Here is a 545,904-nt window from a genome sequence, read left to right on the forward strand (position 1 = left end):
ATAGCCACATCAAGGAGGGGGAAGGGGGGAATACATCCGACTTGAAGTTGGCACAATGTGATGCACTGATCGTTTCCCCCCAAAATTGCCCTCCCCCAACCCAGTTCCCAGAACAGGCAGTGGGAGCAGCGGGGCACTGAGCTTAGGCAATGGGTCCACACCGCACACAGTGAGGGAGACTGTGGCACACAGGTGGCACCAGAGCTCTGTCAAGGCACTAGACTTCCATCGACGGTGTGGGTGAACAGGAGGGGAGTTGGAGGTTGGGGATAAGAATTCCCTGAAGGTGGAAGAGTTTCCATGAGGAGGATGAATTCCTACAGGGATGTGGCGGGTTGGGAGTAAGGGCTTATTTCCAAAGGAGGGAAAGCTGAATTTCCATGGAGTTTGGGGAATGTGGTGGGGGTGAGTGCCTACAGGGTGGGGGTTAGAGGTGAATGCCCATAGGGGAGGGGTTAATTTCAATGGTAGGGAGAGAATAGTTTCCCAGGTGGGGATGGAGGGGAGGGGGATGGGGGGGATTCTAAATTGCCACTTCAAAGTTAATTGGCATCGATGGAAACATGGGATGGAGGCAAGGCATGGGCTGGTAGTGAGCCCCAAACTCACTTGCTGTTCCCACTAAAACCCATTTGTATAATTGTAAATAATTGCATCACTGTAAATACCAAACCTTCCACAGAACAGTTCATCGGCCACTGTAGCAGAACTGAAACATTGTTTTCCATTCGAGAAAATTGTCTTGGTATGGATGGGCCAAATGGCCTCTGTCAGCACTGCTGGGGTTCTATGATTCTAGCTATGACAATCCCTATTTCTTCACAAGTTCCTAGTCCAAACACTGACCCCCACTCCCCCAGCCTGGCTCCTTGTCCTTCTGCTGAGGCTCTGCCCGGACTCACTCCCAGACCTCTGTTTTAAGGCAGTATCTGTCACTCTGAGGGGCACAGCTGGAAGGCAGGTGCCCAGCCTACCTCAGCCAGTGACTGCAATCGAACCCCCGCTGTTGGCATTAATCTAAACTATACACCAGCTGTTAGCCAATCAAGCTAACTTTAATACAAACCAAAATGGGTCTACCCTGAAAAGTAAACATTTTAACAATTGTCCAATCTGCGAGCAATCCAATTTAAAACCATCAATAAAATTACTTGAGAAAACAATATTGAAACATTTCTCAGTTTCCTTGTTGCACTCTGGTCAGTTTCCAGTAAATTACGTTTAATCATGAGGAAGATATTCTAAATCCGTCCACTCTGGTACCTGTACAAGTCCTTTAAGATCTTTTAAAACTTAAAGAAAACTTTTAAGGGAAAGGAATTTCTGAATCTCACAGCTTGGCACTGATATATTATCAGGGCTGATATGGATTCTCAGGTCTTGAATTAGCATTAACTTAGTTCTAGTCTGTGACTCACTCACGTTTTTAAAATTCCACGATGTTTTATGTTGGTTCAGCTGTTTCTATCTGCTAATATTTCCGGTTTTTTTTCTAATTTAGAATTATAATCTGAGTAATCTAGTAACCATTTTTTTCATTCATACATGGCATGTGGGTGTCGCTGACAGGGCCCGCATTTATTGCCATTCTCTGATTGCTCTGAAGAAGGCGGTAGTGAGCTGCCTTCTTGAACACAGTGCTGTGAGGGAAGCACTTTCAGGAATTTTGACCCAACGTCAGTTTTCAGGCCTGACTAGAAAAATCAAGGTTGGCTCGTCCTGAGACTAACTCGAGTTAAAGATTTTAAAAAGGGTCAGACTATCACACTCCTGTAAAACAACATGGAGCGCTTAATTGCATTGAAGGCGCTGTATGAATGCAAGTTGCAGTTGTTATTGTAGACAAGCGTAGACCAATCTAAAGCGGTTGGGCTTGAGGGATAAGAATTCCCCTTTGGGTCTACAGCAATCGGAGCATTTAAAAGAGGAAGACAGTTTGTGATCTAGGAGAAATTGGCTCATCAGCAAAGTTTAGTTTTAATGGGCGGCCCTCATTCTCTTGTTTCTCCCCAGTTCCAGTTCTCTCCAGAATGCTCTGTGAGCATTTAATTGACCAAGTACTGCGTTCCCTGCGTCAGACAGAGATACAGACTTATAGGTTTCCATTAACTGTTGGTGTTTTTGTTACAATCCTTCACCAGGGGCGGTTTCAGCCGAAACAGCAAAACTGGAAGAGCTGCGGATGCTGGAAATCAGAAACACTAGTTGGTGAAAAGTTCAGAAGGTCTGGCAGAGATGTTTCTGAAGGGTCACTCGACCTGAAACGTTAACTCTGCTTTCTCTCCACGGATGCTGTCAGACCTGCTGAACTATCCCAGCAATTTCTCTTTTAACCTGATTTCAGTTTACCAGTGACAAGTCCAAATAGACTTTGAAGAGACCCAAACAATAATCCGAGAGGCACGGTGGCTCAGTGGTTAGCACTGTTGCCTCCCAGCACGGGTTCGACCCCAGCCTCGGGCGACTGTCTGTGCGGAGTTTGCACATTCTCCAGTTTCCTTCTACAGCCCAAAGATGTGCCGGTGGATTGGCAGTTGGCGATAGTAAGGAGGGCCCTGGGACCTGTTATCTCTGTTCTTTTTCCCCCTGGGGGGTTTCAGGGCTAAATTACAGCCAATGTAGTCAAAACCAGGGTAAAGGTGGCAGTGCATGGGATGGATGTGGAGCCTGGAGGGGTGGATGGTAAGAAATACCAACACTTAGTCACCGTTCAGTTATCAGTAAGAGCCCACACACCGGTCAGAGGAGAGGGGGAATATTGACTGTCCCTCATGGTTTAGAGCTTAAAAATGTGTTGCTGGAAAAGCGCAGCAGGTCAGGCAGCATCAAAGGAACAGGAGAATCGACGTTTCAGGCATAAGCCCTTCTTCAGGAATGCCCGAAACGTCGATTCTCCTGCTCCTCGGATGCTGCCTGACCTGCTGCGCTTTTCCAGCAACACATTTTTAAGCTCTGATCTCCAGCATCTGCAGTCCTCACTTTCTCCTCCCTGGCCCTCATGGTGGCGAGGTCACAGTGACGGGTCCATCTGTTTTTTTTTTACAGGAGTTTGAGCTGTGGGTCAGCCTGTGATGGATTAGGGTGACACCCCCCCACAGATCTTTGGCAAAGTGGGTCAGGGATGGAGAGCTGTGCGAACTCTCTCTCAGCTGCTGGTGAATATGATAAAGGCTGCTGCCAGTGCCAGGGGGTGGGGGTGGGGGCCCAGCTAAGAGGACAACCCCTGCCTGGTCCAACGAGAAGAGTCTGTTGTCGTTAACAGGCAATGGACGTATTAACAATTGGTCCCAGTGACACAATAGACACAGAGAGACATTGCAGGTGTCACTCTGCAATCTGAAGTGGCTCTGCCCACAAGGCTAAATGCCAACATCACAGAGAGAGGCGTTAATGGCACTCCCCTCAGTGTTAACCCTGAGATAATCAGAGCGTGTGGGTAACAGTCACCCTCCAAGGCACTGCGATGGACCCGAATACAGGATTCACGCCCTTGTCTGTCTCGTCATTACAGGGTTTGGGCTCAGAGGGTAAAGCAGATTGAAGGACGCTCTCTGCCCACCTTGAGCGACAGATAGGAGGCTCCCCCCAGCTGTTACAGCCAACACCGTGCCACAAGGAGTGTTAATGGTGCACTCTCCTCTCCCCCTCCCATCCAACCCGCCAGCCATCGGAGAGCTGAGAAAACAAGTGCATGGGGGGAGAGGGGCATTTCTCAGCATGGGGTGGGGCATTGCGACCGGTTCATCTGTTCTCTACAGGGATTATGCCGCAGGGTTTGTAGACCTGCCATGAAAAAGGACCCTAATATTTGTTTTAATACTTCTCCTATTGAGCCAATCATGATCAGTTTCTGATTAAAATACCGCAGACGCAGGAAATGGGGAATAAAAACACAGATAGTGAAGGCTCTGCTTGTTCTGGCTTGGTGTCCCATGCTACAGGAAGGGTCAGAGATCAAAGCTCATGGATTCACACAACCTCCAGCCTGTGATTCCCTGTCCAGTACCGAGGGAGAGCTGGCACTGATCAGGTGCTGAACACCAAATCAAGGCTGGGTCCATCCTCTCAGCTGGGTGCAGATCATGTGATGCCATTTTGAAGAAGAGTAAGTGGAAACCATTGAAACCAACCCCCAACTTCCGAGCCACACTCTCCTTCCACCAGCCTCACTAAAGCAGATGCATGGTCCCGCATCTCCTCGCTATTGTGGGATCTTGCTGTGCAGCACCTATCTACTGCACTTGCAGGTTTACAGCCGTGGTTACACTCCAAAGAGTGCAAAGTAATTCAGGACACCCCGATCTCGTGAGAGGTGCTATAAAAATGCAGCTTCCTTTTCAAAAAAATCTTTCGTGGGACGTTGCTGCATTTATTACCCCTCTCTAATTGCCCAGGGGGCAGTTGAGTGAACCCCATTGCTGTGGTTCTGGAGTCACATGTAGGCCAGGCCAGGTAAGGATGGCAATTTCCTTGCCTAAAGGACATTAATGAACAACATGAGTTTGATTGTAATCAATAATGGTCTCGTGGTCACTATTACTGAGGCTGGCCTTTAGGTTGCAGTTTTTAAAACTTAATTCAAATTTCACTAGCTGCTATGACAATTGTATCAAACTTGAAACGTTAACTCGGTTTCTCTCTCCACAGATATTGCCACTCCTGTTGTGTTTCTCCAGCACTTCCTGTTTTTTGGGGGATTTGAACCCTTGCCCCCATGACATTTTCCTGAGGCCCCAGATCACATTAAAGATGGGGCAGTAGGATAGTAATAAAGAGCAGAAAAGAGAAGATTAAAGGGGAAATAAAAGCGGAAACAAAATATTATCTTCAAACTAAAATATTGCACCAAGGGGAGTGAGGAAGCTGAGTTCTGGTCTGTTGCAATGCACCCTTACAATAGACTGGAGAAGTAGGCACAGTTGTATGAAGAATGTTTGCATCATAAAATCCTGGGGTCCCTTGGGAACTGGTGCAGACAAAATTCTCTCAAGCAGGCAATGCCAATCCCCTCTGTCAGCCTGCAAACATTACCTGGGTTTCAGCAGGACTAGGATGAAGGTAATTAACAGCTACAGCTTGAGGAAGTCTCAAGGAGTTGCAGCTAAAGCTTGGCCCTTCTCTTTGTCATACTTCTTGCAGAAAACGCAAGTATTGCTTCCTGTCAGACGTATGCAAGGCACTGTCAGCTGTCTGACTTCCACCTCAAGTCTTGCTGCAGTATTTTAGTAAAAGAACATCCCCCTGTATCAAGAAAAAAGAAACCCATTGTCCTTCCATCTCCTCCCAACCACCAAGTCCCTAGTTTTCTCTGCTCACGCCCTGCAGCTTCTCATTCCCACTTGGAGCCTTTCCACATGCCTTCCCTCAAGAGAAAGAAAGAACTTGCATTCGTTTTGCATCTTGCATGACATACCAAAATATTTTTGGAACCAATGAACCTGAAGTATTCGTTGCAATGTCGGAAAGACAGCAACCAATTTGTACATAGCAAGATCCCAGCATCATCCATGAAATAATTATCTGTTAGTCTACTGTGGATAAAAGCAAAATACTATGGAGGCTGAAAATCTGAAATAAACACAAAGTGGTGTAAACACTCAGCAGGAGAAAGTGAGGACTGCAGATGCTGGAGATCAGAGCTGAAAATGTGTTGCTGGAAAAGCGCAGCAGGTCAGGCAGCATCCAAGGAGCAGGAGAGTTGACGTGTCGGGCATAAGCCCTTCTTCAGGAACACTCAGCAGACCTGGTGCCAGCCATACAGAGAGGTACAGACTTAATGTTTCAAATCCCCAATCTGACTCGCTTTCAGTTCTGAAACTACAGCTTTCACCACCAGGAAGGATAAGGACAGCAGGAGTACAGGAATACCATCAGCTCCAAGGCCCACACAGTCACAGAATTGGCACAATGCAGAAGGAGACAATACAGCCCAGTGTGTCTGTACCAGTTCATCAAATGAATTGTCGTGACCCTGCGCTACTACCCTGTCTTTTCCTCATGACCCTGCAACTTGTCTCTGTTTTAAAAATTATCCAGTGCCCTTCTGAACATTTAAATTGTTCCTGCTTCATACACCATGACAATAGACCTTTTATCCAAGTAGCTCACACTAACCATGTTCTCAAACTAAACTAATCCCACTTGTCTGTGTTTGGTATATCCCACCAAACCTTTCCTATTCATGTACTGATCCAAATGCTTTTGAAAATGTTGTAATTGTACCTGCATTCATCACTTCTTCTGGCAGGTCATTCCACGCACTAACTGCTTTGTGTGTGAAAAAGATGTCCCCCATTTTCTTTATAAATCTTTCTCTTGTCTCGTTAAAAATAGGCCCCCTAATTTTGAACTCCCCAACCCTGAGAAAAAGACCCTTGCTATTCATCTTGTGGGGGTACAGTTGTTTTTGAGAGGAGGTGAGCTTGAGAGGTAATTGGAGAGCTACTGATTAACTAGAGAAAAAGTCTAACAGAATTAGTGGGCATATAAAATAGAGCGGACGTATGTGTGTTTGTGAACAAGTGTGTGTGTGTATAAGAGTGAGTGAAGGGGAGAGAGTGGGTGTTTGTGAACGGGGAAGAGTGTAGGTGTCAGTGCTAGCATTTGAGAGGAAGACTATGTCTGCGTATAAGATAGCTTGGATGTATGAGATATGTGTGACTGTGTGTAGTGGGGGATCTGGGCAGTATGTGTGTGTAGAGGTTTGTGTGTGAATGATTAAACATTTATTGCCCATCCCCAGTTACCTTCCAGAATGTGGTGGTGAGTTGTTTTCTGAAACTGCTGCAGTCCGTGTGGTGTCAGGACTCTAGATAAGACAAGCACCATTTTGTTAGGGAGGGAGGTCCAGGATTTTGACCTAATGACAGTGAAGGGATGATTATATGTTTAAGTCAGAATGGCACATAGTTTGTAGGGGAACCTGTACAGATGGTGGTGTCCCCATGTATCTGCTGCCCCTTGTCCTTCTAAGTGAGAGATATGCCCGTTTTGGAGGGAGTCATTGGATCAGCCTCAATGAAGTGAAGAGTGTGTGTGTGTGTGGGTGTGTGTGTGTGGGTGTGGGGGGTGTGTGTGTGTGTGGGTGTGTGTGTGTGGGTGTGTGGGGGGGGGGGGCAGGGGTGTGAATTGGTCCAAACACAATGAACTTTCAGCACTCCTTAAAATGTCAGCTGTGTTGGGATGGAGTTATGGAGTGTGGGTGAGGGACAAAGACGCCAATCTCTCTCAGTCACAGGTTGACAATCTCTCAGTAACTCATGCACACTCTGACCCGAATGCATCATCATTCCTACACAGCCAATGGTGAAGACACAACCAGGAATCTTGTCCTTGATTGACATTCATCTGGTTCCTAGGTGAAAGTGAGGACTGCAGCTGGTGGACATTATAGTCCAGAGTGTGTTGCTGGAAAAGCACAGCAGGTCAGGCAGCATCCGAGGAGAAGGAGAGACGTTTCAGGCAAAAGCCCTTCTTCAGGAACGAGGCTGGGAGCCCGAGGGGTGGAGACATAAATGGGAGGGGGTGGGGCTAGGGGGGAAGGTAGCTGAGAGTGTGATAGGTAGATGGAGTTGGGGGTAAAATGAGCTGTTCTTCTTCCAGGTATCGGGTGGTGAGGGTGTGGCGATGGAGGAGGCCCAGGACGTGCATGTCCTCGGCGGAGTGGGAGGGGGAGTTGAAGTGTTCAGCCAAGGGGCTGTGGGGTTGGTTGGTGCGGGTGTCCTGGAGATGTTCTGAAGCACTCTGCGAGTAGGTGTCCTGTCTCCCCAGTGTAGAGGAGACTACATTGGGAGCAACGGATACAGTAAATGGCATGTATGGAAGTGCAGGTGAAACATTCATCTGGGTCCTGACCACTGCTGTGTCCACTTGGAAATCTTCTCAAACGCTGACAGCTTTGTCCCAGCCTACACAGGTAAGCTCACCTCTAGCCCTGTACCCCTGCCCTCTGCTCACACACCTCACCTTACAGCATATCTCTAAGCCTGTGGACTCTGCATTTACCCCTCTTTCCTTGCAGCCCATTCAATGGTAGTACGTTAAAACTCTTTGGTTCCTGGAACGTGCTGGAATCGGTTCTGTCTCTGTTCTCCATATTCAAAGCCCTGCACCAAAATGTATGCCTTTGATCGTCTCCCATCTGGCAGAACATTAGCAATTCAGCTCATTTAAATCTGTGCAGATGCATTTTCCAATCAAACACCAAACTGACTCATTTGCCCCTCTCACTTCCATAACTTTCAGGCAATGAAATTAAATATCACTGACTATAACAGGTCTTCGGTCTGAATATCAGCCACTTTGCATCTTTGCTGCCACTTAATTTGTTTTGGAGGATTTATTTTATTTAAATTTATAATTACGTCTATAATAATTGGGCCATAAATACTATTTGGAAATAAGTTCTCTCCTGGAGTGGTAAATAACAAATCCCACAAGAGGAGGAAATTACTGCCGATGCTGCAATCTGCTGGGAAACCAGCAAATGCTGGTGATCCGAGCGAGTCAGGCAGCATTCACGGAGAGAGAGCAAGCTAACATTTTGAGTCCAGATGACTCCTTCAAATCCCACAGAGGTGATTTCAGAATTAGTTCGTCTTAAAATTAATCATGAAGCTCTTCAACTGAATCATCATGATGCAGGCCATTCAGCCCATCGTGGTTGTACTGCGTCTGCACATGTGCATCATCCCCTGCGTTTTCCCATTTACCCTTTTATGCAATTAATTCTCCTGAATACTTCGCTTCCACTTCATTCCCAGCCAGAGCAATCCGTACCTCAGCTACTCACTGCATGAAAAAGTAACAACCTTTTCCACCACCTGATGGAGGGGCAGCGCTCCGAAAGCTAGTGCTTCCAAATAAACCTGTTGGACTCTAACCTGGGGTTGTGAGATTCTTTACTTTGTCCACCCCAGTCCAATATTGTCTCCTCAAATCACGACAACCCCTTCCAGTTCAGCAAGTCTAGTCTCGGAAGATACTCAATAGCCACGACCCCAGCTTGTTCTCAAACTGTGGACTCGATGTCACGGACTGTGAAGCTGTCAAGGTGGCTGTGGATCTCAGACTGAATTTTGACAGCAGCGAGGTCCGCTCAATGTAGAGATTGTTTTCTGACAGTGGTTGCAACTCAACCGTCTTGAGTCTTCATGGATTTCAGCGTTTCAACAGCAACTTCCACCCCCCCAGCCCCCATTGTTCAGTCTGGGATCGCACTAAGTCTGATGCGTTAAAATGGGCTCACAACAAGTAAAGGTTTGGGAGACACTAGATCACATTAGCACTATCTTCCATCCTGCTCTGTGAAGGACTTAGCAACGAAAGTTAGGCGGGGTCAAGAGTAGAGTGGTGTTGGAAAAGCACAGCAGGTCAGGCAGCATCCGAGCAGCAGAAAAATCGACGTTTCGGACAAAAGCCCTTCATCAGGAATGAAAGTTACGCCCCGATTTTCAACATTATATCGGTAAAAATCCACTCTCGCAGTTGCCAACTAATGTTCCTTTCGATATACTACCGGAATTAAGCAAGATGTGCGTTCCAGTAACATCCCAATCCAGCGTCATTCAAAAAAAACCTTGCTCCTTTCAGGAATTTGCCAAAACCTGGGAATAAATTGGAGGGATGTTGGGGGAAGTAAAGTTTGGTGTTGTCAGCGTACACGGGCGAAAATGGTGCTGTTTTTTCGATGTTATTACTCAGCAGGTGCATGTCAGTGATGATCAGCAGGAGATAACGACTTGGTGCAGAACCAGGTAAGGAAACTTAGGATTGAGCTAGTCTTTTCCAATCTCTGAAACTTCTGACGTGAGAATTTATCTTAAAAGGCATCTCAGATGTACAGAGAACAGGGAGGTAATAGATGCACAAAAGAAACTTGGGGTGAAGCCTCACGTAGGAGCAAGTTAATGCAGGTACTGGCATTCACTGTGGGCGAGGCGGCATCCATGCACAGAGAGAGCAAACTAACGTTTTGAGTTCAGATGATTTTTCAACAGAGCTCTGATGAAGAGTAATGTAGACTGGAAACTTTAGCTGAGATCTCCAGCATGTGTTGTTTTGAGCTGGGATAAAGCATTATGCAAAGGATTAAATCCACAAATTAAAAGTTGTGTCGAGCTGGCAGACACAATAGTACATATAGCTATCTTTGATTAACCTGCTCAGATATGTGATAACACAGCACTGGAGTAGGTGGGACTTGAACCCAAGGCTTTTTGGCTCACAGGTAAGGAAGTTAGCCGTGTGTCATAACAGACCTACCACCCCAACTCGCTCATAAATGCAAAACAATTTATTGGAAGAATGAACAGTATGGGAGGGCTAGCAGACAGCTGAAGTAGTTCCTATACTCAAAGAAAGGAGGCAGTACAAATACAGGGAATATAGATCATCGTCTCTAACACTGGCGGTAGGAAAGCTAAGACAGTTTTTACTCATATATGCAACTATACAAAACAACTGAAAACCAAATATGCCACAATAGCACAGATTTTAAAACATGCTTAGCTAACCTTATTGAATTATTTGAAGCAACAGAAAATGTAAACAAGGATAATAGAATAAATTCGGATTTTGAAAGTTTGAAAATCCCTTGAATATCAAGTGGGATCAGTGTGTAAAGGTAATATAGGCAGTCTGGTGATCCAAATGTCCAGGCTAATACTCTAGACACATGGATGCAAATTTTTCCACGGTAGATGATAGAATTTAAATTCTGTTAATTGAGAAATCTGGAATTTAAAGCTAATCTCAATGATGGGTAAAGATTACAGAAATAAACAATAGTTTAGTATTTAAAGTCCCATCAGTTTCCTTACCTATCTGCCTTCCTCACGTCGTTTAGCCAACATGTGAATCGAGACTCGCACCAGTGTGTGGTTGACCTTAACAACCCTGTGAAATGGCTGAGCAAATCACACAGTTCAAAGGTAACTTCGAGGGGGATCTAAGTCCAGCCTAGCACATATACAACTAACACATTTTTTAAAAAAAAGTTCTTGATGTTTGGCCAGAAAAGGTTGAGTCAAAGAACCGGCAGCTTGATAATAAGCCAATTTATGAAACAGCAAACAAGTTTGTAAGATCGAGTTTGTAAAAGATGAGAATTGATGCTGAAGAAATGCAGCTGGGACTACCAATGTACACCATCTATGTCAATGATTGAAAATACATTTTCAAAATTGGCAAACAGCTCCAACTAAGGCAAGAAGGAAACATATAAAGCAAAGTTAAAACACAAGACCAAATTAACAGGCTTGCAGAATGGGTGTGCAATTGACAGTGGAACTTGCACACAATTCATTGCAAAAAAGCATATTGTAAGAGGAAGAATAAAACAGCCAAGCATTCTCTTGATAATAAGATATAAATCGGGAAGAGGAACAAAGGGATGTAGAGTTATGAAATCAGCGAGCATCAAAAATAGAGGCAGAGTAAGGACTTAGGTTTGTTTCTAGAGAGAAGTGAAAACAGGGTTGCACTTGGTTAGATAGTATGTGTGATACTGTGCACAGTTTTATTATAAGAGAAAAGCATGATTCTTTGTCCTCACACTTCTTATCCTTTGGGAATTAGCGGAGAGGTAACAGCAGGATTTCCATTCAGCTTTATTCCAGACACTCCTTCCACAGCCGAGATGTCCTGGGACTTAAAACCAGACCTAGGGATATTACCACTGCACCACAAAACTTCCTTAAGCTCAGTTGAAGGTGCAAAAACAATTGGCAATCATGATACCAAAGCTGAAAAGATGGACCTCCCAGGAAAGGCCAGACAAGCTCTGGTTCTTATATCTGCAACAGACACTTGAGTGGCTGAAGAGAGGTCTTTCAAATTCAAGAAGGGCTTGATAAGGCAATGGTGGAGAAGGAGTAGGGGTCCAAAGGTAGGGGTCATAATTAAGACAGTGAGTAAAAAAAATCTATCAGGCAATTCAGGAGAACCTTCCTCATCCTGGGGTTGGTAAGAAAATGAAATCTGATACATGGAACGTGGTTGAGGCAAACAGCAGATGTACATTGAAGAGAAGGCTGTGCATGTAAATGAGAAAAGGAATGTCCTTTGCTCCTGAATATTATTGAGAGATATGATAAGACTTGTATTGGTTTGGCACCTTTCATAACCTCAGGCCACCCCAAAGCCCTATACAACCAATTAACCAATGCAGTCATTGTTCAATGCTTACAATATCTGCACAGCAAGCTCCCACAAACAGCACTGTGATAATCGTCCTAACCTGTTTGCAGAGGTTCAGGGTTAAGTACTGGCAACAGAAAATTTCCAGTCCTTCTAAAACCATGTCATGGGGCCATTTACATCCACACGAGGCTGCAAACTGTTCTGTTTAACATGGCATGAAACAGGACAATAGGAATATAGAACATGGGGATTAGGAGCGGGAGTAGGCAATTCAGCCCTTCAAGCTCACTTCACCATGGCTGACCTTATCCTGGTCTCAACTCTACTTTCCTGCTCGTTCCCCATAGCGCTTTATCCCACTTTTCATCAGAAACATATCTATTTTTTCCTTGAATCTGTTGATTGATTCTGCCTCCACTGCAGACTGGGACAGTGAGTTCCAGATTCCCAATGCTCTGAGAGAAGTCATTTCTCCTCATTTCAGGTATGAACCTACCTCTTCTTCCTCTTGATCCATGACATCTTGCTCTAGACTGTCCCATAGACTGCACTGGTGAAACTCAGCACAGTGGCACAATGGTTAGCACTGCTGCCTCACAGCACCAGAGACCTGGGCTCAATTCCCGCCTCAGGCGACTGACTGTGTGGAGTTTGCACATTTTCCCAGTGTCTGCGTGGGTTTCCTCCAGGTGCTCCGGTTTCCTCCCACAGTCCAAAAAAAAGTGCATGTCAGGTGAATTGGCCAAGCTAAATTGCCCGTAGTGTTTAGTGTAGGGGAATGGGTCTGGGTGGGTGCACTTCGGTGGGTCGGTGTGGACATGTTGGGCTGAAGGGCCTGTTCCCACACTGTAAGTAATCTAATGACAGCATCTGGGAGAGAGAAAGAGTTAATGTTTTGAGTCCCATATGACCATCCATGGGAACTGAAGCAATTTTGATTGGTCATATTGGACTGAACAATGAACCCTGTTTCTCTCTTCAAATAAACCACCTAACCTGCCGAATTTCTCTGGGCACTTGGTTTTCATCTCCGATTTCCAACATTGGGGTGGAACCTGGCATCTATCTCAGGTTGAGGTGTCATCTGAAAGAGAGCACCTCAGGCAGTGTAGCTCTTCCACAGTACTGGCCTCTGGAATGGAACATGAACCCAAAACTCTCTCAATCAGAGCCCAAAATCCTACCCACTGAGTTATCCCTGAGAAAATGCTGCTTTGACCAGATAGATGATGTGGCAAGTGGGTAGTTGTTAAATGGAAAAACACAGATGGTGTAAATCAAATGCAAGCATCCTTTCTCACTGAACAAACCCAGTGTAAACCGGTTTGAGACCATTTCCCTCTCGAGAATCAGTTTTGCATTTTTACTGCAGTAACAAGCACAGTATTAACAACTGACTTCAATCTTTGCTTTTCCCCCCCAAAAAATACACAAAAAAAAATTAAATCAACATCATCTCCCATTTACTGAAAATTTTCAAGAAGTGATTCTCCAAACCCTTAAGAAGATGCCAGTTTCTCTCAGCAAAGGCTGTTGGAAAGTTCAGGTGCAGCAGCCTCACATCCATGTCATCCTCCCCTGCCCAACCTCTGGAGTTGTCAGCTCAAGAGATGGAAGGGTGGGTGGTCAATGACCATCAGTCAACAAGTGTCTAGTGGCAAGTTCTCTCGCCACCCATACTTTGTCCCTTGATCAATTTCCTCTCTTCCAAATGACACTTCTGGAGATGGAGAACCATTGGGTGTCACATTGTTGGAACGGACATCAAAGCAAGAATCCGAGCTGTGAGCGCGATAGCCAATTAACCAGACATTGAGCAAACTGGAAGCTTCGGACAATTCCATTCTCATGTCAAAAAATCGTCTTTACTTTCCATGTTTAACTTCCTCATAGATCACATTCTCTCCACATTTTTTAGATGCATTCAGCTGTCAGGGCACACAGGGATTGCTCTTTTTCAGTTCCGTGTAGACAATCTGATAGAAACATTAGTTCCAGTTTTCCAAAATGAAACACAAAATATTGTCGGAAACACGAGAGTCATGGGTGCTTGTAACACTAACCCACATCATTACAAAACTCTGCAATTGCAACCTGTATCAGAGTAACACACACAGTTGTCCTGTTAATACCCCCCAAATCCTAAGGAAACACACTTTCGTTCGCTATTATACACCAGACATATATTTACATACTGTAAAAGCCAACACATTGCTTTTTTTTTCTCTTTAATACATTTTGCTTGTGCTAATGGCTGTAATGTCAACTCAGGCAGACGTAACTGCTATTGGAACAGCGATGATTCATAAAGCACTCTCTCTCCGCTCTATTTCAAAATGCAAAAATAAACTGTGCACATAGTCTGTATACTTATCAATACTTTATATTTTGTTTTCCTTCCTGCACGAGAAATAAAAGTAATTTGCAAAAAGACAAGTTATATTTGCACAAAAAAAGAGACTTGTTGCACCCCCAGCGCCCCCCTTCAGTTTGAAATCACATATATTAAATCACTTCATTTAAATTCTCGCCAAAAGATCCATAAAAGTTTGACTTAATAATTAAAAAAAAGAGAAATCTGTTTTCATGGCCCTGCTTGGTTTGCATATAAAACACCCCTGATAACTGAGTCTTCCCATGCTCCAGAAAATACCATAAGGACTTGTTCAGATTTGGCACAGATGGGAGTCAACTCCCAAATGCAGTTGTAAGATTTGTGTCAAGTTACCCAAATAAACACTCAAGGGGTTATTATTTTGGGTAACAATGGTGTCAACAAATAAAATTAGTGTGGTTCACTAGTGTGATTTCCTTTCCAGGTTACTGGAACCCTCTCTAACACAGATAAAGATTGCATGTGCAAGTCTAGTTGCTATTTCCTTAACAATAATAATATGCCCTACAAAACAAAATAATAGTTCAGTTGTTACCTATGTGTTCAATAATGTCCAGGTTTGGCTTCCAATTTATTTACGAATGCCATGAGAGTCTTTTAACACTGTTGGACTAACTTAGCCTTTAGCACCCATTTCTGCAGGAAACTCTTCTGATATCAGACATTTTAAAAAAAATTCACTTTTTATCCCCAACCTTTGCTCACGTTGTCCTTACTTAAAAGCACCAATGTTTCCATAAACCTTAGGAGGAATACGTTTACTACTCTAACAAACATGAGCTAGTTTGAGTTGGCTGTGGTACAGTATGGTTGGAGGGCTGAATGCCTTAAGCCTCATGGTTAGATCAGAGATAATAACCCCCAAAACCAGATCTGTTGGGGTCTGCTCCATCAAAACCTATGCGTATTCCCAGTGTAAATGCATATTTTCACTGCACTAGCCAAACTGAATGGGGGAAACCAGAAATCAAATTCAACTAAAGTGGGGTGGCCCCAGCAAAACTTATCCACCACTCCCCAAACAATCCCAAAAGTGCACAGATGAGTTTGCTGGGTCTTGCTGTCATTTTTATTTTCTCCTGCTTCCCGAAGGTATATTACAAATCCCTTCCAGTGAAAATATAAATACAGATTTTATATCACATTCCCAGGCCCAAATGTTCACAGTATAATTAAAAAATAAATTAACCTGATAATTACATTTTCAGGTCTCGGCTTTTGTTTAAAAAAGATATTAAAAGCAATTCTCCTAATTTAACTTGTGGTCATCTGAATGCGTTGACAGCTGAAGGGTCTGTTTCCATGCTGTACATCGCTATGACTCTATGCTTAACTGAGTCAGTTCCTGATCACTAACATCTTCCACTTACTAAATCCAAGAGAAATCCAACTGCTCAGAAGAACAGAGTGGTAGAAATTTGCTGATGGCAAACAAGGACAAGGATAACATTGGACTGTGCATCTTGCTTTTTTTTTTAAAGCAAAGGTCAAAGTCAAATGAATGCAATGATCTGGTTCAGTCCCAGGATTGTATAGCACAATGCTTTATTAAATTGCGTGCTATTTTCAACGAGTCAAGAAATATATCACTAATTGTTTGTTATTTTGTAAGCATAGCTGGTTGGACCAAAAAATAAATCTGAACAAGTCCTGTTAGTGGGGCTGTATAACTGGAGCAAGGGTACATAGCAGCAATGAAAAAAAAGAGAAGGATTTTTGGAGCAAGTCTTAATACACACTTCAGAATATAATTTAATCTGCAGAGGAACAATGCTGTATCATCTGGTGTTGTTCAGTTGTAGGCACGTGTTGTCTCTATTGACAGACACACAAACACACACACTGTGTATGGACTTTCTGCTTCACAGAATTAACAGAAGAACACTAACACCCTCTCCTTTGCTACTGGAGCTGTTGGAGAACACAGCACCGGGTTGGAGTGTGGATAGCTGACTGATCACCACTTTCTGCTGCTGTATAATTGTCAAAACTCAGATTTTTAAAAAAATCGCTAAAGTATAATTTATCCCCTTTGCTCATGTTGGTTTTTCTTTTAAGTAGCCCGTTAGAAGTGGGGTATTTGGAAACTCACACCCATCCTTGTGTTTAAGATGTAATTTATGCCCCCAAAACCAGCTATGACTTATGGCTCTCCAATTTCAAACCAGATTGTACAACAAGTACAGCTCTGGCAGCATTTGTGGGGAGAGGAACAGCCTTGAGTCTGAAGGAGCATCACATGGACTCAAAACATTAACACTCTGTGTCTGTCTCTCTCTCTCTCTATTTAGATGCTGCCGGACCTGCCGAGTTTCTCCGGCAATTCCTGTTTGTCTCTTTTTCTTTATTCTTTCACAGTTTGGCCATCCCTAACTGCCCTTGAGCTGAGTGGCTTGTGCTGAGTTTTCTCTTTGGAAATAGAATGTAACTCATACGTTAATTTGTTTTATAAAAACCAATCTGAATTCTTACAATTTATTAGAGCAAAACAAATCACAAGGGGCGAATCTTACTTTGTCACTTTCTGATTCAATCGTGGTAACCCTAAAATCAGCCATTTTCTGTGACAGAGGGGTTCTGGCAATTATATATTTAAAAACAACATATCTACTTCTAATTTCCAGACTTCCTGTGTTTTGCTCAGCCCATTACTGTTCTCTTAGCAATCTTCAATCAACCACCTCCCTGAATTTTGGATCTGAACAAGTAGATTTTTTAGAAATCCAAGTAAAAGAGGAGACTCTGCAAATGCAAAGAGAAACATGGCGAATGTAAATTACATTGGTGGTCAGTCAGCCCTCCACGGGGAGGGAAGTTTGGGGGGGGGGGGGTGGAAGGGAAGATTTAGATGGGGAGGGAACAAACTCTAAATGTATTTAGACCCAGAACAGAATACTGTGAAATACTGAGAGGAGTACACACACTAATATCTGAAAGAAACACTGAGGTAGATTGTCCCAGAGAATTACACTGCACCACATCCTTCTCCCCAGTTTCTCATCAGCAACAATACATTTTCATGCCCTAACCTTTTTTTTTGTTTTTGTTTTGTGTAGACTGTAAATTGGGATTCTGTACAGTGATCTCTATAACATTAATAAAAATAAATAAAATATTAATTTTTTTGAATATAAGAAAATCTTCAGAATTACAAAAGTGTGTGAATTTTCTCTCCGGTTTTGTAGTGTGAAACAGCCACTAGACGTATATTAGAGTGAGGGGCTGTCTTAGTTTCTACTAGGTATTTCATATGCTACATAGAGATATAGGCACCTTAAGAGCGAACAACTTCACACTATTTACAAAGCAAATTCTGTTAATAAGCTCATTATTCCCCCTACTCACAACTAACCGTAGACTTAACGCCCAAACCCATCCCCCACCCACCCAATTATATACTTGAAAAACCATCCTGTCCCGCTCCATCCTTTCTGGCTTTGAGTCACTTGTCCCTCTCCTTCCCTCTACTCCATCTTCCCCGCTGAGATTTAAGCTTTAAATCTAGATAACGATAGATGAGGGGAAACTATGCCTCCACTCAACAGATGCTGTTCAGTTGATCTAACGTGCAGAAATCAACCAGCTTTCCTTCAGCTTTCTAGGGGCATGTGGTTTGTTGACAAATGACTTCCATCTGTTGGTATAACATGAACTTCAGCCCCTTGCCCAAACCAACCTATCCCCTCACCTCCATCCCTACACTCCTCCTCCTCCTGAACTCCCCCCCATAAACCGCACTTGTGGGAACAACTTCAGCACTTGGATCAATGTATCGCAACCCAAGGGCACATCACAGTCTGCTCAAGAATTACAGAATCCCTACAGTGTAGAGAGAGGCCATTTGGCCTACTGAATCTGCACTGACCCTCTGAAGAGAATCCCACTGAGACCCCTGTAACCCCACATTTACCATGGCTAATCTACCTAGCCTGCACAAACATAGACACTTAGGGTCAATTTAGCATGGCCAATCTACCTAGCCTGCACATCTTTGGATTGTGGGACGAAACTGGGTATTGTCAAAGGACAACTAGGGACGGGAGTTAGATGTCAGACCCAGTCAGTGAATCCAGCATTCACTGACATATCAGTAATCAGTCTCCTATTGAGAGGTGCAGCTTGTTTGCCTCTGGTCTCCATCACCCTCCATGCGGGCTTCCCAGCTGGGGTGCTTAATGAATGAAATGGAACTGACTAGCTAGATGGGTCACTGCTACCAGGGGTTAAGGAGACGACAATTGCTTCCAAACAAACGGCAGAAATACAAAAAGATGAAAATGAACCACAACAGGGTGTAAAACACCCCTTGCAACAAGCCACAATTTGACCACTTGTCATGCAATGATTACAGGACCAGGTCATTTGCCTTCGCTGCACGAGATCCCTGCTTCACACTCTCCCAATCTCATAGTTCTGCAGTTCCCACTTCGCACACATTGTCTGTAATTTTTATTCTATTTTAAATGTATCTGGCGAGGTCAGTGCATCTTGCTCATTTCTAACAGCCCTTGAGAAGTTGCGGTCACCTTCTTGAACTGCTACAGTCCATAAGGCGGTAGGTACACCCACGGTGCTATTAGCAAGTCAGGTGGAGGCAAGATATTATTATAGATGTGGCCAATAATTTTGTTCAAGTGAGATGATATTTCAATATCAGATTATTGATTAGGGATCCAGATCAGGCAGCAGTCTGCGGAATATGTTTTGCTGGTCTCAGTTCTACTGCTGTAAGACAAACAGGGAAGCCTGGTCAGCATAGTAACTGCCTCACACTTTCACCACCCTTTCCTTCCAACAGTGGGTTTGGGATGGAATCTCACTACAACCAAAAGGCTGTGAAGTGTGGACATCTGAACAACGCAAGCTATTTATGTTTAACATAAAATAGCTCCTGATGGAAACAACAGTGAGCAGCTGGTGACTGCTGCGTTTTTCAATTAAGGACAGGATATTCCAACACATACCAATGTTAGTGAAGCTTAAAATTTACAGAAACCCACAGGGAATTAAACCCCACTGCAAATCTACAGAATCTGGGGTTTGAGGGAATATAACCTTCTACTTGGCAAAAAGACGAGCTTTAACCTGATCATGTAGAGGAACCAAACATCTCAATGATTCATGTGAGCAAATAGTTTGGGTTGGAATCATCTCGTCAGACTTTTCAACCCTACATGAGCCGGTCAATCTGGAGCCTTAAGAGACATTATAGCACAGAATGAGGCCATTCAGCCCAGACTCCATGCATAATGTGCATGGCCAGTCAACATTTGCTCACTTACAGGCTCCCTTTAACCTAACCCCTGCATTTGGCTGGACAAGAGACTGCACAATTCCAAAGGCATTGCAAAGGGTTCTGGGGACAGGCAAGCTCTGTGTTCAGCAGCAGCAGGAGTTATTCAAAAAAACAGAGGGAGGCATTGCTGTAACACAGTCACGACATAGCTACCTATTGAGCTTGGGCATTAGGTTAAGCACAAATACTGAGATGAGAAGCTTATGGCACTTCATCAGTTGTATTTACATTAAAAGTTTTCACCACGAGTTCTGCTCCACCCTGTCCTGCCTTCACAGTTATTTCCTACATTGTTGGACCAAATGCATGGATGAGCTACTGTAGGTTTTCTGAGCCTCAACTAGCCACCTGTGTGTTTGTATTTCCAGCAAACACATCTCCCCCCTCCAACCCAACTCTCCCAGCCTGAATTCACAAGGGAACTGGTGTCATACGGACATAAACAGAAAGCAGCTATTGACCACTGAGTCTGTGCTAACACCCTGCACAGCAACCCAGTCAGATCCATTCCCTTGATCTAGCCATATAGCCCCACATTTTATTTTAAATCTCTCTCAACATCCCATTCAATTTCCATTCAAAACTATTATTCCAACAGACACGTGCTTATCCCTGGCTTAAGGAACTCCACACGTTCCTCCTTCATCACTGACAGGGGACACATGCTTGGACCCTCTCTCGTTTCAATTTGCCCCCAACTCTCTTTCACTTCTTGGTGGTGGGAAAGGGGGTAGAGCAGGGAAGAGGGGTTTAGAGATCTTGGGTTGGTAAGTATAGAAGCTTAATCCGTCTGCCACCTAACACAAACAGAATGCTCAGGCAAAAATGAAAAATCAATTTTAGTGGGAGGAACACGGATACGATTGATTTTTTTTGTGTCTAAAAGCTTAAGTGTCACTGTGTACTTGGCACAAACCTGTGACTCTTTTCTCTTCCCTGATGTCGGTCAGGATAGCAGGTTACTGAGCACAACACAAGATTTACAAGCCATGAGCTGACCTGTAAGTCAGACAGAACAACTGATCAATTAATTCTCTGTGGTTTCAGATTTTAGCCCAGTGATACACACTCATATCGGGGACCATGATCATTCCTTCTCCACTTATTCTGTGATTTAATTCCAAACATCTCTCTTTTTCTCTTGCATAAGTATAAGATTAGAGTTAATTTCCCCACTTTGTTCTCTACTGTCCTCCATTCCAATTAAACATACATTGAGAATAAACAGCAGGCAACTATTTTATTCCTGGTCTGTTTTACGTTGGTATTAACACAGCAGCTGTAAGTTACCTTCCACTGACTTAATCCTCCTCCCAAATCCTGCTCCAGTTTGAATTGTGGCTCTGAAATCTCAAAGGAGAAAAGGAGCTTAAAAAGCAATCATGTTGTTGCTACTTGATGTGTGCTACTTTTATTAAAATATGGCACATTAACTATTCCTTGGTTCCCACTTCCAGTCTAAGGAGAAGCACAGCCTTCACTCAAGAAATACCTGAAACATCATCCCCAAAAGCTGCCTTTTTAATTTCTTCCAGCTTTTCGCGCCTTGCTGTTCTCTCTCTACCAACTCAAATAGAGACAGAATTCCTTTTGGTTCACTATTTCCTCCTGCTCATCCAATCCCCTTCAACACAATGAGGTACACAAGTGATCTTAAGACCAGATCACTTGCTATTGGTCTTGCTGCTGAGCTCACTGAATCACTTTGCACTATCTCAAAAGCCACAACAATAAAGCTTTCAAGAAACCTTTGATGAAGCATAAAGCAGAATCTGAAACCCAGAGCTTTGTTTGTTGTAGATATTTTGTGTCCTGACACAATATCCCTCGAACATCAGGGAAGGTGGAGGAGGGGGTTGATTTCAGGTATGCTAGTCCACATTTTACAAAAATAAATTGTGCCTCTGGGACTACTGGTCCTCAGAAGCACACTTTTTGATTATTGCAAAGCTGTTCCTGGTGGAGAGAATACAACAAACATCAATTATATACAAAAAACATTAAAAGTACAGGATTTGTCTTCTAAAACCCACAGACAAGAGAAAACAGCAACTATTGGTCTGAGAAACTGTTACCCAACCATTGCATCTAAAATGACCGCTAGCTGTGATTTTCTGTTTTTAGAAGTATACATCAGTGTTAGGGTTTTGGAATTTGGTAGAAGATTCAGATTTACTTTCTTGTTTATGTTCCGCAAGATTCCCACTGTTTTAAAAAGTTCACACTTCAGGAAAATGAAATTGGACTTTTTGTCATTTTATACTGTAGATGCTCTTCATGTTTAAACTGTCCTTCTAAAAAAAATGTTTTCCCCCAAAATTGGGCATAAACTTCTCAGCCTCAAGCACTCCACAGATGAAAGTTCAGAAGGTCACTTCCTGGCTAGGAACCACAGCAATGTTGATAGCAGCCTTGGAAATGCTTCACTGATATGGTTTTGTTTTCGTGTCTATGTACACGCGTGTATGTGTGTGCATGTCTATGTACATGTGTGTGTTCTGTGTGAGCGCTTGTGCATGTGCAATCGTGCCTGTGTATGTATCAGAGTATAAAACTGTTTACACGTGTTGAACTGTATGGCTGTGCACGCATATTTGCATGACGTCATGTCTGTACATGTATGTAGGCACAGTATATACGTGTACATATTTCTACTGTTATAGAATGAGTGTTTTGTTTCTTCACAGTTTGATTCATTTATAACCAGCCACTTGGCAGAAAAAAAACATTTTTTTAAACAAAGGTAAAGGTCCTTTCCTTGTGTAACAAACTGTGGCAGCCTTAATCGAGTCCCAAGATTCTAAGGGCCCAACAAATGAAGTTCAGAAAGAAATGGGAGGTAAAAGAAATGTTATGAAGGGCTTGACCTTGGCAAGGACAATATTCGCCCATTCTTCTTCCCTCCATTCATGTGTGTGTACGGTATGTGCTCATCATAGTTGCCTCTGAGGCCCATAGTAGGGCCATTGTCCCGGCTGTGACTCAGAGGGGTCTCTGTCTGTGAGTAAGAAGAGGGATCAAGTGGAATGCTTTCCATGTTCTCAAAATCCATGTCGTATTCCTCTGTGTCCGGTGGCTTGTTGTCCTCGCTGTAGTAGAAGGAAACATCGTGAAAACTCGGGTGGAGATCGTCCTTCAGCATCTCAATGATCTCCAAGAAAGTGGGCCTTGCTTTTGGATTGTATTGCCAACACATCTGCATCAGGGTGTGTCTGGAGTCACAAAAGGAGCACAGGAAATGATTACTGGAAGGTTACACACGAAGCAACTAAAACCAAATGCAATCGCCACTTAGACAAAGAAAATAAATTCTGCAAAAATGGCTGTAAGATAAAGCATTTTTGAAGCTTAGCGTGCAGAAGAAAAATATAATTTAAGCCCATTATTGTCCATGCTAGCTCTCTGCTCCAGCCAACCAAACATAACTCTAATTCCATGCACTCATCCCAGTTTCAGTGTTCTCTCTGTTGGAACAGTACCACCAAACCCCACTCCGTATAGTGACACATCAGTGCATTAATGAGGGAATGCAGCATTCTTAGAGGTGCTGCCTGTTGGAGGAGAAATTCAGACGAGGGTCATATGAGGAAAGGCTGACAGACTGGGGTCTGTTCTCATTGGAAAGACGAAGGCTAAGAGGGGATTTGATGGAGAGATACAAGACGATCAGGGGATTAGATAGGGTAGACAGTGACAGTCTTTTTCCTAGGATATGATGTCAGCTTGTAGGAGGGGGCATAGCTACAAATTGAGGGGTGATAGATTTAAGACAGATGTCAGAAACAGGTTCTTTCCGCAGAGTGGTAAGGGTGTGAAATGCCCTGCCTGCCAACGTAGTCAACTCAGCCACATTAGGGAGATTTAAACAATCCTTGGATAAGCACATGGATGATGATGGGATAATGTAGGGGAATGAGCTGAGAATAGTTCACAGGTTGGCGCAACATCGAGGGCCGAAGGGCCTGTTCTGCGCTGTATTGTTCTATGAGGCACCATCTGCCCTTTCAGGAGAATGCAAAATATCCCATGATGCTTTCTAGCAAAGGGCAGGAAACCTTGCCCTCGTGTCTCCTCTAACATCATAAAAAAACAGCCACCTGACCATCTGTACACTGTCATATTGCGGTTTTCTGCAGTTTGTCATTTCCATTATCACAATAGCACCTAAACAAAAAATGCATTTCACTGGTTTCAAAGCAGTTTGGGATAAAGAAAGGAAGAGGGGAGGAATGAGGAAAGAGAGAGGAGAAACGGGGAGGGAGAGAGAGGAGAAACGGGGAGGGAGAGAGAGGAGAAATGGGAAAGGGGAAAAATATCAAGGTACAGGAGGAGAGGAGGCAAGGAGAATGGGACAGATGAGTAGTGCAGTGCTTCAGAAATGGAGTGTTAGCTTGGGAAGTGGGGGATAAGAGACAGACAGAGTGAGGGAGCAAGTGAAAAAGGTGACGGGGGGGGAAGAGAGAAAGAAAGGCGGGGAGAGAGTGAGAGAGTGCGCGAGAGAGAACGAGGGACGAAGAGCAAGTGAGCGCAAGCAAGGGAAAGCGAGCAAGAATGAAAGAGAGAAAAGAGTGAGAGAGGGGGAGAATTGAAGATTTGGGTTTCAAATGATCTGGATTCCATGAAAAGCATGGGCTGGGATAAGTGATCACTGAGACATCTTAATTAGAAACGTTCCAGGTAGGATTCCAGGCCCACAGTTGATATTTGCTGGAGATGATGGGCAGAAGAGAAAGTTGGCGCACAGAAAAAATTGATACTCACAATCGATCTGCACAGTTATCTGGACGATCCAAAAAGCCTCCATCCATAACAAACTTAAGAACCTGCTCGTTCGACAGTCCTTGATACGGCTGTTCTGCCAGAGTGCTGACCTCCCAAAGCACAACTCCAAAAGACCTGCCAACAAGCACAAGCGCAGTTCAAAATAAGTTAAAACAGACTAAAGGGCACTTCCAACCTCCATCGTATCGTTATTCGAGTTACAGAAGACCACTGAGCTCTTTGTATGTTCCAATGGAAGCTGATTCTGCCCAACCTCTCTGCTAATGCATTCCAAGTCTCAACAAGACCATACATGAAAACAATATTCTCATTTTCTTTCTAGGTTTTTTTGTCAATTATTTTTCATCTTCGACCTCTAGTCACTAATCCGCTTGGAGGAAACTGTTTCTCTTTGCTTGGTCTGTCAAACTCCTATGAGGTTTCCCATTAGCCTTCTGTGGTCTAAGGAGAAATCTTCTAATTTCTCCAATTCACCATGTAATCTGTGTGGTGTTTTCTTTATTCCTTCATGGGACGTAGGTGTCACTGGATTGGTCAGCGTTTGCCCTTGAACTGTGCGACTTGCTAGGTTACTGTAACCTCAGATGTCTTTTCCAAAAAGGACGTGAGTGAACCAGGTGGGCTTTAATAACAATCACTGACAGATATCACCATTACTGAGACTATAATTTTACATCCCAGATTTAATACATGAATTTTAATTCCACCAGGCTGTGGTGAGATTTGAATCCATGTCCAGACTGACTGTTAGAGTCTAAATTACCAATCCAGTGACTTCACTACATCATCACCATCGCCCCCCCACCATTGGTGTGGCCTTGGTAAAACTCCTCTACACCATCTTCAGAACCTTGAAATGTTTCCAGAATTGTGACAACTGGGACCTAGCCAATAATTTGTAAATGTTCAGTATCGCTTTCGTACTTTAAAATGCTATTAACAGATACCTTATCCTTCTTACAACTTCAGAGTCCTTGCAAGTTGTCTTACCACCTTCAAACATTCCCATGTCTCTGTTCCTGTATCTGCTTTAAAACTGCTCCATTTAATTTAAATTACCTGTCTTGAAGTTTTAACATGACTTCTAAATGATTCTGTTGGAAAGAGTTCTCTTTTTTGTGGAACCTACTTCAGTTATATGAAAAGTTTGGAAACTGGGATTTTTCTCCTTCGACAAGAGAAGATTAAAGTGAAAACTATAAAGTGTATTCAAAATCGAGAGAGACTCTGCCATACCAAGAGATGTGAATGAAATGAGGACATAGATTAAGCTACGATCTAACAGAATGGATTCAAGTTCTCCTGCCACTGTATAGCACATTACGCCTTTTTCTAAAGAAAAATCAAGTGTTCTTTCTTGTCATGACAGTTGAGTGATGTTTGTGTGTGAAAACTGACTGCCATGTTTGCACTAACACAACTCACTGTGCAAAATGAGAGAGACAATAAAGCACTATAATCGTAATAATCCCTCAATGTATTGTTTTGTGAGGATGAAAACAGTTTGATTAGAACCATATGTGTGGTTGAAGATAAACACCTTGTGAACAGTCTGGGCAAATTAAGACTTTCCAGTTACACTGAGTACAGAAAGACTGTCTCACCAAACATCCGAATAAGTGGTAAAAACTCCATCCTTCAAAGATTCTGGAGCCATCCATCGGACAGGGAGCAATCCCTTTCCACCTTTACGATAGTAGTCTGTCTCATAGATGTCTCTGGTCATTCCGAAGTCTATTTAAACAAAGGAATGCACATATATAGATTTACTGCATCATGACTCACACCACATTGAAGCAATCAGCTCTTTTAGGAACTTTTCCAAGCAGCTCAACTAGATGGCTAGTTAAATTGAGCATACTCAGCCCATATTGGCAAGCCCACACAGAATAAGGAGCCCACTTTCTCCCTTCATTTCACTTAGATGACTCTAAGAATGGGTTTAACGTTCTGTACCCTAGCCAGCTCAACACACATTGCAGACATTTTCCAATTCCTCTTTATAGGTACCAAAGCAATATACAGGAGACGCTTGAGATCTGAAATAAAAGCTGAATGCTGGAGAAACTCAACATCTGTAGAGATAGAAACAGTTAACGTTTTGAGTCCAATACGACTTGTCATAGTCATATAGCAGAGAAACAGAGCCTTTGACCAAACCCATCCGTGCCAACCAAGTTTCCTAAACTGAACTGGTCCCATTGGCCTGTGTTTGGCCCATATCTCTCTAAACATTTCCTACCCATCTACCTGTCCAAATGTCTTTTAAATGTTATAATTGTACCTGCCTCTACTACTACTTCTGACAGCTCATTCCACATACACACCACCCTCTGTGGGAAAAAGCTGCTCCTCAGGTCCTTTTTGAATCTTTCCCCTTTCACCTTAAACTGATGCCCTCTAGTTTAAAACTCCCCTACTCACTTTATCGATGCCCCTGGTGATTTTATAAACTCTATAAGGTCACCCCTCAGCCTCTGACGTTCCAGGGGAAAACTCACAGCCTATCCAGTCTCTCCTTCTAACTCCAACCCTCCAGTCTTGATAACGCTCTTGTAAATCTTTTTTGCACCCTTTCCAGTTTAATACCATCCTTCCTATAACAGGATAAGCAAAATTGCATGCAGTACTCCAAATGTCCTTGGAACACAATTCTATTTGGGGCGGCACGGTGGTAAGTACTGCAGCCTCACAGCACCAGGGACCCGGGTTCGATTCCAGCCTCAGGCAACTGTCTTCTGTGGAATTTGCACATTCTCCCCATGTCTGCGTGGGTCTCCTCCAGGTGCTCCGGTTTCTTCCCACCATCCAAAGATGTGGAGGTTAGGTGAATTGGCCATGCTAAATTGACCGTAGTGTTCTGGGATGTGTTGCTTAGGTGCATTAGTCAAAGGTTATGGGTTTGGGTGGGATACTCTTTGGAGGGTTGGTGTGGACTTGTTGGGCCGAAGGGCCTGTTTCCACACTGTAGGGATTCTAATTCTAACCCTAAAAAAAGTAATATAGGGCTTGGAAATTAAATTCTGTTTTTCTCTCTCTCTCGCATTCCCATCACCACCAAATTGGACGCTACTTTTCCACCAGTTTCTGTCTTTATTCCTTTTTATAGGTGCCTTGTTCTTTTCACTTGACACTCAGTTTCACTACCCCATCCACATTTTGCTTCCCTTATAAGGCAAACCTGTGACGTATTCCTTCACTTCCTCCCCATTCCATAAATTTACAACGTGCCATCATTCCTACCTCCGATTTTCACCGTATAATCCTCTCCCACCATGCAATTGCGAGCTGCCAAGTCTCTATGGACAAATTTCTTGGCATTCAGATATGCCATTCCATCTGAAATCTCAGCTGCTGTCTGAATCATCTCCTTTAGGGACGGTGGTGGTCGCCCTGGGTTATTCTGAAACGGCAAAAAAATAGATAACATTCACAAGTTATTATTGCCCACTTACAAACGCAGCAAACCATTAGGAGCTCCAAAAGCTTTGAGAATAAAACCTTTAGAAGAACAAAGTAATTTATAAAATAACTATTGACCAAGTTAAGAGCATACCGTTAGCTTGTACACTTGCATTGAAGTACTTAAAGTAAAGAAGGTAAAGCTGCAGGTGGTCTCACTGTGGTGAAAGGTAGTGACCTCACCTGTTCAGGCTCAGTTCCACCTTTCCATAGATTTGAGCACAGTGCATCACTCCCTGTTCCCCACCTCCTGTGCACCATTCCCCCATTCTCTCCATGTTACTCCTCTTTTTCCCTATACCCAGACTGCTACTCTGTCCAATCATTCCCCACTTCTCATGTGTTTCTTAACATAATTCTCCACTCTCTGATGCGAGGTTAGTTGTGACTGAGTCAGCAGGGCGCATTCGCCTCTGAGTCACAAGGATTCGTATCTAAGTTCCACCCTGCTACCTGGATACAATGTTTGTTGGTAATACTCCAATGCAGTACCAAGGGGAGCACTGCACTGTCAAAGGTGCCAGCTTTCAAAGGAGCTGTAAAATCAAGGCCCCATGTGACTGCTCAGATGGATGAGCAAGATGCCATGGCATTATTTTGAAGAACAGGGGAGTGACTCTCACTGTCTTAGCCAATGTTTATCCCTAAATTATGACTTGATGAGGGAGACAAGGTTTTGGCCAGTCAGACAGTACCCAATCCCTTGTAGTTGGTTTTGCAGGAGGTTTGACCGAATGCCTATACTTTGTAACAAGGCCACAAGCACTTGTTCAATGATCCTCTTGGTGAGTCCAGGGAATGGGACAGAGACATTGCTGGTGCTACATGTAATCACACATGTTTTAGATACACAGATTAGGTCTCACTGCAGTACATGGGTATGATGACAACAATTGCTGTGTACACTAAGACTTTTGTTGGCTTGTGAGGGTCTTTATTGCTAAACACTCACTGCAGTACACTGTGCGAATGCCACAGACCCAGATCTGAATTTCCTCATCAATGGTGTCAGCTAAACATTTGGGAAAAAAAACCCAACATATTCCAGATTCTGTCCTTCAACATCCATGGGAGGTGGAATATTGGCTGATCAGGTGTGGGTTGTTGCTCTGAAGATATTCAAGGGCAGGCCAAATTCCTTATATTTAGAATTGAAGAAATTGAGCATGGCTCATCAATCTGGTATAGCGCGGGCAACGACTCAGCAGTCACCCATCCAATGGGTCATATCTATGATGGTCAGTCTAGGTTTAGTTGGGAGAACTGCAGTGAGACACTGCTTCATCAGATGTTTAATACTGATATTGGAAAGCAATACCTCTTAGAAGAGGTGAACATTCATCATTGAGTAAATAGATTGGGAGCTATCAAACAGCCTTGTTTGATCCTCGCCCAGATTTCAAAAACACTGGATTCCTGCTCAAAACTGTTACAATCACATCATCATGAAGCATTTTCAGAATTGTGAAGAAGGTCCTTGGACATCAAAATTGTTGCAGCACAGAATTACAACAATGGTTACACTTCAAAAAGCACATCATTGGTTGTAAAGGACTCCAAGGGGATCTTCTCTGTTCTACTGGACACCACTCACTTCACTGCAGTACCTTGCCTGTATACAGAAGTGACAGTACACTCAACATCCGGCTCACATCAAAATTAAAATGCCTGTTCTCAGAACTAATACAATGAGCAACTGTATCTGCAGCTGCAGCTGGTTGGATTACATTTATGTCATCTTATACTTAATGCTTTTAAGTATTTTACAACTCTTAAGCGCAAAGACACAATAGTTGTGGTTTCTAGGCTTTGCAATTGGCCTCCATAAAAGTAAAACAGTGTAAACATTTATTACACAGAACTCTGTAAAATATAGTCTATAAATGCCCAGCACTAACAGAGAATCCAACTCCAGTCAGTTTCCTCTTAAATGCAGATGAATTCCAATATCACTGGGCAGTGAAATGTCACATTCCTCTGCCTTCAAAGGAGAAATATCATACCTCCACCAACAACATTGATGAGGAAACCATTGTAACAGCCACAGATCACAAGGTAATCATTTTGTTTTGTATTTCCCAGAAGGTTTTAACATTTTAGAATTTGTGAAGATGCAACTGTGACATTACCTCAGCATCCGGTCGTAAAGATCGCAAGTAGCTCTTCAGATCACCATGAGTCATCAGCTCCATGACTACCAGAGTTGGCTGACCCTTCGATACAACGCCAAGTAAACGCACCTGGAGGACCAAGGTAGGTTTTAGCACAACTTAAACTCAACAAGAAATGTGCTGAGGAGCCAGCAGCTGTTCCATGCAGATTTAACTCTAACAAATAACAACAATCTTTAAAAGAGATAGATGCCACACAAAACCGTTTAGATAGGGCATGGAGTTACATGACATTCTTTACAAAGTCCAACTGGAATTGGAGCCAATCTTCCCACACTTAGGTCACAGAGGTCTACAGCACAGAAAAAGGTCATCTGTCTCATTATGTCTGTGAGGTAAAAACAATGACTGCAGATGCTGGAAACCAGATTCTGGATTAGTGGTGCTGGAAGAGCACAGCAGTTCAGGCTGCTCTTTGGATGCTGCCTGAACTGCTGTGCTCTTCCAGCACCACTAATCCAGAATCATTATGTCTGTGCCAATCAAAAACACCACCTAATTATCCTGATCCCATTTTCCAGCACTTGGCCCATAGCTTTGCATGCTTTAGCAGTGGAACTGTGTATCTAAATATATTTTCAGAGCATTTATTTAGAGAGTTACACATTACATGTATAAGACTCCTAACCTAATAACCAACATTCACTGTATTTTTTGGCATGAAGTTAAGGAGCAGCACCTCTTCTTAGACTTAAACACTTCACAATTTTCAGGACTCAGCACTGAGTTTAACAAAATCAGACCATAAATTCTGACCCCATTTTATTTCCTTTGTTTTGCTTGGTTCAGTTTTTGCTTTCAGTCAGTTCTAGGCATATCAAGTGTTTATTTCCTCATCCCATTTTCAATCTCTTTGGCCTTTCGGACGAATTTTTGTGTCATTGAATTTCTCTGGTCTTCCACTGTAGGCATGACCTTCTTTTTGTCCTTGTCCCACCTGACCTCACTCTGCACATATCTAATGTCAATTCTGTTTCTCTCATATTCTCTCTCTCTCCACAGGCCTTGTTGGATCTGTTGAGATTTTCCCAGTGTTTCCTATTTCCAAACACAATTTCACTCTGCATCTACACTAAAAGGGCACAAATGAATCCCCAGTTAATGCACAATATCTGCACATATTGAACAGAGTATGCATTCCCAATGAAAGAGATAGGGAGCTGCTTTTAAAAACAACTACCATAATCCATAGTGATAGAGCTGTACATCAAGGAAAGAGACCCTTCGGTGAAACCCGTGCACGCTGACCAGATGTCCTAAATTAATCTAATCCCATTTGCCAGCACTTGGCTCATGTCTCTCTAAACCCTTCTTATTCATGTACCTATCCAGATGCCTTTTAAATGTTATAATTGTACCAGTCACCACGATTTTCTCTATTGAGAGTGTGGTGTTGGAAAAGCACAGCAGGTCAGGCGAGGAACAGGAGAATCGATGTTTCGGGCATGAGCCCTTCATCAGGAATGGGTGGAATCCGTGAATTCCTCTGGCAGCTCGTTCTATATGCACACCACCCTCTGCATGAAGAAGTATCCCCTTGAGTTGCTTTTAAATCTCTCCCCTCTCTCCTTAAACCTATTCCCATCTACACACTTGCAGATGAATTGTGATGTCACACCATTTGTGGAAGAAAGAAATAAATCATGGTGAAGATCTGAATTTGGAAGCAAGTTTTTGGAAACACTCAAAACATTCAAGTTACGTTTTATTATCGCTTTAAACATTCCTTTAATGAAGTTTTAAACTCATGCAGCATCTGGAGCCAATCTGATCCTATCAGCTATCTGACTGGATGAAGCTCTGTCATTGAAATGTTAGATTGTGATTCAGCACCAAGTCTGGGACTGTTTGCCCTCAAGGTGAGTGATCTAATCACACTTAGTACTTGACATCAACAATATTTATTCCTCACTTGTTCTCTACAATAAGCAAAAATAATCAGGTGGTTAGATTATTTAAGTATCACCATCAAGCTGTGGAAGTAATAGCTTCAATTATTAAAATGCTAAATTGCCCGTAGTGTAAAGTGGATTAGTCAGGGGTAAATATAGGGGCGGTGGCTTTCTCCTTGGAGGGTCGGTGTGGACTTGCTGGGCCGAAGGGCCTGTTTCCACACTGTAAATAATCTAATCCAATCGAATGTGTCACTCCAATTTTCATGTGTGTGTGGTGCTCCACCTAGTGGTGGTATTAACCATAACTGCAACCTACAATTAAATATACAGGGAAATATGCAATCAACAAAGCAATAGTGTGTGTACTGGTTAATAAAACAGGGAGACAGCTTCAAGTCGAAGTTACACGGGATGAATATACAGTCAGTTTTTTAAGGTGCTGGTAACTTATCTCATGCCCCTGTTTACTTCAACACTGGTCATTCTTCCTCCAGTCATTTCAATTTCCGGATTCTGATATCTGCTGCTTAAGCTCTACCATTCGCGAGCTCTTTGACCAACTGACTGGCCACCCCTCCCAAAACCTTTCTTTTTCCACTTATTTTTGTTTGATTATACCTCTGTGAAAGGCCTCAAAAAAAGGATGTAATTGCTGAGAATTTAGACCATGATGCTGAATGTTCCTGTCAGATTGAGCGAGCGAGCAACAGGATTTTGTAAAGATCACATCATTTTACTTCCTGCATTTCTGATTTTGGACTGAAATGGTAAACATTGAAACCAAGATCTCTGAAAGGAATTGCTGCACTTTCAAAAATAAGTTATTGAAACTCATTATGCATGATGTTGGCGATGCGGCTATTCAAGCAATGTTTGAAGACGGCCTGGTACTGGGAAGGGATGGTGGATGAGATTTGTTTTGCAACCAGTTCCTGATTGGTTTGTGCAACTGCGACTTGTCATAGTTGCCATGGCATCAGCCTAGAGGCAGCTCTGATTGGTTCCAGGGTAGCTAAACAGCTCGTGGGTGTGAACAATATGGGGAGAAGCCTTCAGACTGCTAGAATGGCAGGTTGTATCCCTCTCTCCCTCTGCAGTAAAAATGCTTGAAGAATGCCAGTTATTTTCTCCCATAGTTACTGTAAGCTGTTGCCTTTAACCAATAACCAAGTGACTTTGTGATTAGTATAACAATTGCCCTGTGCCTCCTGCAAAGAAGAAAGGTGACTGAAGAAAGGATGTCCTAGCAAGCCATAAAGGAATAGCTCAACAAACCCTGTGAACTGGTGCTATTAAACTGCATTTCCTGGGTTTTTTTCCCTCCTCTCCACCTACAACCATGCTTTTTTTGTTTATCTGCACCTGTCTGGATATGCGTGTAGTGACTTTAAAAGAGGGTTAGAGTTTTAACTTGTAGGGCCATTTGTTGATAATGACAAATATGCAGCTATGAACTAAGTACAGGACCCTGGTCTGTGTTTTATGTAAACTTGATTCCATCAGATAGGTGAATTAAGGGCTTTGTGTGCTTTGATTAAATCATTAACAATTGTGGGGCCCCAAGGGCTTGAGGATTTGCACATTTTCCCAAAAGAATCATAACAATATGCACACCCGGATTTCCTTCCCCTTTATTCTCTCCTTTAGATGCCGATTATCAGTGGGCATTATGCCCCCTCAATTCTGATAAAAGGTCCCCCTCCAACTCCCGTAAACCCTAGTTCACCTGCCCTTCCACCCCCAGACAGACTGATTTCCAGAATTTTCTCTCTTTATCTGTGGTCATCACTTCCAGTGGTTTCCAGTATGGGGGAGGTTGAGTTTCTTTGATGATGGAGGGAAAGCCCAGGGATAAAAACTACAAGGATATCGTTTTTTAAAAAAGCGAGTATTTAAAGATCATACCACATGGTGACAGCTGAACGCCTTCATCACAGATGCCTCATTCAAGAACTCAATACGCTCCCGCAGGCTGGCTGATTCATTCACTGTTTTCACTGCTACATGCGTTTCTGGACAACCCTTCACAATATCCTTGGCGATCCCCTCATAGACCATCCCAAAGGAACCTTGGCCCAGCTCCCTCAGAAGCTCGATCTTATCGCGTGAAACCTCCCACTCGTCTGGAACATAGACTAGGAGAGATAACATGAAGTATGTTTGATGGCATTACACTGAATAGAGATTCATACTAAACACAGCCCACATAAATGCTAGCAATGTCTATCTGTCTTATCTTAAAAGACCAAGATAAGACAAGTGGGAATGAGACTCAACCATATACTGATCCTAAACTTCACTTGGAAGTAAGTTCTTAATACTGAAGTTGTTGATTTAGAGAGAAGAGTCAAAAACATTAACTTGCATTTATATAGTGCCTTGAAAACAGAACTGTTGCTGTGCAAAAGGAGGCTATTTGGCCCATCATGTCTGCACTAACTCTGAATGAGAAATCACTCAGAGCCATTCTCCTGCGTTCTGTGCGTACACCTGCACATTCTTCCTTTCCAAGATCTCCTCTGAAAATCTCGATTGAATGTACCTCCAGCACGCCCTGCCAGTGCATAACCACTGTTAGTAAAATACTGGAAAACTGAGAGAGATAAATACTTGTTCCTTGATTAATAGGGCAATTAAGGGCTGAGGAAAGGGCAGGGAGGTGGACACAAGGAATGCTGGATAAGCCATGATCCTATTGAGTGGTGGAGCAGGCTTGAAGGATCAAATCTTACTTCTTCAGAGAATCCCTACAATCCCTAAAGCAGGCCATTCTGCCTATGGAGTTCACACTGACCCTCCGAAGAACATCCCACCCAGACCCACACCCCTACCCTATCCCTGTAACCCTGCACATCCCTGGAAACTATGGACAATTTAGCATTGCCAGTCCACTTTAATCTGCACATCTTTATTCTGTGGGAGGAAACTGGAGCACCCGAAGGAAATCCATGCAGACACAGGGAGAATGTGCAAACGTCACACAGACAGTCACCTAAGGGTGAAATCAAAGCCAGGTCCCTGGTACTGTGAGGTAGCAGTGCTAACAACTGAGTTACCATACTGTCCCAAATGGTCATACGGTCTTGCTTCACCAGTGCATTACAATATTTGACACCAATTAGACCAATGACAGAGGCAGTAAATAAAGAAACAGCGACGTCTTTACTTATAGACTCAGTAATTGGTAGTGGAGTGGGGTGGGGAGGGGTGGGGTGGGGTGGGGAGTGGGCGGGAGGTGTGGATAACAGAGGGTCTGGGGAACGGGGAGGGACAGAGAGAGATAGAGAAAAGGATAGCCAGAGAGAGGAGGAGGAAGAGAGGGGGGAAGGGAGGGAGAGGGGGAGAAAGGGAGAGTTGGGAGGAGTGGGGGGGAGAGAGGGAGAGAGAGAGGACAGAAGAGAGAGATAAAAAGAGAGAGGCAGAGTTAGAGACAGATAGATTTCTAGGTGTTCAGAAGCTTACCATCGTTGGCGCTGATGTACTCTGGATTTGAAGAAGTATAAAAGATTCCAGTGGGTCCTTCTGTTCGTCTGAAAGCAAGAAAATCTCAATAAAATATCTGCAGACATCACTTAAAAGTAATAGAATTCAAAGACTGTTGACAGATGTTCAATGTTATCATTATTACACCATTTGAATTTTTATTGAGTAGCTGAGGTGAAGTATGTTTCTTTACCAAAAACATTCCCAACGTTATTGAGTAAGAAACACTTTTCACCAGGGACTCTTTTTTTTAAAAAAAGGCTAATGAGTAGTATCCAGCTGTGAAATACCATCCCAGATCAAACAGACCCCTGAAGTTCTGATGAAAGAATGCCAACCTGAAATATTAATTGTGTTTTTCTCTCTCCAAAGACCCACTTCAGATTGCCTGAGTATTTCAAACATTTTCTGCTTTTATTACTGTCCTTCAATAGCCTATTACCCCATACAATACTCTGTCCTTCAATAGCTTATTACTCCATATCATACTCTCTTACTCTTGCACTTCTCATTTAGTTTTTATGTGCATGAACTTCCACTGGAGTTTAAGAGAATGAGAGGAAGGACACAAGATTCTGAAAAAGCATCACAGGGTGGATGCTGATAGGTTGTTTCTCCTTGTTAGAGGGTCGAGAATTAGGAAATGAGGGATCTCTCATTTAAAGCAGAGATGAGAAGACTTTCTTTCCTCTCTGAAGGTTGTTAGTCTGTGGAGCTCTCTTCCCCAGAGAGTGGCAGAGGCGAGGTCATTGAATACTTTTAAATACAAAGTTAGATAGAAACCCGATTAACAAGGGAGTCAGAAAATACTAGGGTACACTGAAAGTTGAGTTCAGCATAGAATCAGATCAGCCATGATCTTACTGATGTGGGGTGGCACAGTTGGGGCTTCACAGCACCAGGGACCCAGTTTTGATTCCACCCTCAGGTGACTGTCTGTGTAGAGCTTGCAAACTCTCCCTGTGTCTACGTGGGTTTCCTCCCACAGTCCAAAGGTGTGTAGATTAGGTGGATTGGCCATGCTAAATTGTTCAAAACGTCCAGGGATGTGCAGGGCAGGTGGATTAGCCATGGGGAATGCAGGGATTGTGAAGGGAGGAGACGCTCTCTGGAGGTTCAGCGGAGACTTAATGGAACGAATGGCCAGCTTCCACACTGTAGGGATTCTATAAGTCTTTGGCAGAGCAGGCTTAAGAGTTTGGACGGCCAACTCATGCTCCAATTCCTATATTCATTTGTAAGATAACCCATGAAGATGAAAACCTTAAGACATGGGAGCAGATATAAGCTATTTGGGCCCATCGAGTCTGCTGTTCCATTCAATGAGGTCATGCCTGATCTGATCATCCTCAATTCCACTTTCCTGACTTTTTTCCATAATGCTTGATTCCCTTCCTGATTAAAAATCAATCTATCTCATCCTTGAATATACTTAAGGACCCAGCCTTGCTAGCATGTCTTATCAAAATATCTAAATTCTTAACACTAAAACTAAAAGACAACTGTGCTGATGGATATTTTTGGCAAGTAATGAACCATTCCTCTAGCTTGGCTCCACTAATCGGACGCCATTCTTTACACCTATTGTATTGCTGTGTATTTCCTGCATTCACTGCATATCTGTTTCCAGGTTCATTTCGAATACCCAGGATGCTTCACTGACTGTTCCCAGGAATGCACATTAAGATTAACCTCTGGTGTTATTGGAGAGTCATCAACTTCTGTGAAAGGACTGTTTCAGTTGCCTGGTTCTTGTTGATCTTCTAATGCAAAAAGGGGTGTCAGTGACATGTTGCAGCCTAACACATTCTATCATCCAGGGTGCGTGTAGAGGAACAGTAAAGCTGGGGGCAGCTACCACAGAGGATCAATGGCGGGAAGTCACTACCTGTGGTGCTCCCACTCCTCCCCTCAGTACCAGGAGGGAAGAATCCTGGTAAAATCTCTCCGGAGTTTTGACATCTTAGGAATATTATATTTGTAACATAGTGAGTCAACATCCTAGGACTCCTTTCTCTGTAACACTTGGGACATACACATACCACACAGGCTGTAGTAGTTCAGGAAGGGATGCACCATCTGCTGCTCAGTGAGAATTAGGACTGGGCAATTATTGCTGGTCTAGCCAGCAGCAGCCATGAAACACAAAAGAAAAAAGAAATATGTACAATATTGAAAGAAAGAGATTTGGTGTTCAGTTCATTCAATGTCAACTTTGATAAGTCACACTATGCATTTTTGGGGAAAACGTTCTGCATTTACTAATCTGGAGCTAAGTATGTGGTCAAGGTAATGCTGTCCAACAGCAGAATGGTGCTCCAAAAGCACTACGTTAACTTGGCGTTTGCCTGCTCTATTGGTGCATCTCAGAGGCCAGTCTCTGACCTTGTGAGGACACAGTTAACTTCCTGAACGTTTAGCAAACTGGAAAACCTGAAGCAAAAGTAAGAGGGAGGAGGACAATGGAAAAAAGAATTTGAGAAATCCCTGGAGAAACCGGAGTTTTAACAGTCAATTGTCCTTACCTTTTCTTCACCACCAAAAAGACAACTGGAACCAGAATGACCAGCACAGCAAAGAAGATGATTGGCCCAATTATCTTAAAGAAGTCACTGTCATGGTCTACAAGCACAAGAAGAAAAATTCAGTCTAAGAGACCAGAACTTGGTTGGGAAATATACTTTGTAATAACACAGAACAGAAGGAGAGCCAGTGATTCTGCTGGATGAATTGGGAAATTCCTCCTGATTGAATACGGTGAATCAGGAAGAGACTACAATTGCCCATTATCCATAATCAATCACAAGATCTCTTTAGTTAACGCCTCCGATGATAACTAAGGATGAGATACAACATTATTTCAGAAATTCCATCATTCCAATCTGCCAGCATTGAGCACAGGAGACTGAACAGAGAACATAGTTCAGGGGACTGACTACCTTGCAGTTGTTACTGGTAATCATTAACACTGAACAGGAGGAGGTATATCTCATTGTTGCACGATTGTGAAGTGTGGAACAAGTCAGGATTAAGACCAGAACCCGTTTAGCTTTCCTGAGAAAACTTACTGGTATTTGAATCTTGAATGCAGAAAGAGATTTGCTCTGTCCAGGAGCCATTTCCAGCCAGTGATGTGGCTCGTACTTTTACTGTATAGTTCCCAGGATGATGTACCTTCAGTTTGCAGCCATGCTCATGAAGGTACCTTTTACGGGACACACACTGTTGCGTCTCCTACAGCAAGGAAAGAAATCACAACATCGATATGTCTCAGAGATGTAGGAAGCAAGTGTTTTCTTTAAGCGCTGTTATGGACCAGATCAGACCCCCTCCCCTCAAAATATATTAAGGAGGCACTGTAGACCCTAATATTTTCTTATTTTAAATGTCAGGTTCTGTATTCCAGGTGCAATTCAATTGGTGAAAATCCTTAATATTCAACAAAACACAATTTATTCAAACACTATAGTTAAAATACAACAAAAGAAAGAAGAACTTGGAATAACTTAACTCTACAGAATTACTAATTAACTGTAGCTATTACTAATTCATTAGCAGGGGGATCGAGTTTAAGAGCCGCGGGGTTATGCTGCAACTCGATAAAACCCTAGTTAGACCACATTTGGAATACTGTGTTCAGTTCTGGTTGCCTCATTATAGGAAAGATATGGAAGCTTTAAAGAGGGTGCAGAGGAGATTTACCAGGATGTTGCCTGGACTGGAGGGTGTCTTATAAAGAAAGGTTGAGGGAGCGAGGGCTTTTCTCATTGGAGTGAAGAAGGATGAGAGATGACTTGATAGAGGTGTTCAAGATGGTAACGGAGACAGAAGATAAAGCCAGAGCCTTTTTCCCATGGCGGAAATGGCTATCACAAGGGGGCAATAATTTTAAGGTGACTGGAGGAAGGTTTAAGGGAGATGTCTGAGGTAGGTTATTTACACAGAGAGTGGTGTGTGCATGGAATGCACTGCCAGCAGTGGCAATAGATTCAGATACATTAAGGACATTTAAGCGACTCTTGGATAAACACATGGATGACAGTACAATGAAGGGTATATTGGTTAGTTTGAACTTAAGAGTAGGATAAAAGGTCGGCACAATATTGAGGACCGAAGGGCCTGTACTGTGCTGTGCTGTGATGTGTTCTAACTGTTCCAATATCGCATAAGCACACTCTTGGCAAAAAGGCAAATTCAGAAACAGATTCTCACATGTGAGAGAGAGTGAGAGAGAGTGAGAGAGAGAGAGTGAGAGAGAGAGAGTGAGAGAGAGAGAGTGAGAGAGAGAGAGTGAGAGAGAGAGAGTGAGAGAGAGAGAGTGAGAGAGAGAGAGTGAGAGAGAGAGAGTGAGAGAGAGAGAGTGAGAGAGAGAGAGTGAGAGAGAGAGAGTGAGAGAGAGAGAGTGAGAGAGAGAGAGTGAGAGAGAGAGTGAGAGAGAGAGAGAGAGTGAGAGAGAGAGAGTGAGAGAGAGTGAGAGAGAGTGAGAGAGAGTGAGAGAGAGTGAGAGAGAGTGAGAGAGAGTGAGAGAGAGTGAGAGAGAGTGAGAGAGAGTGAGAGAGTGTGAGAGAGTGTGAGAGAGTGTGAGAGAGTGTGAGAGAGTGTGAGAGAGTGTGAGAGAGTGTGAGAGAGTGTGAGAGAGTGTGAGAGAGTGTGAGAGAGTGTGAGAGAGTGTGAGAGAGTGTGAGAGAGTGTGAGAGAGTGTGAGAGAGTGTGAGAGAGTGAGAGAGAGTGAGAGAGAGTGTGAGAGAGTGAGAGAGAGTGAGAGAGAGTGAGAGAGAGAGAGAGTGAGAGAAAGAGTGAAAGAGTGAAAGAGTGAGAGAGTGAGAGAGTGAGAGAGTGAGAGAGAGAGTGAGAGAGTGAGAGAGTGAGAGAGTGAGAGAGTGAGAGAGAGAGAGTGAGAGAGTGAGAGAGTGAGAGAGTGAGAGAGTGAGAGAGTGAGAGAGTGAGAGAGTGAGAGAGTGAGAGAGTGAGAGAGAGAGAATGAGAGAGTGAGAGAGTGAGTGAGAGAGTGAGAGAGTGAGAGAGTGAGTGAGAGAGTGAGAGAGTGAGAGAGTGAGAGTGAGAGTGTGAGTGTGAGTGAGAGAGAGAGAGAGAACAAAACAGAGCAAGCCACAGCATCGTCACAGTTTAATTAAATCCATTCCAATATCAAGACCATCACATCATCTGCACGTAATGGCAAAGTAAAAACATACAACAGCACTGTCTAGTTCAGACAGCTAGAAATCCTACTTCCTATAATCTATACATTATAAAAAAATCACGCATGCATTCAATTCCAGTTCAGGTTTTATTTTGGTCACATTTTTTATTCACACTGTGATATCAATATTTGACACTGCAACTGTCTATGCAAAGACTGAAAAAGGAACTTCCATATGAAAACAGTTGTCTGTGGCATTTCAGATGTGGGCTCAGAGCAGTAAATATTGCTGTGGTCTTTCCAAAGTGTCTCTTCCCATGGGTATTGATCCTGATATTTTAAAAATCAACCATGCAGACAATCTTTTAAAGATAAGTCTCTCATGCGATGTGGGCAGGATTTAATGCCTGTCTCTAACTGCCTTTGACAAGGTAATGATGAGTCGCCTTCTCAAAAATATGCAGCCTTCGTGGTGGTGTTACACCGCAGTACTGAGATGGAGAATATTCTGTAATTTTGACCCTCCAAGTGTGATTGAGCAAAGAGGGCATCAGTTTAAGGTTAGAGGGGAAAGAATAAAAGGGAACCTGAGGGGCAACTCTTTTACACAAAGGGTGGTACACATGTGGAATGTGCTACTGGTGGAAGTGGTTGAAGCAGGTACATGAACATTTGGACAAATACATGGATAAGAAAGAATTAGAAGGGTATGTGCCAAGTGCAGGGAAATGGGGGGAGTGTGGATGGACAGTGTGGGCCAAAGGACTTGTCTCCATGCAGTAGGACTCTATGACATGCCATTGTGCATTGGTAATAGGGAGAATGAATGCTCAAGAAGCTGCCAGTCAAATGGGATGGATTGCCCTGGATGATGCTGAGCTTCTTGTCCTGAGCTATTGGCTCAGGACAGCATTCCATCACATTTCTGACTCATGTCTCGTATGGGTCAATCAGGCTGGTGGGAGTCAGAAAGTGAGTTAGCCACTCGAGTACCCAGCTCCCAACCTGCACTTGTAGCCATAGCATTTATTTGGCTGATCCAATCAACTTACTTATCATTACACAATAATCATGCTCAAAATGCTTCTCACTCACCTCAGAGTCTACAAGGCGCTTGTAAAGGACTTCATACAACACAATGAGACCATTCGGATTCTTTGGCTCCTCCCATTTGATGTGAACTACTTTGTCAATTACCTCGTGTGTGACTGGACCCACAATATCATCAGCATTTGCTGTAAAATAAAATAAAATAACGTAACTTAAATCAACCAATAACACAAGAAAATCAGGTGACGGTGCAAACTGGGATGTGTAATATTGGATGACTTAGATAAATAAACATGTTGCACAGCTCAGAACACCTCATATTGGAGAGATGACTAACTAGCCCAAGTAATAGCAACCACCTTGAGTTTAAAACTTGTGCAATGTAGGAAAGAAGAACGAACGACTTCCATTTACCTGGGGCTTTCTGCAACCAATGGAGGTCTCAAAGCACTTTGCTGTCAATTAAACCTTCTTTACGGCGTAATTACTATTGTAATAATTGTGATCGTTCATTTGTACACTGTAAGATCCCACAAACAGTATTGTGATAATCAGTTTCTGTAATGTTGAGGGATATATATTGGCTGAGCACCCCTCTGTCTCACAGGCATTAAATCTAAACAAACCTCAAACTACTCGTCTTATCATCATCATCATTATTTGGCATAATTTTACAGCTCTTCTTCAGAAGTATGCCTTGGGACCTTTAACATCCACCTGAGGGAACAGAGTCTCTCAGTTTACTGCCTCATCCCAAAGTCTGCACAGCTGACAGTACAGCACTCCATCAGCATTGCACTGGAGTGTTCACCTTTGTATTGCACCCAAGTTCTTGGATGTAACTTGAATGCACAAGGAGTAAAAGCAAGAATATTAAACAGAACTTACTGGACAAACTCAGCAGGTCTCACAGCACCTTATTCAGAAAACAGAGTTAACGTTTTGAGTCTAGTGACCCTTCTTCACAAAGTTCACTGGACTTGAAACAATAACTCTGTTTCTCTCTAGAGATGCTGCCAGACCTGCTGAGTTCCTCCAGCAATTTTTGTTTTTGTTAAAACTTCCAGCATCCACAGTTCTTGGTTTTTTTTTAAAAGCAGACTGAGTGCGATGAGAAACTATACATCCACTTGATTTTTTAATAAAGCACACTGCACATCTCATCTCTCAGCAGCAGATTGCCTGGTGCTCAAGGGTATACTCTGTGTCAGGTACTTGCACGGGTACAAGGGTTCAAAACATTTCGAAAACTGTATAACTGGGGGCCTGCTTCTCGCTTAACCAAACCATGAACATAGATCTCAGTACACCGCAGCTAGTATTGGCTGTGTTTTATCACTAGCCTTCACAAAGAATAACTTCACTCAGATTTACACTTCAAACATTCAGCAGCACCAGTGAAACATGAGGGCCAATTGTTAACAGAATAGCCTACTGTATTTGAGACCTCACTCAAACATTGCCAGGTGAACTGACAGCTGTCGCTCTCTTACAGCTGTCAAGTTGTCCATAGGGTAACACCTTTAAAGTCAGAAAGTTATGAGTTCAAGTTCAGGTTCAAATCTGGAGATCTGACTGCGTGATTTAGGGTAGTGCTCCCAGTGCAGTAGTGAGCAAGTGCTGCACTGCCAGAGGTGCCTACTCATGTGGAAAAGCTTCCATGGCCACAAATAGAAGAGAAGCAGACAAGACCACCCAAGTGGTTGGGGCCAATCTCAACCAACATCACTAAACACAGGCTATTTATGTCAGTGCTGTTTGTGTCAAACCGATTCTCACGTTTGCTAGCATTTCAAATGTATTTATGTACATAAGAAATAGGTAAAGGCCATTCAGCCCTTCAAGTCTGTTCTAATGCTCAATAAGATCACAGTTGATCTGACTGCGAACTTAAGCCCTACTTTCCTGCTTGCCTCCTCATGGCCCTCAACTGAATTGTCAGTCCAAAACCTGTTCAACTCAATCCTGAATTTATTCAGAAACCCAAACCCCCACTGCTCACTGGAGCAGAGAATTCCAAACACTAAAAACCTCATCTCCATCTTGGATGAGAATCCCCTTATCCATAAATACAAGTTAATTTGTTCACTCCTCAGATGGCCAATGTAGCTTGTGCAACACAACCCAATCACTAGTGGGCTGAACTGAAAACAAATTTAACATTTCGGGTTCAGTGAACCTTCCTCAGAACAAGGAATGGGTCCTGAGGAAAGGTTATTGGACCCGAAACTTTAACTCTGATTTCTCTCTACAGATGCTGCCAAAAGTTTTTTCATCAATTTCTGTTTTTGTTTCTGATCTCCTGATTTGCAGTTCTATTGCTTTTTTTTAAATTAACATCAGCATCAATGATAAAAATGGAACTAAGCGTTCAATTAAATTCAATACTTTATATCATTGTTGACATGTCAAGGGTAAGCCCTTGCTGTGCAGGGCAATTCCTGTAAATTTTAACAGTGAGCGATACAAATGAGTGCTTTGGCTTTAATGTGTCTTATGATTATACTGTAGTTTGATTTATTCATGCACTATAATCCTCTGACCATCTTAGATTTTGTGTTGGACTAACACATCATGTCCACAAACATTAGGTTTTGAAAAGCTTTGGTCAGGGTTTGTGTCAACATTGGTCACTATAAAATGTTATTTCAACATTCCCTATACAATATGTCAACAGTTATAATGCACTTACAGTCACCTCTCACTGGATGGTTCTACATTGGAGTTCCTGACATCTCTCTTTTTCTCCCTCCATTTGATCTCCTTAGATATATATAAGTACAATCTCGTTCTGAGGAAGGGTCACTTGAGCCGAAACGTGAACTCTGATTTCTCTCCATAGATGCTGCCAGACCTTCTGAGCTTTTCCAGTAATAGCAAGTGTTGAGAAGAACCACAGGAAATGACATCACAATCCAAAGAAACCCAATCATATAAATAGAGTGCAGGAATCATGTACACTGCTTCGCCTGAGGCCCACTGAAGATGTTACCTAGTAGGGTACTGAAACGTCTGGAAATGAACCTCCCAGCTCAGCGAGCAAACCTACATCCTTTTCCAGTAATTTCCGTTTTTATTTTTCATATGTCAGTGACTGCAGACTACTCTCTTTCCTGTCACCTGAATAAAAATTGCAGGAAATCAAACATTTCTCTGTGCCCTACCTTCAGGCATGGTCCTTGCGCTGACATAAGCTGCAACACTGCATCCTCCAGTTTCCACTTCATGGTTGCACGCATGGATTTCAATGCGATATCCTGAGAAATGGCGCAAGTTGGAGATTACCAGGGACTCCTTCATCCACACCTTCTCCAAAAATTTTGGATATTCCTCCTCGGGCCATTTTGTCGCAGACACATTACTCATGGAGCTAGACGTGGTCACATCCAGAGCACTGCTGTTTGAAAAGATTCCCAGCTCTCTACGTTTTCGCGAAGGTCTAAAACCAACGACAACAAGGAGGCAGTTTTAAAACATTGCATTAACTGCTAAAAGTGAGCATAGTGAAGGCAGGGTGAGGAAGGGCAATGTAATGGCCAGACTAGTTTTAACAATTCATTCATGGAAAGAGGGTGTGATTGGCAAGACTGGCATTGATCCTTCATTGCCAGCTTCCTGGGCTATGTGATAACAGAATGGCATGAGAGGTCACTTCAAAGGGCAATTAAGGTTCAACATATTGGTGAGAGTTTCAAATTATATATAGACCAGGTTTGGCTAAGAATAGGTTCCTTCTTAGGGAACATCAGTGAACCGGTTGGGTCTCTATAACAGCCTTATGGTCACTTTTATAAATAGGGACTGGTTTATTTTCATCTTAAGTTGAATTCAATTTCTCAGAACGTTATGGTAGAATTAGAACTATAAATCTCTGGACTGACTATACTATCATACCCAGGAAAATACAGGAAAGCATATAATTTAGTTTTGGAAGGGCAGGGAATAATGGTAAGTAGCCAGTGCAGGCACGTTGGGCTGAAAGACCTCTTTCTGGACCCTGTTAGTTCTGTGATTCTGGGTATTAACGTGACAGTATGCTATTGCTCACTGTAAGCACTGGATAACAAGTGAACGCCTGCTACCAATGGCAACCAGGACCAAATATTTGAGTCTAGTCAGTAGAAGCAGTGCAAAATCTCAGGCTACCGAGACAAGACCCAGTTTCCTCCCAGCCGGTCAGGGAATCATTGCACACTGCACACAGAAAGCAGGGAGCATGGGAATCCCTGGTTGCAGCGTCTCGTTCACTTGCCACCCTAACACACACACTTTGAAATAAAAGACAGGATTAGATTATTTTGGCTTGAATGAATTTATCACAGACCAACATTCTGCTTCATTCCCAATGCAGTTAACTTGCCCTTTTACGGGATGCCAGGCAGTGCCATTACTGCAGCTATGCCAAGTGAATGAGGTTCTTCCAGCGAGTGAGAACACAACAGCAAGGGTGCAAGCACATAAGTGGGATAAAGCAGCATGTTAAAGCCTTTATACCCTGCAACAGCTTAACCTGCCAGCAGCAGTCAAAAATCAGATAATCAAATGGGATTATCTAGACATACAAATCGAGGAACTCAAAACCAAAGCATAGTTGTCTGGATATTTAGAATATTCAAGGGCAGTTTTAAACTTTCATATTAAAGTGCTATGGGGTATAGATAAAACCAGGTCACCACAACGCATTGCAACGTTATGTCCATTGGCGCAGTGTCCCCTATAAATAGGAACTATTTCGGTTTCTGGAATTTATTTAATGTTTGAGCTGCAAAAGCATGTACACATTAGCACATGTCACTGCCTCATAGATTATTGGCATGTTGCATTAAAAATGCAGCATTTAACCTTGACAGATAGATCGGGACTTTGCCAATAGCTCAAAGTCAAGCCAATAGTATTGGTGTGGACATCATTCAATTGTTTAGACCCGTGGGTCTCACCTAACACAATTCTGATGCTTTGAATAACTTCAGTGATCTAACTTGAAAAACAAATCTGCCAGGCTCTCTCTCCCAATTGCTAAACAGCAACCCTTACTGAATTGAGCACAAATATATCAAGGGAAGATTGGGTTGCTGTGGCAGGGATAGAGATTCCACCATTATCAATTTTCCTCTCTGAAGTGGAGGCGTGTAAGACTGCAAGGCTAACAGCAACACTTATCAAACGGACTGACATCAATTAGACAAGCTACAGTGAAAATTGTTCCCTTGTGCAACACTTTCACTTAGCACTGCAGGTCTAAGCACTAATGGTCCCTGGAGGACAATGTGGGATCTCAATGGCTTTGCTTGTTTCAATATCACGGATGATGAATATCCACTTAGCACGGGTACCAAAGGTGTTACATGTACAATACCAGTCAACATCAATAGCAGCTTGACTTGATTAAAAGCACCTTTTTAAAACAAAAGATTATCAAGAAGTACTAATAAAAATTTTCAGCCCTCTAGATTCAATATTGAGTTCCACAATTTTAAATCACAACCTCTGACCTGATTGTGTTCCATGTTATTTGCCGGTTTATTAATTTTTCCATCTTATTTCTCTCCCTACTCCTTTACTTGCCTTTCAGTCAGTTCAACTGTGCAGCTATTCCAGATCCTCAAATCCTTGTTCCATTACCACTTTCTTTGGCTTTGCACGATGAAGCCTTTTGTCATTTAACCTCGCCTGCTGTACGCCCTAGGACAGATCTGTCCTCTTCACAGACTTTACATCCTCCTTCCTATCACTTGTTAAAAATCTATTACATCGCTGACTTATCCTGGCTGTGATGAAAGCTCAGATGTGAAACTCTGTGGTGAAGCCTGGCACAGACTGGAGTTAAGTCCGAGTGTGGACTGCGTTTAAAGGACTGTTGTTCTGAACTTTGTATTTCTCTATTTTCTAATTTATTCCTAAGATCTGTACTACTGGACTTTTTACTTCTTTATTTTTCCTAAAAACTAGTACTGAAGAATCTGCCCCTAGGTACCTTGAACCCAAGATGATGCCATAAATGGCAACTTGTAAACTTTTCATTCAATTCAATTCAATTCTCTCCACTGATGCTGCCTGATCTGCTGAGCAATTTTTAGCATTTTTCTGTTTTCATTTCAGATTTCCCACACCCGCAATCTTTTGCATTAGTCAGAAGAATTTCGGATCAGCGTTTTTCTTTCAACAGCTCGCTGCAACCTCACACATGGGACCCACAAACTCTTAGCTTTCACCCCAGCTTTGTTGAGTTTGGTCAATTTAGTTTCAGTCGTAGAGAGGAGCACTCCCTCAGCACCCCACTGTGACGATTGTCATTCAAAAGCTTCTATGAGAAAGCACAAGAAAATCAAGGAACAAGGACAATCAAACCTGGATTTGCTGCACTTTCCATGGCTAATCAGCATTTGTAAAACCCACTTCGGTGATATACTGGAATACATCTTGTAGCATGTCCTTAGTTATAGCAACTGCAGCCATCTTATAACTATCACAGCATTCCAAAGTCAAGTAAATTCTTATTGAAAAGCAGTCATTGTTGTAACATAGGAAATCACTCCTTGCACAACTACTTTCGTGGACAAATGTGCTGTATGCGCTCCTGTATACAATGTCTTAGTTCCCACTGTCACACCCGCTGTGTATCAATACCTTTACCGGCATTATTTCTTGTATTTGCATTAATACTGGAAACTACAGAGGTAAATGGGTCACAATGTAATTACACCCTCTAAGCACAGACAGTGCTGTAACATAAGACCATATGACAAAGGAACAGAAATTAGGCCATTCGGCCCACCAAGACCTCTTCGCCATTCAATCATGTCTGATAGGTTTTTCAATCCCATTTTCCCACTTTCTCCCTGAAATCTTTGATCTGAGCAGCAATCAAGAACTCATTTATCTCGGTTTTAAACATGCTCAATGACCTGCCCTCGGTTTCTTGCCTTTCCTACCAATGGAACTATCTTCCCAAAGTCCACTCTGTCTAGGCCATTCGGTATTCTGTAAGTTTCAATCAGATTTCCAGTTTGCACCTCCCAGACCTTCAGTCTGCAGAAAAACTACTGTCCTCCAATGACATTTCCTTCCCAGACACTTAATATCATTTTGCTACAAATAAATCATATTTAAAAAAGTCCAAATACTCAGTTAAAAAACGAACAGTTTCTGATTAAAATGGCAAGCGAATTACTTCTGTGCTCCATTGCCCCTGTTCTCAGACTATGCCAAACCGGAGGTCAGCATTTCTGTTTGCCTTTCACTGAATTGCCATAAGACATTATCTGTCATTAGTATAACTTTCCTTTGAGATTTTCTTACAAAAGGTTTTCCATTCAGCAATTTGGATTTATCATTTGGCATCCTTGGCATTTGGCAAACTAATTTCTTGGGTGAGTAAGTGTTCTTTTAATGACAGGTATGTAAACGACCGTGAATTACAGTTCCTCAGACTTCTCCGTATTGAAGATTATCTGCCACCTATTTGCCAACTTCAACAACGTGCCAATATCCCTTTGAAGTTCCTCACTTCAGTTTATAATTCTCCTAAATTTTGTGTCATCTGCAGACTCTGAATTTGTCCCCTGCTCACCAAGATTTAGATCACTTACGTCTTTCAGGAAAAGCAAGGGTTCCACGACAAACCCTCCAGCTCAAAAAATACCATTAACCATTACTCTCCTGTTTATTCTCCCTCAGCCAATCTTGTATCCATGTTGCTACTGTCCCTTTTATTTTATGATCTGTAACTTTCCTCACATGTCTACAGTGTGGTACTGTATTGAACATATGAAGGGAGGAGAACTTGGAAAAGGCTTCCCTGTAAGGAGTTCAGTGACTAGGAGAAAGTAAGGACTGCAGTTGCTGGTGAGTCAGGGTCAAAAAGTGTAGCGCTGGAAAAGCACAGACGTTCAGGCAGCATCTGAGGGGCAGGGGAGCTGACATTTCGGGCATAAGCCCTTCATCAGGAATGTGACTGGCTGATGGAGGGCTATACCCAAAACATCAACTCTCTTGCTCCTTGGATGCTGCCTGACCTGCTGTGCTTTTCCAGCAACACACTCTCAACTCTGACTCTCCAGCATCTGCAGCCCTCACTTTCTCCTCCCAATGTGTCGAATACCTCTTGGAAGCCCATGTACACCACATTAACAGTCTTCCTCTCATTAACCATTACTATTAAAGTCTTCAAAAGTCTGCAGCAACCTAGTCAGATGTGATTTTCCTTTATCAAATCCACAAAGACTTGCCCAAATCAAGTTTTTTTTTCCACGTGACTGTTAATTCTATTTCAGAAGCTTCCCCACCAAAGTTAAATTGACTGGTCTGTAATTGCTGGGCCAAACTTTTTTGAACATGCATAGTGTTTGCAATACTCCAATTCTCAGAATCCAAGGAAAACTGAAGGATTGTTACCAGCACCTCTGTAATTTGCATTCTAACTCCCTCGCTTTAAAAGGGCAAAAGACAATTATTAACAATAATACAATGCATTACACATTGTGATAAAATCTTTAATAACTTTACATTCCACTCTACCTTTAGGTACAAAAAATTACAGCCTGGACACTTCTTTGTTCTCCCAATTCGTTAAACAATTCAAAACAACACAACCATCCTGACTTGGAAATATATCACCGTTCTTTCAGTGTCACTGGGTCACAATCCTGAAACTCCCTCCCTAATGACATTGTGGGTCTACCTACAGCATGGACTGCAGTAGTTCAAGATAAAAGCTCACCACCACCTTCTCAAGGGCAACGAGGGACAGGCAATAAAGTTTTTAAAAACACAATTATTACAACACAAGATGTCCCTGCTCAAGGACACCAAATAATTATTTTGACGGAAGATTTTTCTCCAAAGCAATTCGTTAGCTGATTCCTTGCCCCAACCCAATTTAATTTTGAAATTTTCTTGCTAACATTTCTTTTATACTTCGAAGATCAATCCTCAATCTCTACCAGCAACACCCTTCATCAAGGGGGATTGTCCCAGAGCTAAGGAGCATCACTGCAGCAATCCAGAGGCATATTTTTCCTAGCTGGTCCTTATATAGGTAAATGTTTAAAAATACCATTGCTAAACCTGTCACTTCTACCAGCATGTGGCTTCTCTGCCTAGGTTCTTTTAATACATCTTTTTGGTTTTTATTTCCAAACTAACAGACAACATTCCTCACTTCTTCCAGTAAAAATATAATGAATTCTGCTGCAACTGAGGTGTTCACTAAAAACGATAATGTTACCCCTTCTGGACCATACAGGACTGAAGATAAGTGCACACTGATCTAAGCTCACTTTTAAAGCTGCCTTATTTGTCTTTGCAAAGTCTCCAAAAGTGGTGTATTTCAACATGGTACTTAAGTGAAATATACGACAGCACTCATCCAGTCTAGGTGGCATACGTAAGCAACTTAACTGCCCAATTAAAGTTCTCAACTGGTCTCCTTCATCTTTAGTTGTAGCAGCTTCATTTTGTGAGGTCATGGTCCAATTTATCAGGATTTTGTAATATTCTCGAGGTAAGACTTTTGATTCAGTTATTCCCAATTTAGTCTAATGTCTAATACTATATATTTAAAAATTCCTGAAGCTTAATTTCCAATTCCGAATTTTGTTTTAAAATCATCTACACGCATCATAAAGATACCCAAGAGCTGTCCCCTAAACCTCCACCATTGTGCATTTTAAAAAACAGCATGGGCAGCTTTTAAACTGCAGAAAAGCCAATTTTAAGAGTACAAACCTCATTTAAAAATACCACACTCAAGAGGCTTCCCTTAGGCTATATAAACATTTATTTAACTTCCACTGTGTTTGCTGTCATGTCCGTGAAAATCAAGTTCATGTTTGCACTCATATCTCAAAATTAATTGTTAGCAATGTGCCTCCCACCCAACCCAATAATCAGTGAGAAAATTTACTAAGGTCCAAGTTCAGTTCCTATTAATTTTCCTGATCCGATTTATTTTCTTTTATTAGGTTTTGTTGTTGGCTAACAAATCTGGTCAACAAAATGCAAAATGTTATTTTGTTTATCCTACACCTTTAAATCTATAGCAACTGACTTAAATTTCCTGTCAGAGTAGAGTTACTGTAAGCGGTGACAATGTCTTTCAGTATATCTTACCCAAGTATTAAACTCTCACCAATTCAGGTCTTACAGGAATTTAGATTACGTTTAAATGGTCAGAACATCTGAAATTCAGTTCTATCTAAGCAGCAAAATTACAGATTTATCATTACATGATGTCACGTTGCAGGCATTATAAAATAATGTACTAAAGTGACTCACCAAGAGCTGATAGCGACACAAAACACCTGCAGTCAATATCAACTCAAAAATAGTCAAAAGTAAACTGATAGCAGTCAGTCCAAACAAAATCCCCTCTTCAGAGGGAAAAGAAATCTTAACCCGGTTTGACTATCATACCTGTCACTTCTCTCAGCAATGCGTACTGTCTACAACATCCATTACAACAACGCACCAAAGCTCTTACAACAGCAACTTCTGAACGCTCAACCTCTAACACTGAGAAGGGGCAGGGCAGAAGGCACTTGGGGATCTACAAGTTTCCCCCTAAGCCACATGCCATCTTAACATGGAACCTTATTGGCCAGTCCTTCACTGTTACTGGATATAAATCCTGGAATTTTCTAATAGCGCTTTAGATGTCTCTAAGCATCAAGGAGCTCATCAGCACTTTCTCCAGCACAATCTAGGTTAGAGAACAAATGCTTGCCTTGCCAGCACAGCTCATATTCCATAAACAAACAAAGAAGGAAAAGAATCAGCTTAAGGGCTGTGAGTAACAATGTCACGTAACAACTCTCTTCAGGGCCTGGTCCTAAACAGCAGTCTTAAAATCACAAACAAATACAAGGCAAACCGAGAGGTGTCAATAATAGGCCAGCAGTAGCCTTCCATACAGCCTCAAAAGACAGAATGCTTTAAAATGGGGAGATAAACTTATAAGGGAAATCTAGCATTAGTCACTGCTGACTAGTTTCCCAATTACTGCTCTTCTCTTGACTCTGAAGATCTAGACCCCAGAAAGGGCCTCTCGGTTCAGAGACTGGTCAAAAGAATCACTAGAAGTACGGTCTATTTCAACAAGTTCAACAGTTTATGACGACGTCAGGCACAGGTTTGTCCTATATCCAGATTTTAGATCCTCAACCCTGTTTGTTCAAAAGGTAAAAAGATCAACTACGGAACAAAGAAGCTTAAAAACAATGTAACCATTCAAATTGGTGGGATTATTCAAGAGCATTTAGAAGTTCAGGCCCTGTTTCACTCTGTAGATTTAGAGGAACCAGTCAGGGCTCTGGTTCCTAGTCATTGACAGATTGAGCCAAAGTGACCAGGGAGGATGATTGGGCAAAGATCCATATTAGGTTCCCAAGAGGTGACCAAATTGCTAGCATGCAGAAACTAACCACTGGGTTCAATGAAGAAGAATGGCTGTCGTAGAGGGACCAAGTCTTTGGAGAAACTTGCTAACTAACAAGTGCCCAATTAAAGCCTCCAACTGATCTTTGAAAGATGTTCAGGGGCATATTTGAGCTACTTATCACTTATAATACTTGGAATTCTGGCATTCAGATAACTGGAGTCTAAACCTCTCTGTAAAAACGCAGTTAGTTGTGCAAATATCCATGACCGAAAGTAACAGTTCTCTGGTTATATTTGTGTAGAACACTGATTATTCACAGAATGAAAAGCGAAAGCAGAATTAAACGTTTTTCAAACAAAGGGGTGGTCAAAACAATTGTAATTTGATCTTTCATTTCTTTTGATTCCCCCAACTTCTAAAAATTATTACAAATTATGGACACAGCCACCTGCACACCACCCAGCATGATTTCAGAAGCACAGAGTTTAGACACTCCCTTACCTACTGTCCTTAGTACCACTCTCTTGAGGTGTAGGTCTGCAAAAGTAAAACATCCACTTAAAATGAGTTTTGTTTTGAAAATTTTGTATTGGGGTCTGTATCCTGGATGATTAAGTCTGATTTTGATGCATTGAGTTGTTTGTTGGGGAAAAAACAGGATAAAGTGTAAGGGAAATTAACCACAATTACTTGTTTTAGTAACAGCACATACTGCTGCATTCCGAGAAACCAACATTTTCACATTTTCCAGGATCTTTGAGGTACACGAGTGCCCTAGGCCTGACCTGCAGCAGCACACGCTAAGTGAATGGATGGTTTGTAAGATGTCTCACACAATCAAATCAAATTGGTTCTAATCATCGCGTGTCATGGTCAGATGAACTGTGACACGCTAAAAAAGGAGATCCTTTTAGGAGGCAAGCTTTTTGTTTCCATGTCTGGATAGTGTCTACATTTCCCCATGGTAGCTTACGCTTGAACAATCCCTGTATTGTTGGCTTCCAGCCATGGGAGCTCTGAGTTGCTCAAACTCTTGATTTAGTCTCTCCTGCTCAACTTTGGCTTAGGATCAATCTGCATTTTGGATGGTCCAAGCCATTCTCTTGGGAATGGGGAAAGCAACTAAGTAGGTGGGTATAGTATCTGGTTGGTTAAGTAATCTGTCTGACTATTCTGATTCTCAAATTGTAGTGTACATACACATGCACTAACTACTTTGAATTAGCACAGACAACTGAGAAAAGCACTATGAATCCAAATTGACTTAATCTTATGGCAATTTTTTCTCCTGTGTAACTGGGTTGCTAACTTTCCCTCAGCTGACTGTTAAAAATGCATTTTAAGTCTGAAATGTAGCAAACAGGAACTCTGTTTTAAACTGAATTGCTGGCAATGGTGAAAAAAAAGTGTTGAAACCGAACCCTGTAGAATTGCTGCAATATTGGCTTACTGACACAAGAGGGCAGAGTAACACCAGTAACAAACCAATTCTGAACAGTGAGCAGAGCATATCCAATGGTGACATCCAACTAATCCTCAAAGAACAAAGGATTAGCAAATAAAATATTAATGTCATAATAAGTAAAATGATAAAGGTCTTCCTAGAGCATATTTCCCTACGTAAAGGGAGCAGGCTATTCTGGACCTAGTGCTATGTAATGAACCAGACTTTATAAAAAATCTTAAAGTAAGGGAACACTTAGGAAGCAGCGATCATAATATGGTAGAGTTCAATCTGCAGTTTGAAAGAGAGAAGGCAAAATCGGATGTAATGGTGTTACAGTTAAATAAAGGTAACTATGAGGGCATGAGAGAGGAACTGACGAAAATAGACTGGAAGCAGAGCCTAGCAGGGAAGACAGTAGAGCAAAAATGGCGGGAGTTTGTGGGTAAAATTGAGGACGCTGTACAGAGGTTCATCCCCAAGAAGAGAAAGATTATCCGGGGAGGGCTTAGACAGCCATGGCTGACAAAGGAAGTCAGGAAATCTATCAAAGAAAAAGAGAGAGCCTATAAAGTGGCCAAGAGCACTGGGAAATCAGAAGATTGGGAAGGCTACAAAAACAAGCAGAGGATAACAAAGAGAGAAATAAGGAAGGAGAAGATCAAATATGAAGGTAGGCTAGCCAGTAATATTAGAAATGATAGTAAAAGTTTCTTTCAATACATAAGAAACAAACGACAGGCAAAAGTAGACATTGGGCCACTTCAAACTGATGCTGGAAGCCTAGTGATGGGAGATGAGGAAATAGCAGGAGAACTTGGCCCTGATGGGTTACATCCTAGAGTTCTGAGGGAGGTGGCTGAGGAAATAGCGGAGGCGTTGGTTGAGATCTTTCAAAAGTCACTGGAGTCCGGGAAAGTCCTAGATAATTGGAAGATCACTGTTGTAACCCCCTTGTTCAAGAAAGGATCAAGGCAAAAGATTGAAAATTATAGGCCAATTAGCCTAACCTCGGTTGTTGGTAAAATTCTAGAATCCATCATTAAGGGTGAGGTTTCTAAATTCTTGGAAGAGCAGGGTCGGATTAGAACAAGTCAACATGGATTTAGTAAGGGGAAGTCGTGCCTGACAAACCTGTTGGAGTTCTTTGAAGAGGTGACAAGTAGGTTAGACCGGGGAAACCCAGTGGATGTGGTCTACCTAGACTTCCAAAAGGCCTTTGATAAGGTGCCACACGGGAGGCTGCTGAGCAAGGTGAGGGCCCATTGTGTTCGAGGTGAGCTACTAGTATGGATTGAGGATTGGCTGTCTGACAGGAGGCAGAGAGTTGGGATAAAAGGTTCTTTTTCGGAATGGCAGCCAGTGACAAGCGGTGTCCCGCAGGGTTCAGTGTTGGGGCTGCAGCTGTTCACATTATATATTAATGATCTGGATGAAGGGACTGGGGGCATTCTAGCGAAGTATGCCGACGATACAAAGTTAGGCGGACAGGCAGGTAGTACTGAGGAAGTGGGGAGGCTGCAAAAGGATCTAGACAGTTTGGAGGAGTGGTCCAGGAAATGGTTGATGGAATTCAATGTGAGCAAATGCGAGGTCTTGCACTTTGGAAAAAAGAATAGAAGCATGGACTACTTTCTAAACGGTGAGAAAATTCATAAAGCCAAAGTACAGAGGGATCTGGGAGTGATAGTTAAGGATTTTCTAAAGGTAATCATGCAGGTTGAGTCCGTGATTTAAGAAAGCGAATGCAATGTTGTCAATTATCTCAAGGGGTTTGGAATATAAAAGCACTGTTGTGCTACTGAGACTTTATAAAGCTCTGGGTAGGTCCCATTTGGAGTACTGTGTCCAGTTTTGGTCCCCACACCTCAGGAAGGACATACTGGCACTGGAGCGTGTCCAGCGGAGATTCACATGGATGATCCCTGGAATGGTAGGTCTAACATACGAGGAACGGCTGAGGATCCTGGGATTGTATTCATTGGAGTTTAGAAGATTAAGGGGAGATCTAATAGAATCTTACAAGATAATACATGGCTTGGAGAGGATGGACGCTAGGAAATTGTTTCCGTTAGGCGAGGAGACTAGGACCCGTGGACACAGCCTTAGAATTAGAGGGGGTAAATTCAGAACAGAAATGCGGAGACATTTCTTCAGCCAGAGAGTGGTGGGCCTGTGGAATTCATCGCCACAGAGTGCAGTGGAGGCTGGGACGCTAAATGTCTTCAAGGCAGAAATTGATAAATTATTGATGTCACAAGGAATTAAGGGCTACGGAGAGAATGCGGGTAAGTGGAGTTGAAATGCCCATCAGCCATGATTGAATGGCAGAGTGGACTCGATGGGCCGAATGGCCTTACTTCCACTCCTATGTCTTAGAGTCTTATGGTCTAACTTAGAGTGAGTGTAGAGCACAGATTCCAGCAAGCAACCTTCACAATACCACTTGTTACACACTAGCAATAATGTTCTATCCCGTTTGAGGTGTAAAGAACTGACTTTCTGTCCTCGGTTACCTGATCATAAACACCTCATTGTGCAGGTAGTTTTCAAATGTCTTCTGGAAGGCAGCCTCCTCTGCATCTCGTTTAAGCTGTGACTCAGTCTTTGGACATGCACAGCATTCACCAGGGATGTGATTAGCATCTGTCTGGTTTCGCTTCTGATTATCCTCGGGATCAGCGTGTGTTGTAGATGCTCGTGACGGTAACTTTAAACCTAGAATCAGAGAATCATAGAATGATTTACTGCACAGAAGGAGTTTGTTCAGCCTACTGTATCTGTGTTGAGTCTGTAAGCTACCCAGCTCATCCCACTCCACCACTTTGCCTGATAGCCCTAGAAACATATTCTTTTCAGAACATCACCCAACTCTCCTTTGAAAACCATGACTGAATGTCATCACTACACTTTCAGGCAGTGAATTCCAAATCCAAAATACTCAGAGTATTTTCATCTCTTACCACTATTGCTCTTTTTGAAAACACCTTAAATCAACGCTCTTTGATTCTCGACCTTTCTGCTAATGGGGAATACAGAGTTACAGGGATAGGGTGGTTACATCGACCACCTTCCAACTGTTTGACCCACAGGCATCCTGCCATCAAACTCCATCACGTTCTGACAGGGGTTGTTCCAGGGAACACACAAATACATACAAACCCATCACCCAACTGGAACAGGTGATTCGCTGCAGTCCCCATTCTCAAAAAGATAACTCGAATATCACTCCTTTTCATAAACATGAAAATTCTGGGAATAACGACACCACAGGCAAGGCCAACATTTATCGCCTAAGTCTTTGTTGGCCTTGAGCAGATGCTGGTAGGCCACTTCTTGAACTGTGACACACCAAGAAGTGGGGGTCTGGGTCAGATGTGCTTCAGAGAGTGGGTGTGGACTCAATCGACCAAATGGTCTGCTTCTACGCTGTAGGGATTTTATCCTATTCTACTTACTTCAAGAACCACAAGTCAGTTTGGAGTGGTCTAAATGTCACCTGCTTGCTATCTATATTACACATTGCAGCAGTTCATATAGCCAGACAGGGAGACTCCCAGGAGGAGGGTTGGCACTGAAATGGTTAAGATCTCATGTGGACAAGCCAGGGTGACTACTGATAGTATGTTTCCCCATCTGGGAGGTATTAGAACTAGGGAATAGAGATTAAAAATACAGGTTGTTCTGCTATAATGTGTGTTTCTTCAAGCAAATTCGCTGTATTTGATTAGATTCCCTACAGTGTGGAAATAGGCCCTTCGACCCAACAAGTCCATATCGACCTCCGAACAGCAACCCACCCAGACCCATTCCCCTACATTTACCCCTTCACCTAACACTACGGGCAATTTAGCATGGCCAATTCACCTAACCTGTACATCTTTGGACTGTGGGAGGAAACCGGAGCACCCGGAGGAAACCCACGCAGACACGGGGAGAATGTGCAAACTCCACACAGACAGTTGCCCGAGGTGGGAATTGAACACGGGTCCCTGGTGCTATGAGGCAGCAGTGCTAACCACTGAGCCACCGTGCCGCCCCTATTGCAATTAATGAATTGGGACACTATTTCTAAAGCGCAAACTTTCAAAACATGTGTTGGCTGTGACATGACTAAATCGCCAACACGTTAAGTGCTGTTTTTAAAGCACGATTTTTCCATAACGCAGGGTTGCACAAGAACATAACAACCGCTTTAAAAAAGAAGGATTTTGTGAAACTAGAAAGGGTTCAGAAAAGATTTACAAGAATGTTGCCAGGGTTGGAGAATTTGAGCTATAGGAAGAGGTTGAATAGGTTGAATATGTGGTTAACACTGCTGCCTCACAGCGCCAGAGACCTGGGTTCAATTCCCGCCTCAAGGCGACTCTATGTGTGGAGTTTGCACATTCTCCCCGTGTCTGCGTGGGTTTCCTCCGGGTGCCCCGGTCTCCTCCCACAATCCAAAAATGTGCAGGTTAGGTGGATTGGCCAGGTTAAATTGCCCATAATGTTAGGTGAATGGGTAAATGCGGGGGAATGGGTCTGGGTGGGTTGCTCTACGGAGGGTCAGTGTGGACTTGTTGGGCCTGTTTCCACACTGTAAGTAATCTAATCTAATCAAAGTTAGGGCTGTTTTCCCTGGAGCGTCGGAGGCTGAAGGGTGATCTTATAGAGGTTTATAAAATCGTGAGGGGCATGGATAGGATAAAAAGACAAAGTCTCTACCCTGGGTGGGGAGTCCAGAACTAGAAGGCATAGGTTTAGGGTGAGAGGGAAAAAGATATAAAAGAGACCTAAGGGGCAATTATTTCACGCAGAGGCTGGTACGTATGTGGAGTGAGCTGCCAGAGGATGTGGTGGAGGCTGGTACAATTGCAACATTTAAAAGGCATCTGGATGGGTATATGAATAGGAAGGATTTGGAGGAATATGTTGACAGGTGCGACAGGTGTTGACAGGTGCGACTTCATTGGATTAGGATATCTGGTTGGCATGGACGAGTTGGACCGAAGGGTCTGTTTCCATGCTGTACATCTCCATGACTCTATAACTGACTTTAAGGGATTGTCGATTTAAATAGAAATAAATATCGTTTTTCCTCCTGGAGAGTTGTAAGGTTGTTCAACACACCAAAAAGCAGTGGAGGCAGAGTAACTGAGTATTTTTAAGGCAGAGGTAGCTAGATTAATAAATAACAAATTAGTTCAACTGAGATATACTCAGATCTGCTCACCCATTATCAGCTTACATCCAATCTGCAACTTACCTTTCTGGCAATAATCAAACTCATACAGTTCACTGTCCTCTGGCTGCTGCTGCCAGAACACCAGGTAGTGGGTGATATTCCCATTGCGATCAGTTGGAGGTTTCCACTTTAGAATGATCTGGGAAGATGAGTTGGACACAGATATGGGATCCAACGGGACTGAAGGAGCTGTAGAGAGAACAGGAATGATTTAGAATCTTCACAAGATTTTTTTCCTTTACACGTTAAAGAACATTATGTGCAAAGAGGAACAGGAGAAGACCCTCTGATCTATCCAGCCTATTCCAGAGAACTGAGTTACCCATCAATTATGGAACAGTGCGAAACAAGACTCCAGGCCCAGGAAATTCAAAGAGTGCACGTGCATATGTACGTGCTTATGTGAGTGCACCCATGTGTTTGGGTATTGGTAGTGGAGGAGGGGGGAAATACACAAGCAACTCGAAGTTCAGAGGGCTCATGAAATAAGTGTGCAATTAGGTACACTCTTCAGAATGCAACATGTGAACAATAAGAATAGATCAGATTTATGTGGCTACATGCATTGCGGGTTTGTGGTGAGGTGTCAGCTCCTGATTTATGTTCTCCTGCTCAGAATAATCATGCTATTGAAACAGCAGCAAAAGTCTGAATGAAACAAACTGAGGCACAATGGAGGGAGTTTTGCATTAAACTCACACTAACACCCAACACAAGTGAAGGCAAAGATTCTGAGACCAAAAAGAACTATGCAACAAGTGAAAGTTGCAAGTTAATTGAGGGTTATTTGGGTGAATATATCACGGAAACAAGTTAATTAGTGTGTTGGAGTTTGTGGTGTCTGGATTAACAATACAGTTCTAACTAAAAAGTACATACTGGTCTCTGCCTAAGCATTATTTTATCCTATGGTACCCTGAATCAGCACTGTAAAGAATAACAGTAATCATACTTGCACATTGAGAACACAAGGAAAAGTTGCTCAAATAACCCAGTTTCTAAACTGAATACACCACAATTTTTCTTATTGGTGTTGCGCAAAATGTCCAGTCCAGATTTAGCAATCATGTGAACTGGGGTGAAAAGGCCGAGCAGCATTAAGCATGTAAAAGTATTATGTCAGCAGTTCAGTGTCATACCTTCTGGCTATATAGTTTCATCATATACATTTCATAGCAAAATATACAGCAATTTGGAAAGCAAAATTAATTTGATCATGGGTCATATTCTGTAAAGCTAGCACAGAAGCTAGAAGCCAACCCAATGTGCAGTTGCAGTGGTGAAATAACACATGAAACGTGTGTATGGGTATACTGGAATATGTAATGATGGGCGTGGATGGCATTTTTGTGCAGAAGAGTACCAGTGAAAGGTGCATAAATTAATTAAACCTAGTTTTGAAAACTTACTGCCTGCTGTGGTGCGGATGTAGACAATCTCGCTTTTGGCTCCATGATTGTGCTGCTCGTCACTTATCGTGAGCAAGGTCTTCACGAAGATTGCGTACTGTGTCCAAGGTTTGAGGCCACGAAGCAGAGTGCCTGGGTTCTGAAGCTTCCCCTCGGACCGCCCAGGGGGCTCTACATCAACCACCTTCCAGCTGTTTGACCCACAGGCATCCTGCCCATCAAACTCCGTCACGTTCTGATAGGGGCTGTTCCAGGGAACACACAAATAAAGACAGACCCATCACCCAACTGGAACAGGTGATTTCCTGCATTCCCCACACTTGGAGAGATAACTCGAATATCACTCATCTTCATAAACATGAAAATTCTGGGAATAAGGACACCACAGGCAAGGCCAACATTTATCGCCTAAGTCTTTGTTGGCCTTGAGCAGATGCTGGAGGGCCACTTCTTGAACTGTGACAGTCTTTGTTGTATAAATGCACTCACTATACTGTTAAGGAGGGAACGCCAGCATTTTGACCCAGCAACAATAAAAAGAACAATTTAACATAGTTCCAAGTCAGAATGATGTATGGCTTGGATTGGAACTTACAGGTGATAGAGTTCCAATGCCTTTGGAGCCCTTGTCTTTCTACATAGTGGAACTTTATAAGATTTCTTTATAAGTTGATTTTCATTTGAAGACAGATTACACCTGCAACTAAAGGGCTATTGCAGCACAGAGGTGGTGCCCCCACCTCTGAACCAAAAGGCATAGGTTCAAGTCCCACCTGCTCCAGAACACATCTGATTTCTTTAAAAGACATTTTTTAATGAACCTGCTTGAGATGTTATTGCACACCCGTGGCCTCCTGGCTCAGATAGAAGGACAATACCACTGCAACATAAGAACCTGTCCTTGAACACATCTGAACAGGCTGACTTAAAAACATCGACATTTGCAATCATGTGCAAGGATAAATGCTCAATGGGAGTGGTAGATGTTTAAGGGGGTGAACAGACTGCACAAACGAGCGGCTTTGTCCGGGATGATGTGAAGCTTCAGTGATGTGCAGTTGCACATATCCAAGCAAGTAGAGAGCATTCTATTACATTATTGCTGCGTCTTACAGAGGAGCTTTGGGAGTTAGGGGTGAACTAGCTGGTGTAGAATGTCCAATCTCTATGGTGATTTTGTAGCCAGTATATTTATGTAAACAATGCAGTTCAGTATTTGGACCAATACCCCAATACCCATTTGAGGGCAGTGATCTTGTGAAGACATGCACCCTGCTTTACTTAAAAAGGAAAATTTCAATAAATATTTAAGATTTTTTGGTTGTTTTAATGTTTGAGTGTAACTTGGGGATGATAATGCTCCCATACCACGTGCCGCCATCACTAACAAGATCTAAACTTGCTTTTTTCACTGCAAGTGGGCGTGGTAAAAGTTTTATGATATTTTTGTTTAAAGCAGAGCATGCACCATCAGAACTTAAAGTCAGAAGTCACATGACATCAGGTTACAGTCCAACAGGATTATTTGAAATCACAATCTTTAGGAGCTTGTGTTTTCAAATAAATCTGTCGGACTATAACCTGGTGTTGTATGATGTCTGACTTTGTCCACCCCAGTCCAACACCGGCATTTCCACATCATCAGAACTAAAGACAAAGCTGCGATTACTTGCGATGTGCTCTCTACAAGGTAATGACTCCCTTCTGATTGAAAAATCTCACACACACACAAAGATATGACACAAAGAAAAGATCACTACATACTGTTAGTGCACTGGATTTACCACTAACCCAAAGCAGGATATATTCAAGAAACAGAATCCTGTAAGATACTCACGCTTCCTTGAAGAATACCATGAAACCCAAGAGATCTCTGAAGTCCGGTGGCCAGTACGGCTCCCATTTCAACATTATTTTATCTGTTCCCGTTTTATTGGAAACAAACCTCAGGAGCTGACTTTCACCTAAGTAAGAGTAGGGAGAGAAAAAAAGAACATGAATTTCCTTTCTCTCTCTCTCTCTCACACACACTTTCAATTTGTACTTCGAACAACACAGCCACCAACTTTCTGTCCAATTCCAATGTGCAGTGCCAACTCCACATTATTAAATAGCAATTACATATTGAATGTTTTTTTGGATAAGAAACTAAGGGATCTCGATGGAAATCTAACTCAGCAAGGGGAGGGTTTCAGCAGAAAACTTAAATTAATAACAATTTTTTAACAATTTCCTTTTCTAAATAAAGTGGAAGAAAAAATGTTTTAAATGTCAACAAATTAGGTCAGATTGAAAAATTAGCTTAAAAGATTAAATCCATTTATATGCTTGTTGTTTAGATTTAACAACGTGACTATTGATTCCCGAGGGTACCAGGTCAGAGGCGAAACTGAGTGAAGTTATATACCAGTAATGTTGCAGGTTGAGAATCAGGTTCTTAGGGTCATAATATCTGCTAAAATTGAGACTCATGAGCATCACAAACTAACGCATACATGTCTGCATTAGTTATGCCTGAAACAACGGTAATTACAAGAAGATGTGAGATATTTTTGAGCTGGATGTCTCACTAATGTGAGTTTGGAAAAATCAATAAATCATTTGAACAGTAAAAATCTCAAATAGTTTTTCACACTATAAGCCTCTTATATTTAGACATTGCTCAGATGGGAACACTCATGCCTCAGAATCAAAAGGTTATGGGTTCAAGTGTTGCCAAGCACATAACCCAGGTCAACACTTCAGTGAAGCACTGAAGAGGTGCTATGCTGCTGGAGATGTCATCTTTCAGTTGAGATTTATTATGGAGGCCCTTTCTGCTCTCTCAGATGAAGTCAAGTCACCACAGGCTGCTCTCTCATGGTTTAACCTGGGGGGTCACCATGCCTCAGGTGAGGGGACAGCTTTAGGAGGACCATTCTTCATGGTAACCTCAACCAATGTGGGCACTGAACTCGTGCTGTTGGCAGCAGTCTGCTTTACAAACCAGCCATTCAGCCAATTGAGCTAACCAACCCCAGAAATGCAAAAGTCTCCACTGAAGTCTTCCAGTTAATAATAAAAACAAACTACTGTAGATACTAAAAATTTGTATAAAAACAGAGGGAGGTTTATTGTGGCCAATATCTACCTCACAACCCAAAGTCACAAACTGATTATCTGGGTCATACCATCTCATACTACATGTTGCACTCTACAGGAGTGATCACAATTCAATTACTGAGACAACTAACCCATCCATAACAGTTTGAGAGCATACTAAATGAACCAAGACACAATATGGGCATTCATATGGTTATAATGCAATCAGAAATAGAGGCACTCAAAGATATTAATCTAATTTATACATTTTATACCCAAGCTGTTTATATTTGAACACAACATTACACATAACCTTCTGACATAGCTTGAACCCTTACATCCAAACAGCTTCCCGTATCTTGCCTGTCCATGTTAATTTATTTCTGACAACTTTTGGTTTCCTGCAAGTTCCTCTTGTCTAACCTTGCTACAATGGTGTATAGCTATAGCTCCAAGTCAGTCTGCTCTCTTTCCCTTCCAGACCAATTTTTCTTAATGGGGAAATCCAGATTTTTGTTTATATAAAATGACCCAATCACCTAATTTAACAAATAACAAATTACCCAAACATTGCCCAGCAGGGGCAACAAAACAGTCTTTGTACAGCCAACACCAAATCAGCCAATTAAACAACTAAACAAGTAATAATTAACAAGCACTTTCCATCAGAGGCAGTGTGTTAACAAGAAAAAGGAGGAAGGTATGGGAAAGATGGAGGGTTGAAACAAAACTCTTTTGGAGGGGGAGCTAATGCACTTCAGGCCCGTGAGGTGCCCATATCTGTCCAAAATATTTATGGGAATCACTGATTTTGTCTTAATCTCCAGAGATGCTTTTACGCACTACTGAACAGTTTATATCTCCACCAATCACTTGTGTTACTTCTTCCTTTATCCACTACCACTAAATCAATTACTCATTTTCACACAAAGCCCATCCAGGGCAGTGCAAACACATCAAAAGAGAGGTTAAGGTAGGGAGGGGACTAAGTCAAAATGTAGCTGGAGGGAAAAGTAAGACATTTCACCTCCTGTGGTGCTCACTTTTTTTCTTTAAGTCCACAGGAAAATCCAATTTTTTTTCCAATCAACCTGTTCAGAGGTTCTTACATCTCTATGGAGAAGATAGAATGTGAACCTGGGACTCCAGGCTTAGAGTTGGGACATTACCACTATGCCACAAGAGTCCTTCAATTCAGCCCTGTGTTTGGTGGTCTCAGCCAAGGTTGTGTCCTGCATTGCAATCAACAGCACTGCTCCAGGTACCTTCTAATCAACCTGTTAATAGAAGTTATTACACATCTCTTCACCAGATGTGACTTGAATCCAGGCATCCTGCTCCAGAGATAGGGTCATTACCACTGTACCACACAAGACCCCTATATGCAATAACGAATACCAGATTGCTGTACATGATTCATTCATAAGCGGACCATCATTGACAGTACTGTTAGAGAATCATAGAAGCTCTACAATGTGGAAGCAGACCATTTGGTCCATCGAGTCCACACTGACCCTCCGAAGAGCATCCCACTCGAACCCACGCTACTGCCCTCTTCCTGTAGTATAGGCCAATCCACCCTAACCTGCACATCTTTGGACTTTGGGAGGAAACCAGAGCACCTGGAGGAAACCCACGTGGACATGGGGAGAACATGAAAACTCCACATAGACAGTCATGCTAGGCTGGAATCGAACCCAGGTCCCTGGTGCTGTGAGGCAGCAGTGCTAACCACTGAGCCACCGTGCCACCCAGTGTTTATCTCTCAATCAAAATCATACAAAGAGATTCTCTCAGCATTATCACATTGCAACTTGTGGAAGCATGACTTCTGCGTGTTGGCTTCTGTGTTGTCACATTACAGCAGTACTGCACTTGTATTTCCTTGGTGATAAAGCACTTCATAAATATAAGTCTTTCTAGACATCTCTCTCTAACAGCCAATTTTGAATGCCCATGCTGGTTAGGTGCATGGAACAAGTCATTGTTATTTGTCCCCACCTTGCCCATATGGAACACCCACATACAGCCACCTCCCAACAGCTTTTTCATCTTCAAGTCTTAGCAGCATGAAGTCAACACAATTACTGTTCTCCTGGAGAAGGCTGAGGGGCAATCTGATAGAGGCATTCCAAATCTGTGCTCAGTAGATAGGAGGTATTCTTGGGAGGATCAAGAGCAAGAGGGCAATTGCAGTGGGCAAGGTAATTGACAAAAGAAACAATGGAGACATGAAAGAAAATCTTTTCACACAGCAGCACATTCTTAAGTTTACTACCCGAGTATATGGTGGAGGCAGGTTCAACTGAGTCATTTAAGAAGGATTTGGAGGGAATTTCATTTTCTGAAAAGGAAGAACGTGCAGGCTTATGGGATGAAGTTGGGGGAAGTGATACTAGGTGTACTGCTCATTCAGAGAATTGGCTCAGATGTGATACACACAGTGAGATCTGAAGATGCTGGAGATTAGAGTTGAGAGTGCGTTGCTGGAAATGAACAGCAGGTCAGGCAGCATCCGAGGAGAAGGAAAATCGATGTTTCAGGCTGGAGGCTGAACCTGATTCCTGAAGAAGGGCTCTGGCCCGAAACGTCGATTTTCCTGCTCCTCGGATGCTGCCTGACCTGCTGTGCTTTTCCAGCAACACACTCTCAAATCAGAGGAGGTTGGGCCAGAATGGTCTTCTTCTGCTCTGCGACCATTCAAACCCTTCAGGCAAATATTGCTGGAAGCTTTACTGTCTTACTTATAAGGTTTAACTCTTAAGTGCACAATTTGTGAACAATCGAGCTACCCAGGCATGATAGCCAAGATGAAATTCACGGTATCTTCCAGCAGTTTGCATCCAATACATTTTCCAATTGCTCAAAATAGTAACAAGGTTTGACCAGGAATAATTAGATGTAGTTATAACCGAGGAGAGACAGAAAATGGCAATTCTGGCTGCAAACCCAGACGTCTACAGGACTCTGACAGGCGCCCTGATGAGTTTTGTTTTTCTAAGAACTAAGCTTCAGGAATTACTACCATCAGGCACTCAAATTTAAATCATTTGGCCAAAACCTTAAATTGAAAGAACATTTTAGAAAAAAATAACCTCAGTGCCAAGTCACACAGGGAAAGTGGCAGGCGATTATGAGGTAAGGAGCCAGTAGAGATCGGAAGAGAAGCAGCAAGAGCCAAGCAAAATACCTAAGCAGATTCAGTCCACATAAACGCACCTTAAAAAACTCAGAACAGAATGGGATTCAGATCAAGTAATTCCTTGTGTGACAGCCTCAGTCAGTCTCTGAGCCATCAAGAAATTCTTGAGAGGGGAGATGAAAATGGAGTTTGTCCATCGATCTTCTGATTAAGAACTTGCCCTCTCCATACCTCTAGCCTCATTCATTTCATTAACATCTCTTCCTCAGATTTGATTCTTGCATACACACCTTTCCTACTCTTAATCTAGCTACTCGCAACTAAGTCTTCAGTCACTTTCACATCCATCTCATCAGACAAGCCTTTTGCCATTTCTCATTACCTCTTTTCCTTTATCTCAGTGTTGGTTTACCCCTCATCTCTGCAAGATACCTTGGAATATTAGTCACTTTCAAGGCACAATTTAGTATAGAGTGCTGTTGCTGCTGTCACAACCCCAGGTTTGTTGCAAGCAAGTGTTTTGAAGGAGATAGGTTCACAAATTGCAGATGCTTTTGCAGTAATCTTCTAAACTCCTCTCAATTCAGGAATTACCCCTCTAGTTTGGAAAATATTGGGAATATGTTTGCAAATTTTGAAAGGCACGAGACCAAAACCAGGAAATTACAGGCCTGTTAAAGATGGAGTGAAAGAGAATCTGGAGAAAACTGATCTGATTCGACAGCTGCCATGGATTTGCAAAATTGATTAGTAACACAACTTTAGCAAGACACAAAGGAGAAGATTTTCAATTTGCACTCATCAAGATCGTGATGCAAAAAACTAAACCTAGAAGGGGAACAACAGCATGAAATGATGGTTGGCATCCTGCAAGAACCATTAAGTGACAATCTTAGTCAGCTGATTCGAGTTTAATCAGCTAAGATTTACAGTCAACAATTTCTGCTGCATCTCCTTTGCATCCATAGCTGAACCAACCAGCATCATCATCTCATGCTGCACAACTGACATTCGCACTCCAAACCTGGCTTCCTGCATCCCAGTTCTGATGAATGCAAGTTGAAAAGCAGGACCTTCCTGTGTCATTTTAGCAATGTCAAAGAGTAGATCTTGTCAAATTAACATAGTTTAATTTCATGAAGAGATAGTAGGAGGAGAATGTTGACAGATCTAATTAATGTGGATATCAGGAAGATATTCTTTGGAGGATCAGCTGGGCAATAGAAGACAAAGAATGATGATAATGGGTACATACTCAAATCAGAAGGTATGACAAGTTTTGTCCCAGAAGGTTCTTTACTGGGGCTGCAATTACTAATAATTTGGACAACACAATAGAAAGCTGATCTCAAAATGTGTGGTATTATATTAAATAATGTACATGCCTCAGGCTTGGAGAGAAGTTGAAAAGAGGGGAATCTTCCTGGTCACTTTAGCCATTGCGGGAATTGAACCTGAGCATCACTCTGCATCACAAACCAGCTAGCAAGCCAACTGAGCTAACCGTGTTCTGTGTACAACTCTGCGTGTTGTACCCAAAAGATTGTAATAGCCTTGGAGGAGGTGCAGTGAGATTCCCCAGGGCTGCTAGGGTTAAATTATAAGAAATTACATGAACTTTATATACTTCAGATCATTTTATATTCTGGAATGTAGCAGTTTTAGGGTGACATGATTAAGATTTTCAGGATTTAGAAATAGGGAGATCTTGAGACGCAATAGGTAGTCGTCCTGCCACTGAACCAGAAGCTCCAGGTTTGAGTCCCTCACCAGAGCTTGTCAAGCATGAAAGATGTCCTTATAATGTAGCAGCCAAACGTAGTAAATCATTGTAGTACACTGAGGAAAAGCAGTAAGAAAATGCGAGTCTCCTGGGCCTTGTCAGTCATGTTTGATGTAGAGTGGGATCCCTCAAGTTACAGGCTAGCAAATTATTAAAGTCAACGACGGAAACAGACATTTCATTCATGGAACTCCTGGCTGGGCCAACATTTATTGCCTATCCCTAATTGCCCAGAGGGCAGTTAAGTGTGAATTTGTAGGGGTCGCAACCTGTAGCGATTTCACATTCGCCATTTGACCAGCTTTTTATTTCAGAGTTCTTTTATTGAATTCAAATATCATGACTTGCCATGGTAGGATTTGAACCTACGTACCAGAAACATTAGAATATAAGAGCATAAGAAACATAAACAAGAGTCGGCTATTCTGTCCCTCAAACCTAACCTACCATTCAATAGTCTGCCCCAGGCCTCAAATCTTCAATATTTCAAAAATCTACTTAACACCTCCTTATATGCATTCATTAAACATGCCGCCACAACCCTGTGGTAGAGAATTCCAGATCTTCGCTATCTTCTGGAAGAAGAAATTCCCTCACATCTCAGTTTTAAATGAATGTCCCTTTATTCTGTAACCATCCCATGGTCCAAGATGTCTCCACTAGTGGAAATACTTTCTCAATGTCTACTGTCAATCCCCCTGGAATCTTATATGCTTCAATAAGAACACCCCTCCAAACTGTAATGAATGAAGGCCTAATCTTTTTAGCCTTTCGTGATAGGTCAGCCCCTTCATTCCAGAAATCAGCTTAGACAGCTTTTGAAATACCTCCAATGCCAGGATATCTTTTCTTAAATACGTGGACCAGAACTGTGCATGGTACTCTGACCTCACCAACACCCAGAACAGTTTCCACAAAATCTATTTATTGTCAAACTTCAACCCCCCAGTAAAGGAAAAGCCAAAATTCAATCAGTCTTCTAAATTACTTGCTGCACCTGCACATTAACTTTTTGTGACTCTTGCAGCAAAAAAGCTAGATCCCTCACTGTTGTAATTTTTTGGGAGTCTGTCTCCATTGAAAGAATAGTCTGCCTTTTGATTCTTCTAACCAAAGTTTACAATCTCACATTAAACTCAACCTGATAGGTTTTGTGAGTGGACAAAAGTTTATCTACATCCCCTTGCCAATTCCTTACATTCTCATCACAATACGACCTCTGACCTATTTTTGTATCATCAGTAAGCCTGGATGCATTAGACTTCAAGTCATTAATATTGCAAGTAATTGAATCCCTACACTCATCAGTTTTGCCTTTCCAATCTGAAAACAAAATCGAATAACCCTGACTCTATACCTTCTGAGTTAATCAAATATCAATCCATACTAATGCAATACCTTTAATACCCTAAGCTCCCATTTTGTGCAGTAACCTTTCACGTGGCACCTTACCGAATGCCTTGCCTTTCACAACTTCAGATTGTGTTGAACTTCCATAAATATCCTGCTATTTCTTCTTTAATAACAGTCTCCAGCATTTTCCCAATGACAGATGTTATGTTAACTGGCCTGTAGTTACGTTACTGGTTTCCTGTAAACCTGCCCGTAATCCAGTTAGTTCTGGAATGTTGTGACCAATGTCTCCACTAACACTGCAGCCACTTCCTTTAAAATCCTTGGATGTAGGTCTCAGCTCCGGGTGACTTATCTGCCTTTCGTCCCATTTGTTAGCCAAATACTTTGTGCCAGAGATTGTTACACGATCTTTCCTCCCATTAATACCTTGCTTATCTCTTACTTTTGGGATGCTTATAGTATCCTCCAGTCTGATGCAAAATACTACCTTAAATTATCTAACATTCGCTATTATTAATTCTCAAGCTGTCCCCTTCCAGGGTCCTACACTTACATTAGATACTCTCTTTTTATAGTTCTGCTATAACACTGTAGTTCTGTTCTCATGCAATCTCATGTTAGAAGAAAATCACATAAAAGCAGCACCATTTAAACTAATGGGGCTGGAATCACGTTATAACCAAGACATGCTTTAAAACTTCGCACTTTATAAACAGTGTCCCCAGTTTGTCAATCATATTATAGCGAAATGGAATAAACGAAACGTGCGTTATAGCAGAACAACCTGTACCCATAAACATCTGTTTGTTTAAATGTTTCTTGACAATTTACCCTCATAATCAATCAATCTTTCCCTTCTCATTAGCTTTTTAGTTCCTAAAATATTCTCAATCCTCTGGCCTATCACTAGTTTTCTTGCTTTGTATACCTTCATCTTTGAATGGATTGTCTCCTTCACTGCCTTTGTGAAACACGGTTCGTTCAATCTTCTGAGTCTTTCTTTTTGACTGTTTGAAATTATGAAGGGTCACTGGACACAAAATGTTTACTCTGCTTGCTCACCACAGTTGGTGCCAGATCTGCCATGCTTTTTCAGCAATTTCCATTTTTATATCCCATGAGTGCAGAACACGTTTATCCCAAACAATCTTCATGCCACCTGTTTACCTCTCTAAACTTATTTGGCCAATGCTAATTTATATGAAACTCAGGTAGGAATCCTGATAGTATTACCTCCAAGGTTCTGCTTTTCAATTTAGTCCCTAGCTACTTGTAATCCTGGTCAGTTTAGCTCAGTTGACAGGACAGCTGGTTTACAATGCACAGTAACACCAACAGTATTACCACACCAGCTGAGGTAACGATGAAGGATTCGTCTTCTCAACTTCTCCCCTCACCTGAGGCATAGTGACTTTCAGGTTACACCCCACTAGTCACCACTCTCTTATGAGAGAGCAGCCGACAGTCTGGTAAGACTATGGCAACTTTATTTTTACAAGGAGAACACTTCCTCCTAGTTCTTCCCAGTCATTTTCATCTATGTGGACAGCTATAACTTGATCCTTCTCATTACAGTCCAAGTTCCCTTCCAGCCTTAAAGTAATGAGCTGAACCTTGGCACCAGGCAGGCAACAGGGTCGTCAGGACATGCTATTCCTGCTACAGGCAACAATATCTATTCCCCCAAAGTGTACTTGCCCTATAACTCTTTTCTCTCCATCATATGAATGGTGCATTGTTCCACAGTATGATCAGTTCATCCTCTTGTCCACACTGGAAGCAAGAACCTTGTACCTATTGGACAAGGCTGAGACTACTCCAAACCTAAACTCTGGATTCCCAGACCGGCCTCACTCAAAACAACACCCTCCAGCCCCTGACCATCAACCAAATCTGACATAATTAATCTAAAGGGTGCAACCGCCTCCTGAAACATAGTGTCCAAGTACTTCTCTTCCTTGATGTGTCAATGTGTCTGCAGTTCAAGACTGTAGCTCAACACTCTCGAGCTGAACCAGCCAATGCTTACAGCAGACATAGTCTCTGTGGATTGCACCAGTATCTACTACTTCCCTCATACTTCAGTTGCAACACATCGTCTGCCTACCATTTAATTAATGAATTTGAATTTTAAATATTTTCAAAGTGAATTTCTTAAGTTTACTCTTTGCTTGTAATAAATTTCATAATTTAAACCACTTGGCCAATCAAGAGAGGCATGAAAGAAAGACCCACCATTCACCTACTGTGATTGCCTGTTGTATTTCAGCTTTCATGGATAGAAACATGTTGAAGGGGCTAGCGAGTTTTGAGAAGATTTGTTGAAGGGGTTCTCTACCACTGATTCGTGTCAAGTACTGCCCTTATCACGCAGTCTGCTCTCTTCGCATTATGAAGCTACTGTTCTTCTCTCGTTCTGTTTCAAAACACAAGCTCCTCCTCTCTTCTCTTGTTAAAGTCCTGGTGACTGTCTCCAAATCCTCCCCCTCACAAATGGAGTTCAGGATTGCTAAGCCAGTCACATGACATTACATTATTTGATACGTTATACGTCAATAGTGGGTGGTTCAGTGGTTAGCACTGCTGCCTCACAACGCCAGGGACCTGGTTCAATTCCAGCCTCGGGTGACTGGAATTTGCACATTCTCCCAGTGTCTGCATGGGTTTCCTCTGGGTGCTCCAGTTTCCTCCCACAGTCCGGATATGTGTAGGTTAGGTGAATTGGCCATGCTAAACTGCCCATAATGTTCAGGGATGTGTAGGTTAGGTGCATCAGTCATGGGAAATGTAGAGTAATAGGGTAGGGGAATGGGTCTGGGTGGGATACTCTTTGAAGGGTCGGCATGGATATGTTTCCACATAGGGATTCTACGATTCTAGATACAAGTCGAAGCTTTTAAAATGAAGTAATCAGGAAGATGAGGTAAATGTTTTGAAGTGATAAGGAACTCCAGGAAAAGGAATCTTAAAATAAAAGCTGGGTCAATCAATCAGGAAACAAGATAGACACCACTTCTTCACAGGAAATATTGAACACTGCCCCCACCTACAAAAATCAGTGGCTATAAGCTCAGTTAATAATTTTAACTGATATACTGATATATTGTTTGCGAGAAAGGTTTTTGGGTTAACTTTGGTATGAAAGGGAAAAAGGGTAAGTGTATTAAGATGCAGATCAGCCATAATCTCACCGAATGATGGGAACAGATTTAAGGAGATAAATGACTTCTGCCCATTTGTATGCTCTTAATACCTGCTCATTAACCAAATGCAATGAATTTGTAACAGGTTCTCCACAAGTGCACTCTTTTTTTTCCCCAAGAGGAAAGTCTGACAGTTCATAAAAAGAAGTGTTCTCTATCTTCTCTCCTGAATGACCAGGCTTTTATTTTAAGAGTTATCACCTGGTCCTGGACATACTGTCAGTGCAAGTAGGTTCTCTCCACCTACTTGACTAATTCCACTCAAAATCTCTGTAGATGGATGCGACAAACATAGCACACACTATGTCTATTTCGGCAGTTATTACTCCTGGAATAGGTCGTCAGCTTATAACTGAGTTACAAAGATCAGGAAGATCCCAGGTTCAATCCCTGCTCAGTGCTGCAACTACTGACGACAAGAGGGAAGACCATAGCTCCAGAGTGGGAGGAATTAGATCGGCTTCCAACTCCTGATGCCGCTGTGCTGACCTTCGCTGGAAAACTAACCCCTTCTGAGTGAATGCCATCTGCAACTGCATTACCCACCAACACACAGCCTTGGCTTAAATTCCTCATTTGGATGTGGGTTACTGAAAATTAACAGACCAACACAAAGCAAGAGTAACTGCATTCAAGAGAGGTCAGGTTAAGTGCCTTATCATTATTATGAGATGTCCGTACATCTTAGATTTTTCACAGAAAATGCTCTTGTCACCCCAACACAAATTATCCAACATAGAAAGATGGAGTGTGAATATTACTGATATAATCTTACACTTGTACTCTTGCCAGCCACTGAAAATTACAGTAACACAACTCTAATGCCACTCATCATCTGATCTTATTAGTTTCAAAATCTTACAGGACGCCTGGTCTCCATTTGTTTTCTGAGCAATATCCATTTTCTCCTGCCGGCCTTTGGTCCCTGTGGCCTCCTCCATCTTGTAGATTTCGGACAGACACAGCTTGGGGTTGAAGTGAAAAAACATCTTGCCCTGGGAGATGGTCAGGTTGTGCTTCCTCCAGTCCCACAGTTGCTGCAGGTTCTGGTTGTCCAATACATAGAAGGAGTAATTCCTGGACATCAAATTAAAAGGAAAAATCATGTTGAAAACAAACCTAATTTCTCAATAAATTTGAAATGAAATTTAAGAATCAGAATTAATTTGAAATTTTGAAGAATTAAATTTAAAATAACAAGAGGTAAATTAAAATTGGATACTGTTTTGCTGGAGTCACACAAACCAGCAACATCCCATTGTTTGACCTTCAACTTAACACAGTAAGAAATAGGAGCAGGTCTAAGCCATTTGGCTCCTTAAGCCTTCTATGCCTTAAGGTCACAGCTGACTTAATTGTGGCCTTAACACCACTTTCTTGCCTGCCTTAGTAAGCCTCCACTTCCCAGTCAATCAAGAATCCATCTAACTCAGCATTGAATATATTCAATGATCCTGCTTGGTCTCTGTGGAAACCAATTCCGAGGACTAACAACAGTTTGAGATCAGAAATTTCTTCTCATCTTCATTTTACATGGGATTTCAAATTTATATTTCCTTGTTCTAGAGAGGCCCATGAGAAGAAGCATGCTCTCAGCCTCTACCTTGTCAAATCCCCTCCGAAACCTGGTACCTTCCGTTAAGAACATCGCTCATTGCACTAAAATCCAATGAGTCTAAGCTCAACATTTCCTCAAAAGATAATCCCCTCTTGGAAAATGTCCATTTTTAAATAGGGAGATCAAAACTGGCATAGTACCCAATTTCAGCCAGCGGTAGGTAGCTTTTACTGTATTTACTTAATCCACGAAGGAAGGAATTCATTAGCTGTATAATTCAGTAAATCAGGACTGTGTGTGCATTCTTTCCTTGTATCATCTGTATCAGAGCTAAGTGTTAACTGTTCTGTTTTTGAGAATTGAAATCTTTATCAAGTCAGTGGCTGCTATAAAATTTTGAAGAAAATAGTTGCATTAACAAAAATATTAATCTGCTGCACTGTACAATAAGTGCCTAACACACAAGCAAATGTACAACTGTCCATACTGGGAGAGGCAAAGTGATCATCTCATGTTCAATACCTACATTACATTGTATAATAGCATGCAGAGATGAAAGCAGTCAGTGGATATTGCTTGCTCATCACCTTTCAAGAGGGCTATTGAATGAGGGGAATCAAGAATTGGGGGTCAATTAAACAAAATTAAAAGTGCTTACGAGAAAGAAAGGAAAAGAAAAACAATTGCTTCAAATTGGTTTGGAGGGTTTGAACTATAGGGAGAGGCTGAATAGGGTTGGGGCTATTTTCCCTGAAGCACTGGAGGTTAAAAGTTGACCTCATAGAGGTTTATAAAATTATGAGGGGCATGGATAAGGAGAATAGCCAAGGTCTTTCTCCCTAGGGTAGAGGAGTCCAAACATAGTCAGCATGGGTTTAAAATGAGAAAAGTTTAAAAGGGACCTAAGGGACAATTTTTCCAAAAAGAGGGTAGTGCATGTATGAAATGCTGCCAGAGGAAGTAGTGGAAGTGGGTACAACATTTAAAAGGCATCTGGATGGGTATATGAATAGGAAGGATTTAGAGGGATAAGGGCCAAATGCTGACAAATGGGACTAGATTAATTTAGGCTATTTGGTCGATGTGGATGAATTGAACTGAAGGATCTGTTTCAATGATGTATATTTCTGCAACTCTATGAAAAGCCACTGTACCCATGGCTTACCCAGGTTCCAGAGTTTCACCTTGGATCGACCTCAGGCTGCGAAAGAAAGACAGTGACACCAAAGCATAGGAGCTGCGAATCTTCAGGTACCCACTGATCACCTCGATCAAGCCCAGGTTTGCTTCCAACTCTGCTGCAATGTTAGCTGAAAGGACACGTCAGAAATTAGGATTTTCTCAGCTTCACAGTGCTACCACCGCACAGACAAAAGGGACCCGAGATGTTAGAGGTTATACAGCAGCACTAAAGCTGTGGGAGACAAACATAACAGAGTAGAATTTCCTAAACTTCATTCACAGAATTAACAGATTCTCCTGTAAAAAGAGACATGAGACAAGAGAAAAGAATGTGAGGAACTAGAAGCACAGTGAGGGAGGGCAGTAAGACAAAGAAACAATTCTGATCTGGATTCTGTGTTTCAGGGCGCAGGTGGAAAAGAGAACATTAGAAACGAGAGATGGAGAAATGAAACAAAAAGAGGAGTAAAGATCTGGAGAGAACAAGAAAGAAAGTGATTGATATTGCAAACTTCAGGCCAAACAACTTGGAGAACATTGCATTCTACAGATTGGCTTAATGGTGTGTGTGTATGGGGGGGGGGGAGGCGTTTGGACAGAGAGAGGAAGGGGAGACAGAGAAGGTGATACAGAGCAAGGGAGAATGAGAGCAAGCTAGACTGAAGACTAATCTTCTGGAATTTTTTGAGGATGTAACTCTGAAGATGGACAAGGGAGATCCAGTGGATGTAGTATACCTGGACTTTCAGAAAGCCTTTGATAAAGTCCTACATAGGAGGTTAGTGAGCAAAGTTAGGGCGCATGGTATTGGGGGCAAAATACTGACTTGGATTGAAAATTGGTTGGCTGACAGGAAACAAAGAGTAGTGATAAAGGCTCCCTTTCGGAATGGCAGGCAGTGACCAGTGGGGTACCGCAGGGATCAGTGCTGGGACTGCAGCTTTTTACAATATACATTAATGATATAGATGATGGTATTAAAAGTAATATTAGCGAATTTGCTGATGACACAAAGCTGGGTGGCAGGGTGAAATGTGAGGAGGATGTTAGGAGAATACAGGGTGACCTGGACAGGCTAGGTGAGTGGACAGATGCATGGCAGATGCAGTTTAATGTGGATAAATGTGTGGTTATCCACTTTGGTGGCAAGAACAAGAAGGCAGATTACTACCTAAATGGAGTCAAGTTAGGTAAAGGACAGTACAACGAGATCTAGGTGTTCTTGTACGTCAGTCAATGAAAGCAAGCATGCAGGTACAGCAGGTAGTGAAGAAAGCTAATAGCATGCTGGCCTTCATAACAAGAGGAATTGAGTATAGAAGGAAAGAGGTTCTTCTGCAGCTATACAGGGCCCTGGTGAGACCGCACCTGGAGTACTGTGTGCAGTTTTGGTCTCCAAATTTGAGGAAAGACATGCTGGCTATTGAGGGAGTGCAGCGTAGGTTCACGAGGTCAATTCCCGGAATGGCGGGACTATCTTACGTTGAAAGGTTAGAGCGACTGGGCTTGCATACCCTTGAGTTTAGAAGGCTGAGAGGGGATCTGATTGAGACGTATAAGATTATTAAAGGATTGGACACTCTGGAGGCAGGAAGCATGTTTCCGCTGATGGGTGAGTCCCGAACCAGAGGACACAGTTTAAAAATAAGGGGTAGGCCATTTAGAACAGAGTTGAGGAGAAACTTTTTCACCGAGAGAGTGGTGGGTGTGTGGAATGCTCTGCCCCAGAAGGCTGTGGAGGCCAAGTCTCTGGATTCATTTAAGAAAGAGTTGGATAGACCTCTCAAGGATAGTGGAATCAAGGGTTATGGGGATAAGGCAGGAACAGGATACTGACTGAGGATGATCAGCCATGATCATAATGAATGGTGGTGCTTGCTCGAAGGGCAGAATGGCCTACTCCTGCACCCATTGTCTATTGAGAATAAAGGGGGCAAGAGAGAGAGCAGGGGCAGAGAGAGAGAGAGAGAGTGAGGAGGGGGCAGAGAGTGAGTGAGAGAGAGGGAGAGCAGGGAAAGAGAGAGAGGGAGAGCAGGGAAAGAGAGAGAGGGAGAGCAGGGAAAGAGAGAGAGAGCAAGAGCAGGGAAAGAGAGCGAGCGAGAGCAAGGAAAGAGAGAGAGGGAGAGCAGGGAAAGAGAGAGAGGGAGAGCAGGGAAAGAGAGCAGGGGAGAGCATGAGCCAAGGAGAGCATGCTGGGTGGGGACAGTGAGCTGGGGGGAGTGGGGTTTGGGTGGAATTGGGAAGCGAAGGAGGAGGGGAAGAGGGTGGGGGGAGTGGGGATGGGAAGTATGTTGGGGTGGAGCAGGGAGGTAGAATTTGTTAATGCAGAGTGACAAAGGTCTGGAATGAGTAAATGGCAGCTCTCTCCAAATTTGCAGAAACCAGCTGCAGTTTCAAAACCAAACACCAGAGGACAGACGTTGCTTTCAGAAAACCCTTCATCTGATAGAACGAAACAAAAATGTTTCGCAATCTAGGACTTTGTCACATAAATGTTTCTTTGTACAAGAGCCAAGGACAAGAAGCAACTGTTTACTCTTCAAAGTTCATCCACTTTTATCCAAACTCACTCAGAGCATCCAAGTGTGTTTGGAATGTCCCTCAGTTGTTTTATTGCTAACCTTCTTGGGCAGGTTAATCTAAACTTTCAACACTGTGTTCTTATCCATTTTAAATGTTTTTATCTTTATTTCCTCTCCTAATTTATGATGAAACCATATTGGATCTATCTTGTGTTCTCATTTAATGATGAGCTCCTTTAACTGTCACCTTCATTTCCTTTGTCGTTCATTCCCTTTTCTTTGAAAAAATGCAACAAGAACTGATTAGGAAAAACTGACTGACGTCCAACCAACACACTGTAAATAATCTTGACACTTGTATTTCACTGTCTGGCCGTGTATTGTAAAATTCCATTAGCTTGTACAATTGCTTTGCCGCATTGTCTAGTCAATGAAGTTAATGGCATTTTAATTATATGGTATGATACGTAGGTGAAGACATTGATTAAGTACTTAGAGCACTTTCAGGCGTTCTTATGATGCAGTGTTAGTGTCCTGACCCCTGGACAAAGGCACTCGGGTTCAAGTCCCATCTACTCCAGAGGTGTGTAATAACATCTCTGTATAGTTGATTAGAAAAATAGGTTAATAGAAAAACAATTGAGAGACAGACTGGGGCCTGGAGACTCAGGTTCAAGTCCTACATGTACCAGAGCTCTGTCATAGCACATTTATCGAGTCATAGAGATGTACAGCACGGGAACAGACCTTCAGTCCAACCCATCCATGCCGACCAGATATCCCAACCTAAACCGTGGGCGGCACGGTGGCACAGTGGTTAGCACTGCTGTCTCACAGCGCCAGAGACCCTGGTTCAATTCCTGCCTCAGGTGACTGTGTGGAGTTTGCACATTCTCCCCATGTCTACATGGGTTTCCTCCGGGTGCTCTGCTTTCCTCCCAAAGTCCAAAAAAAAAGTGTAGGTTAGGTGAATTGCCCATATTGTTAGGTGAAGGGGTAAATGTAGGGAAATGGGTCTGGGTGGGTTGCGCTTCGGCAGGTCGGTGTGGACTTTTTGGGCCGAAGGGCCTGTTTCCACACTGTAAGTACTCTAATCTAATCGAGTCCCACCTGCCAGCACCCAGCCGATATCCCTCCAAACTCTTCCTATTCATATATCCATCCAAATGCCTTTTAAATGTTGCAATTGTACCAGCCTCCACCACTTCCTCTGGCAGCACATTCCATACCCATACCACCCTCTGCGTGAAAAAGTTGCCCCTTAGGTCTCTTTTATATCTTTCCCCTCTCACCCTAAACCTATACCCTCTAGTTCTGGACTCCCCCACCCCAGGGAAAAGACCTTTAGTTATCCTATCCATGCCCCTCAGGATTTTATAAACCTCTATAAGGTCACCCCTCAGACTCTGACGCTCCAGGGAAAACAGCCTCAGCCTATTCAACCTCTGCCTATAGCTCAAATCCTCCAACCCAGGCAACATCCTTGTAAATCTTTTTTGAATACTTTCAAGTTTCACAGCATTTTTCTGATAGGAAGATCAGAATTGCATGCAATATTCCAAAAGTGGCCTAACCAATGTCCTGTACAGCTGCAACATGACCTCCCAACTCCTGTACTCAATACTCTGACCAATAAAGGAAAGCATACCAAACACCACCTTTACTATCCTATCTTTCTTTCACTATCCTATATTTGAACAGGTTGTTTAAAAATACCTATACAGGGAGACTGAATGTTCTTGTGGTGCAGTGGTAGTGTCCCTACCTCGAGGCCAGAAGGCCAGGGTTCACGTCCCACCTGCTGCAGATATGTGCCATAGCATCAGGATGAGTAAAAATATCTATAAAGAGGCCCTTTTCAGGGGCTATAATCATTTTAACTGGTTTATCTGAAAGGGTATGAAGAGAGAATGCTAGGGCTCTTGAGGCACAGAGTTAGATTAGATTAGATTAGATTCCCTACAGTGTAGAAACAGGCCCTTCGGCTCAACAGGTCCACACCGACCCTCCGAAGAGTAACCCACCCAGACCCATCTCCCTCTGACTAATGCACCTAACACTATGGGCAATTTAGCATGGCCAATTCACCTGACCTGCACATCTGTCCTGGATTTGAATTCCACCTGCTAAGAGGTGTGTCATAATATGTTCTGATCAAAAGTTCTAAACAGAGATTGCTAGGACACTGGTTTGGCACATGTAGCACTGGATTCTGTGAATAGACCAACTGTCAGATAGTAGTTTCTGGTTTTATGCTTCACTAACTGACTTGGAATCTAAATAACCGAAAGCACTGATTTACCCATTCTCCTGGATTACTGAAGTCCTGCTTATTATTCAGTAACACTTCGAAGGTGCTCCTTTGTTCCAATAAATTTGCAACATTTTTTAAAAACTTACTTTTAATCTCCCATCTGTCTGTTTAACTGCACAATCAATCTAAACTTTCAATCCTTTACTGAGTCCCCTCTTTATCACTCTCCCCAATTTGACCAATTTAACAGTGGTGTAGTCACAATGACATCACCAAAATAGATAATAGAGAGGCAGGAGGCTGGAAGAACACTACAAGCCAGGCAGAGAGAAGTCGTCGTTTTGGGTGTAACGTTTCTTCATGACTGGGGGTGGGTGTGGAGGAAGCTGCAGATAAAGGGGGTAGCGGAGGCAGGGGGTTGAGGTGGGGATTGGTGATGATAGATAGAGGGACGACCTGATTGGTCAGTGGGAAGAATGAATCCGGTTGGTGGCTGGGAGGAGTGGAAGGGACAGGGAGGGGCTGGGAAGGGAGGTTATTTGAAATTGGAGAATTCAATGTTGAGTCCTCCGGGCTGCTCAGGCAGATGATGAGGTGTTGTTCCTCAAATTTGTGGTGCTTCTGCAAGGACAGTTCCCTTCGACAATCCTTGGTTTGCACCACGGTCACACCCTACCCCCGCTGAATACCTTCTCCTGCAACCAGAAAAGATGCAAAACCTACCAGTACACAACCCCCCTCACCTCCATCCAGGACCCCAAACAGTCCTTCCAGGTGAGACAGAGGCTCACCTGCCTCTCTTCCAACTCAGTTTACTGCATCAGTGCTCCCGATGTGGCCTTCTCTACATCGGAGAGGTCGAACGCAAACTTACGAGAATGGTTCACCGAGCATCACAGCCAGGCCCGCAGGGGCCGACCAGACCTCCCTGTCCCTCCCTTCCACTCCTCCCAGTCACTTACTGGATTCATTCCTCCCATTGACCAACCAGGTCATACCCTCTATCTGTTTTCACCTATGAGTGTGGTGCTGGAAAAGTAGAGCATGTCAGTCTGCATCCGAGGAGCAAGAGAATTGACATTTCGGCATAAGCCCTTCATCAGGCTTTTGCCCGAAACATCATTTCTCCTGCTCCTCGGATACTGTCTGACCTGCTGTGCTTTACCAGCTGCACACCCACAGCTCTGATCTCCAGCATCAGCAGTCCTCGCTTTCCCCTGTTTTCACCTATCCCCACTTCACCACCCTGCCTCCACCACCCCCTTTATCTGCAACTCCCTCCACACCCACCCTGAAGAAGGGTTACACTCGAAACATCGACTTCTCCACCTCCTGATGCTGCCTGGCCTACTGTGTTCTTCCAGCCTCCTGCCTGTCTATTTTGGATTCTAGCATCTGCAATTTTTTTTTTGTCTCTGTCACCAAAATAGTTGGCATATAAAGGCTAGTGAAGGTTGTGAAAGGATGATATCAGTAACATGTGGCAGTCATCAACTTGTCATACAAAGGAATTTTATTTTAAAAAAATCTGGCAGTCAATAACTATATCAGCAGAACCAAGTACCAACATCAGATTCCATTTAACACAGACTTTCACTCTCATTTTAACTTGTCTCCCTTCGTGCATTATTTAATGTCATTACAAATTTCTCAAAACCTTAATATACCCTTTAAGATACCCAAATTATCCTCTAACCATTTTAATTAGCATTTAAAGACTTAATTATCCTTTAAATATCTTAAGGTATCTTCTACTTAAAGTTGTGTTGTGCTTAACCTTTTTAATCCTTAAATTCTCTCTTATTTGGCTGACCTAACTTCTGTGCCTACCAGACTGCCTCCACAGACAGCTTGCTTTGTGCCAATGTATCTGTTGCTTTTCCTTCCTGCAGTCACAGAGTCATTATGGCACAGTTGCAGAGCAGTTGGCCCAATGAGCTCATGCCAGCTCATGATAGAGCAATCTAGTCAGTTCTGTTCCCAATAAACTCATAAGTTAGAATCCCCACATGACCCTCATCCCCAAAAGAAGCCTTCAAGGCTGACTGGAACTGACAGATCATTTGTGAGATGTGCATATCGAGGGACGTGGAGCTCAGGCAGGTAAATGGATCAACCCATGTTCTCTGTCTCCATGGCTCAAGGAGCTAAAGAACTAGTCCTGCTGCTATCACTAACAGCTGCCTTAATTTGATGGCATCACTGAAGAAGCTGCTAGGAGGGGCCTCTCTTGCGAAACAGTGGTAGTGTCCCAACCTTTGGATGGGGAAGATTGGGTTCAAGAGCCATCTGCCCCAGAGGTGCAATCTCATCTCTGAACAGGTTGATTAGAAAAATGAGCTAATTAAAAACGAAGCTGCTAAGAACATAAAGCAAGTGTGAGCTTCTCCAACAAACACAACAGTATTGTGTGACCATCTATTGAAGAGCTGCAAAAGAAATAATATTGCCATAGATCACAGGCGTGAATCTAGGCATCATAAAAGGCATCTGGATGGGTGCATGAATAAGAAGTGTTTAAGCAGGAAATAGGTCAAATGCTGGCAAATGGGACTAGATTAGATTGAGATGGCTGGTTGGCATGGATGAGTTGATCCGAAGGGTCCATTTCTGTGCTGTATGACTATATAACAGGGAAAAGCTTCAAAACACAGAAACCACCAGTGTGTTAGCAAATCACAGAGTCATGGTTATCTAGCAGCTTTGGCAGTTTCTGTGGAAAGAAACAAAGTTAACGTTTTGAGTTCAGTATGAGTCCTTTCTACAAATGTTAACTCTGCTTTTCTCTCTATAGATGGTGCCAGACCTGCTGAGTGTCTCAATCACTTTCTGCTTTTATTTAAATTTCATCATCCACAGTACTTAATGTTTACTGGTCAAAATAATTACTGCTTTTAATTTGAAGCACAAATTAAAGAAAAACACTTGCTTCTTGCATTTTTGTTTTCCTGTTGAGGTACATTATCCATCAACTCGGTTCCTTGCATCCTGCGCGCACACTCTCCAACTGCTGTCTAATAAATGCAGAACAGAAAGGTTTCCTTCCGAAACCAGCTGTAGACTCTCTCACGTTGGGATACACGGAGACAAGTAAAATAACAACATTCTGAGGCAGCAACATGTCTTCTGGTACTTACTTCCTCCACGGATGTTGATGACCAAGCTGCCTTTGATGATGGTGCAACCTCGCAGCTCCTGAGCAGCTGTCACCGATTCGATGGTCTTTACATTCACCGGGCAAATTTTTGGACACAATCCGGTGCAAGGTACACAGAGGAGACTGGCAATGAAAAGAGTAAAGATTTTTAAAAAATGGTTAATAGGACCTGCTAAAGTTTGAAGCCAACATTCCCGCTCTACAATGTCTGGTCAGAGTGCATCTTAAGCATCGCAGTCAGATCTGGTCATAAAGGAAAGGTCTGGTTCTACAAGAGCTGAATCTAAGTGGTAGTCTCAGTTTCCATGTCAGAAGATTGCCGGTTCAAACCCAATTACTAAGGCACAGCATTGCATACCACACTGGGAATCAGGATTGCCCTGAGACATTAAACCTAGTCCCCAGCCATGTTCTGAGTGCCATGGCCAATATTTATCAACATTGCTTGATAATACAGGACATGGGGGGGGCTGACATGTTGCCAATGCTTTTTTAAAAAAATTTTGCACTCATCAGGACGAACATAAGAATGCTAAAATTAAAATTATCACTACAATTTATACTTCAGAAAGAGAGATTTAGATTTATTAGCAACACCTTGGCCAATCGATCAGCATTCTTTATTCTGGACATACAAACGTATGAATTAGCCCATTAGGTTCCTTGAACCTGTTCTGCCATTTGATAAGATCATGGCTGATCTATTCCTGTCTCGAATGCCTACATTCCCACATGCACCTAATAACCTTTCATTCTCTCGTCCAACAAAAATCTCCACCTTAAAGATTTTCAATGGCCCTGCCTTCACCAATTTTTAAGGCAAAGTTTCAAAACTCTCCAAGATAATCCCTTTTCCTCACCTCTGTTCGAAAAGATCACCCCCCAATTCTGAGCTCACCCCTTTCAACTTGTTAAACCATTCAGGATCTTATGTACTTTAATGAAGTCCTTTCTTATTCTTCTAAATTCTAAAAGTCAAAACAAGCCCAACCTATAAAACCTATTCTTATATTAAGAAGTAATGCTCATTCTGGGTAAACCTCCTCTAAACTATGTTGCTGTGATGGTTTGAATTTTTGTATTTTTACATTTGTCCTGATCAGTGCAAAACAGAAAGCAACATGTCCCTATTTTCATATTACCAATAATTATCTCTCAATCATCAATTTACAAAAATCTTTTGATTACTTTGCTGTTTGCAGGTGCTCATTTTGTTTCTTACATTAAAACACTGGCTACATTTCACAAGTACCCAACTGAGCATTCAAACACTTTGGAATATCCCAACATGTTAAAAAAAAGTGTTTATATAAGTGCACCCTTTAATAAGCTAGAAAAACCCAAACTTACAAGAATTAAAAGGGAGAGAGTGTCCTGAAAGAAATATGTAAAATATTGAGCAGTCTCATAAGGTTTAATCCTAGAAGCTAATTTCAAACACACAACATAAGGAATAAACATGGAAACAAACTGGTAACAGGCATCTTCAGCACTGGGTCTCTTCACAAAGAGCACAACTGTGGAACAGCTTGCTGTGGGCCAGGACAGATCAAAAACATTTGGAATTGTCCTCACAGCCATAAGTTGATGTGAAGACATAGGAGAAAGTGATCTGAGATTCTACTGATAGGCAGTGATGAAAAAGAAGATGCATGAGGTTCGTGTGGAGCATAACGTCAGAACGAAAACAGAAGTTGAGGGAAAAGTTCAGCAGGTCTGGCAGCATCTGTGAAGAGAGATCAAAGTTAACGTTTTAGGCCCTCCTCAGAACCACCAGAATGGATGGCTGGAGCCAAATGGTCTGCTGTGTTGTAAAGAGTGTGCAGTTTTATCGGATGCAAAGTGTAGGTGCGAGTTAAAACAGGCATGAGGACAACTTTTCTTTTTACACGTAGTGGTTTATGTATGGAATGAACTGCTAGAGGAAATGGGGGATTAATGTACAGTTATAACATTTAAAAAACATTTTGGATAATTTCATGAATGGGAAAGGTTTGGAGGGATATGTGCCAACCACAGGCTGGTGGGCCTAGTTTGGTTCAGGAACATGGTCAGCATGGACTGATTGGGCCGAAGGGTCTGTTTCATGCTCTGTGACTATAAGTGGGTGGCTAGGATTGTTTGTTAGGATCAGCTAGATGGGACAAATGGCCTCCCCAGTTGCAAACACATGAAAACTCATTTTGTTGACCATACACCATTCTTAACAACTCAAAATTACAACAAAAGGGGTAGGCTGGAATAAACAAATATATGCTCGCCAACTTTAAGAAAGGCTATACACCTCCAAAACTCAATAAGGAAGACAGCAGGGAAATACGCCACCCAGTGGTGTCCATAAGCACATCAGGCAAACCCACAGTGCCAAAGATGTGCTCCACTATCCTCTTCAGTCACAAATGGGATCAAGTGCCACTTTGAATAGACCAGTAAAATAGCTGTTTGGCATTGATTTGTGAATGCTTCACATCTACTTCAACCAAGAAAATAAATTCTGAGGCATAAAGATACAGGTAACCTTTTTATCTTTTAATTATTAGTCACAACATCGACTGGCAACACTTTTTAAAAAAATCAATTTCGATCAAGCTCTTTGTTGAAGTAACACAAAAGGTTTATGAGAGTAGAGCAACTGATGTATTGTGTACTTGGACTTGCAAAAGGCATTTAGACAAGATACCACATTATTTCAAAGCCCATGAGATGATTGGGGTGTCAGGAGAATGGATACACAATTCACTAAAGGAGAGAAAGCTGAGAGCACCAATGAATGGCTGTTTCTCAAATAAGTGGGAAGCAGTCCTGTACAGTAGTGTCACGGAGATTAGTATCACAACCACTTCTCTTTTGGGAGACCTGTATTTTAATGACCTGGACTTGGGACTATAGGGACATGATTACAAAGTTTGCCAATGATACCAAACTTGGAACTGCAGTAAACAAGAATGGTAACAGACTTTAGGAGGGCACAAGCAGACTGGTGAAACGGGCAGACATATGGAAGATAAAATTTAATGCAGAAATGTGTGAAGTGAGTCATTCTAGTAGGACGCAGGAGGAAAAGCAAAGTGAACTAAATGGTACAATTTTAAAGGGAGTAGGTGAACAGAGAAGCCCAGAGATGTGCATAGTATGTCTATGAACATAGCAGAACAAATTAAGAAGATTGTTAAAAACACATGTAATATCTTTGCCTTGATTAACAGAGTACTAAACAAGGAAGCAATGCTAAATCTTTCTAAAACTAGATAGCCCGAGAGTATTGTCTTCAATTCAGGGCATTGCACTTTAGAAAAAACATCAAGGCCTTGGAGAGCATAATATAGAGAATTTTCTGGGGAGTGGTGGTGGCGCAGGATCAATTTCACTGGATAGGACTACAAATCCAGAACCATAGGCTAATGTTTTGGGGGCATGGTTTTAAATCCCACCATTCAAAAAATCTGGCATGAAAAATCTCATCATATAAAAACCCATCTGGTTCCCTTCAGGGGAGGAAATCTGCCATCCTTACCTGGCCTGGCCTACATGTGACACCAGACCCACAGCAATCTGGTTGACTCTTTACTGTCTTCTGAGCAGTCAGGGATGGGCAGTAAATGCTGACCCAACCAGCGATGTCCACATCCCATAATGGACTATTTAAAAAAATTACTGGAATTGTTCCAGTAATAAGGAACTTCAGGCAACTGCAAAATATTGCAGATGCTGAAAATACGAAATAAGAGCAGAAAGTGCTGGAGAAAGTCAGCCATTCTGGCAGCAACTGTGGAGAAACAGAATTAATGTTTCAAGTCCAATATGACTTTTTCTGTTCCTTAACAGCCTGACAGTTGTTTCTCTACCTCAGTAGCCAAAGTCCCTCCCTTTGAAGGGCCTGTAGTGTGCTGTAAAGTCTCAAGGCGTTTCACAAAATAAAGGCTTGCAATTAATAAAGAATAAAGTGCACAAGATCAGGATGTCACAAAATTCCTTACTGCCAACATTATATTTTTCAAGTTTTCTCCACATTATTGTAATGTATAATATGTAGCATCTAATTTCATCACAAAAGCAACGTGGGTCACCAGATAATCTGTTTTTATCGAGTTGCTTGAGGGATACGTATAGTTTCCAATACAAGGGGAACTCCCCTTCAAGATAGTGTTCCAAGTGCACCTATGATCACAACCAAGGCTTCAGGTTAACAACTCTTGTGCAACGGGGTACCTCAGACAATGCAGCATTCTCTCAGCACTGCACTGAAGTGCCAGCCTTGATTATTGTGCTCAGGCCCTGGACATGAACTCAGAAACCACGTGATGCAAAGTAACAACTGAACCATGGCTGTATTTGTTCCTGGCATGTAGGCCAGGGGAAAACAGTCTCTCAGTGCTTTCTCTGTTAAGCACTCTCAGAATTTTATATATTTCAATCAGATTAACTGATGCTCTTCTAGACAGCAAGGACAGTCAGTACTCCAGGACATTGCAGATGATTGATTTACCAGCTTTGCTCACTAATAGAAGAGCAGACCAACTAAACCATGGCTGAGGATTAAAGACCAAAAGATTGTTTAAAATCCAACTCTTTAACCAGTGACAAAAGGAGAAGAAACGAGAAGCAGAGGCTTTCTGAGGGAATTCCAGAGTAATCAGCCTCGTGGGCTGAAGGCACAGCTAGCAATGGCTAAGTAAAGGATGCGGGGTTGTTGCATTCTAGGCTAGAAGTCAGAATGTATGTGTGTGTGTGTGTGTGTCGGGGGGGGGGGGGGGGGGAGAGATAAGGAACAGAATGGGATAAAGGTTAGACTTTGAGATTAAGGCTCGAATTGTTGTGCTGAGGTTGGAGGCCTGCTGATTGCTCTGACTGCTGTGAAAGGCAAGGTGAGAGATTAATGTAATGCTCTAATTCTGATATTTGTTCCAATATTGCTGAAAATCAACTGCACAGCTTAATAATGAAAAGACTGCAATAAAAAAAACCTCCCATCTCCACCATCAGCAGTTCATTTTGGAAGCAACAGTGAGACATTAACTAGCAGTTAACGTCACCAAGTGGTCAACAACTCTGTAATGCTGCAGCCAATAAAATGAGAGTCTAAAAAAAACTCGATTATGTAAGTAAGCAAGCTTGCTCAACAGCTCAGACCTGTTCCTAAGAAGGAGATGTTCCTGTCTGACATTCACAAAAGCAGATTAAACTGTTCTATAGTAATGCAACTGGAACAGCTCCAAATAGATTGATGCAAATTGGCAGCTTTGCAAACCCCAGGGGTCTTAAATATATAGAGGACGGGACTGCTCATAAAACCTGGACCACAGCCCACAACATTCTCAAAATAAGTGGAAATCCACAAACTTCAATTTCTCCATCAAGACCTTACTCAAAACCTCCTCACTGATTTATTCACCCAGTCTTCCTAATTCGCCTCTACCTTGCTGCTTACTTTTTCTCATCCTTATAAGGTTTGGAAACATTTGAGTGCAGAGATGCTATACAAATGCAGGTGCTCATTCTTTGTGGAACTGGGGACAAGAGTCAGTTTTCCAGAAACTTATGCAGATGGGAACTAACTGGGGTAAAAAGGACCTAACTGAAATGGGTGGCGAAAGCAGCAGCAATCCACAGACTGAGAAATATTTGTAATTTGATGGTACAAGCACAAAGCTGCATGAGTTTTTCAATCCTTTCTCTTGAACCTTCAACTTGTCCCATCCCGGCTAGACAGGGCAGGGAGCTGTTGAGAAATGTGGGTGGGTCCAGGCAAAACCAGGAAAAATCATCTAACCTATCAACTTAAACATGCACTTAAACTTAAACTTAACAGCACTGAGATCCAGAGTGCCTGGCCAGCTAAGACAGCCAAACCTGTTTAGACCTGCAAAGTGGGAAGAGTCCAAATCCATTATGACGAGTCTGCTGTTCTATAAGTGAGCCAGGCTGGTAAATCAATCATCTACAATGTCCTGGAGTACTGACCATGCCCCTGCTGTTTAGAAAAACGTAAGGTAATCTGATTGAAATGTGTAAAATTCTGACAGAGCTTAGCAGAGTAAGCACTGAGAGACTGTTTCCCCTAGCCTGAGAGCCAAGAACAAACACATGTTTTTTTTGGGCGGAGGGATGGCAGCTATTTAGAAGTGACATAAGGAGAAATTTGTTCATCCAGAGGGTTCTGCATCTTTGGACCTCATTGTCCTAGAGGATTTTAGAAACTCAGTCAGCGAATATATTTGTGACTGACACTCAGATTTTAAGATACGAAGGGCTTTAAAGGATGTGGTGATGGTACAAGATAGTGATATCAAGGTGGAATATCAGCCATGTTCCGAGACAATGATAGAGCTTTCAAGAAGCTGTACAGTCTTCTCCTGATCCTACTTTTAAAAATGCATGTGTTAACCAGATGCGAAAAAGGTGCTGGCTAGACCAGCATCTGTTCCCCATCCCTAATTACCCTTGAGAAAGTGCTGCTGAGCTGTCCTGGAATCATAGAATCCCTACAGTATGGAAACAAGCCATTAGGCCATTACACCGACCCTCCAAAGAGTAACCCACCCAGACCTACTCCCCTACCTTATTACATTACATTTACCCCTGTCTAATGCACCTAGTCTGCACATTCCTGAACACTATGAACAATTTATCATGGCCAATTCACCTAACCTGCACATCTTTGGATTGTGGGAGGAAACCAGAGCACCCGGAGAAAACCCATACAGAGAATGCACAAGCTCCATACAGATTTTAGCCCGAGGGCGGAATCGAACCTGGGTCCCTGGCACTATGAAGCAGCAGTGCTAACTAATGAGCCACTGTGCCTTCTTGGACCACGACAGTCCATTTGGTGTAAAAACACCCACAATACCATTAGGGAGGGAGTTCCAGGATTTTGACCCAGCAATATTGAAAGAACAGCGATATCATTCCAAGTCAGGATTGTGAATGGCTTGGAGAAGAACTTGCAAGTGGTGGTGTCCCCATGCATCTGCTGCCCTTGTCCTACCAAGTGTTACAAATTGCAGGTTTGGAACGTAGTGTTGGATAAGCCTTGATGAGTTGCTTTAGTATGTCTTGCAGATTGTACACACAACTGCCACTATACCTCAGGGGTGCAATGGTTTAATGCTAAAGGTGGTGGATCGGGTGCCAATCAGACAGCTGCTTCTGTCTTCAATGGTGTCGAGCTTCTTGATTATTGTTGCAACCACACTCATCCAAGCAGTGAAGAGTTTTGTGGACAAACTTTGGGGAGTCAGGAGGTTACATTTCAATGCCAGCACCATGAGTCCACCATAAGAGAGATGGACAGGATGAACGAATTCAATGAGAAGGAATTATAAAATTTTACTTGGCTTTCCCCAATTAACAGACCCTACCCCAACCAAAGGGAGAATGTGCATGGGGTAGTTGCAGTCCCAGTCATAATGAGGTTTAGTTCCTCCCCTTGTTTTACAGCTTACACAGATGTTTGATCCAGGAGTTGGTTTAAATTAAGACTGCTTAGTCACAAACCACAAATTAGCTAAATGTTTCAGTAGCAACAATGCCCGCAGGAGGAGATGCATGCAGTTACGGGCAGATGGAATCTTCCTGCTCCTTAGATGTGGGAACTGAGTAAAATAACACAATGAGCTTTTAAGTAAGAACAGAGAGAAGAGGCAAAGAGTGTGCACGGGATTAAATGCAGCACGCACTGGGACTCAAATGTGATGCAATTCACCACAAGGCGGTTGCACTGAATTCCCTCATACAGAGTTACTGACCTCAATGAGGAACGGCCAGGCAGAAACCAGACACACACCCAGAGGGAGAGAAAATGAAAAACATCATCTCAATCCAGCACCCAACCAACCCCAGAATAATCAATTCACCCAGGGACACAAATCAACGACATTTATTTTCCAGCAAAAGTGCATATTCTAAACTGGACAAATTTGCAACTTGTCCTGCAATAAATAACCCAACCCACATTTTTTTTGCTGCAATGTGTGAAAGAAACCGCCAGTGAATCTAAAACAATTAACAATACCAAGAAAAAAACTGAATCCTTCATCCATCCCCTTAATCGTCATAGATTAATAGAAGTATCATAGTTAATATCCATTCATGCTTTATACAGTGAAGATAGTCTCATTAAACACCACTGCCCATGCAGTTATCACATTTCAATTTTCAGGTAAAGGTGGTCACACAGCAGCTCATTGTCTCAGAAACAAGGTGAAGTGCCTTGTATGCAACAAGTTACTTTGAACGCTGTTCAACACTGCATTGACAGAGAGCTACCAAAGGTCACATCTTTGACAAGAGGTTCTTAGTCTGGGGTCCAGCAGCTCAAGTTGAATTTTAAGAATTTATTTGATGTAGGGATTGCTGGCTATGCCAGCTTTTATTCCACATTCCTAATTGCCCTTGAACAGTTGGTGGTGAGCTGCTTTCTTGAACCACTGAAAATCTACGGGGAGGTAGGTACATGTACAATTCCATTAGAGAAGCAGTTCTGACCCAGCAACAGTGAAGGAACAGCAATATAGTTCAAAACCAGGATGATATGTAGCATGGAGATGAGCTACTCACTCATCAGCGTCTGGACAATGGTAACCCCATAGATGTTGATAGTAGGGATTCAGTGACAGTAATGTCATTGAATATGAAGGGGCAATGCTTAAGTTTATTTATAGTTGAAGGTGGTCATTGCTTGGTTCTTATGGATATAACAATTACATGATACTTTCAGCAAGGAAACAAGGGGTTACTGTCAGATGCGCATCAAGATTCTCCCTCATCTACACCATGAAACAAATTACTTGGTCATTTATTGCATCATTTACAGTATCAGCCATGATCGAATGGTACAATAGATGCAATGGGCCAAACGGCCTAATTCTGCTCCTTTATCCAATGGTCATGTGACTGTACCTTCATCTAACTAGTCCCCAAACTTGGTCACAGGGCTGGTTACACTTCATGGTACAAAACACTTTCACTGTTTCCTTGCTGAAAGTATCATGTAATTGTTATATCTGTAAGAACCAAGGAAGACCCCTTTGAAATTCTCTCCAACTTCTTTACTTCCTGGCTATTCATCAGTCCAGACAAATTGTGTCAGTAGATACAAATTCCCCGTCACCTACAAATCAACCAAATACACACATTACATCAGTCCCAGGAGAATAGCCTTGTCTACAACACATCCTGACCTTGGAAAGAGGAAAGGTTGCAACAAAATTCCTTTCTTCTTAATTTAGAAATATAAATTCTAATTATCACATCAAACCCTGACAAGTTATGAAAATTCAGTCCAATAAAAACGTTTCCATCTTCACTACTGCTGTCCTTAGTTACAAGCAGCCACACCAGACTGATCCACTCAGATCATCTGTGTTAATTCTTTGGATTCAATCCTGACCCCACTACCCAATTCTTTTTACTCACTTATGGTGTTGACTCTGGTCAAGACACAGCTGGAGAGATACTGGTACCTTTCCCATATCACCCTACATCATAAGCAAGTAGGGGATTATGTCAGCTGTGCATTAGTAGACACCACCTTTCCCTTTGTATCAGAAACTTTGGGTTTCAGTCCCATTCCAGAGACTTGAGTGCAAAATCTCAGATGGCATTGCAGTGCAGTACTGAGGGAATGCTCCACTGTCAGAACAGCCATCTTTTGGATGGTATGTTGAACAGAGGCTACCTTCTGTGTCCTCATAGGTGAACTTAACAGATCCCAAGGTAATCCCATGTTACTCTGCCAAAGAAAGACAGAGCAGTTCTCCCCATAGTGCCAGCCAATAGCTATCCCTCAACTGACAGCATTAAAAAGAAATACCTGCTCATTATCATAATTGTTATTTAAGATGGGACTTGTTTGACATAAATTGGTTGCCCCATTTCCTACATTATATCATTGACTATTCCAAGAAGAATTTTATTGGCTGTAAAATCCTTTACAATACAAATATTTGAAGTAGAAGCAGAAGCAGGCCACTTGGCCCCTCAAGCCTGCTCCACGTACTGTCATGGCTGATCCAATTACTCCCCATTCCCACTTACCCTCAATAACCTTTCACCCACTTTTCTCAATAGTAATCCATTCACCTCTACCTTCTCATAATCACAGACTTGGTCTCCATAACCTTTCAAGGAAGAGCGTTTTAAAGAGTCAAAGGTGCTCAGTGAATAAGAATTTCTTCTCAGCTCAATTTTAACGAGGAATCCCTAAGTTTTAAACAGCAATCCTACTTCTAAATTCTCCCACAAGAGAAATCACGCTTGCCGCATCTACCCTGTCCAGACCCCTCAGGACCTCGCAGGGTTAAGTCAAAGCATGTTTTTCCATTACCATGAGGACCAAGTTTAATACTGTCACTGCCAGGCATGCCACTTGCACCTCTTTAACGTCCGATTTATGTGAGCGACAACACAAATGAAACATGGTAAATCAAATGGTTGTAAACTGGTTGGGTTTTAATTTTGAAATGCAAATGCATTTCACCAACAGCCAAAGAAGATCCCAAGTCAATATTTCCCTTACCAACCTTAGGGATGGCTGATGCAGCTGTTAACTCAAACCGCAACTGAGTGTTTCGGGCTGTATAGGTACTAAATTTCCCTAAAGCCTAGCTTGTAATCATTTTCTGGAAAGAAGTGAAATTACACCATTAAACTGCAGCCCACCCTAACCTTCCCCAGACTCCTTTCAATTAAATACAATCGTGGTTTTGTAAAGAGGCCTTTATCAGGGACTGGATCTGATATATGATCATCTGGTAAAATATATACAAGACTAATAATTTATGATTTTGAGAATAGATGCTCTTAAAAAAAACTCAACAGTGGAAAATAAAAGAGACCAGGGATGAGTGTGAGCAGTAAGTTGAGAATCTGACACTGGTCAAAGGGATAAAAATTGGTTTCTTTTGCCAGCTGCATAGATACTGGAGCATTTACTCAAAGTCTTAATGGCAGAAGCAGACAGCATAAATCTGCTTTAATTAGACAGCAAGAGGCAACAATAATCAAATCAGGACGCAGCACCAGCGGGAAATAAAAGCAGGAGAAAATCCACTACCAAAGTAGGGCACAAATCTGGTGTTAAACACCAGTGGCCGTTCTGTGCTATTGGAGGCTTCACCCACTCACTCCCTCATCCCCTCAAATACCCATCACTCCAACCTGTGAGAAAGTACCATACCTTGCTGACATCAAGGCACCATTTCATCCTGGCTCCTCAGCCAAAAGCCCAATGCCTCTTGCCTGAGTGGCAACTCATCAGCCATAGGAATAGGTCAAAGCCAACTGTGATTTTACACTCAGCAGACCTCCCAAAACCCACAGAATTCTTGCTAGATCCAGTGCAGAGTGCAAGTTCAGAGGAATATCCTTAGCCCCAAAGGCTGCTGTGGGTAATATTACCTCTTGCCCCTTTAACGGGGTCACAGCAACCTTCCACAAATCAATGAGTGGACTTAGGATCTCGCCAGCCCAGGGTGACTAGATTTTAAATTTACTGATCAAGGTAAGGCAAAGCTGAGATGGGAGTACTGAAGAAACTGCTGAACTATAAAAGGGCAGTGTGTAAAGATTTGAATAAATAAATGCACAAGAACCTATTTTTCTTCTTTTAAAGAAAGCAACATGCGATGTTGATAGGAACTGTGCATGTTGTTATGTGGGAGCTGCATAGCTGCAGATCTCCTTCAGCAGTGCAATTAAGGTCACAGACATTACACACAGCCACTGCCAACAGCACTCTGATCAGCCAGCAGGAGCTGTCTATCGCGTAGTTAAGTAATCCTCACTGATGAGGCACCTATTTAGATGGATATTGCCAGCTGGAGGTTGAAGCACAGCATCAAAGCCTGCCAAATAAAAAAAAAACCATCCCCAGCTGACCCAAGTCACAGATGGTGCTGTTTCAATGATCCAGATCAGACACTATGCAAGTTAAACACACCTTCAGTCGTCCATATCAAATGGTAAATGGAGGTCCACCTGAACTTGTTTTTGGGAGGGAGAGAGTAGTGTTACAACTAAGTTCAAATCAATGTTGTTACAAAGATTATTTAAAAAAATAAAACTCGCAATAGGAGACCAATAGGTCCACCCTACCTTTCCACCTCAAAGATGGAGTTTAACTTACATAAATGTGAGGTGCTGCATTTCGGAAAGGCAAATCAGAGCAGGACTAATACACTTAATGGTAAGGTCTTGGAGAGTGTTGCTGAACAAAGAGACCTTCGAGTGCAAGTTCATAGTTCCTTGAAAGTCGAGTGGCAGGTAGACAGGTTAGGGAAGAAGGCATTTGGTATGCTTTCCTTTTTTGGTCAGAGTATTGAATATAGGAGTTGGGAGATCATGTTGCAGCTATACAGGACATTTGGAATACCACATTTAACTCTAGTCTCGCAGCTATAGAAAAGATGTTGAGAAACTTGAAAAGGTTCAGAAAAGATTTACAAGGATGTTGCCAGGGTTGCAGGGTTTGAGCTATAAGGAGAGTCGAAATAGATTAGATTCCCTGTGTGGAAACAGGCCCTTTGGCCCAACCAGTTCACACCGACTCTCCGAAGAGTAACCCACCCAGACCCATTTCCCTCTGACTAATGCACCTAACACTATGGGAATTAAATAGGTTGGGGCTGTTTTCCTGGAACATCAGAGGATATGGGGTGACCTTACAGAAATTTCCAAAATCATGAGAGGCATGTGTTGGGTGAAATGTCAAGGTCTTTTTCCAGGGTAGGAGAGTCCAAACATAGACGGCATAGGTTTAAGGTGATAGCGGAAAGATTTAAAAGGGACCGAAGAGGCAACGTTTTCATGCAGAGGGTAGTGTGTATATGGAATGAGCTGCCAGAGGAAGTTGTGGAGGCTGGTAAAATTACAACATTTAAAAGGAATCTGGATGGTTATATGAATAGGAAGGGTTTAGAGGGATATGGGCCAAGTGCTGGCAAATTAGACTAGATTAATGTAGAATATCTATTTGGCACGTATGGGTTGGACTGAAGTGGCTGTTTCTGTGGTGTACGTATCTATGACTATGAATTTAATGGATGCACCAAAGCATTGTGTTGATGAGTGAAGCATTGTGTTGATGACTCATTGGTATAATTCAGTTGCAAATCAATACAGAGCTGTGACCGGCACATTAACTGTTCAGGTCTGTGCAGACAAAAAATTCAGGCTGGCAGAAATTAGCTAAATGTATGTTGGTGCAAGATCTGGGAGAAGAAAGGTCGAAAAGGAAACCCATGAACTGTGGATGCTTTCCTGCGTACTGCCAGATATCTTGTTAGAGCTTCTGGAATATTGCGGAGAAGGCTTGGTGAAATCACCTTTTCCAAAGCTTCTGACATACACTCCAATTACCCAAGAAATATCGGATCATTCAGCAGAGTGATGGTAGGAACTGCGTTTCCAATATATCTAATAGTGATGACAGAAGTATCCCCATGGTGCTTTTTTAAAATTCATTAATGGATTGTGGATGTCACTGGCAGGGCCAGCATTTACTGCCTTCCCTAATTACCCTTAGAAGGTGCTAGCTAGCTGTCTTTGTGAACTACTGCAGTCCACAGGGTGTGGGACACCCACAATGCTGTGAGGGGGGAACTTGTAGGGTTTTGATACAGCAACAGTAGAGAATAAGCCGACATAGTTCCAAGTCAGGATGATGTTTGTGTCTTGGAGGGGACCCTGATATTCCTATGTACAAGCTGCCCATATCCCAGATCGTAGAGGATATGGGTTTGGAAGGAGCTGTCGAAGGAGTAGCAGATGATTTCTGCCATCATCATTATTTTTAAAAAACCCTATAGTGACCGAGAATAGAAATTTAATCAGTCTTGCCTGAATAGCAAAGGGTTAACCAAAACGATTTGGGAAATTTCAGGATGACATGGTTTCAAATATTTTAGTCTGGAATAAATGGACGTCAAGAGGATTGACTGCTCGATATGATGATCTGTGTTGAACTGGTCACTCCCATTATCCAGAAATAGAACATCTGGGTCACCAAGACATCTCTGGCTTGTGCAGTATCGCATGAATGATGGCAGGCTCAGATTAATATTAAAGGTTGTCATGTTGCCTTTTAAACAGAATCCGAAAAGGAATTTTCAAACAGAACACGCTGTGCAGCAAGCAATAATATTTTTACTATAGGATCAGTAGGCCTTGCTTTCTTCATCTAAGGAAATAAAAAGGATTTTATTTTGGTAAGCTGTCATTGTATATCCTTGAACACTACGAATGCAAGCACCTCCTTTCAGGTGGGATTCATCCATAGTTCAAATAACACCACTGTTTTCATGTGGAATCACGAATATTACAGCATAGTCGTAGCTTCAGACAGCTGCTCAATTGCTACAGTCTACTCCAATTCCTACTCTAAACCACACAACCTCTCTATTTGGTCCTTCCTTTAACTCTCAATATCTGCGTTGGAGGCTGAGGGGTGACCTTATAGAGATTTATAAAATCATGAGGGGCATGGATGGGATAAATAGACAAAGTCTTTTCCCTGGGGTGGGGAAGTCCAGAACGAGGGGGCATAGGTTTCAGGTGAGAGGGGAAAAATTTAAAAGGGACCTAAGGGGCAACCTTTTCACACAGAGGGTGGTACGTGTATGGAATGAGCTGCCAGAGGAAATGATAGAGGTAGAATTACAACATTTAAAAAGCATCTGGATGGGTATATGAATTGGAAGAGTTTACAGAGATATGGTGAAGTGCCGATAATTGGGACTAGATTAGTTTAGGATATCTGGTCAGCATTGATGAGTTGGACCAAAGGATCTGCTTCAATGCTGCACATCTTAATGACTCTAAATCAAGACCTCTTCTCTAATAGACAGGAGGCCTTAACAACAAAAAGTTAATCCTAAACATTGTTCCAAATTAAATCACATACAAAATGGAAGAGAGATAAAATTGCAAATTGACGAGTTCATGTATGATGTTACGTTGCAAGCCCCCCAGGGGCTGAGGTGGTGTTGGACAGCGGGACAGAGAGGCAGGTGGCATGAGAATGGGCGAGAGAGCCACAATGAGAAAAAAAGAGAAAAAGACACACACAACCAGAAAGAGAGAGAGGAGAGAGAGAGAGGGGGAGGGAGGGACAGAGACAGTGTCACAGCCAGATCAAAAGGTGGCTGAGTGGTGATGATTTAGAGTCCATTACAAATTTAATAGATTATAATGAGTGTATATCAAAACAGGTTTCCAACTGCAGAAAAAGAACCAAACACCATCGATATACAATAATCATCCTGTATTTCACAGAGAATTTACAGGAAACATCTTTACCGAGGAAGTTGCGAGAACGTAGAACTCAGGACCACAGGAAGTGTGCGACAGTACGGATACATTAAAGAGAAACAAGACAAGTACATAGTGACTAGACTTGGGAGAGTTAGGAGATGATTTTCGAGCTGTCAAACTCCCAGCCTCTAACCTGCTCTTGTTTTCACTGGTCCAGTTAGATTTCTGGTCAGTGGTAATCCCCAAGATGTCATCGTGGGGAATGACACAATGGTAATGTCATTGAATGTCAAGGGAAGATGGTTAGATTCAGTGACTGGCGAACAATGTTTTGTAAAGTGTGAAGGGATAGGACTTCACAAAGGTTTAAATATTTTGGATCAGTGGTGCTGGAAGAGCACAGCAATTCAGGCAGCATCCGACGAGCATCAAAATCGACGTTTCGGGCAAAAGCCCTTCATCAGGAATAAAGGCAGAGAGCCTGAAGCGTGGAGAGATAAGCTAGAGGAGGGTGGGGGTGGGGAGAGAGTAGCATAGAGTACAATAGGTGAGTGGGGAAGGAGATGAAGGTGATAGGTCAGGGAGGAGAGGGTGGAGTGGATAGTTGGAAAAGGAGCTAGGCAGGTCGGACAAGTCAGGGCAAGTCAAGGGGACTGGAAGTTTGAAACTAGGATGAGGTGGGGGACTGTCCCCTTGACCTGTCCGGATTTGTCCGACCTGCCTAGCTCCTTTTCCACCTATCCACTCCACCCTCTCCTCCCTGACCTATCGCCTTCATCCCCTTCCCCACTCACCTATTGTACTCTATGCTACTCTCTCCCCACCCCCACCCTCCCCTAGCTTATCTCTCCATGCTTCAGGCTCTCTGCCTTTATTCCTGATGAAGGGCTTTTGCCCGAAACGTCGATTTTGCTGCTCGTCGGGTGCTGCCTGAATTGCTGCGCTCTTCCAGCACCACTGATCCAGAATCTGGTTTCCAGCATCTGCAGTCATTGTTTTTACCTCTAAGGTTTAAATATTGTCAACTCTGACTCATTTGTGAATAACAAAATCTCATCAACTGTGACAAAGTCCCTTCAATTTGTCATTGGACTGCACATAAAGGATGTTATCTTTTTCATTCTTTCATGGGAAGAGGGTATCGTCAGAATGCCAGCAATTACTGCCCATGTCTGACTGCCCTTGAGAGAAGGTGGTGGTGAGCCACGTTCTTGAACCACTGCAGTCCTTGTGATGTAGGTAGTCCCACAGGGCTGTTAGGAAGAGAACAAAGGCTGTGATTGTTTCTCTCCTGCAACAGTCTGACAGCTTCATCTCTGTCCTACAGTACTAATTTGCCATTTATGAGTCAATGATGAACTGCCACACACGGAGAGGCCAGCTCTTTCATTTACCGCTTCACACTGTCCCAGTTTGTAAACAGCTATTGTCTACTCCTGAATACAGACATGAGCTCATTTTAGCTCATCAACAGCATTCACACAAACCAAAAGTTAAAAAGGAAATAAGAACAAATGACATGTCTCGAAATTAAAAATATTTAGAATTGACATTGATATATAACATTTTATGTAACATTCTTAAAATGAACAAAACAACCTGAAGACATTTCACCAGATAAACCCAAACAGTTAAGGCTTTGATAAAGATATGAAAAAGAAAAGGAATTAATCTCCTGGCTGAGCGAGTAACTAGTGTAGTGGGGGTGAATTTAAACTTGTAAGGCAGGGGGGTGGGTTGACTAATGGGTCAAGTTTTAGAAGTGCCAGAGAGGGCAAAAGAGAGGTGGAGAAAGAAGAAAAGGAAGAGAGGGAAGGCATAAGTGTTGACAGTGAATAAAAGCAATGGTCATCTTCCGATAGGCAAGAAAGAAACAAGGGCAGGGTTAAATTGTTAGAACGTAAATGCATGGAGCATAGCAAACAAAACTGGAGAACTGAAAGGAGAAATTACTCTCAGGTGTGACATGGTAGCATGGTCAGAAACATGGCTCAAAACAGAACAGGACTGGATATGTAACATCTAGGGGTTTTTTTTTAGCAGAAACAGGGTGAGTAAAAAGGGAGGAGATGTAGCAAACTTGGACAGAAATAGTATCACTGTCCTTGTATGAGATGTAGTCCCTGAATTATCAGCTGTATGGTTGGAGGTGAGAAACAGGAAGGCAGCAGTGACCTTATTGGGTATTTATTACAGATCCCCAAATGATGGGAAGTAGAAGACAGCATTTGTAAGTAGGTTATGAAAATCTGCAGGACAAGTAAAGTTGTAATAATTGGTGATTTCAATTACCATTGGGTAAGACTGGGAAAAAAAAGTGTAGGGCATGGAAATGAAGAAATCTCTGCAACGTGTGTATGAGAACCTTCTAGAACAGTACATTTCTAATCCTACAAGGAAGGGAGCAATTCGGGATCTGCACCTAGGAAATGAGACAGGCCAACTGTAAACCATCAGAATGGGGGCCTATTTGGGAAATAGCAATCGCAGCCATAATAAGGTTCAATATTATGCGAGAAAAGGATAAAAATCAGTCAATAATAAAGATCCCAAACTGGGAAAGGCAGAATTTAAGGGTCTAAAAGTTGAAGTTGAGTACATTGACTAGAAATGCATTTTTGTGGATAAACAGTGGATGAAAAGTTGGAGAATTTCAAAAGAGAGATAAATTGGGTAGAAGTTGGGTACATACCCATGAGCAATAATTACGTGGTATCAAGATGAGAAAATAAGGAAGAAAAAAGAAGGCATGTGATGCACATTGGAATAATAACAGCAAAAGAAATCAGGGAGAGTATTTCAAATGCAGGACAGAGGCTCAGGCTAAGAGGGAGCAAGAGGAAAGGGTGGCAAGCTGCACTAAAACAAATAGTAAAATGTTCTTCAACCATATTAACAGTAAAACAAAAAGTGAAGGATGAAGTGGAGCCCATAAGGAACAGGCAGGGTAAGCTGCTCAGTGAAAGCAAAGGATATGGCAGAGGTACTATATGAATATTTTGTTTTTGTCTTTACCAAATTAGGAGATGTCACCTATGGCCCAATTGAAAATGTGAACTTTGAGCAACTGAGCAGTATGATGATAGATAAAGAAGAGGTGATAAAAAGGCTGGCAGCACTCCAGGAAGACAGATTGCTGGGCCTGGATGGGGTGCATCCGAGATTGTTGAGGGATGTAAGGGAACAAATCACAGAATTTTTTTTCAGGCCTCTCTCAACAGAGGATTAGTCCTGGGGACTGCAGGTTTGCAAATGTGACATTGTTGATTAAGAATGAACCAAAGGATAAACCATGATTCTCAGGCCTGTCAGTTTGACATCAAGAGTGGGAAAACTGATAGAGACGATCAAAATGGCTGTGTTAAGGGGAGATCAATCTGACAAAGTTACCCGAGATTTTTAATGATGTGACATGGGTAGTGTGGTAGATGTTGTGTGTTCGCATGCGCAGTCAGAGGAACATGGATGCTATGGAGAGAGGTAATTTGTTGTCATAAAGTGGAAAAATTATAAGGGTGACAATTTTAAATTTAAGATACTGAAGTATCCAAACAAGTGTAGAAAGTTAGCTCACAGGTACAGCAATTAATTAGCAAGGCAAATTACTGCAAGAGAACAAGAATAAGAAAGCCTTGTTACAACTGCACTTTGGTGTGACCATACCTGGAGTTCAGTGCGCAGGACTTGAAGGATACACTTGAGTTGGAAGTGATACGGAGGTGAAATTTCTCATCTCTCCCGAGACTGGGCATCCATGTTCTACATTCCTTAACCAAGGAGACTAGCTCTCAGTATCTACCCTGTCAAGCCTCTTCAGAATTCTAAATGCCTTAATGAGGTCATCTCTCATTCTGCTAAATTCCAGACAGCATAGGACCAATTTACTAAGGCTCACATCCCAGGAACTAGTTTTCTGGTAAATCTTCACAGCATCACCTCCAATCAAAGTCTAGCTTTTCTTAGCTAAAGAAACCAAAAAGGTTTGCTGTATCCCAACAATAGTCTCAATAAAGCTCCACACAATGGTAGCAAGAGTTTCACACACTTTGACTCTAATTGCCATAAATAAACGCCAACATTCCAGTTTCCTTCTTAACTGCTACTGTACCTGCATGTATGAGCAAATGACTGCAGATGCTGGAATCTGTACTGAAAACAACTAATGCTGGAGATCACAGCAGGTCAGAGAGCATCCATTTAGAGAGCGAGTGCACACAAATGTGACCTGCTGTGATCGGCAAGCATTAATTGTTTTCTAAACATTTAGTACTCCTTGTTTGAGTACATCCAGGTTACTCTGAACATTAACCTTTCGTAGTTTCCCATCTTTTAAAATATATTCACCTTTTCTATTCTCTTGACTAAAGTATATAAGCTTTCACTTCCTCTGCATTATGTATTCGCGTCCTTCTCACAACTTAGATTCCAGCTAACTTTCTATCAGCAGTAAACTTAGATACATTCCTCTCTGTCTCATTCTGAACACAGTGTTAAGGTTACAATGCAACAGTTTCCTATCTTGGGTTTTTCAACCTTTACCTTTCTGTGGTCCTGTGACTGTTACAAAAAATGTCACGAAATTCAACAAAAGCATTATTTTCTAATGAACATTTCTACCTATTTATATCTCCTTTATTCTTTCATGGGGTATGCATCTTAATGACCAAGCCAGTACTACTTGTCCATCCCTAATTGCCCTTGTACTGAGTGACTAGCATTTCAGAGTACAATTACATCTCTGTAGGTCTGGAATCAGGTGTAGGCCGGTCAGGTGAAAATGACAGATTTTCTTTCATTTGTGAACAGGGCATGATGGATGACCAGCTTCATATTCTAAACTATCTATTAGAATTTAAATCCCACAAGCCACAGTGATGAGATGTAAATCCATCTCCCCAGAACATTAGCCTGGGTGTCTGGATTACTAAAGTTTGCGGCAGGGGTCACCGGACCCAAAATGTTAACTCTGATTTCTCTGCAAAGATGCATCCGGATCTGCTGAGTTTTTCCAGCAACCTCTGTTTTTGCATCTGGAGTAATAACCTGCTGGTCACAATGTCATTATCTCCCAGTATAATTACGATCTATATTTTATTTTGCTTTGCTTAATTGGTGCAGATGCCAGATTGAGCCTCAGGTGAGGTCTGTCAGGGCAGGTTTCAGCAGTAGATCTTTCAGTGCCTGAGAGAGCAGTGATGCTCAGTTACAGGCTGTTGGCTTAATGAGAGAGAGAGCGAGAGAGGGAGAGAGGGGGAGAGGGGGGAGGGGGGGGGAGAGGGAGAGCTCAGCACAAGTGGACTGCCACATTTTATTCATTCTCTGGTTATTTTGGCGGACCCCTTGTTAAGAACCCTTCTCCTACAACAGTGACCACACTTTCAAAGACTACTTCATTGGCTCTAGATGGCATGAGGATGTCCTGCAGAGTTTTAGCACCAATTCAACAAACTATTCTGACATGCCCTTGGATTGCAGAAGGCAAGATAGAAATAAAAGCTCTTTCTTTCCTCTACAGGAAGCTTTGGAAGCAGTTACTACTTCTGCTCTTCACAATCTCTCGCAAAAAAAAAGCAATAAAGAAGAAAACATATGCAGATCGTGTAAATATTTCTATGTTTGGTCAGGATTACAACATGTTGCAAAATAACAGTAGAAAGATCAACCGCACTTTGCATTTTAAGTCGAATAAACCTTTTACTATTGGTCTGCAAATCAGAGAGGCCTAGGGATCATGACTGTTTGTAACTGAAGTATTCATAATTACACAATATTAGTTTTTTTCACACTATCTTCATTTTAGGGGATGTTCTATGTTAGGCATTACAGTTTCTTCTTTGTATTTGTACTATCATCACATTTTGACGTCAGTAGCAATGATTTTCAACAATCTATTTATCTATTTATTGTCAGAGATCATTGACAATTAACTCACCAAATCCGTTTGACTATTTGGCTTAGTTCCTCAGCGTGCCCTTACCTGGAAGAATTCACTATGTATCCTGAAGGACATTCAGGCATGCACTCTCCGTTGTGGATGACATATCGGGTGCACTCGGTCTCCTTGGAAGGTTTGCATTCATTGTGCAGCATCTGACAGAAAGAGAAGGTAATGCAGCGCCAGGCCTCAAACCTGTAGGTGCCAGGGGGACAATCGGGGATGCACACACCGTTGTAGTAGTAGTGTCGGCACGCCACACACTTTGCCGCGCTGCCAGGCTCTGTGCAAGTGCCCAGGCATTCATCATGACAGCACTTGCCAGTGGGGGTACAGGCTTTCCGACGGCACTCAGAGGAACAGTCTGCAAAACAGGACAGAAATCCAAGAGCAAAACTTTAATTTTAGGAAAAGAACAATTTGCCTTTACATGCAGCCGTACGTCACATAACTTTACACGTGAGGCTATATTTGTTACGAAGGCATAAGCTCAGAATACAGCATGGAAGGAGGCCATTTGGCTGATCGTGTCCGCATCAGGTAACCTAGTGGCAATCTCCAGACGTTTCCCTATATCCCTGCACACCATTTTTATCCAAACAACCTCACAGTGCCCCTCCTGAATGCCTCAATTGAACCTGTCTCCACATTTCCAGGCAGGGCATTGCATTCCACAGGCTGCTTTAGGTCAACAACATCCCACAAACAGCAACAGTAACAATAAGCTAATTTGCTTTCGGTGTCATTTGTCAATGGTTTTCAACAATGTTAACATACCGGTCGTTCTTCTATAATGCATGTTGCGTCAATGCAAATTCACTAGAATACAATTGACGAATTGGGGGACACTGTTTCTACAGTGCAAACTTTTAAAGCATGTAGTGGTTATAATGCGATTCTGGTTCTATGAGTTTAAACGGTGCTGCTATTATGCAACTTTCTTATAACATAGGAATGCATGAAAATGGAACTAGCAGAAGCAACTGTCGTTAGAATTCAGAAAATATCACAATTGTATTAACGTCCACATAAAAAAGATACAAAGAAAGGTAACCAATAACAGTTAAAGTGATATGATTTAAGGTATGCTTTGTCTTAAATGAGGAGAGATGCAGTGAAGAGCAAGAAAACAACCTTGCAGCTGAAGACAACGGTGACAGGAGAGAGCGCTAAGGAAACCTGGGATACATAAGACGTTAGAAGTGTTGGAACACAAATTCTTGGAAAATAGGAGTTGAGGGAGATTAAAGACTGGGGGCATATCGAACAATCTCAGACTGGACAGAGAATTACATTTGCAAATTGATGAAGCCTTTGAATAGACAGATGAAAATCAAAGGCCAACAGTTTTGTTGGCTATCCCTCAATTACCCTGCAACTATTATCATTCAAACAATTTACAGGCCGCTCCCAGTTTGTGAATGGGTTCCGTTCTGGAGTCAGTTCACAAGTTTATTTGTGAGAAAGAAAGATAATGCAGACAACATAAAGGAGGCATTCCTAAGTACAGGAAATGTTTGTACATCGTGTCTTTAAAATTAGACCTCTGTAAGGGATCATTTCCCAAAGCATGAACATTTGGAAATCAGGGGCCTCCTGTAACCCTTTAGTGTCTTGGGAACTTCTTGTGAACAAACTGATTGCCAAATTTCCTACATTACAACAGTGACTACACTTCAGAAAGTAATTCATTGCCTGTAAAATGCTTTGGGAAGTTCTAAAATCATGGGAGGCATTATATAAGTACAAGACATCCTTTTGTCTCAGCAGGTCTGGCAGCATGTGTGGGGAGAAATCAGAGTTAATGTACTAACGAAGTGAGGAATAGGGAGAGAGAGAGAGCAGTTGAACATGTGGCTACAGGGATGGTGCAGGGAGGGAGGGATTCAGATACCTGGATAATTTGGGCTCATTCAGAGGTAGGTGGGACCTCTACAAATGAGATGGCCTGCACCTGAACCAGAGGGGTACTAATATCCTGGGGGGAATATTTGTTAATGCTCTTTGGGAGGGTTTAAACTAATTCAGCAGGGGGATGGGAACCCAAATTGTAGCTCCACTGTACAAGAGGTTGAGAGTAGTGAGGTCCAAAATAAGGTTTCAAGGTCGCAAGAGTGCATCAGAAGGCAGGAAGGTGGTTTGAAGTGTGTTTACTTCAACGCCATGAACATTCGAAATAAGGTGGATGAACTTGCAGCATGGGTTGTATCTGGGGCTTTGATATTGTGGGGATTTCAGAGACATGGATAGAGCAAGGATATGAATGGTTGTTGCAGGTTCCAGGGTTTAGATGTTTCAGTAAGAACAGGGAAGGTGGTAAAAGAGGGGGTGGTCTACTGAGATAGTATGGGTTGAAGTTAGAAACAGGAAAGGAGAGGTCACCCTGTTGGGAGTTTTCTATCGGCCTCTGAAAAGCTCCAGAGATGTAGAGGAAAGGATTGCAAAGATGATTCTGGATAGGGGCGAGAGTGACAGGGTACTTGTTATGGGGGACTTTAACATTCCAAATATTGACTGAAAAATTCAAGTACTTTAGATGGGTCAGTTTTCGTCCAATGTGCACAGAAGGGTTTCCTGACACAGGATGTAGATAGGCCAAGAGGTGAGGCCACATTGGATTTGGTACTGGGTAATGAACCAGGCCAGGTGTTAGATTTGGTGGTAGACGAGCACTTTGGTGATAGTGACCACAATTTAGTTACGTTTATTTTAGCGATGAAAAGGGATAGGTATATACTGCAGGGCAAAAGGTATAGCTGGGGGAAAGGCAATGATGATGCGATTAGGCAAGACTGAAGATGCAAACGATGGGAAGGAAACTGCAGGGGACAGGCACAATTGAAATGTGGAGCTTGTTCAAGGAACAGCTACTGCGTGTCCGTGAAAAATATGTACCTGTCAGGCAGGGAGGAAGTGCTTGAGTGAAGGAATCATGGTTTACTAAAGAAGTTGAGTCTCTTGTCAAGAGGAAGAAGGAGGCTTATGTAAAGATGAGACGTCAAGACTCAGTTAGGGCACTTTAGAGTTACAAGTTAGGCAGGAAAGACCTAAAGAGAGAGCCAAGAAGAGCCAGGAGGGGGCATGAGAAGTCTTCGGCAGGTAAGATTAAAGAAAACCCTAAAGCTTTCTATCAGTATGTCAGAAATAAAAGACCTGACCAGAGTAAGATTAGGGCCAGTCAAGGATAGTAGTAGGAAATTGTGCGAGGAGTCTGAGGAGACAGGAGCGGCGCTAAATGAATATTTTTCATCAGTATTCACACAAGAAAAAGACAATGTTGTTGAGGAGAATATTGAGATACAGGCTCACAGACTGGAAGGAATTGAGGTTCATAAGGAGGAGGTGTTAGCAATTCTGGAAAGTGTGAAAATAGATAAGTCCACTGTGTCAGATGGGATTTATCCTAGAATTTTCTGGGAAGCCAGAGAGGAGATTGCAGACTCTTTGGCTTTGATCTTTATGTTGTCATAGTCTACAGGAATAGTGCCAGAAGACTGGAGGATAATAAATGTTGTCTCCTTGTTCAAGAAAGGGAGTATAGACAACCCTGGTAATTATAGACCAGTGAGCCTTACTTTGGTTGTGGGTTAAATGTTGGAAAGGATTATAAAAGATAGGATTTATAATCATTTAGAAAGGAATAATTTGATTTGGGACAGTCAACACGGTTTTGTGAAGGGTAGGTCGTGCCTCTCAAACCTTACTGAGTTCTTTGAGATGATGACCAAACAGGTGGATGAGGGTAAAGTGGGTGATGTGGTGTATATGGATTCCAGTAAGGCATTTGATAAGGCTCCCCACAGTAGGCTATTGCAGAAAATACGGAGGCATGGGATTGAGGGTGATTTAGTGTTCTGGATCAGAAATTGGCTAGCAGTAAGAAAAGTGTGAGTGATTTACTTTAGAAGGACTAACAGGAATAAAGAGTACTGGGCTGGCAAGATGGTGATGGTAGTGTAGATGAGCAGAAAGATCTCAGTGTCCATATGCATAGACCCCTGAAAGCTACCACCCAGGTTGATAGGGTTGTTAAAAAGGCATTTAGCTTTTATTGGTAGAGGGATTAAATTTCGGAGCTATGAGGTCATGTTGCAGTTGTACAAAACTCTGATGTGGCCACATTTGGGAGTATTGTGTACAGTTCTGGTCACCGCATTATAGGAAGGATGTGGAAGCATTGGAAAGGGTGCAGAGGAGATTTACCAGGATGTTGCCTGGTATGGAGGGAAGGTCTTGAGGAAAGACTGAGGGACTTGAGGCTGATTTCATTAGACAGAAGAAGGTTGAGAGTTGATTTCATAGAGGCATACAAGATGACCAGAGGGTTAGATGCGGAGACAGATAGAGCCATTTTCCTTGGATGGTGATGGCTAGCACGAGGGGATATAGCTTTAAATTGAGGGGTGATAGATATAGGAGAATTTGAGGACTGCAGATGCTGGAGATCGGAGTTGAAGGGCATGGTGCTGGAAAAGCACAGCAGGTCAGGCAGCATCCGAGGAGCAGAAGAATTGACGTTTCAGGCAGTAGCCCTTCATTAGGAATCCCAATGAAGGGCTTATGCCTGAAACATCGATTCGCCTGCTCTGCAGATGCTGCCTGACTGGGCGATAGATATAGGGCAGACATCAGAGTCAGGTTCTTTACTCAGAGAGTACTAAGGGAGTAGAACGCATTGCCTAGAACAGTAGTAAACTCGCCAACATTAATGGCATTTAAATGGTTGTTGGATAAACACATGGATGATAATGGAATAGTGTTGGTGACAGAGTCATAGAGATGTACAACATGGAAACTGACCTTTTGGTCCAACTCGTCCATGCTGACCAGATATTTCAACTTAATTTAGTCCCACCTGCCAGCACACGGCCCATATCCCTCCAAACTCTTCCTATTCATATACCCATTCAGATGCCTTTTAAATGTTGCAATTGTACCAACCACCACCACTTCCTCTGACAGCACATTCCACACACGCACCACCCTCTGCAGGAAAACGTTGCCCCTTAGGTCTCTTTTATATCTTTCCCCTCCCACCCTAAACCTATGTCCTCTAGTTCTGGACTCCCCAACCCATGGAAAAGACTTTGTCTATTTACTCTATCCATGCCTCTCATGATTTTATAAACCTCGATAAGGCCCCCCTCAGCCTCCGACACTCCAGGGAAAACAGCCCCAGCCTATTCAGCATCTCCTTACAGCACAAATCCTCCAACCCTGGCAACATCCTTGAAAATCTTTTCTGAACCCTTTCAAGTTTCACAACATCATTCCAATAAGGAGACGACCAGAATTGCATGCAATATTCCAAAAGTGGCCTAGCCAATGTCCTGTACAGCTGCAACATGACGTCCCAACTCCTGTACTCAATACTCTGACCAATAAAGGAAAGCAGATCAAATGCCTTCTTCACTATCCTACCTACTTGCAACTTTACTTTCAAGGAGCTATGAACCTGAACTCCAAGGTCTCTTTGTTCAGCAACACTCCCTAGGACCTTACCATTAAGTGTATAAGTCCTGCTAAGATTTGTTTCCCAAAATGCAGCACCGCACATTTATCTAAATTAAACTCCATCTGCTACTCCTCAGCCCATCTGATCAAGATCCTGTTGTAATCCGAGGTAACCTTCCTCGCTATCCACTACACCTCCAATTTTGGTGTCTTCTGCAAATTTACTAACTATACCTCTTAAGCTCACTGATTGGTTTCACTGGTCGGCAGAACATAGAGGGCCGAAGGGCCTGTATTGCGCTATAATGTTCTAAGTTCTAACTTTTCGGCTCCTGTGACCCTTCTTCTCCACAGATACTGCCAGACCGGCTAACATTTTCCAGCAATTTCTATTTTTGTTTCTGACTTCCAGTATCCACAGTTTTTTTAAATTCTTTATTGTCTCCCTCTGATCAAAAGGGGAACACATCCAGCAGCAATCAGCTTACCATTCCACAGCCAAATAACTTGCCTCCATTCCTGCAACTGGCTTGAGGACTTAATTATGTCCCTGAGCCCCATCAGGCGATCATTCCTTTCAGACATTTTCCAACATCTGTAATTCTTCCCCTCCTCCCTCACCTCAGTCCTCCCTCTCCAGCCTCCCTTCTACTTCAACATCTCTCTCTGTGCTTTTTCCACATTCCTGCCCCACCTCCTTGACTTTGCTGACCACTGCCAGTCACCTCTCTCTTCCATTCACAATTTGGCTCCCTGATTGGTCGGTCCCTGTGAACAAACTTGCACGAGATTAGGGATTTTGGGATGGATTCGTCCATTGCCCCTGTGAATGTATAGAGTTATACGGCACAGAAACAGACTCTTTGGTCCAACCCGTCTGTGCTGACCAGACATCCCAATTTGACCTAGTCCCATTTGTCAGGATTTTGCCCATATGCCTCTACACCCTTCCTATTCATGCACCCATCCAGATGCCTATTAAACATTATAATTGTACCAACCTCCACTACCTCCTCTGGTAATGTAGAGCCATGATAGGCCCCACAAGAACTGGGGTGGCTTATAGCGGGAATATTATGAGTTAGTTTTGTCTATCCTTTGCTTGAAAATTACATTTTCATTCAAGATGCCTTTGGAGTTGTGGTTCCTCGGGAAAAAAACTGGAGTATATGCAAATTTGATTTTGTTATTGTTGATGCTAATCAGTGTTTTGGTTAATGACTGTTTGAGGAAAAGGAACAAATTACAGCACACGCAGCATCAGTCTACACAAAATCGAGCGAAGGTAATGATAGTTTCGGACTTGGAAAGCCCCAGTGACACATTTATCTGACAGTCTATCTCAAAGCTTCCCAATCCACGTGTCAGGTCCCGAGGTGGGAGACTGGAGCTTTGAGATCCAAGGCAATGATGGTTATTGTGGAGCTCCGACTGATGGCTAAGGCATGCTTGCTGCTACTGCAAAAGAGACGCCTGAGGAAAAGATGTGTTTGTTTTTTATTCAATAAAATCCTGTAGTTTAAACCATTCTCACCATGTTGAACTTCTCCATTCCCATCCCCAGCTCAGGAAGCAAAGCACACATCTTCCCACATTCCATCAACCCCGCATCCCCGAAATCCCCAAAAGCTGAAGCTACAACACCCACACATTCTCTGCTCTCTGCTTCCCCCACTAACTCCCACTCTAGGTCACAGAAGTCTAAAGTCTTAAAATGGAAGTGCACTTAAAAAGAGTTTAGGTCTAGAGGGTCACTGCTAAATGCCACCCACATGAAAGAAAGATATATGAAGCTATCAGATTTGCAAGAACATACGGATGCAGACAGCGTACATTCTGCAGTGAGAATCTAAACAGATCTGTGGTCCTTATAATACGACGTTCTTTGTAAAAATACTGACTGCTTCAGGGTATAATGACTTGTAACCCAATCTAGAGATTTAACTATATACTATGTGTATCATATAACACCAATCTGTTCATTAAATCAATACTATAATTAAGGGATTTTTTTTATTCCTTTGAAAATATAACAGGCGTGTTCCTCTTTGTGGTTTAGCTGTTATGCTTCTTATTAGCTTTCACTTCCAGATCTTGCCAATTTCTGCTCTGAGAAGATTGTTTGGCTTAGTCAGGCCACAAAATCTTCTTGGCAGGTTCATAGGCAGCAGCAGAGAGAGTAACCAGCAACCGACTTAAAGGAAAGCCACGACCATCACACATATCAGTTACAATAGAGATACAGAGGAGTAAAATTCAGGCAAAGGAGCAAGGAAAGGAAAGGAATTCTCTGTGGAATTTAGAAGGATGGTGGGGGGATATCTCATTGAAACTTACAAAATACTGAGAGGCCTGGATAGAGTGGACGTGAGAAAGAATGCTCCGCTCATAGGAGAGACAAGGACACAAGGATACAGTCTCAGACCCTTGAGAACTGAGGTGATTCGATTTGATTTGATTATTGTTACATGTACCTAGGTACAGCGAAAGGTTTTGTTTCGCAGCTGCACAGGCAGATCATACCACAGAAAGTGCATTAGGGCAATAGAACAGAGCGAGGAATACAATGTTACGTCTGTAGTGAATGTGCACATACAGAGAGATCAAGATTAAATTTAAAACTTGAGAGGTCCATTCAGAAATCTTATAATAGTGGGGAAGAAACTGTTCTTGAATCTAGAGATGAGGAAGGATTTCTTCAGGTGGTTAAATTGTGGAACGCATTGCTGCAGAAGGCTGTGGAGGCCAAGTCATTGAGTGTAATACAGACTGAGATAGATAGGCTCTTGATGAGTAAAGTTATGAGGAGAAGGCAGGAGAGGGTGGTTGAGAAACCATGATCGAATGGTGTAGCAGACTGGATGGACTGAATGGCCTAATCCTCTCATATCTCATGGTCCTCAAATAGCAACTAGACTGGAAACATGAGCGCAAGGATCGGGTATTTGAGGAATTCATTTTTAATCAATAAATGGCAAACGAAGATGAGCCCACAAGAGGAATCAAGATGGTAAAGGATCAGCGGAATAGACACCAAGCCTGGGGAAGGTAATAATATAAGACTGGGATGGAGCTTCAAAATTTAAAATCTCAGGCTTGAAGCCATAAAAGCATTCAGGTTCTGACGCACCGTTATAATACCTAAAGCCCAGATTTCTGAGAGTCCTGCTCCTCAACCTTCAGCACTGGGTGCAGCTTTCCAAGAAAGTGTACCTAGTTCAAAGGAAGATTGTTATGGTTGTTGCAGGTCAATCATTTCAAAACTGGGACACCTCTACAAAATTTCCTCAGGGTAGTGTCCAAGGCCTGACTATCTTCAGCTGCTTCATCAATGACCTTCCCTCCACCATCAAGTCCGAAATGAGGATGTTTGCTGATGATTGCACCATGTTCAGCACCATTCACAACTTCTCGGACACTGAAGCAGTCTATGTTTAAATGCAGCAAGACCTCAACAACAATCTAACTGGACCTCGACGAGTATCCAGTTAGATTTATGTCACATGAGTGCCAGGCAATGACCATCTCCAACAAGAGAGAATCTAACCATCGTCCCTCGACACCGAATGGTATTACCATTGTTGAATTGTAATACCAAAATCCTGAAGGGTAATATTAACTAGAAACAGAACTGGATCAGTATATAAATATTGTGGCTACAAGAACTCAGATGCCAGGAATTCTGCAGGAAGCACTTTACCTCCTGACGCACCAATACCTATTCACTGTCTGCAGTCCAAAAATCAGGAGTGTAATGTAATAATCTCCATTTGCCTTGAAGTATAAAGGTTGAACAACACTCAAAATTCAACATCATCAAGATTAAGCAGTCCATTTGACTGGCACCACATCCACTCCCTCTGCCACTAATGCTCAGTAGCAGCAATGTGCACCATCTAGAAAGTTGCACCTGAAGTAATTTCCAAAGGCTCCTCTGAAAGCACCTTCCAAACCCATGACCTCTAACACCTTGAAGGATAACAAATGTCTGGGAACAGCACCACCTGCCAGTTCCCCCCAAAACCACTCACCAACCTGCCTTGAAAATATATCACTGTTCTTCACCATCACCGGATCAAAATCCTGGGAACTCCCTTCCTAACTGCACTGATGTACTTAAATCTCAAAAACTGTCGCTGTACAAGAAAGCAGCTCAAGATAGGTTTTCCAGGGTAATTAGGGATGGGCATCAAATACAGAGGAATCTTGATTATCTGAATATCAATTATCCAAATTTCAGATTATCCGAAGAAGATCAAAAAGGTCCTGATAGAACCACTACAAAGAGATGTTTCAACAATGATTGTGTCTTTTGCTTGCAATAATTAAAAATGAACCCAGCTTACTGAAATGCTGCCAAGAACAGTCCTCGACATTGATGGGAGCCCAGGCACTGTCTCCAAATGACTGACCGCCCAGCCTCTCTCTCTCCCCCCACACTTTCCCTGGAGTTCTACACTGGGGTGTACCCTGAACTCCCCTTCCCCAGACAACCTCTCCTGTACACGGCAAAGGTGGAAACGGTCAAAAAGTTGCAGTGAAAAGTTGTGTGTGTGTGTGGGGGGGAGAAGAGAGAAAAGAGACCTTCAGCAATGCTGCAGGTCCCTTACACATAATTGTGTGTCTGCTCAGAAACAAACCCTGAGACAGAGAGAGGTACCAAGGCAGGCAGAGCGAGGAGAAAGGAAACTTCAGAAAACTCTAAGCCCCAGAGGAGAGGCATTAAATCAATAAACCAAATAACCAATTATCCAAACAAACTAGTGCCTGCCCATCTTGTTTGGATAATCAAGGTTCCTCTGGACTGGCCCAGCCAGGAAAGCCAACATCCTCCTGCAAGCATATGAAAAACAAAAAGAACTGCAATTGGCATATTCATAGAATTATAGGAGCCCGACACTGCAGATAGAGGCCATTTGGCCCACTGAGTCTGCACCGACCTTTCAAAGAGCATCCCACGCAGAGCCAATCCCCAATCCCCCTCCCATTCCCATAACCTTGCATTTCCCGTGGATAATCCACCTAGCCTGCAAATCCCTGAGCACTATGGGCAATTTAGCATGGCCAGTCCACCCTAACTTGCACACCTTTGGACTGTGGGAGGAAACCGTAGCATTTGGAGGAAACCCACGCAGACATGGACGGAATGTGCAAACAGCAAGTCCCCCAAGGCTGGAATCAAACCTGGGTCCCTGGTGCTGTGAGGCAGCATTGCTAATCACTGAGCCACCATGTTGTCCTAGACTATGTCCTGAAAATGTGTTGCTGGAAAAGCGCAGCAGGTCAGGCGGCATCCAGGGAACAGGAGAATCGACGTTTCGGGCATAAGCCCTTCTTCAGGATTCCTGAAAAAGGGCTTATGCCCGAAACGTCGATTCTCCTGTTCCCTGGATGCCGCCTGACCTGCTGCGCTTTTCCAGCAACACATTTTCAGCTCTGATCTCCAGCATCTGCAGACGTCACTTTCTCCTCTAGACTATGTCCTCTCTGATACATGGTGTCCTGCCTTTTTACTGTTATTCACTATCTGTCACCCTTTTTAATAAAGGAATAAAGGTGGAACAAATCATTAAGGGAAATAAAAAGAGATTGTGGACATAACTATGCCCGACATTTAAGGAGAAAAATATTATTTTGACCTCCAGGGGAGATGGTGCTGATTTTAGCTCAGGTTTGGAACCACAAGAAACAGATCTAGTATCCTCCGCTATATCATACAAGCAGCACTTATAGATTGAGTTCAGGGGCAGTTACTGCAGTTGATCCCAAGATGGATTTTGTCTCAAGTTCACAGACATACACACTTTGCACTGAAATCAGTGGATAGCAAATGCAGTTGGCCAATTCCAAAATGTCACCCACTCCCTAACCTCACCCAGCCCTTCTACATCATTCTCCTGGAGAGCATGAGCCCCAAAAATACTACTAACTGCTGATACGGGAGTTGGTGTGGGGGGGTTGGGGGGAGAGCCTTGATCCGGCAATTGCAGAGCAGACTGGACAGCCTAAATGTCAATTCAATCCAAATCAGAAATTTTGAGATTGAGAACAATTATTGAGGCACAACATCAAGTATTTACTCAATTGTTGGACTGGTTAAGACAAACTGAGTGCATAGTGTACCCTGGTTTCCTTCCTAAATAAGGCTCTAGTCGGTTCAGCAACATTAAAAGAACCCTCTGCACTATTTAGAGAGGAGGAAGCTCTCTTGGTCATAATTCTTCCCTCTAATAGCACCACTGTCAATAATCTCTGTTTGTGTGATCTAACTGTGGATTAAATGACTGCTGTGCTCACCAACATCTCAACAGTGATTTGGAAAGGTTACATATTTTACGTGAAAGGCATCGGGGTAGTCTGAGAATCACAGTAAGGAATGCTGATAGTGCCTAACCTTAAGTCTTTTTGTGCCAACTAAACACAAGGGTCAATGGAAATTGAAAATTAATAAAGCAGGGGTGCTTGAATAGCACAGAGAAGAAATTATTTGACAACAAATACATTATTTCACGAAGAGCCAGGTCAGATGTGGCTCAATGGCTAGCACTCTTGCCTCTGAGCCAGAAGGCTGTGGGCTCATGTCTCACCCTAGTGTCTTGGGCACAGAAACCCTGGCTGACAGTCCAATGCAGCACTGAGGGAGTACTGCACTATTGCAGGAGATGGCAAAGATCCCCTGACATCGTTATAAAGTACTGCATGGGGAGTTATCCCACTGTTCTGGCAAAATCCATTCCCTAATCAACATCATTAAAACAGGCTATTTGGTTGTTACAACATTGCTGGTTGTGGCTATGCACAATTAGCCATTGTGTTTCAACATTACAATGGATACCATGCTCCCAAAAGTACTTTACTAAGCACATAGCTCTTTCAGACAGACAGTGGTCACAAGGGGTGCTATGTAAATGCAAGTTTTTTTTTGGCTACAATTTTGTTTTAATCAACTGGTGAGATTCAAGATGCATAGCCCAAATTGCACATTGCCTGGGGATCTGCAGCCGTAGTCAAACTCAAAGGCAGAACTTTGTAAACTGAGAAATGCATAGAACTCCAGCTAACCTCTGGGTCAGATCTGTTACCTGGCTGGCAGGTGGATAATTAGCAGCAGGCTAATTTAGGTAGTAGCCAGAAACAGTGTGTGAACGGTTCTCCCCAGAGGGAGGAAGGGTTTTATGGACGAATTGGGAGCAAGTGCTGGAGTCTTTCACTACAATCAAAGTGGTTGGGAAGGCTTAAGGATTCCCCATGATCTCTGCAGGATGTATTCTGATTCCTTCCTGGCTCTCAGAGACTCTTGTGTCACAGTGTTAGTGTCCATACCTCTGAGCCAGGAGACCTGGGTTCAAGTCCAACCTGCTATAGAGATATGTAATATCACCTCTACACAGGTTGATTAGAAAATAAACAGGAGTTCTGACAGATGCCAATTTTTAAGACTTACAACAAGTTCTCCTGGTCGGACAATGACCAGATATCCTAAATTAATCTCGTCACATTAGCCAGCATTCAGCCTGTATCCTTCAAAACCCTTCCTAATCACATACTCATCCAGATGTCTTTTAAATTTTGTCATTTTCCAGTCTCCAACACTTGTTCCGGCAGCTCATTCCATACACGTTTGACCCACTGTGTGAAACAATTGCTCCTCAGGTCCCTTTTAAATCTTTCCCCTCTCACCTTAAAACTATGCCCTCTATTTTTGGACTCTCCTACCCTGGGGAAAAGACCTTGGCTGTTCATTCTCTCCATACCCCTCATGACTTTGCAAACTCTGACGCTCCACGGAAAACAGATCCAGCCTTTTCATCCTCTTCCTATAACTCTGGCAACATCCTTGTAAAATCTTTTCTGAGCCCTTTCAAGTTTCACAGCATCCTCCCATTTGCAGGGAATCCACAATTGAACACAGTATTCCAAAAGTGCCTAACCAAAGCCCTTACGTTGGCTCTAACTAATTTTAGTTCTTCTCATGCACCAATCTTGTTTGGGTAAGGGAGCAGCTTAAAATGTCTTTCCATCTTATACAAAAGGACATGATGAACAGAAGCTGCTGAATCATCTCAAAATGTGTTATGAATTACACGAGCAATCAAGTTAAATTTATCAGCTGGGCTTGTTACGTGGTTCACTAATTCTTGCTAGAAGCTGCACATATTCATAGAAAGGAGCCTGTTCTCCGAAAAGAAAGGGCCCTGTGCAGGAATTGCACTTCTTTTGAATAACAAAGGGTCATTGAATGTCATTTTGCCAACAAACTAGCACCCTTTTCACTTGAAGAGAAATTTGACGTTCTTACATCTGTCATGAAGATGTCATGCAAGACAAAAATCTCGACAGCCTGTCTCTTTCCTTAGTAAGGCACGTTGTCACATTATTGCTAAGTTGCAGAAAAGATAGAAATCTGTACATTGGGGCGGCACGGTGGCTCAGTGGTTAGCACTGCTGCCTCGCAGCGCCAGGGACCCGGGTTCAATTGCCACCTCTGTCTGTGTGGAGTTTGCACATTCTCCCAGTGTCTGCGTGCTCTGGTTTCCTCCCACATTCCAAAACGATGTGTAGCTTCGGTGAATTGGCTGTGCTAAATTGGCCATAGTATTGGGTGCATTAGCCGGGGGAAACGTGGGGAAAACGAATCTGGGTGGGTTACTCTTCAGAAGGTCAGTGTGGACTTGTTGGGCTGAAGGGTCCACACTGTTGGGATTCTACTCTAATCAAGATTAGCGAAACTCAGTTTACTAGAGATAAGCCCTGATCAGCTTCAGCACAATGCCACAGGATATTTTACGTCCAAAGAGAGTGGACCAGGTCTCAGTTTAACCTCTAATTCAAGGAACATCAATAATGTCACACATCCACAGCACTGCACTGGAATATCATTCTTCCATAATATCCAGCCATGACAGAATTTGGCCTTTACTGAAATAAAAGGCACTTAATTTGTCACTGGATACAGGAAAAAGGTGAAATAATTTAACCTTTTTTAAAAATCCCATTCACCTTCTTGCATGCAGTTATAAAGAAAAACAACAGACCCATTTAAGAGGATTATGTTGCAACACGTGAAGAGAAATATCATCAGTAATATTTTCAAAGAATGATATTGCAGATACATTTGGTTGAAATTGATCTGAAACTTGGGCAGTTCTACCATATTATGAAGCACAGGTAAGACCTGAAACCGGTGTCTCGATACTCAACTGTCTATTTCTCTCTTCCCTCTGTGTCTGCTTTCTGGGATTCCACATTCGACCAGCTTTAAGTGCATTCCTTCATGCTGAATGCAATTTCAATCAGTGTACCATTTCATCACAGATTTGTGGGCCAAAAAATGAGCAAGTGTTCAACATATATCAGATTAAGACTAAAATTGGGCCCTTGAAGACAGAAACAGGGGAATATATTACGGGGAACAAAGAAATGGCAGAAGAATAGAATTGGTACTTCAGATCTGTGTTCACTGGGGAAGACACAAGCAATCTCCCTGAGGTAACATGGCTGAAGGACCTGAACTGAGGGGAATTTATATTTGCCAGGAATTGGTGTTGGTGAGACTGTTAGGTCTGAAGCTTGATAAGTCCCCGGGGCCTGATGGTCTACATCCCAGGGTACTGAAGGAGGTGGCTCGAGAAATCATGGATGCATTGGTGATTATTTTCCAGAGTTCGATAGATTCGGGATCAGTTCCTGCGGATTGGAGGGTGGCTAATTTGTACCACTTTTTAAGAAAGGTGGGAGAGAGAAAGCAGGAAATTATAGACCAGTTCGTCTGACCTCAGTGGTGGGAAAGATACTGCAGTCTATTATAAAGGATGAAATTACGACACATCTGGATAGTAGTAACAGGATAGGTCAGAGTCAGCATGGGTTTATGAAGGGGAAATCATGCTTGACTAATCTTCTGGAATTTTTTGAGGATTAACTCTGAAGATGGATGAGGGGGATCCAGTAGATGTAGTGTACCTGGACTTTCAGAAAGCTTTTGATAAAGTCCCACATAGGAGGTTAGTGAGCAAAATTAGGGCTCATGGTATTGGGGGCAAAGTACTAACTTGGATTGAAAGTTGGTTGGTTGACAGGAAACTAAGAGGAGTGATAAGCGGCTCCATTTCAGAATGGCAGACAGTGACCAGTGGGGTACCGCAGGGATCAGTGCTGGGGACCGCAGTTTTTTACGATATATATTAATGATATAGAAGATGGTATTAATAATAACATTAGCAAATTTGTTGATGATACTAAGCTGGGTGGCAGGGTGAAATGTGAAGAGGATGTTAGGAGATTACAGGGTGACCTGGACAGGTTAGGTGAGTGGTCAGATGCATGGCAGATGCAGTGGATAAATGTATGGTTATCCACTTTAGGTAAAGGGGCAGTACAAAGAGATCTGGGTGTTCTTGTACACCAGTCAATGAAGGTAAGCATGTAGGTACAGCAGGTAGTAAAGAAGGCTAATAGCATGCTGGCGTTCATAACAAGAGGGATTGAGTATAGAAGCAAAGAGGTTCTTCTGCAGCTGTACAGGGCCCCGGTGAGACCGCACCTGCACCTGTGTGCAGTTCTGATCTCCAAATTTGAGGAAAGACATTCTGGCTATTGAGGGAGTGCAGCGTAGGTTCACGTGGTCAATTCCTGGAATGGCAGGACTACCTTATGCTGAAAGACTGGAGCAAGTGGGCTTGTATACCCTTGAGTTTAGAAGACTGAGGGGGGATCTGATTGAGACATATAAGATTATTAAAAGATTGGACACTCTGGAGGCAGGAAACATGTTTCCGCTGATGGGTGAGTGTCGAACCAGAGGACACAGCTTAAAAATACGCGGTAGACCATTTAGGACAGAGATGAGGAGAAACTTCTTCACCCAGAGTGGTGGCTGCGTGGAATGCTCTGCCCCAGAGGGCAGTGGAGGCCCAGTCTCTGGATTCATTTAAGAAAGAGTTGGATAGAGCTCTCAAGGATAGTGGAATCAAGGGTTATGGAGATAAGGCAGGAACAGGATACTGATTAAGGATGATCAACCATGATCATATTGAATGGTGGTGCAGGCTCGAAGGGCAGAATGGCCTACTCCTGCACCTATTGTCTGTTATCACCAGATGGACAAAGATTAACTCAATCGCTCTTACTACTGTGACCTAATACTAACAGCTGCTAACCCAACCACATTGGTTAATCTGGAATTTACAGATATTTTGAATGAGTCAAAAAGGAAATTAATGAGTAGCAGAAAATTAGGAAGCAAAATTTTTATAGTTCATTCACTACTGTCACTTCTATGCCTCAGATAGAAAACAAGAAGTCAGGCGAGAGAGAGAGATAAAGAAAATGCACATAGAGAGGGGAAGAGAAAGGAGAGAGGAATGGAAGCAGAGAAGATAGAATTGTAAGCATGGAAAAGCAAGGAGAGAAATAGAGAGAAAGAAAGCAAGCAGGGAGGAAAAAAGTGAGGACGAGAGAATGAGAGTGTAGAGAGAGAGAGAGAGAGAGAGAGAGAGAGAGAGAGAGAGAGAGAGAGAGAGAGTGTGGGGGAAAGGGGGAGCAAAAGAAAGCAAAGGAACACAGCAAAGGGAAAGAGAGGGAGCAAAGGGAGGGACAGGAAGACAGGGAAAAAGTGCAAGAGAGTGAGCATGAGAGACAGCAAAGGGGGTCCAAAAGAAAGAGCTCAAGGGTGGGAAGACAGAAAGAGAAAGGGAGAGCTAAAGAGAAAGGGAGAGCTATAGAGAAAGGGGGCGGGGTACTGACACTGAAGAGGAGGAAATGGGCAGGAGAGTAGTAAGAGTAAAGACAGAGGAGAAAGTGAGGAGAGGAAAAATAGAAGAAAAATGGGAGCAAGAGACAACAAATGAGAAAAAGATTTTAAAAAAGAGAAGGACAAGATAAATGTCAGGAAGAGAAGTGAAAAGGATAGATAAGGATAGATAGATAAGAAGGTAGATTATAGAAAAATGAGGAAAAGATAGAGAGACCAGGAGAGGCAGATAGAATCAGGTGTCCTAGTCAAGTATTACTTTGTCTCAGTTACAGCTAGGACGGTGTAGAGTGCACAACACAAGCTACGAGCTGGTACCTTCATGCTGACCTCAGTTACAGTGACCTTACTGTCATTCTTTGTAGCGTAATTCAAGTTGGGTAAGGTACACCTGCTGTACCTGCTCCAGGAAAAGCAATGAATCACAATCTCCCTTCACATACTTTTCCTGGTTGTGGATGGCTGGCTATCTAGTTATGCTATGCCTCAAACAGAACGAATGAATGCTTACTCACCACCTGGCATCAGATCAAGGGATGTGTCAGTTCAGAGAGGGAATGCATAAGCGAACACCTTACCTGATGTGCCAATACTTTGTAAACTGTAATAACAAAGCCAAACACTCAAAAGCTGAAGTGACCCAGTCCTAAACGAAGACTTATCAATGGTATGCACTCTACTGTCCCATCACTGTACTTACTGAACTTACATATATACATGAAGAACAGTGAGTGGGAAAATTGCATCCTATCATAGTTCGGCACATACGGAGGAGGATAATGAAAGAATGTGTGATGCGGCAATGAGAGAAGAACATTGAAGGAAAAAGCTTACAATTTAGAAACACATTTCACAACCTCAGATGATCCCAAAGTAGTATTGTTCCAAAGACAGTCACTGTTATGTTGCAATGTATTGAGACATAGCAAAGCAAGATTCCACAACAGCAATCAGAAAAATTTGCTTTAAATTAATGTTGGTTGGAAGATGAAATTTGGTCAAACTGAAAGAACTCCTCTGTAGCTCTTCAACAAGCATCAATGGGTCTTTTACGTCTTCCTGTGTTTTCAGAAAGCTCCTCAATGTCTCAAACGAAAGGAGGTACTGGATTAAGTGCCAAAAACTCTGAATTAGGGGCCTGACTCAGCGGACGCAGAGATACTGACTGAGCCATGGCTGGAATGGAAATTCCCAGTTATAGTGTCCCTCAGACATGCTTCCATTACTGCTCAAGGCACAGGTGCTGTCTTATGGATATGTAAGGAGCTGGAAGCTTATCTGATCACTGAGCTTCTCCTTGTGACTACTGCTTTGCCTGATGCTTTAGAAAATAAATAAACTGCATTGGCAGGCATTGAGAATGGGCATTGCAGCCAGGCATTCCAATTGCTGTTACATCTGGAGGACTGCCTGCCTGTCACACAGTCACAAGATGAGACGGTATCTTCATCTCAGACTAGCCTAGTTGCAGTTTAAACAATCACAACCAAAACCCTGAAAACTCAATGAACACAGTAATACACAAAAGAAAAATCTCTGGAAACATACAGTACAAGAGATTATAGGACTGGTTCCCATACATTCTGGATTGCCATCTGTCTCCAAACTAAATCTGAAAACAAATATCATTTTGAAGTAACCTTAAATTTACTTTACTGCTTCCCTTAAATACACAAACCTTCACTTCTATAGATAACCAAGACATCAAACAGGGTTGCAAAAATCACAAAGGATTGGCTCAGCTGATTTGTCACTCTTTGGTTAGTAACTGAGTTACACTGGTCAGAAAGAATCAAAAGGGACTCAAATTAAAATGGCACCTTTCAAACATCCCAAAGTGATTTTTGATCCATAAAGTAAGTCACTTGTAGTGTGGGCTTTTGGGCAGGCAAATGGCTCACAGTTAGACCCCACAATGCACAGTGTGATCATATTATTCTGTTCTTAGCGACTGTGGTTGAGGGATAAATATTGGTCAGGACACTGGAGGTCACTCAGCTGCTCTTGAATATTGCTGCAGAGGGAGACATAGAGTCATAGAGATGTACAGCACGGAAACAGACCCTTCGGTCCAACCCGTCCATGCTGACCAGATATCCAAACCCAATCTAGTTCCACCTGCCAGCACCCAGCCCATATCCTTCAAACCCTTCCTATTCATGTACCCATCCAAATGCCTCTTAAATGTTGCAATTGTACCAGCCTCCACCACTTCCTCTGGCAGCTTATTCCATACACATACCACGTGTCAAAACGTTGCCACACAGGTCTCTTTTATATCATTCCCCTCTCACCCTAAACCTGTGCCCTCTAGTTCTGGACTCCCCGACCCCAGGGAAAAAAATTTGCCTATTTACCCTATCCATGCCCCTCATCATTTTGTAAACCTCTATAAGGTCACCCCTCAGCCTCCGACGCTCCAGGGAAAACAGCCCCAGCCTGTTCAGCCTCTCCCTGTAGCTCAAATCCTTCAACCCTGGCAAATTCCTTCTAAGTCTTTTCTGAACTCTTTCAAGTTTCACAACGTCTTTCCGATAGGAAGGAGACCAGAATTACACGAAATATTCCAACAGTGGCCTAACCAATATACTGTACAGCCGCAACATGACCTCCCAACTCCTGTACTCAATACTCTGACCAATAAAGGAAAACATACCAAATGCCTTCGTCACTATCCTATCTACCTGTTACTCCACTTTCAAGGACCTCTGAACCTGCTCTCCAAGATCTCTTTGTTCAGCAACACTCCCTAGGACCTTACCATTAAGTGTATAAGTTCTGCTAAGATTTGCTTTCCCAAAATGCAGCACCTCGCATTTATCTGAATTAAACTCCATCTGCCACTCTCAGCCCATTGGCCCATCTGGTCCAGATCCTGTTGTAATCTGAGGTAACCCTCTTCACTGTCCCCTACATCTCCAAACTTACTAATTGTACCTCTTATGCTCGCATGCAAATTATTTATGTAAATGACAAAAAGTAGAGGACCCAGCACCAATCCTTGTGGCACTCCACTGGTCACAGGCCTCCAGTCTGTAAAACAACCCTCCACCACCACCCTCTGTCTTCTACCTTTGAGCCAGTTCTGTATCCAAATGGCTAGTTCTCCCTTATTTCCGTGAGATCTAACCTTGCTAATTACTCTCCCATGGAGAACCTTGTCAAACGCCTTACTGAAGTCCATACAGATCATGCCTACCGCTCTGCCCTCATCAATCCTCTTTGTTACTTCTTCAAAAAACTCAATCAAGTTTGAGAGACATGATTTCCCACGCACAAAGCCATGTTGACTATCCCTAATCAGTCCTTGCCTTTCCAAATACATGTACTTCCTGTCCCTCAGGGTTCCTTCCAACAACTTGCCCACCACAAAGGTCTATAGTTCCCTGGCTTGTCCTTACCACCCTTCTTAAACAGTGGCACCATGTTAGCCAACCTCCAAGTCTTCCGGCGCCTCACCTGCGACTATCAATGATACAAATATCTCAGCAAGAGGCCCAGCAATCACTTCTCTAGCTTCCCACAGAGTTCTAGGGTACACCTGATCAGGTCCTGGGGATTTATCCACTTTTATGCATTTCAAGACATCCAGCGCTTCCTCCTCTGTAATACGGACATTTTGCAAGATGTCACCGTCTAGTTCCATACAGTCTATATCCTTCCATATCCTTTTCCACAGTAAATACTGATGCAAAATATTCTTCTCAAAGCTTCTTTTCATCAGGCCAAACACAAAACTGTCAAATTTCAAACAATCACAATAAGTTACATCATAAGAGAAAAAGGCACTGACAAGTTAGCCAATTCACTTTGAAAGGTCAGATGATACCACAGAAAAAAATGAAGAATAGGGAACTATGGGTTCTGCAAACTCAAAAGGTGCAAAGCTTGAAAATAGGTCCATGTATGAACATATGTCTCTGACAAATGCAAATAATGTGCAAGGGCATGGAGAAAATGCAGGAGATTGGCACTCGGTAGCAATGCTCCTTTAACGAGTAGGTGTTGATAGGCTGAATGGCCTGCTTCCACACCTTAAACTTCTGTGATTCTGTCAAACAAGCTGCTGTTTCTTTTTTCAAAAAATCCTGTAGGATCTTTTACAACCACCTGATTAAGTGATGAGGTACTGGTTTAACATCTCGTACAAAAGTAAGCATCACCACAGATCAGTCATTCCTACATTAAGTCGCCGAGAACAGGAATTTAAGCTGCAACCTTAAAACTGAAAGACAAGAGAGCCACGAAAAGCTCCAGCTGAGAGTGAAGAGTCCTGGTTTTGATCCCCAGTCTGTGCTGGGCATTGCATTCTCACTAAGACAGTGGCAGGCTCATTGTAATCAACTGATATGGTGATGGGCTAGTGTTTGGGGAGAGAGGAGAAAGGAGTGTAGACAAATTCCTGCTCCCAGTAATTCTTTCTGCTTATGCGGACAACGGCAGAAAACAGAATCAGATCCAGCTGGAATGTAAGCCCATGAATAATTAGGCTGGCAACTGCCACTACCTGTGTTCAAAAACATACAAAAAAATCATTCGGGAAAAGTGCCAACATGCACCGCACCTACAGTCAGCTCCTCCAAAAATACATATTGATTTTGTTCCTTGGTATATTTTGTCACTTCAGGCGATTACACTGATGAAAATTCCATATATTTTATGCCACATTTTGTCGAAATCCTTGTGACAACATTAAGCGATAGTTTGCAACCATGCAGTTCCTTTCCAATATACACACCATCTGTCTTAGAAGATGCAGCCGGTTAAATGTTTCAATAGTAACTGAGCCCATATTTTTGATTACAAATCTTCTTCAACTATTGAGAAAGAGGAGTTATTTTATTGCTCGGACAGTTCCTCTTGCTCCTCTGTCAAGTTAATGATTGATGACAGTTGGGGAAGGGACTTTTTTTTTAGCTTCTGGTTACATTTTCTTAGGGGAATGTTTGCAGCTGACACAGACTATGCAGATTGCTGCATTTGTCCTTTCATTCATGTCTTAAATTCCTAACATTTTTCTGTTTCTCATATTTGAGTCTCCCTCCACTGATCCAGTCATGGTACACATCAGTCTTGAGCAAGAATGAAGCATTCTTTTCAGTCAGTGGCACTGCATAATTAGTCTCTGACATATTCAGAAGTACCCTGGAGTATATCACTTACCATGTTCCACTCCCAATGGTACAGCTAAAACCAGGAATGTGCTTGGGGAGGGGAGGTAATCACTGGAAGGTGTCTGCAGTACACTGCTGCATAATGCATTGTATTGTTAAATAAGTCTTTTTTTTTGCGCTCAAGTGCTTAAGCTGATTAAACTTTCTTTATGTACAAAGGCTTTGTTGTAATCAAATCATTTTCAGCGTTGTCTGGCTTATTAATAGCTTAAGGATTCTGTGTACTGAAAATGTAAAGGTATAGACATCTTGCCCATTGTGTGTCATTTGTGCTTTCATTCATTTTTATCTGTAATCTAATTATAACAAGGTGTTTTGCAGAGATTCATATGAATTTATTACCACAACTACTAGTCATCAAAGGATAGAAAGTTCCGGAAATACTCAGGTCAGGCAGCAGCTACATCATCAAAGCCAGAACTAACATTTCAGGTCAATCATGTGGTATGTTTGGGAAATTGCAGTATCTTCTGGGCAATATTTATCCTTCAATTAATGCCAATAAAGCAGATCATAAATAAAACCACAAAGTGACGAAGAAACTCAACAAGCCTGGCAGAATCTGTAGACAGAGAAACTAAGTTCGCATTCTGAGTCCCACATGACTCCTCTTCACAGCTGGTTATCGTTACGATACTTGCAAGTTCCCACAAAATGCAATGAGTTAAATGCCAGACAATCTGTTTTTCTTATAGATGCGTAGATACTGACCAGGACACTAGAGAAAACGCCGCTGACCTCCTTCAAAGTAATAATGTCTTTTACAGACACTGAGAGCACACACAGGATCTCAGTTTAGTGTCTGATTTGAAAGACTGCTCCTTGGGGGTGCAACACTCCCTCAGTACTACAGAACCGTCAGCTTTGCCAACTATACAGAACTTTGTGCTGAAGTCTCTGCATTGAGACTTGAAAGCACAGGTTTCTGAGTGAGCCACAGTGGGGAGGTGGTAGAGTACTGGTAATGTTATCAGACCTAGCAATCCACAACCCCAGGTCAATGCTCAGGGGATAGGGCTCTGAATCTACCACAGAGGTGACGATATTTGAATTCAACAAACTGTCTGGAATCAAGAGCTGGCCAAATGGCAGTATCATAAGAACCAATCTGGTTCACTATAATACCATTCAGGAAATCTGCCTTCCTTATGTGGTCCAGCCTATATGTGATTCCAGTGCTGCCAGAGGAACTGGAGGAGGTGGGTATAATTACAATATTTAAAAGCTACGTAGATAGGTACATGAATAGAAAGGGTTTACAGGTATATGGGCTAAATGCTGGCAAGTGGGACTAGATTAATTTAGGAAATCTGGTCAGCATGGACGAGTTGGACCGAAGGGTCTGTTTCTGGGCTCTATATGACACAGAGCAATGTGGTTGACTCTTCACTGCCCTGGGGATAATTAAGGACAGGCAGTAACTGCTGGTCTAGCAGTTAATGGAATGTAACAAATGATAAAAAAAAAAGGGAATGAAAAGAAAGTACTTCAGCTGCTTGAAATCAGAAATGAAAACAGAAAATGTTGGAGAAGCTCAGCATATCTGGCAGCATCAGTTGAGAGAAAATACAGAGTTGATATTTCAAATCCAAAGACTCTTCTTTGTGAGAAAGTAGATTAAATTCCAAAGAGTCATGCATTTATTCTGTTTTTCTCTCTCCACAAGATGTTGCCAGACCCACTGAGTTTCTCCAGTTTTTGGCTCAGTATTTATAGAGAAATCCCAGTAAATCATACAGATGTCATTTTAAAATCTATTCTATAGAACTGAGCCATTTTCATGTGAAAGGAAGAAAAGGAGCACTTTGGGTGATTCCCGGCTGTAAAAGGTACTAGATAAATGTAAGTTCTCTAATTGGTTGAGCAGTCACCATTAACGATGGTGGCTCCAATGGGAAACACAAAACTTCACAAATTGAGCAGTGACACTGAAGTCAGGTTTCTGAAAATTCAGTCAGCGTGGACCTTAGGAGATTTATAAGGCAGGATGGAACTGCCAACCAGCCAGGTACAGGCAAGCAGCCAGTTAAATCCTGAGGAAAACAACAAATTGAGTTTTTTCAGTCATTCAAGAGTCTGCCAGACAACTATCACCCATCCCTTTACCGGTTTTCGTGCCAAACAACTTGAAAATACATATTTTTTTTGTGACAGTAGGAGATTAATGCTTTAACCTCTCTCCCCTCAATCAGACTGAACTCCTGATAATCGAAAGGGTTGCAGTGACAAAGGAGTTAAAATGTCATTTATGAAAAGATGACAGCCCACACTCCAGAGCCAATGCTTGAGTTTCTAAGTATAACAAGAGAAGGTGAGAATAGATGCACAAACCAACGTAACCATTAAGATTATCAGCTCTTTGAGAAGGCAGGAGTCGAATGATACACACTTCATGTCATCGTATCAGGAAAAGACTATCGTCATGTGATACTGGGTCAGCCTGCCTGTAGCAAACAACGTGGACCCTTTCCCAAACAGCCCAGGCGACTGTTAAACTGCCTGCCTGCAAGTGCTTCTTTTTCTGACTCTCGAGCACAGGGAGGCATGGAGCACTTATGCTCCATCCTTTTCATTCAAAGCCAGTCCTTTTCCCGACCTGTTCATGCAGCGGGGGAAGGAGGTTAAAGCTGCTTGAAGGTAACTCCAATCCTTACAAATCCAGAACAGGAAACAGGCTTAACAAGAGAACCGCCCTCAACCTTAGCCAATGCCTTTGGAGCCTGAGGTAGGAGCCCTCAGAGGGCTTCTCCTATCTCTGCATGAACCAACAGTAATTAACCCTTCAGTAACTTGCAACTCTGATTTTGTCCAGTAATCTTTTCCACTCATGGGGCAAACACCTACCTGTTTAGCTAATCAAGTAGGATTCACTATGATTAAACAAAAACTGTTCATGAACTTTGCACCACTAAAAGGTACTTACTTTTAAAATATATGCCCCTTTAAATATCCACAAGCTTTCTCTTCCCTCTTTTGATCCCCCCGTACAGTTCCAAGTCTGAAATGGCAGACAGGCAGCCTGTTCATGGCCTCTGTCAATAACATATATCTTTACCGAGCTGCCAGAGAGGAGGCCTTCAGATTAAATGCATTTATTCTGAGGGCAGAGGCACTGAAACAGGAGCCTGATCCTGATGTCTGCTGCCCTGTTACTCCCCTGAAAAAACAAGCATCAACTCAGAAAGAGGTTTTATTAGAAACTCAGCAACAGTTTCAGGAATTACAAGAATATGCCTCTCAAATCCATCAGTAGTATTATATTCTTGGGTGCCATCACCAGAATAGCAAAAAATGCACCAACCCTCGATGGCTTTAGAACCGCATGCTCGCCCTCAAATGGAAGAGGCCTACACACATGTTGGCCAATTTTATTTTCCCCAAATTCATTTGTGGGACATGGGCACTGACAGTATTTATTACCCATTCCTAGCTGCCCACGCGAAGGGGGTGACGAACGGCCTGCTTGAACCACTGCAGTTCGAGAGTGTGGGAGGGACCCCATCACCTCCATGCGTGCAATTAACCACATGACAAATGCCTGCCCTTCATTAGCGGTCTGCAGATAAGGTCCTCCTTAAATAAAGGAGGAGGTATACAGTTAAGTTAGGGGGTCACAACTCAGCAAGTTGCCAATGTTATTGCCAAGATGTAACAAATCAATACCACCTAAATCAAAGGAGCAAAGCCACATCCGATTCAAAAACAATTGTATACCCAATTACGAAGAGAAGCAGCTGAGGGTGTCCATTAGCTCCCCTGAGACACATTGCATCTTTTTTGAATGGGAGGGGGGCATCAGTGGCAAACTCAGTATTTGTCTTTTTTAAAAATGATTCAAGGAATGAGTGCATTGTCAGCTAGACCAGCATTTGTTGCCCATTCTTAATTGCCCAAGTTGCTGTGGGTCTGGAGTCACGTGTAGGGCAGATCAGATAAGGACAGCGGTTTCCTTCCTAAAGGACATTAGTGAACCAGATGGATTTTTCTGATAATCAACAAAGGTTTCATGGTCATTGTTAGACTCTTAATTCAAGACTTTTTTTTGTTGTTTCCCATTCCTTGGTGCCTTTAAGCTGCATTTCAGAGCAGTCAGCCTTGTTTCCATGGATCAAGAGTCAATCTGTCAGCTAGACCAGGCAAGGATGGCAGATCTCCTTCCCGAAAGGACATTAGTAAACCACATACATTTTTTTACAGCAATCAATGATAGTTTCATGGCATCATTACTGAGCCAACGTTCTCTCTAAGCTGCGCGGCTGTGTGCATAATTGCTCTGACATTCCATGCACAATCAGCGAGCTGACACGGATTGCAGCATTGACTGCCAGTTCAGGAAATCACTGCCACATACAGATTTTAGGCCCACACAGAAGAAAAAGAATTAGAGGGAACATAGACCAAGACTATCTTCTTTCTTTTACTTTCTTATCCTATTAATTGAATTTAAATTCCACTTGCTGCCCTATTGGGATTTGAACCTGTACACCCAAAGCATCAATTTAGACTTCTGGATTCCTAGTGCTGAGACATTATCAATCATACCATGTCCTATTGTATCCCACAAACCCCTTACCACAATAGTGACATCACTCAAGTTTTCATTTCCTCTTACTGTTATGCTGTCCAATTTCCCTCCGAGGAACTCAAGGCCAAAATCCAACACCATGAATAAGGGGAAGGCACAGGTCGGGGTGCATTTGATTTTCTTTCAACATTTCTTTAATATACAGTATAAAGTGAAAATTATAAAACATGATTCATTCAGAGCATTAGACGATTCTCCATGGCAACCTGGGACATTTGTACAAGTTCAACAAATCTGGCTACTTGCAGAGGTTACATGCTCAGTTAAGAATGAAATATCTCAAGAATGATAGCTGTTGTGTCTGAAGGCTTGGGCTGACTGTACACAATTTTCCAAGACATTCTTCCTGTTTAGTTCCATCATGCTATTTACTAGAGGTCACAGTGTTCATGCCCCAAGAGGTATTGGCCTTTGCTCAACTGAGGGAAAATCTTCACACTATGGGAATAGATGTGATTGCACTGTAGAAGGCGCAGAGCAGATTCAACTGGATGTTTCCACTACAAAAGGAGACTTGGTGGGCTTGTTTTCCTTAGAGTGGAGAAAGCTGAGGGGGTCCTAGCTGAGATCTACAAAATTATGAAGGGCATACATAGCAATAGACTTTTCCCCTTAGTATGCAAAGATCAAACACTAGGGACACAGATTTAAGTTAAGGGAAGTTTGGAGGGGATTTAAGGAGAAATCTTTTCACCCAGAGGGTGGTGGATATATGGAATTCCTTCCCTGAAAGGGAGGAAGAAGTGAGAACCATCACAACATTCAAGACCTATGGAGAGGAACATGTGAAATTCCCTCTGTACACTCTCCAAGGTGTGGTCTGGTTAGAATTTACACTACAGCAACTGACCCCTGTACAAAAGGTACATTAGACATTGTGTCCAGATACCAAGAAATCTGGTTTTGCAATTTCAAAATAAAAATCATGCTTCTGAGAACAAAGAGCCAAGTGAGCTAGCAGAGGGGCTACAATCGTCAAATAGATAACAGTACTACTATAAAATAGTAGGAATGCTCCCAGAAACAGAGTTACTGCCACAGACAACTGTAAAAGTGATCACGACTGTCAGGTTGCCATTAAGAGTCTAACTGGTTCGCAAGTGTCCTTTAGGGACAAAGACCTACTCGTCCCTACTCAATGTGGCCTGCGTGTGACTCCAATTTTCACACCAATATTGTTGACCTTTAAGTGCCCTCCAAAGTGGCTAAGCAAGCCCCTCATTTGTATCAAACACAAGAAGATAGCCCACCAACAACCTCTGCAGGGAAGCTCGAGATGGACAATAATTGCTGGTGACGCCCATACCAAAGAATGAATTTATTTTTATTTACTTTTCTTACAAAGCACTGTCATTATAGCAGGTGCTTTGCATACAAGAAAACTGCCAGCTGCAGTATTTGATATTTTATGGCCTAAGACAGTACATGCTGTTAAAAGATACAGGGCGTGATAAAATAATTATAGGCATTAACACATGGAAATTATAGTTCTGTTTTTGCAGCTTTCATGCAGGATAATAGAGGGCTGGCTGCAGAGTTACAAGGCAATAATTGAATCGAATGGCTTGAAGGAAATCGTAAATGTAAGTACGCAAACTTAAGCAGGTTACAAAACTTCAGACAAACTGCACGATTAAATAATCTTCATCTAACTCACCACAAGCTCATTGCAATTCTTCATGGAATGTGTGACCTGTGTGTTATTTTTTTTTAACATGATCAGCATGCTATGTCAGGATACTAAGAAATAGAATGACCCACAGTGTACAGAGCAAGGTCGCTGGCATGTGTTATTAATGGGCAGAACTCAATCACACAAAAATGGACTTCATGCAGTGAAAATAGGTATCATTTATTGAGTGAAAAATTAGTCCTTTCACCCAGTCATAAATAGCTAAGATGATGACTCTGCCCATCTTTGCTGCAGTCAATCCCTAGCTGAAGATGCAAGCACACCCTCAATGTGTCAGAATTCAGAAGAAATTTCTCCAAGCCTTCCTTATTTCCAATAACCAGTTTTAAACACTGATCACTTGACACTGACTATCCATTCAGAGTCTTTTCCCCCATTCACCTCACTAAAACTGTTCAGAGCTTCAATTAGATGCAGACTGGACAAGTCAACTCATGTCATAGCTCCTCTTACACAAACTGCGATGAAAATCTGGAATAATCTCCTCTAAAAGTGCAAGGAGAAGTTTACAAGACAAAGACAAAAGATTTAGAGGGCCGTTGTGGTGAAGTGGCAGTGTCCCTACCTCTATACTGGGTCTGACGTCCAGGTCCCTGCTGATCCAGAGGTGTCACAAGATATCTAAACTGACTAAACAGAAAATATCTCAGACAAAAGTTTTGTTTCAGGTCACGCTGTACTAAGGTCACTTGGCTAGAAATTCTGAGACTCAGACCATGGTCTGGGCGCACAGGCTCCAATCCTATCAGAGCAGCTGGTGAAAATCAACTTCAATGAATACATCTTGAACTGGAAGCTAGTCACAATAATGGTGGTCACTACAGCTATCATCATTGTTGTAAAAATCCCCTCTAATTCATGAATACCCTTTGAGGAAAAGGAATCTGCCATCCTTACTCAGTCTGGCCAACACGGGACTCCAGACCCACAGCATTGTCAGCAATAAGGTATAGCACCATGAATTAACTACATGGCTCAAAGATCTGAATGTTCTTTTATTAAACAGTTAACAAGCATGCATTTAGGGGAGTAAATTTGCCCAAGGTGCCCAATATTTACTTACTGCTTATTTTATATACAAGTTAGCCGTATAACTTCAGGAAGGATATTGTTAGCTCAGGGATTGGAATGGATGAGATTCCAGAAAGAGTTACCCTACAGGGACAGAATGCACCTATATTCTTTTCACTTTAGACGAATGAGAAGTAGTGATCCCATTGCAATGCATAAGATTGTTAGTTTGACAATTTCTTCACCTACTTCTTAATAACTGGGTGTGGAAACCAACAGCTGATGGACATTTGCTTTTTTTTAAGACCCTTCTCAAGGGCAATTAGGGATGGGTAACAAATGCTAACCTTGCCAGCGACCTCCACACCCCATGAAAGAATAAAGTTCCACTATTTACCATTACCTTTCTTTTTTAATTAAAATTAAATAGTTATAGTCCTTTTTGAGTCATTTCCATGTTTTCATTATACCATTGGGAATTGATCTCATTCCTCCAATCAGAAAACTGACAAAGGCTTTATCTAACAAATCTGACAGAACTTGATGAGACAGACCTCCCTGGGATATTTGGGAGCAAACAGCACAAACAAGTAAATCAGAACCAATTTTAGGGTCATGAAATCGACAATAAAAGTTCTAATTTCCAAAATTGCTGAACGACAGACTACTTGCACTGAGAACTTCTGCTGTTACTCCATCTACCACCCCAATGATCTATAGTTAGCCACCTCTGTGGCAGCAGCTGGAAGCACCAAGTGCCAAAATATCAAAACAGCAACCAGCATTTCTGCTCCTCAGCACTAGTTGACTATGCTTGAAGGTGAACCAGGTAAATGGGAATTGAGTAATACCCTCACTACACTTACTCTCGATAAACAGACTGACATTATTCATCCTCTGCTCACACGTAAAGAATAGCTGTTTAGGTGAAGTACAGGAGATTGGCTGTGAAACCGCAGGGCAATAGAAACAGCCAGCTTCAAGATACGGGAGAAAAATTTCAACAAAAACGCAACTGTGTGTTTATATTTTTAAACTGCAGTGACGCAGTGCAACTGATACCTAACCCTGAGTGTCAACAAACTTTCAGGGTGATGACAACACCCTATAGATTAACAGGTTCTACGAGAATAAGTTTACATCACACACCTAAATATTTCCTTGCTGTGTACACAGTACAAATTTATTGAACAGAGTAAACATTGCCATGGAATATTTGTTGAAGAACGCTGGAAAAATAAGCTTCCTCATCCCAAAACCAGACACTAAACACAAACCATGAACTTACTCAAAACAAATTCCATGATTTTGGAAGACAGAGTTGTTTCACAGCGAGGTAAATTATGTCGCCGCAAGTTGCAGTCTTTGCACTATGATAGGTGCAAGCCATTCCATACAGAATCACCCAGTGTTGAAATCTGCAGACCAGAGTGTACTTGCCTGGGAGCAAGAAACAATTCTAAGTCACACTTTATAGCTTTAATTATCAGTTTGACAAATTGTCTGTGGCACTTCATGGTGAGACAGAGAATGCTCAGCAACTAAAAAAAAGAAGTTATTAACAGTCTGTGACTGGGATTAAGTAATAGGAACCAAGTGAATGCCAAATGCATTCATTTAATATATTTACAATTGTGGATAGTGTTCACAGGAAAGCAGAGGATAAAACCCTCTGTACAATAAACATAAGTTCTTATATACAAGAGATAAATTTTAAACAAGGTTTTTGAAATGGAAACAAATGCAGGAGAGGGATTTCAAATGCCTTTGTTTTCTTTAGCGACTTAAAGATCTGCCATATACTTTCAACAATTCTTTCTCTGTTGCAGTGCTTTTGAAAAACCACCCAGCATCATGAACGTGTTAGCGACAGATAAAGATCTTGTGGGAATGTTTGAAAGCATTACCCACTTATCCCTACTCAGCTACTTTCTCCACACATCGCTGTAATTTGCTTCCCATGAAGCCCTCATCCCGAGGATGAAGTGTCATCCTTGTGCGTACACGCAGGTGTCCGTTACATGTCTGAGGTAGGACAGCAACTAAAGATGATTAGAGAGGTGCAGCAAATTTTAACGAGATAAGTGAGAAAGAAGCAAACTGCAAATTCTCAGAATAAAACTACAGGTGTGCATTCATGTACATGGAATGTGTATTACATTACAGCATTCTCTACCAGTACCAGGTGTAAGATTGGAGAATGTGAACCAACTACTAGTCAGATAGATAACTATCAAATAGCTCACTATTTCGTGACCACAAATATCTGCAACAGTCGAAACTGTCAAACTATTCTTCATAAACACAATACAGACTTAACCCGTAAATGCCACAAAAATTCTTTTTTCTCCATCCCCACCCCGATGCACAGTTTATATTTTAGATGCAAAACAACATCAGCTACTTGATCTTCTTGGATCTAAGATTCAAAAATACTCCATATTGGAACAAGGAGACACTTTTCTCGAGTTAAAAAGCAAAATCTTAAAAATTGTAATAGCTCACTGAAAATCTATCTCAAAGAGCAGACTAGGTCAGCAGCAACTTCAGATTAGGCAGTTTGTTTCAAGCAAATGGAACAACAGACAGGGGACGATTAGAAATTCTGTTTTAAAAACTGCACTTGACACATGGAGCATCACTGACAAGGCCAAACATTTTACTGCTCTGCCGTTACAACTGAGAAAGTACTGGTAAGCTGCCTTCTTGAGGTGCTGTAGAAATAGGAGGAGAAGTAGACTATTCAGTCCCTCAAAAGTACTCTGCCATTCAATGAAATTCAACACAATTTTCCTGCTCTATGTCCTAGCCTCTTTTGTTTTTGAAAGAAAACTATCTATCGGTCTCTACCTTGAACATACTTCAAAGACAGCTTGCAGAAATGTCTGGAGTAGAGAATTTTCAAAGATTCACCATTCTGGAGTCATTTTTGTTGTTTCATTGGATATAGGTATCTCTGGTTAGGCCAGCATTTATCCCCCCAACCTTAATTGCCCTGGAAAAGGCGAGCTTTCCTCAACTGTTGCAGTCTATGGAATGTAGGGACACCCATGGTGCTATTTAGAAGTTAAATTTGAGCCAGCGACAGAGATGGAACAGCCGATATAGTTCCAATTCAGCATGGTGCACGACTTGAAGGGGACTTGAAGGTGGTAGTGTTCCCACTTGTACTTGTTGCTGCCCTCATCCTTGTAGGTGATTGAGGCCAGATGTTTAGAAGAAGCTGTTGAAGGTACCTTGGTGAGTTACTGTAGTGCATCTTGTAGTTGGTAAACAATGTGCCTCAGTGGAGAAGGCAGAGAATGTAGAAGGTGGTGAACAAGGCATCAATCAAGTGGGCTATTTTGTCCTAGATGGGTCAAGCTTCTTGAATACTCTTGGAACTGCACACATCCAGACAAGTGTAAAGTATTCCATCACACTTATGAAACGAGTCTTTTGGTAGAGACAATACTTTAAAGAGTCAGGGGGGTGAATCACTCGCCACAGAATTACTAGCTTCTGACCTGCTCTTGTTGTCACAGTACTTATATGACTAGTCTAGATCCATTTCTTGAAGAAGGGCTTATGCCTGAAACGTCGATTCTCCTGCTCCTTTGATGCTACCGGACCTGCTGCGCTTTTCCAGCAACACATTTTTAAGCTCTGATCTCCAGCATCTGCAGTCCTCACTTTCTCCTAGATCCATTTCTTGTCAATGATAACACCTGCACCTAAATGTTGATATGAGGGATGGCAATGGTGTTGAATGCTAAACTACAATGGGAAGATTCTCTCCTTTGAGATGGTCATTACCTGGCACTTGTGTGGTTACTTGCCATTTATCTGCTCAAACTGAGATTTTGTTCTGATCTTGACGCATATGAAAATGAGCTGCATATGGGCAAGACTGTATTAATTCCTCCTTATCTCAGTCCTTTCTGAGAGTTTGTCCCTAGACTCTAGATATGCCATCCAGTCCGCATGCTGAAGGTATGCACACATATTATTGTTATGCAGGAAGCTCTTGGATTTAGACTAAGCAACAATGAAGTAATAGCTATTGTATGCCAAGTCAGTTCTGCAATAACCTGGATAGGATCTTGGAAGTAATGGTACTTCCATGGACTGCAGCCAATGATGTGGTGAAGGTTGTGAAATTTAAAAATGCTGGAAAGGTAACTTGGTAAGTTGCTGCAGCACTCAATGGATCTACAAGAAAGAAAAAGTTTCCAAACAAATTATCAAGACTATATTCCCACAAAATAGTGCTCTGACAAAGGAAGGTCCAGTCACCCAGGGAAGGTAACAACAGCCAACAAATTACATTTATAAAGTGCTGATAATGCAATAATAGTCCCTAAGTGCTTCACAAGTGCATTATAAAACAAAATTTGATAAACTACTTCAGTTGATTTGAGGTCAGTCCTCCAAGAACTCGGACGAAGAGGTAGGTTTTAAGAAAGGAGAGAAAGAAAGGGGAGATAGAGAGGTAGTGAATTGTAGAGATGGAATTCACAGCTTAGCGCCTCAGCAACCAAAGGCATCACCACCAATCATGCAGTGGTTAAAATCAAGGATGTTCAAGAGGCCACAATTAGAAGAGCGTCTATCTCAAAACATTAGAGAGCTGGAAGTGATTAGGAGGGTCAAAACTATAGAGGGATTTAGAAATAAACTTGTGAATTTTAAAATCAAGACACAGCCCAACTGAAAGCCAAAGTCAGTCAGTAAACACAGGATTGATGGGTGAAAGTGGCCTGACTTTGCTTTTCATGACCTCAAATTTATGGAGAGTAGAACATGGGTGAGCAGTCAGGAGTGTGTTGGGATAAAGCTTGGAGGTTAAAAACAAACAGGAGTAAGTATTTCAGCAGCAGATGAGCTGATGCAGGGACAATGTCTTACAAACATATGAATTAGGAACAGGCAGTTCTCAAACTTGCTGTTTGTTTTTACTTTCCTGTCTACCCCGACACCCTTTGAAAGCATTCTATCATCTGCCTCTACCACAGGGTGCATGATGCTATACAGGCAGAAACAGGTAATATTAGGGGTGGTTCAAATAGGAGGTCAGAAGCTCATCTCTGGGTACAAAGATGACATCAAGATTGTGAACAGACTAGTTTAAGCTCAGACTGCTCAGGAAGAGAGATGGAGCATGTGGCTCGGAAATATTGTTTAGAACAGGAATCAAAAATTGGGAAACTGTTACCAGTTAACTGGAGGGAACAATTTCTTTATGCCTCCAAATTAAAATAAAATATAAAGTGCCTAGATTTAGGGATTGGGCTACAGTCACAAGATTCTGCTCATGTTCTCTGCCTGAAGGTACGTGGTTGGCGATTATTTGTCAAACCACAGTAAATGCCATGATTTCTGCACAGGGACAGGCTAAGGAGGCACAGCCGGAGTTTAACTCGGTTGGAATAGAAATCAAATCCTTTGCTGTTGATGTTAATCTGATTCATTAGGTCTACCCAACTGATCCAAACAGTACCTCGATGCAAAGATTAAAGTGACTTGATCAAAGTTTAAGATATTATGGGAACCTGTTACAGCAGATAAAGAGCAACTATTACTGTTGGTTGGAAAAATCTAGGACCGCAGAATATTATCTAGAAATTGGAGTCAAATTATTCTGGAGAGAATGTGGGAACAGGAGATAGCCATGTCACCCTTGAACCTATTCTGCCATCTGAAGACAGCACGGCTCATCTGTAATCAAACTCCATATACTTGTCTTTGCCCCATAGCCCTTAATCTATTTGGTTAAGGAACACAGATGTTAAATTAACCACCAATTTCCATCTGAGGAAGAAAATTCCAAGTCTCTATTACGTCCTTTGTTTAGGAGCATTCCTGCATTTTACTCAAGAGTTAATTATCTCTAACTTTTAGCCTGCAATCTCTACTCTTAGACTCCCCAGCTAACAGGAACAGTTAACCCCTATTTACACGATCTGATCCCCTTATTATCTTGAAGATCTTGATCAAATTACCTATTGGCTGTCTAAATTACAGGGAATGCATCCTTAACAGGTTCTGTGTTTTGATTTGCGTAAACAAGCAGCTTCAGGTTTGTTTTCTTTGCATTGAAAAGTGACGCCCCCCTATTTAGCATCTATTTCTGAAACGTGACAAGACAATTATACACATTGTCCCACATTTTAGTCTAAATTTCATATAAATTACAAGTGGCTGCATCCGTAATCTTTCATGGCACCCGTTGAAATTCTGATTCTATTCAACCGGCCATGTCACACGGAATCACAGTATTGGTACAATTTAGGAGGCTGCCATTCAGCTCATCATACCAGCCCCAACTCTCCAAGTGAGCAACCCACCCAGTACATTCCCTTGCCTTCCCCTTCTGACCCTGCACATTCTTCTTTTTCAGATTATAATCCAATTGCCTCTCAATTGCCAGTGAATTTTTTGCCATCACATTTTCAGGTGGTGGGAGTTGGATAAAATATAATTATTCAGGCCCATGCCTTCAATAACTCACCCAGAGTGAGATCTTCACTTAAGATACCGCAATAAATTTTCATGACTTGTAGGAGCCGGTGTTGTACTGGGGTGGACAAAGTTAAAAATCACACAACACCAAGTTATAGTCCAACAGGTTTATTTGGAAGCACTAGCTTTCGGAGCACTGCAGGTTCATAGCTCCTTGAAAGTGGAGTCACAGGTAGATAGAATAGCGAAGATGATGTTTGGTATGCTTTCCTTAATTGGTCAGAGTATTGAGTACAGGACTTGGGAGGTCATGTTGCGGCTGTACAGGACATTAGGTAGGCCACTTTTGGAATAGTGCATGCAATACTGGTCTCCTTCCTATCGGAAGGATGTTGTGAAACTTGAAAGGGTTCAGAAAAGGGTTACAAGGATGTTGCCAGGGCTGGAGGATTTGAGGTATAGGGAGAGGTTGAATAGGCTGGTGCTGTTTTCCCTGGAGCATCGTAGGCTGAGGAGTGACCTTATAGAGGTTCATAAAATCATGAGGGGCATGGATAGGGTAACTAGACAAAGTCTTTTCCCTGGAGTGGGGGAGTCCAGTAATAGAGGGCATAGGTTTAGGGTGAGAGGGGAAAGATTTAAGGGATCTAAGGGGCAATCTTTTCATGCAGAGAGTGGCACATGTACGGAATGAGCTGCCAGAGGAAGTGGTGGAGGCTGGTACAATTGCATTATTTAAAAGACATCTGGATAGGTATATGAATAGGAAGGGTTTGGAGGGATATGGGCCAAGTGCTGGCAAATGGGACTAGATTAGGTTGGGATATCTGGTCGGCATGGACGAGTTTAGACCGAATGGTCTGTTTCCGTGCTGTATATTTCTATGACTCCATGACTCTGTAACTGTGGATGCTGGAAGTCAGAAGCAAAAACAGAAATTGCGGGAAAAACTCAACAGGTCTGGCAGCACCTGTTGACAGAAATCAGCGTCAATGTTTCGGGTCCGGTGACCCTATTTCGAAGGTTCAAACTGCTCCTTGTGGGTGAATGTAAAAGATCAGTTCCAAAGAGTCGTATCAGCCTTAAAGGATTAATTCAGTTTATTTCTCTCCAGATGCAGGGTCAGGCTGCTGAGCTTCTCCAGTACTTTGTTTTCATTTCAGATTTCCAGCATCCGCAACATCTGTGGACATTAAAGATCTTACACATCAACTTCAAATGGAAAGCAGAGCTCCTTGCCATTGTTCTGGTCAACAATTAGCACTCGATCAGTACTAAAAACAGATATTCTGACCAAAGAGTGTGACTTTAGCTCAAAAATGCTCAATTAGTTATAAAGAACTTCGGATTTGTTATGATGATAACATGACAACATAAGAAACAGGAGAAGGAGGCCATTCAGCCCACTGAGCTTGTTTTGCTGGTTGATAAAGATCATGCCTAACCTGATGTGGCTCTAAATCCACTTTCTGCCTGAATTCCAAACTCCTACTCTCCAGTTCAACCTTGAATACACAATGACGCAGTCTCTACTGCTCCCCAGGGAAGAGAATTCCGAACACTGTCAACCCTTATGAGGGCCAACACGACAGGCACTGCATAAACGTAAATCCATCTTTCAGAAGCAGCTTTCACCCATGCAAAACTGACAAATGAACCAAGTGAACTTGCTCCCAATTGCAGGGAAACAGAGAGATGTCAAGACATCTCAAAGAAAGAGGCTTAGGTTTTGCACTCACTGTAGCGGAATTGCCAGCCCATGTAGAGCTAAGGTTCAAAAAGATTCCATTAATCATCAGGAAGAGTGTGTGAGATGAAGCCAACCATGTAAATTTGTCTGCGAGCTAAACATCAAACTCAGGGAGTGGTGCAAGGCCCCGAAAAGGAAATAAGAGATCACTTAGGAAGCAGTAGTCTAAATTGGACATAGCACATATCCATTCATTTCCAATCTACAAACATGCCCCACAGTATATTTAATTTAATGCTCATTGTGCAACTTCCTCCCTATTTGGCATTCTGCACACAGAGTCTCCACACACTCCACAACAGCATCTCACGTTCCAATGTTTCACCAGTTCAACATCTATCTCCTGTGGATCAGTAGGTAAGTCTTTTGCCTCAGTCAGAAGGTTCTGGATTCAAAGTCTCATCCAGAGATTTGATCTTAAAAGCCACACAGACATTCCCAGAGCATTACTGAGGTGATGTTGCATAATCAGAACTGTGTCCTTTCAGATAAGATATCGAACCAAACACCTACCTAGCACTCATGTGGAAAACCTTATGGCACTATTTCGAAGGACAAGGCAATTCCTCCTAGAACCCTAGTCCAGGTTTTATCACTCAACAATCAAATTATAATTTTGTTTATCCCACTGCTGTTTATTGCTGTACTCAGATCACAACAGTGACTTCATAAAAGCATTTTGTTGACTGTAAAATGCTCCAGGACATCCTGAAGTTACAAAAGGCACTATATCAATTTAACTTCATGCTGGTTTTCCCTCGTTGGGCCAAGCTCAGTGCCACAATATAATTTTTTTAAACATTCAGCAAGATACCAATATTACATATTGGAGAGTCTTTTCTTCTCTGTCATACTTGCCTTGCTTTGTCTTCATGTGGCAGTATTCTTTTTAAGCAACAGGCTAATGTGTTCTAAAGTCATGGACAGGTCAGACAATCTAAAGGTCAATGAATTTTATAGATGCACAATATGAAAGGAAAAAACCCAATCCGACATATACAACAATGACACTTATCACTGTGAAAGCTGGAAAAGCGCAGGTCAGGCAGCATCCAAGGAGCAGGAGAATCGACGTTTCGGGCATAAGCCCTTCTTCAGGAATTCAGATTCCTGAAGAAGGGCTTATCCCCGAAACGTCGATTCTCCTGCTCCTTGGAAGCTGCCTGACCTGCTGCACTTTTCCAGCAACACATTTTTCAGCTCTGATCTCCAGCATCTGCAGTCCTCACTTTCTCCTTATCATTGTGAAAGCCTGATGGAGTGGCTAGATAAGCTGACCTTATTTGGCTGCTAGACTTGGCAATCTCAAATTGGTTCAAACCCTCTTGACAGATTTGCAGGTATCCTTCACTGGGATGTGTCTCTTTCCAGTGCTAGGGTCAGTACTGCAGGCTTTCATGGTGAGGAAATCCAGATTCAGGGCACAGTTTCAAAACAAGTGGTATCCCATTTAAGACAGTGACAAGGAGGATATTTTTCTACCTCAGAGAACAGCTCGTCTTTGGAAATTTCTCCCTCATTTGAGCTGAGGAGACTCGGTCATCGAATGGATTCAATGCTGTGCTACTGACAAAACTTTTGCTCTACAAACTGGTTTTGGGAGAGAGGCCAGAAAAGTGGATCTGATTAACCACAATCTTAGCAAATGATGGAGCAGGCTCAAGGAACCAAATCACCCACTCCTGTTCCTAAATTTTAGGTCAGTCTCCATTGTGCTTTATTGTTCACTTCTTGTGATATCCAGACTAGAGCTCGCTGTAGGATGTGCCAATATCTTTCTCTGAGGACATCTGGATATTATTCATAAGTACATCTTTTCACTGCAACCCTATTGTCATTTCACGCTTTCGTTTTTTTTTTCATGTCATTTCTATCTTGAGCTCTCTGGGAACACAGACTCTCACCCATCCTCTGTGCACTGTGCAGTCCACTCTCATCTGGTTTCACGGTTGGAAATTTGTAGCCAAGCTGTTTTCTGCGCTTTCCCACAAGTTCTCTCTTTCTCATTAAGCTCCAATCTCCTCAAATGAAGGGCCAATTCTGCCCTAGCACATTGCCACTGCCTGGCTGAAGCAAGTTACGAATATGTCCCACCATTGGTAGCTCACTCGCCTCTCTGCTGCGTGCATTGTTTGCCTGTTTTGATTACCCATTCTTCAATCCCCTGTGCTTTGAGCTATCCTATGAAGTGCATTTCTTCTCCCTCCCAATTCTGATAAAGAGTTTCTATCTGAAAACTTGCACTGTTTTTTCCTTTTTCCAGATACTGACAGAGCCTGCTGTGTATATTCAACATTTTTTGGTTTCTGAGATTTCCAGGATTTAGTGGGAGTTTTTTTTTCTTGGTCTAAACAAACGTATCCTTACCTGAACTCCACTAAATTGCAGGCTTGACACCACAGCGCCAAGAATTAAACACACACGGGTTTAGTTTGTCCGTGACTTTTGGTTCATTTTTAATTAACATGACTGTTCGCGCACTCTCCCATTACAACACTGACATAGTTCTTTTCAAATCATCATAAATCAACAACAAACCATATGAAATCTGAAAGCAGAGAGCAAAAAGCTTCCACTTAGCAAATCCAAAATTCAGCAAATGATTTAAGGCAGTGCAACTACTTTAAGTGAGTTTGAATAAAGAAATTTTATATTAAGCACTTCAACATACAGTTTGTGCCAAATTAAACACTAACGGAGCTCCAAATGATTTAGATGGAATAAAACCGGACCACTGTGGGTGCACGTGAACACATGTTCACTTATGTAAATTGCAAGTACAAATACTAGAAAGAAAAATAGACCTCTTTTAACATTCTCCTTAGGTTGTGGTCTGGTTAGGAAGTTAAAAACGAATTAAAACAAGTTATGCATAAGTCAACAAATCCTGGAATTTAAAAATCGTTCATTCTAAATACTTTTAAAAACAATTACAGAATCACAGCCAACATGAATATCTGTTGCTATTTAAAATTCTTGCCCCCAGTGCAGCCAGTTTTTTGTTACACAGGAATTCTGGAGAAGTGCTGATAACATAGTCTTATTTTAAAATAAAATTGTAAGGGTGCTCTGGAGACCGACACTATTGGATCAGACAGATCCTGCTTCAGGCCAAGTGATTCTTTCCCAGTAATATTTTAATGCAACAATCACAATAATATTAGCGTCTCCATGGGAATGGCAGTAAAACAAGAGAGGAGGTGAATGGCGTTTCCTCCTGACTAATTTCCAATGGATCAGCTGATTCATTTATTAATTTTGTTTATCTTTGTGGTGACTCACATCATTATCACTTCCTCCTATTCATTGCCTGACTTCAGCGGGCATTTGTTGTCTCTCTGAATGGGTTTCTACGTGTGAACTGGTCTAGTACAGATGCAGAATACTTGTCGACGTGCTGAAAGTAGGCGAGTGACATACACAATGGTTTGGCGGTGGGGTAGAGGGGGTTGGTTTAGCTGCTTAATGGCATGTTGGGAACCAGCCGTTTTCTATTTCCCAGCACACACACAAATTTTTATTTTTCCTTAAAACCACTGTTCATTTATCAACACTTCCCTTGGTTCTGCACTCATCAGATTCATTCTTGTGCCAAGTTCAGGAATGTTTTTATTCTCCTCCCAATTCTCAAACCTGGATCAGCATCTCATCAGTGTTTGTGACATTATTGTTCTTTGTATGTAATGAGTGCTTTTGGAGAAGATGGTTAAGGTAGTAAAATATTATACTTTCATTCCTTCACTTCCCCAAAATTTGTAGCTTTTTGACAGAAGTAGTTAGTGCCAGACTGAAGATCCAAAAGCAGAAGCACGTATCTCACCCATTGCCCAAGTGTGTACGCATAGTTAATAAGTGGCACAGTGGCTCAGTGGTTAGCACTGCTGTCTCACAGCGCCAGGGACCCGGGTTCGATTCCAGCCTCTGGCGACTGTTTGTGTGGAGTTTGCACATTCTCCCTGTGACTGCGTGGGTTTCCTCCGGGTGCTCCTGTTTACCCCCACAATCCAAAGATGTGAAGGTTAGGTGAATTGGCCATGCTAAACTGCCCATAGTGTTAGGTGCATTAATCAGAGGGAAATGAGTCTGGGTGGGTAACCATAGTGTTCAGGGATGTGTAGGCTAGGTGCATTAGTCAGGGGTAAAGATAGGGTAGGGGAATAGGTCTGGGTGGGATACTCTTTGGAGGCTTAGTGTGGACATGTTGGGCAAAATGGCCTGTTTCCACGCTGTAGGGATTCTATGATTCTATAAGCAGGGCTAAGTTATTCAATCACAAGGACCCACTCACAATGAACCTCAAAAATGACTGCAACTGCTACAGGAGTCACTGGAGAACAAAGGAAAATTGATCAATTTCACCTCCCTAAAATGGAAAAGCCTAGGACTATCCTAATCATCATTGCTACTGTGCTGGTTGAATGCACAAACGTAAGGCCCAGCTAATCATTAACATTGGCAACCAAACCAGGATCTTGCTGTGGATCTGAAAGTTCTGGAGACATAGCCTAAAGACATTACAAACGATCATTCAATAACAAGAACAGTAGATCCCACAGCCCCTGAAGGCTGCTATGTGTTCAGTAAGACTGATTTCATACCTCAATTCCTTTATCCCACCTTATCCCCAGATATTCTGATGCCCTTAGGTGTCCAAAAATCTATGAATAAATTCAATGCCTTAGTAGCTACAACTTTCTGTGGAGAAGAGAATCCCAATCATTTATGTTCGATTGAGTGAAAAAATTTCTCATCTCAGTCTGAATGCCAGACCAGTCATTCTGAATCCAAGCTTCTCCCATTCTACTTTCCTTCCAGGCAAAGAACCTCAAAGCACCAATTCAGTCAGGTTAAGAACTGAATGTGGCTCAGTGAGATCACATCCCATTTACCTACACTCGAGAAAACACAAATACCCTATCACAGCCTCTAAATCCACATAATGTAAAGTTGATAGTGAGGTGACTGAGATTTTGATCCATATATATTGTGCCACAAGTTAATTGTTCACTCGCCGATCAGTCTGGTTGGCAAGAAATTCAATCCTGGTGGCCTCATCTTGAGCTGTTGAGATCCAAACGCTGGAATTCTATCCCTATATCTCTCCACCTCCACTTGCTTTCATCCCTTGAGACACTCAAGTTCAAGCTCTTTGACTAAACCTTTGATCTAATAATTCCTGATGAAACTCAGTGGTATATTTTGTTTTATAAACCTCCAGTGAAGAACCTTGGGACATCTTATGGTATTATAGGGGCTGTTTAAAAATTTGTATTTTTTGTTTTCATGCCTAGGCACATTTTACAAAATGAACAAGGTAAAAACAATGACTGCAGATGCTGGAAACCAGATTCTGGATCAATGGTGCTGGAAGAGCACAGCAGTTCAGGCAGCATCCGAGGAGCTTCAGCAAAATCGACGTTTCGGGCAAAAACTCTTCATCAGGAATAAAGGCAGAGAGCCTGAAGCATGGAGAGATAAGCTAGGGGAGGGTGGGGGTGGGGAGAGAGTAGCATAGAGTAAAATGGGTGAGTGGGGGAGGAGATGAAGGTGATAGGTCAGGGAGGAGAGGGTGGAGTGGATAGGTGGAAAAGGAGCTAGGCAGGTCGGACAAGTCCGGACAAGTCAAGGGGACTGGAAGTTTGAAACTAGGATGAGGTGGGGGAAGGGGAATGAGGAAGCTGTTGAAGTTCACATTGATGCCCTGGGGTTGAAGTGTTCCGAGGCAGAAGATGCAGATCCTGGTTTTTCCCGCCTTCTATCACTTAGGTTTTCAACGCTGGATGAAACAAAACACTGTAGCCCTGGATGAAAATTGAAGCACACGTCTAATTTAAAAAAACAAACTGGAAATCAGCTAGACTGGGCAGGAGTAGGAGGATATACAGGCAAGCAAACTCAATGCAGAGTGCAGTACATTGCTTATGAAAAAGAGGGAAAAAGCAAATGTACAACCACGTTAAGACAGAACTGTCCAAGTCTTGCCTAACAACCAACCAGATAAGTGAGCGCAAGGAGATGTCACTCACCAACAGCCAGAGAATGCAAAGCATTGAGTGAAATTGAGGGTTTGCAATAGGAGATGGAAAAGGCACAAAAGAGGGATTAGCTAAAACAAACAGCTGTGATATTTACAACTCCAGTGAGTCATGGTGCTTAACACTTAAACAAGCCCCATAAGTTTAATCTGTTCTGATGCTTTACCCAAGTGACAATGATGTTTTCACATTTATTGTTTACTTCCTTTTGTTCAGAATCAGAAAAATAACAAAGACCGGGCTTGCATGCACACTGGGGCGTTGAAAGACAAAGTGTGCCAAAGCATTTTTCAAATAATGAGCTTTTGAAGTGTGGTCCGCTGTTGTAAGGAAACAAGGCAGTCAATTTGATCACAACAAACTTACACAAAGAGCAAGGAGATAAACAACTTAATGATCAAAAATAAAAACTGGAGAAACTCAGCACTTCTGGCAGCATCCATGGAGAGAGAAACAGGGTTACCGTTTCAAATCCATTTGGACTGTTCTTCAAAACTAAATTACCCACTTCTGTTGGAATTATCTTAGGGGTCAGCAATAGGCAGGTCACTGTTGAGGACGCTGCTCCTGCTCTTCTTCAAATAGTGGCCATGAGCTCTTCATTTAAAAGAGCAGTTTCTGAGTCACAATACCTCCCACACTGAAGTGCTTTCTTCGAGGTGCACTAGTCACCCCCCACTGTAGGATTTCTGTATCTTCTTTTTTTCCCAGTTACGTTCATTACTTAGTTAAAATTATTCCGTAATTCACATCTTTGCGTGGAATAAGGTTAAAAATCACACAACACCAGGTTATAGTCCAACAGGTTTAATCGGAAGCACACTAGCTTTCGGAGCGCCGCTCCTTCATCAGGTGAAGTTGTAACCACCTGATGAAGGAGCGTTGCTCCGAAAGCTAGTGTGCTTCCGATTAAACCTGTTGGACTATAACCTGGTGTTGTGTGATTTTTAACTTTGTACACCCCAGTCCAACACCAGCATCTCCAAACTGTGTGGAATAAACCAACTTGAATCATCATTAAGACCGGGCAGCAATGTTTCCACAAGCTCAGATGGTGGGACAACAGAGATATCTTTTATACTTCATAAAAATTTAGTTACATCCAAGTCTACTTCCACCTATCCTCATGATTTGATTGCTTCAGTCTGTTAGAATTTTCAGGTTCTGGAGGTTGAGGGAACTGCATTTGGCAAGAAAGTCCAAAACCACTAATAAAAAGAGCACTAAATTTGTTGTTATTATTAGCAACATGACATCACAAATTGATGGAAGGATGTATTTTAATCTATATGATGCCTACACTGCAGTTATGAGAATAGATTGCTGAGTTTGAAACTACTCTCTTCAGAGAAAACAGGTAAAGGAGATCTGATAGAAATTTTCAAAATCATGAGGAGGCTAGATAAAATAAATAGGGAAAATCATTCTTGCTCATAAAAGGACCAAGAACTGCAGGGCACAGATTTGAAATGATTTGCAAAAGAGACTAATGCAAGAAAAGCTTTTTCCCATGTTGTAGGGAAACACAGAATAGGTTGGGGCATTCTTACCTGGAGCATTGGAGACTGAAGGGTGACCTTGCAAAGGTTTATAAGATCACGAGGGGCACGGATAGGGTGAATAGCCAAATTCTTTTTCCTAAGGTTGGGAAGTCCAAAACTAAAGGGCACAGATTTAAGATGAGAGGGGAAAGATTTTCACAGAGGGCAGTGCATGGATGGAATGAACTGCCAGAGGAAGTGGAGAAACTGGTACAATTTAATACTTAAAAGGCATCTGGATAGGTAACATGAATAGGAAGGGTTTAGAGGGATATGGGCCAAAGGCTGGCAAATGGGACGAGGTCAGACACAGACGAGTTGAACCAAAGGGTCTGCTTCTGTGACTCTATGACATTTGGGTCTGAAATGCACTGTCTGGAACTGTAACAGATTCAACTTCAATTAAGGCATTCATGAGCACATTGGATGAATATTTTAATAGAAATAATATATAAGGTTACGGGGAATGGCACCAAGTCATGATGCTCATTGGAATAGCCGGTGCAGGGATGATGGGCCTTATGGCTGCCTCTTGCCCTGTTAAAATCTTTTTTGATTCTGTGTGAATTAAGCAAGTCCTCAAATCATTAAGGTTGGATTGTCGTTTCATGTCTAAGCTTATCAGGTTGCTTCTATGTTACACAGTTATTGTAACACAGCCAGTTAGAGGTCATAAATACTTTGCTTCTTAAAACCATAAACATACCATGAAAGCAGTCGTTTATTTCCAGTTCGAGCAGGTATTAAAGGATCGGGTGCCAGTCTTGTGAACAGCCACATGAATACACAAGCTCAACACCTGCTCTAATATTACCAGTTGATCCTTTAATTCCTTTAAACTGGTTTCGCAACAATTCTGCAAGTGTTTCTTTGCTACTTCCTTTCTCCTTGATCTGATCTCAAGGATTCACAGAACCTTACAGTGAAGGAGGGGCAGTCCAATCTGTTTTTGAGTCTCACCCCATCATTATTCTCCCCCATTTCAAAATATTTATCCAATTTGCCCACACCAAAACTCTTCAATTACTCTCTGTGGTCAAGTATTCCATGCACAAACAACCTTAAGTGAAAAGCTTTTACCTCGGCTTTCTCTATGTACCCCAGTGACAATTTTAAATTGATCATTCCTCATCATCTTTACCTCACCAGAAGATTGTATAGCACATAAGACAGCCATTTGAGCAATCAGATTTGTGCAGGCTTTGAGTACCAATCAATTCCATTCCCCCACAGTGCTGAGGTCTTTTTATCATTCTAAGCATGTTGCGATAAAACAGAGAGATTTATGTACACGTAATTTAATATTGTTTAGTAGAAACTGGCCCTTGGAATTCTAAGTTAAAAAAATGGGTTTGTCTGTGTGGTTGGAGTTACAATTAGCTTTTAAGAAGTATAACTCCGGTGAGAGAAAGTTACTCAGGGCTCCTAAGGAGCTACCCAGAGGACTTGGGGGCTGGTTGGGGGCGGGGTGTAAGGAGATTGCCATTCCAGAATCTGAATTATACATTTCAGTCTGTGCTGGGAAGTTGTTCAAGACAGAAACATGTATCAAGTTCTGAAGTGCACAGATGTCTTTTAATGGAGTAATATGTACTCCAAAGAAAAGGAGCTGAATGGAATGAAATTTACTTAGAATACAAAGAAATTAACTTAGAATGCAATATTAAATCCAGATCAGAGTGTTGAGATACAGTCAGTGGAAAATAAGTGATTTTGTTTTGGAAAAAGGAATCAAAGCTACATCACGGATAGTATAACACTGGAAGAAAGCTAAGTCACAAGAATATTGTTAATAATTAGGAAATAATTATCTACAGTTCCAGTAGATGAGTGAAAGTTTTCATTACTTCAAGCTCAAACCATTAAGACAAAAATAAGTTTTTCGCACTTGACAATGAGCTGGACTGGGTCTTGCCAGAGGTACAACACTAGTTGCTCTAAAATTGTAACACTGTCTGTTAGCTGTATCAGGGTGCACTGATTTTGATACAAAGCTGTTGTTTCTGTTCAAATTTATGAAGAGCACTTGGGTGATTTGTACGTGTGTATAAAAATTTTTGAAACTTTTTTTCCTTGTTTCCGTTGCTAATAAACGTATGTCTTGTTTTATCATTGAAGTAAGAATTGCAATATTGTGTGATGTTTCAATAAAATACCACTTTTATAACTATAAATCCAACCAGGTTCCTGTCAGAGGTCTGACTTAAGACCATAAGACCATAAGACATAGGAGCGGAAGTAAGGCCATTCAGCCCATCGAGTCCACTCCGCCATTCAATCATGGCTGATGGGCATTTCAACTCCACTTACCCGCATTCTCCCCGTAGCCCTTAATTCCTTGTGACATCAAGAATTTATCAATTTCTGCCTTGAAGACATTTAGTGTTCCAGCCTCCACTGCACTCTGTGGCAATGAATTCCACAGGCCCATCACTCTCCGGCTGAACAAATGTCTCCACATTTCTGTTCTGAATTTACCCCCTCTAATTCTAAGGCTGTGTCCATGGGTCCTAGTCTCCTCACCTAACAGAAACAATTTCCTAGCGTCCACCCTCTCCAAGCCATGTATTATCTTGTAAGATTCTATTAGATCTCCCCTTAATCTTCTAAACTCCAATGAATACAATCCCAGGATCCTCAGCCGTTCCTCGTATGTTAGACCTACCATTCCAGAGATCATCCGTGTGAATCTCCGCTGGACACGCTCCAGTGCCAGTATGTCCTTCCTGAGGTGGGGGACCAAAACTGGACACAGTACTCCAAATGGGGCCTAACCAGAGCTTTATAAAGTCTCAGTAGCACAACAGTGCTTTTATATTCCAACCTTCTTGAGATAATTGATAACATTGCATTCGCTTTCTTAATCACGGACTCAACCTGCATGTTTACCTTTAGAGAATCCTCAACTTGCACTCCCAGATCCCTCTGTACTTTGGCTTTACGAATTTTCTCACCGTTTAGAAAGTAATCCATGCTTCTATTCTTTTTTCCAAAGTGCAAGACCTTGCATTTGCTCACATTGAATTCCATCAGCCATTTCCTGGACCACTCCTCCAAACTGTCTAGTTCCTTCTGCAGCCACCCAATTCCTCAGTACTACCTGCCTGTCCACCTAACTTTATATCGTCAGCAAACTTCGCTAGAATGCCCCCAGTCCCTTCATCCAGATCATTAATATATAAATGTGAACAGCTGTGGCCCCAACACTGAACCCTGCGGGACACCGCTTGTCACCGGCTGCCATTCCGAAAAAGAACCTTTTATCCCAACTCTCTGCCTCCTGTCAGACAGCCAATCCTCAATCCATACTAGTAGCTCACCTCGAACACAATGGGCCCTCACCTTGCTCAGCAGCCTCCCATGTGGCACCTTATCAAAGGCCTTTTGGAAGTCTAGGTAGACCACATCCACTGGGTTTCCCCGGTCTAACCGACTTGTCACTTCTTCAAAGAACTCCAACAGGTTTGTCAGGCACGACCTCCCCTTACTAAATCCATGTTGACTTGTTCTAATCCGACCCTGCTCTTCCAAGAATTTAGAAACCTCATCCTTAATGATGGATTCTAGAATTTTACCAACAACCGAGGTTAGGCTAATTGGCCTATAATGTTCCATCTTTTGTCTTGATCCTTTCTTGAACAAGGGGGTTACAACAGCGATCTTCCAATCATCTGGGACTTTCCCTGACTCCAGTGACTTTTGAAAGATCTCAACCAACGCCTCCGCTATTTCCTCAGCCACCTCCCTCAGAACTCTAGGATGTAACCCATCAGGGCCAGGAGATTTATCAATTTTAAGACCTTTTAGCTTTTCTAGCATTTTCTCTTTTGTAATGGCAACCATACTCAACTCAGCCCCCTGACTCCCTTTAATTGTTGGGATATTACTCATGTCTTCCACTGTGAAGACTGACGCAAAGTACTTATTAAGTTCTCCTGCTATTTCCTCATCTCCCATCACTAGGCTTCCAGCATCAGTTTGAAGTGGCCCAATGTCTACTCTTGCCTGTTGTTTGTTTCTTATGTATTGAAAGAAACTTTTACTATCATTTCTAATATTACTGGCTAGCCTACCTTCATATTTGATCCTCTCCTTCCTTATTTCTCTCTTTGTTATCCTCGGTTTGTTTTTGTAGCCTTCCCAATCTTCTGATTTCCCAGTGCTCTTGGCCACTTTATAGGCTCTCTCTTTTTCTTTCATAGATTTCCTGACTTCCTTTGTCAGCCATGGCTGTCTAAGCCCTCCACGGATAATCTTTCTCTTCTTGGGGATGAACCTCTGTTCAGCGTCCTCAATTTTACCCACAAACTCCCGCCATTTTTGCTCTACTGTCTTCCCTGCTAGGCTCTGCTTCCAGTCTATTTTCGTCAGTTCCTCTCTCATGCCCTCATAGTTACCTTTATTTAACTGTAACACCATTACATCCGATTTTGCCTTTTCTCTTTCAAACTGCAGACTGAACTCTACCATATTATGGTCGCTGCTTCCTAAGTGTTCCCTTACTTTAAGATTTTTTATAAAGTCTGGTTCATTACATAGCACTAGGTCCAGAATAGCCTGCTCCATTGGGGGCTCCATGACAAGCTGATCCAAAAAGTCATCCTGTAAGCATTCCATGAATTCCCTTTCTTTGGATCCACTGGCAACATTATTTACTCAGTCCACCTGCATATTGAAGTCTCCCATGACAATGTGACCTTGCCTTTCTGACATGCCTTCTCTATTTCCCGGTACATGTTGCACCCTTGGTCCTGACCACTGTTAGGAGGTCTGTACATAACTCCCACTATGGTTTTTTTGCCTTTGTGGTTCCTCAATTCCACCCACACAGACTCCACATCTTCCGACGCTATGTCATTCAGCACCATAGATTTAATTTTGTTCTTAACTAACAAGGTTACCCCGCCCCCTCTGCCCACCTCTCTGTCTTTTTGATAAGTTGAAAACCCTTGTATGTTTAACTGCCAGTCCTGACCCCCCTGTAACCACGTCTCTGTGATGCCTCCCACATCATAATCATTCACGATGATCAGTGCCATTAGTTCGTCTGCTTTGTTATGAATGCTACGAGCATTCAGGTAAAGTGCCTTAATGCTAACTTTCCGGTACTAACATCAACTGAGCATTACCAATTAGGGCCAACAGGTCATAACAATATATTAATTCCCTTTAAGTTGAGGAAAAAACTAGCCTCGTAAAAGAAAAGTCACAGGGGCACAAAATTGGAAATTGTGTGTATGCGCAAATCACACTTAAATCCCTGGTCTATGAAGCACTGTGTATAAATGACATTGCTGCTCTGGCCTTGGATGGGTGAACATGGGAAAGGCATTTACAGTCACTGCTCTTACTCAGCGGCCCATTTCGGGAGACTGCGTGCAGATGTCATTTAGGGTCAAGAATGGCCTTGGCTGTGATTTCCTTTTTAAGCTCTTCCTCCTCCACCCAGAATCTTGAAAGCCTGCCAACTTACTCACTGGAGGGCAGTTTTTGTCCGCACTGAGTCAATGCCTTCAGAAGGGAAGAGCCAAAGAAAGGGGAAATTCGTTCAACAGCACGAAGACTGCATTATGTCCAACTCAATATCAAAGTTTGTGCAAGACAAATGCCCTGGACCAATGCAACTAACTTAACGGGAATGTGTCAGAAAACATGTCAGGCTACAACAGAGAAAGTAGTAAAATATCAAGTTTATTTTGACTTCCCTACTTAAAGAAAACCATTGGTACAAATGAATTGAATGAATAATCCCTACTACATTATACACTGAGTTTATACAGCACTTCGTTTGAGGTACCTCAACGTGTTTTCCAAAATTAATTACTTGCGAAATGCATTGACATGGGCATGCATGGGTACTGTGGAGGTGGGAGAGGGAGCAAAACACTTACATTTATATAGCATTTCTCATGGACAGATTGCGCCTCAAAATGCTTTACAGCTAATGAAGTCTACTTGAAGAGAAGACATTGTTGCATGGTAGGAAAAGTGGGAGGCAAGTTGCACTCAGCAAGCTCCTCCAACCAGCATAATCCAGTCTTTGTGATGTTGATGGTGAGATAAATATTAACCAGGACACCAAGGGAAAACTCCCCTGCTGTTCTTCAACATAATGCCATGGGACTTTTTGCGTTCAGCCAAGCAGTCAGATAGAATCTTTGTAAAATGTCTTGTCCAAAGAGTGCAGCTTCGACACAAATGGAGCATATATTCCATGCAGTACCATACTGGAGCCTCAGCCTTGAATTCACTGCTCAGGTCCTTAAGTGGGCATTGAGGTCTTCTATTTCAGAGGCAAGAATGCTACCCACTGATCCACAGTTTACAGTTATCTAAACATTTTGAGCTCAATAATACCAGTCAAGGATAGTAGTGGGAAGTTGCGTGTGGAGGCTGAAGAGATTGGGGAGACACTGAATGAATACTTTTCGTCAGTATTCACTCAGGAACAGGACATTGTTGCCGATGTGAATACTGAGTCACAATTAAGTAGAATGAATGGCTTTGAGGTATGTAGGGAAGAGGTGTTGGAAATTCTGGAAAGGGTGAAAATAGATAAGTTCCCTGGGCCTGATGGCATTTATCCTAGGATTCTCTGGGAAGCAAGGGAGGAGATTGCAGAGCCATTGGCCTTGATTTTTATGTCCTCGTTGTCTACAGGAGTAGTGCCAGAAGACTAGAGGCTAGCAAATGTGGTTCCCTTGTTCCCTTGGTGGGCGGCACGGTGGCACAGTGGTTAGCACTGCTGCCTCGCAGCGCCAGAGACCCGGGTTCAATTCCCGACTCAGGCGACTGACTGTGTGGAGTTTGCACGTTCTCCCCGTGTCTGCGTGGGTTTCCTCCGGGTGCTCCGGTTTCCTCCCACAGTCCAAAGATGTGCAGGTTAGGTGAATTGGCCATACTAAATTGCCCGTAGTGTTAGGTAAGGGGTAAATGTAGGGGTATGGGTGGGTTTCGCTTCGGCGGGTCGGTGTGGACTTGTTGGGCCGAAGGGCCTGTTTCCACACTGTAATCTAATCTAATCTAATCTAATCTAATCTAAAAAAAAGAAGGGGAGTAGGGATAACCCTAGTAACTATAGGCCGGTGAATCTCACTTCTGTTGTGGGCAAAGTCTTAGAGAGAATTGTAAGGGATAGGATTTATGAACATCTGGATAGGAATAATATGATCAAAGATAGTCAGCATGGTTTTGTGAAGGGCAGGTCGTGCCTCACAAACCTTATTGAATTCTTTGAGAAGGTGACTAAGGAGGTGGACGAGGGGAAAGCGGTAAATGTGGTGTATATGGATTTTAGTAAGGCGTTTGATAAGGTTCCCCATGGTAGGCTACTTCAAAAAATACGGAGGTATGGCATTGAGGGTGAGTTGGAGGTTTGGATTAGGAATTGGCTGGCTGGAAGAAGACAAAGGGTAGTAGTTGATGGTAAAGGTTCATCTTGGAGTGCCGTTACTAGCAGTGTTCCGCAAGGATCTGTTTTGGGACCATTGCTGTTTGTCACTTTTATAAATGACCTGGAGGAGGGGCTAGAAGGTTGGGTGAGCAAGTTTGCGGATGATACGAAAGTTGGAGGAGTTGTTGACAGTGAGGAAGGATGTGGCAGGTTACAGCGGGATATAGATAAGCTGCAAAACTGGGCAGAAAGGTGGCAAATAGAGTTCAATGTAGCTAAGTGTGAGGTGATTCACTTTGGTAAGAGCAACAAAAAGATGGGGTACTGGGCTAATGGTCGGATATTTGGTAGTGTGGATGAGCAGAGGGATCTTGGTGGGCATTTAAGCGGGCATTGGATAGGCATATGGAGGATAATGGGCTAGTGTAGGTTAGGTGGGCTTGGATCGGCGCAACATCGAGGGCCAAAGGGCCTGTACTGCGCTGTATTCTTCTATGTTCTATGTTCTAATTTGCTTGGAAAACGATGCTTTTCATGCAGTCCTATTATTGGTGGATAAATTATGAAAGTATTAAGAACCAAGACTTGGTTATGACTTAACATTCATGCAAAATAATACGGGAACTTGTTTAAGAGGTTCCTCATTCAATTGCATCAAATGCACACAAAGACAAACAGGTTAGATGCTCCTGTCATACACTATAATTAAATAGAGAGATGATACAACAAATGAATCTCATACAGCTGCAAGGTTATCATCTTATGGTTGCCATTGTATCTTATCAGTTCAAAAGCACTCCCAACACTTCATCCAAAGCATCCCTAACAAAAAAATGCGCCAATGAATGACACAATCCCAAAATCGCCTGTCCAGTTACAAAACTTTAAACATACTCGGGCAACATTAACCAAAGTGCAGCAATAAAGCAGTAAACCTGAATATTAGAAATGGCTTAAGATTAATACAACAGACTTTGAGTGTTCTGCCTTTTCAAACAGAGAACTGTCAGCAGTGAATGACCTTTGAATTTCGTCCCATCAGCCAGCCTGCCCTTTTATTCTTGCTCAATTCCATGTGAAATAACACTTTGATACCAAATTTCCTGTAACAAAAGACTAAACCCAGCGTACCTAGCAACAGTGCAGAGTTGTGTTTTGAAAAACACTCGTTACAACATGAGATCACATTTCCCAATGCAAGACCAGCACATGACCCACAATGTGTGCTGTCTTGCGGCTCCTGCAACGACCCCCCTGTGGGAAAACATTTGGGAGATCATGACATTTCCTGCTGCACAAAAGAAGAATCTGAAAAAGGTGACCATTAGGAGAATGGGCTCTGTGCCACGACTCGACCCTCTAGGCTGGGAACGGCACTGGTTGCTAGTTTACATTGGGGAATCTAAAATTAAACAAATGCAGCACTTTGCCTTCCTTCATTTAGCACTCAAACCAGCAGCTAATTTCTCACAAAACAAAACATAAAAGCTTCCTCCATCACCACAATAACAGGAAACCAGAAATCATTCAAAATACTTCCATTGCTATCCTATTTCACAGACAGAAATAAGTTCAAGCATGGTTGCTAAGTTATAAGATATAAACACAATTGTGTTTAAGCCAACACAGTTCTAACTTTGCGTGCCTTGCTATCCACTGAGTTCATAGCCCCTCCAGTTGCTCCTTACAGTTCTTCATCCTAATGTGAACGAGCATTTGCACTGTATTCGCAACACCAAATCCAAACACAGGGAGGTGGCAAAGGCAGCAGCAGAGAACAAACAAACTTGTGGAGCTTATAAGGATGAAGATCAAGTCTTTTCACAAACAATATCCATAACCATTCAAGATTCTTGAGCTGAATGGATAGTGGAAAACACAAAGTTCCTTTAAGGAGAGAAAAGATATTAATGCCCTTTACAAAAAGGACACTTAAATCCAAAGACAAAGTTCCATATATGTCATATAGAAACCTGAATCTTTCTGCAGATTAAAGGGGTACAGAATGAAAATTCCACATGTCTACTGAAATGGATAACAGCAATAAAGGCCATTATATTACATTCCGAGCAGTACAGAAACTTCTCAAGTGCCTTTCTTGCTGTTATAAAACTTAAACTGAACACTTATCACATTTTATTTTGAGGCAAACTAGGAACAGAGTGAACCTTTCTTTTATGCTGCCTCCTGGCAAATTCAATGTCATGAAAAGTACTTAATCTGAAAGGGTGAAATATCCGAAATCAAAGCAATCCCCCACCCCAAGGATAGCAGCTACTCCCCCAATGAAATAAACACTGCATAGCCCTCAACTAAATTAGTGAGACTTCTGATAGAACTAATTTGCAAACACACAGCACCTCTCATGCAGAACTCAATTATGTACTGTTGAAAAATACATTTGTCAGAGTTTTTTTATCTTGCCCTTATCAGGACAATTTGCAAGAAATACCAATGCAAAAGGAATCAATGTTGTTATAATGAATGAGAAGGTGGTACTGATTGGTTGGCGAGTATACTCTAGCAGAAATGTGAGCAGAAGTGGAAACCATTGGCCGTATAATGGTCCCTTAGTCCTTTCATTGAGAAAAGACCCACCCCTCTGGACCTTAGACCTTCAGTGAAGTTTTGTGCACAGAACAGTCAGAAAAGGGACTGGTCAAATTTGAACTTTTAAGATGCAGCACAATATTTTCAATAAAAGATATGGCAACCAATTTCCGCACAGTAAGACCCCACAAAGAGCAATGTGATAACAACCTGATAATCTGTTTGTGATGATGACCCAGAAATAAATATTGGCCAGGATATTTGGGAGCACACCCTTGGATCTTCGCTGAACTGGTGCAAGGGATCATTTACGTCCATAAGTAAATCCCAGAACTTCTTTTAAATTACATTCTCAAGTTATGATTTGGAGGTGCTGGTGTTGGACTGGGGTGTACAAAGTTAAAAATCACACAACACCCCGGGTTATAGTCCAACAGGCTTATTTGGAAGCACTAGCTTTTGGAGTGCTGCTCCTTCATCAGGTGGTTGTGGAATATAAGATTGTAAGACACAGAAGTTATAGCAAAAGTATACAGTGTGATGCAACTGAAATTATACACTGAAAAAAACCTGGATTGTTTGTTTCATCTCTCATCTTTTAGAATGACCATGTTGGTTTCAGTTCTTTCGTATATAAGCCCAGAACTTTGTTTTAAAGTTACATTCTCAAGTGAACTTTAACAATAGGTGCCATGTCAGCTCAGATAATGCATTGAAGGTGTGAGGTGCTCTGTGTGAGGCTGTTTATGCCCCAGTGTTCAGACTGACTATTTCTTAAAAAAAAAGGGGATTTACAGAATCTTACATGGATTCATGCAGCTTAGATAAGTACGGTAGCCATTGAGATGGCCTCAACCAGGATCATGTTCATGTCACATTAAAAGTGAACCCATTGCACGACACACACACACTCTCTCTCTCCCTCTCACACACACACGCACACAGCCCCTCTCTCATACACAAGCTCTCTCTCATATGCTCTTACAAACACACCCACACACGCACCCTCTCACAGACTTATACCCCTTCACACACTTTCTAAGAGACACTCATAACTCCCCCCTCCCACAAGTTTGTGGTGTGAATTTGTCCTTGCAGAATTACATTTATTTTGCTCAAAAACTGCATGAATCCATGTAAAATTCTGTAGTCCCTTTATTAGAAATAGAATCAGTCTGAACAGAATGTAATTTCAAAGAAGTTCTGGGATTTACATATGAAAAAACAGAAACCAACATATCCCTTTATAAAAGATGAAAGTTTTATCTAAGATTGCTTACTGTATCACATCTCTATGACACTGGACTCCTTTGGCTCTAAATTCCACGAGCATTATCTTAACCTCCACAACCACCTGGTGAAGGAGTGGTGCTCCGAAAGCTAGTGTTTCCAAATAAACCTGTTGGATCATAACCTGCTGTTGTGTAATTTTTAACTTTGTCCACCCCAGTCCAACACCGGCACCTCCAAGTTATAATGTTTTGATTCATGTACCCAGACACCCAAATCTTTATGTGCCTCCAAGTTCACTAAACTCTTTCCATTACAATGAAACGCTGCTATTCTGTTCCTCCTGCCAAAGCTCACATTATACTCCAACTGCCAATTTTTTGCCCAGTCATTTAACCTGCATAAATCATTTTGCAGCCTCGTGTCTTCTTTACAAATTACTCTTCCACCTATCTTTGTAACATCAGCAAATTCAGTCCCTTTATATGTCAAAGCAAGTGAGCACAGATTATAAAATGGTAAACCACAAGTTTAGAGATGACAAGGTGGTGATGGAGGAAAGGCAAATGGAAGCAGCTCTTCAATGAAGAAGTGATTAGCACACAAACAGTGGAAAGAAGCAACTGCATGCAAAAAAAAATTGTAGAGAAAGGTCCCTTCCCTCTGCTGCCACTGCTGGATGTATAAGATGGAATAAAAAGATGTATAAAAAGGGCTTCCTCATCCACATCTACCAAGCAGACAAAAACAAAACCTGCAGAGGCTGGCATTCACCAACAAAAATGAAGATGTAAATGCAACATTCACCCAGCAATGAAATTAACTTTTCAAGTGTGTGGAGACTTACTCTGAAACACTCCACATAAAGGAGCGATTTCTTCTGCGCGCTGATTTAAAAATCACAAGTGCAATTGGTTTCTGCAGATAACAAATGTGAATGAGGAAAATAGTGCTTTATATCTATGTAGTGCCTTAACATAATAATATACCATGAAGCCACATATAAGGTAGTAGATCAAACTTTCAAAAGCTTAGTCAAAAAGGTAGGTTTTCAGAAGTTTCCTGAAGGAGTAAAGTGTGGTAGAGACACAGAAATGAGTAAGTCAGATTTTCAAAGCTAGGGGATGAGGGCAATAGAAGGCACTGCCGAAAATGATGGACCACTTAAAATGGAGGATTGTAAACAGACCAGATTTAGAGGAAGTACACAACTCAGAGGCACATGATGCTGCAGGAGGATATAGAGATAGAGATGAGCAAAATTCATGGATTAGTTTTAAAAAAAAATGTGAATTTAAAATCAAACTTATTTTTAAAAACTTTACACTTACAGCGAGACGTAAAGGAGACTCAAATCATTTAAGCAGATCAGAGGGACAATATTGTAAATGCTCCAAATAGGTGTCGAGAGCCTGTAGTTGAGAGAAGTGTCCATGAATTTCCCCTTGACCATATACATGTGACCTTCCAAATGAAATGAAACTTCCTTTTCAATGAAACAGCTGTGTCCCTGGCACAGGCCGGATGTTATTGGTTATCACTGGTGGTTACACTGGCTGCAGGCCTGAATCCAACATGTCAAAATTTACTAATAATGATTTTCAAATGTCTTAAAACCACCATTATTGCAACAGTAAACAGACTGCAGCCTTGGCACAAGGTCACTGTACTCATCTGGAGCGTTGTGTAATCTTGAACCATTAACACAAATCAGGAGGTGACTCCAGCTTAAAAGGCACAGCTCATGAATCAGACAGCGGATTTCTGGTTACATGTAAAGGATTCCTTACAAAATACTAATACATGCTCAGGACTCACCTACAAACACATGGATGCTGTCAGGTACACCCTACCCAACTTATAAAAAGGCAACACCAGAAACTCGGAAGAAATACAGCAGCAGCATTGCAGAAGACCAAGTTTTATTAGCATCCAGCAATTGGAACGAGCTAGCTGTAATTTAAAAGAAAATACCTGCAAGTTCAGAAATCTGGTGACAGACAGAGAGGCAGACCTCAGATACTCCAGAGAGAGTTCTCAGACTGGCCGCGAACAAATTCAATTTGATTATCCATAATCCACAAGCAACAAGACTCAAGCAGGAAGCTCTGCACATTAGCGGCTACAGATTTTGGTTAGCCTCTTTTCGTTATCCATCTTTTAAGCCTAAAGTGCAAATTCAACATGGAATGGAAAACATAGTAAGGCACGTGATATACAGCACTGAAATAAATTGATCTGCATTGTACTTAATCTAATATCACACATAAACTGATAAACCAGCCCACAGAAGACAGAGGGTGGTAGTAGATGGAAGGTATTCAGCCTGGAGTTTGGTGATCAATGGTGTTCGAGGAGAAAGTGAGGGCTGCAGATGCTGGAGATCAGATCTGAAAATGTGTTGCTGGAAAAGCGCAGCAGGTCAGGCAGCATCCAAGGAACAGGAGAATCGACATTTCGGGCATAAGCCTTTCCTGAAGAAGGGCTTATGCCCGAAATGTCGATTCTCCTGTTCCTTGGATGCTGCCTGACCTGCGGCGCTTTTCCAGCAACACATTTTCAGATCAATGGTGTTCTACAGGTATCTGTTCTGGGACCTCTGCTCTTTGCAATTTTTATAAATGACTTGGATGAAGAAGCGAAAGTGTGGGTTAGTAAGTTTGCCAATGACACAAAGGTTGGTGGAGTTGTGGATAGTGTGAAGGGCTGTTGTAGGTTGCAAGACAACATTAACAGGATGCAGAACTGGGCTGATAAGTGGCAGATGGAGTTCAACCTGGAAAAGCATGAAATGATTCATTTCGGAAGGTCAAATTTGAACGCAAAATTCAGAGGAACCTCAATTATCCGGCATTCGATTAACTAAACTTTGGATTATCTGAACAAGATCGCAAGGTCCCAATGCTTGGCGAACTATGTTATCCGGCATTCAATTAACCAAACAAAATACTCCCCACCCGCATCCTTCAGATAATCGAGATTCCTCTGTACAGGGTTAAAAGCAGGATTCTCAGCAGGGTGGAGGAACAGAGGAATCTTAGGGTCCATGCCCATAGATCCCTCAAAGTTGCCAACCAAGTTGATAGGGTTGATAAAAAGGCATATGGTGCGTTGGCTTTCATTAACAGGGCGATTGAGTTTAAGAGTTGCGAGGTTATGCTGCAATTCTATACAGCCCCGGTTAGACTACATTTGGAAAAGTGTGTTCAGTTCTGGTCGCCTCATTGTTGGAAGGATATGGAAGCTTTAGAGAGGGGACAGAGGAGATTTACTAGGATGCTGCCTGGACTGGAGGGCATGTCTTATGAAGAAAGGTTGAGGGAGCGAGGGCTTTTCTCATTGGAGTGAAGAAGGGTGAGAGGCGACTTGATAGAGGTGAACAAGATGATGAGAGGGATAGAAAGAATCAATAGTCAGAGACTTTTTCCCACTGCATAATTTTAAGGTGATTGGAGGAAGATTTAGGGGAGATGTCAGAGGTTGATTCTTTTAACAGAGAGTGGTGGGTGCATGTCAGCAGTGGCAGTAGAGATACATTAGAAACACTTAAGGAACTCTTGGATAGGCACTGGGAAAGTAGTACAATGAAGGGTATGTAGGTTAGTTTGACCTTAGAGTAGGATAAAAGGTCGGCACAATATCAAGGGCCAAAGGACCTGTACTGCTCTGCTCTGTGTTCTAATGCACATTTACAAATTTGATGAATAAAGTACAATTATGGACCAAAAAGCCAGATTTTAAACATATAAGTTTTGGAATAATCCCTTCATTCCTGCATCTTCCAAATGGGAAAGTAGCAAGATTCCACACAATGGAAGTATAGCTTAAACAGCTAAATTATCTCAACTCTGTACTTTGATTTAAACCTCAAGAGCAATCCCTCATAAAAACAAGATGATTGAACAGTGCACCTGGACAGACCAAGCAAGCTGAAATATTTGTACATTGAACTGTGCTGCAAAGATAAGATCATAGAAAAGTTTGACACCAACTTGAAATTTTCCATCTGTCACACTGATAAGGCGAGATGACACAAGGTTTGGGGGGAGTTTTGAATGAGGCATAGACCAGTCAGGTCAAACGTTCTACAGTTTTGCAAATTCTAAACAATTGCATTTTGTCAAGAAGAGCACACAGAGTCCAAGAGGCACTCCCATTCGACCCAGAGTCAACTCCAGTCCAGTGTGGCCCTGCTGCCGACAGAACATATGGATCTAAATTTACAGCTGCCAACTCTGGTGTAACTTGGCGGTTGGAGAGGTGGGCAGGACACAAGAGCAGTATAGCTGCTTTTAATTCAGCTTCCGAGAATCTGGTGTCTGTGATCCAGCTCTCAGTCTATTATGCCATTCAACCAGCATCAGTAATTGAGCAGGAGGGCTGAGTTTGAAGATACAGGAATTCCCAGAACCCATTATAAAAAGAATGGTATCAGAGGTCGATGAGTTAGGAAAAAAGAAAGCAAAATAATCACAACCACATGGAGTGGTTTGATGATATATCTTTGAAAGGTCAACATTCAAGTTACTGCCCAGGTCTAAGCTCCTTGACAAGGAATTACGCAGTACCGTTAGGTCACACCAAGTATGGAAGCTTAATTGGTACGACAGCCAAGCTAGAACACAAAGTCCTCGGCACTTTGCACGTCAGCCAAGCCTACTTTACACAATGCCAATGACAATGGCGTGAATTGCCTCACTAAAAACAATTCAGCAATCCACATTCCTCCTCCCCATTTCTGTGCAATAAAAGTCACCACTAACTTATTATAAAAGCATGGAATTCTGTACAGTTACTGCACCGTTCACAATTCACAGTTCACTCTCGCCACCCTCCCCCAGCATTCTTGAAAATCCAATCCAAAAATCAAGCGCTCCTAATGTTTCATTGTAAAAGGTGATAGGAACAGGAGGAGGCCAATCATTCACCCAAGCCATTCCACCATTCAATGAGATCATGGCTGATGCACGGTCAAACACCACATGCCAAACTTTGCTCCATAATCCCCCAATATCTTTAGGTGAAGCAAAATCCATCAATCACAGGTTTAAAATGAACATTTATCTTGCAAAGTCCATTAGATCAAAGCATGTAATTACAATACAAAATAAGCACGAATGAAAACTGTGGTCATATGGTATACTAAAAGAACAAATTACCACAGTATTTTTAATTTCAGTCAATTTTAAGGTGGCATGTTACCATGATTACACTGTGATTAATTCATTTACTATACTGGATTTGCTTCCAAAATGTAGGCATTGAATACTGGCACTCAACACCTGTAAAGGAACAACTTAGATCCATAAAATACTTTTCACTTCCTCACTGCCTCCCAATTAATTACTTTTAAAGTATTATGTAGGCAAAAATGATGTGAAAAGTTGCTAATTAATATAAATGTAAATACTGAGGCTACAAGAGCAGGTTAGGGGATGGGAGTTATGCAGTGAATAACTCACCTCATCTCCCCAAAGCCTGTTCACCATCTGAAAACAAAAATGCTGGAGATCACAACAGGTCAGGCAGCGTCCATGGAGAGAAAGCATATTCAAAAAAAAGAGTTAATTAGGTTTTCATTTGTTGCTTCAGTACTGAGACATCCAAAGGTAATTTAAGGCAATATACTCAACCATGTAAGGCAATATACTCAACCAATATACTCAGAGATTATTGTCAGCATCAGATTAAAATGTCAGTCTTAAGTGCCATGGAAGGTTTAGCGGGCAAAGCTAATGTTCAGTTCAGTGACACAGATCAAAAGGGCGATGATAGAATCTAGAGTAGGTCATGCGGGACTGAGAGGTTTTTCTCCGAGTGGGGAGCCTGTGGAATTTTCTACCACATAAGACGATAAAGGTCAAGTCAGGTTCAATTAAACAGATAGATTTCCCAACACAAAGGACATCAAAGGATATGGAAAAGCAAAGAGTGGGGATATGGAGTTGAGATAGAGGATCGTCTTCAATGGGCCAAAATGGCTTACTCTTGCACTTTTTCTTTAAGTTGCTAAATCTCCACTGGGATATTAGCTTCAGCTCCCTGTGGTGAAGGGGGAGAATGGCTTCAGCTCCCTATGGTGAAGGGGGAGAATGGCATGCATTTGTATCAAACTTATCACCAGTCTCTCCCTCCAATTCTCAGCAGCCAAATTGCTTTGTAAGCACAATATAAGCGTAACCTCCATTTGGGTAAGCCATTTCCGAAGAAAGACGGATATTCATAATTGGGGAGCTGGAGATAAATAGTCAGTTGTACTACATTTCAATGTTAAATATTAACACCAGTGCAAACTACCTGCTCACTCGTAAACAACTTTCTAAAAAAAAATTCACATGCAGCCCAACCCCTTTAACCACTAAAACTAGGTAGGGCTTCCAGGCTAATTTTGATACTGTACAGTGGGCTGTAGTTCTTGGAAAGGAGACGTTTGCAAAGAGAAACCATTAATCAGCCAATTCCTCAAAAACTCCACATCAGCTACACCAGATGCGCTGGTGCAAATTTTAATAGTACAGCCTTCATCCATCCCCACTTCAACTCCACAATCTTAAATATTTAGGGGATTTGTTTTATAACAGCATTCACATTACGCCAATCTGAAATGTACTCACTTTCCCAATCCTTCCAAACTTGCTCACTCTTTCTGGAATTTTTCAGCTTCTGAAAATTCCACAGGGAATATGTGAGGCACAGTGCCTTGATAATAACAAGGAAGAAATGAATAGCTGGTCGGGTTTGAACAGGAGAGGTGGCATGAGTGGGACAGAACGAGTGGAGCAAAATGCCAGCATTGGATTATTGGGCTGAATGGCTTGTTTCATTCCTGCAATTTCAAGGTAGCTCGAAAGTTAAATTCCTGAAAGTGTCAACTCTGACCCGCACTAGCACCGGGTTTGTTCTTCAGGTGCCCACATTTTCATCCTCCATCTTACGTTGATAGCATTGACATTCAAACAGTGGGTTCCACAATCCCCTGAGCTCCCAATGACCCTGAATTATAGGTGAGCCAAATCACGCAGGGGAAGTGCCTGACTGATTACATATCCCATGAAGGCCAATGCTTCACACTTCAGGGCCACAATCGGCATACGTAGCACACAGAGAGATTCATTGTTCCCCTCAAGGTTGTAAGGGTGTGCAGTGACATAGCAAAAAGGAACGCTCTGACCAACAGACAGAGAAACCATGCACAAGGTGAAGGCCCTTTAAGATGCACTCAGCAATCTTAAAGGAATCACATTGTGTAACAAATGGGGCATGCATAGTGAAGGGAAATAAAAGAAAACCTTAATGGCCTCGATACAGGGACATTTCAGTCCATATGACTACATACCACGCACACTGTTCCACTTCGGCACAGAGTCATCAATAAAAGCAGCTCATCCTCACTCAAAATACTGGCCATCCTAATTCAGCCAGGACAGATTTGCAGAGGTCTGAAAAGCATGAAACCATAGACCAGCAGCAAGAACAAGGGCAGGAGATAAAGACTTGCGTCAACCCACCTATTCCCATTAACAAAGTTGATATCAAGTTCAAATAAAATCTCCTTTCGAACTCAAGTGGCTTGATCAAGCACCACTTCCAAAGACTTGAACACTTAATCTCTGTGAAGGCAAAGTGGTTATATCATTCAACTATGGTGCAGGCAAATGCTCAAGGGACAGGGCCTCAAATCACACTGCAACACCTGGTGGAATTGAAATTCAATTTATAAATCTGGAACATTATACTAGCCTTGGTAATGTGCCATCACTTGCTGTAATACCCATCTGGTTCACTAATGCCCTTTAGGGAAGATATCTTACATCCTTGCCCAATCTGGCCGAAAAGTGACTTCTCATTTATAACAATGTGGTTGACTCTAGTTGCCTTCTGAACTGGCGTAGTAAGCCACTCAATTCAAAGGCAATTAGAGTTGGGTAATACATGTTGGTTCTGGCTAGCAATACCCATATCCCATGAAAAAAATAAATTGGAAACATAATGTATGTTGATACTTCAGTGCAGTAGTGGCAGATTGCTGGAGAGACTGCGTTAGTCTTTCATCTTGGAGATAGTAAACAGGGGACCCATTTTCCTCCCAAAGCAAATATCAGCGATTTCTAAAAGTTATTTTGGAAATACTTTTCTCAGGTCATCCCCAACTCCAGGAGCGCTGATCAAGGATGTTGTTGGACCTCAAAAGCCTCAAAGCCAAGGCCAACTAAGTTGCATTGTGACCAAACACCACAACAGCAGTTTCTAGCTGGGAAAGAGGGAGGGAGGTGGTATCAACGAATTGCTTTCTCCTAGAGTTTAACCCAAATTATTAAATGATCCATTTTAAAATACACCTACACTTAAATAAAACTGATGAAGTTTAAACACTTGAAAACACTTGATCCTGCAACCAGTAACTCAAAACTCAGCCTGACACCAATGTAAAACGTCATAATCTCAAAAACTGGTACATCTCAAGCACTGCACAAAATCCTCCTTCAGTCAGTGAACTGGAAACAAGGAAGAGTACAAATGACGCACGTAACTGCTTTAGCAGTATTTACAGAAAAATATTTTGCTTTTTAAATTAAACTTCAGGAGCAATTAAGATCAGTTTAAGATGTCTAAAGCAGAACAGTGGTCTGCGTTTATACATTTCTGATTAGAGCAGGCTCATTCTGGTACTCTAAGTGTGAAAACAGTTTTGTTTTGAAAACAAGAGGACTTCTATCTAGGCGCTACGAAGTGAAACCAACAGCCTGAATGACTTCTGCATAGCTATAAACACGAAACTTAGAATAAAACAGATGCCACAATCTACTAAGACATGGTTTATTGGGGATTCTGGCTGATCAGCAGTTGATTTGGCGTAAACTCAGAGTCACAGAAGAAGTGATTGCTACTTCATACACAAGTCAAGCAATATCATTTAAATTTTGATGCCTCTATTACCTTACTTCCATCCTCTCCTAATGCAGTTTGCTAAGATTGAGCAACCATTTGGAGTTTTTTGTACCATGTTCAAGTGTCCACAAAGGAACACTTTCAGTGTTAGCAGGCTACTTGCCTGCAGGGTGCTTCACAGTCAGTCAATCTCAGTCTCATAATCATCCCAATAACTATGTATACAGGAACAGGAGCAGAAGGACTCAAAACATTAACGCTGTACTCTCTCCACAGACCTGCTGAGTTTCTCCAGCAATTTCCAGTTTTGCCTGTTTCGGATCTCCAGCATCTGCAGTTCTTTATTTTACGATTAGGAGTAAGCTATTTGTCTACTAGAGCCTGCTGCACTATTCAACTGTATCATGGCTGATTTGTGTTTCAACTCCATTTATGCATTTTTGTTACAGATTCCTTAATACCATATGCCAACAAACATTACAGACTTTTCAGAAGAAATGGCTTTATTTACTTTAGAAGACAAGGTTTCCTTTATGATGTAGAACTTCAAACATGCCACACACAACAAACAAACAAGGTATTAAACTTAAAATCAACTAGTCAACAAAGGAAGCTCTACATCAAAAACATACAAGCTAAATTAACCTCCAACATCATCTCTCATGGTACACACTTCTGCAATTCCAAGTAAGACCACAGAACATATCAAACCTCAGCAGCTGTGTGTAACTCCAGAACTGGGGAACACCCCCCGCCAGAAACACTAGGCTATCAGACACTTGACCCAGAGCCATAATTAGACCAAGATGCAAAGGCAAAAATTATAGTTCACTCTGTCATATGCTCTCTCTGGACATTGTTGTAGTAACAAATCTACAATATTTTGGTGTCACCACTTGACAGTCACCAACAGTAAATGTTTTATAGCCCTGGGCAAAAAGCCAATGTAAATTACTTCAGGGCACTGGCCATTGCTAAGCACAGGCCACTCATGTATGGGTGCTCTATGACTGTATAAGTGATCAGTGAAGTAACCTAAGTCAGCTAGAGTTCCTAATCACATGCCCATAGTTTCTGCTAGCAGATCTACATGTGCACTTTGACAGCCTTGTGAGAGAAAGGGCCTGTGCTTTGGTGATCAATGATGGTGGCCCTGGTGACTCAGTCTGACATGGCAATCTCTGCTACATTTGCTATAGAAGATGACACTATGATGAGGAGGCGTTTGCCAGAGGTGTTTAATGAGGATAGTGTCGAGGGAACCTTCCTGTCAGTTTAAAAAAAGTTGAGAAAGTGCGCAATTAAGCGGACTTTTTTTTCTGCACCACAGACATTTGGTACGCTTGCCTTTATTGGGCAGTGTATGGACAATAGAAATTGAGATGTCATGTTGCAGCTGTACAGGACATTGGTTAGGGCATTTTTGAAATATCACATTCAATTCTGGTATCCCTGCTACAGGAAACATGTCATTGAATTTGAAAGGGTTCAGAAAAGATTTACAAGGATTGTAAGGGTTGGAGAGTTTGAGTTATAGGGAGAGGTTAAATAGGCTGGGGCTATTTTCCCTGGAGGAGGAAGGGTGACCTTATAGAGGTTTATAAAATCATGAGGGGCATAGATAGGGTGAACAGTCACGGTTCTTGCCTCAGGGGAGTGGAGTCCAAAACTAGAGGGCATAGGTTTAAGGGGAGAGGGGAAAAGGGACCTAAAAGGCAACTGTTTCACTGCCTTGCTGTACATCGTGATGATTCTTTTTGACATCCAAATGCCCTCTAGACTAAATGTTTCCAGAGGTATTGGCCATCAGTATTAATCTCCTTGTAGTTATCAGATTCAATACCCACCACCTTCATAAGACCATAAAACATAGGAGCAGAAATGAGGCCATTCAGCACATCATGTCTGCTCCGCCATTCAACCATGGCTCATAAGTTTCTCAACCCCAGTCTCCCGCTTCCTCCTTGTAACCCTTGATCCCCTTCATACTCAAGAACCTTTCTACCTCAATCTTAAGCATACTCAATGACCTGGCCTCCACATCCTTCTGTGGTAATGAATTCAAAGATTCCCCACTCTCTGGCTGAAGAAGTTTCGCCTTATCTCTGTTCTAAAAGGTCTTCCCTTTACTCTAAGGCTGTCAACTGGGGGTCCTAGTCTCTCCAACCAATGGAAATATCATCCCAAGATCCTCTCTGTCCAGGCCATTCAGTATTCTCTAAGTTTCAATTAGATTCCCCCCTCATCCTTCTAAACGCCATCAAGTGTAGATCCAGAGTCCTCAAACATTCTTCATATGTTAAACTTTTCATTCCTGGGACCATTCTCGTGAACCTCCTCTGAACATGCTCCAGGGCCAGTACATCATTCCTGAGATATGGGGCCAAACACTATATAGAATACTCCAAATATGGTCTGACCAGAGCCTTATAGAGCCTCAGAAGTACATCCCTGCTTTCATATTCAAGTCCATTCAAAATAAATGCCATAATCACATTTGCCTTTCTAACTACTGACTCAACCTGCAAGTTTATCTTGAGAGAATCTTGGACTAGAACTACCAAGTCTCTTTGCATTTCAGACTTCTGAATTTTATCCCATTTAGAAAATGGTCCATACCAAAGTGCATGACCTCACACTTTGCCACATTGTACTTCATCTGCCACTTCCTTGCCCATTCTCCTAACCTGTCCAAATCCTCCTGCAGCCTCAATACTACCTGTCACTCTACATATCTTTGTATTGATTGCAAACTTAGCTTGAATGCCCTCAGTTCCTTCATCTAGGTCATTAATGTATAAAGTGAAAAGTTGTGGCCCCAACATCTAGCCTTGTGGAACACCACTTGTCACCAGCTGCCATCCCAAGAAGGATCCTTTTACCCCCACTCTCTGCTTTCTGCCAGACAGCCAAGCTTCATTCCATGCTCGCATCTTGCCTCTAACACCATGGGCCCTTCTCTTACTCAATAGCCTCCTGTGCAGCACCTTGTCAAAGGCCTTCTTGAAGTCCAGGTGGGTAATATCCATTGGTTCTCCTTGGTCTAACCTGCTCATTAATTCCTCAAAGAATTGGAGCAGATTTGTCAGGCATGACCTCCCCTTGATGAAACCATGCTGACTTTGCCCTATTTTACCATACACTTCCAAGTATTCAGGAATCTCATCCTTCACAATGGATTCCAGGATCTTACCTACAACTGAGGTTAGGCTAATCAGTCTGTAATTTTCCATCTTTTGCCTTACTCCCTTTTTAAACAGGGGTGTCACATTAGCAAGATCATAATTAAGATCAAATACATCATACAGAGTCAGGGCACAGATCAGCCATGACATTACAATGACAGGATAGGCTAGAGGAGCTAAATTACTCCTTCTGCTCTTCTGTCTCCTCTCAGCACGTGGTGACCTCTTACAGGCTGGGAAAAGACTTAGTTTAAGGTAAGGAATGACCACCTGAATGAGGTGCAAGAATCAGAGAGGGGTGGGGCAATTATTTTAAGTATTTAAAAACGGCAAGTTGCAGTGCAATAACTCAACAGCAAGTTGAATTTACATGGCAACTTGCACAAAATTTGACACTGAGCCTCCTAAGGAAATATCAGAACTCAAAATTCTTTCCTCTGTATCACACACATCTCCTGTTGAGCAAGCAACCCCGAAGTGCAAGTCTACTGCTTTATTGCACATTCTCATTTGCAAACCAAAGTACTTCCATTCTCTGCTGTGCTGTGTCTACTGTTCAGATCATCCCATTGACAATTCTCTCAGACTTACAAACAATGGTGATCTTGGCTTTGGGAATGCTATGGCCTCTTCCAGTCTTACAACTTCCGAAAACCAGCACGCAGTGAAAACTGAGCAGGAATCAAGACTTTCATCAGCTTCATTCGCATGTGCAACTGAAACCTGCACCAGTTTTCTTTGACTAAATAATGTTGTTTTGAAAATCAGAATATATTCAGGGCTTCAGTTCAATCTTCCAGTATGTCAGCCATCCATTGCTGGGCAATTAACTGAGCAAAGTTAGCATGAAACAAAATCAAAGAACCTCTGTACAAGCAGATATTTTCTACTTAATGAAGACTTTAACTTTCCAACTAATAAATATTGAGACTAAAAATACATTTATGTGTCTTTATTAACAATCACAAGGTCATCAGCAGCCGGATCCACACACGTTTCCAAGCTGCACTGAACGTGTTTGTAACTGGAGTGTGCCTCCCTGCATCAGGGTCATTGATAATTCTGTTCCCTTGCCAATTAAAAGAATTTAAACTCCTGTTTCTCCCAAACCTCACTCCACTGCTCAGAAGGATGCATTGACTCCTTGTTGGGATATGACAGCACAACATTACGCACTTCACCCACAAAGCAGGATCATTCACTGCATAGAGTCATCTGGGTCTACAGCACAGAAAAAAGCTAATCAGCCCATCAAGTCTGCGTGGGTTTCCTCTAGGTGCTCCGGTTTCCTCCCACAGTCCAAAGATGTGCAGTCCAGGTGAATTGGCCACGTTAAATTGCCTATAGTGTTAGGTGCATTAGTCAGAGGGAAATGGGTCTGGGTGGGTTACACTTCGGAGGGTCAGTGTGGACTTGTTGGGCCGAAGGGCCTGTTTCCACTCTGTGTGGAATCTACCTAATCTATCTAAAGTCTGTGCTGGTCAAAACAAACATCAAATTATTCTAATCCCATTTTCCAGCACTTCCAGCCTTGTATGCCTTGGCATTGCAAGTAAACATCAAAATATTTTTTCAAAGTTGAGGGCTTCTTCTCACCACTATTTGTCATACATTTCCGTCCTTACATCCTCTCTAAACATCTTGCCCCTTAACTTAAGCTATGCTCCTGATTACTGACCCCTTCATAAGGGGAAAAGTTTCTTCCTGGCTCCCATATCTATGTCCCCCCCCCCCACCATAATTTTCTAAATCTCAATTACGTCTCCTCCCTTGGTCTCCACTGCTCCAACAAATTTAACTCTAATTTATCCAATCTCATATCATAACTAAAACTGTCGAGTCCTTGCAACACCCTGGTGCCTCTCCAATAGTATGGATTCCAGATGTATGGGACATCATATTTTAGCCCAGTCTTGCCTTCTGCACAGCCAGCACTAAGCAGAAAATAATGTGGAATCACAGAATGATTCTAGGAGAGGAGGCAACCAATCAGCCTACTGTACCAATACTGACTCTCTGAAAGAGCAATTCACCAAATGCCACTCAACTACCTTCTTCCTGGGATCTGCCCACTCTTCCTTTGCAATGGACAATAAGAATGATCCAACTCCCTCAATGATGCTTCAACTGAAACTGCCTCCAGCACATACTCAGACAATGTATTCTGGATCCCAACCACCTGCTATGTGAAAACAGTCTGTCACATGTTACCATTGCTCCTTCTGACAAATTACCTCAAACCACTGGTTCTTCACCATTCTGCTAAAATTAACTCTGTTTTTTTCCCTACCTACTCTGTCCAGACTCATGATTTTGAATCCCTCTGTCTAATCTCCTGCATCTGCAGTCCTCACTTTGTCCCACCTTCTCTCCAAGGAAAACAACCCCGATATCTCTCAAAGGAAAACAGTCCCAACTTCTCCGGCTTTTTTGCACAACTGAATAAAGGTAAAAACAATGACTGCAAACCAGCTGGAAACCAGATTCTGGAGTAGAATGGTGCTGGAAAAGCACAGCAGTTCAGGCAGCATCCGAGCAGCAGGAAAATCAAAGTTTCGGGCAAAAGCCCTTCATCAGGAATACAGGCAGAGTGCCTGAAGGGTGGAGAGATAAATGAGAGGAGGGTGGGGGTGGGGAGAAAGTAGCGTAGAGTACAATAGGATCCCTGGGATCATTCCCATGATTAGGATGGGAACTCTGTTTGATTTTCTCCAATAACTCAGGAACACCAAAGAACAGCAGCTGCAGTACACTTGGGAAATTGATCTGCTGGTGGCTGAACCTTGGAGGCTGCTGGTCACCAAGGCTCATCCAAACAGACCTAAATGAAGTCCCAATGTTTGAATCTTTTCAGAATGACTGCAATCAACTAAAACACCAACAGTTTTTCCTGTTTATTTCTGTGAAAGCTATTTAAATTGTACCCCAATGGGATAGACTTGGATAGACCAGAACGGAATGATGTACGACAGCTCTTTCACAGTCACCAAAGGCACGATAGGCTGAATGGTCTCATTCTGTGGTGTAAGAGCTGCTGCAAGTGGCCCAACGCACACTGATTTAATTAAAATGAGATCACAGGAGCCTGCTTGACACAGGATGATGTGACACCAGAGCTTAAAACACAGCCGCACTGATGATGGTGCGAGACTTCTCTCTCGAGTCAACTGTCTGTGAAAGGGAGCTTCAGCAGTCTGAATCCACCTCCAAAGCGTAACAGTTAGCAGCACGCAACCCCCAGACAGAGGGTGATTTGGGGAGGAGAAGAAAAATTAATTTGCTGCTTTAATAAAAACAGATTACCCTGGAAGCAAGCAGCACATCTGACAGCATTTGTAAAGTTCGATTATTGTTTCAAGTGTAGACTCCATAGGTGAGGCAACATCTGTGGAGAGAATGAAGTTAAACTTTCATCTTCATTAGGTCTGTGATGTGACAATACCACACTTTCAAATCTTAGCACTTGTGTTGTTTTTCATCTGTACTAAGATTCATTTAATAGTAGCAGTCACACCTATGCCAGAAATGTTCGAAATCAAGCTTCATTCAGCATATAATCTACACCGATACTTTAATGCAATCCTGAAAGGAACACAACAATGTTGGAGCATTGTCTTTCAGACAAGATGTTTCACCATGTGTTCCAGGTAAACCCCAGTTAGATTGCAGCTTTCTACTAATGGAGACATGATCCAAATTTCTGTGCTTTGTGGTTCATTTACCCACTTCATCCATATACAGAGGTCTCTCTGTGTGTTGGATTTAACCGACTCAAAAGATTCCAAATGGTAAATTCAGCATCCACAACAGCTGTAACCACACACGTATGTCAAGAGGTAGGGGGATGATCTCAGCAGCACTGACCGATCCACTCTCACTTAGGACTATGGTAGGGAGGGAGGGATTGACAAACATACACTCAAATACATTGGAAGAAGAGTTCATAAGTTCATCAACTGATTTTCCATTAAAATGTTTTGACAGTTTTAGCATGCCCCACCTCTGGGCAAGTGTGGAAACTCCCAAATCAGTCATTAATCCTGTTTAAACGGTATTACATTATCTGGGTGTATGATGTACAGACTGTAGAACCATGCTTTGTGTAAATTGGCTGTTGTATTTCCTACTTTGCATGAGTAACTGTACTTCAATGTAGCTGATTGGTTTTGAGATGTCCTGAGATTTTGAAAGGGCTTCTTTCTTTGTTTCATTGAGACAGCCTCACTCTCTCCAAAATATTAAAGTGTGAATACCAAAATACGGAATCCTTCTCGTGATCACTAAGCCACTGAATGCTCATTTCCTGCTGTCAAACTATGTTTTTCCTATTCAGATCAATTATTAAGAAGTTGCAGAGGTTAATAACTACGTGTGGAGAATCACACGTGCGCCTGTGAGTGCAAGCAGAGGGGAAAATTCTGCACTTGTTCTAATAAAAATATTCTCTACTGTAAACAAAATCATAAATCAAGTTTTGTCCTAATACTGTGCACTTCCCTCACATACCACCCAGATATGGAATTCCCTCACAACTATACACAAAAATAAAATTGCCATACGAACAAAGAGGCTTAGGTCATTTAGAGATCCTCTTGCGCCAATCTAAATCAAGTTTTAAGCCAGTGTAAGGGGTTTTCTGGCCAATTTCCCACCTCCTTCATTTCCCAAACTAGTTGTGATTCCCTAGATCCTTCAGGAGTGCACCTGAAAATGGCTGCTTTTTAGATCTGAGCTCTGCAGGCTAGTCAATTCAACAATGAGAGGCATCGTAATGGAATTGACCCTGCCTTGACTAAATATCCTAGCTAGGGTCGATAATGAAGAGCAAGACCCTTGAATGACCTTCCCCTCCTTTGTACAGAGCAATACAAAATCCAACTATTCCAGCCAATATCAGCGAACTCAAATGTTGGTCTTATTGGGCTGTGAGAATGTTGCTTCCAACAACTGAGTCAGTGTGCAAAGATTTAAAATATCCCAACACTTCAAATCCAGACCTGAAGCAGTGAAGTGGCAACCATTTGGACATAATTAATCTCATTCCTGCTGGTGTATCTACACGACAGACAAAAGTAAAAGCAGACACAGATGCAAAACTATGCCAACTTACTTTCCAAAGAGACCCCGAAATTCTCTCATGTCTGTAGACATATTTGCCACCTTCTTCTCCTCCCACAAACTGAGTTTTGAATGCTCATGTCAGAGGCTAGAAATTCTGCAGTGAGTAAATGACCTCGTAATTCCCTAAAAAGATTGTCTACCATCTACAAGAAGTAAGCCAAGAGTAAGATGCAACACGAAGCAAAGTTCCAACTACAAGCTTGACAATTTCCAATGTAAAGCAGCTTGTTTGGCTGTCACCCCATTCAACACTTTAAACCTTTGTCCCCTCCACCATTGGTTCACAATGGCAAGAGACACTGCAGTAATTCAACAAGGTTCCTCTGACAACAGCTCCCAAACCACAACCTCTAGTAACGAGAAGGACAAGCACAACGGATACATGGGAATACCACTCCCCACAAAATCCACTTGAAGCCATACAGCATCATTCTTTGGAACCATGTCAGTGCTCTATCATTGATGCCAGAACAAAATCTTGGAACTCCCTTGCTATCAACAGTGCGGATGTACCTACATCCCATGGACTCCGGAGGTTGAGGACAACAACTCACTACCACGAGAGGAGGAGAGTGAGAGCACGAGCGAAAGCAAGAGAGAACAGACAGAAAATGAGAGAGCATTAACTCTAGCCATCCTTCTCCAAACTACTGTCACGCAAAGTTGTGCAATCCTACTGTTACTTGAAAGGGGAACCACAACTGGTTGAATTGCTGCAAGGTTTGAAGAAGGGAGATAACCACAAGTCATTGATAAATCATTAAACTATCCTGTTTTGTTGATTTTATTTTTAAAATTATTCAAGGGATCGCTTGCAAACATTCCATAGAATCCCATCATTTTATAATGCTGATTTTTAAAAAATCATTAATCTTTCCTAGGATGCAAATGACACTGCCAGTTAGTACTTAATTTACTGTCAATACCAGACATGCTGAGGGCCATTAAAGGTTTGCCATTTAGCACAGGACTGGACACTCAAATTAGGACAGGAACAAGAAAATTTTGCAATCAGTTGGCAGCCCCTGAGCGCACAGTTTTATTGAACTTCGTTTCCACAAATTGCTGAGAGATTTGGGTTCTCAATTGCTGGGTTATCAGTCAAATTCCATAATCTTTGGTTTACCATAGATATCAATCTGCAACTCTGCATGAATCCAGAGTCTCCACAAAGACCTCACTTTTATCCTCACTAGACAAGAGGAGTGCATTGGTTGGACACTATGGAATGAAGAAAAACTGCAGAAAGGTGCAACACAAAGAAACTTCGGGGGACCTGCATACAATACACAGAAAGCAAGCACACTGGTGCAGCAGATAATCAGAAAGGCTAATGGAATGTTGGCCCTTATTTCAAGGAGGTTGGAGAAATTACAGTAGGGAAGTCTTACTACAACGGAGAGAAATTTCTGTAGAATGTTCTAACTGTGCACAAGTCCACAGCACTGCAGGAACAGAGACTACTGAGATCGGTAAAATCATCGCAATGAAATCTTACCATACGAACAGAAAATTGGCCATTTAGAATTTCAAGCTTACTCTCCCAATAATAAGGTTTATGGGTGATCAACAACATTTTTAACAATCTCAGATTTTAGACTGACCAGAGGTTAAACAGAGTTCGTGGAAGAGTTCCAAACTACTACATCCCTCTGTATAAAACGGCTTCCTCATTTCTCTCCTGAAAGGCATAGTTCAAAGTACCTATATGCCCTAGTCAAGAGTCCCCAAACAGCAAATTAGTTTCTCTCCATCTGCCTTGTCACCATCTCTATATCTTGAGTTTATATCAAGTCATCACTTAAAGTTCAGCAATTCATTCTCTCATGGGACTTGGGATTCATTGGCTGTGCCCGCATTTATTGCCCATCCCTAATTGTCCTTGGGAAGTTGGTGGTGAGCTGCCTTCTTGAACCGCTGCAGCCCATGTGCAGTAGCTAGACTCAAAATTTCATTACAAAGGGAATTCCAGGATTTTGACCCAATGACACTGAAGGAATGACAATATATTTCCAAGTCAGGATGTTGAGTGGCTTGGAGAGGAACTTACAGTTGGTGATGGTATTCCCATATATCTGCTGCCCTTGCCCTTCTAGATGGAAATGGTCTGGGTTTGGAAGATGCTTCTACTGATCTTTGGTGAATCTGCAGGGCATTTTGTAGATAGGACACATTGCTGCTACTAAGCATCAGTATTGGAGGGAATGGGTGGGGTGCCAATCGAGCGGGTCCTGGACAGTGTCAAACATCTTGCTCTTCATACCTTGATCTTTGGTTAGTATTCCGCACTCTCAAAGGTAATTGATGTGATTCCTGAAGAAGGGCCTGTGCCCGAAACGTCGAATCTCCTGTTCCCTGGATGCTGCCTGACCTGCTGTGCTGTTCCAGCAATAAAGTTTCAACTTTGATCTCCAGCATCTGCAGACCTCACTTTCTCCTCGTGATCTAAATAGAGCTTTGTATACAAATACATCAGTGTCAACAAACCGTTGCTATCACTACACACTCCAACATTTTTCTCTTTACTTTAAGACTACCAATTCTTAACAGAAATTGATTTGCCTAAAAACCTTTTCTCTCTGCACAATGGAGTGCATTTCCACATCCTTACATTAATTTAGTTACGAACACTCCCGTCTGTAGATTCTGCTATTAGCAAATATTTGATTTCCACAGCTGTCAAAATCTGAAGATAATCTGAAAGTACGAAAACAGCCGTGTTGAGTAACCAAAGCGACTTTTTCCTTTAAATAAGTTGTGTAAAAGTTTGGCTTGTTATCAAGTCATGATGTTCATTTGGAGAGTTAGTGCAGACACAGTGGGCCAAACACCCTCCTGATGCCTTACAACAATTCTGAACTACAAAACTCTGCTTCTGATTTGCCCCAAAAAGAACAGGTAAAAAGTTTTGAGGTTTATTATGTTGGATCGCTCTGCAATCAAATCAGAATAAAGTAATAAACAAAGACAAACAGAATAATGAAAGGTCACCACTTCTAACGCTTCAGAAATCAGACCAATCTGAAGTGGTATCTGTAAACCACTCAGATTCCCATAACTGCAAAGTTCGAAACATTCAACAGAAAGGGCACATTGCCATTATTATTGCTCCATCTTGGAGGGACAGGAGATGAAAATATTCAGAAGGCATCATAATGACTGGGCTCACCATGCTGCCAAAAGAGTGCAAACCCACCTGCATTGAGACACAGTCTCAATTTACAAAAGTTTGTGGCATTTTTAGCCAACCCAAAGAGGTTTCAAGCTTTTAAAATGTCAAGATTAGACTCTAGGAGAAGTCAACAAGAACAGTCATCATTGCATGATCCAAACAAGGCAAATAAACAAGTATACTTCTGTAAGGAACAACCAGTGGCATTAAGCTAAAAGCATGACATAATTAAACCAAACTCATCATTACCAGAAAAAGGGGAATGGAATCAGGGTACGCAATATTCAGGTACACAATCAGTACTGGTCTTATTCAAAGGTAGAGGAGAGGCATTCAAGAATCCACATGACCAGCTGCTATTCCAAGTTCTATTTTCAACTTGTCCCATCTAGTTTAAACGGCAGCAGAAAGTCAACGTTAAGCCATATTTGCACGAACAATCAATCGACACTTGAAATCAACCGAGTAGATTGGAACTGTCAAACAATAAATAGAAGTTGAACCAAGTCTTCAGAATTCTCCTTCTGTTCAAGTGATTTCGTCCTCCCATTTTACATGCTGTTCCACTGCCGAGGTGGGTCTACAGCAAACAACCTGCACTTCAACCAAAGCCAAATACTGGTAGACAATGCACAAAGGTTTCCAAGTCAGCATGGGCTCTTGGACAAGCACAAAGCTAAAAGTTTCATCCAAAATCTAAAAGTTAGGACATAGTACGCAGGGAGAAAATGTTTCCACTCATAAAAGGATTGAGAACTCGAGGGTAGAAGTTTAACGTCTCTAATAAAAGAAGCAAAAGTGATAGGCGGAAAACTTGTGCAGCGCGTGGTTAGGATCTGGAAGGCATTGCCTCAGAAATTGGTGGAGGTAAATTCAATCGAGACATTCAAAGTTGGAACTGGAAGTTAAGGTTTGAGATTCTTCTGTGTCAACAGTCACCACTGTACAATGTGGGTTGGACCAAGAAAATCAAATCTGCTGGGTTCCTGATGTCGAGAGTGTGGTGCTGGAAAAGCTGGAAAAGGTCAGGCAGCATCCGATGAGCAGGAGAGTCGGTATTTCGGGCATAAGCCCTTCCTCAGGAATGAGATGAACCAGGCTCATTCCTGATGAAGGGCTTATGCCCAAAATGTAGATTCTCCTGCTCCTCAGATGCTGTCTGACCTGCTGTGCTTTTCCAGCATCATACTCTCGACTCTGATCGCCAGCATCTACAGTCCTCACTTTCTCCTGGATTGATGATGTGGCAAGCAAATGGAGCTAATTCTCACGCACATGATAACATCATGCGCTACAGAATAGTCCCAAATTCCAGAGCACCTGTAACAAAGCCAGCCAATAATCCATCTAGAGAGAACACCAATCACATCAATGTGTTCCGTTAATGAGGTTTGAAGCCTTGAAAAAGGATTCTTTTCTTTGGAGAAAACTACTTTCACTACTTTCTGGCACGGCAGGTGAAGATTTAGCTGACACTTTACCATTGGATTCAAAACACAAATTCCAAAATCAGCAGCAACAGAGTAAATGGTTTGACAGTAACTGTTTAAAGTCAATGTGGTTGCTGAAGTGTACAAACCAGGTTTTACTTTCATTGTCCCTCTGTACCAAGTTCCTTGGCTTATCAGTCAATGGCAATTGATTATCCCTAGGGTCAGAGCTAAGATACAAAACATACAGGAAAGAGGGGTGCTGATGCATTGATACAAACAAAAACATAAATCACACAAAATCATTTCAGAGATTTTAATTTAGAAAGAACACTTGTGATCTGTGGAACAGATAGAGTGAAATAATTTGCATATATTGCTACATTTAATTGCTTGAATTTTCATTCGATTAAAAGTAGGTGAATATTTAAAGTGGGTTACATTTTCCAATAATTGTGGCATTACTACTACTTCCTAGGCACAGGACACCATGCATTTAACGTCAAAATGGTCACTTTGAAAAGAAAAAATGTGTTATAATATTGTGTCACAAATCTTCAAGAACAAAATAAAGAACAGTTTGCAATGAAACAAATACTTGTCTTTAAAGATTCTGCCAGTGTTAGCAATGCGGGAGTCAGCCATTTTTATAACCGAGCGATGAATTGGCATTTCTCCTACTCTAATAATGACAGCATGAAAATTCAGCTGAATCAGATTTCTTTCTCCCCACTCCCCAACGAACCACAATTAACCTGCACCCAAGGTCTTTGGTCTTTAATAGGAAGGATCCATTTTTATGGAAACAGTGTGTGCATACTGCAAAGTAGAAAGTTGAAATGAATGATCGTATTTATCCATTCAATCTTGATGTCCGTTTTTATTAGTTCATTCAGGAGATGTGGGATTCATTGACTCGGCCCACATTTATTGCCCGTCGCCAATTGCTCTCGAGGTGGTGGTGGTGAGCCACCTTCTTGAACCACTGCTGCAGTCCATTTGGCGTAGGTAGCTCCACAATGCTATTAGGGAGGGAGTTCCAGGATTTTGACCCAGGAACAGTAATAAGTCAGAATAAAGTGGCTTAGAGAGAAAACTGCGGATGGTTATTTTCTCATGTATCCATTGCCCTTGTCCTTATAGCCCCAGTTCTTACATGGCTAGTCCAGTTCAGTTTCAGGTCAATGTAATTCCCACGCTGTTGAGTGAGGGATTCAGCAATGAAATGTCATTGACAGTCATGGGGCAATGGGTTAAATCTCTCTTGTTGAAAATGGTCACTGCATTTGGACATGCAGCCACCAATAAAGGCAATTTGCACTACAAAGAGACTTTCTACAAACCTGCAGACACTAATATCAAAGGAAGATCAAGTCAGAACAAAATCAGACTGTGTTTCCTGAGCTTGCTTAGTTCAATTCCCAGGTCTTGGATTGCTCATAGGTTTGTATACAACTTTCCTACTCCAGGAAAGATTTTGGTGATAAGAGATTACAGTTTCAAGGACAGATTGGAAGTGACGGGAGAAGAAAACCTCCTTAGAGAGGAGAAAGCTGAGGGAAGATTTGCCAAACTTGTTCAAAAACCATTTGGGGTCTGCACAGAGTTAATGCGGAAAACCATCCCTATAGGCAGTAACGTTGAGAACGAGTCGATATTGATTTAAAATCCCTTGTAAAAGAATCAAGAGGAACATGAGATAAAACCTTCCCAATGAAGCGAGTGGCAAGGACCTGAATTCACAGAGTAAGATTCAACCATGGTCTTCATAAGAGATTTGAATAAGCATCTGAAGGAAAACAAACATGGGGGGCTATGGAGAAAAGAAGAGGAAGACCAAATGAATACCTCTCCGAGCTCTGGCATAGAAATGACAGAATCACAGGAGGCCATTTCACCGAGGAACTCCAAGTGTGATTAATTAACCTCTGCGTAATCCACCACAACTCGCCACTGAACATAAACTAGGAGCAAATATCACTATTAAAACTATACCGGACTTTCACAATGTGTTCCTCCTCTCTGCTTTTGGAGAATAGTGGCAGTAGAAGGAAATGTACATATCATACAATTTTATGGAATGGTTACATTACAGAAAAAAAGCTATTTAGCTCAGCCAGGCCACGCCAGCTCTCTGCAAGAACAATTTAGTTATTCCCACTCTCTTCCCAACTTTCCGCGTGGGCCTGTCATTTTATCCATCCGGCGTTTTATCCAATCCTTTCTGAAAATCAAGAATAAATTTGCCTCCACTACATATTCAGGCAATGAATCCCAGACGCTAACCACTTGCCTCATCTTTTTCATTCTTTCTTGGGGTGGGTGTTATGGGCAAGAGACAGAACTCACTGCCCTTATCTGGTTGGCCTCGAACTGAATGGCTTGCTAAGTCATTTTAGGAAGCATTTAAGAACCAACCATATTGTTGCTTATGACATCACACGGAGGCCAGTGTAGGTAAAGACGGATTTCCCTCACCAAAGAACAGCAATGAATCAGGTGGGGGGATTTTATGGCAGTTATAATTTCACAGTCACCATTGTTGAGACTATTTTTACACTGCAGATTTAATTAGCTTTACAAAATTTAACTGTTATCATCTGGGACTCTGGCTTATTAGTCGTGTCATTTCCACAACGCTACTATTTCCCCCTTGACTACTGCATAAAAAAGATCATTTTGATCTTTGCCAATCACTTTAAATCTACATTCTCTGATTTTCAACCCTTCGGCCAAGACCACACATGACTTTGAGCATATCTATCAAATATCTTCTCAATCTACTTGGTTCTGAAGAGAATGACGCCAGCTTCTCCAAATTATTAACACTGAATAGTGTGCAAAATTCTGGTCTCCCTCCTATAGGAAGAATCTTGTGAAACTTGAAAGGGCTCAGGAAAGATCTACAAGGATGTTGCCAGGGTTGGAGGTTTTGAGCTGTAAGGGGATGCTGAATAGGGTGGAGCTATTTTCCCTGAAGCATTGGAGGCTCATGGTTGACCTTACAGAGGTTTATAAAATCACGACAGGCATGGATAGGGTGAATAGCCAAGGTCTTTATCCCCAAGTTGGGGGAGTCCAAAACGAGAGGGCATAGGTTTAAGGCGAGAGGGATAAGATTTAAAAAGTGACCGAAGAGGCATCTTAGGAGGTGGTGCATGTATAGAATGAGCTGGTATAATTACAACATTTAAAAGGCATCTGGATAGGTATATGAATAGGAAGGGTTTACAGGGACATGGGCCAAACGCTGGCAAAGAGGAAGAGATTAATTTCGGATATCTGGCCAGCATGGACAAGTTGGACCGAAAGGTCTGTTTCCATGTGTACAGCTATGATTCTGTGATCAATGCGTTTTTCAACTTTAATTAAGGAACCAAAGCATTTCTAGGTGCTTTAGGGTGGAGGAAAATAAATGCACATGATGTCCTGTTGGCTTCAACACAGATGATGTAAATGTATACTCACACAAGGAACGATAAATATGCAGCTTTTGCCTGCTTAAAAAGAACACAATTACAAACATCCCAAGAGTTAAGAACACAGTTACACCACAGAGCTAAACAACATCAGTCAAGTAAATTTACACACAGTATAAATGTGTTACCAGTTCCAAATTACTAACTTTTTGCCTGGAACTATTTGGCATCAATTTTAGGAGTGCACCGGCTATTTGGAGTCCAAAAATGCTAACACAGCTAAGACAGGCTTGCACAGAGTCAAATGACTCTTACAGTTCTGAAGAGTCATTCTGGATCAAAGCATTAATTTGTATTTCTCTCTCCACAGATGTGGAGTTTCTCCAGCTTTCACAGCCGGCTTTTTCAGATTTCCCCAACTGCAGTATTTTGTTTTTACTTGACTGGATTGTGCTCTTTTGAAAAGTTAGAAGGCTAATGGATATTTAAATGATGTTCAAAGTATGAAAAGTTTTGCTAGTAAAATAGGGATATTGTGAGCCAAATAGAATCCTTCTGTGCTTTTTTTATTCTATGAGCACAAACAACAGAACTATGTAGTGGCTTTACTGGAACATCACTGAAATGCTGTGCTCTGCATTCTGACTGCCTTCATATCTAAGAGCAACAATGACCTTCAGTTCTGTTCTAAAGAACTTCATGAATAACCAATGTTTTCCCTTGAATGTATGAGGCTCTGTCAAGGTGCATTTATTTTCTTCAATTTAACTTTTGTTTTAAGAGTCAGCACAGACATCTACCTTAACTTCTAAGCCAATCACTGAGCATTTTGTTTTGGCATAAGTGAAGAGCAAATATAGCCAAACAAAGCTGCTGAGAAGAATGTGGTCATCTGGCTGCTGCTGGAAACTCACCAAACCCTGCTTTATGCTCCAAACCATCTGTCAAAATAAAAAACACTGTAAAATTAGTGTGTTCCCCACTGAAATGTAGTTGCACAAGCAATGGCCATCCTAAAAAGGTATAAGGAGCCCCTGCACAGCTGCCTGCTGTTATTTAAGAGTAATGCGAGCTGCATCCAAATATCCCATTACTTCACTGCATTACTGCGGAGAGCATGAGGCACTCCTGGCATTCCATTACTGTGTGTGTGCACACGCCTTGGTGGGAAGACTTGGGAAACAAGCCATTTAAAAATTAGTGTCTGTGAGAAATTATCCATCCATTCACCCAAACCATTTCCCACCCCCCACTCCAAGACCCCAGCATACCTGTTCAACAAGCTCTTCACCTACAGCCAACTTACTGAGGCAGTTCCCCCACTCACCAAGCTCCAATCTTACTCAGTTGGCATCAAGTAAACATTGCTGGTAAGTTTTTCAATGCATACTCTCCCAGTTACACTGAAGTATTAATGCTCGCATGATTCTTCCAAGCCCTCCACAGTTTCCCTCAAGACAAAGCCAGCATCCTTCCCACTTTCTCGACTCTCCAAGACTTCGGAGTCCTGACTCCCAACAGCTAGTTTCCTACTAATCCAAGAACTAATTCCTAGAACTTCTTCCTAAAGTCTGTAGCACGGAACCATTAACTGTATTGATTCCTCACAAAGTCCTCTAATAGACAATCTGTAGGACAGATGCTCTCCCGGCAGTACAGCTCCTAACAGTCTACTTCTTTTTGTTTCTTTTTCCTTCTCTCTCTCATTACCGGTTTCTTTTTAACACCTGTTCACAGACCCTCCGATCTATCCTGAATAATCTAACAAAAACCTAAAATAATTCCTGCCCCTAATGCTGGACTAAATTCAATGTTGTCACTTAGCACCTCTTGAAATTATCTGTTTCATAAACATTACCAGTCATCTATTTCACCACACTCCATCTAACAGGATTTCTTAAAGATTTAGCAAAATAAAATTTGGGACATTCACCGAATTCCATACCAGTTAGATACACAAGTTATTTCACCTTTTATTAATTAAATAAACACCCACATTGGTCCAACAATACTGACTGGAAAAAAATTGAATTTCCTTCCAAGGAACTCAAGAGGTCACATTCCAGGCTTTTGACCTGGTTGACTTCCGCTGGACAAGTTCCAGTCAAGTCCCAGTCAGGCCACCGTACGAGCACTTGGCAACTATGCAGCCCTCCCTCCAGACAGGCATAGTCTTCCAGATTAAGCTCACACCCTTAGTACTTGAAAGCATTAAATATACAATGCAACACAATTTGGAACAAAGAACTGGGACACAATTCAATCCAGAACAGAGGGCAAGCAGGATTCGTACCCAAATATTTCAGCCACAAGTTTGGTTATTTTGTTCAAAGAAAGACATTTATACTTCATCTTTCACAACTTCATGATATCTCAAAGTGCTTCACAGCCAAAGAAGTACTTTTGGAAATACTTTTATGAAGTAGAAAACACTGCAGCCAATTTACACACAGCAACAAACAGCAATATGTTAAGGACCAGATAATCTGTTTTTGTTATGTTGGCCAAGGAATAAATATTAGGAGAAAGTGAGGACTGCAGATGCTGAAGCTCAGAGTCGAGAGTGTAGTGCTGGGGTTGGAAGGAAGATAGGTGGGAAAGGTCTTTTCCCAAACCCCACCCCCTCCCATTTATCTCTCAGCCCCGACCCACAAGTCTCATTCCTGATGAAGGGCTTATGCCCGAAATGTCAATTCTCCTGCTCCTCTGATGCTGCCTGACCTGCTGTGCTTTTCCAGCACTACACTCTCGACAAGGAATAAATATTGACAAGACGACTGTGGAGAACACCCAGGCTCCTTCCAAAATAATTGGACATGATTTTATTGCTACAGATGGGGCTTCAGTTTAACATCCAATCTGTGAGTCAGCCAGAGATTCCAGTTTCTGAAGTGCGTTGGGAATGTCTCATGTTTCAATCTTTCTAAGAGCAAGTTATAGCTTTCTGCATTGCAGCAGTCATTGTTAAGGTTGACACATTGAAAGGCCACGATCATCTGCAAAGTCCCCATCCTTCAGGGGAAAACGTAAAGGGGAACAAATCTTCAAGTGTGAAAGGAGTTAGAGTCATAGAGATGTATAGCATGGAAACAGACCCTTCGGTCTAACCCGTCCATGCCGACCAGATATCCCAACCCAATCTAGCCCCATCTGCCAGCGCCCGGACCCATATCCCTCCAAACACTTCCTATTCATATACCCATCCAAATGCCTTTTAAACGTTGCATTTGAAACATGTTGCACCAGCCTCCACCACTTCCTCTGGCAGATCATTCCATACATGTACCACCCTCTGTGTGAAATAGTTGTCCCTTAGGTCTCTTTTATATCTTTCCCCTCTCACCCTAAACCTATGCCCTCTAGTTCTGGACTCCCCCACCCCAGGGAAAAGATTTTGTCTATTTATCCTATCCATGCCCCTCATCATTTTGTAAACCTCTATAAGGGCACCCCTCAGCTTCCAACACTCCAGGGAAAACAGCCCCAATCTGTTCAGCCTCTCCCTATAGCTCAAATCCTCCAACCCTGGCAACATCCGTGTAAATCTTTTCTGAACTCTTTCAAATTTCTCAACAGGCCTGTTTCCACTGCAGGGAATCGAATCGAATTGAATCTTTCCGATAGGAAGGAGACCAGAATTGCATGCAACATTCCAACAGTGGCCTAACCAATGTCCTGTATAGCCGCAACATGACCTCCCACCTCCTGTACTCAATACTCTGACCAATAAGAGAAAGCATTCCAAATGCCTTCTTCACTATCCTATCTACATGCGACTCCACTTTCAAGGAGCTATGAACCTGCACTCCAAGGTCTCTTTGTTCAGCAACACTCCCTTGGACCTTACCATTAAGTGTATAAGTCCTGCTAAGATTTGCTTTCCCAAAATGCAGCACCTTGCATTGATCTGAATTAAACTCCATCTGCCACTTCTCAGCCCATTGGCCCATCTGGTCAAGATCCTGTTGTAATCTGAGGTAACCCTCTTTGCTGTCCACTACACCTCCAATTTTGGTGTCATCTGCAAACTTACTAACTGTACCTCTTATGCTCGCATCCAAATCATTTATGTAATTGACAAAACGTAGAGGGCCCAGCACCGATCCTTGTGGCACTCCACTGGTCACAGGCCTCCAGTCTGAAAAACAACCCTCCACCACCATCCTCTGTCTTCTACCTTTGAGCTAGTTCTGTATCCAAATGGCTAGTTCTCCCTGTATTCCGTGAGATCTAACCTTGCTAATCAGTCTCCCATGGGGAACCTTGTCGAACATCTTACTGAAATCCATAGAGATCACATCTACTGCTCTGCCCTCATCAATCCTCTTTGTACTTCTTCAAAAAATCTCAATCAAGTCTGTGAGACATGACTTCCCATGCATAAAGCCATGTTGACTATCCCTAATCAGTCCTTGCCTTTCCAAATACATGTACATCCTGTCCCTCAGTATTCCCTCCAACAATTGCCCACCACCAACATCAGGCTCACTGGTCTGTAGTTCCCTGGCTTGTCCTTACCACCCTTCTTAAACAGTGGCACCACGTCAGCCAACCTCCAAGTCTTCTGGCACCTCACCTGTGACTATCGATGATACAAATATCTCAGCAAGAGGCCCAGCAGTCACTTCTTTAGTTTCCCACAGAGTGCTAGGGTACACCTTATCAGGTCCTGGGGATTTCTCCGCCTTTATGCGTTTCGAGACATCCAGCACTTCCTCCTCTGCAATATGGACATTTTCCAAGGTGCCACCATCTATTTCCCTGCATTCTATATCTTCCATATCCTTTTCCACAGTAAATACTGATGCAAAATATTGTAAATACTGCAGCCGCATCCCCTGCAGCTCCACACAAAGGCTGCCTTGCTGATCTTTGAGGGGAGAAAGTGAGGACTGCAGATGCTGGAGATCAGAGCTGAAAATGTGTTGCTGGAAAAGCGCAGCAGGTCAGGCAGCATCCAGGGAACAGGAGAATCAACGTTTCGGGCATAAGCCCTTCTTCAGGAATGAGGAAAGCTTGTCCAGCAGGCTAAGATAAAAGGTAGGGAGGAGGGACTTGGGGGAGGGGTGTCGGAAATATGATAGGTGGAAAGAGGTCAAGGTGAGGGTGATAGGTCAGACTGGGGTGGGGGCGGAGAGGTCAGGAAGAAGATTGCAGGTTAGGAAGGCGGTGCTGAATTCGATGGATTTAACTGAGACAAGGTGGGGGAGGGGAAATGAGGAAACTGGTGAAATCCGAGTTCATCCCTTGTGGTTGGAGGGTTCCTAGGCGGAAGATGAGGCGCTCTTCCTCCAACCGTCGTGTTGTTGTGGTCTGGCGATGGAGGAGTCCAAAGACCTGCATATCCTTGGTGGAGTGGGAGGGGGAGTTGAAGTGTTGAGCCACAGGGTGGATGGGTTGGTTGGTGCGGGTGTCCCAGAGGTGTTCTCTGAAACGCTCTGCAAGTAGCCGGCCTGTCTCCCCAATATAGAGGAGGCCACATCGGGTGCAGGGGATACAATAGATGATGTGTGTGGAGGTGCAGGTGAATCTGTGGCGGATATGGAAGTTTCCTTTAGGGCCTTGGAGGGAGGTAAGGGGGGAGGTGTGATCTTTGAGGGGCCCTATTTTCTCCCTAGTTACCCTTTTGCCCTTAATGTTTTTGTAAAAACTCTTTGGATTCTCCTTAATTCTATTTGCCAAAGCTATCTCACATCCCATTTTTGCTCTCCTGATTTCCCTCTTAAGTATACTCCTACTGCCTTTATACTCTAAGGATTCACTTGATCTATCCTGTCTATACCTGACATTACCCAAGAGTCTAAACAAATCTTCATTAAACTGCAGCAGGCAATCAGCAGCAGTGAGGCAAACCAGCCACCTGTTATCACTTTAACATGGAAAAAGTCACAATTGCAATTATTCTCATCTTCATCAAACCTAGGTTGCTATAGTGATTATTTACTATATCCACAGAAGATCAGAAAATATAAAAGGAGCAAGAAATGTAACTGCCAAACTGAAAACATTATCCTACAAATCAAAAGACAGCACAATACCAGAATTTTTTACATATTATAATCATAATCCAGCCACAAGTCATCTTACTTAACTCTCTCCAAGTGACTGCCTCTGCAGTCAGATCATCATCATAATCGAGGATTATTGAAGTTGAACTGACTGTACTAATGCGCTTTTGCAAAAGCTGGAATAAATCTTTTGTATCCAGTTTGCTCATGCCTAATGCCTGCTGTCTCAGATCTGTGTATCAATTGATAATTGACCTGATTGCCATAAACAATTTTTTTTAAAATCCCCATCACTGTTCAAATGGTTTGCTAATATGTGTTAATGTCCTCAAGAATTGGGAATATCAACCAGGGCTTTCCCATCTGAACCCAGTGATGCAGAATTGAAATTGCTGGTCAGCAGGTGAGAATGAGTTGATGGCTACTTGAATTCAAATGCCACAGGAATCACTATCTTGAATAAATAAGGTGCGAGCAAAGAATGTACAACATAGACAAAACTGGAGGCAAAAGTGTAATTTCTTGATAATAAAACAGGAAGGCACTCCCTGCTGATTGCAACATTAAGACCACAGTGCACGCAATCATCACACAACATTAAACATATGAATTCTCTATTTATAGCTCAGTTTTTAAAAAAAAATGAATTTGGTGAACATGGGCCTTGGTACATGATCTGGAATCAATTTTGCAATTTGTAACTCATGTTACAACATAATTTCTTTTAGCATCTTTCTTCATAGAACAGTTACAGCACAGGAGGCGGCCATTTAACCCATCATAGCTGAGTTGGCTTCAATTACGAGTTATCCAGCTCGTCCCACTTCCATGACTGCTCTACACAGCATCAAATTTCTGTTCAAATAATTATCCAATTCACTTTTGATAACTATATTCAAATCTGCTTCTACTAAACTCCTAAGCATTGCATTCCCAATTCCTAACCACTCGCTCCATAAAAAGGCTTTTGCTCATGTCACCTTTGGTTGCCAATCACTTCAATCAGCTTCTCCCAAGGGCGGCATGGTGGCTCAGTGGTTAGCACTGTTACCTCACAGCACCAGGGACCTGGGTTCGATTCCAGCCTCGGGCGACTGTCTGTGTGGAGTTTGCACATTTCCCCGTGTCTCTATGGGTTTCCTCCGGGTGCTTTGGTTTCTTCCCACAGTTCAAAGATGTGAAGGTTAGGTGGATTGAACATGCTAAATTGCCCATAGTGTCCAGGGACGTGTTGGTTAGGTGCATTAGTCAAGGGTAAATATAAGATAGTAGGGGAATGGGCCTTGGTGGGTTACTCTTTGGAGGGTTGGTGTGGACTTGTTGGGCCAAAAGGCTTGTTTCCATACTGTAGGCATTCTATGGTTCTTGACCTTTCCACCAAAAAAAAGTCTCAACCTGCACTTCACTAAAGGGTTCGCATTACACTGTTAAACCAATAAGGCAACACTTTTAATCTATTGTACATTCTCCAATTTCTCATCTTTTTGCATGTTTCTACTAACAGAGCAGTTCCAAAGCTCTCACAATGATTAAACAGTTTTGATTGAGAACTATGATGTGGAGGTGCCGGTGTTAGACTGGGGTGGACAAAGTCAGACGTTGCAACACACCAGGTTATATTCCAACAGGTTTATTGAAAATCTCAAGCTTTCGGAACTGCACATGATGAAGGGGCTGCACTCAAAACGCTTGTGATTTCAAATAAACCTGTTGGTCTATAACCTGGTGTCGTGCGACTTCTGACTTGGTTGAGAGCTGTTGAGCCACAGACCATCAGATTCAATATTCTAACAGAACTAAGTTGGATTACAGCCTTAGGCCCCAAGCAAGAAACTCAAGTCAGGGTTTCTACTTCTCAACAGAATATTTTAAAAATTGGGAGTCCTGCTACAAGTATTAGATTAGATTAGATTAGATTAGATTAGATTAGATTAGATTAGATTACTTAGTGTGGAAACAGGCCCTTCGGCCCAACAAGTCCACACCGACCCGCCGAAGCGCAACCCACCCATACCCCTACATTTACCCCTTACCTAACACTACGGGCAATTTAGCATGGCCAATTCACCTGACCTGCACATCTTTGGACTGTGGGAGGAAACCGGAGCACCCGGAGGAAACCCACACAGACACGGGGAGAACGTGCAAACTCCACACAGTCAGTCGCCTGAGGCGGGAATTGAACCCGGGTCTCTGGCGCTGTGAGGCAGCAGTGCTAACCACTGTGCCACCGTGCCGCCCACAAGTAGAGAACCTGTACAAGAATAAAGCTGGGCTTGATTGAGAGAATAGTCTTTGCACAGCAAAGCAGTAATATCCCTGGATTAGTCATTCAAAGGCAGGTGACATGACACAGCATGGTGGCTCAGGTGACATGACACAGCATGGTGGCTCAGTGGTTAACACTGCTGCCTTACAGCACCAGGGACCCAGGTTCAATTCCAGCCTCAGGCTACTGTCTGTGTGGAGTTCGTACATTCTCCCAATGTCCGCGTGGGTTTTCTCCCACAATCCAAAGATGTGCAGGCTAGGTGAATTGGCCATGCTCAATTGCCCACACTGTTCAGGGATGTGTAGGTTAGTGAGGTAAATATAGGATAACAGGGTAGGGGAATGGTTCCGGGTGGGTTACTCTTCGGAGGATCAGTGTGGACTTGTTGGACCGAAGGGCCTCTTTCCACATTTTAGGAATTCTATGAGTTTAAATAGAATTATGATAGTTTGCTGAATTTCTGTTCAATTAACAAATCTGAATAAAGTGCTGGCTTCATTGAGTATAATCATGAAAATACTGGGCTTTTCAAAGTCCCTCTGATTCTCTAATGTGCCTCAGGGAAGGAAGCTTGCCATCCATACCCAGTCTGTAACTCCAGATCCACAGTAATGTGACGATTCATAATGGCCCTTTGGAATTGCCTATAATCCATCAAACCACCAAAGAATAGCATTGCAGGTATACCAACTACAATAGTCCAAGAAAAGATGAACTATCCTTCTCAAGAACAAGAGAGATAAGCACAAAATGCTACTCTTGCCTGCAACACTAATGGCCAACAAAAATATATGCAAAACTCTTCGTGGTCAAGAAGTCTGCAAAACAATCACGCCATTGACACAAAGCAGTTGCATTGAACAACAATGAGCAAAAGGTTGATCAGATCTCAGTGAACCACACCACAGCAAAGACTGTAATCTGAAACCAAGTATTAGAAAAGTCCAGAGCATTCTCCCAAGACATCTGACTCATTATTGCTATTCTAAATTGTACCTGTACAATAAGAAAAATGTACTTGTTAAAATTCAGTGCAATACAAACAATGAAAGACAACTCAACACCCCAGCCAAACCGTCATTTCATTTGAAATGTCAATCTTGTGTGATTTCTGTCTGTTACATTATGTGTATTCAAGTTTGATAAAAGCTCTGCAGTTGAATACATCTATACCCCATGTCCAGTTCTCTATCTCTTTATAGTGAAGTGGTTCTAAGCTATTTAAGCAGTAAGGTAAAGGCAAAGTCACCACAGTATTACTAGACATTGGGTAGCTGTCCCATTAGAGAGAGAAACGATTGGTGGTGGTTTAACCTGAGGGTTACCATGCCTCAGGCAAGGGAAGGGGTTGACAAAGTGGTCTCCTTCACAGTAACCTCAGCTGGTGTGGGAATTGAACCCCATGCAGTTGGCATCACTCTGCATCACGAACCTTTTTTTTTAATCTTTATTCATAAAAAATCTTTATATATGTAGATAGACACTAGAGCAGTTTGGTGCTGTCTGCAATTTTTATTTTTGTAGAACATACAAACCCAAGGCATTTCTTTCTTATACAAGTCTATTTTCACATGTATCGGAGGAACTAGGAGAGTCTGATAATTGACCAGACCTCCTCCCTCACCCCAACCCCCAACCACCCCCTACACAAGTGAATTAATATCCACTTAGAAAAGCATTGGTTAATTACAGAGAGACAGCATGGCTTTGTCGGAGGAAAATCACGCAGAACAAATTTGTTAGAATATTTCAAAAATATAATCATGCGTGTGGATGAGGGAAGTTCAGTTAATGTAGTTTACGAAGATCCTAGCAAAGCATTTGACAAGGTTCCACATAGGAGACTGATGAAGAAGGTTAAAGCATGTAAAATTCACGTAAACTTGATGAAATTGATCAGAAACTGCTTAATAATAGAACACAAAGGGTAGTGGTAGGAGACTGTTTGAGTGACTGGAAGCCAGTGCCCAGTGATGTACGACAAGGATCAGTACGGGACTCTTACTGTTAGCTATCCAGATATCTCCCCAAACAAGCTCTGCATTTTAGGGAAGATCTGAATCGGAGTTAGAAATGTCAAATTGCTTGTGAACACTCAACTTTGAAACAAAATATTCAAAAACAAACAATATACACCATAGGAATTTACTAGAAGCTGGTATTGCTATGTTGTGCAGGAGAACAAATAAATTGCTTTCATTCTTTTGTATTTTTAGACTTTACCCTATTATTCCTTTGTGATGGTCTACTCAAAAAATTTGACAACAGCAGAAAGCCAAATTAAAAAAAAATGTTTTGTCAGTACAACTTTGAAATTCCAGATTCTACAACAAAATTCAGTAAGTGTGGCAGCTCCGGCATCAGTCTGTGACTCCATGCAGCTTTTCTTCAGCATCATGGGGGTCCAGCCTGGGATTCCAACCAGGGAGGGTTTCCTCAAGCCCAGAACCGCAAAACTGACAAGTTTCTCCTTTTCTTTAATTTTCTCTTTTTTTATTAAGCTATCGTGGAAGGACTGTTATTTTGAACTTCCTTTCTTTAATTACCTATTTTATTACTGTGATTTTGTACTTTTGAAGGTCTTTTTATTTATATTTTTATTTTTCGCCCCTATGAACCTGCACTCAAGAGTCTGTACCTAGGTGCCTTTGTACCTAAGCTGGTGCTGCAAGTGGCAGTTTGTAAGCATTTACTGCATTCATGACAGTTTGTGACAATAAAGCCAATTCATTTCCATTATTTGCTCAGAATTAAACAAAAGGTATTATAATCTCAACCTAGTGTCTCAGTTCTGCCTCGAAATCAAAAAGAACACTATTTTCCAACGGAATAAAACTATATCAAAATTGCATGACTTAATATTACTCTAATAAGCCAATAATAACCATCAATATATAAAAATCCTAAAGTGATTGAAAGAGGACACATGTATATCAAAAAGTTGTCAGAATGTGCCCTTCATTCTAAAAATACTATTTTAGATAGAATGCAAAGCTATATTTGCCTGAGAAAAATCCGCACAGTTCAGACAACAGAATCATGCTGCTCAGACAACCAACACTTACTGTCAATCCCTGTAAAGAAGTTAAAGGCATCAACACCATGGTTTGAACATGCTTCCAAATGCTGTTCTGAGTTAGCTAATGGACCTTTGGCAACAGAGCCCATTTGAAGTACTGACAGCAGATTTGGGCACCACACCTTAGGAAGGATTTACTGGTCTTGAACGAATTACAATCTAGGTTTACAAGAATGATACCTTGAGCTCAAGGGTTAAGTTATGAAGAGAGGTTATACGATCTAGGCCTGTTTTCTCTGGAATTTAGAAGGTTATGCAGTGATCTGATCGAAGTCTTCAAAATAGTAACATGAAAAGATAGGGTAGTTAGATTAATTTCACTGGTTGAAGATTCCAGAACTGGGGTGCACAGTCTGAGAATGAGGGCCATTAAAGTGAGAAGGTAAGAAGGACTTCTACATACAAAGGGTGTTCGAGGTTTGGAGTTTTTTTCTACAAACTACTGTTAATGCTAGACCGGTTGTTAAGCTTTAAATCCAAAATAGATAATTTTTGTTACGCTAAGATATTAAGGGATAAGGACAAAGGGCAAGTATGTGGAGTTAGACTACAGACCAGCCATGATCTCGCTAAAAGGCAGAACAGACTCGAGGGCTTGAATGGCCAATCCTATTCTTAACACTCACAACAATGAGCCTGCAACTGAATTACTTGACTAAATTTGCCCCCTTTCTCTCTGCACAATATAAAGCAGCCTAACATTGCAATACCAGTGTAAAAGAGTAGACTTCACATTGAAATATTAATGTTGAAACACATCATTGGTTTGAAGTGAGGCTTTTGTCCCATCATATCCCTCTACCAGAAAAGGCACTATAGGATAAATAAACTAAAAAGAAAAAAAGGCCAGCAGTAAGCTGACTAAATTTTAGTATGTTAACCAAAATAAGGACAAAATAAGTCAGTCAGAATACCAAGATAAAATCACAAAATCTTAGCAGTGCTGTAGTTAATAACTACCAGAGTCCTGAATAATTCCACTTTCTGCTAGCTGTGCTTGACGTAGCATATCCTCATAAAATAAACATTAATCTTTCAAATCAATAACTGGTGATGCATTGAATGTGTTAAATCAGTTCAGATGCAGCTTATTCATGTTCCTTTACATCAGAAGCATTTCAATTTCCATCAAAATGTAGTAGTCTCTTGCTCTTTCCCCTACCCTGATGTCCCATGTTGCTTTTTTTTAAATAGTACTTTGATTTTCTAAAAGTTCTTTCTAAAAGTCTAAAACAAAACATCAGGGCATTTATGGTCATTCTGAAACAAGAAGCTTGCAAATTTATATTAGCTTTTGTAGTTAGGTAAACAGGTCTTCACAAATACTTGAAAATGTTCTGGCTATCTGCACTAATAGACAATGGACAACAATAATAATAAATATCTTCCCATCACGTTTCTTTTATGAAGAAATTAAAAGATACACAGCTACTAATTATTACTAACTAGTTGGATTTTCAGAAGGATTTTAATAAAGGACCCTCATAAGAGGCTAGTGGGAAATGTTAAGGCACATGAGATAGGGATAATATATTGGCACAGTTCAAACACTGGTTAACAGACAGGAAACAAAGAGTGGGAATAAATGGGTCTTTTTCCAAGTGACAGGCAGTGACTAGTGGGGTACCACAAGGATCAATGCTCGGGACCCAAGCTGTTCATTACATATACTAAAGACCTGAATGAGGAAACCAAACACACTTCCTAACTTGGTGACAACACAAAACTGAGTGGGATTGAGAGATGAAAAGAAGCTTTATGGCGATTTAGGCAAACTGATTGAGTAGGCAGCCACATGGCAGATATAGTACACCATTGCTCAACATGAATTTATATACTGCGGTATGAAAACAAAAAGGAAAGGTATTAATTAAATGGTAATATATTGGGAAATGTGAATGCACAAATGGATCTGGGTGTCCTTGTACAATTAGCAAGCAATTAAGAAGGCAAACTATATTTAAAAAAGGATATATTTGGCATCAAGGGAGTGCAGCAGAGGTTCACTAGGATGATACCAGGGATGACAGGACTGTCATAAGATGACATGGTCTGTATTCACTGAAGTTTAGAAGGATGACAGGAGATCTGACTGAAATGCACACAGTTCTAACAGGGCTGGAGAGACTAGATGCAGGGAGGATGTTTTATCGAGTTGAGGAGACTCGAACCAGGAGATACAGTTTCACGATACAGGGTAGGCTATTTGAGATGAGGGAACATTTCTTCACTCAAACAGTAGTGAACCTGTGGAATTATCTACCACAGAAGGAGATGGACACAATTTTAGATTTTAAAGGCCTTCAAGGGTGTGTGTGTGTGTGCGCGCGCGCTCTTCAGAGGGGCAGCGTCAACGCGATATGCTAAATAGTCTGCTTTCATACTGTAGTCATGTAGTCAGTTTTGGACTGGGGTGTACAAGGTTAAAAATCACACAACACCAGGTTATAGTCCAACAGGTTTATTTGGAAGCACTGATTTTCAGAGCACTACTCCTTCATCAGGTGATTGTGATTCCATTCTGTAGGAATTCTATGACTCTATAGTTTCTACTAAACAGTATCAATAGGACTATCAATATAGTCTAAAGTGAAAGGAATTGAATTACTCCTGCTTCAGTACATAAAAGCAGCTAAATATTTGGGATACTTTTTTATGTAAATTAGGAAGCCATGGGAAAGGTTACAAGTCTGACAGTACTTTTCCAGGAAGGTAACAGGACTGTGAAGTTACAAGGGAGAGCACTGGAACAAAGCAAGAAAGGCAGGATTTGCTCGTGAAGGTAAAATAAACTTCTTACAGCACAAATTTATTTTTAATGTCTGATCACCAGTAGAGTCTCAGACCAGTGTCAGTCAGTAATTACTAAAGAGACAAAAAAGGCTTAAAATTCTGCAGAATGTAAAGTAGAAGCAATTTAATTCCATTTGATTCTTTAATATACAAACATTTAGCTTTATTTATTGTGATCTCAAAGAGAAATTTCATAACTACTCAGCTTCCTCGTAATAAATTCAATTAAATCTAGGATTCTGGTGGAACAAAATGCAGAGGCTCATACCATTGTAAGTTTGGTCCAACAGTCCAAAAACAGACAGACTTTAAAAGGAGTAAGAAATTCAGAAGAATCTTTTTCGCTCAAAGACCAATAAGAAAATGGAGCCTGTTAGCGTGGGGAGTGTTTAAAGCCACTGGTATTGAAGCATTTAAGGAGAATTACACAACAATGAGGAAGGGAATAGATAGTCAACTTAAGGAAAATTTGGAGGAATGGTGCAACATTAACACCAGCATGGACTAGTTGAGCGAAATGGCATTTCTGTGCCATTTTTCCCACATATTACTATGAAAATTCCAGGTAATTTTCTATAGGTCACTGCTATTTTACCTAATTTCTCTGCCTCCTCTTAAGGTCCTAACCTTGGGTTTATTTCCACTAGTTTCCACCGTTCTACATCATCATCCAGTTACTCTCAGACTAATCAAACATTATCAGCAAATTTTTTCAATCACAATCAAGCCTCATCTTTCCACCAGTTGAATTCATTTTCTAACAACTGTCACTGGTTAATGAACTTCCTTCCAGCCCAGAGATACAAATAGGGAACCAACAGCACCCTGGCTATTCGAATTTAAACTGGATCCAAAATGAGGTCTTCCACCAGCTGTGTAATTCAGTAGTAGGCTGTGCATTTATCCAATGGCCTCAGGGAAGCTTCAATTTTTTAAAGCCCGGTTCAGGTTGGTGGGTTTTTTTTAAACATACAAATGACTGAGATCAATGATTTATCAACCTTTGGCCTTTCGGACTAACTCAGAATTGTTTCCCCATCATACTGAGATTAACAGAAAGACAATTCCACAGTCACACTATTATACCATCAAAACACAAGTACATGTTGTACTTATGTAACAACCTTCTGTAACAACCCACGTCACCTTACAGCAGTGCAAGTGGATTAAAAAAATTACATAAAACTAAATTGGTGACAAGGTCATTGAAGTGGATTTTAAAATGCATCTTTAAAAGGATGGAGAGCAGACCAGCGGATTAGAAGTTTCAGAGGCATTTTTGGAAATTACAGTTTAGAAAGTGAAGGCAGTGACCCAATGGTATGGGTTAAAGGAAGTCAGGGATTCAAAAGATGTTTGAATTTGAGAAAGCACAGAGATATGAAGATTATAACACTGTTGGGGGAGTAAAGAAATAGGAAGCAGCAAGGACATAGAGATCTGAAACCAAGATGTGTTTTTTTTTTAAGAAAAACGTAGGATTTCTAGATCAGGAACGAATGTATATAAGTGAGGGGATGGGACTTTGTGAGAGTTGAGAGGCAACCAAAGTGTTGTAATAGTTTAGAATGGCATCATAGTCGGCACAGCCATGTGGGCCGAAGGGCCTGTTCCTGTGCTGTACTGTTTTACATTCTACTGCGGACGATGGAAATCTGAAATAAAGGCAAGGTGCTGGAAGAGGTCTAGCAGTACCTGTGGAGAGAGAAACAGATTTCATAGTTTTGAGTCCAATATGACTCTTCTTGATGGCCAAGATTTGAAATGCTCACATGATTTCTCTCTCCACAGAGCTACCAGATCTGCTGAGTTTTGTCAGCACTTCGCTTTTATTTCAACGCTGGAATAGTTGAGTCAGAAAGTACACATTTGGGAAGAGATGAAAGCTTTACTTTCAACGGATTTCTCTCTTATGTGTGCCAGTCTTCTCCATCTTTTCGCCATAAATATTGCCTCCAAATGGAACCACAGGAAAGTTATGGCACAGAAAGAGGCCATTCAGCCCATTGTGCCTGCACCATCCAATCTATCCTACCTTCCAGCACTTGGTCCCTAGCCTTGCAGGTTACACAGCTTCAGGTGCAGATCCAGATTCCTTTTAAATGAATTGAGGGTTTCCACCTCAACCATCAAAACCTCCTCTGGTGAAAATGTTTTCCTCATGTCCCTTCTCCCTCCTCTGTTTTGAAGGAGACAACTTTCAAGCCCTGTGAGCATTCTTGCACACTGTACTCTCCAGAGAGCAATTATGTCCTTTGTGTTTAAAAAAAAGGGGAAAACTGCCATAATCCGACAGTGTGATCACCTTCTGATGAAAGAACATGCTGTGATGAGTTTAACTTGAGGATCACCACACCGAAGACCTAAGGGAAAGAAGCCCAACCTCTTCCTTACTCATGTTCTTAACTCTTAATGCACTTATAAAATACCTTTGGATTCTCCCTGAATTGACAGACCAAATTTTTAGTAACCTCTCTGCTTCCCTAAATTTCCTTTTTCACCTCAACCCAATATATTGTGCTTTATCTTACCCTTTATGCGTCTGTGTAACCTGGGACTGTAGATTTGGTGGTTTCACACTTTGACTTATGATTTAACTTGGAAAATTATTTAATAGATCCACTTTGAAAGCATTTTACGTTCATACAGAAGGTAGATTTATGCCTGAACCTCATGATTAAGCTGATCTTTTCACCTTCGCAGCTTCTTGCCTCTCTGTATTACAGGTCTCAGAGAAATCTACATTGCTTGCAGGAAGTACATCATCTGGTCACATAATCAAGATCTAATTGAACATCAGAGCCAACTCAATGGGCTAAATGGCCTGCTTGTGCTCTTACATTATACAGTCAATTAAGATTTCAGATATCTGGGATGACTCAGGTGGTAGCACATTCACTTTGGGTCAGAATGTGATGAATTGTAGTCCCACTCCAGAAACTCCAACGAAAAGTGAGATATGGGGGTAGGGGTGGGGATGGGGGTGAGGGGGTTGCCCTGCGCTATCAAAGGTGCCATTTATCAGATGTACCCCCACCCCCACTCATGTACCCTCTGAGGTTAATGTAAAAGATTTACTGAAGGTAATTGCCTAGTGGCATTATCATGAGATTATTAGTCCAGAAAGCTAGGTAATGTTCTGGTGATCCAGATTCAAATCCTGCCATGGAAAAATCAATTGAAGTCTGGAATTAAGAATCCAGTGATGGCCATCATTAAGGAAGGAAACTGCCGTCCTCACCCGGTGTGGCCTACACGTGACGCCAGAACTGCAGCAATGCGGTTAACTCTTAACTTTTTTCTGGGCAATTAGGGTCAAGCTAGTGATATCTATGTCTTATGAATGAATTAAAAGAAAATTCTTCACACTAAAGATGACCAAAAAAGGGTGTTTTCGCTACATCCTGGTCAGTGTGCACCCTGCAACCAACATTCCGAAGAAAATACATTGCAGTGGTTAATGAAAGGAACTTTACTGTTTGCAAATTGACACTTCTGACACTGATACTTCTCAATAAGTGCTTCACTAGTTCTAAAACACTGAAGCAAGTGGAGGTCATACACCTAAGTCTTTCGCTCCCTTTATTAACTCTGTACACTCTTAACATGCCTGATGGAGATAAAAGAAAATTCTCTGTTTGTATAGCACCTCTTATAGCCTCAAAATTCCAACGTGCTTTACAGTTAATGATGCACTTTTGAAGAAGTGTAGTTAACATTATAATACAGGAAACGTGATAATCAATTTGCACACATTAACTCCCACAAATGGCAAGAGTAATGACCAGATAATCCTCTCTCATGTGTCAGTTTAGAGATGGTATACTTTGATCCTTTATTCATTCATGGGGTGTGGGTGCCTCTGGGAATTTGCTGCCCATCCCTAAATGCCCTTGAACTGAGTGGTTTCTCAGCCATTGCAGAGAGCAGTTGCAAGTCAACCACACTGAACTGGTCAAATGTGAACCAAATCAGGTAAGGGCTGCAGATTACCTTATCTTAAAGACCATGAGTGAATCCGATGTTTTTTTACAACAATCGACAATATTATGACTGAGACTAGCTTGATATTTCAATTTAAGTGAATTTAAATGTGGTGGGATTTGAACCCATGTACCCAGTGCCTAGTTCTCTGAAGTTCTGTTCCAATGACACTACCACAAAGTTAAAACATAGCAAGTCATGAATGTTCACAATGGCAAAGATAAATTTGGCAGTTGTGGAGGAGAAGAATAAATTGAATGTTTTCCCTTTTTATTTTACTTTTCTAGTTGTAGCAGACTGATAACAAAAAAGGTTCAAACACCCCAATTTGACTGTAAAACAGCATCAGTAACAGTTCCCAACAACTCCAACCTGCAACAATTCTCACTCTCCTCTGACACTAACTTCAATTACTCTGACACATTGAGCAGTCCCTGGCTTGCACTGCACCATTAGTAATCTGTTACACAACGCAACAACTTCATTCATCCCATTCCAAAAGGAACTCCAACACAAAGAGAGGAAGCTCATTCAGTGAACTTTTAATCAGCCTTTGTGAGGACTTAAAAGCTATCTGGCATCAAACTCTCTCTCTCTCTCTCATTGCTTTCAAACCCTTAAAAATCCCTGTAACTGTTGCTGGAAAGCTCCCAAATAAATGCAACTTAAAAACCCACGTCCAATATCACTTCCTATTTCACTGTGAAAGTAATTAAGGCATACAAAGGGAAAAGGTTAAGTGGTGATTCAGAAGCAGAGTTCACAGCATAGGTTGCATGCCATATCAATCCTGGCACAGCGCTAGAAAATAAAATTGGTGCAAACATTTAAATACGGCTCACTATTATATCAATCATCCTAAATCGTACATTGAAAGAAAGAATTTGCATTTATATAGCTCTTTTCACAACCATGTGATATACCATAGTCAGTCAATGAAATATTTTTGAATGGTAGTCTCATAGTCACTTTAACAGTTAAGAGAAACAGATCAACCAATTTGTATAGCGCAAGATCGGATACCCAGCAAGAAGACAATATCCAGATAATCTGTTTCAACTGGTTTGGCAAATGCTGCTGGAATTAATTTTCTTCTATATATGGGATGGGATCTTGTATGACCACCCAAGACGACAGATGGAACCTCAATTTAAAATCTTATTCCACAGAAAGTAAGCATTGCCAACCCCGGAAACGCTGCACTAGGAAAGCCAACCTGGGGATCATGCATTCACGTCTCTGAAACAAAACCTAGAACAACGACTTTCCAATTTAGAGGCATGAGTGTAACCAACTGAGCCACGGATGATTGTAGCATGCAGCACAACTCATACCACAGACAGGCAGAGCACCAATAATATCAGGGACAAAGTCTGCCCATGTAGCATTTTTGGGATACGACTTCTGATTTTCAAAAGCAATTAATGGCACTGAACAGGCTTTCCATTATTCTTGCAATGACATAGCAGTCCTTTCCCAAAACCCCAAAATGTTATCTTTACGCTCTCTACAATCCACTTCTGGAGAAAGGGCAGGAAAGTGGACGCAAGGCATGTTGGATCTACCTGTTTTTGATCTTATGGTCCTTTGTTTAATGGTTAGGTTGTTAAATGTGGAGCAAGAAAATTAGTGAAGACAGATTCTGTTTTGGGCCTGGGTGAGATACTCTTCGGAGGGTCGTTGAGTACTCGTTGGGCCTAATGGCCTGTTTCCACACTGTAGGAGTTCTATAATTCTAAGTTTGCTAAACAGATGACTTGCACTTTTCTAATACACGGCAGGATTTTATCAATCCAGGTGAAAACTTTGATATAACTTTATAATATTTGAAACTCTACTTGCATGTATAAAACACTGGTTCCCTACCTCTAGGCCAGGTTCAAGCCTCACCTGCTCCAGAACCTGAACAAATTCATTAAAAATACCTAAAATGCTCATCAGGTCACAACTGGTGTACTGCATGCAGTTCAGGTCACCACTGTATAGGAACGACGTGATTGTACTTGACAGGGTGCAAAAGGATTCACCAGTAATGCTGCCTCAGCAATAGGATCTGAGAATTAAAGGAAAGATTGGATAGGCTGAGGTTGTTTTCCTTGGATCTGCAAAGGTTGAGATGGGGGGGACCTGAGAGAGGAAGGTTATGAGGGTCAGGCTTCGGGTGGATAGAATGGCATTTTTTGGGATCAATAACAGTTCTTAGAAGAATTAGAATGGATGAGTAGCAAACCTTTTACCAAGTGGGTGGTGAGGGTCTGATTTAAGGTAAGAGGTAGAATGCTAGGATCATAGAATCTATACAGTGTGCAAGACGACCGCTCGGCCCACCAAGTCCACACTGATCCTACGAATAGCATCTTACTCAGATCCACTCCCCTACCCTATCCCTGTAACCCTGCATTTCCCATGGTTAACCCACCTAGCCTGCATTCCCTGGACACTATGGGCAATTCAGCATGGCCAATTTACCTAACCTGCATATATTTGGATCATGGGAGGAAAGCAGGGCACTTGGAGAAAACCTACACAGACACCGGGAGAAAGTGCATACTCCGCAGACAGTCACCTGAGGGTAGAATCAAACCTGGGTCCCTGGTGCTGTGAGGCAGCAGTGTTAACCATGCTGCTTAAGAGGTGAATTGAGGAGAAACATTTTCAAACCAAGGGTGGTGGAATCTGGAATTTGCTGCCTGAAAGGGTAGCTATATCAGAAATGTTTAAACATTTAATTTAGATATCCACTTCTGTGCTGTTGCCTCCAGGGCTATGGGCCAAAAGCTGGAAAGTGGGATTAGTGTAGTCAGATCTTTGTTGACTAGCTTTAACATGATGGCCAAGTAGCCTCATTCTGTAGCGTAAACATCTATAAGTCGACCATATTTAAGGATTTTGGTGCTTGCATTTGCTGTCATTGTAAATCCTTGCATCATGCCATCTGACCAAATGGAGCAGCTGGCATGAAATTGCACCAATTTTCCAAAACAGTTATCTTGTTCTCACACTTCCTAGAACCTATACGCCTTTAACAAACATTGCTCTATGTTCAATTACATTTCAGATACAGATGAAAAGCAAGTGTTCACTGCATAACTTTGATAACAGAGAGGTTAAAATAATATGGCACTGCATATTTAATGTAAAAGCAGAGCTAATCCAAATCATTGATTTTACCGACAGGGACAAGTACTCTCTCCAGTCCTCTGAAGTAGATTTCCTGTCAAGTCCAAGAGTTACATACAACAGATCACGAAGATTGGATCTGAGTTGGATTTAACGCAGTTGAACAATGAGAAGACAATGGTCATCAGAGACAACAACCACCTTTTATTGGGATTGAAAGTTATGACCTGAAAATATTGCTCTGTTCACGTATATTGCATTTCCAGCATTTTCCGTTTTACTTCAGATTTCCGGCATTTGTACAACCCGTTAATGCACCCCTTACAAAATACATCAATTTTAACCATGAATCCAGCATCCACAACAAGCCAAGAGTGATCACTCCAGATTCAGAAAGCAGTAGACACTATGATCCCAGATGCAGTCAAATTCCCTCTTGCAAAATTTCCAAATCTCTGCAAAGCCAGTACTTCTTTCTTTTCACAACCCAAAGATTTGTACCTGGAAATACACTGCAAGGAACACTAAAAAGAGAAACCAGCTCTGCCTTAATACTCAAACAGCCAACAAGTACTTATTAATTGAGCTTCCAGACGATAAACTGGTACTTTGGAAGCAGCAATAGAGAGTGGTGATTACCCTCAGAAATGTATCTTCATTTCAGGATGAGCCGAAGTTGGGAGTGGAAAACCTCACTTTTCTAAAAGGTGCAGAAACTAGCTTTTCTTCCCCAGTTCCTAGCATTAAGCATCTCAATCCTAAATGCTGCAGCCTTCAACACCAGAATGGACTCAACATCTAAAGTAGTGGGTACAATGATAGAGGAACAAAATTGCTCCATTTGCATTTTTAGAAATTTTATGTGGACTGAGATTTGAACAGCTAACTATTTAGTTTCGGATTGAACAGAAAAATGCATGAAGTTTTTAAAAAAAATTTCCTCCAGTGCCTTTGATTACCGACATGCCATTGCCACACAGTCAACAACACTGACATATATAAAATTATCAGCCTCCGCTCAGCCACCACAGCAGAAGCCACTTCCTCCCACCCCCTCCCTCCATCAGCCTCCAGAGCTCCTGCAGAACCGGCTTCAGTGGCAGAAGGATTGGTAACTAAAGGACACACTTAATTGAGGTGTATAAAACTACAGAGAGGGATGGTTAACTCAACTGGCTGGGTGCCCAGAATAATGCTAACCACATGGGAAGTAGACTTGGGACCTTCCGTCATGCTTTGTCCCTTAAAGTAGGAGACAATGGCAAACCTCCACAACAGCTACGGGGAGAAAAGTGCACGACCTGCACTTATGACACAGTGAAAATTATAGGAAACTCAGATAGAAAAGGACTAAGTACTAAAGTCAATAAATGTAGGAATGACTTAAAGGAGTTCTTAGAAGGATCAGAATGGATGAGGAGCAAACCTTTTACCAAGTGGGTGGTGAGGGTCTGTAACCCAATGCTTGAGAAGGCTGCAGAAATCCCCGTGGCACTCAGGAACTACCTGGTAATGCCTTTAGGGTACTGTAACCTACAAGGTTCTAAACCAAGGTATAGAAAACGAGAATGCGTCAGCCAGCTTTATTTTTACACTGCACAGCATAAATCTCTAAAGTAAAATTATTTAATCTACGTTTCCAGGATCAATATTTAACTTGATTTCCAAAAGGAACTGAGGAAGATAATGAAACGTATTTTAAAAGCACAGCAAGTCGTGATCTGAACCATGCTGCCTAAAAGGCTGGTGGGAAGGAAATTCAATCGTAATTCTTCAAAAACTAGTTCAAAGGGAAAGAAAATTACAGGACTATAGGGAAAGAACTAGCTGGCACTGGTACAATGAGCAGAGTGGAGTCTTTCTGTGCTGCACTGTTCTCTAGCTTGACTGTGTGTAGCTGCTGTTTTGATGCACCAGGCAGCTGTGTAAATGAATATGAGCAGGCAAAGGCCACCACTTCCCCAATAAACCTGTCCCCAGATTGATCATGACTGCAACATGACTGGACAGTGATGCTGCTCAATTGCATAAGAGTAGACTATTCAGCTCTTTAAGCCTTTTCCATCATTCAATGCGATAATGACTGATCTTCATCCTAACTCCTGTCTACTTGCACTTGTCTTTATTAGCCTTAATAATCTTGCCTAAGGAGAAGACAACAATCTGAGTTTGCACAATTTTCAGTTGATCTCCTGGTTCAGCAGAATTCACAGAATCAGGACAGGACAAAAGTGCTACAGCCATTCAGCTGATCATGCTTGCAGTCATTTGTTAAATCAGCATCACTACCTAAGAAATAAGACAGACAGAGGGTTCTAATGTTGCAGTTGAATTTTTTTGTCCCCAAATTATAGGATGTGAACTGTACTGTGTCATCATTTTCCAGATAGCTGTTCGGAAAAATTTAAGCTTACCTTAGGATGCGGATTTCGTAAGGAGCTGATGAAATCGTTTGGTAGATGTAGATGTAGATGTAGATGTAGATGTAGCCACGACACGTTCACCCACAGGTAAGACTAGAACTACAGGTCAGGGGCTGGCAGAGATTATGAACCCAGCACCGGTCCTGGTTTAGCACCTAGCCCTAGGTCGAGCACAGTGGGTGCCCTAAGATCAGAGTCCAGGTTATTGAGCTCGGATTTATCCCCATGCTCTAGGCCCTCCAAAGAGCCATCAAAATGGGACAGTCATTAATTATTTTTAAAATGGGGATTTCAGGAGAATATTTCTTTGCCACAGAGCAGGTTAGAATCGGGAACTCACCTTCAAAGGGAGCAGTTCAGGCAAATAGCATGGAAGTGCTCAAAAGAAAGCTAGATAAATGTGCGTGAAGGGGAAGAACCTGTTGATGGATTAGACAAAGAAGGGTGGGAAGAGGCCTATGTGCAGTATGGATCAGTTGAACCAAATGTCTGCTTTCGGTGCCACAAATATTTTGAAAGTGGCCCATTGTTATCCTCTGCCTGCATTCTTCAAAGTGAGAGAGAAACAAACATAAGCAAATGTGTTGTCAATATCCCAGTAGCTTGGGATCAATTGCAATGGTAATATGCTGAAAAAACCACAATTTGTACACAAAACTAACAAACACAAAGCTTGCACAGGTAGTGAGCACACAACTAACGGCAAGAGGAGCCTTTGTTTTGAAAAGGTCAATGGCACACTCAGGATTGAGGAAAGGGGTTTGTAATTCTCTCTCCTCCTGAGGGAAGGAAGGAGGAAGAGACTTGCATTAATACGTCACCTTTCATGCCCACAGTTCACCCCAAAGCATTTTACATGCACTGAATTACTTCCTGACACGCAGTCACTGTTGTAAACGCAATGACTGAAATGGACAGAACAGAAACCCACCAACTGTGGGGAGATAAATGACCAGTTAAACCTTTCTTCAACGGTATTGGCTGCAGAAACATTGTTGGTCAAAATCACCTGGAAAACTCTTCAGTTTGTTGGATAAACATTAGAAAATAAATAACACTCAATGAGGAGAAAGGGATTAAATTGAGAAGAAGAAATGTGTTCTCTCTGATGATGAAGCACAAACTAATCAGAAGATCCTCCTTTGATATCCCCCATTACTCTTAAACTCAGGTAAACCATTCAGTGAATATGCCAAATAGAGGATTACATTATCCAAGGGGAAATCAGGACTGTAAGGATGTACCATCAGGCTTGAAATATAAATTTCAGTGGAAAGTGCTTTTAATTTCTTAATCTTGAATAATAATTCATTTGTTTTATGAAACTGACCAAAAGACATAGGAGTGGAAGTCAGTCTTTCAGCCCATCAAGTATACTCCATCATTCGAGAAGATTAAGGCTGATCTGATACTCAACTCCACTTTCTACCTTATCCCCATCAACTCCATTACTGATTAAGTCAATCTCAGCTTTGAATATATTTAATGTCCAGCATTGACAGCATTCTGCGGTAAATAATTTCATAGATTGACTAGCCAACTATCATTAAGTTAATTCAGCCTTGATATCTTAATATTCGATAACCGAGCTTGTCCAACAGACAAAAATAAAGTGCTCATCATTAAAAAAAGGCATTCAAGATAGAATCATGGAAAGTTTGCAGCATAAAGAGGCTGCTTGGTTGATCGTGTCAGTGCTTGGTGAGAAATGAGCCACGCAGAATAGTCCCACTTTCCAGTATTTGGTCCGTAGCTACTATGCCTGAGATGCCTACTCACACTACCTTTAAAAGACAGTGAGGATTTCTGCCTCTGGTACCCTTTCAGGCAATGACCTCCACATGTACCCACTACCCAATGGGTGAACCCAAAAAAAACCATTTTAGCAAGTTTCCAGTCACAATGTTAGATTAGGAATCACAATAGCATTTGATGTAAAGGATCCAAGTAAAGTCTGATGTTTGGCTCACTTTCAACACCCCTTCCATCTGTTCCTCTCTGGATAATCGTGGCGTAATAATAGTCTTCTAATGGTTTCTGCTAAATATGCACTACAGGTTCAGAATATCAAATAAAGCAGACACCAGAAATGAATGTGCAAAAGCCCACAATGGAATGCAAACGAGATATGGAAATAAGAATCTGAGTGAGTCATAGAGATGTACAGCATGGAAACAGACCCTTCGGTCCAACTTGTCCATGCCGACCAGATATCCCAACCCAATTTAGTCCCACCTGCCAGCACCCGGCCCATATCCCTCCAAACCCTTCCTATTCATATACCCATCTGTTTTAAAAAATTCTCAAGGTCAGGTTCGTAGGAGAGTAGTCTGACACAGAACAAACGACCAAGAGGCGAGTCTGCTAGAATATGGGCATTTTATTCCCCGCAGCGTCGCCACAACGGGTCTGGCTTATACTCACTCTACATGTTACCGGAACTGGGAGCCGTCAGTTCTCGTAGAGCGGTTGCCAACAACCCACGCTCGGCGGTTAAACGTAACCCCGGAGCAGACTCACCGAACTGGAGACTTTTCCAGCTGATATACTCTTTTCCAGATATAAACATTCATGTGAACAGCAGAGCAAGGCTAAAAAACACATTCCATTCTGGTTACATACAGATAAGAAGATTCACACGGGGAGGTGTGTAATAAGATTCACACGGGACTAAGCAACACCTCCATTCCGGTTAGATTCACACATGTATTGGGACATAATTTTTAACCGTTTCACCACATTCCACTGCTTGGCCCAATACATGTGTTACATTATGATTCACACATGTATTGGGACATAATTTTACACCACATTCCACTGCTTGGCCCAATACATGTGTTACATTATGCTTAATTCAGTTCAATTCGTTTCAGTTAATTTCAGTTCAGTCAATTCAGTGTAGTTCAATTCAGTTCCGTCCATTTCAATTCAATTTAGCTCAGTTCCATTTTGTTCCGTTCAATTTGATTCACTTCAGTTCCACTCAGTTCAGTTCAGTTCAATCCCATTCAATTCTGTTAACTCCGCTTCAGCTTTTTGGACATGCCCACATCCTCCGCTGTACCCCAGGCAAGGGGTTCTTCGGCAGGACTGGGATCCTCTCTCAAACAAACTGCCACGTACATGCCCACATCCATGCCATCCCGGGACGGTCGGGACCTCCACAGTTTGTTCTTCTGGTTTCTTAGTCTTTTTCCAAAACATTGTTCTGTATCAAAATCTCTCCTCAATTGCGATTGATCCTGCCGACTACGCCAAATGTTTTAAAAAATTCTCAAGGTCAGGTTCGTAGGAGAGTAGTCTGACACAGAACAAACGACCAAGAGGCGAGACTGCTAGAATATGGGCATTTTATTCCCCGCAGCGTCGCACAACGGGTCTGGCTTATACTCACTCTACATGTTACCGGAACTGGGAGCCGTCAGTTCTCGTAGAGCGGTTGCCAACAACCCACGCTCGGCGGTTAAACGTAACCCCGGAGCAGACTCACCGAACTGGAGACTTTTCCAGCTGATATACTCTTTTCCAGATATAAACATTCATGTGAACAGCAGAGCAAGGCTAAAAAACACATTCCATTCTGGTTACATACAGATAAGAAGATTCACACGGGGAGGTGTGTAATAAGATTCACACGGGACTAAGCAACACCTCCATTCCGGTTAGATTCACACATGTATTGGGACATAATTTTTAACCGTTTCACCACACCATCCAAATGCCTTTAGATGTTGCAATTGTACCAGCCTCCACCACTTCCTCTGGCAGCTCATTCTACACACGTACCACCCTCTGTGTGAAAATGTTGCCCCTTAAGTCTCTTTTGCATCTTTCCCCTCTCACCCTAAACCTATGCCCTCTAGTTCTGGACTTCCCGACCCTAGGGAAAAGACTTTGCCTATTTACCCTATCCATGCCCCTCAACTTTGTAAACCTAAGGAGTGCAATTAATAACTGAAAATACTAATGCTAATCTACTTGGAAGTAAAAAGGGTCTTGTTCATTTTAGTTCCCCAGAGAGGGGCCAGTAAGGTTGGGAATTGCCAAAGCATCTGTCCCAAAGCACTAGCCAATGAACCTTCTTTGAAAGATGCGAACAATACTGGTCCGCCAATGGTTTGACAGCACTCACTTCTTGGACTTCAATAGGGAGAGCGGCTGCCCAGATAAGCAGCCAAAGGGTGAGCAGCTTGGATCTGGTTTTCAGGACAGAAGAAAATTGGGTTTGGGAAGGACAATCAAACAAAATGGTGTTTTGAAAATTAATTTAAATATCCCTATTATTGATATCACATTTGGAATTGGCTGCTTCAACAGAAGGAAAGCACTTTCCAAAAAACTGCGTCCATCACTGGATAACTTGAAGTCTGAAATGCTCGAGCCTTAATGGGTACAGGACTCTCTACCCTTACTCAATTTGTAATAGTTTTCTATTGCTCCAACTACATGAGGTTTAATCTTCTTCAAAAACTTTTTTTAAAAACCACGTGTCCAAGACCAAATACACAGCACAAGTTACATGACAGTTACACCTAAAGTCAACAATCTCCCTATCAACATCAGCAAAACAAAGGAGCTGGTCACTGACTTCAGGAAGCAGACTGAAGGGCACACCCCTGTCTGAATCAAATGGTGCTGAGGTGGAGATGGTTGAAAGCATCAAGTTCCTGGGAGTGATGATCACCAACTGGGTCCACCCACATTGACGCTATGGTCAAGAAAGCATAGCAACATCTCTACTTCTTCAGAAAGCTAAGGAAATTTGACATGTCTATCATGACCCCGACAAATGTTTGTAGATGCACCATAGAAAGCATCTTATCTTACCAGTCCATCATGCAAAGCAGCCTTCCATCCACTGACTTCATCGATACTTCCCACTGCCTCGGGAAAGCAACCAACATAATCAAAGACCCCTCCCACCCAGTTATACGCTCTTCCACTCTTCCATCAAGCAAAAGATTGTATATACATATGAACAGATTCATGAATGGCTCCTTCTCCGTTGTTATCAGACTTTTGAATGGACCTCTTTAATGTTAATTCTGAGCTCTCTCTGCACCTTCTCGGCAGCTGTAACATTGTATCGCGATGTCTGTTCGGAAACTCTGATGCACTTGTATAGTACGATCTGTTAGTAAAGTATATGTGACAATAATAAATCAAATCAAATCAGTGGGTAATATATATGAAGCACGTGCCCAGAACAGAAACAGGGAACAGTCGGAGCTACGGTGGTCATCACTGGCCATATATTACATGTCAATCCCTAGTTTGGGAAGTCCTGCCAGAAAATGTTTTGAAGGCTCTGTCACACATATCAGAATACTACATGATTCACTGTTGTGACTACTTGCAGCATTGGAAACACAGGCTTTTACTACAGATTTCCTTCTGTAACCGCAAACTCTCCTTCCAAACCAAGCTTAAATAAGACTCATGACTGCCTGATACTACAATATCCTTTTAATAGTACAGGGAGGCCAAAACTGCACATCATACTTCAAGTGTGGTCTAACCAAGTTTTGTATAGTATTACCCTCCTCTTTTTCACTTAGGGGAAGCAATGGCCTAGTGGTATAACTCTAGACTGTTAATCCAGAAACTCAGCTAACGTCCTGGGGATCACAGTTTGAATCCTATCCTGGCAGATGCCGGGTATTTGAATTCAAATTTTTAAAATATCTGGCATCAAGAATTGACTGATGACCATGAAGCCATTGTTGATTGTTGTAAAAACCCATCTGGTTCACTGATGCCCTTCAGGGAAGGAAATCTGCCGTCCTTACCTTGTCTGGCCTACATGTGACTCCAGACCCATAGCAATGTGGTTGACTCTCAACTGCCCTCTGGGCAATTAGGGATGGGCAATAAATGCTGCCTTTGCCAGTGACATCCACACTCTGTGACTGAATAAAACACTCTACCATTACACTGTTACTTTTGACATTTTGCACATCTGAATTCCTACGATTTTTATTTTGTTTTCCCCACTGACCAGGGGCTGGTTAACTCAGTTGGCTGATCAGCTAGTGTGGAATATAGTGGTACAACAGTGTAAAGGAGTGATCCCCATCTCAGCTGCAGTAGATTCATGACTTGCTACCTTTCCCCAGCTGAGGTACCAGCTGTGGCACTGTGGGTTGGACTGCTCTTTGGACTCAAGAACTCAAGAAGATGACAGCAAATTCATTTTAACCAACAGGTCTGACTGACACTGACTGGTTGAGATGAGGAGGAACTTTTTCACTCTACTTGTGGTGAATCGTTAAAAATCTTTTACAAAGGGTTACGGTTCTGGCATCTAACCTGGTCACTGGAACCAGAGGGCAATCCAGGCAAGGTAAAACATTAACAGAGTCAGGGATCTCCTTCTAAAATTGGACTGAGATCTTTCATACACATGTTTTGACACTTTCATTGACTATCCCGTCAATTTCCTTAAATTTTTATATGAACATCATTCCTCATCTCATCATATTCATTTCCATGATAAACTTTATTATTCAGCTAATTAGGTTAATTCTTTTTTTGTCTGTCCACCTTATTCTTGGCTAGTGTATTCTCCTTAATGACATTTACTTCTCTTGAACTCCATCGAGCTAACCTTTAATATTGCCAATTGTTGCTCTATTTCTTTGTCAGTCAATAATTTTCTCTTGTTTACCTTCTTTAGCTCCTCCCCCATAGTTAGCTTGTTTTACAATCCATTTGATCTTTGTACTGCATATAATTCTCAATCATCTTAGACCTTATATTGTGGTCAATGCTCCCAAAATATTCATCCACGCTTATTTCTTTTATCTGTTCCACTTGATTCCTCATCGCTAAGTCAAGAAACACTCCCTTTACACATTGGATCAGAAATAAATCCTGTACACAGTACAAAAACCCTATCCTTATGTCTTCCATCACATTCTACTTGCCACCTTGTTTGTGATTAGGTGAAACCTACATATTAGGACTGTGTTTTTGTATCATATAATTTCATATGTTATTGAACATATTTCTCCATTTGCTTTCAATTATTTTGTCGCCTTCAGGGTTAGTTGTCCAACTCCTTACTATCGTTCATCTCAATCCACAGTGATTCAGTGTTGACCCCTTTGCTACTTACTGCCACTGAGACTAGCACAGCTACTCCCATCACATTTTCTTTACTTCACAACTGTTTTTGAGATTAAAGTGCATAATAGTTAGGTCCAATCGTATCCAGTCTGCTTTCCTGGCTACATCTAACTTCCAATTACTGCCTCCAATTGCCTCATTTTGGTGCTGATTTCTCATGCAATACTGTATTTGCCATTTAATATACCCTTCCAGTAGTGTCACTAATCTAAGACAGGATTCTGAGAAACATTTGATGCATGCACATCCACGATACTTTATTGGGAAGTTTTGCTTCCAAATGATGGCTACATCTTGCCTAGATTGCTTTCTGAACTGTTTTTGTAAGGGTATATTAAGATAAACTACTCCTACTTTAGGTGGTCCCAAATGTGCAAAACACTAAGAGGGCTTGATGGAAGAACAGACTGTTTTCGCAGCTAAATAGTCTAGAATTAGAGGCCAGAACCTCAAGAACTGGGATTAGATATTTAGGTCTAAGATGGGGAGAAATTTATTCACTCAGAAGATTGTGAACCTTTAAATATTCCACACCTCAAAGGATTGGGGGATAGAATATTTGCTTGGTAGTACAGAAATTGAGCATTGCTGAAAAGAAAAACTTTGAAGCTTTTCACCTTGCACTCATTAGGACAATCTGCAAGAAACACCAATGTAAAGTAAAAGCAACATTTATATTGTAAGAAATGACAAGAGTTGATTGGTTGACAAGTGGACCTATAGTGATTGGAAAATGTGTAATGTTTGAACAATACTCAAAATAGGGGTAAATAGTTGAGGGAAATAAAGTTAAAAGATCAGCTGTGAAGTTACTGAGTGGCCAAGCAGGGCTTATTCCTGCTCCTTATGTTCTCGTGTTTATTTTCATCAGATATTTATAACTTCCTATAACTTATCCTGATTTTTTTGTGTATTGATGTTATCTTCATCCCTTTTTGTACTGTGACCTTTGCTCTAATTTCGAAGTCTGTCTTTATTTTGCAGTCATATTCACCAGTCACTTGCCCTGCATAGCAAAACGGAATAAAATTGTTTTTGAAAAACATTAGACATTTGGATTAAGGCAATTCCTGATGTAGCAAGCCAAAAAAAAATCCCAATATATACAGCCAGCAGATTAAAGCGACGGCAATAGTTGGGTGCTGACAATTAGCCTCAAAACACCGACACCATCAGGTCAACTAGCCCCACTGGCCACAATGAGGTTTTTTTAGATTAGATTAGATTAGATTAGATTAGATTAGATTACTTACAGTGTGGAAACAGGCCCTTCGGCCCAACAAGTCCACACCGACCCGCCGAAGCGCAACCCACCCAGACCCATTCCTCTACATTTACCCCTTCACCCAACACTATGGGCAATTTAACTTGGCCAATTCACCTAACCTGCACATTTTACGACTGTGGGAGGAAACTGGAGCACCCGGAGGAAACCCACACAGACACGGGGAGAACGTGCAAACTCCACACAGAGTCGCCTGAGGCGGGAATTGAACCTGGGTCTCTGGCGCTGTGAGACAGCAGTGCTACCCACTGTGCCACCGTGCCGCCCACTGTTACAAGGCGAATCAGCTGGCTACAGAGTAACCCCCTGGCCTGCCAACCCCCAGCTCAAAACACAAAGTTTCAAGGTAAAATCCCAATGGTTGACACTCATAAAGGTAGAAACAAACAGGAGCTTTAAAATGTAGTCAGTATCTGAGATAAGTTAATATTAATCTATGAGATGGATTCAAATTTCAAGTGGAATCTTTCAAAGTTTACTTGTGTGATACATTTTTCTTTCTCTGTTCTTGGAATGCAAGGGCCTCATCCCTAATCGGCCTCCAACCATTGTTGGTGAGCTGCTTTCTTGAACCTCTGTAATCCATTTGGTGTAGGTACACCCACAATGCTGTCAGGGAAGCAGTTTCAGGATTCTGACTCAGTAACAGTGAAGGAATAGTTGCAAGTGATATAGCTGCAAGTGAGGATGGTGAGTGAAATGGAAGGGTAACTGGTGGTGTATACATGCACTTGCTGCTCCTGTCCTTCCTAGGCAGTAGAGGTCACAGGTTTGGTAGATGCTTTCAGTAGAAGCTTGCGATTTCCGGCAGTGCGACTTTAATAAGGACAATGATAGAATATACACATGCTAGGGCTAGGATTTACAAAAGCCAAATCAAATAAGGGTGAAACGATTAAGGGATAGTCATGTTTTATGTTCCACTTCAGTTAAGACCTCTGAAAATTGCACTGAGAATCCTAGTTAGTTCAATGAGATTAGAATTACCTACAGTATGGAAACAGGTCCTTTGGCCCAACAAGTCCATATTGACCCTCCGAAGAGTAACCCACCCAGATCCATTCCCCATATGAACCCCTGACTAATGCACCTAACACTATGGGCAATTTAGCATGGCCAATTCACCTAATCTACACATTTTTGGATTGTGGGAGGAAACCGGAGCACCCGGAGGAAATCTATGCAGACACGGGGAGAATGTGCAAACTCCACACAGACAGTCGCCCGAGGCTGTAATCAAACCCGGGTCCCTGGCGCTGTGAGGCAGCAGTGCTAACCACTGAGCCACAATGCCACTCCATTCTGCTGCACTGAGTGCAACACTGGGGGCAAAGACTCCCAAACACTTCTGAACAACTCTTAATTACATGACAAGGGGATAAAGTGACAGAAAGCAAACTGGAGAAGGAAGGGAGAATAGGATAAATAAATGGCAAGGAGCCATAATCTACAGAGGACATTTGACATACCTCTCCATTAGACACAGACAACTGTTTATATGTAACCAGAGGGTAACCACTGCACAAGAGTGGAAAAGGTGAATAGAGATCTCCCATGTTGTCACAGCCGGTGTGGAGATTGAATGCACACTAAAGGCTCTATTCTGCACCACATTCTGGTCAGCTGACCCACTGATCCTACTGGCCCAAGAATAAAAAAAGATCAAAATTGAAACAAAAAGAAGCTCAAGACAGAAGAGAAGAATTTCCTTCCAGACAACAAGTTCACTGAATCGCATTCCATGACTTGCTGAAAACTATTATGCAAATGCAGCAGGTAACAAGGAAGGTAAATGGAACTTTGTCATTTATTGCTAAAGGAATAGACTTTAAAAGTAGGGAAGCATTGCTACAACTGTCAGAGGAACCTCGATTAAACGGCATTCGATTACCCAAATATTAGATTATTTAGGGAGAAAGTGAGGTCTGCAGATGCTGGAGATCAGAGATGGAAATGTGTTGCTGGAAAAGCGCAGCAGGTCAGGCAGCATCTAGGGAACAGGAGAATCGACGTTTCGGGCATTAGCCCTACTTCAGGAATGAGGAAAGTTGGTCCAGCAGGCTAAGATAAAAGATAGGGAGGAGGGACTTGGGGGAGGGGCGTCGGAAATGTGATAGGTGGAAAGAGGTCAAGGTGAGGGTGATAGATCAGACTGGGGTGGGGGCGGAGAGGTCGGGAAGAAGATTGCAGGTTAGGAAGGCGGTGCTGAATTTGATGGATTTGACTGAGACAGGCTGGGGGGAGGGGAAATGAGGAAACTGGTGAAATCCGAGTTCATCCCTTGTGGTTGGAGGGTTCCTAGCCGGAAGATGAGGCGTTCTTCCTCCAACCGTCGATTCGCTGTGGTCTGACGATGGAGGAGTCCAAAGACCTGCATATCCTTGGTGGAGTGGGAGGGGGAATTGAAATGTTGAGCTACAGGGTGGTTGGGTTGGTTGGTCCGGGTGTCCCAGAGGTGTTCTCTGAAACGCTCCGCAAGTAGGCAGCCTGTCTCCCCAATATAGAGGAGGCCACATCGGGTGCAAAGGATGCAATAGATGATATTCACCTGTACCTCCACACATATCATCTATTGCATCCTTTGCACCCGATGTGGCCTCCTCTATATTGGGGAGACAGGCTGCCTACTTGCGGAGCGTTTCAGAGAACACCTCTGGGACACCCGGACCAACCAACCCAACCACCCTGTAGCTCAACATTTCAATTCCCCCTCCCATTCCACCAAGGATATGCAGGTCTTTGGACTCCTCCATCGTCAGACCACAGCGAATCGACGGTTGGAGGAAGAACGCCTCATCTTCCGGCTAGGAACCCTCCAACCACAAGGGATGAACTCGGATTTCACCAGTTTCCTCATTTCCCCTCCCTCCAGCCTGTCTCAGTCAAATCCATCAAATTCAGCACCGCCTTCCTAACCTGCAATCTTCTTCCCGACCTCTCCGCCCCCACCCCAGTCTGACCTATCACCCTCACCTTGACCTCTTTCCACCTATCACATTTCCGACGCCCCTCCCCCAAGTCCCTCCTCCCTATCTTTTATCTTAGCCTGCTGGACCAACCTTCCTCATTCCTGAAGAAGGGCAAATGACCGAAACGTCGATTCTCCTGTTCCCTAGATGCTGCCTGACCTGCTGCGCTTTTCCAGCAACACATTTCCATATCAGATTATTTAGCAAGTTTGCAATGTTCCAATGCTCGGCTAAACTATGTTATCCGGCATTCGATTATCCAGAATTAGATTAACCAAACGTAACACACCCCACGCGTGTCCTTCAGATAACTGAGGTTCCTCTGTACTAGGCATTAGTGAGTCAGCATCTGGAGTTGCATAGAAATTTTTGTCCCTTGAGGTGGGGGGTGAATGTGGTTGCATTGGAGGCAGTTCAGAGGAGGTTCACTTGATTGATTCCAGAGATAAGGGTTTGTCTCATAAGGAGAGATTGAGCAGTTTAGGTTGATACTCTCTGGAGTTTAGAAGAATGAGAGGAGTTCTAAGTGAGGTATGTTAGAAGCTAAAGGGGTTTGTTGAAGTGGACGTTGAGAAAATGTTTCCTTATTTGGGATGATCAAGAACAAAAGATTCTAGATAAAGGGAAGCAGATTTTAAAGCAGAGATGAAGAGAAATTGCTTCTCTGAAAGGGTGGTGAATCTGGGAAATTCACTACCCCAAAGTACGGTGGATGCTGAGACATTTAAGGAGGAGAGAAAGACAGCTTTTTAATTAGTAGTAGGTTGAAGGGCTATGGAGAGCACACTAAAGTGGAGTTGAGGTCGAGAGGAGATCAGCCAGGATCATACTGAATGATGGAACAGGTTCAAGGGGCTGAACTGCCGATGGCTGCTCCTCATTATGATGTTCTCTTCTATCCTCTGTCCAAAGTCTGCAAGGTGTCAGAAGAGCATTCACAAATGTATGAAGCACTATCTTCACAATCAACTGGAAAATAAATTGTCCAGGAGATTCAGAACAGTTCAGATTGGATTGATGCTATAAATAGGATATGAGAAAGAATCACGTTACATCCTGAACAGCATGATGATTGTGACATAAACAATCATACTATCCTTCAGCACACTCAACATTGGAATATTAAAGTGTCTCATTATTGAAAATTAATTCTGCTGCATGTTTAGCGAAACAGACTCCTCTGTTAATATTCTGTAAATGTCAGTATATTTGCCCAATACACAGCTGTCTGGAACTCCACATTAGCTGATGCAATATTTACGGCAATAAAGACACAGCAGTACAGCTGGAACACTGTTCTATACTAAGATTAGAGTACAATAACTTCTTTGTATGAAAATGTATAACTACACTTTTTTTAAAAACGCTTTCCAAATTTCCTCTCTAGAAGGAGTCAAATATAGTACAGCTTCAGGGTGCTCTCCAAGTACTCCTGATCTATTCAGCTACACCAGAGAAAATGAGTAGATCTCACCCTCAGCCAATATCCACGTGCCCAACAAAGCTCATTGCAAACTCCCTCCCCTGCACTGCAGTTCGACTTAGATTACATGCTCAAACCTTGAGGTACTACTGAAATTCTCAAATTGTATTTCGACAGCACCTTACAAATAACTCAGGATATCTCAAGGCATCTTACAGCCGATTATGTACTTTGAAAGCGTATTCACTGATATCATGTCAGTCAATTTGCACACTGGAAGCTCCTACAAATAGCAATGCCACCACAACCAGATAATCTGTTTTAGTGATGTTCATTCAGAGATAAATAACCACCAGGATACTAGGGAGACTTTATAACAAAGTAATGACAGACAGTTTAACATGCGACTTGAAAAACAACACCTCAAAGTTCAGCACTCGCTATGCAGATCACTGTTATATGTATACTTTTTGTGTTTAATCTCTAGAATAAGGTAGAAATCACAATCTTCTGACTCTAGTGTTACGACACGGGGTAAATCCTCCTGCTTAAAGTATCAACACAGAAAAGATTTATCACGTGTAGTAAACTGAAAATTCGAGAGGCCAAGAACTATTTAAATATCAATTAACAAATTTCTTAAAGTATAAAAGAATAATTAACTATTTACAACTCCTTCCTCTACCTTACCCTTCTATAATACTAGTCTGATAAAGCCCCCGATTAAGATTTAACAAAAATTCAAAAATTTTCAGTCAAATGTCGAATCCTCACTTCATATCTCCCTCAATCTTCTTCTCTCCTTCTTAGGGATTTCAGTTTTACAGGTTACTGATCGATAAAGGTAGCTTTAAGAGAGCTATTTTCCCGGGCAGTCTGCAGATGCTGGTAGCTTGGCAGTTCTCCTCCCAACTGTTCAATTTTCCTCGGTCTTATACCTCCAAAGCATTGAATTGCGTCCCTGGCTTTTAAGATCGTCAATATACTAAATTCAAACTTGACTGGAGTTTGGTAGTTTTTGGGGTATAATTTAAATAGATTGGCCTAATTCGAATTTGTTTTGTCATTTCCAGGCTACCAGTTAAACGAGTTGTTTGACCAAATGTTACATTATATCTTGTTCAGAACACTTGGTGCTGTGAAAGATAGTTCTGGTAGCTTTTAACTCTCAAAGGTACAGTACACTCACATCTTTGTAACACATGAGACAAAAATGCTCCCAAGTCCATGTCTGACATGGTAAAGAATAGGGCAAGACTTTCTGAAACGTGCATATGTGGACAAGCATTTAAGAAAAAGCTCAGTGAATCTTTAAAATTCAGTTTAGTAGAGTAACAGTAGTGTCACAGGACCCCTTTTTGAGGAAGTAGGGGAGATTTAGGTTGCAGTTTATAAACAGATTTTGAATTCCTTAGGCCTCCAAAAAAGGACTGAAGCTTTACAGATTTCACGTACTATTGTGAAAAATCTATAACAGTAAATAAAACATGTGACAACACAAATCATTCCTCTGTTTAACTGCTAGATTTATTTGCATTATTTATTTCAGAACTTTGCTATTCCTACAGTTCCAGCTGATGTCACTGTTGTTCCCCAAACTGTACAAAGCACCATTATTGTTGTTCTCATGAATGGGCTAAGTAGCAATTGGAGACAATATATTTTGTTAAGAAAACATCAATAATTATACTCCAAAGGGAAGTGGGCTTGGTGTCATTGACTGCAGAGAGATTATGGGGTAAGAGTTCACAGGACATTGAAATCTGCACCTCAGTTTAATAAATGTAATGGGAATAAAAAGAATTCTAGGTTTTGTCATGAGAAGTGTACAATGCAAAAGCCAAGAGGAAATGTTGGCTCCTTATATAAAATAGTAAGACAAACCTTAGAGTACAGCGTGCAGTATTGGTCTCCACACAACAGCAAGACAATGGACATTTTACAGGAGGTACAATTTTGAAGTCCAACTGCTTTGTGTGTTAAGACTGAGGCCTTTTTTTCCATCAGAGTATATAGACTAAATAACGATGTGATAAAAATGTTTAAAACATGAAAATAAAGTGAAGCAGGCAGATAAGGTGCAAATTGTTGCCTGCAGTCAATAGTAGACAAACAGGAGGCTGGAAGAACACAGCAAGCCAGGCAGGATCAGGAGGTAGAGAAGTCAATGTTTTGGGTATAACCCTTCTTCAGGAAGGTCAAGAACAAGAATATAGCTAAGAGGTTTTAAACAGAGAGCAAGAATAGCTTACTTACAAATCAAGGGGCTACAGTCAAATAGAAACTATGGCAACATTCATAGTTAAATTGTTTTCGTAGATGAAGCACAAGGGGACAAGTATATAAACAATGAACAAAAGAAATAAGAACTCTGCTCAAGAGTAACGCACAAGACCACCTGGATTAGTAGAGCTGAATTGCCTGATTCTACACCCTAATTTGCATACACATCTGTATATTCATTGCCTACCTCAGAGTGTAGTAACCCGCAGGCACATGACAGAAGAGTTGCTGCAAATTTTAAAGCTACTAATACATAATCCGGGTCTATCTTTTGCTTTTTTTTTATTCTATGTCCTTTTGTCAGCCACTGTTAAACCTTGTCTGTGGCAGTGATGTCTGCACACTGATCACCTCACTGTTATAATCATTGCATCAGGCACTACACGGGCCAGAAAGGAAAAGGTCATATACTATGGTGTAGCAGTTCATCAAGTTATAGAAACCTGCGGCACAAGAGAAAACAAATCAGTCTTTTGTCCCCATGCTTTGAAACAGCAGTCATGCACAGTCCCACCTTCTGTAATTCTATAGGGTCAGCCTCAAGCATCTGTTCAACTCTCTTTTTAAAATTCATGGAATTAGCCTCCACCATCTTTTGAGGTAGATTTTTCCAAACTCCAATAAAGAAGTGAAAATATTTTTACCCACCTTGCCTCTAAACCTTTTGCTATAAATAATAAGTACTGTACAAATAAAGACACAGCAGTACAGCTGGAACACTGTTCTATACTAAGATTGGAGTACAATAACTTCTTTGTATGAAAATGTATAACTACATTTTTTTTAAAAAATGCTTTCCAAATTTCCTCTCTAGAGGGAATCAAATATGGTACACTTCAGGGTGCTCTCCAAGTGCTCCCAATCTATTCAACGACACCAGAGACAATGAGTAGATCTCACCCTCATCCAACATCCACATGCCCAACAAAGCTCATTGGAAAGTCCCTCCCCTGCACTACACTGTAGGTCAATCTAGATTACATGCTCAAACCTTGAGGTACTATTGAAATTCTCAAATTGTATTTCGACAGCATCTTACCTGAACTCAGGATATCTCAAGGCATCTTACAGCCGATTATGTACTTTGGAAGCGTACTCACTGATATAATGTCAGATAATTTGCACACAGGAAGCTCCTATAATTAGCAATGCCACCATGACCAGATAATCTGTTTTAGTGATGTTCATTGAGAGATAAGTAACCACCAGGGTACTAGGGAGCCCTTTACAGCTCCTCTTCATAACAACAAAGTAATAACACACTGTTGGAAAGACAAAACCTCAAAGGTCAGCATTCCCTACACACGACATTGAAATGAGCGCCTCAAGTTTTGTGTTTCAATCCCTAAAATAAGATAGAAACCACAATCTTCTGACTCAAGATGAGACAACTCCCAAATAAATAACCTTCTTATTTTAACCATTTGTACTGGCACTGACAAGCACTGCCACTCCATAGAGCCCTGGTTATTTTTTATTTAATATTCCATTGTTCCCTCCATCCATTGTCAGTGGCAACATTTTTGTTAGTCTGTTTTCCTATAAACAATGCTTCTCAAAAACAAAGGGGTAGAGTAAATGATTCTTGTGCGTGGATAGGATCTGTCACAATGAAGAAATGGTTAGCTTTTATTGAAGATGCCAATCCTGAATTCAGATCCTGTGATTCTTTACAGAATTTGTAACATCAGGAGATAAGGCGGACTGACTTTTACTTCGAAAGAAATGGATTTTATCAGCTGCCAAGCTAGAATTTCTTTAAGAACAGTGTTTTTACTGCAGGGAGGCTGTTGGAATTGGACAGGCCTAGGTCCATGAGATGGATGCTCTTCATGAAAGTCAATATGTTTTCAGCTGCAAATCATCAACCAAAAATAGGGAAAAGCCTACCAGGAAGAGCTGCTTAATTGTAATAACATTAAGACAAGACAGATGAGTGGAGGTGTGCACCCTCGTTACTTGCCTTCCAATGGATCTGTTTTTCTTACAAACATACATTTTACCAGCATTCAAACTAGTTCTGTGCTGCTAACTCTCCAAAACTCCAGCAATTCCCCTCCCTGCTGGTTTCAAATTGACTGTACTCGCTTGATCACAACAATCAAGACTCAATCCTGTTGACAGGTTTGCAATCCTTTTCCAATTACACCAGTATAATTTTTACTTAAGTTTCACTCCACGCCAGTAACACCGCTCTATTATTTTAAGAAATCAAAAAATGTAGCCATAAAAAATAAATTAATAGTTTTGAAAAATTGAAATATTAACTAAAAGCTCCAAAAGACTTTCAATCCAGTTTACAAAACGTTGATAATGTGAAGTTTGCATAACAGGAAATTTTAAAGATTAAAGTCAAATTTGGGACACAATATAAAAGATTATTGAAAGGAGAAGTCAAACTGGATAAAATGAAGATCAAGAGGTTTCATGTCACAAGGGGTTTACCACATGTAAGGTTAATGCCCCACAGCAAATATTCTCAAATGAATATTCCCTTTGAGATTTCATTCTTACTAAAGATCCTACATAAGCTTTCAGAAAATAAACGCAAGAGCCCAATTTACAACAGACAACATAGCAACAGTTAGAAGAATTTCTTTCAGAAAGACATGATCAACAAAAATTCAAAGCAATTCTTCTGAACCGGTCAATTACTTTACAACATCACAATCTCAATACTTTTCCATATATTTTTACGACATAGAATCATAGAGATGTACAGCATGGAAACAGATCCTTTGGTCCAACCTGTCCATGCCGACCAGATGTCCCAACCCAATCTAGTCCCACCTGCCAGCACCCGGCCAATGTCCCTCCAAACTCTTCCTATTCATATACCCATCCAAATGCCTCTTAAATATTGCATTGTACCAGCCTCCACTACATCCTCTGGCAGCTCATTCCATACACGTACCACCCTCTGCGTGAAAAAGTTGCCCCTTAGGTCTCTTATACATCTTTCTCCTCTCACCCTAAACCTATGCCCTCTAGTTCTGGACTACCCCACCCCAGGGAAAAGACTTTGTCTATTTATCCTATCCATGCCCCTCATCATTTTGTAAACCTCTATAAAGTCACCCTCACAGCCTCCGACACTCCAGGGAAAACAGCCCCAGCCTGTTCAGCCTCTTCCAACAGCTCAAATCCTCCAACCCTGGCAACATCCTTGTAAATCTTTTCTGGACCCTTTCAAGTTTCACAACATCTTTCCGATAGGAAGGAGACCAGAATTGCACGCAATATTCCAACAGTGGCCTAACTAATGTCCTGTACAGCCGCAATGTGACATCCCAACTCCTGTACTCAATATTCTGACCAATAAAGGAAAGCATACCAAACGCCTTCTTCACTATTCTATCTACCTGCGATACCTGACATTTTTTTTAAATCTTCAAAAAGTTAATATTGACAACATCCAGACTGGGGAAATACGCTCTGACTGAACTACCTAGATACCAGATGCCATCTCCGAACCCAATATTGTTCATCCACACAGGCTATAATCTGTTTTAGGAAATGTTCAACATACATTTAAGCGCCTGCACATCTAACTCCACTGCAAAAGGTCAAAACCCGAAAGGCTTAACGATTTGTCTTGCTGTAATCACAACATTGTTTATCCAGTTAATTCCAGTAAAAATACTGAACATATTTAGAAAAAGAGAAGGTTGGGTGAGATCATACTAAAAGGCAGCATCATTTAAATCATTTTGAACTACAAACGTGACCCAGACACACCCTCATCCACATACGGCTGTAGGCTGTGCATTCAGATTTCTTTCTATCTCTGTGGACAAGAGTAAGCAGCTGTTTTTGCTGAAGCAACAAAAATAAACTTGTCATTTTTATACTTAAATAAGGCTTTAGTCAAAATAATTGACTCGGAATTGCACACTCGTAATCTGGCACAAGTCAATGAAACTCATTCTAAATAACCACTTATTCACTTCAATTCTTGAGATTTACTCCCCTTCTCCCCCTAATTTAGATTACCCTCTCATTTAAACTAATCCTCAATTCCAAATCTGACACATTTTACAATGCATGAGCAGATACAAACTGAACTGTGGCCCAGCTGATTTGTACAATTGATAAGAACATCATTATGTGGTTTGATTGCATATTTGGCCACGCATGTCAGGGGATAACAAGTCAAATAAAAAGAACAGTTGTAGTCTCCCTGAATTTGGCTTCTGGTTTTAAGCTTAAAGTCAGCTTCTTCGTACTGGCGAAATACACCATACTGAAGCAAAGAGGAGTAATTCAGGAGAAATACTTGGCTTTATGCATGGGAAATCATGTTTCAAAAAGTTGATTGAGTTTTTGACAAAATAATAAACTCTGAGGGCAGAGTTGTGGATGTGATCTCTATATGGACCTCAGTAAGGCATTCAACAAGGTTCCCCATGGGAAACTAGTTAGCAAGGTTAAATCTCGTGGAATACAGTGAGAACTAGCTATTTGGATAAAGAACTGGCTCAAAGGTAGAAGACAGAGGGTGGTGGTGGAGGGTTGCTTTTCAGACTGGAGGCCTGTGACCAGTGGAGTGCCACAAGGATCAGTGCTGCTTCCACTACTTTTCTTCATTTTATATAAATTATTTAGGTGTGAACATAAGAGGTATAGTTAGTAATTTTGCAGAAGACACCAAAACCCGGAGGTGTAGTGACAACAAAGAAGGTTACCTGAGAGTACAACATGATCTTGATCAGATGGGCCAATGTATTGAGAAGTGGCAGATGGAGTTTAATTTAGGTAAATGCGAGGTGCTGCATTTTGGATAGGCAAATCTTAGCAGGACTTATACACTTAATGGTAAGGTCCTAGGGAGTGTTGCTGAACAAAGAGACCTTGGAGTGCAGGTTCATAGCTCCTTGAAAGTAGAGTTGCAGGTAGCTATGATAGTGAAGGAGGCGTTTGGTATGCTTTCCCTTATTGGTCAGAGTATTGAATATAGGAGTTGGGAGATCATGTTGTGGCTGTACAGGACATTGGTTAGGTCACTTTTGGAATATTGCGCTGCAATTCTGGTCTCTTTCCTATCAGAAGGCTGTTGTGAAACTTTGCAAGGATGTTGCCAGAATTGGAGAATTTGAGCTATAGAAAGCGGCTGAATAGGCTGGGGCTGTTTTCCCTGGAGCGTCTGAGGCTAAGGGGTGACCTCATACATGTTTATAAAATCATGGATAGGATAAGTAGACTCCCTGGGGTGGGGGAGTCCAGAATTAGAGCGCACAAGTTTAGGGTGAGAGAGGAAAGATATAAAAGTAACGTAAGGGGCAACTTTTTCATGCAGAGGGTGGTGCATGTATGGAATAAGCTGCCAGAGGAAGTGGTGGAGGCTGGTACAATTACAACATTTATAAGGTATCTGGATGGGTATATGAATACAAAGGGTTTAGTGGGATATGGGCCAAGTGCGGCAAAAGTGACTCGATTGGGTTAGGATATCTGGTCAGCATGGATGAGTTGCACTGAAGGGTCTGTTTTGTGCTGGACGCCTCTATGACTCTAAATAGTGAAACTGTAGAAATTCTGATTGAACAAATATTTCGACATTTTTTCCTAAAAAAAAGGAACATTTGAAAAATGTCTAAAATCACCTTAAATTATTCCGACAAAACATTAACGTTTATGAATTCCTAGTATAGCAAAATTATAGTTATTATACAATCAAACGAGGCCATTTGAACCATTGTCTCTGGACTTGCTCTCCATATGAACAGTGCATCAAGTGCATTCCCCCACCCCTCCCCACAACCCTTGCACATTCCTTTGACTAAATATCTAATGTTCTTTCTCATACCTTAAATGAGCTTGCCTCCACCCCACACACTGGCAGAGGATGCTGGGCAAAATTTAATTATGCAGGCCTTCCATACAATATCTTGAGACTTTTTAAAATGCTGCAAAATAATGATCACAATTTGTACCTTGTAAAAAAAATGCTCCAATAATTGGGGGAAAACATCACAGTGGTTACAACTAACTTATGCCACACATCCCAAAACAAGGTATAACAAGCAATTCTTTATAAAGAACTACTTCATTCTTGCATTGTGCTGGCACTGTATCTGAAAACTGTTTCTACAGTGAAACTTGAATCGCTGTGTTTGTTTTAATGTAATCCGACATGCTACTTAGACACTGTGGTTCACCACAACCAGATTTAATTAACTGGCCTGAACTGAGTCAATGGCTGTATTTAAGGGAGGGGAGTTTGCACAAATTCTAATTATTCATCAAGAGATTTGACTGACTGAAGCCAAAACTGCAAACCTTTAAATAAAAAATGAAGTAATCCAGCTAAATATCAATTAACTTTCAAGATTTTTTTCCCTGACGAAACTTGCCTCTTAATTTTTTTGTTTTAGAAATATCAACAATTTTGGACTGCCTTAACTCTCCCATGTGCTTATCTGGGACAAAGAGGTGTAAACAGTCACGCCACATCGGTCAGATCCACTCCCTTCTCACCTTCCTCACTCGGCTATACCTCTGACCACAACAATCAAACTGGAGTTAGCAGAAACCTTACAGGGAAGGATCCAGCCTTAGAACTGGGCAGACTCCTAGGGCACTGTGGTAAAGTGTAAATCAGAGATGGGCAATCGTACATATCTTCCAAACGCACAATTACAACCACCTGGAAACCAAGGGTGTCAGATCCAGGGGATTATCACCACCTGCAAGTCAAACTCCATCCCAATTTGGAAATATATTGACAATTTCTTCACTGTCACAGAGTCAAAATTCAGGGATAGCCTCCCTAACAGCATTGTAGGTGTATCTACACCCCATGAATTGCAACCGTTCAAGGCAGGTCACTGTCACCCTCTTAAAGGCAATTTGGGGGTTTGGACAACCCACATCCCATGAATGAAAAGAGAATGCACCTGTTCTGCTTCCCTCCCTGCTGTTCCCCTGCCTACTCCCTTTGTGCATGGGCTGCAGTCTGCTTTTCCTCAAAATTCTCTGCAATTTCTAATCCTGAAAAGGACAGACAGGTTCTGCAGCCAAAAGCAGACACACCCATCTCATTGATATCAGGCAGTAAATAGCCACTCACATAAAAGATTATTTTTTATTCACTCTTTGGAACGTGGGCATCGTTGGCTGGAACAGAATTTACTGCCCATTCCCAGTTGCCCTGGAGGTGATGGTTCTCAAGAAGCCGCCTTCATGAACTGCTGCTGCAGTCTGTGCACTGTAGGGTAGGCCCACCATGTCATCAGAGAGGGATTATTAATACAACCTTCAAATGCCTCATTTCACTTTATGAGCATTAAACAGTATTGTAACTTAGATGGAGGAAACAGTGATTCTGAGTTCATTTGAAAAAGGGGTCCCTTCAATGGAAGGAGTTTGGAGAATTGCTAGACTAGAAGATTGCTGTCCATTCCTCAGTCCCAAGGTTTTATGGATTTCAACTGGTATTCCAGTGACACCTGGACAGGTACTGTGCAAGTAGCCACTTTCTTCTTCCAATTGGAGAGCTTGTAATGGGAGCTAGGACACTAAATGGCCAACTTGTCTCTTTCAGTTCCTCAAAATTCTTCACATAAAGACACATTAACTCAAAAGGAGTGATGCCCCCAATGAGTTGCACACTTTGTGCATCATCGCAACTATTTATTATCAACAATTGGGATGCCTGAGAATCTAAAAGAATGTTTGGTGGCCATTCTATGATTAAGTACGTGTTTTAAAACTGACCACACAAAGGAAGGTAACGCCAAAAATTATTAACGCCAATTTTCATGGTGGATTTCCATTCAAAGCAGATAAAAACATGAATGAGATCCCAGAATCCAGTCGAAAAAGGAATCACTGCTCACCAAAGGGTCTGTTTCTGTGCTGTATGGGTGGGTTGCGCTTCGGCGGGTCGGTGTGGACTTGTTGGGCCGAAGGGCCTGTTTCCACACTGTAAGTAATCTAATCTAATCTAATTTAGTTTCTTGCTTTATTCTTTGCCTTTCCAAATCTCGCCTTTCTTCACAAACCTTGGCCATCCAATCAACAAGTCACTCAACTGACCAGGGGAAGGGAAAGTGAGGACTGCAGAATGCTGGAGAGTCCTTGGTCTGATAAGTAACTACACTGCAACGATGCACAGAGTTGGCTCGGCCAGGTGGCACTGGAAAAGTACAGCAGGTCAGACAGCATCTGAGGAGCAGGAGAGTCGACATTTCGGGCATAAGCCCTTCAGCAGGAATGTTCTGGCAGCAGAGAACGCATAGTTAACATTTTGGATTCAGTAACAGGCTGGGGCTGTTTTCCCTGGAGCATCGGAGGCTGAGGGGTGACTTTATAGAGGTTTACAAAATTATGAGGGGCATGGATAGGTTAAATAGACAAGGTCTTTTCCCTGGGGTCAGGGAGTCCAGAGCTAGAGAGCATAGGTTTAGGGTGAGACGGGAAAAGTACAAAAGAAACCTAAGGGGCAACGTTTTCATGCAGAGGGTGGTACATGCATGGAATGAGCTGCCAGAGGATGTGGTGGAGGCTGGTACAATTGCAATATTTAAAAGGCTTTTGGATGGGTATATGAATAGGAAGGGTTTGGAGGGATATTAGCCAGGTGCTGGCAGGTGGGACTAGATTGGGTTGGGATATCTGGTCGGCATGGACAGGTTGGACCGAAGGGTCTGTTCCCATGCTGTACATCTCTATGACTCTATAACTCTTCTTCAGAATTGAGCTCTGAATAAGGGTCACTGGACTGGAAATGTTAACTCTGCTTTCTCTCTGTTAGTAATGTTGAGTTATATTTTTTAATTCCTGATGAAGGACTATACCTGAAATGTCGACTCTCCTGCTCCTTGGATGCTGTCTGGCCTGCTGTGTTTTTCCAGCGCCACACTTTTCAACTCAACTGACCAAGACAACACTATGTGCATCATTGCAATGTAGTTTCTAATCAGACCAAGCAGCAAAGTAGCTTGAGATCTACTTCAATTCTGGTCTGAGGTGAAGCTGTTCAGACAGGTGACATTGATTTGCTGGGCATTAATAATATTGAAAAATAAATCCAAAAGAACTGCAGGTGCTGGAAATCAGAAACAAAAACAGAAATTGCAGGGAAGACTCAGTAGATCTGGCAGCAGAGAAAGCACAGTTAACATTTTGGATTCAGTAACTCTTCTTCAGAGTTGGGTTCTGAAGAAGGGTCACTGGACTGGAAATGCTAACTCTGCTTTGTCTCCATTAATAACGTTGAGTTGTATTTTTTTCTAAAGAAAAACTTTGGAGATCACAAATATTCCTGACTGCATTATTTTCCTGAAACTCATGTATTTCATTGAGATTTATTTCGTAAGAGAAGATGTCCCTCTCTTTTCACAACATGATCTGCAACAGTGAAGGATCCACCGAAAAAGCTGACAGACGGGGAGTTCCGAGACTTTAACATAGTAACAATGAATGCGTTGTCATAAAATTATTAATTACCCAGTAAGCAACCTCTACTCAAAAAGCATGCACAGAGTCCCTTCTGGAGAACCAGCTTTGCAACCTTAAAGTATAAATGGTTGCCACTCATACCTTTGCTCTTGATAAGTTTTATTGTAACACTAAAAAACTGCATTATTAATTCACATAAGATTAAAATTTCAGTATACTACGCTACTTGAACTTGGGAAATGTTTTACTAATGTAATATGAGTCTTTGTTTCATAGACTGCAAAGAGAGAGCTTTTCCTTTTAAAACCAATACTCAGGGTGTCTGGAATCGCCCCACGAACAACCATCAGCCCAACAATGAAGATAAAATAAAACTGCTGGTGCTTTCATTTATGGTAAACCAATCATAAATGTTGGCCAGCTAACAGACAAGCATCAATACTAACCTCCACTGCAAACAAGCAATAAATAACGCTTTACCCAAACAGCATAGTAAACTGCTCATTCTGTAAAATGAGTACCCACTTAGGCTCAAAGAACATATAAAGTGCAAAGCACCAAGTAACCCAGTGCAACTCTGATGTATTTCTTGCTGCCTTGCGTGCCGTCGTCAGACGAGAGACTATTCTCTGGGGCCCCATCTGTCTATTCCGGTTGATTCAGGTGAATGCTGATCATCCTGTTGGCATTTTTTTTCTCAAAAGGAGCAAGAGGGATTTCCAGGCGCTCTGGCCACACATTCTTTCATCAGCCAACACCACTAGAAACAGATCAAGTCATTCATCTCATTGCTGTTTTTGGTATGGAGCTGTGCACAAAATGGCTGCCGTGTCTGCCTACGCAACAACAATCACAGAATTCGTAAGTAAATGGTAGCATATGAAGTATTTTGAATTTTCAGAGACATTATAGAATCTCAGGTTTTTTAATATCATCCTCCGATTGAAAAATGAGAAGTTTGTAACAAAGGAAACTTATTGCATACAATAAAAAAGCCAGAAGGTGAGCTACAAATGGAAGCAACATGTGGAAACGACATTGTGCCATCAATGTGATGGTCTGACACCTCCACAAAATGGTGAAGGGGGAATAAAACAGCTGAAGAACAGTTAACTGTATAACTGCTGGTGTTAATTGGCTGATAGTGCTGCGGCAGGATACCAGTATAGCAGTTTAAAAAATACTGACAGCCAATGCCACCCACTTACCCAGTTCAAGTCTGGCACAACTCCCATTTTGTTTTCTGTGCAACTGAAATGTCACAGCCTTATTCAGACCATTTTACCTCAGTTGCAATAAGAGATGTTTTCTATGCTGCCTGTTCAGCAAAAGGCCACCGAATGCTCTTACATTCTGTGCTAGTGGAGTGCTTAATGATTATGGTCGCAGTTATATGTTAACCGTGCACTCTACAAATTAATGGCATAAATGTCAATGTAACTTTGGAGCCACGCCCTGATCTGTTTCTCCCTTTAGTGACAGAGGGACAGGCAAGCAGAGACAGACAGACAGACACACACACACACACACACACACACACAAAGGCTCCCACTGGCACTGCATACAGCACTAATTTGACATAGGATTGTCAGGTTTTAAGCAATCCGCCTGGCCTCTTTGGGGGAGCGGTCGTTCTTCCCATCCAAACCTCACGCCTAGCAAAAAGTGGTCATATTCAAAGGCAGGAATAAGCACAAAAACTGAGCTAAAGATATATGCAAACTGGAACAGGGCACAACTCGCTCAGTTCTCTCACGCTACAGCTTGATCCTGTGGCACTGCAGTGGACTCTCAGGTTGCAAGGAAACACAAACAGCAACTAACACCAGACTCAGGGCTACAGTTTCAAGGGGGACCCCACTCTCTTAAGCATTTTAGGAATTCTAGTGATTTCCAACATAAAAAATGCATTTTTTTTAAACTTGTGCTTAATCTCCACCCAAAGAAAAACAAAGAAGAAATCTGAAACATAACTACGGCTGTAGCATGATTAAAAGAATTTACTAGTTCAATACTGTCAATAGCAAATAAAGCAACATGGCTTTAATTGACTGCACATGGATAATCTGCCTTTAATTTCCTTTGTTGTCAGGCAGCCTTCCCCTCCTCCATGGTCTATTCATTATACGCTATTCAAGCTATATACGTGGCTTCAAAAAAAAACTAGCCCATCAGTTGAACACATTATTATATGGTTACATAAACCTCACTGACTGAAAAACATGCTAGAAATCACGTGGGCCAATGTGGAACAACAGTTTCTCTCCCAGCCAGAGCCTTGCGCAATAAGTTGTTACCAGAGGCTGGAGGGGGGAGTTGCACAGTGGGCTCACAAGCAACAGGTCATACAAGGAGAAGTATTTGTTAGTTCTCCATTACCATCTCCCTTCAAATACTGTATCAAGTGCCCACTTTAAAAAAAATTGAGGGCCTACACAGCAGCACGTGAGAATCACGAGTGACACATATGAAACTTTCTGCAGGATTCTGGTCCTGTCTCCAACTCCGGACCTGTGATCTATTTTGGTTAAACATCAAAACAGAGACAGAACGCAATCACTCTTATAAATATGGACTCTCTTTCGAAACAAAAAGCTCAGCTAAAGTTTACGCGTGCTCAGCAGGGGCCAAGACTGTACGTGTAGACTCAGCTTGGCACCACACAGCTGCACATCACTGCGCATTCAGGACAAGTGGCATGGGGCAGCTACCTGGACAGCAAAAGACTGATGCTGCTGGGCTCTGATGGACTCATAATATCCAGACTCACGCCGTCATTTCTGCGTTGCCAAGGCAACCATTTTGCAGCAAGACAAAGCTAACAGTGCTGTCACACACTATCGACAGACAGTCCATAAAACCGCTACAGCAAACAGTCAGAGTGGTCAGTGGTGCTCTACCCAAACCCAAAAGGTCATTGGTTGAAGCTCCCTTGAAGCAACTTTTGAGTGTGCAACTCAAGTGCAGAACTGAAGTGTGAGACAAGGGATTGCTACGTGGGAGAAGATGCACTCTCTCAGACAAGGCTTCAGATGCTTTATGAAACGGTCTTGGGCTGTTTCACTTGTAAGGCCAGAATTTATTGTCCAGCCCTCTTTTTGATTTTTAGAATAGAATAGAATCCCTACAGTGTAGAAACAGGCCCTTCAGCCCAACAAATCCACACCGACCCTCCAAAGAGTATCTCACCCAAGCCCATTCCCTATTGTCATAGCAAAAAGTATCGTTTTGCGTGCTAACCAGACAAATCAAACATTAAGTACGTACATCAGGGTAATAGAACAGAATGCAGAATATAGTGCTACAGCTACAGTGACAGTGCAGAGAAAGATCAAGTCTAATGTAGGAGAGATCTGTTCAGTAAGTCTGATAATAGAGAGAAGGAAACTGTTCTTACAACTGTTGGGACATGTTTTCAAACTTTTGTGTCTTCTGCTTGATAGAAGAGAGTATAACCGGGATGGGAGGAGTCTTTAATTACATTGGCTGCTTTCCCAAGACAGTGTAGACAGAGTCAATGGAAGGAAGGCTGGTTTGCACGAGTCTGAATACAGTGGTGGGCTTTCTCAGACTACTATGTTCTCTCTGGTGATAATGCCCTCAGGATTTCATCCTAGCAATGGCAATGGAATGATGTCCTATGTCCAATTTCAATGTGGATTGAAAAGGAAATTGAAAGTGTGAATTTACTAATGCACCTTACTGCCCTTGAATTGTGGATGGAAGAACATGCAGCTTTGAAAGGTGCTGTCGAGGAAGCCTTGCTGCACTGTTCTGTAGTCACAATGCCCTGGTAATGGGGGCAGCTTATGAGATCTGGAGGCAGCCTGTTTTGTCCTGGATGAAGCCATGTTTCTTGAGTGTTGTTGGAGCTGCAAACACCAAAGCCCACTGACAATATTCTATCACACTCTGGACTTGTGCCTTTTTTCCCCTTGATGTGGGCATCACTGGCTGGGCCATTATTTAGTGCCAAACTCTAACTGCCCTGGAGGTGGTGCTAATAAGCTGCCCATTTGAACAGCTGCAGTCCTTGGTATGTAGGCACATCCACATTTTGACCCTGTGACACCAAAGGAATGGTAATATATTTCCAAGACAATAGACAATAGGTGCAAGAGTAGGCCATTCAGCCCTTCGAGCCTGCACCGCCATTCAATATAATCAGGATGCTGTGTTGATGGTGGTCCCACATATCTGCTGCCCTTTTCCACAGGTAACTGTGGTCCTGGGTTTCGAGGATGCTGTCTCAAAAATCTTGGTGAATTTCTTCAGTGCACCTTACAGATAGCAGACACTGTTACTACTGAGCGTTGGTTATAGAGGGAGCAAATGTCTGTTGAGTTGGTGCCAATAAAGCTGACTCCTTTGTCCTGGATGGTGTCAAGTTTCTTGAATGTGGTTGGAGCTGAACTCACCCAGACAAGAGAGTAGTATTCCACCATTCTCCTGACTTACGTCTTGTAGCTGATGGATAGTCTTTGGGGATTCAGAAGCTACAGTCACCACAGAATATGAAATGTTTCATCTGCAGTCACCATGGCATTTTTGAGATAGTCCAGTTAGGTTTTTTGGTGGCCTCAGAATGCTTAAGGAAGGGGACACCACAATTGATAAATCACCAAATGTTATGCTTTCTGATGTCAGAGGTGATTATTTCCAGGCACAAAAGATATTTTGTCAAGCCTTGCTGCATACAAGCACAAACCGTTCCACATCAGAGAAATTGCAAATGAGACTAAACACTGAATAATTATCAGGAGCAAACTCTTCTATTTCCTTGAGTGACTGTATAAGACCAATTCACATTATTTGAAATCAGGAAAATTCTCCTATTGTCAGTCAACATTAATCTCTCAACAAAATATTGCCAAAAAAAATTAAGCAGTCATTTAACGAATTTCTTTTGTGGGATCTTGCTCCCTGAGTCACCAGCATTATGTTTTTACCAGGATGGCGACCCTCAGGTTAATTATGGCAGCTTTACCATACACTTTTAAAATAATTTATGGGGTTCTGGAATGTTCTAAAAATGTGAAAGGAAGTAATACACAATAATTTCTTTTCTTTCACGCAAACTATTATTACATAAGACCAATGTATATCTTTTGAGTTCTTCCATTTCAATTTGAAATCCCAGTGCTGCTAATATGAAACATTTGGGACGCAAATGCTTATCTTGTGTTTAGCAAAGGCTGCAAATGAAAACAAACTCACATCAGTGGAGCACACTACATACACACACACATGTATAAGAAGTGAGCTCCACCAAAATCTGAAATAGAGATAACAATTTTTCCACTTTACATAAGGTGCTGAATCAAACGGAGAGCACCACAACCCCATCTCCTTGGGTTCCATCTCTAGTTTCCCACATGCAGTGGGCAAAGCAACAAACATACATCAGCCATTACTTTTTAATCAGCTCAGTGGAAGGACCAGTTACATTAATTGCAAAGTAATCAAACTTCTATCAGTCACAGTACATTAGCTTCACCCTGATCCTAACAGCTCAATGCTGGACAGGAAATGAGCAAATATCATAACCATTCTTGATCACTGCCAACTGAACCCAGCTGGAAAGTGCCACCATGGGAGAGTGGAGCAACATGGTCAGCTGTGATGCCTTCAGCAGTGGAACAGCTTGTCCACATGTGGCTACCTGGACCCACACACACCATGTTGGTAGTGTGCAGTGGTGCAGAATCTGATCTGTTCACTCATTCCAGAATTCGGAATTACATCATGACTGACACACAGCCTTTCAAATTCCCTTTCCCCATGCTCTCCATTTACCCATACCCTTTTATACGCTTAAACAACAAATTCTTAGCCTAAGCCATTTTATCAGTTATTTTAGGTGCAGAAATCTGAGAGCTCAGTCAAAGAAAACTAAGCCTTGCCAAATAATGCAACTATATGCTTGGAGGTGGGAATATTGAAGGTGTTGTCTGGAATATTGTAACCCAGAGCTTCCCAAAATCTCTCCCAGTGAAACTTCATCTTTAAAACTTCAAACTTTATGAGCTATCAGAGGAAGTCTTATTTGGAGGTGGAGTATAACAATTGTCAAGTAGCGGAAGGTTTCAGGGGTTGAGTATGAAGAGAGCTGAAAAGGGGACACGATTTCTCGAGAGAGAGAGAGAGAGAGAGAGAGAGAGAGAGAGAGAAAAAAATATCTACGGACACAGGCTTTTTCTCACAGGTCGGTGCAACATCGAGGGCTGAAGGGCCTGTAATGCACTGTGACATTCAATGTTCTATGTTCAAAATGTTCTGCAGCAGCAACCGGGTCTCACAGAGCAGTCCATTAGGCCACACCTAGCAGCTGAATAAAATCATGAAGATTTAATGAGGCTTTGCAGACATCGGAAAGCAGACTGAGCTGCACATCAGCCACTTCTGCCTCCAAGTTAGTGACCTCAGTAGGGGAGGGGAGGGGAGGGGAGGGGAGGGGAGGGGAGGGGAGGGGAGGGGAGGGGAGGGGAGGGGAGGGGAGGGGAGGGGAGGGGAGGGGAGGGGAGGGGGTCGGGGACTCAGGTTGGGAAACCCTGCTGTAAGCCCAACACCTTCAGAAGAGAAGGGAGTAAATAGAGAGATGTTTTGAAGCATCCTTTTGTAACCAACTGATTTTAGATTTTACTGCTCCTCGGATGCTGTCTGAACTGCTGTGCTTTTCCAGCACCACTCTAATCTAAACCCATGGATTTAGTCATGTCAGCCTACCTCTTTGGCAGTGTTCACTTGTCCAACATCGATGGTTAAACTGATCATTGAATACCGTCTGGGGACAGTTGCTTTTCCCTCTCAAGGCACCTGGACACACGTCACCGCACTCTCTGTCGTCTTTATTGGACTTTATGTAATTGTCCTCCACTGAGTCCAGAATCTTCGACCAGTCAAGGGTGGAGAGGTAGCAGAGCTCTGGGTTTTTCTCAATCCTCACTGCGCCCCGGGTGATGTTCACCAGGTTGTACAGACCAATCTCTTTGAAATGCAGCATCTCAAAGATTACCAGAGCATAGTTGAAGAAAAGCCTTGTCCCACGGATCACAGTCAAGTTCGGGAAGAGATCTTTCAAGCTCTCCAGGCCGTAGACGCGGAAAAGGAGCAGGTACTCTGTGATCATTGTGAGCTCTGGGAAGCTCAGACCACGAAAATCCTCGGTTTTGGTGCCAAACATCAGCAGGATCTGCAGATTTCCCTCAATGACGGTGCAGTTTCTCAGCTGCTGCAAGTGTGTAATGTTGTTTCGAATGTCTATGCTTTGACAAACTGTGGAGGAAAAGAAGAGGGAGAAGGTTAATGCTTATGGCAATGTGAAACAATGCACAGCATAAAACCATTGTTTCATACACAAACAAAAAAATCAACAATTCATATTAAATCTGAGGTTCTACTCCTTCAAGAAATTTCTACAGAAATTTAAGATGGGAAAATAGGGAATTGGAATTAACAAAATAAAGTGTTCTATTGCCAACGGTTGTCAGAGCAGGCAAAATTAATCTGGTTTGCTTCTGCGCTAGTGTTGCTAACCATGTTTGAGAGGAAAATTACTGACCAAGGCAGCTACAACTAAAAATATTCTTTTTAAAACATACTTTCAACACAAGCAATTTTCACTGATAAAGCACCTTTAACAAAGGTGAATGTGCCATGGAGCTTCACAAGAGCAATTATTAACAAAATTCAATACCAAGTCACATCAGCAAATTCAATATAGGTGTCCAAAGGTTTAGGCAGAGGTATGTCTTAAGGAGCAAGTGAGGACTGCAGATGCTGGAGATCAGAGCTTTATGCCCGAAACGTCGATTCTCCTGTTCCTTGGATGCTGCCTGACCTGCTGCGCTTTTCCAGCAACACATTTTCAGCGATGTCTTAAGGAGCACCATGAATGAGGTGAGAGTGGAGGACAGGTTTCGGAAGAACATTACAGAGCAAGGTCCAGGCAGCTAAACGCACAGATACCCATGACAGAAGTACTTAAAATCGAGGAAAAGGAAAGTTTTGCTGAACAAAGAGACCCTGGTTCATAGCTCCTTGAAAGTGGAGTCACAGGTAGATAGGATAATGAAGAAGGTGTTTGGTATGCTTGTCTTTTTTGGTCAGAGAATTGAATACAGGAGTTGGGAAGTCATGTTGTGGCCATACTGGACATTGGTTAGATCATTTTTAGTATACTGTATACAATTCTGGTCTCCCTGCTTTAGAAAGGATGTTGTGAAACTTGAAAGGGTTCAGAAAAGATTTACAAGGATGTTGCCAGGGTTGGAGGGTTTGAGCTATAGGGAGAGGTTGAATAGGCTGGGGCTGTTTTCCCTGGAGCATCGGAGGCTGAGGGGTGACCTCAGAGGTTTATAAAATCATGAGGGGCATGAATAGGGTAAGTAGACAAGGTCTTTTCCCAGAGGAAATTAGAGGGCAGAGATTTAAGCTGAAAGGGGAAAGATTTAAAGAGGACCAAAGGGCAACTTTTCATGTAGACGAAGTGGTGGAGGCTGATACAATTACACCTTTTAAAAGGCATCTGGATGGATATATAAATAGGAAGGGTTTAGAGGGATATGAACCAAATAGGGAGAAAGAGGAATTGGGAGAGAGAGAGCAGTTGAACATGTGGCTACAGGGATGGTGCAGGAGGGAGGGATTCAGATACCTGGATAATTTGGGCTCATTCTGAGGTAGGTGGGACCTCTACAAGTGAGATGGTCTGCACCTGAACCAGAGGGGTATCAATAGCCTGGGGGGAATATTTGTTAATGCTCTTCGGGAGAGTTTAAACTAATTCAGCAGGAGGGATGGGAACCCAAATTGTAGCTCCACTATACAGCAGGTTGAGAGTAGTGAGGTCATAAATAAGGTTTCAAGATCGCAGGAGTGTATCGGAAGGCAGGAAGGTGGTTTGAAGTGTGTTTACTTCAACGCCATGAATATTTGGAATAAGGTGGGTGAACTTTTAGCATGGGTTGGTACCAGGGGCTTCGATATTGTGGGGATTTCAGAGACATGGATAGAGCAGGGATAGGAATGGTTGTTGCAGATTCCCGGGTTCAGATGTTTCAGTAAGAATAGGGAAGGTGGTAAAAGGAGGGAAGTGTGGCATTGTTAGTCAAGGACAGTATTACGGTTGCAGAAAGGACAATTGATGAGGACTCGTCCACTGAGGTAGTATGGGCTGAGATTAGAAACAGGAAAGGAGAGGTCACCCTGTTGGGAGTTTTCTATAGGCCTCCGAAAAGCTCAAGAGATGTAGAAGAAAGGATTGCAAAGATGATTCTGGATAGGAGCGAGAGTGACAGGGTACTTGTTATGGGGGCCTTTAACATTCCAAATATTGACTGGAAGCCCTCCAGTTCAAGTACTTTAGATGGGTCAGTTTTCGTCCATTGTGTGCAGGAGGGTTTCCTCCTAGCTACTTTTCCACCTATCCACTCCACCCTCTCCTCCCTGACCTATCACCTTCATCTCCTCCCCCACTCACCCATTGTACTCTATGCTACTCTCTCCCCACCCCCCACCCTCCCCTAGCTTATCTCTCCACGCTTCAGGCTCTCTGCCTTTATTCCTGATGAAGGGCTTTTGCCCGAAACATCGATTTTGTTGAAGCTCCTCGATGCTGCCTGAATTGCTGTGCTCTTCCAGCACCATTGATCCAGAACAGGATATAGATAGGCCAGCAAAAGGCAAGGCCACACTGGATTTGGTACTGGGTAATGAACATGGCCAGGTATTAGATTTGGAGGTAGGTGAGCGCTTTGGTGATAGTGACAACAATTCAGTTGAGTTTATTTTAGTGATGGAAAGGGATAGGTACATACTACAGGGCAAAAGTTAAAGCTGGGGGAAAGGCAATTATGATGCGATTAGGCAAGATTTAGGATGCACAGGATGGGGAAGGAAACTGCAGGGGATGGGCACAATTGAAATGTGGAGCTTGTTCAATGAACAGCTCCTGCATGTCAATGATAAGTATGTACCTGTCAGGCAGGGAGGAAGGTGGTCAAGCGAGGGAGCCATGGTTTACTAAAGAAGTTGAATCTTTTGTCAAGAGGAAGGAGGCAGTTTATGTAAAGATGAGACTTGCAGGCTCAGTTAGGGCACAGGTTAACCAGGAAGGACCTAAAGAGAGAGCTAAGAGGAGCCAGGAGTGATCATGAGAAGTCTTTGGCATTTAGGATCAAGGAAAACCCTAAAGCTTTCTATGTCAGGAATAAAAGAATCTCTAGAGTAAGATTAGGTGAAAGTGAGGACTGCAGATGCTGGAGATTAGAGTTGAATGCTGGAAAGCAGAGCAGGTCAGGCAGCATCCGAGAAGCAGGAGAGTTGACGTTTCGAGCAAAAGCCCTTCATCAGGGAGAGCAAGAATAGGGGCCAGCCAGTCAAGGATAGTAGTGGGAAATTGTGCGAGGAGTTCAAGTAAAGAGGAGAGACACTAAATGAATATTTTTCGTCAGTGTTCACACAGGAAAAAAAAATGTTGTCAAGGAGAATACTGAGATGAAAGCTATTAGACAAAACAAGAACAAGTTCATTGAAATGTCCTCTATTTTCACATTTTCCAGAATTGCTAAGTCCCTGGGTCGGATGGGATTTATCCTAGGATTTTCCAGGAAGCTAGGGAGGAGACTGCAGATCCTTTGGCTTTGATCTTAATGTCGTCATTGTTGACATGAATAATGCCAGAAGACTGGAGGATAATAAATATTGTTCCCTTGTGCAAGAAGGGGAGTAGAGACAACCCTGGTAATTACAGACCAGTGACTCTAACTTCAGTTGTGGGTAAAGTGTTGAAAAGGATCGTAAGAGATTGGATTTATAATCATCTAGAGAGGAATAATTTCATTAGGGATAGTCAACAATTTTGTGAAGGGTAGTTCATGCCTCCCAAAACGTATTGAGTTCTTTGAGAAGGTGACCAAACAGGTGAATGAGGGTAAAACGGGTGACGTGGTGTATATGGATTTCAGTACGGCGTTTGATAAGGTTCGCCATGGTAGGCTATTGCACAAAATATGGAGACATGGGACTAAGGGTGATTTGGGGGTTTGGATCAGTAGTTGGCTCGCTGAAAGTAGCCAGAGAATGATAGTTGATGGGAAATGTTCATCCTGGAGTTCAGTTACTAGTGGGGTACCATCAGGATCTGTTTTGGGTCCTCTGTTATCTGTCATTTATGTAAATGACTTGGACTAGAGCATAGTAGGATGGGTTAGAAAATTTGCGGATGACACTAAAGTCTATCGAGTTGTGGACAGTGCAGAAGGATGTTGCAGGTTACATAGATAAGCTGCAGAGCTAGCAAATGGTGTTTAATTTCGAAAAGTGCAAGGTGACTCACTTTGGAAGGAGTAACAGAGCACTGGGCTAATGGTAAGATTCCTGGTAGTGTAGATGAGCAGAGAGATCTGTGTGTTCAGGTGCACAGATCCCTGAAAGTTGCCACCCAGGTTGATAGGGTTGTTAAGGCGGCTTACGGTGTGTTAGCTTTTATTGATAGAGGGATCGAGTTTTGGAGCCATGAGGTCATGTTGCAGCTCTGGTGCGACTGCATTTGGGAATATGGCATACAGTTCTGGTCACCGCATTATAGGAAGGATTTGGAAGCATTGGAAAGGGTGCAGAGGAGATTTACCAGGATGTTGCCTGGTATGGAAGGAGGGTCTTATGAGGAAAGGCTGAGGGACAGAGGCTGTTTTCATTAGAGAGAAGGTTGAGTGGTGATTTCATAGAGCCATACAAAATAATCAGAAGGTTAGGTAGAGGGGGGAACAGATAGGGCCTTTTGACTTGGATGGTGATGGCTAGCCCGAGGGGTCATTGGATAAATATCTGGATGATAATAGAACAGTGTAGGTTAGATGGGCTCCAGATTGGTTTCATAAGTCGGTGCAGCATCGAGGGCTGAAGGGCCTGTACTGCGCTGTAATGTTCTATGTTCTAAATGCTGGCAAATGCAATTAGATTTATTTCAGATATCTGGTCAGCATGGAAGATTTGGATCAAAAGGTCTGTTTCTATGTTGTATATCTACATGACTCTAAGAGGAAGAGTTGAGGAATGTGAAGAGTTTAGAATGAAGTTATAGAATGAGGGAGGGGCAAAGTTTTGAAGGGATTTGAAAATAAGGTCTGGAAACGAAAAGTTTAAGCATTGCCGGATCAGAAGCTACTCTAGTCAGCAAGCACAAGGAGTGATGAATAAACAGAACTTGCTGTGATTTAAGAAATGGTCAGCAGGGATTTGGATGAGCTTGTTAACTCAAGCAGCATGGTGAAAAACTGGCCAAGAAAGCATTGGCTTGGAGATGTCAGAGGTACAATTTCAGAATTATAAACACTCCAAGATGTCTTGTTTGTAAGCTTCTCCACGGTGGCTGAGTAAAAAGCAAGACAGGTAGATTTGGGTAACTTCACAATCTTTAAAAAGTACATGAATGAGCATGTTAAGAATCATTTCATTCAAGGATATGGGCCTAATGCTGGAAAGTGAGACTAATGTAGATCAAATGCAGCTTTGGCAGTATGGATTTGATGGGCCAAAGGGCCTCTTCTGTATTGTATTTCCATTCACAGTATTTCCTGTGACTACAGGATACCTCAAACATCTTGCCAACCAATGTTTAAAAGGGTAGTCACCACTATAACGTAGGTTGTCACAGCAACCAATTTATGCATAGCAGCCCCTGCAAACAGCAATATGATAATGACCAGACAATCAAATCGGTGATGTCGATCAGAGTGCCACCGCAGAATGCCCTCTGTTCTTTGTCACAACAGGTCCATGAAATTTTTTAGGAACATAAGAGAGAACAAATTGGACCGCAATTCAAGGTCCCATCTGCAAAACACCAATTCCAACAGTACTGTACACCCTCAGCATCTGCAGAACACGTCAGTGTTGATTTTGGTGCTAAAGCCCCACTGTGGGTCTTGACCTCGGATCCTTGTGACTCAGGGGCAGCATTACCTTTTCAAGGCAGCAGGTAGCAAAGTTACCATCGTCCTACTGGACCACAGAGTTACTCTTTCATTCGAGAAAAAGATGACGAGTGGTGAGTTTGACCTGACGGTCACCACACCTCAGACAAGGGCAAGGTTCAAAAGGTGTGACCTTCATGGGAACCTCAGCCAGTGTCAGAATTGAACCCATGCTGTTGGCATCATTCTGCATCACAAACCAGCCAACACACATATATTACAGCTCTGTTAATCCACTCCTTTTTTTCCCAATTCTCATAACCGCCCCCCACTTCAAAAACACCTCCTCAAAATTCATCTTTGCAACTCAGCATTTATCCTTTCCTCTGCTATATTAGTACTAATTAGGCTCAAGCATCTCCTGATATTTACTGAGAATGATGTTGTATAACTGCATATTGTTCCTAATTTTGTACCAAATATAAAGAGCTGTATCAGGTCAGCTCAAAAGTAGCACCTTCACTCATCCCTGAAGATCATGCATTCAAATCCCACTGCAGAGATTTGCTCATATGATCTAAGGCAATACCACAATGCAGTACTGAGGGAGGGCTACACTGTCAAAAGTGCCACTTTCAGTTTACAGGTTAAAATAATTGCTCAGGGAGCTATGAAAACCAATGACAGTATGAATAATTCACCCAACATTTTGACTGACATTTATCATTAAATCCGTAGTGTGTGGAAGCAGGACATTCGGCCCCTCGGGTCCACACTGACTTCCACCCACATTCTATCCCTGTAACCTTACTAAAACCTGATGAATTGGTTATTTACATCACTAGGATTGGCCGAATCTTGCATGCAATTTGGCAGCCACAAACCAAACAATATTACACATCAAAAAGTGATTTATTGCCATGATATATTCTAGTATACGCAAGGACATGAATGACACCATAAAAAATTCACAGGCAGTCTAAGTTTAAACATAAATGTCCAATCCATGATCCACAGCTGGGCCAGATGGCTGAAAACTATTAAAACATTTCTGTGTGTATAACACAGTTAATCACTTGAACCAACTAGCTCATATGGAAGTAATGACTTGCTGTACACAGGAGGCCATTCAGCCAAACAAGTCTACGATAGATTTTTTTTAAGATTATGTTCCCTACAGTGTGGAAACAGGCCCTTCGGCCCAACCAGTCCACACCGACCCTCTGAAGAGTAACCCAGCCAGACCTATATCCCTCTGACTAATGAACTATCACTATGGGCAATTTACCAGGGCCAATTCACCTGACCTGCACATCTTTGGACTGTAGGAGGAAACCGGAGTACCTGGAGGAAACCCATGAAGACAGGGGGAGAATGTGCAAACTCCACACAGACAGTCACCCGGGGCTGGAATCGAACCTCAGACCCTGGTGCTGTGAGGCAGCAGTGCTTTCTCTAATGAGCAAGCCTCAATGGAGGTCTCAATCTCCCATTCTTTTATGTATAATTAAATTCTACAATTTAGTTCCTCCAAGACCTGTCCATGCTATCATCACTGCATCTCTAAAACATGCATTTGTATAGCAGCCTTTGACACAGTTTTAAAAATAGATGCCAGCAGATTCACAGCCATGTTATCGGTCACACTGGTAATTTTCCTCACTGCGACCGAAACTAAGTTATAGTTAATGAGAAGAATGTGGGTTCAGCAGATGCTCGAAGTCAAAAAGACAAGCTGAAAATTGAGGAAACACTCAGCATGCATAGATGGAGAAAAGAAGGGCTAATACTTCATGTCAATGATCTTTCATCATAAGCAGGAGAGATGTTACAGATGATATGTATCAACTAAACTAACTTGGGAATGATATGCTACAGAATGCCAAATGGAGGGAATGTGACAGCTTTCTCCAAGACAGAGCACATTCCTGCTCCAGGTCAGGTCTAGAAACTGTCTCAATCAGTAAAGTTGAAGAGAGTCTATAAATCAATCAAAGTTTCTCATATTTTGTATGGGGTGGGGGAAGCTGGGGGCTTGGGAGGGAGTTAGTCAGGTGGGGATTAGATCATATTTTTAAGAAGTTACATCAACTGAATTTAAAGTTTCTTGAACTTTTTCTCCCATGCGTCACAGATTCTAACTTGTCAACTGCAGAAAATCTCTCAGCTTTCAAACCTGTGCTTGATTTTTACTGAACATATGTTGAACCTATTTCCCTGTCAAAAGTCCCAACAATATTAAAGGGTGGAAGGAAAGGTAGATGGAGCCAGAAAAGCATGTTAGAGAAATCCCCCAGTAACTGACAAAGTGAAAAATGCAACCCCAGTAAGAGAGAGGAGTCAAAGGCCATTTTGCCCCACAAAGCAAATAAATTTGCCTCTGGACAGCTAAAAATAAACACACTCGTGATTAAATGCTAAACATTCAGAGTCACAATGCTCTGGACACTGTGATAGCGGGGAAGGATGAATGGGTCAGTTGGTCTGTCCCTGCCTATCAATTTCACATGTTCAAATCAAAGTTGGAGAGGAGCAGACCTCTCCATATCCTGCCCAACATTCCTGCTTCAGCCAGCTCAATTAAAGAAAAACAGATTAACTAGTCATTTATCTCACAGCCAAGTCTGGCGTCTTGTTTTAAATAAATAGCTGCAGCGATTACTGTAATGCAAACACAATGCAAATACTATTTATTAAGTCAATCAAAAACCAGGACACTGATGATTAACATGCTTATGTCACAGATGTGCTCAGGTGACCCAGACAGATCCGTGTGCGTCAAACTAAGGCACAGATGCAAATTGATAAGTGATCTCACCAACAGCTCAGAAAGCTGTGACAGGGTCCTCAGAGTAAACTTGTCAGTGTATTTGTTTACTCAAGGATTACATGGTCATGGCTCAGCAGTCACATCTGTCTTTTATTCCATCCTTCAGAAACCATTAAAGAGATGCACAAGTAGTTAATAAGATACATTATCCAGTTGTAACAGAGCAATGATTTTGGAAATCGGTGCATGAGTTTTATTTATTAATAAATTAGAAACAGTGGCACAGTTTTGGAATAACAAAGGAAACATAAATCTCCAAAATTAACCAAAGTTTCTTCCTTTTGTCAGAAACAGTTCCCCTCTCATATACCTCAGGAAGAATAGAATCCCTAGAGTGTGGAAACAGACCATTCAGCCCAACAAGTCCACACCAACCCTCCAAAGATCAACTCACCCTCACCCTCTCTCCCCCCACCCCCCTTCCCCTACCCTAGCCCTGTAAACCTGCATGCCTCATGACTAACCTACACATCCCTGAACACTACGGGCAATTCAGCATGGCCAATCCACTCAACCTGCACATATGGGGAGAACGTGCAAACTCCACACAGATAGTCGCTTGAGGGTGGAATCGAACCCAAGTCCCTGGCGCTGTGAGGCAGCAATGCTAACCACTGAGGCACAGTGCCACCCAAGGGGGCTTACTGGCAATATCATTGGATTTGTAATCCAGAACCCCAGGCTATTGCTCAAGGGAACATGGATTTGAATCACACCATGGCGGAGGGTAAAATTTCAATTCAATGAAGATCCGAATTTATAAAAACCTGGCTTAATGGAGATCATGTAACCACTGTCAATTGTCATAAAAACACATTTGATTCGTTAGAGAAGAAAATCTGCCATCCCTATCTGGTCTGGCCTATATGTGTCTCCTGATCCACTGCCATATGGTTGACTCTTAACTGCCCTCTCAGCAATTAGGGATGGGTAATAAATGTTGGCCTGGCCAGTCACACCCACATCCCATGAACAAATAAACAAAACACATGGTCTCCTCCTCTCCCACTTGCATGATCAAATCTCACCAATTTCTTTCCAACCTACTCCTGAAGCCAAGGTTTCGCAAAACAGAGCCAGGACCTAAAATTTAGTAGTTGTGAAATCCAAGGCAGTAAAGGCTACTGTGGAGTTTGGAGCAAGCCGTGCTCCCATTTTAACAGGTCCTGTTCTCACTGAGGGATCACAACAATTTATAAGCCTCAAAGTGGGAGTCACGGCGGGAAGGAATTTGGGAAGCACTGCCCTCAACAGAAAAACGTTGCTCGACGTTTCAGGCAAAAGCCCTTCATCAGGGATGGCTTCCTGATGAAGGGCTTTTGCCTGAAATGTCGATTTTCCTGCTCCTCGGATGCTGCCTGACCTGTTGTGCTTTTCCAGCACCACTCTAATCTAGAATAACGTTGCTCCCAATTGCAGAACCCCAAGTCCATAGGACGTAGGAGGTGTTCTACTTTTCGCTCTGCGAGTTTGCTCCACCATGACGTTGTCGCCAATGGAATCCGTTTTGAAATGCAGACACCAATGTGATGTAGGAAATGGAGCTGACAATTTGCACACAGCATTGTGACAATGACCAAATAATCTGCTTTTAAACAATCGAGAAACTGATATCAGGCGTGCCATCACAGAGAATACCACTGCCCTTCTTTGAAATGGTCAAAAACCACACGACACCAGGTTATAGTCCAACAGGCTTATTCGAAAACACTAGCTTTCAGAGTGCTATTCCTTCATCAGGTTTTTCAAATAGCACTTGGGATCTTTCACCTCTGCTTGAGAGAGCAGTCAAGGCCTTGGTCTAACATCTCATCCAAAAGACAGCACTTGCGGAGTACTACACTGCAGCCAGCCTAGAGTTTTGTGCTCTTGTTTCTGGAGCTCACAATCTAATGACTTGGGTCAAAACTATAGCTGAGATTAGCACAGACCAGGCAAACCTGGGTGTATATATTTTGCAGAACAGAAGGAGCTTGACCTGAAAATCTTTATCAGGCTATACCAATAAAAGTACTACCTTTCAGGATCAGTACTCACTTAAATAAGCGCAATGTGTGCACAAAAATCACACAGTGATAGTTCCTCCAAAACAAATCTAACAGACGTGTTAAAAATCCAAGTGCGATCTAATCAAGTTGTGTTTACTTCAGTTTCCAATGCATGAAATACATTTCGGATACATCTTCGTAAAAACGTGCTGTGTAACTGTCAGTCAGACCTTGGCTCAGCTGTTCCTCAGCCAATCCAATTTAGATAAAATCTCTCAGAATCTGCCAACATAAAGCTTTATCATCAGTAGACACGACAGCACTGACGAGGCACTTCAACTTTATTCTGATGCTTTCAACACTGTGGCATACAGTGTAAATAAAAGTGATTTACTGCTGGACTTACAAATCCTGCTGAGGAGTGTGGGAGTGAGAGGGTGTGGGCATGGGAGTGGTGAGGTTGTGGGCAAGCAAGTGGCTGCTGTGTGGGCAAGCGAATGGCTGGCAAGTGGAAAGAATCTGGGCAAGTGACAGGGCATGTGAAGAGTAGAGGGCATTTGTTGTCAAAAGGACAGAAAGGCAGATCAGCAGCTGGCTAGGTCAGTACCAGAAAGTTGTTTCATTAAGTTTTCACACACAAAATTTCCTATATCTAAAACTGAATGTGTAAAGGACTGTACATCAGTGCATGTTTGAAAATACCACACTCTGATTATGAGGCTCTGTTACATTGGCCGAACTGAACTTTAGGCTCAACTTACATACGCAATGCATTTCTCCCTCCAAATAGTTTTGTGAGGAATAGCATGGAGTGCTTTTTAAAGAAAAATCAGAGTATGTGTGCAAAGTATCACAATGAATGTTCAAACTTGGACAAATTGGTTTCAAATAAATGATTCTAAGCAAGTTTGTATTTATATTGCATGTTACGACATGGCTAAATGCTGCACATACCATGAATTACACTGAAGTGCTACAACTCCTCTGAAAGTAAATGTGTCAGCTATTTAACACACAGCCAAGGTCTGAACCAACAGCCCACAAAATGAGTGACCGGTTAATCTGTTCCTGCTGAAGAAGGAGCTGAAACGTGCACACCAAGAAGCTTTCGGATTTGATCCCCTTTCTGTGCCAAGTTGGTTGGTTGCAACCAGAACCATATCTGGGCTGCAAAGTTACCCAGAGATGGGGGAAGCAGCAGGGTGAGATTCCGACCACTATTACTCACTTGGTGAGCACTGCCGCAGTATGCATTGTGGTCACCATCATCATTAGGCACAGCAATAGCTTACATTAAATATAATGTCTATAATATAGTAACACATCCCATGCATGTCACAGGCACGTTAAACTGAATTTAACGTTAACCGCATAAAGCAGACAAGTGATTAAAAATACAAGCAAAGAGGTAAGTTTTAGGCAGCATCTTAAAAAAAAAAGACAGTTGAAGAGGCTTTGGAAATAAACCTAGATTTTCGACCCTAAGGCAGCTGTTGCCATTGTAGGTTGCCAATGGTGAAGCAATTACAATCAGAGATGCACAAGAGGCCAGAAAGAGGGCAGTGCCGATATTAAAGGATAAATAAAGAACTACAGATTCTGGAGGTCTGAGAAAAACAAAAATTGGAGAAACTCTGCACAGATACTGCCAGATCTGCTAAGTTTCTCCAGCAATTTCTGTTTTAGTTGCCGATATTAGAGCATTGAGAGGCTGGAGTAACTACTCCAGAGTTAGGGCAGGAAGAGTACAAGGAACCATTTGAAACCGAAAGTGAGGATTTTAAAAGTTATGGGGCAATCAACCAGGGTTACCTTTGACTGTGACATCGTTCACCAATGTTTTCACATCATTGGCTCTGCATGACAACGTGTAAGTGGGCAAAGTCACATAGAGATACTGGTCTCAAGGAACTGTATAGGTCAACATGTTAGACAGCATGGGAGACAGCAAAAACAAAAGAGCAGAGCAGTGCTACCTAAAGGTAGTAACTTCACAGGCATTCCTCTTTGCAGACCACACAGAAAAAAGTAAACCACAGCCACGTGGAGAGTAAATGTTTCCACGTGTAATATAACAAGAATAGTAGGCCATAGATTTAAATTAATTATGAAACGTGGTAAGAGAAATAACCCTTTCACATAGCGAGTGGTTGGAATGTGGAATGCACAGCCCGAGAGCTTAGTCAAGACAGATTAAATCAAGGCATTCAAAAGGGATCTAGATTGTTATTCAAACCCGAACAATGGGAGAAGACAATAGGTAAGCTGCTCATTTGTAGAGTTATCACAGACACATTGGGCCAAATGGCCTCCTTTGCACAGTTAACACTCCTGCAAGTCATACAATTAGCACTTACGTACATGGGCCCCTTAAAATAAAATGTAACATGACACATACATCAACAAAATCATGGAAATAAAGCATGGTAGTGTTGTGGTTGTCTTACTGGATTTAAGTCCAGGACCCTCAACTCATCACAAATTAACATCACACCAGGGCATTTGAAAATTTTAATATTAGAAAGAAAGAAAATTAAAATAAGTCTGAGTGGTTTACAAATAACCTTCCATCCTCTGCGCCCCAATGTGACTCCAGTAGTGACTCCAGTAGCACCATCAACACAAATGACTCTAACTGCACTCTGTAACAGTCCATCCAGTCACTCAGTTGGAACAGTTGCATTTATATAAACAACTTTCACCTGCCCCAAAGCACTCTGCAGCCACTGAAGTACTCCTGACGTTTAGCCACCTTTGTCATGCAGACAACAGACTAACAGGTAATAGATTCTACCAATGCTCCCGTGCCAAGAATGAAAAATAATATTTGTTATCATTCTGTACCAGAGGTGAAGGGGTTTTCTGCAAGTTCAAAATAAAGTTGAAATGTCTCACCAGTGTACCATCTGTAACAGGCAAGCAGGTGATGACACAATTTTTAAAAAGGACACGCGGTCCCCACATTTTGTTTGTTGCAATGAAACACAAACAGCGTTATTTGCATTTGTTGTACATCCTGGATTAACTTGGCTTCAGCTGTCGCAAAGCTACAGGCAATCTGGCAAGGAGCCTCACACCTGATCACCATCACTGCAACTCCTTTTGGCTCAAGATTTGGCGAATAATCACATGGGTTAAACAAGAAAAGAACTTTGCTCAAAAAGAACATGTTCACAGTTGCCAGGACCTCTAAACCCAAATGTCTGCTTTATCCACACTTCCTATGTATAAACAGACATGCAAACTGTTGTTCTTGAGTTTCAGCATGCTCTTGACATTATAACTTCAAATTCAGCAAAACGTCATTCGCTGTAAATCATTTTTGGAGCGACTGAAATGGTGGAAGGCACTATGTAAGTTCTATCAATAATAAAACAGAACTGCAGCTGCTGGTGATCTGAAACAAACACAAACAGAAATTGCTCGAGAAACTCAGCAGGTCTGGCAGCATCTGTGGAAATAAAACAGAATTCACATTTTGAGTTGCGACCTTCCTTCACAATCGTGCTGGTCCATTCTGACAAAGGGTCAGTGGACTTAAAATGTCAACTCTGTTTTGCTCTCCACAGATGCTGCCAGACTTGCTGAGCTTCTCCAGCAATTTCTGTTTTGTTTATTACAAGTTCTTTCCATCCTGTTTTCCGGCTTCACAGCACAGTGGATGGCCTTCTTCCGGTATTAAACTAGCTGCTTACCCGAGCTAGCAGGAGGGCATTTGTCCTTAGCGACCCTATGCAGAAGGATGAAAGTGGAGGGGATAAGTTATTCAGGTGGTCCATCCTCCAACCCTCAGCTGGAAAACATGAATGCTTGGACATTGAACAATGCAAAGATCAAGTATGGCTGGGTCCCCAGTGCCCTAACACAGTCCCCTCCACATTCAGTATCCAGTTTAATAGAAGGCTGACTGCCCATGTGGCTAAAGCAGAGATCGTAACTGCTCTCCAAACATGCATCATTGCTAAATGAGAAGAAACAGGAAGAACAAATCTTTACACACCGTCCTTTCACAACTTCAGGATATCCAAAGGTGCATTACACCCAAAAAAATGGACTTGAGAAGTGTAGTTACTTGTAATGTAGGAGACACAGCAGCCAATTCATGCACAGCAAGCTCCCACAATGACCAGGTAATTCATTGACGTGATGTTGATTAAGAGATAAATATTGGCCAGGTCACCAGGAAAGGCTCTACATAACTCTTTTCAAAATTGTGCCAACAAATCTTTTACAGCCACCCGAGAAGGGTGACAGGTTCTAGGTTTAACATCTCATCTAAAAGAATGCATCATAGACAGGGTAGAATATCACCCAAGATTGTTTGAGATGAGAAATGCTTAGGTGGGGTTTTTAGCCACATAGGGGCTGGGTAAGGGAGATGCAGGCGATTCTATCGAGGTGGAAACAATTTTACTTTGTAACATAAGACAGGGTTAAAATTTCAATTGGGTATACAACTGAGATACTGCAATTGAACACAATGCACCTGAAATAAAGGAGAAACAGAAATGATCCTAATCACTATTACTTGTCAGCCTCCCATGACACTGCACAGACAGACAGACAGAGACAAGATCAAGTTTAATCCTATTATGGAAAGGTCATACAGGCACTGAAGGCGGCACAAAGAAGATTCATGAGGATGATAGATTCCAGAACTGAGAGGTTAGAACTAGCAAGGAACACTGAACAGACTGGGGGATATTTACTCGAGAAAACAGAAAGCCAAGAGGGTAACACGAGAGATGCCTTTAAAAGTTTTAAGGGATTAGATGGGGCAAACATGAAGGAAGAACTACCAATTAAGTAAATTCAGATCTAGGGCCATAAACATCTGAAAGTCACCAATGAATCCAACAGAGAATTTAAAGAGAAAACTTTTCACTTCTTTTATTCACTCATGGAACAGGGGTGTCGCTGGCTGACTAGCATTTATTGCCTGTCCCTAGTTGCACTTAAGGTGGTGGTGGTGAGCTACCTTCTTGAACTACTGCAGTCCACATGTTGTAGGTTGACCCACAATGTATCCCAGGATTTTGATCCAGTGACAGTGAAGTATATCGGCGATATATTTCCAAGTCAAGATGGTGAGTGGCTTGGAAGGGAACTTGCAGCTATTAGCGCTCCCATGCATCTGCTGCCCTTGTCCTTCAAGGTGGAAGTGATCGTAGGTTTACAAAGTACTGTCTGAGGATCTTTGGTGAATTTTCGCAGAGCATTTTGTAGATAATACACTGCTGCTTGTGAAGATCAGTGAAAGAGGGAACTGATGCTTGTGGATGCGGTGTCAATAAAGCTGGGTGCTTTGACCCAACCCAGCACTCTTCCCCACCACGTTCCAGTTAGAGGGAACATCATCTGTACATTCAATCTGCCCAGCCTGGTCAGAGATTTACATGTTTCAATGAGACCTCCTCTCATCTAAACTCCAATGAATACTGGAGTTTAGTACTCCAGGCCCACTCAACCCAATCTTACCTCATATCTGTCAACCCAATAATTAATCATTGAACTTCTTCTCTGGTAATCTTTCCTTGGGTAAGGAGAGCAGAACTGCACAGGATACTCCAGGTTTAGTCTGATCGTTACTCTACACAACTGCAGTAAGACAACCTTGCTCCCATACTCTAACCATCTCACAAAAAGGTCAACATAACATTTGCCTTCCAACAGATTATTGGAAAACAGAACGGAATGGGACCAGGACACAAATTTTGAAGTCACTTATGAATCTGCATTATAAATTCTCAAGTCAAATGTGAAACCATAACAATTTCACAACATGATTGTGATTGCAGCATGGCATGCTTACATCGAAGATTCCATTTTAAGTGTCGTTGCAGCAGTTTATAATTGTCAGGAACTGTTAAACATATTAACAGATAGATACTTCCAACTGAACCGCAAAGAGGAGGAAATAGTCCCAGTTTAAGTACATATTTCTAGGAACTAACTAGCTGACCATCTGATAATCCACTCTCAGGGTCAATAGCTCGAAACTGAACTGTTAGTTATAATTGTTTTTATTTTAAAGTTTTTGAGTATTTTAAAATAGGTTAGCAATCACAAAATCTAACCTTAGACTATGGAATTTGAGAAATGCAGTCATAAATTTTAATTGGTTATGAGTTTTTAAATTCAACATCTGGATTATTCTACAGCAAGCTCTGGCAGCAATGGACCTTTTCTCCCATTTTCATTGCTATTTAAGAAGAAAAGTGATTATGACTCCTTCCTGTCAATCCCAAAGGTATAAGTACACTGAACTGCAATGGAAAGGTTTTCCAATATCATAATACTGCACTCCAGAAACAATTCACCGCATGAAGTATCTGAACAACAATTCATGAAAAACACAGACGATGCAATGTAAATGCAGGATCTTATGCCATGATTTTAAGTAAATAGTTTAAGGATAAGCTAGTACGTTTTGAAAATTTAAACTTAAAATATACAAACTTTGTCAATTTTAATCACAGATGTTGTCAGAAATAATATGCCACTGGTGTCTTCAGATTTCAAGATAGATGTTTGGCAGACCTTACTGCATGAAAAATAACATGCTTTGTTTCCCTTCACATAAAACTTACAGCTCAGAACCAGGCCATTCAGTTGCTGCAGTTTGTGCGTCTTATGCTCCAAACAAGCTTCCAACCATCCACCTCCCCAAATATATCTTTCTATTCTTTCTCTCATGTTAATCTAGCTTTTCCTTTATGCATATCCACTAATCAACACAAACATTCCACATCGCAGCAAGCACACAGTGAGAATCAATTTAACACATGATCTGTGATGTACTGTCAAATTTGAGAGAGATGTTGTATAAACCTGGATGAGAACACATTTTGGAGTCTGTTCTGCGTGGAGGTCTGGTAGCTATGTTGTGAAAAAGGATACAAATGCACTGGAGAGGGTGCAAAAAAGAATGACAGCATACATGTAGAGTGGTGAAATAATTGCATGGAGACACCAAGTCACCCTTTATTTACATGAGCACAGTACACTGCTCTGACCAGCCAGCTCCAAGCTAGTCCCTGCACCAAGGAGACCTTTTCTGAATCTCCTATTTACATCTATCAGCAAAGACATCCTGATTGGCTCAGGTTAACAGCCCCAGTTAAGGATATCAATCAATGAGATCCACCTGGATCCAATCACTACAGGTGGGTATACATATCAGCAAACGGTTGACAAACTTTTAAAAAATGAAGGCAAGGGAATGACCTAATAGAGAGGTCTTCAAAATTATATAAAGGTTTTGATAGAAGGGTAAAGAGAGAATGAGGAGAAAGTGAGGACTGCAGATGCTGGAGATCAGAGCTGAAAATGTGTTGCTGGAAAAGCGCAGCAGGTCAGGCAGCATCCAAAGACCAGGAGAATCAACGTTTCAGGCATAAGAGAATGAGTAGTGATAAATTGTTTCCTCCTGTGGGGAAGAGTTGACTGGAGTCCATCAAAATAAAATAACCAGCAAGAAACCCAAGGAGGAATTTAGAAGGACTTCTTTTCACCCAAAATGGCAAGATAAAAGTGAATAGTTTTGATACATTTAAGGAGAACGAGACAAGCCTTTGAGTGAGAAGGGCATCGACGGTTACGCTGGTAGATATAAATGAGGATTAAACTTGAGTGCAATATTAACACTAGTGTGGATTGGTTGGGTCAAATAGCCTTTTCTGTGCATATGTCCAATGAAATACTGTTCAAATTCAAATATTCCCAGTGCTCCATCGAATGCTTTTCTCGCTGCCTATCCTATCACAGATTCTTAACTATAATAGTGTACATGAAATTTCATGTCTGTTTGATCCAGGCAAGTCAAACAACAAAGTTTGGTTAGTCACCCACTGCACTGAGAAACATGAGGTGGTGAATTAAGTGAATTTACAACAACTTGCCCTCACAAAGCACAGTTAATTTATTTGTCCTACAGTATCTGACTAAAGAAAGACCAGCACACTGAGCAGCTAACAGATGTTCCCAAAATAAAATTTTGAAAGAAGCCTTTGAAGGTGGCACTCGTGATCAGTAACCAAGAGTGGAGGGAAAGGAAGCCAGGGGAGACCATTAGAAGAAGAAACCAGGCTTGCTGCAATAGGCTTCAGATTACAAATACACCAGAAGGACAAATAAAACCACAAAGGGACTGGTACACAAGAAGCAGATAATGTATTCGGGAGCCAATGGAAGGTGTAAAGATGGAATGGCATGTGCGCTTCACAGTATAGGAAGCAGGACAGTTCAGCTTGCAATTTTGTGCAGATGTAAACTGGAACTTGGGAAGCCAGTTGATGAGATCCTTTTGAGAAATCAAACCATAAGGTTGACAAAAACATGCATGAGGATTTCTACGATCGTGCAGAAAGAATATCAGAGACACAGGGGAACAGAACATAAACATATTGGTTAAAGCGCAATTCCTTTTGTCTGTCAGTGTATGCGTACCACTAAGTAACACAACATTGCCTAGTGAACGTTAAACAAGCTGTAACCTTCTGTACACACTGCAGTGACAATAATGAGTCACACTGTTTCTTTACAACACATGATAAATGGTGGTGCAACCTGACAAGTCTAGCCCTACAAATCCCACCAACAGTGCTGTTAAACTGTAAATTTACAAACTGAAATACACTTAAATATGGATCAACTAAGATAATGTCGATATGAAGATCATTAAAGTTGTAATACATCCTGAAAAACAATCAGACTAAAGTTTACAAACTGTACTACATGTTTATCATTCAGTTTCTCCACCTTCCATTCTGTCACAAACCTCTTGTATGCCCTTGACCCACTCACCTTTAGCCAAAATCTACTACCTTTCTCATTCTGTCCAGTTCTGATGAAGGCTTCATCTCAGACCCAAAAACTTTAACTCTGGGCCAATGGGGCAAAGAGCGGCAAATGGAGTGTAATTTAGATAAACGTGAGGCTTGCATTTTGAGGTTTACAAAATTATGAGGGGCTTGGATAGGATAAATAGACAAAGTCTTTTCCCTGGGGTGGAGGAGTCCAGAACTAGAGGGCATAGGTTTAGGGTGAGAGGGGCAAGATATAAAAGAGATCTAAGGGACAATTTTTTCCACACAGAGGGTGGTACCTGTAAGGAATCAGCTGCCAGAGGAAGTGGTGGGGGCTGGTACAATTGCAACATTTAAAAGGCATCTGGATGGCTATATAAATAGGAAGGGTTTGGAGGGATATGGGCCAGGTGTTGGCAGGTGGGCCTAGATTGGGTTGGGATATCTGATTAGCATGGACGGTTTGGACATCTCTATGACTCTATTTACAGTTATGGTAGAACCCTGGAAGAGTGTTGCCAAACAAAGAGATCTAGGGGTTCAAGTGCATAGTTTCTTGACAATGGAGGTGCAAGTAAGCAGGGTGGTGAAGAGGATATGCTTGTCTTCACTGGTCTGTTCATTGAGTTTAGGAATTGGGATGTTAAGCTGCAAGACATTGGTTAGGCCATTTTTAGAATACTGTATTCAATTCTGGTCTCCCTACTATAGGAAAAATGTTATGAAACTTAAAAGGGTTCAGAAAAGATTCACAAGGATGTTGCTGGGTTTGGAGGGTTTAAGCTATAGGGAGAGGCTGAATAGGCTGGGGCTATTTTTCCTGGAGTGTCAGAAGGTGACAGGTGACCTTATAGAGGTTTATAACATCATGAGGGGCATAGATAGAGTGACTAGACAACGTCTTTTCCCAGGCTGGTAGAGTCCAAAACCAGAGGGGCACAGGTTAAGATGAGAGGAGAAAGATTTAAAAGGGATCTGAGAGGCAACATTTTCACATATAGGGTGGTGCATGTATGGAATGAGCTGCCAGAGGTGGTGGTGGAGACTGGAACAATTACAACATTTAAAAGGCATCTGGATGAGTATATGAGTAGGAAGGGTTTAAGAGGGATATGGGCCAAGTGCTGGAAAATGGGACATCATCAATTTAGGATATCTAGTTGGTGCAGACAAGTTGGACCGAAGGGTCTGTTTCTGTGTTGCATTACTCGAGAACTCCATGGCTCTATGTTTCTCACTACACAGTTGCTGCCAGATTGGCTCAGCTTGTCCAGCATTTCCCATTTTCATTTCAGGTTTCCAATGTTTCAATAAAATTCTTTGATTATGCTTCAATTGCGTTAATGCCTTCCCAACAACCTGTTGCCCTATGTTAGGGAGTTTTTCACCTTTTGAAGCTGCCAATAGCTGTAGCCTGATTAGCTTTTACCTGCAGCTGGATAAACGACACTAAAAACAACTCCACAATCTCCAAATACACCAACTGGTTGAAACACGCTCACTCAAAGAAACTAGAAAGATGGATCTCACTGCATCTGTATGAAGTTCGCAACCACAAGTTATGGAACACTTCACTGAGGAGTATACAGAGTGAAACCACAATATTTCCAAAGACTCCTCGAATGGATAGTTATGGGTTACATTAAGGTGCTTACTTCAGTCCATCATTCATCAGAATAGACATTGGAGGCAGGTTTTCTTTTAAAAAGACCTTGAGCTGCTCTCGCTCATCAACAAATGGCTGAGCTGCACAAACCGTGAAGACAGTTTATGGTAACAGGATACTCAGCTCACATATTTAAAAAGAATTTAGTCACAGGTCCCAATACTGCTCTCTTAATCAGTTATGATCTTCTCAAAATACACCTGTATTAGCAGCAGCTGCTTCCAACACTTGGCCCATATATGAGCAGCTGAAACCACACAAAAGGCAAACCTCAAGATTGTTTCCTATTTACACAGGTAAGCTCTCAGACCTGTCTCTGACAATGCATGGCAGGCTCAGGAGTTGGTCACCCAGCAGACTCCAGAAGCTGCTTGAAACATGAAGACTACGATAGAAAGCAAGGCATTGCTCTGCCATGGGTCAGTAGGTGGCATGCAATGTGGTGGCCATACAAATTTTGGGGGGGTGGTTGGAGACTATTCCCACTTAACCAGGCAGTTCCAAAGCGTGGATATCTTCGTAACCCAAGGAGTCAGAGAGGGAAAGCTGCAAAATGGAAGCCAGATTCCCCTGCCCATGTGCCAAACAGTGACTTCTCCTGTAAAGTTAAAAATCACACAACACCAGGTTACTGTCCAACAGATTTACGTATTTGCAAGTACAAGCTTTCGGAGTGCTGCTCCTTCATCAGGTAGCTAGTGGGGCAGGATCATAAGATACAGAATTTATAGCTCAAGATCAAAGCGTCATGCAACTGATATAATACATGGAACAAGCCTAGACTGCTGTTAAGTCTTTCATCTTTCAGAATGGATTGCAGGTTTCAATTTATTAATATGTAAATCCCACAATTTCGTTCAATCACATTCCCTAGATAACTGAAGGTTTTATTAAAGAAAAGGTGACATCTCAGCTCAGACAATGCATTAAAGATGTAAGGTGAGAATCCGTCTGTATTCCAACCTTGAGTCTCCTGTAAAGCATTTGCATCAGATGTTTTACCAGAGTGCAACTACAATCCCACATGGTCAAATAATCTCCCCACACTCACATAGAGATAACAGTCACTTTTAACCAATTCAAGGAGGAACAGTCCTAGTCTGCGTCTTTAAGAGAGTAGGTATAAAATATATCAGTGGATTGTCTGCAGGAGGAATATACTTAAAATAACAATAGAAAATGCAGGGGACACACAGCAAGTTTGGCAGTATCTGGGGAGATATAGACAGAGAAATATTGAGTTCAATATGACTTGGAAAGGAGGAATATATTTATTCTACAAGCTCTCCAACTGAGAAAAATCAGCTTTTGTACCCACTCAGACTACACCTCATTTAAGGGAGCATTATGAAAGAAATTTCATCCAATCTCAGATGCTTGCTAACTCACTACAGCATGAAAGATTTCACACTCCAAGTACGTGAACAAACGTACACATGTTTATAGGGGGTTGCAAGTATTGGAATGTGATACAATATTTATCACAGGTCAACTTAACACACCAGAAGATCTAAACAGAGGATATAAATTCTCACTGACCAAAAAGTGTGACAGAATGCAAACTCGTAACAAAACGGCAAGAAAGAAACAATCAGGATTTCTTTCGAAAAGACAAAGCTGAGTACTGATCGAATAATTTTTCAAATTGTGAAATGATATGGTGGAACGTAGAGAAGTCTTTCCACTTTTGGGAGAGTCGTGAACTTGGGGGTCATAAATATCGGACAGTCACTACTAAATTGAGAAAGGGAACTGGAGAGAAACCACAAGAGTGGCCATTATGTGGAACTAGCTGTCACATAGAGTCATAGAGATGTACAGCATGGAAACAGACCCTTCGGTCCAACCCATCCATGCCAACCACATATCCCAATCCAATCTAGTCCTACCTGCCAGCACCCAGCCCATATCCCTCCAACATGAAGTAACTGAGGCAAGTTGCATAGATACATTCAAAGGATGTTAAATAAACAAGCTAGGGAGAGAAGCAGTACAAGGAAACAACAATAGACATTGTGTCAAAGGAAGTTCATGGAGAGCAGAAACATCGGCACTGAATGCCACCTTTTGCACTGTAAAAACCTATATTTTGTTTATTTTTTCAGGGGATATGAGCAGGGCACTGTTGGCAAAGCCAGCAATGGCTGTTCATATCCGAATGCTCAGGAGCAGAATGGGCTTGCTAGGCCATTTCAGAGGGCAATTAAGAGTCAACCACACTGTGGTGGAGTTCCATGCAGGTCAGATTGTGTAAGGATGGCAGGTATCCTTCCCCCCAAATAAAGGGCATTAGTGAACCAGATGGGTTTTTAGAAGAATGGCTGAAACCATCACTGATTAATCAAATTCAGATTCTTCCAGCTATTATGATGGGATTTGAGATTATGCCCACAGGATTAATCATCCAGTGGCATCACGAACATCTTCCCCCAATACCAGCCATAAAAAGTGCAAGTAAAAATCTCAGAGTCACAATTTCTTCAAAAACATTTGTTTTATATTGCAGGATATCCCATATCATATGCACATACACAGACTCTCTGTAATCTGTCACAAATTTTAAGATGCACTCCAGTCGATTCAATAGCTGCAAGGGGCACATACATATAAAGTATGAGAAGTAGGCCATTCAGCCTTTCAAGCCTGCTCTGTCATTTCATACAATCATCATTATCCAACTAATTATTCTGTTCACACTTTCTCCTCATATCCTTTGGTCCCTTTAGCCTGAAGAATTATATGCAACTCCTTCTTAAAAACATTCAATATTTTGACTATCCAGTTCATTAATGCCCTTGAGGGAAGAAAATTTGTTATCCTTACTTGATCTGACTTACACGTGATTCAAGACCAACTGCACTGTAGTTGTCCCCTGAAGCGGTCAGCTCAAGAGTAAGAGGGATGGGCAACAAACGCTGGCGAATACATAAGGAAAAAGTGATAACATCATAGTATTCTAAAAATGACGAAGGCACCCAGGACTCCAAAGCAACCTTCCAAAAAGGATGCCACGTTTTGAAATCAGACCAACTGCACCAGCCCTAGGAACAGTACACTGGTTACATTTAAGGGAGCTGACTGAACAGGAACATGTGTTTACTTTCGGGCGAATGAACATTGAACAGATAATTACACTGTTTTCCTCAATCAGCTCTCTTATCGAAACTTTTTCAGCGCAGGCTGGTGGGGTGGGGAGTAGGAGGTGGAACTAAACCATTTTAATCAGAGCTTCTTTGCGTTGTTACAGGGTTTATTGAACTCTTACTCTTCAGTTATAAAAAATAGACCCAGCGGGTGACATTTCCACTCACAACACGAAGGTACAGAGATCAGAGATACAAAAGCACCATATCAGGATTCAGTAACAGCCCCAGACCAGCCACAAACTGCTGATAAACAGATATGATACTGCATTGTCTCTCTCACCCTATGAAATAATTTAGCACATAGCGCACTTGTTGGGTCTACGGGTAGTTGATAAACATAAAAGTCTCTCATCCCTGCATTAAGAATTCTGTGGCCAGCCATTGTGGTGCACGGAAACCCATCTCTGACCTGGGCAAACCAGAAAAGTCGCAAATTCATTCTGCAAACCAGTATCAAATCTTAAACCAGTGGTGGGATTCTGATTAAAAGGTCACAAACCTGAAACATTAACTCGGTTTTGCCCCGCACAGATATACTATTGCCAGCACTTTCTGTTTTTGTTCTTGAATCTTAACTCATTCCAAGGCTAGGGAACAACAGGTAGCAATGGGCCTTCGTTTGACTGGAACAGCTGTGCATGCATTGAATGAGATCAGCCTTCAGTTACCACCACATTCCCAATCAAAACCCCCTCCCCTCCCCAAGCAACCCACATACCCTTCCCCACAATCGCATTTCAGTGAGAGGTCAGTAGTTGGGGTAGAAGTAATGAAAGGGGAAACAGACACCAAATGTTGATAAAAATAGTGGCAGTCTACACCCACTCCCTGTGCAGAAGAAAAAAAGGGCAAAATTAATTACATCTTCTGAATCAATCCCTCCATTTTCCTTTTTGTTTATTTTGTTCACAGAACGTGGGCATCACTAACCCTATCACGGCCAATATGTACTGCACATCCCTAATTGCCCAGAGGGCTAAAAGCCAACCATGGTTTCCAAACCAAAAAGGAATACCCAATCATGAAGTTCATAAGCAAGGCTTCAACAATTGAACTACAGCATTGGCAAAAACAACATACTCAAGAAAAGGCAATTACCAAAGTCCTGTCTCTAACAGATAGTTCCAGTGGTCATTTTGCAAGGGAAGGGAGGAATGTGCTATACTGCTGAGGCCCCTTTCTCAAAAGATTTACACAGTGTGCATCCATCCAATTCTGTAGTGTTTATTATGCACTGACAAAAGATATCAATTGTCAACGCAGCCGAAAGTGGCTGTTCCTTGACAGCATCCCCAGCCTCAACAGGAGCAAGCAACTCAACTAAAGTCTGCAACTAGCAGAGTTGGACAAGGTCCAGTTCCATTTCTTTGCACCTACTTTGGTAATCTTGTGCAGTGAGCCACATGATGCATGAGTCAAAATGAAATGCTACTGAGCTTCCACAATGAGTCAGCTCCTAAAGGCAACATGCTGTACCGATCCACTGAAAAGACAGGGTGCATAGTCCAATTCATGATGTTCATTGGCCCTTGGGTTGTATAAGAGGGAATTAAATAAACAGTTTAAGGTTCAGATCACTATCCAGCTGGCAAATCTGGGAATGTGGACAGAATCGAGGATTTAACGTAATGACTATCACTCTTGAATTCCCTGCTGGCAACCAACTCACATATTGGTCATATGCCACAACTACTTGTATTCATTTAGTGTTTTTAACATAATAAAGTGCCCCAAGGTGTTTCACAGGAGCATGAAATCAGACAAAAAAAAATGGCAACATGCCTAAATGCATCAGGTTTTGTCAGAGGTGGGATTTAGTGTGCACCTTAAGAGGAGACGTTTGGTAACAGAGAATGTACGGGAGGGAGGGAGCGGGTCAGGGGGGTGGGTGGAGAGAATGGGAGAGAGAATGAGGGGAGGGGAGGGTAGAGAGGGAGAGAATGAGAGGGGGAAGAGAAAGAACTAGGGATGGTAGCAAAGGAAGGGGAGGGGGATGGGTAGAGCGAGGGGAAGGGGGAGGGAGAAATGAAAAAAGAAGGGAGGGAGAAAAAAAAAGGATAAGAACAGTTTGCCTCCTCCCTCACAGCTTTGCAACACCTCAGCTCTTGCTCTCTCAGATAGGTCATGACCACTCTCAAGTACGCGAAGGGGTCACAGTGGAAATAAATTTGGGATGCACTAACCCCTTGCCTCAATGGAGGGCAGCCTTTTGAAAGGTTTTATGAAATGGCACCTATCCAAGTAGGCAGCCCCTTCAAAGAGGAAAACTAACAAGAAAAAGGAAGGGAAAATGGCAATAAAATACACTAATGCACTTCATCCAAGACAGAGTGAGAATCTATTCCAACTCCAATGCTTATGGCTCTTCCATCGTAGCAGTGCTTAAGGGATAAGACGATGACTAGAAGCAGCTGTTGGTTTGATGCCATTTGCAGTGGCTGGATCAAAACAATTAATCCAGCATCATGATTGAATTGGACATTTCTGCGCTTTAACAGCATAAAACTTGTTTTAAAAGTCCATAGAGAACAACAGGCGAATTTTTGCAGAGTGACGTCAAGCACCAACTACAGAATCTTGCTATCCTCTCTCCTTTACCTCAATAATACATGCGCAGCAACAAAGAGCAATGATTTCTAAAACCTTAACAAAAATAAACACAAGGCAAAGAAATGTTGTTTACACTGAGTGCTCATGAGCAGAAACGCTGCTACCTCACCTTCACAGGAAGCCCTTTGTTGTGAGGCCCGGAACGGCTGAACACACCAATGCTTCATTCACACACCCTGACATGGGTGGTGTTTGGCAAAGGATGGGTGGGATACCTGGATTTTCACACAATGTTTGCACACTTGGCTAACATCTGGGCCCAGAGACCCTCAAGGTGGTGTCACCTTTGCAGGTGCTTCTTCGTCCATTTTATTTTGGGGTTGGTGGTAGTCTGGGGTAGGAGATTCCCACAAATTGGTAGGCAGGTTATCATCTTTTTCAGGGAGTCTATGCAGATGTCATTGAAAGAGGATTTCTGCCCATCTTGTAATGGGGGTCAGTTGGCTGGATTGCAGAGCAGAGTGATGCCAACAGCCTGGGTACAATACCCACACTGGTTGAGGTCATCATGAAGGACCCTCTGTTTCAACCACTTCCCTCGCCTGTGGTGTGGTGACCCTCAGGTTAAACTACCACTAGTTGTGTCTCTCTCTCTCTAATGAGGGAGTAGCCCTATGGTCATAGGATTCTGGTGACTTTATCTTTACCTTTTAATCACTCGCTGTGATGGAGCTCAGTGCAGATAACTTTTTATGGGAGTCTTCTGTCAGACACACAAAAGATTGAGCCCACCAAAGCAATTGATTTACCATAACCGATACCCCAGTGCTAGAAGGCTGGTGGAAGTATAGACAAATAAATTCAAAATGAATTATTTTTATCCATTCAATGGATATCGGCGTCACTGGTCAGACCCAAATTTATTATCCATCCCTAATTACCCACAGGGCTGTTAAGAGTCAAACACGTTGCTGTGGGTCCAGAGTCATATGTAGGCCAGACCAAGTGAGACCAGTAGATTTCCTTGCCACTGGCGAGGTGTTGAGCCAGAGCCCAATGAGGACAGGAAGCTAGATGCCAGCTTGGTCTCTTGTACCGAACTTTTATTTCGGTAATGCTGGACATTTTATTTCTCTATTGCCTAAGATCTTGTAACTAAAGAAGCTCTCCTAAGTACTTTTGTATCTAAGTCAGCCCTGTAATTGGCAATGTATAAATCTCTTAGTGTACTCATTGAGTATATGCGACAATAAAGGTATTCTATTATAAACAACATTAAAAACCAGCTGTTTTTTCCCGACAATTAGACTTTTATTCTGGAATATTATCAAATTAAAATTCCATGATGAATTTAGGATTAGAACCTGGGTACACAGAACATTACTTGGGTGTGTGGATTAATATTCTAGTGATAACCACTATGTCCTTGAAAGAAATAAACTTACAGTGCTACAAAGGACAGAGCAAGGCTTTTCTACAGAGAGCCAACATGGACTTAATGGACCAAAAGGTCTCCTCCTGTGCCATTATGATTAGACTCTTTGATAACAGCACATTAATGGCTAGGGTAATACCATATAAGCCATTAAGCACCAACAGATACTCAAATACCCTGTGACACAAACACAGAATGTAGTAACAGCAAGAGATCCAAATCACCCAAAAAATATTAATATAGAGCCACTGTCAATTTAACTTTCCTTTCCACAGCTTGACATTCATACCTACATCAACATTAACTATATTCCCTGACTTAAACCTCCAGGGCTGATGAAATATATCCTGCAAATGACTAGCAGCACAGATTTCAAAGTCAATAATTACTTTGTCAGACACTACAACTCCCAGAAAAGTTCAGAAAAAATTTCCTTCTCTCCCAGCTTTTAAAATGGCTGATTTTTCCACAGTATGTATATATATCTTTACTCAGAGTGTAGTAAGGGTATGGAATGCTTTGCCTGCATCGGTAGTAGATTTGCCAAGTTTAAGTGCATTTAAGTCGTCATTGGACAGGCAAATGGACGTACATGGAATAGTGTAGGTGGGATGGGCTTCAGATTAGTACGACAGGGCGGTGCAACATCGAGGGCCGAAGGGCCTGTACTGTGCTGTAATGTTCTATAAAAGACAATAAGGGCAGATTTAAAAGACCACATGTATCAGAATGTTGGAGGTGCACCTTAAAATATTAGTCCACACAGAATATGCTGTCCTTCAGAGACAGTTTTTCATCCCTTTCTTATTTTGCTTAAGTCCATTTTTCTATTCACAATGATAAAACTAAAAAGTGTCAAATTTTCAGCTTAAGCTATGGTTCGGGGGATAGCACTCTTTCCTCAGAGACAGACACGCCTGGGACCTGAGCATGTAACCCACACTGACACTCGGTCATAGTTCAGAAGGACCACCGAACTCTTGAGTTTTGGCTTTCAGCTAAGATGTGAAAATGCGGACGTAAATCATCCTGCAACATCCTTTTAAAGGAAGAGCATTGCCAATGCCAGTGTCCTCTCCGATAGATTACGTGGTCACAATCACGTGCTGTTCGCGGGAGCTTGCCATGTACAAACTGGTGACTACATTTCCTACATTATAACATTGACTATATTTCAAATGTGCATCATCAGCTATAAAATATTTTGAGATAGCCAGTGGATGTGAAAGGTGTCATATAAATGAAAAGTGTTTTCTTTTTCCCTGCCTTCCTGGTGGCACAGGGGAAGCAGAGATACTGAGTGTGGAGAGGAGTAGAAATAGACAGACTCACATTGGGGGGGTAGAGAGACAGATAGATAAAGGCAGACAGACAGGGTGCATGTGAAGAGAGGGGGAGAGACACACAGAGGGGGAGAGAGAGAGACAAAGGCAGAGATGGCAATAGAGTTAGTTGATTGTCACACACTTTCTGGTGGGAGTTGATCTTACGATCCAGGCAAAACGCTTGAAGGGGAGAAGTACATATCAAAATTATGTAAATTCAAGGGTGGAGGTAAAGTTTCAACACCCAGTGAATGTCCATAATTGTTGGTTGACTCCCAAAGTTAAAAAATCATACTACTTCAGGTTATAGTCCAACAGGTTTATTTAGAAGCACTAGCTTTTGGAGCACTGCTCCTTCATCAGCTATCTGGGGTTGTGTGAATTTTAACTTTGTCCACCTCAATCCAACACCGGCTCCTCCACATCATGGCTACCAACGATTATGGCGACTGCAAAATAGGAAACAGGAGCCTGCCAAATCCAAGCTGAAATTTCACAAGACTATGGTTGACCAAGGTAAGTGGTGGAGTTGTGGTAATGTCACTGCATGAGCAATTCAGGACCATAGGCCAATGTTTGCAGTTTTAATCTCTCTATAGCAGATGATGAAATTTGAATTTGATAAACCTTGGAATTAAAAGTTAGCCAAATGGTGATCATGTAACTATTGCTGACTGTCTCAAACACCCATCTGGTTCACTAACATCTTTGAGGGAAGGAAGCTGTCATCCTTACACAGGTCTGGCCCACATACCTACAGCAACGTGGTTGACTCTTAGCTGCTCCCTGGGCAATTAGGGATGAACAATAAATATTGGTCTAGCCAGCAACGCAAGCATCATATACAGGAGTAAACAAAAAGATAGAGCATGCTGACAGGCAATTCAATCAAGGTGTTTCAAAACATTACGAGGTTGGAGACAGTAAAGAGAGAGAAACTGTTTAAAATAGCTAAAGAGCTGACAACCAGAAACTGCAGAATTAAAGTGCTTGGCAAAAGAACAAAGGCAGCCTGAGAAAAAATATGTTTTAATGCAGCACATAATTAGGATTTGCACTGTGTACTGTAATAGGATGGTGCACATAGATTCAATAGTAACCTTCAAAAGGGAACTGGATAAATGCCTGACATAGGAATAAATTGCTAAGACAGCACAAGAAAATGAAGCCAGAGACCGAGATAGCTCTTTAAAAAGGGGCAGCACAGACAGAACAGGCCAAATGGTCTGCTACAGTGTTGTAATGTTCAAAGTTCAGGAGTTCCATAGTTTCAAGGTGTAGGAAAAGATGAAATTAGAGTAAAAGAAGATGCCATGTGGCTTAGTTTCAATACAAGGTGTGGAGTAGAAACACGCAGCAACAATTTGGTCTAGTGATGACTATAGGGAAAAGAGAGGAAAAAAGGACAAAGGAAGAATACTGGGAAACTGTGAAAGAAGAAAATTTTGTATTAGAAATATTATTCAATATATATTAGAAAAGAATTTGTATCTAGAAGCTTAAGATACCATGCAATTTCAAAACAGAAAAACATTGCAAAAATCATAATATTTTTGTAAGTGCAAATATCAGCAGTATCGTTCTAATCCAGCTTTTACTGATGGTCTGCAGTGACTTCATTCCTGAACGCCCTTGCCTTAAGCTCAAAGTATAAATTTTAAAGTCAAGACAGCAGGGAACCCAGACAGATGATAAATATATTCATGTCCCAGCAGATTTCTGACCAGCCCTGTGCAGAGACTGATATTTAAAACATTTTCTCCACAGTGAGGGAAGGTGAATAAATTTTATCAGAGAGAAGTCAGGAGAATTTTGGGCGACAGCACAAATCTCACCAACTCAACAAATGGGTGGAAAAAAAATCTTTTCAAACCTGCACGGTCTGTTCAACATTCTGAGAATTCACCTTTTCTCAGGTCCCTCCTCCTTCTGCAGTACGTTTAGAGTTAGATAAATGGACCTTTATTATACTAAAGAATTCAGTGGCAGCCTGTACTCTTCACATGCTGGATTTCCCCTCCCCAATGCAGCAAGGAAACAGACACTTTAGTCCAACCAGCCAATGCTGACCATAAGCCGAAACAAACATAATAAAAAAGACACAAACTGGTCCCCCTGGCTGCGCTTGGCCTATATCCCTCAAAACATTTCTTATTCACATACTTATCAAAATACCTTCTAAATGTTGCAACTGTACCATTTTCCATCACTTCCTGTGGCAGTTCATTCCACTGTGTAAAACAAATTGCCCCTCATGTTTTTTTCTAATCTTTCTCATCTCTCCATAAAAATATGCCCTCTGGTCTTGAAATCCCACACCCTAGCATAAAAACACTTCATCTGCTTCTCTCCAGGAGGCTTCCTTTGGGTTCTCCCACTATGACAGCTCTCCCGGAAACAGTGCTTCCCAAAACTCTGCCCAATGTGACCCCATTTTTGACGCTTGAAAATTAATATGAAGCCTCCAGATGAGGGACCAAGAGAGCAGGTCCCTGTTGGATTGGAAACACAGCTGTCACAATTCGGTCAAAGGTCCACAGCCATGACTGCTAACTCAGAAAGCGTGACTCCAATCTTCAGCCTACGACACCACTTGGGGTCCCGACACTCCCAGTTTGGGAAGACCTGCGCTAAAGCCTTCGAAACTTGCTATATCTCTCCTCATCTTCCAAAAAAACTTCCCATTTCCTGAGTCATATGTTCCTCCAATTCAGGCCTCTTAAGCATTTCAATTTTAATCATTTCATCATTGGTGGCTATACCTTCGACTGCTGTGATCCTAAGCTCCAGAATTCCTTTCCTGCACCTCCCTGCCTTTGCCATGCCAGCCTCCTTCAAGTAGTCCTTTAGGTCCTCCTCTTTGACAAAAGTTTTGATCATCTGACCTATTATCTCCTTACATGGCCTGCTGTCTTTTTTTTGTTAGTGCTCCCATGAAGTGCTTTGGGATGTTTTATTACATTAAAGACACTGTACAAATAAATGGTTGCTGAAAAGAGATGCATGCTATTGAAGGTTTTCATCGAGCATTACAAGGACAAATGCTAGAATACCAAATTTCAAATGCCAACAGTAATTAATATGACAGGAGAAAAGACGTTGATTGGTCAACAAGCTGATTCTGATTGGCTGTGTGGCCATGAAGTAAGCTGTGGTAAGAGGCAGAGTGCTGACCACACTCAGCCAGCCTGAACTTGGAAAACCCCAAAACAAAACACCTGTTAAATGTGCTGCTGTGATTTGGCAACTGTTAATGAACGATCCCAAGTGCACTAATAGCTGCACTAACAACAAGTTTAAGATAATCAGTCGAGTTTGTAACTTGGCTCAATTTACACTTGCTAGAAGTAACATACACATATATGCAGGAACCAGTCTCCTGCAAATAAAAAGAATATGTTCAAGCCTTGCCCATTTTGGGAAAACAAAGAGCCTATAGCTCCTTTTCTCCTTCTTGCTTTCTCCATGGCAACACCTCGATTAAACAGAGTGGGCTTGCCAAAAGCCTTTCTCCTGTAGAATAGATTTTTGAGACTGCTTGAAATTTGGCGGTCTTGCATTCGCTCTAATGAATGCAAGACAAAAATATTTGGCAACACACTTCTCTTTTCACCAATATTCAATTTCTGTGTTGCCAAGTGACTGTAGGGTATTGTCAAGGACATTAACTTCATTTAAAGAAACTGTAATCTTGTACCCTCACTACTAAGAGAAGCAACACAAGCAGGATCACCACCACCACCATATTCTCCTGCAAGCCACACATCACCCTGACTTGGCAAATAATGTCCATCATTCCTTTATTGTCACTAGGTTAGTGCATCCGCCATTAAGTGCGGGCACAATTGCACCACAAGATGTAGTTTCTCAGACTAACACTGCCTCATTACAGAGAAAAACAGACTTTTAAAAATTCATCCATATACAATAACAACTTGATGTATGAAAATCTGTTTTTTTTCATTTCTCTGCAGATTTGGAAGACAATTTGCATTTGTATAGTGCCTTAAACATAGCAAAATTCTTCAATGCATTTTACACAGTAACCCAGTGGTCATAAAAATACATGCATGTACATGGCAAGCAATATTCCTGCTAAGCTTTACGCATGCAGCAGCCTGGAAGGTACCATGCAAAATACTGCACAGCTGCACAAAACAATTTGTAGTTAAAGAACTGAAAAATATTGATCTCATACAACTATATTTTAAGAGGAACAAAGATTGTGACATCTGGTATAGTGACACTGAACAGGAAATGTTGGCATAGCAATTCATAATGGTAAATGTTGACACAAAAAAACATGAAAATGTGCAGATAGGAACTGTGCTCACAGCACAAGAGTTGTAAAAATCTAGGGTTGTTTTCAATTAACAATAGCAATTACATTTCATAAACTGTTTTGCACAGGAGCTCCAAAAAGAGTGGAAAGAGTGGAGTGGGGGACAGACAGTCCTAAGAGTCCCTGATCTCTAAATACTTGCCCCTCACTTTCATGGAAAGCCAACAGATAGTCAAGATTAGACTTAGTTACATTAGATGCAAAGAATGAGTGTTTAGTGCAAACAAAATGCTCCTCAGTGAGAGGAGTGGAAAGAGGGAGATAAGGGAATAAACAAAGAAAGGAGAGAGAGAGAGAGAGAGAGGAAGGAGTGGGGGCCTAGGGGGAGGGAGGGAGAAAGAGGCGGGCTGTGGGAGACAGAGAGGAGAGAGGGGTGGGGGGAGAGAGAGACACAGAGACAGAAAGATAAAGAGAGAGAGAGGCGGGCTGTGGGAGAAACAGAGAGGAGAGGTGGCAGGAGAGAGAGAGAGACACACACACACAGACAGATAAAGAGAGAGAGAGACACAGAGACGCAGAGAGAGAGAGAGACAGACAGACAGAGAGAGACACAGAGAGAGAGAGACAGACAGAGAGAGAGAGAGACAAAGGAGAAAACAGGGAGAGAACGAAAAACTAAAAAAAAACTGAAGGGAAAAACTTGACTGGCAGCCAATTTTAACACTTTAGCACTTTCCATCCAATTTCTCCCATATCTGCAAGACTGAGCCACCTAATTCCTGATCAACTATCTTAAAAAAAACAAAACACTATTACATATTTGTATCCTCGCCAGTGAAAATTTAACTCTTGAGCATCATTTCTAATTTCTGCCAACGATGCAGTTCCCAACTCAGCACTGCAATAAATGAAGGTTTGAGATTTCCCAACAAATGATCTGGCAAGGATGTACATTAGATAAGTCTCAATGAATATTATGGCATGTAGGAGAAAGTGAGGATTGCAGATGCTGGAGATCAGAGCTGAAAATGTGTTGCTGGAAAAGCGCAGCAGGTCAGGCAGCATCCAAGGAACAGGAGAATTGACGTTTCGGGCATAAGCCCTTCTTCAGGAATGAGGAAAGTGTGTCCAGCAGGCTAAGATAAAAGGTAGGGAGGAGGGACTTGGGGGAGGGGCATTGGAAATGCGATAGGTGGAAGGAGGTTAAGGTGAGGGTGATAAGGTGAGGGTGATAGGCCGGAGTGGGGGGGTGGGGGTGGAGAGGTCAGGAAGAAGATTGCAGGTTAGGAAGGTGGTGCTGAGTTCAAGGGTTGGGACTGAGACAAGGTGGGGGGAGGGGAAATCTGAGTTCATCCCTTGTGGTTGGAGGGTTCCTAGGCGGAAGATGAGGTGCTCTTCCTCCAATCGTCGTGTTGCTATGGTCTGGCGATGGAGGAGTCCAAGGACCTGCATGTCCTTGGTAGAGTAGGAGGGGGAGTTGAAGTGTTGAGTCACGGGGTGGTTGGGTTGGTTGGTCCGGGTGTCCTAGAGGTGTTCTCTGAAACGTTCCGCAAGTAGACGGCCTGTCTCCCCAATATAGAGGAGGCCACATCAGGTGCAGCGGATGCAGTGAATGATGTGTGTGGAGGTGCAGGTGAATTTGTGGCGGATATGGAAGGATCTCTTGGGGCCTTGGGAGCGAAGTAAGGGGGGAGGTGTTGGCGTAGCCACATGCTCCAACTAACAATGTTCTGAAGATTTGTTTTAAACTCTGACAGCACACTGCTGAATTTGGTACGATTGTAATATAAAGATCACCCGGATCACATCACAAGGTGTGCACATGAAAGAATGACTTGCATTTATACAACAACTGAAGATTTTGCATCTGCCCCGAACATATCAAGCACTCCACACACGATGAATCATTCTGAAATGCCACAATTCCGATATTTATGAAATGTAAAAGCTATTTGCATACTCTGATATCCCACAAACTGCAAAAGTTTGAAGGATCACCTGATTTGCAGTGACATCCGTAGTAGACCCGAACCATAGCCAGGTCACTGACTGTGCTTGCTTCTCTTCGAAAGTGTGATGGGAACATTGAAGCATCCACTTAACAGGCAAATTGAGCCTCTATTTAAACAGGTCAATTCAGAGAATATGAGAGCTTTAACAAGTGTGTGCTTGAGGAGAAAGAGGAATACTAGAGGGATAATAATAAGCAAGCAAGTGCCAGGAATCAGGACAACTACTCAGGGTGGAGTATAAAGGCCAACACATACAAGGTAGGTCAAGCAGCATGCTTTCCCATTCTGTGCGATTTCAGGACATAGCTTCAGACGAGCAGGAAAATCCCGAAATGTCGATTTTCCTGCTCCTCGGATACTGCCTGACCTGATATGGGCGAAATACTGGCAAATGGGACTAAACTGCCTTAGGATGTTTGGTCAGCATGGACAAGTTGGACCAAAAGGTCTGTTTCCTTGTTGTACATCTCCATGAGTCTATCTGTCTGGAAGAGTGGAGAATGAAGAATTTTGGCAACATGTCTCTCTCAGCAATATTCAAGTTCTGTACGGCCAAGTGAGTGTTTAAATTATATTGTTAAAATGTGTTTTCAGATGTGAAACCACAATTTTCTGAATCAGAGACAACAGTGTATCCCTTTAAACTGCCTTCAAAACATCCAAGATTTGGTTTAAAGTCCATTACAATCGCTGACCAGTGTTTTCATTAACTATGTTTTTATGCACAAATAGGAGTGCTCCTTATAGCAAATATACAACCAGTTGGTAACAAAACACTTATGACTAGGTTCAAAGCCCATTCTTATCACTTGAGCATATGACGAAGGCTTGATACTTCATGACAATACTGAGGGAGTGCTGACTGTCTTTAGTTTAATAAGACGTCAAGATCAAGACTCTTCGTCCATGCAGGCAATTGAGGTACACATTGAATGCATTCATTATCTCAATATCCAGGCCAACATTCCTCCCTCAACATTTATAGAGAGGTTTACAGAAGTGTTTTAGGACACTCCAGAGCACATAAAACAATTTGCACACAGCAAGATATCACAAACAGCAATGAAACACTGAAGTACAGCCTTGCTGCAGTACACTGGAATCAGACAGATGACGGCTCCAGATATTTCGGCAAACAATTCAAGCTGACACGCCTGCAAAGTAGAGATGCCAGCTTCAATAGAGGCTCAGTTGGATCTCTCAGAGGTGGATGCAAACAATCCCCACACACTTTTCTAAGGAAGTATGACCAAGTTTTACCAGAAGGGGTTCCCTATCCCATACACAATGTGGAACAAAATGCTTATCCAAAACAAAGAGGGTATTTCTCAAACTTTAATGTGACGACTCCCAATTTGTTTTCTTCTCCCCTCTCAAAGTTGGGAGGACAGTTCTGTACCTTTTGAACATTGAAACGTTTTCTACTAAGCCCAAATACATTAAATATATTTAGCAATGGAATGGGAGGCGTGGAATACAGTCAAAAACAGTTGCGGGTTTTCTTTTCATCTATTGCCTTTCAGTCACCAAATAAACTGGAGAGGGGGCTGGTGGTAGAGGCAAGAGAGCCACTGTCTAACAGTAACAAGCATGGGCTGCAACTAACTGTTTCTCTTTCTCCCCCGACAAAATTGCTTTGCAAATCTACACCAAAGCTAGCGCTGAGAGGAACACATCATAAATTAACTTTGATTAACTCAACTTCAGGCACTTTTGGTTAGATTAGATTAGGTTAGATTCCCTACAGTGTGGAAACAGGCCCTTCGGCCCAACCAGTCCACACCGACCCTCCAAAGTGTAACCCATTTCCTTCTGACTAATGCACCGAACACTATGGGCAATTTATAATGGCCAATTCACCTGACCTGCACATCTTTGGATTGTGGGAGGAAACTCACGTAGACACGGGGAAAATGTGCAAACTCCACATAGACAGTCGCCCGACGCTGGAATCAAACCTGGGATCCTGGTGCTGTGAGGCAGCAGTGCTAACCACTATAACAGAAAAAGGTGAATGGGTGGGGAAGAAGGGGGTAGCAAAGGAGACAGATGGAAAGAGATAATTAGAACCACGACTTAGAAGTCACCGCTGGCCTGCACACTTACAAATTCCTTCTCGACAGATTCTCACTTCAGTTCACCACACCATCCAAATCAAAACTAAAAAAAGGTTAGTCTTGGTTAAAAAATGCTCAGCTCAGTCGAGTGACCCTGTTCACAGAAAAGTTACCGTCCTGAAGAGTTCCACCTCGTGTCATGGCCCAGTCAAGAAAATCAATCATCTGGTCATTGCCATATTGTTGCTTGTGGGAGCTTGCTGTGCACACACTGGCTACCACTTATCCTACATGACAACAGTGACCGGACTTCAGAAAATTCTTCACAAACTGTAAAGCACAACTGGAGATGTCCAGTGGCCGTGAGAAGCACTATACAAATGAAACTTCTTTTCTCCTGGACAAAACATGTGGACCCAGAACTCCAGTGAAACAGCACGTACACCTAAATTCTGACAGCAAGGTGATATTTCTTATTAGAAATATTTCTGGGCAAGTTCCTGTACAATGCTAGTTGAACCAAACACATCACTAACAATATTTTTTAAACCAAACAATCGAGTCGGCCAGGGTGGGGTGGGGAACTAAATAAAACAACTGATTTCAAAATTGGGTTTTAAAGGATTATCAAAAGTATTTGATAAACTTCATTTGATACACACTGTAGTTGTGAAAGTAACTCATATGATTGTCGAGCTTGCCTTGAGCAGCAAAGAATCATACATGGATGACAACATGATAACTGCGGTTAGATCTGACTCTAATTTATACTTCCACAGGTGAAGATGTTCACCCACAAGAATAACACTGTCACCACATGATAAAAAGAACTCTTTAAAATGCACATTTCCATCTATAATGTCGGGACAACTTGAAATTCTATATTACTGCAGTCTCTAGAATAATGAGACACACTTCATAAGTAATACTTTTTCCCATGCAAGATATTTTAAAGAGACGAAATATTAGCAAGGGGCGGAGATAAATCACATCGCAACGTTTTTTTTAAAAAAGTAGGAATGGAAGCCTTTCTTAAAGTCACAGGCACAACTTTCACTAGATCCCACTTTACAAAAACATTTTAATGATCCAACTTTTGACACAAACAACTACCACATAACCATGAATCAGTGAAATTCAACTTTATATTACATTAAATCCCAAAGCCTTGCATAATGTTTTAGAAATGTCATCCTGTCCAATTTCAATGCACTGACTGAATAAATCAAATCTCCTTTTTATTACACGGGATTTTCACCGGAATTTTGGGGATTCAAACAACTTGCGAAAAATGGATCAGTGGTTATGTCCAGATTCATACACTTAAACACGAAATCATCAGAATCACTGACAGATTAGTGTGTGTCTGGGAGATAAAATTATAAAATAATATCAGAAAATTCTGGAAATTTAGATATTTTAATTTCTGCAATGTTTTAACGAATCAATATTTTCAACATTCGAATATGGGAAGCTCAGATTTTTCATAAATAAATCTCATATTTTTCCAAATCGAACCATCACAATCTGTCAACCGGTGTACAATTTAATTCTAATGAGGAGCCTCAATAGTATGCCCTTTTCAAACGCACACAGCCAATTAAAATTTATGTTTTTTTCTCTTTAAATAGCCTGCATCTGCCCTGCCTTCTCAATGTGATATATTCTGACTATAACATTTAAAAAATATATTTAGTTACAAATCTAAGCAAAACTAGGAAATCGGTTTGAATCTCAGAATGGTAAAAAGAAGTAATTCACATTGCAAGAATAAGGGTTTCCTTTCTTAACTGAACATTAAAGAAAACAGGCCCTGTCCATGCTTAATCCCCGACTCTCAATTTTTGTTGCAGCCAGACTAGCGCGACGTGTCGCCCTTACCCTCCCTAATCCAAACCCAGGCTTTATTATGCACATTAGGCCCGTTAACCACAGTAATCTAGGAGAAGAGGTTGACAGGACTAAATTTTCACACAAATTAGCAAAAGTTTGGAAGGAAAAACACACCCATATCAGAACAAATAAACTGTAAGCCTTAACGACTGTTAAGTCACAAAGCTTGATTTAGTTTAGAGGCTTTTAAACACTTACCTTTTGGTTCTGTTGGGCCAACATTGGCCAGGATGAAGAGGGTCACCATGGTTGATATCAAAGTCTTCCTCCCCATCCTGGAACTGGAAACCTCTTGATGCAGTTCAAAATCAAAACCCACCTTCCCCACAAACACACAAGCCTTGGTTACAATTGAATAAAAACTAAAATAAAACTCAGGGATGCAGGGCAAGCCCAATAAAAGTTGTTTTTGGGAGAGCACTTAGAACTGTCAGTTTTATTTAAAGCAATCTCTCAAAGAATAACAACTATTTTAGGCACCCTAAATTAAATTTTCTTGAATCTTCTCTGAACAAATATTAAATAAAGTGATCTTGGCAGTTAAATTGGAACAAATCTTTCATTCTGTTCATGAGGGTGGGGGAATAATCTGTACTTTTCACCCCCTGACTCCACAAAGTCTTTTTTGATGAGATTGTTGGTGAGAATAAGGTGAAAAAAATAAGTCCCCTCTTCTATATTTTGTTTCTGAAGGATTAATTTTTCCACAACAGCAGAAGAAATCTTCCTCAATCCCCTTCTGCAAAAAAACTCTGGAAATCACATTGGAGTTGTAAAGCTTGTGGCTTCACTGCCAAAGTCCCCAGTGCAAGAGAGCCCTCATTTCCTTCTTTTATATCATCTTCAAACTCCTTTTTTAAAAATATATTTATATTTCCTTTTAAGTCGATGATATCACGGGAAGATGAAACTGTCCGCTTTCTTCCCCCACATTACCAGTCCTGAGAGGAGAGAAAATTAAAAATAAAATCCTTTCAGGAAACAATCTGTCGAGAAAACGACAAACATAAACCAAAATATCCTCCAAGACAATTTTCCTTGAGCCGATATCAACTTGATTTTCTTTGGCTTTCTGCCTGGGCTTCCTCTTCTTTTTTTTCCTCTATTGCAAAGTCGCCCAAAGAAAATATCAAAAAGATCTCTAATTCACCATAGGAACAAAACAAAAAAAAATGTTTAATAAATTATCAGAACACCAGGCGCCAAACTGCATAACAAAATCCTTGAAGGTTTTTTTCCCCCTTTTGGCTTCAACACATTCCAAAGTGATTTTCTTTTTCCCAATTTTTTTTCTCTTTCTCTTGTGTTTCTTCTTTATAAAATAAATTGAAATGTAATTGTTTTTCTGAGGGAGGGGAACTGGTGCACAAGCAACAAAATAAAAATACGATTTTGAGGAGCAGAGCAGCCTTGAACCTTAAACCATGCGCAAACTTCTTCTGGCTGTGTCGAGTAAACAAGCACCGCCAGCCCAGAGAGGAGAGGGAGGGGAGAGTAAGGGATACTCGACAACTACAAAAATCTGAACCAGGATTTTACAGTTTCATGGACTGGACTGATAAAAACCCAGAGAGAGACAGAGAGAGAGAGAAATCTAAAATCTGGACTGTGGTTGTAATAAAGAGAAAAAGAAAACAGGTTTTACAAGAGTACAGTGTGTCGGAGACATTGAAAATGTGAGTGGAGCCGCAACACAGTGGATGAGACTGAAGGCAAAACAACAATCCAGTGATGAGATAATGGTTATTGTTAAACGACATTTTGAAACTTATCAATGTAAAATATGAATGTTTGATGAGTACGTGCACTTTTCTTTAATCCATATTTTAACAAATGTCTTAATGTTCTTTAATTCCATTCAAATGCTCTCTTCATCAGACCTCCATTCCTGAGCCCGCCCAAAACTTTCTGGTCTGTATCCCAAGTCACACCAAGTCCTATTTACCCATCACCCTTGTGTGCATTGACCTAGAGCCATATACATTCCTCCCATCGACCAACCAGGTCATACCCTTTACCTGTGTTCATCCATCACTACCTCACCACTCAGCTCTTCTCCCACCCAAACCCCTCGCCACTCCCCACTTTATCTGCAGCTCCCCTTAGACCACCCTCAGGCCCAAAGAAGGATTACATCCGAAACACTGACTTCTCCACCTCCTGGTGCTACCTGGCTTGCTGCGTTCTTCCAGCATCTTGCTTGTCTACCTTGGATTCCAACATCTGCAGTTTTTTTTTGTCACTTGATCTGCATTGACATCGAGTTTGAAGATTATTTAAAATTCTGGTCTTTGTTTCAATGCCCTCTGCAGCCTGCTCCCTCCCTCTTTGTGTTATCCATTTCTGTAATAAGGAAGAAAACTAACTTGCTGTCCTTCCTGATCTGGCCAAAATGTGACTCCAGATCCACAACAACGTGGTTGACTCGTAACTGCCCTCTTGAAATAGCAAGCAAGCCATTCAATTTAAGGGCAACTGGTCCAACCAGCAACATCCAAGAAAGAATGATCTCGCCCAGCCCCAGTTTGAGATATCTGTGCCTTTGGAATTCTGGCCTCTTGCACACACTCTGTTTCCATTGCTCCCCAATTGGGAGCTGTGATTTCAGTTACTCAGACCCGAATTCCTTCCTAAATCTCGCTCTCACCTTTCCTTTTGGATGAAGTTTTTTGCTCATCTCTTTCACTCAGTCTTAAGTGATGTTTTATAACCCTACATCAAAAGCATCATTATTAATGAACGTTGTAGACAGTCGTGAATTTTTTTATTCATTCATGAGAGTAGGACAACATTTATTGCCAAGAGGACAGTTAAGAGGCATATGGGCAGCATGGTGGCTCAGTGGTTAGCACTGCAGCTTCACAGGAACGGGGGTTCCATTCTGTCTGTGTGGTGTTTGTACGTTCTCCCCATATATGCGTGAGTTTCCTTCCACAATCCAAATATGGTATAGTTAGTAATTTTGCAGATTACACCAAAATTGGAGGTGTAGTGGTCAGCAAAGAAGGTTACCTCAGAGTACAACGGGATCTTGATCAGATGGGCCAATGGTCTGAGGAGTGCCAGATGGAGTTTAATTTAGATAAATGCGAGTTGCTGCAATTTGGAAAAGCAAATCAGAGCAGCATTTATACACTTAATGATAAAGTCCAAGGGAATGTTGCTGAACAAAGGGACCTTGAAGTGCAGGTTCATAGCTCCTTGAAAGTAAAGTTGTAGGTAGATAGGATAGTGCGGAAGGCATTTGGTATGCTTTCCTTTATTGGTCAGAGTATTGAGTACGGAAGTTGGGAGGTCATGGTGTGGCTGTACAAGACATTGGTTAGGCCAATCCTATCGGAAGGATGTTGTGAAACTTGCAAAGGTTAAGAAAAGATTTACAAGGATGCTGTCAGGGTTGGCGGATTTGTGCTATAGGGAGAGGCTGAATAAGCTGGGGCTGTTTTTGCTGGAGCATTGGAGGCTGAGGGGTGATCTTCCAGTGGTATATGAAATCATGAGGGGCATGAATAGGATAAATAGACAAAGTCTTTACCCTGGGGTGGGGGAGTCCAGAACTAGAGGGCATAGGTTTAGAGTGAGAGGGGAAAGATATCAAAGGGACCTAAGGGACGGCTTTTTCACGTAGAGGATTGTGCATGTATGGAATGAACTGTCAGAGGAAGTAATGGAGGCTATTGCAGCATTTAAAAGACATCTGGATGGGTATATGAATAGGAAGGATTTAGAGGGATATGCTCCATGTGCTGGTAAATGGGACTAGATTAGGTTAAATATCTGGTCAGCATGGACGAGTTGGACCAAAGGGTCTGTTTCCATGCTGTACATCTCTAAAACTCTATGTGCAGGTTAGGTGAATTGGCTGTGCTAAATTGCCCATAGTGTTCAGGGCTGTGTGGGCTAGGTGCATATAGCAGGGCTAAATGTAGAGTAGTAGAGGAACGTGTGTGGGTGGGTTACTCTTTGGAGGGTTGGTGTGGATTTGTTGGGCCAAATGGCCTGTTCCCAAGCTGTAGGCATTCTATAAAACTCTATTGCTGTGGGTCTGGAGTCACATGTAGGCCATTTCTTTCCATAAAGGGCATGAGTGAACCATATGAGTTTTTCCCCAACAATTAGCCATGGTCAGACTCTTAATTCCAGATGGTTATCAATTCAAATTCCACCACCTCCTGTGGTAGGATTTGAACTCAGATCCCCAGAGTATTACCTGGAGTCTCTGGATTAATAGTCCAGTAACAATACCACGAGGCCATCATCGTCCCTATCAATTAATAAAGGAAATACTTGCATTTATATAGCACCTTTCATGACTTCCTTCACCCCAAAGCTTTTTACAGCCAACTAAGTACCTTATAAAGAGTCCTTACTTTTGTCACTGCAGACAATTTAAACTTGTTAATTGATCATTCATCGTGCAATATATTCTCAAGATGCTGGATTTTTTAATGTTTTGCTTTCTGTGCAAGTATTTATTCATTTTATGCTAAATTTTCACTTTGATTTACTATATATTCTTGGCATTTTGTGTATCCAGTGTCAGCATTGAATTATTACTCAGGAATATCATATATTAAATACTCCACTCAAAGTGCCTACTGCCCCAGCTGAAAAGAGTTCCCCCTATTGGATCTGTGTGGTATTTTTCACATTTTACGCCACCTTAAGTGTATTAGATTACTTACAGTGTGAAAACAGGTCTTTCAGCCCAACAAGTCTACACCAACCCAAACCCATTCCCCTACATTTACCCCTTCACCTAACACTACAGGCAATTTAGCATGGCTAGCTCATCTAACCTGCACATTTTTTTGTATTGTGGGAAGAAACCAGAGCACCCAGAGGAAACCCACGCAGACACAGGGAGAATGTGCAAACTCCACACAGAGAGTCGCCTTGAGGCAGGAATTGAACCCAGGTCTCTGGTGCTATGAGGCAGCACTGCTAACCACTGTGTCACCATGCCACCCCAAGAGTTAAAAACTCTGTTATTTGTATCATAACTCACACCAAGTCCCATTCACCCGACACCCCTGTGTGGGATCAACAATGGCTCCCAATCTCATGAATCATAAATTACCATATTTTTAGAATTCCTTCATGTCTTACCCCTCCCTTTCTCTGTAATCTCTTCCAACCAAATAACACTCTGAGATATCTGTATACATCCAATTTTTACCTTGCATGGATTAACAGTTTTAATCATTTCACCATGCATTCAGCTGCTTTGTTCATAAACATTGGACTATCCTCTATAGCCTACTTTGCTCATCTATTTCTCTCTCTGTCCTCCTTTAAAATAATACTTAAAACTTACTTGTTTGACCAAGTCTTTTGTCTCCCTGTCCTAATATGTCCTTAGCTGGAAATGTGTTGCTGGAAAAGCGCAGCAGGTCAGGCAGCATCCAGGGAACAGGAGAATCGACGTTTCGGGCATAAGCCCTTCTTCAGGAATAAGCCCTTCCTGAAGAAGGGCTTATGCCCGAAACGTCGATTCTCCTGTTCCCTGGATGCTGCCTGACCTGCTGCGCTTTTCCAGCAACACATTTCCAGCTCTGATCTCCAGCATCTGCAGACCTCACTTTCTCCTAATATGTCCTTACATGGTTCAGGGTCAAATTTTATTTCCTTATGCATCAGTGAAGTAGCTTGAGACGTTTTACCACAGAAAGGCACTATGAAAGCGCAAGGTTTTGTTGCTAAATTCCCTCCCTAACAGCATAGTCAGGGTTTGAGCCACATGAACTGCAGCAGGTCAAGATGACAGCCCACCAATACCTTCTCAAGAACCATTGATGACATGATGGCTCAGTGACTAGTCCTCACAGTGCCAGGGACCCAGGTTTGATTCCAGCCTCTGTTGACTCTCTGTATGGGGTCTGCATATTCTCTGTGGGTCTGCATATTCTCTATGGGTTTGCTCCAGTTTCCTCCCACATTCCAAAGATATGCCATTGCTAAATTGTGTGGGTTAGGTGGATTAGCCATGGGGAAATGGAGGGTTATGGGGTGGGTCTGATGTGGACTTGATGGCCTGATTTTACACTGTCGGGATCCTTTGTTTAAGAATAGGCAATAAATGCTGGTATGGCCAGGGATATCCTACATTCCATAAACAAGTAAGCAAAATGATTTTGAGTGAAAAGACGGCAAGAAGATTTTGTGTTGTGAAAATTACAAGCTAAGGCCATTGACCTGGCGAGCCAGACTGTTTCATTTTTACCATCTGTTACCAGGCTAATGTAGCATCTTGAGGAGAAAGTGAGGACTGCAGATGCTGGCGATCAGAGCTGAAAATGTGTTGCTGGAAAAGCGCAGCAGGTCAGGCAGCCTGCTGGACAAACTTTCCTCATTCCTGAAGAAGGGCTTATGCCCGAAACGTCGATTCTCCTGTTCCCTGGATGCTGCCTGACCTGCTGCGTTTTTCCAGCAACACATTTTCAGCTAATGTAGCATCTTCACTACTAACTCTCCCAAAAATGTCACAAGCAAGGGTCTGAACAGAAGCTAGTTTTCAGTAAGGAAGCCACAGTAAGTAAAATCCAGTCTGATGATGAGAGTCTCTGAAACCATGGTAAAATGCAGAGAGAAAAGAAATGGAAAAACCGTAAAGAATAGGGACTAAGATATGACATCAACACACGATAACAAAGAATCTTTAAAGTTCAGGGCAGCATATCAGACAAGAATCAACAAAGAGGTAAAATCAATGACTGCAGATGCTGGAAACCAGAGTCTAGATTAGAATGGTGCTGGAAAAGCACAGCAGTTCAGGCAGCATCCGAGGAGCAGTAAGATCGACGTTTCAGGCAAAAGCCCTTCATCAGGAATACAGGCAGAGAGCCTGAAGGGTGACGAGATAAATGAGAGGACGGTGGGGGTGGGGAGAAAGTAGCATAGAGTACAATAGGTGAGTGGGGGAAGGGATGAAGGTTGGGAGGGGGGGAGTGGAGTGGATAGGTGGAAAAGAAGATAGGCAGGTAGGACAAGTCATGGGGACAGTGCTGAGCTGGGAGTTTGAAACTGGGGTGAGGTGGGGAAAGGGGAAATGAGAAAACTGTTGAAGTCCACATTGATGCCCTGGGGTTGAAATGTTCCGAGGCAGAAGATGAGGCGTTCTTCCTCCAGGCATCTGGTGGTGAGGGTGCGGCGGTGAAGGAGGCCCAGGACCTCCAAAGAGCCAATGAATGAATGAGCCGATGAAAAAAACAACCTTACTGGAATTAACTCATTAACGTTCTGTGATTAAGTAGCACGTTTACAACATGACATTACTAAAATACATTGATTAATTCAAATTCACATGTTTGCAGGAATTAATCTTTAATTGTCTAGCAGCAAATGTTTCTAGGCTAAACATCATTTGACTCCTAATGTGGTAAATATGTGTGTAAACCCTTCATAGCATCAAAATATTACACAAGTGTTTTGCTCTGCTTGCCAGACAGTATTTAGACAGTGCTTCACCAGTACACACATGCTTCAACTTGTCTATCCTTCGAGCTGTCCTAATGAATCCATACTTAGTGGGCTACAGAAATGCAGAGAAAAGGAAGATTGCAGGTTCTTGTCAATACTATTTAATGTTTGAAGCAATGGCATTGCAATTATATTAGCAATCCCCAGCTAGAAAAAAGAAGGAAAAAAGATCAGGCAAAATTTCTATTCCGATGGCTAACCAGTAGCAAAAACAGAAATTGCTGGAAAAGCTCAGCAGATCTGGCAGAATCGGTGGAGATAAATCAAAGTTAATGTTTCAGGTTCAATAATCCTTCTTCAGAACACTAACCAGTGATCCCTGTGGAAAACTTGAACTTGAGCACACATCAGCTGAGAATAACATCAACTTGGACTGTGATGCATCCCGAGGGCAAACAGTCTATTTGCATCCCGATGAAGCATGAAAACCTGCTGGAGTCTGTGGAGGACATTAAGACCAGGGATATGAGTCAACTCATTCAGGTGATGTGGAGGAAAAGAAGTTGCATCAAATTAATTTGGCTCCCTAACCACCATGTCTGGCTTTGAATGGATCCACTTGCTTTCACTGATCATCAATGCAGTCCTCCTCAAGTGAATAGCTGCCAATGTTTGGAAGAGTTAAACTCAGAGCCCGCAATTATATATTGCTGTATTATCTTTTCTCTTTCTTAAAGATTAATTTCAGTATGCCTACCCTGCCCTGCTTTATTTTTATGATTTCTCTCTTGAACATCCTCACCTTACCTGTTGGTTTTCTTCAAATCTGTGCCCAGTTCTAATTTGTAACTGTCCCTTTGTGTTTTGTTGAGTTCATAGTACAAATGTCAAATTAAGGTTCACATAGTTTGTTGTATTATACTGCATTGGCCTAATTTGAGTTTGCCAACAGACAAAGTCACACCAGAATGTCAAAAATATAAAAAGCTAGCCTGAAATAATAATGATCCCCGGTATGGAGGGATTGCCTTGTTAGCAAAAGCTAAAAAGGTTGGGACTCTATTCACTGGCATTTCAAACAATGAGAGATAATCTCATTGATACGTATAGGATTCTTAATGGGCTTGACAGGGTAAATGCTGAAAGGATGTTTCCCTCATGGGAGATTCTAGGACCACAGGGCACAGTCACAGAATAAAGGAGGTGCCAGTTTAATACTGAGCTGAGGACAAGTTTCTTCTCTCAGTGGGTTGTAAGTCTTTGGAATTCTTTTCCACAGAAAGCAATGGGGCAGAGCCCTTTTGTATACTTAAGGCTGAAATACCTGTGTGGAGATTCTTGATCAGTAGAGAATCAAGGGTGATGGACAAATGCAGGAAAGTAGATGTTAGGAATATCAGATCAGCCATGATCCTACTGAATGATGGAGCAGGCTCAAGGTGTTGAATGGTCCAGTTCTGTTCTTATTTCTCATGGTCTTAACCAAAAAGCTGGAATCATTCAGCTGGTTGGGCACCATCAGTGGAGAGGAACAGATAACTCAGGGCACTATTCAAAGAAGAACAGAGGGCCCTGTGTCCTGGCCAATATCACCAAAAAGCAATTGATCTGATCATTGATACAGTATGTTTGTGGGAGCTTGCTATGTGCAAATTGGCTACCACATTTCCTACTTTGTTAAGTGAAAAGTTAATATTTCAAGCCATTGATATTTCATCTGAACTGAACCGAGTCAATACTGTTCAGTTTTCACTGGGTGATGCCTAGACACCCATTGGGGATCAGATATTCTCACTGAAATACAAACATTTTCTATTTGGGTTAAATCTCAAAAGGCCTAAATAACTAATGTGAGAGAGTGATATTTGATATCTATAGAAGACGGTGTCCAGTACACAGCTGGGACTTTTTGCACAATTTTGATCTAATAGGACTTTCACCTGGAGAATAATTAAATATTTATTTGCATTTTTCAAGAATTAATCATCCCAGTAATGCAAGTACTTCTTTTCAGATAAGGTCTTGTGTAAGTTCTATTTTGTATAAGTTCTGAAATTGGAAAAGGACTGTTTTAAAAATGAAATATTGTGGAAGAGATTACACTTTTTTTTAAAACAAGGGAGAAAACTCATTGTAAGTGATGTTTGCACTGTTGCTTTGTTCAACCAGGAGTTGGGGGGAGGAGACTGATTGTAGTTGAGAGTGTGTACGAAGTGAGATTCGGTAGCTGATTGGTTTATAGTGTTGTGAGCAGCTCAGGTGACTGTCTGCGTGGAGTTTGCACATTCTCCCTGTGTCTGTGTGGGTTTCCTCCCACAGTTAGATAGATTGGCCATGCTAAATTGCCTCATGGTTTGCAAGGATGTTCAGGCTAAGGTGGGATAACCATGGGAAATGCAGGGTTACAGAGATATGGTAGGGAGTGTGGGATGCTCTTTGGAGGTTGTCACTGCTATAATATAGACACTGTAGCAGTCAATTGTGCACAGCAAGATCCCAACATTGTCAAAGTGATAATGACCAAATAATCTGATGTTGACTGTGGGATAAATATTTCTCAGAATACTAGGAATAACACTCCAGCTCATCTTCGAATTGGCACCATAGAATATTTATATCTATGGCATAGGTAAACAGGACCTCATTTTCATAGTACAGTCAACCATCAGCATTGATTTATCTACTCAAGTCCTGGAGCAGGACTTAAACAAAAGAGAACACTATGAACTGAGCCACAGCCAACACAGAATAGGTAAATTTCCAACAAAAATGGAAAGGTTAGAAGCTGAAGATGAGAGCAGGATGACTGTCTGATGACAAGCGTTTTCTGATGTTCTGTCCAAGAATAAAGCTAATGAGTTCACTAATGTCATTCAGTGAAGAGAACATGGCACAACATCCAGTTTGGCTGTCACATCACATACTTCAATGATCCTAAGCCACAAAATGAAAAAAGATTCCTTAGACACCACATTCCAAACTCATGATCACTTCCATCTGGAAGGACAAGAGCAGGTGGAGGAGCAGAAGAACATGGAAACACTACCACTGCAAGTTCCCTCCGAGGCACACACCACCCTGACTTGGAAGTATATCATTGTTCCTTCACTGCTACTGGGTGAAAGTCCTGGAAATCTCCCCTGGCCGGCATTGAGGGTCAACATACTGCATATGAATTGCAGTTCAACAGGCAGCTCACCACCACCTTCTCAAGGGCAATAAATACTGGCCCAGCCAGTAATGCCCACATCCTTTGAGCAAATGCATAAAAAAGAGCAATCTAGCAAGGCACTTCATTATAAAACAGTTGCTTACAAAGAAGTCCACATTCTCCGAGCAAGTTAAGATGTGCAATAAGTGTCAGCTTTACTAACATCCAGCTGCCTGTCTTTTCACTGCCCTTCTTTCTGAGACTTATATCATGGACATCCACTGGATGCAGTGAGTTCCCATTGGCTACTGCAAATCAGCAACCAGGAGTCTCTCCCACTCTTAACTCCTTCCTATCAGGTCTATTGAAAGAATCTAAAGGCTAGTATTCATCCTATTTGGCCACGTTATAAATACAACTTCCACAGCAAACAAACCCTGCCATGGGACTCAAATCCCGTAACTTCTGGGCCAGGGATCAGGACTGGACTGCAAGACCTCCCTGTCATTCACATACTGAGAGAAATACCGAAAAACTAAATCACCACCCAAGGAATTTTACCATTTATAGATGAAGTTTCCAAACCTCGAACAGACTCGATTAAACATACTTCAGTTGTTTGTATGTTACACATTAGTCATGTCTTTAGTCGATTTATTTTACTTAGATTGTAGTTCCCTGCAATGCATCTAATGACCACTACATTATATCACAAATATGTGGTCTGGAAGTCTGGAAGGAATGGTTTGAAGTATGTAAAATAACGCAAGGAATGTAAAGGACAAGGGTTTGGTACTAATTAATTTGAAAGCTCAGAAATTGCTGATCAATTAATAGTTTCATAATCACCAAAATTGTTTGCTATTACCTCCAGTGAGCCAGCGGTCAAATAAGAAAAAGAGTATTTGAGGACCAGGATCACAAACAACTCCAAGGTTCAAGACAGAAATTACTGGAAAAGCTCAGTAGGTCTGGCAGCAACTTTGGAGAGAAATCAGAGTTAATGTTTCAGGTCCAGTGACCCTTGCTCAGAACAGATTGTAGCTAGGAAAAGTAAATGGGTATATGCTAAAGCTGGAGTTGGGAGAGGGGGGAGAGAAGTAAGCAAAAGTGAATTTGGAGACTAGAGAGAGAGAAAAACAATTAGGCAGACAAAGTCTGGGAGAATGAATAAATGCTCATGGGGGCTATTAATGGCTGACATGTGATGACAAGGCCTGGGGTGTGGGGATTGGGTGGGAGAAGGTGCTTAGGCCCTAAAATTATTGAATTTAGTATGTACTATACTTGATGATCCAAGGTCATGGTTTATTGGGAACCATCCAGTTCCCTGGGCATATATGTTCCAAAGACTTGGTCAATTTACAGAAGCACCATCAGTGAAGCCTTTGTAAGATCCTCCAAATACTACAACAGGAAAGGCAGCAGCAGATTCTCTCCCAAGCTGACAAGACCAGAATCAAGACACGAATCACTCAAAACTGGCCCTTTAGGTGGGACCTATTTTTCATATACCTGACACCAGACTCACAATCAACTTTTCCACTCTATCCTGCAGGAAGCTCTCAGGAGGTCAGTGATAAAGCTTTAGGGATGTGCTCAAAGTATGCCTGAAGAGGTCAGATATCTTTGAAATTCTGATTTGAGGAAAATTCATTTGAAAAGGCTCCAAACACACTGAGAGATTTCATCAGTAATATGTACAGATGAAGTTGAGGTGTCAGAGAGAACGCACAAAACTCCAAATATCTTATCTGCCTGAGCCATCAGACACCATCTGCCCTGCACGTGGCAGAATCTACAGATCACACCTTGGATTTACCAAAGATCCCAGATCCATCGAACTGGAGTGGAAACAAGTCATCTCAATCCTGAGAGACTGCTTCAGAGTAGGAAGAATTACCACTCATTACCTGTTGACTCATCATTCACAGAAACAGTACAAAGACAAGTCCTTAATCTGAGAATACAGTATAAAGTGATAACTTGTGCTTGACTGGAGCATCTTTGGCAACACACAGCTCCCACCCTTTTATTCAATACCTCACCTTTTCCAGTAATCACAAAATCTCTTTAAGAGAAAGATACTGGTGAATCCCCATGGAATAATATTATGTTCAGAAACAGACATTTATAATAGATTAAGTCAAGGGGTAAGGGAGAGAATTGCTTTCAATGGAGCCCATATGAAACACTTCTCTCCTTACTGAGCGAAAAGCCCCCTCATTTGGAGGAGATGCTTGGTCCAAGATTTTCCTCTCAAAGATTCCAGTGTCACAAATTTCAACAAAGTTACATTGGAAATTTTTAAAAAGACTTTTCCCAAAGGCCAGATGGTGATAGTGAGTATTATGGTGTTGAGCCATTCAAATCAAGAAGACTCTAGGTTCAATGGCAGGTCTCTATTGGCCTATATCTGCTCTCTGCTGGGAAGGTAATGAGTGTGCTAAAATGGGGTCTGGAAATGAGAAGTATTTAACTTAGCAGTTACAACCAGTGTGAGCACCAGTCAAGGCTGGATGGGAACAGAATTATATGTGAAGCCCTATGTAGCCAAATAGTCTGCACTAACCTCCTATACTGAGACTAGAAATAAAGGCCCTCTGGTGATGTACACTGAGAGTACAGTATCTCCAGAAAGGGATGTCACTTTTCACAGGGTGTGGTCAGAGTAGGATTTATTGCACACCCCTAATTGTCTTTGAGAAGTTGTGATAAGCTGTGTTCTTGAACTGCTATAGTCCATGTGCTGTAGGTAGATCCACACTGCTGTTGGTGAGGGAGTTCCACAATGGTGACCCAGCAACAATGAAGGAATGATGATATAGTTCCTCGTTAGAATGGTACATGGTTTAGAGGGGAAATTGTAGGTGACGGTGTTCCCATGATCCAAGATGGAGGAGGGGAAATATTTCTGGCTGTAAGAGCTGTTCCTTTTTTTGAGGTATTTTAGGTGTTGGAGGTGATTTCCTCGAATTCCAGGAGCAGCAATTACTGTTTTATATGCTGTTGCATTGTTTTGGAACTTTGGGAAAAAAAAGTCAAAACAACAGCAGTTTAGAGGGGAGAAGAGCAGGCGAAGGAAGCACATGGTGAGGACAGTGCGAGAGAGAAAACCTGCACAGTTACTGCCTTTGCTGTTTGAATTCGTGTATCGCTGGACACCGGAGTGCATCTGGGAAAATTAACAAACAGTGAAATTCAAAACTAATCTTGGAGGAACTGTTGGGCGAAGTTCACAGCACAGAATCAGATAAGTTAATTGTTGTTTTAAGTCTGTCCAATAGAAAGGCTGCAGTAGTGGGTACAGTGGATTCTTTCTTGATTATATGTTTTTGGAGATAAATCTCTTGATTAAACTTAAAATATAAGCCATAGCTATTAATTTAACCTGGGGCAGTGTTTGTAGAGGAATAAGACAGTGTTATTTTCTGGGTCTGTAGATTGTGAAGGAGCAAAAATGGCCTTTGCAGTGATTTGTACTTCTTGTCAGATGTGGGAGTTTAAAGAGAGTTTAAGGGTTACTGCAGATTATATCTGCCATAAATGCTGTTGGATGCAAATCTTATCAGATCGAGTGGATCGGTTGGAGAGACAAATAAAAGCGATGAGGAATTTGCAACAGTAACAGTATGTGATGGATGGCAATTATAGAAAGGGGGGAAAGTCTCAGATACAGTCACATACACGGGTTAACTCCAGGAAGGGTAAGAGAGGTAGGCAGCTCGGGCAGGAATCTTTTGTGGATATGTGTTGCTGGAAAAGCGCAGCAGGTCAGGCAGCATCCAGGGAACAGGAGAATCGACGTTTCGGGCATAAGCCCTTCTTCAGGAAAAGAAGGGCTTATGCCCGAAACGTCGATTCTCCTGTTCCCTGGATGCTGCCTGACCTGCTGCGCTTTTCCAGCAACACATTTTCAGCTCTGATCTCCAGCATCTGCAGACCTCACTTTCTCCTCTTTTGTGGATATACCCATTTCAAACAGATATGCTGTTTTGGAAAATGTAGGGGGTGATGGATTCTCAGGGGAACGTAGCACGAACAGCCAAGTTTCTGGTATTGAGACTGGCTCTAATGCAACGAGGGGTACGTCGGCTTCCAAGAGATCAATTGTGTTAGGAGATTCTGTAGTCCGAGGTACAGACAGACGTTTCTGTGGCCAGCAGAGAAAAAGCAGAATGGTGTGTTGCTTCCCTGGTGCCAGGATCAAGAATGTCTGAGAGGATGCAGAATGTTCTCACAGGGGGAGAGGGGCCAGCAGGAGGTCATTGTCCACATTGGAACCGACGACTTAGGAAGGGAAAAGGTTGAGACTCTGAAGGGAGTTACAGAGAGTTAGATAGAATTTAAAAAGGAGGTCCTCAAGGGTAGTAATATCTGGATTACTCCCAGTTCTATGAGCTAGTGAGGGCAGGAATAGGAGGGTAGAGCAGATGAATGCATGGCTGAGGAGCTGGTGTATGGGAGAAGGATTCACATTTTTGGATCATCGGAATCTCATTTGGGGTAGAAGTGACCTGTACAAGAAGGACGGATTGCACCTAAATTGGAAGGGGACTAATATACTGGCAGGGAAATTTGCTAGAGCTGCTTGGGAGGATTTAAACTAGTAAGGTGGGGGGGGGGGGGTGGCGGGACCCAGGGAGATAGTGAGGAAAGAGATCGGTCTGAGATGGGTACAGCTGAGAACAGTCAGGGCAGGCAGAGACAAGGTAGGACTAATGTTTTATGTGCAGTAGATGTGATCTATATGGACTTCAGTAAGGCGTTCGACAAGGTTCCCCATGAGAGACTGATTAGCAAGGTTAGATCTCAGGGAATACAGGGAGAACTAGCCATTTGGGGATACAGAACTGACTCAAAGGTAGAAGACAGAGGGCATAAGAGTTACAGTTAGTAAGTTTGCAGATGACACCAAAATTGGAGGTGTAGTGGACAGCAAAGACGGTTACCTCAGATTACAACAGGATCTGGACCAGATAGGCCAATGCGCTGAGGAGTGGCAGTTGGATTAGGTAAAAACAATGACTGCAGATGAAGGGCTTTTGCCCGAAATGTCGATTTTACTGCTCCTCGGATGCAGCCTGAACTACTGTGCTCTTCCAGCACCACTAATCCAGAGAGTGGCAGATGGAGTTTAATTCAGATGCTTGCGAGGTGCTGCATTTTGGAAAGCAAATCTTAGCAGGATTTATATACTTAATGGTAAGGTCCTAGGGAGTGTTGCTGAACAAAGAGACCTTGGAGTGCAGGTTCAAAGCTCCTTGAAAGTGGAGTCGCAGGTAGATAGGATAGTGAAGAAGGCGTTTGGTATGCTTTCCTTTATTGGTCAGAGTATTGAGTACAGGAGTTGGGAGGTCATGTTGCGGCTGTACAGGACATTGGTTAGGCCACTGTTGGAATATTGTGTGCAATTCTGGTCTCCTTCCTATCGGAAAGATGTTGTGAAACTTGAAAGGGTTCAGAAAAGATTTACAAGGATGTTGCCAGGGTTGGAGGATCGGAGCTACAGGGACTGTTTTCCCTGGAGCGTCGGAGGCTGAGGGGTGACCTTATAGAGGTTTACAAAATTATGAGGGGCATGGATAGGATAAATAGGCAAAGTCTTTTCCCTGGGGTCGAGGAGTCCAGAACTAGAGGGCATAGGTTTAGGGTGAGAGGGGAAAGATATAAAAGAGACCTAAGGGGCCACGTTTCACACAGAGGGTGGTACGTGTATGGATGAGCTGCCAGAGGATGTGGTGGAGGCTGGTACAATTGCAACATTTAAGAAGCATTTGGATGGGTATATGAATAGGAAGGGTTTGGAGGGATATGGGCCGGGTGCTGGCAGGTGGGACTAGATTGGGTTGGGATATCTGGTCGGCATGGATGGATTGGACCGAAGGGTCTGTTTCCATGCTGTACATCTCTATGACTCTATGATTATATTTGCTGCCCTTGTTCTCCTAGGTGATACAAGTCATGAGTTTGGAAGGTGCTGTTGGAGGGGTGCTGGGGAGTTGTTGCAGTTCATCTTGTAGATAGTACACAGTGCTGCTTCTCAACATCAATGGTGCCGTGAGTGTGGATGTTGTGCCAATCAAGCAGTTGCTTTGTTCTGGCAGTGTTGAGCTTTTTGAATGTTTTTGGAGTTGAGGTAATCCAGGCAAGTGGAGAGTATTCCATCACATTCCTGACTTCTGCCTTGTAGATGTTGAACCAGCTTTGGGGAGTCAGGAGGTGATTTACTTGCTGGAGGATTCCTGGCCTCTGACCTGCTTTTCTAGTTATAGTACTTATGTAGGTAGTCCAGTTCAGTTTCTGCTCAATGGTAATCTTCAGGATATTGATAGTGGAGGATTCAGCAATGGTAACATTATTGAATGTTATGGGGTAATGGTTGGTTTTTTTTATGAACTTGTGATTTCCTAGCATTTATAAGAAATAAATGTTACACTTAATATTTACCAGCCCAAGTCTGAATGACATCCAGGTCTTGCTGCATTCGGATACGGACTGCTTCGGTACCTGTGCTGAACATTGTGCAAACATCAGTGAACATTCCCACTTCTGACCTTATAGTGGAGGGAAGGTCATCAATAAAGTGGCTGAAGATGGTTGGGCTGGGACACTACCCTGAGGAACATCAGCAGAGACGTCCTGGAGCTGAGATAACTAACTTCCAACAACCATAACCACTTTCCTTTGTGCTAAATATGACCTCAATCCTTGATTCCCACTGATTCTAATTTTGCCAGGACTCCTTGATGCCAAGCACAGTCAAATGCTGATTTGATATCAAAGGCAGTTACAACAATTTTCCTCTTCAGCACCCTCAAGTGATGATTGAATATGGGTTTGACAGTGTGTGAAGGGGTTAATACTGAGCCATTCCGTAACTACAACCACTGTGATGATGTATGGACTGTGTGCAGAACGGCTGAGGAATTAGAAGGAGTAAGATCTAACATCTGGTTCTCCTTAAAGTTGCTGGAACAATGTCTACCATATCAGTGTAACCTGCAACTAGTGGCTGATATGCAATGAATTGTATTTTGATGAGACCCCTATAGTTAAACCAGGTAGTGGTTTTGCAGAGTGTGTAGTTTTGTCCTTTTAAAGAGGATGGTGACAGTCACCTTCACCATGAGCAGCAGCTCACACAGTGCAGTGAGCTGGCATGGCTGTCCAAACAAGTGTTAAGGATGAAACTAGAACTAAACATTTGTGGCAGTCTCAAATTCATGCCTTAACAATAATGATGATGCCACAAGGACAGAAAGTCAGAAGTGAAAGAGAAACTATTTCACTTGGAATTTGCAAGCTTATGGAGATGCCAAAGACAATCCAATCCTAACTCTTAAAAGTGCTTCAATAGATTCCTAACTCAACAGGGAGAAAAAGGGAAGATCTTAATAGAGGAAGGAGAGAGTAGAAGATGACAGATTCCACCAGGGCAACCTGTTGATAAGTTACCTCACTCAGAGCAGGTTAGTTCAGTTATTTAGAACACGGTGCTTAATAACACTGAAGGCATGTGTTCAGTGCTCATGCCTCTGTGTGGGAACAACCTCTTCCACTTGTCCCATTGTGATACCATAGATAAGACTGTTGTAAATAGAGATGTGTGGGCAGGCAATCAAGGATGTTACCTGAAGAGAGAGAGAAATTACGTGATTATAATCCAGTTAAAGGAGCTGTATCAAAGACATTGAAAGGTAGCAAAAATTGCTAAGAAATCTGTGCAGAGAACTCAGAGTTAATGTTTCAAGTCCAGTCACCCTTCTTTAGAACTGATAGCATCTGGGGAAAAAAAAGGGATATTTATATTGATGACAAAGGAAGGGGAGGATGGGGGTGGAAGGAATGAATTGACAGGTGAGAGACTGAGCTGAGAGAGCATAAGAGAGAGAGCGAAAGAGGGAGAAACAAAGGGATTGTGGATATCAGTTTTGAAGAAGGGTCACTGGAATTACAATGTTAACTCTGTTTCTCTCTCCACAGATGCTGCCAGACCTGCTGAGTTTCTCCTGCAATTTCAGTTTTTGTTTCAGATTTCCAGCATCTCAGTTCTTTTTTATATATAGGAGCTGTAGGACTGGATTCCCTCAAATGACAAATTCATTGCATACAAAAAGCCCCAAAACTCAAAGCCATAAATACAGTGAACTAAAACCCAACCCTCAGCACAAACAGACCAAAACAGGCCATGCCATAAGGGAGTTGATTCAAATAATCACAACAACACTAACAAATCAATGTGAGCAAATGCAAGGTCTTGCACTTTGGTAAAAGGAATACAGGCATGGACTATTTTAAAAACATAAGAACATTCATAAAGCCAAAGTAAAAAGGGATCTGGAAGTGCTAGTACAAGATTCTCTAAAGGTTGGCTTACATGTTGGGTCCGTGGTTAAGAAAGCAAATGTAATGTTGTCATTTATCTCAAGAGAGTTGGAATGTAAACTGAGACTTTATTAAGCTCTGGTTTGGCCCCATTTAGAATACAGCATCCAGTTTTGAGCCTCACACCTCAGGAAGGACATACTGGCACTGGAGTGTGTCCAGCAGAGATTCACACGGATGATCCTTGGAATGGTAGGCCTAACATATGATGATTGGCTGAGGATCCTGGGATTGTATTCGTTAGAGTTCAGAAAGTTGAGGGGAGTTCTAATAGAAACTTACAAGATAATGCATGGCTTAGAAAGGGTGGATGCTGGGAAATTGTTTCCGTCAGGTGGGGAGACCAGGACCATAGGCACAGCCTTAAAATTAGAGAGGGTCAACTTAGAACAGAAATGAGGAGACATTTCTTCAGCCAGAGAGTGGTGGGCCTGTGGAATTCATTGCCACGGAGCGCAGTGGAGGCAGGGACGTTAAATGTCTTCAAGGCAGAGATTGATAAATTCTTGATCTTGCAAGGAATTAAGGGATGGGGGAGAGTGCAGGTAAGTGGCATTGAAATGCCTATCAACCATGATTGAATGGCATGGTGAACTCGATGGGCTGAATGGCCTTATTTCCACTCCACTCCTATTTCTTCTGGTCTTATGCCTTAATTAAGAGATTGAAAAATAGAATATTGTTACGATGATGCAAAGTAATTGCCATTGCTGATGTGGCTAAGAGACTGAATCATAAACCATGCACAAGACAATCGTGAATGGATTACTCAATTAAGAAATTGAGAAGGCCATTATTGTAAACAAGCAGCCCTAGACAACAGCCATTAAATAGTACCCTTCACTCCCATAAAACAAGGAGAAAAACATTCACATGTCCATCAACCTTGAAGCCAAGGGCTCTTTCCCATGGGGTGCAGGGGGCATTGCTTCCTGTTATGGAAAGAACATGAGAACTGAGCCAGTCTGCAATCTGACTGCATCAGGACATGGAATAAACAAAAGATAAAAGGATACTAAACATCGAGCGATTCAGCAGCATGGCAACAGAAGATGTGGTCATGATACTGCAGTGTGATTTTTACTGTATTCGAAAGAAGGATCAGGACTGGTCAACCATCAGGAGTATACCACCTGATGAAGGAGCGGCGCTCCGAAAGCTAGTGCTTCCAATTAAAGCTGTTAGACTATAACCTGGTGTTGTGTGATTTTTAACTTTGTACACCCCAGTCCAACACCGGCATCTCCAAATTTTTTTTTCCCCACATTTAATGTGGTGTCAACTTGTCATGGCGACTTTGTTGCATGAACTAGTCAGATAACAGAAGGGTCCAGCTGCATATTGGAGGTGTCCTCTTTGGCTATTTGGAGAAAGATTGGAAACCGTTCGTTAATTAAACTTCATGTTTGTGTTTTCTGAATGATGATAGAGGTATCTGTATTCAAGTCGTAATTGGATTTTAATAAAACAGCAAGTTTATGGTTGAGCCAAACCCTGCGTGTCTGTGCAATTTTGTTCTTTATAAAGTCCAAGAATAATTTGCAAGGAATGGGAAGGGGAACCAATTACGTCATTTCCAAAGACAGTAAAGATCAAGCTTTCATATTTTTGACATTTGCGAATTTGCTTTTCTGGAGAAAATATTACAAATCCAATTTTTATTTATTCATGTTTTACAAAGAAAGCGCTGTCCATGTTTTATCAGTTACCTTGCTGACTGGAGAGTTTTCACATGGGTCGAGAGTGTGGTGCTGGAAAAGCACAGCAGGTCAGGCAGCATCAAAGGAGCAGGAGAATCGACATTTCGGGCAAAAGCCCTTCATCAGGAAGGGCTCTCTGATGAAGGGCATTTGCCCAAAATGTTGATTCTCCTGCTTCTCAGATGCTGCCTGACCTGCTGTGCTTTTCCAGCACCACACTCTCGACTCTGATCTGCAGCATGTACAGTCCTCACTTTCTCCTAGTTTTCACATGGGTGTTGATTGTTGTTACAATTATAGCGTTGTACCGGATAGCCTCATAAGGTAAATGTGACATATTCCATATCCTTCTTATTTTATTAAACTTTTTTCTAGTGGGGCATCTTTACATTAATCAAAGCATTGGTTTTATTGTGTTTTCTCTATGTTTGTAAATTGTATGATTCAAATGTTTGCATGGTTGGAATCTATCCAATTGACTCCCATTATAAAATTTGTTTATTGTTTGCGAATTTGACATTTATGAGGTTTTGCAAGAACGTTACCACATCAAAAGGCGAGACATCATTAAAACTCAAAAAAGGCAATTAGAAAGAATACAAGCCTTTTACCATCTCAATGCATCCTAAAGTTAACATTACCTACTGCATTTTCATGCTAACCATGGTCCTACGAATCATCACCCTCTTTTAATGATGTGTAAGTTGTATTTTCCCTTTTAAAACTTGGTTTTCTTGCAGTTGAGTTCTGATATGCGGAAGGCAAAAAAACTTTAAGTTGTTAGCAATGTTTAAGTTCTGTACTGCCATGTAATTATATTCTGAAATGTTCACAGCCAAAGAGATATTCGTTTTGGAAGAATTGTCACAACTGGAATATAGGAAATGCAGCAGTAAATCTGTGCAAAGCAAGATTCCACAAATAGTAAGGAGATAAGGGCCAGATCATTTATTTCACATGCCAGTTGGGAGGCAAGGACACCATCAGCAAAGTTGTGAAGACAGTGTTTTATCTGTCATTATTTGTAATATACCTGATAATAAACCTTTCTTTTGAAATTGGTTTTCAAGTGTACCCTGGCAGCAAATGTCATAGAGACATAGAGATGTACAACATGGAAACAGGTCTTTCAATCCAACTCGTCCATGTTGACCAGATATCCTAAATAAATCTAGTCCCATTTGCCAGTTATAGATGTGAAGACATCTAAGACTGTGTCAAACTAAACAGCATAACCAGATAATCATGAGCAACTGGGTATGTTTTTCTCACTGAAAGCACTATCTAATGTATTCCTCAGTAACACAAACAGAAAGGGCTGAGATTGATTGTTAGTCTGTTTTGTTTAATTGATCTCAGTAAAAGGGCAGCAGTCATAGCGACATAGAGATGTACAACATGGAAACAGAACTTTCAATCCAACTCGTCCATGTTGACCAGATATCCTAAATAAATCTAGTCCCATTTGCCAGCATTTGGCCCACATCCCTCTAAACCTCATAAACCTCATATTCATATACCCATCAGATAACTTTTAAATGCTGTAATTGTACCAGACTCCACCATTTCCTCTGGCAGCTCATTCCATACATGCACCATGCTCTGTGAGAAAAAGTTGTCTTTTGGGTCCCTTTTATATTTTTCCCCTCTCACTTTAAACCTATGCCCTCTAATTTTGGACTCCACAACCCTGGGGAAAAGACCTTGTCTATTTACCCTATCCATGCCCCTCGTGATGTTATAAACCTCTATAAGGTCACTCCTCAGCCTCTGACGCTGCAAGGAAAACAGCCCCAGCCCATTCTGCCTCTCCCTGTAGCTCAAATCCTCCAACCCTGGCAACATCCTTATAAATCTTTTCTGAACCCTTTCAATTTCCAAATCATCATTCCTAACGCAGGGAGACCAGAATTAAGCGCAGTATTCCAAAAGTGACCTAAACAATGTCATTTGTCAGTATTTGAACCTTGTCCCTCTCAACCCTTTCTAATCATGTATCCATCCAGATGCCTTTTAAATGGCTCTACACTACAGAGTGAAAAAATATAATGAAGGGTGCTTGCTTCTGATACAGGTCAAATGTTCGGTTAAAACCAGATCTGGATTTGCAGGAAGAACAAAAGCAGATGATCCTTCGGTCCATTCAGTATGACCATGATTTGGTCTTCCCAACAAATCACTTTCTCTCCCCCATATCTTTTGATTCCTGTAGCATCCAAAAATATATCCTTGAGAATGCTCAAAACTTAATATCCATAGCCCTCAGAGATTGACAATTTCAAAGACTCACAACCCTCTGGAGGTAAAAAATTCCTCCTTATCACAGCCCCTAAATGGCACACGATGTGGGGCTGGTGACACTCATTGACTAGACTCACATAAGACAGAGACCCACGAATGAGGGTCCACATGAAGGGCCAGTATCATAGATACATTCATGGATAAAAGGACAACAATAGAGAACAGAACCATTTATAGCTGGTGTATAATTTATGGTCTTAATTGTGCTTGTTTATCCTATGTTCTCATGCAGTCAATGGTATTCCCCTGAGTCTCCTTCATTGGTTCAATGTACATCTTTTCACTTCAGCCCTGCAAAAAGGTGATGTATAAAAAAACAAGTTGTTGCTGTCTGATACGGCAACAATATTAATTATCCTAATAAGCAATTGACACAGGTTTTCAAGAATTTCCACCACTTACCATTTTAGATTGCAATTTGAAAAGCCCAGTCCTGGCTATAAGCCTATCATGAAAATCAGTGGCATAAACACAGTCATTGTGGTGCTAAGATATTGTACAATCAGATGTTGTCTTTTCACTCAATGTATGAAAGTTTGGCAACTGGAAAAAGGCTTTTTAAAATATTTATTTGATGCCTTTATTTCCCATCCCTAATTGCCCAGTTTTGGTGAGTCTGATGTCCCATGTAGGGTAAGGATACCAGATTACCCTTCCCTAAAGGGGGCATTTGTGAACCAGATGGAGAAACAACATACAGTCACCATTAGGCTAGATTTTTATTCAATTAAGATTTCACCTTCTGCCATGGTGAGATATGAACCCATGTTGTCAGAACATTAGCCTCGAGAACTTCCTCTAACTGGAGATGCCTGGAATCAGCAGTCTCGGGTGATCTGAGTAAGACACTTCAGAAGTTCCAAAATATTTCTCTTTCATCCATCCACCTCCATTCAGGCATTTCACAAAGTTTCCCAACTGTTTCTTTTTCTCTCGCGGACAAAAGTTGGAGTGAACTGTCCCTTGACTGAGCCAGCTGATGGATTTGTTTTGAACAGCATATCTGAGCTGCATAGAACCTGCTAATGTAGCTGGTGTCTCAGTCTCGAGAGAGGAGGGGGTCATTAACAAACATCAGTTACAGCAGTAACTACTAAGTGCTTAACAGTGACTACAGTCAGAAAGTAGCTATGTTGAGCCGTCTAGTGAGAATGAGGATTAGGCTTTGTTGAGATATACACCATAGAAGTTGGACCAAGGGTCTGTTTCGATACTGTACAGCTCCATAACTGACTCTACAAGGAAAAATGAGGTACGAAGGTAAACTGGCCAATAATATAAAGGAGGATAGCAAAAGCTTTTTTAAGTATGTGCAAGGCAAAAAAAAATGGTTAGGACTAAAATTGGGCCCTTGAAGACAGAAACAGGGGAATATATTACGGGGAACAAAGAAATGGCAGAAGAATTGAATTGGTACTTCAGATCTATGTTCACTGGGGAAGCCACAAGCAATCTCCCTGAGGTAACAGTGGCTGAAGGACCTGAACTTAAGGAAATTTATATTTGCCAGGATTTGGTGTTGGAGAGACTGTTAGGTCTGAAGGTTGATAAGTCCCCGGGGCCTGATGGTCTGCATCCCAGGGTACTGAAGGAGGTGGCTCGGGAAATCGTGGATGCATTGGTGATTATTTTCCAGAATTCGGGGTCGGTTCCTGAGGATTGGAGGGTGGCTAATGTTATACCACTTTTTAAGAAAGGTGGGAGAGAGAAAGCAGGACATTATGGAACAGTTAGTCTGACCTCAGTGGTGGGACAGATGCTGGAGTCTATTATAAAGGATGAAATTACAGCACATCTGGATAGTAGTAACAGGATAGGACAGAGTCAGCATGGATTTATGAAGGGGAAATCATGCTTGACTAATCTTCTGGAATTTTTTGAGGATGTAACTCTGAAGATGGATGAGGGAGATCCAGTAGATGTAGTGTACCTGGACTTTCAGAAAGCTTTTGATAAAGTCCCACACAGGAGGTTAGTGAGTAAAATTAGGGCGCATGGTATTGGGAGCGAAGTACTAGATTGGATTGAAAATTGGTTGCCTGATAGGAAACAAAGGGTAGTGATAAACAGCTCCATTTTGTGGCAGGCAGTGACCAGTGGGGTACCGCAGGGATCCGTGCTGGGACCGCAGCTTTTTCAATATATGTTAATGATATAGAAGATGGTATCAGCAATAACATTAGCAAATTTGCTGATGATACAAAGCTGGGTGGCAGGGTGAAATGTGAGGAGGATGTTAGGAGATTACAGGGTGACCTGGACAGGTTAGGTGAGATGCATGGCAGATGCAGTTTAATGTAGATAAATGTATGGTTATCCACTTTGGTGGCATGAACAGGAAGGCAGATTACTACCTAAATGGAATCAATTTAGGTAAAGGGGCAGTACAAAGAGATCAGGGTGTTCTTGTACACCAGTCAATGCAGGCAAGCATGCAGGTACAGCAGGTAGTGAAGAAAGCTAATAGCATGCTGGCCTTCATAACAAGGGGGATTGAGTATAGAAGCAAAGAGGTGCTTCTGCAGCTGTACAGGACCTTGGTGAGACCACACCTGGAGTACTGTGTGCAGTTCTGGTCTCCAAATTTGAGGAAAGACATTCTGGCTATTGAGGGAGTGCAGCATAGGTTCACGTGGTCAATTCCTGGAATGGTGGGATTACCTTACACTGAAAGACTGGAGCGACTGCGCTTGTACACCCTTGAGTTTCGAAGACTGAGAGGGGATCTGATTGAGACATGTAAGATTATGAAAGGATTGGACACTCTGGCAGCAGGAAACATGTTTCCGCTGATGGGTGAGTGCCGAACCAGAGGACACAGCTTAAAAATACGGGGTAGACCATTTAGGACAGAGCTCAGGAGAAACTTCTTCACCCAGAGAGTGGTGGCTGTGTGGAATGCTCTGCCCCAGAGGGCAGTGGAGGCCCAGTCTCTGGATTCATTTAAGAAAGAGTTGGATAGAGCTCTCAAAGATAGTGGAATCAAGGGTTATGGAGATAAGGCAGGAAGAGGATACTGATTAGGAATGATCAGCCATGATCATATTGAATGGTGGTGCAGGCTCGAAGGACTGAATGGCCTATTCCTGCACCTATTGTCTATTGTCTATTGAAAAGGAAGACTTGCATTTATATAGTACCTTTCACAACCTCAGAGCATTCCAAAGTGCGTTACAGCCATTGAAGTACTTTTCAGACAAAATCAGGTCTGGCAGCATCTGTGGAGAGAAAGCAGAGTTAATGTTTTGAGTCCGCTCACCCTTCTGCAGAACTGACAGGAGCGAGAAAATTGGTGGGGGGGGAAGGGTGCGGTGTTTATGCTGAAGACAGGAGATGAGGAGGATGGAACAGACATGTAGGGACGGAGCCGAGAGTGAAAGAGAGAACGACAGGCAAACAAAGGGACGGATAATGGTAAGCCAGGGAAAAAGAAAAACTGCCAGCGGGTCAATGAGTCAGTGGAAATGGGTTATTCTGCTGAAAGTAGCTGAATCATGACAGGGCCTGGGCTGTGGGAGGTGGATGAAGGACATGGAAGTAGGGGCTCAGGTTCTAAAATTATTGAACTCGATATCGAGTCTTGAAGGCAGCATGGTCCCCAAGTGGAAAATGAGGTGCTGTACTTCCAGGTAAAAACAATGACTGCAGATGCTGGAAACCAGATTCTGGATTAGTGGTGCTGGAAGAGCACAGCAGTTCAGGCAGCATCCAAGGAACTTCGAAATCGACGTTTCGGGCAAAAGCCCTTCATCAGGAATAAAGGCAGTGAGCCTGAAGCACGGAGAGATAAGCTAGAGGAGGGTGGGGGTGGGGAGAAGGTAGCATAGAGTCACAACATGGTTGAAGAGCTTCAGGGCAGAGGAAATGACCTGGGAGTTGCAGTGGGAGAGCACAGCAGTTCAGGCAGCATCCTCCCCACCCCCACCCTCCTCTAGCTTATCTCTCCACGCTTCAGGCTCACTGCCTTTATTCCTGATGAAGGGCTTTTGCCCGAAACGTCGATTTCGAAGCTCCTTGGCTGCTGCCTGAACTGCTGTGCTCTTCCAGTACCACTAATCCAGTGCTGTACTTCCAGTTTTTACTAAATCTTTTGCAGCAAGTCTGAGGCAGAAGTTCTTTTGAGGTTTAGTTTCTGTTGCGATGTAATATGGGAGCCAATTTTCACATAGTAAGTTCTCATAAACAACAATGTGATAATGACCTGACTATAACAGATAATTGATTTTTGTGATGTTGATTGACAAGGAGACCTATTCTATTACTCCTATATCCTATTATTACCCCTCTTTTTCTTCAAAATAATGCCACAGGCTCTTTTACACCCACTTGAAAGGGCAGACAGATGCATTGTGGTTAAGTATTCTGGCCATCATCGTTGTCTGCATTCACACTGAAATAATGCAAATCTGCTTCACCACCCTCTCAAGGAGAACTAATAATGGGAAATAGATTCTAGCCCACATCCCATTTGTGAGTTTTGTTTTATATCCACACTAAGTTGACCGTGATGATCCAACATTGCAGAATTCAAACTTAAAGAGACCAAGTTACCACGCAAAGTAGAGCAATTATATCCAATGACAGCAGGCTAGACGCAGTATTGAACTGGGGAGATAAATAATGACCTCCCTCATGAGCTGCCTCATGTAGCACTTCAATAGCCATCAGGCAAGGAAGAGTTGGCAAGACAGCTGTTGGGGTGGTCCATTGGTTATCTGATGTTGGGATAGGGAGGTGGCGGCATGGGGTGACTGTTACTGGTCTATTAATCCAGAAACCCAATCAATTGCTAAAATCCCATGACAACAGTTGGTGGAATTTAAATTAAACTTGCACAACTTGGAATGTAAAGCTCGTCTCAGTAATAGTGATGAAGGGCTTATGACCGAAATGTCGACTCTCTTGCTCCTCAGATGCTGCCTGACCTGCTTTACTTTTCCAACGCCACACGTTTCGACTCTGACTCTCCAGCGTCTGGAGTTCTCACTTTCTCTCAGTAATAGTGACCATGGTAACTATCACTGATTCTTGTAAAATCCCATTTGGTTCGGTAATGTCCTTCAGGGAAGGAAATCTGTCATCCTTACCTGGTCTGGCAACATGTGACTCCAGACCCACAGCAACCCAACCCAACCCAACCATTCAGTTCAAGGGTAATAAGGGACGGGAACATATCCCATGAAAGAATCCTTTTTAAAAAGATTTGTGGGGAATGAGTTACATGTCTTCAATTCTCTCTGTCACTTCCTTAATCTATGGTCTCCCAACCAACAAATAATTTGAGATATCCTTTGAATGAATCATAGAATTCCTACAAGAGAGATCAAGGCCATTTGGCCCATCGAATCCACCGACCCTTCAAACGGCATCTCCACCCTACCTCTGTAATCCACACTTCCCATGGCTAATCCTCCTAGCCTACGCATCCCTGGATACTGCGGAGCAATTTAGCATGGCCAATGCACAATAACATGTACATATTTGGACTGTGGGAGGAAATTGGAGCACCCTGTGGAAACCCACACAGACACGGGGAATCTTTCAGAGGTTTTGAATTCCTACCTCCCTCAGTGTCCCTATCCTTATAAAGTCACTTATGCATGTTCCTCTAAATATACCTCATGACATCAACACCTGAAACTGTGGAATGAGCTAACTTCAGAAAACGGCACACAGACTTTTGAAATAACTCCAACGGAAGTCGGTATCCAGTCACTAAATCCCCCTTTATTTACATGTGGATAGTCCTTAAACTGATCCAGCTCCCTCATAGCCAGATCTCAGTGTGAGCAGAACTCAGACACTCTTGTTTTTTTTTCTATGACAGACAAGTCCTGAATATGAAAAGGCAGAAAAAGAGATTAAAACAAGATCAAGTAGACACAGTTCAATAGCACCAGTCTGAACCACAGGAGTCAATGAGTTGTTGTTTTTTGGTTGTTTCCAATTCTGTTTAGTTCTTTGTTGTTTACACAAAGTGTTTGCAAACCGATGTTCTCTTTCATTCAGTGATTGTGAATTTGTCCTTTGGGTATAGTTTGTCCTTTTGGTATTTTATTTCTCCTTCACATATTCTCTCATCTATCAGAGCTGAACTTTCTGTGCACCCGCTGTGTACCTGTTACATGTTTCTTCTGCCTTTGCTTTCTGTGATCTGGTTTATTTTTCTGTGTGTTAAGATGGGACTGGAAAGTGGCGACACTATACAACACTTTTCACTGCATTTGTGATAAAATACACAGGAAAGCCAATCAATCGATTAGTATGTTGCATTGTGTACTATTACCCTGATGATTAGTCTAGTTAACCTGCATACCTTTCACTGTGAAATAACTCCACCAAGTCACCCTGACACTCTTGTTTATTTCTTTTTTTCTCTCTTTCTTTACCCCCACACTACTGCCTAACTGCGGTAGTGCTTATTTTTTCCCCAGCATCCATGGTGTGCTTGTGCAGGTGTGAAACACAGTGAGAGACACAAGGTGTACGAATTTTTATTCAATTTCCACCACCAGGAAGAAAGGAAACACCCGAGTGGCCAGTGACAAGCAGTGCCCTTCACAAAAGGCAATGCTGTGTGAGACACTCATGTTTATTTTTTTTGTGCACAAACACTGGTCCAGCTCTCTCAAGAGACAGCGCTCAAGAGTGAACAGAACTATGGTACACCTATTTATAATATTTTATTAAACAAATTACAAAACAGTTTACAAAAAGCATTTACAGCTGTACACAAGAGACAGCAATTTTACAAGGGAGAGGAGCAGCAAAGCTAGGCCCCAAACCCTACCGTTCAACCATTTTACAGGGAGATGAGGACAAACCTCAAATCCCACTTCCACATAGGACAAGACAGTGACAATGACATTTGTACATTAGACAATATTGTTACATACACTTGTTTATTTCTTTTTCTATTTATTTTTTCCTTTTTTTTTCCCCTCTTTTTTTCTTTACCCCCACACTAACGCCTAACTGCAGTAGTGCTTATTTTTTCCCCAAGCACCCATGGTGTATGTGTGCAGGTATGAGACACAGTGAGAGACACACAAGGTGCACGAATCTTTATTCAAATTCCACCACCAGGAAGATAGGAAAACACCCGGGTGGCCAGTGACAGACACTGCCCTTCACATCAAAGGGCAGTGCTGTGATCAAAACAGTGAAGGGGAGGGTAGGGACTAAATCAAAATAGAGTTGGAGGGAGAAATGATGCACTCCACTCCCTGCGGCGCCCACCTCTCCCTGAACAACTCCAGGGTGTTGGTGGACACCGCGTGCTCCTTCTCCAAGGACACCCGGGCTCTAACGTAACCGCGGAAGAGGGGCAGGCAGTCGGCCCTAACGACCCCCTCCACGGCCCGCTGCCTGGACCTGTTGATGGCCAGTTTGGCCAGGCCCAGGAGCAGACCCACGAGGAGGTCTTCAGACCTGTCCTCCCTCCTCCATACCTGGTGCCCGAAGATCAGGAGCGTGGGACTGAAGTGGAACCAAAAGCAGGAGGAGGGGGTTTTTAAAGAAAAAAAAAAGAGGGAGTGCAAACGCCCACACCCAATATACACGTGGTCGACGGACTCCACTGTGCCACAGAACAAGCAGTTGGGCTGGGAGTCCGTGAACCACCGCAATCTGCGGTTGCAGGGGACTGCTGCGTGCAGCACCCTCCACCCCAGATCTCCGAGAGAAAGGGGGAGGACTCCCGCGTAGAGAGCCCTCCACTGGGGATCCCCACCACCCGGTGGCAAATGGGCACGCCAAGGCAGGTAAAAGACAGGCAGCGTCTTGAGGGCGACCTCCAAACCGTCACGGTCGACGAACAGGAGCTGCGTGTCGTAGTTGAGGTTACGCACCCGGCAGAAAAAATACGTCGCCAGGGCGCACCACCTAGGAGGAGGCTCGACGTAAAGGTATCACTGCAAGGTCTGAAGGCAGAACATCGCGACCTGGGTGCGGACACACACCAGCAACTGACCGCCCTCCTCAATAGGGAGACTCAGAACCTGTGCGGCGACCCAGTGCATCTTTTTGTCCCAGAAGAAGTCGACCAACGTTCTCTGGATGTCAGCGACAAAGCCAGGAGGAGGGACCAAAGTGACCAGCTGGTACCACAGCATGGCGGCCACCAGCTGGTTTATGACCAGCACTCGACTCCTGTAAGATAGCACTCGGAGCAGTCCTGTCCAGCGGCCTAGGCGAGCCGAGACTTTGGCCTCCAGCTCCTGCCAGTTGGCCGGCCAGGATTCCTCAGCCGGGCTGAGGTAGACCCCCAGGTAGAGGAGATGGGTGGTACTCCAGCTGAACCCCCGTAACTCCTCCGGCAGAGAGTCCACCCGCCACGGGCCGACCAGTAGTCTGGAACATTTGGCCCAGTTGATCCTGGCGGAAGACGCTGCCAAGTACATGGCCTGGCACTCGCGCATCCCCCCCAGGTCATCCAGGTCGGTGAAAGTGAGGAGCACGTCGTCGACGTAGGCCAAGAGGACCACCCCCGTGCCCGCACCGCGCAGAACCAGCCCCGACAACCTCCTCCGCAAGAGGCGCAGGAAAGGCTCCACGCACAGGGAATACAGCTGGCCGGACAGGGGGCAGCCTTGACGCACTCCTCTCCCGAAGTGAAGGGGCGCCGTCAGGGACCCGTTAACTTTAACCAGACACTCTGCGGCGGCGTACAAAAGTTGGATCCAGGTGACAAACTGCGTCCCGAACCCGAATGCCCGCAGAGTCCCAAGCAGGTACTCGTGATCGACCCTGTCGAACACCTTCCCCTGGTCGAGAGACAGGAAGGCGCTCGGCAGACCAGCCCGTCGACAGAAATGGATCAGGTCCCGGACCAGGTGGACGTTGTCGTGTATCCTCCGGCCCGGGACCGTGTAGGACTGGTCCGGGTGAATCATGTGGGCCAGCACGGAGGCCAGGCGAGAAGACAACACCCTGGCGAAGATTGTGTAATCCGTGCTGAGGAGGGAGACCGGGCGCCAGTTCTTTAGCGAACAAAGGTCCCCCTTATTTGGCAGCAGGACGATGACCGCCCTGCGCCAAGAAAGGGGCAGCTGTCCGGCATTTAGACACTCCCCAGGACCTGTGCGTAGTCGCTCCCCAGGACGTCCCAGAACGCCCTGAAGAACTCGACAATCAGCCCCGGGATTTTGCCCCTAGAGAGCCGGTCGAGGGCGCCGGTCAGCTCCTCTAAGGTGACGGGAGCGTCGAGCCTTCCGGCGTCCTCCGGGCTGAGCTGCGGCAGGTCCTCCCACAGAACTCTGCGAGCATCCTCGCTGGACGGATCCGGAGAGAACAGAGCCGTGTAATAGTTTTGGACGTGGGCCCTGATGCCCTCCGGATCCGAGACGAGGGACCCATCGTCGGCCAGCAGCACAAGGAGCTGCTGACGGGTGCCACGCCTTTTTTCCAGCAAGTAGAAGAAGGGGGAGCCGCGGTCCAGGTCCTGGAGGAGCTGGATCTGCGACCTCACGTACGCGCCCCGAGCCCCAACGAGCTGCAGGTCCCGGAGCGCGGCCTTCTTCTCTTCGTACGCACCGCGCAGGGCCGGGTCCACGTCGGGCTGACCGAGGCGTGACTCCAGGTCGAGCAACTCCCTCTCCAACTCCCCGATCCTGGATTTCTGCCACTTCGTCGACCCCCTCGCGTACTCCTGACCGAAGACGCGGACGTGAGCCTTGCCCATGTCCCACCATAGCCTCAGGGAGGGGAAGCTTCCCCGCTTTCTTTTATCTTTTTTTCTCCCGTTTATATTTCCCCCCTCCTGTTCATTTTTTTTTTTTTTTTTTTGACAAACACTGCCCTTAGCGTCCTCCTTTTATATATTTTTTTTTTAAATTTAATCTCCACACTACCACCTAAATGCGGTAGTGCTTATTTTATCCCCAGCACCCATGGTGTGTGTGTGCAGGTGTGAGACACAGTGAAAGACACAAAGTGCACCAATCTTTATTCAATTTCCACCACCAGGAAGATAGGAAAACACCCGGGTGGCCAGTGACAAGCACTGCCCTTCACATCAAAGGGCAGTGCTGTGTGATCAAAACAGTGAAGGGGTGGGTAGGGACTAAATCAAAATAGAGTTGGAGGGAGAAATGATGCACTCCACTCCCTGCGGCACCCACCTCTCCCTGAACAACTCCAGGGTGTTGGTGGACACCGCGTGCTCCTTCTCCAAGGACACCCGGGCTCTAACATAACCGCGGAAGAGGGGCAGGCAGTCGGCCCTAACGACCCCCTCCACGGCCCGCTGCCTGGACCTGTTGATGGCCAGCTTGGCCAGGCCCAGGAGCAGACCCACGAGGTCTTCAGACCTGCCCTCCTTCCTCCGTACCGGGTGCCCAAAGATCAGGAGCGTGGGACTGAAGTGCAGCCAAAAACAGAGGAGAAGGTTTTTAAGGAAATCAAAAAGGGAGTGCAAACGCCCACACCCAATATATACATGGTCCACGGACTCCACAGCGCCACAGAACAAGCAGTTGGGCTGGGAGTCCGTGAACCACCGCAATCTGCGGTTGCAGGGGACTGCTGCGTGCAGCACCCTCCACCCCAGATCCCCGAGAGAAAGGGGGAGGACTCCCGCGTAGAGAGCCCTCCACTGGGGATCCCCACCGCCCGGTGGCAAATGGGCACGCCAAGGCGTGTCCGGACGGTGGATGAGGGAGAAGAGGTGGACGGTGTGCAGCAGCAGTCGATACAGGGCCTTTCTCTCCACCTCCCTAAACAAAACAAAATTAAAATTCCGGAGGCGGCTCAGGTTGTGGGGCACAGGCTCCCGCGGGAAGTACGGGACCTTGGGGCCAATGTGAAATTCCGTCCGGGCTGGGGTGAGCGCGGACGGGATCCCACCGCACACCTGAGCGTCCTCCAACTGGTGCACTACGTCGGGTCCGAGCACCGCCGTTTTGAGGCGTCGGATGGCGGTGGCCACGTACTGGACGTCTACCGCTGCCCTGCCTGCTATGTCCTGCGGCAGCGTCCAGCCCAGGCCCCCGGCACCCAGCACGTCCCCGACCCTGGTCACCCTCGCCGCCGCGGCCCTCCCCTCCGACAGCCACTCGAACCCGCGAGTAGGGAGGTGCGGATTCCTGAGCAACGGCTCCCTGACGACAGCCGCTACTCCAGCCGGAGGGTAGGCGCGACGCGATTCGACCATGTTCCAGACAGTGATCAGGTCCTGGTAAAAGACAGGCAGCGTCTTGAGGGCGACCTCCAAACCGTCACGGTCGACGAACAGGAGCTGCGTGTCGTAGTTGAGGTTACGCACCTGGCGGAAAAAATACGTCGCCAGGGCGCACCACCTAGGAGGAGGCTCGACGTAAAGGTATCGCCGCAAGGTCTGAAGGCGGAAGGTCGCGACCTGGGTGCGGACGCACACCAGCGACTGACCGCCCTCCTCGATAGGGAGACTCAGAACCTGCACGGCGACCCAGTGCATCTTTTTGTCCCAGAAGAAATCGACCAACGTTCTCTGGATGTCAGCGACAAAGCCAGGAGGAGGGACCAAAGTGACCAGCTGGTACCACAGCATGGCGGCCACCAGCTGGTTTATGACCAGCACTCGACTCCTGTAAGATAGCACTCGGAGCAGTCCTGTCCAGCGGCCTAGGCGAGCCGAGACTTTGGCCTCCAGCTCCTGCCAGTTGGCCGGCCAGGATTCCTCAGCCGGGCCGAGGTAGACCCCCAGGTAGAGGAGATGGGTGGTACTCCAGCTGAACCCCCGTAACTCCTCCGGCAGAGAGTCCACCCGCCACGGGCCGACCAGTAGTCCGGAACATTTGGCCCAGTTGATCCTGGCGGAAGACGCTGCCGAGTACACGGCCTGGCACTCGCGCGTCCTCCCCAGGTCAGCCGGGTCGGTGAAAGTGAGGAGCACGTCGTCGGCGTAGGCCGAGAGGACCACCCCCTTGCCCGCGCCGCGCAGAACCAGCCCCGACAACCTCCTCCGCAAGAGGCGCAGGAAAGGCTCCACGCACAGGGAATACAGCTGGCCGGACAGGGGGCAGCCTTGACGCACTCCTCTCCCGAAGCGAAGGGGCGCCGTCAGGGACCCGTTAACTTTAACCAGACACTCTGCGGCGGCGTACAAAAGTCGGATCCGGGCGACGAACTGCGTCCCGAACCCGAATGCCCGCAGAGTCCCGAGCAGGTACTCGTGATCGACCCTGTCGAACGCCTTCTCCTGGTCGAGAGACAGGAAGGCGCTCGGCAGACCAGCCCGTCGACAGAAATGGATCAGGTCCCGGACCAGGTGGACGTTATCGTGTATCCTCCGGCCCGGGACCGTGTAGGACTGGTCCGGGTGAATCATGTGGGCCAGCACGGAGGCCAGGCGAGAAGACAACACCCTGGCAAAGATTTTGTAATCCGTGCTGAGGAGGGAGACTGGACGCCAGTTCTTCAAAGAACGAAGGTCCCCCTTCTTTGGCAGCAGGACGATGACTGCCCTGCGCCAAGAAAGGGGCAGCAGTCCGGCATTTAGACACTCCCCCAGGACCTGTGCGTAGTCGCTCCCCAGGACGTCCCAGAACGCCCTGAAGAACTCCACAGTCAGCCCGTCCAGCCCCGGGGTTTTGCCCCTCGAGAGCCGGTCGAGGGCGCCGGTCAGCTCCTCTAAGGTGACGGGAGCGTCGAGCCTTCCGGCGTCCTCCGGGCTGAGCTGCGGCAGGTCCTCCCACAGAACTCTGCGAGCATCCTCGCTGGACGGATCCGGAGAGAACAGAGCCGTGTAATAGTTCCGGACGTGGGCCCTGACTCCCTCCGGATCCGAGACGAGAGACCCGTCGTCGGCCAGCAGCACAAGGAGCTGCTGACCGGTGCCACGCCTTTTTTCCAGCGAGTAGAAGAAGGGGGAGCCGCGGTCCAGGTCCTGGAGGAGCTGGATCCGCGACCTCACGTATGCGCCCCGAGCCCCGACGAGCTGCAGGTCCCGGAGCGCGGCCTTCTTCTCTTCGTACGCCCCGCGCAGGGCCGGGTCCGCGTCGGGCTGACCGAGGCGTGACTCCAGGTCGAGCAACTCCCTCTCCAACTCCCGGATCCTGGATTTCCGCCTCTTCGTCGACCCCCTCGCGTACTCCTGACAGAAGACGCGGACGTGAGCCTTGCCCACGTCCCACCATAGCCTCAGGGAGGGGAAGCTTCCCCGTTTTCTTCTCCAGCCGGCCCAGAAACGACGAAACGAGTCCCGGAACCGCTCGTCCTCCAGCAGCAGGTTGTTAAAGTGCCAGTACGCGGAGCCCAGCCTGGCGCCGAACGGAAGGAGTTCCGCCCACACCAGGTGGTGGTCCGTGCACGACACCTGCCGCGTGGAGGCCTTCGGAAAACAGGAGGCGTACGCCCGCGAAATGTACAGACGGTCTATTCTGGACGCTCCGACCCCAGGCCTCACGAAGGTGAAGGCGATGGAGTCGGGATGGAGATTCCGCCAGACGTCCACCAGGTCGAAGGACTTGACCAAGTCCCCCAACCTCTTCCCCGACGCGCAGCCAGTGCGGGCACCGCCGTGGTCCCTGCCCTCGAGGACGCAGTTAAAATCTCCCCCGAGGACGACGCACTGGTTCTCGTCGATGGAAGCGAGATGAGCGGACACTTCTTCGAAGAAGCTCGCTTGCCTCGGCCCGGCCAGGGGAGCGTAGACGTTCACCAAGTGAAGCACCGCGCCCCCCAGCCGAACCGTCAGGTGAAGCAAACGGCCTGGCACTGGCTCCCTGACCCCCAAGATCTCCGGCTGAAAATGCGGGGCCAACAGGATAGCCACCCCGCCAGATCTGCGGGTGAGGTGACTCATGTAGACCCCCCCTCGCCACTCCAGGAGCCAGGTGGCTTCGTCTCCCGGGGTAGTGTGGGTTTCTTGCAGGAAGCACACCGCATACCTCCCGTCCCGAAGGACCGAGAGGGTCTGGAATCTGCGCTGCGACTCCCTGCTGCCGTTGATGTTGAGGCTGGCTATAGTCGTCTCCATGTCGGAAGCTTTGTGCAACCACCACCGGTACAATTAACAAGCCCGTGTATATATTTACAGGGAGGACGAGGGAGGGGCACTGAAGTCCCTCGCCCTCACCAGGAGTGCCCCCAGGAAGTTCCTGACTCGCTTTCGCTCATTAATGTCGAGCCCAGGCGCCTGGCGGGCAGCGAGGGTCGACCAGTAAACTTTCTCAAAGGAGCTCCAGCGGTCGAGCGCCAGTTGGGCTCTATCCCGGCGACTCCGAGTTTCCTCGACAAATTCCCGGAGTTCCTCGAGGGGGATGAGGGGGAGATCGGTGGGGGGCACCCGGGACTCAAAAAAGTCACTGCAGACGGAGTCCGCGTCGTCCCCGGTGTCCGCCACCGATCCCGGACCCTCCTCCGGGAGGTCGCCCTCGGTCACCGACCCCTCCCCCACCGAGAGAATGGGGGCTGGTCCGGCGCCGCCAACCGGCCTCAAACCCCCGGCGACCCCACCCCCAGGGTCACCGGCGGTACCTTCCTCGACGCACCCCTTCCCGGAACGCCCCGAGTTCGGGTCGTCGGGCGGCAGAGGCTCGGGGCCCCGCTCCTCTCCCGACACCGGGACGCCTGGCTCCTCGGGGAAAAGGTCATCCCCCAGGAAAAGGTCATCCCCCAGGGCCAAGGCCCCCGGAAAAACAGTCTGGGAGGGAGGAGCGAGGATAACACCCTCCTCCCCTCCACCGCTCGACGACCCAGCAGAGGGTCCTCCGTCGTCGCCCGCACCACGGCCCTCGTGGTCATCGAGGTCCTCCCCAGGGGCCGGAGGAGTCAAGGCAGCAGGAGGCCCTGCTGTAGCCCCCAGGGGTTTGGGCGAGTCGGGCCGCGGTGCGGGACAGTCGAGGGGCACCGTTGGCTCGTCCCCCGGAGAGGGGCAGCGCCGCCGGCGCGCTGCAGGAGAGTCCCTCCCCTCCGAGGGCCGGTGCCTCTTCCCCAGAGAGACCGGGGGGGATTTCTGGGCCTTCCCCTCCCCGCCCGCCTCGGTGGTCATGGGGCCCGGGGTCCCTCCCCCCAGCCTTTCCCGGAATACGAATGGCTGGGGGAAGACAGGGGGCGTGGCCAGGGTGGGGAGGGCCAGCCGTGTCACTTCCTTCCCCACCCCCGGTTTATCAGGTGAGGGTGGGCGGGGCAGGGGCCTAGTTCCCTCTCCGGGGCCCGGAGACACGGCCGTTGCAGGAGGCGGAACAGCGGTGGCCTCCCCCAGGTTAGTGCCAGGGCGTGGCTGGGTTGGGCAGGGCTCGGGCTCGGGGGCCCCCGGGCCAGGTGTTAAAGCCCGAGGGGTTTCTCCATCGGGGTGGGGAGTGGGTGTAGTGTCATTGGGGTCAGGGTCAGGTACAGGTTCGGGGGTTTGAGGGTCAGGGGTCCCGCGCCGGGGCGACGCTGGCACGGCCGCAGGGGCATTGTCGTGCCGGGGCGGGGTAGGTCGTGGGCTAGGTTCCGGGGAAGGGGATAGGGTGGTCTCCCCATGGGCGGGCTTGACGCGTCGCGTCTTTCTCTGCGCCTTCTGGCCTGCCGGACGCTCACCCCCCTCCCTGCCAGAGGCTGGAGCATTGGGAGCCTCTGGCTTAGCCTCCGGTGCCGGGGCCTGTGGTGTTGACTTCGGGGGAGGGGGAGTGGGTGCGGCGGCACCACCGTCAGCCATTGGTGTGGGCTGGGCGGCTTTCTGGGCGGGGCAGTTTTTTCGTATGTGCCCTACCTCGCGGCACAGGTGGCACCGCACGCCGTCCGCCGTCCAGAAGGCGCGATAGGCCGCGCCCTCATGGAGGACAGTAAATGAGCCCTCGGTGACCTCCTCCCGGGCCAGGCAAATGAACACCTGGCGCCGGAAGGAGTAAACGTGTCGGAGGGCAGGGTCCTTCAGACCGAGCAGGAGCGGCTGGACACCCGACCGGATCTCCCCCAGGGTGTTGAGGTGGGGGAGGAGGAGCTCGCTGGCAATGAAGGGCGGGACGTTAGAGATCACGACCCTCTGGGCCGTAACCTCCAGAGGGTCGACGGGCAAATGTGTCCCGCCCACAGCGAGCCCCCTCTCCACGGCCAGGTGGACCGCCTGCTCGGTCCTCAGGAAAAATACGGCCTTCCCGTACATGCGGGCCGCAGCGACGATGGCCAGTGGGCCGACCACACTAGCCATGGCCTTGCTGCAGGCCTCGATGGTCATGTTGGGGTGGGGATAGGCCTTGACCCCCAGGCGTTTGGTCAGGTGCCTGAAGGGGGTCGACGTCGCAGCCGGGGTTGTGGGAGCCGGGCCCAAGGCAGCGGCTACCCCGGCGTAGGTGCGGCTGGGCCCGGCGACTTTGGGGCTCGCCATATTCTGCCGCTTTGTACTTCGGCCCCAGGCAGCGGTGGAGGTGGGCCCCTGGTAGCAGCAGTGGTGGAGGGGCCCGAGGCGAGTCGCCAGAGGCAAGTCCCAGGCAGCGACAGCGGTGGCAGAAGCGGACCTCGGGCGAGTCCAAGGTAAGCCCTCGGTCGCAGTGGTGGGGGCAGACCTGTTGGGGAGAGTCCCCGAGGCAAGTCCCAGGCAGCCCCAAAGTCGAGTCCCAGGCAGTAGTGGTGGAGATGGGCCCAAGGCGAGTCCCAGGCAGCAGCGGTGGAGGCAGGCCTCTGGCGAGTCCTGGGAAGTCCCCTCGGTTGCAGTGGTGGGGGCAGACCTGTTGGGGAGGGGCCCCAAGGCAAGTCCCAGGCAGCCCCAAGCCGAGTCCCAGGCAGCAGTTGCGGAGGCAGGCCTCAGACCACAGCAGCAGCGGTGGAGGTCCCGCGAGGGGCCCCAAGGCAAGTCCCAGGCTGTATTTGAGGCAGGCCCCAAGCAGCAACAGCCGAGACAGGTCCGGGCAGAGCCCCCGAGACCTGCAGTGGCGAGGCCTAGGCCGCAGCTCCAAGACCAGGAGCCAGACCAAAAAGGCTCCCACCTCCTGCCTTTCTTCTTCTTCTTCTTCTTCTTCTTTTCTTTCTTTTCTTTCTTTTTTTTCTTCCCTCCTTCCTTCCTTCCTTCGGCGATAGCGGAGGAGAGTCCCAGCACACAGACAGTTACTCACTCCCGCCGGCGCGCTGCAGGAGAGTCCCTCCCCTCCAAGGGCCGGTGCCTCTTCCCCAGAGAGACCGGGGGGGATTTATTTTTTTTTTTTTTTTTTTTTTTTTTTAACAGTCTGGGAGGGAGGAGCGAGGATAACACCCTCCTCCCCTCCACCGCTCGACGACCCAGCAGAGGGTCCTCCGTCGTCGCCCGCACCACGGCCCTCGTGGTTATTGAGGTCCTCCCCAGCGGCCGGAGGAGTCGAGGCAGCAGGAGGCCCTGCTGTAGCCCCCGGGGGTTTGGGCGAGTCGGGCCGCGGTGCGGGACAGTCAAGGGGCACCGTTGGTTCGTCCCCCGGAGAGGGGCAGCACCGCCGGCGCGCTGCAGGAGAGTCCCTCCCCTCCGAGGGCCGGTGCCTCTTCCCCAGAGAGACCGGGGGGGATTTATTTTTTTTTTTCTTTTTTTTTTTTTTTTTTTTTTTATTATTTTTTTTTCCCCTTTAACCCCCACACTACCACCTAAGTGCGGTAGTGCTTATTTTTTCCCCAGCACCCATGGTGTGTGTGTGCAGGTGTGAGACACAGTGAAAGACACAAAGTGCACCAATCTTTATTCAATTTCCACCACCAGGAATATAGGAAAACACCCGGGTGGCCAGTGACAAACACTGCCCTTCACATCAAAGGGCAGTGCTGTGTGATCAAAACAGTGAAGGGGAGGGTAGGGACTAAATCAAAATAGAGTTGGAGGGGGAAATGATGCACTCCACTCCCTGCGGCGCCCACCTCTCCCTGAACAACTCCAGGGTGTTGGTGGACACCGCGTGCTCCTTCTCCAAGGACACCCGGGCTCTAACATAACCGCGGAAGAGGGGCAGGCAGTCGGCCCTAACGACCCCCTCCACGGCCCGCTGCCTGGACCTGTTGATGGCCAGCTTGGCCAGGCCCAGGAGCAGACCCACGAGGAGGTCTTCAGACCTGCCCTCCTTCCTCCGTACCGGGTGCCCAAAGATCAGGAGCGTGGGACTGAAGTGCAGCCAAAAACAGAGGAGAAGGTTTTTAAGGAAATCAAAAAGGGAGTGCAAACGCCCACACCCAATATATACATGGTCCACGGACTCCACAGCGCCACAGAACAAGCAGTTGGGCTGGGAGTCCGTGAACCACCGCAATCTGCGGTTGCAGGGGACTGCTGCGTGCAGCACCCTCCACCCCAGATCCCCGAGAGAAAGGGGGAGGACTCCCGCGTAGAGAGCCCTCCACTGGGGATCCCCACCGCCCGGTGGCAAATGGGCACGCCAAGGCGTGTCCGGACGGTGGATGAGGGAGAAGAGGTGGATGGTGTGCAGCAGCAGTCGGTACAGGGCTCTCCTTTTCACCTCCCGAAACAAAACAAAGTTAAAATTTCGGAGGCGGCTCAGGTTGTGGGGCACAGGCTCCCGCGGGAAGTACGGGACCTTGGGGCCAATGTGAAATTCCGTCCGGGCTGGGGTGAGCTCGGACGGGATCCCACCGCACACCTGAGCGTCCTCCAACTGGTGTACTACGTCGGGTCCGAGCACCGCCGTTTTGAGGCGTCGGATGGCGGTGGCCACGTACTGGACGTCTACCGCCGCCCTGCCTGCTATGTCCTGCGGCAGCGTCCAGCCCAGGCCCCCGGCACCCAGCACGTCCCCGACCCTGGTCACCCTCGCCGCCGCGGCCCTCTCCTCCGACAGCCACTCGAACCCGCGAGTACGGAGGTGCGGATTCCTGAGCAACGGCTCCCTGACGACAGCCGCTACTCCAGCCGGAGGGTAGGCGCGACGCGATTCGACCATGTTCCAGACAGTGATCAGGTCCTGGTAAAAGACAGGCAGCGTCTTGAGGGCGACCTGCAAACCGTCACGGTCGACGAACAGGAGCTGCGTGTCGTAGTTGAGGTTACGCACCTGGCGGAAAAAATACGTCGCCAGGGCGCACCATCTAGGAGGAGGCTCGACGTAAAGGTATCGCCGCAAGGTCTGAAGGCGGAACGTCGCGACCTGGGTGCGGGCGCACACCAGCGACTGACCGCCCTCCTCAATAGGGAGACTCAGAGCCTGCGCGGCGACCCAGTGCATCTTTTTGTCCCAGAAGAAATCGACCAACGTTCTCTGGATGCCAGCGACAAAGCCAAGAGGAGGGACCAAAGTGACCAGCCGGTACCACAGCATGGCGGCCACCAGCTGGTTTATGACCAGCACTCGACTCCTGTAAGATAGCACTCGGAGCAGTCCTGTCCAGCGGCCTAGGCGAGCCGAGACTTTGGCCTCCAGCTCCTGCCAGTTGGCCGGCCAGGATTCCTCAGCCGGGCTGAGGTAGACCCCCAGGTAGAGGAGATGGGTGGTACTCCAGCTGAACCCCCGTAACTCCTCCGGCAGAGAGTCCACCCGCCACGGGCCGACCAGTAGTCCGGAACATTTGGCCCAGTTGATCCTGGCGGAAGACGCCGCCGAGTACACGGCCTGGCACTCGCGCATCCTCCCCAGGTCAGCCGGGTCGGTGAAAGTGAGGAGCACGTCGTCGGCGTAGGCCGAGAGGACCACCCCCGTGCCCGCGCCGCGCAGAACCAGCCCCGACAACCTCCTCCGCAAGAGGCGCAGGAAAGGCTCCACGCACAGGGAATACAGCTGGCCGGACAGGGGGCAGCCTTGACGCACTCCTCTCCCGAAGCGAAGGGGCGCCGTCAGGGACCCGTTAACTTTAACCAGACACTCTGCGGCGGCGTACAAAAGTCGGATCCGGGCGACGAACTGCGCCCCGAACCCGAATGCCCGCAGAGTCCCGAGCAGGTACTCGTGATCGACCCTGTCGAACGCCTTCTCCTGGTCGAGAGACAGGAAGGCGCTCGGCAGACCAGCCCGTCGACAGAAATGGATCAGGTCCCGGACCAGGTGGACGTTATCGTGTATCCTCCGGCCCGGGACCGTGTAGGACTGGTCCGGGTGGATCATGTGGGCCAGCACGGAGGCCAGGCGAGAAGACAACACCCTGGCGAAGATTTTGTAATCCGTGCCGAGGAGGGAGACCGGACGCCAGTTCTTTAAGGAACGAAGGTCCCCCTTCTTTGGCAGCAGGACGATGACCGCCCTGCGCCAAGAAAGGGGCAGCTGTCCGGCATTTAAACACTCCCCCAGGACCTGTGCGTAGTCGCTCCCCAGGACGTCCCAGAACGCCCTGAAGAACTCCACAGTCAGCCCGTCCAGCCCCGGGGTTTTGCCCCTCGAGAGCCGGTCGAGGGCGCCGGTCAGCTCCTCCAAAGTGACGGGAGCGTCGAGCCTTCCGGCGTCCTCCGGGCCGAGCTGCGGCAGGTCCTCCCACAGAACTCTGCGAGCATCCTCGCTGGACGGATCCGGAGAGAACAGGGCTGTGTAATAGTTTCGGACGTGGGCCCTGACGCCCTCCGGATCCGAGACGAGGGACCCGTCGTCGGCCAGCAGCACAAGGAGCTGCTGACGGGTGCCACGCCTTTTTTCCAGCGAGTAGAAGAAGGGGGAGCCGCGGTCCAGGTCCTGGAGGAGCTGGATCCGCGACCTCACGTACGCGCCCCGAGCCCCGACGAGCTGCAGGTCCCGGAGCGCGGCCTTCTTCTCTTCGTACACCCCGCGCAGGGCCGGGTCCGCGTCGGGCTGACCGAGGCGTGACTCCAGGTCGAGCAACTCCCTCTCCAACTCCCCGATCCTGGATTTCCGCCTCTTCGTCGACCCCCTCGCGTACTCCTGACAGAAGACGCGGACGTGAGCCTTGCCCACGTCCCACCATAGCCTCAGGGAGGGGAAGCTTCCCCGCTTCCTTCTCCAGCCGGCCCAGAAGCGACGAAACGAGTCCCGGAACCGCTCGTCCTCCAGCAGCAGGTTGTTAAAGTGCCAGTACGCGGAGCCCAGCCTGGCGCCGAACGGAAGGAGTTCCGCCCACACCAGGTGGTGGTCCGTGCACGACACCTGCCGCGTGGAGGCCTTCGGGAAACAGGAGGCGTACGCCCGCGAAATGTACAGACGGTCTATTCTGGACGCTCCGACCCCAGGCCTCACGAAGGTGAAGGCGATGGAGTCGGGATGGAGATTCCGCCAGACGTCCACCAGGTCGAAGGACTTGACCAAGTCCCCCAACCTCTTCCCCGACGCGCAGCCAGTGCGGGCACCGCCGTGGTCCCTGCCCTCGAGGACGCAGTTAAAATCTCCCCCGAGGACGACGCACTGGTTCTCGTCGATGGAAGCGAGATGAGCGGACACTTCTTCGAAGAAGCTCGCTTGCCTCGGCCCGGCCAGGGGAGCGTAGACGTTCACCAAGTGAAGCACCGCGCCCCCCAGCCGAACCGTCAGGTGAAGCAAACGGCCTGGCACTGGCTCCCTGACCCCCAAGATCTCCGGCTGAAAATGCGGGGCCAACAGGATAGCCACCCCGCCAGATCTGCGGGTGAGGTGACTCATGTAGACCCCCCCTCGCCACTCCAGGAGCCAGGTGGCTTCGTCTCCCGGGGTAGTGTGGGTTTCTTGCAGGAAGCACACCGCATACCTCCCGTCCCGAAGGACCGAGAGGGTCTGGAATCTGCGCTGCGACTCCCTGCTGCCGTTGATGTTGAGGCTGGCTATAGTCGTCTCCATGTCGGAAGCTTTGTGCAACCACCACCGGTACAATTAACAAGCCCGTGTATATATTTACAGGGAGGACGAGGGAGGGGCACTGAAGTCCCTCGCCCTCACCAGGAGTGCCCCCAGGAAGTTCCTGACTCGCTTTCGCTCATTAATGTCGAGCCCAGGCGCCTGGCGGGCAGCGAGGGTCGACCAGTAAACTTTCTCAAAGGAGCTCCAGCGGTCGAGCGCCAGTTGGGCTCTATCCCGGCGACTCCGAGTTTCCTCGACAAATTCCCGGAGTTCCTCGAGGGGGATGAGGGGGAGATCGGTGGGGGGCACCCGGGACTCAAAAAAGTCACTGCAGACGGAGTCCGCGTCGTCCCCGGTGTCCGCCACCGATCCCGGACCCTCCTCCGGGAGGTCGCCCTCGGTCACCGACCCCTCCCCCACCGAGAGAATGGGGGCTGGTCCGGCGCCGCCAACCGGCCTCAAACCCCCGGCGACCCCACCCCCAGGGTCACCGGCGGTACCTTCCTCGACGCACCCCTTCCCGGAACGCCCCGAGTTCGGGTCGTCGGGCGGCAGAGGCTCGGGGCCCCGCTCCTCTCCCGACACCGGGACGCCTGGCTCCTCGGGGAAAAGGTCATCCCCCAGGAAAAGGTCATCCCCCAGGGCCAAGGCCCCCGGAAAAACAGTCTGGGAGGGAGGAGCGAGGATAACACCCTCCTCCCCTCCACCGCTCGACGACCCAGCAGAGGGTCCTCCGTCGTCGCCCGCACCACGGCCCTCGTGGTCATCGAGGTCCTCCCCAGGGGCCGGAGGAGTCAAGGCAGCAGGAGGCCCTGCTGTAGCCCCCAGGGGTTTGGGCGAGTCGGGCCGCGGTGCGGGACAGTCGAGGGGCACCGTTGGCTCGTCCCCCGGAGAGGGGCAGCGCCGCCGGCGCGCTGCAGGAGAGTCCCTCCCCTCCGAGGGCCGGTGCCTCTTCCCCAGAGAGACCGGGGGGGATTTCTGGGCCTTCCCCTCCCCGCCCGCCTCGGTGGTCATGGGGCCCGGGGTCCCTCCCCCCAGCCTTTCCCGGAATACGAATGGCTGGGGGAAGACAGGGGGCGTGGCCAGGGTGGGGAGGGCCAGCCGTGTCACTTCCTTCCCCACCCCCGGTTTATCAGGTGAGGGTGGGCGGGGCAGGGGCCTAGTTCCCTCTCCGGGGCCCGGAGACACGGCCGTTGCAGGAGGCGGAACAGCGGTGGCCTCCCCCAGGTTAGTGCCAGGGCGTGGCTGGGTTGGGCAGGGCTCGGGCTCGGGGGCCCCCGGGCCAGGTGTTAAAGCCCGAGGGGTTTCTCCATCGGGGTGGGGAGTGGGTGTAGTGTCATTGGGGTCAGGGTCAGGTACAGGTTCGGGGGTTTGAGGGTCAGGGGTCCCGCGCCGGGGCGACGCTGGCACGGCCGCAGGGGCATTGTCGTGCCGGGGCGGGGTAGGTCGTGGGCTAGGTTCCGGGGAAGGGGATAGGGTGGTCTCCCCATGGGCGGGCTTGACGCGTCGCGTCTTTCTCTGCGCCTTCTGGCCTGCCGGACGCTCACCCCCCTCCCTGCCAGAGGCTGGAGCATTGGGAGCCTCTGGCTTAGCCTCCGGTGCCGGGGCCTGTGGTGTTGACTTCGGGGGAGGGGGAGTGGGTGCGGCGGCACCACCGTCAGCCATTGGTGTGGGCTGGGCGGCTTTCTGGGCGGGGCAGTTTTTTCGTATGTGCCCTACCTCGCGGCACAGGTGGCACCGCACGCCGTCCGCCGTCCAGAAGGCGCGATAGGCCGCGCCCTCATGGAGGACAGTAAATGAGCCCTCGGTGACCTCCTCCCGGGCCAGGCAAATGAACACCTGGCGCCGGAAGGAGTAAACGTGTCGGAGGGCAGGGTCCTTCAGACCGAGCAGGAGCGGCTGGACACCCGACCGGATCTCCCCCAGGGTGTTGAGGTGGGGGAGGAGGAGCTCGCTGGCAATGAAGGGCGGGACGTTAGAGATCACGACCCTCTGGGCCGTAACCTCCAGAGGGTCGACGGGCAAATGTGTCCCGCCCACAGCGAGCCCCCTCTCCACGGCCAGGTGGACCGCCTGCTCGGTCCTCAGGAAAAATACGGCCTTCCCGTACATGCGGGCCGCAGCGACGATGGCCAGTGGGCCGACCACACTAGCCATGGCCTTGCTGCAGGCCTCGATGGTCATGTTGGGGTGGGGATAGGCCTTGACCCCCAGGCGTTTGGTCAGGTGCCTGAAGGGGGTCGACGTCGCAGCCGGGGTTGTGGGAGCCGGGCCCAAGGCAGCGGCTACCCCGGCGTAGGTGCGGCTGGGCCCGGCGACTTTGGGGCTCGCCATATTCTGCCGCTTTGTACTTCGGCCCCAGGCAGCGGTGGAGGTGGGCCCCTGGTAGCAGCAGTGGTGGAGGGGCCCGAGGCGAGTCGCCAGAGGCAAGTCCCAGGCAGCGACAGCGGTGGCAGAAGCGGACCTCGGGCGAGTCCAAGGTAAGCCCTCGGTCGCAGTGGTGGGGGCAGACCTGTTGGGGAGAGTCCCCGAGGCAAGTCCCAGGCAGCCCCAAAGTCGAGTCCCAGGCAGTAGTGGTGGAGATGGGCCCAAGGCGAGTCCCAGGCAGCAGCGGTGGAGGCAGGCCTCTGGCGAGTCCTGGGAAGTCCCCTCGGTTGCAGTGGTGGGGGCAGACCTGTTGGGGAGGGGCCCCAAGGCAAGTCCCAGGCAGCCCCAAGCCGAGTCCCAGGCAGCAGTTGCGGAGGCAGGCCTCAGACCACAGCAGCAGCGGTGGAGGTCCCGCGAGGGGCCCCAAGGCAAGTCCCAGGCTGTATTTGAGGCAGGCCCCAAGCAGCAACAGCCGAGACAGGTCCGGGCAGAGCCCCCGAGACCTGCAGTGGCGAGGCCTAGGCCGCAGCTCCAAGACCAGGAGCCAGACCAAAAAGGCTCCCACCTCCTGCCTTTCTTCTTCTTCTTCTTCTTCTTCTTTTCTTTCTTTTCTTTCTTTTTTTTCTTCCCTCCTTCCTTCCTTCCTTCGGCGATAGCGGAGGAGAGTCCCAGCACACAGACAGTTACTCACTCCCGCCGGCGCGCTGCAGGAGAGTCCCTCCCCTCCAAGGGCCGGTGCCTCTTCCCCAGAGAGACCGGGGGGGATTTATGGGCATTCCCCTCCCCGCCCGCCTCGGTGTTCACGGGGCCCGGGGTCCCTCCCCCCAGCCTTTCCAGGAATACGAATGGCTGGGGGAAGACAGGGGGCGTGGCCAGGGTGGGGCGGGCCAGCCGTGTCACTTCCTGCCCCGCCCCCGGTTTATCAGGTGAGGGCGGGCGGGGCAGGGGCCCGGTTCCCTCTCCGGGGCCTGGAGACATGGCCGCTGCAGGAGGCGGAGCAGCGGTAGTTCCCCCCGGGTTAGTGCCAGGGCTCAGGCTCAGGCTCAGGCTCAGGCTCAGGGGCCCCCGGGCCAGGTGTCACGGCACCAGGGTCGGGCATTAAAGCCCGAGGGGTTTCTCCATCGGGGTGGGGGGTGGATGTGGGGTCAGCGGGGTTAGGATCAGGTAAGGGTTCGGGAGTGTGGGGGTCAGGGGTCCCGCGCCGGGGCGACGCTGGCACGGCCGCGGGGGCATTGTCGTGCCAGGGCGGGGCAGGTCGTGGGCTAGGTTCCAGGGAAGGGGATAGTGTGGTCTCCCCGTGGGCGGGCCTGACGCGTCGTGTTTTCTTCTGCGCCTTCTGTCCGGCCAGACGGTCACCCCCCTCCCTGCCAGAGGCTGGGACATTGCAAGCCCCCGGCTTAGCCTCCGGTGCCGGGGCTGGAGTTGTTGGCTTCGAGGGAGGGGGCGTGTGTGTTGCGGCACCATGATCAGCCATTGGCACGGGCTGGGCATCCTTCTGGGTGGGGCAGTTTTTCCGTACGTGCCCCACCTCGCGGCACAGGTGGCACCGCACGCCGTCCGCCGTCCAGAAGGCGCGGTAGGCCACGCCCTCATGGAGGACAGTGAATGAGCCCTCGGTGACCTCCTCCCTGGCCAGGCAAATGAATACCTGACGCCGGAAGGAGTAAATGTGTCAGAGGGCAGGGTCCTTCAGGCCGAGCAGGAGCGGCTGGACACCCGACCGGATTTCCCCCAGGGTGGCGAGGTGGGGGAGAAGGAGCTCGCTGGCAATGAAGGGCGGGACGTTAGAGATCACGACCCTCTGGGCCGTAACCTCCAGAGGGTCGACGGGCAGATGTGTCCCGCCCACAGTGAGCCCCCTCTCCACGGCCAGGTGGACCGCCTGCTCGGTCTTCAGAAAACATACGGCCTTCCTGTACATCCGGGCCGCAGCGACGATGGCCAGTGGGCCGACCACACTAGCCATGGCCTTGCTGCAGGCCTCGATGGTCATGTTGGGGTGGGGATAGGCCTTTACCCCCAGGGGTTTGGTCAGGTGCCTGAAGGGGGTTGACGTCGCAGCCGGGGTTGGGACAGCCGAGCCCAAGGCAGCGGCTACCCCGGCGTAGGTGCGGCTGGGCCCCGCGACCTTCGGGCTCGCCATACTCTGCTGCTGAATGTTAGGCCCCAGGCAGCAGCAGCGACGGTGGAGACAGGCCTCGGACAACAGCAGCGGTGGAGGCAGGCCTCAGGCGAGTCCACGGTAGGCCTTCGGTCGCAGTGGGGGGGAAACCTGTTGGGGAGAGTCCCCAAGGCAAGTCCCAGGAAGCCCCGAAATTGAGTCTTCGGCAGCAGCAGTGGAGGTCCTGGGGAGGGGCCCAAGGCGAGTCCTAGGCAGCGGTGGTGGAGGCAGGCCTCAGACAACAGCAGCAGTGGAGGCAGGCCTCTGGCAAGTTCTGGGCAGGCCCTTGGTCGCAGTGGGGGGGGGGGCAGACCTGTTGGGGAGGATCCACAAGGCAAATCTCAGGCAGCCCCAAAACTGAGTCCCAGGCAGCAGCAGTGGAGGTGGGCCTCTAGTAACAGCAGCAGTGGTGGAGGTCCTGGGAGGGGCCCCAAGGCAAGTCCCAGGCAGCAGCAGTGAGGTAGGCCCCAAGCAGCAACAGCTGAGGCAAGTCTGGGCGGGGTCCCAGAGACCAGCAGTGGGAGTGCTGGTCTCTTCTTCTTCTCCTTCTCCTTCTCCTTCTTCCTCTTTCTTCCTTCCTCTCTCTGTAGGGCAGCTAGTCTAGGGATAGTCCCCTTCAAGGAGAGTCCTTGCACATACACTCAAATTACGCAAACAACAGGGTGGCCAGTGACAAACACTGCCCTTCACATCAAAGGGCAGTGCTGTGTGATCAAAAACAGTGAAGGGGAGGGTAGGGACTAAATCAAAATAGAGTTGGAGGGGACACTCTTGTTTATATATTTTATTAAACAAATTACAAAACAATTTACAAAAAAACATTGACAGCTGTACACAAAAGACAGCAATGTTACAAGGGAGAGGAGCAGCAAAGCTAGGCCCCGAACCCTACCGTTCAACCATTTTACAGGGAGAGGAGGACAAACCTCAAATCCCAGTTCCACATATGACAAGACCGTGACAATGACATTTGTACATTAGACAATACCGTTACATACAAAAGTGCAGACAATACAGACCCAGCAAGCCCCTGCCCCTCCCACCTTCCGACCACTCTAAGGCAGCCCGCCCCTACCCACCTTCTGGTTCTCGGTCCACCCCATGCCCCTTCCAGTTCTCGGTCCGCCCTGACACACCTTTCGACCACCTCTAGGACAGCCCGCCCCGGTACCCGCCCAGGGTGACAGCAGTCAGGACGGCCTACCCACCTTCCGGCTTCACTAACCACCCTCAGCACCTTTCGACCACCTCTGGGGCAGCCCGCCCCGGTACCTGCCCGGGGTGACAGCGCTGAGGACGGCTACCCGCCTTCTGGCTCTCGGTCTGCCCCTAGGTACACTCTTGTTTATTTTATTTTTTTTTCCTGTTTATATTTTATTAAACAAGTTACAAAACAGTTTACAAAAAACATTAGCAGCTGTACACAAGAGACAGCAATTTTACAAGGGAGAGGAGCAGCAAAGCTAGGCCCCAAACCCTACCGTTCAACCATTTTACAGGGAGAGGAGGACAAACCTCAAATCCCAGTTCCACTTATGACAAGACAGTGACAATGACATTTGTACATTAGACAATACCGTTACATACAAAAGTGCAGACAATACAGACCCAGCAAGCCCCCGCCCCTCCCACCTTCCGACCACTCTAAGGCAGCCCGCCCCTACGCACCTTCTGGTTCTCGGTCCACCCCATGCCCCTTCCAGTTCTCAGTCCGCCCTGACACACCTTTTGACTACCTCTAGGACAGCCCGCCCCGGTACCCGCCCAGGGTGACAGCAGTCAGGACAGCCTACCCACCTGCCGGCTTCACTAACCACTCTCAGCACCTTTCGACCACCTCTGGGGCAGCCCGCCCCGGTACCTGCCCGGGGTGACAGCGCTGAGGACGGCTACCCGCCTTCTGGCTCTCGGTCTGCCCCTAGGTACACTCTTGTTTATTTTTTTTCTCTTTTTTTCTTTTTTTTTCCTGTTTATTTATATTTTATTAAACAAATTACAAACAAACAGTTTACAAAAAACATTTACAGCTGTACATAAGAGACAGCAATGTTACAAGGGAGAGGAGCAGCAAAGCTAGGCCCCAAACCCTACCGTTCAACCATTTTACAGGGAGATGAGGACAAACCTCAAATCCCAGTTCCACTTATGGCAAGACAGTGACAATGACATTTGTACATTAGATAATACTGTTACATACAAAGTGCAGACAATACAGACCCAGCAAGCCCCCATCCCTCCCACCTTCCGACCACTCTAAGGCAGCCCGCCCCTACCCACCTTCTGGTTCTCGGTCCACCCCATGCCCCTTCCAGTTCTCAGTCCGCCCTGACACACCTTTCGACCACCTCTAGGACAGCCCGCCCCGGTACCCGCCCAGGGTGACAGCAGTCAGGACAGCCTACCCACCTTCCGGCTTCACTAACCACCCTCAGCACCTTTCGACCACCTCTGGGGCAGCCCGCCCCGGTACCTGCCCGGGGTGACAGCGCTGAGGACGGCTACCCGCCTTCTGGCTCTCGGTCTGCCCCTAGGTACACTCTTGTTTATTTCTGTCAACCAGAGTTCCTCAATTAACAGCACCAATCAGGGAACTATATTCTATGAGGTCCACTGGCTGACCTCATTACAATCAGTACATCCCCCACTCCCCTACGTCCAGAGGCTGTTCTTTGTCCTGTAGCCTCTACTTGGGCGTTTCCTCATCGGGTTGGTTCCTCCGACTCAGCCTCGGATACAGGGATGTGTGCTGGACCATGGATGTTGAACTCTCGGCAACATCTTTATTTTGGACACTCCTGGACCACCCTGATCGAGTTCAGCCAGTATATGGTAGTTACCCTTTCTTGAGGCAATTACTCTTGCTCCCCATAATAATATGCCATACTCTATGGTGACTGGTCTCACTGGGTCCAGAAAGGTCTCAATCCCTATTGTGATGGATCTTTTATTTCCCGCATCACCACCAGCTGTTTTAGTTTCTCCAGGACCGGATCTTTTTGCATCCACAGTCTGATATTGTCAGCAGTAACTAGAAGGGTGTCCAGAAAGTTTAAAACCATTACGGACTCTTCCAATGCCAGTATCACCGGTGGTGTATCTGCCAGCAGGAGCGGCTCAAGGCATCCACATTTGTTAGTTGGCCTTCCAGATGGTATTCCAACTTGTTAATGTACACACTCAGAATAATAGCCCACTGCTGAATTTGACCTGGAGCCGTGGGCAGCATGGCCTTGTCCTTTTTGAGTAGCCCTAGAAGGGATTTGTGATCTATGACTATTACAAATTTATGTCCATCAAGGTATTGTTGGAACTTTCTCACACCAAAGATAATCACTAAACCTTCTTTCTCTATCTGGCCATACTTGCACTCTGCATCAGCCAAAGTCCAGGAAGCACAGGCCCATTGGCCCATCTGTGAGTCAACACTACCCTGATACTGTATGGGGAATATTGCATGTCAGCACCAGATCTCATTTGAAATGATTGTGTACCAACACCTTATACAATAATAGCTGCTGCTTCACTTCCCTAAAGGCTATGTCTTGGCTACGAGACCATTTCCAAGGCTGACCTTTCTTCAATATCAGATGTAAAGGTGCCAGGATGGAGGCTACGTTATGTATGAACGTTTCCTAAGAATTCAACAACCCAAGGAAAGACCTAATCTCTGACAGAGACATGCAAACTGGGGACCTTTGATCGCCCTCACTTTATCTTCCATGGGTGTAACCTGGTCTTGTTGACTCTGTAGCCCAAGTAGTCACTTGGGGTGCCTAGAACACACATTTTTCCCCTCCACGGCATCTGGGAAAAATGTTTAAGGACTATGTCAAAGTTCTCTAAGTACTCTTTATTGGTCTGCCTTGTTATTAGCACATCATCCAGAGAAACGTGGGGAAGACTTCATAAAATGTTCTCCATCCTCTGCTGAAAAATGGCACAGGCTGATGATACCCCAAATAGCAGTCTCGTATATCGTTACAAACCCTTGTCGGTCTCAATTGTAGCATACTTCTGGGAATCCTCATGTAACCACAATTGCAGGTGCACATGGCTCAGGTCCAGCCCTGCCAACTTTGCATACAAACCCTCTTTGTGAGGGTTTAGGTATTTATCCAGCTGCGAGAAGCAGTTTACTGATTGTTTAAAATCCCACAAAGGTGTACTGACCCATTGGGCTTTGTATAACTATTCAATGCAACTTGTACCTGTTTCTTTTATACACTAAACTGCCTGTTGTTAGGTAAGACAAGTTCCTCTTCTTGGGGTCTATCCTCTAGATAGTCCCAGCAGTCTTCCGTGAGCTTTTAGCACTGCAGGAGCTGGGATGCAATTGTCACTTCCCCAAATGGTTTTTTAACTTTTAAAACATAAATATTTTTACTAAGAAGAAGATTTTGAATATTTTACAAGAAATACGAAATTATGAAAAAATAATAGAACAATCTTACAAATATAACAACAATAACAATAAACAAACTACTACTCTACTCCACAAACAGTTTAGGAGAAAAAGAACTCCACACAAACTACAATTCAATAAATAACTAAATCAAACAAAAAGAAACTAAATTAAACCAAGTTGAACCAAGGCAAATTAAATTAAATTACGTTAAGTTACAACACTCAGTACAATCCCACCAAAGGAAATTTTAATTTGAATTTGTAAGTTTCCTTTGGAACTTTAATTTTTGTTACAGAGCTACGTAGGGCCTGTTTACATTAATTTTATTAAATTTGCTCATTTTGAAAGAGTAGAAAGGAGGATTGGTAGCAGCACTATATTCCAACTACAGGTTGCTGATAGTTGGTAACCCAGAGGCTAAAACAACAGTCAGTGGATACAACACAGAGAACTCAATAAGCAAAAACTGTCATTTTCTGACTGGAGTTATTTCCTATATTAACGCAGACTCTATCAGTGCTGAGATCTGCATTATGTCAAAGGATCAAGCACCAGCTACATACTAATTCACAGGAGGTTAGTGATAACTCATTCCCCAATCTCAAGAGGACTCTAATATAATTAGAAAGTAATAATTGCAAGTGAGGTGAGGGGTCGGTTGCAAAAGGTGAAGGACAGTGATAATTTGATTGTGTTAAATGTAATCCCTGACCTTACCTGAATTTAATGTATTTTGATTGTTGTGAAATTAAGTTAGCATTCAGCTTGAGAAAGTGTATTCAGGAATACTAAAGGGCATCACTTTAATTGTTTCTTTGTTCTTATTAATTCGCTCCCCATTTACTCTTTCATTCTGCATCCATACCATTCCAAATCAGGAAGTAATGCACTACAGCCTCTCCATTGTCCTCTTGTTGTGTGCCCTTTCTATAGAATCCCTACAGTGCAGAAGGAGGCCATTCAGCCCAAGTCTGCACGAACCCTCTGAAGAACATCCCACCCAGACCTAATCGCAACCCCATAACCTCGTATGGGGTTTTGACCGTATCTAATCCACCCAGCCCACATATCCCAGGACATTACAGGGCAAGTTCCCATGGCCAATCTACCTCACCAGCGCATCTTTGGACTATGGGAGGAAACCAGAGCACCTGGAGGAAACCCACACAGACATGGAGAGAATGTGCAAACTCCACAGACAGTTGCCTGAAGGTGTAGTTGATCCCAGGTCCTTGATGCTGTCAGACAGTAGTGCTATGGTGGCTCAGTGGTTAGTGCTGCTGCCTCACAGCACCAGGGTCCCAGGTTCAATTCCAGCCTCGGGTGACAGCTTGTGTGGAGTTTGCACGTTTTCCCTGTGTCTGCATCAGTTTCCTCCCACAGTCCAAAGATGTGCAGGTCAGGTGAATTGGCCATGCTAAATTGCCCATAGCACCAGGTGCATTAGTCAGAGGGAAATGGGTTGGTGTGGACTTGTTGGGCCGAAGGGCTTGTTTCCATACTGTAGGTAATCCAATCTAACCATTATGCTACCCCATATCAGAATCACCCAGATGCCCACTTTCCTGTTCCCTCCCCAGCTGACTCACTGGTTTGCCCCTTGCTGCCCATTCTGCATTGGCAACAAGAGCAGCCTTTTTTAAAATGTAATAGATTTCACAACCTCATGTGTAAAACTGAGGCCATCCAGCCCCTCAAGTTGATTACTTACCCACAAGAGGAGGATATCAGCCCCTCAAGCCTGTCCACCATCTACAAGGCACATCAAGAGTGTGATGGAATACTCCCCACTTGGCTGGATGGGTGCAGCTTCAACAACACTCAAGAAGCTCGACACCATCCAGGACACAACAGCCTGCTTGATTGGCATTGCATCCCCTCCCACCACCACCAACACTCAGTAACAGCAGTGTGTACCAGCTATCTCATGCACTGCAGAAATTCACCAAAGATCCTCACGCAGCATCTTCCAAACCCACGACCAGCTCCATCTAGAAGGACAAGAGCAACAGACATATGAGATCACCACCACCCTCAAGTCCCCCTTTAAGCCACTTACCATCCAGTCTTAGAAATATATCGCCATCCTTTCACTGTTGCCACATCAAAATCCTGGAATCCCTCCCTAAGGGCATTGTGGGTCAACTCACAGCAGCTGGACTGCAGTGGTTCAAGAGGGCAGCTCCACCACCACCTTCTCAAGGGCAACTCGGAATGGGCAATAAATGCTGGCCCAGCCAATGACACCCACATCACACAAATGAATAGAAAAAAGCCACTTGCTTAGCACAGGAGGAGGCTACTCAGCAGTTCAAGCCTGTTACACAGGTTCAGGAAGAAGACATTCAGCCCCTCAAACAGTTGCATAGGAACAGCAGGAGGCTATTAGACCACTTGAGCGTGCACTGCTTTTCAGGTCAGTCATGGCTTATCTTTATACCATTAACCCTTTCCCTTAGTTCTGTATCCTACCATCCTAGGGGGAGGTGGGTTCAGATTTTTAACAGAGGAACAAGTTAACAATTGCACAATGAGTTTACTTTAATTGTTTTTCTACTTGAATTGTTTCATTGTGTACTGATTATGGAACTTCCATTAACAAGCATCATCCACATAAAGTGTAATAACCTTTGGACATTGGAATATTGAGTGTTGTTAATGGGGAATGGGTCAAGTTAAACCATTTATTAAGTCCTGTGCTGACAGTACAATATGTTGTCTCATCCATATTTTGTAAGTTACACCAGGAAGAAAATGACGGAGAGATACAGGAATGAGAGATAACTGTGCAACAGAAAAGTGGCTGGTGTCCTTGAAATAAATTGCTAATTGGTTCTCCTTTCATGTACGGGCCACAGGATCGATATTTCTCCAAGCCTTCAGCTTACCGATTAGATTCATGACCTCTGATGTTGCTATTTTGCTAGATTAGAACAAACAATGAAGATGGTCAAATTTAAAATATGGTGACACCAGCACCATCAGTGCACTGACTCTCTGAACTGTCCTATAAACCCATTAAAAAATAGGAACAGCAGTAGGCCATTCAGTTCCTTGACCTTGGTCCACCATTCAATAGGACTTTGGCTGATCTGACATTCCTCATTTCTGCATTTTCCCTGTAACATTTGAATTCACTTCCAATCAGGAATCTCTCTATCTCAACCTTAAATATGCATCCACAGGATTCTGTCCCCATAGCTCTCTCTGGCAAGGAGTTCCAAACACTCTCTGATAGAAGAGGTTTCTCTTCATGTCAGTCGTAAATTGATCCCCCTTTATTCTGAGATGATGCCCTCTGGTCCTAGACTCTCCCATGAGGGAAAACATCATCTCAACATTTACCCTGTCAAGCCCATTAAGAATCCTATATTAATCAACAAGATTGCCTCTTGTTCATCTAAACCCAAAACTGTACACTACTGGACTGTACAGAATGCAGCAGAAGCATCATTTGGTCATTTTTACCAAAATCTTGGTGGGTCTGTTGGCACTATCTTGCTCTCTCTCTGGCTTTCTTCAGGCTACTCCTCAACTCATGTCTTACCAATCTATCCAGTCTTTCTTCTCTCTTTTCAGTTTTTGCCTCCAGTTTCTTCTTTGATTGGATGTGATAAAGGTTGTGGGTTTGGAAGCTGTGAGTGAGTGAAGTGAGTTGTTGCAGTACATAGCACACACTGCTGCCACTGTGCATTGGGGAGGAGGGCATGAAGGATTGAATGTTGAAGGTGGTGAATGGAGTACCAATCAATCAAGATTTTAACTTCAGTCTCCCATTCAATCCTCATATCCCTTGATTCCCTGAGAGATCAACAATCTATCACAGTCTTATAATAATTTGATGAAGCATCCACAAATGCAATGGATTGCAGAATTCCAAAGATCCACAATCCTTTGAAGCACTGACTCAGCTCCCATCAAATTCAGAGGAAAAGAGGAGGAAATATGACGTCAGGTAGCTTCACGACATCTCTTGTTGAACCAGTACAATCATTTACAGGCCAATAAATTGTGCTTCAGGCCATGCTATCAACACTTCCCAAGACTACTTTGACAGCACCTTCCTTTAGCTAGAAGGACAAGGGCAGCAACACCACCCTCTGAAAATTCCCCTCCAAGCCATTCACCATCCTGACTTGGAAATATATCATCATTCTTTCACTGTCACTGGTTCAAAATCCTGGAATTCTCTCCTTGACAGAACAGAGGGTATCCCTACACCGCTGTACCGCAGCATTTCCAAAAGGTAGTTAGGGATGTGCAATAAATGCTGGCCAAGCCAGTGACACCCATATCCTGCGAATGAATAGAAAGAAACCGCTTTCTTTGAGGCAAGAGCAGTTTGATTTCACATTCCAAAAGCTTACCCCCAGTTATATCAGAGACAGATTGGATTCATATTTCAATCTGTTTTTGTCTCCACAGGTGCTGCCAGTTTCTCCACCACATCACAGAATCACAGAATTGTTATGGTGCAGAAGGAGGCCATTCAGCCCATCAGTTCTGCAACAGCTTCCTGAGCATGCTACCTTAATGCCAATCCCCTGACTTTTCCCTGTGTCCCTGCACTTGGTTCAATTTCAATAGTCATCCAATGGCCCTCTTGAATGCCTCAGTGGAAAGTGACTCCAGCATATGTTTCAGTCCCTAACTACTCACAGGGGAGAAAGGTTTACGCTCACTTTGCATTTGTTTCACCTGCGTAAAACCATGCCATCCAGTTCTCAATCTGATTGCATGAGGGTAGAGTTTCTTCCAACCCACTTTGTCCAGATCACTTACGATTTTAAGAACCGCTATCAACTATCCTCCTTGCCTTCTGCAATCCACAGAAAAGACTCCTAGTTTCTCCAATCTTTTCTCAGAACTGGTGTGTCTCATCTGTGGAACTGCTCAACTTGGGGGCAGCACGGTTTGCACTGTGGTTAGCACTGCTGCCTCACAGCGCCAGAGACCTGGGTTCAGTTCCCGCCTCAGGTGACTGACTGTGTGGAGTTTGCACATTCCCCCCTTGTCTGCGTGGGTTTCCTCCGGGTGCTCCGGTTTCCTCCCACAATCCAAAGATGTGCAGGTTAGGTGAATTGGCCATGCTAAATTGCCTGTAGTGTTAGGTGAAGGGGTAAGTGTAAGGGAATGTGTCTGGGTGGGGTGCGCTTCGGCGGGTCGGTGTGGACCTGTTGGGCCGAAGGGCCTGTTTCCACACTGTAACTAATCTAAAATAAAATCTAAACCCCCTGTACACTGTCTCCAAATCTTGCTATAGCGTGGTGCCCAGAACTGTACCCAATGCTCCAGCTGAGCTCTAAGCAGTGTCTTAAATAAGTTTATCATTGAAGCTAGGAGCAGGATGAAGCCATTCAACCCTTTTAGACTGTTCTGCCATTCAGTATGATCACAACTGATCCACTACTTCAATGCCAGAGAACAAAGAAAATTTACAGCCCAGGAACAGGTCTTTCGGCCCTCCAAGCCTGAACCGATTTAAATCTACTGTCTAACCCAGTCGCCCAATTCCTAAGCATCAGTATCCCTCTGCTCCCCACCTACTCATGCATCTGTCCAGATGCATCTTAAATGAATCTAATTTGCTGCCTTTACCACCTCTGCTGGCAACGCATGCCTTGTTCCCACTTTCTGCGCACACTCCTTGATGCCTTTAAAATCCAAAAATGTATTGATGTTCTTCTTGAATTGATTCAAAGACTTGGCCCTCTCAGCCTCCTGTGATAGAGAATTCCACCCATTCACTACCCTTTGAGAAAGAAACCTTACCATATCTCAGTCCAAAATGGTCTACCCAGGTCAAGACTGTGAGCCCTGGTTCGAGACTTACCAATCAGGGAAAACATCCTCCTTGTGTCTTATCTTTTCCAGCCCTGTTACAATTTTATATGTTTCAGTCAGATCTCCTCTCATCCTTGCAAACTCTAATGAATACAGGCCCAGTTAAACCAATTTCTCCTCATAGGAATGTCTTGTTATCCCTGGTATCAGCCCAGTGAACCTCCATTGCACTCCTGCTGAAATAACTCCACAAGCCAGGGAAATATAGACCAGTGAGCCTGACCTCAGTGGTGGGCAAGTTGTTGGAGGGAATCCTGAGGGACAGGATGTACATGTATTTGGAAAGGCAAGGACTGATTAGGGATAGTTAACATGGCTTTGTGCGTGGGAAATCATGTCTCTCAAACTTGATTGAGTTTTTTGAAGAAGTAACAAAGAAGATTGATGAGGGCAGAGCAGTAGATGTGATCTGTATGGACTTCAGTAAGGCGTTCGACTGATGGGAGACTGATTAGCAAGGTTAGATCTCATGGAATACAGGGAGAACTAGCCATTTGGATACAGAACTGGCTCAAAGGTAGAAGACAGAGGGTGGTGGTGGAGGGTTGTTTTTCAGACTGGAGGCCTGTGACCAGTGGAGTGCCACAAGGATCGGTGCTGGGCCCTCTACTTTTTGTCATTTACATAAATGATTTGGATGCGAGCATAAGTTCGAGGGAGTGTTGCTAAAAAAAGAGACCTTGGAGTGCAGGTTCATAGCTCCTTGAAAGTGGAGTCGCAGGTAGATAGGATAGTGAAGAACGCGTTTGGTATGCTTTTCTTTATTGGTCAGAGTATTGAGTACAGGAGTTGGGAGGTCATGTTGTGGCTGTACAGGACACAAGGTGTACAAATCTTTATTCAAATTTCCATCACCAGGAAGAAAGAAAACACCCAAGTGGCCAGTGACAAGCTGTACCCTTCTTAGAGGGCAATGCTGCGTGATCAGATACTCCTGTTTATGTCTGTCAGCCAGGGCTCCCTGATTGGACTAGATTAACAGCCCCAGTCAAGGAACTCATATTCTATGAGGTCTACCTGGCAGACCTCATTACGCTCACTGCAGCTTCTACGGTAAGTATTTCCTTTCTGAATGAGGAGGCCAAAACTGCGCACAATACTCCAATGGTGAACCCATCATGACTTGCCTGCTTCCACACTGTAGGGATTCTATTCTATGATTTGTACTCTATGCCCTGTTTATAAAGCCTAGAATTCTGTTTGCATTTCAGATTTCAGGAGCTGCAGTGTTGTTTTAATCAGTACTGTACACTCATCAGGATTCAGAGGCAGAGTTCTGGTTTGTATTTACCAGGATTATCCGGAATGGGGTTTCTAAGTGCACTGTCTAACCCAGAGACAAAGGCTAGCTCTGGGCAAAGGACAATACCATTAAACCACATTAACCACTCGAGAGGTTGATTCTTTGTCACACACAGTCTCTCTCTCTCTCTCTCTCTCTCACACACAGTCACACTCACACAACCTCTCACACTCTCTCACACACACACATTTACACACACACACGACCTCTCACACACACACATTCACACACACACATTCTCACACACACACATTCTCACACATACACATTCACTCACACACACATTCACTCACACACACATTCACTCACACTCGCACACGCACACTCACTCATGCTCATACACAATCCCAGTTTAAGTACACAGGCCTGTGCCAGAGTTTACAGAAACCCTCTCAATGGAATCCTGGAGTGACAGTAAAGAAACGGACGGCTTTGACAACCTGAGCATCAAGCAGCCTGTCGGAGGGCTGACTGCCTCCTGAGTGCTGTCGTTGCTGTTTTAGCTGTAAGTACATTTGGAAGAATGCAAGACAAGGATTCACGCAATGCCAGAGAGAACTGTAGAGAAAAAACAGCCGGCAGAATAATTACAGACAGAGCACCTCCAGCGTCCCCCCACCCCCTCCCCAGAACTTCAGTGAAAACTGGACTGTGCTCAGAGGGTGGGATTTAGACAATTATTAGTTGGAGGGTATCTGAGGTAAGCAGTGCGTCAGAAACATGTACAATTTTGGCATTCACTGGCTAAAATGTGATTGATTGTTCTGGGAATGCATTGCTTCCAATGTACTTATTGTTTACAATGTGCAGCCAGCAACTCACTTGAACTCTCCTCAGTGCAAGTGATTATGGTAATCCGAAACATGAACACAAGCAAGAGCAGGCCATTCAGCCCGACAGCTCCTATCCCATTCATAAAATTGCGGCTGAGCTGATTACTCCTCATTCCTGCGTACACCTCTCCTTGCTTGTCAAGGATCTGTCCAGCTGTGCTGTGAAAATACTCAGGGATTTAGCTTCTGTGGCCCTGTTTGAAATATTCGAAAGAATTGTTTGAAGGTTCGTATCCTTAGGACAGGTGTGAGACTGGCAAACAAAACTCCTCATTTTAGAGTCAAAATCATTGGGTCACAGAGCCATTACATCACAGAATTCAGCCCATCAAGGCCGTGCTAGCTCTCTGTAGAGCAAGAAAATAAAACAAAGAACTGCAGACACTTAAAACCTGAAAAAAACACAGACAGTGCTGGAGAAACCCAGCAAGTCTGGCAGCAAAGATAAGGTGAATGAGCCAAAGGCTTTTCCCCAGGGTAGGGGAGTCCATAACTAGAGGGCATAGATTTAATGAGGGGAATGATTTAACAAGGACCTGAGGGGCAACTTTTTCACACAAAAGGTGTTGTGTATATGGAACAAGTTGCCAGATGAAATGGTAGAGGTAGGTACCATTACAACATTTAAAAGACATTTGGACAGGTACATGGATAGGAGAGGTTTAGAGGGATATGAGCCAAATGCAGGAAAATGGGACTAGGAAACCTGGTCAGCATGCTGTCCAGGGCTGAAGGGCCTGATTCTATGCTGGATACATCAATAACTCTTTGAGTATCTGTGGAGAGCTTTCTTCAATTTAGTTTTAGTTTAAGGAACACACTCACATTTCTATAGTGCCTTTCACAGCCTCAGGACCTACCAAAGCGTGGTTCACACCACACCCAATAAAATATTTTCTGAAGTGCAACATAGGAATTACAACAACCAATTTGCACAGAGTCTAAATGTAGGGAGATTTTGCTAAAACTATGCAAGACATTAATCAGAACACAGCTGGAGTACAGTACAGTTTTGAGTCCCTTTTCGAAGGCAAATCTACTGGAATTGGACACAGTCCAGAGAAGGTTCACTAGGTTCGACGCTCAGCATTGGAGGGACTGTCTGATAGAGTCATAGAGATGTACAGCATGGAAACAGACCCTTCGGTCCAACCCGTCCATGCCGAGCAGATATCCCAATCCAATCTAGTCCCACCTGCCAGCACCCGGCCCATATTCCTCCAATCCCTTCCTATTCATATACCCTTCCAAAAGCCTCTTGAATGTTGCAATTGTACCAACCTCCACCATATCCTCTGGCAGCTCATTCCATACACGTACCATCCTCTGCATGAAAACATTGCCCCTTAGGTCTCTTTTATATCTTTCCCCTCTCACCCTAAACCTATGCCCTCTAGTTCTGGACTCCCCCACCCCAGGGAAAAAATTTTGTCTATTTATCCTATCCATGCCCCTCATCATTTTGTAAACCTCTATAAGGTCACCCCTCAGCCTCTGACGCTCCAGGGAAAACAGCCCCAGCCTGTTCAGCCTCTCCCTGTAGCTCAAATCCTTCAACCCTGGCAACATCCTTGTAAATCTTTTCCAAACCCTTTCAAGTTTCACAATACCTTTCCGATAGGAAGGAGACCAGAATTGCACACAATATTCCAACAGTGGCTGAACCAATGCCCTGTACAGCCGCAACATGACCTCCCAACTCCTGTACTCAATACTCTGACCAATAAAGGAAAGCCTTCTTCACTATCCTATCTACCTGCGACTCCACTTTCAAGGAGCTATGAACCTGCACTCCAAGGTCTCTTTGTTCAGCAATACTCCCTAGGACATTACCATTCAGTGTATAAGTCCTACTAAGATTTGCTTTCCCAAAATGTAGCACCTTGCATTTATCTGAATTTAACTCTATCTGCCATTTCTCAGCCCATTGGCCCATCTGGTCGAGGTCCTGCTTGTAATCTGAGGTAACCCTCTTCGCTGTCCACTACACCTCCAATTTTAGTGTCATCTGCAAACTTACTAACTGTACCTCTTATGCTCACATGCAAATCATTTATGTAAATGACAAAAAATAGAGGGCCCAGCACCGATCCTTGTGGCATTCCATTGGTCACAGGGCCGCCAGTCTGAAAAACAACCCTCCACCACCACCCTCTGTCTTCTACCTTTGAGCCAGTTCTGTATCCAAATGGCTAGTTCTCCCTGTATTCCATGAGATCTAACCTTGCTAATCAGTCTCCCATGGGGAACCTTGTCGAACGCCTTACTGAAGTCCATATAGATCACATCTACTGCTCTGCCCTCATCAATCCTCTTTGTTACTTCTTCAAAAAACTCAATCAAGTTCGTGGGACATGATTTCCCACGCACAAAGCCATGTTGACTATCTCTAATTAGTCCTTGCCTTTCCAAATACATGTACATCGTGTCCCTCAGGATTCCCTCCAACAACTTGCCCACCACCGAGGTCAGGTTCACCGGTCTATAGTTTCCTGGCTTGTCTTTACCGCCCTTTTTAAACAGTGGCACCATGTTTGCCAACCTCCAGTCTTCCAGTACCTCACCTGTGACTATTGATGATACAAATATCTCAGCAAGAGGCCTAGCAATCACTTCTCTAGCTTCTCACAGAGTTCTCGGGTACACCTGATCAGGTCCTGGGGATTTATCCACCTTTAACCGTTTCAAGACATCCAGCACATCCTCCTCTGTAATCTGGACATTTTGCAAGATGTCACTATCTATTTCCCTACAGTCTATATCTTCCATATCCTTTTCCACAGTAAATACTGATGCAAAATTTTCATTTAGTATCTCCCCCATTTTCTGTGGCTCCATACAAAGGTCGCCTTGCTGATCTTTGAGGGGCCCTATTCTCTCCCTAGTTACCCTTTTGTCCTTAATATATTTGTAAAAACCCTTTGGATTCTCCTGAATTCTATTTGCCAACACTATCTCATGTCCCCTTTTTGCCCTCCTGATTTCCCTCTTAAGTAAACTCCAACTTCCTTTATACTCTTCTAAGGATTCACTCGATCTACCCTGTCTATACCTGACATATGCTTCCTTCTTTTTCTTAACCAAACCCTCAATTTTTTTAGTCATCCAGCATTCCCTATACCTACCAGCCTTCCCTTTCACCCTGACAGTAATATACTTTCGCTGGATTCTTGTTATCTCATTTCTGAAGGCTTCCCATTTTCCAGCCATCCCTTTACCTGCGAACATCTGCCTCCAATCAGCTTTCAGACGTTCTTGCCTAATACCGTCAAAATTGGCCTTTCTCCAATTTAGAACTTCAACTTTTAGATCTCGTCCATCCTTTTTTATCACAATTTTAAAACGAATAGAATTATGGTTGCTGGCCCCAAAGTGCTCCCCACTGACACCTCAGTCACCTGTCCTGCCTTATTTCCCAAGAGTAGGTCAAGTTTTGCACCTTCTCTAGTAGGTACATCCACATACTGAATCAGAAACTTGTCTTGTACGCACTTAAGAAATTCCTCTCCATCTAAACCTTTAACACAATGGCAGTCCCAGTCTATGTTTGGAAAGTTAAAATCCCCTACCATAACTACCCTATTATTCTTATAGATAGCTGAGATCTCCTTACAAGTTTGTTTCTCAATTTTCCTCTGACTATTAGGGGGTCTATAATACAATCCCAATAAGGTGATTATCCCTTTCTTATTTCTCAGTTCCACTCAAATAACTTCCCTGGATGTATTTCTGGGAATATCCTCCCTCAGCACAGCTGTAATGTTATCCCTTATCAAAATGCCACTCCCCTGCCTCTCTTGCCTCCCTTTCTATCCTTCCTGTAGCATTTGTATCCTGGAACATTAAGCTGCCAGTCCTGCCCATCCCTGAGCCATGTTTCCGTAATTGCTATGATATCCCAGTACCATGTTCCTAACCATGCACTGAGTTCATCTGCCTTCCCTGTTAGCCCCCTTGCATTGAAATAAATGGAGTTTAATTTATTAGTCCTACCTTGTCCCTGACTGTCCTGACTGTTTGACTCACTTCTGTTCTCAACTGTACCAGTCTCAGATTGATCTCTTCCCTCACTATCTCCCTGGGTCCCACCCCCGCCACCCCACCCCCCACCCCACCTTACTAGTTTAAATCCTCCCAAGCAGCTCTAGCAAATTTCCCTGCCAGTATATTCGTCCCCTTCCAATTTAGGTGCAATCCGTCCTTCTTGTACAGGTCACTTCTACCCCAAAAGAGATTCCAATGATCCACTCTGTCTACCTGTGTTGCCACTTTCAAGGAACTACATACCTGTATCTCTAGGTCTCTCAGTTTGACAACACTCCAATCATTAACTGGCTTTTCTAGCTCGTAGCACTGGGAGTAATCCAGATATTACTACTTTCAAGGACCTCCTTTTTAAATTTCTGCCTAACTCTCTGTAATCTCCCTTCAGAATCTCAACCTTTTTCTTTCCTATATTGTTGGTTCCAATGTGGACAATGACCTCCTGCTGGTCCCTCTCCCCCGTGAGAACATTCTGCACCCTCTGAGACATCCTTGAGCCTGGCACCAGGGAAACAACACACCATTCTGCTTTGTCTCTGCTGGCCACAGAAACGTCTGTCTGTACCTTGGACTACAGAATCCCCTAACACAATTGATCTCTTGGAAGCCGACGTACCCCTCATTGCATTAGAGCTAGTCTCAATACCAGAAATTTGGTGTTCATGCTACGTTCCCCTGAGAATCCATCACCCCTACATTTTCCAAAACAGCATACCTGTTTGAAAAGGGTATATCCACAAAAGACTCCTGCCTTAGGTGCTGACCTCTCTTACCCTTCCTGGAGTTAACCCATCTATGTGACTGTATCTGAGACTTCCCCCCCCCTCTTATAACTGCCATCCATCACATACTGTTGCAAATTCCTCATCGCTTCTATCTGTCTCTCCAACCGATCCACTCGATCTGATAAGATGTGCATCCAACAGCATTTATGGCAGATATAATCCGCAGTAACTCTTAAACTCTCTTTAAACTCCCACATCTGACAAGAAGTACATATCACTGCAAAGGCCATTTTTGCTCCTTCACAATCTACAGACCCAGAAAATAACACCGTCTTATTCCTCTACAAAACACTGCACCAGGTTAAATTAAAAGCTATGGCTTGTATTTTAAGTTTAATCATGAGACTTATCTCCAAAACACATAATCAAGAAAGAACCCATTGTACTCACTAATACAGCCTTTCTCTGGGACAGATTTAAAACAACAATTAACTTAACTGATTGTGCAGATTGGGTTTGTACTCATCAGAATGAGGAGCGATATTATTGAAACATATAAGATTCTTGGGGGACTTGACAGGGTGGATGTGAAAAGGTTGTTTCCGCTTGTGGGATAGTCTAGGACCAGACGGCACAATCTCAGACTAAGGGGTTGAACATTTAAGACAGATAGTGGGGAGGATTTTTTTTTTATCTCTCAGAGGGGAGTGAATCTGAGAAATGTTTTTTAGATTAGACTCCCCCACAGTGTGGAAGCAGGCCCTTTGGTCCAACCAGTCCACACCGACCCTCCAAAGAGTAACCCACCCAGACTCATTTCCCTCTGACTAATGCACCTAACACTATGGCCAATTCCCCTAACCTGAAAGTCTTTGGACTGTTGGAGAAAACTGGAGCATCCAGAGGAAGCCCACACAGACACAGGGAGAATGCATAAGGTCCACACAAACAGTCACCTGAGGCTGGAATGGAACCTGGGTCCCTGGCACTATGAGGCAGCAGTGCTAACCACAGAGTCACCATGTTACCCAAAGAGGGCTGTTGAAGTTGGGTCATTGACTATATCCAAGGCTGAGACAGACAGTTGTTTAATCAGTAAGGGGAATCAAGGCTTATAGAGAAAAGGCAAGAAAGTGGGTTTTAGGATTATCAGGTCAGCCATGATGTCATTGAAGAGTAGAGCAGACTCGATGGGCTGAATGGCCAACATCAGCTCCTACATCTTATGGTCTAACAAGCTCCCACAAATTGTAATGTGATAATATCAGACAAACTACGCTCTGTGAGGTTACTGAGTGTCAACTGCAGGAGATTTTGTGATTTTTGTAGTAATGCGACCATGGAACTAAACTCACAATAAATGACAGCGCCATCAGGAGAGGAGAAAACACAAGAAGGAACAAAATAAAAAGCTTTGAATATAAAGATGTGAACAGAGCCGGTCCTTCCTGTCAGACTAACTGAGGCTAACGGATGTACACACACCACCACAGACCTTGAAAAATTGAAAACTCAGGGGGACAGTGGGGGAGCTGAATGTCTTTTGGAAATGATGCATCCATCAAGGATGACGGGGGGACTGGTCTAATGCGGTTACAGGCAGAAATTCAAGTACATTTCTGTGAGAAGAACCACAGCAATTGAATCACCATGAGGTCAGCAAGAGGAAGGCTGACTATGAGCTGAGGAGCAGGGTTTATTTATAGCAATAACACACAGGTCAAGGCTGCAGTTACAAATCACAAACTACAAAGACCAGGTGGTGTGATGGAAATAGGTTTCTGACTGGGATTACGCATCCATAAAACAGATTTCTTTTCTCTGCAAATCTTTTTAAAAGATAATTATCCCATTCTGATTTGAAAGGCAATATACTTTCTGCTTCAACCATACTTGTAGAACCCTGCAAGAGGGCAAATAGGGTCTTGGCTGAATGTCTCCCGAAAAATACGACTTCTCTGGAAAGTGCGGCACTTCACCGGGGTGAGGTCATCTAAATTTCTGTTCCCGTGTTTTTGGAACTCAAACCTATAGCTTTCCAATTCTGTGACAGTTGTCCCAGGGATAGCACAGAATGCAACTAAAACAGTAATTGCTGGAAAAACTCAGCAGGTCTGGCAGCAGCTGTGGAGAGAAATGTTTTGGGTCCGGTTCCCACCTTCAGAACTGATAGCAGCCAGGAAAGGTTTGGTATATGTGCTGAAGGTGGAATGTGGGGAGGGGGAAGGAGTAAACTCTAGGCAAATATGGAGCCCAGAGAGAGAGAAAAACAACCGGGCAGGACAAAGAAATGGGTAAAGGTTAACCAAGGAGAATGAATAGCTGCTAATGGGCACCATTCGGAACTGACAATGCATTGTTAGTGGTAGCAGCCCATTGTAATGGCAAGGCCTGGTGTGTGGGGGTTGGAGTAAAGACATGGCAGAAGATGTTCAGGCCCTAAAGTTATTGAACTCATTGAGGCTTCAGGGTCCCCAAGCAGAAACTGAGATGCTGTTCTTCCAGCTTACGCTGAGCCTCACTGGAGCGTTGCAGCAAGCCTGAGACAGAGACGTTGGCCAGGGAACAGTTTGCTGAAGTGGCAGGCAACCAGAAGTTCAGGGTCATTTTTGTGGACAGAATGTAGGTGATCTGCAAAGCAGTCATCCAGCCTGTCCTTCATCTCCCCAATGTAGAGGAGAGCACATTATGTGCAGCAAAGAATGGAATAGAATGAATTGATGTGGCCTTCTGTTCAGTTCACTCTGCACTAGGAGTCCTGTGATGGTGCTTCCTTATTCCCTTCAGTCTGAGTACATCCATCCTGCTGGTTCCTCTGTGAAGTAAATGCACTGCCACCCCCAACCAGGCACTGAAACCTTCCAATGGAGAGGGAGAAACTGCTTCCAAGTATCTACTGTGGGTCAGGATGTTACCTACTCAACCCCAGATCAGAAATGTGTTGCTTCAGCTCCCAAAGACATGGAGACAAACCTTGTGTTGATGTTTCACGGTGTCAGAGGTACCACATTTTGGGTGAAACTTTAAACCAAGGCATCATGGGTTTAGAGGGATATGGGAGAAAGTGAGGGCTACTTGGAGAGTCCGAGTTGAAAAGTGTGGTGTTGGAAAAGCACAGCCAGTCAGGCAGCATCCGAGGAGCAGGAGAGTCGACGTTTTGGGCATCAGCCCTTCATCAGGAATGTGGGGTGTTAAGGGGGCTGAGTGATAAATTGGAAGGTGGGGGGTAGGGCTGGGGAAGGTGGCTGGGGAGGCGATAGGTGGATGCAGGTGGAGGTGGTTGTGATAGGTCAGAGTGGAAGATGGAGCAGTTGGGTAGGAAGGAAGATTGACAGGTGGGATAGTTCAAGAGGGCAGTGCTGAGTTGGAGGGCTGGACCTGGGATGAGGTGGGGGGGAGGGAAGATGAGGAAACTGGTGAAATCAATGTCAATGCCGTGTGGTTGGAGGATCCCAAGGCGGAAAATGAGGCGTTCTTCCTCCAGGCGTCGGATGGCATGGATTTGGTGGTGGAGGAGGCCCAGGACTTGCATGTCCTTGGTGGAGTGGAAGGAGAAGTTGAAGTGGTAAGCCACAGGGCAGTGGGGTTATTGGATGTGTGTACCCCAGAGATGTTCCCTGAAACCCTCCATGAGTTGGCCTTCTGTCTCCCTGATGTACAAGAGATCGCATCAAGAGAAACGGACACAGTAGATGAGGTGTTTGGATGTGCAGGAAAATCTCTGCTGGATGTGGAAGGATCCTTTGGGACCTTGGAGGTGTGGCAGCAAGTTTTACACCTCTTGCAGTGGCAGGGAAAGTTGCCAGGATTGGAGGGTGGAGTGATGAGGGGGCGTGGACCTAACAAGGGAGTCACAGAGGAATTGGTTTCTGCGGAATACAGGTAAGGGTGGGGAGGGAATATATCTCTGGTGGTGAGATCTGATTGTAGGTGGCGAAAATGGTGGACGATGATATTAGTGGGGTGGAAGGTAAGGACCAGGGGTGTTGTATCCTTGTTGCAGTTGGAGGGGTGGGGTTCAAGGGTGGAGGCGCGAGAAGTGGAGAAGATACGCTGGAGGGCATTATTAATCAGGTGGGAAGGGAAATTGCGGTCCTGGAAATAGGAGGCCATGTTGGATGTCCTGGCATGGAATTTGGGCCAAATGCTGGCAGAGAGGAATAGATGAATTTAGGATGTCTGATTGGCATGGGTGAGTTGGACCAAAGGGTCTGTTTCCGTGCTGTACAGCTGTATGTGTGTATCTGTCCTCTCCATAAGACCATAAGACCATCAGTCCATTGATGCTGCTCCATCACTCGATGAGATCATGGCTGATCTGAGAATCATTTTTACATTACAGTGTGGAAACAGGCCCTTCGGCCCAACCAGTCCACACCGACCCGCCAAAGCGTAACCCACCCATACCCCTACATTTACCCCTTACCTAACACTACGGGCAATTTAGCATGGCCAATTCACCTGACCTGCACATCTTTGTGCCTGTGGGAGGAAACCGGAGCACCCGGAGGAAACCCACGCAGACACGGGGAGAACGTGCAAACTCCACACAGTCAGTCGCCTGAGGCGGGAATTGAACCCGGGTCTCTGGCGCTGTGAGGCAGCAGTGCTAACCACTGTGCCACGTGTCGCCCACTAACTCTACTTTTCTGCCTTTTCCCCATAACCTTTGATTCCTTTCCTAATTAAAAGTCTGTCGATCTCAGCCTTGAATATACTTAATGGCCCAGTCTTGACTGTCTTCTGTGATAACGAATTCCATGGATTCACTAGCCTCTGAGACAAGAAATTCCTCCTCATCACTGTCCTGAATTAACAGCTCCTTACTCTGAAACAATGTCTCTGGTTCCAGACTCTCTCAGAGGGAAATAAAATTTCAGCATCAGGCCTTGTTAAGCCCTTTAAGAATGATATATGTTTTATAAGATCTCCTCTCATACCTCTCACATTTTCCAACATTATAGTCCATGTGACAGTGGGAAAGTCCCCAGGTGCAGATATGATCTATCCCAGGTTACTGAGGGAAGTGAGAGAGGAAAGTGCTTTAACCAATATATTTGCAGCATTCTTGAACACAGAGGAGGTCCCAGAGGACTGAGGAATTGCTAACGTTGTCCCCTTGTTTAAGAAGAGTAGCAGGGATAATCCCAGTAATTACAGACTTGTGAGCCTGATGTCAGTGGTAGGGAAGCTACTGGAGAATATACTAAGGAACAGGATGTATGCCCATTTGGAAGAAAATGGCAACATGGTTTTGTGCAGGGAAGGTCATGTCTTACAAACCTAATAGAATTCTTTGAAAGGGTGACAAAGTTGATTGACGAGGGAAGGCTGTAGATGTCATATATGGACTTCAGTAAGGCATTTGGTAAGGTTCCCCATGGTAGGCTGATGAAGTAGGTGAAGTCGCAATGGGGCCAGGGTGTTCTAGCTAGATGGATAGAGAACTGGTGGAGCAACAGGAGACAGAGAATAGTAATGGAAGGGAGATTCTCAAAATGGAGACCTGAGACCATTTGTGTCCTACAGGGATCCGTACTGGGACCACTGTTGTTTGTGATTTTCATAAATGATTTGGAGGAAGGTGTAGGTTGCCTCATTAGCAAGTTTGCAGATGACACTGAGATTGGTGGAGTAGCAGGTAGTGAAGGGGACTGTCAGAGAATACAGCAAAATACAGATAGATTGGAGAGTTGGGCAGAGAAATGGCAGATGGAGTTCAATCCAGACAAATGCGAAGTGATGCATTTTGGAAGTTGCAATTCTAGAAAAGAAAAGAAAATTTACAGCCCAGGAACAGGCCCTTCGGCCCTCCAGAGCGAACTATACAGTAAATGGCAAAGTCCTGGGGAAACTTGATATACAGAGAGATCTGGGTGTTCAAGACCATTGTTCCCTGAAGCTGGCAACACAGGTCAGTAAAATGGTCAAGAAGGCATGTGGCTTGCTTTCCTTCATCAGACGGGGCGTTGAGTACAAGAATTGGCAGGTCGTGTTTCGGTTGTATAAGACTTTGGTTCGGCCACATTTGGAACAGTGTGTCCAGTTCTGGTCACCACATTACCAAAACAATGTGGATTCTTTGGAGAGGGTGCAGAGGAGGTTCACCAGAATGTTGCCTGGTACGGAGAGTACTAGCTATGAGGAGAGGTTGAGTAGATTAGGATTATTTTCATTAGAAAGAGAGGTTGAGAGGGGTCCTGATTGAGGCCTACAAAATCATGAGAGGTATAGACAGGGTGGATAGCAAGAAACTTTTTCCCAGAGTGGAGGACTCAATTACTCAGAGTCACAAATGCAAAGTGAGAGTGAAAAAGTTTAGGGGAGGTATATGTGGAAAGTTCTTCATGCAGAGGGTGATGGGTGGATATCTGTTACTCCACCAATCTCACTGACCAGTGGAGGTGGTAGGGGCGGGAATGATAGTGTCATTTAAGATGTATCTAGACAGTTACATGAATGGGCAGGGAGCAGAGGGATACAGATCCTTAGAAAATAGGTCGCAGATTTAGATAGAGGATCTGGATCGGCACAGGCTTGGAGGGTCAAAGGGCCTGTTCCAGTGTTGTAAGTTTCTTTGTTTTTTTTGTTCTTTGTTCTCGTAACCTGTCTATATCCTTCTGTAGAGACTTTGTGTCATCCTCACTTCTTTTTAGGGTTTAAACATCTTCTCTCATGTCTTTACACCAACCTCCACACACCAGACCATGTCCTCACATGGGCCCTTACCACAAACAACCCATTGTTAGACACTAATGGCTCCCCTCAGCAGCTATTCAATCTCAGGACTGACTTTTACCCATCCTTTAGTCTGCCCGACTGTTTTTCTCTCTCTCTGGACTCTGTGTCCACCTATCATTTACTCCTTCCCCCCCTCCCATCATTCCACCCACTTGGCTACAGTACATTCACTTCCTTCATCCAAGTCATTAATATATTGTAAATAATTGTGGCCCCCAGCACTGACCCCTGTGGCACTCCATTAGTTACAGGTGACCATCTTGAAAATGCCTTCCTTATACCAACTCTGTCCTCTATTCGTTAGCCAATCCTGTTGGAGGCACTGTAAAATTGTGGTGGATACAGATTCCATCCAGACTCTCAAATGTGCAGGGATTTACAGGACAACAGGGGGAATGCTTGGCAAGGGGACTAAAGGAATTGCAGAAGCATGATTGGCTGAATGGCCTCTTTCTGTAACTATTCTGTGATTAAAATTTTAAAAAGCAGCAGTAGGAAACCATTTTGCTCATCCAGTCTGCTCCACTATTCAATATGACCCTGGCCAATCCTGTGCTCCAACTCCACTTTCCTGCTCATTCCATACGTCCGTCAATTCTCTGAGGGATCAGAAATCTGTCTAGCCCAATATTAAATATGTCCAATGAAGGGGCACCTACATCTCGCATGCGTCTGAAGCAGAGAATGTTGAAGAGTGGGTGAAGAAATTCCTCATATCGGAAATCCCAGTTGGAGTAAACGATGAGTTAGTACCTATCCTGTCAGGCCCCTTCGTAATCTTGGAGTTTTCAATACGTTCATGTCTCACTCTTCTAACATGTAGAGACTCTCAGAGCAGCTGTGGAAGGGATTAGAGACTGTCACACATCTCCTGCCGGAATGTGCCTTTGCACAGGAAGTCTGGAGAACAACGGGGTGGTTTTTGTCAAAGCTCATCCTGAGCAGGTCAGTGATGTGGGACTTTGTGCTCTACAGTCTGTTCCCTGGGACGCACACTGAGACAAACATCAACTGCACCTGGAGGACCATCCACTCTGTGAAAGACGTGCTTCGGTCTGCCCATAACTTGTTGGTCTTCCAGAGCAAGGAGTTGACCTCAACTGAGTGTTGCAGACTGGCACATTCCAAGTTCCAGTACTAAGTGCTGAGGGATGCAGTAAAGTCTGGGGCAGCTGTCAAGGCACAGGGGGGAAAGACCACTGTCTGAAGGTTTTTCTGCTGAAGTTAAATGAGGGTCCACTCAGTTATTGGACCCTCCTAGTGCCTCAAATGTATGTAAATATAGCCTTGTACAAGTGACAAATGCCTTTGAATTGCTTGCTGAATACAGTCACACTCCAATGCTTGTTTCCTCATATATTACTGCACAGAATTGAACTACTTTAGATTAGATTAGATTAGATTAGAGACATACATATATACAAAAACATTTTTATGAGTACAGTGTACTTTTGAAATTAAAAAAATGTAGAGAATCTTGACTCTGCCAAGAATGGAAAATTCATTCCAAGGACCCAGCTAGTGAGCCTTCACTGCACTACCCTCTATGCAAGTCTGTTTTTCTTCAAATACAGAGACCGGAATTATCTACAGTATACCAGGTGTGGTCTCACCAAAGCCTTGAGCAATTTGAGCATGACTTCTTCATTCTTGTATTCCAATTCCCTTGGAATAAAAGTCAACATATAATTTGATTTCCTAATTGCTCACAGTGCCTGTGTTTTGTAAGGAAGTATGTTTTTATTCTTCTTACACCAATGTGAATAACTCACACTTCCTGACATTATACTGCATCTTTCATCTGTAGGACACTCACATAACCTCTCTATATCTCTGTGCAGCCTCTTTGTGGCCTTTCACAGCTTGTCCTCCAATATAGCTTTATGTTGTCAGCAACATTGCTCTCAGTCGTTTCGTCAAATGCATTAATATAGATCGTAAACAGCTCAGGACCATGTGGCAGTCCACTTGTCACAGACTGCCAATTTGAAAATGCTTCATTTATCCTTCCTTTTTGCTGACTGTCCATTTACCAATCCTCAAAAATCAGCACCAACACCATGAGCTCTTGTGCTTCATTCTTTTGAGTGACACTTATCAAATACCTTTTGGAAATCAAAGGGCATCACATTTATTGGTTCCCTTTATATACCCTACTACTTACATCATCAAAAAACTCAAATTTCCCTTTAATAAAACCATGTTGACTTGCACACCAAAATTGGAGGTGTACTGGACAGCGAAGAAGGTTACCTCAGATTACAATGGATCTTGATCAGATGGGCCAATGGGCTGAGGAGCGGCAGATGGAGTTTAATTCAGATAAATGCGAGGTGCTGCATTTTGGGAAAGCAAATCTTAGCAGGACTTATACACTTAATGGTAAAGTCCTAGGGAGTGTCACTGAACAAAGAGACCTTGGAGTGCAGGTTCATAGCTCCTTGAAAGTGGAGTCGCAGGTAGATAGGATAGTGCAGGTGGCGTTTGGTATGCTTTCCTTTATTGGTCAGTGCATGACTATAGGAGTTGGGATGTCATGCTGCGGCTGTACAGGACTTTTGGAATACTGCGTGCAATTCTGGTCTCCTTCCTATTGGAAGAATGTTATGAATCTTGAAAAAGTTCAGAAAAGATTTACAAGGACGTTGCCAAGGTTGGAGGATTTGAGCTACAGAAAGAGGCTGAACATACTGGGTCTGTTTTCCCTGGTGTGTCGAAGGCTGAGAGGTGAGGGGCATGGATAGAATAAATAGACAAAGTCTTTATCGTGGGGTGGGGGAGTCCAGAACTAGAGGGCATAGGTTTAGGGTGAGAAAGGAAAGATATTAAAGAGACCTACGGTGCAACCTTTTCACACAGAGGGTGGTACGTGTATGGAATGAGCTGCCCGAGGATGTGGTAGAGGCTGGTACAATTGCAACATTTAAAAATCATCTGGATGGGTATATGAATATGAAGGATTTAGAGGGATATGGGCCAAGTGCTGGCAAATGGGACTAGATTAGATTAGGATATCTGGTCATCATGGACGAGTTGGACCGAAGGGTCTGTTTCCGTGCTGTACATCTCTATGACTCTATGTTATAATCACACCGTATGTTTTTGAGCTGCATTACCAAAACTCCTTTATTGATACGTTCCAGCATTTCCCAATGACTGATGTCAGTCTAACTGATCCGATCATCCCAATCTTCCAGGAACTTTACAAAATCTAGGAAATTTTGGAAAACTACAGCCAAAGCATCACTACCTCTTACAGGAGACCCAAATGGAGAGCATCAGGACCTGGGAATTTGTCGGATTTTAGTCACTCAATTTTATAAAATGCTTTCTCTCTGCTGATGTGAAGAACTTTTAAGATACTCATTTTAAGATACCCCCAGCCATCTCTGTTTCAGGTATGTAACATGTCTTCTATTGTGAAAACAAACTCAAAATATTTGTTCAAAGCATGACGATATTTGCTAGTGCAGCTAGATTTGTACACCCTGTCCCTTCCTGTAACCCTCTGGTTGCCATGACAAGAATTATTATCCTGATTTATTGCCATTTCCTTTCTCAATAAACTTTTACCCTTACCCCCCAACCCCTACAATCCACACCCACACACGGACTCTCCACTGTCCAGTTCCACCCCAAAGGACCCTCACCAACACCTGAGATATCCAACTCTACGGGATACAGACTCAGAGCAGTCAGATTGGAGATAAGGAACAGATCAGTTACAGTCAAACTGATTGGCAGACTGGGCTCAAGGGACTGAATAATCTTCTGTGACTCCCACATTCTTGTATTGGGGTGGAAAGCACTCAGTGTTGGTGCATGTATCCTCAGGAAACACCACCTTGATGGATAGCAGAAACATCCACCTCCTCACCTCCACATACCCCCAACCCCAATCCAAATCCTCCTGGCAAATTACACACAACCTAATGGTCCTGTGCCAGTCAATTTTCTATAAACTGCTGCTTCCCAATGCATATCCTTTACGTACACAGAATAAAATCAATGTTTCCTGTAACCTTGTAGTACATGTTGTTCTCAGCAAATGCAGGAAATGTATACTGACATGAACTTGACAATAAAAAAAAAGAAAATGCTATCATTAAAAGTACACTTCTCCAGAATGTTGGCACAGTACAGCACAGGAGGAGCCCTTCAGCCAATCATATGTGGGCTGGCCCTTTGGAAGAACAAGCCGTTTGGTCCCACTTTCTACTTTTCCATATTCTTGCAGTGTTTATTCTCTTTCAATTATCCATCCAACTCTCTTTTGAAGACGTCTATAACAAATCCTTCTCTCTAGCATCTCCCAATCCTGTGAAATATGTGGACTTGTCTAACTCTAGACATTTGATTGCCCCCAATATTAATCACACAACCACTGGTGCCCAGGTTTTGAAGGTACTAATCTCCAGAAATGCCTTCCCTATACCTCTACCATTCTTCCTTCCTCAAAACTGACCTCTTTGACTAAGCTGTTGACTGGATCTTTCTCCCATGGGATGGAAGGTGGCATTAGGAACAGTGGGCCATTCAGCCTGTCGAGTCCATTGTGCCAATCGATTGGATCATCGAACTGAAACCACTTCCCTCAGTATCCCCATTACCCATTAATGTCAATAGTTTCCAGAAATCCAGAAAACGTTGATTGCCCATTCCCAATAGCCTGTGAACTGTAGATGTTTAGGCCACTTCAGAGTAGACCATGCTCCTGTGGGTCTGGAGTCACATGTAGGCCAGCCCAGATAAGGTTGGCAGATTTCCCTCCTTAAAGGACATTAATAAACCAGATGATTTTTGAAATAATTAACAATAGCTTGATGGTTCGAGGCCAGCTTTCAATCCCAGATATTATGAACAGAATTCAGATTCCTTTACTCCCCGGATGCTTTGTTGGTACTTGAACCATGACTGTGGAATATCAGCCTCAGCCACTGGATTACTAGCCCAATGACCGTACGACCATCGCTCCCAAATATATCGTCATGTGACTTAGGGCCAAATTGTGCTTCTGGGAAGTGCCTTGGGGAATTTTATTACGTAGGAGCAAGATATCAATCCTAGTGGTTCATTTCATGACAATTATTTTCTCGTCCTACCTCTGGCCTTTTTTGCCAGTCATGTCTAGCCTCCAGATATTGACTGGTCAGTCATGAACAGCAGTTTTGCTTTCTTTACTCTCTCCTGCCATGGTTTCAAAAGCCTCCGTAAAACCTTCCGGCCTCATTTACTCCAAAGAGAACAAGCTCAGCTTTCCCAGTCCCTTCCATGGAACCAGAACCATTCTTTCCTGGAACCAGATGAGTCAATCCCTTCGACACCTCCTCCTCTTCCTCCTTCCTCTGCCAGAATGTTGTTTATTCACTCATGGGATGTAGTCACTGCTGGTTGTTTATTGTTGGTAATTTATTTGTTTATTTATTGCCCATCTCTAATTGCTCTTGAGAAGGTGGTGCTGAGCTGCCTTCTTGAACCGCTGCAGTCCACTTGCTGTGGGTGGCCCTTAGAAAAGGCATTCCAGGATTTTGCCCCAGTGAGAGTGAAGGAACAGCAATAAATTTCCAGGTCAGGATGGTGAGTGGCTCGGAGGGGAACTTGCAGGGCGTGATGTCCCCATGTATTTACTGCCTTTGTCCTTCTAGATGGAAGCGGTCGTGGGTTGGAAGGTGGTTTCTGAGGATCATTGGTGAATGTCTGCAGTGCATCTTGTAGATGGTACACACTGCTGCTACTGAGCGTCAGTGGTGGAGGGAGTGGGTGCTTGTGCCATCAAGGGGGACTTGGCAAGTTATTGAATTGGATCTTGTTGATAGTAGATATCTGCAGACGCAGTGGTGGGCGGAATGATGGTTTAAGTGCCAGTTCGTCTTCACAGGAGCACTACAGACTCTTTTAAATCTGGCTGAGAGAGCTGGCCAACCCAGGGTTTATCACCACATCTGAAAGGCCTGCGTCTCCAACCGTGCAGCACTCCACCAGCCCCCTGGTGCTTTAGTATCTGGAGGAGGGCCATGAACCCACAACCACCCTAGCCTGAGGCATGTTTGCTACCACCGACATGCAGTCTTGCATCAACCTGGAAATGGCAGCCGCTTTCTTTGGAGGACATTAGGGTTACAAAGTTTGTGCAGACAATAGACCAGATCTCTTCTTAATTGGCAACAAAATGGCTGCCGAGTCAGAGAGGTCAGAATGGCTGCAGGAGGAACATCAGAGAGCTGGAAGCTGTACAGTTCTAGAAGCCTCTGCCTCCTAGTACAGTCTGTATCACTTCAGAAACTGGAGGTCATTCTCCCAAGGTAAGTTCAAAGTAAGAGGGGAACTGGGTAAAATTCCACAAAGATAAAGGACTGGGAAATTTCTGTCCTTTCCCAATTAGCCCTCCCTTAAAGCCTCAAACCACAGAATGTGTTTTCCCCTCTGTCAGTCTGATAGAGTAACAACATTTGCAGCATCAGCAAAGGAGAGGGCCAGTAGACCTGATCATGTACGTCAGTTGAAGGGCAATTTGATTTGTCCCACACTCACGGACTGCAGCTGTTCACGAAAGCAGCTCACCCCCACCTTCTCAAGGGCAACTGGACATGGGCAATAAATACTGGCCCAACCAGTGACATCCACCTCCCACACCCGAATTTAAAAAACCCTCACACTCCATCCCCAGGGCCCACTGAAACTCTGCCCTTCAGCCTGATAGCTTCAGGAACTTATCACTTTTCCCTTTGGCATTCACAGCTCAGTCTGCTTACCTTAAAGACAGTGCTTTCCTCATTACAACAACTTCAGTGTCAGAAAAATAAAATCCCTCTCCTCTGGCAAAATGTTTTAAATCAGTCTCCACTGGCTACTAACCCTCCTGCAAGAAAAAAAAATCTTCCCCTCAGCAAAACTCTTCACAGTTTTGAACACTCCATTAAATCTCTCCTTAACAATGAGTTGAATGACTTCCCGTGAGCTGAACAATTCATCCTCAAATTGTAGAGCCCTGGGAAGCACCAAAGATCAGAGGGACCTTGCTGCGTGTGTGTCCCGATCCCTTCAAGAATTGGGACAGGTGGATACAGTGGTTAAGATGGTATATAGGACACTTGCCTTTATTAGGTGAGGCACAGAGTTTCAGAGCAGGGAGGTGTACTGGAACTGTGTAAAACACTGGTTAAGCCACAGCTAGAGTACTGCGTGCAGTTCTGGAATCCATGTTATAGGAGGCATGTGATTGCACTGGAGAGGGTGTACAGGGGATTTACCAGGATGTCGGCTAGCCCGGAGAGTTTCAGCTATGAGGAGATTGGACAGACAGGTTGTTTTCCATGGAACAGAGGGGACATGATAGAGATGCATCAAATTATGAGGGACAGAGTAGACAGGAAGAATCTTCGGCGAACAGAACCACAACAACGAACACCCGACCTACAAATCTTCACCCACACTTTGAACAGGAAGAATCTTTTGCTCTTGGTGGAGGGATCAATGACCAGGGGACATAGATTTAGAGCAAGGGGCAGGAGATTTAGAGCAAGGGGCAGGAGATTTAGAGACGATGTGAGGAAATGTTTTTCACCCAGAGGGTGGTGGAAATCTGGAGCTGACTGCCTGTGAGAGTAGGGGATGCAGAAACCCTCATCACATCGAAACAGTATTTAGACGTGCATTTGCAATGCAGAAGCATACAAGGTTACAGGTTGAGGGATGGAAAATGGGATTAGAATAATTAGGTGGTTGTTTTTGACCAGGACAGACTCGATGGGCAATAATCGTCTGTGACTATGGTGCTGAGGAACTGCTGAAGTAGATGACAACAATTCCATGTGTTTCACAAGCAACTTGTCTCAAATTATAGGAGAAAGTGAGGACTGCAGATGCTGGAGATCAGAGCTGAAAATGTGTTGCTGGAAAAGCGCAGCAGGTCAGGCAGCATCCAAGGAGCAGGAGAATCAACGTTTTGGGCAGAAGCCCTTCTTCAAGAATGATTGTCAAATTATAGACAAGCTTCGCCATTTCTAAAAGGAATCGGATCGGGGAATTTTGCCAAATAGTTAACTATCAAAATGTGAAAGAACAGAAAGACAAAGTGTTAATGAAATGAGGACTCAGTCTGGGATGGGGGTGGGGGGGGGGGGGGGGGATAGGAGGGGTGCGCCAATGCAATGCCCGCCAGGTCTGAGGTTGTGCTGCCATCTTGTGGTTAACATTGTAACAAATCCCAGCAGCAATGCCTATGACCCAAATGTTCTGCCTTTTCACCAGGCTCAGTCAGCTTCATAAAAAATACCTCAAAAAATAAAACAAAGCACTGTGGTTACTGGAGATTTGAAACAAACAAAGTGCGAGAGAAATTCAGCAGATCTGGCAGCATCCATGGAGAGAAAGCCGAGTTCAATGACCCTTTGGAGTTGAAATATTAACTGTTGTTTTCCTCTTGACGGGTGCACCCAAGCCTGAGTTTATCTGTTTTTCGTTTGTTTAAATACACTTCAGGTGTGTGTGTTTAATTATTACTAGCTCAGATCTATGCCTGATAGGGTGCAGTATACAGATTTAGTTGTGGCTTTTAAAAGAGATCTGGATAAATACATGAAAGAGAAATAAATTGCATTAAAATGGGACTAACTGAATAGTTTTTGGAAAGAGTTGGTGCAGACTGAATGGTCTGGGCTAAAATGTTCTATGATTCTATAAACATTGGTGCCACACAGAAACTAAGCACTTACAAAGATTAAAAAAAACACCCACCTCTTTTTATCTGAACATTTTACCAACAAATGCATGTAATGGTTAGAGACAAAAGTAGAAATGATAGGAAAAGCTCAGCAGGTCTGGCAGCATCTGTGGAGAGAAATCAGAGTTAACGCTTCGGGTCGAGCGATCCTTCCTCAGATCCTTCAAAGGAAGAGTTACTCTACCTGAAACATTAACTCTGATTTATCTCCACAGATGCTGCCAGACCTGCTGAGCTTTTCCAACCATTCCTATTTTTGTCTCTCATTCACAGCCTTCCAGTTCTGTTGGTTTTTATTTTTAGTTAAAGTTAATTTGTATAAGGACAGTGTAAATACAAATATTGGGGTTATTGTTCATTTCTCAGTCACTATTCAGTGATGTAGAGTGATGTGTGGTTACAATATTAGACAACACTACGCAGTGGAGGTATTTGTGACTGCTATAGGGTTAATCCTAACCATAATCCACCTTTACTGTATGTCAGTGGCTTCAGATTACACCCAGAGCCAAGGAACCACTGACTATTTTTCACTGTGTTAGTTAAGAATGAGTAACACAGCATTGCCAGAGCAGGGATTCCAGTTCAGCTGCAATGAAAAGACTGGAGAAACCCAAGCTTTGTCTGGCATTCTCATGAGGGATCACTCCCAACAGCTAACATCTATAAAGATCCTAAAAAAACATCACAAGGAATTTCACAAAAGTTTTATAAATGTTGGCATGGAGCCCCATAAGGAGGTATCAAAGGCAAGTACAAAATGTGTGACATGTTCTAAAGCAAGTATCAGTGAGAGAGCTCAGGGCCAGAGAAGCCTAAAGTTGATTAACACTGATGATGCACAGGAGTTCAGAGTAACAGGAGCATAGATGTCTCGGAGGGCTGGGGGAGCTGAACGGGATCACCGAGAGGGAGGGAGGGGCGAGGACAATGAGAGATTTACGCATTCTCATTCTCATTTTAAAATTGAGGCTTTGCAGGATTCGGAGACAATGTCGGTCAGGGGGTATATGGGTGATAGGTGGGCAGAACATGTTGTAAGTTAGTTCAGGGCCACTGGTCCTGAAATGTTAGCTCTGATTTCTCTCCACAGATGCTGCCAGCCATTTCTACTGATGTTGTAAAGTTAAAATTGATTGAGCCTTTCAAAAGGGGGGCCTTTCAGATCATGACCTGAAACAGTTGCAGGGAAAAGCCAGCAGCCATCACCAGGTGATGTGTTCAGGAGGGCCAGCACTTCCACAATGTACTGTAACAATAATGTGAAACTGTATGTTTGGGAGAGAAGTCTGCCATTCTCACCCGGTCTAGCCTACACATCACACTAGGGGCGATGTGGTAGACTCCTGACTGCCCCCTGGAATGGCCCAAAAAGCCTATTAAGGGCAATTAGGGGTGAGCAAAAAATATTGGCCGTTACACCAAGATTCCATCAAAGAATGCCCTCGTCTTTTCTCTAGGGTGAGGGTTTTCAAGACTAGGTCATATTTTGAAGGTGAGGGGAGAAAGATTTTAAAAAGTCATGAGAGGCAAATTTTTCTTTTACACATAGAGTGGTTCATGTGTGGAATGAACTTCCAAAGGAAGTCATGGATGTGGGTACAATTGCACCATTTAAAATACATCTAGATAAAGTACATGGATAAGAAATGTTTGGAGGGATATGGGCCAAGTGCAGGCAGGTAGGACTAGTTTAGTTTGGGATTATGGTTGGCATGGGCTGGTTGGACCGAAGAGTTTGATTCCATGTTTTATAACTCTATGATGAAATAAAACTGGTGGAGGTTCACTTAAAATTGCAGAGAAAGTAAAGAGAACACTGATAAATTATGAAATGAGAGCAAATTTCTAGGATTGCACAGGAACTTGCTCAACATCATGAAACAACGAGAACATAATTAGGACAAAGGTTTCCCTTCAATATACAGTGGTGACCCCGGAATCCGAACAAATTGGAATCCGAACAATTATTTCGAGAAAATTTTGTCCTAAAATCCGAACACATTTTCAGAATCCGAACACCACGTACCGTTCAGGTCGCACATTGTTTGTTCAGTTCATCCTGGGAAGTAGTTGTGAAAGCATCTCTCGTGTGTCCATCACTAGTTTACCTCGTGTTTTCACCTTGATTTGTGCTGTTTTTTTTAAATTATCACCCTTCTGCATTCACCATGGCACCCAAGAAGAGCAGTGAAGCAAATAAGTGCATTCGCCATTAGCACTCCTCACTAAGGTAAATGAAGTTATTTTCATGTTAGTACATTTATTTCTTGCTTTTATTATTATTACTTGATATTTAGGTCATTTACTCATCTTATTTTACCTTAACCATGTGTATTTGTAGTTAAAAGTGTCTTGAAAATGTTTTTTGGAGTCCAGAAACGGATTAATTCACTTTCCATTATTTCTTATGGGGAAAATAGTTTCGGAATCTGAACTTTTCACAATCCAAACAGCCTCCTGGAACGAATTAAAGTCGGATTCCGGGGCACCACTGTATTCTGTTGCTGAGTGAACAAACCTTCAGACTCCGATGAATCTCTGTTCCTAGGCTAACTGCTGGCATCTAGTGGACATTTAAAGCACTGCAATTGTAAAGCACCAAACAGTTTCTCAAAGCAGGGCAAAAGTAAGGACTGCAGATGTTGGAAATCTGAGTATAAATTAGAGTGGTGCTGGAAAAGCACAGCAGGTCAGGCAGCATCAGAGGAGCAAGGAAAAAAAAAGTAATCGACGTTTCAGGCAAAAGCCCTTCCTGCTGAAGGGCTTCTGCCCAAAACGTCGATTTTCCTGCTCCTCTGTGTGAGATATAGGTGAATTAATGTTATTTCTGCAAATTATAAAGTCTGTGATTGTTTCTCAGCTAGGAGCTGAGTTAGCAAAAATGGGAACTACATAGAGGAAGTATATAATCCGTTAAAAAAATGATATGTCAGCATGAGACATGATTACAAAACAATGGTAGAAATACAGGCACTAGATAAAATGCTGTGAAGAGAGGCCTGTATAAACATCTGTTTTCCCACTTGTATGGGGACACAGGAACAAACCCCAATTAAAAGGGCTTAGTGATAAGATGCTGTGAGGGGCAGTGCAGATGGAGGGAGTAGATAATGGTAAGCAAAGGATGGGATGACGTCAAACAACCTTATGGGGGGGCCAGAGATAGGCATTTGTCACGGACAAGGCCGGATAAACAGAAGTTGTGGGATCAGTCTTAAGGAAATGAGTGACGTAAGCGGAGGAGGGGGCAAACAATGAAATAAGAAAAAATATGGGGATTCAAACTGTATTAATTTCGAGAGTTTGTTGGATTTGATGTGCATTTGTCATTGCCTTACCTGGCATTAGACATTGCACCCACTTGCAAGTGTACAAATAAACGACACTGTTTCAGATTTTTGGTCTCGGACTGAAATTATTGAAGTGAGCTTTTGTTTCTCACATCTGTTTCTCAAATCTACTAATTAGATTAGATTACTTGCAGTGTGGAAACAGGCCCTTCGCCCCAACAAGTCCACACCGACCCTCCGAAGAGCAACCCACCCAGACCCATTCCCCTACATTTACCCCCTACACCGAACACTATAGGTAATTTAGCATGGCCAATTCATTTTTGGACTGTGGGAGGAAACCGGAGCACCCGGAGGAAACCCACGCAGACACGGGGAGAATGTGCAAACTCCACACAGATAGTTGCCTGAGGTGGGAATTGAATCCGGGTCTCTGGCGCTGTGAGGCAGCAGTGCTAACCACTGTGCCACCATGCCATCTCACTTTTCATCATTTGTCGAGGTGAGACTGAAGGCTAAATGGTTAAAACTGCCAAGACAAAACACATTTGCTCTTCACACAAACAACTAATTTAGTTTTCAGTCAGGCTTGATAGAAGTTACACATATTCAGCATTGGACAGAAAGTTTTCATTGTTCAAATCCAATTTTGTTTACATTTGTAGTTAGCATTTATCTGTTTAAATATTGAAGTTCCCAGCCTTAAGCAGGGTTTTAACAAGACAGAAGTTGGGTTTAATTAGTCAATGAAACTGCTCAAGCCGGTAACGGAGCCACTTGGCCTTTTGTGTTAGAAGCATATAAACTAGCCAATTAAGTGCAACTCACAATGGAGTGCTGGAGCTGGAAGGGTCATTAGGGCTGATTGCCTGTCCCTCCCCCACAGTTATGTTAGGGCTTGTGTTCCTGGAGAAGGACCACTCAGTGTCCACCAACCTCTTGAGATTTTCAGGGAAAGGTGGGTGCCGCAGGGAGTGGAGTGCATTATTTCCCCCTCAACTCTATTTTGATTTAATCCCTACCCTCCCCTTCACTGTTTGAGCATGCAGCATCGCCCTCTGCAAAGGGCACTGCTTGTCACGAGCCATTCTCTTCCTGGTGGTGGAATATAAATAAAGATTTACACACTTGTTGTTTTTCACTGTGTCCGATACCTGTACACACATGACAAGTGCTGGGGAGAGAGAAATAAGCACTACTGCTGTCAGGTAGTAGTGTTGGGGGCATGGGGGGGGGGGGTAATAAACAGGAGTGTCAGATGTCCTGTTCAATCTGTACAAAATAAAAATTGCTGGAGTGGTCTGGCTGTCAAGCTATTGTGATTAAAGCTGTTTGCTGGACTATCACATGGTGGTGTCTATGAACGTTTTAACCATTTTCATGGAAGATTTTATATTTTGCAGAAAAAATTTTATAACTGCAAAAAATATAATGTATGAAAGATACCAAAGTCATCAGTAAAATCATAATCTTTATTTTAACCAATGCAGCAGGATGGTGTTCATGGTGTAAAATACAAATACAATGTAACTTCTAAACTTGTTGGGAGAACAGCACTCCACAGGATTCAAAGCAACAACAAAAAATAAAATTCATGAACCTTAAAAAAAAAGAGTTCTGGAGTTGGGTAATTAAAGGAATTAAAGGGAACGGGGATTCTGTTGCTTTTGTGTTTTTTCCCATGAATTGAAACTTATTCTGTTATAGGAGAAGCGGATTATTTGGTGAGTTTCTGTTTAGTAATTAAGGTTTATTCTATGCCTAAAGTTTAATGTAGTGTAGCCACTAGTAGAAAGTAGGTTGGGTGAATTGGCCATGCTAAATTGTCCATACTGTCCAGGGATGCATAGGTTCAGTGTATTAGTCAGAGGCAAATGTAGAATAATGCGTCTGGGTGGGTTGCTCTTCAGAAGGCCGGTGTGGACTTGGGCCAAATGGCCTGTTTCCACACTGTAGGGATTCTATGAGAAGAATACTGAGATACAGGCTCCTAGACTAGATGGGATTTAGGTGCATTAGGAGAGGTGTTGGTAATTCTGGAAGGTGTAGAAATAGATAAGTCCCCTGGGCTGGGTGGGATTTATCCTCTGATTCTCTGGGAAACCAGGGAGGAGATTGCCAAACCTTTGGCTTTGATCTTTATGTTGTCATTGCCTGCAGTAATGGTGCCTGAAGTCCGGAGGATAGCAAGTGTTGCTCCCTTGTTCAAGGAGGGGAGTAGAGTCAACCCTGGAAATTACAGACCTGTGAGCCTTACTTCAGTTATGGGCAAAGTGTTGGAACAGGTTATGAGATAGGATTTATAAACCTCTAGAGAGGAATAGGTTGATTAGAGATAGTCAACACGGTTTTGTGAAGGGTAGGTTGTGCCTGACAAACCTTAGAGTTCTGAGAAGGTGACCAAACAGGTGGATGAGGGTAAAGCGGTTGATGTGGTGTATATGGATTCCAGTGAGGCAGTTGATAAGGGTCCCCACAAAATATGGAGGCATAGGATTGAGGGGGATTTGGATCAGAAATTGGCTAGCTGAAAGAAGACAGAGGATAGTGGTTTTTGGGAAATGTTCATCCTGGAGTTCAGTTACTAGTGGGGTACCGCAAAGATCTGTTTTGGGTCCTCTGTTGGTCATTTATGTAAATGACCTGGTGAGAGCATAGAAAGATGGGTTAGTAAATTTGCAGATGACACTAAAGTCAGTAGAGTTGTGGATAATGACGAAGGATGTTATAGGTTACAGAGAGACATCGATAAGCTGCAGAGCTGGGCTGAGAGGTGGCAAGTGGAACTTAATGCGGAAATGTGTTAAGTGGTTCACTTTGGAAGAAGTAACAGGAATGCAGAGTACTGGGCTAATGGTAAGATTCTTGGTAGTGTAGATGAATAGAGAGATCTCGGTGTTCAGGTACATAGATCCTTGAAAGTTGCCACCCAGGTTGATAAAGTTGTTAAAAAAGCATACAGTGTGTTACCTTTTATTGGTAGAGGTACTGAGTTTTGGAACCATGAAATCATACTGCAGCTGTACAAAACTCTGGTGCAGCTGCACTTGGAGTAATACATACAGTTCTGGTCACCATATTATAGGAATGATGTGGAAGCATTGGAAGGGGTTCAGAGGAGATTTACCAGGATATTGCCTTGTATGGAGGGAAGGTCTTATGAGGAAAGGCTGAGGGACCTAAGGCTGTTTTCGTTTGAAAGAAGGTTGAGAGGTGACTTAATTGAGACATATAAGATAATCAAAGGGTTAGACAGTTTGGACAGTGATATATAGCTTTAAATGGAGGGCTGATAGATATAGGACAGATGTCAGAGGTAGTTTCTTTACTCAAAAGAGTAGTAGGGGTCGTGGAATGTATTGCCTACAACAGTAGTAGACTTGCCAACTTTAAAGGGCAATGGATAAACATATGAATGAAAATAGGATAGTGTAGGTTAGATGGGCTTCAGATTGGTTTCACAGGTCGGCACATTGAGGGGCAAAGGGCCTATACTGCGCTATAATGTTCTACATTCTATGATCCCTGGTGACACCAAGAAACTTTATCGATGGAAAATTAAGCTGACGTTACAGGCCAGGAGAAAGTGAGGACTGCAGGTGCTGGAGATCAGAGTTGAGTGTGTGGTGCTGGAAAAGCATAGCAGGTCAGGCAACTGGTGAAAGGCTTATGCCCGAAACGTTGATTGTCCTGCTCCTTGGATGCTGCCTGACCTGCTATACTTTTCCAGCACCACACCCTTTGACTCTGGCATTAGAGGCCTCCCAGTGAAGGTTCACTAGGCTGGTACCAGGTATGGAGGGACTGTTGAATGAGGAGAGGTTGTGTGGGCCGAGCCTGTATTGGAGTGCAGAAGAATGAGAATTGATGTTATAGATACCAGATTCTTTGCTTTAACAGGATCAATACTTAAAGATTTCTTCCCATTATGGGAGAATCAAGGACCACAGGACAGAATCTGAATAAGGAGTTGACTATTCAGGGCAGAGAAGAGGAGAAATTTCCTCTCTCAGTAGGCAAGAAGTCTGTGGAACTCTTTACAAGAGCGAGCTATAGAGGTTGGGTCATGAAGTGCTTTAAGCTGGAGTTAGACATTCTTTAGTTTAGAAGGGAATAAGGCAGAAAAATGGAGTTTAGGATTATCAAATCTACCACAATCTCATCCAATGGTAGAGCAGACTTGACAAACCAAGTGGCTTATTTCTGGTCCTCGGACCTACGGTCTTATGACGAAGTGTTGGATGGGCTTGTATCCGTTGAAGTTTAGAAGCATATGGGGATCTTGACAAGGTGGATGTGAAGGATGCAAGAGGATATGGATCATTGAAAAGTTGGGTGGAGAAATGGCAAATGGAGTTTAATCGGGACAAGTGCAAGGTGATATATTTTGGGAAGTCAAGTGCACAGGTGCACAGTAAATGGCAGAACCCTTCGGAGCACTGATATATAGAGGGATCCTACAACCTGAAAGTGGCAACAGAAGTGGATAAGGAGGTAAAGAAAGCATACCAGATGCTTGCTTCCATTCGTTGGGACAGAGAGTATAAAAGTTGGTAAGTCATGCTGAAACTGTATAAAACTTTAGTCATGGAAATGTGTTGCTGGAAAAGCGCAGCAGGTCAGGCAGCATCTAGGGAACAGGAGAATCGACGTTTCGGGCATTAGCCCTTCTTCAGGAAGCCCTTCTTCGGGCTAATGCCCGAAACGTCGATTCTCCTGTTCCCTAGATGCTGCCTGACCTGCTGCGCTTTTCCAGCAACACATTTCCATCTCTGATCTCCAGCATCTGCAGACCTCACTTTCGCCTCTAAAACTTTAGTCTACATTTGGAGTATTGTGTGCAGTTCTGATCAGCACCCTTTAGGAAGGTTGGGGAGGATTTGGAGAGGGTGCAAATGAGATTTACCAGAACATTGCCTGGATTAGAGCGTATTAGCTCCAAGGAGAGGTTGGACAAACTTAGAGAGAGTCTTTTCACTAGAGCATCAGAGACTGAGGGGCGATCTGATGATAGTATGTAATATTATCAGGAAAGTGGATGGGGTGGAAATGTCAAATACTAGATAGCACGGTTATAAAGTGGGGGGAGGGTTGTTCAAAGGAGATGCAGGAGGCATTTTAAAAATTAGATTAGATTCCCTACAGTTTGGGAACAGGCCCTTCTGCCCAACAGGTCCACACTGACCCTCCGAAGAGTAACCCACCCAGACCCCATTTCCCTCTGACTAATGCACCAACACTATGGGTAATATAGCATGGCCCACCCACCCCAACCTGCACATCTTTGGACTGCAGGAGGAAACCCATGCAGACACAGGGGGAGAATGTGCAAACTCCACACAGACAGTTGCCCAAGGCTGGAATTGAACTCAGGTCCCTGGTGCTGTAAACAGTGGTAGAAGCAGATATAATAGCAATGTTTAAGAAACACCTAGATACATGAACAGACAGAGAATAGAGGTAGAGGGAACATGTGCAGGTAGATGGGATTAGTTTAGAATAGCATCATTGTTAGGACAGACATGGTGGGCTGAAGGGCCTGTTCCTGTGCTGTACTCATCCATGTTCTTAATATTTCCCTTTCAGGAAGGAAGCAGAACTAGGAGTCACTGTTTAAAAATAAAAAGGTTGCTCATTTACAACAAGGAAAAGGCAAAACATTTTCTTTCCTTTCAGAGGGTCATGAGTTTTTGGAACTCTTTTCATGAAAGATATTGGAAGCAGAGTCCTTAAATATTTCTAAGGCAGAGGTAGACAGGTTCTTGTTAAGCAAGAGGGTGAACTGTAATTGGGTTAGGCATGAATGTGATTTGAGGATGTCATTGGGTCAGGGCAGAACAAAGGGGCTGAATAGGCAACTCCTCCTTTGTATATTCTTAGAGAAGGGGGTCTACTCTCCACAAGGAAAAAGGAACTTGTCCAGACATTGTACCTTTTCAAGAACTGAACAGAAGTGACTTCGATCAATTTTAAAATCCTAGTTTGCTGCGTCATCTTTCTTAGTCATCGAGATCCTGGGCTGGGATTTGAATTTGGATTTCTTCATTAAGAAGCAAGGACCCTCTCCACTGCACCACATGACCTCTATAGTGATTCAGCACCAAGTTTCCATTTTATTCCGTGAGGGGGACATAGTTCCATGACAATGCCTCAACCAAAGGTAACTTCCCAACCAAACGTTTCCTCATAGTCAGAGGTCTCCAGCTCAAAAACAGGCCCTTCTGCCCATCAGGTCTGTGCCAGTCAAAAACCACCACCTAACTATTCTAATCCCATTTTCCAACAGTTGACCGATAGCCTTGGCATTGCAAGTGCACATCTAAATACTCGTGAAATGTTCTGAGGGTATCTGCCTCTCCCACCCTGATAAGCAGAGAGTTCCAGATTCCCCCCACCCTCTGGGTAAAAACATTTTTCCTCACATTTCCTCTCAACCTCCTGCCCCTTACCTTAAAGGTATGCACCTGCTCATGGATCCCTCCACCAAGCACAAAGGTTTCTTCCTAGGAGCAAGTGGGTACGGCAGATGCTGAAGATTAGAGTCAAGATTAGAGTGGTGCTGGAAAAGCACAGCAGGTCAGGCAGCATCAGAGGAGTAGGAAAATTGACATTTCAGGCAAAAGCCCTTCATCAGGAACAAAAAATGTTTCTTCCTGTCTGTCCTATCAATCCCTCAGTCAAATTTCCCCCTCCCCCCCAGTATTCTCTGTTCCATGGAAAACAAACCTCGGAGATTCTTCTGATCCTCAGCGATTCCCAGGGAACCAACGTTCATGTATTCTATTGCACTTAGGCAGCACAAACAAGGAATCACCTCACACCTACTTAGGAGAGGGGATGGCCTAGAGGTATTATCACTGGAGTGTTAATCCAGAGACCCCCAGTAATGTTCTGCCAACCTGGGTTCAAATCCCATTGTGGCAGATGGCAGAATTTGAATTCAATAGAAGTCTGGAATTAAGAGTCTGATGACCACAAATTTGTTGCCCAAATAAAACGGATCTAGTTCACTAGTGAGCTTTAGGGAAGGAAACTGCCACCCTTACATGTGACTCCATGATCTTTACACCGCTAAGGCTAAACGTCAGCGCGCGGACACCTCCTCCTACTGCCCCCTTGACCATGACCCCACCTTCCACCACCAAACCATCATCTCCCAGACCATCCATAACCTCATCACCTCAGGGGATCTCCCATCCACTGCCTCCAACCTCATAGTCCCACAACTCCACACCGCCCGTTTCTAACTCCTGCCCAAAATCCACAAACTTGACTGCCCCGGCCAACCCATTGACTCAGCCTGCTCCTGCCCCACTGAACTCACCTCTGCATACTTCGACATGGTCCTGTCCCCCTTAGTCCAAGAACCCCCCACCTACGTTCGGGACACCACCCACGCCCTCCATCTCCTCCATGATTTTCACTTCCCCGGCCCCCAACGCCTTATCTTCACGATGAACATCCAGTCCCTATGTACCTCCATCCCCCCTCACGAAGGCCTCAAAGCCCTGCGCTTCTTCCTTTCCCACCGAACCAACCAGTACCCTTCCACTGACACCCTCCTTCGACTGACTGAACTGGTCCTCACTCTGAACAACTTCTTTCCAATCCTCCCACTACCTCCAAAAAAGTAGCCATGGGCACCCGCATGGGCCCCAGCTTTGCCTGCCTCTTCGTAGAATGTGTGGAACAGTCCATCTTCCGCTGCTACACTGGCATCACCCCCCACCTTTTCCTCTGCTACATCGATGACTGTGCTATCTTGTGCTCCCATGAGGAGGTTGAACAGTTCATCCACTTTACTAACACTTTTCATCCAGACCTCAAGTTTATCTGGACCATCTCAGACCCCTCCATTTCTATCTCGGGCAATCGACTCAACACGGACATTTACTATAAACTGACCGACTCCCACAGCTACCCAGATTACACTTCCTTCCACCCTGCCCCCGTAAAAATGCCATCCCATATTCCCAATTCCTTCACCTCCGCCGCACCTGCTCCCAGGAGGAACAATTCCAATACCAAACAACCCAGATGGCTTCCTTCTTCAAAGACCGCAATTTCCCCTCAGACGTGGTTGACTATGCACTCCACCGCATCTCCTCCACTTCCCGCTCCTCCGCCCTTGAACCCCGCCCCTCCAATCGCCACCAGGACAGAACCCCACTGGTCCACATCTACCACCCCACCAACCTCCAGATACATCGTATCATCCTTCGTCATTTCCACCACCTCCAAACAGACCCCACCACCAGGGATATATTTCCATCCCCTATCAGTGTTCCGGAAAGACCACTCCCTCGTCAGGTCCACACCCCCCACCAACCCAACCTCCACTCCCGGCACCTTCCCCTGAAACCGCAAGAAATGCAAAACTTGCGCCCACACCTCACCCTGGTCGATTCTCCTGCACCTTGGATGCTGCCTGACCTGCTGCGCTTTTCCAGTAACACATTTTTCAGCATGTGACTCCAGACCCACAGCAATGTGTTTAATGCTTAACTGTTGGATGAGCAGTAAATGCTGGCCTAACCAGCGATGCCCCCATCCTGTGAAAGATTTAATTAAAAGAAATTAGCTGCTGAGCAGCCCATCTATACCCTCCTATAATCTAAGGGTACTTTTATTATTTACCATCCCATTGATTTTTGGGTCATTTTAAACTCTAATCAACCCTCTTACATTCAAATCTAAATCATTTAGATATACCACAAACAGTAAACGGCCCAAAACCTGATCCACGTGGAACCCACCAGATACATGATTCCAGTCACAAAACCACCCTCCTCAACATCATCCTTTGCTTCCTGCCAGAATTGGTTCCAATTCTGGAACCAATGAGCCAGTCTTCCTTGGATCCTATGTTCTCTTACCTTTTCTATTAGTCACCCATCAGGACCTTATCAAAAGCCTTGCTGAAATTCAAGTAGACTATGTCAAATGCATTGCCCTCTCTAACACACCCGGCAACCTCTTCGAAAAATTGAGTTCGTCACACTTGACCTCCCCTTAACAAAACCGTGTTGACTGTTCTTGATTAATCCCCGTCTCTCCAAGTGCAGGTTAATTCTGTCCGGCAGAAATTGCTTCCAATAGCTTCCCGATCATTGAGTGGAGAGGGATTGGCCTGCAGTCCTTGCTCCCTTCCTGAATAACAGTACCATAGTCCAGGACATTTCTCTTGTGGCCAGAGGAATTGAAAAATTGTGTCAGCTCCCCCTGCTATTTCCTCCCTTCCTTCATTTAACAGCCTGGAAAACATTTCATCTGGCCCTGGAAATTTATCGAGTTTGAAGCTTACCAGATCACAAACTCCTCCCAGTCTGTCCCGATTTCTTTAATCATATCTTCCTCCTCTTCCTGATTTTTCTTCAACCAATAATCACCTGTCTCACAACTGAACAATGGCACAAAGACAACATTTAGAACCTAACCTACACTCTGGCTCCACATACTAATTGTCACTGTGTTCCTTAATGGGACCTACTCCTTTTACCCTAATTATTCAAAATAACTTGGGACGTTCCTTTATTTGCCATTAAGCTTTCTTGCCCCCCCCCCACTTTGATCTTTTAATTTCATTTTAGGTTCCCTCTTGCACATTCTGCCCTGGATATCAGCCATAAGCTTCAATTTTTCCCCTCTTTATTTAAAATACATTCCTTGCTGGATTGGATGGTCCCACCTTGAAACTTTATTGGAACTTGTTGGCCCTATACTCTCCAATACTTCCTTCTTGGATGCGTCATAGAACATTATAGCACAGTACAGGCCCTTCAGCCCTTGATGTTGTGCCAAATTGTGGAACCCATCTAACCTACACTATTCCATTCTCATCCATATTCCTACCTAATGACCATTTAAATGCCCTTAAAGTTGGTGAGCCTACTACTGTTGCAGGCTGGGCATTCCACACCCCTACTATTCCGAGTAAAGAAACTACCTCCAACATCTGTCCTATATCTATGACCCCTCAATTTAAAGCTATGCCCCCTCTTGCTAGTCATCACTATCCAAGGAAAAAGGCACTCACTGTCCATCTATCTAACCCTCTGATTATCGTAAACACATTAATGTTTGAAAAGGCTGGAGGTCAATCAGCTCGGTTTTGCTGCATGACTGGTTTGTGATGCAGAGAGATGCCAACTGAATTAAATTCCCGCACCAGCTGAAGTGACCACAAAGGACTCTCTTTCTCAACCTCTCGGTGTGGACTTGTTGGGCTGTTTCCACACTGTAGGGATTCTATGAAATCCCTCTTCTTGCCTGAGTAGCGGTGACCCTCAGATTAAACGAGTCATCTCTCTCAATGAGGGAGCACCCATATGGTCATGGCAACTTTACCTTACCTGAAAAAGTGTCTTCTCTGAGACCACACTTGCCAAATCAGATCTGATTATCTTAAAACCAGCCGTCTTCCAATTTAGAAATTTGAATTCAGGTCTATCCTAGTCCTTTTCCGTATAGCTCATTTTGAGATCTGACATTCTTGCAATTCTGTCTTGATGCGTGTAAGAGAGAAGGTTTTGCCAGTACGTCTCTCCCAGTAATTCTCACTAATTGCTTGACTTCACACCATTTGGTTTAATTATTAAAGTAAAATTCCCAAAACACTTACAAACATCACACGGAGATAAAATGTTGCTTCAATCAACTGTCAGATCAAACATGGCAAAGTCTACAAGAAGTTGGGCAGGTAACTCTTGAAGAGCAACAAATATAAATTCAGACTGAATTTTCAAATAAGGCAGAAACTCAGAAAAACTGTTTAAATAACAGTTTTCTAATTTACATCCACAATAGTACTGGGGCCTTCTTTTTGTTGAGCACTTTTTCCCACTCTTTCCAGAAGGATTTTACCTCACCCTGGGTTAGTTTCCTGATGAGATTACCTCCTGCACGGCAGGAGAATGGCCAAGACAGCATCAGCTGGCTGTTCAATAGCAGAAACCATTGCAGCCAAACCTCCTTCTGTCCTGAAGGAACTCTCCTCCTCTTTGGGGTGACCAGAAGGACCAATCCAGGTCAATTGTGCTCTCTCACCACCATTGCACCAGTCATAGTAACTTTTGATGCTACCTGATAAACCACTCTGTGCTGACAGAGCTCAGGCAAAAGTAAGGACTGGAGATACCGGAGATCAGAATCAAGATTAGAGTGGTGCTGGAAAAGCACAGCAGTTAAGGCAGCATCTGAGGAGTAGGGAAAAAAAAATCAACTTTTGGGCAAAAGCTCTTCATGAGACTCCTTTAGCAATTAAACCAAATGGTGTGAAGTCAGACAAAAAGTGAGAATTACTGGGAGAGATGTACTGGAAAAACCTTCTCTCTTACACTCATCAAGACAGAACTGCAAGAAAGTCAGATCTCAAAATGAGCTATACTTTACGGACGAGGAGGATAGACCCGAATTCAAATTTCTAAAATCAGGACACGGCTGATTTTAGGATGATCAGATCTGATTTGGCAAGTGTGGACTAAGAGCAGACACTTTCAGGTAAGGTAAAGTTGCCATGACCATATGGGTGCTCCCTCATCGAGGGGGATGACTGGTTTAACCGGAGGATCACCATATCTCAGGCAAGAGGAGGGATTTCATAGACTCCCTACAGTGTTGAAACAGGTCCTTCAGCCCAACAAGTCCATACTGAGAGGTTGAGAAAGAGTTCTTTGTGGTCACCTCAGGCTGACAGAGTTAGCCAAGTTCAGGCCTGCAAACTACAGCAGTGCTTGTACCCAGGAGACACTGGCTCAGTAACTCTGGCAGTACTATGGACATCCCTCAAGTGAGGCTTCATGACTGAGCCAGACCAGAGGTCAACTTTCTCATTGTTGCTACCACACTCCTTCATAAAGCCTTGACCCCTCCTCATCTCTGCAACTGCTTCAGACCTCTGCGCTGCTCCATTTCTGACATCTTGCGCACCCTACTTTGACTCACTAATATTGTTAGTCATGCCTTTCAGTCAAGTTCTGTGGATCCCTTGAACTGTTCTCCCCATCTCTCCTTCCCTCAGATACTCTATAAACCCTTGCCCTTGCTCAAAGCTTTAGGTCATGTGTTCTAATGTTTCTGCATGATTCAGTGTGAAACTCAGTTCAATGATACACCTGTGAAGCACCAAGGAATGTTTTCTCCGAGTCACAGGAGTCGTATAAACAAACTGCTCTTGCTGAATCTCAAAGCAGGCCTTGGAACTAACCACATCCATTTGTGGAGGCATTAGATGGATGATTTGTAGATTCATTCATTTTTAATAATTTTTGAAAATGCATCATTGAAAAGTTAGGAGCACAAATTCATAAAAGCCCAGCATTGAACCTAGTCAGTCAGAATAGGGAGCCAAGTTAACTGTTCTAGTATCCTGTAAATAAGTGTCAGTATGTTTAAATTAATTACAAGTTAATCTTTAGGTCTAAATCCACCTCTTGCAGAAGTGACCAATATCTGGTGAACTCAGTAGGGGGCAAGTGCTCGCTATCTATACCCCACGCCTCAGCTTCAGTTCATTACACCTGGAGCAGAGCTCTACCTGTTTGTGGGTCATTTACAATCCAGCTTGGGGGGGAGGGGGGGTTAAGTTTCAGTGGAGTCAAGCCAGTCCCTGGACTCCTGTCTGGCCCCAGTGTCCTTCCCTTTCACAGTGTTGTCTCGAGGTCAGGATGGGCAAAGTCTTGGGTCACCTGAGCTTGGGGAAGATGCGGATGAAGAGGATCATGCTGATGAAGGTGAAACACACCACAACAAGCATCAGCCACAGCAGCCAGTTGACTGATTTCTTAGTGTGTTGCTCCAGTCGCTCCGACTCCACCTTCAGCTTCTCGAAGTTCTGATCTGCCATTCGCAGGGACTGGGTCAGTGTCTGGCACAACCAACAAGAAGTGAATGTCATGAGTTAAAACAGCACTGCCATCCTCCACTCCCCTTTATCCCTTCCTGTCTACGTTAGATGGAGTCACAGATGTACAGCATGGAAACAGACCCTTTGGTCCAACCTGTCCATACCGACTAGATATCCTAACTAATCTAGTCCCATTTCCCAGCATTTGGCCCATATCCCTCTAAACCCTTCCTATTCATATACCCATCCAGATGCCTCTTAGATGTTGCCTCCACCACTTCCTCTGACAGCTCATTCCATATACGCACCACCCTCTGCATGAAAATGTTGCCCCTTTTGGTCCCTATTAAAGGTTTTGGGTGAGAGGGCAAACCTTATGTCTTCTAGTTCTGGAATTCCCACCCCAGGGAAAAGACCTTGGCTATTTACTTTATCCATGCCCCTCACGATTTTATAAACCTCTACAAAAGGTCATCCCTCAGCCTCCAATGTTCCAGGGAAAACAGCCCCAGCCTATTCAGCCTCTCCCTAAACCCCAAAGCTGCAACATCCTTGTAACTCTTTTCTGAACCCTTCCAAGTTTCACAACATCCTTCCGATAGGAGGAGACCAAAATTGCACACAATATTCCAAAAGTGGCCTAACCAATGTCCTGTACAACTGCAGTAGGACCTCCCAACTCCTGTACTTAATGCATTGACCAATAAAGGAGAACATACTTTTGCTCTCATTGTGATGTTAGAATCATAGAATCCCTGCAGTGCAGAAAAGAGGCCACTTAGCCCATTAAGACTGCACAGATCCTCTGAAAAGCATCCCACCCAGTCCAACTTCCCACCATATCCCTGTAACCCTGCATTTCCTATAGCCAATCCACATAACCTGCACATCTTTGGACAGTGGGAGGAAACCGCTGCACCTGGAGAAAAAGACAACAACAGACAGGGAAGAATGTGCAAACTCCACACAGACAGTCGCCAGAGGCTGGAATCAAACTCAGCTCCCTGGCACGGAGAGTCAGCAGCGCTAACTACTGAGCCACCATTGGTGTTGGAGCACAAATCCATGAATAGGGCACCCACACATACACTCCATAAATGACAGGTTCCTGATGAACATAAATTTTACACTCAAAGCAACACCCAGCGAGGGTGTGACGGACATCAATAGCTTGCACGAGTAATAACTGCATCAGCAAACTGTCCGAAGAAAAAGAGTGGTAATATTGGAATGGAATTGAACAGAGTTTCACCTTCCATGGAGTAGCTGCAGACAGAGCCACATCATATTTACAGCACACGATCAGGCCATTCAGCTCCACACAACCTGTCCAACCCCATCCCCTCTTTATCTCCTCCACTCAGCAACATTTCTTCTATTCCATGCTCTCACTTGCACGGACGGCACATTGCTGCTGAAACCAGCCATGCTCAGTTCCGGTGGGTGGGGAGGTCTGAGACAGGGATCACCGTGGTGGAACTATCTCACCGACCCACCCGCTCCTACCTGGTTGTCCTGTTTGATGACACTCTGCGCCGCCAGAGTGTTGTTCTTCAGGTTCCGGGCCAGGCTCAGCATCTCCTCGGCGAGTCGCTCCTGCATGTTGTGGTGACGGTGGAGTACAGCGTCCAGTTCAGTGGCTGTTTGTTTCTCATCCTCCAGGCCACTACAAATGAGGGAGTGCCAGAGAGGAATTACAGGAAGTGGAACAAAAATGCAAGTGAATGAGAAAGCACCACCATTAACAACGCAGTCAGTCAGCCAGCCAGCTCCAGTGTAGCAAACCAATACAAAAGGCAGACAGCTTTGAATTTCTATAGCACCACCCAGAATCTCAGAATATCCAATGCACTTCACTAAGAACGTAACACTTTTGAAACATGGTCACTGTTACGATGTAGGGAACACAGCAGCCAGTTTGCACAGCACAGCAAGCTCCCACAAACCTTTTTTCGTTTCCTAAAGACAACAATGTTGATTGATGGATAAGCGTTAGTAAAATCATCTTGAAGAGTTCGCTGACTTGTTTTATAACCACCCAAGAGAAAGCAGAGATGAGCCTCAGGACTTAATGTTCCATCCACAGACAGTGCACTCACTCACTATGGTACTTGCATTGAAGACAGTTTTGTGCTCAGAACTCGAGTGGGAATTGAACCCACAATACTCTCACTCAGAACAGTATGCAACCCAATGAACCACAAATGCTGCTCAGACTTTCAGACAGTGTCTCCTTCATATAGAGGTTGCTAACAGGTTAATGTCTCCATTACAATGGCCGACAAGACGTTTAAATTAAGTATCCCGACAGTAATACTGCAGACTGTTTTATTAATGTAAATTGCCCACACTTCTCCAGAGATTAGCCACAAATTATTACTCCATAAACTTTAATCTTTCTGCATCAATATCTTTATGGGACATTACTGGCAGGCAGCACCAGACAGACATCTGCTTTGTTGGATCTTTCACCACTGTCTCCATTGCAAACCAGATGAGCATCAATTCTGAGCCAAGCTTCCTCAGATAAAGATAGTTGTCAGGGAGGGTACAATAACATTCATGTTTATGTTAATCTGGGGAAATGCTGCGAGGCTCTTTACACAGGTGTGTAAACGCAAAAGGTAACCGGATTATAAACAGGGGAGACAGTGAATGTAGCAATAAAGTCAATCTACAGGACCAGACTGAAGCTCTGGGAACAAGGATTTAAAATCTCACCCACAGCAGCTGGTGCAATTTTAATTCACTTGATAAATCTGGAATTGAAAGCTAAACCAGGATAGCCATTCCCGATTGCTGGAAAAAATAAACAAATAAACAAAGCTCTTTGGGAGTGGCGACCTGTCATTCATCCCAGATTTAAATGCCAGACCCACAGCAATGAGGTGGATTTTAACTGCCCTCTGAAATAGCAAGCCAGCCATTCAGTTCAAGGGCAAATGGGGACAGGCAAGAAAATGCCAGCAATAACCACATCTGATAAAGAAAAAAGGAAAAATGTTTGGTCACAAATGTAGGTTTTTAAAAAGGTGCTTTAAAAGTGAGAGAGGAGGGTGGAGATTTATTGCCAGTAAAGAATTTAAAAATTAGGGTGAGAGTTGTTTAACACAGGTGGTGCTGAAACTAAGTCAATGAAGGCCAGCAAATGCAGGAGGGATGGGTGCTCAGGGTGTGGTGCAAGTTTGGATATGTGGTGAAGAATCGGAACATGGAAAGGGGGAGACCCAACCAGTAGAAGATGGCAACAGTCTGGAGGCAATGAGAAGGCACAAATGAGGATTTCTGCAGATGAGGGGGGCAGAGACACATGGTATTCTGAGAGGTGGAAGGGACCGTGGAGTCAGATACTCAGCTTTGGTATGGTACAGCAAGTGAAGGAGTTGGATTAGGCTAAAAGATACTAAGACATGGGAGCAAAAGTAGGCCATTCAGCCCATCAAGTCTGCTCAACCATTCAATGAGATCATGGCAGATCTGATAATCCTCAACCACACTTTTATCTTTCCCCATAACTTTTGATCAAAAAGGCTGTCCACCTCAGCCTTGAATATACAGAATGAGCCAGCCTTGACTGCCTCTGTGGTAAAGAATTCCATACATCCACTACTCTCCAAGAGAAGAAATTCCTTATCATCTGTCTTAAATGACCATCCTCCAACACACTCCATTTATACACAATGGCAGAAGACAGGTTTCCTACTTTAATTCCCAGTCAGGAATTAAATGCAGAGAGAAAGAGGAAAACATTAAGATTTTGCTATAAACATAAAAACCTTACCTCCGTTTTCTCAGTTCAGTAACTTCAGAACCTAAAAGAAAAGATAGTGATTTATTTTTCTCAATCAACCTAGCTTTCGGAGTGATGAACAACTTAGATCATTAGTGTCTATATGCAGCCTTTAGAAAGGGAAAACTAATTAAGTATACATTAATGGTTGCTGCTTCCATTTCGATACGAAAACAAGTTCGGTTGTATTTTGAAATGTTTCATTGAAGTTCTGGTGTGAAAGGAAAGGCAGCAGTCGTTCTGTACATTGGAAAAATCTCTCGATAAAGACAGCGGGATAGATGAATGATCAAGAAAGTTGGCACAGAATAAGTTAAACAGCAAATAAATAACAGAGAACACTGGAAACACTTCATGTGTTTGGCAGTTTCTCTTCTGGAGACAGCAGCAGTGTTAAACATTTCGTGTCAATATCCTTTCATTGGGATTGGGAAAAGTTAGAGATGTTACAGGTTTTAATCAAGTACAGAGGCAGGGAGAGGGTGGAGGAGAAGCAAAAGAACAAAAAGGGAAGGTTTGAAGTAGGATGGAAGGCAGGAATTAATCAGATAACAAAAAGGATAATGATGCATGGGGAAAACGGAGGAGAGGTGGCACAGTGGCTTAGTGGTTAGCACTGCAGTCTCAACACCAGGGACCCGGGTTCGACTCCAGCCTTGGGTGACTGTGTGGAGCTTGCACATTCTCCGTGACTGCGTGGGTTTCCTCCGGGTGCTCCGGTTTCCTCCCACAGTCCAAAGATGTGCAGGTCAGGTGGACTGGCCATGCTAAAATTGCCCGTACTGTTAGCTGAATTAGTCAGAGGGAGATGGGTCTGGGTGGGTTGCTCTTCAGAGAGTCGGTGTGGACTTGTTGGGCACTGTCGTGACTCTAACCTAATCCAATGATTAAGGGCAAGAGAGAGGAGTCCTGTAATTGACAACAGTTAGGCCATGAGCAGGATCTGCTGCCCAAATAAGCAGCAGCAGTGGTTATGATTCACGTTTCTGGCTCCATATGATCAGTAAAATCTGCCCAAGCTACAGGGGAACAGGAATTCAAAACCTTGTATCAACATTTCATCTCCCGAATACACTCCAATATAGCATTTCCTCAGTACAGCTTGTAATCCACCTTGGAGCAGAATCCAAACGGATCTCACTAGACTTCGAGGACAGACTAAAGCAAACAAGCATTTTTCCTCAGTTTAAGTAAAACCATGGCAGCTTTTGTTCCCTGGGTCAGCAGGAGGGATCTGGGGCTGGACTCCCCTGTGTGGTGCTGTGGCAATGCAGCATTGTTTTGGGTCAGGTGCAGACTGGAGCCCTGATCAGGGAAACAATAAGTGTCTTAGACCGTGCTGGCTGCCTCAGAGCAGGAATCACCCTGGTGGCTGACCCTACATTCAACAGGCCATCACTGAGGGAACTAGCTGGCCTTCAACAATCTTAGCGGTTTATTTCCAGATTTCCGTACATTTATTTTGCAATGGTCCAATTTGAATATTCACGTTCTTTTGTGTCACATGCTCAAGTCTCCATTACAAACCCACTCAGTTCTCCAATACAATGCTGTATCCTCACAGCAACCAGGATTGGGAAATCAACATTTTTCCCCCATAGCTTCAGGAATAATCCTCTACAGCATTGGAGGTCACAACTAGCTATTTTAAAATAAAAAAAAGCTTAAATTAATTAACAAACAGAAACAAGGAAAGTGAGCTTTGAGAAGATTTGCAGCTCAGGTTGAGGTTCTGAATGTAGGTTTGCTTGTTGAGCTGGAAAGCTTGTTTTCAGACATTTCGTCACCATACTAGGTAACCTCTTCAGTGAGCTTCCGAACGAAGCACTGCTGGTGTTTCCTGCTTTCCATGTTTGGATTTCCTTGGGTCGGTGATGTCATGTCCTGTGGTGACAGTTTCCTGTTCTTTTTCTCAGGGGGTAATAAACACTGACTTGGATCCCATTTACCACCCCGAGAAAACAGGAAATGACAATCACCAAAGGAAATGTCACCACAGAAAAAGACATTACCAACCCAAAGAAACCCAAACATATAAATAGAAACCAGGAAATACCAGCTATGCTTCATCTGGAGGCTCACGGAAGAGGTTAGCTAGTGTGGTGACAAAACATCTGAAAATGAACCTTCCAGCTCAGCAAGCAAACCTACGTCCAGAAACAAGGAAAGTTTGGGACCCAGCATTTACTCACCTTCAGGAGCCAGGGTTTGCTGTAAAATAAAGCAGAAAAATAAATGGAATATAAATCACAGTTTTATCAACTTCTCAGCAAGAAACAGAAACAGGGAGACAGCACCACCTTCATAGGTTTGTCACCCAAATTTCAATAGTTAAAACATTTAGGTTTGCAAAGAGAGAGTTTGGTAATTTCACCCATGACAGCACTGTCCCAGAATCTCCCTCTCAGCTGATTGCGGGCGGGAGGAATAGCACCACCCGGGAGATGGGGTTTGAAGTATCGAGTACTCATCAGGTGGCATTTATGACTTTAAATGAGGCATTGGAAAGTATTTATACATGTCAACCTGTCCTGGACTTCCCAAGGAGATGCGATGGTCAAGGCGGTATGACATCGCCTCTTCTTCCTCAGGTGGCTTAGGAAACTCAGCATGTCCATAAGGATCCTCACCAACTTTTACAGACGCACCACTGAAAGCATACTTTCCGGATGCATAACAGCCTGGTAGGGTAACTGCTCTGCTCAGAACAGTAAGAAGTGACAAAACGTTGTGTGCACAGGCCAGAGCATCACGAAAGACCATCGCCCATCCACGAACTCGATTTACACGTCTCATTGACACAAAGGCTGCCAATATCAAAGACCTCTCCCACTAGTGCTCTCCTGCAACCTCTTCCATCAGGAAGATACAGAAGCTTGAACACAAACCAACAGGTTCAAGAACAGCTTCTTCCCTGCTGTTATTAGACTGATGAATGGACTCTCCTACTTCAATTAATGCTGATCATGCTAGTGTTGATCTTGTCTAGTGCAGTGTGACCTGTGTGCCTCAGGTTTTTCACCCTATGATCAGTGTGTCCTTGCTTACTATGATCTGCCTGTACTGCTCGTAAACAAAGCTTTTTGCTCTACTTAGGCACGCATAACAATAAATCAAATCAAGACAAATGGTATTATAAATTGTAAAAACCCCAAGCTAACATGCAGCTAGATGATGAAAACAGAGCACGGAGTACAGAACCCCAATTTGAAATATGCCCCTATGCCTTTGCAACCAATGGACCAAACTAAATTTTGGTCACCTTCATGCACATATTCACAGATGGGGTTGTGCTTTTTTGGGAGCCACGGGTCACCAACGCTACAGAGTGTTATAGTATGGGTACAGACCCTTCGGCCGATCACATCTGTGCTGGTCATGAAGTACCTATGTACTCTAGTGCTACTTGCAAGCAGTTAGTGCCAGAGATGTACAGCACAGAAACAGGCCCTTCAGTCCAACATGGCCATGCCGACCAGATATCCGAACCTAATCTGGTCGGATTTCCCAGCATTTGGCCCATATCCCTCCAAATCTTTCCTATTCATATACACTCCCAGATGCATTTTAAACACTAATTGCACCAGCCTCCACCACTTCCTCTGGCAGTTCATTCCATAACGCACCACCCCGTGTGAAAATGTTGCCCCTTAGGTCTCTTTTATATCATTTCCCCCGTCACCCTAAACCTATGCCCTCTACCTCTGGACTCCCCAACCCCAGGGAAAAGACCTTGTCCTTAAAATCCTCTTGAAACCTCCTGCCCCCACCTGCAATCTATGGCCTGTGGAAAGTGATCCCCTCTATCAAGGGGAAAACGTTATTCCTGTCTATGACCCTCAATCTTGTAAGTCAACATCCTGTCCCTCCTCAGCTTTCTCTGCTCAGAGTAAAACAACTCGAGCCCACTTAGTCTGTCTTTTGAACCACTTTATACTATCCTTCCACCGAGTTACAATTAAAGCTGGAGCACTCACCAGACCGAGGAGTTCACCTCTCATTTCCCCCGTGTATCTAGCTTTCATCTGGAGGTGGACCGTTTGAGTGGCGGATAGCCTCTCCTTTCCAGTCGTTGATGTCTTTCCTGGTGCTAAGAACTGATTGGCCAGAGCTTTCTCCGTGGGGTTAGGCTAGAAACCAAAAGGGAAGAGATGCTGATTGACGGAACCCAACATCTGTTAAGCAGGAGCAAGGAATGGAGCATTGAATAATATGTTGTTGGAGGAGAATTAACCTTTCGTCAGCACATAAGGGAGAATGCCTCTGCATTTGCAAAAATGCTCCAGGGGATTCTTTAATTCCACTCAAGAGGGCAGATGGAGACTCAATTTTTTTAAGTCTTTTTTGATTGAACAGTCTTGCCGTACAGGATGGAAACAGACCCTTTGTCCAATTCATCCATGCTGATCAGATATCATAAACTAATCTAGTCCCATTTGAGCATTTGGCCCATATCCGGCCAAATCCTTCTTATTCATGTGTCCACCCAGATGCCTCAAATGTTGCAATTGTACCAGCCTACACCACTTCCTCTGGCAGCTCATTCCATACACGTACCACCCTCTGCATGAAAAAGTTGCCTTGTAGGTGTCTTTTATATCTTTCCCCCCACTCCCCACCCTAAACCTATGCCCTCTCGTTCTGGACTCTCAGACGCCAGGGAAAAGATTTTGCCTATTTACCCTATCCATGCCCCTCATCATTTTGTAAACCTCTATAAGGTCACCCCTAAGCCTCCGACAGTGAGTCTATTGCAGTGACAATGCAGAGCTCATTCCAAAGGTAGACTATGCTTTACTTTCAGGCTGAGAGATTGCTGTAAATATAGCTTATCCATTTGATTGTACAAGGTGATAGGAAACATGGACTTGCTCCCAGAATTAAGAATCTGAATTATAAATTACAAACTGATTGCTCTTACCAGTTTCTCAGCCTCCAAAAGCCCCTTCATGAATTCCACCTTGCGGGTATATTCATTTAGGACCTCAGGGGCAGGTTTGCTATAGTCAAAAGAAACAGGAAACATTCGATTTAGCATCCTATAAAAAGGTACTTTCATGTAGTACAGTTAAATACTCAATTAAACACGGCAATCACATTAACTCAGCCTGGAGACAGGCTCATGGACCTGGTTATCATGGAGAAAGAGACCCAATCCAAAAACTATTGAGAAAAGAAATGACACTGATTTGTAAACAGGATTACAGGTTTAGGTGAAGAGCAGGGAGAACTGTAAATGAGCTAAGAACAAAGCAGAATGCTTGTAAAAGTTGGCTTTCTGTATGGAAAGAAAATAAAAAGAGGTTTGATGAGACAAGAGGATTCCAGACAAGGAGTGACAGAGGTGAGCCTTGTCGTCGGAGGGCTTAATCTGAGAAAAATTGATTGAGCCACAGTGGAACATTTGATCTCATATGGCAGTTAGTAGTGAGCCTGCTGGAAGCTGGGATTGATTTGAGAACTAGTCTTGTATTGTCATCCATTTGCCAGAAGCAAGAGACAAATACAAGTGCTCTACGGAATTTCATTACATCTCTCAAAACCAGCATTAAAGTACTTCATGTAAAATAAATAAAACTTGAGAGTTGAGTGAAATGGACAATGCAGACATTGTTTTTGAGCAAGCAAGATCCCATAAGTAGCAGCACATCAATTAATCTGTTTTATCAGCAAGGCAATTTTAAACAACAAAAAAACTGCGCTGTTCCCAAATATCTTTACCATCCATGTGATCAGGCAGGAGGGGCCACAACTCACAGGACAGACAGTACCACTGAATGCTGCACTCCCTCAGCACAGTCCCTTCCAGTCTTCGTATAGGCAGCTGCCTATATTGGTTATGCAATTCTATCCTCTTACTGTCACTGTTGGGGTCAGTCATAAAGGTGGGACTTATAATTGATTAAGTATGCCAACTAGTTCACACAGTTCAATAAGTGATTATCTGTTTAAAAGGCTCTGGGATTTCAGCCAACATTAGGTATTTGCAATCAGCTGTTTATACCTTTAGTGACCAATTTTAAACGTAGCTAACAGCAAGTGGTGCTGGTAAGTCTAGATTCCTCTTTCCTCCTTTATAACTTAAATCTTTCACCAAGTTCATAAAAAAATAGAATTGTAATGCTGTGGTAGTATTCCTACCTCAGGGTTCAAATTCCAACATTTACCCAAACAAGATTTGGAGATGTCGGTGTTGGACTGGGGTGGACAAAGTTAAAAAACCACACACCAGGTTATCGTTCAACAGATTTATTTGGAAGCACGAGCTTTAGAAGTGCTGCTTCTTCATCAGGTAGTGCTTCCAAATAAACTTGCTGGACAATAACCTGGTGTTGTGTGATTTTTTACGCAAACAAGTTCAATAACATTGAGACATCTGGGCTTGGGTCTGACCATTACCACCACAAAGAGTGGACATAACAGTAACATTATAGTGTGCTGGCTGTGGACAGTGCAGACTACACTAGCTGTATTAACAGTGCCAGCTGAGGTTAGATCTCTGGAGTGCACTGCCTATTCCATAACCTTCTGACCTAAAGCTGACAACGTTCCCAGTTTTAATTTCAATTCTCTTTCTCCCCTCAAAACCTTCTGGTTTGGCACACTTAGTTCACAGCATTCACATCTCGATTAAAAAATAAATTGCAAAAACTGACAGACCTACAAAGATGAAAATGCAACTAGTTGGTAAAGAATTCTCTTACCTAAGGTGCTTCTTCAGTTCAACCAACATTTCCTGAAGAGCTCCTACATACTGGAGAAAAATCACAAAGAGCAGCATGTAACCTCAAACTGCATTTGAACCCACTTTCATTCAATGTTTTGCTTCTATATTTAAACTCAAACCTGAGGAAATGAATATTCATGGGAACAGTAAGTGTATGACAAGATGGAATCACAGTAAAATGCTACATCAGAAATCCTGGGGCTGGCTGAATAAAGTCCCAGGCTGTAGGATCATGGATCACAGGCAGCTCAGCCCAAAAAGATACCAGTGCTGATTATCTATCCAGCCCTGTAGTCACATCCCCAGTGCATTTCACAACCAGCAAATTATTTCTCAAATCTAAAAAATTCCGATTGTCAAGGAGGAAACACGGGAATAACGTGAACTAAGCAAAATCACAAAGCAACAAGATCAACGTAGATCATCTATGGTGAGGGACAGATGTTGGCCAGGATACAGAGTAAACTGCCCTCCTCTTCTCCAAAATTGTGCCATCAGATCTTTAGCACTGTGTGCCTGTCCAAAACAGAGTTACATCTCTTCCAAGACTCACTGGCAGCAGTGTCAATGGCCCAAGACGATGTTCAGAAGGCCTAGAATGGAGTTTCAGCCTTGTGATTCGAAAGCAAGATCTTCATTAGTGAAGTAGCACTGTCGTGTAGTATATGTTCACCTTGGTCAATCTGCTCAACAGGGAAGTAGAGACCATCCCCAACACCTCAGGGAGGGGAGGGGTCGGGGGAGCAGCACCCCTCTCCCATATTATGGGGGTCTGGATGGGCATGAATGTCACTCCTCTACATCAAAACACTTTCCCAATTCCTGTGGGTGTGTCCATTGAAGCATTTTCTATTACTTACACAAGTTTCTTTCTTCCCTTCTTCAATTCACCTCAGTTTCTATTTAACATCTGAATAGAAGATACACAGAGGTGAAACAGTACCTCAGTTGTTACTAGCCCTCCTACCTAATAACGATATGACTCCAAAGCAAAAGTCAAGGGTCCTGGCTCATAATATTAAAAGAGATTGATGGTCGGTCCTTCTTCTAGGGATCTGTTAGGATCATCCAACCCATGAAACTCAACACAATAAGAGCTATCATTCATTATTTGCAGGGACTGGACCCTAGACAGCTCCTCCATGTTCTCCAAACACTTTACAAAAACTACACAAGGCTGTCTGTGGTCAGCTAACTACAACCAAACATTATGCCCAACAAGTATTTGTGAACTGTACATGCAAAGGAACATAATATTTCAATTGGTGCAGCCCAGCAATCTGGAAATCCATATTTTCCTGCGATAGAGAGAGAGCCACACAGAGACAGCACTTGGATTTTTTTAGATTAGATTAGATTAGATTAGATTAGATTACTTACAGTGTGGAAACAGGCCCTTCGGCCCAACAAGTCCACACCGACCCGCCGAAGCGCAACCCACCCATACCCCTACACGTAACCCTTTTTACCTAACACTGCGGGCAATTTAGCATGGCCGATTCACCTGACCTGCACATCTTTGGACTGTAGGAGGAAACCCACGCAGACACGGGGAGAATGTGCAAACTCCACACAGTCAGTCGCCTGAGGCGGGAATTGAACCCGGGTCTCTGGCGCTGTGAGGCAGCAGTGCTAACCACTGTGCCACCGTGCCGCCCAAACAATCTTTTTCCCATTGCAGTCCACGATAAAAAATACAGAAAAATGATACAGTCTGTCGTAGATCAAGAGCTACTAGATGGACTGGATCTCTTTCCTGGTCAACACCAACGTAAGGGCTGAAAATGCCTCATTCTAGGCTGAAAACATTTCTAAAATTTGAAAATATTTGTGAAGTGGGGGCATCGGGTTCAGTGCTGAGCACTGCTGCCTCACAGCACCAGGGACCCAGGTTCGATTCCAACTTCAGGCGACTGTCTGTGTGGAGTTTGCTCATTCTCCCAGTGTCTGCGTGGGTTTCCTCCAGGTACTCCGGTTTCCTCCCACAATCCAAAGACATGCTGTTTAGGTGACTTGGCCATGCTAAATTGCCCATAGTGTTCAGGGATATGTAAGTTAGATGCATTAGTCATGGGCAAATATACAGTAGGGGAATGGGTCTGGGTGGGTTACTCTTCGGAGAGTCAGTGTGGACTTGGGACAAAGGGCCTGTTTCCACACTGTAGGGATTCTAATTCAGCTAGTAAGATAGTCAATGAATTTTAACTTTGGAACTCTAACCAAAATCCTAGTCTATCCTGTATGTCATACATAACACAAAGGCAGAAGGCTCCAAGACATCTCGGTAAGAGATCCTCAGGGCAACCATTTTCAGTAGATTCAATGACCTTCCTTCTATTTTAAAAGGCCATAAGTCAGCATGTTTGCTGATGGCTACATATTGTTCAGTCTTCATTTCCATTCCTCAGATACTGAAGGATTCTATAGCTGCATCAAGATAACATTCAGGCTTGGATTGATAAGTGGCAACTCCTATTTATGCTACACAAGCAGAAGGTAGTGGTTGCTTCTAACAAGTAGGAATCTGACCACCTCCCATTGACATTCAACTGAACACCCCATTGTCAGCACACCAGGAATCACCAAGTAAAGACTTAACTAGACCAGTCATATAAATACTTTTTCAAGCTCTTGGGGCACATTGGGCCAGAGTTGGGGAAACAGTCAAAATGTCTGGCTTCAAGTCTCACCTGCCCCAGAAGTGTATCATAGCATGCACGATTAGACTGATTTGTTTAAAATGTAAAAATAAAAAGACTTTGATTACAAGAGGTTCAAATTTGCAAGTGTGAAGCAAATAATTCACCTCAGTCCCCATAGCCTTTCAACCATCTGCAAGTCACAAGTATGATGGAATCGCCTGAATGACCACAAAAGGTTTGGCATGATCCTCAATGAGTACATCCAACAACAGCACATAGTGGCAGCAGTGTGTACCAACAAGATGCACTGCAGCAACTCACCAAGGCTCCAGCAGCCACTTACAACCCTACAACCTCTAGCAAGGTCAGAGCAACAGAAGCAGATGCATGGAAAAAAAAACACCACCAGTGGGCAGCACAGCAGCACGGTGGCACAGTGGTTAGCACTGCTGCCTCACAGCGCCAGAGACCCGGGTTCATTTCCCGCCTCAGGCGACTGACTGTGTGGAGTTTGCACATTCTCCCCGTGTCTGCGTGGGTTTCCTCCGGGTGCTCCGGTTTCCTCCCACAGTCACAAAGATGTGCAGGTCAGGTGAATTGGCCATGCTAAATTGCCCATAGTGTTAGGTTAAAGGGGTAAATGTAGGGGTATGGGTGGGTTGCGTTCGGTGGGTCGGTGTGGACTTGTTGGGCCGAAGGGCCCGTTTCCACACTGTAAGTAATCTAATCTAAAAAAGTTCCTCTCCAAATCATCCACATCCCAGAGTTGGAAATATATCATCATCGTCACTGAAAGATCTGTCTCTATCATTATAGGTCCTGAAGAAGGGCTTATGCCCGAAACGTCGATTCTCCTGTTCCTTGGATGCTGCCGGACCTGCTGCGCTTTTCCAGCAACACATTTTCAGCTCTGATCTCCAGCATCTGCAGTCCTCACTTTCTCCTCGATCATTATAGGTGTCCCTACATCTGAAGAATGTTACCCAAGGAGGCAGCTCGCCACCCTCTTTCCAAGGACAGTCTTTTCTGCTGTAACACAATAGGTCAGTTTCCATGCAATCCTGCATTATAAGAAAATCATATAATAGTAGCACCATTCAAACCAATGGGTCCAGAATCTCCTTATAGCTAATACACATAAGGAAAGTTCACACTCTATAAATGTGGGCAGCACAGTGGTTAGCACTGCTGCCTCACAGCACCAGAGACCCAGGTTCAATTCCCACCTCAGGAAAATGACTATGTGGAGTTTGCACATTCTCCCATGTCTGCATTGGGGTGCTCCAGTTTCCTCCCACAGTCCAAAAATGCACAGGTTAAGTGAATTGGCTATGCTAAATCACCCATAGTATTAGGTGAAGGGGTAAATGTAGGGAAATGGGTCTGGGTGGGTTGCACTTCAGCACATCAGTGTGGACTTGTTGGGCCAAAGGGCCTGTTTCCACACTAAGTGATATAAACTAAAATAATAGTATAAATTCTTCAATCACATTATAGCCAACTCATTGAAGAAACACACACTATAGCAGAACCAACCATACGATCAAACATGAGCCATCCTTGATCTCCAGGAACAAGTAGTGGACGAACAGAAGAGTAACCTATCTGACTGTGAAGTGGTCAAGAATTAGGGAGGCAGGAACTTGGCTTCCACAAAGCCACCCAGTGGCCCAGGGCCTGCAATTACAGCATGACAGTTGACATGGGAAAATTGAATGAGGTGTATATGAATATCGAGATAAAAGGTTAAGGGTGTGGAGACAGAGAAAGGGCACTTATTGCAGCATTTCTAGTAAAACACAGAGATTATCTAAGGACGTTACTGTTGAAACGCCACAGAATGGGTTCTGGGCCAGCTCCTTAACACCATCCCCTATGATCTGGTGCAATATTTAGCCTCAAGTCTCTCGCCGGTGTCTCCACCTCGAGATTACCTTTTCCAGCCGCCAGTCCTTTTCTTCCCTCTTCTCCCCCGCCATTGACTCGCATCTCACCAACAGCCGCAAGAAGTTTTTCTCCAACCTGGAGGTCGCCATCTTTGCGACAACAACTTCCTTCACGCCACTTCCGCCCCGCTGCCGTGGGACGCTATACTTAATATGGGCAGAGTGAAGAACAAGGAGAGTCGGAGAGGCGGCAAGATGGTCCTCACCCAGAAAAATAATCTGTCCAACCCACAGCGCCGCCTGAGGGCCTCAGCGTGCTTGGCACCTTAAAACGACTAATAAATAGTTCGTTTGAATGAATGTGAAAGTCAAACGTCCATCACTTTTATTGTCTGTCACAAAGATGTTTCTTATAATAATTTTGTTAAAAACATTGCTGGTAACTCTCACCTCCATTATAATTTCTGCAATAAACTGTTCATCATCTGTGCTGGTTTGCAATCAGAGAGACATTGTAAAAGCAGTTCACTTGAAAATTCTTGTTTTTTTTGAAAGTGAAATCGGTTAGCCTGACTTGGTTGTTGGTAATATTCCAGAATTCATTCTTAAGGATGAGATTGCAGAGTACTTGGAAGTGCATGGTACAATAAGGCTGAGTCAGCACGGCTTCATCAACGGGAAGTCAGACCTAGAAAGTAGAACATTACAGCACAGTAAAGGCCCTTCGGCCTTCGATGTTGCGCCAACCTGTGGAACAATCTGAAGCCCATCTAACCTACACTATTACATTTTCATCCATATGTTTACCAATGACTATTTAAATGCCTTTAATGATGACAGGTCTTCAACTGTGGCAGGCAGTGTGTTCCACGCCCTCACTACTCTCTGAGTAAAGAAACTACCTCTGACATCTGTCCTATATCCATCATCCCTCAATTTAAAGCTATGTCCCCTCGTGCTAGCCATCACCACCCGAGGAAAAAGGCTCTCACTGTACCCCCTATCTAATCCTCTGATTATCTGATATGTCTTAATTAAGTCACCTCTCAACCTTCTCTCTAATGGAAACAGCCTCAAGTACCTCAGCCTTTCCTCATAAGACCTTCCCTCCACACCAGGCAAAATCCTAGTAAATCTCCTCTGAACCCTTTTCAAAGCCTCCATATCCTTCCTATATGCAGTGACCAGAACCGTACTCAATATTCCAAGTGTGGCCGTACCAGAATTTTGTTCAGCTGCAGCATGACCTCATTGCTCTGAAACTCAAACCCTCTACCAATAACTGCTAACACACTGTATGCCTTCTTAACAACTCAATCAACCTGGATGGCAACTTTCAGGGACCTATGAACATGGACACCGAAATCTGTTTGAGGAGCTAATAAGCAAGTTAGACAAAGGAGAGCCAGTGGACATAATCCATTTGGCTTTCCAGAAAGTCTTTGACAAATTGTCACACAGTTGGCTGCTAAATAAGTGTTAGGGGCCATGTACTGGCACAGATAGAGAAAGGCAGAGAGTAGGGATAACAGATCTTTTTCAGGACGGCAGCTGATGACTAGTGGAGTTCCGCAGGGATCAGTGTTAGGGCCACAACTCCTCATGTTATACATTAACGATCTGGATAAAGGAAGTGATGGAATTGTTGCTAAGTTTACAGATGACACAAAGATGGGTGGAGGGACAGATAGTGTTGAGAAGACAGGGAGGTTGCAGAAGGACTTGGTCAGGTGAGGAGAGTGGGCAAAGCAATGGCAGATGCAATACAATGAAAGGAAAGTGTGAGGTCATAAACTTTGGTAGGAAAAATAGAGACATCAACTATCTCCTAAATAGTAAAAGGCTTCTGAAATCTGAAGCATAATGGAACTTGAGAATCCTATTTCCAGATTCTCTTAAGGTAAATATGCAGGTTCAGTTAGCAGTTAGGAAAGCAAATAAACATCAGCATTTATTTCAAGAGGGCTAGAATACAAGAGCAGAGATGTACTGCTGAGGCTGTATGATCCGCATTTGTAATATTATGAGCAGCTTTGGGAGCCATATCTAAAGAAGGGTGTGCTGGCCTTGGATGAGGTCCAGAGGAGGTTTACAAAAATGATCCTGGGGATGAAGGGCTTGTCGTATAGAAAGTGTTTTAGGATTCTGGATCTCTACTCGAGGGAGTTTAGAAGGACGAAGGGGGATCTGATTGAAACTTACAGAATACTGAGAGGCCTGGATTGAGTGAACATGGAGAAGTTGTTTCCATTAGTAGGTAAGACTAGGCCCCAAGAACACAGCCTCATAGAGAAGTGATGGCCCTTTAGAACTGAGATGAGGAGGAATTTCTTCAGCCAGAGGGTGGTGGATCTATGGAACTCATTGCCACAGAGGGCTGTGGAGGCCAAGTCGCTGAGTGCATTTAAGACAGAGATAAATAGGTTCTTGATTGGTAAGGGCATCAAGGATTACAGGGAGAAGGCAGGAGAAAGGGATTCAGAAATCTATCAGCCACGATTAAATGGCAGAGCAGACTCAATGGGCCGAATGGCCTAAGTCTGCTCCCATGTCTTATGGTATGCGGCAAATGGCTATCCCACAAATAGAAAGTGAAATGTACAATTATTGGTGGCAGCCTCATGACAAGCCAAGCCAAGCCAAGTCTGACTGTTGTCCAGTGCCAGGGTAAGCTGGTTGAGGTTACTTCATTATTTGAAATGTTATGAGTGGTGCTGAACACACTAAGCAGGCTGGCCCCTTCACCTTCTGCTGGATAGAAGGTCCTTAGTAAAACAACTGAAGATCATTCGACTGAGAATATTTCTTTGAGAACTACCCTTTTTCTAGCAGAAATTGGTGTTCCTTACATAAACAGCATGGACTCAATGGGCCAAATGGCCTCTTTCAATCATGTGATGACTATGGTCCAAATGGGGAACTCCAGCTGTGACAACAAACTCTGCAGACTCCACCATCATTATCTATGTCAAGTCCAACTGCTTCTATTGCTCAATAGACTCTGTTTTATTGTAATCTCCAATGAAGATTGAGAAATATTTTGACACTTGTGGAACAACCTATTAGTGAGGCACTGAGAGTCTTGGAAACACAGGCCCATCCTCAAGGTATCCTTTCAAGGTTAAGGGGGCTGAAATCACTTTCCTTTACTTTAAGATGGAACAGAACTGGCTGCAGTGAGTGTTATTATCGACTGAATTGGTTTCCCATAACTACCTTTATCTTCCCAGAGACAACTAGCAATTATAAGTTCAATTAAATTATAGGGTTTAGTACTTGATCTTCATTATCCACAAAACTGCTGTCACCTTTGAAAATGTACATGTCAGGGATCCACACATTGATTGTAAATTTATAAAGAAGAAAAAAGTAAAAAAAACAGACTTTAATGTTTCTCTTCTTTTATTTTTTTGTACAAAGTATTTATGTTCCTTTATCGTATGGTTGCAGTGGTCTACTTTAGAGAGCAGGAAGACATGCAGAAACAGGCAAGACCATTGGCATACAAATGATGAGAGTGAAGTCATTGAGATCGAATCTTTACGCCTATTCATCAGGATATGGTGGTTGGATGGGGTGTGAGGGGGAGCTGGGGAACCCAACTACCTTCCAGATACATGATCACATGCTGAACTGATGCCTCAGAGCGAGTGTGGTCAAACACTGAGGATTATCTGAAGTCTGCCCAGTGATTATGTACCTCCTGGTTACCACCTGATTTTTGGACGCTATTCCTCAGTCTGCAAGATGGAGGGTAAACGAAGCTCCCAAGCAGTCCTGAAGAAGGGTCACTAGGCCATAAATATTAACTCTGTTCCTCTCTCCACAGATGCTGCCACACCAGCTGAGTTTTTCCAGCCACTACTGTTTTTGCTCTCAACTCTTGATCACTGCTCAGACCCTCTCCAATTTGAGTGAAGAGTGCTAGTTGGAGGGAAGTACCAGAGATTGTTTGGTATCTATAGAGGGGAGATGGTGGTGTTATGGTAACGTCACTAGACTAGTAATCAGGATGCTCTGGATTGATGGCTTGGGAGCACAGACACAAATCTCAGTGGGGTATCTCAAGCTTCAACTCAATTAACAAATCTGGAATCAAAGCTACTAGCCGGCGAGTGCAAACATGATTATTTATATACATATTATTTAAATTGGCTATATTCCTATGCTTCCCATTGACCATGCACTGGCCTTATGTCTGACCAGCTAATTCAGAGCTCACTGTCTTTCACCCTTACTCAATATGTTTAACAAATATCTGAAAGAATTGATTAACTTTGTGACAGTCAAACTCAAACAGAACGATCTAGTCCTCATTCACCACAAGGCCCACGTTTGGTGTCTATCTCTCCTCTTCAACAGATTGAAGAAATGCTTGGTTAGGACGTAGTACTGGGAGATTGATGGCTATGGGCCATGACAGAGTTGCTAGCATTGCAATATGGATTTTCAATTCATAACCCAGAGGCTCCAAGCTAAAGTTCTGAGGCCACATGGCATCCGGTGATATAGATATTTAGTAATAAAACCTGAAATTCAAAGCTAGTCTCATCTCAAACATAAAAGCCGATCTGGTTAACTAGTGTTTAGCTTACATATGACTCCAGACCCACAGCCATGCATTTGCCTCTGAATTGGCTAGGCAGGAGATTTAGGGACAGGCAGCAATTACAGAGATTTTCTTAAAAAAACAGTCCCCCTTTCTCTGTACCAGCGAGCTGTGGAAGCTCAGTTAATGAGTAAACAGAAGACAGAGATTTTTAGATTTTTGAAGACTGGGATAATCAAAGATATGGACAATGAGTTGGGAAAATGGAGCTAAGACCATGCCTGAGATTTTAGCTTATCAGATAATGTAGCAGGCTATGCCTGACAAAAGGCTTCCATTTCATTCTCCTCTTCCAAAGGTGTTGCATTTTTTTATTGCTTTGTGATTCCATAGTTACCACTCAACCTCCAGTCCTTCACTCACTATCAATGGCTCCTAAATAAACCTGAATGATGGTTTCGAGAAGTTTCTGCAATGATGGAGCTATCACCTTAGATCTAGATCCTCACCACTGGTGATAGCCACAGCCAATAGACACTCTCACCAACTGGGTCAATGGATAGCAGTCAAGAGTAAGAATCTTAGACATCCTCTTTAGCCAGTGACATGGACAGTAATGGCAAAATGCTAATTTTCTGCACACAAGCGTTGGTGACCATCTAGAACGTGACCCTCGAGGTCAACTGAAAATGTCAGACCGAGACCGATAGATTTTTATTAGCTCAAGGACGTGGAATGGAAATTGGTGCACAGGAGCCAAGATATGAACAAGACCAGCCATGAACTCAGCGAATGACGGAACAGACTCGAAGGGCTGAAAGGCCTCTTTTGACTCCTAAGCACTGAAGGGCACCCCGGCGAGTTTGTGCTTTCAGATGAAGGATCTCGGTTAACCGCACTAACAGGAGTGGGGGGAGGGAGAAAACTAAATCCCAGATAGCTCTGGGGACCATTGCCCATTCAAACAAGGCAATGCTTGCCTCAGAACAGGCTACAGTGGGGCTAGGAAGCAGCTTTTATTGCGGTCTTTATCCATTCATAACATAGCATCACTGGCTCACCCCGGTCAACTGTCGCCATTGACAGTGTGGGTCACATGACGATTGACAATTAACTCTTGACAGGTTTGTACCTTCTCTGTAGCCCAGGGGCACCACGGCCTCTTTGAACCACAGCTCCTGTGTTCCTGTGCTTAGGGGAGCCTCAGCTATTCATGGGGCCCCATCCAAACCAGGATGAGGGTGGTTTGGTGGTTTTATTTAAGGATGGTGTATTGTGGTCAGATTGGCCTTTGCACATTTTGTTGGGAGATTTGAATCAAAAGGAGCTGATGGGATGTATGGGAAAGAGTTGGGTGAGATGTGCAGAGGGTAATGATCCAGGTGACCATTACCTAACCTCACAGTGGAGAAAGAAGATTTTGTTTTATTTATTTAGTGCAAATCCCCAAAGCCAAGCTCTAGCCCTCCTCGTTTGTTGAAGGTTTAGGCAATTAGTCCAAGACTCAATCCATAGGGACAGCTCTCCCAGCAATGTGCAGTGGAGTTTGTGTCTCTCTGCAAGTGCTTTCAGAGTTCGTACTGAGATCCCATTGATCAAGGTCAGCTGCAGGAGGCACTGGTTTGTTCGCAACCTCTAGCAAGGACCATGATGACCTCAGTACAAACCACAAGAACGGACCTCAAACTGTTCCAATTTGACTTGGATTCATTTCATTTAGGTGTTCAGGCACATATTAGTGTAAGGACCAGAGACCCTTTTGAGGCATTTATCGCGAATGGTGTTCTTGGCAGGGGACAGTTTGGAAATAGGAGAGCATCAAATTGGGGGGAAGCTTCTGACACCAACGGAGACAGACGCTGGTGGCGGAGTGGTGGGAAATCCAAGCATAAGACCCCAGGAGCTCACTTTGACCTTTCACAGTGACACATACGTTTTGGTGGAGCTAGTCTGACATTGCATGCAGTCTTTGCAAAGGCTTACAGAAATGATTCACAGTAAAAATATAATTAAGACACGAATGAGCAAGAGAAGAAGGTAGAATGAGAGCAAGGGTGAGAGAGAGAGAGCAAGAGCGTGACAGAGAGAGCAAGAGAGATAAGGGAAGAGATAGAGACAGCGAGAGAAAAATAGAGCAAGAGCAATAGAGAGATAAAGCTAAAATCCAGCAAAGGATCCCCTGAAGGGGCAAAAAAAATCAGACGTCGAAACAACAACTGCACCATCAATAGATGATTTTCCATTGTGGTTTCATTCCCAATCGTGGAAGGCTGGACAAGTCAGGACTGAAGTTAGCCCTTGATTCAGAGCAAATCTGGGTTGGAAGGTCTTGTAAACAGGGTGATGAAGCTGCTGTCGGGATATATTATAGATGCTTATGTACGATGATCCCGTTCCTCTGCCGCAGTCTGCAAATGGAAATAAGTCACATCAGCGTCAGAAATTAGACACACTAATGAGAGAAGTGAAGCGCTGACAGAGAGGGAAGATGCTTTGAGCTTGGTAGACTTTTGGTTTATTGAAAATTGTGGAGCCCACCATGGAAACATTTTTAAGAATGTATTTCACTGGATGTGGGTGGCACTGGCTGGACTAGTATTAATTGCCCTGGAGAACACTGTAGCATGGTACCCTACTCCAGTTCATGTGCCACAGAATAGGGCAGTTGAGTTGAGAGTAAGATCGTCTGGATCTCATTTAATTGTAGAACAATTATCTCAAGGGGGAGGACCAGCTTGTTGGTTCTAATGAAAATAAAGGTCAGCCTTGGCTGGCTACAGCCCACTTTCCTCTCTTTATTCATCGGGTGAAGTGCCTGTATCCTGCTGGGGTCAGACAGCTCGGGATCTCAGGATACAGGAAACCCCTGACTGGGTTTAGCAGTGATGGGTTATCACTGAACTGACACATTAGGAACAAGAGCAAGTTATTCAGTCACTCAACCCTGTTCTGCCATCCAGTTAGATCACGGCTGATCTGAATAAAAACATCCACCTCAAACCAGCATCTTAACACATCCACAGTGAATAGAGTAATTTGGAAGTGTACCACGGCTGTATACAGGAACACTTTTAAACTCTCCATTAAATCTCCTTGTCAACCTTTCTGTTCTATGCACAACTGCAGCTTCTCGAATGTCTCCACTGGAGTGAATTCCCCTGTCACAGGCACCACATTTGGAAATCTCCACCACACCCACATCAAGACTTGGGTGTCCTTTCCTGAAGTGCTGTGCCCAGTATTGATCACAGTAAAGTATCGGTTAGCTCTCACCTGGAGTACTGACATTTAGCCTCACCCTGTTGCTCTTGCACACTTTGCGGGATCTTGTGGCACAGCCGGAAACTCCAGGTTCAAGCCCCCGCATCAGAACTCAATCACCAAAAGAGAGGTGATGGCCTTGTGATATTATCGCTGGGCTCTTAATCCAGAGACCCAGGAAAAAGTCCTGAGCACCCAGGTTTGAATCCCTACATGGCAGATGGTGGAAATTGAATTCGATATTAAACAAATAAAATGTGGAATTAAGTGTCTAATGATGGACTATGAATCCATCGTCGAGTGCTGGAAAAACCCACCTGATTCACTAATGCCCCTTTTGGGAAGGAGATGTGACTCCAGACCCACAGAGAGATGGTTGACTCTTGACTGCGCTGTGGGTGATTAGGGATGGGCAATAAATGCTTGCCCAGCCAGTGATGCCCTCATCCCATGAATGAAGAAAGAGGGAAAAAAAAGGGAGGAGTGTTCAGGTTGAACATCAAATTGTTAATCGTTCCAACAGCAGCAGTGGCTAAGAATGGGTCAGCTTTCTGTTTCGGTTTCTCTCCAGGCAACTAATTTGAACACACTGTGGTTATCCAGGATATTGGAGAGACTGGAGTACTGTGTACATTACTGACCTCTGCACTTACAGAAGGTTGTTAATGTGCTGGAAGCAGTTCAGAGAAGGTTTACTAGATTAATCCATGGAATGAGCAGATTGCCTTATGAAGAAAGGCTAGACAGGCCAGGTATGTATCCCCTGGAGTTGGAAGAGTCAGAGGTGACGTAATTGAAACAGATAAGATTCTGAGGGGTCTTGACCGAATGGGGGGATATTGAAAGGATGTCTCCCCTTGTCGGCGAAACTAGAACTAATGTTCAGGGATTAAAAATAAGGGCACACCCAATTCATACAGAGATGAGGAAGAATTTTTTTTCTCTCCAAGAGCTGCAAGTCTTTAGAATTCCCTTTCTCAAAAGACAGTGCATGCTTTTAAAATATTTCAAAGGCAGAGGTAGGCACATTCTTGATAACTGGGGATTGGGGGGCGGGGGGGGGGTAGGTGCAAGATGCTCAAGGATATGCAGGAATATAGAGTTGAGGGTAAAATCAGACCAGCCACGATCGTATTGAAAGAGCGAGCAGGCTTGAAGGGCCAAGTGGCCTACTCATCTTCCTACTAAGTGAGTGTTGTCGATGTCATCATTAAGTGCCAAGGGAACTTTTTGAGCACTCCTCTGGCCAGTGTCTTTCCAACTCATGCCAAGGACACAGGGTCTCTGCATGAAATAGACATCAAGGGTGAGGCCAATATGCACACACTGCGATATCTGCTGGTTCACTGGGGAATAGCAAATGCATGGACAGTGAGAGGCCTCTTGCAGCCATAGTGGTAACAAATGGTACCTTCCTGCTCAGCCTGGAAAGGAAAGGAAAGGAATTGGGGACTATCTACCATCACAATCTGCAGCTCCAGACTTCAACATAGACAGCCCAGTGTTGCTCCACCAGCCTCTGGTCCTTGGAGATGCCAGGTGGCTGTAAGGCTGGTGGGGGACAGACTGGAGTCAAGACCCTGGGGGTTGGTCCTGTCCCAGTTCGGTGTGGGTCCAGTGCAGGAAATAGTGTGCGATCTGAGAGAACTCAAACCGAAGGAGGTCTATGATTGCACTTTTTCTTTCTATTCTACTGTCTCACCCGTCCACCCTGTGGATTTCATACCCGTCTTTGGAGGAGTGAAGGTGATTGTATTTCTTGTACACAGCTGGACTGGGACTGTCCTCAATATCATACTCTCGCACATCATTGACCTCAGAGACCTGGCCAGTCAGGACCTTCACCACCAGCAGGATGATATACTGCAACAGAAGGAGTTACACATCAGAGTCGGCACAGGGACCTCACAGGGACTTGGCTTCTTTCTCCCCACCCACCATGTTGGACCATCAGTCAAACAAAAGGGAATACTCCAACGTTATACAACGCAGGAGCCTCACAGACACTGACAGCACAGAAGGAGGCCATTCAGCCAGTCATCAAAGATCTGACCTCACTAACTCAGCTGGCCTGCCTCTGACCCATAGCCCTGGAAGTCCCACAATGTTTTACTTTCTGCTCTCTTGTGGTGCACTGTGATGTGACTGAGATCTGTAGCTGGTCTTGTGGAGGACCTGAAGGTCCACACTCTACTCTGGCAACATTTTTGAAAGTGAGCTTATCAGAAGTCACCAGTGGCCCTCAACTAAATGGATCATAAATGTAAGGCAGAGGGAAATCTTCACTCATCTTCAACTTCAGTTTGAATAATCTCCCCAGGCTCTGAAGAGGAGCTGGATAGGGCAGAAGTATTCAGGGGCCAGCGGGAGTAAGGAATCGAAGGTCATGTTGGAGGGCTAACTGAAGTAGAAAGGGGGCTTGTGTGAAATGAAAGCCTCAGCATTGACCATTCGGGCTGAATGGCCTGTATCAGTGCTACATTTCCTGGCATTTGTTGGGCACCAGTGGTTCTTGCTCCCATTCCCGTATGAGTGGGACTCCGGCAGGTGATAATCTCCCCTGGCAAAGGTTGGCTCCCTGAATAAAGATGGCGGAGTGAGTGTTCAGGGAAGGGTAAATATTGAACAGAAGTTGGAGATTGAGGGTGGTGCATGTATGGAATGAGCTGCCAGAGGAAATGGTGGAGGCTGGTACAATTACATTTAAAAGGCATCTGAATGGGTATATGAATAGGAAGGGTTTGGAGGGATATGGGCCTAACAGCTGACAAATGAGACTAGATTAGGTTAGAATATTTGGTCGACATGGACGAGTTGGACCGAACGGTCTGTTTCCGTGCTGTACATCTCTCTGACTATGACTCTTATGTGATCTCAGGTGTGTAATGAAGAGGAAGGGCGGTTGTCTGTCTATCAGTCGGTGGGATAGTTTGGTTGCACTGTCACTGCCATGTGTGCTGGATTGACAATCCAGGTGCAGCTCACTATTTCTGCTGGGGAGAGAAAAACTGAGGAATGGACACTGTCATTGGCCGTGTAATCTCAATATGGCTCAGCACACCCACATGACCTTTAACCTTTGTACACTCTTGATGAAACTAATACCTGAGTGCGTGGGTCTTTCAATCATTGCTTTAGCTCCATGGTTACCAAAACATACATCTGAGCAGGTTTACCTCTAATGTGAGAGTCTCTGTGAGGTATGTTCTACTAAATTAAGTTTATGGGGTTAAAACAGTGTTACAGGAATATTTCTTGTCTGTCCACATCTCTTAGACAACATGTGAAATGTGACACATTTAAAATATTCAACCAAACTCACACACAGAAATCGAAGTTGGTTAAGGGCCTCAGAACTGTTGGAAAATGTGAAAGCTCCCAGCTTTGACTGTCACACTGCGACTGTGTCAACAGATTCCAAAAGGTGACATTGAGACAGCCTCAGTTAGACACAGCACAGCTGATGGGAACTATGCAATCACAGAGGACAGAACACTGTGATGCACACTGTGATTGAATAGTCAGCCAACCCCCATTGTTCAAGCTCACACCCATCTAATGGCTACTCAGTCAAGGGACTGCTGACTATGAGTTTACTCATGAAACAGTTACCAAAAGAAAATGGCTATCTGTTTTAAAGCAAACGGCATCCACTGTTGACTGAAAATCAAAATAATTTTGATTATACCTGGACTGTTCAATAGTTTAATTGATCTGTGGTTGACTGTGAGAGTGTGGTAACTCAGTGTGCCAGGTTGGTTAAGCTTGGGCGTTAATGGAGAGCAAGGTAAACGGAGACCACAGAAGTTGCTAGAAGTTGAGCTGTAAGCTTAATTGAAGAGTGTATTTTGTGATTGCAGAGAAAGTTAAAAGTACCTGTAAATAAATCTGTTGCACACTTAGACAGTAGCGCAACCACTGCATAATTCTGAGAAATATAGAAGATACACAGCACTGGTGGACAGATTCCAAAGTCAGAGTAATCTATAATAAACACATTTAACAAGTAACCAAACGCAAACAGCTTTGGCAGGAATTTCGAATATGATACTTTCTAAGGGAAGCTTGATAAATACATAATGGAGTAAGGATTTCAAAAAAACGTGGACTGGCAGGTAGATAGGATAGTGAAGAAGGTGTTTGGTATGCTTTCCTTTATTGGTCAGAGTATTGAGTAAAGGAGTTGAGAGGTCATGTTGCGGCTGTACAGGACATTGGTTAGGCCACTTTTGGAGTATTGTGTGCAGTTTTGGTCTCCCTCCTATTGGAAGGATATTGTGAAACTTGAAAGGGTTCATAAAAGATTTACAAGGATATTGCCAAGGTTGGAGGGTTTGAGCTGTTGGGAGAGGCTGGTTAGACTGTGGCGGTTTTCCCTGGAGCATCGGACACTGAGGGGTGACCTCAGAGGTTTATAAAATCATGAGGGGCATGGATAGGGTCAATAGACCATGTCTTTTCCCTGGGGTGGGGGAATCCAGAACTAGCGGGCATAGGTTCATGGTGAGAGGGGAAAGATTTAAAAGGGACCTAAGGGGCAACTGTCTCACACAGAGAGTGGAATGAGGGTGGAATGGTACAATTACAGCATTTAAAAGGCATCTGGATAGGTATATGAATAGGAAGGGTTTAGAGGGATATGGGCCAAGTGCTGGCAAATGTGACTAGATTAATTTAGGATGTCTGGTTGGCATGGACGAGTTGGATCGGAGGGTCTGTTTCCATGCTGTACATCTCTGTGACTCTATATTGATAATAGAGTGAGATCACAGAATATGGGAAGAGGCTTATGCGGAGCATTATGACCAGCATGGAGCAATTGGGTTGAATGGCCTGCTTCTGTGCTGTACGTTCTGCAAAATCTCCAGGAGCTTATTCCAACAGTTATGAAAAACTGCTCTTTCCCCACTCTGACATGCAAACCCCACATCCTAATGCACCCCTCCACCCACCCCCATCCCCCCCAATACAAACTTTCTTATCCACCACGAGTCAATGCTTCAATTACACTGGGAGAGATTTGAGGAAGATGATGAAGAGAAGATGTGCAGAGACCCTTGACTGGAATTACTCACCAGAAACCAATAGATATTCATCAGAGTGAGGATAAGCAGCAGAATGTTGAAGAAAAAGTAAAAAGGAATATTGGGAACAGACTGGAGACTGGAGTAACAGGTGGCATACAGCACCTTGAGGGGGAACCAATAAAGTCGGAACCAGAACCTATGAGAGAAAAAAGGGAAAGCGATGCAGAGAAGAAAATTAATGGAACTTGATCATAATCATGAAACTCTCTCAATACTGAGAGGCAGGAGCCTTCATTTCCATGACGCCAAACATCAGAGAATACAGTAAAATAGTAAACTTTGACACGCGCAGTCACTGTGGCAATGCAAGATACACTGTAGCCAATCTTAGGACAGAAAGATCCCACAAATGGCAGAATAAAGATAATGACCAGATCATTGGTTTCCATGGCATTTTGGTGAGGGATAGCTATTGGTCAGTACAACAGGGTAACCCTCACCCTCTAATAGTGGCCATCATTTGAGCCTGACCTCGGTGGTGGGCAAGTTGTTGGAGGGAATCCTGAGGGACAAGATGTACATGTATTTGGAAAGGCAAGGACTGATTCGGGATAGTCAACATGGCTTTGTGCATGGGAAATCATGTCTCACAAACTTGATTGAGTTTTTTGAATAAGTAACAAAGAAGATTGATGAGGGCAGAGCAGTAGATGTGATCTATATGGACTTCAGTAAGGCGTTTGACAAGGTTACCCATGGGAGACTGATTAGCAAGGTTAGATCTCATGGAATACAGGGAGAACTAGCCCTTTGGATACAGAATTGGCTCAAAGGTAGAAGACAGAGGGTGGTGGTGGACGATTGTTTTTCAGACTGGAGGCCTGTGACCAGTGGAGTGCCACAAGGATCGGTGCTGGGTCCTCTACTTTTTGTCATTTACATAATTGATTTGGATGCAAGCATAAGAGGTACAGTTAGTAAGTTTGCAGATGACACCAAAATTGGAGGTGTAGTGGACAGCGAAGAGGGTTACCTCAGATTACAACAGGATCTGGACCAGATGGGCCAATGGGCTGAGAAGTGGTAGATGGAGTTTAATTCAGATAAATGCGAGGTGCTGCATTTTGGGAAAGCAAATCTTAGCAGGACTTACACACTTAATGGTAAGGTCCTAGGGAGTGTTGCTGAACAAAGAGACCTTGGAGTGCAGGTTCATAGCTCCTTGAAAGTGGAGTTGCAGGTAGATAGGATAGTGAAGGCGGCATTTGGTATGCTTTTCTTTGTTGGTCAGAGTATTGAGTACAGGAGTTGGGAGGTCATGTTGCGGCTATACAACACATTGGTTAGGCCACTGTTGAAATATTGCGTGCAATTCTGGTCTCCTTCCTATTGGAAAGATGTTGTGAAACTTGAAAGGGTTCAGAAAAGATTTACAAGGATGTTGCCAGGGTTGGAGGATCAGAGCTACAGGGAGAGGTTGAACAGGCTGGGCTGTTTTCCCTGGAGCGTCGGAGGCTGAGGGGTGACCTTATAGAGGTTTACAAAATGATGAGGGGCATGGATAGGATAAATAGACAAAGTTTTTTTCCCTGGAGTGGGGGAGTCCAGAACTAGAGGGCATAGGTTTAGGGTGAGAGGGGAAAGATATACAAGAGACCTAAGGGGCAACTTTTTCACGCAGAGGGTGAGACGTGTATGGAATGAGCTGCCAGAGGAAGTGGTGGAGGCTGGTACAATTGCAACATTTAAGAGGCATTTGGATGGTTATATGAATAGGATGGGTTTGGAGGGATATGGGCCGGGTGCTGGCAGGTGGGACTAGATTGGGTTGGGATATCTGGTCGGCATGGACAAGTTGGATCGAAGGGTCTGTTTCCATGGTGTACATCTCTATGACTCTATTTACCTGAAATAGGTCCTTGGTTTAACATCCCATTCAGAGATGGAATGCTAAGTCTATTGCATTTTGGGGTTTGAAAAGCAGTACAGATCGCTCTTCTATAACGTGCATTTCGTCAGCAGGAATTGGCTGTAACATGATTGACATATAGGGGACATTGTTTCTAAAGCACAAACTTTTAAAATATATAATGGCTATAACATGAATACATCGCCAACCCTTTAAGTGCTATTTGTATTGTGTGATTCTTGTATAGCGTGGGGTTGCATAGGAACGGAACTATTGGCTATAGAAGAGATGTCTGTACAGTATATCAATACAAATCTTTTCTTCCTTCTTCAGCACCCTTTCAAAGAGTTCATTCTGCTATTGACCTTCGAAATGCAATTTCCAAGTACTCTAACCTTCTCACTGAGCCTCAATGTCAGAACTGACTTAAGTTACTGAGCAAAACATGGTGACAGAGTGAAATAGTCTCTTCAGCTAAGAAGGTGGAAGAGAGATTCTGAGGAGGCCACTGTGAGGTGTGGATTTGTAACAAGGGGAAAAGGCTTCCGGGATTATGATCTGGAAGGGAGGAAATGCTTCACAACAGGCAGAAAAGAGGAAAACCAAGGGAACCGCATATAGAGGCCAGGATCAAAAGGCCAGTAAGCATGAACTTGGCAAGAGCTGGAAGAGGGTGCAGAGGCCAGATCCTAAATAATGCTGAAGGTCCAGTTTCTGTCTTCCTGGAGACACTTTTGGCCATTAAGGAGGGCGAAAATAAAAAGAGAAATCACCAGGAGAAACCCAGCCATCCGGTTTTTCACAAAAACAGAAGCTACTTGAGGGCTTACAGAACTGTTGACTTAAAATCTCCTTCGATGATTTGGCAACTCTCGGAGGTGAAGGATTAAAACCTGGAGCCATGTATTTACTCACTTATTAACTTTCAACACCGGCATCTCCAAATTCATTTACAGACACTCTCTTTAAACCTGTTCCTGTGCACCTTAATTAATGGCCACCACCTCAGTACATTCCCAATTGTTATATATCATGGTTGAATAACCACTGACCCAAGAATCATCTTTTTGTGTACATGACTTCCCAACTGTGGATAACTTGCTGTCTGATGTGTGAAGAAAACAGTAAACTATTTCACCCATCCCAGTATTCAGTTTGAACACAGTTGATCTGTACCTTAACCTCATTTAGTTCTTTTGCTCCAGGTCCCTTGGAGCTTTACCTAATGACAAACTGCCAGGGTTGGCAACGATGATGAGAAAGACGACATCTAATTTCACTCCACAATGATCCAATCTGAAAATATCCTGTTATTCTCAACGCTCTCTGCAACCACCTTCCCCACCCCTCCCTCAACCGACCGTGGCAGGGAATGGCTCCTTCATTTGTACACCATCAAATCTTCTTCCAGAGTATAAAGGAAGTAGGGGTACACTTAAGAGGGAAATCAGGAGGGCAAAAAGGGGACATGAAATAACTTTCACAAATAGAATTAAGGAGAATCCAAAGAGTTTTTACAAATACATTAAGGACAAAAGGGTAACTAGGGAGAGAATAGGGCCCCTCAAAGATCAACAAGGCAGCCTTTGTGTGGAGCCGCAGAAAATGGGGGAGATACTAAATGAGTATTTTGCATCAGTATTACAGTGGAAAAGAATATGGAAGATATAGACTGTAGGGAACTAGATGGTGACATCTTGCAAAATGTTCAGATTAGAGAGAAGGAAGTGCTGAATGTCTTGAAACGGGTAAAGGTGGATAAATCCCCAGGACCTGGTCAGGTGTACCTAGAACTCTGTGGGAAATTAGAGAAGTGATTGCTGGGCCTCCTGCTGAGATATTTGTATCATCGATAGTCACAGGTGAGGTGCCGGAAGACTGGAGGTTGGCTAACATGGTGCCACTGTTTAAGAAGGGTGGTAAGGACAAGCTAGGGAACTATAGACCAGTGAGCCTGACTTCGGTGGTGGGAAAGTTGTTGGAGGGAATACTGAGGGACAGGACATACATGCACTTGGAAAGGCAAGGACTGATTAGGAATAGTCAACATGGATTTGTGTGAGGGAAATCATGTCTCACAAACTTGGTTGAGTTTTTTGAATAAGTAACAAAGAAGATTGATGAGGGCAGAGCAGTAGATGTGATCTATATGGACTTCAGTAAGGCGTTTGACAAGGTTACCCATGGGAGATTGGTTAGCAAGGTTAGATCTCATGGAATTAAGGGAGAACTAGCCATTTGGATACAGAACTGGCTCAAATGTAGAAGACAGAGGGTGGTGGTGGACGATTGTTTTTCAGACTGGAGGCCTGTGACCAGTGGAGTGCCACAAGGATCGGTGCTGGGCCCTCTATTTTTTGTCATTTATATAAATGATTTGGATGCGAGCATAAGACGTACAGTTAGTAGTTTTGCAGATGACACCAAAATTGGAGGTGTAGTGGACAGCGAAGAGGGTTACCTCAGATTACAATAGGATCTTGGCCAGATGGGCCAATGGGCTGAGAAGTGGCAGATGGAGTTTAATTCAAATAAATGCGAGGTGCTGCATTTTGGGAAAGTAAATCTTAGCAGGACTTACACACTTAATGGTAAGGTCCTAGGGAGTGTTGCTGAACAAAGAGACCTTGGGGTGCAGGTTCATAGCTCCTTGAAAGTGGAGTCGCAGGTAGATACGATAGTGAAGAAGGCATTTGGTATGCTTTCCTTTGTTGGTCAGAGAATTGAGTACAGGAGTTGGGAGGTCATGTTGTGGCTGTACAGGACATTGGTTAGGCTACTGTTGAAATATTACATGCAATTCTGGTCTCCTTCCTATCGGAAAGATGTTGTGAAACTTGAAAGGGTTCAGAAAAGATCTACAAGGATGTTGCCAGGGTTAGAGGATCTGAGCTATAGGAAGAGGCTGAACAGGCTGGGGCTGTTTTCCCTGGAGCGTCGGAGGCTGAGGGGTGGCCTTATAGGGGTTTACAAAATGATGAGGGGCATGGATAGGGTAAATAGGCAAAGTCTTTTCCCTAGTGTCAGGGAGTCCAGAACTAGAGGGCATAGGTTTAGGGTGAGAGGGGAAAGATATAAAAGAGATCTACAGGGCAACTTTTTCACACAGAGGGTGGTACGTGTATGGAATGAGCTGCCAGAGGATGTGGTGGAGGCTGGTACAATTGCAACATTTAAAAAGGCACTTGGATGGGTATATGAATAGGAAGGGTTTGGAGGGATATGGGCCGGGTGCTGGCAGGTGGGACTAGATTGGGTTGGGATATCTGGTCAGCATGGACGGGTTGGACTAAAGGATCTGTTTCCATGCTGTACATCTCTATGACTCTATTTTCAAACCTTTGTCTAGGTCACCCCTCAATCGTCTAAACTCAAAAGAGAATACAGCTAAAGGAGGCAACTCATTCTCCTAATTTAACCCATTAAGCCCCCAACAGTTCTGCCTACTCTGTGATGCATTCATTCCCAAAGCTAATATATCCTTCCTGATGTTTGGTGGCCAAAACAGAATATAGTTCATAAAGATGGCCAGCAAGGTACAACTTTTCACTCCCTTTATGTTAGGTTCTTTGAGACAAAAGCCAACATTCCATTGCTTCTTGAGATCACTTCTTATAGCTGCACAGTGATCTCTGAACATAGGACACCCAACCCTCTCTGCTCCTCTGCAACACTTTTTGACTTGCATTTATATAGCACCTCTAACAGGGGTGAGCACCCTGCACTTTGTATGGAAGGAAAGAGTGAGCAGATGTGGGAGATTTAGCCTGAAGCACTATTGAAGAGATGAGGCAACCCCTCGTGGATAATGGCCAATCATGGATCTGCTGGGATGCTTTAGCCAAGAACGGATGAGTGCAGTTACTTACCAACTTATCGCAAAGGAGCAGCAACCAATGTTGGAAACCACATCATTCAGCTTGTGGCGGACACCAGCTCGGTTTTTAAAGTAAACATTGAGTTTCGTAAATTCCAGCAGAATATCATTTACATCATGCAGGAAGAGAACTAAGATCCCGACATTGTGATACCTGCAAGTGAGAGGAAGATGTAATATATTTGTGGACTTTAGTCATGCTGTAAATCCTTAGTAACCAGTTGTGAAGTTATAGAGTCATCGGCATAGAGTTAAACAGCAAAGAAATAGACCTCTGATCAACACTTGAGCTCAAAAACAGGTGATAGGAAGAGGGGTTACAAAGAAAAGTTCTAACTCAGGACGTCATTTTGAACTTTCAGAAGCACAGGGAGTTTTACCCAAACTGGGACACAAACATACACACAGTCATCACGGTAGTGGCTGACCACAGACATCCTGTCTACAAATAATCTTCAAAGGCAATGATTTCCCTACATGTGTGTGAACAGCTTTCACACAGTCTTAACCAAGGTCACTGTCACACCCATTGCTGGTGCAGTACTGGAGACATACCCCACTAAGAACAGGATCACATGCGAGTAATCTTATATAGCCAAGGGTGGGATTGATGACTCAATCAGATAAGCCAGCTTAAGGTATTGTTTCATATGCCTAGAGACCAGGGTCAGAAAAAGCACATAAAGCAACAGTCCTGAAGGACTGCTGCAGAGAGGAAGTGCAACATGGTCAGTCATTGGAAGTTGTGCAGAGAATTTGTTGTTAGAGTGAGTTTCGATATGTAGGACCTCACAAGGCAACAGGCATTCAGAGAATATGCTAATACTTAGGGAGTGAATAAAGAATTTCCACCTAATATGGAGACTGTCCCCAAAGTTTGGTTCATGCTGTTGACTAGAGTCATACAGTCACAGCAAGTCATGCAGAGTCATACTCACCTCACAATAAAATAGGAAAACAATGTTCTAACACACTCCTGGCTGATCTCCCACATCGAAACCCTCTGTGAAGTGGCGCTCATCCACAACTCTGTTACCCAAATCTTTTCTCATGGCAAACCCTGATCTCCCCCACGAACAATGTACTCACTTCTCGAATTAGCTCCCACTCAAGCAACACCTTGATTGTAACATTCTCATCCTTGCTTTCAGAATCCTCCATCCTTTTCCCCGAATCTCCTCTCCTCCAGCCACACCATCCTCCGTGATACCCATGCTCTGTGATTTCTGCCCTCTCCAGTTTAATTGCTCAACCACTAGTGGGCACACTTTCAGTTGTCTTGGCCCCAAACTCTGAAATTCCCACAGTCCACCTCACTTCCTTCCTCATACTGATCTAAAATCTCCTGAGGTGACTCAATGTTGCATTTTCTTTTCTAATTCTCCTGTGAGCACCCTCTAAGTAGCCCTAGCCTTCTCTAGACCCAGAAATCTGTTTTGCAAATCTTCAGCGTAACTTTCAACCCCCGGTTTCAGACGACATACTGGGCTCATATTAGTAATCAGCCTCAATGTTTCACCCCCAAAATGGATGTTTTATTTCCAACGACCATATTTTAAGGTATAAAAGAATGAGCAGATGATTCGGGCGGTGTAGTGGAAACGTGCAGGAGTTTAAGGCACACCCACTCTTTATAGCTGATCCCAGTACCAATGATTTGGTATGTTCATAAACACTTTGATGATGGTTGAAAATACTTGTTGTAAAGGAAGGTGAGCACGCAGGCTACAGAATGTGCGTTTTCCCAGGACCAAATCACCCCCACCACAACACATCCCCCACCCCACCCCTGGGGACAGTTGTGTTTCACATAGTTGCCTCATTGAATAAACCATCTCACTTCCATTTAATAGGAACCACTGGTATAACTACCTCATCTTAAAATGACCCACGCCATCAGATAACTTTTATACACAGAGTACCAGTCAACCCCCATTTCAAGGGGATTTTGAGACTTAAGAGGGTGACTTAGTTGCCAACATCCAAGGTATGTTAAAGGCGCTATATAAATGCGATGTTTTGTTCTGCAGGCATTCAGCTCAGTAGATCAAGAGCCTTGTAATTGACTGATTACCTCTAACCCTGCCCATTTCCTGTGGGAGTGATGTTTTCACCCTCATTTGTCTATGAACAATATAGTTTAAAACTTTGGTGCACAGATAGGTCCAAGCAAGAATAAATTATTTTTTGGTGATGTTCCAGGTCTGGATCCTAGGGTTTTCTGAAGTGATCCAGTAACAATGAAAGTTAGTGTGAATTGACCTTTTTGTTTAGCATGTTACAAATTGTTTTCTTTTGGATTTTAATTGATTTAGATTGAGATGGGTTGTCCTGGCTTTTAAAACATGAGCAGAGATGTCAGAACAGAATGTTGGATGTTGATTGGCCTCAATCCTGCTCAGGAAGATTGAAGTCCTCAATGAAAAGATTTACCTTCTCAACTTTGTATTTACAAGCTTTCAACCAGGCAAGGAAAACCTCAAGGGAAAGCTGTAACAACACTGAATTAGCACAGTGTGACAGAGGCATGGTCTCTACTGAGTGTCTGCTTCACTGGTTCCTGCTGTTAAAACATACTATAAATGAGGGTCAACTTGACAAATTGACAAGAGCATGTCAGGAAAATAGAGCAGCAATTGTTTATTTCATACATTCGTATGAGGAGAGAGCTTTAAACACTGTAATGTTTAAAATTCATTCTGGTGGGTTACAGAATACCCTCATAGTTTATAGAGATTACAACATGCATATTACAATACCCACCCTTCAATCGTTATTTGCCCACAGTCTTTCACAGACATTGTCTGTTCTTTTACCTAAGTTCTGATATTATGGCTTCTACACTATTAGCCTCAACAGCCTGAATGCCTTATTTGTTATTTATTTTTCTGTATATCCATTGCTTTGTTAACTTTGCTTATGTAAATTATTGCTTTGTATATGAAGCTAAAATTTTAATCCTTAACTAACTTAACCCTTTCATGTACCAAAGTTGCCAATCTTCTCTGTATTACACTGGAGTTTCCAGTAACTGCAGATTAAAAGGCTGGATATCATGGCAAACAAACTCCAGGAGAAAAAAAAATAGAAACATTAAAACACAAAGGCATATTCATTTTACCATTTACTTGAATCAACTTGGGTTTTTCAGTTGTAAAAATGTTGAAGATGGGAGGAAAAAAGGGTTTCACTGTGGGAAGGAAGAACTAATGTGAAGAAACTTCCAGAATTACACTCAACTTGAGCTGATAATGTTAAAACACACACACACACACACACACACACGCACACCCTCTCTCCCTCTCTCTCTCACACACACACACACTCTCTTTCACAAATGAACAAACACACAAACAAAACACACTCACACATGCACACACAGACACACACCCACCTGAAGGCATAGGAGAAGGCGATTAGAGCCAGTGTTATCACATGATGGACTAACATCACAACAGAGTCCTTCCTCCAGGCATCCATGTACACAGTGGCATAGATAGCATGTCCATAGAAACTGCACTGAGCCAGGTAAGCAATGGCGATATCTTTCGGGACATCAATTGTTGCTTTCCATCCTGAAATAAGAGCATGCTGGTTAACTCCTTGTGGTATTTCCTGACTGAAATACAACAATCCTCTCTCATTTCCTGCTGGCCTTCACACCAGAGTGCAAGCTAATGGGATAATGATTGAGTCACAAGGCACCAAGGTGACACCAGGGCTCAGGCAATTTTTTCCAAAAGCCAAAGTTAAGATGCATTTAAGTTCATTAGAACCAAAAAGGCACAGATCAAGGCCACTCTGCCCATTGTATCTGTACAAGCTCTTTGGAAAGATCTATCTCACCCCTTAGTTTTTCTCCAAAACCCTGTTAATCTGTTCCCTTTGCTGTATAAAGCAGTCAGTACCTGAAAGAGTTAACTGACATCACAAAGATAAGCTCTACTCATCAAGACAGTTACTAGGGGCAGCTAACCAGAGTCCTGGTGTATATTCTACAAGTTCTCCATGTAGTCACCACAGTTGCAGAGACTATCTTCTGCCAAAGGTGGCACACTGACATTCTTCCCCACAGGACATCATTGGCTTAACTAATGCCAGCAAGGAGGATCAGTCACAATAAATCTACCAATGATATCCTAAGATAATCTAAAATATTTGGGGCGGTACACTGGCTCAGTGGTTAGTGCTACTGGCTCAATGCGTCGGGGACCCTGGTTCAATTCCACCCTCAGGCAACTGTCTGTATGGATTATGCCTGTTCTCCCCGTGTTTGCATGGATTTCCTCTGGGTGGTCTGGTTTCCTCCCATAGTCCGAAGATGTGCAGGTTAGGGTGGATCGGCCATGGGAAATGAAGGGTTACAAAATTTAGGTGGGTCTGGTAGGGATGCTCTTTGGAGGATCGGTGTAAATGGCCTGTTCACACTGTAGAGATACTATATCCCTGATCGTCCTGGCAAGAACAGAATTTTACAGTAAATTGTTGTAAAGTTGAATGCCCCTCTTCAAGTACAAATCTAGCTGCTTTCTGAAAATTCCAGTGGCATTGATTTCCACCACCACTGAAAGCACAGACTTTCAGACCTTAAAAACACATCATCAAAAAGAACAGATTTTTTCCCATGACCCCTTTGATTTTTTTTGCAAATTACTTTAAATCTGTGGCCTTTAATAACTAACACACTCACCATTGGACACAGTTTATTCTTACTTGTTCTATGGAAACCACTCCAGTTAGGGAGGTGGTGGTGTTTGGATTACTAATCTGGAAATCCCCAGTTAACGTTCTGGGAAAATGCGTTCAAATCCCCCTGTCGCAGGTAGTGAAATTTGAATTCAACAAAAAGCTAGCCAATAGCAACCGTGTATAATTGTCAATTGTCATGAAGACCCATCAAATTCACTCATGTTCTTCCAGGAAGGAAATTGGTCATCCCTACGTGCTCTGGCCTAAATGCAGACTCCAGAGCCACAGCAATGTGGTGGATTCTTAACAGCCCATAGGGCAATTAAGGATGGGCAAGAAATGCTGGCCTAGCCAGCAACACCTACATCCCAAGAACAGATTTTTAAACATTGTAGGTCATTGAATCCCTACTGTGTGGAAGCAGGCCATTCAGCCCACACTCTCTCTCCAAAAGAGCCTCCGACCCAGACCCAGACCCTATCCCTGTAACCTTCCAATTCCAATAGTCAATCCACTTAACCTACACATCTTTGGACTGTGGGAAGAAACCAGAGCACCCGGAGGAAAATTCACATAGACAGTCACCCAAGGTTAGAAATGAACCTGGGTCCCTGGCGCCATGAGGCAGCAGTGCTGACCACTGAGCCAGTGTCACTCCTATCAATTCACCCTTAACTTTTTCCACTCTGTAGAAAGCAATTACACCTTCTACAGTCACCACACAGAACTAAAGTCTTGAATTGCTGGTGCCAGCCTGGTGCAAAGCTTCACATCAAGGGTTAGGGTTTGTATAAACAGACCACAAGTGCCTTCAGTGTTTTTATCTAAACTTCACTCATTGTTAAAATACACTCACAGTTACAGAGCAAGGCAAGACTAGAATAAGTGGAGGCATTCCCTGCTGTTTAACAGCTTGCTTTCAGTTTCAAATAACGTCACAAGATATTCTGAAAACACGTAATTGGAAGCACAACAGTTGGTCAGTCAGCATCTGTGGACAAAATGGGCAATCTAAAGCCTTTGTCAGAACTGGAAAAGAGTGAAATGAACAAGGATTTAAATTGGGATTTAAATCCCTATTTAATCAGAGCTGACTGGAGAAAGGGAGGGAGAGAATTCCTCCTCACCCATACCAAACAGCATGCATAAACTCCCTCTCTCTCACACACACACCTTTCCAGTCCCAAACACCCTTCACATGCACACGATTAGTTTGCACGGATGAGCTCGACATTAGAGGAGGAAGATTATAATTTAAAAAAAGAGCTGAAGTCACAATAGGAAAGACTGTGGAATGGTTGAGGACAGGGTGAAAGGAGATGGATGGTTTATGAAACAACTCACCTGTTGAATATTGTTGAATGCATGGAATTTTGCGTCAATGTTATGGCGTGACTGCAATGTTTTCAGAACATGATAAATCGGAGTAGGCCATTCAGCCCCTCAAGCCTGCCTCACCAACCTAATGATCTGCCCCAGGCCTCTACTCTTCTTCCATGCCAGCACCTCATAAATTTTTGGATTATCAAGAAGTTGAAGGCTATCTGCTTCCTCTTTAAATGTTTTCAGTGATCTAGCCTCCATAACGTTTTGTCAGTTGTTCTCTTCCTGTTTACAAATTTGGCTCACATTACCACTTTAGATTAGATTAGATTTTAGATTAGATTACAGTGTGGAAACAGGCCCTTCGGCCCAACAAGTCCACACCGACCCGCCGAAGCGAAACCCACCCATACCCCTACATTTACCCCTTACCTAGCACTACGGGCAATTTAGTATGGCCAATTCACCTGACCCTGCACATCTTTTGTGATGTGGGAGGAAACCGGAGCACCCGGATTCTGTCTCACTCCATCTTTTTTGTGCTTCACTTCAACATTTCACCATTTCCCACCTCCAGCTTTTCCTTTTATTGAAAATTAGATAATGTCACCCACAATCCATCCACATTTCACATTTCCTCCCCATTCTCTACCACATTAACACTCACAGCTTCAAGGAAGGAACAGTGGGACAAATAGGCAAAGCATTTAAAATGGAGGAATTCATAATGATTCCTTTGTGATGGGTCCATCTTCATTTGTGGAACCTGGTGGTTAGTTCAGATATTCCACACTTCCTACCACTTTTCTATAGCGCTTCTATGACCTCAAGATGTGTCAAACAAACATGAATCAGGATAGTACCAGGGACTGGGTTCTTAGGGGCCTGGTGTAACTAGGTAGAGGAGGCCTAGGTGGGGAAGCGACACAGGGGCCTAAGTCAGGAACAGCACTGGGGTCTATGATTTCTATCCCTGCCCCTGTGACTAATGAGGTATGTTTGAAGCATAGTCAATGTGGGAAATATGACATTCAGCAAACTCCCACAAACAGCAGTGTGATAACGGCCAGATCATCTGTTTTAGCGAGGTTAATTGAGGAATAAACATTATCCAAACGTCTTTTAAATGTTGTAACTGTACCCCAGCCACCACTTCCTCTGGAAGTTCATTCCACACACGAACCAACTCTCTTTTAAAAAAAAATTGCCATCATGTCTTTTTAAAATCTTTTTTCTCTTTCCTTAAAAATATGCCCCCTAGTATTAAAATCCCCCACTCTAGGGAAAAGACACCTGCCATTCACCTTACTTATATTCCTCATGATTTTATAAACCTCTATAATGTCACCCCTCAACCTCCTACACTGCAGTGAAAAGGTCCTAGCCTATCCAGCCTATCCTTATAACTCAAATCTTCCATTCCCAGTAACATCCTGGTAAATCTCTCCTGAACCTTCCTCAATGCTGTGCCATGGCTTCATTGAAATCTGCCTGAGGAGTCAGAATACACCTCAATTTAATTTAATTCTCATCGGAAAGATGGAGCCTGCGACAGTGCAGCACCCTCTCAGCAGGGCACCGCAGTGTTAGCTGGAACACTCAAAAAGCCCAAGTGCTCGAAAGCTGTTGGAATGCGGCTTGAACTGTGAGCGTGTGACCAAGAGGGGACGGTATTCTGAGACATGGTGCACATGAAGGTATGCTTGTGCGTTTAAACAAACAGAAGCAAAAGTGGGGAACCAATGGACTGGGAAAGCTCTGGAAATTAACAAATGAACACTGAAAGTAAAGTGGTGGAAAATGAAGAAGGGGTAGAAATTATGAGAGTTAACAACAAACAGTTTTTTCCAAATACTTCAGAGAAAAATGGACAAGTATCAGCTCAGTTATGAGCTTATGAGAACACTAGACTCATTCCTGGAATAAGAGAGTTGTCGTATGAGGAGAGATTTATATGAATGGACCTCACTCATTGAAAACAAATAAAGTTTTTTGAGGGTTTCAAAGGATGGGCAATAATTCATCCTTTCACCTGATCAAAGTGTCCAAAACTTTGGATGCCTCACAGTCTCAGGATAAGAGATCATCTGACCATAGGAATTAGGAGTGGGAGTAGGCAATTCAGGCATTCGAGCCTTCTCTGCCATTTACCATGGTCATGACTGATTTTAATCTGGTTTGACATTTGGGACTGTGCTGAAGAGAAATTTCTTGCAAATCTTTGGAATTCATTATACCAGGAGCTGTGAATGCTCGTGAGTCGTTTAATAGTATGACCATCACCTTTAACATTCACTCCCACCACCACCAACTGCAGTAATGTACTCCATCTACAACAGGCGCTAAAGTAACTCATCAAGGCTCCTCAAACATCACCTTCCAAACCCATGACCACTTCCACCTGGAAGGACAAGCGCAGCAGATACATGGGAACACTATTCCCTGCAAATTCCCTGCCAAGCCACTCACTATCCTGATTTGGAAATATATTGTCATTTCTTCATTGTCACTGGGTCAAAATCCTGGAATTCCCTCCCTAAGGGCATTGTGGGTCAACCAACAGCACATGGACTGCAGTGGTTCAAGAAGGCAGCTCACCCTCACCTTCTCAAGGAAAACAAGGGATTGGGGAATAAAGCTGACCTAACCAACAACTTCCACATCCTCTGAATAAATCAAAAGATTAAAGACTGAGGTCAATAGGTTTTTAAGTCTAAGAAATCAAGGGATAGCGAGAGGATGGGAAAGCAGACAGCAACAACTAGGAGAAAGTGATGGCTGCAGATGCTGGAGATCAGAGTCAAAGAATGTGGTGCTGGAAAAGCACGGCAGGTCAGGCAGCATCTGAGGAGCAGGAGAGTCAATGTTTCGCCTGATTCTCCTGGTCCTCGGATGCTGCCTGACCGGCTGTGCTTTTCTAGCACCACACACATCAACTCTCAGCAACAATTGTATTGAACAGCACAACATGTTCAAGGAGCTATACATGGGCCACTGCTTGAATTTCTCATGTTATGTAATGTCAAATTTTGTCATTATCTGCCACTGCATGCATTGAATTCAGTCAAGCTAAAACTGGCAGCATTGATGACAGCCCTAAGTTAACTTGGCTCCGCCACAACACTCTCTCTCACAATAATGCTCATTCACATTAAGCAATTCAAATGATGCACTGTTGCTGCATTATCTGAAATTCAGCACAAATCTCCGGCTTGGATTTCAGGCCTTAACAGGTTAACTTGATTAAAAATATTAGGATCTAATCATTCAACATTTAAACCTCAAATAGTTATTTATATTAATTTTTGTTCATGTTCTGTATTCTGTCACTTAATCCTTTGGAAGTGGACTCATTTGACAATATCAGAGGTTTCCCAGCTCATTTATCTCTATCTTTAAATTTTGAGATTCAGGAATTTTTTCCACAGAAGCTCTTCCATCTGGCAGGAGGGTCAGTAACCAGAGGGTACAGATGTATGGTAATTGCAAAAACAAACCAGTCAGTTGTTGTGATCAAGAATACAATGCATAAAAATGCAATGAAATGAGTTACAGTCGTAATGTACAAAAGGACCTGGATAAATACTTAAAAGGATTAATTGCAGAGTTACAGGGAACTGGCAGGTTGGGGGTGGAGAGTGTTATACTAACTGAATAGCCTGTTCAAAGAGCTGGCATGGGCAGAATGAGCCACACACACCTCTTTGCCCATGTATTGTCAGAGCACACACCCCTGATGGTTATCTATCTGGTTACAGCTCAGCCGAATAAAGAAATCCTCCTAATGCTTCGCATCCTTAAATCTCTCCTGACTTAGCCGATCACAGCCCACAGCGCAGCACTGCGTACCATCCAAAAGATACGCTGCAGAAATTCATCAAGGCTCCTTCAACAGCACCTTCCAAACCCACAACTACTTCCATCTAGAAGGACAAGGGCAACAGATACAGGGAACACCACCAACCTGCAAGCCACTCACCATCCTGACTTGGAAATATATTGCAGTTCCTTCACCGTCGCTGGGTCAAAATCCTGGAATTCCCTATGGGGCTACCTACGCACGTGGACTGCAGTGGTTCAAGAAGTTAGTTCACTTAAGGGCAAGGCAATAATAAATACTGGCCTAGCTGGTGATGCCAAGATCCCCTGAACAAACAGAATAAAGCACCACTGCTATGGACACGCGGGGAGACACCACCCAGGATTCTTACTCCTGGTCACCATTTGGTGTCCTCTGCTCCAAAACGCATGCGTGCGCAAATCCCTCTGCCCTGAGCACCTCTCCGATGCTGCCTTCCTCTACTCTCCAGAGATTAGCAACTCACTGGCTGCTGATTTACAGGCATGAAGCCCCAACATTTCACACCTGATGATGTAGAATATTGACACAGTGTGCCAACAGGCAAAGCCACGTTTTAAAAAGATACAAGCCTGCAAAAGGTTAGGTGCCCACAGTGAGAGGTGACTGTAGCTCGAATAACAGTAAACCAGCACCAGCACCACATACTCCACACATCTGAAATATCTCAGTCACTACAAATTAAGATTTGGAGGTGCTGGTGTTGGACTGGGGTGTACAAAGTTAAAAATCACAACACCAGGTTGTAGTCTAACAGGTTTATTTGGAAGCACTAGCTTTTCGAGCTTTGCTCCTTCATCAGGTGGTTGTATATAAACTTATACTCAAAGTTTGTGAGAAGATTTGTAGCTCGGGTGCTCGTTGTTGTGGTTCTGTTCGCTGAGCTGGGAATTTGTGTTGCAGACGTTTCGTCCCCTGTCTAGGTGACATCCTCAGTGCTTGGGAGCCTCCTGTGAAGCACTTCTGTGATCTTTCCTCCGGCATTTGTAGTGGTTTGAATCTGCCTCTTCCGGTTGTCAGTTCCAGCTGTCCGTTGCAGTCGTCGGTATATTGGGTCCAGGTCCGATGTGCTTATTGATTGAATCTGTGGATAAGTGCCAGGCCTCTAGGAATTCCCTGGCTGTTCTCTGTTTGGCTTGTCCTATAATAGTAGTGTTGTCCCAGTCAAATTCATGTTGCTTGTCATCTGCGTGTGTGGCTACTAAGGATAGCTGGTCGTGTCGTTTTGTGGCTAGTTGGTGTTCATGGATGCGGATCGTTAGCTGCCTTCCTGTTTGTCCTATGTAGTGTTTTGTACAGTCCTTGCGTGGGATTTTGTACACAACATTGGGTTTGCTCATGCTGGGTATTGGGTCCTTCGTTCTGGTGAGTTGTTGTCTGAGAGTGGCTGTTGGTTTGTGTGCTGTTATGAGTCCTCGTGGTCGCAGTAGTCTGGCTGTCAGTTCGGAAATGTTCCTGATGTATGGTAGTGTGGCTAGTCCTTTGGGTTGCGGCATGTCCTCGTTCCGTTGTCTTTCCCTTAGGCATCTGTTGATAAAATTGCGCGGGTATCCGTTTTTGGCGAATACATTGTATATGTGTTCTTCCTCTTTTTGCAGTTCTGGTGTACTGCAGTGTGTTGTGGCCCTTTTGAATAGTGTCTTGATGCAACTTCTTTTGTGTGTGTTGGGGTGGTTGCTTTCGTAGTTTAGGACTTGGTCTAAACCAAGTATACAGGAAAGCCACACACACAGACCAAGTCCTAAACTACGAAAGCAACCACCCCAACACACACAAAAGAAGTTGCATCAAGACACTATTCAAAAAAGCCACAACACACTGCAGTACACCAGAACTGCAGGAAGAGGAAGAAGAACACCTATACAATGTATTCGCCAAAAACGGATACCCGCGCAATTTCATCAACAGATGCCTAAGGGAAAGACAATGGAATGAGGACATGCCGCAATCCAAAGGACTAGCCACACTACCATACATCAAGAGCATTTCCGAACTGACAGCCAGACTACTGCGACAACTAGGACTCATAACAGCACACAAACCAACAACCACTCTCAGACAACAACTCACCAGAACAAAGGGCCCAATACCCAGCATGACTAAACCCAATGTAGTGTACAAAATCCCATGCAAGGACCGCACAAAACACTACATAGGACAAACAGGAAGACAGCTAACGATCCACATCCATGAACACCAACAAGCCACAAAACGACATGACCAGCTATCCTTAGTAGCCACACACGCAGATGACAAGCAACATGAATTCGACTTGGACAACACTACTATTATAGGACAAGCCAAACAGAGAACAGCCAGGGAATTCCTAGAGGCATGGCACTCATCCACAGATTTAATCAATAAGCACATCGACCTGGACCCAATATACCGACCACTGCAACGGACAGCTGGAACTGACAACCGGAAGCGGCAGATTCAAACCACTACAAATGCTGGAGGAAAGATCACAGAAGCGCTTCACAGGAGGCTCCCAAGCACTGAGGATGTCACCTAGACAGGGGACAAAACGTCTGCAACACAAATTCCCAGCTCGGCGAACAGAATCACAACAATAAACTTATACTCCACAACCACCTGATGGAAGGAGCAGTGCTCCAAAAACTAGTGCTTCCAAATAACCTGCTGCACTATAACCTGGTGTTGTGTGATTTTTAACTATAAATTAATCTTGAAATAGGGCTCCTCAATCACTGATCAAAGACACAACACAACGAACTTCTTCAATATGGAACCAATCCCTGCATTGCAAGTAAAAGATAGGCTTGCCTTTCGATAATTTTGCAATCAATAAAACCAAATTCAATCAAACTTAAACTGCAACCCTGTAAAGGTCACCATAGCAACCATCAAATCACAAAGGGAACTTAAAGAATTGTCAATGAAAACAACATTTTTAGGGATGATGTGCCCACTGATCGCACAAGACCTGAAGCTTGCCACCACACATTGGTGTCCCTTGGAGATGGAGCCCACAATGTGCGGATATAACCACTGAACAGAGGCAGGGGCTGGCCTTTCCGGTGTACCTTGCATGATCTCAGGCCACCCTCAAGCCTGTTGTAGGTGATTAGTACTTTTGAATGTAGTCCCTGCTGCAATTTAGAAAATGCAACACCCAAATTGAGCAGAGCAAGCACCACGATGAGGTAAACACCAGATTATTTGATCCCAAGCCAGGGTGATGCAGAGATAGATTACATTCAATCACTTTGCACACAGAGTACTGAAAATATCTTCTTTAAAAGATCAGCCCTTGGGATATGGGCATTCCAAAGAAGGTTGAGATTTACTGTCTATCACAAATTGTCCTTGAGAAAGTGGTGGGGACCCTCTTGTTTAGCCACTGCAGTCCATATGGTGAGTAGGCTCCCCTAATCCTGTACAGTCTGGTGTTCAAATATATGAACTCAGTGACAATGAAGTAATGGTGATAAATATCCAAGTGGGATGTGTGTGACTTAGAGGCAATGGTGTTCCCAAGGACCTGCTATCCCTGACCTTTCAAGTGGAGGAGGTCCCAGGTTGGGGAGGGTGGAATTAATGGATCAAGATAGATTCGATACAATATGGAAAGAGGTTATTTGACCCTTCAAGCCTGCACTGTCCATCTGAGGACCATCCTACCCAGACCCCTATAACCCCACATTTACCATGGGGCAATTTAGAATGGTCAATCCACCTAACCTGCACATCTTTGGACTGTGGGAGGAAACCAGATCACCCAGAGGAAACCCAAACAGATATGGGGAGAACATGCAAACTCCATAGTCACCCAAGGGTGGAAGCAAACCTGGGTTGCTGGTGCTGTGAGGCAGCAATGCTAACTACTGAGCCACCGTGCCATAGATATGAGGGTAAATATTTGTGGAAACAAGACAATTTTCAGTCATTTATTTTCAGGTCAAATCGGAGAAATGTGAAGCATTTCCTGGTCTTTCCCCTCCCTCTGTTGCCTTGTACTTGGTCCTCACTGAGTCCTTGAACTGAATCCCCCTCCTGATTACATCCCCTCCCCCTCAGCTTCTCCCAGTCAGTACTTTGGTTCACTGGGTATAATACTGTGCGTAGTGCAGTCTCCTGAAGGGTGTTGCATTGTGGAGTAAGGCCAGTGCTCTCTAGAAGGGGAAAGGGGTCATGTTTAACCTTCTTTTGTTGCATAGTTTGTCAGTATGATGGTCATTGTGCAAAGATCTTATAGAGAGCTCAGTTGTGCCCACACACTGCCAACACTAACAAAACTAAACCATCCACAACAACTCATTTGACAAGACATAAAGACATAAAGACAAGACATAAAGATTCATGATTTAGCAGCAAGCAGACTGACAAAGAACAACACTTCACTGACAGTACACAATGATTCATTAATAGGGTATCGAAAACATTTCACTTCCTAACAAGCTGAGGGACACGGGAGGAGCTGAAAGCTAGAAAAGACTGGACTATGAGGAATATTAGTCTTTATACCAAATTCTTCTCATTACCAGCATCTCAAACAGGATCTGTAATTACATTTAAGTGTTGGCCTTTACAATGTGGGCACACATGATAGTCACTTGGCACACAGCAAAATCTCACAAGATGCATTGAGCTGAATGACCACTTAATTTATTTTCTGGTGAATGACTTTGCTTAAAGGGAGGGATGCAGGGCAGGACACTGAAATCTTCCACCTCTTCATCAAATACTGAAATGGAATCATAAACATAGACACTGTGCTCTGACATCCCCTTTACAGTATCACACTCACGAGACATGGTCTCGTCAGCAGAGGCCAATGATCTGGGAACATCGGTTAAACCCCATCATGGTAATTGGTGATATTTTAATTCAATAAAAATCTGCAGTTAAAAAGCTAACCTAATAATAAAATTCTCAAAGTCTCCATAGACAGTACCTTCAAAATCCATAACCACTCCCATATCGAAGGATAAGAGAAGCAAATGCTTCGGGACACCAATGCCTGTTCCTCGCCAAGGCACTCACCATTCTGACATGAAAATATAATCATTGTTCCGCTACTGCATCAACATTGCAGAAGTCTTCCATACCAGGATCGTGAATGGCCCTAAACCAAATGGACTGCAGCAGTTCAAAAGGCCAGCTCAGCACGTTCTCCTCCAGGGTACTAGGGATGTAATAAACCCTAAAAAGTCTGTACAAGTTCCCTTGGTAACAGGTAAAGGCCTTGCCCAGCTGGAACTCATCACCTAAGCCTTTTCTAAAGCAGACCCTGGGCCCTCTTATGGTGTAGTTGCAGTGTCCCTTCCCCTGGAGCAGGAGGTCCAGGTTCAAATCCCACCTGCTCCAGAGGTGTGTAATAACATCACTGAACAGATTGATTAGAAAAATAGGTTAAATAAAAAAAACTAAAGCAGACCCAGCAGGTGATCACTGGTGGTGGTTAATAGTTAAAAACAAAAACAAACTCAGTGATTTGGCAGTCGGAAAGTCATTCGGTTGTGTGTGATAACACTTTCAGATATTAAAAAATGCAGACCTAGGACGTAAAAGAAGATTAAAAAAAAAGTTGACCCAGGGATGGATCTGCAGATCTGCCGTACGTACACCATGAGTAGTGGCTGTATTTTGGTGTTCAGCAATGAACAATATTCCTCTTCATTCAGGCTTCCTGAGTTATTATGGGATGGGTAATAAATATTGGCCCAGCCAGCTATACTCACATCCAGTGAATAAATAACAATGAGTAAAACTGCATTAAAGAACATGAACCTGCTATCTCTGTCCACATCCTGCATTGAGGCCTGATCCCACATCTTCTATCTCAGAGGCAAGAGTTCTACTGAATCCAACTAACATACCAAAGCTAACAGCCAATGGCAACTTATGCTCACTCTAGAGTTTTACTTTTTAAAAACAGTACATGTTTTTCCATCATATCTGATCCTTTGCATTCTGTACAACAAGGGTTTACATTTATATAGCACCTTTAAACATAGTGGTAGCAAATTAAGTCTAACATTAACAGATGTTAGGGACAGAGAAGCAACATTTAGTTGAAGAAGTCAGCTTCAATGAGGAGACAGAAATTCACAGCAAGAGATTCCAGAGTTCTAGACCCAAGCTTTCGACAGGTCAGCCTCCAGTGCTGGAACAAAGGAAGTCAAGGCCATGCAAGAGACTAGGATTGGAGGAGGGGAGAGATCTTGGAGGCTTTTAGGAGCAGACGAGCCAAACCTTCAAAACCACTCTTTCGCTCTTCAAGATTAGTTAACGATCGTTTAATTAGCATTGTTCAGCCATGAGAACTAAAGCTAGTCTTTGTGATGATGATCATGAAACTATCAACTGTTGCTTAAAGCCATCTGTTTCATTATTGTCCTTTAGGGAAGGAAATCTCACCCAGTCTGGCCTACATGTGACTCCAGACTCTTAAATATGGAATTGGTTCTGAAATACCCTCCGAAATGGCCTAGCAAGCCATTCAATCCAAAGGCAATTAGGGCTAGATAATAAATACCGGTCTTTCCAGAAACCCCCACATGAAAGCATAATAAAATTGGAGAAAACTTTACTTTACTTTACTTCAGTTGACTTGACCTGGAAGTGCTTGGCAAAGAGATTGGATATTCAAAACAACCCAATTGCAGGCACTGAGCAGTTTGATCTCAAGCTGCAGAACATTTTTTTAAAAAGCACCAACTAGTTACAATAAAAACTGTTAGAGTCAGTCTGCTTACCGTACCATAAAAGACGGATGGTGGATCATGGAAGAAGGGGTAATCTGTCAGGAAGAGTAGGTAGGTGCTGTAGGACCAGGAGGCAGTGTAGAAAGTCAGCTTCCATGCACTTTCTGGCATCTTGGCAGCGTCTCGGCGTGGCAGGTCACACCAGCGAGCTAATGGCTGAACGACAGAGAGAGAGAGAGAGAGAAAGGCCTATTATCATCACCACTCAGTGGAAGCAAATTACAATGGCAGCCACAGGTTACAGATCACAATTTGGCTCTCTCTACAACTGCATGCTGAGGTTGGGATTATTGGGGTGATGGAAGGCAGGGAGAGTGGGGAAAAAAACGGGGAATCAGTCCTAGGTAGCTCAGTAAAAGCCTCTGTTCCCTCAGCCAAAAGAGTAAACCTGACTCTCCCCTCAATTGAAAGGAATACAAAAGGAAATGTACTGGCACTGAAGCAGGCTGATCAGCCCATCGAGTTGCTTTCTTAGAGGCCAGCAATTTAGCCTCAATTTGGTGACTATTGTTGTTGAGAGGTCAAGGAACTTGGAACGGCTTTGCCGAATGGCCTGCAGTTTTTAATTTTCCCCATTGAGTTCACACACATGGGCAGCCTGATTAATAACTGATCCTATCTGGAGTGAAGCTAACAGCAGCATCGGAGCATTGGAGGAGTATTCTGAGATTGGAGGAGCTTCCAGAGACTGAGAAGAGTGAGGCCTTGGAGTAGTTTGCAAACAGGAATGGGAATTCCATAGAGAAAAAAAGAGGAATTACTTCATCAGGAGCTAACGTAGTGAGCAGAGGAGCAATGGGGGAAAATGAGGCTTGGTTCACATTAGGGCACAGGAAGCTGAGTTTTGAAGGATTGCAGAGTTTACAGAGAGTAGAAAGCAGGAGACAACCAGGAGTGTGGAGAGTGATTATTTCTAAAGGTAATACAGGCCTGAAAAAGGGGATTCAGCAGATGAACTGAGCATGGGCAATGAGACACAACTGTGTTTCTAGTGAGATCATGGAAAAGTGGTCAGAAACTTATCTTAGGATCAATTGTGATCCCCATGACAAGACATTTCTCTCCCCTTCTTCAAAGCATCTTGCAGGAGGGAGGTGGGGACCAGAGCTGGGGTGGATTTACTCAGTAACATTCAGGCAACTTTGATCAAAAGTTATATCCTCAAAAAGGTATCAAAGAATGAATCCAGTTGAAAAAAAGGTCACAAATTAGATATTTAAAGAATGTGACAAATACAGAGGAAACATTTAATGGGGTGTGAGGAGGAGTGGGAATAAATGAAATTCTTATTGAACTGATGCAGATTCAATCCTCCCCCACAACAAAACTCGACAGAAATTGGAGGATTTTCTCCAATCTCACTCGCACCCGCCCCCAACTTCCTTAAAGGGTGCCATGTCCTGTCAGGGGGTAGTTCCCAGGGTAACTGGACCCCACTCACTTCCCCTCCCCAACATCCTCATCTCAACCCAAATGGCCATGCCAGGCAGTTAAACACCACACGATTATTTGACTGTCTAAACGGCCTAGCCCATATCCTTAAACTGTGGTCCCGGTTCTGGACTCCCCAGTAGAACATAGAACATAGGACGTGGACCATTATAGCGCAGTACAGGCCCTTCGACCCTCGATGTTGCGCCGCCCTGTCATACCAATCTGAAGCCCATCTAACCTACACTATTCCATGTACATCCATATGATTGTCCAATGACAACTTAAATGTACTTAAAGTTGGCGAATCTACTATCATTGCAGGTAAAGCATTCCATACCCTTACTACTCTCTGAGTAAAGAAACTACCTCTGACATCTGTTCTATATCTTTCACCCCTCAATTTAATGCTATGCCCCCTCGAGTTTGCCGTCCCCACACTTGGAAAAAGGCTCTCGCTGTCCACCCTATCTAACCCTCTGATTATTTTATATGTCTCAACCTTCTTCTCTCCAACAAAAACAGCCTCAAGTCCCTCAGCCTTTCTTCGGAAGACCTTCCCTCCATACCAGGCAACATCTTAGTAAATCTCCTCTGCACCCTTTCCAAAGCTTCCATATCCTTCTTATAATGTGGTGACCAGAACTGTACACAATACTCCAAGTGCGGCCGCACCAGAGTTATGTACAGCTGTAGCATAACCTCATGGTTCCAGAGCTCGATGCCTCTGTTAATAAAAGCTAAAACACTGTATGCCTTCTTAACAACCCTGTCAACCTGGGTGGCAACTTTCAAGGATCTGTGTACATGGACACCGAGATCTCTCTGCTCACCACTGGAACATCCTTCCTCCATTTACTCTGTCTAGTCCTGATAGAATTTATAGGTTTTAATGAGAGGTGCCCCCCTCATTCTTCTAAACTCCAGTGAATATGATCTTAACTGATCCATTCTCTCTTCATATATCAGTCCTACCATTCCAGGAATCAGTCTAGTAAACCTTCCATCAAGAGAACATCCTTCCTCAGATAAAAAGACTGAAACTGCACACAATGCTCCAGATGTAATCTCACCAAGGCCCTCTACAGTTACAGGAATCCATCCCTGTTCTTGTACTCAAATCCTCTTCTTCACCCCCTGCTGCTTACTTCCAGCGACTGGTGTACAAGGACACTCAGGTCTCATTGCACCTCCTCCTTTCCCAATCTATCGCCATTCAGATCAAATCTGCTTTCCTGTTTTTTTTAACCAAATGGATAACCTCACATTTATCCATATCATGCTTCATCTGCCATGTACTTGTCCACTCGCTCAACTTGGCGAAAATGAGGACTGCAGATGCTGGAGATTAGAGTCAAGATTAGAGTAGTACTGAAAAAGCTCAGCAGGTCAGGCAGCTTCCGAGGAGAAGGAAAATCGACGTTTCGGGCAGGAGCCCTTCATCAGGGAAATAAGGGCTCCTCCCTGAAACATCGATTCTCTTGCTCCTCGGATGCTGCCTGACCTGCTGCGCTTTTCCAGCACCACTCGCTCAACTTGCCCAACTCACAGTTTCTCATTTAGAATAGCAAGCTACCTGAGAAGGGTCAAAGAGGAGTTTTGTCATGGCTCTCTGGCCAGTAGGCAAGACCCCAGTTGTATCCAGTAACTAACTTTTGCCATTTTCAAATTGGCATCTTATCATAAAGTGAATTGTGCTATATAAATACAAGGCTTTTTTCTCACTTGTTCCAATTGAAACAATAGGTTGAGGTCCTGACCTTTTGTGACTACCACTGTTGTTGTTCCCTATTCCATCACCAGGAGGCAGTCTTGGGAGTAAACATTAACCCACCATCAGTTTGGGTAGGATTTGAATACCCACACTGTCTCAGATAAAAAGTATTATAGTGACTTTTTCTGAGGAATTAAGGTAGAAATTGGGCAGAGGCCTATTAACTCCTTTTAGAAATTACAGTTACAGGCCATTGAAGTTGAATAACATGACATTGTCCAGTATGCCCAATAGCAAAGTTACCAAAGATCCACAAAGGTCTACAGCACAGTAATAAACCCTTTGGTCCCATTATAACCGTGCTGGTCAAAAACCGTGCTGGGCGGCACGCTGGCTCAGCGGTTAGCACTGCTGCCTCACAGTGTTGGGAACCCAGGTTCCATTTTCCCCCTCGGGTGACTGTCTGTGTGGAGTTTGCACATTCTCCCGGTATCTGCGTGGGTTTCCTCTGGGTGCTCTGGTTTCGTCCCACAATCTAAAGATGTGCAGGTTAGGTGAACTGGCCATGCTAAATTGCCCATAGTATTATGTGCATTAGGGATAAATATAGGGTAGGGGAATGGATCTGGTTGGGTTACTCTTTGGAGGGTTGGTGTGGACTTGTTGGGCTGAAGGGCCTGTTTCCATACTGTAGGTAATCTAATCAAAAACAACCATCTAACTATTTTAATCCCATTTTAAAGCACTTGGCCCAAAGCCTTGAATAAGACCATAAGACAAAGGAGCAGAAATTCGGCCATTTGGCCAATTAAGTCTGCTCTGCCATTCAATCATGGCTGATAAGTTTCTCAACTCCATTCTCTCACTTGCTCCCCATAACCCTTGATCCCCTCGACAATCAAGAGCCTATCCATCTTTGTCTTAAATATACTCAATGACCTGACCTCTACAGCCTTCTTGGCAATGAATTCCATCGATTCACCACTCACTGGCTGAGGAAGTTTCTCCTTATCTCCATTCTAAAAGGTCTTCCCTTTTCTGTAAGGCAGTGGCCTTGGGTCCTCGGCTCTCCTGCTAATGGAAACATCTTCCCAATATCCGCTCTGTCCAGGCCATTCAGTATTCTGTAAGTTTCAATCAGATCCCCCTCATCAGTCTAAACTCTATTGTGCATTGTCTCAGAGTCCTCAAATGTTCCTTATATGTGAAGCTTTTCATTCCTGGGATCATTCTCATGAACCTCCCCTGGACCCTCTCCAGGGCCAGTACATCCTTCCTGAGATATAGGGCCCAAAAGTGTTCACATTATTCTAAATGTGGCCTGACCAGAGCCTTATAAAGCCTCAGAAGTACACCTTTGCTTTGATAATCTAGTCCTCTCAAAATAAATGCCAACATTATATTTGCTTTCCTAACTACCAAATCAACCTGCAAGAGAATCATGGACTAGAACTCCCAAGTCCCTTTGCACTTCAGATTTCCGAATTTTCTCTCCATTTAGAAAATAGTCCATGCCTCAATTCTTCTGAGCAGAGTGCATGATGTCACATTATATTCATGTTCCCAATTTGTATTCCATTTACCACTTCTTTGCCCACTCTCACAACTTCTCTAAATCCTCTGCAGCCTCCCTAATACTACCTGTCCCTCTACCTATTATTGTATCATCTGCAAACTTAGCCAGAGTGCCCTCAGTTCATCTAGATATTAATGTATAAAATGCAAAGTTGTGGTCCCAACACTGATCTTTACAGAACACTACTAGCCACCGGATGCCATCCTGAAAAGGACACTTTTATCCCCACTCTCTGCTTCATTTCACCTTGCCTCTGACACCATGGGCCCTTATCTTAATCATTAGCCTCCTGTGCAGCACCTTGTCAAAGGCCTTCTGGAAGTCCAGGTAGATAACATCTATTAGTTCTCCTTTGTCTAACTTGTTCATTACTTCCTCAACGAATTCTAATAAGTTTGTCAGGCATGACCTCCCCTTGATGAAGCCCTGCTGACTTTGCCCTATTGTACTTTGCAGTTCCAAGTATTCAGAAATCTCATTCTTCACAATGGACTCCAAAATCTTACCAACGACTGAGGTCGGGCTAATCGATCTGTAATTTCCCATCTTTTGCCTCACTCCCTTTTAAACAGGGAGTTACGTGAGCAGGTCCTCTGAGACCCTCCCTGACTCCAGTGATTCCTGAAAGATCATCACTAACACCTCCACTATTTCTTCAGCTACCTCCTTCACAACCATCTGGTCCGGGTTATTTATCCACTTTCAAATTTTTCAGTTTTTCTAGCACTTTCTTCTCAGTGATGGCCACCATACCTACCACAGCCCCCAACTCTCTTGAATTTTTGGGATATTATTTGTGTCTTCCACCACGAAGACTGACACCGAATACTTATTCAGCTCCTCTGCCATGTCTTTATTCACTACTATTATCTCTCCAGCGTCATTCCCCACTACTATGAATCTAACATCCACTTTTGCCTCTCTTTTGCCCTTTATACATATAAAGAAACTCTTGCAATTTTCTTTTATATTACTGGCTAGCTTACCGTCATATTTAATCTTCTCCCTCCTTATTTCTTTCTCTGTTGTCCACTGTTGGCTTCCCAATCCTCTGGCTTCCCACTGCTGTTCACATTGTATGTTTTCTCTTTTGCTTCTATGCTGTCCCTGACTTCCCTTGTCAGCCAGGGTTACCTCAGCCTCCCTTTAAAACGCTTCTTTTTCTGAGGGATGAATTTTGGATGTGTCTCCCAAATTACTCCCAGAAACTCCTGCCATTGCTGTTCCACTGTCTTTCCTGCTAGGCTCCTCTCCCACAACGTATCATCACCTGCCATTTGGGCCACCTACAGTCAGACCATACCACCAGAGATATATTTCCCTCCCCACCCCTTTCACCATTCAGCAAAGATAAATTCCCTCAGCGACTCCATCATTAGGTCCATGTGCAACTCACTCCCCTCCCCCCCCCCCCCCCCCCCCACCCCACCAACCCACCCTCCACGCCTGGCACCTTCCCCTCCCACTGCAAGAGGTGTAAGACCTGTGCCCACACATCCCCCCTCAGCTCCATCCAAGGCCCCAAAGGATCCTTCCAATCTGGCAGAGATTTCCTTGCACCTCCAAACACCTCATCTACTGTGTCCATTGCTCTCGATATGGTCTCCTCTACACTGGGGAGACAGAATGCCAACTTCCGGAATGTTTCAGGGAACATCTCTGGGACATATGCACCAAACAGCGCCACCGCCCTGTGGCCGACCACTTCAACTCCCCTTCCCACTCCGCCAAGGACATGCAAGTCCTGGGCCTCCTCCACCACCAAATTCTAGCCACCCGACGCCTGGAGGAAGAACGCTTCATCTTCCACTTTGGGACCCTCCAACCACAAGGATCAATGTGGTTTCCACCAGTTTCCTCACCTCCCCTCCCCCCACCTTATCCCAGATCCAACCCTTCAACCTGGCACCGCCCTCTTGAACTGTCCTACCTGTCCATCTTCCTTCCCACCTCTCCACTCCGACCTATCACCATCAACCCCCACCTTCATTTAACTATCACATTCCTAGCTACCTTTCCCAGCCCCACCCCTCCTCCCATTTATCTCTCAGCCCCCTTGGACCCCACCACATTCCTGATGAAAAGCTTATGCTCGAAAGGTAAACTTTCCTATTCCTTGGATACTGCCTGACCGGCTATGCTTTTCCAGTACCACACTCTTTGATTCTGATCTTCGACATCTACAGTCCTCACTTTCTCCTAGGCTCCTCTGCCAGCCATTTCTGGTCAGCTCCTCCCTCATATCTCTGTAATGGCCTTTATTCAATTGTAATACCGTTACATCAATTTGCACCTTCTCTCTCTCAAATTTCAGAGTAAATTCTATCATATTACAGTCATCTGCCTCCTAAGGGTTCCTTCGCAGTAAGCTCAGTTATCTGCCTCATTGCACAACACTAAATCCAGAATTTCCTCTTCCCTATTGGGCTCCACCACAAGCTGCTCCAAATAGCCATCTTGTAGAGATTCCACAAATTCCTTTTCTTGCAATCCATTACCAACCTGATTTTCCCAGTCCACCCGCATATTGAAATCCCCCAGGAACACTGTAACCTTGCCTTTTCTTACACTGCTTTTCCATCTCCTGGTGTATCTTGTGCCCCAAATTCTGATTATCATTTGGAGGCCTGTACATAACTCACACTGTGATTTTTTTTAACCGTTGCAGTTTCTTGACATGCCTTAACATCACAAATGCACATCTAAATACTTCTTAGACATTAGGAGAGTTTCTGCCTCTTACCACCCTTACAGGTAATGAGCTCCAATTTCCCACCACTACCAGGGGGAAAAATGGCTTTCCTCCAAATCGCCTCTAAACCTCCTACCCCTTACCGTAAATCTATGTCATTGATCCATCCACCAAGGGGATAAAGTTCCTTCCAGTCTGTGCCCCTCATAGTTTTATACATCTCAACCACGCCTCCCCTCAGTATCCTGTGCTCTACAGAGAACCACCGTAGTCTGTCCAAACTCTCTTCATCACAGAAACTCTCTAGCCCAAGCAACATCCTGGTAAATCTCCTCTGCACCCTATCTCGTGTTATCACATCCCTTCTAAAATGTGGATTCCAGAACTGCACTCAATGGTCTAGCTGTGGCAGAACCAACATTTTATCCAGTTCCAGTATGACCTCCCTGCTCTGAAACTCTATGCTACGGCTAATAAAGGCAAGTATTTCATCTGCCATCTTAACCAGAAATTTCTGGAAAAGCTCAGCAGATCTGGCAGCATCCGTAGAGAGAAATCAAAGTTAATGTTTCGGGTCCAGTGACTCTTCTTCAGAACTGATGATGGTTAGTTACCATCAGTTCAGAGGAATGGTCACTGGACCGGAAGTGTTAACTCTGATTTTTCTCCATAGACGTTGCCAGACCTGCTGAGCTTTTCCAGCAATTTCTGTTTCTGATTTACTGCATTTGCAGTTCTTTCCATCTTTATACCATCTTAACCACTTTATCCACCTGCCCCACTACCCTAAGGGACCAATGGACATGCACACCAAGATCCTGCTGATCCTCAGTACTTCTCAGGGTCCTACTGTTCATCATATGTTCCCTTATCTTTTTTGCCCTGCCCAAGTGCACCACCTCACGTGTCCAATTGAATTCCATTTGGCATTGATCAGTCCATCTGACCAGCCCTTCTATATCCTCCTATAATCTAAGCCTTACATCTTCCTTACCATCAATTTATGAATCACACCATTTTGTCCATGGAAAATAGATATTGCCTGTGAATCCCCATTCACAGCAAGGATTTGAGTCTTCAGGAGAGAAAATATGTGGATGGAAGGGGTGAAGAGAGTGGTACAGGTTGTTAAAATGTTCAACCTCCTCACAATACAACTTGCGACTGTTTCTGGCCTGCCTTGTAATAATCTCCTGGTGCAGAATAATTCTATACAGTGCTGGTTACTCTGATTAAATTCCTGCTTATACACAGTCTGACTGGCTGGTATTGATAGCTCAGTGGCCATGTGCATCTGATGTGGCATTTTGGATGGTGTTAAGGGTTGTAATGTGTCACTGCTGACAGCAAGTAGGCAAAAATATACAAGACTGCATATCCATTTACATCACACATGCAGAGACCAGGTTTGTAACTGAGTGTGGAATTGTTTAAAAATAAAAATAATTATCAGCTTAGTTTTGAAATAGTCACTATTTCACTTTTACTCACTCCTTCTCACCTCTGAGTCAGAGATATTACGGGGTCCCAGCCCCACTCCAGAATCTTGAGCACTCAAAGTTCCCACCTCAATACAGTGCTCAAAGGAATGCTGTAGTGGCAGAGGTACCATCATTCAGATGGGATATCAAATCTAGGTCCCTAACTGTGACTGCAGTTCCACACCAGGCTCTGATATTGCCTGGGAAATCTCCTCTCACTGCAAAAACAAGACTCAGAGCTGTACAGCATGGAAACAGACGCTTCAGTCCAACCCGTCCATGCCGACCAGATATCCCAACCCAATCTAGTCCCACCTGCCAGCCCATATCCCTCCAAACCCTTCCTATTCATATACCCATCCAAATGTCTCTTAAATGTTGCAATTGTACCAGCCTCCACCACTTCCTCTGGCAGCTCATTCCATACACCTACCACCCTCTGTGTGAAAAAGTTGCCCCTTAGGTCTCTTTTATATCTTTCCCCTCTTACCCTTAACCTTTGCCTTCTAGTTCTGGACTCCCCAAACCCAGGGAAAAGACTTTCTCTATTTATCCTACCCATGCCCCTCATAATTTTGTAAATCTCTATAAGGTCACCCCTCAGCCTCCGATGCTCCAGGGTAAACAGCCCCAGCCTGTTCAGCCTCTCCCTGTAGCTCTGATCCTCCAACCCTGGCAAGATCCTAGTAAATCTTTTCTGAACCCTTTCAAGTTTCACAACATCTTTCCGATAGGAAGGAGACAGAATTGCACGCAATATTCCAACAGTGGCCTAACCAATATCCTGTACAGCCGCAACATGACCTCCCAACACCTGTACTCAATACTCTGAGCAATAAAGGAAAGCATACCAAATGCCTTCTTCACTATCATATCTACCTGCGACTCCACTTTCAAGGAGCTATGAACCTGCACTCCAAGGTCTTTGTTCAGCAACACTCCCTAGGACCTTACCATTAAGTGTGTAAGTCCTGCTAAGATTTGCTTTCCCAAAATGTAGCACCTCGCATTTATCTGAATTAAACTCCATCTGCCACTTCTCAGCCCATTGGCCCATCTGGTCCAGATCCTGTTGTAATCTGAGGTAACCCTCTTCACTGTCCACTACACCTCCAATTTTGGTGTCATCTGCAAACTTACTAACTGTACCTCTTATGCTCGCATCCAAATCATTTATGTAAATGACAAAAAGTAGAGGACCCAGCACCAATCCTTGTGGCACTCCACTGGTCACAGGCCTCCAGTCTGAAAAACAACCCTCCACCACCACCCTCTACCTTTGAGCCAGTTCTGTATCCAAATGGCTAGTTCTCCCTGTATTCCATGAGATCTAACATAGAACATAGAACAATACAGCACAGAACAGGCCCTTTGGCCCACGATGTTGTGCCGAACATTTGTCCTAACCTTGCTAATCAGTCTCCCATGGGGAACTTTGTTGAACGCCTTACTGAAGTCCATATATATCTCAACTGACATTATTAAAACAGAGTATTTGATCATGTTATTTTCTTGCTATTAGTTGGACATGTAAACCACAATTATTTCCATTTTTTGACTGACTAATGAGAGTTGGAAAATCAAGCAAAAAGGCCTGCCAATCTCAGTTACCAAATTCTGCCCACAGAAGTAATATTCGGGACCATCCTGCATTGGTGCTGAGTCCTAGTCCAGGACTCCTGATGATGCACGGTCACCATTACCATGGTAACAATGCAAGCTGTCGCCCCATTTTCTCTGAGCAACTTGAGATGAGCACTGTAAACTGGCCTGGTTAGCAGTTATCAAACCTCAGAAAACAAGTCAAAACCAAATGTAACTTGGACCTAATCATGGAACACTTTGGGATTGGATGTATTTCCTATCAAAGTTCTGACATGTAGTTGTAAATCCTATTGAGATACATTTGTGTCGAGTCAGCTCCTTTTAAACACAAAGACATAGCAGATTATATACTATATAACATACAGTTAATGAAGTATTCTTGCTGGCAGCTACTCCCACAATGTGATAAGTGGCTGGAAGGCCCTGTGTAACAGCTGTATGGCTGGACCTACACACCACAGATTGCAGTGGTTCATGGCAGCAGCTCACCACTGCCTCCTCAAGATCCCTCAGGAGAAGACAATAGATGCTGGCCTAGCCTACATCCCATAAACAAATAAATAAATCATTTTGGCATTGCAGGTTGAGGATGAAATATTAGCTAGGACACTGGAGAAGCCATCCCAGCTGTGACGTTATAATGCCATGAAATTTTTTATAGCCATTAGAGGAGATCCAGAGAGGGTTTCAGTTAAACAGTTCAATCAATATACACTACCTCCAACAATGCAGAGCCCCTTCAGTACTTTGTACTAAAGAATATATTGTAAAAGAATCATTTGTACAGGAAAGGGTTTACTAACATCACAGGCTAACCACAGCCATCAGGGGCTATGGAAGGAGCTAAATCGGTGCTCCATTTTTCTGAAAGTTGTTCACATTCTGTACTTGTTACCAATGCTGTGCAACAATGTTTTAGGAGCTGTATTGTGAACGCTTAAGTTGAAGTGACTCCTCACAAGGGACCACCATGCATCTCAAATGAAACGTAATTGGCTATTAAGTTTTTTAAAACATCGATCATGGGATGCAGGTGTTGCTGCTTGGGCCAACATGTATCACCCATCCCTAATTGCCCAGACAGCAACTGAGACTCAACCACATCGCTGTGTGTCTGGACTCACAGACCAATTCAGGATAGCAGATTTTCTTCCCAGAAGGCAATAGTGAACTAGATAAATTCTTCTGACAATCAACAGTGGTTCTTTGGTTATCATTGGGCTAACTTTTAATTGCAGTTAATTGCAGCACAGTGGCTCAGTGATTAGCACTGCTGCCTCACAGCACTGGGGACCCAGGTTTGATTCTACTGTGAGATATTGTGTTATGCGATGTTGTATTATAGGCTATCTTTATTAACTCATTCGCCAGCTCGCTGTATTCATTAATACCGGGCTCCCGTTCATTCATTCATAACCCTATACTGACCTATTACTATAACACGGTTTCATTCATAAAACCGCAGATCTGTAGTATCCAAATTTAAAAGCAACCCTTTCAAACCCATCATTGTATTCCCACACCTATCAGTCCCTGCTACAAGCAGTGTTTACCTCAGCATACAGAGCAAATCCATCCCTGTTAAGGCTCCACGAGACAATATAATATTAATCAGTTTACCAAGCAGCTCCAGGCCCTGAATAGATTAAGTACCTGTTAAACACCTTTGAACTGGACCATTATCCCTTTAAGAAAAAAACTGACAAAACAACACTTCCATGAAATTGCATGAATGAATGAAACTCAGACCAGCAAATCGGAAACAAATCTCCCATCCCAGCTGCAGTAATCAGTTTTATATCCTTTGTTCTTTTATTACAATTTTTAATTTATTTAGAGCATACAGGCCTAGTATTTTTACTAAAATTTAAAAGACAAAAGGGCTAACACCTCCTAATTATGTAAGCAGACCGGACAGACATCCATCTGAAGTAGCAGCTTAGCAGACCCGTCTCCCGGCTCCCAGACCTTTGTGTACTATAGATACAACAATATTACACCATAGTAATGAGATTTTAATATATGAAAGAACTGTGTATAAAGGAGCTCTTGTAAGAACTGCATATCGAGATTCTGTTGCTGCCTCATACCTGTGCTGCGATTGTTGAATAAAAGTGGCTATTTTCACCACTCACCGATTTTGGTCGTTATTTGAACATGATCCCACACTACCTTCGGGCAGCTGTCTGTGTGGTGTTTGCACATTCCCTCCGGGTCAGCGGAGGTTTGCTCCGGTTTCTTCCCACAGTGCAGGGATGTGCAGGCTAAATGGATTAGTCATGGTAAATGCAGGAAAAGGGTAAGGAGGTGGGTCTGGGTGGGATGCCGTTTGGTGGGTCGGTGAGGGCTGGATGGGTCAAATGGCCTGCTCCCACACTGTTCAAATTCCACAAAATTGAATTTAAATTTCACCATCTGCCACAGTGGGGTTGAACCCTCACCCCCAGAACGTTCGGCTAGTCATTGGATTAGTAATTCAGAGGCCATTGCCCTTCCTCTTCGTATCATATAAGAAACCTATTTACTGTGAAGATTAAGCCTATCTTCAGCCAATGGACATCCTTCCCGACATGGTATCAATATCTTCGACTGATATCAGCTTAAAAGGATTGGTAGCAGTAAACCTACTCCAGGCATTACAGATGGTTCTGGCAAAACCCATAAACAACACAATACACCATTTAATCTGCACATAACTTGCATGTCGGATCATACACAATTTTCTGGATAAAAACACATTCTCTACACCATCCTACCCGTATCAGACTCCTCTATGAAGTACTTTTTATTTACAGATTTCAGTATCGGAGACTGCAGAAGTCAGAAAGCACAGTCTAATCTCTGATATGATGCAGCAAACCTCCAGATATTTTCCAGCCTATCTCATGATGTACCCCTTTCAACTTCAAACACCGTCAGAAAACCTCAACATGAAAGGCCCTGAATGCCTCACAGGAAGAAAACTTTTTAAAGTGAAATAGAAATACTAATCTGATATGTATAATAAATGAGAACATGGATACTGGTACACTTCACCTCCAGTACAATCTAATGTTATAGTTTTACATTTACAATGGAGATCATAAATTACAGGAATTCCTCTATTGTTGCTCACAGTGCTTCCACCCCTCCAGAGGAGACCAATCTCAATAACACTGCTGCTTTACTGGTGCCAAGACTGCCCTTAGAGTTTGATTTTCCCATTTCACAGGGTAGCAACAATGTATAATACCATATTGGAAGTCAGTAGAACTCAAGACTCAATCCAAACACTAGGAGATTACATGAAGAGCAGGGAATCTCTAATATAGGTGATCTATTTCTTGAGACACATCCCACCCTGATTTTGGATTAATAATCTCCATTAGAAATGTGGTGGAGGAAATTTCAGTATTACATGCCCATGAACATCTGTCATGGCGTAATTAGACACTCCCACCCATACTAACACGACAGCAATTGAGGAGCATCAAGCAGTTTTTCAACTTGATAGACAACTTTAATTTGCCTCACAAGCATTCAATACTCTTGTGGAACAGAGTATTATGACTTTAAAATGTTAACCACAGTTCAATTAACCTTTTCAAGTCCAACCTTCATGATCACACTTGACTTTCACACAGTTTGTGCAAAACCACCAGAGCTTGACTGGCAGAATATAAAACCCACATTCAAAATGCATGTCTGAACATTCACACAATTCCTATTTTAAGAATTGATGATTGAAAACCAGAAGAGACATATTTAAGAAAATTGGCAAAGGAACTCGAGAGAGGTGAGAAGTTTTTTTTACAAGACTGAATTACTAAAATATAAAACCTTCTGCCTGAAAAAGGAGGTGGAAGGAGGAATAATGATAATATTCAAACAGGAACTGGAAAACGTGCAGAACTCCAGGGAAAGAGGTGGGTGAGGCTACTTGGATTGTAGTTGCAAAGCAGAGGGATGCATGATGGGCTGAATTACCTCCTTCTGTACTGGTCAATTCTAAAAGGAAAATGGCAAACCATTCATTTCTCTTCTCATCATTGTTCAGCCAAGTTAGACGCAAAGTTAATAGATGTAAATTTGTGCACATACATAAAACATCTCCTGCTGAGTGCACCCCACACAAAAACTGTGTTGTGTGTGTGTGTGCATCTTGTGGTCTTTGGTCACGGAGAGAATAGAATAGATTGGGGACAGCAGCGTTGTCCAAAGGTCAGGAACATACCAGGAAACCTCAGCAGTCTCAGTAATCTCAGGCAGTGGTAATCAGAATCCTTGGACTCACCTCTGTTACACAGAAGCAGGGACAGGAATGTTTGACAGTTTCATTTCTTAAAGCGTTTAACAATTTTTCGATGCTGACTTTTTTTTCATGTTTTACTGTGTAAACTGGATTAGAGGATACGAGCTGTAAAGGAGAGGCTAGTAAAACTCAGGTTGTTTCCTCTGGAGCAGCAGGATGTTGATTAGATTAGATTACTTACAGTGTGGAAACAGGCCCTTCGGCCCAACAAGTCCACACCGACCTGCTGAAGCATAACCCACCCAGACCCATTCTCCTACATTTACCCCTTCACCTAACACAATGGGCAATTTAACATGGCCAATTCACCTAACCTGCACATTTTTGTATTGTGGGAGGAAACCGGAGCACCCAAAGGAAACCCACACAGACACGGGGAGAATGTGCAAACTCCACACAGAGAGTCGCCTGAGGTGGGAATTGAACCCAGGTCTCTGGCGCTGTGAGGCAGCAGTGCTAACCACTGTGCCACCGTGCTGCCCACTTAGAGGGGAGACTTGATAGAAGTTTATAAAATTATGAAATAGGGTTGGCGGTCAGATTCTTTTCCCCAGAATTGAAATGTCAAACCTGAAGGGGAATGCATTGAAGATGGGGGGGTGGGTGGAGTTCAAAGGAGATGTGAGGGGCAAATTTTGTACACAGAGTGACAGGAGTTTGGAACATGATGCCAGGGGTGGTTGTGGAGGCAGATACGATAGGGGCTTGTTCAGGGACTTTTAGATAAGCACATGAAAATGCAAGGAATGGAGGGATATGGACCAACAGCAGGCAGAATGTGATTAGTGTCTCACAGATTATGACTGCAGCAACTCTCAAGAAGGTCATAACAAGCTGGCTGCTGGAACAACATCCTAACCTTCCACCACTAATACATCTCGATTGCAGGGTAGACCATCAACAGAATGTACTACAGCAAACTGCCCAGGTTTGTCCAAAAACAGCTCCCAAAACCATGACCTCCACCACCTAAAAGGACATTTGAAGTGAATTAGGCTGCTGGGACTTGAGTGAGGAAGTGAGACTAACTGTCTTGCCCTCCAGGGAGCTGGTATAGAATCCATGGTGTCAACTGAAGTATATTAGCATTGATAGAGGATTGTGTCACTAGTAAAAGACAGAGTTGGGATAAGGAGGGAATTTTGATAATGGCAACCTATAACTAATGGAGTACCACACTGTTGAGAACTGGGACACATTTATTTACATTATATATTAATTACTTAGATGAGGGAAGGGAGAGTACTATAAATGAGTTAGCAAAAGACACAAAAATAGAAGGGAAAGCAAGTGGTGAGGACGAAACAAGGAGATGACAGAGGGATAATGACAGGTTAAGTGAGAGGGCAAAAATCTGGCAGATCAAATATAATGTGGGAAAATGTGAAGTTATGTACTTTGACATTAAGAATAGAAGAGCTGAACATTATTTAATCAGGGAAAGACTGCAGGAAAGTGCATGATAGAGGGATTTGTGAATTCTTGTGCATGTATCTCAAAAAGCTAGCTTCCAAGTTCAGCGGGAAGGCAAGTGGAATGTTTATTTCAAACTGAATGGAATATAAAAATAGAGAGGCATTACTAACTCAGTAACCAGACCACATTGGCGTTGGAGGCAGTCAAGAAAAGTGATTTTGGGTAAGGAAGAATTTTCTTATGAGGGAAGTGTGAATAGATTGGACCTGTACTTAAGAGTCTTGAAGAATAAGGGGTGGCCCTATTGAAACATCCAAGCCTCTTAGGGACTTGGCAGGAAAGATGGTTTCTCCCTGTGGGAGAGTCAAGGACCAGAGGTTATGATCTCAGAATAAGGGGTCACACATTTAAGTGAGAGATGAGGAGGGTGCCTTATTGCAGAGGGTAGTGAATCCCTTACCACTGAGGGCTACCAAGGTTGGGTCACTAAGTATGTTCAAGGCTGAGATTTATAAAGGGTTATGGGGAAAAGGCAGAAAAGTGAAGATGTGGATTTTCTGGTCAGGCATGATCTCACTGGATACCAGAGCAGACTCGATGGGCTGAATGGTCTAGGAGAAAGTGAGGACTGCAGATGCTGGAGATCAGGGTCGAGAGTGTGGTGCTGGAAAAGCACAGTGGGTCAGGCAACATCCGAGGAACTCGAGAATCAATGTTTCGGGCATAAGCCCTTTATCAGGAAGGAGGCTGTGGCCTACTTCTGCTCCTATGTCTAATGGCCTTGTGGTGGGCTCAGCAGCCTCTGTGTGTGTTGTGAATGACTCTGTAACAAGGGCAGTAGACGCAACAGGAATGCCACCATCTCAAAATGTACCTCTCACTTGAGCACCATCCTGACTTTGAGATACATCAACCAGTGAAACACACAGACTCAAGACAAATTCCCACCCTATCATTGCTTTGCATGTCCCTGCACTAATGTGGAGGTGCCAGTGTTGAACTGGGGTGGACAAAATCAGAAGTCACACGACACCAGATTATAGTCCTGCACTGTGCCTGATGAAGGGGCTGCGGTCCGAAAGCTTGTGATTTTAAATAAACCTGTTGGCCTATAACCTGGTGTTGTGTGACTTCTGATTATGTCCCTGCACCTCTAAGGATTGCAGCTGCTCAAGGAGATGGCTAGCAACCACCTTGTCTACAGGCAACGGAGGATAGGCAAAAAAAAAGAAATTCACACCATCTACAAGTCACAGCTGAATACCTCTCAATCTGCAGCAATCATCAAATATGGATAAAGCACAATCTGGCAGGCTACCACTTCTCAACAGGATTAAAGTAGCCACAGCAACACTGCTTCTCATGTGTTAATTGCATACAGTCAAGTCATGACAGATTCCCAGTTTGCTGGGACCATAGAGAGATAATTGGCTCACACAGTAACTGGCTCTCCAGCTGTTTCCAGTCTGAAAGTTCTGGATCCTTTCATACTTGTGATTTTCAGTTTTTCTCCTTCACCCTGATCACTGTCAATCTTGCCTTTCATTTACAATATTTGTTTTATAACTTTACAACATTATTTTAATTCAGTGCTTGCACCTTTCTATTTACCAAGCCAAGTGTGGCTAACAAAACGGGTGACAAAGTAAAATAATGATTCTAGATCAGAAACTTATGGGTTTAACCCCGAGGCCAGAGACTCAAGATCTAGGCTGATATTCCAGTGTAGGGCGGAGGGAGTAATGCATCGTCAGTGGTACCATCTTTTGAATGGCAGGTTACACCCAGGTCCTGTCTGTCCCATCAGCACAGCTTGTCTCATTGTCCTGATTAACAATTTTACATCTCAACTGCCATTACAAACACATGTCACTGTTGTGAGATCTTGATGTGCACTGTGTTTCCTACATTGCAACACTTCAAAAAGAAAAAGGATTTCACTGGAAGAGGTTCTGAAAGACACGACATAAATGCAAATTCACTTTCTCTTCAACATTTTCAGTGTTTGGCGCTCGAATTTTCAGTTATGTTTCCTGCATAATTACGTGACCCAAGCTGATAACAGTCTGTAAAGCTCTGTGTGAATCTGGAGGTCTTTCTTTCAGTATACAGGATGTGGGTAACACTGCTGAAGCTCTATTTATTTCCATGGTTAGTGCTACTGCAGGTTTCACAACTGTGTGGGTACAATGAGGTAGATAATTCTATCTCATTGAGTGAGTAAAGATCAAAAGATTTCAGCAAATATGATCTCAAATTAGCATGGTGTGCTAATCCAAAAATGTGCGGGTTAGGTGAATTGGCCATGCTAAATTGCCTATTGTGTCCTGGGATGTGTAGGTTAGGTGCGTTAGTTAGGGGTAAATGTAAAGTAATAGGGTAGGGGAATGGGTCTGGGTGGGATACTCTTCGAAGGATCAAAATGGCCTGTTTCCACACCTTAGGGATTCTATGATCTATGGTGTAGAACACTAAATGGAAACTGAAAGCCTTGGAGTTTCCAAAAGACTGCAGCTGAAGTTTCACCAGGCTGATTCCTAGGATGGCAGGTTTTTTGTGTGAGGAGAGATTGGGTGGGCCTGTATTCATTGGAATTTAAAAGAATGAGAGGAAACATACAAATTCTGACAGGGCTGGACAGGCTGGATGCAGGGATGATGTTTCCCTGGCCGGAAGGGTGGCCTGAACAAGGGCTCATTGTCTCAGCTTACAGGTTAGACCATTACAGTAACAGCTGAAGAGAAATTTCTACACTCAGACAGTGGTGAACTCACTAGAATTCACTAGAACAGAAGGCTGTGAAGGCCACGTCCTAGAATATAGAAATTCATTTATTTCTAAAATAGAGTCTAACAGTGTTGGGGGATATGGGGAGGGAGAAAGTGTGTGGCATTGACATGACCAGTTATGATCTTGATGGGCCAAATGACCTTCTCCTGCTCCTATTTTTATGTTACTATGGTAGTCTCTCTCGCTCTCTCTCTCTCGATGAGCTGTTAAAGCAGTGCATTCTGTAGACCATGCATGCTGTAACCACAATTTGAAGATAGTGAATGGCTTGATAAAGAATGCAAGAGGATTTTTCTTCCTTAAGAAGAAAGGTTATTCTGTCCATTGTAATTGGTGCTAGCTCACTGAAACTTTATCTCTGTCTGTCTAACATATGAATATTTTAACCTTTTTTGAACTCACATTTACCTATTACATTTAAAATTATTTTGTATTCAATTTCCAACTATTTCCAGTCTCCCTGGTTGTAGCCAATCAATGCTCAAGGTTTAAAATGAAATTTCTTCCTACCTTACCCTCTGTTCATTCTGTGATGACCTTAAGTGTATCGTCTATGCTCTCAGCTTTAAACACCCTGCACTTCCCCATCTCTTTAGGGAATATAAATAGATATATGAAAGAGAAAGAAATAGGAGGTTATGCTGATAGTGCAGAATGAAGGAGGGTGAAAGAAAGTTTGGATGGGAAATAAATTCTAGCATGCACCAGTTGAGCTGAATGGTCTGTTTCAACACTCAACTCCTCACTGTCTTGAAATAGTCAAAGTTCTTATCGAACAGATAGGCATGGATAAGCCTATATTTCCTGCAATTAAAAATTGTGAAGATTAAAGCCATAGTCTTTCATTCCCACCTGAAAGTCCACTTCCTTGACAATTACTTCATCCCAATCCCAGGCAATAGTCTGTGCGTGACCTCAATGGCAGATTTGACCTCAGGGCAAGCACGCCCTGCATGAAGCTCTCTGCTTCCACCTCCATTAAGAGTGCAAGCCTCAGACCTTACGCAGCCAAAACTGTCAATCATGCCTTTGTCACCTCCAGACACCCTCCTGGCTGGGTTCTCACATTCGACATTCCCAAATTTTCCTGAGGTCATCCAAAACTCACCCATCTCTGTATTAATTTGTGTTGAGAGTACAGTGCTGGAAGAGCACAGCAGGTCAGGCAGCACCTTAGGAGCAGGCGAATTGACATTTTGGGCATAAGCTCTTCATCAGGAAGAGCTTCCTGATGAAGGACTTATGACTGAAATGTTGACTCTCCTGCTCCTTGGATGCTGCCTGACCTGCTGTGCCTTTCCAGCACCACACTCTCAACTCTGATCTCCAGTATCTGCAGTCCTCACTTTTCCCTGTGCTAATTTGTGCCAGGTCTTGCTGACTTCTTCTCACTGTTTGTTGAGCTCCCAGTCAACTTGGTTTTAACATTCTCATCCAAATCTTTCTTTGACCTCATCCCTCTCCACGACCTCCTTCAACCCCAGGAACTGCAGAGTTTTTGCACTCCTCTCTCCCTTCACTCATGAATACCTGATTATAACCATCCCATTTTGCCTTCAGCTATCAAGGTTCCAAGCCCTGGAATACCTTATCTAAACTTCTCCCCTACTTTTATTTCACTTCTATCCTTTAAGACAGGACTTTTGATTTTTAAATTCATTTATAGGATGCCAACGTTCATGACTCGTCCAACATTTATTGCCCATTGTTATTTGCCCAAGACTGGGTGGCAAGCTGCCTTGTTAAACTGCTGCAGTCCTTCTGTCACTCACAATCATGCTAGGAAGGGATGTCCAGGAATTTGACCTGGCAACATTGAAAAGTCAACAATATAGATCTAAGACAGAGTGGTGTAGAGGGGAGCTTGAGGAGGTGGTGTTCCCATGTTTCTGCTGTCCTTGTCTTTCCACGTGGTAGAAAGTGTGGGTTGGAAGATGCTGTTGAAGGGACTGTGGAGATTTGCTGCAGTGCATCTTTCCCACTAGCTTCACCAATGATCCTCAGACAGCACCTTCCAAATCCATGACCACTTCCATTGAGAAGGACAAGGGCAGCAGATATATGAGAACACCACCAACTGCAAGTTCTCCTCCAAGTCACGCACCATCCTGACTTGGAAATATATCTCCGCGCCATCACTGTCATTGTTTTAAAATCCTGGAATTCCCTCCCTCAGGGCATTGTGGGTCAACCTGCAGAAGGTGGACTGTTGGGTTCAAGAAGGCAGCTCACCACCACCTTCTCAAGGACGACTAGGGACAGGCAATAAATGCTGGCCCAGCCAGTGACACCCACACTCCACAAACTGAATAGAAAAAAGAAATTTGCCTGTTTATGATATTGCTTCGGGTAGATGTTAAAGGCATATGGCTAGTAATCTGAAGATGAGCTAATAATTTTCTCAGCGTCCTGGCCAACATTCTTCCATCAACTAACCTCACCTACAAAATCACACTGAACTGATTGTCAGGGATGATTGATTTGGTTTTATTTATTATTATTGTCACATGTACCTTGGTCCAGTGAAAAGTTCTGTTTTGCATGTAGTACAGGCAGATTATAACATACAAAGGTCACAGAATAACTGAACAAAGTGAAGAATACAAAGTTGCAGCTGCAAAGAAAGTTCACAAAAGCAAGATCAACATTAGATTGCTGGACAGAAAGTTTGACAATATTTGTCAAGTTGGAAAAACTACTTCTGGACATTGACAGATACTCAAGAGTTTTCAACATGTCAAAGCACAATATAGATTAATTGGCAGCATAAACCACACAAGAAGAAAAAAGGTTTGTGAACATTTCACATCTACCTCACTATTATTCTATATAAGCGCATATCGGTTCCCACCTTACTTTCCTGCCCACTGTACTGTTGATATTTTCTGATCAACCTGCTCAGGGATGTTATTCCTTATCCCCTGAGCATGTGGGACTTGAACCTGGACCTCCTGGCTCTGAGGCAGACATACTACCACAAACATCATCCCATTCTATCGTACCAGAGCCATTGCAAATGTGAAGTCTGACATTGTCCACAACAATTTGCCTTCTGAAGTTTAAAACGGTCACAGAAAAATTATTCAGGCCACAGGATCTGTACAAACATCTCTCTGTCAGTTAAAAGCAAGAATCTGAAATGGTAAGTTTGCCACAGCTTAGTACATTACATACAAACTCAGTCCCTAACATCCGGGAGGCCACAATCTCATAAAGCTATTCCAACATATGAAACTTTATTTTAAAGTATGCGATGGATGTATATATAAGGCAATGAGTGAATTTCAATCCAAGGCTTATATCACCCAAACAGACTGATATCGTCCCAAAACATTTACTGCTTACTCTTCAATACATTCCACTGCACCTATACATGGGGCCCAGGATTGATCAAGTATTGTCCATAATTGACACAATTATCTACAATTGTATCATTTCAAATTCTAAAAGGAATAACGTATGTGGAGAAGGTGCAAAACTTGACCTACTCTTGGGAAATAAGGCAGGGCAGGTGACTGAGGTGTCAGTGGGGGAGCACTTTGGGGCCAGCGACCATAATTCTATTTGTTTTAAAATAGTGATGGAAAAGGATAGACCAGATCTAAAAGTTGAAGTTCTAAATTGGAGAAAGACCAATTTTGATGGTATTAGGAAAGAACTTTCAAAAGTTAATTGGAGGCAGGTGTTCGCAGGTAAAGGGATGGTTGGAAAATGGAAAGCCTTCAGAAATGAGATATAAAGTATCCAGAGAAAGTATATTCCTGTCAGGGTGAAAAGGAAGGCTGAGCTGAAAATGTGTTGCTGGAAAAGCGCAGCAGGTCAGGCAGCATCCAAGGAACAGGAGAATCAACATTTCGGGCATGAGCCCTTCTTCAGGCAGTTGAAATGGAAGGCTGGTAGGTATAGGGAACGCTGGATGACTAAAGAAATTGAGGGTTTGGTTAAGAAAAGGAAGGAAGCATATGCCAGGAACAGACAGGATAGATCGAGTGAATCCTTAGAAGAGTATAAAGAAAGTAGGAGTATACTTAAGAGGGAAATCAGGAGAGCAAAACGGGGACATGAGATAGCTTTGGCAAATAGAATTAAGGAGAATCCAAAGGGGTTTTACTGTTTCCATGCTGTACATCTCTATGACTCTATAACAAAAGGGTAACTAGGGAGAGAATAGGGCCCCTCCAAGATCAGCAAGGCAGCCTTTGTGTGGAGCCACAGAAAATGGGGGAGATACTAAATGAATATTTTGCATCAGTATTTACTGTGGAAAAGGATATGGAAGATATAGACTGTCGGGAAATAAATGGTGACATCTTGCAAAATGTCCAGATTACAGAGGAGCAAGTGCTGGATGTCTTGAAATGGTTAAAGGTGGATAAATCCCCAGGACCTGATCAGGTGTACCCGAGAACTCTGTGGGAAGTTAGAGAAGTGATTGCTGGGCCTCTTGCTGAGATATTTGTATCATCGATAGTCACAGGTGAGGTGCTGGAAGACTGGAGGTTGGCAAACGTGGTGCCAATGTTTAGGAAGGGGGGTAAGGACAAGCCAGGGAACTATAGACCAATGAGCCTGACCTCGGTGGTGGGCAAGTTGTTGGAGGGAATCCTGAGGGACAGGATGTACATGTATTTGGAAAGGCAAGGACTGATTCGGGATAGTCAACATGGCTTTGTGCGTGGGAAATCATGTCTCACAAACTTGATTGAGTTTTTTGATGAAGTAACAAAGAAGATTGATGAGGGCAGAGCAGTAGATGTGATCTACATGTACTTCAGTAAGGCGTTTGGCAAGGTTCCCCATGGGAGACTGATTAGCAAGGTTAGATCTCATGGAATACAGGGAGAGCTAGCCATTTGGATACAGAACTGGCTCAAAGGTAGAAGACAGAGGGTGGTGGTGGAGGGTTGTTTTACAGACTGGAGGCCTGTGACCAGTGGAGTGCCACAAGGATCGGTGCTGGGCCCTCTACTTTTTGTCATTTACATAAATGATTTGGAAGCAAGCATAAGAGGTACAGTTAGTAAGTTTGCAGTTGACACCAAAATTGGAGGTGTAGTGGACAGCGAAGAGGGTTACCTCAGATTACAACAGGATCTTGACCAGATGGGCCAATGGGCTGAGAAGTGGCAGATGGAGTTTAATTCAGATAAATGCGAGGTGCTGCATTTTGGGAAAGCAAATCTTAGCAGGACTTATACACTGAATGGTAAGGTCCTAGGGAGTGTTGCTGAACAAAGAGACCTTGGAGTGCAGGTTCATAGCTCCTTGAAAGTGGAGTCGCAGGTAGATAGGATAGTGAAGAAGGCGTTTGGTATGTTTTCCTTTATTGCTCAGAGTATTGAGTACAGGAGTTGGGAGGTCATGTTACGGCTGTACAGTACATTGGTTAGGCCACTGTTGGAATATTGTGTGCAATTCTGGTCTCCTTCCTATTGGAAAGATGTTGTGAAACTTGAAAAGGGTTCAGAAAAGATTTATAAGGATGTTACCAGAGTTGGAGGATTTGAGTTACAGGGAGAGGCTGAACAGGCTGGGGCTGTTTACCCTGGAGCGTTGGAGGCTGAGGGGTGACCTTATAGAGGTTTACAAAATTATGAGGGGCATGGATAGGATAAATAGGCAAAGTCTTTTCCCTGGAGTTGGGGAGTCCAGAACTAGAGGGCATAGGTTTAGGGTGAGAGGGGAAAGATATAAAAGAGACCTAAGGGGCAACTTTTTCACGCAGAGTGTGGTACATGTATGGAATGAGCTGCCAGAGGATGTGGTGGAGGCTGGTACAATTGCAACATTTAAGAGGCATTTGGATGGGTATATGAATAGGAAGGGTTTGGAGGGATATGGGTCGGGTGCTGGCAGGTGGGACTAGATTGGGTTGGGATATCTGGTCGGCATGGACGGATTGGACCGAAGCGTCTGTTTCCATGCTGTACATCTCTATGACTCTATATACATCATATATAATCAATCACGTTGTGTATTTGGATAGCAAAATTGAAAGAGACTATATGACAATTAACTATATTAGTATCATGTATCAATTTATAAAGGGATAGGAGATGACAGAATATTTGAACAGCGCGAGCGTTGTGTACCTATCGACGTGTGTAGAAATTAGAGGTGAGTGGAGAAATGGATTGCAGAGCATGGAAAGAATGAGAGGACAGGGGTGTCAGAAGGAAATAGATAGGTTAGAGCGTTTTAATAGTCTGTGTTGGCATGTTCAATACATTTTTCTTAGTAAGAGAGAACAGATGTCCAAACATATGAAGGGACGGACGGACACACACAGACATACACACACAGACACAGACCTGGAAGAGGTAACGCGAAGTAGCCTTCCGGAGTAGAGTCCAGGCCACGGCACAAATCAGGAACAAAAGCCCTTCGGTGGCGGTGAGGGACGCATTCTCCAGCAGGGTCCGTTTGGAGAGCTCGAAGCCGCAGTCCGTGCACTCGGCGATTGCCGTGTTCATCCGGGAGAAGCCTTTCACCAGCAGCTCGCCATATCCAGGCATAGGCTGCACCATCGTGACAACCTGCTCCTGGAGCTCCGCTTCCATTGAATTTCAGTCCGGTAACCACCCTCCCCCCTCCCCCCCGCCAAAATAAACAAAAATAACCCAATCGATTAGAAACAAAAGGGAGTTAACTCAGAAACACTGTGCAAAAGCCCGTCGACAGAACCGAGCCAGAAAGTGTAGCGAGACTGTTGCCCCTGGGTTTACAAGGGAACAATGTGTCCGCCTCTTGCAGCTTGAAACAATGTAATTGTTGACTAACTGCGGGCTACAAAGTATCTGCCGGGGATGTTGCTCCCTGCGAATTGGTTCACGAATCGACGCAGCATCTCGACAGAAACCATTCAACGCCTCGAGAAGGCGAAAGCGAGCGAGGGCTGAGAGATCTCCCGCCTCGAGAATTATTCACGCAGGGTGATCGCCCCTCGGCCGCTGATCCGATGTTACCCGGGGTTCGCGGGCCCAGCTCTCTCCGGATTCTCGCCGGCCCCTTCTTTTCTCTCTCTCTCGCTCCGTGTCGTTCAATTTCACCTGTTCCCGAGTCAGTTTCACCCGGAAATTCTGGGCACTGCAACCCACCCCCCCCCCCGTCCCTCCCCTCGCCACTTGCTGCAGTGTGTCACCCCTCACTGGATTCCCAAGCACAAATAGGCAGATTTGACAGGCTGGGCACGTCTCTTTTCTCAGTCCCTCCTCCCCCCCCCCCCCCCTCCCAGCAGAAAGCAGAGTGACCTCTCCTTTACAATCTGTTCACATTCAGATGACACTCAGTCCCGCCCACTGCAATAAGGAAGATTCCCAGCGAACAAGACACCAGGAGCCATGTGACCGTCCACTTGACAGCTTTGAAACCTTGTCTCGCTGAATCGCTTCACAACACACACGCGTTACAATTACTTAAAGGGAAAGCCTCGTTTCGCTGATCATTGGTTCTGAAGAAGTCATCTCGCACTCGAAACGTTAGCTCTGCTTCTCTCTCTCTTCAGATGCTGCCAGATCCGCTGATTTTCTCCAGCAGCTTCTATATTTTTTTTAAACATCACTCAGCGCGACCCTTCCTTTCATGTCGACGATTCTATCGATTCGCTGCTTTCCCGCAGATTGGGAAGAGGGAGTGGGAGAATTATTTGCAAAACAAGACCTATCCTATTCGAGCGAGGCTGACATTGCAGCAGAGTGCTGAGGGGAGGGCGGCACTGTCATAGGTACGGTGTTTGGGTATAAGATTAGGAACCTGCCCTCTGAGGGGGGATGTAAAAGATTCCAAGGCACTATTTTCAAAAAGAGAAAGGGAGTTATGTCCCGGATCCTATCACTCAGTCAATATTAGAAAAACAAGTTACCTGGGCACTCTCGGAGCATTATCTGAGCACTGATGGTTTGTTAAGACTGAGCAGAACCGAACTGCTTTAGTGACTGTGTGTGTATAAAGATTTTTATGAATAAAGTATATTTTTGGAGTAAAAAAATCTAGAAATTCATAGGCATTGCTGGTGCCAAGGTGCACTGGGGGAAGACCACAGTTTTTCTGCAAAAGTATAATGGAGTCCATTCAGTTATCGGACCCCAGGTTTCTCAAATACATGTAAACAGTATCTTGCATAATTAAGAAATGCCTTTAGACTTGTTGTAACTGCAGAGAAAGTCGACCCCCAATGTTTGTTTGTTCTCCATATGCAAATAACGTACAGAACCGAACTGCTTTAGTAACTCTATATGTAAATAAAGTATATTTTTGCAGTAAAAGTATCAGAAACTCAGCTAATGTGCTGGGGATCCAGGTTTGAATCCTGCCACAGCAGATGGTGGAGTTGAGGGGTGACATGGTGGCTCAGTGGTTGGCACTGCTGCCTCACAGCATGAGGGTCCCAAGTTTGATTTCAGCCTTGGGTAACTGTGTGGAGTTTGCACATTCTGCCAGTGTCTGTGTGGGTTTCCTCTGGGTGCTCTGGTTTCCTCCCACAGTCCAAAAATGTGTAGGTTAGGTGGATGGCCATGATGAACTGCCCATAGCATCCAGAGATGTGCAGGTTAGGTAGGTTAGTCATGGGAAATGCAGGGTTGCAGGGTTCAAGATATGGATTTGGTTGTGGGGGAATGCTCTTCAGAAAGTCACTGTGGACCCAATGGGCCAAATGACCTCTTTCTACTCTGTTGGGATTCTATTTTAAAAAACGGATACTGTGGTGTCTCAGTGGTTAGCACTGCTACCTCAACCTGCCAGGGCTCTGGGTTCAATTCCAGCTGTGGGTGACTGTGTGGAATTTGCATGTGTCTGTGTGGCTTTCTAGCAGGTGCTCCAGTTTCCTCCCACAGTCACAAAGATGTGCAGGTTAGATGGATTAGCTATGCTAGGTGGCTGTAGCCATGGTAAATGTGGGGAGCTGTGTCTGGATAGGATGCTCATCAGAGGGTTGATGTAGACTCAATGGGCTGCATGGTCTCTTTTTGCTCTATAGGGATTCTATGACATTTGTGGTATCTTGCTGTGCACAGAACGCCTGCTTTGTAACCTGAATTGCCTCTAAGCATAAATCCCCATTTTTGATCCTACTTCCCCTTTCACCATTGATGTGCTTATAAAAAACTTTGAGATTTCCTTTTATCTTAGCTCCAGGTTTGATCCCTCTTTGTTTCTTATATTTTCTTTTTCATCTTCCTTCTGAACCTTCTGTATTCAGCTTAGTTCTCAACTGGATTTACTAACTGACCCTTGCCATTTTCTTCATTATCTTAATTCCTATCTTTTTTGTCCTACCTTTCCCTTTTGAAGTAACGCATTGTTAAATTACTGTTACTCTCATCAATCTTTGGTTCCAATCTGTCTATACCTAGATCTGTTTTTGCCCCATTGAATTCTGCAATCTGCCAGTTGATTATTCTTATTCTGAACAGATTAATGACATTTTCTACTCTGTAAATTGATACATAAGCTAACATAAATTATTTTTGATTTGACATCCTTGAGTATCTTTCTTTTGGTGTGGGCAAGACTTAATGTCATCTGAATGTGATAAGATTATAAAGGTCATTGTTTGTATACACTTTTAATTGAAGCATCTACTGCTTGAAAATGAAATCCATTACAATGTCATTTTCCACATTAAGCATCCAGGCAGATTTGCTAAGTTAAATAATGGATTTGGATTTCTGAGACTTGTTCAGAATTACTCCTACTATTTGGACAGTGTTAATATATCTTCGCCTTTATTTTGTAAAAGGTCTTGTTTAAATCAATCTGTTTCATTACATTATGATGCATATCAAGGGCAGGTGGGATTGGAACCAGATCTTCTGGCCCAGCCATAGAGACTCTACCACTACACCACAAAATGCTTCCAAAGAAATATTTTTAATCAACCTGTTTAGACAACTTATGACACACCTCTGGAGAGGAGATGGGATTTGAACCCAGATCTTCTGACATAGAAGTAATGTTACCACTGTGTTCCAAGTCCCTTCCCTTTCTATTGACTATCTGATTGGCCACAGCGGGGAATGATGTACCATAGATACTCCTTCAGCAGGAGTTATTTTTAATCAACTTATATCTATATACTGTTGTACACCTCTGGAATAGGTGGGTCTTCAACCCAGGCCTCTTAGCTCTGAGGTAGGAGTACTACCACTGTCCCACAAGAGACCCCTACCCTTTCCATTGAAAGCTTGTCAGCTCAGCTCAAGTACTCAGACTTGCAAACGTTAGCTGTTCAAAGTTCCCAAACAGATCCTCACACAGTAATTCAGTGACATAAGAATGTTGCATTGTCAGAAATGCTAGTTGTTGACAGGTCTGGCTGTACAGGAGATCCTGCCAGTGAAGAGAGCTGGGAGGTCTTCAGCAGCCTGGATCACATTTCTTTATCTCTCAACCGGCAGAGATGTAGGAATCATAGAGTCATACAGCACAGAAACACACCCCTCATTCCACCTGGTCCACACTGACCATGTTCCCAATCTAAACGTGTCCCACCTGCCTGTATTTGGCCCATATCCCTCCAAGCCTTTCTGACTCTGGCAGATCACTCCCCACACTAACCTCTCTGTGCAAACAAGTTGCCCCTCAAGAGCTTTTTAAAGCTTTCTCCTCTCAGCTTAAAAATATGTCCCCAGTCTTGAAATCCCTCACCCTAGGGAAAAGGTCCTTGCTATTCATTGTATCTATGACCCTAAAGATTTTATAAACCTCTATAAGGTCACCCCTCAACCTTCTACGCTCTAGTGAAAAACGTTCAAGCCTATTCAGCCAATTTTTACATTTCACCCTTTATTCCTGACAACATACTGGTAAAACTTTTCTGAACCCTCTCCAATTTAATAATATCCTTCAAACAGGAGGGCGACTAGAGCTGCACAGAGTACCTCAGGAGAGGCCTCACCAATGTCCGTACAACCTCAACATGACATCCTAACTCCTACACTCAAAGGTCTGACCAATGAATGCAAGCGTGCTAAATGCCTTCTTAACCACCTTCTCGGCCTGTGGCACAAACTTCTAAGAATTATGTACCTGAACCCCTAGGTCTCTATTCTACAATAAGAGTCTTGCCCATGTTTATTTTACCAAAATGCACTACCTTGCATTTATCCAAATTAAACTCAGTCTGCCACTTCTCAGCACCTTGACCCAATTGATCAAGATCTCTTTATAACCTTAAATAACCGTCTTCACTATCCACTACGCCACAAATTGGGCGAGTTGTTTTCTTGAACTGCTGCAGTCTGTGTGGTGAGGCAGTTGTGGAGGGAGTTCCAGGATTTGGACTCAGCAGTGTATCGCTGAGACAGAATGGTACAAACCTGGAGATGGTGCTCCCAAGCAGCTGCTGCCCTTGTCTTTCAAGGTGATGAAGGCAAGATTATCCAGGCAGTCTCTCATTGGCTAAACTCAATTTGGCTGTCACACGAAGCACTTCTGGGGTGATATTACTGTTGTAAATGCTACAACACATCTGAAGGACTGGATAAGTGCTACATTTAATGTATATTTCTGAACTACTCCATGTATTCTACAGAATTCAACACTTGCTGTTAAAGATGTTCCTTATGACAAACGTGCACATGATTATTCTTTTAGAAATGTGAGAAAATAAGGCTCACAGGGTTGGGAACAAGGTTAAATTGTATACAAGAAGTAACTCACGCAATATGGTCAGGTTGTTACAACGCAGTCCAAAGAGGTGGTGAGGAAATCCTCAGGTTGGTATAACAGTTTTGAATCTTTAATAAACAGTGTTTTTTCCCATTTCAATGTACACCTGAACACTCATTACAACAATGAAGTACACACAAGACTGACCTCCTTGAATTAATCAGAATTAAAGGTTAGTTTATTGAAACTGGAGTATAGAAAGAAAAAAAAATGTTTTAAATGGAGGAAAACTGCAACACAGGGGGACTTGTGCATGAAACACAGAAAGCTATCACACAGGGGGCAAAGGTGGTCAGGAAGGTGAGTGGAATGTTGGCCCTTATTTCAAGGGGATTGATGTTTAAGAGTAGGGAAACCTTACTGCAACTTAGAATTAGAATTAGCTTTATTGTCATATGTACTCAAATGAGTACAGTGAAAAGTGTATAAGTCACCACTTATGGAACCATCTTAGGTATAAAGTTCCCTAGGTACAGCCTTTACAGTTACACTTCTCAGAAATATAGAAAAGTGAAAAAGTCCAGATTTGCAGAATTTAGGAATAAAATTATAAAATGGAGAAAATGGAAGTTCAGAACAGTCTTCAGATGCAGGCAATGCTGGCACCTATCTTCCAGTCCACACCAAGCTTCACCACAGGATTTATGAGGTCCAGAGACCACTCCAGTATCACATTGAGGCTGAAAGTCCATGCGGCAGCCATTCCAGGCCACAAGAGTGCCACGTACCGCCTGAAGATCACCGCTGTGATCTCGCCTCGCCAGGCTGAGAGGACACCATACTGGGCTGAGAGACTGCCATGCCAGGCCTGTGCTGAGACCAAGAGTTCAGAGTTTGGGAGGGGAGAAGAGAACGTTAAAATAAAAGACAAAAGAGGGGAAAAACAAAGGAACGGATGGAGCGGATGAGTTCCAGCTCAAGCGTCCTACTCAGCCACCATCTTGGAAAAGCACTTGTACAATGTACTGGTGAGACCATATCTAGAGTACTACGAACTGTTTTGGTCCCCTTTTTTAAAAGGAAAGATATTATTTCAATGGAAGCAGTTTAGGGTATGCTCATTGGATGATCCCCAGTACGGAGGGGTTATCTGATGAGCAAAGCTGAACAGGTTGGGACCCTACTCACTGAAATTTAGAAGAATGAAAAGTGATCTCATTCAAACATGAGATTTTTAAGGGACTAGACGGGGTCAATGCTGAGAACATGTTTCCTCTCATGGGAGAGTTCAGGGCCAGAGGACAGAATCTCAGGATAAAGGGGCATCAATTTAAAGACTGAGGTACGGAGGAATTTCTTCTCTCAGAGGATTGAGTGAGTTTCCAGACAGCCGTGGGGCAAGAGTCCATGTATATATTTAAGGCTGAGATAGATAAATTCTTAATCGGTCAGGGAAATCAAGGGTTACAGAGAAAAATTCAGGGAAGTGGATTGAAGAATGTTGGATCAGAGATGAGCCACTGAATGGCAGAGCAGACCAGAGAGACCAAACAACCTATTCCTGTTCCTATTTCTCGTGGCCTTATGATCTCAACAGACTCACATGAGATATAGAATCAACAAAGAAGGCTGAGGGGCGATTTGATTAAGGTGCACAGTCAGAAGGAGCATAGATGGGAAAAATGAGGAGAAACCTTTTCCCTTGGAAGAGAGGTTAATAATCAATTTTAAGCTGAGGAGGATGGGATTTTGAGGGGATTGAAGGGAAAAAAAAAAATCAGAATTATTGATGTTGCACACACTGCCTGATAGGCTGTTGGAGGCAAGACTCATCAGTACATTAAAGAATTATTTGGATGAGCACTTGAAACACCATAACATACAAAGCTACAGGCCTATGAGCTAAGTTCTGGAAAATGGAATTAGAATGCAAAGATACGAGATGGCTGGTACAGATTCAATGGGCCTAAGTTCTGGATTAGTGGTGCTGGAAAAGCACAGCAGTTCAGACAGCATCTGAGGAGCAGTAAAATCAACATTTCGGGCAAAAGCCCTTTATCAGGGATACCTTATGAAGGGCTGTTGCTCGAAACATCGATTTTACTGCTTCTCGGATGCTGAGTGAAATGCTGTGCTTTTCCAGCACCACTAATCCAGAATCTGGTTTCCAGCATCTGCAGTCATTGTTTTTACCTCAATGGGCCTAAGTGCCGATTCTAATGCTGTAAAAACATATGGCTCCCAAATTATATGATGTGCACTCTCACACACACTAAACAACATGTAAACAAATGGAATGATGCACAGGTGAGGCAGAACTGAAAAAAGTATAAAGTTTTTTGTTAAAGAAATTACATGTTGAATCAATGGTACTTCTGCAGGCAGTTTGGCAGATTTCCACATTTTAAAGACAGTAGTTCATAGTCAGGTTTCTCGAAAGAACTCACCAAGTTTTGCACACTTGGGCATAACTTTCAAAATGAGCATGTCGTAATTCTGAATGCTTTGGAAACTCCTGGATGTTACTCCCATGTGTCTGGATATCTTTTTAAAATCAAAGATATGTACAGGTGGTTTACTGGCTGATCACCCACAATGGAGACAAGCTATTTTTACAGTGTTCTGATAGTCTGTTGTCAGAGTGTCCCCTGTTTTCATTTGATATAGATGAGGGTTTCAATTGTCCTCCCAACATTAGTTTCAATTTTAAATCTTTGTGCCAGAAACACCAGCAGCTAAGAAGTCTCACCTTAAGAGAGGCTAGACAGTCTCACTGAGCTATACATTCCTGATGATTAATTTTAATATCCAAATTTTTCTGGGTGTGGTAATCAATCCAGCCTTTAGCCAATACTTATATATTCCAGAGAATTTGGCTACTTTTAGGTTAGGTCTGATTTGTCATCATTTTAACATTTCCCAGCTCATTTTTAATTGTTTTTCTCTCAAGCCCAATGTTCAATGCTTTTAAAATTAGCCAATGAGATTTTAAAGATAATATACAAGCTATTTATCTCAGGGGGACTTTCAAAACAAAAAACAGACCGTTACCCAATGAAGGGCACCAAAGGAAGCAGCTAGCAATTTGAAGTTAAGTGGGAAAGGGAAGGTGCAACAGTATTTGTAGGTGGGGGAGGATTGGCAAGAGTGAAATAGTTAATGTTTCAGGTCTAGTATGACTCTTGCTTGGAACTAAAAAGTGTCCCACTTCATTAATTGGTACAATCTCTAATGGCAACATTTCTACCAATCATTCAGTCCACTCGCTAACCAATCAGCATTCTCCCCTAATGCAGTATAAATATTGTTTTCTACCATGAATTTGTACCTTTTTGAATTGTCCTGCCGAGGTAAAAATGAAAGGTTGAGAGTTCTTTTTTCCTCCAACAATTTGTACTTTTGTTATGGAAGGAAATGGTGGGATACCATGAATAGTCTGGTGTTCACGGACTGGTTTCAAAAGGAACAGAAGTAAGTTCTTCAATCTACTCAGCCATTCACTCAGATGTTGACTGATTGGTGTCTCAACTCCATCTACATCACCTTGGTTCTACAATCCTTGCCAAGCAGATCCTGTGCAAACTATCACAATGAAACAGAATCTGTTTAAATGAAATGGAAGCTCTGCAACAATTTCCAACTCAGACACAGAATTGGCTGTTTTTGGTGCTGGCATTGAAGTAATTTTGCCTCCAGCAGGGTACTTTAACTGGTACAATAATACTCATGTTATCCCTCATAATGCAAGAAACTGAATATGGCTATTGTGGTATTGAAGAATCCAGGCATTAGTATACACGAGCAGTAGGTGACAACAGAACAGTAGCATGTCATGCTTCAAGTGACCCTTGGGACAAGCTGGATTGGGAGACCTTCATACTTCAGGGCACATGCTGAGATACAGAACATGTATGGCAATGTCTCTTAAAGAACATTGACTGTCAGATATTTAAAAAGTGCTTCTTCTTGAAATTAGGACTCAAAACAAATTCTCCTCAGCAATGGAAAAATTTAGTTTACCTACACTTTTTTTCTAATTAAGTGAAAGGAATCCTCAATTATTCAGACACTCTTATCTAAGCTAACTTATTTGTCAGTGTTTGCTTTTATATATCCATTAAAACATAATACCATCACAATGGACATTAATGTGATGTCTTTTATTTGTAAAATATGAACAATGATTAAAATAATTTACAAAACAGGAAAAGACTGATCAGAATTCCACTCAGGCAGTCAAGCAGTTTAGATGTACGGGTACAGTTGTAGCATTCACAGTTTATCCACCCAATAAAATTCCTGGTTTTCAAAACAAAATCTGGAGTGGGAATGATGTAGAGAAGGGGCAGGAGCACTTTATTGAAAATAACTTGGCCTTCAATCTTGGCTCCTCAGAACTACTTTGGGCCTTTTTAACTGCCTGTCCCATCGATAACGCCTCTGAATTGCAGGCCGTACATCATCCTGTAAACAAAATGTGGGTTTATTTTCCTCTGGTTGCGACAGTGACAGACAGAGACTCTTGAGGATAAATAAAAGTCCAAGATATACACGCAATCCATCACAGCCATGTTTTGGTCTGTGGCAAAGGTAACAGTGCTGCATCATGGTAACCTTGGTGCCTAGATGGATGGGGCCCCATGGAGAAGGAAGTGTACAGGAACATATGGGAGCTGAAAGTTGCTTGGATTCCTGAAAGACATCAGCTGATTTTCTGCCTCAACTCCACTTTACTGCCTGATCACCATATTCTTGCTTTGCTTGATGCCCTGTCAATCCCAGTCTTAAATACTGAATAAGCATCCATTGTCCTGAGAGTTAGTGTTCCAAAGATTCACAACCATCAGTGAAGAAACTTCTCATCTGTCTAAACGGCCAGCAATGACTCAAGTTCCATACTCCTCAGTCAACCACCAATTTCTAACATTGTAATGGGATCCCATCTCATTCCAGTAAATCCCGGAGAATAAAATACCTCTTTTACTCAATCTCACCTCCCCATATAACCTGGTCATCCCAAGAAGGAGGGGAATATATCAAATCTCATTCAAAGCAGCAGAATTAAACTGTTACTTGTTACATAAATACTACGATTCACTCTCTTCAGGAATACGGTGTTCAATTCTGGTTGCTCTGCTATAGAAAGGATCTTGTGAAACTTGAAAGGGTTCAAACGTTTTATAAAGGATGTTGCCAGGTTTAGGGGGTTTGAGCTGTGGGGAAAGGCTGAATAGGCTGGGGCTATTTTCCACTGGAGTGTCAGAGGTGAAGGGGTGACCTTAAAGATTTTATTTTAAAAATGAGGATAGGGTTAGCAAGTTTTGTAGATCAGGTTGAGGTTCTGGATGTAGGTTTGCTTGCAGAGTTGGAATGAAATGAAAGTGAACCTTCCAGCTCAGTGAGCAAACCTACATCCATATGGATAGGGTGAATAGTCAAGTGCTTTTCCCCCAGGGTAGGGGAATCTAAAACTAGACGGCACAGGTTTAAAAAGGAGAGGAGGGAGGATTTTAAAAAAGGGACCCAAGGGGCAACCTTTTCACACAGAGGATAGTGTGCATATGAAATGAGCTGCCAGAGGAGTGGTGGACGCTGGTACAATTATAACATTTAAAAGGCATCTGGATGGGTATACGAATAAGAAGGGTTTAGAGGGATATGAGCAATGTGCTGGCAAAATGGGACTAGATTACTTTAGGATATCTGGTTGGCATGAAGTTAGACCACCGGATCAGTTTCTGTGCTGTACAATTATGACTCAAGTGGTCATCTAAGGTCATTTGGGAATTTCCAAGATGCCTGACCATCCTTTCTACCTGGAAATTGCATGTGACAATTAAAAAGAAGGGACAATTTTTAAAAGAATTCTTTCACGGGATATGGATCTCTCAGGCAAGGGCAACTTTTGTTGCCAATCCCTAATTGCCTTCAAAGAGATAATGGTGGTGATCTGCCATGTTGAACTGCTTTGGTTTTTCTACATCAGGTGGTAGATCTGAATGGTTTTTGAGGCCATTTCAGGGGATTGTAAAGAGCAAGTTGTGGGTCTGGACTCACATGTAAGCCAGGACTAGTCAAAATGGCAGACTTCCTTCCCAAAACAGCATCAGGTATTAAAAAAAATGAGAGGAGAAAAGATAAAATGTTAGATTAAAATAAAATTTTAATTAATTTTTTATGACTAGGCTTCCCTGCCATAGTTTGCATTTTCATAGCACCTTTAATGTGGTCAAGTGTTTCAAGGAACATTACAAGAATGATCAACAATATTGGATACGGAGCTAGAAAATTAGTAGGCTAGAGAATTAGGAATCCTTTCTCCAAACTAACAGAACACTATAAAAGCTAATAAACAGGGAGAAAATTTGTCATGCAAGTAAGTTTACATTAAATATTTTTAAAAAGCAAGAGCTTCTACAAAAATAAATAAATAAATAAATAGATAGAATAGCTAAAGTCAGTCTAGGGCCCTTGGAGGATGCAACTAAGGAATTCATTAAGGGAAACAGGGAAATTGCAGAGAATATTAACCATTTTGATAGGATATCCTTTCTTCAATACACCTATCATTACAGCCAATTCGTAAGAGATTCACTGGACTGATTTCAGAGTTAGAAGGGATTGACTTATCAAGAATGGCTGAACACGTTAGGCCTTTATTCACTAGTATTTAGAATACTCAGAGGCAATTTTATTAAAATATAAAAAGATTCTGAAGGGGACTTGACAAGGTGGATGTTGAGATGTTGTTTCTATTGAGGAACTCAGGATAGGGGGTGCACACTTTAAACAGATGCAAAGCAATTTCTTCCCCCAGAGGATAGTGAATGCCTGGAATTCTCTACCCCAGAGTTGAGTTGGGGAGGCTAGATCCCAAAGCATTGAGAGAGGAGCTGGATAAAATGTTGAGAAAGTCAAGGGCTATAAAGGAATTGGCACGAGAGAGAAGTCAATACCTGGGGCAGATGACCCATGAATGGGTTAATGGCAGGGCAGGCTTGAGGGGCTGAATGGCCTACTCCTGCTCCTATTTCTTATGGAAACTACAAGGAGACAGTAGGACAGATGATCAAAGTTTTGGTGAGAGATACACGTTTTGAAGCACACCAGTGTTGGAGCAGGACAAAGGAAGGTAATCTATATTATGGACTGTTAAAGCAGAAAGCTAAATGTTGGAACCAAAAGACAAGGTTGCACAAGAAATAGGGAGCTTAGATGCTGAACAACACGCACCAGTTCTGCTAGTTTCTGCAAGTACGGGATGAGTTTCTGTAGCTCCTGATCGTTTGGATCTTTCAGCCAGCTTTTGATTTGAATTCCATTTGAAACCTGAAGAGAGAAAACAAGTAGTGTCTGAAAGCACCCACAGAATAATTGACCACAAAAGCTTAAAGAAACTCATTTAGCAGGATTATCCTCCTGAACTGTAGGATACAAAGTCAGATTTTCCAGCTAAAATAGATTCTACAACAATTGTTGTCAAGGACAAGGAGAAGATTAGTTAAAAAGGTCAAGATTGTCATGCACAGAATTACTCATCATATACAATCCACGCAGGCGAGAATCAGAAATCAGTTCTTTAGCAGAGACAGGAAGTGAAACTTTGAATTTTGTTCCAATTAAGCTCACTCTTTCAGTGCAATGCAATGATGGGCAAATCTAATTTAATTTCTAATGGAAACAACATAGAAAACAAGACTGCAAGTTCACAATATCACAGAAGCCTGAAAGACTTGGGTTCACTGAGCAATCTTAACCTCTCAGGTCTATCAAAAACAGGATGTGCTTCAGTGGTCAAAATCTCTAAATAATCAGCATAATGAGAATCTGATTTTAACTCAAGGAGTTAATCGGATTGTTGTCTATTTGAATTTAATGTCACATCATCCTCCAACTCAGTTCATGACACATGTACCCAACTCTCAAATGCATTCAACATAGTCACTTCTAAACAGATCCTGTTTAATTAGGAACAAGTCCTCAAGCCACAATTAATATGAAACAAGTAACAAAGGGACTGGTTTCAACAAAACGACAAAAAAAAAAAAATTGTTATCTTAGTTATGCCAAGGTTCTGGTCAACATCATGAGCACCCAGTGTTCTCTAAATGACTCAAGCAGCCATTCAGCAGGTTAGTCAGGAGGCTTTTTGAATACAGAAACTTCACAGCGGATTCTATTTATTCACTCAACACTTATGGTGTACATTTCCAAGCAGAATGGTGGTTAATTCTCTGCAATTTAGGAACAATAAGGGGCGATCTCGGGGAGACAACTATTCTGAAGGGGCTCTGATAGGATCAGCACAAATTGTTTCCATTGGTCAGGGAATCCAAATCATAGGTGTGCATTCCTAGGGTAAAGGGGCTGAACATTAATTTCCTCTATAACGGAGATGAGAAGAAGAGTCCGAGAGTCAGATGTACAGCATGGAAACAGACCCTTTGGTCCAACTAATCCAAATTAACCTAGCTTCATTTGCCAGCATTTGGCCCACAGCCATCTAAACCTTTTTAAAATTCATGTACCCATCCAGATGCCTTTTAAATGTAATTGTACCAGCCTCCACCACTTCCTCTGGCAGCTCATTTCATACATGCACCACCCTCTGAAAATGTCCCTCAGCTCTCCTTTAAATCTTTCCCCTCTCACCTTAAACTTGAGCCTTCTAGTTTTGGACTCCCATGCTCTGGGGAAAAGACCTTGATTTATTCACCCTATCCATGCCCCTCATACATCCTGTCTGGATTTGCCTTTGCAAAAAATGCAGCAACTCACATTTATCTAAATTTATCCATCTGCCATTCCTTGGCCCATCTGATCAAGGTCCCATTGTTCTTGAAGGTACCTTCTTGGCTATATAAAGGTAGGAGTGGATCCAGCACTGATTCTTGCAGTACACCACTGATCACAGGCAGACAGTCTGAAAAGCAACCTTCCATCGCTACCCCTGTCTCCTACCTTCTAGCCACTTATTTCTCTAAATGGCTAGTTCTCCCTGTATTCCATGTGATCTAACTGTCAATCAGTCAGTCAATCATGCGGAACCTTGTCGAAATTCCACAGAGCGGTGGATACGGTCTACCTTCAAAATCAATCTTCTTTGTCACTTCCTCAAAAAACTCAAATCAAGTTAGTGAGACATGGTTCCCCAGGCACAAAGGCATGTGGACTGTCCCTAATTAGACCTTGCCTTTCCAAATACATGCAAATCCTGTTCCTCAGAATCCACCACTGATGTCAGGCTCACCAGTTACTTTATTGCAGGAGTTTAAAAGGGTTGTGAATTGCTGAAACTATTGGAGTGGCACGTAGCTGTGGTTAGCACTGTTGCTTCACAGCACTGGAACCCAGGTTCGATTCCACCTTTGGGTAACTGCGTTGGAGTTTCTACATTCTCTCTCCCTCCACCACCCGTGTTTGCATGGATTTCTTCTGGGCACTCCAGTTTCCTTCCAACAGTCCAAAAACATGCAGATGAGGTGGACTGGCCATGGTAATTGAGAGGTTATACAGATTGGATGGGATGCTCTTTGGAAAGTCAGGGTGGACCCAATGGCGTCTTTCTGTACTGTAGCAATTTGGTGATAATTATTGCTGGGATAGACAGATTCTAGAATCAAGGGATGAGAGAATGGGCAGGAAGGTGGAGTGAAACTTAATGGTATTAAGTGGCAGAACAGCAATGACGTGCTGATTGTTTCTTGGGTCAGTTCTCATGTTATTTCTCCCTGACTGTCTTGGGCGGGGGGGGGGGGGGGGGGGGGGGGGGGGGGAGAAAGAGAGAGAAAGGAGACACTGGATAGAAGAAACTCAATTTGACCAAGAACTAAGTCAGGAAATGGATCAGAGGATGCGAGCTGATATTTGTAAAGAATCCATTTCAGACAGATTCTGGGAAAGATAGAAAAAAGCCAGGACTCTGGATGTTGCATGACCACACTGAAGTTCTGTGTGAAGAGATATTGGATAGATCAGGGTTGTTTTCATTCGAGTAGATGAGATTCAAGGGGACATAATTGAAATGTAGAAAATTGAGGGGCATCAATAGACAGGAAGAAACTTTTCCCTTTGATGAACGAATCAATGATTGGGGAGGAGGGGTTAGATTTCAGCAAATGGGCAGAAGATTTAGAGGGATGAGGGAAAAAAAAAATGTTTTCACCCAGAGGATGGTGGGGAATCTGGAACTCACTGCAAGGGTGGGAGAGGCAAAAACCCTCATCACATTTTAATACTCAAATGTGATGCCACTCTTGGTTGAATAGGCAGGATTACCTACTAAGACTGGCCTCTATAGGACTTAAGTTTAAAAGGTTTACATTTTCACCAGTAATCAATTAGTAAACCCAATTAACTGACAGCACTTGGGTGCTGAGAAAGACAAGAGATTCGAAGCAATGTCAAGGTATACAATGCTGAGGGCCAAAATGGGATTAGAATGGTTAGGCGGATATTTTTGGTTGGCTCAGATATAAAAAGGACTGTACTGTAGTCCTCAATGATTTTCACACTGGGCTCATTGAAGGAAAGACTGTGCAGGAGTTGATAAACAGGTGAGGGTTCAACTGGGATGCCAGACATGGTTGAATAGATGATGAAAAGATTATGTAACTTCATCTTGTGTACCTCAACACTATACTTGGCAACAGAACAATAGCTGCTCAAGACAGGAATCAGGGGAAAATATTTCCGTGGAACACAGCAAAATATCTTCATTTACCTGACAAAAAGTCCCTGCCCAGTTGTCTACAAAAACTGTCTTTGCCAGATCCCTGCTGAGGATATTTAGTTCCTTGATGTAGTTCCCTTGGACACAGACGCAGTGTTTCCGATATAGTCGATGTCTGCAATAACATTAGGTTCATTGACAAGTGACATTTTATAGACTCCATTTAAAATGAACCAGGTGTGTAGGTTAGTCTAAACTTATTAATTGAGCTTTTGAATCCAATTTTATGCAACAAGCAAGACCAGTGACACAGCAAATGGTTGCTTTTGAAATGTTATTTTTATTCATTCTTGGATATCAGCATCATTGGCAAGGCCAGATTTTATTGTGCTTTCCCCAACTGCCTTGAAATATGGTGACGATCCAGGCTTGAACTTCTGTAACTCATCTGCAGTATCCCAGGATTTTGACCCAGTGACAGTGAAGGAATATATTTCAAAGTCACAGTGGTGTGTGATTTGGAGGGGAACGTGCAGATATTGGTATTACCACGTATCCACTACCCTTGTTCTTCTAGTTGCAAAAGTCAAGTTATGGGCAGCATGGTGGCTCAGTGGTTAGCACTGCTGCCTCAGTGCCAGGGACCTGGGTTTGATTCCTGCCTCAGGCGACTGTGGAGTTTGCACATTCTTCTTGTCTGCTTGGGTTTCCTCCAGGTGCTCTGGTTTCATCCCCACAATCAAAAGATGTGCCGGTTAGGTGAATTGGCCATGCTAAATTGCCCATAGTGTTAGGTAAATATATGGTAGGGAATGGGTCTGGGTAGGTTACTGTTCAGAAGGCAAGTGTAACCTTATTGGGCTGAAGGGCCTGTTTCTACACTAGGGAAATAAATTAAAGTTGCTGTCAAAAGGAGACTTGATTAGTTGTTGCAGTACATTTTGTAGGTGGTACACACCACTGCTATGTCAGAGGTGGAGGGAGTGAATGCTTAAAGCTTGTTGTTAGTGATTTTAATAGTCCATTCAAAAGATGCATCACTAATCTCTAATAGGGCTGTGCTACAACAGGACAAAGATTAGACTCAAGTGAGTATTCATTAAAACTCACTGCACAAAACATAAATTACTTACCTGATCAGCCGTCTGTGTGGATCCAATATATCCAGCAGTTTGTCAACATAATCCTTTGTAGCAGTTGTGAAGAGGATTATCTAATAGAAAATCAAGCATTGGATTAAACTTGGAAACAGCTTACTCGCTTGTCCACGGTTCTGCCAAAATAATGTCAATCTTGCTTTTGTGCATTTCCTGTGCAGCCGTAACCTTGCATGCCTTGCTGTAGGCGCCCTATGATCTGTAGGTCCTTGTTTGCTATGGTCTGCCTGTACTGCTCACAAAACAAAGCTTTTCACTGTCCTTGGGTACATGTGACTGCAATTAATCAAATCAAGTGATTAAAGCAGAGTGAAATGGGGACAGCGCCATCAACAGGTCCAGGCAGCGGGCCGTGGAGGGGGTCGTTAGGGCCGACTGCCTGCCCCTCTTCCGCGGTTACGTTAGAGCCCGGGTGTCCTTGGAGAAGGAGCACGCGGTGTCCACCAACACCCTGGAGTTGTTCAGGGAGAGGTGGGCGCCGCAGGGAGTGGAGTGCATCATTTCTCCCTCCAATTCTATTTTGATTTAGTCCCTACCCTCCCCTTCACTGTTTTGATCACACAGCACTGCCCTTTGATGTGAAGGGCAGTGTTTGTCACTGGCCACCTGGGTGTTTTCCTATCTTCCTGGTGGTGGAAATTGAATAAAGATTGGTGCACTTTGTGTCTTCCACTGTGTCTCACACCTGCACACACACACCATGGGTGCTGGGGATAAAATAAGCACTACCGCACTTAGGCGGTAGTGTGGGGGTTAAAATAAAATATAAACAAAAAAAAAAAATAAAAAAAAAAAAAATGAAATGGGGACAGCCACCATCATGGAGGAGATGGGAAAGGAGCAATATAAAAAGGTCCAAAATTCATCCTGGTTTCCTTCAATTCCAAGTTAGTACTAAACCAAACAAAGCAGGACAGTGCAAACTATGCCTCCCCTCGTTAAGCCTATTTTTGCAGGCATACACAGCACAGGCATTGCCTAGGTAAAAAAAACGATTCTTCCTTTTCATCCAATGCAAGAAAGTGCATAAATGTCAAGTGCTGACACAACAGGGCTCAAATGTGATGCCACTCTTGGTTGAATAGGCAGGGTTACCTACTAAGAATAGCCTCCATAATGCACAGCCAGAACTTAAGTTAAAAAAGTCTACATTTTCACCAGTAATCAACTGGTAACCCCAATTAACTGGGTAGCACTTTGGTGCTGAAGAAAACAATAGATTCAAAGCAATTATAAAAAAAGCTAATTGTTGACTTCTTCACATCAAGTTATTTTTATTCCTCCCCTGACAGGCAGATGAGATTACAATTGCATAATTTATACAACTCTCATCTCACCTTTATCCCAATACTCTTGCTAGTTTAGACCCTCGCGCACACTAGCCATTGTCAAAATCTGACCCAATTCTGAAATCCGATCTTTCAACTTAAGAACAAAAACAGACATTATTTTGTCGCCCAAAGCAGAAGGTTACACAACTGCTGGAGTGTAGGAAATAGTTAGTCATGGTGCTTCACATATCCTGAGGTACAGTCAAGCAGCTTGCTTCCTCCTGGTCACATTTGTGTTTAGTAGCTTCCTGTGGTTACTCACTGCAGTGGGATCAGCCTGCATTTTGTCATGATCAACTGGGGTAGGGAGATACACACCCATTTTTGGGGAAATATGAATGGCAGCAGGGTCATCATATGAAATACAACTTTTCTCATCCTCCTGTGTATAATATTAAATTGTTGTTTGTGAGATTATTATACGCAAGCGGTTTGCCACATTTCCTCATTTGCGCTACAGAAGTATTCATGGGCTGTAACATACCTGCATGTTTGTCTTTAGATAAAACCCAGGAAGCTACCATGCAAAAAAGTGAGTCACATTTGGAGATGTTGGTTAAAAAGGGGATAAATAACCAGCTGTCCATGTAGTCTCCAGTTAGGATAAGAAAAATCTTAAAAATTCAACCGGCTTAGAATTATGACATGTCTGTAGCAGGCAGGACTTGAACTTTTCCATTGACTGAATAACGGTGGGAACTGCACACACAAGCCACTTCTATATGACCATAAGATGTAATAACAGAAGGTGGTCATTCAGCCCATTTAGTCTGCTGCAGCACTGACTAGTGGTTAGCACTGCTGCCTCACAGTACCAGGGTCCCAGGTTCAATTCCAGCCTCGGGCGACTGTGTGGAGTTTGCACATTCTCCCAGTGTCTGCGTGGGTTTCCTCTAGGTGCTCCGGTTTCCTCCCACAGTCCAAAGGTGTGTGGTCAGGTGAATCGGCCATGCTAAATTGCCCGTAGTGATAGGTGCATTAGTCAGAGGGAAGTGGGTCTGGGTGGGTTACTCATTGGAGGGTTAGTGTGGACTGATTGGGCCAAAGGGCCTGTTGTTTTCATACTGTAGGGAATCTAACCTAGTCAATGGGATCATGACTGATCAGATAATCCTGCATTCTCTTACTGATTAAAAATCAGTTTCATTTCAGTTTTGAATATACTTCACAATCCAGCTTCAACAGCCCACTGTGATAAAGAATTCCACAGATTCACTATTGGAGAGAAGAAATTCCTCCTCAGCTCTACTTTAAGTGTATGACCCCCTTTGCAAGTTCACTTTATTAGACTAGGATGTTACCTATTTGAACAAGGAGAAAAAGCTTGCAGGAAAATGGAGAAGAGTCAGAGAAACTGAATAGTTCCTTCAAAGATCCAGCATATGTCGGGCCAAATGGCATCCTTCTGTTGGATTATTATGGTCAGAGTTGTTCGGCTTAGAGTAAATTCCCCTCAACAGAAATGCAAGTATTAATCCCCAGTGCAATTCAGTAATCAATTGGGACTTAATCATTTATCACTAGGATAACAGGAACACAGTGCTGCAGTTACTGAGCTTACCTCATAGAACTGGCTCAGATTTTCAAGGAACTCCTTGCAGTAGGGTCTCAACTTCACATAGACCTGGAAGGCAGAGGAGAAACTGTTAAAAACACTCCACTTTCACCTTGAGGATCCTCTTTCTGCTCTCCCAACTCCCACTGTCATCTGTGAGAGCGTTTATTTTTTAAAAAAGAAGTGCTCATTATCAGGTGGTGAACATCACTGTCTGGGCCAACGTTCCTCAACTGCCCTGGAGAAGATAGGAGAACTGACATTTGAAAAGCATTTTGATTGATACATGATTAGGAAGGTTTAGATGGATATGGGCCAAATGGTACTAGGTCAGATTGGGAAATATTGTCAGCATGGACAATTTGGACAAAAAGGTCTGTTTACATATTGTAGGATGCTAGGACTCAGACAGTAAAAACTGCCTTCCTGATTTGCTGCAATCCTTAGGGTGGAGAAACATCCCAACCCTGTTAGGGAGGAAACTCGAGTTTATAACCCATTCAGAGTAAAGGAACAGCAATATTGTTTCAAGCCAGGATGTGACTTGGAGGGGAACTTGATAAGGGTGGCTTTCCCACACACCTACTGTCCTGGCCTTTCTTGCTGATAAAGACTTTTTTAAAAAAAAAGTGTTTGCTCTTCTATATTGATTCCCATTCTACCGATGTCATGATTTAAAAATTCGCAAATTGGCTTTCAGATCCCTGTATGACCTTGCCCTTTCAGCTTCCATGCCATTTTTAACCACCTCTAACCCTACATCACTGTAAAGATATGTGCTTCTTGAATTCTCTGTCTTTTAGTGCATCTCCAGTTTTAATAGATCCACTACTGTCAGCTATATCTTCAGCTGCTAAGGCCCCAGCGTTTGCAATTCCCTCTAGTGGTCTTCAGCTCACATTCCTGCTTTAACACACTGCTACAGCCTCTAGAGTGGGACCTGAGCCCAAAGTGATACATATCAGCAGCCATGGCTCAGAGAAGATCACCAATCTCTGATACATCTTCTATCAGAGTGAAGCAGGCCACAATTGTATCTATAGGATTCCCTGAAGCGTATGGTTTGTTTTACACACTGATATACTACTTAGAGTTGAACATGAAGTCTTATTAGTAACTGCTGAATGCTGTGATGTTTCGGTAATAAGTGTTGTTGGTGCCATCTGTCTCATTCTTCACCTGAGCTGGGAATGATACATCCCAAGTGGGAACATTGAGTCCTCAACCTCACCAACCTCCACTACCTTTGCAGCTAATTGCATTTTTCTTTGGGGTACTGTTGGCAGGTACATAGGAACAGGTTTCTGGACAAACAGCAATTACTACTTGCCTTAATGTAGCACCTCATCACACAAACATTCCAAGGTGTCTTACAGGCTATGACAGAGCCACAAAAGTAGATATTGGGCCTGAACTGTGCACTTTTTCTTCATTTCTTCCTGTATTTGTTCACTTTGCTACCCTGGTCATTCTTTCTTGTTAACATCTGTTATCAATGACAAACCCTTGTGTGGATCTCTCCTGTTCTCTGCCCTATCACACTTATCTTCCTCCCCCATTTCCACTTGCTATGCTCCTATGTTTCTATAGCTCTGTTGTCAAACCCACATCTTCCATCTGAAATATTAACATTGATTTTAAATATATTCACTACTGGTGGGTTCACATTTACTGCCCATTCCAAATTGTTTACAAGGTGGTAATGAGCTTGGAGGGAGTTCCAGGATCTGGAGTCAGATGTTCAGCACAGAAACAGACCCCATTAGATATGTACAGCACAGAAACAGATCCTCCGGTCCAACTTGTCCATGCCAACCAGATATCCTAACCTCATCCAGTCTGATTTACCAGCACTTGGCCCATATCCCTCAAAACCTTTCCTATTCATATACCCATCCAGATGCCTTTTAAAATGTTAAAAAGAAAATTGTACCAGCCTCCACCACTTCCTCTGGCAGCTCATTCCGTACAGGCAAAAGCAAGGATTGTAGATGCTGGAGATCAGAGTGGTGCTGGAAAAGCACAGCAGGTCAGGCAGCAGAGGAGTAGAAGAAAAAAAAAGACAAAAAGACAAAAAAAAAAACCGTTTCAGGCAAAATTTCATTCCAGCACACCACCCTCTGAAAAAGTTGCCCCTTTAGATCTTTCCCCTCTCAGCTTAAACCTATGCCCTCTAGTGTTGGACTCCCTATCCTGGGGAAAAAAAAGATTGGCTACCCACCCTATTTGTGCCCCTCATGATTTTATAAACCACTATAAAAAAGGCCACCCCTGTCTCAGATGCTCCAGGGAAAATACCCTCAGCCTATACAGCTTCTTCCTATAGCTCAACTCTGGCAACATCCTTGTGAAACTTGAAAGGATTAAAAAAAAAAGATAGACTTAAGATTTTTCTATAGCTAGGAGATCAGAACTGAATGCAGTATTCCAAAAGTGGCCTAACCAATGTCCGCTACATCACTTCCCAACTCCTGTACTCAATGCATTTGACCCAACAAGGAAGGGGGGTACTTTTCTCAGCACAGATACTGCGTGATCTGAATGTTTCCAGCATTTCTGCTTATTTAAATTCCTTGCTTTTGATGAAAGATATTCAGACCAGTAATAAAACATTCAGTTGTCCAAAGCCAATTGCATTCTCGTTATAAAGCAAAGCTTCAGAGAGTTGAAATCTGAAACAAACTCAAAATGGGGCATGTAACTGTTCAGTGGTTAGCACTGCTATCTTACAATGCCAGGGACCCAGGTTCAATTCCACCCTGTGTGCAATTTGTACATTTTCCTGTTGTCTGCATGGATTCCCTCTAGATTCCTCCCACAATCTCAAAGATGTGCAGGTTTGCTGGATTGGCCAAGGGAAATTGTCCTATTGTTTGAAGGATAGCTGGGTTAACCAAGGGATGGTTACAGAGATAGGGTACTGAATGGATCTGGGTGGGATGCTCTTAGGAAGTTGGATTCTTTAAATATGCTGGAGAAACTCAGCAAATCTGGCAGCACAGAGGAGAGAGAAACAGTTAATGTGATGAGTCCAGTGTGACTGAAGGAAGCATACCAGATTTAAGATGTTAACTGTTTCTCTCCACAGATTCTGCCAGACCGGAGTTTCTAAAGCATTCGGAATTGGATTCCAGTTAATTCCCAGACACCAGAACAAAGATCCAGGTGACTAATGTGACCAGTGTGTCAGTTTCTGGTGTCTAACTGCAATAGAAGATGACTCAATACAGCAGCTCCTCTCACCCAATTCATAGCTGTTGAATCATTTCTGCATCTCCCAAGCACCAGCTTCCTCTCATCTTCCCAGTTTACCATCTCCTCCTACACAAGAATAAAATTTGTTGTGGTTCTGTTCGCTGAGCTGGGAATTTGTGTTGCAGACGTTTTGCCTCCTGTCTAAGTGATATCCTCAGTGCTTGGGAGCCTCCTGTGAAGCGCTTCTGTGATGTTTCCTCCGGCATTTATAGTGGTTTGTTTCTGCCGCTTCCGGTTGTCAGTTCCAGCTGTCCGTTGCAGTGGCCGGTATATTGGGTCCAGGTCGATGTGGTTGTTGATAAAATCTGTGGATGAGTGCCATGCCTCTAGGAATTCCCTGGCTGTTCTCTGTTTGGCTTGTCCTATAAAATAGTAGTGTTGTCCCAGTCGAACTGAGACAAAACTCTATTTACTCAGGACCTCTACAAACATTCAAAACATGGTCTGGGAGTGGGAGCAGGTTTCACGGTGGCTTAATGGAAACCCAGAAGAATTTGACAAATCTTTGGCAATGGTTCCATTTTAGCAGACAGTGTTCTCAACTGTTTCACTGACCCTGCCTTCCAGCAGATTCCATATAGAGTGACCACTGATAAGGACAGACAGTGCAGGTGCAGAGTGTGGACTGGGCAGGGGAGGGAATCATCCAGATATGTTTAGAGATAACTAACACCACTATTCAATGCAACATTGGGCTGAATAGTCTATTATAAAAAAGTCTCAAAAAGCATTAAATAAACTTTCTTGTTCTACAGCTCTGGGGACTGAATGAGTGTCAATTTCACTAGCCAGTGGATTACATTCTGTCTCAGTGAAACAAACGTCAATGAGAGTCAGTGACTGCTTTCTATCCACTCATTAACTTGCAACATTCAATTTCACATCAGTTTCAGCCAGTCTACACACTGCTCAACAATACTTCAGAAATTTTCATCACGTACAGTTACATTCACAGTAGTCTTGGAGAGGTAGCTAAACTGGATTGTTGACTACGGTTGTGGGTAGTGCAGATAACCTAGGCAAGGTCAACCTTGTCATAATGGGGAGCTGCAAAATAAACAAGGTGACTCTGCTCTGATTTGAAGGTGGTGGTCGGGAAAGAGGGAGATTGCACATTTGGATATCAATAACCTCCACAGTCCAGATTTGGTGTTTAATCAGCTCTAGACAGAAGCGAAACATCATTTAACAACTGTACAAGCAGACCCTTGGTTAAAACAAGGCAGCATCCATGGAAAGACAGATTTGAGTCCAATATTTAAGGGCAGCATGGTGACTCAGTGGTTAGCACAGTTGCCTCACAGCGCCAGGGTCCCAGGTTCGATTCCAGCCTTGGGCGACTATGTGGAGTTTGCACATTCTCCCAGTGTCCTCCAGGTGCTCTGGTTTCCTCCCACAGTCCAAAAACGTGCAGGTTAGGCGAATTGGCCATGCTAAAAATTGTCCGTAGTTGTTAGGTGCATTAGTCAGAGGAAGGTGGGTTACTCTTCAGAGGGTCGGTGTGAACTTGTTGGGCCGAAGGGCCTGTTTCCACACTGTAGGGAATCTAATCTAAATCATGACTTCTTTGCCTTGGTTAAAAGGAAATTTAATTTCTCTAAATTTGAAATCAAAGTGACTCAGAGGATGAGGAATTGAAGTAACTGAGTTGGAAGGTTATATAATGGCATCCCTTAGGGAAAACGACAGGAGAGATTGGCATGAGATACTAAAATCAGTGTAGCACAATGGGTGAATAGCCTCATTCTGCACAGTAATCATAATGATTGTGAAGTTTCAGAACGCATGCTGTACAATCCCAGATACAGACTTAATTTTATTAGGAATTAATAAATTATGGCAAACTTGATCATATGGTACAATGTTCAAAAGAAAGATACTGCAATCTGAAAGCTGAATTAGACCTAGGGCTTCTTCTATTTTTAGTTATTTCAAAGCTGTATCACAGGTAGACAGGGTGGTTAAGGAGAGGAAAAAGTGAGGACTGCAGATGCTGGAGTCAGTCAAAAAGTGTGGTGCTGGAAAATGGGTATATTTTTCAGGTGAGAGGAGAAAGATTTTTAAAGGGGGCCTGGAGAGGCAACTTTTTAAAACAGAGGGTGGTTTGTGTATGGAATGAGCTGCCAGAGGAAGTGGGTTGATTTTCAGGTCAGGCAGCATCCAAGGAGCAAGAGAGTTGATGTTTCAGGCAGAAGCCCTTCATCAGGAATGGGCGGTTAAGGAGACATTTAGCATGCTTGCCTTCATTGCTCAGACCATTGAGTATTGGGAGTTGGGATTATACAGGAGGTCGGTGAGGCCTCTTCCGGGAGTATTGTGTCCCGTTCTGATCACCCTGTTTTAGGAGGGAGATTATCAAACAGAGGTTTCAGAAACGATTTACCAGGATGTTGCCAGGACTGGGGATGCTTTAGTTATAAAGAGGAGGCTGGGCCTCCTTCTCCCCTCAAAACTGGAGCACAGGAGGTCAAGGGATGACCTTATGGAGGTTTATAAAATCACAAGGGGCATAGAAAGGTGAATAGGAAAGGGCTTGGAGGATAGGGGAGTTCAAAGCTCAGGGACATACTTTGAAGAGGAGGAGAAAGATTTTAAAAGGGACCTGGAGTGGCAACCTTTCCACCCGGTAGGTGGTTCATGTATAGAATGAGCTGCCAGATAAAGTGGATTGATGCAGGAACAGTTACATTTAAAAAATTAAAAATCACAAACACCAGGTAATAGTCCAACAGGTTAAATGGAAGCACTAGCTTTTGGAGTGGTGCTTCAAAAGCTAGTGCTTCCAAGTAAACCTATTGGACTGTAATCTGGTGTTGTGATTTTTAAACTTTGTCCACTCCAGTCCAATAGCAGCACCTCCAAGTCACGGCAAACATTTAAAAAGACACTTGGCCAGGTACATGAATAGGAAAGGTTTAAGAGGGATACGGGCCAAATGCAGGCAAATGGGACTAGTTTAGTTTGGGAAACTTGGTCAGCATGGACATGTTGGACCAAAGGGTCTGCTTCTGTGCTGTATGTGACTAGGGAGAACGACGAAGTAATGAATCCAATAAAGAATTCAAGAAACACTTCATTCAATGACGAGCATGTGGAATTTGCTGCCACAGGTAGAGAGGAGTAGAATAATAGAAAGACATTGATGGGGAAGATGGAGAAAAGCATGAATACATTAACAGGTTGAAACAAAGAGGGGAGGACAAGGCCCGTGAAGAATAAGCACATTAGGCCAAATTTACACAGTTGAGATTGACAAACCTGGTAACTCTTATCCTGAAAGCAGACAGGAAATACGAATTCTGTGCCCTCCATAATGGTCAACTGGCAATGGACAAGGATTTCATCCTACAGTTAGAACAAGAGAGATCAAATATCAAAAGGATTGGAGTTGGGTTACAGGAAGGCTGAAAATAGTTACATATGGAGTGCTACTCTTCTGTATTTTGGTATATTTTAATCAGCCCTATTTGGTTCTGTGATGGGAGTCAGGTGTACAGCACAGAAACAGACACTTCAGTCCAACTAGTCCATGCTGACCAGATATCCTAACCTAATCTCATCTTACCTGCCATCACCTGGCCCGTATCCCTCCAAACCCTTCCTATTCATATACCCATCCAAATGCCTTTTAAATGTTGCAATTGTACCAGCCCCTACCACTTCCTCTAGCACTCATTCTATACCTGTACCCCCTCTGCGTGAAAAGGTTGCCCCTTAGGTCTAATTTCTTTCCCCTCTCACCCTAAACCTATGCCCTCTAGTTCTGGACTCCCCGACTCCAGGGAAAAGACTTTGTCTATTATCCTATCCGTGCCCCTCATCATTTTGTAAACCCCTATAATGTCACCCGTCAGTCTCCGACGCTCCAGGGAAAACAGCCCCAGCCTGTTCTGCCTCTCCCTATACCTCAAATCCTCCAAACCTGGCAACATCCTTGTAAATCTTTTCTGAACCCTTTCAAGTTTCATAACATCCTTCTGGTCAGAAGGAGAACCAGAATTGCACGCAATATTCCAAAAGTGGCCTAACCAATGTCCTGTACAACCACAACATGACCTCCCAACTCCTGTACTCAATACTCTGACCAATAAAGGAAAGCATACCAGACGCCTTCTTCACTATCCTATCGACCTGCGACTCCACTTTCAAGGAGCTATGAACCTGCATTCCAAGGTCTCTGTTCAGCAACACTCCCTAGGACCTTACCATTAAGTGTACAAGTCCTGCTAAGATTTGCTTTCCCAAAATGCAGCACTTCATGTTTTATCTAAATCCATCTGCCATTCTTCAGCCCATTGGCCCATCTGATCAAGATCCCATTGTAATCGGAAGTAACCTTCACTGTCCACTACACCTCCAATTTTGGTGCCATCTGCAAAATTAACTTTACCTCTTAAGCTCACCTTTTCTTCCTTAATGTATTTGTAAAAACCCTTTAGATTCTTCTTAATTCTATTTGCCAAAGCTAGCTCATCTCCCCTTTTTGCCCTGCTGATTTCCCTCAAGTATACTCCTGCTGCATTTATGCTCTAAGGATGGGCTTGATCTACCTTGTCCATACCTGACATAGGCTTCCTTCTTTTTCTTAACCAAACCCTCAACTTCTTTAGTCATCCAGCATTCCCTACACCTACCATCTTTTCCTTTCACCCCAACAGGAATATACTGTCTCTGGACGCTCGTTATCTCATTTCTGAAGGCTTTCCATTTTACAGCCATCCCGTTACCTGCAAACATCTGCTCCTGATTAACTTTTGAAAGTTCTTGCCTATTGGGCAATTTGATCATTTCTCCAATTTATAGATTAGATTAGATTACTTACAGTGTGGAAACAGGCCCTTCGGCCCAACAAGTCCACACCGCCCCGCCGAAGCGCAATCCACCCATACCCCTACCTTTACCCCTTACCTAACACTATGGGCAATTTAGCATGGCCAATTCACCTGACCTGCACATCTTTTGGACTGTGGGAGGAAACCGGAGCATCCGAAGGAAACCCACGCAGACACGGGGAGAATGTGCAAACTCCACACAGTCAGTCGCCTGAGGCGGGAATTGAACCCGGGTCTCTGGCGCTGTGAGGCAGCAGTGCTAACCACTGTGCCACCGTGCCGCCCACGCCGCCAATTTAGAACTTCAACTTTTAGATCAGATCTATCCTTTTCCTTCACTATTTTAAAACTAATAGAATTATGGTCACTGACCCCAAAGTGCTCCCCCACTGACACCTCAGTCACCTGCCCTGCCTTATTTCCCCAAGAGTAGATCAGGTTTTGCACCTTCTCTGTTAGGTATATCTACATACTGACTCAAAGTGTTCTTGTACATGCTTAACAAATTCCTCTCCATCTAAACCCTTAGCACTATGGCAGTCCCAGTCTATGTTTGGAAAGTTAAAATCCCCTACCATAACCACCCTGTTATTCTTACAGATAACTGAAATCCCCTTGCAAATGGGTTTCTCAATTTCCCACTGATTATTAGAGGGCCTATAATACAATCCCAATAGTCATCCCTTTCTTATTTCTCAATTCCACCCAAATAACATCACTGGATTTATTTCCGGGAATATCCTTCCCAAGTACAGCTGTAATGTTATCCCTGATCAAAAGACACTACTCCCCCCCCTCCTCTCTTGCCTCCCTTTTTGTCCTTCCTGTAGCATTTCTATCCTGGTACATTAAGCTGCCAGTCCTGTGCATCCATGAGCCAGGTTTCTTTAAATTGCTATGATACCCCACTCCCATGTTCCTAACCATGCCCTGAGTTCAGCTACCTTCCCTGGTAGGCCTCTTGCATTGAAGTAAATGCAGTTTAATTTATCAGTTCTACCTTGTTCTCTGCTTTGTCCCTGCCTGCCCGGACTGTCTGACTCCCTTCTTTTATCAACTGTATCAGTCTCAGATTGATCTCTTCCCTCACTAGCTCCCTGGGCCCCACCACCACCTTACTAGTTTAAATCCTCCCGAGCAGCCCTAGCAAATCTCCCTGCCAGTATATTAGTCCCCTTCAATTCAGGTGCAATCCGTCCTTTTTGTACAGGTCATGTCAACCCCAGAAGAGCTTCCAATGATCCAAAAATGTGAATCCTTCTCCCATACCCCAGCTCCTCAGCCATGCATTCATCTGCTGTATCCTCCTATTCCTGCCCTCACTAGCTCATAGCAGCAAGAGTGATCCAGATATTACTTCTCTCAAGGACCTCCTTTTTAAATTCCTGCCTAACTCGCTATTCTGTCTTCAGAATCTCATCCTTTCCCCTTCCTATGTCATTGGTACCAATGTGTACAGTGACCTCCTGCTGGTCCTTCTCTCCCTTGAGAACATTCTGCACCATCGAGACATCCTAAATCCTGGCACCAGGGAGGCAACCTACCATTCTGATTTTTCACTGCTGGGCACAAACGTCTGTCTTCGCCTCAGACTAGAGTTAAACAAACAAACTCACACTCACTCTCTTGGAACTAGATGTAGCCTTCATTGCATTAGAACCAGTCTCAGTCTCAAGACCAGAAACTTGACTGTTCAGGTTTGTACTACATTCCCCTGAGAATCCATCACCCGACACATTTTCCAAAATAGCTAACTTGTTTGAAATGAGGATAGCCATCCTGCACTACCTGCCTACCTCTCTTACCTTTCCTGGAGTTAACCCATCTATATGGCTGTATGTGTGATTTTTTTCCCCTTCCATCACACCCCTTTAGTCTTGTAAATTTCTCATTGCCTCTAACGGTCACTCCAAACAATCCATTCGATCGGATAGGACCCACAACCAATGGCATTTATTGCAGACATAATCCTCAGTAATACTGAAACTCTCCCCAAACTCCCACATCTGACAAGAGGTGCATATCACTACTAAAAAGGACCATTTTTGCTTCTTCCAATCTGCAGACCAAGAAAATAGCACTGTCTTATTCCTCTACAAAACACTGCTCCAGGCTAACTTTATACTTAAGGCTTATATTTTAATGTTTAATCAAGAGACATAGCTCAAATCAATCAATCAAGAAAGCACTCACTCTACTCACTACTGCACACTTACAGCAAGGCCACACAAACCTACTTAAAGTAGGTGTTTCTGTGCTGTGACCTCTCCCAAACAAGTTCCTTCAAGATCAGTTGAGTGTTTCACTGTTTCAAAGAATGGTACATGGATGAAGAAGCAGATCGACAGATTTGGGTCCCATTCATGGGAAAGGGCTCCAATAATGAGCATAGGCAACACTTAGAAAGATGCAATAGTTTGCAGCCATAATCAGATAATTCTCAAACATCTACAGTTGGTCATGATTTGGATGATACTTTGGTTGAAGGGGAGTGGAGACAGCAGTAATAGGTGAAGACAGGAGAAGGTCACACTCCAGCACAGTTTCATGTACACTGGTCTCACCCATTCCACACCCTTTCATCCTGGGTTTGACCAACCACAGCTTTCTTTAATATGATTGTCAGGGATACACAGAGGATTAAGAGGAGGAGATGTCAGTGCACTGGAGAATCCACTGGAGGAGCACTCTTGGTCCCAATGTTCTGGTGGCATAGGTTCAAATCCCACCATGACAACCAATGAACTTGGAACACAAAATTTGGAAATAGAAGTTCAGTCACCATCATCAGCTGTTGTAAAATTCCATTTGGCTCGCTAATGTCCTTAAGGGAAGGAAATCTGCTGTCTTTTCCAGGTCTGGCCAATGTATGACTCCAGATACACAGTAAAAGTGGCTAACTCTTAACTGCCCTCTGGAATGACGGAGTGAGCCACTTTGTTCAAGGATAATTAGGGATCCAGAACAAAAGCTGGTCTGGTCAATAACACCCACATCCCAAAAGTGTTTAAAAAGTTTGTAAACACTTATTTACAATTTGCCTCCGTTCAGTCAGAAACTAACATGCATAAAAATAGATCAACTCTCATTTAAATACAAAGTTTAACTCATGTCTTTATTCAAAAAATTTCCAAAGTGAATTAGTCATTTGTTCATATAGCTACTTTACTCTGATAGGGATCTCAATTTTAAGAGAAACTGCTTGGTCTGTATCATTTTAGTGGATAGAAGGATTATGAATCAAAACAGACTTGACTTATTGTAGCTAACCAGCATACTCACCAAGCCAAGGACAAGGGAATATTCAGGCACACTGCGTGTTTTCAGAGGAAGAATGGATTTTTGCAATATCATTTTCATTGAACTTTGGGACTTTTTAATTAACTTGTATCTGAAAAGAAATTTGAAGTCAGGGATCTCAGTTTAAAGCTGAACTACTTTTACAATTCCTGTCTACAGATCAGCACAGCCAGATATTTAGTATTGCTAAACTAAAGCTCCAGTTTCAACTTCTGTATTTGAAACCTTCAAAATGAGTAGTTATTAGAGACCTTATTTCCACCTCAAAGGCATACTCTGATCAAATGATATGTTAAACAGAGCTCATCCATCATTTAAGAAATTGTTATAGGCTTGTAGCAGAGCATGTCCTCAGTGGCCTGATTAATATCACTCTTTCAACCAGCCCTGCAAGGAATGCATCATCCATTTCATTTCACCCGATGAAACTGCAATTTTCAGGTTCATGACGACAGCCATATTGCTTCCAAGTGCAATTATTTGTCCAGATTAATTTATTGTATTTGAGGAGATTTGGAATCATTTGGAAAGTTACAATGCACATTAATGGGAGTAACATTCAAGCCACAGGTGCCAGGCAGTGACCATTTAAACAAAAAGAATCTAACCTTCTCCTCTAGACATTAAGTTGCATTACCATCACTGAAATCTCAATCAACATTCTGATGTAACCATTCATCAGAAACTAAACTGGGCTAGCCATACAAATACCATCGACAAGAGCAGCCATTCCTGCTGTGAATTCTGCAACAAGTAACTCATCTTGACTTCCCAAAGCCTGTCCACCATTTATAAAAGGTTCAAGTCAGGTGTGTAATGGTGTACTCTCCAGTTGCCTGGATGGGTGCAGCTCCAACAAAAAAAAAAAGAAAGATCGACACCATCCAGGACAAAGCAGACTATTTGATTAGCACCTGATTTACCACTTTGGACATTCGCCCCTCCACTGGCAACAGGCTACAGCAGGTATCATCTACAAGATGCACTGCAGCAACTCAAAGCAGCTCTGATAATACCTGAGACCTCCAGCATCTAGAAGAACAAGGGCAGCAAATAAGTCAGAACAGCACCAGCTGCAAGCTTCCCTCCAAGCCATGCACCATCCTAAACTTTAAAATATATCACCTTTCCTTCACTTTTACTGGGTCAAAATCCTGGAACTCTTTCTCCCAGCATTGAGTGTACCTTCATGTGAACTGCTGTGGTTCAAGACCTCAAGCCACCTTAGAGGGCAATTCAAGAGTAACCAATGCTGCCTTTGGCAGAGTGCCCACATCCCATGAAATAATAAGAAGGACCAAAAGCTTAATAAGGATGTAAATCTTAAAAAAAAAATTTTAAAAAAGTGTCTTCAAGGAAGAAAGGGAGGCAGAGATTTCAGAGGTTAAGTCCTAAGCAGCTGAGAGAATGCCTGGTGAAAGTTTTATAGATGGGGATTCCCAGGAGGCCAGCTCTCAGAGGTAACCCTTGTGGAGTTTGCCTTGGGATCAGTCCTTAACTGCAACCTAAAGAAAAAAGATAAACACCTTTTAGCACCAGTTCCATCTCTGGGACCAATAATCCTTGCAATATTTGACAATATTACATTGATAGGGAGATTTATATTGGAGACAGCCATTAGGATTGGTGGTAAGATGATGTAATGTTTTACTTCAGACACACACACAGCAGGTAGGACACTTACAATCACCAACATAGGCTCGAGGGCAAGTTTCATTACAGCCTGTGTCAAAAGTGCAGCTCAGCAGCCTCCTTCATACTTTTAGCATCCAGGTATTACTCAGTTATTAGCTCAAAAAAATTAAGTTGCAGCTCTCCACATTGATGACTCATTATACTTAATATTGAAACAATAGATAATTTACACATCCAATTTTTTTGGAGAGGTGAGCAAAAACTTAGTTCAAAATAGTTACCTGCTGTAAAAACTTTTTTTTTAAAAAATACCTTCAGTTTCTCCCAACCTTGTCCCCTCCCAATTTAAAGTTCTTCCTCACTCAGGTCCCAAACCTCTAACTCCCCAAATCCACCTGCCTCAGTGGCCAATCTCTGGTTCCCCTGCTGATTGAGGTTTGGTTGTAAAAAAAAATTCTCTTCTAAACAAAATTAAAACCTTGTCTTTGGTGTTCACCTCCTCATTCAGGAGTTTGAAATTTGTTTAAGAATTACAGGCAGTAGATAGAGTTAAGGCACATCAGTCATGATTGAATCAAATTGGGAAAGAGACTTGAGGGGCTAAACAATCTTTTCTGATTTATAACTTGCATTATAACATTCATTTCTTATTTTAAAGAACTTTTTTGAAAATATAAAATGCTTTGAGGATTGAGAATATAAAGTTATTGCATATTTTAAAAAAAAACAAGCCAACAATGTAGTTTTTAAACTTTATGGATTGATCAGTAGTAACACTTACCCCGAACTATGCGAGGCAAATACCATCCTAGACTTGACTGCACACTGATTTTATCTGATCAGACCCACAGGTAGAAGCTTTGCCCTCTACTCACTGATTAAAGTCCTCTCTCTCATCATTAAGACAGGAAGAGTCTGCTGCAAAATGTATGGAGAAGGTCATCTCCACAGGCTCCAAGTCTCCAGCTGAACCTTTATTGGCCTCCACATCTATTGGAGTAGAGCAACAGGTTCAAACGTTTAGCAAGGCACAGAACTACATCTGCTAAACTGCACGCACGCACGCACGCAGCACAACAAAAACATCAAATTCAAGTAATAATTGACAACAAACACCAGCTGTGACAGCAATGACCATACTCCAAGAACAAATGATTAGCAAAAAGGGATGTCTGTACTTCAGGAAACAAAACAAACAGCATGCTGGAGATCAAACAAAAACTGAAATTGCTGGAAAAACTCAACAGCAGTGGCTTAGTGGTTGCCACTGCTGCCTCACAGCACCAGGGACTTGGGTTCGATTCCAACTTCAAGCAACCGTGTGTGGAGTTTGCACATCCTCCCCGTGTCTGCATGAGTTTTCTCTGGGTGCTCTGGTTTCCTCCCACAATCCATAGATATGCAGGTTAGGTGAATTAGCCATGCTAAGTTGTCTGTAGTATTCAGGGATATGTAGGTTAGGTGCATTAGTCAGGGGTAAGATAGGAATAGGTTTGGGTGGGTTATTCTTTGGAAGTTGGACTGAAGGGCCTGTTTCCACACTGTACAGATTCTATGATTCAATGACTAAGTCTGGCATTATCTTAGGACAGAAAGTAGAATTAATGTTTTGGGTCCAGTGAACAGTTCTGAAAAGGGATCACTCAACAAAATGTTAACCCTTCTTTCTCTCCACAGATGGAAGTGGCTACACTTGATATGGACTGCTTGAGGCCCAACAACTTGATCTTATCGGAGAGAAAGTGAGGACTGCAGATGCTGGAGAGTTAGAATCAAAAAAAAGTGTGGCATTGGAAAAGTGCAGCAGGTCAGGCAGCAGAGGAGCAGGAGAGTCAAGGTTTCAGACATAAGCACTTCCTGATGAAGGGCTTATGTCTGAAACATTGACTCTCCTGCTCCTCTGATGCTGCCTGACCTGCTGCACTTTTCTGGCGCCACACTGTTTTGGCACAGACTTCACCTCATCTTCCAATTAAACACTCTCAGCCTCTGGACTCTAATATGGAGCTCAATTTAAAGCCTTAATTCTGTTTTGTCTCCGCCACACACTGGTCTGAATTAGTCTCAGATTTTTGTTTTCAGACAGAGGTATTATTTATTATCTTTTGTAATTCATTAACAGTCCTTCAGAACTGCCTTTCCTGTAGCAAAGAGACAAAGCATTTGTCTCGGGATGGGGGAGATAAAAAAAAAAGTCATATTTAACTCCTATTCAACCATTTTTCTCTCCACATATGCTTCCAGCCTGACTGGGATTTGCCAGCACTTTCTGGTTTTGTTAATTAAGAAATTCCTTTGCTTCATTGCAGTTAAAATGAAAATAGATAAATCTTGGAAGCACAGTTAATGCAAAGCTATAGAGATGATGAAATTGGAAATCAACTTCATGAGAACGAGGACAACCTTCTAAATCTGTAACCTCTACTACCAAAGGACATGGGTTGCAGATGCACGGTGTCAGCATTTGCAGGGTTCCCCTCCTCGACTCACACCATCCTGATTAGATTAGATTAGATTAGATTACAGTGTGGAAACAGGCCCTTCGGCCCAACAAGTCCACACCGACCCGCCAAAGCGAAACCCACCCATACCCCTACATTTACCCCTTACCTAACACTACGGGCAATTTAGCATGGCCAATTCACCTGACCCTGCACATCTTTGGATGGTGGGAGGAAACCGGAGCACCCGGAGGAAACCCACGCAGACACGGGGAGAATGTGCCAACTCCACACAGTCAGTTGCCTGAGGCGGGAATTGAACCCAGGTCTCTGGTGCTGTGAGGCAGCAGTGAATTGGAGCTATATCATGATCATTGGGTCAGAATCATTAAAATTCCTTCCTAGCCGCACTGTGGTTGCCCCTGCACCCCCATGGACTACAACAGTTTAAAGAAGTTCACTAACACTTTCTCAGAGCAGAAATGGAAACCTCAAAAAGAAAAAAAAAAGAAAACCCTTTTCAGCATCTTCCTGCTCCATAAAATGTTAATGTTGGAAAATTGTCTTTGCTAGACTTTCATTGGCTAGAAAATTATGACAGAATGATAACAGAAAACCTTTTCTTCTAGTTTCAAATTTCAATCTCCTGAACTCACCACGAGACTCCAGAGTGGAGTTTGGAAAGAGAGCACGAGCTTGGTTGCCCTTCGTCTTTCCTCTGGTTTCAATCCCCTGATGCTCATCTTGAAACTGCACCCGAATATTTAATTTTGCTGCCTTAGGCATGTATAGGAATCCTGGAAGTAATTAACATGCGGCATCATCTTACGGCATTAAAAAAAAGGGGATGAGTCAACAACAAGGATTTTTAAAAGATGTAAAGCAAATCACTTCATTGTTTATGACAGTATTTCAAAAATTTCTCCCTCTTTGTCCCCAAGGTCTCACTCTTTCAGGAATCAAATGTCATTAGCACCACCCATGTGTTGACACTGTCCTATTTAGAAACCTCAATTTTCATGTGAAAACCAGGCTGGGAGCAGCTTCAAAATATTGGTCCCAGTGATGAAGAACTTCACTCAAAAATTTAAATTGGAGACATTGGGACTGTTTTCCTCAGAAATTTGAGAGGAGAATTGACAGAGGTTTTCAAAAATTAAGAGGAGTTCTTAGAACAGTTAGGGAGGAACTGTACTAATTGGTAATAGGCTTTGAAAACCAGAGGAGACAGATTTAAGATGATCAGAAAAAAAAACAATGCAACATAAGAAAAAAAAATGCTATTTCATTCAGCAAGTGGTTAGAACCTAGAATGCACTGCCTGGGACTATGCGTGGAAGGCAGGTACAAATCAAAGCGTTCAAGAGGGAATTGGATTGATATAGGAAGAATGTTCAGGCTACAGGGAGAAGGTAAGAGAATCCTACAGGAAGTCAGCACAGACATGACAAATCGCATAGCCTCCTTCTGCACTGCAACCATTCTGTGATTTCAGCTCATTCTGGTTAGATCACTACTAACTGCAAAATAGGGACAATCCCTAGTCATGCTGCAGCTGTACAAAACTCTGGTGTGGCTGCACTTGAGTATTGCATACAGTTCTGGTCACCACAGCATAGGAAGGACGTGGAAGCTTTTGAAAGGGTTCAGAGGAGATTTACTAGGATGTTGCCTGGTATGGAAGGAAGGTCTTACAAGGAAAGGCTGATGGACTGGAGGATGTTTTCATTAGAGAGGAGAAGGTTGAGAGGTGACTTCATTGGGACATACAAGATAAGAGGGTTAGATTGGATGGACAGCAAGAGCCTTTTTCCTCAGATGGTGATTGCTAGCAAGAAGGGATGTAGCTTTAAATTGAGGGGAGATAGATATAGGACAAATGTCAGAGGTAGTTTCTTTACTCAGTAGTAGGGGTGTGGAATGCCCTGCCTGCAACAGTAGTAGACTCACCAACTTTAAGGGGATTTGAATGGTCATCGGGTAGACATATGGATGAAAATGGAATAGTATAGGTTAGATGGACTTCAAATGGGCTTCTCAGGTTGACGTAACATCAAGGGCCGAAGGGCCTGTATTGCATTCTGTTACATTCCAAGTCTCTCCTCCACAAACCTAGGGCCATTGGTGAGTTAATATTTCTGTTCACCTCAATCATTAACTGTCTAAAAACTTTAAAGATCAAACATAAGGGCTTGAGCTGTATGGACAAGAATTATCCACTAAAACATTAACAGTTTATGTTTGGCTTTGAAAATTGAGTCATAATTCTTCCTAGTCGCCATAACAAATTAAGATTCGCCTCATACCTCTATTCAGCTCTGTGCTCTGCCAGTGTTTGCCTGGTAATCGTGTGGCTCTGGGTGTGGTTGTAAATGAATTAGATTCATCACCACCCTCTTCTGAAAGAACTGGGCCAAGCGTCACACCTTGTGCAATCTGGTCCGAAGGAGAAAAGAAATTAGAACAATATTGATTTCAGTAAAGAAACTATTTTCTTGTTCAGTAAATCTTTGTTGAATAAACACAAAGGGAGCAAATACTCAGGAAGAACATGAACAGCCAAATCTGATTCCTCCCACAGTCGAATTGCCAGTTTGTTGAAGTACCAGAGGAATGCCATGTGTACAGAGCCAAAACTTCAGAAAGCATTCTCTCTCAAAAAGAGAATTGCAGAAGAGGAAGCCAAAACATTGAATTCTCTCAAACCTCAATATTTCACAAGAAAGAATTAACATAGCAACTTAAAAACGCAAAGAAAATACACAATCTATATTCTTGACATCCATTGCTCATGAAAGAAAGGTGAGAAAAGATCATTGCAATGAAGATAACTGAAAACAGAAAATATTCAGCATCTTTGGGAGAGAAACAGAGTTAACATTTCAGATCAACTCCAAATCATTCAACGCTGCCATGTGGCAGACTATTATTGCTACAGCAACTGCAAAACTGTCCAGCAAATAGTCTAAACTTCACAAGAGTTGCTATGGAAGCAGGGAATTAATAAATTCAAAAGGAGGCCCCAAGGACCATAGTAATGTGCAAGAGATGAAAAAAGACAAAACAAGCAGGGTAAATCAGAAAGTACTATTGCTAAGGGACAACATGCCTGAATTTTAAAGGATCATAATTTTTAAAATAAAAATTCACTCACAGGATGTGAGCATCGCTAGCTTGGCCAGCATTTCTTTCCCCTCTCAAAAAAGGTAGTGGGGAGAAGCCTCCTCAAGCAACTACTGTCCATTTAGTGTAGAAAGGGAGTTGCAGAATTCCGACACATCAACAAATTGTTGGCAGCTAGGCAGACAATTAGTTTCGTAGATTTTAGGTCCTAGGAAAGTGCTATGTAATAACAGCCTAACACTTCTCCAGTTTTATGGCAACCACAGGGACTTTACATTTCCCTATCCCACCTACCTCAGCTCACCTTCTACTGAAATCCAGTCTCTTGGTCTGGGCTTGAATATTCAAGTATTCCCCTGGCCAGCTTTCCACCCTGTGTGCCTGCTCCCCACTCTGCCCCCAAATCCCAGAATAAATAAGAGCTCATTCAAAACTCTGTTGGTAATATATACTAACCCACACTTCACAGATTTACATTAGCTGCTGGTGCAATGTCTCAAATTATAATCATACTATATTGGATTTTAATATCCTTCCATCCTTCACTGTTGTGAATATTTAATAGTCTTCAGCCCTCCAAGATCACTGCACTCTATTTCCAACCTCTTGCAGCCCCTCAACTGCAATCACTCCATCACTAGCTGCCAAAGTTCCAAGCTCTGAAATTCCTTTTTTAACATTCTCCAATTACTTATCACAACCTCTCACTTCATCCAAGCTTTTGATTACAATGTCTTATGTAGTTTTATGTCAAAGTTTGGTTATTCACTCTCATGAAGCACCTCATGCATTTTACTATGTTAATAAAATTCTTTGGAAATGAAACTTGTTGGACTTTGAAGAATTTGAGTGGAAGAGGAGAAGACTTTTACAAGTTGGGAACCATCTTGAATGCTAGAAATTCTTCATTGGATATTTGTTTGGCCGTCCAAGTGGATGTTGATTTGGCACAGAAGGAAAAGAGCAAGTTTCTTTCTCACCTTTTTGGGAGTTGTGGGTGTCATTTTCCTTGCAGGATGCAGGCACCCTGAAGAGGCACCAGATTCTCTTCCCAATGAGATTGAGAGAGATCTATCTTGACCCTTGGTGCAGCGTGGAGTCTGAGGGGTCAGAGGTTCTTCAGACATGGCTTTGCCTGACCGTAGATTCATTCTACACTTGATGGCTTTAAGTTTGAAGAGAATGATTGAAGAACAGCGATGTCCAGCAACTACTTGACTCAGTCTCAATGTCAGGGGATCTCTGCTCAGTATCACAATCTAGAAATTATAACCTTCTGAAACAAGTTCATATTGGAGTCAAGACAATTCAAGCTTTTGGAATCTTTATAATATGATTGATAAAATGGCTATTTATGAACTTTGTATTATTAAGCTCAAAACAATTACATATAACAAGAAAAAAAAACAAAAGAACTACAGATACTGGAAATCAGAAACTACTGGAAAAATTCCACAGGTCTAGTACCATCTGTGAAGAGATCATTTAAGGTTGAGTGATCCTCCTTCAGAACAATTCTATACATCCCTCTTCCCAACAGTTCAACACAGAAAGAGGACTAGGCCAATTAGCCCTCCTGGCCTAGTCACTGATTGTGTAGGCATACCTGAAGTTCACATTTTTGCCTTGAGTCCATATCCCTCACAGTTATTTAATAACATTCTGTTGATATTTTTAAAAAGGTTTCTGCTGATTCCTAACTTTCATCTTTTTATTAAGAAAGAATTTTTATAGTTTTGACCCCTAAAAGTAGCCTCCCTGTAGCTCAAGGAGGTGTCCCCTTGTTCAAGATTAAACCCTCCGGCAAAAGAAAATCTCTATCCAACCTATCAAATTCCTCAATCATTTTAAAGACCTTGATAGGATAACCCCACCACCTTCTAAAGTCAGGTCAGTTTTTTTAAAAAAAAAGAGACCATTCAATCCATCATACCTGCACCAGTTTTTTGGAAGTGTTACCCAATTAGTTCCACCCTTCTTCCCATAGCCCTATCAGTATTACTATATGAAATTTAAGTAACCTGTCCAGTTGGTGAACCTACATTAATCACCTTCATCTGAATAAATAACAAAGGAAAAACCCCAATTGAAAACTGAAAAAAAAGCTTCAGCCATAAACACTTGGAGCTTTCTAACAGCAAATTACCTGACATCCCCCAGTGACAGGATGGTGAAGTTACAACACTAGCCTTAATCTGTTATGCAGATTCAAGACCAGCAAGAAGAAAATTCCTACCAAGCTGAAAACCACACACTTAATGTTTTCCTCCCAGCTGACCACATTAGCCCTCTACATTTAAATAAAGCTGAAATTCTTAAAGACCTGTTGCTGTATTGACAATGTAGTCTCCACTTGATCTGCTGCTGATGTTCATGATCTGATCCTTTACTAGTTGATGCATTCAACATTGAAAAGGTTAAACAATGACCAGTTGTAATCATTATCAGCTGGAAATTGTTTGCACTACCCACCCAGCCAACTCAGTGAAAATCTATCCCGCTTCAAAGAAGGGAAATTCCCTAAGGACTATACTTCATGTGTGAAACAAAGTGGTGAATTATGACAGGTCTTTTTAGGGGGTTCACATCTGGGCCTGGTTCTATCCTTATATTGTGTTCCATCAGAAAACTTTGGATAGTGCACAGCAGCCACTTTCATACCTGACTTACCGCTTTCTTAATCCTCCCTAACTGGAGAAAGCTCATACAGGAAGAGACTGAGCACACTAAGAAACCTCACATAGAATGTACAGAAGTGGTGTTGAGGGATGAGAGGACAAACACAACACTCCATCTACCAAACCCTTCAAACACCACCTGCACTGCATGTGGCAGAGTTTGTTGATTATGCATTAGACTTAATGATCATCTTACAATCCATCAAACTGGAGTGGAAGTAAATCATTCCTGACCTTATGGAACTGCCTATAGGAGAAGAAATTGCATGTACCTGGATATTGGTTTGAGAACTAACTAACATTTGAAATGACAGTAAACCACAATATAAAATATCAGTGCTCACTGTCTTCCCATAGTATGGTGGGAAATGGGAATAACATGAAAATATTTTATTTTAATAAGAGTCAATTGTTGAGTATTCAAAGGGAGAAATCAGCAATGAATCATTGAAGGTCTATTCGAACTCCACTGAACAATTGATATTTTATGGGTGAAGTAATTTGATTAATTATCATAATGAGTAAACTTATGAAATGAGCTATGGGAATTTTCATGGGTATCACATACTTCCAAGTGCCTGTCTTTTGTTTACACCATGGTTTGATACTAATCAGTAAAGTGGTGAGTTAAATGTTACAGTACATTCCTTTGTGGTTTGGCTTCTATGTTGCTTATGGCAATATGGATACTAATTAAATTAATTATTGAAGTGTTCAAAGAAATGGCATTATCTAAAACAGAAAAGCTTCACTTCACACGAATGTTCTACTTTAAATTGAGGATAACAATAAATCAAACTTCCTTGACAACTCAATGGCTAAATTGCGTAGAAAGGTTTAATTCATGGCCTCTGTTGAATTAGCTGATCTGAGGAATATTTATTTTCAATTCACACTGGATAGAAAGTTCTCGTCAAGAAGAAATTTTTTAAAAATATATTTTTATTTAAAAAGTAGATTTTTGAATATTACAACAAATACAAAAGAATACAAAGAACACAAAAACGTAAAGAAAGGCAACCTGCCCTCATGTACAAATGTATAAATATATATAGAAAAATATATAATAAAAAACTCAACTAACTATTTAACTAAATAAATAATAACCAACAATAAACTAATAGATAGTAACAACTCAACTCAGTCAAACAAGACACTCATACTTTCACAGTTCCTCCTCCCTGGATGTTGGACTCATAAAACACAATCGTTACGGTTATATAAAAGCCCTTATTAATTTTGCAGATAAATCTATGTCCAGGTATTCCAAAAAGGGTTGCCAAGTCTTATAAAACATGTTTTGTGGTGTACCATACTTGTGAGAAAATCCAAGAGGATATGCTCCATAACAAACTTCCACCAACCCGACAGGCCCAGGGGGTTTTCGGATACCCAACCAGGCAAGATATTCTTTCTTGCACAGAAAGTGAGGATATTGAAAAGTTTTTTCTTATGTGCATCAGCAGGGAACACACGGGGCAGGCCAAGAAGAAGAGAGATCAGTTCCTTCTCCATCCTTACACCCAAAATCCTCTCCATTGCACCCGCCACAGCACTCCAGTATGTTTGAAGCCTACCACAGGACCAGAGACAATGGGTAAGAGTGCCCGTACAAATCTTGCACTTGGGACATGCTGAAGATACCCCTGGTTTAAATTTTGACAAACAGTCCGGAGCCAAGTGGACCCTGTGGAGAATCTTCAACTCTAAAATTTGGGTCTTATTGCAAATTAATATCTTTCTTGCGTTATCCCAAATATCTTCCCATGCCTCTGAGGAGACCTCAATGCCTAGCTCCCTCTCCCACACCCCGCAGAGTCGATCAAACACATCTGAGGGGGCACTCCCCAATTGTTGATATAAAGTGCTGACAGAAAGTGTACTCTTAGCACTGAGCACCCTCCTCTCTATGTCAGATTTGTAGGGATCAGTCAAAAGTGTAGTCTTTTTTTGAATAAAATCCCTAACTTGAAAAAAATGAAAGAGGTCCCTGTTAGATAACTTGTATTTCCGTGCTAACTGATCAAAGGACATCATTGTGTCTCCCTCAAATAAATCACCCATGCAAGACACACCCCTAGCTGCCCAATGTTCGAATCCTGAATCTATCATACCCAGTTGAAGATCTGGCATATCCACTATAGGTGTAAGAGAAGATGGTTTGCCAATACTACCTTTCCTCTGTGGAATTGCCCTTCATGCTTTAACAGTATTGATAACTGTTGGGTTATGGCAATATTCCCCAACTGTCCTCATTTTGTCCAGAAACAGCAAGGTAGTAAGGGGGCACCTTGCCTGGGAGGTTTTGATACCTAACCATATTGAAAGAGGGTCCCACAGGCCCAATCACTCATTTAGGATAAAAGTGAGCTTAGTTGGTAGCTTTTAATGTCTGGAAGATCCATTCCTCCCAATCTGTAAGGCAATTGCAGTTTAGCTAATTTAATGAGGGCTGCTTACGATGCCAAATAAAAGAGCTGAACCAGCTGTTCAGTCTCCTGAATGTTTGCTTGTTGAAAATCAGGAGGAGCATCTGCATAGGGTAAAACAAATGGGGCAGAACATTAATTGTAAAAAGCGCTATCTGACCCAATCACGAGACCGGAAGCACCTCCCATCTTTGACGGTCTTGTTTGATTTTGTCAAATAATTGAACAAAATTAACTTTGAACAGCTGATCCAGAAGTGGAGTAATGAATATGCCCAAATACACAAAACCCCCCGGGTATGACCATTTAAATGGGTATCAATATTCTCCCTCAAGACCTAGCTCCTTCATAAGTAGGCATCTAGCCATCCCAACCATTTTCTCTCCACCTTGCAAATACAAGCAGAAAAGAAAGAAAATACACAATGGAATAGCAATGTGAATAAAGAAATTTTTTTAAAGATAAAAGGGGTAAAAAACGCACCCATCTTTTGATATAACTTAACTTAGAAATTGAAAGTGCACATCTCAACAGCTGCCAAACACACTTTAAACCAGATTATTACCAATAAAAAAAGGAAAAGAAAGCCCCAACTGGACTTCCTCTGATTTTTAAAGAGAAAAAGACAGACATATCCAAACAACACAACTATTTGTACATACTAAATTGTTCAGATTAGGTTAATTTGTCCACAAAGTCTCTTGCCTTCTCTGACTTGTCAAAGAGATGTACGGATCCATCCAAGGTGAACCGTAGCACTGCTGGATACCTCAGAGAGTACTAGATCCTAAGCTCCCTCAGTCTTCTCTTGACACCATTATGGGATTTTCTTTTCTGGATCACTGCCGCTGAGAAGTTCTGGAAGAACATGATCTTAGAGCCTTCTTAAATGAGAGCCTTCAGATCCTTCCCCTGGATTCTGGAAGCTTCTCCAATTCTCTCCTTATCTTTATAATATTGAAACCGCACCAAGAGAGGACAAGGACATTGACCCAGACCTGACCTCCACATCGTGACCCAGTGAGCCCTCTAGATCTTCAAGTCTCTCATTCCAGCTTCCAAATTAAGGAATTTTGGCAACCAGTCCTCAGTAAAGGCCGCTCACCTTCTTTAGCCTCTGGCAGACCGACAATCCGAATATTTTTTCTCCTGTCCCAGTTCTCAAGATCATCCGCTTGGTCACGCAAATTACGGACCTGCATCTCCAGCACTTGGATCCTATCCTTGGAGGAACTAGCATCAGCTTCCACTACTGTGACACTGTGTTCAACCTCATCAGTCCTCTTTTCCAGGTCTTCTAGCTGCTGTTCATGCTTCGGCAACATGATAGAGATCGGGACCAACTTTTCTTCCATCTGTTTACCCAACATCTCATGAGATTTCGCGAGCTCCTTCACCAGGGCCTGATAGGTAATCGAGTCTGAGGATCCTGTAGGCTGGGCCGCGGGCCCGGCCATGGATGCTCCTCCTCCCTTCTTCGGCATCTCTGGATGGCAAAAATGCAGGTAAGTTTATTTTTCACAGTTTCCTAAGACTCCACAACTTTCCCAGAGTGCTAGGATATCGCAATGGTCTGCATTGGGCAGGATAGCAGTTCGTCCTGCTTGTGCTGCGGTGCAGAGCTCTGCCACGTGATCCACCTAGATTGCCGCCATCTTGGATCCCACTAGTCCTCACCTACCACCCCACCAACCTCCAGGTACATTGGATCATCCTTCGTCATTTCCGCCACCTCCAAACGGACCCCACCACCAAGGATATATTTCCCCCCCCACCCCTATCAGTGTTCCAGAAAGACCACTCCTTCCGCGACTCCCTTGTCAGATCCACACACCCCCCACAAACCCAACCTCCACTCCCGGCACCTTCCCCTGCAACCGCAAAAAATGCAAAGCTTGCGCCCACACCTCCCCCCTCACTTCCCTCCAAGGCCCCAAGGGATCCTTCAATATCCATCACAAATTCACCTGCACCTCCACACACATCATTTACTGCATCTGCTGCACCCAATGCGGCCTCCTATACATTGGGGAGACAAGCCGCCTACTTGCGGAACGTTTCAGAGAGCACCTCTGGGACACCCACACCAACCAACCCAACTGCCCCGTGGCTGAACACTTTAACTGCCCCTCCCACTCTGCCAAGGACATGCAGGTCCTTGGCCTCCTCCATCGCCAGACCATGGCAACATGACGCCTGGAGGAAGAGTGACTCATCTTCCGCCTAGGAACTCTCCAGCCACAGGGGATGAATGCGGATTTCTCCAGCTTCCTCATTTCCCCTCCCCCCACCTTTTCTCAGTCCCTGCCCTCAGACTCAGTACTGCCTTCTTGACCTGCAATCTTCTTCCCGACCTCTCCGCCCCCACCCCCTCTCCGGCCTATCACCCTCACCTTAACCTCCTTCCACCCAAGTCCCTCCTCCCTACCTTTTATCTTAGCCTGCTTGGCACACCCTCCTCATTCCCGAAGAAGAGAGTTTGATGAAGGTGGGTGGCATGGTGGCACAGTGGTTAGCACTGCTGCCTCACAGCGCCTGAGACCCGGGTTCAATTCCTGCCTCAGGCGACTGACTGTGTGGAGTTTGCACGTTCTCCCCGTGTCTGCGTGGGTTTCCTCCGGGTGCTCCGGTTTCCTCCCACAGTCCAAAGATGTGCAGGTCAGGTGAACTGGCTATGCTATATTGCCCGTAGTGTTAAGTAAGGGGTAAATGTAGGGGTATGGGTGGGTTGCGCTTCAGCGGGTCGGTGTGGACTTGTTGGGCCGAAGGGCCTGTTTCCACACTGTAATGTAATGTAATGTAATCTAAAAGGGCTTATGCCTGAAACATCGATTCTCCTTCTCCTTGGATGCTGCCTGACCTGCTGCGCTTTTCCAGCAACACATTTTTAAGCCATCTTGGATTCCCCCAAGAAGAGATATTTTTGACTATGTGCAATAGTGTTTGAGTTGGTAAGTGAAGAGAATTCTAACCTCTTTCTAAAAATCCAATTTTGTTTGTATTTCGCAATTAATGTTTTACTGTAAACTGCGGCTGAAATTTTACATTTCATCCAGGTTTAAGTAGGAAACTTAAACTTTCAATTTGAAAGCAGATGAAGTTAGTTTATGAAACTATTTTAAACTGTTTATTCTGTATCTGTAGCAAAGCTAATTCAGAACATATAATTAAAATAATATAGCGCTGTATGACTTTGAACACAGTTCTAAGAGTTTGGTGAGTAGAGGAGCTGGGCGAAGAGTAAGGGAGTTTGATGAAGAGTGTCTTTGCTTTACTTTTACTAGCTTTATTCACCCTCTAGAATTTGGAGCTTACTCCACTACATGGAAAGAAGTTAGCTGTTTGTTGAGTGCCTTCTAAACGATTAAGATCTATTCTATTAAGGTTTAAAATACCAAAGGAACTGTTCATAAGTTTAATAAAATATATTTTAAAAGGGGGAAAGAATAAATAATTAAATAAACTTATAAAGAGCTCAATTAAAATATGTTAAGGATTGCAGGTCAGGTGTGCCACGGCTGCAACACTCTTGGATCCCAGTGTCATCCAGGGCAGACATGTCAGCTGGAAATGAGTATCTGCTCAGAGTCATTGGGCTGAAACCTGAGCTGCTGACACTGCAACATATCAGGGACGAGGGAAGTTACCTGGATATTTTCTACCAGGAGGCAGTCACACTCCTTAGGATGGGTTCTTCTGATTTGGTCAGTGGTCAGGGGAGTAGGGCTGCAGCTGAGGTAGGTAAGGGGACTCAGGTGATGAGAGTGCAGAAGCCTTAGCTCTTATAACTGTTCATAATGTTTGAGGTTCTATCAGCTTTTTTGGATGAGAGTGAGGGCTACAAGGTGGATGAGCTGACTGACCATGGTACCATGGAAGTAAAAAGGAATGTATTTGCCCAGGAGAATAGTATAATGAAAGCATTGCACCATTCGCTGCAGCAAAGAACATGAGTCCAGTCAGCTGTGTTGCCTACCTGGTGCCAGGGTTCTGTACATCTGCTCAGGGCTCGAAGTGGGAGGGGATGATCCAGCTATCATGGTCCATTTAGATAGCAATGACATAGGCTGGACAATGAAAGGAATTCTGCATTGTCAGAGTGTGGAGCTCAGCAAGAAACAAAGCCTCAAAGGTCATAACTTTTAGATTATTACCTAAACTATGCTTGAATTGGCATAGGGCAAAAATATGATAGAAATTATGAAGTGGCTCAAAGACTGGTGCAGGAGAAGTAAATTCCGTTTCTTGGATTGGGGAAAGAAGGGGCAAAACTGTTCAAATGATCTACACCTGAACTACACTGAGGCTAGCATCCTAGCAAGCTGTATAACTAGGATTTTATAGAGACAGTTTTAAACTAAAAGTGGCTGGTCAGATAGTTGGTCCTTTAGTTTTAATTTGTGAAAATTCCCTAGATTCAGGGAAAATTTGAGTAGAGTCATAGAATCATAGAGATGTACAGCATGGAAACAGATCCTTCGGTCCAACCCGTCCACGCCGACCAGATATCCAATCCCAATCTAGTCCCATCGTCCAGCACCCGACCCATATCCCTCCAAACCCTTCCTATGCATATACCCATCCAAATGCCTCTTAGATGTTGCAATTGTACCAGCCTCCATCACTTCCTCTGGCAGCTCATTCCATACACGTACCACCCTCTGCGTGAAAAAGTTGCCCCTTAGAGGTCTCTTTTATATCTTTCCCCTCTTACCCTAAACCTATGCCCTCTACTTCTGGACTCCCCGATCCCAGGGAAAAGACTTTGTCTATTTACCCTATCCATGCCCCTCATAATTTTGTAAACCTCTATAAGGTCACCCCTCAGCCTCCAACGCTCCAGGGAAAACAGCCTCAGCCTGTTCAGCCTCTCCCTATAAGCTCAAATCCTCCAACCCTGGCAACATCCTTGTAAATCTTTTCTGAACCCTTTCAAGTTTCACAACATCTTTCTGATAGGAAGGAGACCAGAATTGCATGCAATATTCCAACAGTGGCCTAACCAATGTCCTGTACAGCTGCAATATGACCTCCCAACTCCTGTACTCAAAACTCTGACCAATAAAGGAAGGCATACTAAATGCCTTCTTCACTATCCTATCTACCTGCAACTCCACTTTCAAGGAGCTATGAACCTGCACTCCAAGGTCTCTTTGTGCAGCAACACTCCTTATCACCTTACCATTAAGTGTATAAGTCCTGCTAAGATTTGCTTTCCCAAAATGCAGCACCTCGCATTTATCTGAATTAAACTCCATCTGTCACTTCTTAGCCCATTGGCCCATCTGGTCCAGATCCTGTTGTAATCTGAGGTAACCCTCTTTCGCTGTCCACTACGCCTCCAATTTTGGTGTCATCTGCAAACTTACAAACTGTACCTCTTATGCTCGCTTCCAAATCATTTATGTAAATGACAAAAAGTAGAGGGCCCAGCACCGATCCTTGTGCCACTCCATTGGTCACAGGCCTCCAGTCTGAAAAATAAACCTCCAACACCACCCTGTGTCTTCTATCTTTGAGCCAGTTCTGTATCCAAATGGCTAGTTCTCCCTGTATTCCATGAGATCTAACCTTGCTAATCAGTAATTACATTTTTAAAAATTGAAAAGAACTTATACACTTATTGTTGAACAAAAAGATCTTGGAGTGCAGGTTTATAGTTCCTTGAAAGTGGAGTCACAAGTAAATAAGATAGTGAAGGCAGCATTTGGTATGCTTTATTTGTCAGAGCATTATGTAAAGGAGTTGGGAGGTGATGTTGAAGCTGTACAGGACATTGGTCAGGCCACTTTTGAATATTGTGTGCAATTCTGGTTGCAAATGGGACTAGATTAGGTTTGGATATTCTAAATGCGACTCATTTATTCAGAGGGAGACAGAAAGCAGGAAACTACAGGCCAAGAAACCAAACATTTGCCATACAGAAAATGTTAGAAACTCTGATTAAAGATGTATGTAAGCACATGCAACAAGTAATTAGGTCGCCATCAATCCTCCTTTGTATTTGCTTTATCCTGGACCTATCCAATGATTAGTGGTTGAAAATGCTGTACACAAAACATGAAGTTGCACGCAACTGCAAGAAAAATTAGAGAGAATACTCGCCAGGCATAAATACTAGGACCTTGGAGAGCTGATACAGATACATCGGCTCCCTGAAAGCTCAAGTAGGACTTCTCGTCTTCAATGTAACCTGTTAACTCCTTGAGAACCATAGACTGTTGTATAAGTTAATCTTCATAACTCAATCCCTCCGATATGAAAGGATACCACTTTAACACTCAGTCCAAGCAAGGTGCAAGTAAATTAGTGACAAATATTAGGTATTTGTTCACTGATTACACACTTGACCACACGTTAGTGCAACTACTCGGTCTTTTGCAAAGTATACAGAAGAACATAAATTTTATGTTACATTTTCAAGTTTTTTTTTGTGTATTCCTTACTTGCATTGTTACATTTTAAGGGACGGATGTGCAGGTTCAAGAGTATAACCATCAAATGTTGCATTTAAGATCAAATTCTATTTGAAGAATTTGAGGGGCAAAGGAATGATTCTAATGTAAAATCCCTACAGCATGGAAGCAGACCATTCGGCCCATTGGGTCCACCTCAACCCGCCAAACAATATCCCAGCCTAGACTCCTACCCAATTAATGTAACCCTGCACGTCACATTGCCAATCCACCAAACCTGCACATCTTTGAACTATGGTAAGAAACTGGAGTGCCCAAAGGAAACCCACACAGTCACCTGAGGCTGGAATTGAGCCAGTGTCCCCAGTACTGAGGCAGCAGTGCTAACCACTGTGCCACCCAAATGCAAATAGTACAATTGAATACAGCATTTTCATTGGGTAGTGAATAGGGGACATAAAGCATGGAAATAATCTGCACCTAGGGCAAACACAAGCCAGCACACAATCAGGTAAAGGAAAATCTGGTGTTACTGTATGAGAACCTAATCAAAACTGGAATTGAGATGGTGGTTCTCACTGTGTGGAGGGTAGTTTCTTTATAACTTTCTTTTTCTTTTACTCTGCCCACCACACACGAAGAAGTAGACACTAATCTACCACTGTCTCTGGCAATGAAATCAGCTATTCAGGTGTGATCAAAGCTCAGCCAAAATGATGTGTTTTGACTGGGAGTGTGAATATAATAGAAAGCCATACCATTCACATCTCCACCATTTGCAAACATATCTATCCTTGTAAAACATTGTGCACGCCATTTTGCCCATTGTAGGCCTAATGTTCACTTCGCCACAATATTGAGAAAAAGCACATAAGTAAACTTCAGGAGAAAAAATGTGACAAAAGTGAAAAAGGGTGAAGTGAATATTAAAAAAAATGGAAGGAGTCCATGTGCAATGTTTCCTGGATTAGAAAGGGTACAGTATGTATGCTCCATCTACCACCTTGCACACTGGAGGGTTTACACAGGTTTGTTTTGACAAATATAATTCACTGGAGGGTCTAAATATAAAAAGGTAAGCACAACACTTTTCCCACACATTAAATACATTGTTTTTATCTTCTGATGTATACCGCACATCAAGTTTTTGGATGGCTGGCTTGCTTCTTTTTAACTGCAAAAATAGGCTTTATTCATAAAAATCTCTATCTACATTCACAGATCTTAAAGTAGTTCTGTACAGCGTATCCAAAAAAAAATCATTGGAATCTGACATTCCATACAGTTGCTAAAACCAAAAGCATTTTTTACTCATGCAGCAAAGTATTTACATACATTGAGGCAACAAGAGAGAATCTGATAACTAGCTTGCGGTGCAGAGTGATGCCAACAGCACAGATTCAATTCCCACACCAGCTGAGGCTCTTCTTCTCAATTTTTACCCTCTGAAGCATGGTGACCTTCAGGTTAAACCAGCAGTCACCTCTCTCTAATGAGGGAGCAGCCCTACAATCTGGTACATCTATAGTGACTTTACCTTCAATTGATTCTCATTATACATGTGCTGGTCACAAGGCTTTTCAAGATTGTAACACCCACGGACACAGACTTTACTGAATAAAAATTGAAAAGAACTGCAGATGCTGTAAATCAGAAATAGCTAGAAAAGTTCAGCAGGTCTAGCATTATCTGTGGAGTGAATTCAAGGTTAACATTTGAAGTCAAGTGACCCTTCCTCAGAGCTATTCTGATGAAAGGTCATTTGACCCGAAACATTAACTCTGATTTCTCTCAGCAGATGCCGCCAGACCTGCTGAGCTTTTCCAGCAATTGGTATTTTTGTTTACTGTATGTGGTTGTGTTGTAGGAGTTGTTAGTTCATGTTAAAGGGTAATTAACAAAAGGCTAATTAACAGGTGCAATTGGATTTTTAATACTGTACTTATGGGATATCAGAAAAACAGACTAACCATAAATAAAAACAAAGTGCTGGAGAAACCCAGTAGGTCTAGCAGCATGTGTGGAAATAACAATTAACGTTTTGACTGAGATATGCCACAGTCATTATGGAGAGTCATAATGAATTCAAAACATTCACTGCTCCTGTCTCCACAGATGCTGCCAGACCCGCTAACTTTCTCTGGTGAAAGGTTTTTATTTCAGATCTCCAGCATCAATAGTACTTCGCTTTTGTTAAACTGACTACACATTCAACAGCAATATTGGCAGCTCTTAGATCCTGGGGAGGCAGCTGAGTTCATTGCTATTGTCAACGCAACAATTCAGGCAATATTTACCAATCAAATCAGCTATGACACTTTCTCCTTGAGTTCAGGATGACTAAGTCCAACTGAATGATTCCTGCGGAGATCATGCAACTTAGTAAAGACTAAAGATCGGATCTGGACGTCAAGGTTACAGAGGGGGTGTGAAATCTTTAACTACAAGTCAAGCCAATTACCTAACAGACAATTACTGCAGGGGCTGCAATCCTTCAATCAACTGAGACTGGCTACGAAAAGCAGGCATGGCAACGTGGCTCAAATCCTGTGCATAATGACAGCTAGGAACATAATGAACTTCATAAACGTGTAACCTTAAAATTAGTATCACCGACATTTTATTGGAATGTGAATAGTTAAGGTTTCAAATATATCCTTAATCAGAGTACAAACAATTTTTTAACATTTAACAGATGAATGTCAACAGATGCCATCTGGTCATTTATACAATGTTTAAGTTACTGAGGCTTAATATTTAAAAATATTTTTCTACAGTTGAGGAATTTAACAAGAACACCTTCCGAATAAGAAGCAGGCAAGTATGATTTCTCCATCTTCAGAAACAAATTCCATTTTTCTCATGCACTGGGAGCGTACTGCAGCACCAATCGGTCAAACTCATTTTCCTTCGACAAAGAACAGATTATTTGATGATTAGAAGAATTAACAGAGATAACTATGTTTCCTATCTTTTGCAACTTTAGCACACAGCCTGTGACAGAGACTGGAGCACAGACATAAATAGATGATACCAGATGAGTGCACTCCTCAAGGACTCTTGATGAATGAATACCTCAGAACCATACAAATGAGCTGCTGCTGACTGGAATCGAACCTGGGACCCTGGTGCTGTGAGGCAGCAGTGCTAACCACTGAGCCACTGTGCAGCCCACAGCATTGTAACTATACTTTTCATTTCCATTAATTCAGTGCAGAGTGCCCACTGGGATCATATTTCATATTTAATTATAGCAAGGCAACAGTCAATTGCAAGATTTAAAAGATGCTTCCTTCTGCATGATTTAGCTTTTAACTCCTTCAATAAATAGACTGAAAATTGATTCCTCAAGCAACATCACAAAGAAGATGGTACAATGCTGTTTGTGGGATCTTGCCATGTATATTTGGCCACAGCTTTTCTTGCATTTCATTGTCTACATTGGGGAGGCAGGAGTATAGCAGTAATGTCACCAGTCTAGTAATCCATGTTTCATGTTCAGGTGTTCAAATCCAAGATTGGCTAATGGTGAAATCGGAATTAAATAAAATTGTCAAGCAAAACAACTAGTCTAATGGCAACCACTGTCAATTACTGTAAAAACCCACCTGATTCACTAATGTTATTTAGAAAAGGAAATCTGCCATCCTTATCTGGTCTTGACTACGTAATCCAGATCCACATTGTAGACCAACAATGCAGGTAATTTTTAAACTGGCCTCTGGGCAGTTAGGAATAACAGTCACATCCCATGAACGAATAACAATAATTACAAGTGACTACCTGTACTTCAGAAAGTACTTAATTGACTGTGAAACCCTTTGGGATATCTGAACAGGACAATTTAAATTCATATCTTATTCTTTTCAGACTAATGTGCTTTGTGCTGAGAGAGAGATTGGTCATAAAGTATTACACAGGTAAGTCCCATATTGACCAATTTATTATGACTGATAGCACCATCAAGAAACACTATAAGCAATGGCATAGTTTTGACATTGATTACTTGCTTAGTGGGAACTATTCTGTGTCATGGTACAGTGAACATCAGTTGGTTAATTCAACACTGGAGTGCTTTTGCACAGTCTTTCAGAACGAACAGCACAAGAACAAGTCACTTGAACTTGCAAGTCCACATCAGTGTTTATGGCAGAACTTCCAAATTGTGGTCAGGACCCTCATTGGTATAGTGCACTGAAATTCTGGAGCTGAAAGCTTTGATGAGCAATTGCCAACCTTCCCCTGTCAATGCTTTTTTGGGTCTTCTCCATGGGGTCTCGTGACACTTTCAAGCTTCAAACTGAGATAACTGGAGAAAAGTTTAGGAAGCACTGGATTATGATGTGCTCTAATCCTCATTTGCTGCTCATTTTAAAATGTTTATCATCAAATATTTACTGGATAGTGATTAGGAACTGTAACCCATGCTAGGGTTAGCATTTCCTTTGAATAAAGTAAGAACAATCACAACACACTTCCCAAGGCACTGCTCTCATCAAATCCAACCCTGAAAGACTAAAGATGAAATATGACTCTGTCTGGGTGTGTTCTTTTTGAAAAGACAATCTTCTACTGAAATAAACATCTCATTTTCAGCTATAAGAATTTCAATTTATTCACTTAAATAGTAGTAATGATAAAGGTTTGTGTTATTAGATGCTTCACATACCTTGGCCAGAAATTCTTTTACAAACGGATGACTCCGGTGTCCATCCTTTAACTGGGATAGATAGCGGTTACTAACCTATTTATGGAAAAAAACGTGTGGTTTAAGTGTGAGGTGGCATCATCTGTAGTGTTAGTGTCTGGAATTAGTACAGTTCCCATTGTTGGTGGCATTTTAAAAAGTGCTTGGAATATACCACATTAAAGCATTGTCCTCAAATTTAACGAACATTAATTTGAATTGTAAAACAATCTTATTTCAACCAGATGCAAGCTGCTTCAACAGCCGAACATATGACCAGCAATGTACTCAATGTTTAAACAGCACTTGATTTCTTAAAGTTATCAGAACATGTGATCAAACAGTTGGAATGTTTACATTCCAACAGATTAAACAAATGTTTGGAATGAACAGGGAATGTGTTGAAATGAACAATGCTGGAAAAAGGCATTTACTCTACACGATGCACACATACAAAGACCATCTCTTTCCAATCAAAGAACAAAGATTCAATCTTGCATTCCTCCACTGCTGGTGTGGTCAGCCAACTTAGCAGAGACTGGAGATTCAACATGGGACATTTATCAGGTTAGTTCAATTCCATCCCATGAAATTATTCACCCATTAAGGGGGATCTCCAAGTCTTGTTCATGAGCAGCATATAGATTTTTAAAAATCAGAACCAGCCTTACCTCAGGAGCCTTGCCAAGGTGCTGTGAAAGTATGACAAGATTAATGAGAGTTTCTGGATGACTGCTGTCCTGGAGGAATCAAAGGAGACACAAATGAAAAATAGGAAAGGTTTACCATTCAAGATTATATTTAGCTAATTATTGCTCTGATTAATCTTTGTTTTAGTTCAACACACCAGTTGGAAGTAAAACTTTTTAAGTCATGTTTTTGCAATCTAAATATAATTGAAACATTCAAACTGCCATTGAAGGATAGAATATCAGAGCCTTAGGAAACAGTGCTCCTGTTAACTCCCAGCACAAAATAAATCTGCAGCACTTTCACAAGATGTTAAATTCAAGTCAGTTCCAAGATAGAAATCTGAAGTTACATCTTATTCCAGATATGTTCCAGAAAGGTTCAAAATTCTGAAACTTCCTTCCAAACAACACAAGTTCAAAGTGACAGCTGTTCACAATAGGCAATTTTGGATAGGCAATTAATGCTGCCTGAACAAGCAACACCAACACCCCATTAAAGAATTTTTTTTTGAAAAATGATCAGGCTATTTTTAAAAAACCTGTTTAAAATGTCAGCTTTTAGTTTAAGCAAAGAAATCTTTGGTATTGAATCATCCAATAACCCTCTCGCATGAGTTGTGTCAGTGTGTTGTTGTCACAGGGAGATGCCCATGTATGATCCCTACATAGCACTGCGTTCCTTCTCCTGATAGATTGTGACACCTTGTGGTGGAATAGTGCAGTCATTTACTATTGAGGATCATATGTAGAAAAATGATTTTAGAACCGGGGCGAGAACTGAAACATTAGCAAGCAATCAGAGTAGAGAGACAGGGCTACAGAAAAATTGTGATTGGAAATGTATAGTGTTGCATTTAAATATCTGATGATAGTACATTATAAGACCAGTGGAAACATTATTGGCACAGAACAAATCTCCATTTTTTGTGGCCAAGATCAAACTGCTCTATTTTTCATGTTATTAAGTGCTCACTGATGGATTTATCCCCAAACCTAACTGACTATTTTCACCTACCCCTCCTCTGCCTCTCTAAGTTCTGTCCTAGGTTCTAATACCGGTAGGAGAAATTGAGGTCTGCAGACGCTGGAGATCAAAGCTGAAACTTTATTGCTGGAACAGCACAGCAGGTCAGGCAGCATCTAGGGAACAGAAGATGGCTGAAGAAGGGCATGTGCCCGAAACGTCGAATCTTCTGTTCCCTAGATGCTGCCTGACCTGCTGTGCTGTTCCAGCAATAAAGTTTCAGCTCTAATACCAGTAGCCATGCTTCAGATACAAGCTGACTGAATGTTGTTGAACTGTGGGGTTGTAATTGAACTGGGCCCAATTTGCAACTACTCAAGCCCATTTACATCTGGTTCCTTGCACACATTACCCCAAATCAAGGTTGCATAGAAGTCAGTATGCAAACTCTGTACCCAGGAGCTTATGTATTACAAATCATTTTATTTGGAAGAATCTAACTTGTGGTGAAGTGCTGCAATCTCATATTGGATAAGGCATATATGTTTTGTCATCAGACCTATTTTCAATCATACTCTATGCCAGCATAGGATTGGAGAATTGCCTACACAACTCAATATTTATTACTTTTCCTATAGTTTATATGTTTGCTGAGCCCAGGAGGTTGATATGCAGACACTGCATCCCCTGTCTAGATGATATCCTCAGAGCTGTGGAGCCTCCTGTGAAGCGCTGTTGTACTGTGTTGATTGGAATTTATTTGATTTTGTTCCCACTGCTTCTGGTTGCTTGTTGCAGTGGTCGGTATATTGGGTCGGGGTCAATGTGTTTATTGAGGGAGTTCATGGATGAGTGCCAAGCTTCGAGAAATTCTCTGGCTGTCCTCTGTTTGGTTTGTCTTATTATCGTTGCGTTGTCCCAGTCGCATTTGTAGTCCTTGCCCTCTGTGTGTATGGCTACTTGGGACAGCTAGTCATGCTGTAGAGTGGCTATTTGGTGTTCATGGATGCGGATTGCTAGTTGCCTACTTGTTTGTCCTATATAGTGTTTTGTGCAGTCTTTGCAAGGAATCGTTTAAACTACGTTTGTCTTACATATGATGGGTATTGGGTCTTTTGTTCTGGTGAGTTGTTGCCTCAGCGTAGAGGTCAGTTTATGCACTGTCATGAATCCAAGTGGTGAGAGAAGTCTGGTTGTCAGTTCCAAGATATTTTTTAAATAAAGTAACATGGCTAGCGTGTTAGGTTGTGGCATGGTGGGCAGCAGAGACCTGGGTTCAATTCCCGCCTCAGACGACTGTCTGTGTAGAGTTTGCACATTCTCCCCGTGTCTGCGTGGGTTTCCTCCGGGTGCTCCGGTTTTCCTCCCACAGTCCAAAAATGTTCAGGTTAGGTGAATTGGCCATGCTAAATTGCCCATAGTGTTAGGTGAAGGGGAAAATTTAGGGGTCTGGTTGGGTTGCACTTCGGCGGGTCGGTGTGGACTTGTTGGGCCGAAGGGCCTGTTTCCACACTAAGTAATCTAATCTAATGTCCATATCGCATTGTTTGTTCTGTTTATCATTTTTCTTTCTTGGACATTTTTCAACCAGTAGGTGACACCGAAAGTCTTTTTATACAGTATGGACTCTGAAGCTTCACAGCAAGTCATCACTTAAAATTGTGGTCGTGTTCATGAAAATTGCAGCTATAAAGTGAAATGGCTTGAAGGAATTAATGTTAAAACTGGAATTTGATTGCTCTGTCCAAAAGGAACCGAAATATTGAAATCCTGTACTATACATGTGAAGCGCTGTAACTTGTAAATAATTAGCAAAAACAAATACAAAAGAAATACTGTACAGATAGGCTTTTTAGGGGCCTTCAACAGAAAAGAAATAAACATTTATAAATTGAAATGCTGTACATTCCTAAAATACTTTCATGAATGAAACAACTTTTAAAATAAACATGAAATACAAGATGATAAATACTGTACATTGGTTAAAGCCTGTTCCTCACCTGATGCAACAAGTGGCACATAATGTAGCTTTGTATGAAGTTATTAAGTGTTTGAAGTTGTTCAGTATTTCTTTCCCTGTCCCAGAACTCCTAGCTAATTTATAGAGTCATAGAGATGTACAGCATGGAAACAGACCCTTCGGTCCAACCTGTCCATGCCGACCAGATATCCCAACCCAATCTAGTCCCACCTGCCAGCACCCAATTTCTTTCTCCAGCAAGGAGATTAAATTGCTGCTGAGGTACTGTTCCATTTGTGTTAAGCTTCTTGAGAATCAGCCTTCATGGTGGTAATCCCTCACTATTTGTACAGAACATCACAGTCAAATGACTCTCTACTGATGTTCATCTGGATCTTTCCTGCAGAGATCAACAGAGAGCAGGCATCCTTGACGATGTTCCACTCCTTGGCTCAACCTCCTACCTGGTGTGGAAGTCAGTTAACTCAAGACACAAAAGGTGGTTGCACCTTAGCTTTGTTGGTGTCCGCTAACAAAACGTTCAGCACAACAGCCCTGACCTTGTGCCTTTACCTAAATCCCCCATCCTATTAAGGATACTCTCCTTCCAAGGACAGAGCCTCAACTGTGACTTGAAACAATCATGTGGTGTTTGAGATGGGGACTAAAGTAAATCAGGAAACAGAAAATCAGAATGGAGCAAATCCTCCAAAATAATGGACATTAAAGACACAACAGTACTTTGCATAGATTCACCAGGATGACCATTCCATTGGGAAAGAAAAAGGTTGTTCAAGGTGTAACAGACTTTTAATAAAAATCATGAAGGGGTTTGATCAGAAGAATAGGGAAATCTTATTTCTTCTAACTGAGGAGCTTGTGAGATGATGTCATGAATTTAAAAATCTGTGAAAGTGAGAAGAGACTTTAGGAGAAACATTTTATGCATTGCATTATTGGAGCATTGAACACTTTGCCAAAAGCAATGGAAAAAACTACACCTTTTCTGGGAGAATTGGCGAAGTGTTTGAAGCAAAGATACAAACAAATAAACATGGCAGCAGGACCAGCAAAGTTGCACATGCAATGGTCTAAATGGTCTCTTTGCCAGCTTCCTTCCCCATTCGCCACGTGATTGTACTTCAATAATTCTCCTACACTACCTTGTCTAGTGCCTCCTGTAGAACTCCTTCTGCATCGTCCCACTTGCCTTGTGCCATCTGACAGGCAGCTTGCCCGTTTAAAAGCAGCAAGGTTGATGTGTATTTATCTGCCATTTCCTGGAAGATGTAATAGGCATCCTGCAGTTTGTCTCCACCCTGTGGACAGCAAACAATAAAATATGTTCTCCAGAGAGGTTGCAACTTTTCAGCACAGGATGAGTTTAGAGAATACATAGAAGTTCCAATATTAATAATCTACTAGTTTCAAACTATTACTGCAACTAATTACTGACTGAATCAATATCATTCTATAAGAGTTTGAATTTATATAGCATCTTTACTTCAGAAAAAAAGCCTAATGCACTTCAGTCATGAAGAAATGATAAACAAAGATGGCAAGTAACAAGGGATATTAGGCATAGTAATCAAAAGCCACGTCAAATACATGGTCTTTAAGTACAATTTAGTGGGGGTCAGTGAGATTTAGGGAGTGAACTCGAGTGTGGCCTAAGCAGTTGAAGACAAGGCAGCAAGAGAAAATGAGAAAACAACTAAAAGACACTTTGACAAGGTCAGAATATCCAGATGGAAGAAGGAAAACAAATATCTGGGTTATACAAGATTCAGAGAGATTACAAGAGACATGTTTAAACAGAGGACTATCCCTCATTTTTGATGCCATTAAGTTGGATAGATTTCTACTTAAAAACATCCTGCTCCCTCAAAACATACCTCTAACAGGGTTCTGGATTCCAGCTCCAGTGATTTTTCACCTGGCAAAAGGTGCTTCATAAACTTTTCATGTTTCCTTTTTCTAATTTTTGAGGCCACATGTGGCTCAGTGGTTGGTACTGCAACCACACAGTGCTAGGGACCCGGATTCGATTCCAACCTTGGGAAACTGTCTGTGCGAAGCTGCACGCTCTTGTGTCTGAGTGGGTTTCCACTGGGTTCTCTGGTTTCCTCCCATCATCCAAAGATGTGCAGGTTAGGCGGGTTGGCCATGCTAATTGCCCCATAGTGTCCAAGAATGCACAGGTTAGGTGGGTTAGCCACTGTAAATGCTGAGTTAATGGGATATGGTAGGGGACTGGAGCTAGGTCTGTGTTGGATGCTGTTTGGAGGATTGGTGCAGATTTGATTGGCTAAACATCACCTTTTGCACCGTAGGGATTCTAAGATTCCATGAACCCTTCGTGAACTACTTTACCTGGTCTATTACAGTCTGTAAATTTGTCAACGATACTTACCGTGGCCAGATTCACCCAGGCTGTTGATAGCTGTGTCAGGGTAGCATCCTCATCTTGTTCATGCATCTTCTTCAGCTCCTTACTGAATTATCATAGATTAAGTTAACATTTGTGCACTAACACAGGCGACAACACTCCCAACTAACTGTCTGAAAATGACAGCAGCATTGTAACATCCTTATTCAGGGCTGCTATTATTATAAACTAATTACTGAATCTGGTACATCCCTGTTCTATAAGTATAAGCTAGTTGCTGGATATCCTAGGTTTTCAAACAGGGGAAGCAGCACCAATTGTGCTATGTTTATTTAATTGATAATCTGATTCTACGACTTTCCTCAAGGGTCTACATTATGGAAAATATCTGTAGAACAATTACTTGAAAGTTATAACTGCACAGTACATATCACCTGAGAGTTAGAAAACATTTATTGATTAAAGCACAATACCACTACAATAAAAGTTCATATAGCGCTGCAATTTTTTAAAAAAAAACTTATAGACCCAAAATCTACTTCACTTCTCAGTTTCACTCATGGTTAGAACAGCAGAAGTCTGAAATCATAGTCATCAATATACAGTAAAATTAGGGTAAAAAGAAAGTTGATTGGATCTCAATTTAACTTTTTTAACATGGCCCACTATCATTTAAAGTAATATTTTGCTAATCTAAAATAAATTTACAACACATTTTGAGTAGTAAATATTTGGAATAACTTACCAGTTGTGCTTCACTAGACAAAGAGATTATGGTTCCTTAAGACTGGAAATTGGACTTGGGGGAAGCTCCAATGAGCTGAATGGCTTTTTCCAGTAAAATCCACCGCAGTGAAAAAATTAGCTAAATATAGAGGAACCTCGATTATCCAAAGTACATAGGTGGGCAGTACTTCATTCAGTTAACTGATTTCCGGATAACAGTTTAGCCGAGCATCAGGACCTTGCGATCTTGCCGGATAATCCAACACTGGATAACAGTTTAGCTGAGCATCGGGACTTTGCAATTTGCCGGATAATCCAATATTCAGATAATCAAATGCTGGATAGCCAAGGTTCCTCTGTATTGGGTTTATTCGGTGTCAAAACTCATTTGAAGCATCAGACTCACCCAAACCACAAATTGAAAGATTTCGGAGTGAGGTAATATGGTTTGGTTTAAGGACTGATTATGTGTAAAGGAGGATAAAAGGGTGACATAAAACAACATAACTACTCTAATTATTCAGTAAAAGAAACAAAACACTACATTCACTTGGGGAGTTGCTTGATTAATCCTGCATATGTCATGCAAGTTTCCTATTTATGGGAGAAAGTGAAGACTGCAGATGCTGGAGATCAGAGCTGAAAATGTTGCTGGAAAAGCGCAGCAGGTCAGGCAGCATCCAAGGAGCAGGAGAATCGATGTTTCGGGCATAAGCCCTTCTTCAGAATGAGGAAGGTGTGCCAAGCAGGCTAAGATAAAAGGTAGGGAGGAGTGACTTGGGGGAGGAGCATTGGTAATGCGATAGGTGGAAGGAGGTTAAGGTGAGGGTGATAGGCCAGAGTGGGGGTGGGGGCGGAGAGGTCAGAAAGAAGATTGCAGGTTAGGAAGGTGGTGCTGAGTTCGAGGGTTGGGACTGAGACAAGGTGGGGGGAGGGGAAATGAGGAAACTGGAGAAATCTGAGTTCATCTCTTGTGGTTGGAGGGTTCCTAGGCAGAAGATGAGGCGCTCTTCCTCCAGCGGTCGTGTTGCTATAGTCTGGCAATGGAGGAGTCCAAGGAGTGGGAGGGGGAGTTGTAGTGTCGAGCCACGGGGTGGTTGGGTTGGTTGGTCCGGGTGTCCCAGAGGTGTTCTCTGAAACGTCCTGCAAGTAGGCGGCCTGTCTCCCCAATATAGAGGAGGCCACATCAGGTGCAGCGGATGATGTGTGTGGAGGTGCAGGTGAATTTGTGGCGGATATGGAAGGATATACGGATATGCAATCTTCTTCCTGACCTCTCCGCCCCCGCCCCCGCCCCCACCCCCACTCTGGCCTATCACCCTCACCTTAACCTCCTTCGACCTATCGCATTTCCAATGCCCCTCCCCTAAGTCCCTCCTCCATACCTTTTATCTTAGCGTGCTTGGCACACTTTCCTCATTCTTGTAGAAGGATTCATGCCCGAAACGTTGATTCGCCTACTCTTTGGATGCTGCCTGACCTGCTGCGCTTTTCCAGCAACACATTTTCAGCAAGTTTCCTATTTATGTTAACTGGAGAGCAGCCAGACTGAATTACTGAATGCAGCCATATGAGGGAGCCAACATCCACACAGTGGAAGCAACAATCGCCTCAACATTCCTGCATAATAACCTTTGACATAAGTTAATTTGGGTTTCCTCAGTAACATCTCAGACCACACCAGAATGAGATCACCACCATTGACAGTCCACATTTCATAATAAAAGAACTTTGAAGTGAATTGATTTGAAATCTATGCTGTGTGGCCCAAAGGACCCCAGCAGCCAGCAATTATTTCAGGGCTTGTTCTGAAGGTACATTTGAATTGCCATTTGTACGGGAAAATGGTCACAAAAAGAGTAAAATAATTCTTCTAAACACAGTTTTAAAGTCAGCCCTTCTGAAGTTGCCCCTTTTAAATAAACAAACCATTTGCTCTAATCAAAGAAACTATGAACCAAACACCAATAAACAGTCAGATAGTAGCAACCTAAAATCAAAGTTTAATTTAAAAAAATAACATTTCATATTTCAGGTGCAAAATATTGGGGGGGACGTAGCAGCATGGTGGTAAAAGTTCACATTTCATTCTGCATCTAGGATCTCTCTATCTCCATTAAAAGTGCACACAAGTTTGGCCTCATTAATACAACAGCACTGTAAAAAAGCATTTCCTATTAAGCTGCAATGTTGGTAAGTGACTTACCGAGCCAGATCCAACCGGTCGAGCTTCAGAAAGATCTGTATTGACATGGCCATGCTGCAAAATAGAAGACAAAAACAATTTAATCTGCCCCATAGCTAAGACAAGACATTCAACTACAATTAATGCAAACCTATTGCTCAGAGATTTCAAAAGTAGTCCTTTCTTTAAAAACATACATTAATCCAATCCTCTTCCCAAAAAAAATGCATGAGGGCTCTTAACTGTCACTCCACACAATGCAAAACAAAAAGAAAATACACAGGCACCCATGTGAGTTAAAGGCTATATATCTCCACCTTAAAAACATGCAATGATCCCACCTCCACTATCATCAAAAGGCAAAAAGGTAAAAACAATGACTGCAGATGCTGGAAACCAGATACTGGAGTAGAGTGGTGCTGGAAAAGCACAGCAGTTCAGGCAGCATCCAAGGAGCAGGAAAATCGACGTTTTGGACCAAAGCCCTTCATCAGGAATGAAGGCTTTTGCCCGAAACGTTGATTTTGCTGCTCCTTGGATGCTGCCTGAACTGCTGTGCTTTTCCAGCACCACTCTACTCCAGTATCTTCAAAGGCAGCGTGGGCTAAAGTCCTCAATCCTCAAAGGAACAATTCCTATGTTCGAAAAGGGGCTGACTTGATTTTGAAACAGTGGCCCTAGTTCTGGACACGTCCATAGGAGGAAACACACTTTCCATGCCCACCTTGTTAAAATCATACAGGATCTTACAAACATCAATCACATCATCCCTCACACTTCTGTACTCCAGTGATTACAGCCCAGTCTGCCAACCTATCCTTATCAGACAACTCCTGTGTTCCAGGTATCAATCTAGTAAATCTTCATCAAACTGCTTCAAATAAAGAAACCAAAACTGCTCCCAATATTTCAGATGTGATCTCACCAAAGCCTTGTACTATTCAACATGGCTCCTTCCAAATCTGCAATCTCTACAACTTAGAAGAAAAAAAGTGGGTAAATATACGAGGACACCTACAAAATTCCCTCAAAACCACACATCATCCAGACTTGGGATTTACACAACTGTTCCTTCACTGGTTCAGCATCTTGGAATTTTCTCACTAACAGTACTGAGTGTTCCTAAACCACATGAAAGCAGGGCAAATTAAAGTTGGACAATAAAGACTGGCCTAGCCAGCTATGCATACAACACATCAGTAAGTTTAAAAGAAAATCCAATGTTACTTTGTGGCAAGCAAAGCCTGTATATTTCTACTTACCACTCCAGACTCTCTCCTTGGTGTAGTGTACGTAGCGCTGAATCGGTATTTTGCTCATGCAAATAGATCGAGGCTGCCATCAGCAAGAAAGTAGTGTTGTTAACATCAACACTTTTTGCCATCTTCTTCTCCATTTCTGCTATGGTAGCATCTCTGCACAAGATGTGATCGAATGAATACAGCATTAAACTAACAAAAAAACCTTTGAACTCTAGCTTTATGAGGGAGCACTGGTTACTTTTCTTAAAGTATTAATTTCTGCTCGGTGCTACGTTAGCTAATGCAGCTCAAATAGCTTTACCAAGAATATCGAGAAGATAGTAATGCCATTCGTGATGGTGTCTGGCTATGACGTTTATATGGACTGGCTTGCCAGTCAGCACCACATGAGGAATAATGACTATTTGACTAGGATATAAAAAGGTAATAAATAACTGTTCCCCTAGGAAAGAACACGAGCACAGATAGCATCAAAATCAATTATCACACCCATGGCAAACACCCATACACTGCAGTATCAGAAGTGGGATGTCCAGATGATTATTGAGGCCAGTTGCGTTAAGGTTAACTGCAGCACTCCAAAGATAAGATCAGTAAACGCAGAGACCAGAAATAAGGTCTGAAACTAAAGTCCCCAAACTATTGTCCTAGATTCGATGCAAAATATATTTCTGTCTCTTACCTTTGATCCTCACTGGATAGGTATTTAGCAAACATTCTTACAGCTTGTAATTCAGGAGCAGCTCCAGATTTTATATCATCCAACACCACACCATATTTTCTCTGGGAAGAAAGATAAAACTAATAAAAGTTTGTTTCTGATCAGCTAGGACTTCTAACCAAATTTCAGTGACTTCTGGTTAAATTTAAAACATTGAAAGTTAATTTGAAAATCTGCAATGTATTTTCATGGGGATAAAATAACCACGCAAAACTTGTGCATTGCAAATTTTTGGTTTCACAATGCATACATCTTTAATGCGAAGCAGAAAGTACAGCCAGCACCTTACAGTATTACACACATTTAAGTAGATAACCTGAATAAAAATTAATTCTCCCCACGGTGCGCAGTAGAAAAGATTGCAATATGCCACCTAGCAGCTTTATTTAGATTTGATAGCAAAACTCTGTTGAAAATGTGAGAGAAGTCATATATTTTGGACTCAAGATAGATACAAAGAAATTTCAAACTGGTAAGAACGTAGGAATTGTGAATGGAGAGAGAAATTTACAAGACCATATACAAAAGTCACTAAAACTTCGTGAACAGGTTAAAAACAACATAAAAACAACAAATGAAATACAGAGGATTCTTGATTGTCTGCCATTCGATTATCCGACAAGATCCCGATGCTCAGCTAAACTATGTTATCCAGAATTCGATTAACCACAGAAAATACTGCCCGCCCAGGTCCTTCAGATTATCGAGGTTCCTCTGTACTGGTCTTTGTCTCGGTTTATAAAGGAGTGAACTATATCAGTAGATAACTGGTATATAAAAGGGTGAACACTCTGCTACAGCTGTGTAGACTTTTTATTACAGCTCATCCATAGAAATGCATTTAGTTCCAACATCAGTGATATTGGTCCTGAAGGTAATGCAGCACAGCTTCACTAGAATTATAGGCAGATAAAAGTGTTAAATGATAAAAGGATTAAATAATGAAATGTGCACAAACTAGGCTTATATTCTCTTGAATATATGTTAAGGGATAATCCAATTTAATTTTAATTTAGAAAATTGATTGGCTGGACAGCTGAAGAGAAACTATCTCCTCTCATATGGCATTCTAGAACAAAGGGCATAATCTGAAAAGTAGAAATGAACCATTCAGGGGCACCGACGAGAAGCACTTCTTCATGCAGAAGGTACGTTCATGCCACAAAGGTGCTGGGGATCAATTGAAAATTTTAAGAACAGAATGATGCATATTTATTAAAGATATTCAGCATTATGGCACAAATATGGCAAATGGGGTAGGAGTACAGGTTTATGTGATCAAGCTGAATAGAGAAACAGACCTGAGAGACATAATGGCATCTCATTCCTAGCTTGTTATCTCCAGCTCAGAAGAGCTGCAGTAGGCCAAAATTTCTCCAAGAGTTAAGGGTGTGAATTGTGACCTACTGTGTGCTTTGTACGAAGCGCTTAATGAATCTCAGTGAATGGGTAAGAACTCTACTCTGTGGTAGACGAAATGCTTCACTACTAAACGGTTAGGGAAAGGATGAACATTAGCACACACTGAAAGAAACTGTTTATCCAGAACAACCAAAAGAAATATATGTACACATGAAGAATGAGCTTCCCATACCTGTGCAATGTAAGCTCTATAAAGGAAAACATCTCGTTCAACTTCTTTCTCTGGACTTGACAGCTGAAAGACAAACCAGCCAATTAGTGCCACAAAAACAAACAGCAATACTTCAAAACATAAAATTACTAAATGCTTTCCAATGCCGATGCTTGTTAAAAAACTATCTCCCATGTGCTAGCAGTCCTTCATCTACACATCCAATTTTGATGGTCAATCCTAGAAAGGGAGCATTGGCAGATTAATTGCCCAGTAACTTGAACCAAGTTCAGTTCTTTCCTCACCCAGTTTCCACAAATCCATACACCCAGCAGGGTAGCGATCAGGAAGAAGAATCCCAGAAACACTTCCTCTGCTAGCCTAATTATACAATCTCCCAATGCCACTCTTGGTTTGAACAGTCAACACAGCATACTGTTATGCCTCACTTGGGCATTCACTTTAAAGAGATATGTGAAATTACCCAACTTTAGCTGTCTTTTAGACCAGATAAACAAAGCACTGACTAGATTTCTTTATTTAAAAATTGCTATTTATTACATCTACAGGCAAACACTTGTGCAACATTGACACATAATGACTAGTTAAGACTCTAAACTCCTTATAAAATTCCTCTTATAAACATGTAGACAGATGCTAAAACATTGGTGTTATGGGGAGAGGGAAACACAGGGAAGGCAGTTCAGTGGCCCCTGGTTACAGGGTTCTGTGAATAACATGTAACTTTTGACATCACACAATTTGCTGTATACTGATATCTCTCTCTCTCTCATCCTCCCCACCCCAAGCATTTTTCACTTTCTTGCAGAAGGCAGAGCAAATGATTCACAAATTATACATATCTGATTTATTGATTAAAAGCAACAGCTTATAGCAAGTGATGAGTAAAAATAAACTGGCTTTCTTGAGGCTTTAGGTTTTTTGTAAACACAGAAGAAAGGACATCCTTTCCAGACATCGGACGACTTCTACTCATTCAACCCCACAACCTAGTAGAAAAATCATATAGCTGCTGGCAAGCAGAAGGCCTGTTGTCATTGACAACCCGATACCAATTCAAAGATCAATCAGCTACTTGTTTCTAGATGAATCTCATTTTCAAATCTCAAATTCCGTGGTGCCAGTTTGTCTACAACTGAAACTCTCTCCTTGGTTGAACAAACAACAGTACAATTACTGGTAAATTATTCACAAAAACAGAGACAAGTCACAGAGATGTACAGCACAGAAACAGACCATTCGGTCCAACTCATCCATGCCGACCATATATCTTAAAGTAATCTAGTGCCATTTGCCAGCACTTGACCCATGTCCCTCTAAACCCTTTCTATTCATATACCCATCCAGATGCCTTTTAAATATTGTATTGGTACCAGCCTCCAACATACCCTCTGGCAGCTCATTTCATACACGCACCACCCGTTGCATGAAAAAGCTGCCCCTTAGGTCCCTTTTAAAACTTTTCCCTCTCACCCTTAAACCTATGCCCTCTAGTTCAGGACTCCCCCACCCCAGGTAAATTACCTTGTCTATTTACCTTACCCATGCCCTTCATGATTTTATAAAGCTCTATAAGGTCATCCCTCAGTCTCCGTTACTCCAAGGAGAAAAGTCCCAGCATACTTAGCCTCTCCCTGCAGTTCAAACCATCCAACCTGGCAACATCCTTGTAAATCTTTTCTGAACCCTTTCAAGTTCACAATATCCTTCCTATAGGAGGGAGACCAGAATTACACACAATATTCCAAAAGTGGTCTAACCAATGTCCTGTACGGCCGCAGCATGTCCTCCCAACCCCTATATTCAATGCTCTGACCAATAAAGGAAAGCATACGAAACGCCGCCTTCACTATCCTATCTAACTGCAAGGAACTATGAACCTGCACTCCAAGGCCTTATTGTTCAGCAACACTCCCCAGGACCTTAGCATTAAGTATATAATTCCTGCCTTGATTTGTCTTTCCAAAATGCAGCACCTTACGTTTTAAATGTAACTCAGTTACAAATAAAGAAATGGAAGTATGCAAATTGTTAAAGAGTAGGCGACATTTTCTGCCCTCTCTCACAAGGATTAATAAAATGTGCTGAGCATTCAAAAACTCACATCCAAGTTCAGCAGGTAATAGAAGACAAATGGACTGTTGGCCTTTACTTCAAAAGGAATGGAGGATAAAAATAGGGAAGTCTTGCTAAAAACATATTAGGCAATGGCCTGAGTCAGACCACACTTGGAATACTGTGAATAGTTTTGGTCCCAATATCCAATGAAGGATATGCTGCCACTACAGCCAGATGAAAGATGGTTCACTAAGTCATTTCTGGGTATGGAAGGATTTTCTTCTGAGAAGTTCAGTAGGTTGGGTTTATACTCATTGGAGTTTGAAACCTTATTGGAATGCACAAAATTCTTTGAGGCTTGACATGTTAGTGACAAGAAGGTTGTCTCCCCTTTTGGGACAATCTAGTACCAGAAGGTGAGATCTCAGAGTAAGAAGTCACACATTTAAGACAGAGAGGAGGAGGGATTTCTTCTCTCAGTGGGTAGCGAATCTGTGGAATACTTTACCAGAGAGCTGTCAAGATTGGGGTTGTTGAGAATATTCAAGGCTGAGACAGAGATTTTTCATTAGGAAGGGAATCGAGGGTTTGGCATATAAGACAGGAAAATAGTGTTGAGGAGTATCAGAACAGCCATAATCTCAAATGCTGAAGCAAACTGGATAGGCTGAACAGCCTACTTGTGCTCCTACCTCTTTTGATCTTGTGTTTAATAGTTAAAATGCAATGAATATTTAAATAACAAAGTCAGTAACAAGGAATGATTACAAAGCAATTTCACTGAGATAATTAAGATCAAATGCAATGACAGTACAGCTCAAATATTTATAATACTAACCTTTATGTTCAGATTAAATTATTAAATTAGTTTTAGATTTTATTAAGTGATGTTGCAACTTAATATGTTTCACTTCACGAAACTTAAGTGATGTTTTGTGAAGTGATGTTTCAACTGTACAGGACTTTGGTTAGGCCACATTTGGAGTACTGTGTGCAGTTCTGGTCGCCTCACTTTAGGTAAGATGTGGAAGCTTTGGAGAGGGTGCAGAGAAGATTTAAGAGGATTTTGCCTGGAATGGAGGAGAATAGGTCGTATGAGGATAGGTTGAGAGTGCTAGGCCTTTTCTCGTTGGAACGGCGAAGGATGAGGGGTGACTTGATAGAGGTTTATAAGATGATCAGAGGAATAGATAGAGTAGACAGTCAGAAACTTTTTCCCCGGGTACAACAGAGTGTTACAAGGGGACATAAATTTAAGGTGAAGGGTGGAAGGTATAGGGGAGATGTCAGGGGTGGGTTCTTTACCCAGAGAGTGGTGGGGGCAAGGAATGCGCTGCCTGTGGGAGTGGTAGACTCAGAATCTTTGGTGACCTTTAAGCGGCAATTGGATAGGGACATGGATGAGTGCTTAAGCTAGGACAAATGTTCGGCACAACATCGTGGGCCGAAGGGCCTGTTCGGTGCTGTATTGTTCTATGTTCTAAGTGACAGTAGAAATCACAGCACAAGGAATCTGGAGCTTATTCACAAGTGGAAACACTGGCTAATATTCACCCTTTTTTTTGGTTTAGGCATGCTAAAGCTAACTACAGTACATAATTAATGCAGCAGAGATCAGGATTTGAATCATGTTAGATTTCCACTGGTGTCTCTGAACTCAGCAATGCCAAATCAATCTAAATGCTTTGCCCTGTTTTACAGAAGTGAAATATGGATTGTTGATAAGCCAAGAAAAGTGCTGCTGTGATTTGGTTCAGTAGGCATCAACACAAATTGGTTGTAAATTAAAGATTAGTATCACAAGAATGAAAAGAAGAGTTTATAAAAACGTACACATTTGCCTCAGAGTTACTAAAACATAGAATGGACTATCAAAAAGACTGATGGGAAACAATGGAGACGGATCAGGAAACTAACAGCGTTTTGGGGGATAGACAAGTAAAAAATCCATTAGGTTAACAGAAGGTGGAAAAAGCTGCAGTTTTATAGCCTATCAACAAGTTCCGTAAGAGGATATAATTTCTATATTGCTTATCGTTATACCAATGATGAAATTAACTGGAAATTTCATGACACTACATATAATTCCAAATCAGGATGATGCTTGTCGGATGCTGCCTGACCTGCTGTGCATTTCCAGTGCCACACTCTCCACCTAAGTGAAAAGAAACTTTGTGGTGATGTTGATATCGTGCATGGTTGATGGTTGAGGATGGAATGCTGGAAGTTACTGTGAAAGGAAGCTTGATGAGTTACTGCAGTGCATATTAGAGATATTGTGAACCAATGGTACAAAAACAATCTGCCATTTTACCCTCATGCCCACTCCACCATTCAATAAGATCAAAGCTGATCTGACTGTGACTTCAACTTCACGATCCTGCCTACTCCTGAGAACATGGGAGCCAAAGTTTAAGGATCTTCCTACCTGTGTATTAAAAATATCCAATGACTCTGCCACCACTGTTCTCTGGGGAAAAAGAATGCCAAAGACTCATGACCAACATTCCACCTAATTTTTTTTTAAAACTGCTGTGCGGATCTCTGAAGTCAGATTGCAGCAGTGACTTCCACAAATCAAAACACCAGCACACAGCTACACAACCAAGCAACCTAGAAAGAATACTGCTCAAGACTCTCAGTATATTTTTTTTTACAAATTGTCTGGCATGGACTGCCCATACTTTTAAACTGTTCTAATCTTATAAAAGGAAACTTCCATGAGGATCACCTCTTTATCCTTTTAAATTACAACAGATACTGGCTCAGATTGTCCAACCTTTCCTCACAAGATAACTTTCCATTCCAAGAATTGGTCAGGTTAACCTTCTGTGAATTGCTACTAAATCTTAAATAAAATAAACAAAACTGCACTCCAGACGGGGTCTTCCCAATGCCCTGTACAACTGCAGAAAAATACCCTAACATTTACATTCTATTCCACTTGCAATAACCAACATTCCATTTGCTCTGTTAATTACTTGTTTTACCTGCACACAAATTAATTTATGAGAGCCAAATGGATACCAAGTCCCACTGAGTGCAGTGAAATGAAGTTGGCTGCTCTTGCTGTTGACGCCAAGCTTTTTTTGGTATTGGTATAAACTGCACCATCTAAATGAGTGGAAAGAATCCAATTATATACCCGACCTGAGTTGTTTAAACAGTGGAGACATTTACTGGAATCAGATAATAAACCACACATTGCAGGATATACATCCACTTCCCTGTTCACACATATTAACATGATTGCTCTAGTTCACAATAGTTACAGCTCGAAGAAAGGCCATTCAGCCGGTCTTAGCTGCGCTGGCTTTCCAAATTTAAAAAAAATGTGCGAATTTTGAGAAGATTTGCAGCTCAGGTTGAGGTTCTGGATGTAGGTTTGCTCGCTGAGCTGGAAGGTTAGTCTTTCAGACATTTCCTTACCATACTAGGCAACATCTTCAGTGTGCCTCCAGATGAAGTACTGGCAGTGTATCTGCTTTCTACTTATTGACCCTCCGACAGCGTGGCGCTCCCCCACCACACTAACCCTCCGACAGTACGGCGCTCCCCCCTCTCTGTACTGACCCTCCGACAGCGCGGCTCTCTCCCCCCCCCCCGTACTGACCCTCCGACAGCGCGGCTCTCTTCACCCCCCCCCCCCCCCCCCTGTACTGACCCTCCGACAGCGCGGCTCTCTTCACCCCCCCCCCCCCCCCCGTACTGACCCTCCGACAGCGCGGCTCTCTTCACCCCCCCGTACTGACCCTCCGACAGTGCGGCGCTCCCTCTGTACTGACCCTCCGACAGTGCGGCGCTCCCTCTGTACTGACCCTCCGACAGTGCGGCGCTCCCTCTGTACTGACCCTCCGACAGTGCGGCGCTCCCTCTGTACTGACCCTCCGACAGTGCGGCGCTCCCTCTGTACTGACCCTCCGACAGTGCGGCGCTCCCTCTGTACTGACCCTCCGACAGTGCGGCGCTCCCTCTGTACTGACCCTCCGACAGTGCGGCGCTCCCTCTGTACTGACCCTCCGACAGTGCGGCGTTCCCACCCTCCCCATACAGACCCTCCGACAGTGCGGCACCTTCCCCCTCTCTGTACTGACCCTCCGACAGTGCGGCGCTCCCCCTCTCTGTACTGGCCCTCCGACAGTGCGGCGCTCCCTCTGCGCTCACCCTCCGACAGTGCGGCGCCCCCTCTGTGCTCACCCTCCGACAGTGCGGCGCCCCCTCTGTGCTCACCCTCCGACAGTGCGGCGCCCCCTCTGTGCTCACCCTCCGACAGTGCGGCGCTCCCTCTGTGCTCACCCTCCGACAGTGCGGCGCCCCCTCTGTGCTCACCCTCCGACAGTGCGGCGCCCCCTCTGTGCTCACCCTCCGACAGTGCGGCGCCCCCTCTGTGCTCACCCTCCGACAGTGCGGCGCCCCCTCTGTACTCACCCTCCGACAGTGCGGCGCCCCCTCTGTGCTCACCCTCCGACAGTGCGGCGCTCCCTCTGTGCTCACCCTCCGACAGTGCGGCGCTCCCTCTGTGCTCACCCTCCGACAGTGCGGCGCTCCCTCTGTGCTCACCCTCCGACAGTGCGGCGCCCCCTCTGTGCTCACCCTCCGACAGTGCGGCGCTCCCTCTGTGCTCACCCTCCGACAGTGCGGCGCTCCCTCTGTGCTCACCCTCCGACAGTGCGGCGCTCCCTCTGTGCTCACCCTCCGACAGTGCGGCGCTCCCTCTGTGCTCACCCTCCGACAGTGCGGCGCTCCCTCTGTGCTCACCCTCCGACAGTGCGGCGCTCCCTCTGTGCTCACCCTCCGACAGTGCGGCGCTCCCTCTGTGCTCACCCTCCGACAGTGCGGCGCCCCCTCTGTACTCACCCTCCGACAGTGCGGCGCCCCCTCTGTACTCACCCTCCGACAGTGCGGCGCCCCCTCTGTACTCACCCTCCGACAGTGCGGCGCCCCCTCTGTACTCACCCTCCGACAGTGCGGCGCCCCCTCTGTACTCACCCTCCGACAGTGCGGCGCCCCCTCTGCGCTCACCCTCCGACAGTGCGGCGCCCCCTCTGCGCTCACCCTCCGACAGTGCGGCGCCCCCTCTGCGCTCACCCTCCGACAGTGCGGCGCCCCCTCTGCGCTCACCCTCCGACAGTGCGGCGCCCCCTCTGCGCTCACCCTCCGACAGTGCGGCGCCCCCTCTGCGCTCACCCTCCGACAGTGCGGCGCCCCCTCTGCGCTCACCCTCCGACAGTGCGGCGCCCCCTCTGCGCTCACCCTCCGACAGTGCGGCGCTCCCTCTGTACTCACCCTCCGACAGTGCGGCGCTCCCTCTGTACTCACCCTCCGACAGTGCGGCGCCCCCTCTGCGCTCACCCTCCGACAGTGCGGCGCCCCCTCTGCGCTCACCCTCCGACAGTGCGGCGCTCCCTCTGTGCTCACCCTCCGACAGTGCGGCGCTCCCTCTGTGCTCACCCTCCGACAGTGCGGCGCCCCCTCTGTGCTCACCCTCCGACAGTGCGGCGCCCCCTCTGTCCTGCTGCACGGTGAATTTCAGTTGACCCCTCAGATGCTGAACTGAGCTGATGCCCGCCCCCAGGGACCCCGGCGAGAAAAGGCCAACATTAAAAATAAATAACAGAACATCCCCCGCGAGTCTCACCTTGACTTTCTGCGCCTCGTTAATGCACTGTTGATAACTACCGATGTAAAAGCTGTTGCGGACATCGAAAAGCTGGTCGCCCTCCCCCTGCTGCATAGCCGCCATCTTTGTTCACAACGCGCAGGCGTGGTACACGTGGCGCCGGATGTCCTGAGCCACCTCATCCCGCATGCCTGGCACAACTTAGCAAAACTTCATCCTGAGTTGGTGCAAGTTATTACAAAAGTCGAAATTAGTGCAGATTATTATATTGTTATTGTTTAATACGCATTTCATTGCAGGCTTTGAGTTATTATATACCATAAAACCTTTGAATAATAATTGAGTTTTAAAACTAAAATGTACAAACCCCATTAATGAAAAATGTAATTGTTTTATTTTTTAATATAAAACTACGTTAGTTAAAAAAGTTATTTTTTTTAAATCAGTGTTTTAAAATGAAAAGGTAACGTTGCCATATTCCAAGAACTACTCAGTAGAGTACAAAAACCCTTATGCATTTTATATTAAATATTAAACTGATTGAATATTAGAGATAATATGAAAATCTAGAATATTCGAAGTAATGCATTGTTATTTTCCAAAGTACTATACAAACCTATTAAATCAATAATAATCATCATTCATGCCTTTGTTGACTTTTGATTTGACTATTCAATGCATCCAGGCTGGCCTCCCATTATCTCACCCTCCATAAAATTGAAGAGAACAGAAACACCTGTTTGTCTCTCAACTTCCAGTTCTACTCCCCTCTAACTCTTGTGACCAGGAAAGTTCATCAACTCCTCTTCAAGCAATGTCTTAATTTTAATTTTTTTATCCTTGTTTTCAAAACCCCCTGAGGCCCTATGCTGTTGACTATGCCACTGTTCTCTGTGCTTTTTTTCCAGCTGTAAAATGGTCTAAGATGTCTGTACTCTTTTAATTTTGGCTTCTTGAGTATCCCTGGTTTTTAATCATTGCACCATCAATGTTCACGTCTTCAAGTGCCAAGACCCCAAGGTCTAGTATTCCTTCTCTACATCTCTTAGCTTCTGACCCACTTTGTTCTCGAAGTTTTTTAATTGGAGAAAGGCAAATTTTGATGATATGAGACAGCAACTTTCGAAAGTTGATTGGAGTAGACTGTTCACAGGTTAAGGATGATTGGCAAGTGGGAGGCTTTTAAAAGTTCCAGTTGTCCGTTGCAGTGGTCGGTATATTGGGTCCAGGTCGATGTGCTTATTGATTGAATCTGTGGATGAATGCCATGCCTCTAGGAATTCCCTGGCTGTTCTCTGTTTGGCTTGTCTTATAATAGTAGTGTTGTCCCAGTCAAACTCACGTTGCTTGTCATCTGAGTATGTGGCTACTAAGGATAGCTGGTCGTGTCGTTTTGTGGCTAGTTGGTGTTCATGGATGCGGATCGTTAGCTGTCTTCCTGTTTGTCCTATGTGTGTGTTTTGTGCAGTCCTTGCATGGGATTTTGTACACTACATTGGTTTTGTTTATGCTGGGTATCGGGTCCTTCGTTCTGGTGAGTTGTTGTCTGAGAGTGGCTGTTGGTTTGTGTGCTGTTATGAGTCCTAGTGGTCGCAGTAGTCTGGCTGTCAGTTCGGAAATGCTCTTGATGTATGGTAGTGTGGCTAGTCCTTTGGGTTGCGGCATGTCCTTGTTCCATTGTCTTTCCCTTAGGCATCTGTTGATGAAATTGCGCAGGTATCTGTTTTTGGCGAATACATTGCAAGGACTGTACAAAACACTACATAGGACAAACAGATGACAAGCAACATGAGTTTGACTGGGACAACACTACTATTATAGGACAAGCCAAACAGAGAACAGCCAGGGAATTCCTAGAGACATGGCATTCATCCACAGATTCAATCAATAAGCACATCGACCTGGACCCAATATACCGGCCACTGCAGCGGACAGCTGGAACTGACAACTGGAAGCGGCAGATACAAATCACTATATACGCCGGAGGAAACATCACAGAAGCGCTTCACAGGAGGCTCCCAAGCACTGAGGATGTCACCTAGACAGGGGGACGAAACGTCTGCAACACAAATTCCCAGCTCGGCGAACAGAACCACAACACCCTATATATATGTGATGCAAATTTCAAAGAATTATGTACCTGAATCCTGAAGTCTCTCTGTTCTACAACACTGTTCAAGACTCTTTTAATTGTATAAGTTTTGTTTTTGTTTGTTTTACCAAAATGTAATACCTCACATATATTCAAATTAAATTCCATTTGACTAGTTGGACCGGAGGTTCTGTCTCTGTGCTGTATGGGTCTATAACAAACTACTTAAAGTCTACTTCAATGACTAATCATTTTCCTTAATATGGCATTGAGACTAATTCTTTAAAATTAATAAAGAATTAAAAGGGTTGGAAAAGCAGAAGAGGGTTCAAGAGAGCTTTTCTGAAATTAGAAGCCAGGCTGGTGAAGCCACAGCCACCAGTGCTGGCAATTAAAATCAGGTACTCAAGAGGCCAAAAGTTTGAGCAGTGCCCATATCTCAGTCTTGAAGAGCTGGAGAAGATCACTGAGTCAGAGAGGCCATGACTCCAGACCACTTATTATATGCAAACCCTTCAATGTGACAGGGTGCTGCATTGTTAGAAATGCATCCTATGGATGAGATGTTAAATGGAGCAATTGCTATTCTTTCAGGTTTAAGTAAATAAAGCCCATGTTACTATGTGAAAACTGGTTGCCATATTTCCCAACTCTACAACAGTAACTACATATTAAGAAATACTTAATTGGCTATAAAGTGCTTTGAGAGAACATGGGGTTGTAAAAGACACAATTTCAAACAAAGTCTTTCAAGCTTGATGGATATATCACCATGAGAATCTACTTGGTTTTTGTTTGAATATTGCCATGAAATAGTTCACATTTACCTGAAAGGGTTTGGGTTCTTGCTTTGAAATCTCATCCAAAAGACGGCACCTAAAACAGTAATACTAATCCTGCCTTGAAGGTTAGCCAAGATTGTTCACTTACATCCTGAAATGAACTAATGGCTCCAATTCAAAAGGTGAGTTTTACTAACCAATTCATGTGGAGACTAGTATAACTTTCCTCCTTGGCAATCTTCTCAAAAGAGCACAAAATAGTACAAAGCTTGTATCACTGCTGCTTTGATTGCAACACCTTGTGGTCCATCAGATGAGTTCAAAAGCTTCTTTTTATTGTTTATGTGGGATTCTGATGGGACATAGTAACCTAAAGAAGATGAATGGTTTCCATTTCAAAAGTTTTTTCAATTTGAAAGATTATAAAGTTTTCTTGAGGCAATTTCTATCACAGAACAAATTGAGGCCTGGTACAAACATATAAAAATAGTCTAGGCGAATGTAAGGACTGCCAATGCTGAAGATTAAAGTTGAGAGTGTGATGCTGGAAAATCACAGCAGGGCAGGCAGTATTCGAGAAGCAGGGGAGTTGAAATTTCGGACAAAAGCCCTTCATCAGGAATGAGGAATAAAAATAGTCTGACCACTGCAAAGGAAAGAAATGGGAATCCCAAATCTAAATGGCAGTGTTATTTTACCATGATTCAAAGCACTTGCTACAATATTGGCTTACTTGTTTTGAGTCAGATGGTTGTAATTTTAAGGCAGACAAAAGGATTTACTCCAATCATCCAGACCAACCGTCCAGGGGAGTGCTAAATTGTTAGGAATGTTGTCCTTTGAACAAAATTCCAAGCTCAGGTGGACTAATGTTTTGTATGAACCTACAAGTTTGCAAGGCAGAATTTGAAGTTGAGCTTCTCTGGTAGTCCCTCCTCCTTCAAGCAAATGTGAAAAGTGCTTTTAACTTGGAAATGTATTCACATCACAACTTCTGGCTGTTCCCAGCAATGGCATAGATCAGTTATTTAAATTTCAACCACGTAACTTTTAAGCGGTTGTTGCAAGCAAGCCCTCTTTGCAGTTATAAATTGTTCAGCTTCGACGTGCAAGTTAGGTTCTCTCCCCATTTGCAAACTTCCTTCTTCTTTCTGACTTTTCCTGGAGTAAGGATGTCATATGTAATAATATCTCACCCCAATCGTCTATTTTCATATTTGAGATAATGAACGTTGAGAAAGTTAACCATAGCTATATCAAATTATGTATACATTTCCAACACTATAGCAACTTGAATAAGAATGCTATCTGATTCTCCCAGAATAAAGTCTGAAGTCTCTCCTACAACTGAAATATTCTAGAGATAGAGTCATTCAATCATAGAGTTGTACAGCACCAAAACACCCTTCAGTCCAACATGCCCATCATGCCAACCAGATGGCCTAAATTAATCTAGTCCTCTTTGCCAGCATTTGGCCCATAACCCTCTAAACTCTTCCTATTCATGTACACATCCAAATGTCTTTTAAAATTGTATTTGTTCCAGTTTCCACCATTTCCTTTGGCTACTTGTTCCATACACCCATCATGCTCTGTGTTGAAAAAGTTGCACCTCAGGTTCCTTTTATATCTTTTCCCTCTCATCTTAAATCTACGCCTCCTAGTTAGTACCTCAGACCCACAGTCTCACTTCCCGGCACACTGACATCCAGACTATCAAAGGAACTGCAATGCAAACTGTAATACTTAGTAGAAGAGTCAAATCACTCCATCCCCTTCACCCAGGAATTCCAGAACATCAAAGTAGAGGTCGACGAGGTCATGGTTTCCTTCGACGTGATGGCCCTATTCACATCAATAAACATCACCCTGGCCAAAGAAACACTGGCCACACTACTTAATGAACCAAGGACATAAACACAAGACAGCACCAACTCCATCAGCAAGGACAGCATCCTCAAACTAGTGGACCTGAGCCTCACAACCTACTTTACCTTCAATGACAAGACCTATAAACAAATCAGCGGGACACCCTTGGGATCACCAATATCTGGATCCTTGGTAGATGCAGTTACACAGAGGTTAGAACGAACAGCTCTCCCTACGATCCAGCCCAAGCTTTGCCTTCGGGAAATGGAACAAATTAGAAAAGAAATGCACAAGCACATAAACAACATCCTTACTGGTATAAAGTTCACCAAAGAGAAAGAGAATAATAACAGACTCCCCTTCTGAGATGTCACAGTAGAACAAAAAGCCAATGGAGAGCTGCAGACCAGCGTCTACAGGAAAGCAACACACATAGACCAGATACTCAACTACAGGAGCAATCATCTCAACACCCACAAATGGAGCTGCATCAGGACATTATTTAAACAAGCCACAAAACATTGCAGCACCCAGGAACTACGAGAAAAACACTTATACAACGTATTCAAGAACAATGGGTATCTGACCAGCACAGTCCGCCGATTTCTACACAACAGCCTAAACAAGAAGACACAACACACCCAGAGACTCTAGCCACACTACCATACATTAAAGACATCTCAGAGATGATGACCAGACTACTCCGGCCCCTTGACAGCAAGGTAGCCCACAAACCTAACACACTGAAACAGCTCTTGATGAATTGAAAGGACCCTGTACCAACCAGCAGAACCAACGTCATATACAAAATATCCTGCAAGGACTGCAACAAATATTTCAATCGGACAGACTGGCAGGAAATTAGCCACCAAAAGACACGACCAACTATCACTAGTATCCTTACACACAGATGATGAGGGGCACCAGTTCAACTGGGACACATGGGAATTCCTAGAGGCCTGGTATTCAAACTGGAACTTCATCAACAAACACATTGATTTGGATTCCATTTACCAACCTCTCAGAAAAAGAACTGGAAGTGACATCACCCACCACAACAGACCAAGATAGATAAGTAGAAAGAGGGACAGAAGACCAATGCTTCAACGGAGGCTCACTGATTATGTTACCTAGCATGGTGATGAAACGTCTGAGGACAAATCTTCCAGCTCAGCAAGCAAATTTACAACCTGATCCACATCCTGAGCTGCATATCATCCCAAAAATTGCAATTTACTTACAATTTTATAGCAATATACTATTTGCCACATTTGCAAAAATGTTTTTCAGATTACAGCAGACTACTGAATATCCCCTGGAAATAGTGTTTATTTGAAGATTAAAAATACGTTTTGCATTAGTAGACCTTTTTTCAGGACCATTAGTTGTTAATATTTGGTAAAACCATGGACTGTCCACCTTCTGTCTGGGTAGGATGTTATGTATGGTAGCGTCCCTACCTCTGGGATAGAAGACCTAGATATTACAACAAGCCTGAACAGATTGATTAAAAATATCTACTTTTTCAATGGCATTAAAATTCTATTTGACAAAGAAAAGGAGTGCTCTGGTGGCAGCCTAGCTAACTTTTAAATCCCCGTCATCCGATTAATTGATCCTTTAAGACTACATGACTTTCATAACCTCAGAATATTCCATAATGCTTTACAGTCAATGAAATACTTTTGAAATGTGACTACAGTTGTAATGTAAGAAGCACAGTAGCCAATTTATGCACAGAAAGCTCCTGACAATCAATGTGATAATGTTCAGATTATTTATTTCATCAACGTTACTTGAGGGATAATTGTTGTCCAAGACACCAGGGAGAACTCCCCTGTTCTTTAGAGTAGTGTCAGGGACTTGAGAGGTCAGACAGAGCTTTGGTTTGGTGCTTTGTTCAGCATCTAGTATCTTTGACAGTACAGCACTTGCTGAGTTTTATACTAGAAGTTTCAGGCTAAATTGTTGTACTTAAATCTCAAGAGTGTGAATTAAACCCACAATTCTCTGACAGGTGAAGAAACGGTGGCACAGTGGTTAGCACAGCTGCATCACTGCGCCAGAGACCCGGGTTCAATTCCCGCCTCAGACAACTGTCTGTGTGGAGTTTGCACATTGTCTGGGTGGGTTTCCTCCGGGTGCTCCGGTGTCCTCCCACATTCCAAAAAATGTGCAGGTTAGGTGAATTGGCTATGTGAAATTGCCTGTAGTGTTAGGTGAAGGGGTAAATGTAGGGGAATGGGTCTGGGTGGGTTGCTCTTCAGAGGGTCGGTGTGGACTTGTTGGGCTGAAGAGCCTGTTTCCACACTGTAAGCAATCTAATCTAATCATAAACAATTGAACCATGGCAGACACATATCACTGGTGTGGAATTTTATTCAAATTGACTTGTTCACGGTCTATAAGTGTCAGCAGTATTTTATGATAATCTTGACAGGAGTTTATCCAGATTAGACTACTGTTGATTCTTTGGAGGATATATTACAATGAATTTCAGGGAATACTTTATTCTGGAGTTTGCTACTTTTCACTTTCTTCAGTGTTGGGAATTCTGCTAAAACTGTGGTGCTCATGACATTAGATTTCATTTCCACTAGAACTAGGTAAATTTGCTTGCCTCTATTTCTAATCTCACTAGACAATGAAAGAGTGCGCTGAAAATGTGTTGCTGGAAAAGCGCAGCAGGTCAGGCAGCATCCAAGGAACAGGAGAATGGACGTTTCGGGCATAAGCCCTTCTTCAGAAAGGGATTCCTGAAGAAGGGCTTATGCCCGAAACGTCGATTCTCCTGTTCCTTGGATGCTGCCTGACCTGCTGTGCTTTTCCAGCAACACATTTTCAGCTCTGATCTCCAGCATCTGCAGCCCTCACTTTCTCAATTAAAGAGTGCGTGCAATTTTAAACAACCTGAAGACCCAGTGAAGGGACCCTAATGTGAATGGCAGGAGCAAATCATTTGGCCCCTTAAACCTATTCCATCATGCTGATCTGATTGTGGTCTCAACTCCAGTTTCCTGCCTACCCCAATGCCTAATGACTCCCTGATCAGAATTAATCAATGTCTCCCACATCGCACTCTCCCACATCGCACTCTCCCACATCGCACTCAATGTCTTCCCTGGGGATAAAAATTCACATGGCCCTCTGAAGAATATCTTTTCATCGGAATCTTAAACGGGACACTCCTTACTTTTAAGCCATGTCTCCTAGTTATAGTCTCTTTAAGAAAGGAATAGATCCCTTCACCATCTACTTTGTAAAGATCCCCTCAGGATCTGTGTTTCAATTTGTATCAGTTCCAGTATAGCTTCTTTACTGTGTTTTGAACGAATAAGGTTATGGGGTGGGGTGAAGTGAATAAAATGTGAAACCAAATTATTAGTGTCATGCATTTCAGCAAAATCACAACAATAATTACTATTTATGCTATTGCTATGTATGCATATGCTATTTAACCAGCAGCGTAAGTTATGTGTCATCCTGTGACTTGTAAAATTTTGGATGAGTATTTTCTTTATAAAACATACTTTTGTTTCTAAAACTAACTTCGCAGCCAACTCTAATCTGGTCATTATCCCATTGTTATACACGTCTATTCCCATCTGAGAACCCTGGTTAATAAGGCAAAAGTGAGCAGTTGAATGATATTGCTCTTCCCAATATTTGACATGGAGGTCAAATTCAGAACAAATGCCACTGCCTTAGCTGAGATTGATTAACTTTTCTCTTCTACAAAGATCAAACCCAACATTTCCCAATTGCTCAAACTGCTTGAAGTGAACACTTTGGATTTCATGTGGCTCAGCGGTAGAAGTCTCACCTCAGGTTAAATTGTAGATTCAAATCCCAGTTCGGAAATCTGAACAGGTAATCCAGGTAGAAACTCCACTGCAGTAATGAGGGAGTGCTGCATAATCAGTGGTGCTGCTTTTTGAATGGTATGTTATGATGTGGAGGTGGCGGTGCCAGTGTTTGAGTGGGGTGGACAAAGTTAAAAATCAGACAAACCAGGTTCTAATATGTTAAATGGTACGTTAAACCATTTTTGAGAGGTCATGCCGAGGTCCTTCAGGGAAGCAGTGATGACTAATCCACTTAATCATAGCTCGGGATAATTCTAGGCACTTTTAGAAAAGCGCATCCTCATCCCTTACCATTGTAGCAATTTGGATAGGATATCGTGGATTTATTTTGCTGAAGTCCATAAATAAGTCGCAGGTGGGGATAGGTAATAACTAAAAGAGATATTACGTCCTTTAAATACTTTAATACTATTCCATACCCCCATGTTAGGATTTGGAAGGATAAAAGGGGTCAAGGAGTGTCTTGCCAAAGTAGGGGCGTAACAAACTACTTCATCCTCTCCAAATATTTTATGATGGATTTCTAAAACCAAATTGTTAGTGAATTGTTAGTGAAAGGATAACATCCCTCCTTTGTCTCTTTTATTATGGGGAAAGGCTTACCAGGGATACCCACAGTACAACTGAAATCAAATTGACATATAACACCTTGACCATTGGGAGTTGTTCTGTAAAGGGACTGTGCGATCTTTTTGATGCAGTTGTCCATTACAACAATCATCTTGGGTAATGTCCCATACATCGAAGGAATCAGTCTCTTGGCACACAAGAACATCATCCTGGCATAGGTGACATACAGTCTCTTAATGCTCAGGATCACATTAGATGGTTCCCTCTTTTGAACTAATGCTGGTCAAGGCAAGTCCACATATTAGGATGAAAGTGGTTCTAATCCTGGTAGTCATTTCTGTAGCAAGGGTTAGAATATCTAAAACGGAAAGAAAATTACAATTCGAAAAGGCAGCTATGACCTAATAGTCTGGTTCTGACTTCTTTCTCAGTTTTCTTACATTCTAATTATCTTCATCATCTTCCTATCAATTCTCACCATCTCCATCATATCTGTCATCTCCGCCCTATTTAGATACATCTCCAATGACCTTACAATCATGGATATAAATCCATACAGATCGCCCTGCCACTTTGACAGCAGTTGGGATGGTGAGGAGGACCTGAAAGGGACGTTCCCATCGAGGTTGTAGGCCACGGTGTGTCCACTTTTTGATAAGGACAAAGGATCCTGGCTCAATAGTGTGAACTCCTTCAAGGGAGGGGAGTTTTTCATAAGCTGTACGTACTCGAGAATGGAGCCCTCGCAAAATTTTAGTTCAGGAAAGAACATGTCATTCGCCATGTGGTGAAAGTGGACAGGGGCAGTGATGTCGTTCCAAGGTGTGCAAAAGACTCAGCCATTAACTATTTCGGCAGGGGATAAGCGAGTTTTTCCAGCTGAAGTGCAGCGTAGGTGAAACAGAACCAGAGGCAATAGTTTAACCCAGGAAAGGCCTGTCTCAGAAGTTAATTTTGCAAGTTTAGTTTTCAGAGTTTCGTTACAGCATTCCTCAAGGCCTGTGGGTGATATGCATAATGAAGTTGACGTCTGATGCCAAATTGAGAGCACAATTCCTCATTTATAAAATGAAGACCATTCTCTGAAGAGAGGCAAAGAGGAATACCAAAGCGGGGAATAATTTCCTTAAGTAGCATACTTACAACAGTTTTTGCAGTAGTTTTGGAGGTAGGATAAGCTTCAACCCATTTAGAGAAAACATCAACAATAACTGAAACATACTTATAATTTTGACACTTTTCTAATCAATAAAGTCTTGTTGAAGGGTTTGAAAATGTTCCTCGGGGAGGGGCATCCGACCCGTAGGGTAAGGAATACCTTTTCCAGGATTGTGTTCTTGACAAGTGAGGCATCCATCACTTACTTGTTGAGCCATCTGCTGGAGGCACAGATGCCACAAGGTATTCAAAAGCAAGTCAGACGTTGAGTGAGCACCACAGTGAGTAGCATTATGAATACAATCAACTACCCATAAAGCAAGTTCATCAGAAATACAAATCTGTCCAGCTGGAGTGGTCCATAGTTTAGAAACAGGATTACAATAACAGCTGGCTTTAGACCACAACTGCCTCTCAGATTCAGAGGCATCCCTCTGTAAGGTAACCACATCTTGAATGGTTGACCTTAGTTTATCTGAGGTAGACTTACTTTTGTCAGAACTTTCAGTCTGACCCATCATTTTAGGCACAATTATAAGACAGTTGAAAGCTGCTTGTTTTGCAACCATATCAGCAGCACGGTTACTAACATCAACAAAGTTTTGGCCATTTTCCATGAGCAGTACATTTTATAACAGTTACCTGTTTTGGGAGCAGGAGCGCAGTCAAAAGGTCCGATACTGTCGGTGAGAAATGAGAGAGTGCCAGATAATGTCAAGAATCCTCTTTACTCCAAAGTTGCCCAAAGTCATGCATGACCCCAAAACCATATCGGGAGTCAGTATAAATGTTAGCACAGAGCCCTGTCCTAGAATACAAGCACAAATGAGTGCAAAAAATTCAGCTTGCTGAGCTGAAAAAGGGCTATCAAAGGCAGCAAACTCTGGCACTATTTAAGGAAGAGCAAAGGATTTCTCACCAGTGTCCTGGTCAACATTTACTCTTAATCAACTCTGAAAACACATCTGTATGGTTATGATTTCCTTGCTGGTATGTCTAAATGCTATATCTTTGTTGTGGTTAAAATGTATGAAATGCATCCTGCTATTGAGAAGTCGTGATTTACCACTGTAAAATAGATGTTTATTGAACAAATCAGATAAAAATTTTCCCCCTTGTAAATTGATTTTTTTAAAACTTGTATGTTTTTCATTTATGGCCTCACACCCTCTAATACAGGTATCTGGAGATCTGCGTGACACCCTGTTCAAGTATAGGAGGCAGAACTAGCAAGAGAGTTCACGCATTAATGTTTCCTCAGAATCAAAATATACTGAAGCTGGCGTATTTTGCTGAAAGGTGCTTCATTGAAATTGTAATAACCAAGGCAACCCATAAATTGCCTCTTTGGAGTTTTGTTGAAATTATTGACGTCATTGCTGATTCATATTAGCCCACGTAACAATTTCAAAAAGATTAAGGCACTGACTCGTGCAGGGATGTAAATCCACAGCCTCCCTCGCCTGAGCAGTCCATTCTTTATATCAGTCTCTAATTTCCTCTTTACTGTGTGTATATATATAAAACAATTTTACCATCACATCTGAATCTAGTCACCTCACATGGTCAGACACACTTTCCAGTAGAGGTCGCCAGATACCATTCAGAAACAAGATCCTGGTTAATTTTTCCCATCTCTAGCACAACACTATTGTGCCCATATTGCTGTGCAAAGCATAGACTGAAAACCATGGACCTCAATATCACATCTACAAGTGGCTTTAGGAAAAATCTCATCTTGGGAGCACTTGTTACAACTATTGCTGCAGATCTGTGAAATAAATAAAATTTGCTGTCTTAACAAAGTCATAGAGTCATAGAGATGTACAGCATGGAAACAGACTGTTCGGTCCAACCTGTCCATGCCAACCAGATAATCTAACCCAATCTAGTCCCACCTGCCAGCCTCCGGCCCATATTCCTCCAAACCCCTCCTACTCATATACCCATCCAAATGCCTCTTAAATGTTGCAATTCTACAAGCCTCCACCACTTCCTCTGGCAGTTCATTCCATACATGTACCACCCTCTGTGTGAAAAAGTTGCCCCTTAGGTCTCTTTTATATCTTTCCCCTCTCACCCTAAACCTATGCCCTCTAGTTCTGGACTCCCCAACTCCAGGGAAAAGAGTTTCTCTATTTATCCTATCCATTCCCCACATCATTTTGTAAACCTCTGTAAGGTCACCCCTCAGCCTCCGACGCTCCAGACAAAACAGCCCCAGCCTGTTCAGCCTCTCCCTATAGCTCAAATCCTCCAACCCTGGCAACATCCTTGTAAATATTTTCTGAACATTTTCAAGTTTCACAACATCTTTCCGATAGGAAGGAAACCAGAATTACACACAATATTCCAACAGTGACCTAACCAATGTCCTGTACAGCCGCAACATGACCTCCCAACTCCTGTACTCAATACTCTGACCAATAAAGGAAAGCATACCAAACGCCTTCTTCACTATCCTATCTACCTGCGACTCCACTTTCAAGGAGCTATGAACCTGCACTCCAAGGTGAATTTGTTCAGAAACACTCCTTAGGACCTTACCATTAAGTGTATAAGTCCTGCTGAGATTTGCGATCCCAAAATGCAGCACTTTGCATTGATCTGAATTAAACTCCATCTACCACTTCTCAGCTTATTGGCCCATCTGGTCAAGATCCTGTTGTAATCTGAGGTAACCCTCTTCGCTACCTACAACTCCAATTTTGGTATCATCTGCAAACTTACTAACTGTCCCTCTTATGCTCCCATCCAAATCATTTATGTAAATGACAAAAAGTAGAGGACCCAGCACTGATCCTTGTGGTACTCCATTGGTCACAGTCCTCCAGTCTGAAAAATTACCCTCCACCACCACTCTCTGTCTTCTACCTTTGAGCCAGTTCTGTATCCAAATGGCTATTCTCCCTATATTCTGAGATCTCACCTTGCTAATCAATCTCCCATGGGGAACCTTGTTGAATGCCTTACTGAAATCCATATAGATCACATCTACCGCTCTGCCCTCATAAATCGTCTTTGTTACTTCCTCAAAAGACTCAATCAAGTTTGTAAGACATGATTTCCTATGCACAAAGCCATATTGACTATCCCTAATCAGACCTTGCCTTTCCAAATACATGTACATCCTGTTCCTCAGGATTCCCTCCAACAACCTGCCCACCACCAATGTCAGGCTCACCGGTCTATAGTTCCCTGGCTTGTCCTTACTATCCTTCTTAAACAGTAGCATCACCTTAGCCAACCTCCAGTCTTTTGTCATCTCAGCTGTGACTATCGATGATACAAATATCTCAGCAAGAGGCCCAGCAATCACTTGTCTAACTTCCCATAGAGTTCTACAGTACACCTGGTCAGGTCCTGGGATTTATCCACTTTTAACCGTTTCAAGACGTCCAGCACTTCCTCCTCTGTAATGTGGACATTTTTCAAGGTGTCACCATCTATTTCCCGACAGTCTATATCTTCCATATCCTTTTCCACAGTAAATACTGATGCAAAATACTCGTTTAGTATCTCCCCCATTTTCTGTGGCTCCACACAAAGGCCGCCTTGCTGACCTTTGAGGTGCCCTATTTTCTCCCTAGTTACCCTTTTGTCCTTAATGTATTTGTAAAATCCCTTTGGATTCTCCTTAATTGTATTTGCCAAAACTATCTCATGTCTCCTTTTTGCCCTCCTGATTTCCCTCTTAAGTATACTCCTACAGCCTTTAAACCCTTCTAAGGATTCACTTGATCTATGCTGTCTATACCTTACATATGCTTCCTTCTTTTTCTTACCAAACCCTCAATTTCTTTAGTCATCCAGCATTCCATATACCTACCAGCCTTTCCTTTCACAGGAAAATACTTTCTCTGAATTCTCGTTATCTCATTTCTGAAGGCTTCCCATTTTCCAGCCATACCTTTACCTGCAAACATCTGCCCCCAATTAGCTTTCAGAAGTTCTTACCTAATACCATCAAAATTGGCCTTTCTCCAACTTAGAACTTCAACTTTTAGAACTGGTCTATCTTTTTCCATCACTATTTTAAATCTAACAGAATTATGGTCGCTGGCCCCAAAGTGCTCCTCCACTGACAACTCAGTCACCTGCCCTGCCTTACTTCCCAAGAGTCGGTCAAGTTTTGCACCTTCTCTAGTAGGTACATCCACGTACTGAATCAGAAAATTTTCTTGTACACACATAACAAATTCCTCTCCATCTAAACCCTTAACACTATGACAGTTTCAGTCTATGTTTGGGAAGTTAAAATCCCCGACCATAATCACCCTCTTATTCTTAGATAGCTGAGATCTTCTTACAAATTTGTTCTCAATTTCCCTCTGACTATTAGGAGATCTAACATACAATCCCAATACTGTGATCATCCCTTTCTTATTTCTCAGTTCCACCCAAATAACTTCCCTGGATGTATTTTCAGGAATATCCTCCCTCAGCACAGCTGTAACACCATCCCTTATCAAAAACGCCACTCCCCCTCCTCTCTTGCCTCCCTTTCTATCCCTCCTGTAGCATTTGTATCCTGAAACATTAAGCTGCC

The 545,904-nt window shown here is 43.3% G+C and overlaps 5 protein-coding genes across 6 annotated transcripts; all 5 read right to left on the bottom strand.

The window, feature by feature from the left end:
- Window positions 1-13,587: 13,587 nt before the first annotated feature.
- On the bottom strand, window positions 13,588-284,041 carry LOC122565433 (insulin receptor-like). Of its 2 annotated transcripts, XM_043721409.2 has the most exons (22): window positions 282,801-284,041; window positions 242,421-242,969; window positions 105,743-106,064; window positions 84,494-84,636; window positions 76,564-76,708; window positions 74,703-74,917; window positions 63,113-63,239; window positions 61,276-61,520; window positions 59,888-60,055; window positions 57,156-57,357; window positions 53,697-53,732; window positions 44,983-45,257; window positions 41,864-42,003; window positions 38,694-38,859; window positions 38,151-38,247; window positions 35,605-35,672; window positions 34,048-34,277; window positions 30,206-30,316; window positions 27,858-28,017; window positions 26,219-26,348; window positions 24,594-24,728; window positions 13,588-23,044 (listed from the first exon to the last, which is right to left on the bottom strand). In XM_043721409.2, exons 1-22 carry the CDS (start codon window positions 282,874-282,876, stop codon window positions 22,684-22,686), a joined length of 4,101 nt encoding a protein of 1,366 aa, XP_043577344.1. In that variant the 5' UTR covers window positions 282,877-284,041; the 3' UTR covers window positions 13,588-22,683. The 2 variants fall into 2 exon arrangements, with proteins under 2 accessions (XP_043577344.1, XP_043577345.1); XM_043721410.2 differs by lacking the exon at window positions 53,697-53,732.
- Window positions 284,042-379,240: 95,199 nt separating this feature from the next.
- Window positions 379,241-395,656, bottom strand: use1 (unconventional SNARE in the ER 1 homolog (S. cerevisiae)). Its single transcript, XM_043721407.2, has 8 exons — window positions 395,554-395,656; window positions 390,955-391,004; window positions 389,172-389,250; window positions 388,228-388,380; window positions 386,443-386,461; window positions 384,242-384,272; window positions 381,967-382,126; window positions 379,241-380,481 (listed from the first exon to the last, which is right to left on the bottom strand). The coding sequence occupies exons 1-8, from the start codon at window positions 395,653-395,655 to the stop codon at window positions 380,299-380,301; spliced, it is 777 nt and encodes a 258-aa protein (XP_043577342.1). The 5' UTR covers window position 395,656; the 3' UTR covers window positions 379,241-380,298.
- A 3,233-nt stretch (window positions 395,657-398,889) lies between these two features.
- Window positions 398,890-456,798, bottom strand: cers1 (ceramide synthase 1). The gene is made up of 7 exons (XM_043721406.2): window positions 456,038-456,798; window positions 430,727-430,886; window positions 417,523-417,703; window positions 414,121-414,282; window positions 408,391-408,538; window positions 405,042-405,178; window positions 398,890-402,462 (listed from the first exon to the last, which is right to left on the bottom strand). Exons 1-7 carry the CDS (start codon window positions 456,284-456,286, stop codon window positions 402,420-402,422), a joined length of 1,080 nt encoding a protein of 359 aa, XP_043577341.1. The 5' UTR covers window positions 456,287-456,798; the 3' UTR covers window positions 398,890-402,419.
- Window positions 456,799-465,433: 8,635 nt separating this feature from the next.
- On the bottom strand, window positions 465,434-495,788 carry LOC122565429 (CTD small phosphatase-like protein 2). The gene is made up of 11 exons (XM_043721399.2): window positions 495,618-495,788; window positions 493,821-493,950; window positions 492,171-492,311; window positions 489,949-490,063; window positions 487,421-487,529; window positions 482,565-482,651; window positions 476,058-476,120; window positions 473,142-473,221; window positions 472,060-472,183; window positions 468,570-468,665; window positions 465,434-465,800 (listed from the first exon to the last, which is right to left on the bottom strand). Exons 1-11 carry the CDS (start codon window positions 495,786-495,788, stop codon window positions 465,714-465,716), a joined length of 1,203 nt encoding a protein of 400 aa, XP_043577334.2. The 3' UTR covers window positions 465,434-465,713.
- Window positions 495,789-508,752: 12,964 nt separating this feature from the next.
- cope (COPI coat complex subunit epsilon) lies at window positions 508,753-531,162 on the bottom strand. Its single transcript, XM_043721398.2, has 10 exons — window positions 531,037-531,162; window positions 523,341-523,403; window positions 521,708-521,808; window positions 521,026-521,178; window positions 519,785-519,838; window positions 516,877-516,958; window positions 515,627-515,782; window positions 511,519-511,587; window positions 510,830-510,904; window positions 508,753-509,068 (listed from the first exon to the last, which is right to left on the bottom strand). Exons 1-10 carry the CDS (start codon window positions 531,139-531,141, stop codon window positions 509,021-509,023), a joined length of 906 nt encoding a protein of 301 aa, XP_043577333.1. The 5' UTR covers window positions 531,142-531,162; the 3' UTR covers window positions 508,753-509,020.
- Window positions 531,163-545,904: the final 14,742 nt, after the last annotated feature.

Source organism: Chiloscyllium plagiosum, unplaced genomic scaffold, assembly GCF_037043375.1.
Source record: "Chiloscyllium plagiosum isolate Xiang-an unplaced genomic scaffold, Cpla_swu_hap1 HiC_scaffold_28, whole genome shotgun sequence".
Taxonomy (NCBI): Eukaryota; Metazoa; Chordata; class Chondrichthyes; order Orectolobiformes; family Hemiscylliidae; genus Chiloscyllium; species Chiloscyllium plagiosum.

What these genes read in the sequence shown, in the direction of transcription:
- LOC122565433 (XM_043721409.2), bottom strand. Translation starts at nt 282,876, where the DNA reads ATGGGGAGGAAGACTTTGATATCAACCATGGTGACCCTCTTCATCCTG. An exon ending in TGGCCCAACAGAACCAAAAG is followed by an intron (nt 242,970 to 282,800) that starts GTAAGTGTTTAA and finishes TTTCCTCCACAG; the next exon opens with TTTGTCAAAGCATAGACATT. An exon ending in ATGGTATTCTTCAAGGAAGC is followed by an intron (nt 61,521 to 63,112) that starts GTGAGTATCTTA and finishes TCCCTGGAACAG; the next exon opens with CCCCTATCAGAACGTGACGG.
- cope (XM_043721398.2), bottom strand. Translation starts at nt 531,141, where the DNA reads ATGGCGGCTATGCAGCAGGGGGAGGGCGACCAGCTTTTCGATGTCCGC. An exon ending in ACGAGGCGCAGAAAGTCAAG is followed by an intron (nt 523,404 to 531,036) that starts GTGAGACTCGCG and finishes TTTGTCTTTCAG; the next exon opens with CTGTCAAGTCCAGAGAAAGA. An exon ending in CTATCCAGTGAGGATCAAAG is followed by an intron (nt 521,179 to 521,707) that starts GTAAGAGACAGA and finishes CATCTTGTGCAG; the next exon opens with AGATGCTACCATAGCAGAAA.
- LOC122565429 (XM_043721399.2), bottom strand. Translation starts at nt 495,788, where the DNA reads ATGAATCTACGGTCAGGCAAAGCCATGTCTGAAGAACCTCTGACCCCT. An exon ending in GAGAGAGAGGACTTTAATCA is followed by an intron (nt 487,530 to 489,948) that starts GTGAGTAGAGGG and finishes ATTTCTTTTCAG; the next exon opens with ATACAAGTTAATTAAAAAGT. An exon ending in GGGCAGGGACTTTTTGTCAG is followed by an intron (nt 468,666 to 472,059) that starts GTAAATGAAGAT and finishes TTCTCTCTTCAG; the next exon opens with GTTTCAAATGGAATTCAAAT.
- use1 (XM_043721407.2), bottom strand. Translation starts at nt 395,655, where the DNA reads ATGGCGACCTCCAGGTTGGAGAAAAACTTCTTGCGGCTGTTGGTGAGA. An exon ending in TTTTGGAGGCTGAGAAACTG is followed by an intron (nt 388,381 to 389,171) that starts GTAAGAGCAATC and finishes TTTGGTTTCTAG; the next exon opens with CCTAACCCCACGGAGAAAGC. An exon ending in TCATCAAACAGGACAACCAG is followed by an intron (nt 380,482 to 381,966) that starts GTAGGAGCGGGT and finishes TGGTTGTGCCAG; the next exon opens with ACACTGACCCAGTCCCTGCG.
- cers1 (XM_043721406.2), bottom strand. Translation starts at nt 456,286, where the DNA reads ATGGAAGCGGAGCTCCAGGAGCAGGTTGTCACGATGGTGCAGCCTATG. An exon ending in CTTCGCGTTACCTCTTCCAG is followed by an intron (nt 430,887 to 456,037) that starts GTCTGTGTCTGT and finishes TCTGTCGTTCAG; the next exon opens with CCATTAGCTCGCTGGTGTGA. An exon ending in TCCACCATCCGTCTTTTATG is followed by an intron (nt 417,704 to 430,726) that starts GTACGGTAAGCA and finishes CTCTTATTTCAG; the next exon opens with GATGGAAAGCAACAATTGAT.